The sequence below is a fragment of the Podarcis muralis genome, chromosome 7 (assembly GCF_964188315.1).
Source record: "Podarcis muralis chromosome 7, rPodMur119.hap1.1, whole genome shotgun sequence".
Lineage (NCBI taxonomy): Eukaryota > Metazoa > Chordata > Lepidosauria > Squamata > Lacertidae > Podarcis > Podarcis muralis.
The window spans coordinates 17,040,627-17,617,342 of NC_135661.1; the positions used below are offsets into that span (position 1 = coordinate 17,040,627).

The 576,716-nt window shown below is 45.1% G+C and overlaps 3 protein-coding genes, 1 long non-coding RNA gene, 1 other non-coding gene and 1 pseudogene across 11 annotated transcripts; 1 reads left to right on the plus strand and 5 right to left on the minus strand.

Annotated features, from left to right (window-relative positions):
• Positions 1-14,662: 14,662 nt before the first annotated feature.
• Positions 14,663-473,008, minus strand: PRDM16 (PR/SET domain 16). Of its 7 annotated transcripts, XM_077931315.1 has the most exons (18): positions 472,837-472,924; positions 317,452-317,503; positions 299,893-300,242; positions 218,529-218,579; positions 77,003-77,137; positions 60,896-60,998; positions 51,138-51,336; positions 50,808-50,955; positions 49,708-49,861; positions 46,156-47,560; positions 42,497-42,584; positions 37,364-37,533; positions 36,444-36,521; positions 28,998-29,167; positions 28,567-28,741; positions 24,198-24,428; positions 22,568-22,742; positions 14,663-18,781 (listed from the first exon to the last, which is right to left on the minus strand). In XM_077931315.1, exons 3-18 carry the CDS (start codon positions 300,217-300,219, stop codon positions 18,647-18,649), a joined length of 3,744 nt encoding a protein of 1,247 aa, XP_077787441.1. In that variant the 5' UTR covers positions 300,220-300,242; positions 317,452-317,503; positions 472,837-472,924; the 3' UTR covers positions 14,663-18,646. The 7 variants fall into 7 exon arrangements, with proteins under 7 accessions (XP_077787441.1, XP_028596798.2, XP_077787442.1 ...); XM_028740965.2 differs by lacking the exon at positions 317,452-317,503 and having other exon boundaries at positions 42,497-42,581; positions 472,837-473,008; XM_077931316.1 differs by lacking the exon at positions 317,452-317,503 and having other exon boundaries at positions 24,261-24,428; positions 472,837-473,008.
• On the minus strand, positions 380,785-380,860 carry TRNAK-CUU (transfer RNA lysine (anticodon CUU)). The gene has a single exon. It is a non-coding gene; the product is annotated as a tRNA-Lys (tRNA).
• Positions 473,009-473,134: 126 nt separating the features above from the next.
• LOC114602575 (uncharacterized) lies at positions 473,135-476,069 on the plus strand. Its single transcript, XR_003707943.2, has 3 exons — positions 473,135-473,320; positions 475,152-475,185; positions 475,784-476,069. It is a non-coding gene; the product is annotated as an uncharacterized LOC114602575 (long non-coding RNA).
• A 31,856-nt stretch (positions 476,070-507,925) lies between these two features.
• Positions 507,926-508,909, minus strand: LOC114602572 (actin pseudogene; annotated as a pseudogene).
• Positions 508,910-511,563: 2,654 nt separating this feature from the next.
• Positions 511,564-512,835, minus strand: LOC114602957 (actin-related protein T2-like). The gene is given in 4 exon segments (XM_028741689.2): positions 511,564-512,175; positions 512,178-512,439; positions 512,441-512,550; positions 512,553-512,835. Coding segments are annotated over 4 exon segments (1,152 nt in total). The 3' UTR covers positions 511,564-511,678.
• A 3,249-nt stretch (positions 512,836-516,084) lies between these two features.
• Positions 516,085-517,556, minus strand: LOC144328380 (actin-1-like). Its single transcript, XM_077931320.1, has one exon. It carries the CDS (start codon positions 517,264-517,266, stop codon positions 516,133-516,135), a length of 1,134 nt encoding a protein of 377 aa, XP_077787446.1. The 5' UTR covers positions 517,267-517,556; the 3' UTR covers positions 516,085-516,132.
• Between the last annotated feature and the right edge of the window lie 59,160 nt (positions 517,557-576,716).

Below are 576,716 nucleotides of genomic sequence, written 5' to 3' on the forward strand. Positions count from 1 at the left end.
TGGTCTTTCGTGGGTCTAGACTCTCCTGATACTGTTGCAAAGGGTTTTAATAGGCTTAAAATGTTTTCAAATCAATGTTAATTCTTGTGTTTTTTACAGTGTCCTAACCTGCATAGGGACGCGGGTGGCACTGTGGGTTAAACCACAGAGCCTAGGACTTGCCGATCAGAAGGTCTGCGGTTCAAATCCCCGCGACGGGGTGAGCTCCCGTTGCTCGGTCCCTGCTCCTGCCAACCTAGCAGTTTGAAAGCACGTCAAAGTGCAAGTAGATAAATAGGTACCACTCTGGCGGGAAGGTAAATGGCATTTCCCTGCACTGCTCTGGTTCGCCAGAAGCGGCTTAGTCATGCTGGCCACATGACCCGGAAGCTGTACGCCGGCTCCCTTGGCCAATAAAGCGAGATGAGCGCCGCAACCCCAGAGTCGGCCACAACTGGACCTAATGGTCAGGGGTCCCTTTACCTTTACCTGTAACCTGCATAGCTTTGCCTCTGAATGTTTGCCTTATACTGAGTCTATCTAGCTCAGTAATGGCCTCACTGACTAGCAGCAGCTCTCCAAGATTTCAGAGCCCCATGCCATCTTTTGCATATTATTTATTTATTTTTCATCCTTCACCATTAGGCACCATGGTGGGTTGCAACCATTTAAAAATCAGAATTAAAAACAGTTAAAACAGGTTACCCATCCTAGGAATAGGGTGGGTCCTGAAAAACACACATCACAAGGGTCGAAACGCAAAGGTAAAGAGGTGTGTCTTCAGCGTTCACGAAAAGCTGCATAGTAAATAAGCCAGATGGTTATTTGAGTTTATGGCAGAGGTGAGATTCAAACCCAGAACTTCAGGATCCACAGCTATGCCTTTTAGCGAACAGGCTACTCCAGAGGCTAGCAGAGGTGGGCAGGCCATCGGCCATTCATAAAACACAGTGTTCATTCATAAAGCAGTAACATAAATCTCCATTGCTACATTTTGGGTGTATATTTCAGCAGTTGAATGTACAAGTTTATGGCCATGCTATAGTGTAGTGCTTATGCGACAGTGAATAAAAGGTGGCTGGGCTCATTGTCTCAGGGTTTGGGGGGGAAGAGGTGACAAAACTGATTTCCAACAAGTGCCCCCCCCTTTATTTCCATAACAAGTCCTTGAGTCTGTACTTTGAATGGTGACACCAGGGACCTAGAAGGTGCAGGGCTTGTCAGTCCAACCCCTGCACAGTCTCATCAGGGCTGACATTAAGGCAACTGGGCCAAATTGGGCCCCGCGGGCTGCTCCTAAGGGGGCCCCTGCACCAGGCCAATCGAGATGGATTTTATTTATATCTATAAGATTTTGCAGACTTTGGCTGTGAACTGGGGCCCTACAAAAAATAAATAAATCAAGTTGTGCCCTACTGCTTCAAATTGGGCCCCTCTGGCTAGCCCTGAGTCTAATAGTTGCTTGGCCTGAGTTGCCCTGCCCTTGCGTGAAGTCTTGGGTTTACAATTTTGGGAGAGCGGAGACTGCGGCACTAGGGAGCGGGAGGGCTGGCAAGGCCCCCTAGATTTAGAGGCCCTAGGCTTCAGCCTACTTAGGCTATACATAAATCCGGCACTGCTGCTCAGAGTAAACCTACTGCAATTAATGGACCTAAGTTAGTAGTGCCCTTTATTTATTTGAACAGTGCATTACCCCTCACTTTGAAGAACCTCCTTCCCAGAGCAGTGTAGTAAAAAGCAACTGAACTCTGCCTGACAAGAAGAGTGCAACTAAGCAATAAGGGGACCCCTGACCGTTAGGTCCTGTCGCGGATGACTCTGGGGTTGCGGCGCTCATCTCACTTTACTGGCCGAAGGAGCCAGCGTTTGTCCACAGACAGTTTTTCCGGGTCGTGTGGCCAGCATGACTAAGCCACTTCTGGCGAAACCAGAGCAGCGCACGGAAACGCCATTTACCTTCCCGCCGGAGCGGTTCCTATTTTTCTACTTGCACTTTGATGTACTTTCGAACTGCTAGGTTGGCAGGAGCTGGGACCGAGCAACGGGAGCTCACCCTGTTGCAGGGATTCGAACTGCCAACCTTCCAATCGGCAAGCCCTGGGCTCAGTGGTTTAACCCACAGCACCGGCCACATCCCAACTAAGCAATACACCAGCATAAAAAGTGCACAGCAAGAATTAAATTAGATTTATTATTCTGATCATTAATTAGGTAGAAAACATTAAAAAACCAACCAGAATTTAAAAGTAGAAATAAAACAGAGTAGTTTAGGGTATCTAGCTGGTCACTGGGAGAACAGGCTGTTGCACCCAATGGTCCCTTGGCCTGATTCAGCAGAGCTCTTCTTACACTCTTATGAAAAGGAAAATGCCATTGGGAGTTCAAATAGCAAAACTCTTAACATTGCATGAAATTTGGAGCCCCGTGCATCAGATAGCTTGGGAACGCTGCTGCAAAGCCCAGATTCTGTAGCTGCAGCTCGCCCTCTGCTGGGTGATGCTGCTCATTGCCTTGAATACACTTGCAACTTACATGCATTTAACTTGTGGGCATTCATCTTTACAAACTTGACAATTAAAATAAATAAATTGAAAGGGTACAGAAAGGGGCGGGGAGGTGTCCGGGGGTGGGGGGGGGGAGAGAGAACTATGCCAATCCCACTCGCCATTGCACCCAATGTGTTTTGATTATACTCAGTTTTGGTTTTAGATGTGATCCCTGGAACAGAACTCCTGCATAAATTGCAGGCATACTGTACTGTTCTGAGAGGCAGCAATTCGGGTGGTGGAAGAGCCTGCAAACATTTGCAGTCACAATTACCAGCACGCTGCAAATGCAATCGCTGCCTAAATGGTGCTTTGGCACCCGGACACACAGCTAGTGCTTATGCATATATGGGTACAGTGGTACCTCAGGTTACAGACGCTTCAGGTTACAGATGCTTCAGGTTACAGACTCCGCTAACCCAGAATTAGTACCTCAGGTTAAGAACTTTGCTTCAGGATGAGAACAGAAATCGTGCGACGGCAGCGGGAGGCCTCATTAGCTAAAGTGGTACCTCAGGTTAAGAACAGTTTGAGGTTAAGAACAGACCTCCAGAATGAATTAAGTTCTTAACCCGAGGTACCACTGTATATGCATCCTCATCCTCTCCTGTTTCGGTTTTTCAAGAGCGACGATGTTCTGCAAAAAGTGTTTGTTTGTTTTTCCAAGTGGGAGTTAAATGTGGAACTCACTGCAGCAATCTAAGTACGAGTGCCCCTAGGAAATGCAGTTTCCCCAGAGTGCATGCCACCTGTTTCCTGGGACCCCTGCTAACAGTGCAGTGTAATGCTTAGAGTCAGACTTCAGCCACAAAACGTATTGAGTGACCTTGTGCCAGTCACTGTTCTCAAGCTAACCTACCTCACAGGGTTGTTATAAGGATTAAGAGGGAAGGAGGGCATTCTCTTAGAAGCCACCCCCCGGTTCCTTGTAGGAAAAGTAGGATAAAACTCTGATAGGTAGGCAGCTAGCATGCAAAGGCGACTTATGTGCTCCCAAGCATGGTTTCCCCTGTGTCAGAGAACCATGGCAGTGTGGTGTAGTGGTTAAGAGCGGTAGTCTCGTAATCTGGTGAACCGGGTTCGCTTCCCTGTTCCTCCACATGCAGCTGCTGGGTGACCTTGGGCTAGTCACACTTCTTTGAAGTCTCTCAGCCCCACTCACCTCACAGAGTGTTTGTTGTGGGGGAGGAAGAGAAAGGAGAATTTTAGCCACTTTGAGACTCCTTGGGGTAGTGATAAATCGGGATATCAAATCCAAACTCCTCCTCCTACTACTACTCTTCTTCTTCTTCCTCATGCCTACTTCTAAAACAAAGTATAGAGAACAACATCCCTGCATATTGCCTTCACCAGGGGTGGGTAACCTGGGGCCCACAAACTGCCACTGGACTCCCAACTAGTATGGCCAAGGATTATGTAAGTCCAGCAACTTCTGGGGTGTGGGGACAGTCTTATCATCCCTGGCTCATACCACTGAGTTGCAGAAAAGGTAAAGGTAAAGGTACCCCTGCCCGTACGGGCCAGTCTTGACAGACTCTAGGGTTGTGCGCCCATCTCACTCAAGAGGCCGGGGGCCAGCGCTGTCTGGAGACACTTCCGGGTCACATGGCCAGCGTGACATCGCTGCTCTGGCGAGCCAGAGCCGCACACGGAAACGCCGTTTACCTTCCCGCTAGTAAGCGGTCCCTATTTATCTACTTGCACCCGGGGGTGCTTTCGAACTGCTAGGTTGGCAGGCGCTGGGACCGAACAACAGGAGCGCACCCCGCCGCGGGGATTCGAACCGCCAACCTTTCGATCAGCAAGCCCTAGGCGCTGAGGCTTTTACCCACAGCGCCACCCGCGTCCCACTGAGTTGCAGAACATGCAGGCAAATTTTCACCACTGCCTCCAAATTCATTTCCTCTTCTGCATCATCAACAAGGGGAGGGCTTTTTCCTAGTGGGGGATAAGCCTTGGCTACAAGGCTCTGTCTGATCACATGACTGATTTAGGGTATTTTTTTCCAGCCGGGATGCAAATGAATTACATGTGGGCATTCTCATCCTCCCAACAACAGACTTTTTTTTTTATTGGGCCTTCTGAGTTGGGCAGGTGCCTCGAACGCAGTCCATAACAGCTGCGTTCATTTTTGTTACCAGAACAAAAGCTCAAAACGCTGTCCCTCCTAGGCCAATGGCAAGGGATAATGGGTGGAAAAGTAAAAAAAAGGTATATTCAAAGCTGCAACAAGTGAGTCTTCGTTTGGATCTCTCCAAAAGAACCAAACCTTGAACAAAGGAAGCACAAAGCTTTTATATAATTGTAGCAAACGCAAACATAGGATGTCGAGTGTCACAATAGAGAACAGCGTGGGTGGGCAGAAGCGAACCGTTATCCTATCAAAAATAGCAAGGGATAGGGAAAGCTGCACAGAAAAGAAATCTAGACAGAGGAGACCAGCGATGAGGAGAGATTCCAAATCCTAGAACTGCTTCCCTTCAGGTACCCACTCACAGAGCATTTTGGTACCCGCTGCCAGTGTAAGTATGATATAACCAGGGCTTCTTTCACAGTCATAGGGTATTAAACAATATATAGGTAAGGGTAAAGGGACCATTAGATCCAGTCGTGGCCGACTCTGGGATTGTGGCGCTCATCTCACTTATTGGCCGAGGGAGCTGGCATACAGCTTCTGGGTCATGTGGCCAGCATTCTGGCGAACCAGAGCAGCGCACGGAAACGCCGTTTACCTTTCCGCCGGAGCGGTACCTATTTATCTACTTGCACTTCATGCTTTTGAATTGCTAGGTTGGCAGGAGCAGGGATCGAGCAATGGGAGCTCACCCTGTTGGGGGGGTTCGAACCACCGACCTTCTGATCGGCAAGTCCTAGGCTCTGTGGTTTAACCCACAGCACCACCCACGTCCCAAACAATATATAATGGTGGCAAAAAGAAAGGTTGCTTGACTGTTGTCCCAACTGTACAGAAAACAGATCCCCCCCCCAATAAATGCAAAAAACAAGGACCCAGACTCAGTGCCCAGTACAGTGGTACCTCTGGTTGTGAATGGGATCCTTTCTGGAGGCCCATTCGCAACATGAAAAGAGCGCAACCTGCAGTGGCGTGTCTGCACAAGCGCGGGTTGCGATTTGCTACTTCTGCGCATGCGCGTGATGTCATTTTGCACTTCTGCGCATGTGTGAGTGGCGAAACCCGGAAGTAACCCTTTCCGGTGCTTCCGGGTTGCCACGGGACGTAACCTTAAAGAACGTAACATGAAGTGGACGTAACATGAGGTATGACTGTAAATAGTATTCATTATGCATTCAACTTATTTTCACCGCTTTGTACGCATCCCAAGAAAATGCAGAGGAGCATCCTTTAAAAAAGCACACAGGTTTATTGCATATCAATCTCATGTATAAATCCGTTGTAGCATTGGAAAGATTACATTTGGTATACATTCCTATTCTACAGCATTAACCTCAAAATCAGCGCTTTCTAGTCATTATTTTTTTAAAGGAATTTCTCTACACAAGTACATTGTTTGTTTTTCATCTTTTTATCACAAGCATCAAAGTGAAATTTTTGCAAAAAAAATCGCCTTTTATTTTAATTATATTCTACACATCACCTCTTTTTTATTTTTTTTTTACTTTATTTATTCTCCCAACAAAGCGATTTCGTATTAATTAATAACTGCCACTTATTTAAAATTTTCCTTGGCAGTTCAAGGCTTCTAGCCCCAACTCAAAAAAAAAAGAAGAACAAATAATAATAATAACAACCCCCAAACGAAACAACAACGGAGGGGGGGTAAAATGAAACAAAACCCCTAATCACATATACATAAGTGCATCTACTGAATTTTTTTTTCCTTTTTAATAAAAATTTCACAAACGGACACAATAATGACTGCTAAACACAAGTCATGCACAGTTTTGTTTTGTTTTTTTTACTTATAAACAGAATAGAAGCAATATACACTCCAGAATGCTAAGGAACTAGCACCTTCCTCTTTCGCAGTGTTTTAAAAACATTATTTGAAAAAACCAGACATTTACAATTGATTAAAAAAAAAAAAGGCGAGAGAGGGGGGAGAGAGAGACTATACAGTTCTAAAAGAAATAAAATATCCTAGATCAAACGTGTATACTGTAACAACGGCAGGAGGATGGGATAAGAACAGGAAGATGAGGACAGATACACAAATCATAATCCTTGCTACCATTTATATATATAAGGTTCTTTTTTAAAAACATGAAAAAATTACATCTTTTTGTAGGTAGGCAGTGGGGGTTTTTTTGGGGGGAAAAAGCTTGCATTCTGAAGACGCAGAGAAAGACAAGCTAAGACAACGAGACATATCTACACTAGAGACATATGTCAGTTTTTAATTGCATTGGCTGCCCCCCCAAAAAAAATTTGGGAATGATAGTTCACTGTGAATGCTGAGACTTTCTGGTTAGAGACTCTCAGCCCGAGCAAACTACAGTTCCCAAGGATCCCTGGGGAGATGGAACGGCTAGTGTTAAGCCACTGAAAGTGCAATCCTGTCCAATTCAGTCATAAGCCCCATTGATTTCAACCAGAGTGATTCCCAGGTAAACCATATACAGCAGAGGCGGGCAGGTTTCAAGTCTGGTGAATCCATTTCCCTTCCCTAGCACTTTTTATTTCTTTGTTGCATTCACATGCCAAGTTTCCTTCAAGGAGCCCCAGACGGCATACGTGGTTCTCCTCCATATTTTATCCCCACAACAAACCTGAGAGGGAGGTTTGGCTAAGAGAGAGTGACTGGCCCAAAGTGAGGAGCTTCATGGCTGACTAGGGATTTCTTCCCCTGTTCTCCCAGGTCCTAGTCCAACAATCTTTAACCATTGCACCATACTGCTGCTCCTGAGATCCACTAGCCAGGGCCAGTTGCAAAATGGCGGTGCTATTAAGGACTTGGAGAGCTCTTGTCCCAGGCTCAGTCTGAGGATATATTTCCAGGACTAGCTAGGGCTGTCCATAAGAGTCATAGGACTGTAATATTGAAAGGGACCCCAAAGGTCATGCAGGAATCTTTTCATACACAAATGCACTACTAGTTTTCTCAACAACAACAAAATTAGTTCATCTCAGCAAATTAATTAAAAGCAACTTGTGTGTTGTTACTTTTCCTGTATTAACACTGATTCACCACCTGCCCGCCACTGGTGTATAGGATTGCAGCCTTCCAGTGCAATCTGAGGCATGTTTACTTGGAGATACGTTCCACTGTGTTTAATGGGGCTTACTCCCAGGTAAGTGGGTTGCAGAACTGCAGCTTCAGTCTCTGGTGTAGATATTGCCCTCTAAGAAATGGCTTTAGAATCTTTTGATCTTCTGTGAATTGCCTGTTAGGGAGGAAGAAGCAAAGCTGCCATTTGTTTTTTTTATTTTTCCTTACAAAAAAATAATAATAAATCATACATTGTTCTGAAAGTGGTATCAACGACTGAGGAATCAGAGACAGCGAGGGGGGAAAGTTGAAAAAGAAAAGAAAATACACTTCGATTAAGGCGAAACAAAACCTTTTAATCACAGTATCTGTTAAATATACAGGGAAACAGTTTGACGGGTTTGTGAAGGACACCTACTGACCATTATAGAAGGAAATGTTTCGAGCCCACATTCTCATTGGCAAAGCGGCGCAAGTAGATCGCGCCATTCCTTCATTCGTTTATTTTTTGTGAGTTTCTACACCATGATGCATCACCCCCCCTCCCTCCCCTCCCTCCCCGCTCCCTCAGACCACGACACACACAAAAAAATTACAGCATATTAAAATAATGAATGTTTTAAGTCAGTAGCTTGCAGTACGACGGAGAGAAACTCAATCCAGTGCTTTTTCTGTGGTTCATTATAGTATTTATTGGTGCCTAAATTTGTACATGGGTACAGTCCATCAGAAACGTCCCTTGCAGAAGTTGCCCTGTGGCGCAGCTGTAGTTCATTTGCCATGAGACTTTGGGCAAGAGACCCTCTTTGGGGAGTCAAGGGGGGAGGGGGTTTCTTCCCACTGAGCAAGTGCTTTTCATAATTCATCACCCTAAACACAGGATGGGGGGAACTCGAAGGCTTCTCCACACACAGAGAAAATAATCTTGCGGAATTCTAACATGATGCTGCCTCATACTGAGTCAGACCGTTGGTCCATCTACCTCAGGGATGCCAACTTTCCAGGGTTTCACCAGGCTGGAGCCTTTCCTAGCCCTAACTGGAGATATCAGGGATTTAACTTGGGACCTTCTGCATTCCAAGCAGGTGTGCTACCCGTTGAGCCACAGCCTCTCCTTAAGTGCTGGTTTAATATAGGTGGGGGTGTTGGGGGGGGGAAGGGTTGTGTTTGCAACATAAAATGCACCTTGGCAATCACAGTGCTTCCTTGCTGCCAAGCTTCGCAACATAATCATCTCATTCCGTTTCAACTTTCCTGCCTTCTTTGCTGGCCCCTTTAATGGCTTGAAGAAGAAGACGACGACCTTGGATTTGATATCCCGCTTTATCACTACCCGGAGGAGTCTCAAAGCGGCTCTGTGAGGTGAGTGGGGCTGAGAGACTTCAGAGAAGTGTGACTGGCCCAAGGTCACCCAGCAGCTGAATGTGGAGGAGCGGAGATGCAAACCCGGTTCACCAGATTACGAGTCTACTGCTCTTAACCACTACACCACACTGGCTCTCTTGAAAGAGCAAGGGGTCTAATTTTGGTTACAAAGGAATGCAGAGGCTTTGACCCACACTTTAACCCCATCTCAACCACTTTTTCAGGTGACTCACTTCAGGGACATTCCCCTGCATCCCTCCACCAAATCATTGACATATTATAGGCAGTATCTTTTAGCAGGGGTCGGGTGCTGCTTCCTATTCCTTGACCCAACCTGACATTTGGGGCCCCTTAGGGAAATCACCAAGCTGTTTGCAGTCCGAGATATATGCTCTTGCAGCACACGTCTGTGAAACAATCCAGAAAAATAGCCAACCAGGTTTTTTGAGGGGCATACTAACAGAGAGGCAACAATGGTGGAACAAATAGGAGATCGGTATTATTACGCATACAGACACCGAGATATAGAGCCTGGGGAATGGGGCATTGGACAGAGAAGGCACTTCACTCCATACAGAATTCCCTGCTCTCTAGGATCAGCCCCGATTCACACTCAGGATGCGTGAAACATCCCAGTAAACATGAGTTGAAGGGGGCAGTTTCCTCCTAAGATATCCCATTAGCAAGATCATTCTGGTCTTCCAGAGTTACAAGCTTAGCATCTGCCCTCTCTCTTCTATATTCAAACAATGCAGATGGAGCTGATCTAAGGAGTCCCGTCTAGACACCACAACACCCAGTTCACGCCTTTCCATGGAAGCATGTCTATAACAGCATTGCTGGGTGGGAGGGAAGAAACATAGGGCAATTACACGCCCCATATCTGTTTGTTTTAAACCTACAGTGGTACTTTGGTTCTCAAACGTAATCTGTTCCGGAAGACCGTTCGACTTCTGAAACATTCGAAAACCGAGGCGCAAAAGGCTGGGTTGCAAGTTCAATTGGAGGGGGGGAAGGAAACATGCAGCGGAAGCCGTTCAACTTCCAAGCCATGTTTGAAAACGGAAGCAATTACTTCTGGCTTTTCGGCATTCGGAAACCGAAACGTTCGGCTTCTGAGATGCTAGAAAACCAAGGTACCACTGTAAAAACTTACAAAAGAATCTTCAGTTACAGATAGGTAGCCGTGTTGGTCTGCCATAGTCAAAACAAAAAAAATTCCTTCCAGTAGCACCTTAAAGACCAACTAAGTTAGTTCTTGGTATGAGCTTTCGTGTGCATGCACACTTCTTCAGATACCACTTCTTCAGATACCACTTCAGATATCTGAAGAAGTGTGCATGCACACGAAAGCTCATACCAAGAACTAACTTAGTTGGTCTTTAAGGTGCTACTGGAAGGAATTTTTTTGTTTTGAAAAGAATCTTCGACGTTTCATGGGGTTTGAATACTGATGTCAAAGTTCAGAAAGCTTATGGCAACAGCAAAGCTCGTCTGCTAGAATTCTGCACTCAGTGCACCCGCCCAACCAGCAGTAGCCAGCATGTCAAGAGACCCGTGGGAAACATCACCTCCTGCACACAGCACGACATGTGGGGAACTTTGGAGGACAGCTGAAAACTACTCAGATCAGACCAAAAATACAAGCAGGACTTTGGTGGTGGGGAGGTGAGGGGAGGGGAGGAGAGGGAGGACTTCCTAAAACAATAATAATTATTGGTATCTTCTAATGTAAGTGGCACACTTGAAATAAATGCCATCTGACTCGAATACGGAACACCTCAAGGACTGTTCTTAGGCATTTGCGGTTTGGGTGCTGAGGAGTGGGGGTGTCAGAGGAGGACATTGTTTCCATCTAGCTGCAATCGTCGCTATCTCTGTTCTGCTGCAGTTTGGCTTCCACTAAGTCCTACATTATTCATCTCGCTATGGCCAAAACATACATGATTATTCACACAATTAATTTCAATGCATTTCGGTAAAAGGGAAACAAACAAACAAACAAATGCAGAAAAGAACGTAATTATTTAACTAAGGTTTGTGGAGAAAAGAAAAGAAAAGCCCCGCTAGTGAATACTGCTCATAATTGCTGGCGTGATTTCTGTTTCGGGTGGCATTCTCTGACGCAGAACTCACACATGTGTGATTGTGCGGGTGTTTTGTTTTTTTTAATATAGATATTTATAATTGCAATTTTCTTCTGCCTCCCGCCTTGTTTTGCCAAACCAAACTACCCTAGAAAATAAATAGAACACTTAATTCTAAATGCAAATATGATAGAAATATTATGATGATTATTTTTAAGAAACCAAATTAGACGCAGCATATGATTGTCTGGGAAGCTGGCTGCCAGATTAGCGCTTTCATTACTTATGGGTCATTTGGCACATTGACAATGATAAAAAGAATTAATTATGGAAAACAATTTACCCTTCTACGTCCTACTTATTGGTCATATGACGTAATAGCCTTTAATTATACACCGTTTTGGTCCTTCACTAGTTACTTATATTAACATTATTATTTTTTCCACAATAATGATATCTAACGCCAAATATATATATATGTATATATAATATAATAATAAAATACTGTTAAGGAAGAAATAAAATAAGTGTGTGTGTGTGTGTGTGTGTGTGTGTGTGTTTTCCTCTCTTCTTTTTTTAAAAAATTACACGTTATATACAGATTAAAGAAAAATCCACCATCCCATAGAATACCCCAATAGTCTTTTATTTTTCTATATATAAAAATTTGGCCCCTGTTTGAACACACAGCCCACGTGAATGGGATGATTTGCTTTGTAGAAGCTTAAGGAGAAGTGCCAAGGAATGGAATGTTAAGAGTGGCTTTTCGCAACCTGTTCACGGACAATTCCCAGGTAAGGATGCTCTTTCCCAGACTTCCTGGCCAGGCAAAAGCAGGAATGCCAGATGTATCCCAGGAGAAGGTTTACAACCCCCCAACACTGCTACACTCAGTGGTTGCTAATTGGGACAGGTGGGATTAGAAGGCACAGGCAGTATTGACCCCTGGGCTGGTTGTTAAGTAAGGAGGCAGGCAGGCAAGGGCTGGCTAAGATCAGAATGAGGTTGGTGGGCCAGTGGCCTCTTTGCCTAAGTGAAGCAGCCTTCACCAGTTACGCTCAACACTGCTTGGCAGTGTGGCAGAAGAGGAAGCTAAATGGCTCTGCGTCTTCTGTGAAGAAGAAGAGGAGGAGGAGGAGGAGGAGGAGGAGGAGGAGGAGGAGGAGTTTGGACTTTATATCCCACCTTTCACTCCCCTTAAGGAGTCTCAATGTGGCTAACAATCTCCTTTCCCTTCCTCCCCCACAACAAACACTCTGTGAGGTGAGTGGGGCTGAGAGACTTCAGAGAAGCATGACTGGCCCAAGGTCACCCAGCAGCTGCATGTGGAGAAGCAGGGAAGCGAACCCGGTTCACCAGATTACGAGTCCTCCACTCTTAACCACTACACCAAACTGGCTATGACTCTCACCTGTAGGGAGGTGCGCTAAGGTTGGTGTCATTCAAATTCCCCAAAAGTGAGCAGAGAAGATGCACAAGAATCTGTATATGTTTTGCAGCACGGCTGACACCAGATGTCATCCAGGTTGACCAAAATCCTGGGAGCCAGAAGCCTCGCCGAGCCATCAGCACCTGAAAGGTCCTTCCATCTTTCCTTCAAAGCTCAGCACAAAAGGAGAGAATTTGCCCGGTCTCTTCATTCCTCTTAGAGGAAGGAGGTTTCTTTCAGGCAAAGGTTTTTCCCTTGGTTTGTATGATCCTGGCCGTCGCTCCAAAATTAAGGATGTCCATTGGTGGGTCTTGCATGATGAACCCAGAGATTCTGGAGCCAGACCAGGCTTCGGAAGAACATTCAAATAGCCATTCTGCCAGTGATATGGCTTTCATCAGCCCTCCATGCTAATCTAGGAAGCAGAATACTTGACAACCGATAGGGAAGATCTCACAGCTCAGTGAAAAGCATTGACATGCAGTTGGTCACAGGTTCAAAACCTGACATCTCCAGTTTCAAAAATGGCTCTCAGGTGACAGGTGATTGGAAAGATCCCGTTCCTGAGACTGTGGAAAGTTCTCCTCCTTTGGAGGAGACAATACTGGACAAGAAGATCAAATCTGATCTAAGATAGCTTTGTTATATGGGGTGAAACATCTCAGCGCATCTTAGCTAAGCAGAAGAACTGAAATCACAGTGTCGATGCTCAGAAATAGCACTGCCTGAGTAAGGCTTGAAGTTAGAGGTGTTTTACCCTTAATGTGCCTCCCAACTCTACAATTCTATGATTTTATTCCTGAAATACAGGTGAGACTTATTTGGTGGCGGTGATGTCTAAAGCAACAGCAGCTAATCAAGCACGTTTGCTAAAATGTGAATCTATCCTTCTTTTTTAAAGAGGAATGTGCAAATGACCTTTTCACATTTTCCACTTTCTTTGCAGATGAAGAAGTTAGAAAGACCCAACATTCATACCATTAGAATCTGAAATTTTCTTGCTTGGTTATTGGAAAGGCATTATCTTGGAAAACGACCTAGAAATAGCAGTTAATCTTTTAACAGCTTCAAGAGTAGCGACTGCTAAGAAATGGAAGAGAAGTCAATTCCCTACAGAAGCCGAGTAGATAGAAACGATTGGGTCTGTATGAATATGGATCAAGTTAACATATTCAAAAAAGAATTTGCATAAGTCAACCATTATGCACTTTGGGGCAAAATGGGTTTTGTTTGTAATGTTCTGGAATAAGTTTAATGACAACGTCGAACTTTTACGCTGCTCTGAGTTTCTTACAATGTTATTGTACTTTAGGAAACCCTAATTGCATTTTACTTGTAAAAAAACTTTTGATTTATCTCAATGCATTAGTGAGTTAATAAAGCATCGAAAGGAAGGAAGGAAGGAAGGAAGGAAGGAAGGAAGGAAGGAAGGAAGGAAGGAAGGAAGGGAGGGGTTGGGCGGGACCATTTTGCCAGAGTTATCCAGGGAGAGGAGAAATTTGAAAATGTCTTTTTTTTCCCCTTAAGGATTTGGAGATTTTTTAAAAATATTTTTTTTGCCATTGAAATTTAAGATCTGACAGCATAACCACCACTTTGTACATTCCAAAATGCATTATTCTGGGACATTAGGTAATACAAACAGTGGTCACCACCAGCACTTAAACAAAAAACCTGACCTGCAAATGAATAACGATGGAGAATATTTAGTCTTTTTTCCCCCCTAGGGAGGTGAGAAAATAAAAAAATCTCAAAATATTATTTCTGACAAGTGTTCTCTGAAAATTTTCAGTTCAGCTCAGGTGTGTCCTTTGCCCCCCCCCCCGCAAAGTCCCAACTAATTTAGGGTTGCCATATTTTGAAGAGCAAAAAAGAGGACACATTTGCTGACTTCTGCTTTTAACTATGGATGTCTATGATGACTCTCATTTTACATGCCCATGAAAAAGAGAACGTGTCCTAGAAGTAGAGGACCTATGGCAACCCTATTACTGGAGCCATTAGGTTTTAGGAGATTTAGGGTTTTGCGGGAGGGTGTAGGTAGAAGTATTTTTTTTTTTTTTAAAAAAATGGCTGCCTTCCAATTTATTGACAAGACTTAAAGTTGTAAGCTTCACCCCCCCCCAAAAAAGCTGGATTTTAAAAGCAAAACTTGAAAATATATGAATGATAATGCATGTGAGAAGGTACCCTGGCACCTGAAACTTTTATCCAACCAATGCTCATCTTATTCAGACAACACTGGCTGAAATTAATTACTAACTTGGATCCAATTCTGAGTAGGACTTGATTGCATACAGTCCTTAAGGCACCAGATAGACACTTAGCTTCAAGACTTGGAAATGACTTCTGGGTATTTGCGCAGGCCTGTACAGTGGTGCCCCGCAAGACGAATGCCTCGCAAGACGGAAAACCCGCTAGACGAAAGGGTTTTCCATTTCGGAGGCGCTTCGCAAGACGAATTTCCCTATGGGCTTGCTTCGCAAGACGAAAACGTCTTGCGAGTCTCGCCATTCCCCCCCGCTTCCCCCCCTTTTTCAAAGCCGCTAAGCCGTTAATAGCCTTTTAACAGCTTAGCCGCTAAGCCTTTAATAGCCGCTAAGCCGCTAAATCGCTAATAGCGCTAATCCTCTTAGCTGCTAATGGGGTTGCTTCGCAAGACGAAAAAACCGCTAGACGAAGAGAATTGCGGAACGGATTCTTTTCGTCTTGTGAGGCACCACTGTAAAATGTTAACATGGGGCACATCTGCACTACAGATTGCAAACTGATTTAGCCATATTTCCTTTCTCCCAGGGAAACATAGCACTGCCAGGAGACCTAGCAATCTCTTCAACAGAGTATCACCTTGACCAAACCATAGTTCCCAATATCCTTGGGGTGGGAGGTGGGGAGCCAGGATAGGTAAACTGGAATAATAAAGCTGATCTAAGTTTATGCCGTTGTGAGAAACTCCTTTTTACAGTGCACAGGCAATTATGTAAGGAACGGCCTGGTGCAGAGTGATCAATGGGGAAAAAAAGAGATGGGAGAGCCAACTATTTCAGAATGCAAAGTCTCCAGTACAGTCGTACCATGGCACCCGAACGTAATCGATTCCGGATGTCTGTTCGACTTTCGAAAACGCTCGAAAACCAAGGCGTGCCTTCCAAATGGCTGTGGGAGTTTGCTGCACTCAAACGGAAGCCGCAGAAGCTGAGTTGGATGTTTGGGTTCCAAAGAACGCTCGCAAACTGGAACACTCACTTCTGGGTTTGTGGCGTTCGGGAGCCAAAACGTGCAACTCGCAAGGTGTTTGAGAAGCAAGGTATGACTGTACAGCAACACAGAGATGGGAAGACGAGGTGGTTTCTGAAGTCAGAGCTTGATGTTATCTACAAGGTGGTGCCTTTGACTGCAATCGGTAACCATGGTTGTCTGGTTCCCTCTCTCCCTGTAATGCCGCGTAAAACAAAAATTCGGGATGTGGCACTGTCATGGTGCCACAAAGCCAGAGAAGTAGAACAGGGACAGAAATAAATGCAGGATGTTGCTTATGTTGTTTCACATTCTCCCCCACCCATTAGATAATACTGGGAAGAACCCAGGAGAAACATCCGTCTTAATGTTTCCTCCAGTACAGTCACTTCCTGCCTGCCACAATGCAGGTGTCACCAAGCTTTGGGGAGCTGTGGGGCCCATTTGCAAGCCAGAGATAACTCACAGGTGCTGCATACCCCACAAGCCAGCAGACACAACCACAGCATGCTATTGGTTACTACAGAATGCTGCTTCCAAGCTGAACTTGAAACTGGAGAGGGGAATCACATGGGTAGCAGGAAGGACCTCTGTGGGCAGATGTGTGCGCACGGGCATCTCTTTGGCAACTTCTGCCCTATTGTCTAGTTCTTGCCTTGGCAGCAACTACAGGAAGACCTGAGCACCTGATAATTACCCTTCTTGCCCAAACTTACTCTAAAAACCAACCCTGTACTCTAAAACCCCCTAAACCTGGATGAACCCTAAGCAAAGCGAATGCTGGACTCACAACAATTCGGCATTAAGGTCTCAATACTATTTCTGTGTCCTGGAACATGATCTAGAGATGATTTGAAAACATTGGCACTGGACAGGAAGGAATCAGAACTGAAAATCTGCAAACAAAAATAAACAAAAACTAATCAGATACCTTCGTAATACTATTTGTCCTTGCTTTAGGAATGAGTTTAAATAGTGGTTCTGGATATGGTGGGAAAGGTTGCCCCTTTATACTGAAGAAGTTAGGGGAGAGAGGAATAAGGCTGGCTTTGGATGGTGTTGTCTTGGGACCTTGTCTTCTTGCCAACAGCCTCTCGCCAATCTGGTGCCTTTCAGATGTTTTGGACTACAATTCCCACTGTGCTGGCTGGGGCGGGTGGGAGTTGTGACCACAACATCTGGATGGCACCCGATTGGCGAAGTCTGGTGTTCTGCATGGGAGCTGACCTGGCAACAGACTTGAGGCTTCCCACCTGTTGGCACAAGACTCACGGTTTGCCCTCTGCCAGGTCTCTGTGCAAAACTCTGCTGCCACAGTCTGCAAGAGAGGTTGCCAGCCCATCCCTGGGTGGGAAACAAAAATTGTGGAGCTGGACCCTAGCAAGATGCTTTGATTGATGCCCCCAGGCCCCACTTTAAGAACCCCAGGAGTGGCCCCGATCCACACCTGTGTCGAAGCTGCTGTCAAAGTTCCACCGAAAGCGCAACTGCAAGGCAGATTTGGCAATCTGGCAGACCAAAACAAGCAAACAGAGGAGTTCAAAGGGAAGCAAAGGGAATTTCAGTAAGACTTGTGACGCTTCTCGGGTCAGAGGGAAGGAGGGTCTGTACGCCCCATTTATCAGAGGAGCTGATTTTGTTCTCCCCACCACCACAAAGTCCAGAACCTTAACTACTTCAAGCTATAGGGGAGTAATTCTGTTCTCTGGCCGTGCAACAGGAAAGGGAAATTACATAGCACCTCTCTTGCCCATTTCAAACTTTTACAGGCTATTTTCCATCATAAGCACAACCTGGGCAGGTGGGATAGTGAAGGCCATACACAAAGTTTCCTTCCACAGCCCCAGCCGCTCCTCAGCTCAGCGTCAGAACTTCACATAATGCGTGGCTTGTTCCACACATTATGCTGAACACAGCTATCAGCGTGTGTGTGGAAAATTGTGACTTGCACACAGACTCTACACTCCTTGATTGTTATATGTGAATAACCGTACAAGCGTACAGCTCAGTAGATGTGCACCCCGGGCCAGAAAGACTGTGCACTCATTGTTGAACGTAACGTGTGAAAACCCCTCAAGAGAAGTGGCAATGGGCGGCTGTAAACCGGAGTTACAGAGGGTTTTTTTCCCTTTAAAAAAGTGTGCCAACAAGCTTTCCAAAAGGCAACCACTGGGGGACAAGAGAGGTTATTACCCACAGAGAGGCTATCCGAAGAAGGGTTTACACAATGCACATAAGATGAGGGAAAGGAACTTGACACCTTTTTCTTTTTCTTTTAAAGAGGGGGAAGGAAGCAAATGAAATTCAACAGAAGTCCTAATCTCAGCAGAACTCCAGTGACTTCATTAGAATGGGACCTGGCCTAGAACGTTGTTTTCTTCTTCTTAGCAGAACTGGATACGAGGGTCAAAGGACTTCATGTGGGGTAGTTTACAAGGAGGTTTTTGCTGGCTCAGCAACACGGTCTGTAACGTGAGAGGGTGGGGCACGACTGGATTTGCTAACGACAAATGCACCTGGTCTCCCCCCCCCCCCAGCCCAATGCAGGAAGCAAGTTTCACTCCTGGGATGTACTATGCATCAGAGAGATGGCAGGCCCCCGGGTCTGCTGCGGTGGTGGTTTCCTAGGTCCGACGAAACAGGGAACGAGCTGTCCGTGGTGGGTTCCTTCTCCCGGTGGTGGGTGGGTGGGTGAGCCCCGAGGGCTTCCTGTCCAGTCCTCCGCTGCTGACCAGAAGGTCTGAGAGGGGAGACGTGTGGCACCTCGGCCTCCTTGCTTGGGATCTCGGGCCGGGCGCCTTCTCCTCCAGCCTCTCAGAGATGACCGACGGCGCTGAAGCCTCCTGGCTCAGAAGCAGCACCTGCCATGTTCAACCAAGCATCCAGAGAGTTCTGGGAAGAAGGATGGAGGGGAGTGTTCTCAGAAAGGGACAACATCATTGCATAAGCCTAAGGGGGGGAAGAGAAGAAAAACACAGCGAGGGAAAGAGGGCATCAATACATGCTGGTCAGATCTTTGTCAGCAAAGAAAAGTGTGTGTGTGTGTGTGTGTGTGTGTTTGTCAGGATTCTAAGAAAGGCAGTGCAGTGTAGTGGTTAGAGGGCTGGGCTGAGACCCGGAAGCCCAGTTTGAAATCTCTCACTCAGCTGTGAGGCTTACTAAGGGGGCACAGTCTCTCAGCTTAGCCTACCTCACAGGGTTGTTGTGAGGATGAAATAGTAGAAGAGGAATGACGCACACCACCTTAAGCTCCTTAAAGGAAAGGCGGGGCATAAATGTAGTCATGATAAACAAATGTCACCCCCATTCACTTCAAGGGACTTTGGTGCAAGAGCACTTTTCCTGAAGGTGCACCATGTTTTTGAATGGGACTATGGCAGCAAGCACCGTGCTCTCCAGATGTTCCCGGACTTCAAGAGTTGTGTCTGGCATTCTTCACGCTCAGAATATATCCCCGCTGGCTTGTAGCCAACCAAGTCCTACTCAGAGTAGACTCACTGGAATCAATAGACCTACTTGGGTCATGCCTGTTAATGTCAGTGGGTTTCTTTTGAGCAGGGCTAGCGCTGAATGTGAGTTAAACCACAGAGCCTAGGGCTTGCCGATCAGAAGGTCGGCGGTTCGAATCCCCGCGACGGGGTGAGCTCCCGTTGCTCGGTCCCTGCTCCTGCCAACCTAGCAGTTCAAAAGCACGTCAAAGTGCAAGTAGATAAATAGGTACCGCTCTGGCGGGAAGGTAAACGGCATTTCCGTGCGCTGTTCTGGTTCGCCAGAAGTGGCTTAGTCATGGTGGCCACATGACCCGGAAGCTGTATGCCGGCTCCCTCGGCCAATAAAGCGAGATGAGCGCCGCAACCCCAGAGTCAGCCATGACTGGACCTAATGGTCAGGGGTCCCTTTACCTTTACCTAGCACTGAATGCAACCCAGCGAAGGGAACGGGCACGAGCGCCCAAGGTCTCTTAATTCTTATGCATCTGCTCTGATTAAATCTCAGTGGCGGCCAAGGTTGTCTCCCATGAACTCCAGCCCATATGGCCAAGAGATGATGGGAGTTGCAGTTCAGTAGCCTCTTGAATGTGCCACGTTGGCTACCCTTGCTTTTGGGGTGGGGCGGGGTGAGATGGGAAATCAGAATGGCTCAGTTTACACATCTCATCCTCTGGCATCCTTATGTTTCAGTTCCCTCACTTCCTGACTGAGGTTGCCCCCTTGCCCCGAACCAAATAATTGATTGGATCAATGGGGAAGGGGATGACCTGCCTCCCACCTGCTCTGGTGGCCATGCCCATTTTTAAGCCACACTCGCCACCTCTGGCATGCAGCCTCTGGGGGCTTGGAAGGTGGCAATGTGACCCTTGAGCCTGAGAAAACTAGCCCCTCCCCCCTCGAGATGGCAATGTCACCACTTGCTTCCAAATGTGGTAAGTGAACACTGCTGCAATGGGAAGGGAGGAGGCACCCAACTCATTTGTGCTGAGTGGGGCATCCCTGGACCTCTGCCCCCTGATGGCACCACTGCTTGAACTGGATGGGTTCTTAGGCTGTCCTTGCTCTGGAATCCAGAGGGAGAGGGGTTTTTTCCCCATAGAAACTGTAGAGTTGGAAGATACCGCCAAGGGCCATCTAGTCCACCTCCCCCTGCAATGAAGGAATCACAGTTAAATAATCCCTGACACATGGCCATCCAACCAGAGGATGCTGTTTCCACCAGACTGATTGGTCTGAATCAGTATCAGAAAAGTGTGGTCAGGGGAAACAATGTCCTGTGTTCCCCATCCTACTGAGATCCAATAACAAATGTTGACCATGGAATCCAGGGAGATGAGTGCAGGATTCCTCACTAGGAAAAGAGGAGGATGGACTTCAGAGTGAACAGTAAAAAGGTTTAGGTTTGGGAAATGAAATCCTGTGTTCTCCCTCCTTCTCAGCTCTACTGCCTTTGGCCAAATCACAATTCTGTGGCGGTGGCGGTGTATATACCATTGTAGCAAAGCAACAACAGGAGCCCTCTGTAAAACCGAGACTGAAATTGCAGGGAAACAGGAACAGAGAACACAAAGTCCATAAAAAATTAGTAGGTTTTTGGCATATTAGTATTAAAAAGACAAAGACAAAGAGACATGCATGGAAACAGGAAATGAGACCTCCCTCTCTTTCTCAACAAAGAAGAACATGATAATTAAGTTTCCCACACAAAACAAAAGTAGGGGAACTTGAGGTTCTCTGCAGCTACTGACAGGGAGGGTCTTTCCTACAGATGGCTTAAACAGCAATCTTCCCAGGTAAAAACCTTTATCTTTATCTTCCCAGGTAAAAACCTTCATAACTGCAGTTCTCAGAAGAAAGGCTAGGGGGAGCTGTGATAGAGAATTTTCACAGACCTCAAATCTCCCCAGGATCAGGGATGCTGTGACAGGGTGAATGAATACTGGGGTTGTGTTGCATAGGGACCATCTTCAAAGTAAACCCATTGCAATGAAGAACTTAGACTTGTTCATTTCAATGGGTCTTCTCTGAGCAGAACTCAGCTGGCTGCAACCCGCAAGACCACCACCCAAATTGGTACCCGTATTGATGCAGAGCGTGGTCTGAGAAGTTGAGAAGGTGGGCAGCTGGTCTCTCAACAGAACTTTGCACTTTGCACAGCAATGTTTCTTGAGTTTAAGAAAAGAGTGGTGATCTGAGAGGCAGTTGATAGGATCTCTACCACTTCACCAATGCTCCTGCCAAGGATTCTTGCTTCTTCCTTTTTCAAGGCGAGGAGTGGCAAGCTATGGCAGTATGAAACAAGTGCTGGGTTGAACCTATTTCTCCATAATTCAACGGCCAGCGAGCACCTTGGTCTCTCTAAAGCAGGGCTGGAGAACCAATGGTCCTCCAGCAGTGGTTGGACACCCATGGGCCTCAGCAAGCATGGGCAATGGCAAGGGATGATAGGACTTTTATTCAAGCAACATCTGGAGGGCCACAGATTCTCCACCCATGACCTACAGCAGGAGTAGGCAAGGTAGTGACCTCCTGGTTTGCTTGGGCTACGACTCCCTTCATCCTCAATCAACAGGGGTGATGGAGGCTGGTATCCAAAAACATCTGGAGGGGACCACATTGGCTGGTCCTGCTCCACAGCCTTCTGCATTCCTTCTTGCTGCTAGCATTTCATAATGATCTAGTGCAGAAACAGCCACGTGGCTGGAAGGAATTTTGAAGGATGCGGTAAGACAGGGAGGTTTGCTGGCTGCCAATTGCACTTGGCAAGTTCTCGGACTTATTAAAAAAGTGAAATAAAAAACCCCACCACCAAACCATCTACCCAAGGCTACCTCTCCTGTAAGTAAGGTATGCAACCTACCCCACCACCGAGAAAAGGACCCTCAAAATTTCTAGCAACTCATGTCCATGTTTGATGCATTTTCTTGGTACCGCTCCCCACAGCAAATCTTCAAAACACTGACTCAGCCTATAAAACCCGAGAGAAATTGGCCGTGCAGGTTGACCCATTTGTCCTTCCCACCATCGCCTCTGAGGTCAGAGTGGTAGGCAACCCAACCCATAACTCCTGATGAAAACATGCCCCTATAATGTTTTGCGGGACCTGCCACTGCTTGGCTGCGAGTTCCCAGTGTTGGCCATTGCTCATGGGGACCTTCAGCGAGGAAAGGAAACCAAACGGGCTGAACCCCCTTCGTCACCACGAGAGGGAAAACTGTGGAAAATACCCCAAGGGTACACCTACCTGATTTTTAGCCTGCCTGTACAGAGTCTGTTTTATTGCCTCAGAGTCTAAGGTGGGGTTATACACATCTTTAACTTCAAAAGCTTCCTCGGACGCCTTGCGTAGATCCAGCCCCTTCCCAAACTGCGGTAACTGCTCCAAATCTAACAGGCCGGCTTCGTCCTCCTCAACACACCTGTACCAATGACCAGGAGGGGAGGGGAGGGGTGGACCTGTTAGCGCATCTGACTGTTCACAAACGGGGCCAAGGTGAGCGTCGCCAAACTCGGGCAGGGGCTGACAACATGCACAGACCGTGGAGGAGCTGCCCGGAAGCTACATGCAGGACGTGTTAAAGGGAGAGGGACACACACAACACACACACACACACACAGAGAGAGAGAGAGAGAGAGAGAGAGAGAGAGGCACATGGACGGACAGATGAGGGGCTTGCAAATGACACCGAGGAACAAGCAAAGCATGGCGTGGGCATGGCCGTGTGAGCTTGGATCGCACGCCGTCTCACTGGCATCTGGTGCTGCATGCGCCATTTGGTCTCACTGCCCAGCTGAGGAGCTCTCCCTGGAGATGCCTCAAAGGGGTTCTCAGTGCCTGCCCTGGCCCTGCTATACAATGCAACCCTTGGGATTCTCCCTAGACCCCATTGCTCCTGCTATTGCCCCCCCCCCCACCACCAAGTGCTTCTGCTTGGCGGGATTGTGTCCTTGCACTCTGATAATGCCTCTTGCTTGCTTGTATGGGGGGGGGGGTCAGCACCAGCTGGTGCCCATCCAGATGGTAGGGTGGAAGGCGGGGAGGTCAACAGCAGGTGGCGCCAGAGCCAACGACAGGCCGAGCCAAACAGTTCTAGAGTTGTAGAACTCGGCAGCACTGAGACCAAGGAAGAGGAAGCTGTGGGCGTCTGCTTACATGTGTGTGTGTGTGTGCGTGTGTGTGTGTGTGTGTGTAGCTGAAAGTTATGGACTTCATAATGGAGACAAAAGAGTCCAAAAGGCCCCCTCTAGGCTCTGGAGCACCTGGTTCCCTCAGGGTAACGCCATGGTGAGGAGCAAAAACAGCAAAGGCCTCACCAACCGCAGGTGAAATATGGCGAGCATAGAGGGTTTCAGACACTGCCATGCTCTTGATGAGTGGATTGAGCCTCACAGTCTTTCCTGAAAAATGCTGGGTGATCCATACTACACTTGACTATGCCTTATTTCCCAGCCGTGTGTGTGTTTGTGTGAGGTTGAGAGTTCTCATCCATGCTGGGAGGGACACAAGCTAGAGGGGACCTTAGACGTGCCTGCCAGGGCATACAGGGACCCATGGGAACTGCACTTCCCATGATCCCCGGATGCCTTGGATGAAGCAGACATGCGTAAAGGTGTCCAAGGGCTCTCTCTGCAACCTGCGGAAGCTTGCATGGGATGCTGCTGATGTTTTGTAGCTTTGCCTGTCACCGCAGCTCAAGGCTAATGCTGAGAGCTGAGCTAGACTCCCTTCATTGCAGAGGTACCAATGCACCTCTAGGGCGGATGCTATAGCCACGCCGAATGGATGGTTCACGATCCCCCCACGACTTGCCAATGAGGGGTGGGAAAAGCAGGCGTTCCCCCCCACCACACACTGAAAGTCCTGTCCCACCCACCTTCGGGTGCGGTCAAAACTCATGGTAAGGGACGTGGCCTCTTCATCTTCCTCATCCTCATACCCTCCTTGCGGCTCTGTCGTCGGCGATGCCGTCTCGTCCTGTGACTTCCCTGTCAGGCTGTCATCATCTTCCTCTTCCAGTTCTTCCTCCTCCTCGTCGACATCCTCCGTTTTGTCATTTGGGAGGCCATGGCACTGGGAGTTGCCATCAGCATTCTGGATTTCAGGCCTGTGGGTTGCAAGTGCAAAGGTTTTGGAGGGGGGTTGTGGTAAACAGAGAACAAAGATGACTTTCAGTTTGAGAGTCACGCCCATCTTTGTAAAGGTGCTTTTCGGCTGCTGGGTTATAAGAAATATGCTAGGACATTTTCTCATCCACATGCCTTCTTAACCTCTGCTCCTTTGAGAATGTCTTATGTCCAGGAAAGTAAAAAGGTAAAGGTAAAAGACCCCTGGGCAGTTAAGTCTAGTCACAGGTGACTCTGGGGTTGTGTCGCTCATCTCACTTTCAGGCCGAGGGAGCCAGAGTTTGTCCACAGACAGCTTTCCAGGTCATGACTAAACCGCTTCGGGCACAACAGAACACTGTGACAGAAACCAGAGCATACAAAAACACTGTTTACCTTCCCGCCACAGTGGTAACTATTTATCTACTTTGACTGGCGTGCTTTCAAACTGCTAGGTTGGCAGGAGCTGGAACAGAGCAACGGGAGCTCACCCCGTCATGCGGATTTGAACTGCCAACCTTCCAATTGGCAAGTCCAAGAGGCTCAGCGGTTTAGACCACAGGGCCGCCCACGTCCCATGCTTTTTACCCGGAAAGTACATGTCCCACGGCCTACAGCTTCATGGGCTACAACTGAGCGCACTCCTTATAGCATCCCAGGTACTAATGGATCTACTTTTAGGGAGAGGCATACCGGGGCTCCCTTGTGCCTCTGAAGTCAGGAGAGACCATGGACCAGAAACTCAAAAAGTTTGCTTTTTGTCGCTTTCTGCATTCGCCAGTGACTCCCCCCCCCCCCCCGTGACCATCAGGGTCAGGTCTGCTCTGTTCTGCCTCCCCTCCTCCACCTTGGTGCAGTCTGCCTTCTTCCCTCCTCCCTCAGTTTGATGCTTTCCCTTCTGCCTCCCCCATGCCAGTGTGGTGTAGTGGTTAAGAGCGGTAGACTCGTAATCTGGGGAACCGGGTTTGCGTCTCCGCTCCTCCACATGCAGCTGCTGGGTGACCTCGGGCTAATCACACTTCTTTGAAGTCTCTCAGCCTCACTCACCTCACAGAGTGTTTGTCGTGGGGGAGGAAGGGAAAGGAGAATGCTAGCCGCTTTGAGACTCCTTAGGGTAGTGATAAAGCAGGATATCAAATCCAAACTCTTCTTCTTCTTCTTCCATTCCCTCCTCCAACTCCTCACCCACTCTCATTCTTTCTCCCCCCCGCAAATTCCACTGGGTGCTCCACTCACACATCTAACAGTGCCATTAGGAAAAGGGGCAACTGCAGTGGCCCCTGCTGGTGACCAAATTTCTCTGCCAAGGAGCCCAGAACCAGTGGCGTAGCGTGGGGGGTGCAGGGGGGGGGCTGGCCGCACTGGGCGCAACATCTGGGGTTAGGGCAAATCCATTGGTTAGGGGGTGCAAATCCACGGGTTAGGGGGCGCAAATTACTTGCCTTGCCCCGGGTGCTGACAACCCACGCTACACCACTGCCCAGAACAGCCTGCACACCTTGCCCGGCTGCCCCGAGCAGTGGAAAAGCTGCTGGGAGACTTCGTAGCAGGTGGGCTCCTACGTCACTCTGACCAAGAGTGAAGAGACACACTTTTTGCACCTCTTTGGGTCTGTACCCTTGGTGGGCCGACTTGAGCAGTCCATAGGTACACCCCTGCTTTTAAGGCTCTTCTCTTTACCTGGGCTTTTGGCCCTTAATTTGAAAGGACTGGAGCTGTGGCTTCTTTTAGTGGGTAGGATAACTAAGCCCTGCCTTTTATCTGTATAGCTGGGCCTGTTTGTTTTTTTAGATTTTAACTTGGCTGCTCTTAATTGTCTTCCATGGTTTTTTTAAAAAATAATCTTGATTTCCACATTAAAAAATCACACATAATCAAACACATTGTTCTGTTGTGAAAGAAAAAGAGTGTACACAAAAAGAAAATAGAAAAACAAGAAAAAAGATGGGGGAAAACAGGAAGAAAGTTTAACAAAGTTAAATTGTATTTAATGTTAAGTTGCTTCCAGTCCCTTGGTGAGAAAAGCAGCAGCAGCAGCAACAACAATTTGCGCGGTGTTTGAGATTGCCATAGTATACTTAAGGCACTATGGAAAACTTTTATTTCCCAGGGATCTTCGCTGATGCTCTGAAATGGCCTGTATTCTAAGCTGGATGGAAATGACACTCAATCGATATAACACAGCTGAGCTGGAGAAGTTCACAGCCCATGCCAGGTAAATAAGGAACTTGAATGACATCACTCATTTCAAAGTTCTGTATGCTTGGCTGACTATAAACCCAGCGCTGACAGCTTGCCATGCTTAATTCAGATGATATCTTTGCCACAGTCCCACCAGGATCCAGGAACAACATTGTCCCAGACAGAAAATAAGCATCGACCCTCAAGAGCCATCAGAAATGCCGTGATTAGTGTCTGACTTGGGGGCCCCACTCCAAGCATGGAATTCTTGATGCAAAAAACCCACACAAATTAAGTATTTTCTTTCTTTCTTTCTTAAATGTCCATGTTCACATTACATGGCATTTGGAAAGATCAGAATAGCCTGATCGTAATTGCAACTGGCACTGCCTAGTAGGATGGAGAGAGAGTGTGTGTATTTGAGTGCAGGGTACAAAAAGGACCCTATTTGTTTCTTCTCTTGGTCTGTAAGCAGATTAAATATCTCCCCCAGTCAATGTGAGGTTTAAAAAAATTAAGGGTAGGGAGCACACAAGCTTCCTGTGTGCCCTGCATCTCATCACGTAGTCTAAACAAGCTCACAAGCTGCTTGTAATTTAAAAACAACAACAACAAAAACCCACACATACGAAAGCCAGGTCCCCCCAATTTCATTCTCCCTAGAGATCAATTATGCCAGTCTGCTGAGGATTCCACCTCTAATTTGGCATCAATTTGTGTGTGTTTGCAACTAACGTGGGAAGATTCCTGATTTTCCACCAAAACTCCATCCTTGACTTTTCAAGGTTTCCTTTTCTCATTTAGATCTAAAGCACGAAGTTTTAAAAGCAAACTATTTCACAGGGATTTTGTTTTTTGTTTTGGTACTGAATGAGATTGCCATATTTTCCTCTTGGCTGCAAGGAGATCGAAGCCAGTGCTGGTGTCCGTCTCCTGCCTAAGCCTGTTGTATCAAGCTACTAAGATGCTCCGAATCCATTCTAAGGGAATGGGGCAGTGGGAAAAGGTCACATTCGGCAGCCCTGAGTTACTGTGGCAGGGAGGTCCATACATGCTGAAATCTAAAAGTCAAATTAGCAGTAGTGTTTATACAAGGTGAGGCTGAGGAAACCATTTTCTTATAGGTCGTGGAATCTGATTCCCGACACTCACAAATAAATCCTTGTACAGTGGTACCTCGGGTTACAGATGCTTCAGGTTGCAGACTCTGCTAACCCAGAAATAGTACCTTGGGTTAAGAACTTTGCTTCAGGATGAGAACAGAAATTGTGCGGCGGCAGTGGGAGGCCCCATTAGCTAAAGTGGTACCTCACGTTAAGAACAGTTTCAGGTTAAGAATGAATTAAGTTCTTAACCCGAGGTACCACTGTATTCAGAAATCTAGCATGTCAATCTTTTCCCTGAAACACTATTTTCTATGTATGAGGATTTTTTACTCCCTTTTTTTGTATGAAGGAGCATTTATGTGAGCCCCCACCTGTAGTGAAGCAGCTCAGACATGTTCTATCACCGCACTGTAGAACTGAGTCGTAAATACCAAACTAAGTCAGAAGTGCCCTATAATTATAACACAAGCAATCCATTTCCATAAGGCTGTTTCCTAATTCCTTTAAGCTCTTCCCCAAAAATCCTTGCAGATGTCTGCTGAGGTTGTTACTGTCACCATAGTGAATGTACAAAGTTGTCTTAGATCGGGTTTTCCCAAACTGTTTTTGAACTACAGTTCCCATCATCCCTGACCACTGGTCTTGCTAGCTAGGGGTGATGGGAGTTGGAGTCCAAAAACAGCAATGCAGGTGCTCTACCTCTGAGCTAGGCTAGCCACCCCGCTTCCCAAAATTAATGTCTAACCAAATGGCCCCTTCCCCATTGTGAGGGTAGGCTCGGATTCTGACCCGGAAGCTCACAATTCATACTCTCCCAGCTCCATCACTAAAAGCACGTTGAAACTCAACTCACCTTTTATCTGCTAAGCCCGACGATTGGTTCATCTCGCTATTTGCAATAAAGTTTCTGATTTCGGAGAAATACGAGTCTTCCTTCTCGTCTAAAAGTGCATGGTTGTCTGATTCTGAGGTCGGCGAGGAGGCGTTGGTCCCCAGGTGGTTCGTGATGACGCCCGTGTGCTGGCTCACTGCGGTGCCGGAAGAGAACAGGCGCACATTAAATAGAGGACTCCTTCAAGCAGAGGAATGTCCTCTGTAAAGAAGGACACACGATCAGTCTAACGAATGAAAACAAGCCAAATTGACCTGGGAACAACACTTATCCAAAGATCGCCTCATTGGGTTCTCTGCCTCTGAAAAAGCGTTTAAAAAGCAGTCGGTGGTGGGAAAATCAAGGCTCGCATTTCACTCGTACAATTCTGGGCCTGCGCTGTTCCCCATTACCTGGCACACTCTCGTGTTCGTGCTTTTTCAGGTGTCGGTCGAGATTGGTCTGCTGGCCGAAGCAACGATTACACAGGTGGCACTTGAATGGCTTCTCCTTGTTGTGGATGTTTCGGACGTGGCGCTGGAGGTTGGATGAAATGCTGAAGGACCGGTCGCAATATTTACATCTGGAGAGGGAAAGAAGAAAGACAATGTGGGGGGAAACCCAATAACACGGGAATAAAAGAAGTTGTCTACAATGGTTGGTTCTCAGGGGGCAAAAGGAAGCTTGTGCAAACAGTTCATTAGCTGTGGTTCCTGCATTGCAGAGACTTGGATTGGCTAACCCTTAAGGCATGGGTAGGCAAACTAAGGCCCCGGGGGCTGGATCCGGCCCAATCACCTTCTAAATCCGGCCCGCGGACGGCCCAGGAATCAGCATGTTTTTACATGAGTAGAATGTGTCCTTTTATTTAAAAGGCATCTCTGGGTTATTTGTGGGGAATAGGAATTCATTCATCCCCCCCCCCAAATATAGTCCAGCCCCCCTACAAGGTCAGAGGGACAGTGGACCAGCCCCCTGCTGAAAAAGTTTGCTGACCCCTGCCTTAAGGGCTCCCTTTCAACTCTACAATTGTACGAGTGCCTGGGGTGGTGGTGCTTGAGAAGGCCTCAAATGTGGTGGCCCTCAGACTCTGGAACACACTCCCCTCCGCAGTTCATCTGAACTCACTACTGCATACATTTTGACGTCAGTTGCGCCTTTTTGCCCAAGCTTTTGAAGGTGGACGGTATTACCCCAATTCATTTTTTTTTAAAGCTACACATAACCCTCCCTGGAATCCCATGCTGGGCAATGGCTGCATAGAACTAAATAAACAAGCAATCACACTTGTTGCTAGGACCCCAGTGGGAGGCAATCTCCTTTCATTTGCTGACTGTTGCTTTTACGATTATTACGTGCTGTGATATTTGTTTGTTTTGGTTATGGGGGGCGAGAGGGGGGAGGCCTTATTGATACTACAATTATTTTACTGTCGGCCATTTTGGATTGCACAGAAGTATAAGAGAAGCTTACAAAAATAGCTCAACAAATAAAAGCAAGGCCAAACCACGCAATAAAAGGGAATGATAAACTACCAACTACCCAGGTTGGCACCTGAATAATTTACTATGGTAATAATTACAAGAAGTTCCTGCAACAAAATGGAGTGCTCCTGTACAAGGTTCCATCCAACCACGCCTTGTTTCAGGATACTCCATTCCACCCTTTTCTCAGTTTTGTGGGGTTTCCTTTCCCTTCTAAGACTCGGCCCTTATTGGGCTGTTTTGGGGTTTCCTCCCACTTTGGGTTTTTTCTTTCTCTCTCTAAAGATTTTAGTGCTTCTGCAAACCTTGAGGTTTGGCTAAACAGGGACCCAAAATCTGATTGAATGTGATGATGGTGATGACCTCCCCCTTTCTCCTAGGAGCTCAAGTTGGTGTACAGTGGTACCTCAGGTTACAGACGCTTCAGGTTACAGATGCTTCAGATTACAGACTCCGCTAACCCAGAAATAGTACCTCAGGTTAAGAACTTTGCTTCAGGATGAGAACAGAAATCGTGCAGCGGTGGCACAGTGGCAGCAGGAGGCCCCATTAGCTAAAGTGGTGCTTCAGGTTAAGAACAGTTTCAGGTTAAGAGCGGACCTCCAGAACGAATTAAGTACGTAACCAGAGGTACCACTGTACATTGCTCTCCCCCTCCTCAAAACAACCCTACGAAGTAGATTAGGCTTAGAGTTGGTGAGCTGCTGAAGGTCACCCAGCAAGCTTCATGGTCGAGAAAGGATTTGGGCACACTACTGCCGGGAAGAGTTGAGTTTCTCATGGCTACTGTAGCTGCTAATATTGGAGTTGAGGCGGTTAATGATGGCAGCTGTAATAAGCAGCGGTACCAATCTTGGCCCAGGAAGGTTTGTGAGGCTGAATTGAATTGAAGTGATTATTTTGGTCACAGACCAGTTCCAGCCCACATACAATATCAAGGGCAGTCATAAAACACAATAAGGATACATTTGAATTTCCATTTAGGTATAACAGGGACAATACAGATATAGCAACAGTTAAATATATATATATAAATTAAAAACTTAGTCGCTAACATATAACCTAAAATTATCATTTAAAACCTTAATCATTATGATAGCACAGCTTGTTCCCTAAGTTTCATGGCAATCGCACAGAATTTGGCTACCCTTAATGTGATCTCAGGATCCTTGTCCTCTACCAGGGATTTTAGACAGGTTTGTGAGGCTTGTAAAAAACTAATGTGCAAGATCTCCAGATTTCCTGAAGAGGGCAGCATTGGGGCACCCAGAAACGGAATTGGGATTTTAGTGCCTGTTGAAGTCAAGCTTTGTTCTTTCCTTGGAGGCTTCCCCCTCTCCGCCAACAGGACTGCTTATTAGATTTGCTAGCACTTGTATCCTTCAGCCTATTGATGCAGAGTACACAGAGTTTGTTTTCTTAAAAATAAACTTTCAAAGGAGGGGAGCAATTGTCACAATTCTACATTATGCAGACAGCACATACTTTCCAAATGCGCTACAGCTGGGACTGAGACTAAAAATATCTCCCCTATTATTTTTGGAAACAGCGGATATACATTTATGAAACACTCTCCTTTTTGTTTTGTTTTTGGGACCCCGCATTCAGCTTGTGATTTGCCGGCTTTGAAAAACGAGCTGGACTCAAGGTGTTACATGTCACAAAACACTGTCATTAAATCCTCCATTCTGAGGGGAAGGCAGGCTTGCTGAAAAGCAGAGTCATTTCAAATATTTCTGGAGGTGGTGTTGGCAACTTTTAGGGGCATAATAGGAAATCACAATTTCAGAACAAGTCAGGTTCTGAAAACGCAGCTTAACCCTGGCTTGGCCTCACTGAGCCATAGTCTAAGTAAGCCACGGTTTCTGGGCTTTAGACATCATGGGAAACTGTGGTTTGTTTAAAAGTGGAAATGGAAGCTTCTGAACATGACGCTTCGCAACCATGAGGTGCAGCAGGAGAACACGTGAACCTGAGGCACATATAAGCTTGTTAACATAGTGAGAAACCATGGTTTCCTATTACATCTGAACTAGGCTACAGTGGACGGGGACTCTCAAAGCATGTGGTCTGCAACACAGGGAAAGCCATTGCTATCGGTCTTCAACAGAAACACACAGGTGTGTATCCAGTCCTACTCAGAGTGAAACGGGTGGATGTGGCTAACTTAGGCCAATTAATTTCATTTGGTCTACTTGGAGTAAGACTTACGACTTGGCCATGCAAATATAATGTTTCTAGTGTGTTTTAAGTGCATTATACAGATGCGACACTAGATGGGGACGGTGAGCTTATGGCAATTTCAATATATTTTTAAAAACGCTTTTTTAAAAAAAAGCATTTTCACAGTGTTTTTAATATGCGTCTAGATTCCACCACAGTGGCTACAAACCACATGCCCTATACCCCAAAGCTCCTAGTCAACCAATCGTCCTGGTCATATCCCTACTCTGCCATTGAAGCTCAACGGGTGACTTTGAGCTAACCACTGCCTCTCATCCTAACCTGCCAAAAGATTGGGCTACTTGTGACCCTTAGGGTCCCTTCCAACTCTAAAATTTCACAATTCTATGAAATATATTTCCACCGTATCTGTAGCTGAGATCTACGTCGCTTTCCTTTCTGGGCTACCACATTCCTGGAACTGTAAGGACTTTGGGAAACATTTGAGTCACACCTCTGTTCCCGACAACAGGAGTGAGGAGCCTCCTTCATTCCCGGGATGGGTTTAAAACGGAACAGGAAAAAAATGAAAAGATGGTCTAGCTTCTTTAAGAGACAAAAAAAGGCACACAGGTCAGGATCCCCATGTCTGTCACCTATATTATTTGCTGGTACCGTGTGCCATTTAAAGCATATTTTCCTGTTCCTTTTGTTAAAATAATAATAATTGATGACTTCAAAGAGCCTTGTGCGAATTAAGAAAAAGCACCCATTGCCTGTCTGTTCCGGAAGTCTTTGAAAAGTTACTCTGGACAGCTCCTTGCTTGAGCTGTGAGTGATGGGCATAGAAGTTAGGATACAGAGTTTAGATAATTACCTTGCTTAAAAATATCAAAACCAGAGGAAGATGTTAAGAAGGCTGTATCTCATGGCTGAGCATATGAGGAGTGAGGGGAAACAGTTATTGGGTTATATGAGTTCTCAGAGGGGTCACTGTGCTGCTTTTAATCACTGACCTAGACAAAGAGAGGGGCTGGCTTTGCATTCAGAGAAGCAGGAGGCCTGAACTAAAACTTCACAATTTCATGAACAGTTTCGGAAATCTTTCCCATTCTCAAGTTCTTCCTGAACTGTTGGGGGAGAATTTCCAGTCCTCCCCTGGAGAGGATGTGGAGATAGGGTCTACCCCAGATTTGCCACCCATGAATTCAAGATGCAACTGTGGACCCAGTTTCAACAGAGTTTGATATTATCTTAATCTAATTGCAGGAAGCAATGGGGCTTAGCCCCTACTTTTCCTCACCTAGACCAATAGACATAGGAAGATAGGAAGCTACTGTGTATCGGTCAGTCTAGCTCAGGACTGACCACTCTGATTGGCAGTGGCTTTCCACACTTTCATATGGGAGCTGAATTCTACCTGGAGAACAGATGTTCTACCACTGAGCTATGGCTTCCTCCACCCCCACCAATGTATTAGCTGGGGTTGATGTGAGTTGTAGACTTTGGAGAACACCAGCTTGCAGAATGCCGCTGTTGGGAATCTCCCTGTCTTTCTCTTTATTCATTTGCTTTGATTGGCTTTTCTCTCTCTCCAATTGATACAGAACATTGCATTGCCATTGAGCATGCTCACACATCATTGACTTTTTGAGATTTGCTTCTTTTTCGGAGAGGGGATACTACTGCAAACCTGGCCAGGGACACCTGGAGGGTTGTAGTTTCTCCCACCTTTGCCTATACACATTTGCCAGGGAGTACACCACAGTGAAGTCAAAGAATTATAGAATTGTACAATTGGAAGGAACCGCAAGGGTCATCCAGTCCAACGCCCTGCAATGCAGGAATCTCAGCTAAAACATCCATGACAGATGGCTATTATTATTATTATTATTATTATTATTATTATTATTATTATTATTATTATTATTATTATTTATTTATATCCCGCCTGTTTGGCCGGGCCTCCCCAGCCACTCTGGACGGCTTCCAACAGAATATTAAAAACACAATAAAACACCAAACATTAAAAACTTCCCTAAACAGGGCTGCCTTCAGATGTCTTCTAAAAGTCAGACAGTCGTTTATTCCTTTGACATCTGATGGGAGGGCGTTCCACAGGGTGGGAGCCACTACCGAGAAGGCCCTCTGCCTGGTTCCCTGTCACTTCGCTTCCTGCAGTGAGGGAACTGCCAGAAGGCCCTCAGCGCTGGACCTCAGTGTTTGAGCTGAACGATGGGGGTGAAGACACTCTTTTGGGTATACTGGGCCAAGGTCGTTTAGGGCTTTCAAGGTCAGCACCAACACTTTGAATTGTGCCCGGAAACGTACTGGGAGCCAATGCAGGTCTTTCAGGACCAACCTCTGCTCAAAAACCTCCAGAGACACCGTTGGGGTCTACATCAGAGTAGAATCATCAGAGCTGGAAGGGAACACAGGGTTCACCAACTCCCTGCAACTCAGGAGCCACAGCTGAAGAATCCATGGTAGTAAACATGCCCAGGATTGCCCTGGGAATTGGCATTGGAGCAAAATTCGTCAACTCAGCTCTGCTTTGCTTGCCCTGAAGTTCACGCTCACTCACAGTCAGGTGCTTGATTAATCTCTTCAGATTAAATGGGTCAACAAAGGAACTACTTAAACAGATGAAGGGCGGGGGAATGGTCCAAATATATGAGCTAGAACCTAGCAATGGGCTTCTTCCTGCCCAGGCTAAGGCAGAACGTTTTCCAAGGAGCCATTTGTTCTGCTAAAATTAGAAGCCAACATTGCGAAAAGAAAAAAACCCAAAACCAACAGTGGCACATGCTCTTTGCAAAATGCCACCTTCCCTCTCCGGAGTGCCATTACTATGCAGGATTGCCCAGAAGTCAAACCTTGATTGCTAAAAAATAATAAAAATGCACAGACTTTCCCCAACCCCGTTTCTGGGAGAGGACCAGACCAAATACAACTTTATTTTGCTAACTTATGCTAAGTATCAAAGTCTCCTTTTTTGGAAGAAAAATGGACTGAACAAGCTGTGAATGATCTGATGTGTTCTTTGGGCTCCGGACAAGGGAACACGGCAGCATTCATCTCCTTCAAACAGCAAAACAGTCCAACAGACAGATTGGAAGAGCGGGGAGCGGGGAAGCAACTGCAGAATGCGCATGGGGGCGAGGCAGTGGCCATGGAAGCAGGTCTTGACCAAAATGAAAAATAAAACTAAAAACCCTATCGCAGAGCTGAAAGCTCCCATGAAGACAGGGGCAGGGCTTTGGGGTGAAAATTGAAGACCTCGCTCTGCTGATGGAGAAGGAGGCTCCCCCAGATGTAACAGGGCCAGCTGAAAACCTTTTAAAGTAATTGACACATGTCAAGTATACCCTATCCCTGACCAAGGTCCCCAGGATTCTCAGAGGCCCCAAGGTGTGCCTGAAAACCAGACACTCCTTTGTGAGTCCCATACTATGAGCATTGGGACGCCGGTGGCGCTGTGGGTTAAACCACAGAGCCTAGGGCTTGCCGATCAGAAGGTCGGCGGTTTGAATCCCCGCAACGGGGTGAGCTCCCATTGCTTGGTCCCTGCTCCTGCCAACCTAGCAGTTCAAAAACACGTCAAAGTGCAAGTAGATAAATAGGTACTGCCCCGGCGGGAAGGTAAACGGCGTTTCCTTGCGCTGCTCTGGTTTACCAGAAGTGGCTTAGTCATGCTGGCCACATGACCTGGAAGCTGTACGCCGGCTCCCTCGGCCAATAAAGCGAGATGAGCACCGCAACCCCAGAGTCGGCCACGACTAGACCTAATGGTCAGGAGTCCCTTTACCTTTACCATTTATTAATTTCTAGGGTCTCGCTCTCCCAATCTATAACACTATAATAGAGTGGTCCTCCACAAGCTCTTTCCTTCTCCTTTTATCCTTCCTTTGCTTCAGACCACCTCTTTCTTCCTGCCAAACTCTAAAAGGGCACCTGTGGTAGAGAGGCCCTGAACATGGAGGCTCCATTCTGAGGCATCACAGCTAATGCTTATTTGCTGTGAGTCTGCTAGGTTCATCTACGCTGAGTCGCTATCCCATGATCCTGTGGCAATCAGTTCCACAGAAAAATCAGGCTCCTTTATATTTGCCCCAAACCTTTCTTGCTGATAATTCTCTTCAGGAAAAAAAAAGTCTATATCGACTGTTTCCCACTGTTTGTCCTGAGATTTAAAACTACGTTCTTCCTTACCTGTAAGGTTGCTCTCCTGTGTGTGTCCGCAGATGTCTTGTCAGATTTGCTGAACGCGGGAATATTTTACCACAGTACCTAGGAGGCGAGAAGACAGTGAAGTTCATACCCTAGTCTTATGGCTATCGCAGGAACACGGGAAGCCACCTTACACCGAGTCAGAGCATTGGTCCATCAAGGTCAGTATTGCCTGCCCAGACTGGCAGCCTCTCTCTGGAATTTCAGACAAGAACTACCTGGAGATGCCAGAGCTTGAACTTGGGACCTTCTACATTCAAAGCAGGTGTTCTACCACTGAACTACACCCTTCCTCTATGGCCCTTTGCTATAGTGGTGTGATCCAGAGATTACTAACTGGCATGGTGGGGGTAGAGAGAATCTCAAGCAAAGAAATCAGAAAGAGGAAGAGGCTGTTTGTTTCCTTTTCTTGGATCAGGAGTCACCAACAGGGTGCCCATGTGTGCAATGGCATCCTTGAGGCTTCCTCCTGGTGCCCATGAAGCTTCTGAGCCCCCTGACACTACCGCACCGTGCCTCCTTGTCTACAAGTTGGTGAGGCGGCTTACCTTCTTCCCCCTCAACAAGTCCATAGAGCTGAAGGAGGAAGTTGGGAAAGTGATGCTCTTTCTCACTTCCTCTTTCAACTCCATGGGCTTTTCAAGGCTAATCAATGCTAACGGATCACTTGCAAAAGAGCAGCATGTGGGGGACACTCTTTCTACCTCTCTCCGGTGATCTGAAGGAGGAGAGAAGTGAACAGAGAGAGTGGGACCAGCGACACATGAGCAAAAATCCCAAATGTGCCCACTGGCCTAGAAGGATGGCAATCCCTGTCCCGGATCTTGCATCCCACCTCAAGCCGAGCCTTTTCTGTCTTCCTTGTTCTTTGCAGCAGCTGCTGGCGGCCCTTGGCTTCTTACCTGCAGGTATAGCGTTCTTTGCCCTTGCGCAAAATGGGGTCGGACAGCGTTGGGGGCGGCGACCGGAAGTTGAAGGGATGGTGCGGGAGGGGCTGCAAGGAAGCGCCGGCGTCCGCCTTCATGGCTGCAAAGCTCTCCAGTTTCTCCGTCATGGTTTCTATTGCTGACATCTGTTCAGAGAAGGGGGAAGGTTTGTCACCCGTTGTGGCCAACACCGTTTGTTTATAGATTTTGAACAAGCAGGGTGGCGGCGGGATTCTAGATTCTACCAGGCAGGCAGGCCTATAAGCATCAAACCTCTTTTCAGACAGAGATAATTCTGAGTGGGGCCTAGCCACTCTGCTTCCTTGATTTTAATGAGATATTGCTCTGGAATTCTTCTGCACATTATATGACGTAAGGTGCAAACATTTAGATCAGACCAGACTGCAGGAGCCTGTCTGCTGCTTTATCGTCACCTATGGGTTGGGTGAACATGTTTCAGTTTCTCTCATTTTCCTATTATTATTACCACTACTACTACTATTACTAGTAGCAGTAGTAGTATTTATTGAATTTATATACCGCCCTATACCTGAAAGTCTCAGGGCGGTTCACAGAAAAGATCAAGATAAAAATCACAATATATATAACAAAAATAAAAACAACAACCCAAAATAAAAATAACACCCCCTTTCTACCTTTCAGCTCTCCACATTTCCATATTAGTGTGCGATGATGATGATGATATCCTCATGAAAATTCACCAGCATTTTAGCCATTTATCTTAATATAATGTATTTTCATTATACTAGTTTTGCCAATGTACGCATTTATGTGCACACTTTCTCCTAGTACATGCATCTTTTAAAAGATGTTACTTGGCTGCAGAACTGCATTGCAAAATTCAGAGAGGTGTACACATGGTTTCAGACTCTGCAATTTAGGTAAGTTGGCCTTTCAATGAGAACCATCCCATCCCTACTCCCAACTTGTTTTTTCTTCCACATGTTCCCCCCATGTAGAAACCTGCAATAACTAGCACACTGGGGTCTGTGCTAAACATCTCTTCCTTATAGCTGGTTAACATTGTTTGTCAGGGGAAACAGCCCAATAAAGTAAAGCGAGATGGTTGCCCTGTAAGATAAATCTTTGCTGTGTTATGCTAAGAGCTAGGCAATTAAAAACTGTCTTAATGGCATTGTTATGCGGTAAGGAAAGAGCAAAGGAGGCTGAGCAGGGTGCAAGGCTCAGAATTAAGAGTCCAGTGTTGTGGACGGGAGGTCACACTTTTGATGGTAGGAGGGATCTTTCAGTCACAAAACAACGTGCTCTGCTGGGTACCTGGGAGAGCTGGCATTTGCCATGTTCCTGCTCCGTTGAAATGGGACTGGAGATAATGCCTAAGAATGCATACCACTTCTAATGACAGACGGATGTGCCAAATTCAGTTTCTCCGAAGTGTGAAGTCAGTGTCTTTACATTAAAATGTGGAACATGTACAGTCCCCCCAGATTCCCTCCTATCTCTCTCTCTCTCTCTCTCTCTCTCTCTCTCTCTCTGTGTGTGTGTGTGTGTGTGTGTGTGAGAGAGAGAGAGAGAGAGAGAGAGAATGAGTAAGAAAAAAAGGAAGGGGAAGGGGGGAGAGAGAGAGAAGGAAAGAAAAACATTAAGGAAGGAAGATAGATAGATAGAGAGTGCTGTCCTGATCATTGAGGAATAAATTGCAGAAGGATGACAACCAATCATAAACCTTAAAAAAGAAAATAAAAGGAGTCCCATAAAAGCCATTTTGTGTTATTTAATAGAACGGATCCTAGGCCTGTATGATAATAGCGCAAGGGAACAGAGGGCCAGCCCCCGCTGCCAGTCATGTAACAAAACCGAGCGGGTTGCAAAACACTTGGTGGATCTCGTCGAGGGTTCTTTTCACTCAGCCCTTTACCGGAGTACCTGGTGGCGGCTTTTGTCGCTCCCTGCTCTTTTGGCACTTAATCACAGAGGGTTTGCCAGTGTGAGATGTCGTGGGCTCGTTCTACAATTCTAAAGGCAGGCCCTGGCCTCTCTGTTTGGCAGGAGCATTTGCTATTTAAGGCAGGAGCAACCGGTTCAAATGGGAATCCAGCATATATTTATTTTTTATGTTATTGTCCTTGGTTTCCAAAGGCTAGTGGTCTCCGAAATGCCAGATTTTGTACAAATCAGCATTTCGGTTTCAAAAACCCCGCACAGCCCAGTAAAATTAAATGACAAAGCATTAGGAGTTGGGTATCAAAGAGAGCTGTCCATGGTTAGCTCACCTGTGGTCCTCCAGAGGTTGTTAGACTACAACTTCCATCGCCCCCGACATTTGGCCATGCTGGTGGGGGTGCTGATGGGAGGAGGAGACCAACAAAGTCTGCAAAGCAGCCCCATGTTGACTATCCTGACCTTTTGCTGATATTTTGCTGTTGACAAATAGCACTTGCAAGGAAATGCCACAGTATGGAGTTCAAGGGTTTCAGACAGATAGACTTGTCCCCTTCTTGGAATGTTCCAGGAGTGGGGAACCTTGGTCCCAGGGGAAAATGTGGCCTTCCAAACCTCTCTCTGTGGCCCCTGCACCTCTTTTCAGGCCACACCCCTCACTGGCCCTGATTCATACTCTCCTCAAGTGCTTTTGCCTAGCTGGAAGCTGTCCAGCTCAGGCTGAAACGGTCCCTACCCCTTGAACTATGGACATACTGTACAATTTAAGCAATTACAGCCAGGAAATGGTGTCAAGAACAGCTGGGTCTGTGTGCAGCTCCCCTATGTGGTGAACCTTTGAGATGCGTATGGAAGCTACCCAATGAAATAGCTTCCGCCATTGACTGTGCTCACTGTGGACCTTCCTGGACACGAAGCAGTTTAAGAGGACTTCCTGTTCTAGTTGATCTTTGATGGAACAACAGTCTTCCTGAACTCTGCTGTGTCCCTGTGTCTGGTTATGATTTAGTCTTGACTTTTGGTTTGTTCTTTGATCTTACCTCCTTGGTATTTTTTTTACTTGCTTTCTAGTCCTGACAACTAGCCGCTCTCCCGGCTCCCAGCTCCCCCTACTCTGCTTCTCACAGTGAGGGATGGGCAAGTCTGTCCATTTCTGTTTCTCTCAGTTTGTTCCAACTTTAAGTTCAGTACTCCACATTTCAACATCGGTTTATGAGATTATTATTATTATTAGTCCTTCGTGAAAATTCACCAGCAAATTTATTGCAATGTACGCATGTTTACATGCAATTTTGCACATTTTTTGCAAAGCAATTTCCCCTAATACAAGGCACTCTTAATGTTATAACCACAGATATCTGCCTCTTTATGGACACTTTGTCCCAGGATATGACTTACTTGGCTCGGGAACTACTCTGCAAAATTCGGAGGAGTGCCAATTTCAATGAATGGCTTTGTTTCATTTCATGTATTGTTTCAGAAAGTGCGAATTAGGTGTGTTCACCTTTGTATGCAAGCTAAATCAAGTTTCTTCCCCACCCAGACCCACAACCTAGCCCCACCATTCAAGAGGTTCACAACACCACTCAGTCAAGAAGCTTGTTGGGTGACCATGAGATACACACTATATTTTAGCTTACCCTACTTCACAGGGTTGTTGTGAGAATCGAATGGGTGGGTGAGTGTGAATGAGGGATTCATGCATGTTGCCCTGGGCTATTGGAGGAAAGGTGGTTTGGAAAAAAATAAAGAACTTGTTGATAATGGTGATGGTGAGAACGACCACCATCATTGTATATATTCTGTTGACAGATACTAACTTGACAGACAACCAATGTGACAGATGTTTTCCACGGTCCAAATTTTATGAGATTGACTTTTAGACCCTTCTGTGCCCCCAGCACACAGTCTTTCTCCGAGCGCATAGCTTTCTCACCAGACTTTCTGGGACAGCTATCAGATCATTTCTCTCCTGCTATTCTAACCCACACAAACACAGGATGTCCCTGGCCAGCCGGTCACCATTGTAGGACCTCCTCAAATGGAAAATCGGGGGAAGTTATTAACCAAACTCTCAGGCTGAGACAAAACAATGAAGGAACTAAGTTTAGCTGTGAAAGCAAAACCATATCGGGCGGGAAAAGCTCCAGCCGCAAAACAATGGTTGTTGAGTACCCTGTAAATGAAACCACAGGGTAGACTCTTACTGTTTCCAACAGAAGGGAAACTGAGATGTGACACTGATGGCTTGTGCTTTATCGCTAGCCCCTCTGCTTAAGGGATGGCAAAGGTGCTTAAAGATGAGAGTGAAGTAAGGGGCCCCTAATATGGTGGGACCCCTGTGCAGGGACCTTATAGATCTTTTAGAAAGTCATGGAAACACACAAGACCCTGCAGAAGCACAAGACCCTGCCAGTCTGCTCTTGATAGCACTAGGCCAATGGTCTCATTCAATGAAACATCATTTTTTGTGTGTTCAGTTATGAGGGGCCCTAGAATAATAGAATCATAGAATTGTAGAATTGGAAGGCAGCATGAGGGCCATCAAGTCCAACCCCCTGCAATGGAGGAATTTTTTTGCCCAGCGTTGGGCTTGAATCCACGACCTTGAGATCAAGAGTCTCATGAGAACTTGCAAAGTATCTCAGAGCTTTGGGTGCTTTGAAAAGGTCTGGTGTTCAAATAAGGCTAATAATAATAATAATAATGTTGTTGCTGCTGATGTTGCTGATGTCAGGCTTGAAACAAGTACCTGGCTGGGGTAGAACATTTATCTCTGGTGTGCTAGGTTTGTACCTGTGGGGGACACACACACACACACACACACACACACACACACACACACCAGTAAAATTTATTTAAAAAATAAAATCTATTTTATCTCCGCAAATGAACTCCCCCCCCCCCAATGCCTTTTTGGGGGCGATTTTCTGAGTTGGAAACTACTGCAAAATCCAGGGAATTGCAAAATGAAGACCTGTAGTCTCTGCCAGTCCTACTAAGAGTAGAAGTTAAGGAACGTGATTAACTTTGGCCCAATCATTTCAGTGGGTCTACTCAAAGTAGGTCATAGCTGGATACAGTCCGCTGCTCTGATCCACACATCTGTCCGGGAGGTTCCAGACAAAGTCAGTTCTCATCAAACTGCATCAAAGTCAAATTCAACATATATTTTTTTGGTCTTACCTGGGGATGAAAAAGCAGCGGGGATGGTCTCAGATACTTCTCCTTCAATGCGCCCACTGAATCTACCACCTTCCGCTTCTCCACCCTGCTGGACAGCAATACAGAGGGTTACATACCTCACAGGGCCTCCAGGGAAAACCAGAAGAATCATAGAATTGTAGAGTTGGAAGAGACCACGAGGAGCATCTAGTCCAACCCTCTGCAATGCAGGAATCTTTTGCCCAACATGAGACTTGAACTCACGAACCTGGGATTAAGAGTCTCATGCTCTACCAACTGAACTAAGAATATATGTATATATAATCTACCCTTCCTGGTTTCTGCCAGGGGATGTCTTACTGTTGTGCCAGGAAGATAACAATGGGCTGAAACAAACATTAGTCCCACTCAGAGCAGGCCCATTCATGGTTTAAGAGCATGAGTGAAGGACCGCCAAATGTGGCCCTCCAGGGCTCTCTATCTGGCCCTCACAACTTTCCCAAGGCCACACCTCTCACTGGTCCTGCCTAAGTGGTTCCACCTAGCTGGAATGTGTCCTGTATGTGTCCTATAATATGTTACGGGTCCAACTTGCATTTCTCTATTTTCTGAGGTTGCCAGACTGCTAACTCATGGCATCCTCAGTTGGATTTACAACCTTTGACTTGTTTCTACCTTTGAAATCTCTCCCCCCTCCCAAAAGAACCCGCTACTAATCCTTCACATCTCCCAGGAACTCACTGAGCATGTCTCCCACCTCCCCCGATCCATCTCATTCATCTGTCTTCTGCTCTTGTGCCGTTTCCTGCCTTTCTGTTTTGACTGGCAAAGCTTTCCCCAACCTCTGTTATTTTGGCACGTTTTCCAGCCCTTACGCAGAGGTGCTGGAATCCCACTGGAATAACTTCCATCTCTACCGTTACCGTCGCTATTTCCCAAGGAACAAAGCCGAAAATGGTCAGGGCCATTTTTCATACCTGGAATGACATCCCTAGACGAGCATGATTGGGAGAGGCAACATAAAGCTTTGAGCAAAGTCCTTAGGATCTCAAGAGTGAGAAAAGGAAGCCCTCCTCATGGAGTACCAATCTGAAAAGGGATCTTCAGAAAACTCAAGTTCCTCTTCCTTACCCCCCCCCCCCCCCGATTTCTCAACATGCCCGGCAAACATCACCTTGGCTGACAGTTCCTTGGCATCTTCCCATGTTGACGTCATGGTTTCCCAAACTTCTCCACCGTGCATGATTTGCAGATCACGGTTTCTGGTTTCCTAATTTCGGACCCACTTGTCTTATACAAGCCTATATACTTAAACCCGACACAGTTCCCTCAAACAGATGGATGGCGTCTTGTACACCTATTTCTGGCAACTCCTGCAGCCAAGCTGATGCCAAAGGTATTGCTCCGCTTTCCTTTGGACCACATCAGTGAGGCCAAGGGGGTCTTGTCATCTGGGCAGCCCAGCCCCCCCCCACACCGCCCAGGCTTGTGCCCCAGGGAGATCACTTTGGTGCAGCTAACACAGTGGATTGACTTCACCCCTGGAGGAGCACAACCATTGTCTCTCAAGACAGATGAATGCCAACAACAACACAGTGGTACCTCGGGTTACATACGCTTCAGGTTACAGACTCTGCTAACCAGAAATAGTACCTCGGGTTAAGAACTTTGCTTCAGGATGAGAACAGAAATTGTGCTCCGGCAGCGCGGCAGCAGCAGGAGGCCCCATTAGCTAAAGTGGTGCTTCAGGTTAGGAACAGTTTCAGGTTAAGAACAGACCTCCAGAACGAATTAAGTACTTAACCCGAGGTACCACTGTACTTAAGAACAACAACAGCAAAAGGTAAGAAGAGCTTATCTAGGTCAGTGCCCTATACAACAGTACTTTGGTTTTCGAACAGTTTAGTTCATGAACAACTCGGAACTCAAACATCGCAAACCTGGAAATAGCTGTTCCGGTTTGCGAACTTTGCCTTGGAAGCCGAACATCCGGTGCAGCTTCCGCAGTTTCCAATTGACTGCAGGACGCGCCTGCAGCCAATAGGAAGCCACGCCTTGGTTTCTGAATGTTTTCGAAGTCGAACAGACTTCTGGAACGCATTCTGTTCGAAAACCAAGGTACGACTGTATCAGCCCAAGAACAATCAGGAGTGCATGTGGTGTATGTTTGATCAGAATAGATCCATTTAAATGGGTGGACCTAAGTTAGTCGTGCTCATTAATTTGCTACAAAAGAAGTTAAGGTAGCCTATGAGTTACATATACACCTATTACATAGGCAAAAAAGCTTTAAGATGATAACTTGATGAAAGCAATCTCTTAGTCCAACAGTCAGCTTGTTTTCAAATGACTCTATCCTAGCCAACTCCTAGGGTCTTTGCGCCCCCCTAAAATATTTGAGGGGGCCAGGGCCTCCCAAAGTTAGTAGGCATTGCTATTCAAATAGGGTGTGTGCACAGTGAGTGACCTGTTATGTGGGGTGGGGCTTACCTGCCCCACTCCAAATATTTTATTCAAGTTGGCACCCCGACTCTTTCTTCTGGTGGTGGGGATGGCCAGTGTTGGCAGAAGACTAAAATGTCTTATTTTTTCAATTTGGAAAGAAATGTTTGCTGCAGCACATCATAAAAAAAGCAATTACACTTTCAGAGTCGTGCTCAAGTTGGTGTTCTGTTTTGTTTACCTGCCACGGAAGAAACCCTATTCATCAGAGCATGTCTGGCCACAGATATTGGCTTTGGAAAATATTTGCTTCATGTAACTGCACATTTTATTTCATTTTAATTGATCCACGTGTATTCTGTTTGTCAATGTCATTGGATATGGAAGTGAATCTATTGGCCACTGGGCTGAGGAACTGAGTTGTTGTTTTTAACTAAAGTTATCGCTTCAATGTTAAGGACCTAGTACCGTTCATTTTAATGAATAAAATGGAAATTAATGGGCCTAGTTCAGTCATGTCCATTAATTAAAGTGGGTCTACTCTGCACAGACTTTCATTGAAGACAACATGATATACAACATAACCATGTTGCAGCCACAGCTAATGGTCAACTTTTGTCAGGATGCTGTCAGCATCTCCTGGCTGGTTGCCCAGGAAAGTATAAAGTTTCTTACCATCCTTTTTTATGTCAATCTTTACATAGAGAGGCTATAGAACCCAGCCTCTTGGAAAATGGTGTTGTCCCAAGTGAATCTCCACCCCCCCCCCATCTCTCCCACGTCCTCATCATTCTCATTGTCTCCTCTATGGGCCCTCTGTTTTTGAGCTCTTTGCTCTCCTACTTTCAAGGCTCGCCAGGTTCTGGGATATGGAGGCTCTGGAATGCTTTCTAATGACAACGTGTCAGCTGGGTGTTGCTCTAGCTCTCCCATGATTTCCCAATTTCCCCCCTCATCTGCCTCTGAGCTCTGACCTCCCTCAAACCCCTGTAGCAAATCTACTGTCTTCCTCTTCCTTCGGTTAGGATGGGGAGGTGGTCTCCACCATTCTTCCTCTTCCCAGTCCCTGAGAACTTTGCTGGCAAGTAGACCAGACCCGAGTGACTGCTTCGCACACCAGGGTTGGGGTAACTCAGTAGCGGTGGCAACCCCAACCACTGCTTGCCACCACTGTTGTCGCTGGGGCTCAGTTGGCCTCAGTTGCAAACGCGTGCGATTAAGGCAGGCTATGTTAATACCTGTATATGGGGTCCATGAAAAAAGGAGACGGCTTGGCGTAATGTAGTGATGGCTGTGGCGGCATCTGAGCCTGAGAGATCTTGGGTAATACTTCACTGGCCAACAACTTCCTTTCTCCGTACACGTGGTTCCTCCGGGAGTCCCGGCTCCCATTCTGACTGGCCCGGATACGGTTGCCGATGCTGAGATCCAGCGGCTGCTCCTCCCCGGACGGGTGAGCAGGCGGGACTTTGGGGGGCGGCAAGGCTGGCTTGATTTCTTTTGGCTTTGTGGTAAGGTCGAAGGGCGACTCAGAGCTGGTGCTGCCCAGTTTGTGAAGGTCCCTGGGCGACTTTGGTTCTGCCTTGACCAGCAAGCTGTGGTTGAGGTTGCGGTCCGTAAAAGGGTACAGCGAATGGGGGAAGTTGGGGAGGAACTGGAAGGGGAACATGGAATGGTACGGGAGGGAGCCCATCTTCTTCTCCTGCATCCCCATGAAGCCGGGCCCAAAGTACTTCTCCGCGATGGAGGCGATGGCCTTGATGGAGTCGTTGGCTGCTCCCGCCATGGGGAGGAGCTGCTCTTCGGGGGGAGGGAAGAAGGAATGCTGCGAGTAGAAGAGAGGGAGGTCGCTCATGTTGTTGGCGGAACTGGTGGGCACTGCGCCGCTGCCGAAATCCGGCTTGCTCTCGGACGGCTTGCTCTTCTCCTTCATTTTGTCCCGGTCGCTCTCTGCATCACTCTCCAGGTCAGACCCTGTCCCGGTGGTGGTATCCAGGTCCGTTCCTGTGGTGGTATTGACGTCCTCGAAGTCGCTCGCGTCTGACATGTCACTGGTCCTGGCCTTGAGCTTCTCCAGGTAGGAGTTCCCCAGGTTGCTGCTGTTGTAACGCTCCTCCCCGGAGGCGGGGTGGCCGCTGTTGCTCACGGCCGAGATCAGAGGGAGGGCTGGGTTGCCCAGGGGGCTGGGAAGTTTGGCATCTTGAGTGTGGTTGAGGGGGCTTTTCAGCAGCGGCGTGGGAGGTAATAAAGGGGGCCTGGGGTACAGCGAAGGAGGGAAGATGCCCGGGAACCCAGGGGCGAGGGATGGGAACGCTGGGGGAGCGGGGGAGAAGGGGAGCCCTCCAGGGTGCTGCCGGGATGGGAAGTAATCGCTGAAGCCCAGGCTGGCATGGTTAAGGGCAGGAGATGGCTTGGATTTGTCCATCATTGAGCTGGGAGTGAGAGGCAGGCCTGGCCCGAATATCCCCCCGGGGTTGTAATGGTTCTTCCCCTCGCAGAAGCGACGGTGCTTGTTGAGTGAGGAGGTGGTGCTGAACATCTGGCCGCAGTCCTTGCACTTGATCTGGGTCCGGCAGTCGGCATGCATGCGCTTGTGGCGGCACAGGTTGGAGAACTGCGTGTAGGACTTGTGGCAGACCTCACCTAAAGCATCAACAGAAACCAAAACACCAAAACCCAATATGAAATTAATATGAAAGAACTGGTTGGAAAGCAGGTGGTGTTTCATAATAAAGTAATGGACAGGACTTAGTCGGATGAGTGGCTGAGAGATATTTGTAAAGAAAAAGATCAAAGGAACGTATACAAAGCAGAAAGAAATGATATTATACAATGTAAACCTGCGTAAAAAAGAATGTTATATCAAACAGTATAATGAGAAGGATGGGAAGGATTGTGCGGATGAGTACTTTTACTATGTAAATAACTTTGTCTCTTTTTTTAAAAAAAGATTTCTTTGTTTCTTATCTTTCTTACTTCTTTATTTCTTTATAAATATTCTATTTTATATAATTTTCTCTTTTTTTGCCTGTTAAGAGATAGCACATAATGTTTGTATAGATATGCAAATCTTTTAATCAATAAATAATTGATAGTTAAAAAAAAAGGACTTAGTTGGATGCAACCCGAAATCATGATTGTTTGTTGTTGTTTTTTACTGGTTTTGGGGGCCACCCTGTTGAAGTGGAGCATGGGGGGGGGGGAGTAACATAATTTGCAGAAATGCTGCATTCTAGAATTGCAAATTTGCAGAAATGCTGCATTCTAGAATTGTAGACTTGGATGGGACCCTAAGCATCATCTAGTCCAACCTCCTGCAATGCAGGAATCTCAACATGGGGTTCCCCATCCAGTTTGATACCACACCGGACCCTGCTTAGCTTTGCAAAAGAGCTAGCAGTTTGACTGCTGCCCCTCATGTGAACCCGAAGTCGTACTTTGGCTTACCAAGCCTATTACCTCACTGGAAATATTGGCTGAGACAATTCCTTGTCTAGAAGATGACGGTCACATCCACACCATATGTTTAAAACGCATCCACTGCACATTTAAAAAGCACAGGGCTTGTCCCAGAGAACCCCGGGAGCTGTAGTTTACCTATCACAGAGCTACAATGCCCAGCACGGTTAACAAACTACTCAGCCCTGTATATCTGAAGGAGCGTCTCCACCCCCATCATCCAGCCCGGACACTGAGGTCCAGCTCTGAGGGCCTTCTGGCACAATAAAGTTACAGGGAATCAGGCAGAGGGCCTTCTCGGCCTTCCCTAAAGAATATAACACCGGTCCATATAACACCGGTCCTGAAAGATCTTCACTGGCTCCCAGTATGTTTCCAAGCACAATTCAAAGTGTTGGTGCTGACCTTTAAAACCCTAAATGGCCTTGGCCCAGTATACCTGAAGAAGTGTCTCCACCCCTATCACTCAGCCCAGATACTTAGGTTCTCCTCCAAGGGCCTTCTGGTGGTTCCCTCACTGTGAGAAGCAAAATTACAGGGAACCAGGCAGAAGGCCTTCTTGGTAGTGGCACCCTCTTTGTGCAACACTTTCCCATCAGATGTCAAGGAGATGGAGAACTACACAACTTTTAGAAGTCATCTGAAGGCAGCCCTGTATAGGGAAGTTTTTAACGTTTTATTATGTTTTTATGTGTGTTGGAAGCTGCCCAGAGTTGGTTATTTCTGCCCAAGAAAGGGTGCAGGGATGAACTGGGGAACCGCTCTTTGCACAGACACAGGAAGAGCCTTGTGGATCAGACCAAAGGGTCCCCATCGCCTGCGACATCTACATTGCATGCAGAAGGTGCCAGGTTCACAGACATGCATCTCCAGGTAGGGCTGGGAGAGACGCCCCCGATTGACAGCCTGGAGAGTCCCTGCCAGTCATTGGAGGCAATTCTGAGCTGGAGAGATCAATGGTCTGACTCTGTATAAGGCAGTTTCCTATGTTCCTATGTAGGATTCGGGGGGTGGAGGCGTGTGGGTGTGGGTGGGTGTGCGCTTGCTGCAACGAAACGCGCACAGGCAAAATTGGCCCGACTGACTGCGGAGTTCAGCTTTTAACCTGTCAAAAACAAAAAACCCTGCCTCAAATGTTTACTGAAAAAACAGGAGCCGTGCGTGAAGTGGGGGGTGGGAATTGCGGCAGAATTTAATCTGGTGCTCTGACCTATAAAATTACAGCGGCTGCTGCTGGCAGAGGCCGGAGGGGGTGGTGGTGGAGGCTGCAGCTCAGGATATGTGCAATTATAGTGGCTGGCCTGCTCTCGGAGGCAGCCATGACAACTTACATATGAAAGGTTTGACAGTGCTGTGAATGTGCTTGTGCTGCTTTAAGCCGGAAGAAGTGGCAAAGGTTTTCCCACAGTCAGGGCAAGCGTGCGCCCGTGCGCCGACGTGCTGAGAACGGATGTGCCTCTGGAGGTTGCTGGGGTCAGTAAACACCTGGAAATAGGGAGTGCAGAAAGAGAGAGAGAAAAAACTTTTTTGAGCAACAAAGCCACATAAATTCATCTCACCGTGAAGTTCTGTTTACTGGTGACTTCTTTATTTCATTTCATTTATATCCCACCTTTCCCCCTCCTCCAAGGAGCCTAGGGCAACATATGTGGTTCTGCCCCACCTCCTTTAATTCCCACAACAGCCCTGTGAGGTAGGGTTTATTTCTGAGATTAAAGTGTCCTTTTCGCTTTTGTGTAGAACTGTTGCCAAGAGCAAGTCAGCAATAAATCATATGGAGTAAGTGAAGTTAACGCTTTATTAGAAGTATAAGGTCAGCTCAAGAGCACCAGGCCTAATGAGCACATCAACTCTTCTCAGTAGGTCTTGCACCTAAGAGGCAGTTGTGGGGACTGAAGGTCCCCGCCTTCCCACAGCAAGTCTCCTCCTCTCCCGGGTCCTTCCCAAGCAATCTGAGACTGTGCCTGCATGCCTGCCACTGTTCCTCCCTCTTCATGCCTCTCCTAGTACTGTGACTCCAGTGGTGAGGGGAGCCTGTTGTAGCAGGAGAGAGAGAAACCCTGGCTTCTTCAGCAAGACTCATCTCTGCCTCTTGGCCTCCCTCCTCTCTGCCTTCTGCACTTCCCTCTGCCACAGACTCTCCCAGCTCACTAAGCCATTGCCTTCTTAGCTGCCAATCCCAGTCTTCTCCCTCTGACCACTCATCTTCATCCCACCACCTCTCCCAGGGCTCTGAGCCTTCTTCCCTTGGGAGTTCCCCAGTGCTTCCCACCATTCCTCTGGGTCCAGCCAATCCATGATATTTGTTTCATTTCAAAACAGAATTTCTCTGTTCCTTTATTTGCCCATCTTCAAAGGAAGGTAGGGTTGATCCTCTTGAGTGGTTGGGACCACAACCAGAGTCAATCAATGGCGCCCATCACAGCCATACCTTTACACAGTTTTCACATTCAAATCGCTTGCCGCTATCGTGCGACATCTGGTGACGAATCAGGTTTGATTTCCAGTTGAAGGCCTTTGGACACTGGTCACATTTGTACTCCCGTTCCTCAGTGTGGATGATCATGTGCTGTTCCAAGCTGAAAGAGAGAAATGGGCGGACACGTTGCATGGATACTACAGTTCTTCCACTAATTTTGAAAGAGGTCTAACAGGGTAAGAGGGCTACAGAGTAAACCTGGTGCCCTCCAGGTGTTCTGGACCAACTCCAACCAGCCCCAGCCAGGATGCTCAGCATCTCACCGGTTCCCGGGTGCATTACCTGTATTTGTTTGGGAACATCCTCTCACAATCCTTGCACTCGTGGACCTGCCCATCGGAAGCCCCTTCCTGCTTGATCTCCTCGCTGAGGGTCTCATAGAGGGAGCTGACGGCATTGCAAGAGTATTTCTTGTGCCGCCTCATGTCCATCTTTGACTGGAAGAGTTCGTCGCAGTCCTCGCAGCGGTATGTGTGCACTTCTAAGGAAGGAAGGAAGAAGAGTTTGGATTTGATATCCCACTTTATCACTACCCGAAGGAGTCTCAAAGCGGCTAACAATCTCCTTTCCCTTCCTCCTCCACAACAAACACTCTGTGAGGTGAGTGGGGCTGAGAGACTTCAGAGAAGTGTGACTAGCCCAAGGTCACCCAGCAGCTGCATGTGGAGGAGCGGGGAATCAAACCCGGTTCACCAGATTACGAGTCTACCGCTCTTAACCACTACACCACACTGGCTGGAGCAGAGAACAGAACAACATAAGAAGAGCCCTGCTGGATCAGGGCTGTTCAGCCCAGCATCTTGTTCTCCCAATGGCCAACCCGATACTGAAGGAGGCAGGCCTGGGGTCACCAACCTAGATGGATTAAAACTCATGGAGCAGAGGGCTGGCTACTGGCCATGATGGCTATGCTCTGCCCCCACAGTTGGAGACAGCAATGGTTCTGAACCCCGGTTTCTGAAAACCACAGGAAGGGAGACCGTTTTTGTGCTCAAATCCTGATTGCTGCCTTCCCACAAGCATCTGGTTGGTCCCTGTGAGAACAGGTTGCTGGACTAGATGGGACATTGGTCTGATCCAGCAGGCTCTTCTTATGGTTCTTTCTGTATCATAGAGGCGAGGAACCTTTTTATGTCATGCGGCTAGCAAGTGGGGCCAGAGCCAAAACGATATGCAAAGAATATGCAATTGATTACCCCCCCTTTTTTATTTGTGTTGAAATGAATGGGGTGGAATGACGGAACGACAATGCATCTTGCATTATTTACGCAATCAATTGCGTAATTTGTTCTGCAGATTATGCAGGCTGCACAATTCTGTCGCAATGGCCAGTGAGAGAAGTAACGACGGTTTTGGCAGAAGGCAAACTGCAGCAGGATGGAGACAGCGCTGCATGGGATGACGACAAGGCAGAATGGAAAACCTTCTTACCTCCCTAACCTAGAGAGTTTAATCTGAAGGCAGACTTAAGGTGGGGGTGAGGCGGAGGGTGAAGGAAAAGGCAGACATTGTCAGCAGCACTGACAAAATGCAGAGAGATGCTGAACTAACCATTCACCAAGACCAAGATTAATTATGTCTTTCCAATGAGGAAAAACCAGCTGTTTAGGTTTTCCAGGGATTCAAATATACATGTAAAAGGGGAAAATAAAAAATAAAACTCTGTCCTCTGTTTAAATACGAAGTCGATTGCTAACCAGCCGCCACATGAGCGACTGAAGCCAAAGGGAATTCCGAGGCACAGCTCTCTCCATGCAGTCAAGGGGAAGAAGCCAAATTCTTTGTTTTAAAGAAAAGTGACGGGGGGAGGAGGGAGAGAGAGAAACCTTCTAACGCACATAATAAATTATTGTAGTCAAGGTCAAACAAATTAAAAGGAGGGCAGCTATTATTAAGTTTACAAGACAGCATCCTGACCAGAGTGCCAAACCAAACAATCGGCTTAGCGCTGTAAATTTTCCAGCAGAGCGGTTTCTGGGAGGAGAGTCGGGACAGAGCAGGATTTCTTCCTCCTCGCTTGAAACAGAAGCTTTGGTAAATTTCTTCTTCTTCTTTTTCCCCTGCTTTTGCTTTACGGTTTCCCACCTTCCTCAGCACTGAACTCCTCCGTTTCAGAAGCTTGCTTTGTAATTAAAGCCTCTTGCTCACTCTAACAGTTTTACTGCTAATATAAAGCCTGTAACTGTCACTACTTTTTAAACTGTTCTTATTCATATTTACAGAACAAACCATAACATTCAATTTAAAAAGATGAACAAATAAGAGAGGGGGGTTTGTATCCAACGCCAGTCCTTCACAGAGTAGACCACTGAAATGAATGGACCTAAGTTACTCACATCTATTGCTCCCCATGGGTCCATGCTGCATAGGACTACATTGGATACAACCTTTATATACAGCCACTTTTGCATTGCCCAAAAAGAGAGAGAGGGATCTTGAAAACAGAAGGTGAAAGATGACAGTGATTTCAATAGGGCTGTATACAGCTAGGTCCTGGGCGGAGTAGAAGCATTGAAATTAATGACCTAAGTTAGTCATGTCCATCAATGTTAGGTAGTGCAAGCCCTGGATACAACCCATAATGTTCACATGTTCTAATTCACATGTACAAATACAAACTTAGACAGAACTATAATCCTTTAAATAGGAATACAAGGCATCTCACTCTAGTGTGGACGACAGGGCTAAGGTGACTGGTGTGTCTGCTCAGTTTGTGTTCCAGGTCTTAAGGGGTTCCAGGTCTTACAGGGGTCTAGGTCTTAAAGGGTTGATGGGCAGGTTCAATGCTGCACTCTCTTTTTATGGTTCCTTATCTTGACACTGGACTGAGAAGACCATTCTCTCTAAACTGGGACATGTGGTCACCCATAGAGAGGCTGGTTGCTGGGAAATGGGGTCAGAGGATGGGGGGGCTCTCCCTGTTGTGCTTTGACTTCAGCCACTTCAGAAGGGGCTTCCCGGGTGCTGGCTCCTCCCCATGGTCTACAGGAAGAGCAGAGGGTCTAAATGGAAGCTGGGGAGGGCTTTGGGCAGCCAAGGTGGGAGGAACCTCTGAAGGCAGCAGCAAATGATCAGGAGCATGAATGAGAGGGCGTAGTCTTGCTGCCCAGAACCAGGCATTGCCTCCCACCCACCCTGGATGAATGGGGGCTTGCGATCCTCACATCCCCTCCAAGTGAGCGAGCCTCGTGGTCGATTGTGTCACGCCTCATACTTAAAAGCTTGGTGGGCAGGGTGTGGGAACTGTTGGGACATCTTCAGTTCTGAACATCTCGCCTGTTTTCTGCATTGTCATGCTTGAACTCTATGTCTGCTGCTGTGCCTCATGAATGAAGATATCCATTAGGAGTCTGTGTTGGGTGCAAAACAGGACACCTACTGCAGTCAGATATACTACAGTTCACACTGCTCAGTGGGAAATAACCAACCCCTATAGAGCTCTAAATCTCTCTCTGACTTTATGGGGAAGGACCCTCAAAGCAGGTCTGTGCAGGTCTGTGCAGCCTCTTTTTTTTTTTAAATTATATTTATTAGAAGTTTAAAAATTACAAAAAAAGGAGAAAAGAAAACAACAAAAAATTCAACAAGACATACATTACAATACATAAAAAAAGAATATAAAAAACATAAAAACCAATACAACAATACAACAATAAAAAACACACATCCAATATTCCATTTCTTTATCTTTCATTTGCTTGTTTCATCGACCTCCTCACACCTCCCTTTTTGTATTCTAGTTTAGTTAATTGTTTCAGCAAATCCTTTCCATCTTTCTCAATTTTTGTTAAGTAATTTAACGGTCTAACCTATTAATTCACTCAGCAAATCCTTGCTATCTTTCACTATGTTCTGTCATTCAATTTACCTTAATTTATTTTAACCTTATCTTACCATAAAATACCTTAAAGCTTAAAACTTAATACTTATTTATACATAACTCCTTATATCATTTCTACTAAAGCCAAATAGTTTCATTCCAACATTTTTCCTAATACTCATTAATTTTACACTAATTCTCAAAATAATTTTTTTTAAAAGCTTTCTTCCAATCTTCATCCAACGTCTCTTCTTCCTGGTCTCAGGTTATGTCAGTCCTTACTGTCCATTCCCTCTAGTCCATCAACCTGGTGCTCTTGTGTCCGAGGCTCTTAAGTCTCTTCCATGTCCCTTCTGCAGATCTTCTTCTTGTTTATACCTGCACTTTACCTTGTCTTCTGTTGATCTTTTTCTTAATTTCTTTCCTTTCTCATTGAGGAATAGGTCTCGGGGAGACTCCAACCCAAAAATATCTCCATCTCCCCTCAGCAGATCAGCCCATTCCCCACAGTCAGCACTGTAGTCCAAAAAGTATTTAAAAGCATGTTTCAAAGACCCTTCAAAATTAAAAGCCCCCACAACTCCAGTCCCCCCCCCCGGCCCACTCCAGATTCAATCTTCAAGAACAGCGGCTTATGCCCCTGCAGGGCCTCGGGTCTCTCCATTTGTGTTACTTGAGGTTCAACAGCAACCTCCTCCATTATCTTCTGCACTTGCACTTGCCCTGTCAAAACAGGTTCCTGAGTTGGTTCCTGAATGGTTTCTATATGAGTATTCGCCGTTTGTCCAAAGTTTTTGACTGCAACAGTCATCAAATCCATCTTCTCATGCATCTGCTCCAACAAAGCGCTTGTCTTGCAAAAAGCAAGCACCAAAACTTCTTCTAAACACATTTTTATACAAGGTCAGAGTCTGGTCTCACGATCCTAATCTCGCAGCTGTGAAATCCCCAGATCGACTCCAGCAACAATTTAACAAGCTCCCTCTAGAGGAGACAATTTCTATTTGTATCCATCTTTTGAAAGCAGGTCCAACAAAAGAAAATTACTTTCATTTTTCAAATATTTTGTTTCTTTTAGATGCAAAAGGCAGCATTGGAATCAATTTGTTTCTCTTTTTTTTAAAACTATCTGTCAAAAGATGTTCCATTCACAGTCAATGAACTTCCCCAAAAATTTCTGTCTCTGACACCCCGTTCCAGGTTTGAGACGGTGGAAATTTATCTTTCTTTACTCTCTCTCCTGTAGGCTTGAACAATCAAAATTCCCCCCCTTTTCTCCTGCTTCCAAGAGGGGTTTTGATGGTTATAACTGAAGGAAATTTAGTCCTTTATATATGACTTTCCAGACTTTAGCTTGCAAATTTTTGCTTTAGTCTATTTACAAAAGCAGAAGGCGGACTTCCTGTTTAGAACCTTCCCGCTTCAGTGCCAAATTAAAATGTTTCTTAATCCAATTTTCCGTTTTACTCACGGGTACTTGTTTAGAGTCCAATTGTCCACAGGAAAAAGTCAGCGCTCTCCGGCAACGGCTGTGCGGCTTCACTCCGTAAAAGTAGCAGTCGATTCAAAACACCGCGCCGCTCACCCCACGTTGCTTCGGATCCCCGAAAAAGGGTTTCCCTGCGAGTAGGGGAGGCGCTCCTGGTGTCAGCCGAATCCCACATTCCCAGGCTTCCTCCGCCTGGGATTTTTGAAGGGTCTCCGCCTTCGCCGCGGCGGCAAGACCCGATTTTTATGGAGCGGGTTCCTCCCGGTCATTGCCGATGGCGCTAACCCGGAAGTAGGTCTGTGCAGCCTCAGGTTTGTGGGCTGACCCTCCAAACCTTGGGAGTCTCCGCAGGTCACACACAGTGGGCCACCCCCTTCATTGGCCCTGTTCTGCATCTTCCCCTAGTGATTTTACCCAGAAAGCAGTGTGTTGTCTGGCCATGCCTGTACTTTTGCCACACCCACAGCTGAGGAAATGGGGCCCCCTGGTCTGGAAAAGTTTCCTCACCACTGCCCTAAAGCCTGTTAGTAGAGCTGGTTCACACATAATGCCAAGCCAAACCAGAGTTTAGTGTGAAGGCACAACTGTAAGGGTTCTGTGGAGAGACATAGATCAGTGGTAGAGCATCTGCCTTGCATGAAAAGGCCCCAAATTTAATCCTCAATATCTCCAGGTATCGGGCTCAGAGAGATAGTTCTATCTATCTATCATCTATCATCTATCATCTATCATCTATCATCTATCATCTATCATCTATCATCTATCATCTATCATCTATCTATATCTATATCTATATCTATATCTGCCGTAATTTTTGCTCTATAAGACACACCAGACCACAAGACGCACTTAGTTTTTGGAGGAGGAAAACAAGAAAAAATATATATTCTGAACCTCAGAAGCCAGAACAGCAAGAGGGCTCGCAGCACAGTGAAAGCAGCAACCCCTCTTGCTGTTCTGGCTTCTGGGATAGCTGCACAGCCTGCATTTGCTCCATAAGACGCACACGCATTCCCCCTTACTTTTTAGGAGGAAAAAAGTGAGTCTTATAGAGCAAAAAATACGGTATATAATCTATACCTATACCTATACCTATACCTATACCTATATCTATATCTATATCTATATCTATATCTATATCTATATCTATATCTATATCTATCTATCTGGCTGGGTTTCCCCAGCCACTCTATATCTATCTATCTATCTATCTATCTATCTATCTATCTATCTATCTATCTATCTATCATCATCTATCTATCTATCTATCTATCATCTATCTATATCTCTAACATATATCTATGTTTAACATCTATCATCTATCTATCTATCTATCTATCATCTATCTATCTATCTATCTATCTATCTATCATCTATCTATCTATCTATCATCTATCTATCTATATCTATCTATCTATCTATCTATCTATCTATCTATCTATCTATCTATCTATCTATCTATCATCTATCTATCATCTATCTCTATCTATCTATCTATCTATCTATCTATCTATCTATCTATCTATCTATCTATCATCTATCTATCTATCTATCATCTATCTATCTATCATCTATCATCTATCTATCTATCATCTATCTATCATCTATCTATCTATCTATCAATCATCTATCTATCTAATCTATCTATCATCTATCTATCTATCTATCTATCTATCTATCTATCATCTCTAACATATATCTATGTGAAACATCTATCTATCATCTATCTATCTATCTATCTATCTATCTATCTATCTAATCTCTATCTATATCTCTATCTATCTATCTATCTATCTATCTATCTATCATCTATCTATCTATATCTCTAACATATATCTATGTTTAACATCTACCTATCTATCATCTATCTATCTATCTATCTATCTATCTATCTATCATCTATCTATCATCTATCTATCATCTATCCATCCATCCATCTTTTTCTCCATGGAGCTCAAAGTGGCATGCAAGGTTCTCCCCCTCCCCAATCAATCCCCACAATAACCCTGTGAGGTCCCTGTGAGGTAGGTTCTGCCAAGAGTGAGTTACTGGCCCAAAGGTTACCCAGTGAGCTTCACAGGGATTCAAATCCTAGTCTCCCTAAGTGCGACACTCTAACCCAGAGCTTCCCAAACTTTTCATGCTGGTGACACACTTTATAGACATGTATCATTTCGTGACACAGTAATTCAGTTTTACTAGCAAACCAGAGATTAAGCTAACCCCTTTCCAGCCCTGCAGCCGACACTCTTACGTGTCGTGACACACAGTTTGGAAAGCTCTGCTCTAACCTCTGCACAACACTGGCTTTTACCTGAAATCATAATGGCTGAAATCCTTGAGAGAGGCTGCCCATCAGTGTAGACAGACCACTAGATGGACCAATGGCCACACTTGTTATAAGATGGCTTCCAATGTTCCTTGGGGTTAGATTAGGACTCATGGCATTAAGGGAGGGGTTGAATCTCTCCAGGCAATTCTTTTCTGTCATTCTTTCCTGCCCTCTTTGTCAAATTTGTGTTACACGCTTCTGCCTTATGTTCCATCAGGAACACTTAGGACATAGTGAGAAAGTAACCGGGGGAGAAGAGGAAGGGGAGAGGAAAAATTACATCAGGCCGTAATAGCTTTCAAAGAGACCAAGGGGAACATAATTGTAGGATCTACATGCTAATCTACCAGAACCGTATCTCAAAGGAATTCAAGAGCCCTGCTCAAAATTCCTGCAGTGATAAGGGGGTCTGCCACATTTGGCTGCGGCTTGGAGAAAAAGATTTTAATTATCTTTGTGCAGAACATTTTAACATTTCCTTTCTTGTGCAATTCAGAGTTGCACTGGAAAAGCAAGGTGGGGGGGAGAGACCGAGCCTTGTCGAAGGCAAAAAAAAAAAGGGGGGGGGATAAAAAAGAGGAAAAGAAGAAAGACAAAGTATTTAAAAAGTCAAATGTTTGATGATGATAGGTTATTATGTTTGGGAAGCAATTAGCCGGCAACTGCCTGCTACTTGATACGCTATTAGGAGGTGGTAGATAAATACTGTGGCATGTCAAAAATGGAACATTGTTGGAAGCAAGGTAAATGGGGTTTTTGGGGGGTTCGCCCCGCCCGGATAGATTCAGAAATGTGTCGTTTTGGAATGAAATGAAAGGTATGATGCTCAACAGATCTTCCAGAACTAAGCAGTCTACTTCTCCCATTTGTTTCAGAGCCTCCCTCAGTATCATCACACCTACAGTCCAGGAAGGACTGTACCACGTGGTGCTCGGAGCATGCAGTTTGGCTTAAGAGCCCAGTTCTGAGGATGGGTCAGCGGCATGGAAGCTGTAACACTGTGGCTTCAACCCAGAGGAAGATGCCTTTTCCTTTGTCAGACCCACTCTTCCATCTAGTTCAGTATTGCCTACACTGACTGGCAGCCCTGCCCGGAGATGATGGGGATCAAACCTGGGAACTTCTGCATGCAAAGCGGGTGCTCTACCACTGAGCTATGGAACTTCTCTTAAGACATGGGGAAATAGGAAGGTGCCTGATACTGAGTCAAACCCATTGGTCTACCTACAGTGACTGGGGGTGCTGGGGACAGAACCTGTAGCCTTCTGCATGCAAGACAGATGCTCTGCTTTTGAGCTACAGCCCTTCCCATGCCCACAGGGCAACATTAGAAGCAGAAAGGTCCACACCCAAGGCTGCTGATGCAGCCACCATGCCTGCAGAATCTCCCAGCCTCCTTGCCAAAAAGCATTGCATTTTACAGAGCAGAGAGTAGTGTACATGCCAAAGATCAGTTCCTCAGCATAGCTCTCCTGCAATGAGGATGAAGAAAACGAATTAAATAGCTGCCAACTCATCACCGTTTGCGGATGCAGATACTGTAGTCCACTTCTTGGCAGAGCTCGTCACTCTCATGATGGAAATGCTGCAATCACACAATGGGGCAGAATAACAAGCCGAAAAGAAACACTCTAGTGCATTGGCTCTCTTGGCTTGCCATACCAAGAACTGTGGTGCCGGCTCTCAGTTTCGTTTCAGTTCTGCATTGCAAGCTGCACAATTTGTTCCCTCCACAAACTGCTTGATAAAAAAAAAAAGGTGTCGATGCTTTGCATCCCCTCTGCGGCCTCCTCTTTATGATACATTTCATGAGCCACGCTGGGCCAAGGCAGTGTCTAGTCCAGCATCCTGTTCTCACAGTGGCCAACCGGATGCCCATTATGAAAAGCCCACAAGAAGGACGCCTCTTCCCACTTGTGATTCCCAACAACCAGCATTCAGAAGCATATTGCCTCTGGCAGTGGAGGGAGGACACAGCTATTGTGGCTAGTAACACTGATAGCCTTGTCGTCCTTGAGTTTGCCTTCTTCAAAGCCATCCAAGTTGCCGGCCATCACTATATATTGGGGGAGAAAATTCCAACTATGGAAGGTGTGTATGAGTCCAGTCCTGTTTTCTGACCTGAATTGTCCAGCATTCAGCTACATTGGATCACCTCAGGGTTTTATAGCATTATCCACTTTTACCAAATCATGCATAATTATAATTACCTCTATCATGTCCCCAATCCCTTATTCGCTCCTAAAACTAAAACACCCTACATGTTGGAACCTTTTCTCACAGGTGAGTTCTTCTAACTCCTTCATCATTTTTGGCTCGTTGTGTGCGTGTTTGGGGAGCTTCATGTCTTGAAGGAAATGGGGCAAGGTTGCAGAGTGTGTTCGCGTATCAATTCTTACCTTCCAAACTGGGTGGGATGTTCCCAGTCGGATAAGTACCTTCTTTCATATACATCAGCAGCTCTTCTCCGGGTTCAATTTCTTTAATAACTTTATAATAAATCTAGACATTTGCAAAGAGAGAGAAGAGAAGAGAAGAGGAAATATTAAATCTGCACAGTCACTTTCGTATGACTTAAAGGCCTTTTTTTCCCCAGAGGGAAAAAGAAAATTGCCCCTTGATCTGTTTGATCTTGGCTCTTTTCAGCTTCTACCCCACCCCCCACCCCTGCTCCCAGCTATTATTCATATGCTAAGTTTGCCAGATTTTCATGGACTCAGAGGAGGGAAAGTCACAATTCAATATAGCTCAAAGCACATGTCTTCCCCCCCCCTGATTGGCAAACACAAACTTGAATTGTTTGGAGGGGGAAGTTGGTCAGTGGTCTTGCAAAAGTCTCTTCACTTCTGCCCGAGCGAAGATCACAGTGCCCCAAGGGTGTTGCCTGCCAGGGAGAGGTTTTCAACACACCCCTATATGTGGAATGATCCAAAGGTCTGCATAGCTTTGATGTCTTCACAGAGCTTTGGGTGAGAAGGGGCTCCCAATGCCATTCAGCACTGAAGGACGGCTCTACTCTGAGAAGAATTAGATGCAACCCCAAATATTGGTCTCTATCATGCTTCTTGTACTCTTCTGATTTTTGTTATGCTTGAAATCTTCCTCTCTGATGCACGGAGCAACATCCCTCATGGGTACATGCAATGCTCCTCACTCAACCAGTCTCATCCACTTCAGCTGCAAGCCAAACTATGAGCGTGCAATAGTGATCTGTGGGTCAGCCACAAAGTGAATGACGGAAAACCCATTTGCCTATATGCAGGAGCTATACAGTCATGGCAGAGCCCAAGAAGTCATGAATACCAACAACCCCCCACTTCTGCACCAACCACCATCTCCAAAGTCACACATTCCTGGTAATAGAGAAGTACATGGAACAGGTCGCTGGTTCAAGAATGTTAGCTAGCACTGGGTTTATTTATTTGTAAAAAACAACAACATCCACACCACCTCTATTCTGCTGTATCATAAAATATCAAGGTGCTGTATAGTGATAAAACATAAAAGACCATTAACAACAGGGTTGTTTTTGAGTAGGAACTTGGGGGGGGGGCTGAATTCCCTAACCTTTTTTAAATTAAAGAATTTTTGTTATTGTCGGGGCTGGGGGCTGGAACGGATCTACACCCAATGCCTGAGCCAAAACCCCACCTATATCTGTAATCAATAAAGTTGTGGCCATTTCTAATCTAGATCATTGTCTGCTTGTGTTTATTAATCACATCTTACATTTAGCCACTGCCACTGGGGTGGGGTGGAGGTGGATGATCTCAGAAATTGAGCTGGGATAGAAAGGGTCGAGCAGTCCTAAAAGTATACCCATGTTTGTTTGTTTTTCAAGGGTTTTTCATATCAACACAAGAACCTTGAAACTCATCCAGTGGCACATTGGCAGACAATGCAGATGTTTTAGCAAGAGGTTCATATCTGGTTGACCATCTGCCCACCCCCCTGTCTAGCAGCCGCATCCTGTACCAGCTAGAGCTTCCACAACAGGCCCAAGATTTGTAATGAAAACGATTCCCAAAGGAGACAGTTCCGCAACCAATGTGCAGCCGTGATACAGGTCTGTGTTGTACTACTGATTTTGTGCTTCAAAAACAATCAAGGCTATTGTGGATAATTAATCCATGTTGTCCATGTATTATTATTTTTTGTCTTTGAGGGGGAGAGGGAAATTAATCTTGACCACAATTCAACAAATCACAGGATGCCAGTTGTCAAGTAACTCCACCACAAAAACAAAACAAAACACTGTCAGTGTCCCTTTACTTTGTTTCCCAAAAGAAGAAATCCAATCAGAAGACCTACAGCTTATAAATGCGGCTGAAATGTGCGTCACTCAATGTTGAACATGAATCATAAGAAGAACTTGCTGGATTGGACCAATGGCCCATTTAGCCCAGTATCCTATCCCCAGAGTGGCTAACCAGATGCCTGTGGAAGAACCACAATTAGGATCTGAGGACAAGATCCCTCTCCCCTCATGCAATTTCCCCTCTTTCATTACTGCTGCCAACTGTTGCAGCATGGCTGAGTCCCAGAAATATATAGAATAGAATAGAATAGAATAGATAGAATAGATTCTTTATTGTCATTACACAAGTGCAACATTGCACAAGTGCAACGAAATTGGATGCCATCCCTTAAAAACAACAAAAGCAAAACAACAACAACAACCAAACAAACCACATTCCAGCCACACCTACACCAACACCCATCAAACTCCCAGGTCACACTATCGAGTTACAGCATTCAAAAAGGCCACAGCTCTTGGATAGAAACTGTTTTTCAGTCTATTTGTCCTTGACTTGATGTTTCTATATCTCCTGCCAGAAGGCAGTAGTGCAAACAGACTGTGTCCCGGGTGAGATGAATCCTGCAGGATGTTGTTTGCTTTCCTAAGACAACGGGAACCGTACAGTTCTTCCAAAGATGGGAGAGGATGACCAATAATCCTTTGGGCTGTGGTTATGATATATCCAAACTTATGCCCTTTCCCCCTGCATTATAACTGAAAATTTAAATTTATAACAATGCAAGTAATGGGAGAGATTTCGTTATTATTGCTCAATTTATAACCCTCAGGGCGGGTTACGACTATTTAAAATACAGGCGTCCCCCTCACTTATGCACTATTCCCTCGTACGCAACCGTGTATATGCATAGTGCCAGGGTAGAAATAGAGTCAAACCAGGAAATGGCAGGAGAGAGCTGGAGAGCCCTCGTGGCTTGTGAGGAGACCCTTCCTGAGATCGGAGGAGCCTGCAGAGGATGTAGGTGAGGGCAGAGGAAGCCCCAAAGAGACCAGAGGTGTAGCAGGGCTTTGCTTAGGCTGCTCAGGTAAACATAAAGGTACATCGAACTGGACTTAACCCCTGGACGGGGTTAAGTCCAGCCAAAGGCAACTATGGGGTTGCAGTGCTAATAATAATAATAATAATAATAATAATAATAATAATAATAATAATAATAATAATAATTTATACCCTGCCCATCTGGCTGGGTCTCCCCAGCCACCCTGGGCGGCTTCCAACAAAGTATTAGAATACAGTGGTCTGTTAAACATTAAATGCTTCCCTAAACAGGGCAGCCTTCAGGTGTCTTCTAAAAGTCTGGTAGTTGTTCTTCTCTTTGACATCTGTTGGGAGGGCGTTCCACAGGGCGGGTGCCACTTCCGAGAAGGCCCTCTGCCTGGTTCCCTGTAACTTGGCTTCTCGCAGCGAGGGAACCGCCAGAAGGCCCTCACCGCTGGACCTCCATGTCCGGGCCAAACGATGGGAGTGGAGACACTCCTTCAGGTATACTGGGCTGAATAGGTCTAGCATTATCTACATCTCCCCCTTATGCTGTTCACTGGGGGGATACTTTTCCTTAATGTCAGCAGTATGGAAATGTTTGCAGATAATAATGATAATAATGAAGAAGAAGACAACAACTGAACCCTCTAAGACCATGCCCCTGGTTTATATTTGATGCCTTCCTTTCCCCTCTCTTTCTTTTGCTGCTTGTAAATAGCTGTCCTGACTTGAAACAGATAAGCTCATGAGTTTTGTGCAACCAGCCTTGCGAAAACAGCATATTAGCTTTTGACGCAAGTGTCCTAAGGCTGCATTGTCAGCACTCGCAGTGGAGGGGACCTTTCCACAGAGAGGAAGGGGCAGTTGGCTTGACACATCCCACAGTGCGATGTTTCACAGCCTGGTGACTGCAACTAGAGGCAGCAGCTGCAGTATTGGTCTTTCAATACTCGCGAGTCTCTTTCTAAACAGAAATCTTCACTAGAGTGAGGAGCTGGGAGATATAGCTGAGCCTAACCTGCGGCCTATGACATGGTGGAAAATGGCAACCTCCTCAGAGATGGGGAAATTTCCCCTGAGAACTTATATAGCTAGATATCCATGCTATCTTGCAAATTAATGACCAATACTCCAAACAAGCAAGCAAACCTTTACTCACCAAAATAGAGGGTTGCACCCAACTAAGCCTGACTCACAGTAGACCTGCTGAATTAATAGAACTAAGTTGGGACTAGTCATTTCAATAGGAAGCTATGGTTTTCCCAGTAGTTATGTATGGAAATGAGAGCTGGACCATAAAGAATTGATGCTTTTGAATTATGGTGCTGGAGGAGACTCTTGAGAGTCCCATGGACTGCAAGAAGATCAGACCTCTCCATTCTGAAGGAAATCAGCCCTGAGTGCTCACTGGAAGGACAGATCCTGAAGCTGAGGCTCCAATACTTTGGCCACCTCATGAGAAGAGAAGACTCCCTGGAAAAGACCCTGATGTTGGGAAAGATGGAGGGCACAAGGAGAAGGGGATGACAGAGGACGAGATAGTTGGACAGTGTTCTCGAAGCTACCAACATGAGTTTGACCAAACTGCGGGAGGCAGTGGAAGACAGGAGTGCCTGGCGTGCTCTGGTCCATGGGGTCACGAAGAGTCGGACACGACTAAACGACCAAACAACAACAACAACCGTAAACACTGGACACAGTCCAAAGTTCTTGACACTGCATTGGTTCCGATTCACCCCTAGTGCTCCCTCCAGGGCTGGCAGCAGGGCCTGACATCACTGGGCACCAGCCAAGGCCCCCACACCAGTAAGGGCCCATTGCCAATCCCTGGAGCTTCCTGGTCCACTCATTCCTCAATGTGCTGCTTGCTTACCTCTGCTCCCTGCATATGAGTAGCTGGGGAATAGAGCAGCAGCCTTTGCCTGCTTTGAGAGTTGGCGTGGAATGGGTGGAGAGAAAGATAGGAGTGGGCAGCAATGACAGTGATAAGGAGGAGGTGGAGAACACATTCAGGGAACGAGAGCCTGCTGAGAGCACAATGCCCACCTGCCCTGGAAAACCAGGAGCCAACAGTCGTTTCCTCTCCTTTCCCTCCCCGAAAACATCCATCCCCAACCTAGGGCCCTCCAGATGTTTCTGGACTCCAACTCCCATCAACCCCAGCCAGCACAGCCAATGGCCAGGGAGGATGGGAGCTAGCGTCCAATGAGAGAAGCTCCATCCGCACTGGCATTCCGCCGGCTTTGGAAGATCCACCTATTTACACAGGCATTCCTATGATCTTTCCACCTTTGACCTCTCATCTCTTGTTTTAATTGGTGTACTGTTTTAATGGAATTGTCCCCCCCCCCCAATTTTAATTATGGGTGCTTATATTTAATGCTTTAATGGGATTGTTTCAGTGTGTCTCTTAAGTATGGATGTTTATATTTTAATATCTGTGTTGCTGGCTTTCATACTTGTAAACCACTTAGAAGCCAATATTGCCATTAAGTGGTACGTAATTAATAAGTACCCGCAAGGGCATTTGGAGGGCAGCACGTCAGGGAAGACTAGTTTAAGTTTCTTAATATTAGAATCCCATGTGAGGGATCTGCTTTTAATTTTTGTCATGCGAAGTGGCACTCTTAGAAACAGGTAGCTATAAAGGTGTAGATAGAGGGAGAGAAAGAAAGAAACTTGCATTAAGAACCTAAAGCAACCTGCAATATTATTGATTTCTCATTCTTTTATCCTGTCCTTTTTCCTGGAATGCTTAACAACACACATATGTTATAAAATATTACAAAACAAAGATTAAAATGACGGTGTGCAATCCACACCGACAATTAAAACACAACACAGCAGAACACAGAATAAAGTCTATGTAACAACATAGGCTGCACATATATCGTTACTACTAATCTTATTGTTCCTCAGAAGCAAAATGACTCTGGTGGCATGCAGCGGCCCTGGGGATAATTTATAATTTTTTCTCCTCCTCACCACCACCAAATGTTCCCTTGAAAATCACACAGTTGTTTCAGAAGCTGTGAATTCGCTCTGAATTCGGTTTTAGCCGATATTTGGTGATGCCTCTAAGCAACTCCCGAGGAAATGCTGAAATTCCGTTGTGCTCAAAGAATGATTCATTCAGTGTGTGATATATACCACCCCGCGCAAGACAGAAGGAGCAGTATTTCATTCCTTGTTGGCCTTATAGGCACAAAACAACTATTGTTTCTCCTCTGTCTTGGTTTACCCTCTGCTTTTGAAAGTGAACCCATTTCTGACACATCTCACCCAGATTTAGCCAAATAGCCTGTCAGATATAATTTTAATAAATGGATAAGGCTGGATCACGAACTGCTGCTTTTTAACTTGTTGGATTTATGGACCTTTATTTTGAAAGGCATTCTCACGTTCTCTGAGGGGGTGCATCCGTGTTTTTCGTTCGCCCGCTAGAGGGCACCGTTTACCAATGAAAAGGATGTCGAGTGGCAAGGCAATCACTTCCCCAAAACTGGTATACTGTATATCCTACCGCTTCCTTCCTTCCTTCCACCTAGCAAGAGTTAGAGCCATCTCTCAAAAGCTTCCTTAAAGGTGGATACATAAAGAAAGGACCTTATTCCTCAAATAAACCTAAGTGCTAAACCGAAGCTAAAGCAACAGCAAAATCCCTTGTAAGCATCTTTTAATGCAGCAAAAAAGAACAAATAGAAATTCATTCCAGAAGGCACCATCCGCTCAGATAAGAACGTTCACAACCTCATGGCAGGCAAGGTTGAATCCTTCCTAGCACACTGTGGGAGAATATGCGGGACAGATCAACTTTTAAAGAGTGCTGAGATTGAAGGGGAATTCTGCACAGTTCATCTCCAGCTTTCTTTTGGGAGCAGGGGGGAAGTTGATCAGTCCAGTAATCTCATCTCATGAAGGTTGAATTTCAGAGTGGATGGGTTATCTCCCGCTAAGTTTTACTCGGGGATAAATCCAGTGAAATTCATGGAACCTAAGTTAGCTGTGTCCGTTAATTTAAATGGGCCTACTCTGAACAGACACAACATTTTGTTAGGGGGACACATGTCTATTGAGACTGTCAATTTTGGTTTCCTCCACCTTCTCATTTTCCTAAACTTAAGTCCAGTTCTCAACAATCTCACATCAGTCCTCAATTCCTCAAGAAAATTAGTTAGCGTTTCTAATAATACACACCTTTCGCTGGTGCAACCTTTTCTTTCTTTTTTTGCAAAGCAACATTCCCTGATATAATGCATTTTTTGTATGCTATTTTTACTAATATGTGCGTTTCAATGCAGGCTTAACCCTAGCATGTGCATTTTCTTTTTTTTTAAAAAAAACCTATTATTTAGTAATTTTTCACAGAGAGAAAAAAAACACTTTACAAATTTTAACTTAAACCATAAGTTACTCTGTCACTTGGCTTCCCGTCCTCCCCTTCCATGGTTTCCTTAAATGCTGCATATTTTGCCTATACTATTCCATTCATTCAATTTAACCTATTTATCTTAGTAATACATGCTGCTGCTGCTCATATTTCAAGTCCTGCTTGCGTTTTCATCTCGCTGCAGTAGTTCTTTAAATACTCAATGAAGAGTTTCCAATCCTCAATGAATTTTTCATCATCGCATGTGCATTTCTGTACACATTACTTGGCTGGAGAAGTGCATTGCAAAAATACAATACAAATAAAATCAGAGAAAGAGCAGCTTTTGAACAATGGCTGCGTTTTGATTTGCGTAAATATTTTGGAAAGTGAAAATCCGGTAGGTTGGAATTTCAATTAGAAGCAAATTTAATCTCTTCCCCCATCCCTACAAAGAACACGGGGAAGGGCTGTAGCTTAGCAGGATAGCACCTGCTTTTCGTGTGGAAGATCCTAGGATCAGTCTCTGCCATCTCTCTAGTATGGGCTAGGGATATTTCCTAACTGAATCCCTGGAGAGCAACTACCTGTCAAGGTAGACAGTACTGCACTAGATGAACCAATCATTTGATTCTGCAGAAAGCAGCTTCTGGTGGCCTTTTGTTCCTACATCTAAAACTTCATTAAGTTTCCTGAGTGAGGTGGAGGAAAGGGGCATGATGCTGTGTCGTGATGAGTTGGCAGTTGTACTGATTTCATTGGAATTAGGTCCGCTGTCCTTTAGATCCTGGCCCTAAGAAGCCCCTAGCAGCCCCTCTCCATCTACACTGCATTGCAAAGCAGAGGTTTAAAGGCTCCACAGAATGCAGGCATATTGATAAACACAAGGTGACAAAAGCTGGGCTAAGGAGAGGGAGAGGAAGAGAGAGAAAAAGCAACAATGAAATCTCTGACCTGCTTCTGCTGTGCAAGATCCCCCATCGGACAGACCCAGGTTAAATTTAGAGGGTCCCTGTGCTTTAATCCGGAATCAAGAGAGCTGACCACAAAAACCATTCTGTACGCGATTAGAGGGAAACAGCAGATATTATGGGCCTCAGGAAGCCGAGAGGGCGTGTGTGTGCAGAGTGTGGGGGATACTTCTATCTGCAACACAGCATCCTCAGTTCAGATTATCCCTCTCTTGCAAAAGTCTTCCTTTCACTTCATCCTCTCTCGGTTACCTAAAATCTTCACATCCGAGACACACCCACAGCTCTTATCAAGCCAGCCTCCTTACGCTAAGAATGTCAGAGAGAGATTGCAGCCTCCTTGCAATTTGAAGGAAAAGGATGTTTGGGTTATGGGAGTCAGGCGTCCAGAGTTTCGAAACTGCCTGAAAACTTCCTCAGGTTTTTTTTTTTTTTTTTGAGGGGTGGAGAAAACAAAAAGAAAACAGATAAAAACCCCCACAAAACTTTAAACTCAGCAACCAACAAGAACCCACTTCCCTCTTCATTATAATTCCTGGGATTAGAACACATTCAACAGGGATAAATATCCCAGGGATTAATGCTACTTTTAGTACCATTAATATTTGGACTCTAATGCCAGTCCTACTCAAAGTAGACCCACTAAAATTAAGGAACACGGCTAACTTGGGTCAACGGATTTCAGTGGGTCTACTATTATTATGTCTAGGCATAACATTCTGTTGGTTTGTGAACTGCCTGGTCAAGGTGCTTACATTTTACTGGTTTTGCTCTGTTTTCTGCCATTTCAACAGAGAAAGAGAGAGAAGATTTCTAAGGTGGCCTTAAGGATGCCATCTGTGACACACTTACCTGGGAGCAAGTCCCATCCCAAGACTTGTTTCAAGTCAGCATCTATACTTACGTGCTACACAAGCAATTCATGGCTGAAATAATCTGTTCGCTGCTACGTGAATCTGAAAGACTAGGTGCTTGTCAAAGAAAGCACATGCTAGGCTCAGTGCACTAGCCTTTTAAGGAAGCCGGGGTCTCTCTGTAGTTTTCACAAATTAATGTCACCTCACTGCAGCTACAAGAACGTTTCATTTCTGACAATGTGGACGAGGCATGAATATTCTGTCTTCTTCAGCAACTAGCGAACTTGAATTTTTTAAAAAAGGCATTGGAAATTATTGAGGATAAGTATGTGTTGGCTTCTCTTTTTAACTACAAAGATTTTTATCATTTGGATAATTTGCTAATTCCACAGTAGGTGTTACAAATGTTTGCTCTTGTCGTGAAAAATAAAAACAGCATTTCTGAAGTATGGTACGTTCTCTTGGATGCTCATACCAAGTTCAGAATGCCGCAAAAAGCCTCATCCCAAGATCTGAAAGAAGAAAAGTACGGAAATATAGGTAAATGCATTTAGCAAAAACTGGGGGGGGGGGGGATTCAGAACGCCAGAACAACCTCAGGATGTCTGATTTCCCGAGTTTGCAGTTGAAACTGATAAAAAGGCTTTTTAAATCCCAGAGTGTAATTATTTTAGCTAGTATCAATACAAGAAACACACAACCAGTCTAAGAACTGGACCAGAAATGATTAAAGTGTAGAAATATGAATGAATGAAATGCCTCAGAAGCACGTGGGAAATATGCATCTTTGCTGAATAATGCCTACCAGTGACTATTGGAAATATATAACAAAGCTCCCAGATGCAGCAACTTAAAGAAAATTCAAGGGTGAATGGGGGCGGGGGGGGGAATACAACACGTAACAGAGGAGTACCTTGTCTTACCCGATGCAGAACAGCTTGCCAGACATAGTCAGGTTTCAAAAACCATTCACTGCCAAGTAAGTATGCAGTATCCACTAATTAGTTCTGAACCTCCCCTTTACGGCATTTGAGATACACATTTTGGAGATGGACGAGACTGTGGGTGGGTGATATCACTATTTGGTGGGGATGAATGGAGATTCAGAAATTCTAGAAGCGAGCAAAGGGATTTATCAGAATGCTTAGCAATGTAACATAATATCTCATACGTATATCTCCCCAAAATGGTGTCTGTTTGGCTAGGTGGTTTGTTTGTCTTTTGAGCCATGTTTGGCTACGTAAAATATTTTACAATTGAGAGGTTGCCAGAAAATCCATTGTGCATATAATAATAGCAAGAGATGAAACTATGAAAGATGAGTTAAACAGAATGTTGAATGATGTGTTTATGGTGAAACAGTATTCACTTGGGAAGGTGATAAATGCCGATATTATTAATGCATAATATCAGTACTCTCAAAACATTGCTAATCATAATGGATAAAGACAGGTATTGTTTGCTTCATGAAAATCTCTCGGTAGTTTAGTGGAATAGGCAATTCGTTCAGAATTTTCCCTTGGAAATGCCAATAATCTGAAATGCTTTGTGAAGGAGAAGTAATAAATGTAAGTACCGTTTGGTTACTGGGAAATATGTTTGTAAATTTGCTGAACTATTTGGAAATATTATTTTGAAGGTACTTTAATCTTGAGTTTAGATGTATGCATATATTGTGTGTGATACTCTTACAACTCAAAATGTAAATGTGAATTAAAAGATCCTTTGCTCAAATATAGTTCTGAACCAGATTTTCGGTATAAGAGCTGGTCCAAGAGTTATGATCCAAAGACAAAGGCTATAGTAACTTTGCTGAAGTTAGGCAGGTAAGGGAAATGAGTAAGAAAATGAAGAAAAAGAATAGTTACAGCTCGTAGTGGAATAAGCCTGGACTAACAGGCAGACAACAGGGCCTTTCTTCTTGTGACTCTGTTATCTGCAGTGCAGGGACAGAAAGAGGACATGTTTTGTAGTGGCACCCCAAATATAGAATAATTTTCCTAGGGAGGCCTGCCTGGTATCACCTTTTAAGTCATTTTGGCTCCAGGCAATTACTATTATTTTTTAATTCCTAGGCTTTTAATCTATGCTGCTTTTATCTATTAGGTTTGTTTTAACCATTTTGTTGCATTTTTTGAAATTATAATTTTGCTAATATAAGCTACCTCAGTGAAATTGTCTAAAGGGTATGGTGGACACTGCCACAATCCATCAATAGAAACAACAGATTGCCAGAGACCAGACATAATTCTGGGGAAGCAGAATTCCCCGGAAGTTCCCTTCTCCACATTCCCACACCAAGTTTGTGAATTCTCTCTTTCTCTCTTTTGATCCTCGTGAAAAATGATCGAAAGTTAGCGTGCACTTCTCCTAAGATGCACATTTCCCATGCAATTGTCCGAATATACTGTAGTCTTGCATGCTATTTTCAGCAACATATGCATTTTTCTGGACACTTTGCCCTAATGTATCCATTTTTGGACACTTTACTTGGCTAGAGAACTGCATTGCAAAATTCAGATAACAGCAAACGGCTGTGTTTTGGTTTGTGCATTGTATCAGAAAGCACGAATTAGGTAGGTTCACCTTTAAATGCAAAGTGAATCTCCCCCCCCCCCACAGGTGCCAACTCCCTGGGGCCCTAGGTGCCCACAAAATTCTCCATAAAAGGTCTGGGCACCCACAAATTTTGGTGCCAGGGTCATGCATGCTGCATGGCACGCACAGCCGTGGGCTCAACTTGGCATTCCTGCCCCCCACTCCATCATTGATTCTGAGTAGACCTAGCTAAGACTGCACTGCAATGGGCAGATACGAACATCCCATATTAATTAATTAAGTTATTGTCTTTCTAGCCCAACTTTCTCAAGGAGCTTGGTGACAAGGAGCTTTATGACTGAGTGGGGATTTGAACCCTGGTCTCCCAGATCCTAGTCCAACACTCTAACCACTACACCACCCAAGCAATGTCACAGCTTCCACTATCCACTACAGCCCCTTAGAGTTTTGGCTTCTGGGTATAGGTAAATATAGACACTGAATGTTCTATGCAAATGTTATTGGTCCAGGCTGGGATCCAGTACCCAGCTGGCTGCACTAGCTGGGGATGATGGGATTTGTAGTCACAAACGCCTGGATTCTTGAGGGCACCAGGCGAGGGAAGGCTGGATTAGATAGGCAGACACATATATGAAGTATTCAGAGGTTATTTCTCCCCCAGTATTCATTGTTACAGCAGCCCTCCCAAAGTTCTGAAACTGAAGAGATCTGAGGAGGGGAAACGACAAGAGCCTCACTGTCGGTTCACTTCCAAAATGATTTCCAAAAGGAATTAAGTAGTTTTGGCAGAGAAATACCTTTTGGAACCAAGTGGTAAAGAACGTTGTGACGTCATTTTATTTTATTTTATTTTTTGCAGGGGGAAGAGGAAAGGAAGAAGAAATACAGAAATTGTTTTGTTGAAATGGGTTTTGGCGATATAAAACACCTAACATATCCTCCTCCTCCTCTAGAATCAATGAATTTCCTCTCTTGCCAGCATGTCACTTATGTTTCAAAATTAAGAAAGCCACTCACCCCACTCTAGGGTTGTACCTTTTAAAAAGTGCTCTTTATTTTCCTACCTTTGCTAGCTGACCATTCAAACGAGCTGATCATATTGAACAAAATTTCTATCTGAATGCTCACTTTGGGAGCCTCGTTTCAGCTACAATAAATAAATAAGTAATAAGTAATAAAACCCTGAAATCATATTTTAACCATCTATTTACTGGAGATTCCCGCCCCTCCCCCCAAAAACCTGGTCATGTCACAAAACAACTCAGCACTGGTCATAGTGGAAGTGCTTCCTGCTGATTCAAGAATGCTAGCTTTCGGTTTTCAACATACATTTGAAAAACACTCGATATCAGAAACTGCGTATCTATATAATATATACATATTCATATATTGACAATAGCTATGTTTTGCCAAGTGCAGGAAAAAAAACCCAGAAAAACAACAACCCTGAAGTGTAAACAGCTTAATAAGATATTGGGGTGAAGGAGATGGACAGTTCAGGCTTCAGTCAAACTAAATGCTATTTAACGCTCTGAAACTAAAAGTGGAGTTTCAAGCATCCACAGCAGCAGTGACTTCTGTTATGACTTTGACTGCTGAAGCTCAAGAACCGATCAGCGGTTTTTTAATTATTTTTTATGACTTAGCATTTTGCTGTTACATCTGAAATGAGCCAAAGTGCCACCATTGCCACTACTCAAAAGGCGCTTTTGGTTTTTGCGGCACTCCAAGAAACCTGCCAAACCCGTTTCCCCAGAATCTACAGCGGCATGGGTGCTCACACTGCAAGCCGCTCTGGCTCCCATTAGCTCTTGTTTCCAGCCAGAGAGAAACACGTGAAAGGAGCTGTTATAGAAGAGAAGAAGAAGAAGAGTTTGGATTTGATATCCCGCTTTATCGCTACCCGAAGGAGTCTCAAAGCGGCTAACATTCTCCTTTCCCTTCCCTCACCCACAACAAACACTCTGTGAGGTGAGTGGGGCTGAGAGACTTCAGAGAAGTGTGACTGGCCCAAGGTCACCCAGCAGCTGCATGTGGAGAAGCGGGGAATCGAACCCGGTTCACCAGATTATGAGTCTACCGTTCTTAACCACTACACCACACTGGCTCTCTATACCATTTGGGCTGCTCCAATGCCCATTATCCAAGAAGACTGTGTGTTCTAGAAAGAGCAGTGTATCAACAGGTTGCAGGAAGGTTGCCCTGCCTTTTTTGCCGCCTTCCCTCCATAGGTGCCCTACGGGAATGAAAAACCACTGAGTCAAATGATCCAGAAAGTTGGACCTGCCATTTGCCCCCGTCCGGGAGAGAGAAGTGAGGCTTGCCCCCACCCCAAAACACACCACAAGCTTCTTTAGAAACCATGATGGCAGGTATTTTGCCTTGCAGACAGAAAGCAAGGGTGTAAGTAGTTCACCGTGCTCAATTTGCAAGAATGGCAATAAGCAGATATCCGGGCTGAAAGGGCCAGGATTTTAATTTGATAGGTGGAAGCAGTGGCGTAGCGTGGGTTGTCAGCACCCGGGGCAAGGCAAGTAATTTGCGCCCCCTAACCCATGGATTTGCGCCCCCTAACCCGTGGATTTGCGCCCCCTAACCAATGGATTTGCCCTAACCCCAGATGTTGCGCCCGGTGCGCCCGGCCCCCCCTGCAGCCCCCACGCTACGCCACTGGGTGGAAGTCTTATCTCTGCATTTCACTCAGGATCGTCATTTGAAATCAACGCTTAACTAGCGCAGCCTTTGTGCTTGGATGGGCTAGGTGCCACTTGCACTGCACATCTAAAGTACTGTGAGACCACTTTCACAGTCATGGCCTTCCCTAAAGAATCCTGGGAACTATAGTTTGTTAAGGGTGCTGAGAGTTGCCAGGAGACTCTCATTCCTCTCTAGGGTGGCCAGATCAGGAACAACCTAGGCCCTGAAATTCCAGGGCCCAAACCTGAGACCTAGCAATGGCCCTTGGTGATGTCATGGGGGCAGGTCCTGGAGATGGAGGTTAATTGGAAGAGGGGAGCAGAGGAGGGCAACCTCCTCAGAGTGCAGCCAGCTCCTGCCAGACTGAAGCCTACAAGCTGTATGCAAAGTCTTCTTAGTGATTGTTAAAATTGTTATTAGATACTCTTGCCCACCTGGAAATTCAGGCCTTCCACCAGCCACCTGGAAGTGTCGAAGCAAACCTGGAGACTTCAGGTAGCTGTGCCCCTGAAGGACCAGGTGCACAGCCTGGGAGTCATTCTGGACTCACAACTGTGCATGTCAATTCTGTGTCCAGGGTAGCTGTCTACCAGCTCCATCTGGTACGCCGGCTGAGACCCTACCTGCCCACAGACTGTCTCGCCTGTTTTTCGCTGGCTAGGTTCAATTCTAATCCTTCTAACCTCCTTTGGGGTAGGTATGCAGGTATGGCAGAAGGAGGTAGGATCTGCCCATGTGATGCCCACCTGGTGGAAACTCTAGCTCACATGGCCCTTAAATGTAAAATGTATGATGATCTCCGCCAACAATTTCTAGACCATCTATGTATTCCAATGTGGAAAGCAGAGACGGAGGTTATACGGTTCTTATTACAGGGGAGAGACCAGGAGCTCACCAAGACAGTAGCTAAGTTCCTCTATTTGATTTTCTTTGGCGCCAAAGTACGCTACAGGATACTGCCCTTGCTGGAGACCCACAGAGATGAAATAGATTGCTCGCCTCTTCTTCCCTTTGGCAAATGACTGTACTGTTGAAATGGCGACGAGCACAATTCAAAGTGTTGGTGCTGACCTTTAAAGCCCTAAATGGCCTTGGCCCAGTATACCTGAAGAGGTGTCTCCACCCCCATCGCTCAGCCCAGATACTGAGGTTCTCCTCTGAGGGCCTTCTGGTGGTTCCCTCACTGTGAGAACCAAAATTACAGGGAACCAGGCAGAAGGCCTTCTTGGTAGTGGCACCCTTCCTGTGGAATGCCCTCCCACCAGATGTCAAAGAGAAAAATAACTACCAAACTTTTAGAAGACATCTAAAGGCAGCCCTATTCCCCTAATGCACAATGTGTTCACAACCCTTACAACAGCTGCAAGTTGGCATCATTAATTATTACATCCCAAGATAACAAGGAAAGTTTGATTTCTCGCCAGCATGGAACCACTTCTAAAAGTGCCAGTTCCTCAGGTAAATGCACTAAAGTGGGTAATCTGGTCCCGCCTTGAATCTGGTGTGCTAACAAATGAGCAGATCCTGGAGAATATTGTTGCGTGTTAAACTTGGGGTACTTTGCTGTGGTGTTCCGGTTTTTCTTTTTAAATGCAACCATTTATCAATTCAAATGATAAATCATCAGAACTTTCTCCTGTGATACACTTAACTCCACTCTCACTGCCCAACTGGCCCCCAAAGGTTCATCACAGCGGCAGAGACACAAGATGGCATGGGGAAGAGAAGTGGATTCCATGGAGCCAGATCATACCTGGTCATTCACAGGACACACGGCTAGGTTTTGTTCTTCGCTGGAGCAGGCCACTCGGATGTACTTCAGCCAGTTCCCGTTTCCTGTCTGGTTGGCATCGACGCAGAATTTCTCAGTGCCCAGGTCATCGCCAATCTGAAAGAGAAAGCAGTGTTAAACAACCAAATTGGAAGACCATAAGCCAGGGGTTCAAAAGCATGTCAAAGTGCAAGTAGATAAATAGGTACCGCTCCGGTGGCAAGGTAAACAGTGTTTCCGTGTGCTGCTCTGGTTCGCCAGAAGCAGCTTAGTCATGCTGGCCACATGACCCGGAAGCTGTACGCCGGCTCCCTCGGCCTGTAAAGCGAGATGAGTGCTGCAACCCCAGAGTCGGCCACAACAGGACCTAATGGTCAGGGGTCCCTTTACCTTTACCTTTAAGCCAGGGGTTGGGAACAGCTTTTCAGCTGGAGGGCCACATTCCTTTCAAGGCAATCTCTGGAGGGCCACATGGCACCAAGGGCAGAAGTGGGAAGAGCCTGAGGTTCCCTACCCCTGCTATAAGTATTTAAGTCAGGGGTCAGCAAACTTTTTCAGCTGGGGGCCGGTCCACTGTTCCTCAGACCTTTTGGGGGGCCGGACTATTTTTTTTGGGGGGTGAATGAATGAATTCTGATGCCCCACAAATAACCTACAGATGCATTTTGAGTAAAAGGACACATTCTACTCATGTAAAAACACGCTGATTCCCGGACCATCTGTGGGCCGGATTTAGAAGGCGATTGGGCTGGATCTGGCCCCCGGGCCTTAGTTTGCCTACCCATGATTTAAGTAAAGACATGAGCAGGGTGGGAGGGAGAAAAACAGCCCAACATTTATTGGCCAGTTCAAATTGGTCTGGAAAAATCAGTTGCGTCTTGGAACTCATGACCTCTCGTGGCCTTTCTTCCTTTGTGCAAACTGAGAAAGTGCACAGTTCCAGCCCATGGTGACATCCACAATTGTGTTTCCTTTGGCAAGGGGGCCATGCTGCCATAACCATGCCAAAGGCCATAGCTCCATGGTAGAGCATCTGCCTTGAATGTAATGGCTCCAGAGTTCAATCCCTGGCATCTCCAGGTAGGGCTCAGAGAGGTCTCTCTCCCTGAAACCCTGGAGAGCTGCTGCCAGCCAGGGTAGACAATACTGAGCCAGATGGACCGACAGCATTTTCCTATACTGTGGGCTGCTTCCCTGAATCCAGCAATTTATGCCCAAGTTTCACCCTGAAATCCTGCACACAGAAGGGCTTATGTGGGAAAAAAATGAATAAGCCAGTAGTCGGGTTGCTTATGAAAACCAGCCCCTTCAACAAAGTATTTCTGGGCATGCACAGAGTGCCTTTAACCTAGCTACAATTGCAATCAGTCACTACACATTTGGGTTTGAGGTCAAAGGGTGTGACTTCTAGGCAGAGATGGATCCAGATTCCTCCCCCCTTTTAAAAATAATAATAATTTATTATTTATACCCTGCCCAACTGGCTGAGTTTCCCTAGCCTCTCTGGGAGGCTCCCAATCGAGTGTTTAAAACAATACAGCATTAAATATTAAAAACGTCCCTAAGCAGGGCTGCCTTCAGATGTCTTTTAAAGGTAAGATAGCTGCTTATTTCCACAGGGTGGGCGCCACTACCGAGAAGGCTCTCTGTCTGGTTCCCTGTTACCTCACTTCTCACAATGAGGGAACAGCCAGAAGGCCCTCGGAGCTGGACCTCAGTGTCCGGGCTGAACAATGGGGGTGGAGAAGTACAGTGGTACCTCAGGTTACATACGCTTCAGGTTACATACGCTTCAGGTTACAGACTCCGCTAACCCAGAAATAGTACCTCGGGTTAAGAACTTTGCTTTAGGATGAGGACAGAAATCATGCTCCGGCGGTGCGGCAGCAGCAGGAGGCCCCATTAGCTAAAGTGGTACCTCAGGTTAAGAACAGTTTCAGGTTAAGAACGGACCTCCGGAACGAATTAAGTACTTAACCCGAGGTACCACTGTACATTGAAAGAGAGAATGGCTTGATTAAAAGGCAGCATGCTTCATTCTCAATCTAAGCAACCTTCCCCAACCTGGTGCCCTCCAGATACTATTAAACTCCACTGGCCCATGCTGACAGAGCCCATGCTGGGATTGTGGGAGACGGAGTCCAGCAACATTTGGAGGGCACCAGGTTGCAGAAGACCGGGCAAAGGCAAGTTATCTCGGCTGAAGCCTAAGAACAGAAGCCCAGTTGCGATTAACAGAAGCCCTGATGACAGACATGCTCACAGATACTTAGAAGATACAAATGTGCAAGTGTGGGAAATAGAATGATGGTGGTGACCTTTTAAAAAATCGCAGTTGTTTTCTGTTTCTCTCTCTTTCTCTTCTCAAAGAGCCTCTACTTTCTTCACACAGGAAAGCTAGCAAGTTATGTGAGATTATCTGCAGACAGGTAGCAAAGATTTTTCACACACGCCCTTTTCTTTCTTTCTTTCTTTCTCGCAGAGGCAAGTGGGTGTTCTCAAGAGCTTGGGTACTTCCCCAGTGTGATTACTGCAATGTGGTTCAGAGTTGTGAGTATGGTTAAGGAACTGCAGCTGGGATAGGACATGATTCCCAGGCTATTGGCTGGGGTTTGGTGCATGGAGGATAGGGCATCACTGTTGTAAACCTGGGAGGTTGCGCAGGAGCAGGAATGTTTGAAATTGGGACCCAGACAGGTCTGGCCTGGATCCCTTTGTTAGACAGGTGATGTATTGCCTGGGGTGCTAAATAGATAGCCAATTGCTTCTACAGATGCTTGGGTTGCGAACGTGATCCGTGCAGGATGCACGTCCGCAACCCGCAGCGTCCGCAACCCGCAGCGTCGCAGGTTGCGATTCAGTGCTTCTGCGCATGCGCAAAGTGCAATTTAGCACTTCTGTGCATGCAAGACCACCCAAACCCGGAAGTAACCCATTCCGGTACTTCCAGGATTCAGCGGTACGCACAACGAAAAAAATGCAACCTGAAGCATCTGTAACCCGAGGTATGACTGTATTGGGTTTTTTGGGGGGGGGATAAAGATGTAAGGGACGCGGGTGGCGCTGTGGGTTAAAGCCTCAGCGCCTAGGACTTGCCGATCGAAAGGTCGGCGGTTCGAATCCCCGCGGCGGGGTGCGCTCCCGTCGTTCGGTCCCAGCACCTGCCAACCTAGCAGTTCGAAAGCACCTTCGGGTGCAAGTAGATAAATAGGGACCGCTTACCAGCGGGAAGGTAAACGGCGTTCCGTGTGCTGCGCTGGCTCGCCAGATGCAGCTTGTCACGCTGGCCACGTGACCTGGAAGTGTCTGCGGACAGCGCTGGCTCCCGGCCTATAGAGTGAGATGAGCACACAACCCTAGAGTCTGTCAAGACGGCCAGTACGGGGAGGGGTACCTTTACCTTTACCTAAAGATGATGTAATCCAGGCTCGTTGCAGTTTTAAGGGGGAGGTGAGTAACACAGAGAACTAAACATTGAGTTCTGGCTGCATTTTAGGGTACCAGCCATTGCCCTAGAGACCTGACATAGCAGCAACTATGCCTTTCAGAGTTCTTATTGTGTAGGCACACAACTTAAGTGCTCCAAAAGGCAGCCTGTTGCTCCACACCCCACCTGCATATTTGTAAATAAATACAACTACTACAATATGGGATGCGGGTGGCGCTGTGGGTTAAACCACAGAACCTAGGACTTGCCGATCAGAAGGTCACGGTTCGAATCCCTGTGACGGGGTGAGCTCCCATTGCTCGGTCCCTGCTCCTGCCAACCTAGCAGTTCAAAAGCACATCAAAGTGCAAGTAGATAAATAGGTACCGCTCTGGCTGGAAGGTAAACGGCGTTTCCGTGCGCTGCTCTGGTTCACCAGAAGCGGCTTAGTCATGCTGGCCACATGACCTGGAAGCTGTACGCCAGCTCCCTCGGCCAATAAAGCGAGATGAGCGCCGCAACCCCAGAGTCGGTCACGACTGGACCTAATGGTCAGGGGCCTTTACCTTACTACAATATGCCAGGGACCTCCTTCCTAAGAAAATCAAAGTTTTGTAAGTGTTGGGCCTTCGAAACTTTTTGCTGCTCTAAGAAGTGGAGCAGGCTTAACAGTACTAACTTGGACTAAGTTACTGGGATGTTCTGGGCTCCATTCATGGTGTGGAAGTGTTAACCTTCAAAGCCTCCTGTTTTGAGAGATGTCTGGGGTTTTTTTATGGATGATGAATACAATGTGCAATTAGCCGAATGTGGAAAAACCCAGTGCATGCAACAATGATTTGCATACCTTGCAAGAGTGATTTGGACCTTTGGCAAGCAGAAAATGACATCTCTGCTTTTGCAGATAAGTATCTCCCAAACCCGCAAAGCTAGTGAATGGGAAAGGGGGAGGGGCAGGGGATGGGGGTGTCCAGAAGAATCTCTGACAAGATGGTCACCCCACTTGTGTTTAAAAGCCTCTAATGAAGGAGAGGCCGCCACCTGCCGAAGGAGCCCTTCCCACTTTCGAAGAGCTCTTACAGTCAGAAAGTTCTTCCTAACGTTGAGTCAGAATCGCCTTCCTTGCAATGGGAACCCATCTGCTTGGGCTCTACCTGCCAGAGCAGCAGAAAGCAAGCTTGCTCCATCTTCTGTGTGACAGCCCTTCAAATATTTGAAGATGGCTAAGTCTTACCGAAGGGACGCGGGTGGCGCTGTGGGTTAAACCACAGAGCCTAGGACTTGCCGATCAGAAGGTCAGAGGTTCTAATCCCCGTGACGGGGTGAGCTCCCGTTGCTTAGTGTCCCTGCTCCTGCCAACCTAGCAGTTCAAAAGCACGTCAAAGTGCAAGTAGATAAATAGGTACCGCTCCGGCGGGAAGGTAAACAGTGTTTCCATGCGCTGCTCTGGTTCGCCAGAAGCGGCTTAGTCATGCTGGCCACATGACCCGGAAGCTGCACGCTGGCTCCCTTGGCCAATAAAGCGAGATGAGCGCCGCAACCCCAGAGTCGGCCACGACTGGATCTAATGCTCAAGGGTCCCTTTACCTTTACTTAAGTCTTACACAGAGTTGATTTGTAGAAATGGACAGGCCCTAGTTCATCACGTTCAGTGTGACGACTCAGGGTAGGATTGATATTGGGTACAACCCAATGGGTCTACTCTGAGTCTACCTTGATACAAACCACAGTGTTTTCAAAAAACAGCAATACATCTTCTGCTTGGGTTATTTCTGTATTATCAAAGCCTCCTGTGTGGACCCAGATAGGGAAACAGGGGAGGTGATGAAAGGGAAGGCAGCTGTCTGTGTGGAGCTGGGAAAGGATTCTACCCCTTGACAAGAGGTGACAATGCAATGCTTTGCTGGCTGTCTCTGCATTTCTTCACTCATCACTTTTGTCTGGGCTCAACTCTGTCCACCTCCAGGCATGTTGTTTTGATCGCCTCACTCTTCTGCATCATTCCTTAGGCTGGCCATTTCTGCTTTCTCATGTTCAGTTCTCTTATGGGACTGAGGCGCGGAATTCGCTGGCATGGGACTTAGAGATGGCCTTTGGTTTACATAGGGTTGTAGCCGATGCTAGTCCTACTTGGAGAAGACCCAGTATGGTATATGAGGACCTAGGAGACCAGGAATCAAATCCCTAGGACCTAGCAGACCAGGACTTGAAGCTCATGGGGTGACCCTGGCCAGTCACTGCCTCTCAGCATAATTTACCTCACAGGTGTTGTTGTGAGGATAAAAATGAGGAGCAGGAGAATAACTAGGTGTGCCCCCTTAAGCTCCCTGGAGGAAAGGCGGGATGTAAATGAATAGAATAGAATTCTATTATTACGGTCACAGATCAGTTCCGGGTCACTTACAATATCAGGAAAATCATAAAACACACAAGGAATACATTGTATTGCAATTGGGTATAACAGAGACAATTAAGATATAGCGGCAGTTAATAAAAATATATTAAATCTTGATCACTAAAATATAACCTAAAATTATCATTTAAAACCTCAATCATTTTGGTAGTACAACTTCTTCCCTAAGTTTTATGGCAGTCGCACAGAATTTGGCAACCCACAGACGCACAGAATTTGGCAGGATGTAAATGTAATAAAGAAAGAAATAGATTCAAATTAACGGGCATGGCTCACGTCCGTCCGTTAACTTCAGTGGGTCTACTTTGAGTAGGACCCGGATACAGCCAGTGTCTTTTAAAGGGAAAGGGGGCGTTGTGGTGGGATAGGTTCTTCAACCATGACAGTGAAATGGGACCTTCCATGAAGGGCTGTTTCCTTCATGCGCTGCATGTGGGCTTCCCAAAGGTTCACCACTGAGGGAGTCAGGATTAGATGGAGCCTTGGTTCATTAGATGATGCAGGGCCCTTCTTACATCCTTAGTTCAAAGCCTTGGGTGGCTTTAAAGGAGGATGGGGCAAACTGAGGGAGGGTAAGCCTATCAATAGCTCCTCGTTACAGTGGCTGTGTTGAGAACACAAGAAGAGCCTGCTGGATCAGGCCATTGGCCTATCTACTCCAACATCCTGTTCTCACGGTGGCTAACCTGCGGAGCCTGGAAGCAGGATCTGAGCACAAAAATACCCCTCCCCCTCTGGTTTCCAGCAACTGGCATTAAGAAGCATTGCTGCCTCTGATCATGGAGGGACAGCAAAGTCATAGTACAGTAGTACCTATGGTTATGTACATAATTCGTTCCGGAGGTCCATTCTTAACCTGAAACTGTTCTTAACCTGAAGCACCACTTTAGCTAATGGGGCCTCCTGCCACCGCCGCGCCGCCGGCACACGATTTCTGTTCTCATCCTGAGGTAAAGTTCTTTTAAAAAAATAAATAAATCATTTTTTAATTAAATTTTTACTTTAACAATCCAATCAAATCACATTAAATATTCCAAATTATACATATATATATCAAACAATCCAAATATTCTGCCAAATTATAATTTTTTTTAACAGGACTTCCCATGCTTCAAGTTTGGAGGGTTCTGATTATCTGAGGTAAAGTTCTTAACCCGAGGTACTACTTCTGGGTTATTGAAGTCTGTAACCCAAAGCGTTTGTAACCTGAGGTACCACTGTAGCTCGTAGCCATCAATAGCCTTTCCCTCCATGAATTTGTCTAATCGCCATTCAAGTCGGTAGCCGTCATTGCCTCTTGTAGGAGCAAGTTCCATAGCTGAAGTGTGCTTTGCATGAAAAAGTACTTTCTGTTATCTGTGAGAGGCCTTATGGATACCAGTCACCAGGAATAAGTAGAATAATAGAATTGTCTAGTCCAACCCCTCCCCCCACAATGCAGGAATATGCAGCTGTCCCATACGGGGATCGAACCTGCAACCTTGGCGTTGTCAGCACCACGCTCTGACCAACTGAGCCAAGTAGGGAGAGCACGGTTGCACTCAAGGCCTGCTTGCTGGTTTTCCACGTCAAATGTATTGCCTGTTATTATAGGACTAAATCATGTGCATCAAAATAAAGGAAAGCAATCCATAAATGCAGAAACAAAATTTAAGTTTCCAACAGCTGAATAAAATGGAGGCATAGGGTGTGTGTACATGAAGCGCCACATTGCTCACCTGGGGGGGGGGGGGAGGCGGCACCCTTTGATCTAAGGCCAGCCCTGGAAATGGGTGTGGATTTGAGCAGCGGCCCAAAGCGGCAGCCCTCTCCACCCACCCAAAAAAGCTTGCCGGGTCCTCCTTGCCGGTTTATAGTCCCATGTCAGCAAACCTCACAAGTGCTCCGGCAGTTGAAATGAGAAAACATTGGTCTGAGATCCGGTGTGGGTTTTCACTTTTTAAATGTGCTACCATTAAACTGCAGGAGTTCACAGGGCAAAGGGTTGCAGAGCGAACCACAGAGCTGACCACAACTTTACACGTTTGAAGCAGAGAGTTCTGTGTTTTGAAATTGCCAGCAGAGGGAGAGGAATAAACTGCGCCCTCCCAGAGCAGCTACTGAGAGCAGCAAGGAGAGTGGGGTTTTAGTAAAGCAGGAAATTATGTTCGGCAAGGCAAAAAGAGTGCTACAATTGTGGAAAGAAGCCGTGTCCTCATAACCTTTAATGATTATTGTTATTTTGAAAGATTATTACCATCGCCTCCTTTTTTCTGCCAGCAAACACATCTTCTGCTTTTTTCAAAAGGTGCAAAGAAAGAAATCTTCTGGGTACTATTTGCACCACAAGGTGGAGAACCTGTGGCCCTCCAGATATTGATGGATGCCAGCTCCCATCAGCTCCAGCTACAAATGGATGAATATGTCAATTTTGGGTTCTCTTTGGTCCTCATTTTTCTCCTTCTCCTCTACGACCCCGGGTCAGACCTGACCCAGGAGCAGAGCTGCGGCCGGCTAGTGGTGTTGGGCCATCACGCAAGGAAGCTGTCTCCATAGCTCCCTCGCTCACTGGAGCCAGGCTCCAATGAGGGAGCCTGTTGTGCGGCATCTTGCCGCGCACCCCCTCAAAAAAATGCACCCGGGGCCACAGACCCCCCAGCACCCCCCCCCCCACTATGCCACTGACTGGTCCAGGGTCACCCAGAGAGCTTCATGACTGAGTGGGGATTTGAACTATGGTCTCCCAGGTCAAAGCCCAGCACCCTAACCACTACACCGCACTGGCTCTCTTATTGAGAAGGACTGCCAGGGTCTTGCCCTGTGTCTTGTCTAGCTGCAGACATTCCCACCACCCAGCAAACCCTGCTGTGACTGGGGCACTGATCCTGCAAGCATGCAGGAGGCAACCATAGTGTGGGGACGACGACAGTGGGGAAGTCCTTGGTGGTCCTTCACAACACTAATAATAAACCCCATAAAGTGCTGCTAAATCCAGGCAAAATAAATTTGCCTTCTGGGTTTCCCTTCCTTTGCCCATTGGGTCGCTTGTCCCCTGCCTTACGAACTCTCCTCTCAACTTCATACAAAGTCCCCATTGTCAATGGACAGTCGTCTTAAGAAGGCCTTTGCTGAATCTGAGTGTGCAATAGGATGTCAGGCTTACGTTCCAATAAATAAATCAAACACACTTAAGACCCGTTAGACACTCCAATCACCTTCTTATTTTATTTTATTTTTAACCCTATGCCAAGTTAAGTTTTTATTGGATACACTCAACTGATCCTACAGTACTGTAATGGGTCTCTCTCTCTCTCTCTCCTCCCCAGCCCACCCCCCAATTTTACGGACAAAAGACCTTTTCTTGTCTTCAAGGGCTGACAAGTTTATCCAAATATTCTCGGCTTAGTACTAGCCCCTTTCTGAATTGATCAGCTCAGTAAAAGGACACTTTGTACCTTTAAAAAAACCCACACATACATGAGAGAGACCAGCAAAGGGCAGTTGGTAGGGGGTGTGGAATGTGCTTAAACTGAAGGATGGTGTCAAACGGACAGAACTGGGGTATAACCACTCAACTCTTCTGCATTTCAAACTACTTGGGTAACCCACAGGAGGAGCAAATGGTATAATCAACAGTTCCCCTCCCAATGAAACTCCCTTTCGCCTTTCAGGTTGGCACACTGCAGGTGTGGCCATTAAGTGTCAAATATATACAGTGGTACCTCGGGTTACAAACACTTCAGGTTACAAACTCCGCTAACCCGGAAGTACTACCTCGGGTTGAGAACTTTGCCCCAGGATGGGAACAGAAATTGTGTGCTGGTGGCACGGCGGCAGCGGGAGGCCCCATTAGCGAAAGCGCGCCTCAGGTTAAGAACAGTTTCGGGTTAAGAATGGACCTCCAGAACGAATTAAGTTTGTAACCCGAGGTACCAATGTATATATATTCTGGGATGAGAATTCTAGCCCTGCCTTCCTCTTAGAGACGTACAAATGTATTAGTTTCAGTTTCTCATTGTTCCAGTCCTAACTTTAGTCCTGCACTTCTGTGCATCAGGATTTTCTTTGGAAGTCCTAATCAAAATTGATCATCAATTTTAGTGCGCATTTCTCCTAAGCTACATGTTTATGTATGCCGAACATACCTGTTTTTGCAAGCATTCCCCTTCCCCCAAAGGAAAGCATTTTTGCATGTGATTTCCACAGACATGCACATATTTTAGGCTCACTTTCTCCTAATATACAGTACAAGCGCATGTTATTTGCAGTTAACTTGCGTGGTTTCTACCACATGTAGTTGAAAGCAGGCTGGTTGAATCTGTGCATGCTAAGCCCAAGCAAGGCTGAGAGCTTAAAAGCTCTTTGTGCACTGAGTCCACTCACAGAAGCATCCCAGAGCCCTGTGAGATCTCACGCGAGCATCCCAGAGCCAGAGCGCTGAGCAGGCCTTACCCCAAGCTCAAGGCAGAGAGTTTAAAGACTCTGTACATGCCAGGTCCCCTTGGGTTACCCAGTGTGCAAACAACGTGTAAGCTTTCTGCCCTGCTTGCTGGGCAAGGCCTACTTGCTACATGAGCTCTGGGAGTATGTGGGAATCTCTCTCTCTCTCTCCCTCCCCCCCCCCCACTAGCCGTGAAGGTGGCTCTGAGGGTTTGGGTACCCACAATTTTCATGTATACATGGAACCCTTGGAACAGAACCCCCATGTAAGATGCAATAGTACTGTACACATGTTTTGTAAGCAATCTTTGGAGAACTGCATTGCAAAATTTGGAGACCTGAGAAATCTTATTGAGACATTTTGCATCCCTGGAAGTTCTTCAAATGCTTCCCCCAAGCAAGAACTTGAATCATTTTGCTGTAGGTAAGCAAAAGCAACTCAATATTTTCCCCCAGCTTTCTCCCAAACATGGAGAGTCACTCCACCAATCTCAGAACCCCAAGGCAGTCCTGCCTAGACTAGCAGTCTGCTCTCACAGTTGCCAACCAGATGGCTACGGGAAGCCCGTAAAAGGGACATAAGGGCAACCGCTCTCTCCTCTAATGTAGTTCCCAGAAACTGGTCCTCCTGATACAGGAGAAAGGATATAATCAGCATTACAAGTAGCCATTGATGGCCTTATCATCCATGAATTTGTCCAATCTCTTTTAAAACCTGTCCAAGTTGGTGGCCATCACAAGTGGAGTGAATTCTATAATTTAACTATGTGTTGGGTGCAGAAATATTTCCTTTTCTCCACCCTAAATCTCCCAGTCTTCAGCTCCATTGTATGCCCCCAGATTCTACTATTGTGAGAGAGGGGGGAAAACATCTCTCTCAGACCTTCCAAGTGTCCCTATTTTCTAGGGGCAGTCCTGGATTTACAAAAGCTGTCCCAGTTTCTGATTTGATCCCAGAACGTCCAGCTTTTTCTTAGGATGTCCCTATTTTCATTGGAGAACTGTTGGAGGGTATACGCGACCTCCGAGCCAAGGAGGTAAATAACCATACAACCTTTAGAAGACATCTGAAGGCAGCCCTGTACAGTGGTACCTCGGGTTAAGTACTTAATTCGTTCCGGAGGCCCGTTCTTAACCTGAAACTGTACTTAACTTGAAGCATCACTTTAGCTAATGGGACCTCCTGCTGCTGCCGTGCTGCTGGAGCACGATTTCTGTTCTTATCCTGAAGCAAAGTTCTTAACCTGAAGCACTATTTCTGGGTTAGCGGAGTCTATAACCTGAAGTGTATGTAACCTGAAGTACCACTGTATAGGGAAGGTGTTTTGTTTTTTTTAATTTAAAAAATGTTTAATATTTTATTATGTTTTTATGTATGTTGGAAGCCACCCAGAGTGGCTGGGGCAACCCAGTTAGATGGACGAAGTATAACTAAAATTATTATTATTATTATTATTATTATTATTATTATTATTACTACATAGGACGTTCCTATTTTCATCTGTGAAATGTTGGAGAGCATGCTCTCTGTCCATGTTCCCCACACCACACATAATTTCATATACTTCCACCGTGTCCTCCTTACTCCCATTCCAGGGATGCGGGTGGTGCTGTAGTCTAACCACTGAGCCTCTTGGGCTTGCCAATCAGAAGGTCGGCGGTTCAAATGCCCTCAATGGAGTGAGCTCTGTCCCAGCTGCTGCCAACCTAGCAATTTGAAAGCACACTAGTGCAAGTAAATCAATGGGTACCACTGCGGCGGGAAGGTAAACAGCATTTCCGTGCGCTCGGGTTTCCATCACGGTGTTCCGTTGCTCCAGAAGCAGTTTAGTCATGCTGGCCACATGACCCGAAAAGCTGCCTGAGGATGGCCTGAAAGCGAGATGAGTACTGCAACCCCATAGTCGCCTTTGACTTAACCATCCAGGGGTCCTTTACCTTTTCTTACCTTTACCTTACTCCTGTTCCCCTGCAAACAAAAAAACCCCCCTAAACACACCAATGTCAAAATCTTTCTGTTCTTCCTGCCTTAAGAAATATGGCAAATGGCTTTTCTTTTCAAGAAGAAATTGAACCTCCTTCATACCAAATCTATGCGTCAGCAGATAAATACCCATAAATCTCCCTGCCTCTGCCTTATTAGAATGGTTGCTAGGTAACTGGAACCAGGCCGGCCTCTCCTCCGGTACGTGTGCTGCCTGTCAGGGTCGGTCAACAGCATGAGTTGTTGGCAACGGCGCAGGGATATCCCTGGGACCATGGGCCACAGGTGCAGCCATCGAGACATTAGTCAATGATTAGGCCTCGTAAAATATATGAATAGTGTTTCTTTAAGAAGCTATAAAGTTTTATGGAGGAAAAAATCCATGTGTAAAGCATTTTGGTCTGCTCCATGGCTGGTCATTCAAAATTTCACTCGTTTCTGTCAGGGCCCTGATAATTAAAACTGTGGCAAGGGTCTGGTTTCTATAATGTCGCCCATCTGGCTTTCGAAGATGAAGCAAATGTAATTGCCGGGGCAGCAAAGAACTGTTGTTGGTGTGGTGTGAGGGGTTTTTTTTGGTGTTTTTTTTTTGCCATTTACTGGGCTTTCATTTTGTCTCTAAAACCGGAGGCTTGGGGCATGTAGCATAAACTTACAGAGCACCAAAGATCGTTAATGGATGTTGCGAAGCAGCGGGGAGGACAGGAGAGGTTACGCCATGTGCTTTATAAGTTTGACACTAGAAGGCCCATTAATGAAAAAGTTAGATTTCAATCTGTGGGGCGGGCGATAATTGTTTGAAACTGTTTGCTAAAAGGTATGTGTGTGTCTGTATGGTTTTGTGCATGTGGTTTAGGGACTTAAGAGGTGTCGCATTGTCCTTCAGGGCACCTGAAGTAATAAATAATGGCCTGTCGTTAAGGAATCAAGTCATCTTCTGATGCCTTGAAAAGATAAAGGCATTTGTGTGTAACTGTTGTTTTGATTTTAATTGTGGCACTTTCCAGCTTTATAATTTGTAGATTTGCCTTCAGTTATCATCTTTTGCATGTTTTTAGCTTTTTTCTATTTCATTTTTATTGCTTTAATTTGTGTAAGGTGCCTTGAGTCCTGGTGTGAGGAAAAGGCGGGGCATTAATAATAAGAATGCCTTGTGAAGTTGAGGAGAGGAGAATTGTGAAATGCATTGAAAATAAAGCAGGAGATCCAACACAAAGCGAAAAAGCCAGAGTGGTGCACGGCTGGCTTTTGTTTTTGTTTCGTTTTTTCTCCACAGAGCTTCTTTCTGTAAGGTCAACTCGATGTCTTTGGAGGGTAAAAATCCCCAAGCCGTGCTGCCTACTTGCTGACTACAAAACAAGATTGTACAACACAATGCCTTGCCTGATTGTCCCACGCAGCTATCTCACATCATGAAAGGCTATCTGTGCTGCTGAATGGCAACACTGTGTGACAAGACAGTGTCGGGATTGTTGGAGCCGTGTCTTCACTAAGTCAAACAGAAAAAGGTCCCCCGCCTTTCCTCTTCTTCTTCTTTGACTGGGAGAAAATGAGCATATGGAAAATCCCAAGCGGACAGTACTTTGCTCCCCCCTTTTTTTTCTTTGACCCTAATGGGAACATCAACGGCACATCTGGTATCATTTTAGGACTTTCTGAAGATGTTCCACTTTGGAAAAAGGCAGGAACACCTCCGGGGTGGATGGAAAACAGAGAACTGAGGGCTTCTGTGTAGAAGTTCAAGAATAATGGCAACAGCGGCTGTCAATGCACGTCTAAGGATGTGACCAGACAGTGGTGATGAATGGGGAATAAGATATGCACACAGAGAGAGTGCAATCCCACACTTGATACACTCCACTCTACTTTCCCCACATTTTTGCAGCATTAATTTATGTCAGGGGTCACCAATGTTTCACCCTCAGGTGGGCCCATTTGCAAACCAAAGAGACTATTGTGGGCATCACTTTTGCACTGCGCCCTCAGTGCAATCTCCACCATGTCTAGGAGGGCTGGGGAAAAGACTTGTGTCTGAAAGCCCAAAGAGACACTGCCAGTCTGAGCAGACAGTACTAAGTTAGACAGACCAACAGCCTGACTCTGTATAGGACAGCTTCTGAAGTTCCTCTGTAGAGTTGGTGTCAGTCTCCCTTACCTGAACACGACGACAGAAGCTTTTAAAGTATGGAAGGGATATTTTTAAGGCTAAAAGTGCAAGGAGCAGAAGCCAACATTCCAAGGTCCATGAGCAGGGCAAGAGGTTCATAACCGAACAGAAGGTAGGAAGATGTCCCATCAATTGGCATGCCCTGCTTGCCAAGCTTTTAAAGATGAGGTGGTGTGATCTCGCTCACAAGATCCTGTCTCTCTCGGGTTGTGCTATGTGTGCACACATGCGCTCCATCTGGGTGGGTGCGTCTGATCCCATGTGCCAAGGCGGCACCTGGTTCTTGGCAGCAAGACTGTGCCTTGTCCCTTTGTCTCCAGCTCCACCACCACCACCTCTTGTTGTCCCTCATTCTGGCTGGCGGACGTCCTTCTCACTCTCTGATGGCGCTCTGCACTCCACAGGAATGCCAGGAGAGAAAGCAGATGATCTACTTCCTCCTCCCTAGCGTCGTCAGTCACAAGGGGTGGGCCTGCATCCCTGGGTGACCAACTTCCAACCTCCTCCAACTGGTGGAGCCAAGGGGCCCATGACAGTTGGCAACCACCATAGGTACAAAACAAAGTTATCTCTGTAGCGTAATAAATTAGCAACATCGTTGCTGAAGGCAGAGGCAAAATTCCCACATGTGGTCCTCGTTATTATACTCGCTCGGAGATGAAAGCGGACAGGAACATGATAAATTGGACCATGCACTCAAAACTGACGAAAATATTTTCATTGCTGCGTTCTCAATGCAATTATGGGGCAGCTTCCTTGTTGCCCACTGAATCGCTAACATTTCTAATTAGACGTGCTCGCTTCATTCAACTGGCAGCGGCACTTAGTTGGAAAAACCGGGATTCTTAAACTCTGCAAAACGGCCTGCCAAGACAGCGGTTAATGGGCTAACCTTTATTAATTTGTCAACATTCTCTTTAAGTAGCCATTCATGAGCAGGGGGAGAATCACGGTCTGCAACCAAAACAGAAAGTATGCAGAACAGTGCAAGAAATGTTAACCTTTTCATATCTTTTTCCATTCACAAGCCTATTTTTAGGGACTGCAGGACAGGGGAAGGACTGCAGCTCATTGGTAGAATATCTGTCCTGAAAGTCCCAGGTTCATTCCTTGGCATCTGGAAAAAGCTGTTGTCTGAAACCCCAGTGAGTTATTGCCATTCGGAGTAGACAGTTCCAAGCCAGATGGACTGAATCAGTATAAGGCAACTTTCTGGGTTCCTATGAATTTAGGATTTAGCCCATTCAGACATGCAGGGCTCGGAAGGGCCCACTTCTCCATTCTCATTTTGCCACACAGCTTTTGAGAAGGTCTGAGTCCATGGCAGTGCCAATGGCTTGGGTGGAAGGACCACCATTTTCCATGCCACACGCTGATGCAATGTTGCATCCCCAGCACAGCAAGAGACATTGCTCTGCCCTCTTCACGAAGAAAGTAGGATTGTTTAGGTTCATAGGAAGTGGACTTAGACAGAGCCAGACCCTGTCTACATCCATCTGCACTGGCTCTCCATGCTTTCAAGCTGGGGACATTCCCAGCCCTACCTGGATATGTCATTGGAGAATGACCCTGGGCTCTGGGCTCTGCCCTGAACCACAGCCTGTTTCCTCCTAAAAATGGAAAGTTTGATGGGGGAGGGGGAAATAAGGAAGCCTAGAACGGTCTTCCCCCCCATCCAGATGTTTTGGGACCATGTTTTGGGAGGAGAAAGAGGCTGCCAGGAAGGGGGAGGTGCTGGGAGTAGAAGGGAATGAAAATAAAAGTTGGCATGAAGGTGAAAGAGAAAATAAACCAGCAAGGTTTATGAGAATCAGTGTTGATAGGTGGAGCAGGAGCTGAAACTCAAACTCAGAAGTTGCTGCAAATAAGGATTTGCTACACATGGTTTTGATATAACATAACACTACAACACCATCTAGAGTATCGTGTGCGTGTGTGCGTGTGCGCGCACTATTATTATAAGCAGGACACAAAGCTAATCGGTGCCCTAAAGCAGATGCACATGAAGAAAGCACTCCAATAAAGGTAGACCAGGTCTCTGAGGAAAGGAAAAACCGTACTAATATAATATTTACAAATGAGCAGGCTGGCTTCAGCACTCACAGGCGTAATGGAGAAGCAAGGAGACATGGCTTCCCAACATGACCGAGCTCTCAGTGTATGCTGAACTTACTTTGCTAGGTTGCAACAGACGAGGGTGTCCCTTGTGGGAGCAGTGGGGAAGGAGAACCTCACACAACCCATCTCTCTGTTGGTGTTCAGATTGGGCAGTTCTGAAAGCTCTCTGAGTTTCCTAAAGGAGTTACTATGCATTTCCTAAGCATCTTTGCATGAGCAACATCCAAGGTTTCACACACACACACACACACACACACACAGCCACCCACACCCACACACCCCAACCCAGGACACCATGGTGGGAGAGGCAAAACATACCTAATTTTATTCTTCTACTTGCAACTTGCAACTTTGCTGCACAAGCCCACCTACTGGCCTTTCTGCTTATATAATGGACACCACCCCAGGCAGAAAAGGGTCTGCTGTAAGCTGGTCTGCTGTAAGGTGACTTCCTACTTGCACAGCGCCCTGAGTACAAGAGAGGTTACTGCTAAGTAAATTTCTTTGGAATTGCAGCTCTCCTGCATGAGCCTCCATGTCTACTCAGACATAAATCCTACTGAGCTCAATGAGACTAAGGCCCGGATATTTTCATTTATTGGTGATAAGGTACCGCAAAAAATGGCATTCTGCACGCAAGCATGTGTACTGTTCTCGTAAAACTTGGTATAAATATATAATACAACTTTCACTTTTCCATTAGAATACTTTAACTTCAAAGATGTATATTGCACTTCCTAAAACTTTTTTTTTTAAAATGTGGGATATTAATTGCTGTCCTCTAAAAATTCTGTTACGACTGTTATACATCTTGTTTATTGAGAAATCATGTATATAATACACTATTCAGTTCTGTGTGGAAGGGGTACTATTACAGGGGCTACATAATATCCATTTGGTATTTGTAAGAAATCAATCTCTTAGTGTGGAAGCGCCTGCACTGCGGAACTCCCTGCCTATTGACACAAGGCAGGCACTTTTCACCGCACTCTTTGAGGCACCTGCTCAAAACAATTTTGTTTAGGCAAAAAGAATGACTCAGATACCTAGGATGCCAATATGTGCTTCAATCCGATTTTGGTTTATTGCCAATTTTATTTTATTTTTGGAATGTTTTAAATAGCTGTATTTAATCAATGATTTTATTCTTTCATTCTCTTTGTAAACCAATTTGAGGTTGTTGTTGTTGTGTTTTAAAAAACCTAACTAATCAAGCTGTGTATATTTTTAATGAAATAAATAACATGGTTATTTTAACAACTTTTTTTTTTAAGATTTCCCTGACAAAGGACCAGTAGAAGCTGAAACATGCTGGACTAATAAATATCTCTCATTGCTTTTTATTCCCTATTCAAGTCATCAAAACATATGAATTGTTTGCAATGCACCGAGATAGGAAAGCCAGCAGGCTATTCCATGCTGATGTCCATTTTGCTTGTGCAAAGGCCCAGAATGCTAGAGCCTTTCAAAGACAGGCGCATGGGGCCATCCCGAGTCTGGTTTTAATACGGAGCCAGCCAATCTCCATCTCTCTCCCCCCCCCCATTCAGCCCCAACCCCCTCCTGCCCTTCTGGGTGGACATATTTGGCTCCCGAATGGTTTGACAGTAATGATTAATATAGTGTATTAGGAGATTCCAGTGAAAATATTCGGGATCAAGCTGTGTAGTTTAGTTCTCATCAGCTGGTCGGGTCTACAGGCCTATTAAAAACAGCAGGGGAACTGCAGACTTAATCACAGAGGCTGTGCCCACGGAGGGGAGATGACACACAGACAAGCCGAAAAGATGATGGAGCCGGCCCAAGACATTTGGTGTCTAAATGTCACTCCCTCCCCTCTCTCTCCCTCCCGCTTCCAATTAACACAGGGCATAGGACAGAGGAACATAGGAATCTGCCTGGTACCGACTCAGAGCATGGTCCACCTAGCCCAGCATTGTCTACCATGACTGGCAGTCATCCCTTGCCCTACCAGCAATTGAATCTGGGACTCTTTGCATGCAGAGGAGATGCTCTCCCCACTGAGCTGTGGTCACCCCTCTAAAGTAATAGTCTAGTCTTCATGGTCCTGTACAAAGAGTGGTTTAAATAGGAACAGAGCAAGGTGGCTCAGACCATTGGCCCATTAGTTCAGCATTGCCTACACTGACAGGCAGCAGCTGTCCAGCTTTTCAGGGCAATCGCAGCCCAACCTGGAGACACCCGGGATTGAACTTGGGACCTTCTGCGTGCAAGGCAGATCCTCCAGCATGGAGCTATGGTCCACCTCCAAAGATCCACCTCCATTTAGGATGGTCTCCTTGTTCTCCCCTTAAAAGAAGGGAAGGTATGCACGGGTATTGTTTCAGGGGTAAATCTAAGCCAGATGAGCAGAGGGACAATTGCAGGCTTCCCTTGCTCCTCGATCTGCTGGACAGCCGAAGTAGACAGAGAAGAATCTAAACCTCCCTGCAGTGGGATGCTTCCAGCTGGGCTTGAACTGGAGAATCATAGAATTGCAGAACTGGAAGGGACCCTAAGGGCCATCTGGTTCAACCCCTGGCAAAGGAGGGACCACAGCTAAAGAATCCCTGGCAGATGACCATCCAACCTCTGTGTGTCGCTTCGAACACCAGATAACGTTTTTGCTGAGGGCTCCCTCAAACCTGGAGCCTCGGAAATGGGACTTGCGGAAAGCTTCAAGCAATGAAAGCCAATATGGTGTACTGGTTAGAGCACTGGTCTAGGACCTGGGAGACCAGGGTTCTAATCCCCACTTGGCCGTGAAGGTCACTGAGTGACCCTTGGGCCAGGCACTCACTCTCCACCTAATCCATCTCATAGGGTTGTTGTGAAGAATAAAATGGGGTGGAGAAGGAGTATGCATGTCACATCGAGCTCCTTGGAGGAAAGGTGGAATAGAAATGTGATGGATGGATGGATGGATGGATGGATGGATGGAAGGATGGATACATAGGATTAGGGTATATTTTGAGGTTGGCTTGGGAACTGGGCTACCAAGGGTTCCAGGAACGGACAGGTTTTGAGTTTTAGGTCCCCCCCCCCCTCTCTCTCTTTTAAAAAGAGCATCCTGCCAACTATGGTTTTGGCTGTCACCGGAGCATCATGCGCCAGAGAGGGCTAAGAAACAGGGAGAAGAGGGGCTTGAAATTCTCCTATTGATTGGAACAAACCAGCCAGCTCCTTCCTTGGCTGTGGGCTTTGAGTGTGATTCTTAACATTATTAATTAGGAATCGTGACCTAGGGCTCATTCAACTGTGAAGCCCTCTGGGCTAAAATGAAATAAAAATAAACACAATGCAACCTGAATGGAGAGATTAGGTCTGGGGCAATCCTAACAGGGGCTACTGCCACTTACTGGGTCTCATGCAAAGAAAGGAAATTATAATTATTTGATTCATTGAAAATATGCATCTCTTGCCTCTCTGTTCAATAAAAAAAATTTAAAAAAGACAAAACGACAACCAAGGGTTGTATCCAGCTAAGTTATACCCAGAGTAGATCCTTTGAAATTAATGGGCTGAAGTTAGACACGCCTATTGATTTTTTAATGGGTCTGCTCTGAGTAGGACTACAGTTTTTGAATACAGGACTACTGAGTTGGCTACAGTCCCATGTCAGAATCCTGCAAGATTAAAACAATCCATTTTGAAACACATAGAGATGCTGGTAATAGAATTTTTAAAAAAAGTGGGAGAGCCCAATCAAAACATAATTAAAACATGATCTTGTGATGGGATCCATTACAGTAACCAATATATATTCAGTATAATTTTACCAACAAAATAAGAACCCTTTAATGTGGCAAAAATGGCAGGTAAAAAAGGACATAGGCAGCTCCTCTTTCTGGCATTCTTCATCTGCCTCCATTGGTCTAAATCAGTGTTTCCCAGCCTTGGGTCTTCAGCTGTTTTCAGACTACAATTCCCATCATCCCTGACCCCTGATCTTGTTAGCTAGGGATGATGGGAATTGTAGTCCAGAAATAGCTGGAGACCCAAGGTTGGGAAACACTGGTCTAAATCATGCCAGCAGACAGTCATATGGAATTGAACCTTTTCTTTTTTAATAGACTAAACCGGGCATTGGGACCATGTTTGGCCCTCCAGACATTTCTATCCAGCCCTTGAGATGTTGCCCCAGACCACACTCCTGGATGTCAGAGAATTCCAATGGAAACAGAAAAATGGGAATTGTCAAGGGTCAGGTATTTGTCCTGTGTCCGGAACAGCAGCAGATCTCCAGGGTCCCAGCCTTGCCCAGAGCTACCTAGGGAGTTCCCTCATGTGTGGAAAGCGAGAGCCATCTCTCTCTCTCTCTCTCTCCCCCCCCCCAACCAACATCTGCTCTGACTGTCAGTCAAGGGACATTTCCTTGCTAGCGAGGACAGCTGTTCCCCATCCTGTGAGCGAACTGCAGGGGCAGTAGCCTGCAGAAGACTCAGCCCAGCTGGAGATCCCCCTGCCACCATGCTCAGGTTTCAAGCGCAGCTTCCTAATCGTGTGTAGATGCTGGGAAATTCAATCTTTGCGCCGTCCAAGCAGGCCATAAAACAGGCACAGGCTCAGAAAAGGAGGGCGAGATGTTGGTGGCGCCTGCGGGGGAGCAAAGCAGGCAAAGGAAAAAAGCAAAAAGCATTAGATTGCCTTTTACTGGGCCTGTGTGCCCTACAGAGGGGTGGCTGAAGGAGTCTAACTCCTGCAGGTGTTCCGCATTTCTGTTTCAGGATCCTACTTCGGCACCGGTCTGTAGGTGTTTTAAATTAGCACAGAAATCCACATTTCAATCTGTAAGCAGACTCTCAAACCGAGCATCGCTAAATGTATTTTCTTTTGCAATGTGTGTTTCTCTCAAAACGTAGCATTTCGGACACGTTTTCTGGAGACAGTGTTTGAGCCAAGAACATATCCCGACGAGTGAGAAAACAGGCAGGTAGCTAAATTCAAATGCACACCATTGGCTAGGAATTGCAGGGCAGGTTAGTTCACGAGTAGGGAATGTATTCCAGCCCAAGGGCCACACCCCCTTCTGGGCAACATTCTGGGGCCCACAAGCTAGTGGTGGGTAGGGCCAGGTGCAAAAGTAGGAGGAAACCTCTCTCTATTCTCCATCCAGACACCCAAGCAAAAACACTAAAGGGGTGTGTGAAGCAAGGCTGGTGAGAGGTGTGGCTGGGTAGAGTTTAAGGGGCCAGATGGAGGGCCTTGGGGGGCCACATTTGGCCCTGGAGCTGACAGTACCAACCCTGGTCCAGTTCATATCAGACTTCAAAAATAACAAATTCCTCATACTGTACTTCTCTAGTTCTAAACTATTACCACTGTCATTTCAGCCACTATTCCTTTTCTGGATTTCTAATTTTCACCTGCACAATTTGTGTGTGTGTGTGTAAAGTCAAGTACATTTAAAGTACACAATTCAATCACATTTGACTTACTTACAAACAGAAAAGAAAAACTTGAAAGCTATAGAGTGCTTGTTTGATTACCTTTCTAAAAGTTGCAAAGATTTTTCTACAGAACTGCATTCTAATCATGAATACATCTGTCATCCCCCCCAAAAACCTCAATCTTGTGAAGTAGGCCTCTGTACATCCCATTTTTACAGACGGGCAACTGAAAATGGAAGGCTGTAACAAGTCCAAGACTGCGCAGCAGGACCCAAGCAGGTGTGGGACTTGAACAGAGGTTGAAGGTCAACTCTTCATCAGATGAGGCTACAAAGACCTAGTGAAGACCTTCAAATATATTCCACATGGGTAGAAAGTGGGGCCGCCATCTGCCTATTGCATGAACCCTTATTCAGCCATGGCAGCAGAGAGAGGTGAACATGTTCTGGTTTCCCCAGGAGGAAAATCAAAATGGCACATGCATACCACCATTGTCTCCTGGTGGTGGTGGGAAATGGGCCAGATAATTTGGTTGCGATATAAAGTGATCTGAACCACCACCAGCCCCAGTCTAATGTGTAGATAGGAACTTAAGTTATCCGTTTGCTCTTGTCCTTTCCAAATGTTATCTGTTTGCTCTTGGACTTTCCAAATGTTTTGACACAGATCTCTGCTCAAACTTAAGACAAATAAACGTACGATGAGAAATGTGCATTTGGGGAGACAACAGGCTTTTGAAGATTATTTAAATGCATTTTTTTGAGCAGATAGATTGATAGATGGGTAGATAGATTGATAGATGGGTAGATAGATTGATAGATCTGATAGATAGATGGTAGATTAGATAGATAGATGATAGATAGATGATAGATAGATGATAGATATAGATATAAATAGATGACAGATCATAGTTTATACTGAAACAGAATGGTTCAGAAAGCTGGCAGAACACCTGGAAACATGGTATGAACCAGAAAGTGACTAATTCACTTCCCTAGAGGTTGGGCTGGCCTGGGATAACAAGGGCTGCCCCATCACTTACAGCCCAGCTTTCTTCTCCTTAGTCTCATTGTTGCCCTTCTAGGACTCGGCAGGAAGGAGGGTGGGGAGCAAAACTATTGGTTTTGTCATTGGCTCTGGCGCCACCTACTGTTGGCTGTTCCACCTTCTGTCCTATCAGTTCCAATGGTCACCAGCCCCCACGGCTAGACAAAATGTTCAAAACTAGTCTTGACATGAGTTTGGAAGGATGTCTGTAGGTATGCCGACCAATCAAAAGGCTGGGATGGGAACAACTCAAGACCTGGGGATATCTGTGATGTAGCAGGGTGGAAAAATATATCTGGGAAGTCCCACTACTTCTATAATTTCTGGGGTCTCAGTGCAAAATTTGGTTGTGACTTCAGGATCCTGACAAATTCTACTTGCTGAGGCTATCAGAGGGTGAGTAAGCAGCAGCCAGGCACCCCTCCACTGTGCCTGGAGGGCTCCCCTCCCTCTCCCTACCTGCTGAATTACTGCCTGCCATGCAGGTGTGAAGATGATGGAGAACATGAATGAAGACAGTTTAACCAAACCTGGAAGGGAGAGGTGTTGAAAGTTTAGATTTTCTCCATCGTTAGTGCAAAGGTTTCGTTGTTAATGTGCATGAAGGTGTCACAAAGAGACTGAAAAAGCAATAAACTAAAATAACAAAGACATTTAAACCAGAAGGCTGGGGAGAACACTGGAAGATAATCACTGCAGTGCTTCCCCTACATGAGAAGACAGGCTCTGGTGGATTGAGCGGCCAAGAACAATAGTGGGTCCAACGGTCAAGAAGGAGATTTCTGTACATGTTTAGGGAAGTGAGCAGCAGATGGGACTCGTCAACCTGGGAAGGTAGTCCTAAACCTCCACTGCCTTGTGGGATATATTCAGGAGAAGAAAAGGCTAAGGAGTAAACCCTACACAAATCTGGAGTGCAGTCCCTAAGACAGTTGGATGGCGACTCCTTCTGGCCACTCCTGCAGCCAAGCTGGTGCCAAACATATCGCTCTGCTTCTCTTTGGACCACATTAGTGATGCGAAGAGGGGGGGGGGTCTTGTCATCTGGGCAGCCCGGGATCTTCATACACACTGCTCAGGCTTGCACCTTGGGGAGGTCATTTTGATGCTGATAATGCAGCAGTTTGATTTCACCCGCAGTGGCACACTCCATTGTCTCTTGAGACAGATAGATGCCAAGAACGGGTCACTGGCGGATGGGTAAAGATCAACAGGGGAACAAAGGAGCCCAGGAAGATGTCTCATACCAAGTCAGATTATGGGCTCATCTAGCGCAGTAATGTCAACCCTGACTGGCAGCAGCTGTCCAGGATTTCAGAAAGGGGTCATTCTCAGCCCTACCCGGAGATGCCAAAGATCTGAACCTGGGACCCTTTTTTGAATACAAAGTGGATACTGCCGCCATAGCCTTTCCCCTGCATCTATTTATTTGGTCCGCCTAACTCAGGACTGACTGGCAGTGGTTCTCCAGATTTCAGAGAGGGCTTTCTTCTGGAATGACCAGGAGATCCTGGGTATTGATCCTGGGAGTTTCCTGCCTGGTGCTGAGTCGCCTCCTGCCTGAGAAGAGTTTGTGGAGCAGATGGTATGAGGTGTGGGACACATCAGGGCTTCAGAACAGAGGTCCTCCCCACTGCACACTCATTTAAAATCATAGAAGATGGGTAGAAAATGGCCGTAACGCAGAAGCAGAGCATTTGCTTTGCAGGTAGAAGATCCCAGGTGCAAATCCTTGATATCTCCCAGCAGGATTGCAGATAGACTTCCACCTGAAACTGTGGACAGCTGCTGCTGGCCAGTGTAGATAATACTGAGCTTTATGGACCAGCAGCCTGACTCAATATAAACAGTTTCCTATTTAAATCAGAAGTTCATTCAGTGTGCTGAAAAGAAAAGAAAAGAGAAGAAAAGAAAAGAGAAGAAAAGAAAAGAGAAGAAAAGAAAAGAGAAGAAAAGAAAAGAAAAGAAAAGAAAAAGTCCTACTGCAGAATGCAAACTGATGATGATGATGATATTCCTCCGGTTTTTGAAGCCTTTGATGTCTCCCCCCCACCCCCATAAATATAAAAGGTCCAAAGAGCAAGGGAGCACAAAACACAAATTAATTCTTCTCCGCCGAATACACTTGGATCAGAAACAAGGGCTAAAAATAGCTCTGATCCTCTGGGAATAAGACAGAGGTGCCCTGGACATTTTGCTGCACTGATTAAGTAAATTAAACCTGAGCTGCTAAGAAGGAAAGGACAGAAAATTCACAACTGGCCACGATGAAGTATGGGCAGGCAGGGAGCTGTTTATGAGGAGAGAAGTCCACTAAATGGTAGCATAACAGAGGCATTTCTGTACACGTTACACGACTGGAAAAGGGCTTGGGTTTGGGTTTTGTGTGCTGGGTTGAGAACTGCAAATTAGGTAATTCCTGATTGAAATGCAAACAAAAGTAAATTCCTTCCCCATCCCCGCTTATATTGTTAAGATAACATTTGCTTTCCTTAGTGGCTAGGGTTATTCCCTTCAAATAGCCCTAAGATTCACTTTGAATTTTCACGGTGAGTGAAATTTGGTGGCAACCCTAGATTTGGGTCATAAGGTCTCATTGCTTGGAAAGTTTCTTCTCTAACCTTAACAAACAATCCAGCCACTGCTGGTGAACACCCACAACACAGCTTTAATATTTTTCTATGAAACAGTGGCATATACATTTTTTTTTAATAAAAAAAATATGAATAATAACCACTTGCATTGATGTGCTCCCTGGGTCCCAGACAGGAGGCACAGAAACTCCCATATGCAATTTTATACCAACTCTTTCTGCTTCCTTTGAAATGCATGGGACATTTTCATCCCTGGGCAGAAACCTCAAAACCCAACGCAGAATTTCACTGTGAAAGTGAAATTCCCCAGTCGCAGCCCTCAGCGACGCAAGTCGCCCTCTTTTGACAACCATTTTATCGGTTGCCAACGCATATGGCAACAAAGGCTGCATTATGTCCGAGCGGAATGTTTGGCTTCTTTGGACAGCGATTGTTACGGACCTCATCGCAAAGGCGTTGCTTTCTCGTCGTCTAAGAAAGCAGCTCCCGAAAGCTGTGCGGGGAATGAGCGCAATGCAATGGGAACATTTGTTTTGTTTCGGATCGTGAGGGGTAGCTGCTCTCCTTCTTGAACTGGGGCTGACAAGCGAGAGAATGATGAAGGACAGGATTTTCTGAACACCCTCCTGTGCTATCTTCGCATAACTTTGGATTTGCAAGGTTATCAGCAGGGGGCCGTGACTTCAGCGATGACCTCATTAAGTTGGCGTGGCCACGTCAGCACCTTTCCAGAGGCTGGAGCACTCATCATGTGTCAGGGCAGCGCTGGGCAGAGGGAGTCTTCCCATTGACACCTTCTCGGCCAAGGAGATTTGTCTCTTCTTATCTCCCGCGGAGAGAGGTCCCCAACTGGGAAAAAGAGGAGCTTGGTGTCTCGGAATGCAGTTCAGAGACAAGTTCAGGGACACCAGCTGACCGGAGAAGATTAAGCTAACAGTCTGTGAAAGTGAGGGAAATTATAAATGGGTGCCCCCACCCCGCACCTCCTGACAACACATTTACTTACAGCTGCTATAATTCGGGAATCGTTCCTATAATTTCAAACAAAACCTCGCAAGTTCCCCGCCTGACATCCCCCCCCCCCCGAGCAGGGGCTCTTTTTAACCCTCCTCGCAGGCAACGTGACGCGAGCAAAGTTGAATCCGTTTAATTTGCCCAAAATACAGTCTTTATTCTCTCAGGGTTGGGGTGGGATGACAAGGCACTCCCCAAAGGTCCTTTCCCCCCCTCTCCCCTTCCTTTTTTTTGAGCATGGAACAACAACAAAAAAAATATTGCTCATTTGCACCTATTATAGGTTGGACACTGGAAAGAAAAGGCCGCTCTTAAACAGCTGGAGTGCCGCGTGAAACGATGCCAGGCCTTCTTACCTTAGTGAGGATCTTGTTCCAAAAAGTGCTCTCTTTTTTTGTGAAAGCTATGTTTTGCAAGAAAAATGGCCCATTTAAGTGGCAGAAGCTGTGCATTCTCTTCTGGGGAAACAAAAGAGGGCTCAGCGTGGCACTGAGTCACGCATTGGGGTAAGGCTGGCTTTATGTCACTGCCACATATATTTTTCGGAGAGGAACGGGGAACAATGAGCCCCCTTCACCAGTCATAACCCTCCCCACCCTCCTCCTTTTTCCTATCACAAACAGGCACTGGGCATAAATATTAACTTCAGTTCAGCTGCTTTATGCTAGCTCCCCCCCCTTTTTTTGTCAAAAGCATAAATGCAATCACTCAGAATCATACAGAACACAATGTCCAGGAAGAGACATGGGGCTAACCTGACAGCATAAGCACCCCTAGCAATTGGCCTAGGCGGCAATATTTTTAGAGGCAGTGTTCAAATGGGGGAGAACCCCCATCCAGCTCCTTTGCAATATTGCAGAGAACATACCCTCCAATGTTTCACAGATGAGAACAAGATGCTCCTGCTTGTGTGACAGCCCCTCATGCTCTGTCTGAGCACCTGCTTCCCCACTTATGCATTGCTGCATGACTTTCTCCACAAACCGGGGTAGCTGGTGCCTGGTGGGACTGGCAGGGCAGAAGGGCAGGAGCCCGACAGTAGGTGGCGCCAGAGCCAACGGCAGGCAGATCCAACCCTTCCACCCTACTAAGTCCAACAAGGGCAACACTGGTCTGGTGTAGAGAACCCTACACAGCTTGGGGCCAGGATGCCTAACAGGCAATCTAATACAGTGGCACCTTGGGTTACAGACGCTTCAGGTTGCAGACTCCGCTAACCCAGAAATAGTACTTTGGGTTAAGAACTTTGCTTCAGGATGAGAACAGAAATCATGCAGCGGTGGCAGAGGGAGGTCCCATTAGCTTAAGTGGTGCTTCAGGTTAAGAACAGTTTCAGGTTATGAACAGACCTCCAGAATGAATTAAGTTCTTAACCTGAGGTACCACTGTATGCCCAAGCAATCTTTGCACTGATGCCATCTCATCAGAAGATCCAGTCCATATGATATAGGAAACGGGCCTTCAGTGTAGTGGCACCGAGCCTCTGGAGCTCTCTCCCACAGCACTCCATGATAGCTCAATCAGTAGAGCATGAGACTCTTGATCTCAGGGTCGTGGGTTTGATCCTGACATTGGGTGAAAGATTCCTGGATTGCAGTGGTTGGACTAGATGAATCTCGAGGTACCTTCCAACCCTACAATTCTATGGTTCTCTAGTATTCCATGACACACCAGACAGGCACCTTCTCTGTGGTCTTTCTGCATAATATTTCTTATAAAGTTTTCAATTTTACATTTCAAAATAAACATTTTACAAACTTTAAAATATCAAGTAACTTCCCTTCTTCTCCTTCCATGGTTCATTTCACATACCATGCATTCCTGCATATTTTACTGCAACCATTCAAATCAGTGTGTCACTTTCACATCAATCAAATATTATTTACACTGTTGAATTTGTTTTAATGCTGCCAGCATTTTCAGCTGTGTACAGTTATTTTCCACATACTCAATAAATGTTTTCTACTCTAAATATATGTTCTTCTTGCTCTCTTATTCTATGTGTTAGATCTGCAAGTTCTGCATGTTCTGTGCACTTAAGTTGCCCATCCTCTTTAGTCTCTATGGTCTTTCTGGGACTCACCGAAGACCTTCTGTTTCCAACAAGCCTTTCCCGTGAAGATTTCCCCCCGTTCCAGTTCGTTTCTGTGTTGGACTTGAATTTTTTTTTTTATATGTGAAACGATTTTAATTACTTTCATATCTGAAATTGTTTCATTGTGTCTTTATATGCAAACTTTTTTTCCATGTGCATTTATCATGAAATGAGATGCTTAACGGGAAGTGATTCATAATTGGTGCCTATGTTCTGCCTATGCTCAGAGGCAGTAATCCCCCGAATCCCAGTTGCTGGAAAATCACAGGTGGGGACAGTTGCCCTTGGGCTCAGGTCCTGCTTGCAGGCTTTGCATAAGCATCTGATTGGCCACTGTGAGAACAGGATGCTGGACCAGATGAACCACTGGCCTGATCCAGCAGGCCTCTTTCTTGTGCTCTGATGTAATAGAAGCACAATGTCTTTGCTATAACAAGCTGCAAAATGAGATGAGCGTAAATCATTTAATCTGAGAATCTTTGCTGGATATGCTTCATGAAAATTTGTGTGGCCCTTAACATTTTGCTAAGTACATTCCCCTACTCCGATTGGAGAGGGATTTTTATTTTTTTTAAGTGAGTATCAAAAATGAAAGATCCTGCACGGCCACTCTCAGGTTGACGCCTCATCTGAATATGAACTTGAGTTTTTAGGTTTTTCTGATGATCAAGGATATGAGGTTCAGACCTCCCCTCTCAGCAATCTGCCTCTGTCCCCCAAACGTTTCCAGCCTCACTTACTGGACAATTGAAAGGAGCTATTATTGCTACATAAGGGACGTGGGTGGCACTGTGGGTTAAACCACAGAGCCTAGGACTTGCCGATCAGAAGGTCGGTGGTTCGAATCCCCGCGACGGGGTGAGCTCCCATTGCTCGGTCCCTCCTCCTGCCAACCTAGCAGTTTGAAAGCATGTCCAAGTGCAAGTAGATAAATAGGTACCGCTCCGGCGGGAAGGTAAACGGCGTTTCTGTGCGCTGCTCTGGTTCGCCAGAAGCAGCTTAGTCATGCTGGCCACATAAGATGAGCGCTGCAACCCCAGAGTCGGTCACGACTGGATCTAATGGTCAGGGGTCCCTTTACCTTTTATTATTGCTACATTGTCTTCAGACTTACAGTTGCGGCTACCTACGGAGAAATTTGTTAAACCTAAGAAGGCTGCCCCTTCCTTATTGCGGAGAGCTCAGGTTGGTTTGGACATAGGGGATTCCCCTAACACATTCACCTTCATAGTTGATGACGAGAATGAGGATTTTCCCTTGCCTTCCTCCCCAACCCTTTCCCAACCCTTGCTGTGATTTACAAAAAAGGACCTTTTCTAGCCCTTTCTTCAGTCGTTAAACCTGATATTTTTATTAAACCACAATAACCCAAACATCCTCCCCTTTACGTCTCCCCTGCTGGGCAATGCCATGTTGAAACAGAAGCAGCCAGAAACAACCCGGAATCTTGCTGTAATTGGCACAAGTTGACTCTTCCTCTCTTCAACACACACCATGGAACTGAAGGCATAAACACATTAGCTTTGACATGCTTTGGTAAGAGAACAGGATGAAACCGCTTGGAGACATCCTCTTGGTGATGTTCTCATCTATGTTATAAACAGAACCCCAAATGAAACTCTACCTCTCCCAGCCTTGCAGAGAACACACACACACACACACACACACACACAGAGAGAGAGAGAGAGAGAGAGAGAGAGAGTTCCCAGAGTTAACTGATAATCAGCTAAATTAATTGATTCACCCTTGCAAACATCACTCTCTCTCTCCAAATTGCTATGTGTCTCTATCAACTTAAATTACAATCATCCTGATGGATTTTCATGACAAACCTAGACAGCATCTTAAAAAGTAGAGACATCACCTTGCCAACAAAGGTCCGTATAGTAAAAGCTATAGTTTTCCCAGTAGTGATGTATGAAAGTGAAAGCTGGACCATAAAGAAGGCTGATCGCCGAAGAATGGATGCTTTTGAATTATGGTGCTGGAGGAGACTCTTGAGAGTCCCATGGACTGCAAGAAGATCAAACCTCTCCATTCTGAAGGAAATCAGCCCTGAGTGCTCACTGGAAGGACAGATCGTGGAGCTGAGGCTCCAATACTTTGGCCACCTCATGAGAAGAGAAGACTCCCTGGAAAAGACCCTGATGTTGGGAAAGATGGAGGGCACAAGGAGAAGGGGACAACAGAGGACGAGATGGTTGGATAGTGTTCGCGAAGCTACCAGCATGAGTTTGACCAAATTGCGGGAGGCAGTGGAAGACAGAAGTGCCTGGCGTGCTCTGGTCCATGAGGTCACGAAGAGTCGGACACGACTAAACGACAACAACAAGCTGCAATGGGAGTCAATGATGATGGAAAACTGGGATATAAACACGAGTGATGTTTGGAACTCCTTGCTTATTGCTCTCAGGCAGGTGCCGTCGCTGTGTTTCTATAGATGCCTGCCGAAACCTTGTTTTTGTTTTAAATTTCAGCTTGCCTGCCGATATGTATATAATTCACCAAACGCAACCATCAATGCTTTTTCTTTCATCCAACCACTCAAAAGGGTGTGCATGGTTCCAGTAGATATGTTTCGACTGGATAAGAGGAGACCGAGAGGAGCTATGATAGCCATCTTCCAATATTCACAGGCCTGTCACAGGCCTGCTCCGGAGGGTAGGACTCAAACCAATGGATTCAAGTTACAAGAAAGGAGATTCTGACTAAATACCAGGAAGCACTTCATGGTGGTAAGAGCTGTTCTGACAGTGGAATGGACTCCTTTGGAAGGCGATGGACTCTCCTTCATCTGAAGTTTTTAAGCGGAGGTTGGGCAACCACCTGTCAGGGATGCCTTAGTGGAGATTCCTGCACTGCAGAGGGCTGGACTAGATGACCCTCAGTGCCCCTTCCAACTCTACAATTCTATGATTCTAACTGCCAGTTTATTGACATTTAATTCATGAAAAGGCAGGTGATTCTTTAGCTGGTTGAAAACCATGATTTAAAGCATTTTAGTTCATGCATTCTGTACAAGGACGTATTGTTTTCAAGATGCACTGCTCCTTTGCATTCAGCAGGGACAATATAATCTAAAAGAGCACATCAGAGAGCAGATGCTGAATTAGTTCCTCGTTTTTTGGTTAAACCTGTGGGGTTTACACACAGACACTCAGACTCTCTCCACATGTAGGTTTTAAACATGGTGTGCAATTTATGGGAAAGGGGAGAACAGATGCCCCACTCAGTCTAGGTCACATTCACACATGGTCGCTCATAAATCCCTTCAACTCAACTCACACACTAAGCTGCAATTCCATAAAAAATCCACACTTCCATACTATTTTAAATGTAGCTCCAAATGTATGGAGATACACTTGTTGAACCAGGAACTGCAACAGAACATCTAGGGGTTGCAAATAATAGTGAGAAGCCTAAGATCTAGGAGATGAGGATCAAGTCAACCAGTGCTGATGTTCATAAAGACTTTATTCTTCAGGCATTCCCTCCTAAGAGAGGGTAGACATCTGTTTGTCCCCCACTTGTCTTGCTTTCCTGAACATGCATTCTGATTCTCATTCAATTTTTATTTTATTTTATTGTTTGTTTTGTCCGTGTGCACGCACACACAGAGAGACTTAAATGAGTGCAGGAGCTGCATAGGTTTTGGACGTCAACAAGAAAGCTACAATACCTGCTCATATCATGTTTCAATGATATCTCTAAGTCCTTCCTCAATAATATTGCTGCTGTTGTTTAATGAATCCCTTTTCACATAAACCTCAGGGCAATTTACAATCTTCTTGAATTGTCATATGTGTTATATATTTCCTACCCACCCCTTCAAGATTCATCATGATACTGAGGAAAATTAATGTTGTCCTCCAGCTGTTCAGAGGTATAATAGCTCTACAAAAATGCAAAATAATAGAGGGGAGGATGGGTTTCCCCTCCCTCTCCTTCTACCCTTAGTGTTAGCCCAACACTCTTCCTGAAATGCTAGTTTTCCACATGCAAGACATTTTGTGTTTCTTTTACAAGAGGCAATATCCCAACATTGAATCCTTGCTCTCAGAGATTGAGGGGGCATGGCCCATCAATACATTCAAGTGCTGCTGCCCGTGGTGCGGCTTCATCTCTGATGACTCATGACAGATACAAGTCATCCCTCGATATTACAGTACGAAGGGCACTCCAAGGCATTTTGTCCACTCACTTTTTGGAAGGCACCTACATGAGGCTGTCACCAAATTGCTATTGCTCTGCTTCTCTGGAGAGCTCAGAAAACTCTACCTTTGGAGAAGGAGGTACAGCATCAGTACAGGGGCAGCTCTAGGTGTGTGGAGGCACACAGAATGCCCACCATCAGTTTGACAGGCCCTCCAAGGTAGTTTGCATGGGGCAGAGAATATAATTCCCATTTCCCTTCCATCTCCTTTCCACCCCTTTGTCCTCTTCAAGTTCACTTTCCAGGAACAGGCAGGTGTCTTGGACCTCTCTGTGAATGACAGTGTCAAGACCCTGGAGTCAGATTCCTATTCACCTGGGGACAAGATTAGGGATGCAGAGTGGAAGATGGAGTTGGCCTGAGGTAAAAGTCCCAGAAACGTCTAACCAACCGTAAGCATTTTATTTTTATTTTTCAGATTTGGCATTGCCTTCCTCTGCCTCAGAAAGCTCCAGATCGGAAGCCCAACTGCAATCAGAGTCGCCCCCACTCTGCCACAATACAGTATATGACTGCTAAAGCAGGCTAGGGCCTCTTTAAATGAAGAGGATCATCTCAGGAAGTGGGGAGCTGGCTACTGAGATGGAGCTCCCATTTAGGGGTCCGTCTTGAGGCTGGCTGCTGCTGAAGCAACATCTGAGCCCTGCTCTCCTTGAGTATTCAGCCTGAGCCCTGAATGGAGCTGTCCAGGGTACTGTTGCCTCAGCTCAGGTAGAACCCAACTTTTTCGGGGGTGGTTTAAAAATGTAGGCACTACTATAAAATGAGCTACTATGGAGCACTGTCCACAGATATATGCACACAATTATGCATCCTGAATTGCGGGGAATCTGGTGCAAACCTGCATGTTCCATAGTAGTAGTAGTAGTAGTAATAATAATAATAATAATAATAATAATAATAATAATAATAATAATAATAATAATAATAATAATAATAATTCATTATTTATACCCCGCCCATCTAATTGGGCTTCCCCAGCCACTCTGGGCGGCTTCCAACAAAATATTAAAATACAGTAATGCATCAAACATTAAAAGCTTCCCTAAATAGGGCTGCCTTCAGATGTCTTCTAAAAGTCTGGTAGTTGTTCTCTTTGACATCTGATGGGAGGGTGTTCCATGTAACTTGGCTTCTCGCAGTGAGGGAACCGCCAGAAGGCCCTCAGTGCTGGACCTCATTGGAACGATGGGGGTGGAGACGCTCCTTCAGATATACTGGACCGAGGCCACATTAATAGCCCCCAGTCTGGAAGCATCATAAGCAGTGGAGGAGTGTCGATTAGGGCAAGAGAGGCATTGCCCTCTCAACCTCAGCCTTTCTACCAGTTACCTGCCTGCCTTCTTAATTCCAACTAACCTAGGGGGTAGCACTGCCTATCAGTTTCATCCTCCTTAGCCCCACTGTTGCACCGGAAGAACTTGGACGGGAACAGTACGTGGACAGAACTAGTTGACTCTGCTTGTCATTGGCTCTGGCACCACCTACTGTTGGCCTCCCTGCCTGCTGCTCCACCAGTCGCAATGGGCACCAGCCACCACAGACTCAACACTGCTGGAAGTCAGCCAAGCTTCTCAGCAAAGACTCCAGTCCTTTTCGGCTGTATCTGTCCCCGTGATCAAAATCACAGAAATAGAAAACGGGAAGATGATCCCGAAGAGTTCTAAACTATGGGGGAGAGTACGTATATAGAGCAGACACCTCACTTCAGTGCTTTGGCTCCAAGCATAGATGGTGGAGGCATCAGGAGACACAGTTCTGGGGCTGGGGCCAGTCAGCACGACCCCATTCTGCACAATTAAAATCTGTAAGGTCAGGATGAATGAAGGGGATATCATTGCCCAGGATGAAACTAGGAAGCTGCCTTAATCTGAGTCGCACCATCAGTTCACCTAGCTTAGCGCTGTCCACACTGACTGGCAGCAGTGGGGTTTCAGGCAGCCCTACCTGGAGATGCCAGTGATTGAATTGAGACCTTCTGCATGCAAAGCAGCCGTTCCACCACTGAGCTACAACCCTTAAAGTGAGCATTTATTTCTCTCGGTGCAGTGAGATGAGCATGTGTGAATCTTCACCTCTAATAAGAATAACAGTAATGATAATATTAGGTTCCCGTTTGCTAGCCACACTTGCATTTGTTCTCCCAGCTGCTCGGGGAGTTTCTGCTTCTTTATCTGATGACATCCCTCAGGCTATTAATTTCATAAAAAGATCATTGTTCTTCCAGATGATCTTTACAGAAACATGTCCCTGGAGGACGGAAACATTTAGTTAATAATTTAACACTGCGCTGTCTGCAGATTTCTCTCTCCTTCCACCCCCCCAACCCAAAATGCGATCGATGAGGCAAACAATTGGTTTATTGAATCTCCCGCAGGCTTTTTTTATTTTCCAAAGACACCAAAAGAGAATGTAAAAAGGATAACTGCTCTTGGAAAATATATACATACACCTACATACGTACACGCACATAAATCAATGCAAGTTGCCAAAAATAATTGTTTTATTTTCTAAGGGAACGTTCAAGACACTATCGGATGCGATGACCCATAACACTGGTTTCTGAAGAGTGTGGGGGGCAGCTCGGCATTTATTGACACTTCGCTTCCAGCCTCTGAGGGTTTTTTCTTCTTTCTTTTAATGCTGTTTGCAAGTGAAATGCTTATAGCTCATGATTCCATTTTAAAACTTCTGTATTATTTGTAGATGATGGCTGGGAAAAGGTTGGCCATCCCCACAGAATTAACAATGAATCCCAGAAAACTCTACGGACTGATGGGAGAGGTCCAGCTGCCCTGGGAAGCACCAGGAGGTCTGCCACTAATGACAAGCTAAGTTACACTCTGAGCAGAAAATTAATTAATTAAATTAATTAATTAATTAAATTTCATAACATTTGTACACCTCTTAACCTAAGTTAGTCATGCCCATTAAGTTCAATGGTTCTACTCTCAGCAAGACACGGGGTACTCTCTCATCCTCTCTCATCTATCTATCTATCTATCTATCTATCTATCTATCATCTATCTATCATCTATCTATCATCTATCTATCATCTATCTATCTCTATCTATCTATCTATCTATCTATCTATCATCTATCTATCTATATCTATCTATCTATCTATCTATCTATCTATCTATCTATCTATCTATCATCTATCAATCTATCATCTATCTATCATCTATCTATCTATATCATCTATCTATCATCTATCTATATCTCTATCTATCTATCATCTATCTATCTATCTATCTATCTATCTATCTATCTAATCTATCATCTATCTTTCTATCTATCTATCTATCTATCTATCTATCTATCTATCTATCATCTATCTATCATCTATTTATTTTCTAATAACAATATTATTATAGGCTTGGAGAACTGACTGCTTTTAAGGAAAGGGCTTTTAACAGTGCTGCATTTATTAGCTGTTTTCATGCCATCGTAGGTTTATTACTTCACACACACACAAACACAGCTTTTTTCTATAAAAAAATATTTAGGGGTACTCTCATTTTCCTACTCATATTGAAATATTGCTCCTCAACGAGGCCAAACTCATTGTTTTAATTTCTGTGGATCGCCTTGAGTCCCAATTCTGAGAGAATGGTGGGACATAAATAAGTATTACTGATATTACCATTACTACTACTACTAGTACTACTACTACTACTACCCATAACATGGTTCTCTGACTGATGTGCAACAGAAGTTTAAAACAAATGGCAAACATCTAAAATAATAATAATGCAATTAAAAATATCTTCAATAAAATCTGAACATACTTAAAAAAAAACCCTGCAACAACACTCAAATTCATTTAAATCACACTGAGAGTTCAACAGTCACAATAACCAACCATTTCTATCCTGACTCTAATCTACAGAGCAAGGGGACTATTCAATTAACCTACCGCAATGTGGCTGCTTAGAAATGTACAAAGTGGTCTTCGAGAAAATAGTCAGGGCTTGGTAGTTAGGTCTTTGGACCATCTCGCTCAGTAATTTCTATTCTGGCCGATAGCATCTCTCTTCCCAGCCCTTCCTAGAGGTGCTGGGGATTGAACCTGCGACCCTCTCCATTCAAAGCAGGTCCTCTACCACTCAGCCACACCCCTTCCCTTAAGACAGGGGTTGGCAAACTACGGCCCAGGGACCAGATGTGGCCCACCAGGCTCGTAAATCCGGCCTGTGAACCCTGCCACCCGCTCGGTCAATCCCCGCGCTGAGCTAAACTGGTGTGGTGCGGCGTTTCCTTGAAAAGAAGCCGCGGACGCCTCGCTGCGTGGGGGACTGACTTCTGCGACACTGGCACGGCTTTGGATTAGCTGCGGGAAGCTCCCGCAGCCAATCCGAAGCTGTGGATGCCTCTGGGCGGGTGGGGATGCCGGCGTGGGCTCAGATTGGCTACAGAAAGTTCCTTCAGCCAATCAGAAGCCTTGCCGTTCATGCACTAGGGTAAACCTGGCATGGCCATGGATGGAGAGGTTAGTGGGTGGGTGGCAGGTCTGGGCGGCACCATGGGCATCGTGACGGGTGCGTCGCAGGGTTTCAGCCAGAGTTTAGCGCACCTGCTGGCCCCGTGCCTGGCGCCCAGCTTGGTGCTGCTGCTGGTGGTGTGCTCGGCGGCTGTGCTGGAGAAGTTGGAGGGCGAGCTGTGCACCACCTGCCTGGCGCTCTGCATGCGCGGCCTGCCCACTGACCTGGCCTCGGATGATGGGCCACAGCACATGGTGCATGCCACCTGGGAGCTCCGCAGGTATGGGCCAATGGAGTGGCTGCTGCTCATCCACAATGCCAGCGAGCAAGCGGCACTCTCCACATGCTCCTGAGCACGTGGAGAGTGCGTTCCTTCTCCAGGTCTGGAGGCAGTTCCTCCTGCAATGATCTGGGAAGGCATCAAAGTGCTCAGACCAAAGTTTGGAAACCTGTGGCCTTCCAGATATTACTGAATTACAACTCCAAACAGCTCTTTGTTGGCTTTGCTAGCTGGCCTGTTGAGAGCTGGAGGTTCAACAACATCTGGAGGACCACAAACTCTTTGCCATTGGTCTACTTTTTTAAAATGCACATTGGTCATTTAGGGCCCATTCTTGGACGCTTGAAGGTGACTATGGGGTTGCGGTGCTCATCCTACTTTCAGGCCGAGGGAGCTGGCATTTGTCCACAGACAGCGTTCTGGGTCATGTGGCCAGCATGACTAAACTGCTTCTGGCACAATGGGACACCATGATGGAAACCAGAGTGCACGGAAACACCGTTTACCTTCCCGCCGGAGCAGTACCTATTTATCTACTTGCATTGGCATGCTTTCAAAACTGCTAGGTTGGCAGGAGCTGGGACAGAGCAACGGGAGCTCACCCCGTCATGGGGATTCGAACCGCCAACCTTCCGATCACTTTTACCTTACTAGGTATGTGTGAAACCTGTCCCCAAAATCCAGTATAGTTTCCAACTCCTTGGAGATTGCTTTTACCTTGACAAGGGACTCCCTTCAAAAATGTCAAAATTCAGGAGCAACTCTAGTTCCATGTCGTATCAGCTTTATACTTGTAGGAGATTTAGAATAATGGAATTGCAGAGTTGGGGGTGAACCCAAGGGTCATCTAGTCTGACCACCTACAATGCAGGAATCACAGCTAAAGAATCCCTGGCAGATGGCTCTGAAACATCCATTTAAAGGAGGTTTTCCCAAGGCTGGTGTGAAGCCTAGATTAAGTACTGACACCCACATTCCACACATGCATGCATTAACACCCCCTCCCCCCACTAAAAAAAAAGATTGCTCTTCTCGAGCAGGGGTCGCCAACGCATTGCCCGTGGGCACCAGCGATACCACTAGTTAGGCTACCACGTCGGTGGCGCTGTGGGTTAAACCACAGAGCCTAGGACTTGCCGATCAGAAGGTCGGCAGTTCGAATCCCTGTGACGGGGTGAGCTCCCGTTGCTCGGTCCCTGCTCCTGCCAACCTAGCAGTTCAAAAGCACATCAAAGTGCAAGTAGATAAATAGGTACCACTCCGGCGGGAAGGTAAACGGTGTTTCCGTGCGCTGCTCTGGTTCGCCAGAAGCAGCTTAGTCCTGCTGGCCACATTACCCGGAAGCTGTACACTGGCTCCCTCGGCCAATAAAGTGAGATGAGCGCCGCAACCCCAGAGTCGGTCATGACTGGACCTAATGGTCAGGGGTCCCTTTACCTTTACCTTTAAGAGCTAAAGCCCTCCTAAACTGTCTTGCATGATCAACATATGAAACGAACTTCAGAACGTAATAGAATATGACACTTCACTCTCATATTGCTTTCAAAACAATTTTTTAAAAAATGAAAATAATAATAATTAAAAAAAAACCTCCATTCTGATTGTGGCATAGTCTCACTCTGAGTGACGATCTGCTGCATCATTTGCTCACTCCTGCCTTTTTGAACAGCACACAAATCATCCCAGGGCTAAAGGATGTGAGCAGCACCACTCAATCTGACACACACACACACACACACACACACACACACACACACGGCATCCCAAGCACAACAACCTCTTGCTATTGCTCTTTTTTAAAGACAACTTCTTTAATTCCACCGTTCCTGGCCAGGCTGCTGCATTAATGATTGAGGCATTGCGTTACACACCTGATCACATTCAGCCAAAGCACCACAGCACATTTTCTGATGCGTCGCAGCCTCTGAATAATTTAATCGCCTGAGCTGTGGACTGAAATTTATTAATGGTGTTGCCGTTGCAACCTTTGTGTTTATTTATGCAGGGTACAATCCAGCCAGAGTTAAGCACCTTAAAGCCCGATGTTTCGTTTCAAAGGGTGGGGGTGGGGATGGAAAGAGAGAAAGATGTGCAGACAATCTAGCTTTTTCCCGTTGTTGCATTTGTATTCAAACTTTTGCCCAGGGAGCATAAAATAGGGGGCATGGGTCCTTGCTTGCCCAGTGTCCATATCCTCAACAACCCTGTGAGGTAGGTGAGGATGAGAGAATGACTGGTCAAGTGTGGATTTGAACCCAGGTCTCCCACATCCACGTCCAACACACTAACCACTGCAACACTTGAGCCACTACCTTTCTGTTTTTAAGCACAGCTGGTACCAGTGATAAGCAGGGTTGGGGAGTTCCTAGGAATTCAACATGTTCGGTGTACAAAAGAGCAAAAGTGCCCAATAGGTGTTTAAAAGGCCTCAGAGAATGGAATGGTATTCAAGGATAGACAGACGGACAGAGAGAGAGAGAGACAGACAGAGAGACATATATACACAAACTGCTCTCCAATTTCCAGAACGATATATTGAATTTTGCTCCCACCCTGAATATACACCCAAGTCTCCGTGAAAATAGCCAGAATTTGCTGGTTGTGATATCAAGGGACTTTCCCCTTCTCTCTTTTTCTTTTTGCACAATTAAATGTCAACCTGTTCATCAAGCTTTCATCCTAATTTGTTTATGGTAATATCAGATGATGTTGACTATTCATTGAGCATTCACACTGACCTGTTTTCTGGGAAGTTAGATGATGTGGCATTAAGCAAGTGTTGTCTCACACTTTCTAGAAAACTGTTTGCAAAAGCAGCTTCGTAGCTCAAGAGTGCCAAAATCAACGTGCATTGCACTACCTGGAAATAACCCCAGCAAGGCAGGGCCCAATCTGAATGAAACACAGGGCCTTCTTAAACTATCAATTCTCACCTGTTGCTCTACGTTGCTATAAGTTAGAATTCATATATATAATGGGTAAAAATGTAAGTCATATAGCAGCTTTATATGGCAAGAAAAGAACACCATGGAAGGTGTTCAGCACCTCTCATGCTTCATTCTAAATCATAGTTGTGGTGTCCCCTGCAAGCATGTGGTGTCCCCATGGCTTCGTACCCAGTTGTGCTGGTGCTGACCTTTAAAGCTCTAAACGGCCTCAGTCCAGTATACCTGAAGGAGCGTCTCCACCCCCATCGTTCAGCCCAGACACTGAGGTCCAGCGCCGAGGGCCTTCTGGCAGTTCCCTCACTGCAAGAAGTGAGGTTACAGGGAACCAGGCAGAGGGCCTTCTCGGTAGTGGCGCCCACCCTGTGGAACACCCTACCACCAGATTTCAAGGAAATAAACAACTACAGTGGTACCTCGGGTTAAGTTCTGAATTCGTTCTGGAGGTCCGTACTTAACCTGAAATTGTTCTTAACCTAAAGCACCACTTTAGCTAATGGGGCCTCCTGCTGCTGCCACACCGCCGGAGCATGATTTCTGTTCTCATCCTGAAGCAAAGTTCTTAACCTGAAGCACTATTTCTGGGTTAGCGGGGTCTGTAACCTGAAGCGGATGTAACCTGAAGCGGATGTAACCCGAGGCACCACTGTACCTGACTTTTAGAAGACATCTGAAGACAGCCCTGTTTAGGGAAGTTTTTAATGTTTGATTTTTTGTCGCATTCTTGTTGTTGTTGTTGTTGTTGTTGTTGTTGTTGTTGTTATTATTATTATTATTATTATTATTATTATTATTATTATCTTGGGAGCTGCCCAGAGTGGCTGGGGAATCCCAGCCAGATGAGCGGGGTATAAATGAATGAATGAATAAATCATCATCCTCATCATCACCATCATCATGCTTCCCTACACCCGCCTCTCCCCCATTCCTCAAAGTTTAGGAAGCATCTCTAGGTGAGGAGCATACAACCCTCACCCCAGATAGGCACATTTAAAGCACATGACATCCCCAAAGAATGCTGGGATATGTAGTTTGTTAAGGGTGCTGGGAATTGCAGCTGCGTGTGTGTGTTGGGGGGAGGGTTAAACTACAGTTCCTAGGATTATTATTTCATTTTGGGGGGTGGAATCCATGTGCTTTAAAGGCAGCTTTAATGTAAGGCGCATTTGCAGCCCCCGACCAGCAAAGGACAGTGCGCTCAGGAAGCACAGGCTGCCAACTTTGACTATCTTGATGTGCGAGAGCTGCCTTTCTCGCTGGGGAAGGGAGCGCTGAACGTTCAAGGGGTTCATTTATGCAAAAAGGAAAACAAGGGGCAGCCACATGAAAGCCTGTTTGGGCTCCGTTTCCAAGGCAAAAACTGAGAGAGGCTTCAGTGTGCGTCGGCGGTCTGAGCCAGCAGCGAAGCAAATGACCCACAGAAGGTGAACCTGATGGCCGGTATAAGGGCCTTTTTATATGCTTTTGGCTTGGCTTCCCGGCTGCCAGCGATATAATGTAACATAGCCGCGCTCCTCGCAGAAATAATAATAAACTCTCACCAAAAACAAAAAAGGATATTTGGTTATGATACATCCCTCAGGTATATGGGGGTCTAAAACCAGAGACTGCATTAATGGTCTGTATTAGGGATTCTTTGGCCGTGGTCCATGGAGCAGTCAGCCCCACTGAAAGCAGCAGGATCAAGGATTTATTTACTTAATTCGGGGTGTGTGTGTGGCGGGGGGGGGGGGGACAACCTCGGTTCTCCTTACAAAGCTCAAAGCAGCTTACATTATCACTTTGACATGAAACTAGGAGACTAAAAAAGCATTTCCTTTTTAAAACACACACACACACACACACACAAAATAAAACACCACTCAATACATTCACTTAAAGCCTGCAGATTGTTATTTTTTTAAAGCATTTTCATTCAACATTGTTTGAAGGCAGCCAGATAAGACCAGATAGGATCTATAAGGAAAGAAATCAACCTCAGAGAAGGCCCAGCTGCATGGCTCAGTCCTTGCTGAGGTGGGCTGTACCACTTTATATTACGCTATCTCAATGGAGTGAAAGCTCTTTCCCACACACACCCCACTTGCAGAAAAAAATGGAATCTTCTTCCTGACATTCTAGCCTTCTATATGCAGGGAGTATGTACAGTGGTGCCTCGCAAGACGAAATTAATCCGTTCTGCGAGTCTCTTCGTCTTGCGGTTTTTTCGTCTTGCGAAGCACGGCTATTAGCGGCTTAGCGGCTATTAACGGCTTAGCGGCTTTAAGAAAAAGGAAACAAACCCGCAAGAACTCGCAAGGCGTTTCGTCTTGCGAAGCAAGCCCATAGGGAAATTCGTCTCGCGAAGCACCTCAAAAAACAAAAAACCCTTTCGTCTAGCGGGTTTTTCGTCTTGTGAGGCATTCGTCTTGCGGGGCACCACTGTACTGTTGTCCCCTTGGCGTTCAGTCATGTTATTATCACCAATATATTCAGTTTTACGCCCCTAAACTATATATTTGTGTGTTAGTTGGAGAACTGCATCACAAAAGCTGCATAAGTGAGGATTTTGAAGGATGACTGTACTTTGTTTCTCATATTGTCCAGAAAGTCCAAATTTGATAGAGTTGGCTTTTAATGCAATCAAATTTATCCCCCATATTGACATCCAATTTGCATGTTTGCATTGTTCTGCCTTTCGTGGAGGGGAGTTCATTTTTTAATGTACATTTTAATGCACGTTTATTTATTTCATAAAACCTATACACTGCTTGATTGTAAAAAAACGCACACAATAAAATCGAGAAAAATCCACAACCATACTTTAAAACATACAAAAGTTAAAAATAGATTAAAATTAGATTTAGTCTGCCTCTGCTGCCCAGGAGCAGAAAAGGAAGCACCGAATCTCTCACACTGAAGATGCAAAATCCCAAAAATGCACCTTCAGATGCAAAGCAGGCATTTTGAGTTTAACTCCACTAAACATATCCAGTACATTAAAACTGCAGTATCCGCATTAAAATATGGGAGATGTTGAACATAGGGATGTCTCATATCTACACATAGCCATGAAATACATTGGCTGTTGTTGGCCATATCACTTGAGCTCCTAAGAGGTTGGCTGATGTTGAGCCAGACCATTGGTCCACCAAATTCAGCACTGACTGGAAGCAATTCACAAAACATCTTTCCTAGTTCTACACAGAGATGCTGGTGCTTCAGAACTTTTGCAAGCAAGGCCATGACCCTTCACAAACCTACCTACTCCACAGGGCTGCTTAATCCAAAGCACATGTACTCAGAAGAAAACCTGCCCCCCACAAAAGAAATCAATGGGGCTTGCGCCTAGTAAAAATACCTAGGATTGCAGCCAGTGATGATAAAGTATTAACTCCATATATGGACCTGATGGAAGGATGGCATACAAAAGCAATGACTACCTTTGGCGCCTTCCTTCTTTTATTTCCAACGTTTTGATTCCGAGATCAGCTTGTTGAATGCCTTGTCTGAGCTAGCCCCACTGAAGCGGGATGGATATATAAGAGGGCCGAACTGCAGTAATTTGGTGGATTGTTTTGAGGTAGGTAGATAGAAAGGTAGACAGACAGACAGGCTGGAAAAGAGGGGGAGAGTCTGGGCCAGTTGCCATTTTGTTTACAGGCCTAATTGAAGGTACTCGTGTTACGTGTTGAAAGCCCTAAACAGACCAGGTCCCAAATATCTGAGAGATGACCTCCTTCTGTGCTGCCCCACTCAGCTGCTGAGATTGGCACAGGAGCACCTCCCCGTAGTTCCCCTGCCCTCAAAGGTTCAGATGTGGGGGGCAGCCCAAGGGCATCCCTATTTTGGAGAAGCCATCCTGGTTTCTGATTTGATCCCGGAATGTCCACTTTTCCTTAGAATGTCCCTATTTTCATTGGAGAAATGTTGGAGGGTATGGAGTTATTGCAACCCCTGAGCTGTCTGAAGGCAATCCTGTATAAGGAAGGTTTATTTTTAATGTTTAATGATTCATTATGTTTTTCTATATGTTGGAAGCTGCCCGGAGTGGCTAGGACAACCCTGTAAGGTGTGTCGGGTATAAATAGTAAAATTATCATTATGGAATGGGACATCTGAGAAATGTTGGAGGGTATGCAATCATCAAAATCAATAAGCAGTTGAGAATGGACATTTCTGCAAATTTCAGTTTCTCTCCCTGTTCTGTGTAATTCAGCTCTACATATTCCTATATCAGTTTACATTAAAACAAAACAGCAGAAAAGCCCCCGTGAAAACCCACCAGCACTCTAAAACAAATTTCTCCTAATGCAGCATACATGTATTTGCATGCAATTTGGGCTAATATGCCCATTTCAGCAGAGCAATTCCCCCACCCATATTAAAAATGTATGCACCTTGTTTTCACTAATATATTCATTCGTATCCACATGTCGCTCATGTACGTGCATTTTTTTGTACACATAGCTTGACTGGAGAACCGCACTGCAAAATTCAGAAAAGTGCAAATTCCAAAGGATGGTTGTGTTTTGGTTCGTGCATCGCTTCAGAAAGTGCAAATAAGGTAGCGAGAATGGAAGCAAATTTATCTGCCATCCCTATAAGCAGTTTACATAAGATATACGTCGTTAAAATTATTGAAAAACCAGATTTTAAAAGCAAGCGAACCTATTTCCCCACAACACGCACACCCTTATCCATGCTACCGAGCTGTGGGAACAAGGATCCCACCCCCCACCCGGCACTGTAAGAAAGGAATGTGAATTTGAGTCCACCCCAATGAATGGAAGGTGTGCTTGCGAAGAGTTCATGAGATTGGGCCTCCAGCGAGCGCATTGTCTAAAGACAACTCCTAAGGTTTCGTACCATTGAAAGGACAGATGCCGTAATGAGAGCCGCGGAAGATTTGGCTTGGCCGTTTCGTGCAGGTGAATACCTGTACCCCCCCACCTACCCACCCCCATTGTATCTGGTGGCTTCCGGAGGTAATCAAAACAAGCATTCAGATAAGGGAGGTGGGATCTTCTCAGCTTATTCTCTGTTGCAGCTTTGCGTTTTCCAGGGGAGTTGTGTTGTGTTGTCAGCAACTCCTTCCATGAAATACCAAGGAGAAATGGGAGATTCCAGCTTTGGGGGAATTTGTGGGAAACGCTTTCGAAATTTACCGAACTGTCGCATTATGACTATACAGTGGTACCTTGGGTTACATATGCTTCAGGTTACAGACACTTCAGGTTACAGACTCTGCTAACCCAGAAATATTACCTCAGGTTAAGAACTTTGCTTCAGGATGAGAACAGAAATCATGCTCCGGCGGTGCGGCAGCAGCGGGAGGCCCCATTAGCTAAAGTGGTGCTTCAGGTTAAGAACAGTTTCAGGTTAAGTACGGACTCCAGAACGAATTAAGTACTTAACCTGAGGTACCACTGTACCTTCTTTCCTGTCACCCCAAAGAACACATTAATGGAAGTTATCAGTTATTCTGTTCTGTGGCTCATGTTTGCCTTTTAAGTGCCCTGTTTTCAGTCTAGGGCAACTGACAGACCTTTCCAGGCAGTAGATTGCAGTTAGGGAACCTGTGGCTCTTCCGACTTTGCCAGATTACAACCCCCATCATCCCTGACCATTGGCCATGCTTACTGGTGATGATGGAAGTTGACTCACCTTGCCTCATGGGCGAGCTCTCCCCGAATACCTTAAATAGCCACAACCACAAACTTTTCACAGTAGCAGATTGGTGTGATACGGTAATTGCTGAGGTCATTGCATTAACACCCACAGTTGGGCAGGAAACCATTTGCAAAGAAACCGTCATGGAGAGCACAGGTATCATGGCATCAGTCAGCTAATTAATACTTGCCATGTGACAAAAGTTCTTTGTCTCTGTTCAAAGCACCAGTGGTGGCATTTTCTGAAGGAGTCGTGCTGGCCTCGGAGATTTGTTGCATCCGAAGGAAGAAGTCGGAATGGATACTCCCCCCGCGCCCCATTCTGGGGTAGCTTCCTTTTTTAAATAAAAAAATGAAGTGCCTTAGAGAGGTAGAGGTTGTAGACAAAGGGAGAAACGCTCTCCCTCACAGTCATGCCACCACTTGGTGGGCTATGCAGGCCTCATCAAAAGGTAGACTGGGATTGGCTGGTAGATCTCAATATTTGGTTCTCTAGTTGTTCTTTGGACTACAACTCCCATCATTCCTAGCTAGAAGTCCCAGTGGCCAGGGATGATGGGAGTTGTAGTCCAAAAACAGCTGGAGAACCATGTTTGAGGAACCCCGGTCCAGCAAATAGGGATGGCATTTGAGAGGTCTGTTGCATTTGAAGCAACATTGGACAAAACCAGATTAGCAACAGACTCTGTAAATTGGGGAAGCAACCCAAACTGGTGCCTGTATCCACCTATGGGGGTTTCCTCTTTTTTTTGAGGGGGGAGTACAGTATGTGCACATGCTTTTGCGTGCACACATCCTAGGTAAAGGTAAAGGGACTCCTGACCATTAGGTCCAGTCGTGACCGACTCTGGGGTTGCGGCGCTCATCTCGCTTTATTGGCCGAGGGAGCCAGCGTACAGCTTCCGGGTCATGTGGCCAGCATGACTAAGCCGCTTCTGATGAATGAGAGCAGTGCACAGAAACACCGTTTACCTTCCCGCCAGAGCGGTACCTATTTATCTACTTGCACTTTGAGGTGCTTTCGAACTGCTAGGTTGGCAGGAGCAGGGACCGAGCAACGGGAGCTCACCCCATCACGGGGATTCGAACCGCTCACCTTCTGATCGGCAAGCCCTAGGCTCTGTGGTTTAACCCACAGCTGAGGTTCTCAGAATGCTTTGGACGCCACCCGATCCTACTCTGCCGACTCTGTTGCAGCAGCCTCAGCATGGATGCCGTCACAGCGGCCCTGTTCAAAGGAGGCATAACATTGTAAAGCTGCAGACTGCTATTTTGAAGATTCTTTCCTCTTCCTCCAGAGGCTCAGAAAGCCATAGAGATAGACCAGTAGCCGGCCCTACTGCTATGTAATTAAGGAAGTTCAGCAGCGCAAACATTTCCTCCCGTCTCCAATTACATTTAACAGCCCCACATGTGCTTCAAGCCCGGCACATCCCAGCAGTGTGGAACTCGTCCCCCCGCCGCGATCTTGGGCTGGCCCAAGCTGACCATTTTATGAGAGATTTGTTCGCAATAAATCCCCATCTTGCTTGCTGGTGGTATATCAAGGAGTAGCTTAAAAGCTGTAAAAAAAAGGAGGGGAAAGCCGAGGGGGAGCAGGAATGAAACGTAAGAGCAAGTTATGAGACAAACTTTATGGGCAAGATTTGACAGCTGCTCCTCCAAAGACTGGTGGAAAAGGAAAAGGGGAAGGGAGAAAGAAAGAAATAAAAAAAGACTCCATGCCAAATGTGTTTTATTGCCTCATTGAAAGAGTTGCTTCAACAACAGCAAAAAGGAAAGAGCATATATATTAAAAACGATGTTGCAATTTCATTGAAACCAAGGTACTAGCATCTCTGGACCAGTTCCAAAACAGCCATTTTTTTGTGGTTTTGCAAGTGGAAGCTATCTAGGAGGCTATCTGTACGTTGCTGTCAGGAAGAAAATAATGCATATTCTGTTCTTTTTTCTTTCTTTTTTTCTTTTTTAAGAGAAAAGCCATGTCCTCACTGAGTAAACACCAGCAGCCACTATATAGCTGAGTCTGTGGACAGTGATGGGCTTAGAGTCCCCATGAGGAACTGAGAACATTTAGCATAGGAAATTATTACAATTGTTTTCCTTCGGTATTTCTCTCATTTTAACTTTATTATACCACACTTCTTTATTTTATTCACTTATTCAGAATGGGCAACCTTCTTTAGCATGTGAGGGCCACATGAGGTGATGGATGGGCAGTTGGGAGCCACAGGCCAGGATGTGACAGCATCTATGGGGAAAGGCGGGTGGTTACTTTCCTGGATAAACACTAACCTCCAAATTGTCATTCATATATATATATATATATATATATATATATATATATATATATATAGTTTAACTTTCCAGCATCTGCAGAACCCGAGAAATGAAGCAAAATGCACGGGCACTAGTCTCCGCATTTGTCCAGACGCTAGCCTGCTCCCACTTTTCAATTTTGCATGTATGCTTGTTTATTGATTTGGAATATTTGACTCTCAGTTCCTGTGGATGCCCGTGGTAACAGAGCTACTGAAGATACAGCTTTCTATGTGTGCATTTCTGTTTCTGGATCCCCACCACAACCCAGAAGATTTATCTGACACAGTCTATGTTGCTTTGCCATAAGCACTTGATAGGTAGTGTGTTTTAACTGGGTTTGTTTTTTTGGTTGCCATTATTATTATTATAATTACCAACGATACAGAGTGGCAGATGAAAATGGTTGAACATGCAGAACTGGCAAAGCTGACAGGGAAACTCTGAAACCAGCATGATCAAACATTCCAAAAAGACTGGAGTAAATTCATACAATACTTGAAGGACAATTGCAAGCAATTAACAACACTGGAAGGACTTAGTTAAGAAGACTTATTATGTTGACGATATATACCTTTTTACATATTGCTTAAATTTTTGACAGTTGAAGGGACATAATGCAAAGAGGAAGAAGTACAAATGCTATGATGAGTTGATTTTAGAATGCTGTATTATTTTACTGTTGTAAGCCACTCTGAGCCCGGTTTCGGCTGGGGAGGGCGGGATATAGATAAATTATTATTATTATTATTATTATTATTATTATTATTATTATTATTATTATTATTAAAAAAAGAATTAAGGTAACCATGAGGTGGGAGGGAGGGAGGTCAATAGTTTATTTAAATGAATAATGTGGAAAAATATGAATATACACTTATAAAATGGAAAGTTAATAAATACAGTGGTGCCCCGCAAGACGAACGCCTCGCAAGACGGAAAACCCGCTAGACGAAAGGGTTTTCCGTTTTGGAGGCGCTTCGCAAAACGAATTTCCCTATGGGGTTGCTTCGCAAGACGAAAAAATCTTGCGCGTCCCTGCGGGTTTTTCCCGCTCCCCCCCTTTTCCTAAGCCGCTAAGCCGCCTATCAGCTGTTCCGCTGATAAGCCACTTAACAGCTGATCGCGAAAAGCCGCTAGACCGCTGTAGCACTAATCCGCTAAGCTGTCAATGGGCTTGCTTCGCAAGACGAAAAAAACGCTAGACGAAGAGAATCGCGGAACGGATTCTTTTCGTCTTGCGAGGCACCACTGTATTACATTTTTAAAAAGAAAAAAGAAAAGCCTGGCTGCTGTTTGGGCTGGAGGCCCACCTAGCTCAACCTCCTATTCTTGCAGAGAACGAGATGCCTCTGGGAAACACACAAGCAGGACTCTGCGTGCAACAGAGACCTCCCCACTTGCAGTTCCTGCCGACGGTATTCAAAGGCATTCTGCCTCTCCAACACTGGAGGCAGAATATAGCCATCGTGTCTAGCAACCACCGATAGCCTTTGTCAAATCTCCTTTTACAGCCATCCAAGTTGGTGGCCATCACAACATCCCGTGGGAGCAAAATCCATAGTTTTAACTATGCTCCATGTGAAGGACTTTCTTTGGTCTGTCCCAAACCTTCCAACACAGGGTTGCCATATTGCGAAGAGCAAAAAAAAAAGAGGACGCTAGGAGGACTCTCCTTTTAAATATCCCCACTACATGTAGGCTACAGAAGCTGTGATATACAGTGGTACCTTAGGTTAAGAACTTAATTCGTTCTGGAGGTCTGTTCTTAACCTGAAACTGTTCTTAACCTGAGGTACCACTTTAGCTAATGGGGCCTCCCACTGCTGCCGCTCCACTGGAGCACGATTTCTGTTCTTATCCTGAAGCAAAGTTCTTAACCCGAGGTACTATTTCTGGGTTAGTGGAGTCTGTAACCTGAAGCATCTGTAACCTGAAGCGTTTGTAACCCAAGGTACCACTGTATTGCAGAGGTGGGCGTGGGGTGGCAGGAGAAGAGAAGCGGAAAGCACAAGTTATGTCTATGTATAGCCCAGGGCTGGATTTAGGTTTGATGAGACCCTAAGCTACTGAAGGTAACGGGGCCCTTTATATGTCCAGCTCTCCTTTGTCAACAACAAATTGTCGCTGTTTTTGTGTGTTGAATATATGCTATATGATAATTTATGGACTTAATAGGTATCTAAAGCCATCGTTCTGCCCGGACACTGAGGTCCAGCTCCGAGGGCCTTCTGGCGGTTCCCTCACTGCAAGAGGCCAAGTTACAGGGAACCAGGCAGAGGGCCTTCTCGGTAGTGGCGCCCGCCCTGTGGAACACCCTCCCATCAGATGTCAAAGTGATAAACATCTACCTGACATTCAGAAGACATCTGAAGGCAGCCCTGTTCAGGGAAGTTTTTAATATGTGACATTTTAGTGTACCTTTCATCTTTGTTGGAAGCCGCCCAGAGTGGCTGGGGAAACCCAGCCAGATGGGCGTGGTACAAATAATAAATTATTATATTATTATTATTTGCACATGCAGAATGTAGGCACCCTATATATAGAAATGAGCAAACCAGTGATATTTTAGGGAGCAGGCTAGCAGGCGGGGCCCATTACTTACATCATAGGAGCCTACACAACACAAAACACTGTTGCTGTATGTAGGTTTTATTTTATTTTATTTTTATCTTATATTCTGGAAATGTACATCCAGGGGTTTTTTCCCCTTTAAATTTTTTGGGGGCCCCAAGCTATAGCTTGTTTAGATTATACGTAAATCTGGCACTGGTATAGCCAGAGACATTTTAGCCAATTTGAAAAATCCACCCAGACAGGGATTTTACCCCTGAAAAAGAGGACGAGTCCTGGAAAACATAGGACACATGGCAACCTTAGTTTCACTGGATTTCTAGTACTACAAGAAAGAGAGAAAAACTCTCTATCCATTTTCTCTATCCATTATCATGTTGCCTCTTACTCACCATTTATCTAAACTAAAAAGCCCTGAATGTTGGAAATGTTCCACATCAGATGATGGCTCCAGCCATCATCTGATTCATTTTGGTTGCCCTAGTCAAAATATTTTTCCAGCTTGACAGTATCCTTTTTGAGGAGAGGCAACCAATAAATAAGTGTGTGTGTGTGTGTGTGTGTGTGTGTGTGTGTGTTTGGATAGGTAAAAAAGGTAAAGGTAAAGGACCCCTGACAGTTAAGTCCAGTCGCAAACGACTCTGGGGTTGTGGCGCTCATCTTTACTGGCCAAGGGAGCCGACGTTTGTCCACAGACAATTTTTCCGGGTCATGTGGCCAGCACGACTAAGCCGCTTCTGGTGAAACCATAGCAGCGCATGGAAATGCTATTTACCTTCCAGCCAGAGCGGTACCTATTTATCTACTTGCACTTTGACGTGCTTTCGAACTGCTAGGTTGGCATGAGCAGGGACCAAGCAAGATGCACCACTCTTGGGTTTTGAAGATATATTTCACAATTCGTTAGGAATCTCCTGTAGGTGGCAAAGGAACAGATCACAGCATCCCTATTCTGGCAGCCCACGTGGTTTCAATGTTAGCCTCTTGCCAAAGAAAATCTATTCCTCCATGACTGGCATGGGAATGCAGGCTACTTGCCTCTTAGTAGATGAGTAGCAAAAATAAATAAATAAATAAATAAATAAATAAATAAATTGCAGTCTAATAACTTGGTGAGTCTATGCAGGAGACTCACTGTCAATAACATGGGAAAAATTCAATCAGGTTCATATTTAAAGACAAAACTATCTAAAGTCACACTTCGTGAATCCACGTGGGAGCCCCTCAAACAGAAGCATCATCCCAAATTCTTACTTCTTTGAAATTTGCAATGCAGTTCTCTCACCAAGCAGTGTTGACAAAAAGTATGAAATTGATGAACTGGAAGAATAAAGATACGATCCCCTTTAATAAAGGATTGACGGTATGGTAACAATCTCAACTTATTAATGGACTGCTTACAGATGTAGATAAATATGACAATATTTGGAATGAGTTTATACAAAATGTAGTAGGTTATCAATATTTACACATATATTAGGACAATAATATAAAATTTATATAAGAATGTCTGGGTTAGGGTATTTTTCTGTATATTGTATATGCTTGTATATTGTTTCTTTCTATGCATTTTTGTGCTTTTTTCTTCTCTTTATCTCCCCCCTTTGCATCACTTTATTTCTTTATAATTGAAAGGTTTTCAATAAAGCATTAATACCAAAAAAACAGTGTTTACAAAAAAGGGGGGGAACTAGGGGGAAGTTTGCATAAAACCCTTATATAGGGGAAGATAACAAACAAAACTGCATTAGATTAGGGTAAATTTATCAAAACTATGCATTGGTTTAGGCAAAACCACATAAAAATATGTGTATTTTAGAGGAGCATGCATAGACTAAAACGCTGACAAATTTTGCTGAGGACTTAAAAAAAGGAAGAATTCCATCCGGGTGCAGAAATGTGGAGAGCCGACCTTAAGATTAGAAAAGTGCATAACTGAAACTGACAATTTTATTCATCCCTACTTACTGCACAACCCACATCTACTCAGAAGTAAGTTCCATTGAGTTCAATGGGGCTTACTGTGCAGCCCTGGGAACCTAAGGAATGGATGATCTGCCCCGGATATTAATGGGAGGACAGCAAGGTTTGGGCTTTAGTTTATAGAGAAGAGTAATAAAATGCACACCACAGGCTCTCTCTGCTCAAAACTATGTGGACTCAGAGCTTCCTTTTCTGCTTGGCTGCTGAATGGAGTCTCCCTGTCAGTGTTAAGTTTAATGTCTATCCCTTATCAGATCAAAGCAGGTTGGAGTTTCACTGTTCTGATTCCTGCCATTCTCCTCTCATTCATTCCTACTTCCTGTTCGCTGAAAGTCAAGCTCCCATTCACAAAGAGCCAGGGGGGCCTTATCTCCTTACCTCTTGACCCTGAATCATGGCTGCAAGGAGGGGGGGGGAGGGTTTAATTTCTTGCCAGGGACCTAACAGGTGACAAAGTCCTTGGTTGCAGTGCCGTGAAAGGAGGAAGAAATGTCTTTTTTCCCCTGGGGTAGAGGACGGCGATGAGGCTGGAAGGCCCCTGCAGCATCTTTGAATGCTGTGAAAGAAAGAAAGAAAGAAAGAAAGAAAGAAAGAAAGAAAGAAAGAAAGAAAGAGGAGGGAGGGAAACCTAACATTCATATCCAGATGAAGCAGCCACTCCTATTTTCTTTGAGAGGTGTGAGTAGCCTCCAGGAGGGCTAGGGAATGTTTAAACCCACACCCCACCATCCCATCTTTCATTTCATTTCATTTCATTTCATTTCATTTCATTATTTCATTTCATTCATTTGTTGCATTTATATCCCACCCTTCCCTCCGAGCTGCTCAAAGCCGCATACAATGTTCTCCCCCTCCTCGTTTACCGTATTGGCCCGAATATAACCTGCACCCCCCCCATTCCAATCATGAAAAGTTAAAGTGCGGCTTATATTCGCAACCTTACGGTATGCAGCCAGGAATGTGGGGCAAACAGCAGTGCCCGCCCCTCGCGTAGTCTCCCGTCCTCTCTGCCAAGGCCGGGAAGGGAGAGAGCAAGGAAGGGGAAAGGCTTATATTCCGGTGCAGCTTATATTCGGGCCAATACAGTAACTCCCACAACAATCCTGCAAGGTAGGTTAGGCTGAGGAGTGGTGACTGGCCCAAGACCACTCAGTGAGCTTCGTGGCTGAGTGGAGATTTGAACCCTGGTCCTCCCAGGTCCTGGTCCAACACTCTAACCACTACCCCACTACCCCATGACTGGTGACAGTTTCATTTGTAGCCCACAGTCCTAAGCAAACTTAAGACAGTCTTACTGAACTCAGAAGGGGGGGGGGGGAATCTGCAGCAATAATGCATATATGTTGTTTGTTTTTAAGATATCGGCTCCTGGGTCATAGGGGATGTGGCTAGAGGGCCTTTGAGGTCCCTACCAACTCTTCAATTCTGAAATTCTAGGAACTCTGCATAGCAGGTTATGCTGGGAGATACCAAGGTCACCTTGACAGACAAGTGATGTTTTGGGGTGTGAGTGTCGAGCCAATGGCTCAGGGGTTCAGGGGAAGACACTCAAATTGCATGGCCTGTAAAGGACGGAGAAACAGACATTATTAGAATTGCGAGTTTAGAGGAGGGATCTGAAAGATTGTTGTTTGGGTAAAAATTGGGTAAAAAATAGAGGAGGGATCTGAAAGATTGTTGTTTGGGTAAAAAAGATTGTTGTTTGGGTAAAAATCGTTGTTTGCAGTAAAAATAATAATAATAACAATAGTGCAAACAATTTCACAAATGCAAAAGTGTGCAAATGACAAAGAGCTGTCTCGTGGCAGCTCAGGGTGTTGAGTTCAGTATACACTGCACCAGCTCTTTGTTTTATTTTTCGTATTATTATTCTAAAAAACTTGGCTGAAACTTTGCAAGAACTCTCTCTCTTTTTTTTATCAGGTTTCACAGCCAGGCCACTTGAGTGAAGAAATGTCTGGTGGGTTGAGATTCTGACACATACTTTAAGCAATGGCCACGTGAGGAGTGCCAGCATTCATTTAAAGGAAGAGAAAGAGGGGGAGAAAGGGGAGGAGGGAACGCAACCTCTTTAATATCAATATCCACACATTCTTCTGGGGCTTTTGGTGCAACAAATTGCAACCTTTCAAGCAAAGCACTTGGTAGAGTGATGATCACTTGCTTGCACATTATCTGGGTGTGCACGAGCTGTTTGTGTGTGTGATTCTTTATTTTAAGAAGAAGTAGTTTGACTTAAACAAAGCACTCCTAACTAGCTAGTTTGCTCCGCCAAGGCGAGGGTTAAGAAACCCTGCCGCGCTTGACAAGTACAAGGTGAAGTGGGTGGTCAGCGAAGTCTGAAAGGCACCCTTAACCCCTCTTGGCTGAGAATCCAGGCTCTTGTTCTTTCTGCTGAACCCGCACATCATCACTTGGTGATAGGAATCAGAATGAGGCGGCTGGAGCCGGCCAAAGCTTTCCTTCTTAAAGAGACAGCCGCTTCAGGCAGACTCTTTCATCCAAGGAGAGAGAGAGAGAAAGGAAGGAAGAAAACAGTGCTTCCATATTCTTCTGCCCCGCATTCCCCTTCCCCTGAAACTGGAAAGATTCCCCAGTATAGCACCAGGCTTCTGATAAAGACCCAGGAGTGAGGGCTGCGGCTCAGAGGTTTGCATGCCAAAAGTCCCAGGGTCCAAACTCCAGCATCTCTAGGTAAGCCTGGGAGATGCTGCCTCCAAAAATCCCTTGAGATCCTCTGCAGCCAGTGTGGATAATACTGAGGAAGGTGGACCAGTGGTCTGGCAATACAGGAAGGCGCACTGTACAAGGGTGTTCACTGGTTAAAAGACGTGAGTGTACAATCAATGCATTTGTGGTTGAATTTGGAACATTTTTCTTGCAAAGCATATGATCTGTCAATAACCTACAGTACTTTCCTAATTCCTGAAAAACTGAGTGTTCTTAAGATCTTCTTTTAAGTCGCGATTTAAGGGCTGATGCTGCACATGCACACATTATTATTATTATTATTATTATTATTATTATTATTATTATTAAAATTTATATATCGCCCTTCATCATAAGATGCCAGGCTGGTTCAGAGAATAAAATAGAAGATAAGAACACAAGTAAATAATTAACACAGCAAAGCAATAACCGCCCCCGTCCCACAGACACATTTAAAAGGCTGTAGAAAATTAATCAGCTGAAGCCTGGCTGAAGAGGAATGTTTTTGCCTGGTGCCTAAAAATTTATAATGAAGGTGCCAGGTGAACACAAAATCCTGTGCAGGGATTTGCTTGAGTTAATCGCCAATAATGTTCATAGTTCAATCCCAGAACTTTTCTTTTTGTAAAGGGGGAGGCAGAAGGACATTAAAGAATTAACATTGGTTGAAGCAAGATTTGAACTGGTGTATTTTTGGTTGATGAATCCCAAGCCGGAATTAAGATCGCCGGAAGAAATATCAACAACCTCAGATATGCAGATGACACAACCTTGATGGCAGAAAGTGAGGAGGAATTAAAGAACCTTTTAATGAGGGTGAAAGAGGAGAGCGCAAAATATGGTCTGAAACTCAACATCAAAAAAACGAAGATCATGGCCACTGGTCCCATCACCTCCTGGCAAATAGAAGGGGAAGAAATGGAGGCAGTGAGAGATTTTATTTTCTTGGGCTCCATGATCACTGCAGATGGTGACAGCAGTCACGAAATTAAAAGACGCCTGCTCCTTGGGAGAAAGGCGATGGCAAATCTAGACAACATCTTAAAAAGTAGAGACATCACCTTACCAACAAAGGTCCGTATAGTTAAAGCCATGGTTTTCCCAGTAGTGATGTATGGAAGTGAGAGCTGGACCATAAAGAAGGCTGATCGCCGAAGAATTGATGCTTTTGAATTATGGTGCTGGAGGAAACTCTTGAGAGTCCCATGGACTGCAAGAAGATCAAACGCATCCATTCTTAAGGAAATCAGACCTGAGTGCTCACTGGAAGGACAGATCGTGAAGTTGAGGCTCCAATACTTTGGCCACCTCATGAGAAGAGAAGACTCCCTGGAAAAGACCCTGATGTTGGGAAAGATGGAGGGCACAAGGAGAAGGGGACGACAGAGGATGAGATGGTTGGATAGTGTTCTCGAAGCTACAAACATGAGCCTGACCAAACTGCGGGAGGCGGTGGAAGACAGGAGTGCCTGGCGTGCTCTGGTCCATGGGGTCACGAAGAGTCGGACACGACTAAACGACTAAACAACAACAACAACAATTTTTGGTTGACCACTCACGCTTTCCATAAACTTACTCAAAGGCCTTCTGCAAAGTGCTACCCCTTCAGCTTCAACGTCTGCAATATGGGGATAGTGATTCTGGCCTACCTTACAAGGTTGTAAAGTTTGCCAAGCTATGGTAACATAGGAAGTTGCCTTAAACAAGACAGACTCTATGACTACTTTGTCCAAAGGTTCTTCTAGGAATCTCAAGTGGAGCAAGTCCTCTCCTCAGCAAGTCCTCTCCCCACTGTTTTCTGATCCTTTCAGCTAGTAATACTATGGACTGAACCTGAGATTGTTTGCATGCTAAGCATATGCTCTACCACTGATCTGTGGCTAGGGATGTGCAGGGGGAGAGAGAAATCCCATTCAGTTTGCATTCAAAGGCATACCTATGTGATTCACAGTCCAAAACAATATAAGAACTGAAAAACACCAATCTTTAGAAAGTTGCACTTCTCTGAATTTTGCAGTGAAGTTCTGCAGCCAAGTAACGTCTTCGAAGATGCATATACTGGGGTAAAGTGTGCATAAAAATGGATACTTTCATAAAATTAATATGTGAAAATGCAATATATAAAGCAAAATTGTTTTGCAAAAAAAGTATGCGTTAGACAAAATTGCATGTGAACATGTGTATATTATTAGATCCACACTAAAATGCTGATCAATTTTCACGTGAACTTTGTGTGTGTGTGAAAAGATATTTGCAGACTGATGTGGAAATGCAGAGAACCAAACTTAAGATAGGAAAAACGAGGAGGATTCAATTTGGAAGATTCAAAGATTCACCCATCGTTAACTGTGTCCACTCTAAAGCACCACTGTGTCACATTTAAAAATGTCTGCACTGTGTTCCCTACTGCCAGTGTGGGTGCAAATCACAATAATGCAATCCCAGCAACAACTAACGGTAATTAAGACTATGAAGCGCCTACATAAATCCTGTCCACCCCGTTCAACACTGGAGAGTCTGGGCAGCAGACTCGGAGGTGGCTCCGAGATGAGTCGGAACGGCAACTGTGTGGGCTTGCCGATTGCTTCTTGACCTCTTTGGAACGATTAGGCGTCTCGCTCCAGCTTTGCTGCATGACATGAAAGCTTTTCTCCTTCCTCCTGCCTTCTGAATTGAGCGGGTGGGCGGGAGGGCAGGAAGCAAAGAGCTGACAGGGCACAGTCATCACTGGATTGTTCTGGGAGGTACCTCATTTGCAACAGAGGCACGGCGGGCACGCATTTTGCATTTGGTGGGCCTTTGAACTTTCGAGGCAGCTTCGCATGCATGTTCCCGTCTTTGTTTTCACTGCTGATCCGACTACCAGGGGAAGGCTGTGTGTGTATGTGTGTGCGCGTAAAGGCTCACAGCAGGCAAGAAGTGGGTGAGAGGGAAAGGTAGGCATTTGGAGTCATAGAATCATAGAATTGTAGATCTGGAAGGGACCACAAAGATCATCTAGTCTGATCTCCTGCAATGCAGGAATCTTTTGCCCAACATGGGGCTCGATTAAGAGTCTCAGGTTCTACCAGCTAACTCTGGCTTCCACCCTTTGCTTCACCTTTGAAGGAAACCAGCAGAGAAGATCTTCATGTTGAACACAAGGAAAGCACAGCAGCCGTATCAGGCCACAGACCCATCTAGTTCATTACTCTGTTCTCCCAGTGGTTGACCGGATGTACATGGGAACCCTGAAAGCTTGACACGAGTGCAACAGCACTCTGTCCACATGCAATACCCAGAAACTGCTGGTCAGAGGTGTAACGCCTTTGATGGGGGAGGCAGAACACCTTTGTCCTCCATGAATTTATCTAATCCTCTTTTGATGGCCGTCTGTCATGGATGCTTTAGTTTAGATTCCTGCATTGCAGGGGGTTGGACTAGATGAACCTTGGGCTCCCATACAATTCTACAATTCCATGATTCTTTAAATCCATCTGAGCTGGTGGCCGGACCTGCAGAGGCTATTTAGCACCAGTGGCACAAAGGTCATCTCAGCACCTTCTCCTCCACACTGGTAAGGTCCATTTCCATTTGAATGATAGGGCAGTTCTAAGCAATCTGTGGACATTGAGAGGCCATTTTGCACGATATGGATGTGTGTATGCACATTTCTGTTTCCCCCAGGGTGGGGTTAACCCCGTGGATTTGCTTTGGATAAGGCTCTTCTCTGTAACTTTATGCCTTACTTTCCATCCTCTCTTGCTCTGCCAAGAACCCATCCTTCCTGGCTTCTTCCCCACCTGACAGCATCAGTGCTCAGGTTATAAGCCAGGATTTCAGAGATCTGATATGCCAGCTATCAGTAACATGATCAGCTTGGAGGTCAAATAACTTAAAGTCAGGCTAAACAGACTATTACTATAATAGGCCTATCTCTAAGTACACTGCCTATCCCTATCTGCGCAGAGCCTCAATGGAAAAGTCTAAGCATCATTATTTGTACGGCAGGAGCAAAGGCAGAGAGGTGGACAGGAAGCTAATTCTCCATAAGTAGGAAATGGGCAGGTAAAGAACGTTAGCAGATGATACACAGTGCTATTTTTCTAGCAAAAGAGGAGCCGGAACTCACCACAAACATCTCCCTTGTTCTCTTACAATGGCAATGGCGCCCACCTGAGAGGTGCCGGAACTGAGTTCTGGAGAGTTCGGGCTGAAGAAAGCCCTGATGAAACATGCTCAATGCAATATTAAGGCCACTTTAGCTCAGGCAGAGAGGGCTTTCGCATTTCTGGGGCTCTGGTGATGGAACTCTCCCCTCAAGGAGACTCCTCACTGCATTATCGTTCAGGATTTCCCATTGTTTCCCCCAACAGTTTGGTGGTTTGTCTTGCTGGTTAAGACAGCTGAGACACAGTGTCCCTTCCTGGGGATTGCAGGTGGAGAGTTGCTGTTGCACTCAGATCCTGTTTGTGGGCTTCTCAGAGGCATCCAGTTGGCCAACGGGAGAAGAGAATGCTGGACTAGATGGAACTTTGGCCTGACCCTGCGGCCAGGATCTCCTTATGTCCTTAGATATTTTTAAAAGATAATAATAATGGCCCCCTCATCATCCTGGGCTCCGGCTTTTCTCCTGTTACTGGTGTTCAACTGACTGTGTTCTTTTTTTAAAAAAATCAAACATAAAGCTCTTGAGCAGTTGAATTCCACACAGAAGACCACACTCTGCTCTCCTCCATGCTCTGTACAGTGGTACCTCGGGTTACATACACTTCAGCTTACATATGCTTCAGGTTACAGACTCCACTAACCCAGAAATAGTGCTTCAGGTTAAGAACTTTGCTTCAGGATGAGAACAGAAATCGTGCTCTGGCAGCGCGGTGGCAGCAGGAGGCCCCATTAGCTGAAGTGGTGCTTTAGGTTAAGCACAGTTTCAGGTTAAGAACGGATCTCCAGAATGAATTAAGTACTTAACCCGAGGTACCACTGTATATACTATGGGAAGGATCATGGCTTAGTGGCAGAGCCTCTGTTTTGCATGCAGAAGGTCCCATGTTCAATCTCTGGCTTCTCCAGGTGGGGCTGGGAGAGATTGCCATCTGAAACCTTGGAGAATGACTGCCAGCCAGTGGAGGCAATACTGAGTGAGACATACCAAGGGTTTGACTCAATGTAAGGCAATTCCCAGTGTTCCTACAGCATCTCAGTCTACAGCTCTGCCCAGTTAATCAATAGCCTGAACTGAATTTCATGCTTGGCTTGAAACATAGCTCATTAGGAAGGAAACAGAAAGGTTGGCCCATCCATGCAAGACACATTTGTACATACCACCCAGTTCAGGGATTGCAGGGGTGGTGGGGGCAGAAATTTGCCCAATTCACATTTTAATGCAAAGCTGCCTGTACTGTGATTGATCCAGTCTTGTGATAGATCTCCAGTCCTAAAATGTGTGGACTGGGGAAAGTACACACAAAAACCATGTACAGAACTTCTTCTCCCAGACTTTTGGTGGCTATTGGTGTTTTTGCTGCTGTCACATTGAACTAAGTTTCACTCAGGGCAGACCCATTAAAAATAAGTTAGTTATGTTCATTAGTTCCAATGGGTCTACTCTGCGTAGTACTAACATTGGTTGCAATCCATGTAAGAAGAGCCGAGTGGATCAGGCCAATGGCCTGCCTACTCCAATGTCGTGTTGTCACAGTGGCCAACCAGATACCTTTAACACATTTTATTTTTCTAACTGATCTGATGCCATACTTTATGCTTTTTTAAAATTCCGTAAGTCACCCGGAGATTCGTTATATGTTGAGCAACTAGTAATTATAACAGTATTGAAATCAGTGTTCTAATAACTCTTGGGTAGGCAAACTAAGGCTGGATCCAGAGCAATCACCTTCTAAATCCAGCCCGCAGATGGTTCGGGAATCAGCGCATTTTTACATGAGTAGAACGTGTCCTTTCATTTAAAATGCATCTCTGGGTTATTGGTGGGGCCTGCCTGGTGTTTTTACATGAGTAGAATGTGTCCTTTTATTTAAAATGCATCTCTGGGTTATTTGTGGGGCATAGGAATTCATTCATATATTTTTTTCTTCCAAAATATAGTCCGGCCCCCCACCATGTCTGAGGGACAGTGGACCGCCCCCCCAAAAAATTTTTTTTGCTGAGCCCTGTACTAACTGAACTAATACATTTTCACCCATTTGGGTCTACTCTGAGCAAGATTTCATTGGTCTCAAGCCAATATTATACGGGAAATGCAAACGAAAACGCTATTTATTTTTAAAAAAACAAAGAAAGAAATGCAAACGGCTATGAAAACAGGGGCTGCAGACCAAACATAAGGCTGAAACAATAAGACAGAGAAATGGAGAGAAGCAGAAACTAACAGATTCACCCATCCTTACTCTCTTTACAGAACTTGCAACGCCACGTGTAAGGGGTTAATTTATTTGACGGTTTCCACATGGAGAGGGCAACAGCCACCACCACCACCACCACCACCATGCGACAACAGCATTGCCCAATTCTCCCATCTCCTCAATGATAACAGGTAAGTTATCTGCAGAACAGCCAGCAGACCAGGCCTCCCATAATGGGAGAAGCCCTGGTGGCTTGACTGAAACCCGATTCCTGTCAAGAGCTATTTTCTCTGGGAGACAGAGGAGACATTGTAACCCCCTCGGTGCTCGAGTGTGGCCTTGGCTACTGCCAAAAGACCACCTTTCCTCCCCCTTCCTTCCCTGAGACAAAACAGAAACAACCCGCCCCCCCCCCCAAACCCACACCCACCCCGGCTGTCAGTCCTATCGAGAGCTGTTGAAAGGAGGTGTATAAACCCAGTAGCGCAGCTGAGGAGATAACTGTCAAACGGCATGAAAAGCCATGCCTATCTTCTCAGCAAGAGGAACTGGGGCACCAGCAAAATTGTAGCGTGAGGCCAAACACTCCTCGGCATCTGTGAGGTCCTGCTTTTATTTTAATTTTAAATTTCTTTTAAAGTCAATTCCTTAGTACTGCTATAAAAGAAAATGGCGGGCAGTATCAATGGAACTCGTGTGTTTCCAAGCCATGTGTGAGAGAGGAGGCCGACTAACTCATTTGAGGGCAAGGGAAGTGGGCCTGGGTTTTTATTTTTTATTTTTGGAGCGGGGAGAATACATGAACTAACCCTGTTTTGTGTGTGTTTGTGTTTAATTTTTATCTTTAAGGAAGACAGAGAAGAAGCAAAAGGAGGGAAACTCAGAAACATGGCATGTAGGGAGTGCCGGAGGCTTCTGACGAAAACAGAAACGGGAGGAGAAATCGCCAATGTTAGCAAATATGGTTGATATCCACTGTTGTTACTTTCAGTCTGCAAATGGTATGTACTTATTACATACATGCCCCCCCCCCCATTTGTACTGTTTCCTTTGCAACGAAATGAATGCGCTGGAATAGCATGACAACAATGTGATTTACGTAACTAGCTATGCAAAGCCCATAATGTACATTACGTAATTTCACCATAACAGATAGTGAGATGAAAGGGGTCTTTTTTAGCAGAAGGTGAACTGCAGTGGAATGGAAGCAGTGCTGCATGTGATGAACAGAGTGCAGAACAAAAAACGATGCCTTCTGACATCCCTACTAGAGTGTCAACGCACAATGGATTTGTGCCCAATTCCTCAGTCACCAGCCAGTCAGGCCAGAGGATGGACCTGCCTTTGAAAGCCACATTTGTCCCTTGGCCTGAAGTCCCCCAACTCCTGGAACTAGGTAGACAACAGGAAACTATTACGCATACTTGTAAATGACCCTTGCCTGAAAACAGTACAGAGCTAGATAGCTCCAATGGTCTGACTTGGCATAATCCTGTGTTCCTAAATGCCCATTGGATCAAAATCCATAGGTTAGGTGCAACCTCAACAGACCCCAAATCCACCACCTGAGATGGCTGTGTCACTGCCGCATGGAAGGACCCTACTGTAAAAGAAACCACAACAGTAACTGCTGTTGGATCAGATCAAAAACCCACCAACTCCAACATCTGAAAGTACCAGTCACTGTAGAGAAAATACAGAGCCAGATGAACCAGTGGTCTGACTTAGCATAAAATTCCTATGTTTCATTTAGTCCCATCTACAGAGAGCTCTATTGAGGGAATGGCACCATAGAGCTGTAAAATCCTAAAACTCATCTTTCCAACCCCAACAGTGACAAATAAAAATGAAGATAAATCTCTCACCTTGGTTTTAGAGTCTTGGTGTTGTCTCCAGTGGAAGTCCTATTTAGAGTAGACCCACTTAATGTGCCCAAGTCAGACATGTCTATTAACTTCAATGGGTCTACTCTGTGTAGGGCTAGCATTGGATGCAAACCCCTGGAGTTTCCCCAAGAAAAGGCTTTCCCTACATTTCCACATCTGAAGACTTTCCTGGAGCTTCCCCCTTCCCCTTCTCCATCTTTCTGCTTCACTGAAGTCATTTATGGGAATAGGCCATAAATCTAGATAATTTATATGCCTCGTGCCTGCATGGGCCCTCTTCCTCCTATGCCCCTTTCCAAGGACTCAGCGAGTGCAATTTGAAAGCAATTCAACAGACAGCGGCCCTGATCCAAGAACAACCTCTGAGCAGAAGGAAGTCCCTGAGAGCCTGCAGGATGCTAACAAGGACCTGGGACAGATTGTCCAGGAGTGGAAGTCGCTGGAAGCAGCCTTCATGCGACCAACCATCAATGCTACATTGCAGATCAAAGCTCTGCTTTGCTATGATGCAAAGTGCTCTCTAAGCACCGGGGGCAGGAAATTTGAAGAGAGTCAGTGAAGTGTAGCAGCTGGAATGGTGGACTAGGACAGGGGTGGTGAACTTCATGCCCAGGGGCCAAATGTGGCTCTCCAGACCTCTCTTTCTGCCCCTCTGAACTCTCTCCAGACAACCCCCCTCACTGGCCCTGTTTCACAATCCAACCTTCTTCTTTTTTTTTTGCCTGGGTGGCATGTGTCCTAAAGGTAAAGGTAAAGGGACCCTTGACCATTAGGTCCAGTCGTGGCCGACTCTGGGGTTGCGGCGCTCATCTCACTTTATTGGCCGAGGCAGCTGGCGTACAGCTTCTGGGTCATGTGGCCAGCATGACTAAGCTGCTTCTGGCGAACCAGAGCAGCACACGGAAACACCGTTTACCTTCCCGCCGGAGCGGTACCTATTTATCTACTTGCACTTTGACATGCTTTCGAACTGCTAGGTTGGCAGGAGCAGGGACCGAGCAACAGGAGTTCACCCTGTCATGGGGATTCGAACCGCTGACCTTCTGATCGGCAAATCCTAGGCTCTGTGGTTTAACCCACAGTGCCACCCATGTCCCTGGCATGTGTCCTAGAAAGCTAATATTGTCTCTTGCTTGTATGGAAGGCAGACACAAGATGGGCGTTTGCGTATATGTGGAAACTCTCCTTCTTTAGCAGGATAAAACGTATACTTGTTACTCCACCCATCTTTGCCTCTGGCCTCTCCCGCTCCCCGGAATGTGGCCCTTGGAAGGCTGACCAGAAGGGGATGTAGCCCTCATGCAGGAAAAGGTTCGGTACCCAGGGAAACCAATCTCTATTCAACCATGAAGCTCATTGGATAATCTTGGGGCACTCATTCTGGAATTTCACCACCATTCTGACTTTGACAACCTGCCCTGGGGATCTGGTGGCAAAAAAACACACACACAAAACCATGTTTCCCCAAGCTCTACCCTGTCCCAGATGTTAGGGGTTTGCTTAATTCATTTTCCAGTCCAGAATCTGAACTGATAAAACTTCGCTGCCTTCCTGCTCCGAATATTCATTTATAGGATTTCTGACCTGCCATTCATTATAAGGTCCCAGGGCAGTTTGCAACAATATAGCAATCAGTTAAACCAATATACAAGCAGAAGGATAGGGTGGGTCGTCAATATCTCTATCTATAGATCAGCTGTCAAAGGCCAGGGTCAAGAGGTTCGTGACCAGGCTATGTAAGAGATGTACAAAATGAAGGCGGCCAACCCGCCACTGCGAAGAGGGAATTCCACAGTTTAGGGGGTTGCCACAGAGAAGACCCCACCAAACTTCTAAGGTGGTGGAACTCCCAAGAGCCTCCCCCTCTATTGATTTTAACACCCAAGAGGGTCTGTACCGAAGGAAGAGGAGGAGCTTTCAGATTTTGGGGGCCTACCATGTTTAGGGTTTGATCCACTAATGTGGTCACCTTGAATTGGTTCCAGTCCTCCTATATCTCGCTGGTGTTGTGGCTGACCCCACACACATCTGAGGAAAGGAGAAAGAGTATAGACCTGTTACCCAGTGCCATTTTTCTAGAAAAAGAGGTGCTGGAACTTAGCATGAACTCCTCCCTTGTTCTCTTATAATGACAATGGTGCCCACCTGAGAGGTGCCAGAATTGAGTTCCGGCAGGGGAAAAAAGCCCTGCTGTTATCATGTCCTATGTCCACCACGACCATTGGGCAGGGGTGTGTTTGTCTCTCCTGCCCCCCCCCCCTTCTTGCAGATTTAAGGAGCCCCTAATAGGCCGGGCCACCTCTGGGATTGCTGACACGCATTGTATTATCCTGCTATTCAAATACGGCCGAGGAAAGAAATCAAATTTAATTCCCCATTCCCCTCAGATGGGAGACTTTAAAATGAAATTAATGAGCACTGCCTCAAGCTGCTGAACAATCAAGCTGTTTTCTTTTATCCTCACCCCCTCCCCTTAAAAAAAAAAAATTAAACCCTTGGAGTCAAGAGAGGCTATAAATTTTACAATAAGCCCAGAGAAGCTGCCCTTTCCTTGGGCTTCATTTTAAATAAAATAAAATAAATAATAGCCTCGGCCTGCGTGTCTTTGATCAGAAATATTACTGAAGGGGAGGAGGTGACGGTGCTGGGTGGGGGGTTGACTGGGAAGGAGAATGGCTGCGAATGTGTGAATAAATGGCTCTACAAGTTGACAGCCAAGCCAGGAAGCCAGCTATTTAAGCTAAAGCCCTGCGATATGTACGCAGGGAGTGTTATCTCAACCGCTAGGATGACTATAAAATATCTTAACAGTTTTTGGCCGCTTGGCTGGAGAGCGGGGGGCTCCCCGACTATCTGAGGCGAACCGAGCCCGTCCGTCGTCGTGAAAGGAGACTCTGTGCTGGGAGTCTGCTGGGCCTGGAAGCCGAGGGGTCCCCCTCAGAAGCTCTCAATTGTTTTTAAATTCTGTTTTTACAAGGAGAGGGAGATTTATAGGCTCTTGAGGGGAAGAAAATGATGTAACCTGAGTAAATCAACAGGCCATTTATTCCTGGCCCTGTTTCCTCTCTGTCACTAAAGTTCTCGAATTAGCCCCCAGTACTCTGTCTTTTAAAACACACACACACACACACACACAAACTCGCAGACATCTTGCAGAGATAATGGAAGGTATGGCTTCTCTTCCTACTGCCCCCCGCCATGCCCACCCCCCACAAAGCAGGGACCAAGATGAAGCCCTGCAAGTCGCATGGGCCTTTGCCAGAACCAACAGTTCAGCAACAGAAATGACGTCTAAATGGGCCAAATTCTGATTTGAATATGACTATGCAGACCCAGTCTCTCTGCCATAGGAGCCAGTGGCATAATGGGTGCTGTGGATGTTTCGGTGTGTGGCATCAGGGCCACAAAATGGTGTTTGCATGTCCCCTCCACCCCCCATCTGAGGTGGGGTGAAACATGTACACCACCCGTCAGCACAATCAGAGGGACACTCTTTGCACCTCTCCTCTGCTCCGAATGGATGCAAAATTGGACGTAGGGACACATTTAAGGAGGCATGGCCAATGTAGGAGAGGCAGAGCCAGTGTAAACAGGGAATGAGCAGGGAGCGCAGTGGACTTATGATGGAATATTTACTGAGGTCTTTTGTGTCCAGTGAGATTCTGTCGGCCACAGCGCTACCAACGGGTGTCACGTCGATGACCCATGTTCCAAAGTGTTGCAGGGAATTAAAACAGCAACTCCTGGACCCAGGGACTTTTTTCAACAGGGAGCACAGCTAGCTCCCACTGGTTCTTAGCTGCAGCTGATAGATACCATGTTGCCTGCATTGTGGAAGCCTAAATCTGTATGCGAGGTACCACTCTGTTGGGGCATCAAATTTTTTTTTGTATTCTCTTCCGCAAAAAAGAAGTTCAAAACACTTGCTATTCTCTTGCTATCCTCTCCAAGCTCAGCTGGCTCTGAGGTATCTCTGCCTCTTCCCCCAGATTTTTTTTTAAGGAAAAACAAAACAAAAAAACAACTCTCAAAGAGATGGAGTGCCAAAAGGGGGTGCAAATTAGGAGAGCGTTTTAACCTTTGCCCTAACTAAACCACAGGACTTGTTGTCGGCATTGAACCTGGCCCTGAAATCTCTGTTCGGAGGAGGGAGATTTTTACAAACATAATTTGGATTGAAATGCGCTCCAAGCAGAGTCCGTTCTTCATACTCCCCCCCCCCCCCCCGCAAGAATTCAAATGCAGAAGGTATAACAGCAATTGTGCTGACATCTTGCAGCCATTGAGTTAAAAGAAAAGCAATGCAGGAAATGAGGCATTTTTGAAGATTTCGGAGAGTGAGAAGCATTGACCTCTCACCTTTCAATATTGATATAAAGATTCTGCCATTACTGTTTATGCCCAGGAAGGTCAGGGCTGGTGGGGAAATCCTTTAGCTTGACATTTATCTTAATTCAATGGTGGTTTCATTCATTTCAGGGATTCCATGTCTGCAATTGCCAGCCAAATTTAGTGAAGATATGACAGAGGGATATATTTATACAACACACACACACACACACACACAGAGAGAGAGAGAGAGAGAGAGAGAGAGAGAGAATAGCTATTAAAATGCAAACCTTCCTCTTTTGCCAAAATCAAAGGGCTCTGTGTGTAGAAACCTTGCACAACTTAAAAATCTCAGACGGAACAGTAAAGCTTCCCCCTCAAGTTAGAATGTAAACGGTCTTACATAATTTCTTTTGAGTACAGTAGCACATTAACATCTTTCTTCTTTTGCAGTTGGGAGGCATTCAAAAGTTAAAACAATAACCTCAGACCAATTTAAAAACAAAAAAACGAAACCCAGACTGGTAGCGATTCTAAAATGAGAAGTTAAATCTGCAATACTACAGCTGCTTTGTAGAAGTAAAAGATCCGTTCAAATCAGTAGGACTTGCTCCAAGAAAATGCACCGGCGATCAGGCTTTAAGGCATTTGCAATTTGTAATTCTCTGCATGTTTACTAGGAAGCAAATTCCACTGAGTTTAGTAGTGTTTACTTCCAGGTCAGCATGCATGGGAGAGTAGCCTTAGGCAATGGGGGTGAAGATTTTCCCTTTCCTTGCCTATGCACACACTTTGAATACATGAGGGGGCAGTCCTGTACCCAATTGCTCGCTGAAGGTGACACATCTGACCCCCCCCCCAAATGGCTTTGAGTTTTGCATTAATGTGTTTGAATCTGGTTAGCCAGTCCCAGGTAAAACCCCAAATACAGTGGAGCTCAGGTTACATACGCTTCAGGTTACATACGCTTCAGGTTACAGACTCCGCTAACCCAGAAATAGTGCTTCAGGTTAAGAACTTTGCTTCAGGATGAGAACAGAAATCGTGCTCCAGCGGCGTGGCGGCAGCAGGAGGCCCCATTAGCTAAAGTGGTGCTTCAGGTTAAGAACAGTTTCAGGTTAAGAACGGACCTCCAGAACGAATTAAGTACTTAACCCTAGGTACCACTGTAGATCCCGCAAGTCTTAAATCCACCTATCTCTTCCCTGAGGGAAGGCAAGATTAGAAGAGGAGGGGCAGGGAATGAGGACAAAAGCCCCACCTGCACTATCCATTTAAAGCAGGATCATACCGCTTTAAACAGGCATGACTCCTCCCCCAAGAATTATGGAAACTGCAGTTTGTCAAAGCTTTGAGTGTTGTAACAAAACATCTATTCTCCTCACAGAGCTACAATTCCCCAAGTGGTTTAACAACCAGCACTCTGAGAGTTGTAGTCAATGTTAGCCCTATTTGAAGAAGACCCATTGAAATGAATGGACATGAAGAAGAGTTTGGATTTGATATCCCGCCTTTCACTCCCCTTCAGGAGTCTCAAAGTGGCTAACAATCTCCTTTCCCTTCCTCCCCCACAACAAACACTCTGTGAGGTGAGTGGGGCTGAGAGACTTCAAAGAAATGTGACTGGCCCAAGGTCACCCAGCAGCTGCATGTGGAGGAGCGGAGACGTGAACCCGGTTACCCAGATTACATGACTACCGCTCTTAACCACTACACCACACTGGCTCTCACATGGTGTTCACATGGTGAACATAGGTCCATTAATTTCAATTGGTCTACTCTGAGTAGGGCTTTCTTGAATGAAAGCTGAAGAGAGTAATTTAAGGATTGCTGTGTACACCTCTGTTGCTGCATATACCTCTATTGCTGTTCATACTTTTGGTCTCTGATACTCTACCCAGAACTGGTGGATCAAATGTTCAAAGTGCAAATGAATCAATCTCTGTATTATTGACGGTGTCCTACCCATTTCTCCATCTGCCATTTGGACTGCCAGTGAAAGGTTTCTCCCCCCCACCCCCGACCCTTTTTTTTTAAAAAAAATGATTCTGATAAAATGACTTATTCTTCCTAGCCATTGATTTTTTTTCTCCCAGTGCGCAGTGTGGCTGGAATCACCACCATCGCCACCAATACTAAACCACCCCCCATGCAAAAAAAAGCAACAACCCAAAATTCAACCCTTGCAGTTGGGGAAAAAAAAGGAAAGAAAAAGCCAAGGGTATAATTTTCTTCAATCAACTGCAGCTCATGACTGCAATTATCCAAAATCTTTCCGAACCTTGCTGTGATATGCGAGGGACAGGTCTTGGAGCCTCAGTGGGTGGCTCCCTTTCATCTGGCTTCTCAAACTGTTCTTTATTGTATGGTTTCAAATTAGTGCTAGCAGCAATGAGCAAATTTGATAATTCAATCTCAAATTAGTTAATGTAACGGGCCAGGAACCACTAACTAGGGGCCTTGCCTTGCAGGATGAAAAACGCATCTTTACCATAGTTAGGGAGACAAAAGTTAACCAACCTGTCCTTTCAGGACTCTGCATAGGCGTTCGCATGGGTGTGCGTGTGTGTTGTTAAGAAAGGACAGATGCGCCTAGTCCCTTTTCTGGTCACATGTTCAGCCATGAATAGCTTTCCATCCCATTTTCTGCAGAAAATGTGCAGCATTTAAGTCATTCACGTCTCCTTCCTAACATGACTTGGCCACTGTACTCCATGCTCTGGTAATTTCCAGATTGGATTATTGCAATGCGCTCCATGTGGGGCTGCCCTTGAAGGCGACTAGGAAACTTTGATTGGTCCAAAATGCAATGGTCTGATTACTGGGCTGGATTTCTTTTCTGATCTCACATAAAGCAGGCTGGCATGCCCTCCAACATTTCTCCAATGAAAATAGGGACATATTATTATTATTATTATTATTATTATTATTATTATTATTATTATTATACCCTGCCCATCTGACTGGGCAGCTTCCAATATATATAAAAACATAGTAAAACAAATCTTCCCTGTACAGTGGTACCTCGGGTTACAGATGCTTCAGGTTACAGACTCCGCTAACCCAGAAATAGTACCTCGGGTTAAGAACTTTGCTTAAGGATGAGAACAGAAATCATGCGGAGGCGACCCAGCAGCAGTGGGAGGCCCCATTAGCTAAAGTGGTACCTCAGGTTAAGAACAGTTTCAGGTTAAGAACGGACCTCCAGAATGAATTAAGTACTTAACCTGAGGTACCACTGTACATTGCTGCCTTCACATGCCTTCTAAAAGTTGCATGATTACTTATCTCTTTGGCTCAGGGGTTGCAATAACTCCATACCCTCCAACATTTCTCCAATGAAAATAGGGACAGATCCTGAAGCTGAGGCTCCAATACTTTGGCCACCTCCTGAGAAGAGAAGACTCCCTGGAAAAAACCTCTGATGTTAGGTAAGATTGAGGGCACAAGGAGAAGGGGATGAAAGAAGACGAGGTGGTTGGACAGTGTTGTCAAAGCTATGAACATGAGTTTGACCAAACTGCGGGAGGCAGTGGAAGACAGGAGTGCCTGGCTCTGGTCCATGGGGTCACGAAGAGTCGGACACGACTAATCGACTAAACAACAACAACAAAGGAAAAGTAGGACATTCCGGGATCAAATCAGAAACTGGGATCATTTTGTAAATCTGGGACTGGCAACTGGTCCTGGAAAATAGGAACACTTGGAGGGTCTGGCCCAGTTGCCAGTTTGTTTCCAGGCCTAATTGAAGGTGCTGAAAGCCCTAAACAACTCAGGTCCCAAATATCTGAGAGACCACCTCCTTCTGTGCTAACCCTCTCAGCTGCTATGATCGGCAGAGAAGAAGAAGAAGAGTTTGGATTTGATATCCCGCTTTATCACTACCCAAAGGAATCTCAAAGCTGCTAACAATCTCCTTTCCCTTCCTCCCCCACAACAAACACTCTGTGAGGTGAGTGGGGCTGAGAGACTTCAGAGAAGTGTGACTAGCCCAAGGTCACCCAGCAGCTGCATGTGGAGGAGCGGAGACGCGAACCTGCTTCACCAGATTACGAGTCCACCGCTCTTAACCACGCCACCACACTGGCTCCTCAAAGGCTCAGGTGTGGGGGGCAGGCCAGGAGAGGGCCTTCTCTGTGGCTGCCCATAAGCTGTGGAACTCCCTCCCCACAGAAATGTGCCTGGCATCTTCATTATGCCTGGAGGACAGCTAAATACACATCTCTTTACCCTGCATTTGACACCTGAGGTATCTATTTTTAGAACCCACCTTATTTTTGATGATTGGCGGTTGTTTGATTACTGCTTTTAATGTCACGTTTTAATGTTGCAACCCACTCTGGGACCTTGGCAATAAATTGTAATAATAAAATAATAACCACTCTCCTCCATTTGCCACACTTATTGTCTGGATAGAAACGACACATTGAAAGCACCCGCTTGCACCCAAAGACTCTTCAGCAATGCAGTCATTTAAGGATATAGGGAACTGTAGCCCTGCAAGGGGTAAGCCGCAGATCCCAGGATGAAATTCGCAGTGTGAACGCAGCCACTGAGCAGAACTGGCCTCGGTGAACACTCTGCAGGCTGCATGGAGAATTTATCTGCATGTGGCACTGACAGCAGCATGATGCCTTGTGCCGGGGGCTATATAAGCACACACAACTCCTTGGTCAGTCCTCTTTAGTTTACCTTACAGTGTAAAACTAGTTGGATTCGTTCAGGCCAGCTAGGACCTATATGCTTAACACACTGCTCACAATTTAAAGGAGGTGTTCCTGTTTACGCTATACTGTTGCCCCGGGACAAGGTTTGTTAGTCCTTATTTCTTATAACAGTGGTACCTTGGTTCTCAAATGCCTTGGTACTCAAACAACTTGGAACCCAAACACTGCAAACCCGGAAGTAAGTGTTCCGGTTTACGAATGCTTTTCGGAAGCCAAACATGCTCCGCTTTGAGTGTTACACTTCCGATTTGAGTGCCACACTTCTGTTTTGAGTGTGACGCTGAGGTCTGTCTGTTTTTGCTATTTATTTTGCGTTTTTGTTTTTGTGCCTCTTTTGTTTTTTTTTATTTTGTTTTTGTGACTGTGTGGAACCCAGTTCGGCTACTGACTGATTGACTGTGTGACTGCAGTACATTGTTTATTGCTTTCATTTTATGGATCAGTGGTCTCTTCAGATAGTAAAGTTCATGTTAAATTGCTGTTTTAGGGGTTGTTTTTAAAAGTCTGGCACGGATTAATCCATTTTGCATAACTTTCTATGGGAAAGTGCACCTTGGTTTTGGAATGCTTGGGTTTTGGACTGGATTTCCAGAACGGATTAAGTTTGAGAACCAAGGTACCGCTGTATATTTGTGTGCTTGTTTTATTTTTTTAAAAATTTTTGTTTTTTAAAACATATTTTTATTAAAGATTTCTTGGTTTACAAACGTATGTGCAATGTTTCTTTTTTTTTCAAGTTACACTTTCTACAGCTGATACAAAACACATACACTAAGTAGAATAGAAGCATTGCCACCCGACCCCGACCCCACTCACCGTGCTTGTTTTTGTTTTTAGGGATGGAGAGTCTATTTCTATTCCATGTCAACTTCTCATGTGCCAAATCATCAGTACAACCTATCCAGTCTTCTTTCTTTCTTTTTTAATACAGAAAAAAACAACATATACTGATATGCATTTCCTCCTAAAATGGGGGGGGGGGTTGTATGCAATTTCCTTTCAAACACATCTCAGTACACATTCAACTCCCAAATTGCACATTGCTGAATGTGTTTGCATTTTACCCTAAAGTTGGCATTTTTGTATGGATTTCCCCCCCTAAATGTACTTTTTGGACGCAAAACTGCATTGTAAAGTTTAGAGAAATGCAGTGTGCAAATGATGACTGTGTGCTGATCCACGGATTAGTCCAGGAACTGCAAATTAGGTTGGTTTGCTTAAAAATGCACACCAAATGCATATGCCTATATTTTTGACATTGAGCTTGTGTGTGTGTGTGTGTGTGTGTGTGTTTGGTGGAGAAAATTTCCCATTTCCCTCCCCCTTGTGCATATGAGTGATTTGGTGTGTTTTTTTTAAAAAAAATGCCCACAACGGCCAGTTGTAATGGCAACAATGGATGCAATCTATCAAGTACAGCTTCTCTTTATTTCAATGGAAAGTTGCGTGGGAATAACCCTTGATGGAATACGCTGAATACTTTCAAGTCATTGGCAATCCTGCATGAATTTTGTCAGTGCGGTGCTGTGCCAACCCCAGATAAGATGTGAGATGAGTAGGAATCAGGAGGCTGACCATTTGCAACGAGACTTGGGTTTGGGTAACAGGTTGTGATGCAGCAGGAAGAGGAGAAATGCAGGATTTTTGGCGCTTCAGCAAAGGAGGACAGCAAGGTCACAGAAAAAGAGAAGGCTGCCTTTCGCAGAGACAGCCCATTAGTCTATCCAGTGCAGTATTGCTGGTAGAAGCTTTCCTGGGTTTCAGACTGGAAATTTTCCTAGCCCTACTTAGGGATGCTGGGAATTGAACTGGAGACCTTTTGCCTGCATGCCACATGGCTCTACTGCTGAGATACAGTTCTTACCTTAAGACTTAGGAACCTAAGAAGCTGCCTTTCACTGAGCCAGGCAACTGGCCCGTCTTATTCAGTCCTGTCCATACCAACTGAATGGTGGCTCTCCAGAATTAGGGAAGGGGCTGTAGCACAGGGGGGAGAGCATCCGCTTTGCGTGCAGAAGATCCCAAGTTTGATCCCTGGCTTCTCCGGGTAGGACTGGGAATGTTCCCTGCCTTTGAACCCTGGCCAGCTGCTGCCAGTCAGTGTGGACAATGCTGAGCTAGATGTCCAATGCCTTGACTCAGTATGAGGCCAATGGACTGGTCAGAATGTCAGACAGGAATCCTTCCTAGCCCCCAGTGTAGATGTCAGAGTCTGAGCTTGCATTTATTTTATTTTATTTTTTACAGAAAAGGAATGGGCTAACCACTGAGCTATTCTGTCTAATGAGAAAGAGGGAAGAAGAAGAAGAAGAAGAGTTTGGATTTGATATCCCGCCTTTCACTCCCTTTAAGGAGTCTCAAAGCGGCTAACATTCTCCTTTCCCTTCCTCCCCCACAACAAACACTCTGTGAGGTGAGTGGGGCTGAGAGACTTCAGAGAAGTGTGACTGGCCCAAGGTCACCCAGCAGCTGCATGTGGAGGAGCGGAGACTCGAACCCGCTTCCCCAGATTACGAGACTACCGCTCTTAACCACTACACCACACTGGCTGGGGTGTTTTTAATTGAGTGGGGTGGGGCAGAGGGTACAGCACACACCTTCCTTGGTAATATAGAATAAAGAGAAGAGAAACCCATTTTTTTCTGCAAGCACATTATAATCAAGACTTCTGATTTCCCCCCACTCCCAACTCTTTCTCTCTCTATATTTTAAAAAGATGCTTAAATACATTTTGGCTCTTCTGTCCAAGCATCCGATCCCCAACATTAAAAGCCAGAAAACACAGGCACTAGACAATGAGTCAGTAAAGAAAGGGCTAGAGCACAACTAATGCTTGCGAAGCACGGTTCATCCTTTCTTGGGAATGAGAATGCTATCAGTAATATATGAATGCCAGGCGGTTTGCTTCAAATTCTGGGAAGCTGTGAAGTTGAGATGAAGAGAAGGATTGGAGAGAGGCTTTCAAAAGCGCCAGTGTTGTGTTGAACTCTCTACTTTAATCAGAGCTGAAAGGCCTCCGGCCTGGAGCCGAGTGACAGATGATTCTCCCCTGAAAATGTTTTCAAATGGAACAGAAAACGCTGTTTATCTGTGTGGTCTGAGCTCATTTACTCCAATAGGAACCTTCAGCTCCTCTCTGACTGAAAGCCAGGTCTTGTTCTCCCATCTGATGGATGAATTGAATCTGGAAGTTTGATCCCGTCCCCTGAGATGTCATTTAAGTCCACAGATACGTCCGACAAGCAGAGGGACGCGTCAGTCCCTTGGCTCATCTCTCTCTCTCCCTCCCCGCCTGCCCCCACCTCTTTCATTCACTATAAGATCCTCTCTATTCACTACTCTCCCCTCACCCTTTGCTTTTCTGATTTTCTTTTTTTAAATTAAGTGTCGTATTCTTGCACTGCAGGGCTTATTAGACTTGTATGCAGCACACATCGTGACACACTAAGATGCTTCTCTTTTTGGAGGGGGAGAGAATAAATTAAATGTACAGTTTTGAACTTTGAAATGCTCAGCTTTTGACTTTTTGGGACATGAAATCTAACTCAATCTGAATAATAAAAAATGAATGAATGAATGAATGAATTCAGCTAAAGTTATTTGCTGGTGTGGATGTGTTGCCCAGGCCTGGTTGTTCCCTAGCTAGCAGCCACACAGCTCCCAGAAAAACAAATGTACCCAGAGGACTCTCCATCCGTGTTGCCTTCATGAATGGGAGCAGACCCACCCAGCCCGAGGGAGTGTGTTTCTGCAATTCTGATGTTCCCACAAGGTGAGAGAGTGCTGCAGGTGAGCTTACCACACCTTGTCTCTAAAAGCTTGGCAGTGGGGACATGGAAACTTGTTGGGGCATCTTTGCCACTTCCTTTTGGTTCTGAACTTCTTTCTGAACTCCTGAATCATGACTCTGGAGCTCTGTGGCTGAGTTGCCCAGTGACTGGGGCCCTTGGGGAACCACAGAGCTTTGGATCCAATGAATTTTTATTTATTTTTTTCTGAAAAAGCTTATTTGGAGTTTTTTCTCTCTCTGGGCTGCTTTCAGCAATAACTTCCCACCTGACTGGGAGACACTCCGGTCTCTTATGCAGCAAAGAGAGTGCCACATGCCATCTGATTCCCCATCCATTACACAACAACCTTCCTGTACAAGCTACAGCTCTAGACTGTGCCCTTTCCTAATATTACCAAAGTCTAACATTAAACCACTTGTTGTGGGTTTAGGACTGCACTGTCGATGGACACAGGAAGCTATCTTAGGCCAAGTCCAAATTGGTCCATCGAGTTCAGTATTGTCTGCACTAACTGACAGTAGCTTCCCAGGGTTTCAGGTGGGGCACAATTCTTAGCCTTGGCTGGAGATGCCTGGGTTTGAACCTGGGAATGCAAAGCAGGTTGCGACCCTTCCCCTTTTGGTCTTACCACTTTTCCCCCTTTGGGTGTCCCAAGCCCTGATTATCTGTAGCCAAGGCTTCTGCTTGGCTGGTATTTAAATCTGCATACTTATCTGACAATCATAGCCTGCATTGTGTGACTCTTCCTATCCATTTCCCTTAGTTCCGGCTTCTGTTCTCTGTTGCTTCTTGCCCTACTCCTGAACTGCCTCTTTGAAACTTGACTCACTTAACCCACAGACATGGGCTCACCAGCAGTGGACTGGTAACGGATGCCACCGATCTTGCTCATCTGCCAGCTGGTGGCTCCCTCCTTCCCTCCAACATTTCACAGCAGAAAAAGGACACACTTGCCAGTTTCATTGTCAGATGAGTAAAGGATTCACCATACGATAGCGAGGAAGGGAGATGAATAAGAGGCTTCGGTCAAGCCTTACGGTATTCTTTGCCTGTATTAATTTCTCATAAACGCCAAAGGCACTGATATACAGACATTTCAGAACTCTAAAAATTCAGAGCTAAGGATGTGGGAGAAACTGGATTCAGTTCACGTTTACCTAATCTGCATTTCCCGAAACAGTACACAAACTGAAACACAACACAACACACACACCCCACTTCAGAATGCACACTTCTACAAACTTTTGCAGTCAAGTCCTTCCACCAAATGATGTGAACAAAGATGCATAAACTAGGGGAAAGTGCATAAATGCGCAAATTAAAATATAATTAACTGTCAGGTGCTGGTGTGGTTGCTCGAGAGCAAACAGGCAAGACTCCGACCTGTCTTTTCCAGGCTTTATTATTAGTGCAAACTATTTACAGTGAAGAGCGTTGCAAGTTCATGTCTGGCTCACTTGCTAGCAGAATCTGGGAGTGGACGGTCCTTATACCTCCTCCAGCATAACAGTTGCGTGACCCCCAACCTTCTCCTCCCTTCCCTGCACCTAAACCTACTGCGCAGCATGGGCACTGGCAAAGGGGTACTTCCCTCCCCTCCAGTTTGCTCAGGCTTGGTGTTGAGGCTCTCCCTAGCATCCCCTGCTCCCACCACTTCCTCTCCACTGAAGGTGGGGCTTCCCTCCTCGCCAGAGGAGAAACTGCTTCGCAAGATTTTCAGAGGTTCCCTATAACACAACTGCCCTTCCACCTCTCGCCTCTGAGCTGATGGCAGTTCCCTGACAATAACATTAAGAAATGCATTTTATTAAGGGGATCTGCTTGCAAAAAATATGCCGACTGTTGCATGCCACCCCAATCTCCGAGCCGTGCGAGATTCCAGGAGTTGCAAGCGCTTACTCAGGGTTTGTGTTTCCTTTTGGGAATGAAGCACATTGTCTTTAGGATATATGATTTATTTGCACATACATACAACCCGAGCCTGTGGTGGAGGGGTGCACAGCATTAACAGTCTAAAAGGGTCGTTTCTCCCACAGCTGCAGCTTTGGATTCAAACAAGAAATCAAACCTTGCGCTCTGCCTCTCTGTCTTTTTAGCCTGCAGCTTTTACACCTCCAGCTTCTCGCTCACATAACATCTAACTCTCAACTTTGGCTTTATTCCTCTTCACTATATCTGTGAATCGAGAGAGGGGCCTCATCCATTTGCCGTTTCCCACAGAGCCCCTTCCTTTGCTCTCCTCACACCTCACCAGGAGGCTAGTTTGGCTATTTTCTGAAATCTGAATTCTCGATTAGCTGGCTGGGTCCAGGGATTAGGTGCCTGGCACCCACAAACTCATAACAATACAGTACAGTTGCAATTTGCACACGTTTAACATGCACAATTTCAACTTTACGCGGCCGAAGGCTGACCAGTTGAAATCGCACAATTTAAGGCAGAGAGCTTAAAAGCTCTTTTTGCACGGGGCTTTCCCAGCATGTAAAGAGTTTTTAAGTTCTCTGTCTTGCTTACCAGACTCTGGGATACTCTCACACAAGACTTTCACTGCGCACCGATCCCTCTTGCTCTCCTGGCTTCAGGGATAGCCGCGCAGCCTGCATTCGCCCCATAAGATACACACACATTTCCTCTTACTTTTTAGGAGGGGGAAAGTGTGTCTTATAGAGCGAAAAATACGGTACTTGCATCATGTAGTCTCTCACTTGCCTCTTCTCAAACCAAAACGTCCCAAGTCCTGCAACTTCTCTTCACTCCCTTGATAATTGTGGTTGCCCTTTTCTGAACCCCTCTATTGACACACTCTGTGTCAGAAGCATCTGCCGTAACCAGGTGTGGCACACGTTTTTTCAGCCTAACCAACCTCACAGGGTTGTTGTGAAGTTAAATGGAGCTGGGGGTAGAACCGTGTATACCACCTTGAGCTCCTTGGAAAGACGGTGGGATAGAAATAACTAATTTGACAGGTGGCATATCTTACCTAGGAAACTATTATGGCGAGACTGGGAGTGCATCAAAACTCCCAGTGACTTTGCTGCACTTACGTCTAGGACTGAGGCACGCAGCCAAAAATATTTGCTAACAATTCTGAAGGCGGTGTTAGTGTGTCAAATGTTTGCGTTGTGCATGCAAGGCTAGTGTGATTTCAAATTGTTTGTTGTTGCACATTTGGCACCGTATGCCGACGACGTGTTGATGGCTCGGTGTAATGTTGCAAGAGAGGAGAAGCTTTATATAAGAAGCTCTCTCGGGAAATGCTGGGAATGGACTCGCCTTCCTTAGGGAGGCTGTGTGATTGTAATCGCGCTCCAGATAAATTCTTTACAGTTGCTTGATCCAATTTAATGAAAACCTCACTGAACACCCATACATTAAACATGAGCCATCAAGCCCTGCTTGTAACGCATCTCAAAAATATTTGCCATGAAAACAAAAGCAGACCAGAAATTTCAGGCACAGCCAAAGGGAAAAAGAAAGAGAAAAAGTTGAGTTTCGGAGATTTGCAAGGAACATGCACTGGTGCTCATGTCTAAGGGTTTGCTTGCACAGACTTTATCCTGAAATAACCTCCTAACTCTCCTTGTGTCTCGGTCTTAGAGGTAGGGAACCTTTTGCATCCCAAGGCCTGCATTTCCTTCTAGACTACTACCCAAGGGCCACAAGTCTCTTGAGCAAATAGGTTACACTGGACATGACCATTGTGCAGAAAAGAGGTTCCCAGGGCATAGGCAAATGTTTAAACTGGGATAAGGGAGCTTTCCCATCAACTAAGCATGACAGATAAACAGGAGGATATTTGATGGGTGCTTTGAGATGTGGTTCTCTCTCACTCTCACTCTCTCTCTCCCTTTCCACAGACAAGATCATGTGCAGCTTAAGAGATACTCAGAAGCCTGACAGGTGGGAGGGATGTGGATGGTCCACTGTGTCCAGCAGTTAAGGGATTAATGACCAACACACACACACACACGAGAGAGAGAGAGAGAGAGAGAGAGAGAGAGAGAGAGAGAGAGAGGGAGAGAGAAAGAGAGAGAGAGAGATGTGAGCATACAGTCCAGTGCTGAAATTCGGCCCATTGCTGGTCTCTAATGAAAGCCAGATTGCTGTTCAACAATCGTCCCACTGTTATGAGGCACTCTTCCTGGACTAACAGGCACACGGTTGCCTGTGTACTCATGAAAATGTGCATGTACCCCATGTGCCCAGCTTAGAAGGGTTTTGAAACCCTGTTTTACATTCTGGTGATGGAGTGGAAGGTGAGGAGGGGGATGGGGTCATGCCAGCAGACTGCAGCACTCCTAATTCCACATTCTCTAAACAAGTGGCAGTGGGCATCTGTTAAATACTTTTGCCTCTGCTGGCTTAAAAATGCTTGGCATAGCCCTTTCAGAGCAAACAGGGCTCACTGTCACCAGCGCTAAATTATTATTTCGAATTCCTGCCAAATGAATGCTTATTGCAACCAGCGGTGATGGTCAGGGTTTGGAAAGGTGGGAACAGGTCTTGTGGAAGCACCAACCCAGGTTCAGATTCAGGTTCTTCACTTCCTTGACTCTTCTACCTAGCAACAACAGAGCTGTAACGCAACCTGTGTTGATGCTGTTGTGGATTTGGTAATGGAAGAAAGTTAGAAGAGCCCTCTTGAGACAGACCAAGTGTCCATCTAGCCCAGGTTCCTGCTCTGTCAGTAGACAATGAGATGACTCCAGGCATGGATAAATGAGTCTATTCAGCAATAAAACTGCTGGTGCATTTGCAAAGCTAAGCAGGGTCCAGTATGGTTTCAAATTGGATGGGAGACCATGTGTTGAGATTCCTGTATGACTTTAAACTATGACTTTAAACTTTAAAGTGACTAGATGACCCTTAGGGTCCCTTCCTTAGGGTCTACAATTCTATGGTTCTATGAAGTCTGTTAGGAAGGACTTTAATCCCTTTAACTCCATATTGCCGACTACACTGACTGGCAGCAACTCTCAGGGAGGAATCTTTCCCAGTCCTACCTGGAAATGCTGGTAGGAATTGAACCTGGGATCTTCTGCATGCAAAGCAGATGTTCTACCACCAATCCCATCCTGCCCAGTTTCTACATCCCTCTGCGGTTTTTGCGCATTTCAAAAAGCATTTCAATATCCGGAACAGCTTTGTCTGTCCGGAATCGGTGAAAGACTGAAATGTGAGCTTCAAGTTTTCAATTTGAAGAAATCCCAGAGCGTTATTCTCCAATCTCCTTCCCTCTGGATGTTACTGGGCTACATTTCTCATCGTTTTCTGAGGCTGTTGGGAACTGGAGTCCAACAAATCTGGAAGGCATCGAGTTGGAGAAGACTAGACGAATCCAACATCCTTTAGCACAGACGTTTCTACTACGTTATCCCTGAAACTGGAACTTTAGATGTTACCCAGAATCCTGTGCTAGGAAGCACTAATGTGAGCCACATTATCTCTCCCCAAACTGTGTTTTGCTACCTATAATAGAGGCTCATTTCCATAATGCATAGAATTTGGCTACTGAAAACACAGTAAATGGTTTTGTGAGTCAAGTCTGATGAATTCCAAATGTGCTAATGTACCATCTATTGTGTACAGTATGTCCTGGAAAGAATTTAGCCTGTTCCTACACAGTATGACTTGTGTTGAGAATTTGTGAGTTCAAACATTTTTCGACTGACATACATTCCCACTCTCTCTCACACACACACTCTCGTTGAAACAAAATACACACACACCACACTCCTCTGATGTGAAACAGTAGGTGGCATCCAACTGAGTTCTACTTAGAGTAGACTGACTGAGATGACTGGATCCATGTTTGTCATGTTCATTACTTCTAATGGATCTACTCTGAGTAGATCCATGTTCATTACTTCTAATGGGTCTACTCTGCTGGATACAACCCAGGCTGCCTCCCACAGAATCATCAAATATATCTGGGGGTGCCAACTTGAATGAAATATTGGGGGGCAGGTAAGTCCCATCCTACATAATTGTTCACAAGTCATGGTGCAGGCACACTGTTTGAATGGCAATGCCCACCAAATTTCGGGGGACTTGGCTAACTCAAATATTTTATTGGGGGAAGGGCAAAAGGACCTTAGCCCCAAGGAGTTGGTTCCTATGTATCCTTCGCATATCCCACTGAAATTGACTGAGGATGCTCAAAAGCAAAGATCTGATATCCTTTCATAAGAACCAATGTTTGAAGGCAACCCCCCCCCAAAAAAACCCCAGATACCCTCCTTAGAGCTGGATGCACAACCTCCCAAAGATTATTTGAAATATCTTTCTTTCTTTCTTTCTTTCTTTCTTTCTTTCTTTCTTTCTTTCTTTCGAAGGTGCACATTCCCCATAAACTCAGCCATTTACACAGACAAGCAGACAGGCACTCTGGTTTCTAACTCGATCCTGAAATGTCCCACTTTTCCTTAGGGCATCCATATTTTCATCAGAGAAATATTGGAGGGTGTGGTAGGACGTCCCTATTTTCATTGGAGAAATGTTGGAGGGTAGGAAGATATGTGACCCCGCCAAGCCAAGGAGATAAGTAACTATACAATATTTAGAAGACACCTGAAGGCAACCCTGTATAGGGAAGTTTTTAAAAATGTTTAATGTTTCATTATGTTTTTATGTATGTTGGAAGCCGCCCAGAGTGGCTGGTGCAACTCAGTCAATAATGGAATAGGATGTCCCTATTTTCATTGGAGAAATGTTGGAGGGTATGAGTTCCTGGGCCATAATATAAATATACTGGTCCTTTCCCTTTGGTCTTCTGCCATTTCCTCCTCCTCCTTCAAGGAAAGGGTCACAGTTCAGTTCCTTACACTCAGAAGCCCCCAGGTTCCATCCCTGATGTCTCCAAGTAGGCCTGGGTAAGATTCTGGCCCAAGACCAGTTGGAGCTACTGCCAGTCAGTGTAGGCAATAATGAGCTAGATAGGCCAATGGAAGCATCCCATGTTCCCATGAACATCTTTCCCTGTCTTAGACCTCAGTTTCTTAGCTTCATCAGCCACTGCATCCGCAAGCCAAACTGGAGACTGAGTCCACCAGATCTTAACACATCAGAGCAATGTCAGCCTGCTCCACTGCTGGACTGCCATTTCGCTTAATATATTACTGGCTGCCTTTACCCACAAAAGTGCCCCTGGCCGATTCTGTGAGTGGGTGGATCAAAGAATGGTGGTTAAAGCAGACATTTAAAAATAAGGCAAGATGGGCAGAGCTCCTCAATTAAATTCCGCAAAGGCAAACACAAAAGTTCGGAGGCATCTTATCAGCTGAGACCCTCCCATTGTCCCACAGCCAATAGAACACGTAAGATTTAGTGCACACTTATTACCCTGCGATCAGCACTTTGTGGCTTGGCAACCCGAAACCTTTTATTTATGGAAGAATAATGAAATTATATTTTAACCGCCTCACATCAAAGTTCAGTGCTTCCGATAAGTTTCCACTACAGCTTCGCCCCAGGGCAATGCAATCCCTTTTATTAATACTTTGTCCTGGTTCATAGATGGATGAATCACTACATGGATATCAATACAACCTTTAGCCACAGACTATTATCAAAATCAGCATCCATGGCGATTTTAGAAGGTTTCATTACACCTCCGTGGGCAAGCACACTGCAGAGATGCAAATCTTTCAGGCACTGATTACAATAATTTCGTAGCCGAGAGCCCAGAATACCACAGTCCCAATTTATTATATTTTATTTTAACTGCCATCCTAACATGGAGGACAGAAACTTTGTTGGAAAATATCCACATTTACTATCACAATTTAGGGGGGAGGAATCTATTATTTTCAATAAGGCTCATTTAAATTAATAGACCAAATGTCACTGACTTCAGTGAGCAGGATTAGCATTCGGTGCTACACCCTTGTCGTATATGACAAACCTGTATACAAAACTGTGCATGCAATGAGAAATATGCGTGAAAATGCTGGCAAGTTTTCACGAGGTCTTTTAAAAAAAGAATAGCAAACTGATGCAGAAATGGGGCAAACAGGTGAAGAGGAGAAACAAAAAGTGACAGATTTGTCAATCCTTAATGCAGGCAGGCGGGCACACACCACATGTTCCAATCTTGTCTGTTCCCATGTCCACTTAGGTTCTCTAAGGACATCAGAGCAACCCAGCTAGATTTGACCAAAGGTCCATCTATTCCATTTCCTAAGCCATATTCTAAACCATATTCAAACTATGACTTTAAAGCAGTGTTTCCCAAACTTGGGTCTCCAGCTGGCTTTGGACCACAACTCCCATAATCCTTAGCTAGCAGGACCAGTGGTCAGGGATGATGAGAACAGTAGTCCAAAAACAGTTGGAGACTTGTGTTTGGGAAACACTGTTTTAAAACAATATGAATCCACTTTAAGTCATAATTCGGTCCCCCCCCCCAAAAAAAATCTGGGGTCTGTAGTTTGTTAAGGGTGCTGACAGTTGTTAAGAGATCCTCTATTTGCAGAGCTACAGTTCTCAGGGTTCCCCATGAAAAAGGATTGGTTGTTAAACCACATTGGGAACTGCAGCCCTGTGAGGAAACTAGGGGTCTCCTAATAACTCTCAACACTATTAACAAACCGCAACTCCCATAATTCTTTGGGGGAAGCCATGGCTATTCAAAGGGATATCATAGTGCCTTAATTGTGTGGTGTGAAGGTAGCCACAATCTTCAGCTTGAGACATCTGGGAAGCCCAGCATGAAAGCAGCAGTGCAGCCCCCTTGTTTGTCCCAAAATTATTCAGACGGGAAATGGACAGGTCCATCCATCCCCACCTGGGATGGAGAACCTGATGCCTGCCAGATGGGCCTGGTGTACAACTCCCATCATTCATGACCATTGGCCATGGCTCATGGGAGTTGCAGTCCAGCAACATCAGGAGGGCACCAGTTAGGGAAGGCTGAACAAGCAGACCCTCCAAGTGTCCCTATTTTCCAGGGACACCCCAAATTTACAGAAGCCATCCCAGTTTTTGATTTGATCCTAGAAGGTCCCACTTTTCCTTAAAGGTAAAGGTAAAGGGACCCCTGACCATTAGGTCCAGTCATGGCCGACTCTGGGGTTGCAGCACTCATCTCGCTTTACTGGCCGAGGGAGCTGGCGTACAGCTTCTGGGTCATGTGGCCAGCATGACTAAGCTGCTTCTGGCGAACCAGAGCAGCGCACGGAATCGCTGTTTACCTTCCCGCCGGAATGATACCTATTTATCTACTTGCACTTTGACGTGCTTTTGAACTGCTTTTTTTTAGGATGTTCCTATTTTCATTGGAGAAATGTGACCCCCAGAGCCAAGGAGATAAGTAACTATACAACCTTTAGAAGACACCTGAAGGCAGCCCTATAATAATAGATAATAAAATTTTATTTATATCCCCAGCCGAAGCCGGGCTCAGAGCGGCTAACAACATTAAAATCATTTCATTATAAAATCAATTCAAATCAGATTAATAAAACTATATAGTTTTATTATGTTTTTATATGTGTTGGAAGCCAGAGTATGATTATTTTTATTATTATCATTATTATGGAATAGGACGTCCCTATTTTCATGGGAGAAATGTTGGAAGGTATGAGCAAGGAGATCTGCTGAAGACTGCGACCACCCTCAAATTCATAGGCCTAAGCCATGTTTATAGCTCCTTTGCTACAAGATGCATTTCGAAAACAAGCAATACCCAGTATAGACCATAACCTAGTTCTTACTGAGACGGTTACTCTGTGACCTGGTTGTGCTAATTTCTGGACTCAGGCTGGAGCTCATGTGATTCAACGGTCCTCTGTAAAATAAACAAATCCCAGCACATAGAAAGCTAGGGTGAAAACCCTTCTCCCTGACATAGTAGCCTTCTGTAGGCAGGGACTTTTTTCTGTCATTCCTACAGGCCAGACACAGCTTCACTATCTCATTGAGAGCTGAGCGCTTGAGGCAGCCACTCTTGGAAACGATGCTCTTCCATGCTCTCCACCAGGTCTCAAGTTGCATTCTTCAACTCCTTCAAGGCCAACGCAACAAGGAACATTCCTTGCCTTTCTCCGTGTCATTATAAGATAATCTAATACAAAAAGGTCTCCTATTTTCATCTAGGCATTAAACTATCTACAGACAGTGCAGTCAAGAGTGAAGGTTATTTATGTCATGCTTGTTAAAGAAGTACCCCTTTCAACACACGAGGAACACAGTTCAACTGGAGAGATAAGGAAACAGCCAGAAATGTCCCTTTTCTTTTTCCACGAATTATCTCTTCACTCCCTCTTAAGGTGGAGAGGCCAGGCAGAGCTAGCTAGCTTTGAAAGCTAGTGGAAATGGTTGTGCTCAGAATCGAATGGCTTGCATTCTGATGGTGATTCACAGAAATAAAAGTGGCTGTTCCAGAATGGGAAATAGTAATTTAAAAAATGCATTTTTCAAGTTCAGATTTAAGACACCAGCCCTGTAAGAAGAAGGAAATCTCAAATGCAGCAGTATTTTTTTTATAAACAATAACAACAAAAACCTACCTGTCGCCCACCCCACCCCACAGTTGCCAACACATGGACATATCCTCCAACATTTCAACATTTCTCTAATGAAAATAGGGATGTCTTCTTCTTCTTCTTCTTCTTCTTCTTCTTCTTCTTCTTCTTCTTCTTCTTCTTCTTCTTCTTCTTCTTCTTCTTCTTCCCCTGCCCATCTGACTGGGTTGCCCCAGCCACTCTGGGCAGTTTCCAACACATATAAAAACATAAAAAATATTAAGCATAAAAAACTGCCTTCAGGTGTCTTCTTAAGGTTGCGTAGTTATTTATCTCCTTGGCTGGGGGGGGGGGGGTTGCATAACTCGATACCTTCCAAAATTTCTCCGATCAAAACAGGGACGTCCTAAGGACAAATGGGACATCCCAAGATCAAATAAAAAAACAGGATGGCTTCTGGAAATCCAGGACTGTCCCTGACACTTGGAGGGTCTGCATGGGCAGCAGTCTGCCCACCAGAGCCTCTTACAGGGCACAACATAGGAGCCAACTCCTAGGGGGTGAAGGTTCTTCACCCCCCCATAAAATATTTCAGGGGGCAGAGCTGATGGGCATTGCCATTCAAATGGTGTTGGGCAAGTTGATGGGCATTGCCATTCAAATGGTGTGCATGCACCGTGTCATGTGATTATGTGGGGCAGGGCATACCTGCTCCCCTCTCCAATATTTAATTCAAGTTGGCACTCCTGGGGCCATAAATCTCCCTTCAAAAATCCATGATGCATGATGGACTCTTTGCCCTTCCTAGCTCAGTTCCTGTTTGGAATGATTTGGTAATGTTGCTGGAGAGCTCTTAGCAATATGTCCTTGGGGTATGTATATTGAAAATATGTGATCTTCCCAGGACTGGTGCTCAAAACACGAGCTAAGTCCCAATAATCAATGTACTAAACTTCAGCCACTAGAACGAAGTTCCACCTTAACAGCCATGCCGAAGATCCCCGAAGCATCACTTTTTCTACATCTGTGGGTCTGAAGAAGCCCTTTTGCAGCTGCCCATGTCACTAGGCTGGGCCCACTCCTCATAACATCGCTAAGACAGCTAATAAGACTCCCGATGAATGATTAGTATGAATTTCTGCACTGCTAATTTCCGTAACTATCACTCTCTGAAAGACAGCTCAAGGGATTTTCGGGTGCGGGGTTTGCCTCTTGTCCCTGAAAACAGAGGGCTGCATTATTTGACAGAGCTCAAATCGGCGTGTCCGGTTTCAGTGGCCTAATGTGGGCTGCATTTTAAAATGATACAATATTTTGAAATGTGCAACTGCCTCGCTGATGCCTCCCGCTTCGTGACAGGCCCTCGGGGACTCTGCTTCCCGACTGAACGAGGCACCTGATGTGATGCCTTACTCTGGACATAAGAAGAGCCCGGCTGGATCATAGAAATCATAGAACTGTAGAGTTGAAAGGGACCCCGAGGATCATCTAGTCCAACCCCCTGCAATGCAGGAATACACAGCTGTCCCAAACAGGGATCAAACTTGCAACCTTGGCATTACCAGCACCACACTCTAACCAACTGAGCTGATAGTCCATAGGCCCACTGTAGTCCAGCATTTTGCTCTTACATTAGCCAGCCAGACACCCCTGGGCAACAGCTTCTCTCCCCCCTTGTGATTCTCAGTGGCTTGTCGTCAGAAGAATGATGCCTCTGAAAGTGGATGGAGAACGCAGCCATTGTGGTTACTGGCCACTGAAAACCTCCTCTTCCATTAACATCTCGAGTCCCCTTTTAAAGCCATTGAATGAGATCCCAGTGATTAAGAGCAGAAGCCCAACATTCTGCTCTCACACTGGCCAACCAGAGGTCCGGGGATCTGCAGTACCTCCAGAGTTGCCATGTTAAAGATGAATCTACCAGATTCACAGTACCTGAAACATGTAAACTGAAATAGTAATAGTAATAGTAATAATAATAATAATAATAATAATAATAATAATAATAATAATAATTTATTATTTATACCCTGCCCATCTGGCTGGGTTTCCCCAGCTACTCTGGACAGCTTCCAGCAAAATATTAAAATACAATAATTAATCAAATATTAAAAGCTTCCCTAAACAGGGCTGCCTTCAGATGTCTTCTAAGCGTCAGATAGTTGTTTATTTCTTTGACATCTGATGGGAAGGCGTTCCACAGGGTGGGCGCCACTACTGAGAAGGCCCTCTGCCTGTTTCCCTATAACTTCACTTCTCGCAATGAGGGAACCGCCAGAAGGCCCCCGGCACTGGACCTCACACCCATCCTTGAAAATTCACATTTCTCAATCTTGCAATGCAGTTCTGCAATCAAGCATTGTGTTCAAAATACAAAGACTCATAGAACTGTAGATTGGAAGGGATCCCAAGCATAGCAGCCTACACCCAGGGGCCAAGGGAGTCTTCCCCCCAATAAAATATTTGAAGGGGCCAGGGGGCCCCAAAGTTGATGGGAAGTGCCATTCAAATGGGGTGTGGGTGTGTGCCATGCCATGTGATCCATTATGTGGGGTGGGGTTTACCTGACCCCCAAAATATTTTATTCAAGATGGCACCCCTGATCCCAAGGGTCAGCTAGTCCAATTCTCTGCAAGGCAGAGATCCTTGACAGATGGCCACCCAGCTTGGTAAAAAATAACACACCAAAGGGAAATTGCTTTGCAAGAAGTGGTGTATATTAGGAGAAACTTAATACTAAAATGCTGGTGAATTTTCATTCTTGGGGGGGGGGGGACCGATGTGGAAATGTGGAGAACGGACCTGAAGACTGGAAGAAGGAAAAAATGAGAGAAACCTACACTGGCAGGTTCACCCATTCCTAACAAACCATTAGCTTACTCAGAGTAGACCCTCTGAAATCAATAGATGTGGGCAACTTATGACCACTACCCTGAGTGTGGGCAACTTATGACCACTGACTAAGTGGTCACTACAGTTATGACCTACTACTCTGAGTAGGACTTGGTTGGCTTCATCCTGAAGACACACATCTCTTGCGTAGCCTTGAGAGCAATCTGTCTGGAAGCAAAGGACACCTGGAACTTCAAACAGTGTTCAACCCCTGTCAGACTGGAATGTAATTAGAGCAAGTTCAACAGCATCCTGAAGCAGCGGAGGTCAGAGAGCAAGAGAGAGGGAGAGATCTGGCAGAAGGACTGAGCTGGGTCATTACCATGGGGGGAGAGGGTAGGACATGTACGGCAAACCTTTAAGTCCCTTAATGACCATGAACATTTCAGTTTGGGTTCCTCATTGGGGATGATCTGCCCTCAACTGTAGTAGGAACCACCTCAAACTTAAAACCTCTCGCCTTGATGCTTTGATAGAAGCCAGCTTTGTGCGATGCTCGATTTAGAGAGCGGCAGCCAGTGCTAGCCCTACTCAGAATAGATCCATTGAAGTTAATGGGGGTGGCTAACAAAGGTCCCCTAATTTCAGTGGGTCTAATTTGAGTTGAAGTTAGTTGGATACAATGAATATTTCTGCAAGCAATTTCACCTAATATACACATTTTTAAAAATGTACATCTTCCCATTATATATGGATTTTTGCATTTTTAGAAGGATTGTGGGGAAGGGGTAAAAACAGGGACAGTGAATTTTTGGTAAGGGTGGTCTCTCTCTCTCTCTCTCTCTCTCTCTCTCTCTCTCTCTCTGTCTCTCTCTCCATTTATAAGCGACAACATTGGAGTTGTGACCAAGGGTGCCAACGCAAGTAAAATATTGGTGGGGGGCAGGTAAGCCTTGCCCCACATCATCCATCACAAGACACAACACGCACACACCATTTGAATGGCAATGCCATTGAGGGGGCCTGGTCCCCTCAAATACTTTATTGGGGAGGGGTGAAGGGACCTCAGCCTTAGGTGTTGGCTCCTACGGTTGTGACATTTTGCTCAATTCTCTCTGTGGTGTGTATGTAGAATTCTCCAACTCTTTAGAAATAAAATTCTCAGGAAATCAATCTGAACATCCCTTTTGAGAAATTTCAGGTCAGCCAGCCACCGTCGCCTCCGAAGACAGGATCGCTTAGAGAAATCTGCTTCACGCAATCTCAATATTCAGCCAGGTTTGTGCTGGAGCACCTGAACTAGAAACCTTAATGACGCTTAACTGTGATGAATTACTATATGATAACACCATAAATAATAAACAAACCAATTTATGTCGTTGGTACATTAGAATATTTGTAACTTGCCAAAGGCTCCCTGGGGCGGCGGGCAAAATTGTAAGGCAGGTGCATAATGAAAGCAACAATTAAAACATAATTGCCCCCAGAAGCAATCAATTAAGTAAAAAAAAAAAAAAGATAACAAGGCCAGCAGGGGTTTTGTTTAAAGGAATCTGTGTAGAAGGACTGAGGAACTCATAGCCCTTCAGGTGTTGCTGAACTACAACTCCCATCATCCTTGGCCATAGGCCATTCTGGCAGGGGCTGATGGGAGTCGGAGTCCGACAGCACCTGGAAGGCCAAAGGCTTCCCACCCCTGGTGAATAGCATACTGAATTATTATTGAATAGGACATTGCTATTTTCATCAGAGAAATGTTGGAGTGTATGAAACAGGATGCTTGACTAGGTCCTGATCCAGGAGGGCACTTCTTACTTGCAAGTGGTGGATCAAAGCGTCAGCACACATGGAAATAGTGCAGGAAGCAGATTAATATGCCAGATCTACATCCAAGACTGCTGACTCAGTTATTTTAAAACTCCAGTAATTGACTTTGTTGGGGTTTTTTTTGTCTTTGTTTTTTTTAAATGGCATTAGCATTTAAATGGTAACAGCATTATAAAGGTGAAGGTTCAGCAGAATATGATCAATTTATTGAAATTTGCAAATGTTCCCTTTGAGTGTGTGTGCGTGCGTGCGTGCGATACGCACACAAAGACAGCTTTTCAAGCTGCTTGGATTTTATTTGGTGTTATGTCAGGAAAAAAGTCTATAGCATCAAGTAGCACTCTTGAGTCGGCAGCTGCTAGGTGGAGACAAGTAAGAATTTTACCCTTCAATTTCTCACCCTCCTTCCAAAGCTTCATTTCCTTCAAAGCTAGTCCTGTGATTATAAAAAAAAACAACCCCAGAGCTGATCTATTTGCAAAAATGTGGGGAGGTTTATCCCCCATTGATCCACTGCCATGAGAATTATTAGTATGCAATTATACAAGCATATTCGTATACACTTACTAGTATGCAATTGTGTGTTTTTTCAACCGAGCATTCGAAATATTTGACATGAGAATGCAGTTGCATTGCTTATTATTGTATTTTATGTCCTGCTTAAATGATGTCAAATTGGCTTCTGAGCCATGTACAAGTATAAAAACCAATGGCATAAACATCCAAATATAAAGACCCATGATAAAAATGCACAATAAAGCAATTGCCCGAGAACATTAACATATAAACATGCATTATTAGGATATGCAAGAAAAGGAAAAAAAAGCAATCCCGTCAAAAGTAATCAGCAATTATAACAGGAGACGAGGACCTGAGTTTTCCACAATTCACGGTCTTGACCAGCTGGACCAATCTCAACAACCTTTCCGGCTTTATGGATAGCATCATATGAGAAGAAGCATGGTGCAGTGGTTGGAGTGTGGACTAAGGCTGGGGAGACTCGAGTTCAAAGCCCCGTGAAGCTCACTGAACAAAGAATGCCTCAATATGTATCTATTTTTCCCCCTCAGAGAAATGGGCAAGAATCAACCCTTTCCATAAAACAAAATCATCTCACTGACCAAAAGCAAAAGCTCCAGCCAGGAATGGTGGATTGGAATTAAGCAGCAGAAATAAAACCCCATCCCTTGTGCTTCCTGCAATAGAAGGCTTAAAACTGGTGGTTATGTCCAACATTTTCCCATGGGACCATCTCCAGGCTGGTGCAGAACAGGGGATAGGATCTTGGCTCTCCACTGGACATGGTCCAGCTTTGCATAGGGTTGCCATATTCCAAGAAGTAAAATTCCTGACACCTGCAAAGTTGTTGTTGAGCTCTTTTTTTTTTTTAAGGAAACCACCCAAATTGTTGATAAAATAGTGATTTTAAGCTTTTAGAGCTGTTTCCGCTGTTTTCTTCCATCACGTTGCCATACATCTGGGTTTTCCCTGACATTTTTTTTTACAATACGATAATCTTTATTGTCATTGTCCCATACAGAACAACGAAATCTACATCAGACATTCAAAAACCAACAAGGCTGCTATCCCAGCTATCCCAGCCTGGCCAACCCCCTAAAAACTCTGATACCCCATAATTAAATACAATATACTCCCATAGAGACTACCTTACACTGCGTTTAAAACCAAAATCGCATTTGGATAGAAACTGTTTCTCAGACGGCTAGTCCTAGTCTTTATAACCCTGTACCTTCTTCCAGAAGGCAGAAGCTGAAAGAGATCATTTCCGGGGTGCGCACTATCCTGTACTATCTCTGCAGCTTTCTTATGACAAACTCCACCCCCGTGCCATTTTTGTACCAGAAAACCAGGACATGTCAGGAATTTTCCTGACGTATGGCAAGCCTAGCTTGGGATCCAGCAGATTCGTGCTGGACCTGCTCTCCCTCCCCAGTGCTCCTCTGAGAGCTGCCAATGGAGATAGCACACACTCCCCTGTGCTTTCAGTGATTGTAGGGTTGCCATATTTTGAAGAGCAAAAAAAAGAGGACAACCCGAGCCACTGCCAGCCCAAGCCCAGGAAAGAGGGGCACAGGCATGTGGGGCCACCAGCTTGGACTGGCAGCAGTTGTGGTGTGGAGAGCAGCCCGTGCCCCTCACCCCCCTCAAACCCCAGACATTTCCTTTAAAATGTAGAAACCCCCTGGATTGGCATTTTGGCCCCCCAAAAGAGGACATATGGCAACAGGAGCCCTGCATAATAGAGCCTGGCCCATGCGTGGAGGGACGCTTCCAGCTCATCCTCACCCCTTCCAGCAGTGTGGAACAGTGGTTAGGGTTGCTCTGCACAGTCCTGGGAATTGTATACTAGATCAATAATCACCAGAGTTATGGTTCTATGTGCAATTTTTCTGAAAAGGGAGATTTTTTTTAAAAAAGCAAGTTTGGCCCAATGGAAAAGCAAAATTAAATAGGTACATTGTGTATGTTTGTGTGGTGATAAATTTGCAAAGGTACGAATTTCTTTATTTGGTAAGGCTAGAATTGCATTAAAGCAAACGAAACAGGAGGCACACGCCTTATTCCAGAATGTCACACATACATTCAAATGCTTAAAAAAAAATGCTTAGTTTGAAATACAATTTAGGTCACATTTTTTTAAAAAATGATTTTTTTTAAAAAAATAATGCATAATTTTAAGGGAAAGCAAGACAGGGCACATATTAAAATATTTATTCCCAACAATCATGAAGTGCCTCATCTTGCAAAGCAAATCAGAAATGGTGTTTCTTGACTGGATAATCCAGAGTTAGGCATTTAGTTTGCAATCCTCCAAATGCTTACCTGGCAGTAAGTCTCACTGAATTCAATGGGACTTACTTCTGGGTAGATATGGCTAGGTTTCTACCAAGGTAAAGTTTCCTTTGGAGTTTTAAATTTTAAAAGGCTTATGTCTCATAAATCGCTGGATGAGACTGTGCTCTGCCCACTACATCCCTGCCCGGCTTTCAAATGTGGGGCCAATTCCGTTTGAAGAAAAGTCCCAACAATATGTTACACCCCAAATGTCTAAGTCTTTTGTTTTGTTTTTAAAGCCACTCCTAAACTGGTTTGGAGCATTCATCTTTTGTCACTTGGGAGCTAAGAGAGATTCACACGGCCTGTAAACAAGGCAAACGACGCTCTGCCTTAACCACAAAATTAGAACCCATCTCAACTTTCTTAAAATAATAACAAAGCAACAACAACCTCTGGACTGTTTCCTGAATTGGAGAAGCTCTTAATATCGCAAGGAATCCATCTCAAACTTCTGAAACATTTGTCGCTACCAGAAGTGCCAGCAATTTTTTATGAGCCTGATGTTTTCTCGTCTTTACTGCAGCCTCCTCTGCCAGGAAATCTTTCCAGCTTCGGCTCATGTTAGCAGAGGCCCAGGGACCGTGCCAAAAATTAACTCAAAGTGTATCCTCCCCTCTGTTCAAGGAAGGTTCATTAGCGGCCAATTACACCAGTGTTTCCCAACCGGTGTTCCGCGGCACACGAGTGTGCCGTGAGACGTTGCCTCGTGTGCCGCGAGATGCCTGGAGGGAGGCGGGCGAGTCGGGCGGCGAGAGGCGGGGCGGCGAGGAGAGGCCGCACCTCCTGCTGTTGCCTGGCGCTCCTCCTCGCAGCCGGAAGCGCTGCCTGGGCGCCTCCGCGCGACTCTGCCTCGCTGGGTTTGGTCTCCCAGCAGAGACGGGTCACACGCGCCCCTCCCTCCCTCCCTCAGCCTGCGCGGAGGGAAAGCCAGAGAGAGGCATCGCTCCTGCGCGGCGGGAGAGGGAGCAGCCGGAGCGATGCCCCAAACGAACGCATGGGACCGGAGGGGAAATCCTCTCCGAGGCGGATTGAGCGCAGCTGAGAGAAGCCTTTCGAGGAGCTGCCGTGTCCCCTGGAAACCCCCTTCCCAGCTCTGCCTCAGCCGCCGCCGCCTCAGTTGCCGCCGTCCCTCAGTCCCTCGCTCTGCTGCCTCCTCCCACCCCCAAAGCTTGGAGGTTCCCCAGCAAGGGGGAGGGAAAAAACTTTCACTTTTGTGCGTCCCTCCCGGCGTGACGCTGCGCGCTGACGTCACGGGGCGGGGCTTTAATGGTGGTGTGCCGCGAAATTTTTTTTTAGTAAACAGGTGTGCCGTTGCCCAAAAACATTTGGGAAACACTGAATTACACTATACAAGGGACTTGCTATCATATAAAGCTATGTCAACGATCCAAGCCGGCAGATTTTGTGAAGGCTTTTCTCGGCATTTCCCCAGAAAGGGGGAGACACGCCCGCAAGAGGAGCACTCAGTAGCACTTAATAAACTTGGTCATCTGAGCAAAATGTAGCCAAAATATAGTGTGCACGCACTCACACACCCTTGCTAATTGCATGCCCTTGAAAAAGTTCGCAGCTGGGAAAAGGGACATGTGCATAACCCCCTTATATTCTCATACTAAGGATCACTGCCCACGCTTAGCCTGTCCTAGGATTTTATTTATTCTGCAACAGCCAGTTATTCTGCAACAGCCAGTCCTCAGGCCTATGTACTAGTAAGGAACACATTCTCTGGATTCCGATCTGTGCATAGTTAAAACAGCATCATCCGCACACGAGTGGGAAGATACTGGCACACTTGTGGGACACACAATACGTTTTCAGAAGTATGGAATTTATTTGGGAGGGGGGAATCCTAAAGGGAGGGGAGGACGAAACAGCTCAATTATTGCTGAGCATGTTCGGTGAAGTCAGAATGCTGAATGATTGTTGCAGGGAGCGGGCAATGGAACACTGGGGAGGGGAAATGGAATGGAGTATGCGGGAAATGTACAGGGACAGCTAAAAACTTGATGCCAGGCTGCAATGTTGCACAAGATCATGTTTCGTTTTGTTTTCCTTTTGGAGATAGATAGATAGATAGATAGATAGATAGATAGATAGGCAGGCAGGCAGGCAGATAGTCTTAGATCCTCATATAAGTTAAGGAAATAATAATGATAATAATAATAATAATAATAATAATAATAATAATAATAATAATAATTTGTCATTTTACTCACAAGAATAACTGAGAGCAATTTACAAATACAACAGAAATGTCAAAATCAATTTCAATAAATGTAATCAGTAAAACCCTAACTAGTACAAATGCGTACAGACAAAAGGCAAGTCTACTGTTCCATCAAAAGAGGCCACGAATATTTGAAACCCTTTGAACTAAGGGCCAAAAACCTGTGTGAAAAAAAAGTTTTTGCCTGGTGCCCCAAACGAGACAAAGGTGGTGCCAGGCAAGCCTCCCTGGGGCCAAGCATTGCACAAGCTGGGAGCCACCACCGAAAAGGCCTGTTCCCATGTTACCACCCTCTAGGCCTCCAATAGAGAAGGGCCAGGTCAGTTCATATGGAAGGGTAGTTCATGGAAGGAAAGCTTCCTGTCCCCCTCCACTCTGAACCAGCCCCCATTGTTCAGGAGAGACCTTCAACTGTTCTAAGAGGCTTTTGGGGTGGGGTGGGGGTTACAGATGGTTCCCAGAGGATGTGAAACTTTCATTGGCTTCCTTATCTTATCCCGAGGATCTAAGATGTTATCCCTCATGCTTCCAACAATGATTTAAATAAATGAAGGATTGCATCCAACATTAGTCCGACGCTGAAATTAATGGATGCGATTGAGGTCCAATAATTTAAATGGGTCTGCTTCAAGCAGAACTTAGTTTGATACAATCCAGGGACTTCTTGGCTGAACAGGGATAGCAGAACTGCACGGGGTTATTTAAAGCTTTCATTTCCTTTTACATTTTTCAAAGAACAGAACAGAAATAGCTAGGGTGTGGAAGGGAAGACACTGAAAATGAGAAATCATCAATATGCATATTCCTTTAGCTACTGTACAGCCTTTTGTCCAAATTGCACAACACTATGTCAGCAGCGTTGAATATCAAAATGACTGGAATGCATATTTTACAGCTTATTATTATTTTTAAAATGCTATGTTCTTTTATCTAGTTTCCCCTGTATTTTCTTGATGGGTACATTTTCTGGTTCTTTTTGACCATCTTTATTAACTTTCCCAGAAGAATCTTATATATTTCTGCTGCTTAATGCTGACTAGCCAGCCAGAAATCACAAGTGTTTGACTTTCTTTTCTTTTTTGAGATTCAGCAAATATTTGGCATCTTTCAAGTATCGTTTTTCAACAGAGGAGCATGGGGGAGGCAGAACCATCATCTCAACCACACAGATTTAATCCAGAAGGCCATCTCTATTAGAGGCTGCAGAACCAACTTTTAACAACAGAGGGCACCTTTATACAGTAGTTATGTTACATTTCAAATGACTATACTTAAAAGATACACGATAATCAAAACATGTTCTGGACCATCAACGAAGCCCTTTTTAAAAATCCTGTTTTTAAAACTGGCTCTCTGATTATAATATGAGTATGCTATATGTTCTACTGTTAGGAATATTTTTTAATAGTTGGTTTTTTAAAGAATAGTTGGCTTAAAATAAAAACCTGTTGATGAAGAATTAAACACTGATTTTAAGGGCAGGGGAAAGATATTTACATGCAGATTCAATTCTGGATAACTTACTTTCCGTTTCCTTGATCTCACATAGAAAACGCCATCTTTAAATCAAACATGCACAACAAAGGACATAAAATATCCTACCCAAATACCACCCCTAATTGGTGCACCTTCCTGGAACAAATCTGTGTCTGCACTTGCGATTCTAAAGCAACAACTAATGTGACTTTCCAATACTGCCACATCTGGCTGTTCAGGACTCCCCAAGTCAGGATTTGATGGATACCATTCTCACTGAAAGTTCGTTCACTGTTTTCTCGGCCTTTCCCCTTGCTACCTCGAAATTATGATGGTATGGAAAATCATTATCATCATTATTTTTAAACCAGAGGGCATTTGAATGCAACTCATCTAATCGTGACTAGGCATTTCAAGCCAATCTAATTTCCTTTTCAGCTCCTGCGTTCGCTTTCCTTGGCTGGAGAATTGCATCGCGGAATTCGGAAGATTGCAATTTTCAAAGAACCACTGTGTTTTAGTTTATGTAATGTTCCCATCACACAAATCACACAGATTTGGAAGATTTGCCCTAAAATATAATGTGAATCAATTCTCTCCCCATCCCTAATTAAGATGTGTGTGCATACACACGTGTGTGTGCACACACAAAGACACAACTCCTCCATCCCTCATACTACATGCATGTTAGCCCCGCTCACCCTCCAGCTAAGCCCAACTGCCTCAGTCCTGTATCATTCTTTCTGTAGCGTTTGTATGTGGACTACCAACATGGTTTATTCTGAAGAATGGGTTTCCTGAAAGCCCAGAATGAACCAATGGTGGTCTTCCGGTATGCTACTCTACAAAACCTTCAGCCCCCATGACTGTTTGCATTGGATTGGATGGGACAATGTACACACACGGAGGGCTTTTCTAAAGAGAAGCATTCAGAATAACCTTCATTCATGAGGAGTTTGTACAGGTGTGAAAATGACAGTCATTCCATCACATCAAATGCCCGGACAAGTTCTATTTGAGAAGAGCGGAGACTTTCCCCCTTTCCTTGTCAGCTTGAACACAGAAACCATTTGAAAGAGAAAAATGAGGGGTGGGTGGGATTCCTAATACTAAACTATACAGTGGTACCTCGGGTTAAAAGCTTAATTCATTCTGGAGGTCTGTTCTTAACCTGAAACTGTTCTTAACCTGAGGTACCACTTTAGCTAATGGGGCCTCCTGCTGCCGCCACACAATTTCTGTTCTTATCCTGAAGCAAAGTTCTTAACCCAAGGTACTATTTCTGTGTTAGTGGAGTCTGTAACCTGAAGCGTCTGTAACCTGAGGTACCACTGTAGTTCTTGTGTGATTTCAGGGCGATAGGGGACTAATAATTGCTGGAAAAAATGGAAAATAAACCCCATGGATCATATCTAAACTCACTTTGAAATGCTGTTCCATTTAATACGTAAATGAAAAGCAGGCCTGTAGACAGTCCTATAGCTGGTTTCATGGAAGTAACTCGATGGACATACTTCTGAGTAGACAAACATAAGATTGCTCTGTTCAGCTCAGTGCTCCTCCAAATTATAGAAAGTTCTCTTCCCATGCAAAAGAGGCTCCTCTACTTCTGTCTAATTCACAATACAAATTTAAAATATCTTGATGGTTTTAGTGGTTGTGTGGCTGAGCCTTCCTACTTGCTGTGAGCTGGCTGAGGGTGACATGCCACTAAACATTTTTTTCCCCCAGCACTCTGCATCCTCCCTACACTTCCCGATCTGAAAAGGGCCAACCAGAGAAGCTGCCTCACCAAACCAACCCTGCCGTAGCCTGGAGCTGAGCGTGTGCAGTGCAGCTGACATGGGGCAAAGTGGGACTGCAATAGTGGGCAGCCAGAGGATGCCCCATCAACCTTGGTACCTGCCTAGGAAAGCAAGCCTAGAAAGGGAGACTAAGATTCTATCAGCAGGTTCTAGGAACCTCATAATCTCTTTGTTGTAAGATTTCAGGGATGGTATGTGAGTTTGTTTGGGTCTTTGGAAGAGTCAGGAGGCTGAGAGATGTCAATTGGAAAAAGGAATATATGTCAGTATTTATTTTTTGGTAATTTGCTTCCTGGGTATTATTGTGTTTATTTGTAATATTTGTGGTGGTGGTGGTTTATATATATAAAGCAGCATAGAAATGGTCTAAATATATAAATAAGATTATGCTTTTCCTTGGTTTTTAACTGAGAAGTGGGAAGCCAGGGAGACTGGATTAACCAGTGCCTGATATTGGCCTTTTATCTTAAAATAAATTGTTGTTGGTTTTTTAAAAGGCTTAAGTAACAATTAAATAATAAGCCATTGTCAGGAGCATGACACTTGGTGCAATGACACTTGGTGAGAGCAATGACAGACCCTATTTTCCAGGGATGTTCCTGATTTAGAGAAACCATCCCAGTTTCTGATTTGAACCTGGAAGGTCCCGCTTTTCCTTAGGATGTTCCCATTTTCATTGGGGAAATGTTAGAGGGTATAGAGATGTCAAAGAGAACAACAACTACCAGACTTTTAGAAGACATCTGAAGGCAGCCCTGTTTAGGGAAGCTTTTAATGTTTGATGCATTACTGTATTTTAATATTTTGTTGGAAGCCGCCCAGAGTGGCTGGGGAATCCCAGCCAGATGGGTGGGGTATAAATAAATTGTTGTTGTTGTTGTTGTTGTTGTTGTTGTTGTATTATGGAGTTATCCAACCCTCAAGCCATCTGAAGCCAATCCTATATAGGGAAGTTTTTTTTTTAAATGTCTAAAGTTTTATTATGTTTTTATATATGTTGAAAGCTGTCCAGAGTGGCTGGGGAAACCCAGTAAGATGTCTGGAGTATGAATAGCAAAATTATCATTATGGAATGGGACGTCTCTGTTTTCATCACAGAAATGTTGGAGGGTATGCAATGAATTACGGATCTGTAAACATTTGGCTTCTGGCCCCACCTGCCACTGGTGCGTGGCCTCCGGAAAGTTGCCCGTGAGGGAATGCAGCCCTCAGGCTACAAAAGATTCTCCTCCCCAAATGGACAAGCTCCTCCAGTGATGGGAGAAACATCTATTGCTAAGTAGGTACTACAAAAAGGCCCACTTCAAGCTTCGGACCTGGCAACTCCACCTCTCTGAAGACATCCAGGAACCAGTTCCTGAAGTCTTCCTCTTTGGTGCATTTGTGTTTCTGTGTGGTTTTGTTTTTGTTTTCCCCTCAAAAGGAAAAGGAAACTCCAGAGACCACCAAGTGCATTACTATTCTTCTGGTTCCCGAGGTGAGATCATGGCTTGGTATCACATGCAGGCAGCTCATTAGCTGTCTCCTGGAATTGTTTCTTTGCCCAAGCCAGTTCCTTGCTATTATTATCCTCAACTGAAGGCAGGAGATTTCAGCTGGTTCCCTTGTTTGCCTAGTGATTTTTGGGGACACACACACATCTTTCTTCTTGCCTGCCTGGGAGCCAGATGCTATTTCCCCTTCACCTAATCTATTCCTCTCACATCTCCTAATACTCAGAACATAGGAAACTGCTCTACAGTGAGTCAGACCATTGCTCCCTCTAGCTCAGTCTTGTCTGCAACCCTATGAACCACCAGATATTCTTGGATTACAGCTCCCATTCTCCCTGAACACTGGGCACGCTGGCTGGGGCTGATGGGAGTTCAACAACATTGAGGAAGGGGGAGTACCAGGCTCTCCAAGCCTAGTTTAAGTTCATGGGGGATGGATGTCCAGCCTCTGTTTGAAGACCTCAGGTGAGGGACAGCCCACCACCCCTCTAGGGGATGCATAAACTGTTGTCAAACTGCCCTCGACATCAAGACGTTTTTCCTGAATGTTTAGTGAAAACCTGTTCTCCTCAAGCCCATAAAATATAGTCTTGCATTTTCCATTGGCTCTGCCCTCTTCTATCTGGCAGTTATTCAGGAATTTGATGAGTACACTCATATCCTCCCCAGGTCTCCTCCTCGTCAGGCATGGCTAGGGTTGGAGGATAGATTCATCTGGTCCACTTTTTATAGCAGAACGATCTGAATAATCAATGCTGGGCTTAACCTGCTGGTTTTGAATGGAACTGTCAATCAGATTATGCACACCTCCAGATTTTACAGTGAAGTTTCAGTCCCCCCCCCAAAAAAAAAAAATTGCACACATTAAAATGTGCAGTTTGGTACTTTTCTTTTTAATGTACAAAAAAAATGCACATTTTAGGGTAAAATGCACTTGAGAAAGAGACAAAGATGCATGTTTTAGGAGGAATCTGTACAAAATGAACACACAATGTGCCCAGTTTTAAATGAAAAAATTGTCACGGGGGGTGTCGGTGCACAGATGCCTAATCTTTATTTGCTAAAAAACATCTACAAACACTTGCAACAGGTCCTCAGTCTATTTCAGCCAATTTCTGCATCAAATTTATATATTAAAAATTCCATTTTGATACACATTACATTCTATAACCACACGTTGGCAAGCAATTTCTGTATGTTATTTTCAGACTACATCTGTGTGTCTAATGCCTGCTCCCTCTTCTTAAAGTTCTTTAACTTTAAACCAAATAGAGACTTCCTTCAAATAGAGGACACCTAAGTCACCCTTGCTAAAGCATTTTTCTGAGCTTGCCACACAACCCAGGGCTAATTTATCTCAAGGAGTCTCTGTCAAAAGGAGATACAAAAGGATATACAAAAAGAGGAGATGCAGTTTATTGGATATTAGTGCTCTAAATGTTTTTGTTGTTGGAGATCTGCTCCATTTAAGCACATGGATAAGACAGACACCTTTTAAAGGAGCATTTGAACTCTTCTGGAGAGGAAAGAAAACGTATGGCTTTATTTTATTTTTCCAGCATCAAGAACTTGAAAGCTTGGCTGTGAGGTTCTTTGGATAACCTTGGCTCTGAATGAAAGCTTGCTCTTATTTTTAAAAGCTCGCTCTGTTTTAAGCAGAAACACCCTCCCCACCCCAAAGTAAGGGATTCCCTCCTCCTGAGTCGTTCAGCACAGACAGTGATACAGAGAGGGCAGGCTCCCCTCTGAAGTGGGAGAAAGAAACTCAGCCGTGAATCTGGGCATTCATGCTCACTTTGGGTGGACAGGGTTGAAAGCACAGAGCCACCCAATGTTGTCTTCTCCCGCAAAAGGGCTGCCCCACTTATTCTCTCTCTCTGAAGCAGGGTCCGCTAACCTCCAGTGAGAAAACTACCTTGCAGACTCCCATCCCTTAACCACAGCTGCAGGCCTAAAACACTGCCAGCCTTTATTCTGCCACGCATCCCGTGGCCTCCTGTCCTCTGAACATCCTGTTCACTCAGAGCTTTGATCCAGCCACATCTGCCAACACACCCCAATCCACACAACCACCCTGCTCAAACAAACCCTGCTCCATGCTCCTCAAGGGAGCCCAAACTCAGGGATATGTCAGTATCTCCGGGGACAATCACTTTTGCACAGTGATTGCAAGTACTCGGGGGGGTTCACATACAGAATCTTGGTGGTTCTTACTACATCTGGGCAAGGCGAATCAGTATTATGTCCTTAAGTTAGGTGGGGGATGAGGAGATGGGAGAGAAGAGGTCTGGAGGGTGGCAACACGAGAACGGGCCTTTTCTGTAGTGGCCCCCCATTTGTGGAATGCTCTCCCCAGGGAGATTCGCCTAGTGCCTTCATTATATATTTTTAGGGACCAGGCAAAAATGTTCTTCTTCAATCAGGCCTTTGGCTGATTAATATCCTACAGCTTTTAAAATGTATCTCTGGAAAGTGTGTGTGTGTGTGTGTGTGTGTGTGTGTGTGTGTGTGTGTGTATTGTTTCGTGGTTTGGGTTTAATTATTTACATGTGTTTTATCTTGTATTTTATTCTGGGAACCACCCTAAGATCTTTTGAGGAAGGGTGGTATATATTTATTGGTGTTAGCCGCCCTGAGCCCGGCTCTGGCTGCGGAGGGTGAGGTATAAATAATTTATTATTATTATTATTATTATTATTATTATTATTATTATTATTATTATACGAACAAACAAACAAACAAACAAACAAAGAGAACATTTTTGGACAGACGAAGGGAAGTACTTCCTCACACATCGTGTAGTTAACGTATGGAATTTGTGACCACAATATAAAGTGACAGCTGCCAATCTGGATGGCTTTCAGAAGAGACTGGAAAAACAGAATATCAGTGGCTACTAGTCATGATGGCTATATACTACTTGCTAGGGAGCAACAGTGGAGAGACTGCTTCCATGTCCTGCTTGTTGGCTTCCCATGGCCATCAACTTGGCCCCTGTGCGAACAGGATGCTAGACTAGATGAGCCAATGGCCTGATCCAGCTGCAGGTCTCTGCTTATGTTCTTCTGACTTCCCAGAAGCTACCTGATGTTGAAAGCCCTGAGCTGGATCCAGTGGTCTGCTCCAGCAAAGCAATTGGGAAACACGTGGGCAGAGAATTCAAAGTTCTTAGAATCATTTTCCATCTGCTGAATGGACACAGCCAGGCCTCTAATGGCTTGTGCAATGAAAATACACAGCTGATCCATCGTAATTGTGGGATTTCCCTTACTCATTCTATGGAGTCTTGAACCACTACTACAATCTATGAGTTTTCCATAATGGCTTTTAAGCCTTGTGTTGCGGGCTGTTTATGACACACTTGCGCTTGCTTTAGAGATTTGTTTTAATGCTGTTGGTGTTATTTAGAGAGGGATTAAATTCAAACAGCTTTATGGGTGCTAATAAATGTCTCCTATTATTACAGGCATTTTGATATAAAAACCTCATACAGGTACTTTCCCTGTGAACTATGTAGATTTGATTGATTAGGCCGTGTGTGCAACACAGTGGTTTATTTTACACTTCAGTGGGCATTAAATCTTTCGTTAAGATTAAAACTGTACTTCCTACAAGAAAGAAATCACTTTGCAGTTATTGGAAGGGAAAGTTGTTTCACCCAAGATCCAATGGAAAGGGGAGAAAAACTCAGGACAAAAAAAGAAGAAGGAAACTGAGACCGTGGTTTTCAATTATGTTATTCAAGAACTTTTGTCAATGGTTATTAGATTGTGTCTGTCATCCCTAATCTCTAGCCTGGAATAAACACACATAACATCATTGGCAAGAAGAGTTTGGATTTTGATATCCCGCTTTATCACTACCCGAAGGAGTCTCAAAGCGGCTAACATTCTCCTTTCCCTTCCTCCCCCACAACAAACACTCTGTGAGGTGAGTGGGGCTGAGAGATTTCAAAGAAGTGTGACTAACCCAAGGTCACCCAGCAGCTGCATGTGGAGGAGCAGGGACGCGAACCCAGTTCACCAGATTACGAGTCTACCGCTCTTAACCACTACACCACACTGGCAACTCCAGTTAAAGAGGATCTGGTAGCAGGTCAGCTTGAGATTCTGGAGAGCTGCTGCCAGTCAGAGCAGACAATGCTGGTCTAGATGGACAAATGATCTGACCTGGTGTAAGCAAGTGTCCTGCGATCCTCTATAGCCTATGCTTTGTATTTAAGCATTTGCAGGTTCCGTTCCCAACATTGCCACCTAAAAGATTTCAAGAATAGAACCACAGCGTCTTAGAATTGTAGAGTTTGCAAGGACCATGGGGGTTATCTGGTCCAGCCCCCTGCAATGCAGGAATCTTTTGCCCAATGCGGAGCTCAAACTCACAAACCTGAGATGGAGAGTCTCATGCTCTACCGACTGAGCTATTTACCAGTGGTGGCTGGGCTATTAGGGCAAGTGGGGCACTGCCCCACCAACCTCAGTTATTATTGTTATCTATTACAGAACCAAAATATCAACAGCCACCCCCACCCAAAAGTTGGAGTTTGTATAATATAGTAAAGTCATGGTCCACCTCAAAATCTCAGTCTCAGTTATCCACAAAAGGAGAAGCAAATCATGCCAAAACATGGAAAAAGACTTTGCTTCTTTACTCATATCCAGTCCAGGGTGTGGCCCTCCGTCAGCCTCCATCTTAAGTCTGGATCTTGCCCTTGTAGAACTCAGCAGGCAGGAGTGCGAGGCCAGGATTATTTGGCTCTGCTTGTCAATGGCTCTGACTCCACCTACTGTGGGGCTCACTGTTTTCTGGCCCACCAGTCCCAATGGACAACAGTCACCAACAATACCAATACTGGCAACAGTGGTGCTTTCTCAAGCAGATCAGGAGGCTCATTCCTATATAAACATCACCTGACATCTGATGATGCTAATGGGGCTGTGTTGAAGTGACCATCACAATAATGTCCTTCCAGAAGGTTGTCATTGTTGGCACTGAAATACCTCCTAGATGTAGGTTGAAACCAGAATAGAACCTAGTAAAACAGGACTATGAAACCTTTGGCCCTTCAGATGTTTCTGAGCTACAACTCCTATCATCCTTGACCACTGGCCAGCCTGCCTGAGGTTGGTAGTAATCGACATCTAACAGCATCTAGGAGTCCACAGGTTCCCTACTCCTGCAGCAGAACCTAATCCAGTGTCTGCCAATTCCTCCTACTAACTGCAGACTATGTGGCTTCAATACCAGCTAACATTTAATATTCCTGTCCCCTCACATTTGCTACATACAGTGGTACCTCGGGATGCAAACGGGATCCGTTCCGGAGCCCCATTCGCATCCAGAAGCAAACGTAACTAGCGAGTGCACGTCTGTGCACACATGCGTCACTTTTCACTGCTTCTGCGCATGCGTGTGTGACGTCATTTTGAGCGTCTGCGCATGCGAGAGCAGTGAAACCCAGAAGTAACGCACTCCGTTATTTCCGGGTTGTCACGGAGCGCAACTCGAATGTGCTCAATATGAAGCATATTCAACCCGATGTATGACTGTACAGAGTTTCCCAAACTTAGGTCTGTAGCTGCTGTTGGACTACAACTCCCTCATCTCTGGGTAGCAGGACCAGCTGCAGACACATGTTTGGGAAACCCTGATCTAGCATGATGGAGGATTCTGTGGAATTCTGATGCACGCTCATTTGGAGTCAGTCCCAATGAAAGCATTGTCCTACGATGGATTTTGGAGCCACCTAAAGCGAAGTTCCTCCTCAGTCAAAATATTTGAGGAATGTCACATGAAGCCCAAAGAATTTCATCAAGGCTAGCAGACTTCCACAATGTAGTCAAGTCAGGCATCCCTTGAGCTGGGTCACATCTTAAAGCCATTTTATCAGAATTTAAAATACAGCATTTGTGCTTGGGAGTTTTGATTCAGCCAAGGAGTCAGTTAATTACTGTGCTTCTTGCCTAAGCGCCTTGCGGAGCCTTGAAACTGTTCCCACGAGCAAGGCTCTTGGCTCAGGCAGAACGGACAGGCCGGCCTGCCTGCCTCGCAGCCTTCAGACAGGCCACCACCAGGGAACACATTGATGAATGGCCGGTTTATAAGGCTGTCATGCCACTTTTGCCCTCTGGGAAATGCGGGAGTCTCTCAAAACAGCTTATTACCAACCTGTGGCCAAGGCAATGATCAATCACGCTGATCAGATATGGCAAACATAAGCAACTGATACAAAGAAGATGCCCGGCTGCTTTGGCTTGAGGTTAACATGACAAATGATAGCGGGGAGCAAGAATAACTAAAGTGTGTGCGTTTGGGAGGGGGGCTGGAGGGAGGTCAGGCTGGAGTGGAGCCCAAGAGTGTGCGAACCATTGTGGAGCAACGACACCACGAGTTAACAGCAACGCCTCAGCCCCCAACCCCCATGCACAAATATTTCTTGCTTTGCTTCTATCAAAACAACCTACAAAGTATTCACTATGAACAATTCAGGAGGAGTGCAGGGGTTTTCTTTGTATAAAAAATACCCACCACAACAAAACAAAAACTGTGAGCAGCCCTTGGACCTTGGCTTCATACATGCATTTTGGAGATGACATAGTTTCATTGCTGAATTTGATAACCTCCCCACCACCCAGGCCCACCACCATTGCTGACCAACAACTCCATCTAATCCAAGAGAGCTGAGTGAATTTGCACGCTCTTTCTTCTGGAAAACATTTAAGGAATCTCCAGAGAGTTCTAACAAAGGTGGGGCCAAAACCAGAGATGAGGAAAGGGATCGATTAATCTGTCATTTTTTGTTTCCCTCAGCTTCTCATTTTCCCAACCCTAAATTCAGTTCTCCACATCAGGTTGCTGCTCTTTTTAAGTCGGCATGGAAAATTCATCAGCCTTTCAGTGCAAATTTCTCCTAATATAGACAATTTCACATTCGATTTTGCCTAATATGCTTTTTTAAACATTTTTTCCCCTCACAATAACACATTTTGTTTCTTGTTTCCACTAACATATGCATTTTCATGCAAATTTCCCCCCTCATTTATGCATTGCTGTACACAGTATTTGGGCTGGAGAAAGGCACTGCGAAATTCAGGGAAGTGTGAATTTCAAAGGACGTCTGTGCTGCAAGCCTTACTATAGACATACACACTTGATTTTCTTTGTAGGCCACATTTCCACAGTTCAAACCATGCTCAAGGTGGCTTACAAAATAAAGTAAAAATACATAACTACAACATAACAAAAGTAGTCACAAAAAATAAATAAAACATTAAAAATACACAACCAAACCAAATCATTTCCACATAGATCACAAGATCTAAAATAAAAATGCAATAAAACCCCAAATGCCCAAATCCAAAAGTTTGTTCAGAATCCTCAGCTTTTGTAGCTGGAGTCAGTCAGGCCAGGTGGGAGAAGGCCTGCAAGGCAGGGAACAGTTGTTTTAGGACTCACTGAGGTCGTTCCACAACATCAGAACACCTGAAGGCAGTCCTGCTTAGGGAAGTTTTTCATGACTGATGTTTTAATATATTTTTAATCTTTTGTTGGAATCCGCCCAGAGTGGCTGCGTAAACCCAGCCAGATGGGCACGGTAGAAATAATAAATTATTATTATTATTACTATTAGCTACCTTAGACAAAGTCAGGCCATTTTGCTCGGTGCTATTTACATTGCCTGGCAGTTGCAGTAGAGGGTGCAGAATAGCAAGAAAAGCACACCAAAAAACCTTCCCAGTGGCAGGGCAAGATTGCTTAAGCAGAGCCTTGAAACTAAGCAGGTCTGGACCTGGCCAGAATATAGAATGAGCACGTAGCCTTGCTTTGACTAGGGCAATTTCATCTGGCTCATATTTGTAAGCCATTTGACTTAATTTGCACATTATATTTGTATACTGCTCTATGCCTGCAGACCTCAGACTCCTCCTCTTCGTTTGTTCCATTTGTCACAAAAGTGTCCCAAATAACATTAACACCACTTATAAAACCCAAAACAAAGCAAAATCCTAACTCTAACATGTCATTGAGGTGGAACTTTCTCTTCACAACCTTCCTGGCCCCTCCCAAAGCATTGGGCCCCACCTCTGGATTGGTCTCCAGTCTCTCATCCCATTCCTCCTCCCACTCTGACCAGCCCTGCCAAGAAGTCTCTATGGCGCTCATGACACCCGCTTCCTGGTCCTTTGAGATGGAGTTGCAAAGAGTTGAACCCAGGGCATTTGACAGGCATAGCAGCCGTCTGTTACCGAGCCAGTGTCCCTCCGCTCTGCAATCCGAATATTCCTTGTACACCAAACAAACCAAGCAAATTCTCTCACTGAAGTTCTTACGTTGTAAAAATGAAGTCCAAAGCTTGGTTTATCAGCCATTTCACATATTACAAAATTGAGAGGTTGCCAGTCTTTATAGACCCCTGAGTAGATTTGGATTTTTGAGTGAGTGCCATCGGTGCTGCCCCATCTGGCACTTCTCTCTCTCTCTCTCTCTCTCTCTCTCTCTCTCTCTCTCTCTCTCCCTTCCTCCCTCCCTCCCATCCCGTACCTACCCCCAATGGATCAGTCTACACCCAAGAAACAGAAAGACAGGATATACATATGCACACACAAGTCATATCTAATAAAATTAACCTGAGCCTTGAAAAGTACATAGAGCTGAAAGAGGAGGTGGGCAAGAGTGTCACTTTCCCAACTTCCTCCTTCAACCCTATGTTTCCTTCAAGGGAGAAGAAGGTAACTACTTATCATCACTTCATGAATAAGGAGGCAGTAAGTACATGGGTGGGAGGGCTCAGAAGCTTGTGGGCACTAGGGGAAGACCTCAAGTGCACCCTACAAGTGCCACACTGACCATCTATGCCAACGATAGCAAATGTGGGTTTGCCACCACATTTACACTTGACAGGGAGCTGAGCAAAACCCAGCTCTCTGCTATATTTAGATGTATTCATTCCGACACATTTCCCATCCTGCCATCCCATTAAGCATTTCCAAGGTGACATGTGAGATTGATAAAAGAAAAATAAAACCAAACAATCCAATACAAAAAGCAAAACAATAGAACAGCAGAGAGCAGTCATAAGAGCAAAGCCATCTGCAGGTGTCAAACAGCGTAGTCTAAAATACAATGTCATCACCTGGTGCCTGAAACTCATAAAGGCAAGTGCCGGGTGAACATCCCTGTGGAGGCCATTCCAGACTGGAACGCCTCCACAGACGCCACATTCTCCAAACATTCTGGACCTTTCCAAATGATATCAAGCTTGTGTGGGAGCAAACACTCCTTAACGCACTGACATCCCAAACCCAGATTTGACTCATTCATACACCACACTTCTGACTGTAGACTTTGGAAGAGGAGGGGCTCTTGGGTGACCTAGGTCTTCAAGATGCAAACCCAACAGTCCATCTACACTGGATCTCTATGTGGCTTCCTAAATATTTGGGCAATTGTGGTATGGGCCCTGCCAGAATCTCGATTTCCTTCTGATTAATAAGCAGCGGCATTGCTTGTTATGAAATGTCAAGGTATTTAAGAGGAGCTCTGCTGAGATGCACTTCACTCAATGTATTTACTAAGTACATCTAAATACACATGTACGTGTGTGCGCGCGCTTGTGTGTGTATGCATTCAAAGTTAAGAGATCTAAATCGTCAAGCTGCAGGTGAGCAGGTATAATGGGCCCAAATTCCAACTCTCAAGGGCGTGGAAAGTGCGGACACCGCAGTGCAACAACGCCAGACAAGCTCTGTCGACCTGCATTGTTGGTTTTTTTCTGGTGCTTTTAAATGGCAGGATCCATTTCACGGAATTGTAAAATCACAGGGCTGAGAAGGGAAGCAGAGTCAATTTGCCGAGAGAGTTCCCTGTTTGGACTTCATTGGGAGTGTAATCTCCTGTTTAACAACAGCGGAGGAGTAGGGGGGAGTGATGTCCGTTATCTTCTTTACGCCTGGAGGAGGACACATTCATCACTTTATCATTGGATGTATCTCGGTTGTTAACTCTCCGACACTTGTTAGAGGAGTCTTTTTTGTGCCTGTAGCTAAGAACTGATGCTTTTCTCTTTTCTCTTTTGGTTGAGTGCCTTCGTTGGGGGGGGGGGAGAAGAGGGAGGGCGGGCTTGTTTGTGAGCAAAATTAACGAGCAAAAGAAGGTCCTCAATGAGACAATAATTTATTACTTCTGGAACTGGCAGGTTTTGACAGTGGAACTCATTGGATAATATATTTCAATTGAGAAAAAAGGACGAGCGAAGAAGGGTTCTTTTTCTAGAAAGACTGAAAACGTTGTGGGTTGGTTTACTTAACATTCAGAACATGACACTTGGGCACCAAGTCTTATTTTAAATAAAGCCTGAAAACCCCTCAAAAGTTTACATTAAAATTGCATTATTATTATTATTATTATTATTATTATCATCATCATCATCATCATCATCATCATCACCACCACCACCACCACCACCATCATTATAAATTTAAAAACATGCAAAATTCAATTCTGCAGTTACATGGCACCCCAGAAATGGAAAACAGGATAGCCAAAATAATTTGCTAATTGTTTGTGTATCTCAACTTGGCTTAGGATCGTGCATGCCATTCAGAGAAACGGATAGATACAATATTGTTTCATATATTTATACCAGGGCAATCTAAACGGTATCTGTATCTGTATCTGTATCTGTATTTTTCTATATAGCTATAGCTATATCTCACAATGAACAATGAAACCTAAAATGCCAAATAAAGCAATAACATACCCCCAAAGGACACATTTTACACCTGCTCAGAATCTCCCTGCTCCAGAAACCCAAATTAAGTAGCCTCCACTAAACACCCAAAATCACTCATCCCATTGTACACCCACCAACACCCCACCCAATCACTGCAATATCTCCAATGTCAATATGCAATGGATGGCATGACAAAATAAAATGTAGGTTTGCCATGGGGTGTTGCATCCTTGCTTCAGCGGCAAACATTTCCCCCTTTGCATATGCCAGTGAGGAGCTGTGCACTGGTGCGTGTGTGTGGCGGGTGGGCGGGGGGGAACGACGCACGCAAAATGTATCAGGGGAAGGAGGAGGAAAAAAGCTCTGCCTAATGGCTACCAGACTTGCAGAGTGTCAGTTCTAGTGTTTTCTACAGATAGATTTTCAACTCTATAATAATCATGCAGCTAAGATACAAGGTTCCTTGTTGGCAGTAACCTACATGACATGACTCAGAAGGCAGGTGTTATTCTAATTAGCTATTGTTGGGTTATCAAAAGTCAGAGCTGATTAAAGCCACTAAGTACAAGCGCAGTATTTTATTTCAAAGAATATTATAAACTCCATGCTGGGACCCTTTCAGTACGGACCTACCTTCCGGAGTCAGCTAAGAGCCCATGCCAGCAGTAATCAAAACTGAAATCTGCATAAACCTTCGGGGTTTTTTAATTCAAGCAGAGTCATTTCATTAGAAATATGTTACTTTATGAAATCTGTTCGCCAGCAAGGGGAGAAAAATGTGACTTCTTAAGAAAAGTGAATGGCATCTCTTTAGTGATTAAACCAAGATTAATGGAGGCTCCCACTGGTGGGCCTAAGTCCATTTTATTGCTAATTCATTTAGGTACTATTTCAGATGTACTTGATGAAAGTCACCTGCTAGGAAGTCATGTTTTGGCAAGTAAGGATAGCCATTATGGTTGAAATCCCAAATAGATTTTTTTTATTATTATTAAAGAAGCTTTGAAAAGTGTCTTGAATTAGGCAGTCTTCTCGGGGATGTATTATTTAATGTACTCAATTAGTTAAAAAAAATAAAACGAGAAAGAGAGGGATATTTGGGTCACTGATGAACAATGCACAAAGCCATTGAGTGCATTTCCATCCACCCGCTCCAGCATAAGCATGGACAACAAGGAGGGGGGAAACTGTGGCCCTCCAAGTGTTGTTGGACACCAGCTCATCATCAGCATCAGCCAGCATGCCCCATGGTCTCAAGGGTTGATGGGAGTTGTAGTCCAGCAACACCTGGAAGGACAGGCTGCTCGTCCCTGATGCAGAACACAGGGCGATCCAACATCTGGAAGAACCTTGAGCATCCCTGGTCTACTCTAAGCAAGGAGTCTGTTTTGAGAAACATGGTCCAATACTTGGGGGAAATGGATCCTACTTTCCCCATAAGGTATTGGAGACAGTAGCATATGGCTAGGGGTGTGAATTTTTGACATAAATATAGTGGGCTAAGGGCTGGTGGCAATGCAGAACTGGCGTAATGCAGACAGAATCTGAAACTCATTGGTTCTCTGGAGCCCAGTAATAGTTACCTAACAGAATCAGAGAGCTGATCTTTGCAAATTATGAGATGAACTAACCTTATCTGCACCTCTTGAATGGATGTGTGGATCAGAACTTAAGTTATCCATGGGCTTCTGCACTTTCCAAATGCTCCAAAGTAGCTCTTTGCTCAAAAGGCATTAAATGGCAATTTTAAAAGGGCATATATTTGAGAGAAAATGCACATAGAAATACACATTCTCAGAGAAAAGAATGCTTTGAAGTATGTGTCTAGAAGTGCACCGTTTGTGTTTGCAAATTTTATTCATTTTACTTGCACGTTCATACAGAAACAGGATTGAAGAGATTTATGGTGAACTAATGCAAAAGTGACACAGGCACATGGTCTGATTTCCCAATCCCACACAGGTCTTTCTTTCTTTTTTAACAAGTTACCCCAATCTAATTCATGGCTAGCTGGCCACCTGAAAGTTCACCCAGCAGTCTTTATTCAAAGCCCACCTAGGAGTCCTGATGCTGAAATCTTGAAGATCCAGGGAGTGGAGCTAAAGAACCAAAGTTTTAGCAGATCAGGAAATGGTAGTGGAAATTGCCAGTGTGTTTCTTGTGTCCCTTGTCCATAATGAAAATAAACAAGTCTTTGCTGTAGTTTTTAGTCTGCAAACAAAATGTAATTGATGACAGGCTTCCCACCCCACTTTGTGTGCATTGTGTATCCTTTGCATTGAAATAAATGGTGTGGCATAATGTAATTAATTGTGTAAAATTCCACCACAATTGCACAAATAATATCGTTTTTGTGGGAGGCCGAACTGCAGCAGTTCGGAAACAGTGCTGCTTACAACAAACACAAGCAAGAGCAGAATTCAGTGCCTACTGGTAAGGGTAAGATGGCAATCGGCAGTTGGGTAAGAGCTCAAGTGTACCATTTGCCTCCCGGTAGAGCGTGATTGACTCACGGAGCATATTTATTCATTTTTCTTAACTACATTTATTGTACACTTTTCACCATGAAGCTCAAGATAATACTCATGGTTCTTCTTCCCCACATTTTGTTCTCACAACACCCTGGGGATTGAACCTGCATGCAAATGTGTTCTGCCACTGAGCTGTGGATGCACCTGACCAATAATAGCAATATTGAATTTGCATGCTGCTCTTTAGTGTAGGCTCTCAAAGCAGCTAATAGATCATAAAGCCAGAACCAAAACACACCGACAAAAAGTTAGGAAACTTAAACATTTACTTTAGCTAGAAACATCAGCCTTAAGACACATACCCCAAGTTGCATCAAGGTTTTGCAGCAAAAGAACCCCAAAACAGAATGTGTATCATTTTATTTTTTTTCAAATGCCTGCATTCCAATTCCAAGGGATGCTCTTAAAACTAAACATTCCTGCTGGTATAGTTTTCCTTAGAACTTATTAACTTGGCTCATTCAGCACTTTTCACTTTATTTTCCCTTCTTTCTAAAGTACCTGAATTTAACAGCACTATAACTGGAAGTGGAAAACAAACAAACATCGGAATCCTATATACCTGCAAGTGAATTCACAACATGAAGTTTAACTTCAGATCTGTTTTCTTCTTCGACATTTAATTTATTATTTCTGTTTTAGACTACTTACTAGCAGATAAAATAAAATAAAATCCAGAGTGATTTACAAAAAAACATAGTAGGAAAGCACAGAATGAAAGCCAAGTCATTTAAGCCAATGTTTTTCAACTGGGGGCCTTTTGGCCCCAGGATATTCCAAGGGGGGCACAGGTGAAAATCGTATAAATGAGGGGCCATGACACAAAATTTGGGGGCCACAGAGGGAGGTGAGAAATGATGAAAACAGAGAAGTGACCGAGGAAAAGAAAACAGAAAAGAAGAAAGAAAACAGTGAAGAAAATGGAAAACAGAGTAGAGTGAACAGAGAAGTGACCGTGCCTCCAAGTGGATTTATAAAAATTATAAATAAAAAAATTATAAATAAATCATGTCCTATTTGCAAGCAAAACATTTAAATACCTACATTTCTACCAGTAGGGCAGGGGGGGCCACAGGAAGGAAACAAAGTCGGAAGGGCGCCATGGTCAGAAAAAAGTTGAGAAACACTTATTTAAGCCATAATAATCAAGATTCCACAAGAGTCTTTTACAGAGGTTGGCTAGGAAAATGCGATGCTGCTGAGAAACAAAGCGTCAAATGACATTGACACAAACTATTTTTTCCCTCCCGGGAATAGAGAACAGATATGATTTGGTTCACACTTTAAAGCAATTTGAGCTGATTCGCACTTTCCCAAACAATATGTGAACTGAAGCACAATCGCCCTTTGGAATTCACACTCCTCAAAATTTTGCAATGCAGTTCTCTAAAAAAATAATGTGTTCACTGTGTAAAGTGTGCATCTATCTATCTATCTATCTATCTATCTATCTATCTATCTATCTATCTGAGCAAGGATATCATACAGAAATGCATTATGTTAGGGAAAACTGCATACACACACAAAAATGTGCAATATGCACGGAAATGCTGACAGATTTTCAAGAGGTGAACTTGCAACCAGAAAACCGAAAGAAGCCAAAACTGGCAGATTTTGCCCGTCTCTACTTCTCTCCACGGACCAACTTTTGAAATGAATTATGCAGGAAGAAGGGGGAGAGGATTCCCTTCCCACGCTGACAAAGTTCCCTGAAATCAGATTTGGATTCCTTGGGTGTGCAGAGACATGCGAAGACAAATCTCATCCTCCTCCTGTTTGACTCTGTTGGTTCACCCCCTTGGCCTTCCAGTGATTCAGTCTCTCTTTACTATCCCGGAATGCCCTTGTTTTACAGTTCCTTTTAAATGCATGTGTTAATTATCTTGCCACTGCTGTAATTTCTCCCTGTAGTCCATTAATTAAGAGGTCACAATTTAAGAGCATGTTTACCCAATAAGCTTTCTTTTTTAATTATCTTAATTGCTTGGATAATGACAAAGACTCTGTCCTCCCCTCCTCCCTTTCTCCTTCATTGGATTAGCAAACAGCATTTGGGGAGGGGGGGGAGCTTACAAGAATGGGTTTGTTAAATGTATAGGGACGTCTACCCTTGCCATGTCTTATGGCTCAAGAATCAATATAAAAGGGCTTTTTTTCCGGGTGTGGGATAGGGAAACCCAGAAAACTTCAAGAGGTTTGTCTCATGCTTTATCAGTAGATAATTAATTAAGGATGTCATTTATACTGTCCTTTTGCAGAGGGGGACAGGAAACAAAAAATAAATGTGTTGGGGGGGAAATTATATTTGGATCCATTATTTTCCGTATTCGATTCTGATGATACAGTGCAGTCTTCCGTTCAGAACCACCAGTCGGGTTTAATAGCTTCTCACCACCTTTGCAAAAAGGAGCCAAACAAAATTTCCAAGCTTATTTGAAGGATTCATAAAAGGGTTTTCTGAAATTGAAGGGAAGGTGTGGGGCACCAAGTAGAAATTTAATTGTTAAGTGGGAGGGAGGAACTGCGTGCAGAGAAAGAATTCCTGCCCCCCAACATCATATAGGACAATATTTGACATGCAGACAAAAGGCGATTCCTTGGGTGGCTTCCCCCCCCCCCCAATTTTAATAAAGCAAAGGCTTCGTTCAGATTAGCTATCTTGGGGAGCTGTCTAATCTAAAAGTAATATAAATTAATTAGAAGCCACTTAGGGGAAGCATGATTGATGCATGGAAAAATAGATGTGTGTCCCGTCCCCCCCCCCCCACATTTTTTTGTTTCTCTGACGGATTACGGATGAGTGTTTAAGAGTTCGTTTGACCAGCCTGTCCACGTGTTTTGTCGATTGTGGCGGTGCCAGTCCGCACCAGTGGCTCCTTGGTAGTTAAAGACTCTTTAATAAAGATTAAGATGTCAAAGGGCCCTGCACTGAACAAAATCCCAAGTTTATTAACTTCTCATTATCAGCTTGAAATATGAAGGGCATTTTCTGCCCGCCCCCTTCTTGCCACCATCCTTGCTAGTGCTAAAATATCCCCTTGCAGTGGGAGAATGGCTAGGTAATGTGTGTTTTGGAGGAGACAAAACAGCTAGCCGTTGACGCCGATGTTTCGCCTGTTGGCTTCAGTGGGGCTGCCTTCACAAGATTACACATTTGGGGACAACATTTCCAACTCCGTGGCTGCTTTCGGCACCATAAGAAACAAAAACGTGTGCCAAGAAATCTGAATTCTGTTAATCATATTTGCACAATTGCTGTAATTACATATCCTGGAGCTTTGTACCAGGGATGGGGAACCAGTGGCACTCCAGAGGTTCCTAAACTACTACTCCCATAATTCCTCACTGCTGAACATGATTGTAGGGGCTGATCGGAGTCTAAGTCCACCAACATCTGGAGGGCCCATAGCTTCCCCCTATCCCTGCTTTGTACTGTTTTGGATAAGGGCACTGAAGACTCTAATAGTTCACAGGCTATTGGAGATCTTTCATCAGCATCTTTCCAGTGTCATGGGCTTTTATCAAGCCTGCCTACACACTTTCTCAACCATGTTTCCCACAACTATAAGGGAACATTTGGGTGATTTGTGGCTCACATGCAGCCTCCACAGGCCTTCCCAGGAAAGCACCATGGATGTGCAAAGCTGCACCTTTGCACTGAAGTCACTGCTGCTGCTGCCACCTCCACCTCTGAATTTTGCTGCTCAAGGGCTCAGAGGAGCATGGCTGCAATGGGAGATGAAGGTGCATGGAAAGGGCCTTTCCCATATACCTGCCTGGCAGGCTAAGGTAAGCATGGGAAGTCTATTGCAGCATGGGCCAAATGTAGCCCTCCAGGCCTCTCTATCTGGCATTCCAAACCTGTTCTAAGCCACACCCACTCCTTAGCCACACCCATTCTTCACAGGATACGCTCCTCACTGGCCCAACACCTTCCTTGACTGCTGTTGCTTGTCTTGAAGGTGCCCTTGAACTGTAACATTGCAAACAGAGTTGCAAACGGAGAGATAAGTGTGTACATGTGAAACTCTATTGTTTTAAGATGTAGCCAACTGTAGGAAATGTACAAATCACTTCCATTGCTCCACCCACATTTGGCTCAATCCAACCATCCATGGGGACATGTGGCCCCCAGAAGGTTGCCAAGAAAGAATGTGGCCCTCAAATTGAAAAAAAAGGTCCCCGCCGCTTGTCTAAGGCATAGGGACTAGTAACTTGCTGCTATCAGAAAAAAAACCCCACCTGTGTTCTGGATTTTCACTCACTAGGCCACATTATTTTCTTCTTTCTACTTTCCTGCAGGACCAGACAACTGGCACACCCAAACCTGTTTGCAGAATGGAAGCTGGAAAGGGATTTCTCACCAAGCAAATGTTAAGAGCGTAAGAAGGGCCTGCTGGATCAGACCAATGCTCCACCTATAGCTAAGCAACAGCACTCTCCCACAGTAGCCAATCAGATGCTTTCAGGTAGCCCACAAGCAGGGCAGGAAGCCAATAGCTGACCCTTTCTGATGCTTTCCATCAATTCAGGGGTGCTGAAGAAACTTGAATTCTTCCGCACAGCTAGCTGCTAATCTTGGGCTTTCCTTTAGGGTTGGGGTTCTCTATAAAGAAGGGATGGAGAGCCTCAGGCCCAGGAACCCTATGTGGCCCTCCATGCCTTTCTAACTGGCCCTTGTGACTTTCTATAGGACACCCCCATGTCCCCAAGACCATACTCATCACCAGCCCTGCTTTGCACCCTCCTCAGTATGTTTCTGCCTGGATGGAAAGTGCCCTTGGACTCCAATGACGGTTCTTGCTTGTCTGGATGGAGGACATGTGTGGAAACAATCCTACAGGACAAAGGGAAAATTCACATCTCTTGTTGCGCCCACTTTTGCCTCTGAGCTTGCCAACCGCTGGCACTCGGCCCCCACAAGGTTGCACAGATGGAAATGCAGGTTGAAAAAAGGGGTTCCCCATCCCTGCACCACAGAGCCTAGAACTTGCCAATCAGAAGGTCAGTGGTTTGAATCCCCACGACGGGGTGAGCTCCCATTGTTCGGTCCCTGCTCCTGCCAACCTAGCAGTTTGAAAGCACGTCAAAGTGCAAGTAGATAAATAGGTACTGCTCCTGCGGGAAGGTAAATGGCATTTCTGTGCACTGCTCTGGTTCGCCAGAAGTGGCTTAGTCATGCTGGCCACATGACCTGGAAGCTGTACGCCGGCTCCCTCAGCCAATAAAGCGAGATGAGCGCCACAACCCCAGAGTTGGCCACGACTGGACCTAATGGTCAGGGGTCCCTTTACCTTTACCTATCCCTGCTCTAGAGCAAAACTAAGTCTCATCCTGTCACCAGAAAGCTTGCAACTGCCTCAGAAGTGGAAATGCCAATTCTACTTCTTCTCTCTTCATGCTTCCCCCTGCCCCCCCCCCTTGATAAAGCAGGAATGGTGGAGGCCAGCCTCCCAGCATTTAAGAGGAGGTGGCAAACATGAGCGGCGAGATGTCTCTTTCAAAAGGTATGTATGTACAAAAGGCATGATAAGTGGAGCCGAATGGCTGGGAGTGGCCAATTATCAGGTCGACGTATCGCTGTAGTCCCTCGAACTTTCTCAATAGCCGCAGAGTTCCACAAATACTCTGTTTACCAGGCCAGGTAAAAAAAGGGACTCTTAAATGCTGTGCAAATATGACTTGCCAGAGGACTTTGCTTTCTCACCTACTCTTGGGCTTTTCAAATCAGTATTATTAATTGGCCAGCTTATCGGTAAAGTGCTGTCTGGCAGTTAAAGGATGTTTCCACCCATCGCGTCACTGCATAGAAACTGAGTAATGTCAGTTGCAAGGACAAATAGCTTCAGAGCTTTGGATGGATAAAGATTTCCACCCCCCGATATTATTTGATTAGTGGCTTTTTTATTTTAAAAGTCATACTTCCCATCTTTTACTTGTTTCCATTTTTCTATCTGGCTATATCACAATGGTTTATCTAAAAAGTGCCTGTTCTAAATGAAAAGTTAAAGAAAAGTCTATTGAAAGCTAGGTCAACTGAAAGGTCTTGAACCAACTTTGGAAGATGCATACATGAGTTGGGTTTCACAAGTGTTCAATGGAAAGTTCCCCATTATTGGTGGCCACCAGAGTCTGGACACAAACTTAGTCGTCCTTACAACAGACCCATTAAAATAAACGAGATTTATGTTAGTTGGAACGAAAGGCTCATTTATTTCAATGGGTCCACTCTATGTCTGAACCCAATTTGTTCTTTATTAATGATTGCCAACTCAGGTCTCTGCACTTTTATATACATGGGTTTGTTTGTTTTTCAGAGGATGACCTTTCTCTCATTTTCAGAACTTAAGTATTGCTGGAATATGTAAGCAACTTAAGCAAGTAAGCAATACAAGTCAGGCCTCTATATCTGGCCTTTGGAACTCCTCCCATGCCAATGCCCTCTTCCCCAGGCCACACCTCTCAATGGCACTGCTATGCACCCTCCTTGAATGCTTTTGCCCAGCTGAAATGTGTCCTTGGACTCTGATGCTTCTTCCTTGCCTGAGTGGAGAATAGAGAAGGATGCGCTTGGGGGTTGTGTGTAGAAAATAGCCTACTGTGCATTCGTTGCTCCATCCCATTTTGCCCATGACTCTTCCTACCGCTGGCATTTGGCTGGCATAAAGCCCTAAATGACCTCGGAGCAGTATACCTGAAGGAACATCTCCACCTCTATTGTTCTCCCTGGACACTGAGGTCCAGCGCCGAGGGCCTTCTGGCGGTTCCCTCACTGCGAGAAGCTAAGTTACAGGGAACCAGGCAGAGGGCCTTCTCGGTAGTGGCACCCGCCCTGTGGAATGCCCTCCCACCAGATGTCAAAGAGAAAAATAACTACCAAACTTTTAGAAGACATCTAAAGGCAGCCCTGTTTAGGGAAGCTTTTAATGTTTAATAGGTTATTGTAATTTAGTGTTTTGTTGGAAGCTGCCCAGAGTGGCTGGGGAAACCCAGCCAGATGGGTGGGGTATAAATAATAAATTATTATTGTTGTTGTTGTTGTTGTTGTTGTTGTTGTTGTTGTTATTTGGTCCCTGGAAGATTTTACAGAAGAAAATGTGAGCCTTGAGCTAAATAGGTTTCCCTGCCCCTTGCTTTGGAAGCTCAAAGTGTTGCGTTGCGTTGCTTTTCATTTTTCAATCTCTTACTAGAAAAGCTAAATGTCTACCGATATTTAGTTTACTGTTTGTCTCAAGCATCAAACTTATTGCAGAAAGATGCTATATGAATACTTTTGAGTTCACGGATTGATTCGTTGCGCAGGGAGGTGGTACAAAGAGAAGGGCAGGTTTATACCACCACCACCCCTCGACCAAATATCCTGCTTCTTCACCCATGCTAGCTATTGTTTCTTTTTTGATGGCATAATTTTAGCATTCAGAGGAACACAAACATTCGCGAAACAGATGCTTGCAGACTTGGCTGTAACTCAGGAACAGCCCAGGCACAATTCCAGCACTGAATAATACGTCTTGCTCTTATGACCTAATTCATCAACACTGTGTTCTGGGTGGGGAAAAGAATATCTTGTTAACCGGAAAAGAGCTATATATTGAGGGAGGGGGAAAGACTAAATAAAGACTTAGCTGTCTATTTTCTGCAAACCTCTGACTTTTTGAGAGCCACTGATAAGGGCTGCATGGCATGGACATAGCCTGGCTCCTTGGTTGCCCAATATCCCTTCCAATGACAAGTTACAGAAATGTAGGAGCCGCTGTGGTGTAGTGGTTAGAGTGTTGGACTAGATAGAACCTGGGAGAGCAGGGTTTGAATCCCGACTTGGTCTTGAAGCTCTGGATGACCTTGGGCCAATCACTGTGTCTCAGCCTTACCTACCTCACAGTGTTCTTGCGAGGATAAAATGGGTAGTTGGAATGTGATCTCCTTGGAAGGAAAGGTGGGCAATAGACGATATAAAATAAATGGCTTTGATGTGGCACCCTCCCTCAACTGTCTCATTTGCCCTGGCATCACCTCCAAAGCCTTCTGGGTCACTATCAAGCTCTTGGCTAAGCAAGCGGGCTTCTGGCAACCCCTTTCTTTGCCTTCATTAAATGCTACAGCTGAAGTTAGGCATGTAAGTGTCAGTTAAGGGTCCCTGCTTGCTTGAAACATTGGATAATTTTTGAGGAAAAAACTAATGAGTTTGAGAAGGCAACGGGAAGGGTGCTAACTCAGTTCCAAAGCATCCGCTGTGCATGGAGAAGGTCACAATTTCAACACCCAGATAGGCCCCTGCCAGAAACCCTGGAGAGAGTGTGGATAAATGGGAGCTAGATGAACCAATGGTTTGGCTTAGTAGAAAGCAACACTTTATGTTCTTAGTAATTTCTTGCTTTCACAAGGCTCTTTTCCTCTATTGTCCTTCTTGTCAGTACTTAGAACTTTCCCACCAGACAAATCCACACTCTGACTTCACATCCTGCTTATATTGGTCTAACACCTCATCCAGTTGATGAATGTGGACCAGTTATTTGTCTACTCCTCTCTCTCACTCACTTCCCCCTCTGTCCTTGCCCTTTTCTACACAATATTTACAGGTGTGTTCACACATTGCGCACCCTTTTCCACTTACTTTTCTATAGCGGTAGAGCGGCCGTCTGATCCAAAATCTTTAATAGTAGATTTGTAGCTGATTTGTCTCCACCACTGATTTTTACTTCCTTTATGAACCTTCCCTGGTGTCAGGATCCTTGGGTGAGCACCTTTTCTCAGTCCCATCAACATCAGAGGCAGGGTTGATGGTGACATGAAAGTGCCTTTTCTGTGGCTGCTCCCAGTTTCTGGAATTCTCTGTGTTCAGTGTGAATGTGTACATGATGCTGCCATGACTTACTGTGGTTAACAGTTGGCCAATGGATCCCATTGGATCAGTGGATCAAATTTGACCAACAGACCACTATGTCCTTGGATACACAATGGACTGGATCCAGAATATGTTGGACAAATTTACTTTCCACTGAAATCAATAGAACTTTACTTACAGCTAACTTGCTCTATTGATTTGAAACAAGACTTTTAACCCATTCTAACCAGATCAACACCAAGCTCAGCCCACCTCAGAGCTTTCCAAAGACTGGCTCCTCTATCCCAGCATTCTAGAAACATACTTTCTGATCACCATTGACAGTTCATTTCATCTCAATACAAAGACATTTCGTTAGATCTAAAAAAGGATAGGCAAATCAGTGTATTTCTGCACTGTGTCAATTTCAGACATTTAAGGCCATTCCATCGCATTGCTGCATGAATCTAGGAATTAAAGGGAAGACTGCATACAAACATTTCTATTTAAATACTGCAAAGCAGCATTTAAATATGTGATTATCTCAAGGTATGCACATCTCTAAAATATTATTTTAATGTACCTGTTTGCTTATTTTTGAGCCATGAACTGTATGACAAAATTAAGAAAAGTGCAAATTCTACATCTTTTGATCTGGGTGGTTGGGATCACTTAAAAAGGAGGGCCAAAGGAAATTCTCCATTCTTACTCTGAAAAGCAGTGGCAGGAATATTACTAGAAGAATCTAATTGGCTCAGTTTTTAGCACTCATTTTCCTGCAGGAGGGGAAAAAAAGTCTCAACGTCTCCCCACACCCCTTTCTCCTGCTGCAAAACTCTGGTTTAAGAGATCTTAATAGGCCTTTCTGATGATATATATTTCCCTCCAAATGGTGCAGCACAATTCAATTAACTCAATATCAGGCACGCCTGATGATAAGTGACATTATTGATGCCACCATCTGGCTTGGATAATGCATGTATAAAATATGTACACTAAAACAACCCTTCTTCCAAATGCTATACTGGCCAGGAAAAAAACAAATAAATGTTGCTCTGCTCTGTAGCCTAATCTCAGAGCATCTAAATAGGTTTCGCATTATGCAAGAGACAGTCGTTCCCATGCTGCTTTCTAGAAAAGTCTGCTCATTAGGCATATTCAACTTATGTCTCTACTCAAAAGCACCCCATGGAAGGAAGACCAGGAGCTGGCTATGGGGAGGGGGGAGGGGGGAGCTATGGCTCTATTTGATAGAGCACAAACATGGTAAACTTTCAGTATGGGCAAGCCTTTCTAATTATCCAGTCTTCACAGAAGTCGGGCAGGTCACCAGAGGGTGACCTTCCTCCACCCACCCTCTTGAAAGCCTGAAGGCATTTGCAAACACTGTCCCAATCACTGGCGCGGGGCGACGGGACCATGCTATAATATTACACTCCCCCCCCCTTAGGTAGCATTGCCCCAAGATTAAGAACGCATTGCCCCTTAGACTCTAAAGGTTTACACTAGGCATGTGCTCAGTTATTAATTGTAGGCGTCTTCATCTATTTCCAGTATATTTACAGATTCTCTTTTGTTACTGATAATGCACCATTCCAGGAGCCTCAGAGAATGGGAAAACCTTTTGCTAGGCCATTATGGATGGCTGAATCTGTCCAATTTTTGTTGTTGTTTCCCTTGAGTTTCCTATACAGTGGTACCTCGGGTTAAGTACTTAATTCGTTCTGGAGGTCCGTTCTTAACCTGAAACTGTTCTTAACCTGAAGCACCACTTTAGCTAATGGGGCCTCCTGCTGCCGCTGCACAATTTCTGTTCTCATCCTGAAGCAAAGTTCTTAACCCGAGGTAATATTTCTGGGTTAGCGGAGTCTGTGACCTGATATGTATGTAACCTGAAGCGTATGTGACCCGAGGTACCACTGTATCTCCAAGACTTAAAATCAGTTGCCCACATTTCCATTTTGCAATATATTTTTTTCAAAAAAGCTCTCATGAAAATTCGTTGGTGCTTTTGTTTTGATTTCTGCTCTGAAACCCATTCTTCTTTGCATATTTGTCTAACGTACACATTTCTGCAAAACGGTTCCCCCTAATATAAATGCATTGCTTTCTTCTATTTTTCATTAATACGTGCATCATTCTAGTATATACTTTTTGGTACACATCACTTGGCTCGAGACCTGCATTGCAAAATTCAGACGAGTGCCAATGTCAAAGGACGGCTGGGTTTGGGTTCATGTATTGTTTCGGAAATTGTGATTACAGCCACCTTTAGATGCAAACTGGATTTCCTCACCATCCCTAGTCATGATGCTCATCCCAGAGTTGTTCAGAGGTGTCAAGCAGTGGGGGGATGTTAGCACCACCTGGCTCAGCTAGACCTGCTGGGGATGGATGAATCAGTAAGTATATGATGTGTGCTATTTTGGTATGTGTTCACCCATGTCAGTTTTATCCTGCTTCCACAATGATCTGCATTTATTATTCTTACTTCTGGAATTTATATACAGTGGTACCTCGGGTTATAGAAGCTTCAAGTTACAGACGCTTCATGTTACAGACTCCGCTAACCCAGAAATAGTACCTCGGTTAAGAACTTTGCTTCAGGATGAGAACAGAAATTGTGTGGCGGTGCGGCGGCAGCAGTGGGAGGCTACATTAGCTAAGGTGGTACATCAGGTTAAGAACAGTTTCAGGTTAAGAACCAACCTCTGGAACAAATTAAGTCCTTAACCCAAGGTACCACTGTACTGTCCTATACCCAGAGGTCTTAGGGCAGTTCACAGAACAAAATCAAAATACAAAACCACAAAATACATAATCAAAATAAAAGCAACAACCCAATACTCCCCCTATTAAACAGTGACGACAACTGAACGTTTCACATTTAAATCTGTATTTCTTTTCCTCTCAAGGTACATATTTCTAAAGGTGTTTTAAAATGTGTTTTGATTTTATTTTTTATCTGAGAACTGCCTTAGAACATTTGGAAAGGGAGGGGGGAGAACAGATGCATAGCTATAAAGCTGCAATTCTAACCCCACTTACGAAGAGGTAAGCCCCATTGAATCCAATGTGATTTACTTCTGAGTAGACACGGGTAGGATTACACTGCAAGTTTTGATTATTATTATTTTTTGCATTCATCGAGGGTGCCAATAGGGCCAGAACTTGTGTCAGAGTTCTCAAAGATCAACCTTCTCAAGCACTGCTTTGGGTCAAGCCCATGGATAAGTCTGCATGTTATCTCCAATGAAATTTGTCCTGTGTTCATCTCCAATGAAATTTGTCCTGTGTTTCTGTGTTTCCCCATAGAAAACATTGCCGGAACATATTATGAAACACCATGTTTCGTTAAAATGCCCTATTATTATTATTATTATTATTATTATTATTATTATTATTATTATTATTATTATTATATAATGAGTTTATATACCACCCTATACCCAGAGGTCTCTACCCTGAGCAGGCCCATTGAAATTCACCAACCCAGCTTACCCATGGGCACTGAATCCAATGGGTCTACTCTGAGTAGGACTAAAATTGGCTAAAACTCTGTTAGAAAACATTATGTCCCTCTCCAAAACACTTTGGCTCTCATTTTTGCAAGACAGTGATCCAAGCTTCTTTTCATTCAGCCCAAGGGGCCAGGACCTGCTCAACTTTGGCAGAAACTCTCAGAGTTCACCCCCCCCCAACCCTTTCACTGCCATGCCAATATAGAGACCGTTACGTCACCCGCCAGTCTTTGCCCTGCTGCCTAAGTTAGAAATGCGGTTTTGGAATCCCAGGAGAGCCAGCGGTCCAAAATTTGTGGTGTTTTGTCTGCCGCTGGGGCTGGTGATTTAAGGTTTGTCAGAGAATGTCAGAAAGGCCAGGAGGCCGAGGGCTTCCTGATGATGGAGGATTTTCTTTCACATGACCTTCCTGAAGTTGATTTCGGGCCCCAGACAGCGCGGCCTTCAGCTTTGACAGGGGCCGGCTGGCAACAGACTCCTGAAAGCTCTCTGGGGGCTTTCTAGCATTCTTAAATGAAGAGGGGTGGGGGTGGGGGCTGTGTGCCTCTTAGGCATCCAGATTATTATTTCACAAGCAATCATCTGGGTAAGTGGGATAAGAGAGAGATGCGTCCATGTTAATGCCAACCATTTTGCTGTTCATTTCGTTTTGTGACTGGAATGGGGGAAGGAATTCGTTTAGTTTGCCTTTTAGTGAATCTGCACGTCCCAAACTAATATGCAAACTGAAACACAGCTCTCTTTTGCAACTCACACCTTTTACAAATTTTGCAATGCATTTCTCAAACTAGGTAAAAAAGTTAAAAATACTTCTTTTGGTCCGTCCCCACCCCCACCCCATCCTGCTTCTACCCAAAATGCATTCTATTTGGGGAAATTTGCTTGGACAGATGGATTTGCTAGGCAAAACTGTATACAAATGCATGCATGTTAGGAGAAATGTGCATTAAAACACATTTATGAATGAATTTTTGTATGAGCCATTCCAGCTTTGTGAGCATTCATTTGCATTTCAGCAGGCAAATGCTCAGTTCAACCACCATTCTGAAACACACTATTTTTGAGTCATCGTTTTCTTTCAGTAAAGTGAGCCAGACAATCTGGGCACATGTGTGCATCAAAGGAGAGAGAAAGAAATTATACAGAAATAGAGTGCTTGAGTTCCTTGTGGCAGAAGGCGCAAACACCAAGTGGGCCTTGCCCAACATGAATGAAAAACTGCAAGCCAGTAGCATACAAATATTTCTTTTTAAATCCTAGTACATAGTCCCCAATATTGTGGGATTCTTCTGCCCTCCCCCTCTGAAGGGGACTCAAGAGAGTGATGACAAGCCAGAGGGCCTTTTCAGTTGTGGCACCCTATTTATGGAATGCTCTCCCCAGTGATGTCCACCTAGTGCCATCACGGACTCCTTTTCAATGCCACTATAAATATATATGCATGCAATTTTTCCTAGCATACATATTTTTTGCAAGCTTAAAGCACACTTTCCCCTAAAATGCATTTCTCACACACATTTGCTGTGGTTGGAGAATTGCACCACAAAATTCAGAGAAGTGTGCATTTCAAAAGAGAGCACTGTTTAGATTTGCATATTGTTTCTAGAAGTGCAGATTAGGGAAGGCTGCATTGAAATGCAAACAGGTCTGAATTTCTTTCCCTTCTCTAGCTATTTGTGCTCATATTTGTTTTCCTTTGAGTCCTCGAGGCACCCTCAAAAGGCAACATATAACACTGAGCACCAGGGAACAACACAAAATGCATTGGTGTGTTCAGGAACAAGGGTGGAAGGTTCAATTTCGGTCAACCTGGGCAGACCAGGTCCATGAACTTTCCTTGACCAGCTTCCGTGCTCCCATTTGGAATGACAAGGCCAAATATCCAGTAATTAAGAATCAATAGCTTCTTAGTGCACGTGCCAATTAATCAGGCCGTGGTAAGGAGATTAACACTTCTCCACAAGAGTTTTCTCCCATCTTTATCTCCGAGAAACTCCACTGAATCGAGCAGAAGCAGTTGGTGGCTTGAGTCCTTGGTAACAGCTTGGGTTTTCAATATTGTCAATACCATAATGATGTAGGTGATTAACCGTCCATTGGCAAAGCCCTTTCCCCTCTCAGTTAATGTAAATAAATGGATGAGGGCAGAGCACCCCTTATATCATTAGCATGGCAACCTTTTTGTAAAATCAAGTTGATCTTGCCTGCTACCTCTTCCCCAAAGCCCTCGGACACTCTTGTTGACCCCCCCCCCTTTAAATTGCCTGGGTTGGCAGAGAGATGTGAAGCTAAAACAATTCTTCATTAGCTTAGAACCCAGTTTATATCTGCAGATTTATGTAAGCCTTGTGATGCCAAGGGAATGAAGGATGGGTGTCAACACCATGTGAGTGAGATAACTGAAATGAACAAGCTAAAGGAACACAAATACAACATTACTTTCTTGTGGCATACCAGAAGGGTGAGCAGACCTCAAGCTTGTGGTATCTAACGTGTCACATTTTGTTGCTAGAACCAACTGGTGCATGAGGCATTTATGGTGACCGAACCAGATTCAAAATGGTGACTTGGAGGTGGAGCCAGTTGACCTACTGTGCTCCATGAGTCATACAGGGATAGCCTCTGTATACAAGCAAGCATCTACCAATGTGTTCTTAGGAACCAGGGATTCTAGCACTGCTTTCAATAATAGATCTGATTTGGCAATCTATTCACACGAAAATGCACCCTATGTTCCCCTGTCTAATGTCTAGCAATATGAGAGGGGGGGGGGAGGGAGAATAGACTCTTGTTAAGAGTCAGAAAGCCTTGCAGATCTACTGCAAATCACCCAGATTCCTTTATAGCAACACTCCCTGCTGGAGGTGTGGGTGTCATAGCTGCACCAGAAGTCATATTCTTAATGGAAACAAGAGAACTGGAACTGTACAAAAGATATCATACTGGCATGAACTGCTCAACCTACATTTTCTTCTGGGGGGCAGGAGTTACCCCCCTTCCTGTTAAGACATGCACTGCTCCGCGCAGCTTTCAAACTATGCTCACAGACTATTTGACCAGTAATTTCTTTTAACAGGCCATCAACTAGCCATCTTGGTGTCTGTGGACCAGACCAGAGCTATGACATGGGACATTATATTATGTTTTGCCCTTGATATAACTCCTCTAGGGATGGAATCCTCTATTCATTTCAGAATCTTCTAAAAGGTCAATCAGATTAGATGAAAATTAGATGGTTCCTGGCCAATGTAGTCAAGTTTGTTATCTGTCAGGTAGCTTTCAAAGCAGTGGTAAAATTACAGGCTAATTTTTTTGCCCCCAAACAGCATCAGCTGCCATGACTGAGTAAAAAAAAGTACAGATGTCAAACAGATGTCAGCAGGGTTGGGTATTCTTGGTGGCCACCTTCTGGCTGCCATATCCCACCCACAACAGGCGTCATTCTGGGATGTTCAGTGTGTGTTTGGAAATGCTAGTACCCACATGGAGTGGTTGCTAATGATGTAGGAAGACGCAGTTTTCTGTTTCACTGCACGCAGCACTGTTTCTTTTTTGCTGCAGTTCGGCTTCCACCAAAAACTACATTATTTGTCTTGCAGCTTGTTGTGGTGAAACTATGCAACTTATGTAATATACGTGACAAATTATGAAGATTACATTGAAATGAATGGAGTAGAACAGGCTTCCTCAACCTCGGCCCTCCAGATGTTTTTGGCCTACAACTCACATGATCCCTAGCTAGCAGGACCAGTGGTCAGGGATGCTGGGAATTGTAGTCTCAAAACATCTGGGGGGCCGAGGTGGAGGAAGCATAGAGTAGAATAATGTAATAACAATGGGGGGGGCACTGCAAATGGGGGAAACCTTGGTCAATTGTGTATCCTTTGTTGACTGAAAGCAACAACACCATGTACCAATCGGAAGGTGGTGGACTCTCCTCCTCTGGAAATTTTTTAATAGAGATTGGGTGGCCATCGATTAGGGATGATTTAGTTGTGATTCCTGCATTGCAGGGGGGTTGGACTAGATGACCATGGGGGTCCCTTCCAACTCTATGATTTCCATTCCGGACAAGGGATGAATAAGCAAACATCAACAATTTATGTTTCTGTTTTTGTCAAAAGACTCTAACATCCCTAGTAGCTACCATGTCGCTCTTTTTCTGAATTCCCCAAATATGGGGCATGTTAAGGAGGAGAGTTTAAAACAAAAATCCCAAATGTATTGGAGGGGTTGCCCTTTACCTCCCCTCCCAATATCCCCCACCAGAATTATGAAAGTGGACTCTTTATTTCCCTTTTTGTAAATAGGGTTACAAAAATTGTGGTGGTTTTGTTTTTTTTTTGGGAGGGGGTGGAGAGAGATTTTGGTTCAATCCCACCTTCAGCCCCAGTGTAGGACATTTGCTCGGGAATTGCCAGACATGTAAAGATCAAGATGGCAATTGTCGTTTGTCCGTTAAACTTTGTTCTGCAAGGCGTCCAGCGGCTGTTTTGCTCCTGCCTCTGCGTTCCATGCTTCATTTCAGGAAAATCAAGGATGCAAACTTCTTAGAGGTACTTAGTTTCCATGGTAACCTAAGCTGACCTCAACATTATTGTTCTCAAGAGGGGAACTGACTTTACTATATGTTCATTCACTGAATTAATGGACTCCTCGTTCTTTTACTAACGGTGGTCTAACAATGAAAAAAAGAGAGGGAGAGAGAAATGCTGGGTTTTTTTTTTTAAAAAAAAAAAAAGACACACACTCTCTCTCTCCCTCAGACAACTGTCCAGTCTTTTGTTGAAGGGCTTATTGCAATGAAGTGAGTCTATTTAAAGGGGGGGGGGGAGAGAGAGAGATTATAAAAATCAACTCAAAGCTGCCTCTGTTGTGGCAGCTAAACACACTTTTATTTCATAGAGTCAGAAACTATAAAACAAGCAAATTGAAGTGCTGAACGAACCTGAAATACCACAGCAGAGTGTGTTGAAAGTGGATTTGAGATATAACCGATAGATATTGTTATACAGAAGGCTGTGATTCTTAGCCGCTATTGTTCAGTTTGTTTCTCAAACCACAACTGGACCCTCACTCATTCCTCCATTTTTTAGTTTTTAGTTTTGAAAACAAGACGGACGTAAGAAATGTAAATAGACTTGGGAGTGAGATAACATAACTGTGGGTCACCATTAGGGAAGAGGAAAACCCCGTACTGCCCACATTTTAAAGTGAAACCACCTGATTTTTAGTTCCCGGACTAGAATGCAGGTGGAATGTGTACTTCTCTGCAGTTTTGATACAAAAGGCAATGTGTATGCTATGGGGGAAATGTATCACAATTCATCTTTTGGGCGGGGGGGGGATGTAAAATAGATGATAGATGATAGATAGATAGATAGATAGAGAGAGAGAGAGAGAGAGAGAGAGATGATAGATAGATTATTTACAAAATGCTTAATAGAAGGGAAAGGCATGAAAAATAAATGCATTTCAGAGCATTTTTTATTTTAAAAATCCAAAACTGTGATGGAGCAGTGCATGTTAATTAGTGCATGGTCAGGCCTGCACAACACATAGCTCTTCAAAATTTCACAGTTATGCTTTTGGGGAACGACCAGGGTTCATTTTCGGAGCAGCTGCTTTGAATGCAGGAGTTCAATCCCCAACATCTCCACTTAGGACTGAGGGGAGACCCAAAAAGGTCTGGTTTACCCCATAGCTGCAGCCTTGTATTCAAGCAGAAATCAGCTCTCTCTCTCTGCTTTTCCAGTACGCATCTTTACCTCTAGGTCACACATCACAGCAAACCCTACCCTCAAAACTCAGGCTTTGTCCTTCTAACTATCTCAGAGCTGGAGGAAGTGCCCCACTCATTTGTCATCTGCTTTCTTAAAAGAACCCTTTTGCTTTCTTAAAAGGGTCTGTCACCTTTCCCTTTGTTCTCTTTTAACACTTGCTGGCTCCAGGGGTTAACACCCTATACCTAGATTAAATTATAACACTTACTGGATCCAGGAGTTTAGAGGAGTCTTGCACCCCACAAACTCATAACGTTATTTTAATAGTCCCCAGGGACAGATTCTGCTATTTATTCAATAATTTTTTAGCATGCCAGTTAAGTGGTTTCTAAGTCAGAGGGTTTGCTGGCCAATGCAGAAAGGTTTGTTACCTATAGGTAAGGATGGAAGAAGGCGACGGTTTCTGTTTTGCCGCCTTCATCGTCCACAGCACTGTTTCAGTTCTACTGCAGTTCATCTCCCACCAAAATCTACATTGCTTGTCTCACTGTCTGCTGTGACGAAATCGCACAATTTGTGTAATTTATGTAACTACGCAAATTGCATTGCCGTTACATTATTGCACCCTATTCAGTTCAAAGCAAAGGAAATGCAATGTAACTATGTATTGTCTGTGGAATGAAAACGACAATAACAGTGAATGTGAATGATATTTGCTAAATACATTTCCTTTCTGGACATGGGATGTGGAAGTAGACATGTGCAATTTCCGCTCTTGTTCATTCAGATTTCTCCAACATCTCTACTTATAGGAGCCCCAGCAGTGAAAAAATCAAGGCACTTTAAACAAAAACAAAAACCACGCTAATTCATTTGAGGAACATTTCAGGTTTTGACAGCTTCTGAAAACGGATATGTTTAAAGTCACCCTTTGACTGCCTTGTTTTGTGTGTGATTTATATGGCAATAGCCATTGGCTGCAAACACATAAAATCTGGCCGACTGATATTTTTAATAACACACCCTTCCCCAAATGAATATGTTCACAAGCACCATAGCTTTGAATGCATACTTAAAAAAAACACAAAAAACCAGGAGAAGAACTGAGAACATTTGATGCCAATAAGTGCAAGGAGTTTTTCAGAGGATACAAAATAAACATCATGGTTTGCTTTGCACTGCATTGGAACTGCAGGGAATCTGTGAACTTTGAGCAACTCAAGTTAAAATCTCCAGACCAAACGTGTGTGTGTGTGTGTTTCGTACTGTTATTATAAACGTGGCAAAGGCCTTTGGCAAATTGGCCCAAGTCATAATTGCTCCACAAAAGACAGTTAACAGTTCCCCTGCTCTTCTCTAACTACCTTCCTGACTTCCCATTGAAGCCTAATTTCCCACTCCTTGAGGTCATCATTCATCAGCCCCTCAGATCCCACTGGGGAAGGCCCAGCAGACCTTTTCTCTCTCCCTTATAACCGGAGGCCTTTCTCTTTTTTTTGATGGCCCTGTCCTCTATAAAATGTCTCCACTCTCTCCCAGTGGGGTGAGCTATGTTTATAATATCCAAATAATGATTTCACAAATTATCATAATTATCAATCAATCATCTTCTTTTGAACAATGCCTTCTGCAAGTATCAGATGGCTTGGGTGACCTGTAGAGTGTGTGTGTGTGTGTGTGTGTGGTTGCGCAACATAAACAGAGAGAGATTTATTGGCTCCATGGCTGCTAATGCTTCTCTGCAATGACATTTAGTGAATTTGGGAATAAATCTGCCCCGATAACTGCCAGGCTTAGATATGGGATGCAGTTTCTCAGAGCTAAAGGATTCGGCTCATCAAAAGAATAAAAGTAACAACAACAACAAAATTTCTCCAAATTTCTATAAAGATATTCTCCCTTCTATTTATTTGCAATACAGTCTTCAAGAGTCTCTAGTGCTCTTCAGGAAAACAAGGTCAGCATATATCAAAAGGGGCTTTCCCCGCCAACGTGTTCATTGCATTTTGCATAGCCTTAATCACATTTATTACTTTAAAAAAGTATTCATAATGCGAACTCAAACAGAAAGGAAAGGTCTATCATCTTAAAGACTGATTATTTTTTTTTAAGACAATGTTATCTCTCAGTCTCCCCACAGAGTTCCTCCTTGTTAATGGATAAATCTGGACTCGCCAGAAAGTCACAGAATAAATTCAGAGCCTCCCCCCACCCCCACAACCTTCTTGGGCAAATGTCTATCCTATTTGATTTTGATAAGACGGCTATTGAGCTTTAATAATGTTGCCTATCCATTTCAGCTGGCCCTTAACATGTCTCTTTATTTGTCCCTAAAGCCTCTTCAAGCAATGCCTTTTTATTACAAGTCTCTCCACATGGTCTCTGGGGAGACGGGGTTGACAAAGAGTGATAGATAGATAACTCTATAGATTATCTCCCACAGCTGTTTTCCCTCCAGTAGCCCCCTTAGGCGATTCCCTCTAAGTAAACAGAGGCTAAAGGGGGGGGGGAGAGCATACTGGAGAAAGATGTCTTCCAAGGTTCTTTAGTCATCATGCTTGGGGAAAATAAAATTAAACAGCCCACACTAGACTGGCCTGTATGGATGCTTCTTTCTTCCATCTTCTCTGCATTTTTCAATCATCCCCCCCCCCCAGGGGAAAGAGGTCTTACTTTGCAAATGGCTTATCATGCACTAGAAAAGTATGGAGTGTGGTACCCTTTCTGACATTAGAAACAGAGAGGATACAAAGCTGCCTTTTAGGTTTATTTCATAGAATCATAGAGTTTCTCCCTCCTCTATATGACATCCTTTTATATATTTCCTACCTCCCCATTTTGATCTGCACCAGGGTTTCCCAAACTTAGGTCTCCAGCCATTGTTGGACTACAACTCCCATCATCCCTAGCTAGCAGGACCAGAGGTCAGGGATGATGGGAATTGTAGTCTAAAAAAACACACACCCGGAGGACCATGTTTGGGAAACCCTGATTTATGTCATTCACTGGAGGGACATTACTACCTGGATCCTCTGCTCTTCCCAGCATTGCTTTGCAAGGAGCACACCTTGATAAAAAACAAATCCATACAAAATGGGTGAAATACAATAGTAACCTTACTCAGAACAGGCCCACTGAAGCCAGTGAAGAGGATTTAAGGATGTAAGAAGAGCTGTGCTGGATCAGGCATCCTGTTATCGCAGTGGTCAACCTATGGGAAGTCCATATGCAAGACCTGAGCGCAATACCACCTCTCCCCACCTCCAGTTTCCAGAGGCTGGTATTCAGAGGCAAACTGTGTCCAACAGTGGAGGTAGTAAACATAGCCATCATGGCTTGTAGACATTTCATTAAGTCTTCATCTCTATAACCTAAGCACCGCTTTGTGGCATCCCTTGCAGAAATCAAACATGATGGATTCTGCTCACACCTTTAGGGCAGAGAAAGGCAGTGGTGCAGGGTGATTTTTCATTCTTTACTCCTCTCCACTGTCTGGCGGTAGTTCCTTCTGTTTAGCACCAAGTTCCTTCACAAGCCATTAAGCTTAGACTTGAACTCTTTACCCTACTGCTTTGACCTCTGTTGGCCTAGCTTCAAAATCCGACCGGCCTTCAGCAAATTTATAACCTCATAAACCGCTGGTAGTGCTTCTTTACAATGTGTTTAGGCTAGAGCCTATGTCAAATATTATAATTGTCATAGTTTATGTTTGCAGTTGGTGGGGGGTGTGTGTGAATTAAGGCAGGAAAATGAGGAACCAACCAAACTGTGGATAGTGAATGTCCAGTTGGCCTTCTCTCCTCCCTGCCACCTCACTGTTCAGTTCAGTTCTGCATCCTTCTGCACACCTGCCCAGAAAAAGGCAACCAAACTTATCAAGGCCATGAAACAACATCCCTAAACGAAGAAAGGTTGGAGCGTTTGGGACTTCTGAGTTGAGAGAAAAGGTGTGCAAGTGATGACATGATAGAAGTGTACAATATTATGGATGTCATGCATGAAGTAGGTAGGGAAACATTTCCCTCCCTCTTTCAGAACACCAGAACTCATGCGCATCCAATGTGAATTTGCTGTACCCATAACTCCTGCACTTTTATTTCACTAATTGGTTTAATTGGTTTTTGCAGATCCTCTAAGCTGTTATATTTTAACAGACATAACCTGTTTCACCAGATTCATGTTGCTCGAGTCTTTTTTACGGGCGTCATGGCAAAGTCTACATGAATATTTGCATGCATTTCTGTGCAAATTTCTCCTTTAAAAAATCCCGCGTTATAGTATGCATTTTTGTTGCTGTTTTTGTTGGAGAAGAGCACTGCAACATCGAGAATACTGCAGATCTTGTTGGATAGCTCTGTTTATTTATTTATAGCAAAATAAATAAATAAATAACTTGTATGTGGCAATTACATTTTTTAAAAAAATCAAAGCGGTTTACAACAATTGTACACACACAATAAAAGCCACATGGTTATAGATCACTGACTAGTTTATCTTAACTGCCTCCATAATCCCAATGGCAAAGAAAAAAAAAGTTTTCAGCAAATGTTTAAAGGCCAGTGTAGAAGACACCTGCTGAATCTTTACTGGAAGATGCCTGGACCAATGACAGGAAAGGTGGCCTTCTTGATAGTTCCACCTCCCTCAGAAGTTTCTAGAGGTTTCCTGGAGGAGGGCCTTCTCTGTGGCAGCCTCCTAGGTCATGGAATCCCCTCCCCCACAGAGGTACATCTGGAAACTTCACCATATAACTTTTGCTGAATGGTGAAGAAATGCATATTTACCATGACCTTTGACACCTAACATGTGTGCTTTGACAGCCCCACCCTATTCCTACAAATGCCATCTGGTGATTTGTTAATTCAATATGATGATTTGTTGATTATTCTATATGATTTGTGCTGTATTCGTAATGTTCTATTATGTGCTATCATGCTATTCTTATTTATTGTTTGTAAGCTGCTTTGGGTTTCATTTGAATGAAAAGCAGCATAGAAATGGAGTAAATCAAATCAATCAATCATTTTTAATTTTTAATTGTTATAACCTGCCCTCAGACCTGCTGATCAAGGGTAGGTCATAAATTTAATAGCAGCAGCAGCAGCAGCAGCTCAGTTTCATGTCAAATGAACCATCACTTTGAGAAATGCAAATTAGGTAGGTTCACATTTTAAAAATTGTGAGACATTTAAGGAGGATGTTTTAAAAAAATCAAAATAAAAAATTGTATGTGTGCCTCATTGCAATAGCAAGCATTTAGAGATAAGCTCACATTGACTGGGTACAAATGGAATGGGACTTATTGCTAACACATCATGAGAAAGTCCAGGAAAACTGCAAAGTGGCTTCTAAAACAAGGAGGATGGGATTCCATTTTTGGGGGTGATAAATGAGGTTATGATAATAAGGACTGTCCCCACATGGCTTGGGATAATAAGAGCCCTCCGAGGTCCAGACAAATAGCCGATGAGTTATGAGATGAACAAGGTAAAAAGTTCAGCACTACTGCAAGGTCACAGGGTGGTCAACAGAGGGCATTTCATGTGGGACATCCCCCCACCCCAGCCCTCAAGTTTAGCTTCTAAAGGAAAAGATTATTTGCCTCATCTCATCCTGGAGAGAATTGGAATAGACTGTGTTGCGTATAGATATGTCTATGTATCTCTTTTCAAACTGCCTCTGGAGCCAGCCAGATCTAGAGTTTCACAATGTTTGGCAGAAGCTGCCCGGGTGTTTCGTTTTAACTTTCAGAGCTCAGAAAGTGTCATTAACAAGACAGCCATACAAAGGGGGCAGGGAGAGAGTTGCTCTAGTTTTCAATCTGAAACAGCAATGGTTTCTTAAAAGGAAGTCTCTGGAGGTATGCTACCGAAAATATGGGATTTCATAAAAAAGAAAATAAGCCAAAGTGAAGCATAGAAAGAACACCTTTAGGCAAACACATGTTGCCATTGCCTAGATAGGTGATGCAATGAAGCATGCCCTCCAACTCAGTTAGTTGTTCCACTAAAACTGCAAACTGGATAGACTTTGGCTGGGATAAATGTAACAATTTGGCCTAATTCAATAAATAGGCAATGGTAAGCAGGGCTGCTGTGAGATCCCAAATAACCCTGCTAGCATTGTCAGATTAGAATATATTTTGGGCACATTCATACTGCTTTAAAAACTCATGGTTTCCCCCAAAAGAGTCCGGGGAGTTGTGGTTTGCTAAGTATGGAATTGATGCTTTTGAATTATGGTGCTGGAGGAGACTCTTGAGAGTCCCATGGTCTGCAAGAAGATCAAACCTATCTATTCTTAAGGAAATCAGCCCTGAGTGCTTTAAGAAGACATCTTAAGGCAGCCCTGTTCAGGGAAGTTTTTAACGTGTGATATTTTACTGTATTTGTGGTTTTTATGGAAGCTGCCCAGAGTGGCTGGGGAGGCCCAGCCAGATGGGCGGGGTATAAATAATAAATTATTATTATTATTATTATTGTTATTAAAGACAGATCCTGAAGCTGAGGCTCCAATACTTTGGCCACCTCATGAGAAGAGAAGACTCCCTGGAAAAGACCCTGATGTTGGGAAAGATGGAGGGTACCAGGAGAAGGGGACGACAGAGGACGAGATGGTTGAACAGTGTTCTCGAAGCTACCAGCATGAGTTTGACCAAACTGCGGGAGGCAGTGGAAGACAGGAGTGCGGAGTGCCTGGTGTGCTCTGGTCCATGGGGTCACGAAGAGTCAGACACGACTAAACGACTAAGCAACAACAACAACAACAACAACAAGTATTGTAGTGTTGTAGATGTATGGTGTGAATGTGGCTGTGGTGTGACCTCTAAAACTCATGTCCAATTAAAAAACAAAACAAACCAGTACTAAAGGCTAGAAAGACAGCAAGAATCAGGATTCTCTGTCACCAAAATCTGCCAGGCGTGATGCCTGACTCATCGGAATCTGCCAGTCCCTGTCCTCAGATCACCCAAAGCCACAGTATCCCCACCACTGGTTCAGTAGCATATTCCACGTTCTGCCCATGAATCAGCAACATCTGCAAAGCTCCACACATGATACAGCAGCATCGGCCAGGCCCTGGCCATGGCTTGACAATCTAGCCTACAAGGAAGTGCCCTGGCCCCAACTCCCTCAATTCGAAAAGCTACCACACTGAAAATGCAGACTCACTGCTACTGGGACATTTGTCAAGAAGGGTGTTCTGGGCTGGAGCTCTGCATCCAGATTTCGATCTTCCTGGATTACTGCAGTGACCGTGTCACCAGCAAAGTAGCCTTTGGAAGGGGCTTTGCAGCTGATTTTCAGTTGTTTGGGCCTTGGGTGGAGAAGGTTTTCACTGATACCAGTTGTGGTGCTCACACAGGGTCCCCGGACGTTTCACCGTCTATTGATCCCTGTGCCACCACTTTATTTCTCGCTGCCACCACCCAGGCCCTACCTGGTAAAATTCTGAGTCCAGTCAGGGTTAAATTGGAACATAAACTTTATTTATCACAGTTTAACAAGTGTGTGGTTTCATAAACCGTATCAGTCAATGGGGTACCTATCCAGACCTATAACTTCCGCTACCTGCTCTCACTCACTAAACCACCTCTCAGATATTTACTTGTCTTCCTAGCTCCTAACTGTTCCTGACTCAGCTTATTTCACTACACTAACTCAACCTACCCACAGACTCTATCCCCATTCACTCCCACTCCAATCAACCACCCAACTCCCAATGAACTTCTCCCTTTGCCCCTTCCAGAGCTGGTTTTATAGTCCTTCTGACTCCACCCCCCTGGGTTCTGATTGTGTAACCTGTTTAACTATTTCACCTCCAGTACTCTCATATGTTAACGTCACAACAGTCCCCTTCCAGCATGTATAGCTGACCACATGGTTTCGAAGAGGTCCGAGAGACGAAAATTTTAGGCGACGCATTCGCCTCCACAGAGTGGACTCGAAACCTATTTATAAAAAACAATTTTATTTTCAGTGCCACAGAGGATTTCTGAACTTTTGTCCAGCTTGACCCAGAACTGAGGCCTACATCCTACCTGCAAATCTGTCTTTCTGTCTGCATCCTGAGCCCATAGACAACACACAAGCGGAACCCCCCGCACAATAAATAGGGCATTTCTGTTCCAATATGCAAACGACACACTCAACAAATTTAGGTGGATATTCAGGAGACATATATCACACCCACTTCCTCGCCCCTGGAACAAGGAAGCAGTCTAGGTCCTGTCATAACCAAATACAGAAGTTGCACAACTTGGACAAGATCAAAAGGCATTTTTTTCTCTCCTACCTTTTTAATGCAGCCAGCTTGCAACGCTGTCTCAGGATCCGTAAGCATTTGCTGAAAGCAAAACAAAAACAAAGGTCACTTGGCAGATCTGGGGAGCACTGAGACAATGCAAACCATATTGAAATAATACGGGTAAAAGTATGATTTTAGACTGGGAAACAAGCATACAGTGATTTGCATACAGCGATAGCACTAGGAATGGGTGAATCTGTCAGTTTGGGTATCTCGTTTTTCCTAACTTAAGTTCTGTTCTCCACACTTCCACATCAATGTGTTTGCAATTTCATTTTGTGGAAAGCCCTCATGAAAATTCACCAGCGAATTTCCCTGAATATACGCATTTTCTTTGTGTGAAATTTTGCCTGGTGTAAATGTTTTTTTGGCAAAACCATTTCTCCTAACATGCAACAATGTTTTGTATATTATCTTCATTGATATAGACATTCATTTGCACACTTTACCATAACATATATATATATATATATGTTTCTGCAGACGTTGTTTGGAGAACTGCATTACAAAATTCAGAGAAGGGCCAAGTTCAAAGGATGGCTGTGTTTTAGTTCGCATACCGCTTCGGAAACTGAATTAGGTTGATTCACTTTTAAATGCAAACTGAATTGGATTCCTCCCCAGTCTCTAGATGGAACGCAAGGAAGGTTAAACCAGGCCTTCAAACCGAATAGAGAATTCCAGGGATGTGGGAATCAATCTAATTCTCATTTGACATATGTTCCCCTCCCACTGCAGTCCACTCCATTCAATTTCTACATCAATCTGCAATTCACACTTAAAAAAATAAATAAATCACACTAAAACATTGAATACACATTTAAAATATTATTTCCCTCTCAAAGCACGCATTTCTAAGTGTATTTGCTTTTGCTAAAACATGCATTTCTAGACATATTGCCTCTCAAAATGTTACTTTTCGTTGTTTTTGAGCTGAGAACAGAGTCATAGGTTAGAACTCAATGCAGTGAATTGCTCTGTTACAGCAAGTATTCCTGCTTGCCTGACTGAACCATCTTCCCTTTCCTCCTCCGGCACCTGCCTCGATCTAGGGCAGGCATAGGCAACCTCGGCCCGCCAGATGTTTTGGGACTACGACTCGCATGATCCACAGCTAACAGGACCAGTGGTCAGGGATGATGGGAATTGTAGTCCCAAAACATCTGGTGGGCCAAGGTTGCCTATGCCTGATCTAGGGGTTATCCCAACCCTCCAGCGCAGATTTAGGAGAGGCATGGGAGCATACAGGGTGTGGGGTGGGGAGGAGGAGAAAAGACTCTTTGTGCTAGTGGAAGTCCTTCCACTGGCTTTTGCTAATGGAACCAGGTAGTTAAATCCAGCCCATGGTATCCAGGAACTGCAAAAAAACACACACCAAAAAAAACTGATGGCTAGCTAACAGTGCAATTCAAACTATAGGAAGCCAGTGCAATTTATGGCAGGATAAATTATGGTGATGTAATTTACCCCTTTTCCAAACTCTGTTTAGGAGTGAGGAGGCAGAGAAGTAACAAGTCTTGGAGGTAGAGTTTGACTTACACCATGCTGTTTGCCATGTAACTTTTCCCAGGTTGCCAGGTCACATGACTGAGCTGAATGGAAATTGAAGCAGGGGCAAGTATTCTTCTACCCCAGGCTTCATCAAACTTGGCCCTCCAGATGTTTTGAGACTACAATTTCCCTCATCCCTGACCACTGGTCCTGCTAGCTAGGGATCATGGGAGTTGTAGGCCAAAAACATCTGGAGGGCCAAGTTTGAGGAAGCCTGTTCTACCCCATCCTGCCATGCCCCATCATTCCCTGGAACTCCCCTTTTGGGGGACTTCCCCCAACCCCTGCTGACCTTTCTTTATCTGGGTTAGCTGAGCCCCAGCTGAACCACGATGGCGTACTTATGCTGGTGTGTCTCCAGCTGAGCTAGCATGAGGACCTTCAGTCAGCGTATCCTAACTGAGGCCTGACACAGTGAATTCAATCAGAAACCTGCCTGTTCTAAGCTCCTCTCATCCCAGCAGATCTTGGGTTTGGCTCCTAAGGTCTCGTTTACATTATAGCCTGCGATCAGGTGAGTTTTATACTGGAATTTGCAATTATCAAATTCTCCAAGCATCACTAGCTCACACTCAGGCCTGGTTCACATTTCCATTAATTACCATACAATGAGCTGTTGGATATGTAAGCTGACTCCATTCAAAAGCACCCTCATTAAGGGGATAAGCAGGACAATATGAACATGTCAACTAGCATGTTCTCTCTCTCATGGTATATACATGCATGCAGTTTGTTGCTTAAAGACTCCTGTCCCAAGCTTAATTTTCACCTCTGCCATGACCTACCAAGTGGTCTTCAGAAAGCCCCTCATTCTCATCCTCTTTCCTATCAGGAAGAATTATTTGTTTCTAAGCACGGCAGGGATGTTGTGATAAACTAAACAGGTGATGGGCAAACATGAATTATCCCAGTTGATTGCTTGCAAAAAGGGTCAGGGCGCCAGAGATGTGCTGCAAGCATGCAGAATCATGGCAGAGCTCTGTATGACTATGGATCGTATCCAATGCTATTCCTACTCAGAGGAGACCCACTGAAGTTAATGGACATGACTAACTTAGATTCACTGCTTTCAACAGGTCCACTCACAGGAGTATTTTGTCAGAGACAAGCGTGTGTTGCTCCAGGAAAGAACAGGAAGCCCTTTATACTACAGTCGTTCCTCAGGTTACAGATGCTTCAGGTTACAGACTCCACTAACCCAGGAATAGTACCTCAGGTTAAGAACTTTGCTTCAGGATGAGAACAGAAATCACACGGCGGCAGCAGGAGGCCCCATTAGCTAAAGTGGTACCTCAGGTTAAGAACAGTTTTGGGTTAAGAACGGAAACGGACCTCCAGAACGAATTAAGTTCTTAACCCGAGCTACCACTGTACTTCATTGGTCCAGGTGGATCCAATGGTGAATATGGATGGGTGAAGTCGGTCCAGATTCCAATGGTTCTTCATTGAAAAGCAGCCACCTACAGTTTGGTGACATGGGGGAATCTGTACAGAGCCGACAGTTCCACACACACCCTCACCACCACATACTGCAGTTAGGAGCAGATTTGATTGTCAAAACTGGAGAAAAGAAACGGGCAACAGCCATTTGAGGCAAAACCTGTTCTTTGCCAACTAACTGTGGTGCCATTTAGACTCCCTTCACTGGGGAGGGCGCACTTGGAATAATGTGTCCATTCTACTTGCTTTGCCTCTAAAAGGGATATTGAAGAGCTGGGAAAAGGTTCAGAAAGGGATAGCCAAAATGATCAAGAGGTTGGACAACTCTCTTATGAAGATAGGTCACAACATTGGGGGTTTTCTGGTTGGTTTGTTGTTGTCGTTTTTTTTTTTAGTGTAGGGAAAGGTGAGTAAGAGAAGGCCTGATGGAGGTGGGCAAAATTATACATGGTGCTGTGATTGTGAAGAAAGTTTACCTCTACTTCTCCCTCTACTAGAACTCAGGACATTCTGTGAAGCTGAATGCCTAAAGATTTATGGCCGACAAAAGAAAATACTTCTTCCCACAGCAGCACATAGCTAAGAGAAGTAGTGGTAGTTGCCAACATGCCTGGTTTTGAAGGAGAATTAGACAAATTTGTTGAGGCTATCAATGGCTGCCAACTATGATGGCTGTGTTCTACCTCCACTGTTGGAGGAATCACGCCTCTGAATACCAGTTTCAGGGAATCACAGGTAGGGAGAGTGCTGCTGTCCTCAGACCCTACTTACAGAACTTCCCATCAGCCTCTGACTGGGCAATGTGAGAACCTGAGAAGAACGTAAGAGCCCTTCTGGATCAGGCACAATTAGTTGAGTATCCTGTTCTCACAGTGGCCAAGCAGATGTTTGTGGGAAACCCAAAAAGTGTGTTAGTTTAGATGGCCCACTGGCCTGATCCAGCAGAACTCGGGTTGCATCCAACTAAGTTCTCCTCAGAACAACCCTATGTAAATTAATGAACCTAAGTTAGCCATGTCTATTAACTCGAAAGGGTCTACTCTGAATTGGCTACAACCTTTTCATGCTTTTACAGGGCCCTTCAGACATCTATTTACTTACTCTCTTGCACATAAATGTCTGCCATTTATTTCCATGGGGCCGATAAAGGTCTTCAATCAACGGGAAAGTTGTGGTGGAGCAAATCTACTCCCTACACCTAATCATGGGTGGTCCAGTCTCCACCAACACGGATCCCTTTGCCCCTCCCATCCTATAGATCATTGCCATACACAGGGCCCACGTGTAGACATTCCCCTGGTTTCTTAATATTAACAGTAATCACTCATTATCATCGTCAGGATTTCAGACCTAAATATATTCGCTGTATTTTTCTTTCTTTCTGTTCCTTCCCTAATAACCCTCAATATTCTCTTTCCTTTTGGACACATTTGCACAGCTGTTTTCTGGGAAGCTCCTGCAATGGTTCCAAGATGTCTTTCTGGAGTCGAAGTAGCTAATTTGGAACTCACAGACTACTCCAGCTATTTCTTCTCTCTCTCTCTCTCTCTCTCTCTCTCTCTCTCTCTCTCTCTCCCACCCCCGTTTTCCAGGGTGGAACTCTGAGCTACAGAAGTCCTACACGTTCTGCCCAATAAATGTGCCAGCTGAGTGGGTCTGGCTCCATCTGTGTGTTTGCATGACCCGGCCTGGGCAAGGCCGCCCCATTTCCTAAGTTCAAATATGTTGGCAGGGCTTTTCCCTGAGCTCAGCTGTGACAACAAAGTGTCAGATTTTAAATATGAAGGGTTTTCTAACCCCTCCGATGTTTTACGTTTCTTTTAATAGACACCAAAAATTGTGGTTTTGGAAAGCTGCGAAAAGCAAACAGGAGCGAAAGGTGAGCGCCAGAGGAACAAAGCAAAGTTTGTCGGGGGGAAATCAGCACTCCATGCTGCATGCTAAATAGTTTTGCATGCCCCAATGCGAGCAGATGGGGCTGGTTCGATGGAGCAGAACCGAGCTGGGGTTTTAAAGGGAAAGGACAGTCCTTCTGGGCCAGGCCAGCAGCCCACACTTAGCTTCTCAGCCCAATCAGGATATATGGAAATTTAGGGAGGGTGTGCAATTTCTTCATTACAGTCTAAAGGAGGATTTAGCTACCTAGCGCAATATACACTAAGATAACAAAGCCAATTTTGATCCTCATTGAGTCTCTCTTTGGAGTTCCCACCAGGCTGAAAGTGCAAGCAACCATATTGTCTGAGAACCAGGAATGTACAAAACTGTCAATATCAGTTTCTCACCTACTCCCCCAATCTTAATTCAGTTCTCCACTTTTCTGTATACATTTGCATTGCAGAAAAACTCATCCTGGAAATTCATTAGCATTCTACTTCCTAATACAGTAGTACCTCGGGTTAAGTACTTAATTCGTTCTGGAGGTCCGTTTTTAACCTGAAACTGTTCTTAACCTGAAGCACCACTTTAGCTAATAGGGCCTCCCACTGCTGCCTCCACGCCGCCGCACGATTTCTGTTCTTATCCTGAAGCAAAGTTCTTAACTCGAGGTACTATTTCTGGGTTAGCGGAGTCTGTAACCTGAAGCGTCTGTCACCCAAGGTACCACTGTATGCACAAGTTTGCAAGCAAATTTCCCCAATGCAATGCATTTTTGGTGTGTTATTTTTGCGGTCAAATGCACTTTCATACACACTTCCACCCTGATATATCCAGTTACTTGGTTAGATAAATGCCCCATTACATTTTGAAGGATGGCTGTGTTTCAGCTTGCAAATCATTTCAGGTAGTACTAATTAGGTAAAAGGTAAAGGTAAAGGTGGGATGCGGGTGGCGCTGTGGGTAAAAGCCTCAGCGCCTAGGGCTTGCCGATCAAAAGGTCGGCGGTTCGAATCCCCGCAGCGGGGAGCGCTCCCGTTGTTCGGTCCCAGCGCCTGCCAACCTAGCAGTTCGAAAGCACCTCTGAGTGCAAGTAGATAAATAGGGACCGCTTACCAGCGGGAAGGTAAACAGTGTTTCTGTGTGCTGCGCTGGCTTGCCAGAGCAGCGATGTCACACTGGCCACGTGACCCGGAAGTGTCTGCGGACAGCGCTGGCCCCCGGCCTATAGAGTGAGATGGGCGCACAACCCTAGAGTCTGTCAAGACTGGCCCGTACGGGCAGGGGTACCTTTACCTTTACCTTTTTGTGCCTGGAGTTGTGCCTGGAGTTGTTCAGCAACCACTCGCTCAATCACTTTGCCCAAGAATGGAAGATTTGAGACTGGGCGATAATTGGCCATCGTGGCCGCATCTGAAGATGGTTTTTAAAGAAGCAGTTTAATAACCGCCTCTTTCAGCGGGTCTGGGAAGGCTCCCTCATGGAGGGAAGCATTCATCACCCCACAAAGCCCATCGCCCAGTCCTTCCCGGCTAGCTTTTATAAGCCAGGATGGGCAAGGATCCAGGAGACAGGTGGTTGGCTTCACTCGTCCAAGCAGCCTGTCCACATCCTCAGAGGTAACAGATTGGAATTGATCCCACACAACTTGACTAGACAGGACTCTAGCACTCTCCCGCCCTGGCCCTGCTCCCACGGTGGAGTCTACTTCTTCCCGAATCTGAGTGATTTTATCTGCAAAAAACTTTGCAAAATCATTGCAGGAGATCATGTGGCCCGTACTGGGCCCCGATGTCACAGGTGGTTCCGCTAAATTGTGAACCACCTGAAAAAGTCTCCTGCTGCTGTTTTCTGCAGATGCAATAGAGGCGGCAAAGAAAGTCCTCTTCGCCATCGCTATCTCCACTTGGTAGGCTCGATGTTGAGCTCTAACCTGTGTCCGGTCAGATTCGGAATAAGTTATCCGCCACCGGCGCTCTAGCCGTCTCAACGATTGTTTCGTTGCCCTCAGATCCGTGGAAAACCACGGGGCTCTCCAGGCTCCATGCAATCGGAGAGGGCGCTTCGGAGCCAAACAGTCAATAGCCCTGGTTAACTCCACATTCCAGCGGGCCACCAGGGAATCGGCTGAAAGACCATCAACATGGGATAGAGCATCCCCTACCTCTCTCTGGAAACCATTTGGATCCATTAAGTGGCGGGGGCGGACCATCCGAATCGGTCCCACCTCCAAACTCTGCAACATTTCCTTATAGAGAGACCAAGACCACAATGGAACTGCCAAGGAAGAACTGAAGAGAAAGTCTCCAAGATGTGAAATATCAAATTTGAAAAATTCTAAGTGGTATTCAGCACAGTCCTACATAGAATGCACCCATTGGCGTTAGTGGACGTGGCTAACTTAGGTTCATTAATTTAAGTGTGTTTCCTCTGAGCAGGACTGAGCAGAATGCTACCCTCTATCCCAGCATTGACAATTCCAGCAAAAATCCATTCCTTGTTCCTGGATGAATAGAGAGAGAAATAAAAATTTCCAGAGGAGTTTGAACACACACACACATATGCGCTCTATCATACAAGCATAACAACATTTCAGCAGCCACTGCTGAAGGACAGCTTTGCATTAGCAGTTGCTCTAGGGCTGGCAGCGGCGGGGAAGGAATCCTGTCCCTAGATTTTCCTTCCTGGAGTTAGGAGATGGGAGAGGTTTTGTTGCTGGCGCATTGGGGTTTGTGCAACTCCTCCCCACTTTCTACAACCAAACATGTCAGGAAACGCCATGTGAATCTTTTTCAAAAACAGTTTACAAGTTGGCATGCGCCATCTGCGCTTAGCCCTAATTTGATTACATTCCCCGGACGGATCACAATGAGCTTATGTAAATAGTAATATTATCCATTCATCCCATGTGCTTGGATAAATGGTTATTTCGTGTATGTGTGTGTGTGCATGTGTGTGTGTGTGTGTGAAATTAAAGCACACAGGCATGCAAAATGGATGGATATATTGGATGTAAAGTTATTGAATCTATTTGGCCAAACGGCTGTTTTGCTGTGCTCAAGATTGCATATGGCATCCAGAGTTTTTCCTTCCTTTCCCAATATCTTCGGTTGAGGCTAGAATCAATAGATTTAGGCCTGAAGACAGATAATGGGTTGCACCAAGTGCTAGACCTACTCAGAGTAGACCTACTGAAGTCAACAAACATGACAAACCCAGGTCTGTTGATTTCAGTGGGCATATTCTGAGTAAAATTTTGCTGTCTCTAGAGATGTGCTGAGTGCCTATACTGAAGAGTCACAACCCTCTGTGCATGCCTGGAACTGTTGAGAGTTACCAGGGCTAGAACCAGGAATCTTTGGTTCTGTGTGCAATTGCCCTGTGGGGTGAGCCACCAGGTCACATTGAAGCATATTAGGAGTAGGAGAAAATTGATTCCGTTCACACCCAAGGGCAAACCTATCTTATTTGCATTTTCTGGAAAATAAATAAATAATAATGCACAACCTTCCTTTGAAATTCACGCATCTTTGAATTTTGCAATGCATTTCTGAAGCCAAGCAATGCTTGGGTAAAGTGTTCCTAAAAATGCATATATTTATGAAAATAACACACAAACATGCATTGTTTTAGGGAAAAGCACATTGCAAAAATGTGTATATTAGGCAAAATGGAATAGGAAAACATGCACTGAAATGCTGACACGTTTTCACAAAGAGTTTAAAAATAATGATGACATACTGATGTGGAAATGTATTGAACTGAAGATAACACTTGGGAAAAGGCCATTTGGATAGAAACTGGACATAAATCGACAAATTCACCCATAACTCACACACACACACACACACACACACACACACACACACACACACAGCTAGGAGATACATTGAAACAACCACAGAGAAGTCAAGGATGGGGTAGCTGTGGGTTGTAGTCAACTAACTTTTACTCAGAGTAAATCCATTGAAATTAATGGACTTGGGGTTGATGGGAGATGGAGTCCAACAACATCTCCGAGATAGATGACTTTGCACAAAGCTCAGTTCATGCCTGTCAGGAGCTGTCATGGGCCACCAGTCCTTTGCTCTGCATACTGTTGTCTCATGCTGCACAGATGTATTGAACTATAACTCTCACCAACCCCAGCCAGCACAGAGAGATCAAAAACGGGGAAGCTGTGCCCCCACTCCATATATTGTTGGACCAGAACACCCATCATCCTTGGCCATGGTGGCTGGGGCTGATGTTAAATGGAGCCCAGCAGCATCTAGAGGGGCACCCGGTTGGTTAAGATTGCCCTAAGCTGTGAGCTCTACTCCTTAGCTCCTGTCAGGACTGAGCTATAGGCTGCTTCCTGTGCCTGGCAGTCAAAGATGAGGGACAAAGCTAGGGGTCAGAGTTGATGAAGAGTTGGTCCTACCAGTAGGCATAATGAGGCAGTGGTCCCCTCAAGCAAGTGATTTTGGATTTCATGAATGGGTAGCAAAAGAAGAGGTTGATTTATTATTGTTGTATATTACTCCCAAGGCGAGGCACTTGTGCAATTTTCTGCCTCAGATGCCAAGACCCCAGCCATCATGGCTGTCAGGTTTAGTGCTTCTCCCACACAAGACACAGAACGCTGGCAGTTTACCGTATTTTTCGCTCTATAGGACGCACCCGACCATAGGAAGCACCTTGTTTTAGAGGGGGAGAACAAGGGAAAAAAAATCTCCCCCTCTCTGCTCAGCTCCCCTTCAGTGAAGCGGCAGGAGAAATGGAGCCCCTTCCATTTCTCCTCCCGCTTGGCTGAAGGGGCGCTGCACAGCTCCCCCTCTCTGCTGAAGCCAGGAGAGACTTGCTCTCCCGGCTTCAGCAAAAGGAACCCAAAGCCTCCGGAGCGCAGCGGGACCTCCCGTTGTGTTCCGGAGGCTTCAGGCGGTTATCCCTGAAGCCTTCAGAGCACAGCGCAAGTTCCCACTGCGCTCCTTAGGCTTCAGGTTCCTTTTGCTGAAGCCAGGAGAATCTTGCTTCAGGCAGCTATCCCTGAAGCCTGGAGAGCGAGAGGGGTCGGTGCTATCGCTGAAGCCAAGGAACCTGCATTCGCTCCATAGGACACACAAACATTTCCCCTTAATTTTTGGAGGGGGAAAAGTGTGTCCTATAGAGCGAAAAATATGGTAAGTAGCTGAGGTTTATTTTTCAATAACAGGCTTACAGCAGGCCAAGCTTTCACAACTCATCCTTCCCCGTCGGAGTCAGTTGACTCGACTGGCTTCTGACCTCTCCCAAGGCCAGATATAAGCCACGTCTTCCCCCGCTTCATGCTGGCCCGCCGCTGCTCTAATCTCTTGCTCCGCCTCCTACTTCTTGGCGACTAAGGTGCAGCCAATTCCTCTTCTTCTGGAAATTCCTCTCTGCTGGGTGTGTCCCTGACAATGGCCAAGGGGTCTTGGTCCCCACTAGTCCAGAAATATATGGGTGATCTCTCTGTGTTGGCTGGGGTTGATGAGAGTTGTAGTCCAATACATCTGTATGGCACCAGGTTGGTAAAGGATGAGTCAATAAGTCAAGGGACTTATTCCTCTTGAAATTAAAAATCCTGTATTGGTTCTTGGAATGCATAGATAGATACATATCCCCCCACACACTCTTTAAGAAAGGAGGAAAAGGAAGGAAGGAAGGAAGGAAGGAAGGAAGGAAGGAAGGAAGGAAGGAAGGAAGGAAGGAAGGGGTAGAACCCAACCATAAGCTCACATTAAGATGCAATAACCACACATGCACCCATTTTTAATTTAAGCACATGAATCCAATGTGAAATTGCCATGCATAAGAAGCATGTTCAATTGCCGCAAGGACGATTAGGTCCTCAGACCACTGCACAATGGGCAGCAGGTGTTTATCCTTCTAGGCCAGGCATAGGCAAACTCGGCCCTCCAGATGTTTTGGGACTACAACTCCCATCATCCCTAGCTAACAGGACCAGTGGTCAGGGATGATGGGAATTGTAGTTTCAAAAACATCTGGAGGGCCGAGTTTGCCTATGCCTGTTCTAGGCTGATGGTCTTGGAGTGACCATAAGGGCTTGCCAAATCTGCTCAAGTTGTCCTGGAATGGTTAAACAGTTTTGTACTCCAAGGAGCCAAGGGTGATATACATCCCCCACAAAAGAAAACCACCACAGATTGTATATCCCCACAACACCCCCGATAGACAGCTATCAGGCAGCTGCCGCAAGATCACTCAGCAAGCTTCATGGCATGTGTGCATGGTCTCAGTACTTTGCACTATGCCAGCTCTCAAAGACCCGGCGAGGGCCTTTGATGGGCTGAAGATGAGGCGTTTGATCAGGATGTGTTTGATGTTATTTGAATATGAAACAGAGAGGGTGGTGGTGGGGAGCTGGCTTAATATTTAACCTCAGATCAGATGCTTTTCCGTACTAGCATTCACCTCCAAGCTGAGTGTCTGTTGTCTCCCCAGTATGCAGAGTTGCACTCTTCACCCTAATCCCTCCAGACGGTCCTCAAACACAGCCATGATTAATCGTTTTGTCACTCTGGGCTATGGCACCAGGCAGATACTGTGGAGAGAGGCCACACCCAAGAGCCCAGCTGTGATAACTCCCAGGTGTGGGAAAGTTCATATATAATGATGATAACATGGTTAAAATGAACTAATGGCAGGGCGAGTAGGACTCCATAGCACCTGACTCCACAGAACCAGCCTTGATCAATGACCAATGTTCGATCAATAATTATCATCCTTTATCTGTTTTTTTGGCACGCGGGTGGTGCTGTGGGTAAAACCTCAGTGCCTAGGACTTGCTGATCGTATGGTCGGCGGTTTGAGTCCCCGTGGCGGGGTGAGCTCCCGTCTTTCGGTCCCAGCTCCTGCCCACCTAGCAGTTCGAAAGCACACCTAAGTGCAAGTAGATAAATAGGTACCGCTTTATAGCGGGAAGGTAAACGGTGTTTCCGTGTGCTGCGCTGGTGCTGGCTCACCAGAGCAGCCTCGTCACGCTGGCCACGTGACCCGGAGGTGTCTTTGGACAGCGCTGGCTCCCTGCATCTTAAGTGAGATGAGCGCACAACCCTAGAGTTGGACACGACTGGCCCGTATGGGCAGGGGTACCTTTACCTTTACCTTTACCCAACCTTCAACATGAGATTCCAGGGCAGGTTATAACAACTTATAAAAAATATATTAAAATCAGTTAAAACAATTACAATCAAGACCATAGGATGAGTCGATAGATGATAGATAGATAGATGATAGATAGATAGATATAGATAGATATAGATAGATATAGATAGATAGATAGATAGATAGATAGATAGATAGATAGATAGATAGATGATAGATAGATAGATGATAGATAGATAGATAGATAGATGATAGATAGATAGATAGATAGATAGATAGATAGATAGATAGATAGATAGATATAGATGATAGATAGATGATAGGGAAGTACTTAATTCGTTCTGGAGGTCCGTTCTTAACCTGAAACTGTTCTTAACCTGAAGCACCACTTTAGCTAATGGGGCCTCCTGCTGCCACTACGCCGCCACTGCACGATTTCTGTTCTCATCCTGAAGCAAAGTTCTTAACCCGAGGTATTATTTCTGGGTTAGGGGAGTCTGTAACATGAAGCGTATGTAACCTGAAGCATATGTAACCCAAGGTACCACTGTAGATGGATAGATGATAGATAGATATAGATAGATAGATAGATAGATAGATAGATAGATAGATGATAGATAGATAGACAGATGATAGATAGATGATAGATAGATAGATAGATAATCATTTTGGTCATTTATATACAATTTCACACTTTAAAGAAACCTCTGATATTCTAACAATATCACAAATGAAAGTAAAATACAAAAAATAAAAATCTACGTTTCAGAGCAGCACGGGGCAATTAGGTAAGATGTTCTCTTAAACACAGACAGCATTTAATGGGGAGAGGGTCAAAGACGTGCAAATAACATGCATAGCCCATTAGACAACTGTATTTGCAAGGTTGTTCCATAAGGAATGGGCAGCACCAGCGAAATGCAACTGAAAGGGAAAAAGTTGAAAGTTCGAAAGTTTTGCGCAGCTTCACAACCAGGTTCACCTTTACTATTGAAGCTTTAGATTTGTTCTTTCTCTATGAACGGCACATACTAAAAGTGATCGTCGACTTTGTTGAGAGATGAAACCAAGATGAAACTGAAAAATATATCAAAACTCCTGGCTTAAACACACACACACACACACAGCAAGAAGTAATAACCTCCCCCCGCCAGCTTTGGTGTGATCATATCCCACGATAAATATCAGGAAGTTAAACACGCCGTCTAATGGGGATCATTTGTAAGAAGTTCAGTATGCAGAGGACTTAAGACTTTTGGCCAAGACAAACAGAAGACAAGGTAGAGATTGCAGAATGGCACCTTTCCCTTTGCCAAGTAATTGGAGGATGGTGATAGGAGGATGTTAAGTACAATCCCACAGTCTTCAGGGCCTATTTGGTTTTTATATGGCGTCCTTATCAGGCTTTAAAAGTCCAGTGTTTGTGAGCTGATGAAATGTACTTCAAGCTTTGGCAAGGCTTTCTCCCCTCAAGGAGAAAAGGGGGGAAATAAAGACTGTAAGCTCATTACATGTGTTTCTGTGTGTAGAAGAAATAGAAATCTAATTATGAGGTGTATTCTTTTCCTTTCATGTAGCAATCTCCCTCTTCTGGGACATTTCATTTATTTATTATGTCAGACCCTCCAAGTGTCCCTATTTTCCAGGGACAGTCCCGGATTTACAGAAGCTGCCTCAGTTTCTGTTTTGATCCATGAATGTCCCGCTTTTCCTTAGGACGTCCCTATTTCCATCAGATATTCTGTTGGAGGGTATGGATTATGTGACCATCTGAAAGCAGTCCTCTATAGGGAAGTTTTTTAATGTTTGATGTTTTATTCTGTTTTTATATATGCTAAAGTGGCTGAGGCAACCCAGTCAAATGCATGTGGTATAAATAGAATAATAATACAGTCATACCTTGGAAGTCAAACAAAATCTGCTCCGGAAGTCCGTTCGACTTCCAAAACGTTTGAAAACCAAAGCCAAGCTTCTAATTGGCTGCAGGAAGCTCCTGCAGCCAATTGAAAGCCGCGGAAGCCTCGTCAGACGTTCGGCTTCCAAAAATAGTTTCTAAACCGGAACACTCACTTCTGGGTTTGCGGCCTTCGGGAGCCAGAATGTTCGAGAACTAAGCTGTTCAAAAACCAAGGTACAACTGTAATAATAATAATAATAATAATAATACTGTACTGGCCCAAATATAAGCCACAACCACAAATAAACCACACCTTTAAAATTCAAGGGGGAAAAAGACAATACCCAAATATAAGCTGCTCCCTTAAAAATTCCACAGGCATTATTTTTTGTTCTTTGGAGGGAGTCCCTCTTTAATATGGGGTGGGGTGTCAAAGCCTCACTTCAATAAAACAAAGTAGGCACAATAAATCATGGGTGGGTTTTGTCTGTACGCATATGATCCATCTCTTCATTTCATGCAATCCTTTTTCGTTATAGAACTGACCTCGTTATTGACAAAGCGATAAAAGGGAATGAATTTGTCCGGTGCTTTGGTTATTGATAAGCTGTTTGTTAAGATGATCTGTAATAATCATAAGTAAATAAGGGCTGCCCATATATCTTCTGTAATGGTAATGCACTGGGAGCGAGGGAGACAGCGATAGTTGGCGGATCCAGGTTAAATATATCTTGCTAAAAGGTAGCGTTCAGATTTCATTCTTCACTCACAAGGAGTGTTGAATGGGGAAGAGGGGCTTCACTGCCCTGAAGTTAATGAAATAATAATAATAATAATAACAATAATGACAATAATTTATTTATACCCCGCCCATCTGGCTGGGTTTGGCAGTTATTTCTTCAAATGAGATATGTACACTTTACTCTCAAAACTGGGGGTTTCCAAAGGGACATTGAAAATGTTCCCCTGGCAGTGTGGGCCCAATTTGTATTGTGTGGCTGCAATAACAATGCAACTGACCCACTTAGCTTGTTTATTGCTTTAGGACACTGGTAGCCCTGAAAGGCTCTCCATAAGATGTCAGAATTTTGTGAGGAGCCGTGATGGCTACCGAAATTTCTGAAAGGGGAGGATGCTTTGATACTGGGTCTTGCCTTTAATTCAACTCAAAGTGAAGGGTGGGGGACCCAGCGACCCATAAAGCCGGTTTTTGATGAAGCTAGTAACAAATTTACAGGAGAAGCCTCCCTAGCCAAAGGCCATTTTCTAGGTTTCTTCGGTGGCTAAACCTTCTCTCTTCTTAGGAGTGTAGCAATGCTAGCACTTTACAGCCAAATCCGATGCCATTTTAGTGAGACATTAGCCCTGCTGCACTGAGTAACTCATAAGTAAAATGTGTGCAGGATTGCTATGCTACTTTGCTTTGTGCTAATGCTATGGAAAAGGTATTCCACGCCCCCCCCCCCATTTTCGCCACTTAAGTCAGCCACCTATGTGGTGAAAAGACACATGAAACATCCGCCTTTTTAAACACTGCTAGAGTCCAGGGGGAAAGCTGGTTATTTTTCCTACACTGTGTGGGAACATAACCCTTCCTGGTACCCTGACAGAAAGGATGGGATATGTCAGTTTGAGACCCACCAGCCACCGAGCCAAATGTCACTTTAACATGACAGGGTCTTAGTCAGTCTGCCTGTTAGACGGAGAAAAATGACCCCCATTAGTGCCGTGGAAGAAAATAAAGTTGCATCCTGAAAGGTGAAGTAGAAAAAAGAAAAGCACACCCACAAACCCCACACTGAATTGGAACAGGGTGACAGGTACTCAGCATCTGTCATGTTGAGACATCCCAGCAAGGTGAAAATGAAGATCTGTACCTGGTATATTAACGGAGAGTGTCTCTTACAGTTTCAAACACAGTGGTGGGGGGAAATGGCCAAACAGAAGCAAACCCCATTGAGTGGAATGGGGTTTGCTTCCGACTAAGGCTAAAATCCCATGCAAGGGGTGGGGAGGGTTTTCAAGAAAGCAGAACTTCCTTAAGAACTTAAAAGTCCTGGTGGATTGAACCAAAGGTCTACAGTGGTACCTCAGGTTACATACGCTTCAGGTAACATACGCTTCAGGTTACAGACTCCGCTAACCCAGAAATAGTGCTTCAGGTTAAGAACTTTGCTTCAGGATGAGAACAGAAATCAGGCTCCGGCGGCGCGGCGGCAGCTGGAGGCCCCATTAGCTAAAGTGGTGCTTCAGGTTAAGAACCATTTCAGGTTAAGTACGGACCTCTGGAACGAATTAAGTACTTAACCTGAGGTACCACTGTATGTAGACTTGAATTTTTGCCTCACAGGGGCCAACCAGATGTGTATGGGAAACCCACAAGCATGATATGAATGCAGTAGCAGAGACCTATTCGTGTTTTCCGGCAAATAGAATTCAGAGACATATTGCCTCTGATACAGGAGTAACCAGTGATTACCTTATCATTCATGAATTTGTCTAAACCCATCCTAAACCTGTCCAATGTGATGACCATCACTCTACCTTTTTTTTAATTAATAATTTATTTACAACATAGTACACAACAACTCATACATACAAACAAACCCACCTCCATTGACAATTTAATTATTGAAATTAAACTCCTATCCTCTTACATAAAGAAAACAAATATAAAAATAAAAGACTTCCATTATCCTGTAAATGGCCTTCTTGTATACTGTTTCTTTTATATGTGATTATTACAATTATTCCTAGTTATGACTTAAAAGACCACGAAGTCTCCTATAGAAATTAATCGAAACAAGTCCAGATATATATTTTGGGGCACTGTTTGGTAAAGTATTCTCTTCATTTTCCCCATTCTTTTTGAAATTCTTGTCTGGCTTGTTCCCTAATTGTCTCTGTTAATCTGGCCAGTTCAGTATAATCTAATAATTTATCCTGTCATTCCTTTTTTGTTGGCACAAATCCTTTTTTTCCAATTTCTGGCAATTAAGGTCCTTGCCGCGCCTGTGGCATAAAGGAATATTTTCCAATCTTCTTTTGTTATAGCTGTGTCTGTTATTCCTAATAGGAAAGCTTCTGTATTTTTCACAAAGTTATATTTAAACATTTTTTGAAGTTCATCATATACTATATCCCAGAAGCTTTTGATTTTTTTCACAGGTCCACCCGATATGTACAAGTGTCCCTTGTGCTTTACCGCACCTCCAACACAGGTTGGCTTTTGTTTTATACATTTTAGCTATTTTGGCAGGTGTTAAGTACCATCTATAAAACATCACTCTATCTTGAGGGAGCATATTGTGCAATGTACATTTCACGCAGTATTATACTACTCTAAGAAGTCATGGCTTCCCCCAAAGAATTCTGGGAACTGTAGCTTGTTTAAAAAGCTAAGACTTAAAAATCTTTGTCTTAGAGAGCTATGATTTGTAGACTTCCATTGAAAACTCCATTGAATCATAGTTCCATGGTGGGAATAAGGGTCTCCTAACAACTCCCAGAACACTTAACAAACTCAGTTGGGAAACCATAAGACTTTTACTCTCAGAGTTGTGGGTTTCAAACCCCAGTGGCAGGCATCTCCAACCTTTGGCCCTCCATATGTTTTGGACTACAATTCCCATCATCCCTGACCACTGGTCCTGTTAGCTAGGGGTCATGGGAATTGTAGGCCAAAACATCTGGAGGAGCAAAGGTTGGTGGGGCCTGTCCAGGGGGCTGCACTAGATGACCCTCATGGTACCTTCCAACTCTGTGATTCTGTGATACCCAGGACTTTTTAGGGGGAAATCTTGACTGTTTATAGTGTCATGATACTGTTTTAAATATGTAGCGCAGTTTGGCCTATGGTTTAACTAGGTGCATCATGGTATCTGTTTTTAATCTTCCCACATTCAGCTTCACTGGACAACTTTCAGGTTTTAGTATTATGAGAGGAGGAGAGAATACTTCTTTTCTGGATGAATTTGCAGAGAACTAGGCTGCTGTATGCTTAGGGTTGCAGCCCTAATCCCATGGAAAACTCAAATTATTAAGAGGTACGTGAAAATATATGCAGCATTCTTGCATAAGCTAATGTTCAGTGCCATTTTTATTTTTTTTGTAGAGGCAAATTGTGGTATTGTTTTGCCACAACATCATAAAGACTTCTGCTGCTCAAAAACAGGATATATATATAAACACATGTTAACTTGGGAGAGAATGACTGCTGGCAGTAATCGTTTTGAACAGGGGAAAGAAACAATAGAGGGAATTAAACAGAGCCCCATTTCTTCCTTTCTTCTGAACTAATAGTGGGCCATTGATATTCACTCCAGAGAAAGGTTAACACAGCAATTCCGTGGATTAACTTTCGTCATAAGCATATAATCGCTTTCCTATTTTTAAGAAAGTGCACAATGTTGTTTTATCTGAACAGATGGGGGTACCAGGTGAGTTCACTTTTAAGAGCTGTTGAAACAATCTTGGGCACAATTTGATAATATTATGCTTGGAATGATAATATTATGTTTGGAAAGACCCAATATTTTATTTCATCCGCCAGACGACGGAGAGTGGGTGGTAATTTCGTCGCTTTTTCTTGAGACAGGAATTCCGGGAGACCAGTTCTGTAAGGGATGACAATGCCTTCCATGGGTGGGAATTAATGTGTTCTGGAGCCATTAAAATGTTACATACAATCTGTGCTCATTGTGGAATACCCGTCTCCAGAACTCTGTTTTGTTAAGGCTTTGCAGTTCAAAATAAGAGCTTATCCACCCCTACCTTTTGCCCCACACATTCTATGCACAGATGAATGCCTTAAAGCTCTGCATCTGAGCTCTCTCCGTTTTGTCCCAGAACTTTCCCCATGAAAACCCACTGTTTAAGGCTGAAGCACAACAAATGACAATTTGCATTTTCTGTGCATTGCCATTTGCTCTTAATTGAGCGGTAAGGAGTACATTTTTGCAGGGAAAGTTCCAGGGCAAAACCCCCCACAAACGTTTAGATACAGAGCTTTAAGCATGGACCATGTCTCAAAACTGCAGCGGAGAGGTAAGTGTGACTAACCACTAAGAGACTCTGGGACATGGGTTGTATCCAATGCTATCTTACTCAGAGTAAGATTGGAATTAATGGACATCAGTGGCGTAGCGTGGGGGGTGCAGGGGGGGCCGTCCGTACCGGGCGCAACATCTGGGGGGGGGGGCGCTCGCCGCCTCCGGAGTCTCCGGAGAGCCTCGGGCGCAGGCTGTAGCAGAGCCCCATGTCTCGCGGAACCGATGAGCTGGCAGCGGCTCTCAGCGCTCGCCGCGCCAGGCAGCCCCTCCTCACAGCCCCGCCGCTGCTGCTGCAGCTGCTGGGCCATGTTGCATTTTCCTCGCCTCTCTGCCCTCCTCCTCCTCCAGGCAAGTGGCGTCGTTTGGGCGGCAGCGCCAGCGGCAACTCACCTCAGATCACCTGACACGGACCCGCCGCTGCCGCCGTGGCTACCTTACCGTAAATACCCCAGCCCAGGCAGCAGCAAGAAGAAGCTGGCAGCGGCGGCAGGTTAGGGGTTAGGGGGCGCAAATTACTTGCCTTGCCCCGGGTTTGGGGGCGCAAATTACTTGCCTTGCCCCGGGTGCTGACAACCCACGCTACGCCGCTGATGGACATAGCTACTTTAGATTCATGAATTTCAGTGGATGTAATCTGAGGAGGACTACCGTATTTTTCCGTGTATAAGATGATGCTTTCTGTTATTAAAAAATAGGCAAAAATTGGGGGTTGTCCATGGATAGTGAATGCAGGGGTGCACGATTAATGACAGCAGCTAGCAGGAGATGGGCAGTGGCGATTGGGCGGGGGATTGGTGGCTGTGGCAAGTGGGCAGACAATTGGCAGCTGCGGCAAGGTGTGTGATTGGCTGTGGCTGTGGCAAGCGATTGACAGTGGCGGGCAGGCGGATGAGCGATTGGCGGAAGTGACCTCCCCCACCGCCCAAAAAAGCTAACTATTAATGTTGGGTTAAAAAAAGGGGGGCCGTCTTATACGTGGGGGTGTCTTATACATGGGAAAATAAGGTAATCCTGGATACATCCAGTGTGAGGAACTCAGATATATAAACTAGGTGCCACATGGAGCCTTAAGACCAGGTTACAGTCACCACAATGCAATGTCTAGGCACCTCCCACCCACCACGGTCTCTGAAACTTAGTAGGGACTGTGCCTGCCTGGTTCCCAGTAGAAGGGAACTGGATTGAGTTGGGCCCAATACACTGAAGGCATGGTCCTTGTTAACCCGAGACTATGGGGGACCACCAGTAGTGCTTCCTCAGATATTGGGTTGGGACATACTGAGTAAGGTCGTCCATACCTGGGTATGGTAAGCCCAAGTCATTCAGGGCTCTGCACACTGGTGCAAAAATCTTTCATCTAGCCCAGTACCAGATGGAAAGGCAGTCTAGGCCTTCTCTCTCTGGTGTCACATGTTGATGGTACTCTGCCCACACCACCAATCTGGCCACGGTATTCTGTACAGTAGACCCTCAGGTTACGTTACCTTCGAGTAACGTAATCCTCGAGTTGCAAACATGGCAAACCCGGAAGTGCATACTTCTGGGTTTCGCCGTGCGTGCATGCGCAAAAGCGCTCAATCGTGCTGCACGCATGCATAGAAGGGCGCCCCTGGGTACGAATTATTTGGGGTGTGCACGGACCCCCAGAATGAATTAAATTCATTTCCAGAGGGCCCACTATACTCGCTGAAGCGTGCTAACCAGGCTCAAGTCCGCACATAGAGCACATGGCAGTAATCCAGCCTTGAGATCGTCAGTTACGGACTACTGTGGTCAAGGTGTCCCTGGCCGGGTGTTGATGCAACAGCCCAAAGATGGTGAAAGATCATAGGACCGGAAGGGAAGACCGGTTAATGTAGTAACCAGCATGCCCATGTTTCAATCTCCCTTTCCCCCCTTCACTTTCCCTCGAAGAATGTCTCTGTTCAGAGAGTGAGCTTCAGCACATGATGCCACATTCTTTTAACCTGCTCTCCCTGCTGAGCTAAGTGAGGCATAATGAAGATCCACTGACCCAGACCGAGCCAAAGTCACAAAATAAAAACAAGACGCTGTTTGCCCTATGCTAGGAACCGCGTAGAAGATTCTGAACATTTACTAATATGCATTGTGCCAATTTCACCATCAATCTGCATCTCTGCTTATGAGATGCAGGTTCCTGAGGTTTGATGTCCTTGTGGTGGTTATTTTAATCAGCCATAGGTCAGTTTTACACATTGGTGGGTTTGCCTTCCCTAGTCTTGGTGTGCCCAACAGCTAGGGCTCATTTTGTGGGGCAGCCCTGGATGCAGCTTCAAGATACAGTGCAGAAACTGCGATCATGTTGGTGTGATTAATACCATCTAGGAATCTGCAAGACTGCATAAAGGCACCAGGTGGTGAATGAAGCTCACTACATGAGTGATCCTAGTCAGCCAGGGATTACTCTAGCACCCTGTTTTTAAAGTTATTTTGCAATTATCTCTGAAAAGTGACCAAAAGGCTGTGTGCACACCAACCTGTTTGTAGTGCAAAATGCAATGGCACCCCTGCCCCATTCCAGAATTCCTAGTACTTGTCCTCAACATATTGCTTTCAAGCTAGATTGATTGTAGATCTTGCTAACCACAAGGGATAAGTCAATGGGCAGGTGTAGATACAGCCCCCATTGCTGGAACTGCTTACATCTGTTTTCAAAGGGACCCACTGACGGGTGACGCAGAATCCATCTACAGTGTGCTTTTATTTTTGCAACGAAACCAATTTCTCAAGAGCTGTGATGCCTGCATTGCAGGAGGTGGGACAGATGGCCCTTGGGGTTCCTTCAAGCTCTACAATTTTCTCTAATTCTAGGAAGCATTTTCAGAGCAAAAAAGTAATAACTATGGTATAACTAAGGTAGAAAAAACCAAATACTTAGCCTCCATTGCTTCTAGATTAAACTGGAGTGTATGTGCAGCTCAAAAAGAAGATGGCTAGATTTTGGCACATATTTCCATAAACTCCCCCCCCCCCCCATTTTAGGTTCAGCACTACTGAAAAGACTTGGAGAAGGTTTTCCTTTATATGGATTTGCTTTCCGCTGTTGCCGCCGGCAAAGATTTCGGCTGTGGGGCTGGGAGACTGCCAAATTCACAAGTACTTTATTATGCTTTGAGCTCTATATTAGCAAGAGTTTCCTTGGTGGTGCGTCCAAAGTTTTTGGCCATTCATAGAATTTGGCTGCCTTCAGATAAATGATTATTTATTTTGGATGCCTCAATCCAAAAAATGTACTTTAATAAACCCTCTTCAACAGCGTAAAGAAATTTCCTCTCTAGCGTCTGGCTGCATTATGAACATTTGTGGTGTCCATGAAATATTGGTCATAGTTTTAAGACATAAACAGAAGTGCCTTTTGGCAACGCTGCGCAGACAGAAAGAGAGATGCATCTCTTACCATCAATGTTCCTTTTGGCATAATAGAAGGAAGCAAAGTCAGAAAGGCACTGAAATAAATACTCAGCGTTGAATTTTCTGCAAAGCTGCATTCAAGGAACATAGCAGAACCACAGACATTCAGCGACTTTTCCAGGATTGTGAATAGCCTTAATCAAGGCGCTGAAAGATGGGCACCTCTGAATGAATGTGCAAACAAACTGGGAAGACCTTGTAGCCCTTGACCAAGATTTTCAGCCATTGTACTGGAGGCTAATTTTCATCTGGAAAGAGTTGCATTCAACAGGAAAACAACACTAGTTTGGTTGGATCTAAACACTGGCAGGTGTCCAAGTAGAAGATGTTCCACAATGAACATAAAGTAATAAGGATTTAATGTGTGTCTTGCTAGAAGAGACCAACATCCTCATAATCCAGAACTTTTGTTTCCAACTGGCACCAACTAAGATGCCTTTGGAAGCCCAAGAACATACAATGTCATGTGCCCTACCAATGAGCTACGGCCCTTGCCTTTATCCCACAAAGCTTTCCCTCTAAGTTGGAAAACTTTCCCAAGAGCACATGGACAGCTTGGGGTCCAATATTACATTTGCTGCATGTCTCCTGAATATTCGATCTCTGTGTTTGACATCCTAATGCAGAGATGGGCAACCTGTTGCCAGAGATCTGCGTGTGACCTTCAGCCTAATATCAAGAGCTCTCTGCGAGTGAGCCATTTGGGAGAGAGAAGGAGGTGTCAGAAAGAAAAGGGGTGTCAAAGAGAGAGAGAGAGCAAGCAGGGGTGACATAATGAGAGAAAAGGGGAGAAGGGATTGAAAGAGAGAAAGGGGGTGTCAAAAAGAGAAGGAGAGAATGAGAAGAGGATGCCTTAACATTTTTTACTCTGGCCCTGCCGACGGTTGGCTTCAGATATGCCCACCGTATTCTCCCAAGGGAATTCAGCCTTCAGCAGGGCGAGCCCTGTAGCTGCATCCAAATTTTCTCTGCATTTCTTTTTTTAAGCTCACAGATTTAAATAATGAAGAAACCAGTTTCCAGCTCATCCAAAGTAAAAAAATGTAATGGCAATTTGGACACAGAGCTGGAAGCAAAGGGCAGAACAAAGTGCTTGTAATAGAATCATATAATCTTTTTCAAGTTGGAAGGGATCCTGAGAATCACCTAGTCCAACCCTCTGCGGTGCAGGAATATGCAGCTATCCCTTATGGGGATCGAACCTGCAACCTTGGTGTTATTAGCAGAAAGCTCTAACCAACTGAGCTATGCATGTGAGCCAAGCCTTTGGTCTTTGAATTTTGGAGGCATAGCAGCATAGTCTCCCCCTTGTAATAAGGCTGCTGGACTTATCCAAAGCTCTGCTACTGGTTTCACCCGCTGCTTTAGAAATACAACAACTACAAGGTGAGCATGCTTAGACTCCCCAAGACCACCATTCCAAATTTAAGCCCAGGGGGACCTTCAAAAATGACACTATGTATAAATTTGGGTTCCACTTGTTTATTATAATGATATGTATATATACCTCCAGGGCAGCTACAGAGAGCAACCAAGTCTGTGCCAACCTGTGATGCTTTCACATAGGTCAATGCAATAGCAACTCTCCTCGCCTGTAGTTCCCAGAAGCTGCCAGTTCTGTCCTCTGCACCTGCCTTAGCTTCTTGCCCTCACCTTCAAAAGCTTCCCATGACCTTGTTTCTTCTTAGGTCTCTCTCTGCTCATTTTCTGACACATTCCCTCTGCCTGTGACCTTTCTGCTCATCCAAAACTCATCCACCCAACAACAGTACAGATAATATGATATGCTGCTTGAGCTGAAAACTGCATTGGATCATTGGGGGAATGGGAAAGGCTGCAGATAACTAAGTCTCCCACACATAGTCCAGGAGATGCAGACCAAGTCACCTTCTACCAGAACCGCCACTGCCTTCTCTCTTCTATCTCTACGTAACTTGCTTCGGAGCTCGGATGAAATGCTGCTACCTTGTGCACAGCAGAAAAAAATTCCAGAATTCATGAACACACACACACACACAAACCTTTGGAATCACAATTTTTAAAGGACATTTTTGTAACTAGAGTCCAGGGGATACTTAAAAAAATTCTTAAGGATGAACGAGAGTCAATGATGTGAAGTAGTAAATAGCTATGTACAGTGATTCTCCACTTCCTGTGCTCTGTTGCCAAATCCTTAACTATAAACTCGCCAATTAATTGGGAATATTTAAAGGAAAGAAAAATGCTCTGGAATGTTATTATTTTATTTTTTTAAAAAAGCAAAGCTTATGGCGTTAGTGCTCCTCAGAAAAGACTCATTGAAAATGACAGGCATGGCCAACTTGGCTCCCTCAATTCCACTGGTTGTATGATAGTCCTACTCGGCGTAGACCCATTGAGATGAATGGGCATGGCTAACTCGGCTTCGATCATGTCAATGGATCCGGCTCAGAGTATTAACTCAGTTGGATACAATCCTACCTGTCCGGATTACTACTTAACTAGCAAAAACCTCCAAGCGTGCACATAAAACAAACTAGACAAACTATGCATTAGATACGACTGATAAAATCAAACTTCAAAACAAGCTCATTCTGGCCAAGAGCATGAAAATCCCCCACTCTCATTTTTCTTTCAGCTCCAGCCTGCATATGCTTTCAATTCCACAGCCCTAAATCCATTTCCACTTGTGCGCCGGCTCAAGTGTGCCGAGTCCTGAATTTCTGGCAGACGCTACTCATGCGTGTTCAAGCATTTCTCCATAACCATGATAGCTGAAGTTCACTCCAAGTCTGAAAGGCAAGCGCAGAGCAGATTTCCAGGCCCCCCTCCCCTCCGCCTATCCCCCTGGCTAAACCACCAGCATTTATTCAAGCAGGCAAATGTCATATTTATATCCCTATATACTTTATACTATCTTGTTCAATTATGAATGGACTGGATTGCTTCATATATATTTCTATAATATTAAATCCTTTACCCCTGTGCCATTTAATTGTCTTCCGTGACAGCCTTGGCATTTGTCATTGCCCCTGCTGTCCCTCTTAGCCCCAAAGATAAACCATCTAGAGGGTCATAAACGTCAGGCTATGATTATTGATGCCTTCATGGAAATTGATTATCTATTTGAGAGACACAGGTCCGTGATATACACCTGCCCCTCTGAATTCACACCAGCTCCTTGGAAAGATAAAGAGGCTTTGATTAGATTTTTCTATTAATTCAGGGTCTTTTTTATTATGATGTTATTTTACAAAAGGGATTCCAGCATCGTATGACCCATATCTTAGGAAATAATAAAATTGTCTCTGTTTCTGGTGTTGTGCGCATGCATATTGTTAAGCGTAAAGAGGTGTGCTGCTATTTGACAATGTAACCACCCAGCCTACAATGCTTTTAGAGGTCTTAATGGCTAAGGCATCTTTTTCTCCTTAATGTATGCAGTTTTGTGAGCTTGTTAAAAAAGATCCAAACAGAATCCTCTCAGAGTTTGTGTTGGCGTTTGTCAATTTCATAGGCAAGTCTCGGTGGTTGGGTGCAGAACATAGAAAGCTACAGCAGGGAAAGGTATGCAAAGCATATTGTGACCTTGTACCTTCTGGAGCAAGGACGAGGAGGGGGCAACTTGAATAAAATATGGGGGAGGGAGATAAGCCCCACCCCGCAAATTCCATCACAAGACCTGGCACACCCACACCATTTGAATGGCAATGCCCATTGACTTTGGGGGGGCCCAGCCCCCTCAAATATTTTAGAGGGGGAGCTGAAGGAACCTCGGCCCTTAGGAGTTGGCTCCTTTGTGCAGGGAGGAAGAAAGATTATCATTCATTGGTGCAAGCCATCAGATCACAGAGCAGGGTGGGTTAGGATCCCTCTCGTGGATGATTTTTCTATGGTCATAGAATCATAGAATCATAGAGTTGGAAGAGACCACAAGGGCCATCAAGTCCAACCCCCTGCCAAGCAGGAATCACCATCAGAGCACTCCTGACATATGGTTGTCAAGCCTCTGCTTAAAGACCTCCAAAGAAGGAGACTCCACCACACTCCTTGGCAGCAAATTCCACTGCCGAACAGCTCTTACTGTCAGGAAGTTCTTCCTAATGTTTAGGTGGAATCTTCTTTCTTGTAGTTTGGATCCATTGCTCCGTGTCCGCTTCTCTGGAGCAGCAGAAAACAGCCTTTCTCCCTCCTCTATGTGACATCCTTTTATATATTTGAACATGGCTATCATATCACCCCTTAACCTCCTCTTCTCCAGGCTAAACATGCCCAGCTCCCTTAGCCGTTCCTCATAAGGCATCATTTCCAGGCCTTTGACCATTTTGGTTGCCCTCCTCTGGACACGTTCCAGTTTGTCAGTGTCCTTCTTGAACTGTGGTGCCCAGAACTGGACACAGTACTCCAGGTGAGGTCTGACCAGAGCAGAATACAGTGGCACTATTACTTCCCTTGATCTAGATGCTATACTCCTATTGATGCAAGGGATTGGTCAAGGGATTGTTTTGTCTGGATCAAGGAGCATTCAGCCTCACGTTTCCCAATCTGTAAGCCTGTGATAGTGCAGCCCAAGCATAGTTTGTCTGCCTCAGTGAGGATTAAGCACAGGGCCGGCCCTACCATTAGGCAAAGTGAAACAGTCACCTCTGGTAGTGGTTAATGTGGGTTGGGTGGGGGCCAGGGGTAGTGTGTACCACCTGAAAAGAGCTCTGTGCACCTGCTAAGATTGAATCATAAAATCATACCATTCTAGAGATGGAAAGGACCACAAGGGCCACCTAGTCCATTGCCTTCAATGCAGGCTAAAGAATGCCTGACAGGTGGCCATCCAAGCTCTGTTCGAAAACCTCCAATAAAGGAGAGTCTACCACCTTCTAAGCTAGTTCTTTCCACTGTTGAACAGCTTGTACCTGCAGAAAGTTCTTCCTAACGTTTAGTCAAAAGCTCATTTCTTGTAATTTGAATCCATTTCATCAGGTCCTCCACCCTGGAGCAGTGGAAAGCAAGCTTGCTTCCATATGATAGCCCTTCCAATTTTTGAAGATGGGAACACCATCTTGCCCTTGGCCTCAGGCAGCAGAACATCCCAGGCTGCCTCTGACGAGTTCACCGTAACATAAATATTGAGCTGCAGTGAGCTCTGACTCAACACTGCACTGTCGTTTTCTTAATTTCAGACAAAGGAGTTTATGGACTGCAGAACAATTGACTGCAAAAGGGACAAAGCCAACAGCCTCTTTGTCAGTAACAGAATGCAACCGTGAGCCACACAACGGTGAAAACGATTCAGCGGATCATGAATCTGCTGAACATGACGCAACAGAAATCAAAGCTAAAGAACTGCGGCAGCGACATGGAAGCCACTTGATGCCGCAGGATGTGAGGAGGTGAAGTTCCTCCTTACACCGACCTGTTCTACTCACCGCACTCCTGACTGGGTGCCCTCAAAGGCCCAGTCTCAGGAGGTGTAAGCCTCTTAGCAAAACACTTGCCAATGAGGGCAACATTGCAGGTGCAGCAAGGTCAGCCACAGGGAACTATTTCTGTCCAAAACATGATTCAAAGGCAAGGTCAGGAAGCAGCTCAGAGTTCAATATCACAGGATGTTCAGGCAATGTGCAGCATTGCAGGGAGGAGAAACCAGAACAAGGAGCCAGAGACCTATTTCACTTCCAGCAACAGCACAGCTTAAGAGGAATGTACTCTGGCCTCCTAGACCACCCCGACTGGTAGGGAACGAATTTCAGGGATTGCTTTTTTCCAAGCCACGCGATGACTGTGTCTCAGTAGACGCATGCTATGTCACCCTAGGGCCCTTTTCTTTCTGGCCTTCTTGGAGATAGGGTAGTGGTTCCACCACCTCTTCTGACATCTCCATGGGTTCTTCAGCAAGTCTCCTCCAGGCTGGTTCTAGGTTGGACCCTGCCAGTTCCTCAAGGTCCTCAACCTTCTGGGGTGTTTGGTTCATCCTCTGATGACTCCATGTCTATTTCCACTTCAGGTTTTTCATTAATGCTGGGTTGTTGTTTTTTGTGCTGGCTTTTCTGCATGTTTTCTTATTTTTATTTATGCTCAGAAACCATCTTTGTGTTTTTTTTGTGTGAATAGCTGCAAATTTAGATGGCATAATTTGTTCCAACCTTGCATTTCCATTAATTGGATGATGCTTTGTTTTTTAAAAGGCACAAATAGAAAAACATTGGAAGTTGTGCATATGCCCAAATGGAGATAGGATGAACAGGAACTTGCCTGCTTGCCTATTCATTCAATTACTTTAAAAAAAACATATTATGTATTGGATGTTTTGAATTTTTTTTTTATTTCTTTAGTACCACAATGCTTATCTTCACTTGATGCACTGTTTTGTGAAGGTGGGGCAGGCATACGTTGATTAAAATAATTCAACATACAGTGGTACCTCCAGTTAAGAACTTAATTTGTTCTGGAGGTCCGTTCTTAACCTGAAACTGTTCTTAACCTGAGGTACCACTTTAGCCAATGGGGCTTCCTGCTGCCACTGCACCGCTGCTGCACGATTTCTGTTTTCATCCTGAAACAAAGTTCTTAACCCAAGGTACTATTTATGGGTTAGTGGAATCTGTAACCTGAAGCGTCTGTAACCTGAAGCTTCTGTAACCTGAGGTACCACTGTACTTTAAAATTGTATTTTATTTATCCATTGCTCACTGGACGACAGCGATGAGATGGGTGTAACAATGTAGTAACTAACAAACAAATAACCTTGTTGGTAAAACAGCTATGGCGACACGGAAACTATATTGTGTTTTTATAAGGGGGGGGGGGGGAAGCAAAGCCATTTCGCTGTCTACAGCAATTACTTGAGATTGCCACCTGGATATGGAATAATTTTGTACATCTATTGAGAAACCTCTCCCTCCACCCCACCCCCCACCTTCTTGCATGGCAGAGTTCTGGGTTACTTTCCACTGATAGTCCCCTCAGGACCTCTTGTTTTCCTGATAATCTTGAATTCCTTCTGCACAATCCAAACACATTAAGGTCTCCCTTACACCCTCAGCCCTCAGCTGAGTTCTTTTAAGATGGCTCATAGCTTCCTGTGCATTAAACAGAACAGATACCTATCCTTGTTCTCTCTCCAATGGAATGGAACACTTCAACCCTCTCATATGGCAGGACTGCTATCTAGACACAGCTTAAAAGAAAAAAAGAAAAGAAAAAGATAGCTGAACATTTGCAATCCATCTCTCTTTAAAGAGAGATATAGGCAGCAGCTGGCATTAAGTACAATAAATTTCACCGAAAGCCCCCCCCCCCCCGAAATCCGGCCCTTATGGAAAGACTATATAGTTCAGCGGTAAAGCCTTGCATGTGGAAGATCAGAGTTTCAATTCCTAGGCTAGGGATGGGGTAGAAATCCAATTCAGTTCACATTTAAAGGCTCGTTTACGTAATTCTCACTTTCCGAAGCAATATGCACACTAAAGCGCAGCCATCCTTTGCAACACGCCACTTATCTGAATTTTGCAATGCAGCTCTTCGGCCAAGTTTGGCGTACAAAAATGGACAAACTGGAGTAAAGCGTGCACAAAAAGAATGTACATTATTTGCGAAGAATAACACCTACAAATATTAAGAGAAAGTGCGCATTAGGGTGAAACTGCATACAAAATGTGCACGTTAGGAGAAAATTGCACATAAATGCAAATAATGAATTTTAATGAGGACTTGGGGGGGGGGACCCAGATGATGTGGAAGTGTGGAGAACACAATTTAAGAACGGAAAAATGAGAAACTGGTAGAAATTTTAAAAAACGGTGGATTTGTCTATCGCTACTGTAATGTCATATCCAGTTAAAACGATTAGGCAGCACCTGGATTATTGAGTTGTTGGGCAAACTGGATAAACCGATGCTTCAACTGCACATTCATGCCCCCTGACCACACACATCCATGCACACTTAGTCCTGAAAAAGCATCACCACTTTTCTCAAGCTTATTGGGAGTCTGATCTTCCATCAGTTGGGGAAGCAAGACTCACTTCCCAAAGTGCAGGGAGGGAAGGGTGACTGATGAGACCCTGGGGCTGCCAAGGAGAACCTCTGAGGACACATCAGTGCCCATGGGCACCATGTTGGTGTCCCAAGAGATGGGAAAGACCTTTCTCTGCTTGAGACTCAAAATTATCCTCCCCATGCATGGAAGGCCCATAGCTCAGTGCCAGAACATTTGCTCTGCAGGTAGACTGTTTCAGGTTCAATTCCCACATCTCCAGGCAGGGCAGGGAGCAAGCTCCTGTCTGCAACCTGGGAGGGCTGCTGCCAGTCAGTGTGCAGACAATGCTAAGCAAGATAGACCAATGGTCTGGCTCAATAAAAGTTAGCTTCCCATGTTCCCAGCCAATAGACACTCGGCATTCTGTGCCCACTAGGCATGCATAGTACTCATTGGGATGTTTTTTCTGCCCTTTTAGATTTTGTCCCCCTGCTCAAAATAAAGATTTTCTTCACCTTCTGAAAATCTTGGATCTCCCCCAACCCCACTCATGCTTCTCTCTTGTTCCTCACTGGTCCCATGTTGACAACAACCCTGTTAACACTCACCAGCTGAAGACGCTGTTATGCAAACAAAATGGGGGGGGGGGAGCTGGAGTTTTTTTAATGCATTTTTCCTATGGTTATGTCCAAGAGCAAGGAATCTTATCATGCTTCTCCATGTGGCCAACTCTAAAATGATGCCCATGATTTCAGGAAGGGCGGGGGATAGCTTCTTTTTTAAAAAAGATAAAAATAAAATCCATGGACTTGTCAGTGAAGAGTTCGAAATGTGACCAGAATGCTAAGATTCAAAAACTCGGAGCCAAATTAAAACACACACACACACACTTTTCGAGCCCAAAGACTACTGCGCAAATTGGGTTGGGTGCTTTGTTCTTTTAAGATGTGCTTCTCGTCTGGTCATTTCACACCTTATCTCTGATAACCTTTAACCAGGCAGCTTAGGTTTTGCTGTTTTGTTTTGTTTTCTAAAAATCAAACTACAGTAAGAATTGCATGAAAGGGGTTCTGGAGCTTTTTTTTGTCCCCTGCTCACCCTTTCACTCGGACTGTCCCTTCCTCCTCCTCCTCCTCGCCTCCCCCCTCGCCGATACACACCGAGGAAGCACAGAGGGAGAATGTGAAAGTGAGTCCACCATCATCGCTGGCACCGCAGACAATGTCTGTCTTGTGTGAGTAATTTAGCGCTGTGGCCAGTCAATGTGGTTTCTGGGCCCGGTGCCCTGACCCTCTTTAGAACGGCTCTGTCTCTCCGGCACAGTGTGAAACATTTCCTTTCACAGCGCTGACACTTTGCAGATTGAGACATCAGCCCTGTCCAACTGCAGCAAATTAGCAATTTTTCTTTTCCTAATTGGAAATAAAAATGTTTTGCAAAGGGGCGAATTTGGAAAAGGCGGGGGGAAATGCAGGAGGAGGTCAATGGCTTTGCACTTTGGTTTGGGATTATATTATATTATATTAATTTTTTTTAACATGCTATTGTTTTTCAGTTTCATGTGTTTATTCCCTGAGACACACATTTTAACAGGGTACTGTTAAAACGTTCATGGCATCAGCCTCCCAAAAGATTAGCTATAGTTCTTCATTTATCTCCAGTTCCTATTAGCTATAGTTCTTCATTTATCTCCAGCTCCCAAAAGCCACTGGGGGCTTCTTAAAATTTCTATTGATTTCTCTCCCCCCCCCCCCACCTCACATACACACACAATTTGCTGTGAACAGTCTGCAGAAGCAGGAATGGGAGAGTGCTGATCACTTTAGGGAGGACTGTTGTGGATCTGCACATATGATATTGGCAAAAACTAACAAGATCACAAGATTCTCCATGGGGCTTACTGGGATATGATATATAATGAGTTAAAGAAAATGTACAAAAGTATGTTTGTTAAAAAACCAGAAGCATTTTTACTAGGAATAATGGGAAAAGAAATCCCTCCCCCAACAACTGCCGCAAGGATTTTACTAGCTCAAAAATGGAAGCATCAGGAGATAGCAACGATACAAGAATAGCAGATGAAGATGATAGAATATGCTGAACTGGCAAAGCTGACAGGGAAACTCCGAAATCAACGTGATCAAATGTTCCAAAAAGACTGGAGTAAATTTATACAATATTTGAAGGACAATTGCAAGCAACTGACAACACTGGCAGGACTCAATTAAGAAGACTTGTAATGTATAGATATATACCTTTTTGCATATTGATTAGAAGTTTGATATATGATGGGATATAATGTAAGGAGGAAGATGTACAAATGCCATGATATAAAAAAGAACTAAGGTAACCATGAGATGAGAGGGAAGGAGGTCGATATTTTATTTGAACAAATATTGTGGGAAAATGTGGTTACATCTTAATAATTTAAAATGGAAACTTAATAAATATTATTGGGGGAAAACACAACAAGAGTCTCCAAAGGGAAAGCTTGCTATGGCGCTGAACATTCTTATACCTTGGTTTTTGGATAGAAACTGGCACTTACAGCGTGATCAAAGTTCCACCTTCCCCATTGCGGGGAAATCCCACTTTGAAAATCTCACCTAGCATCACTGTTTTCCTTTCAATTGGGAACATGGAAAGCTACTTTTGCTGAGTCAGACTGTGGGGCCGTCTAACCTAGCATTATCTGTGCTGACTGGCAGCAGTCTCCAGAGTAGGAATGCGGGTGGCACTGTGGTCTAAACCACTGAGCCTCTTGGGCTTGCCGATCAGAAGGTCGGCGGTTTGAATCCCTGTGACGGGGTGAGCTCCTGTTGCTCTGTCCCAGCTCCTGCCAACCTAGCAGTTCGAAAGCATGCCGGTGCAAGTAGATAAATAGGTACTGCTGCGGCAGGAAGGTAGTTTCCGTGCACTCTGGCTTCCGTCACGGTGTGCTAGAAGTGGCTTAGTCATTCTGGCTACATGACCTGGAAAGCTGTCTGTGGACAAATGCCAACTCCCTTGGCCTGAAAGCGAGATGAGTGTTGAAACCCCCATAGTCGCCTTTGACTGTATTTAACCATCCAGGGGTCCTTTATCTTTAGCTTTAGGGGGATCGTCTCCACCCCCATTGTTCTACTGAGGTCCAGCGCTGAGGGCCTTCTGGTGGTTCCCTCACTGCGAGAAGCCAAGTTACAGAGAACCAGGCAGAGGGCCTTCCCGGGGGTGGTGCCCGCTCTGTGGAACACCCTCCCACCAGATGTCAAAGAGAACAATAACTACCAGACTTTTATAAGACATCTGAAGGCAGACCTGTTTAGGGAAGCTTTTAATGTTTGATGCATTACTGTATTTTAATATTGTGTTGGAAGCTGCCCAGAGTGGCTGGGGACAGGAGCTTTGTGGTGGCTGCTCCTGTACTGTGGAACAGCACACTGAATGTGCGTGGAAAGTGATTGATAAACTCAATTATTATTGCTATTATTATTGGTGGGAAAATGGGGGAAGAGGCATTTTTGTCAAATTTCGTTGGGGGAGGGAGGTGAAATTCTTCAATAGGTTTCTTTTTTCTCAGGGGAGGGGGGGGGGAAACATCTGAGCAAAAGGTAAAACTCCAGATCTTAGTTCAGCTGTCATTCCAAGCCATATCTGTGAGGCCTACTAAAGCTTACAAACAAACAAACAAACAAACAAACAAACAAACAAACAAACATAGATCCTGATTTAGATTTTCAGGCCAATTGCAAAATATTATTTTAAGTTAGATAATTGGCCCATCTAGCTCCCTGTTGTCTGCACGGACTGGCAGAGGCTCTTGAGAGTTTCAGGCAGAGTTCTCTCCCCGCCCTATCTGGAGATGCTGGGGATTGAACCTGGAACTTTCTGCATGCAAAGCAGATCCTCTACCACAAAGCTATGGCCCTTCACCAACAGAGAAGGTGCCCCCGTCTGATAAGACAATGGTGGCATCCTAGGAAACTGCCTTATACTGAGGCAGGCCATTGCTCCATCTAGCTCAATATTATCCACACAGACCGGTGGCAGCTGTCCAAGATTTCAGGCAGGGGATGCTGCCAAACATAGCTGTCAACGTTTCCCATTTTTTAAGGGAAATTCCCTTATTCCGAATAGGATTCCTCACAAGAAAAGGGAAAAGTTGACAGCTGTGCTGCCAACCCTACCCAGAGATGCTGGTGGTTAAAGCTGGCAAATAGAAGGGGAAGAAATGGAGGCAGTGAGAGATTTTACTTTCTTGGGCTCCATGATCACTGCAGATGGTTACAGCAGCCACGAAATTTAAAGACGCCTGCTTCTTGGGAGAAAAGCAATGACAAATCTAGAAAGCATCTTAAAAAGTAGAGACATCACCTTGCCAACAAAGGTCCGTATTGTTAAAGCTCTGGTTTTCCCAGTAGTGATGTATGGAAGTGAGAGCTGGACCATAAAGAAGGCTGATCGCCAAAGAATTGATGCTTTTGAATTATGGTGCTGGAGGAGACTCTTGAGAGTCCCATGGACTGCAAGAAGACCAAACCTATCCATTCTTAAGGAGATCAGCCCTGAGTGCTCACTGGAAGGACAGATCCTGAAGCTGAGGCTCCAATACTTTGGCCACCTCATGAGAAGAGAAGACTCCCTGGAAAAGACCCTGATGTTGGGAAAGATGGAGGGCACAAGGAGAAGGGGACGACAGAGGACGAGATGGTTGGATAGTATTCTCGAAGGTACCAGCATGAGTTTGACCAAACTGCGGGAGGCAGTGGAAGACAGAAGTGCCTGGTGTGCTCTGGTCCATGGGGTCACAATGAGTTGGACACGACTAAACAACAACAAAGCCGGAACCTTCTGCATGCAAAGCAGATGCTCTACTACTGAGCTACCATAGTTGCTATACAAACACTGGATGCCAACCTGGATTTGCTGCTGAGCTGGGCTTTATTTGAGCAGTGAGAGTTGAAGAAATGCAGCCCCCCCCCTCAAAATATGTCAGATGTTTCAGCTGTGGAGTGAGATAGCCTCACATTTGCTTTAAATATAATATTTGATGTTGTTTCAGTGGCAATTCATGTACTGTTTTCCCCACAGAGGAGGGGGCAAAACAATAGTTAGCTGGGAATATTTTTGCTTCATAGACCAGACCAGACTAGACTAGGCTAGGAATGCACCGCAAGGGCCATCTAGAATAATAATAATAATAATAATAATAATAATAATAATAATAATAATAATTTATTTGTACCCCACACATCTGGCTGGGCCTCCCCAGCCACTCTGGGGTTGGGCGGCTTCCAACAAAGATTAAAAATACATCAAAATGTCACACATTTAAAAACTTCCCTGAACAGGGCTGCCTTCAGATGTTTTCTAAATGTCAGGTAGTTGTATATCTCTTTGACATCTGATGGGCAGGCGCCACTACCAAGAAGGCCCTCTGCCTGGTTCCCTGTAACTTTTCTTCTTGCAGTGAGGGAACTGCCAGAAGGCCCTTGGAACTGGACCTGCCCACTGGTATACTGGGCAGGAATCTTCTCCCTAATGCGAGGCTAGAACCCATAATTCTGAGATTAAGATCCTCATGCACTACCGACTAAGCTGCTCCATAAATTGCTCAGCACAATTGAGAACTGACACGCCATTTTTTCCTTTAAATAAAGTCCCCTTCTTCAGTAAACATTCCATACAATAACATACTTGCAAACCGGACAAGCCATTTCGGACAATCAACATGAAGGGATTTATTATTATTCTTTTATTTAGTTTCCCTCCTTCCGGAATTCGTTAAGGAGGGCTGGCACACCGAGGGCCGAGGCAGGAGTACACTGGCTCTGGAAACAATGCAAGGACATGGAGCGCACTGAATCCCCCACAAAACCACCCACCCACCCCCACCCTCCGATAAAAGCATTTGACAGCCATGCCTAATAATTCTTTCTGGTGAGTTCCCCTTCTCTCCCCCTCCCCTTTTTTAAACTTGATGTCTTTATGCGAATATGAAGCTGGAATGAAAAGCGCTGGCCTGACCCCCACGAGCGAGGGGGAAAGGAAAGAAAAAATTAAAAAACTACGTACGAGAGGGAGGAAGAAAAAAGAGTGAGATACAGGCTCCCTGCCATGATGCAGGCATCTTTGATGGCGGCTTCAGAAGGTCGCTTTGTGAGGGGGGTGGGGAGGAAAGGGAGTCTTCTTCACTGAGACTTGTGACAATAGGTGTTTTGTCTGAGAGGGATAGGATATAAAAAAAAGCCAGAAAGTGGGCAATGGGTTGTGTGCGAGAGAGAGAGAGGAGGGGAAGATCAGGGTAGGCCTTTGGGGGCCTGCAGATGTTGGAAAAGGGATGATTTATGAGTCCAGTGTCCTTTGTGGCATTTGGCTGCCATCCCAGACCTTCGCTTTGGTGGCTCTGGGTGGGAGGGAGAGCAGTGGGCAGAGGCGACTCCATAACTGAAGCAATCTTGATATTTACCTTGTATGGGCAAAGTGAAGGGATGGTGGGTGGGGAGAAGGGGGAGAAGAAAGGGCAGCGGAGTAAAAAAGCAGCAGCAGCACTGCTCTGGTGACTCAGAGACATCTCAGAGATGCCGGAAGGACACTCAGATCGGCCCAGATGGCATCATGAACAACAACAAAAACTAAGTGCCTAAAAAGAAATAGCTACCGTTCTCATTTTATCTGGAGTCTTTAAACAGGATGTTTGGGTCTCTACAGAGCACCTCCGGCCAGCAGATGGCGCAATATGTTTCCTTCGCATGTTGCCATCTTGGTGTTACGTTTGGAGAAGTGCCTGGACGTTCCGGCCATGTTGGGACATGCTTGAGTTCATCACCAATGCAGTGCTTGGTTAAAGTACAGTGGTACCTTGGTTCTCAAATGCCTTGGTACTCAAACAACTTGGAACCCAAACACTGCAAACCTGGAAGTAAGTGTTCAGGTTTGCGAACATTTTTCGGTTCCACCCTGTTCCAGCTGTTGCTCCTTATGATCCCCTAGTTTGCACCGAATGGCAAACCAACCTAATCTGAATTTTCTGAAGCACGCAAATGAAATCCGTGTCATCTTCTGCAATTCTTCTGCAATTTTCTGAATTTTGCAGTGTTGTTCTATAACATGTACAAACATGTATGCATTAGTGTAAAGTGTGCATTCAAATGCATCTGTTGGTTAAAATAACATGCAAAAATTTATTATATATGAGGGGAAATGTGCACTTTAGAATAAACTAGCACTAAAATGCTGGGAAATTTTCATGAGGGTTGTTTTTAAAAAGCAAACTGATGCAGACATGTGGATAGATAGCTGAACTGAAGACTGGCAAATCTAGAAAAATTTACTCAGAAATCAATGGCCATAACCAGTTGCTGGGAATCACAAGTGGGGAGAGTGGTATCAGGTCCCACTTCCTGGTTTTTCACAGGCATCTGGTTGGCTTCTGTGAGAACAACAGGTTGGACTAGATGGGCCATTGACCTGCTCTGCCCAGTCTTCTTCACAATTAGCACTGTTTCTGTTCCGCTGCAGTTCAGTTTCTACCAAACACTACATTATTTGTTTCACTGTCCACTGTTTAACATAATTTATGTAATCAATTTCACAATTTATAAATTAAATGTAATTAATGACCAAATTATTGCCACACCATTCAATTCAACGCAAAGGAAACACAATTTAAATGGGGAAGGAATCATGAATTGTTAATTGTTTGCAGATTGAAAAACAAGAAAAACAGCTTGATTTCCTTCCCAGAAATGGACGAATAAGTGAACAGCAGTGATTTCTGCTACCACTTTTGTCTGATTTCTCTGATATCCCAACTCTCAAGTCTGTTTTATCCTGCATCAAAGCAGCAACAACAAGAAAGGAAATCATACTTGAACACATTTTTCAAAGGCTATTCTCTCGAAATTTCTCTTGAAAGTTTCTAAATGTGTTTCCTTTCCAAATAATGTATGGCGGCGCTGTGGTCTAAACCACTGAGCCTAGGGCTTGCCGATCAGAAGGTCGATGGTTTGAATCCTTGTGATGGGGTGAGCTCCCGTTGCTTGGTCCCAGCTCCTGCCAACCTAGCAGTTTGAAAGCACATCAAAGTGCAAGTAGATGAATAGGTACTGCTGCGGCAGGAAGGTAAACGGCGTTTCTGTGCGCTGCTCTGGTTTCGCCAGAAGCGGCTTAGTCATGCTGGCCACATGATCTGGAAAAACTGTCTGTGGACAAACATTGGCTCCCTCGGCCAGTAAAGCGAGACGAGCGCCGCAACCCCAGAGTCATTTGCGACTGGACTTAACTATCAGGGGTCCTTTACCTTTACTGCACTGTAAGATTTGGGAAGTGTGAAAGCTGCTGAGTAATTAACTGTGCAATTGCAGGGGGTGGACTAGAGGACCCCTTTGGTCCCTTCCAACTCTACAATTCTATAATTTTATGCATATCTACTCAGATGTAAGGGACGCGGGTGGCGCTGTGGGTAAAACCTCAGTGCCTAGGTCTTGCCAATTGTATGGTCGGCGGTTCGAATCCCCGCGGCGGGGTGAGCTCCCATCTTTCGGTCCCAGCTCCTGCCCACCTAGCAGTTTGAAAGCACTCTTAAGTGCAAGTAGATAAATAGGGACCGCTTTCTAGCGGGAAGGTAAATGGCATTTCCATTTGCTGCGCTGGTGCTGGCTCGCCAGAGCAGCTTCGTCAAGCTGGCCACATGACCCAGAAGTGTCTCCGGACAGCGCTGGCCCCCGGCCTCTTAAGTGAGATGGGCGCACAACCCTAGAGTTGGACACGACTGGCCCGTACGGGCAGGGGTACCTTTACCTTTACCTTACTCAGATGTAAGCCCCACTGAGGCTTTTTTTTAAAAAAAAACTGTAGTTCTGATCCACCTTACTTCAGGAGGTGTGGATTTGCACTGCAGGAAAAGATGCAATGAAAAGATTGCAATGAAGGAAAAGATCAAATGCTTCAAACTTCCCCGGTGAGAATAATAGTATGGAGTGAGACTTACTTAAAGTTACTTATGGGTAAACATTCCCAGCATAATATGGTAAACATGCACGAAACCTCTCTGTGCCAAGCAATTGGAAGCACAGAAAGCAGTAGCCTGGCGAGCATCTTACGCAAACAACCTCAGAAAACCAGGATATTAATATGCACTCAAATTAATCCCCCAAGCCTTCTGAAGTCTGCCCATTACTTCATATAAACTATACATAAAATTAGCCTGGATTACCACTAATCCGAAACCGTGAGCCAAGGGAAGATCCAGAAAACTTCCAAGTGTGTGTGTGTGTGTGTGTGTGTGTGAGAGAGAGAGAGAGAGAGTGTTTGTGTTCACAGCCAATTTTTAAATAAAAAAATATAGTAGTAACATGCAGCCAAATATCATATTGCCAGGAATATGATTTAGGGATATTTACTGCCCTTCCCATTTTTCAACATATGCTCTTCCAGCTTGCCTGAAACACATTTGGTTAAATAAACACTGTTGCCTGCAATGTAGGTTCAACTGAAAAAAGCCGAATTATGAACAAACAGCTCCATGAGAACAAAACTTGAGTTGAGATTCGCAAGGTGGCAGAACACCACAGTGTGTGTTTGGGTGGGTGGGTGTCTGATGCCAATCTGTTTCACAGAGCGAAGCAGCTGAAGTGAGAAATTGGAGTATGCACTTTTTCTGTTTGCAACTACTGTGCTCATTTCAAGCTGAACCCAAGCCTATCTAAAATTTGGGGTCTGCCTGAAATTGGCCCGCCTTCCCTTTCTTTGTAAAAAGGGGGGGGGGGAAGAAAGCAAGAGTTTTGCTGCTGCATTCTTTGAGGGCACCAAAACTATCCAGAAATAAAGTTCTCTAGGGCACCTCGGTTCTTCATATCTTTGCAGTTGTTGTTGTTTAGTTGTTTAGTCATGTCTGACTCTTCATGACCCCATGGACCAGAGCACGCCAGGCACTCCTGTCTTCCACTGCCTCCCACAGTTTGGTCAAACTCATGTTCATAGCTTCGAGAACACTGTCCAACCATCTCGTCCTCTGTCGTCCCCTTCTCCTTGTGCCATCAATCTTTCCCAACATCAGGGTCTTTTCTAGGGAGTCTTCTCTTCTCATGAGGTGGCCAAAGTATTAGAGCCTCAGCTTCAGGATCTGCCCTTCCAGTGAGCACTCAGGGCTGATTTCCTTCAGAATGGATAGGTTTGATCTTCTTGCAGTCCATGGGACTCCCAAGAGTCTCCTCCAGCGCCATAATTCAAAAGCATCAATTCTTCGGCGATCAGCCTTCTTTATGGGCCAGCTCTCACTTCCATACATCACTAATGGGAAAACCATAGCTTTAACTATACAGACCTTTGTCGCTGTCATATCTACACCATGCATTTAAAGCGCTCTCATCCCACTTTAGTAGTTGTGGCTTCCCCCAGTGCTGTTTTTCTAAAAAGAGGTCCCTGAGGTCACCATGAACTTCTCCCTTGTTCACTTAGAATGGCAATAGTGCCAACCTAAGAGGTGCTGGAGCTGAGCACTGGTGAACTCTGGCTGGAAAAAAAGTCATGCTTCCTGCAAAGAATTATGGGGACTGCAGCTTGTTAAAGGTGCTGGGAATTGTCCCTCTGTGTGGAGTCTCCTATCAGCACCCTTAGCAAACTATGCTTCCCAGGACTTTTGGAGGAATCGATGGTTGCTGGAGTAGGATAAGGTGGCTTGGAAGGCATGGCATGGAGGTGACCAAGGAAACTACATTTCCCAGCGGTTCTAGGAAACTGTCTTTCCCATTGGTGTTGATGTCCGCAGGAGTTAGTAGTGTGTAATGAAGACTAAAGTAGTACGCTTTTGTTGTTGTTTTTGTTGTTGGTGATGCTATGCAAGTTTTGAGAACATGGGGCAGGGAGATTCATTATTTTACAATGAAAGGATGTAATTAAACAATTGGCATGCTAAATGCCTAAAAAGATGATAAATACACAAGATAGATAGATAGATGATAGATAGATAGATAGATATAGATAGATAGATAGATAGACAGATAGATGATAGACAGATATAGATAGATGAGAGAGAGAGAGAGAGAGAGAGAGAGAGAGAGAGAGAGAAAGAAAGAAAGAAAGAAAGAAAGAAAGAAAGAAAGAAAGAAAGAAAGAAAGAAAGAAAGATTTTCCAGTGGTGATGGGATGTTATCAAGGAGGAGCCAGAATGGATTTCCTAGGGCAAAGAGTTTCAGAGGTGCAGGCATTGAGAATGCCTTGGGTGGAGGTGAGCAATGGTGGTGGATGCCAAGAGAATGTGACGTTACAGCCAATGACAGGAGACAGCAACAGTGTTGCCCCCATCCTTCTCTCTGCTGAGTTCTACAAGACGCAACCCTGGAGCTGACAAGGAGGAAGCTGGCAGGCCGTGCCCCTCCCTGGACCAGTGATATATAAGAAGGCAGGCAGGCAGGTGGGAGCTGGTGGAGAAGAGACTGAGGTTGGCAGGGCCCTGTTCACCCTAATGGACCAGCCTCCACTGCAAGGAGAGTGAAGAGGCATGTAAAAGGACTTCTCCAAATGACCTCACTGAATGGACTGGGAGGATCAGGCATCCTGGACCTAAGCCATTTAGGGCTGCGAAGCACACTGAATGGGCAGGGTCCAAAACTAGATTAGTGGGCAGCTCATTGTTGCCCACACTGACTGGCAAGGATCTCCAGGGATTTGGACCACCTGGAGATGCCAGGGGTCTTCTTCAGAAAGTACTTCTTCATGCACCACATAATTAAACTATGGAAATCACTCCTACCGGAGGCAGTGAGGGACACAAACCTAGGCTTTAAAAGAGGATTAGATGAATTCACGGAGAAGGCTTGTCAATGGATGTTCTGCCACTGCAGTTGTTGTTGTTTAGTCGTTTAGTCATGTCCGACCCTTCGTGACCCTATGTACCAGAGCACACCAGGCACTCCTGTCTTCCACCGCCTCCCACAGTTTGGTCAAACTCATGCTGGTAGTCTTGAGAACACTATCCAACCATCTCGTCCTCTGTCGCCCCCTTCTCCTTGTGCCCTCCATCTTTCCCAGCATCAGTGTCTTTTCCAGGGAGTCCTCTCTTCTCATGAGGTGGCCAAAGTATTGGAGCCTCAGCTTCAGGATCTGTCCTTCCAGTGAGCACTCGGGGCTGATTTCCTTCAGAATGAATAGGTTTCATCTTCTTGCAGTCCATGGGACTCTCAAGAGTCTCCTCCAGCACCATAATTCAAAAGCGTCAATTCTTTGGCGATCAGCCTTCTTTATGGTCCAGCTCTCACTTCCATACATCACTACTGGGAAAACCATAGCTTTAAACTATACGGGCCTTTGTTGGCAAGGTGATGTCTCTGCTTTTTTGCCTCTGCAGTAGGAGGTAGCAATGCTTCTGAATACCAGTTGCTGAGGCCACAGGAGAGAAGAGTGGCGGGGGCAACCCATTCAGATGTGTGGCATACAAATGAAATGATGATGATGATGCTTGAATCCTACTTGTGGATTTCCCACAGGCATCTGGTTGGCCAGTGTGAGAACAGGATGCGGGGCTAGATGGACCATTGGCCTGATCCAGCAGGCTCTTCTTAGGTTTTCTATGACTGGACCTAGGCAAAGTAGATGTTTTTGTGGCTGAACTGTGGCCCTCCCTGTCTGGCCTTAGACCTCCTTTGGGGAAAAATGCAAGGCGTACGGAAGAACACAAAGACTATACAGAAAAGCAGTCCAAAAGGTAGAAGATGCTGAGTTTAAAACAGGGTTTCCCAAATTTGGATCGGTTTTGGACTACAACTCCCATCATTCCTTGCTAGCAGGACCAGTGGTGATGGGAATTGTAGTCCCAAAACACCAGCTGGAGCAGCGGTTCTCAACCTGTGGGTCCCCAGGTGTTGTTGGGCTACAACTCCCATCATCCCTGAGCTCTGGCCTAGGGATGATGGGAGTTGTAGTCCAACAACATCTGGGGACCCACAGGTTGAGAACCGCTGAGCTGGAGGCTCAGGTTTGGGAGGCCCTGATTTAAAAAATGCTGAGTTTAACTCCCACTCCTCCATGTGAGCCCACATGGGCTCTTCACTAAGCATATGCATCTATTCCCACTTAAGCAGAGCAAATCCCAGCTGGCTAGCAAGTACTGTCAAGGCTCTTGGCGCCTGAGTCATTACTTGTGCCAAGCATGGACAACGTGAAGAGCTTGCAAGCGTGCTTTGTACGCCTCTGGCCGGCCTCGTACAGGCAGATCTTGGCCTTTGGCAATGGACCAATCAAAGGCTCATCTCTAAGAATCAGCCGCATCAGCACAAAATACCTCCACTCAAAACGGTTGCTCCCCTCCCTTCTTTCATTTCGATCCGACAAAACATATTTTCCCATGGAAGGAAAAGGCCGGCCTTTGTGAAAACGCCACAGCCTGCCCAAGTTACAGTAAAGGTTAATCGCAAACAAGAGACAAGAGGGGGGAAAGACAAAGAGCATCATAGACTTCCCGTTTCAATGGATGTTTTCAGAAATGTATGAATAATTTAAATTATCATTGCCAGAGTTATTTATTCGAGAGATCGGGGTGGGGAAATGCCTGCTCTCTCTTTAATTTTAGTTATTTATTTTATAATTCTCCCCGCGCGCGCGCACACACACACACTTTCAATTCTTTCCATTTTTGTCTCATCCCTTTTAAGTGCTGCATTGGCTGTTTTGGGGCATTTGAATCAGGTTTTTTTCCTCTTCTTCTCCGCCCTCCGGAACAATGGGATGTATGAAGACTGAGGGGGCAGCTGAAGAATACCGCCCTTGTTGTCCTCTCTGCTAGTTGACGTTGATTAATGAGGGTGCGGACATGGGCAGAATGTGAGAGAGGGAAGGGGGAAATTAAGAGGACCTGGGGGCACCAGAAGGAGGAAGACAAGGAGGTGACAGCAGGGTGCCAGAACCGTGCCAGCTTCATTGCAAAGGCACAGCAAAAAGGGGGGGAAGCGAGGGTCACCCAGCTCTGTCTTCCACCCTACAAGGTTGCCACAGCCCTGAAGATGTTACTTCACAGCAGGAGTGGCATTTATATCCAAGAGGTCACTGCGCTCGCCAGTTAGCATTCCAGGGTTCAGAAGAGAGATGTTGTAAATATCTGCTCCCGGAATGAAAATTGGGTTAAGAACTTAATTTGTTCTGGAGGTCCGTTCTTAACCTGAGGTACCACTTTAGCTAATGGGGCCTCCCGCTGCCACTGCGCTGCCAGTGTGTGATTTCTGTTCTCATCCTGAAGCAAAGTTCTTAACCCGAGGTACTATTTCTGGGTTAGTGGAGTCTGTAACCTGAAGCGTCTGTAGCCTGAGGTACCACTGTACTTGATTTTATAGGTAAGCCTCCCAACCACACTGCCAGCTAGCAAGGGTTTGGTGTGTGTGTGTGTGTGTGTGTGTGTGTGTGTGTGTGTGTGTGTCCCCATCCCTGCTGAGATCTTGGGCAGAGAGAAAGCGGTGATTCCATGCATTAGAATACAGTGGTACCTCAAGTTACAGACGCTTCAGGTTACAGACGCTTCAGGTTACATATGCTTCAGGTTACAGACTCCGCTAACCCAGAAATAGTACCTCGGGTTAAGAACTTTGCTTCAGGATGAGAACAGAAATCGTGCTCTGGCGGCGCGGCAGCAGTGGGAGGCCCCATTAGCTAAAGAGGTGCTTCAGGTTAAAAACAGTTTCAGGTTAAGAACAAACCTCCCTCTGGAACGAATTAAGTTCTTAGCCTGAGGTACTACTGTAAATGTTTGTGAAGTTTTTTTAAAACAAACAAACATGCAAGCCATCAATTAATGCAGAAATGTAATGGACTTACTGGTGAACATAAGACCCTATGATTCTTTGAAATGTGAAAACAGACAAAATAGAGATATTCACCAGCCCATGGAAATAGCTGCAATACACCTGGGGAATCATAGCAGCAAGAACTATAGAAATGTGACTATATAAATTTCCCCTCACAAAATGCCATAATCTATGCCCCACCGACCCAAAATCTTGATAATTCTGTCAGGCAGGTTCAAAATCTAGGATTTCACTTTTATGTGAAAACTGGTGGCCAGCTTAGTAAATGTGAGAGAAAGCTTAGCAAATAGCACAAGTCTTTAGTTCTCCAAAATCCTTTGGACCTTTTTGTTTGAGGAGAAGCTGTTGTGTGGGGCACAAGATGTTGGACATAACATAATGATGGCTGACTGGGAACAGTTATGGACCACAGGTATGAAATTCACGGCATGTAATGCCCTAAGAGAAAATTTAATGAAAATGATTTATAGGTGGTACATGACACCAGTCAAGCTTGAAAAAATTTACCATTTGCCCGACAATAAATGTTGAAAATGTAATGAGACTGAAGGTACATTCTTTCACCTTTGGTGGACATGCCCAAGGATTAAGACATTCTGGGAGATGATTTATAACGAAATGAAAAAGATATTCAAATATACCTTTCTGAAGAAACCAGAGGCCTTTCTCCTGGGCATGGTCGGCCAAATGGTGCCAAAGAAGGATAGAACTTTTTTTATGTATGCAGCAACAGCAGCAAGAATACTTATCGCGAAGTATTGGAAGACACAAGATTTACCCACCCGGGAAGAATGGCAGATGAAGTTGATGGACTATATGGAACTGGCGGAAATGACTGGCAGAATCCGAGACCAGGGAGAAGAGTCGGTGGAAGAAGACTGGAAAAGGTTTAAAGACTATTTACAGAAATATTGTAAAATTAATGAATGTTAGCAAAACGTTGGAATGAAGCTATATGGCTTTAGTAGAAATGTTATAAGGAACTAAGTATAAATAGATTAATAGAGTATTAAAGGAAAAAATAAGGTTAGAATGTGTTGAGATAATTATAGGATAGAAAACAGAGGAAGATGGAAAGGAATTGCTGAAACAATTAACAGAAGTGGAATACAAAAAGGGAGGTGTGAGGAGGTCGTTGAAATAAGTGAATGAAAGATAAGACTTTGAAATTGTTGATTTGATGTTGTTTGATGTTGTTTTTTGTTTTCTTTTGTTAGTTTAATGTATTAGTGTTATGTAGTGTTTTTGTATTGTATTGTTCAATTTTTTTTTCCTTTTTTGTTTTGTAGTGTTTTAATTGTTGGAAAACTAATAAATATTATTTTTTTAAAAAAGAGAAGCTGTTGTGTTGTTGTTGTTGTTCCCTTCGTGTGTTTTTTTGGGGGGGCATTACCTGTTTACTTCTGGAGCACCTGTGCTTTGATGTCACAGGGACACAATAGGCAGAACTAGGAGAAGCCCAGAACGTCAAGGTGAGGGATCTCTCTGTTATACGCAAACACCCTTTGGAAGCGGACTTCCACACCACACCTTGATCAAAGCTTGACCAAACAATTGTAGGCAGCGATGGACAATCTCTTCACTTTGTTTCCTCTCACGTTTCTCATTTTCCCATTCAAGTTCACTTCTCCACATTTCTCCATTAGTTACTTGTTATTATTAACTGTGATCACTACTACTGCACAAGAAAGAACTCGCAGAAATGCACTTAATGTGCATCTTCCCTAATATGTGCATGTTTGCTTGCAATTCTGCCTAATAGAATGCACTTTTCAGAAATATATGTAGATTGCATTGCACATTTACCCATAATAAATGCATTTATGTGTGCACGTTTTGAGGGTGGAGAACGACACCGCAAAATTCAGAGAACTGTGAATTTTGAAGGACAGCTGTGTTTGACTTTATCGGTTGTTCTAGTCGGTGCAAATTAGGCAAATTCGCCTTCAAAATTTATCCTGCAGCCTCAATTTCCAGTAAGAAAAATTGCTCTACGGGCAGATCAAGCCCATAGCCTGCCAGCTCCCCTGCTTCTTTAGAAGATAAATCAGACATAGCAATGATTCAAAAAATCTCCATCCATCAGCTCCAATGCACACATAGAGCTCTATCGTACTGGGGACTTCATTCATTCATTCAAAAGGGAAGCTTCTTGCTTACAGTTGAGATGCAGATGAAGCTTTGTACTGAAACTGAAGTCAGAGCCCCTGTTTGTGCGGAGCTCAGGGTATGCATTACAGCCCAGTAAAGACTGAATTGGGACCTGCACAGGCCGAGGCTAGGACTTAGCTTACCAAACAGGGGTTGCCTGAGTGCACACTTTGGTGCTTTATTCAAGCTCAGGGATGTGCAATAGACATGTGCCAGAATAATAGTAACAATAGCAATTTAGTGGCTTCATCTGTTTTCATTATTGAAAGTGTCAGTTGTTTCATGGCTCATTCACTTATTTTTCATTTGCTTTCATAACTGATTCAAAACCAGTTCATTTGTTTTCATTATTCCCGCACTGTTTTGCTTCCCTCTGCTTTCGATGGGAAACCGAAGCAGAATTCTGTTGCCTGTAACTTCTGTAATCTACGACCAAGTGGCATGTGATTTTCAGATGATTACATGCCCATTCAAGGTATCGTACCTGTCAGATTGCCAACAGGTTGTCGAAAAGGCCCCCATTTTATAAGCAATTCCACACACATCCCCTTAGATTTCAAAGAGAGGCATAGCTGCTCTACAACTGCTGCTACCTTCTGTGTTTGCCATCCAAGAGGCGCAACATTTCTGAAGGATGAGGCCTTCTAAATTCCAGCTAAGGCAAAAGGTTCCTTCATTTCATTTGCAAATTTTAACGCCACACAAATGCACCCTAATTGCTCTTCTCTCCCTGCTGCATACTTTGACCAATCCACACTGCTCTAGCAGACCTTGAATTGAACTGAATGAGAGCTAAATTCATTTGCTTGTATCCCCACACATTTCCATAACTAACGCTGGATAGCTCAGTTGGTACAGGATGAGACGCTTAATCTCAGGATCATGATTATGGACAGCTTTTAACTGGTCTTCTAAAATTTGTTTATATAACATTTTCTGACCATGCTGTGATGACTGTGGTTTCTGTGCTACCCTGTTTAAAGGGACTATTTTGAAAAGTTTAAATAGCATTTTTGTATTGGGTTTTTTTTGGGGGGGGTATCTTGTTTCTAAGAGCAGGGATAGAAATCTCTCTTTTTAAAAGTGTCCTTGCTTCCTTCAGTTGTCTGAGAGATATCCCAGTGGAGACGAGGGTGTGGATGAGGTAACACTATCCCCTCCCCCAAAATCACCGTTTTAACTTCCCCAGTACTCACTGTGCACCAAGAGCATCTTTGTGTGGCATGTGGGAGTCTGTGGCCACTTGCAACATCATGTTTTAACTTGGGCAGGGGGCAGGGGGAGAAGAGCAATTAGGGTGTAGCTGTGTCCTCCAAGCTCTTAGGCACGTGCATTGTGTTCTCTTGCTAGAGATCCTCTGAGACTTGGAACTCTCCTGAGGCCACGCCTCCTCTTTGCAGGCCACACCCCTCACTGACCCATTTCCCCCATCCTACGACAAGTTTTTGCCTGGCTAGGATTTGTCCTTGAATTCTGATAAGGCTTTTCATTTGCCTGAATGGAAAATAGAGAGGGGTGTGTGGGTATGTGTCCCGGTTTCTGATTTGATCCCAGAATGTCCTGCTTTTCCTTAAGACGTCCCTATTTTCACCGGAGAAATGCTGGAGGGTAGGGAGTTATGTGACCCCTGAGCCTAGGACGTAAATAACTATACAACCTTTAGAAGACATATGAAGGCATTGGAAGGTTTGTTTAATGTTTAATGCTGTATTATGTTTTTGTATATGTTGGAAGTCAATCAGAGTGGCTGGGGCAACCAGGTCAGATGGGCATGATATAATAATAATAATAATAATAATAATAATAATAATAATAATAATAGTAATAATAATAATGTCCCTATTTTATCAGAGAAATGTTGGAGTGTGTGTGTGTAAAGGTAACAATTTCATTCATTGTTTTGCTGATTTTGTTTTGGTTCCGTTTCCCCTCTCCCCCCAACCCAGGCTTGTGGCCCTTGGAAAGTTGCCCAGAAAGGAATGTAGTCCCTTGTGCTGAAAGCTTTCCCCCATCCCCATAATAAAGCAAGCTTCACCCAAAGAACCTTAAGGACTGTGGAGGAGAGCAAAGACGCCAGGTCTGGATGCGGGTGCTGCGGCTTGCAATTATGGCCTTGCCTCGTCAGGACTATCGGAGCAAGGCTTTTCTCCCCCTACTACTTCTGTAAATCTTTTGTCCCCGAAGTCTCTTCCCCATTGGTTGTTTGGAACCACTGTGATGGCTTGATGGCAGTCCTTTCTCGTCGTGACAAAGTCTTCAAACCCCCTTAAGTCCCATTCTCTCCCCAATCGGGTCCTTCTGAGGCAGCCACCTTCTGCTTCCAATGCCAGGCCTCCAGCTATCCTCTTGCAATGGCACCCCAGGGAGGATCTGAGCCCCAACGCGATTGAGGGAACAAACGCTGGAGCTTAACTACAGCACGGCCTGGCATAGAAAGAAGGGAAGGGACGTGTGTGTGTGTGTGTGTGTGTGTGTGTGTGTGTGTGTGTGTGTAAGATTAGAACAAAGATTCCGTCCAATTTGCTCTTTTGGGCATTGTGGAAACTGGCTTGTTTCCCAGTATATCACTCTGCCATTCAATAAGGTCAACTGCCGAGCAACCCTTCAGTCCTCCTGATGGGTTTTGAGGAGAAACTGAATGGAGCGCAAATTAGCCAACGTCGTGACGAGCTTTTTCACTGTCACTCCAGACCTGACAGTCCAAAAAGGGAAATAAGGATTAATAAAAAAACCTAACGGACTTTCCTCTTTCCTTTAGCTGAGCAAAGGTTTCTTTCTTTTTTCCCTTTCCCTTTTTTTTATAAAAAAACCACACCATTGTATGCCTTTCCCTCCACCCCCCTTCTCTTCTCCCTTTCCTACAATATTCCATGCATTTTGCCCACTGCAGGGAAGCTTTTAGTGAAGAATGGATCGGTGGATGAGGAGCTTACATGTGCCACACAAGTACCCCCTTAGCTACCCGTGCCTACAAGACTCCAACCATGGACGGAAGGGATCCTCATCTGCATAATTATTGTCTGTGCTATATAATTCAATTTCCCTCGGGAAATTACCCCACCCAGGGTGTATCATTTCATACCTGTCTAATGGCAAGCACAACAAAGGCAGGAAGGAGCATTTGTTTGTCTTCCTACTCCAGGGATGGAGAACCTGAGGACATCCGGATACTGGTGGACTCTGGCTCTCATTAGTCCCAGCCATTAGTCCCAGTCTGGGTCCTTGGTTTCCAAATGAGATGCAAAAGCTGCTCTCATCAGAAAAGAGATTTGGGGAGCCATGTCATCAGCTAGTGTTGGTCCACTGTGCTTCATTAAGTCCAGGGTCAACACAGCTGTCTACCAGGAGATTTTGGAGCACTTCATGCTTCCTTCTGCAGACAAGCTTTATGGGGATGCTGACTTTTCCACGATATTCTAATTTTCTGAGTTTCACCTGTAGGTTAGCAGACCCTGGTAGACTTCTCTTCCATGAACCTGTCTAATTCCCTTTCAAAGTATCCAAGTTGCTGGTCTTCACTGCCTCTTGGGAGAGTGAATTCCACAGTTTTAACTATGCACAGTGTGAAGAAATACTTTGCATTAGAGGACCCTAAGTTTGAGAGAGAGAGAGGGAGGGAGAGAGAGAGATATATTACTTCTATCTCCACGCCATGCATCATTTTATATGTGCCAATCATGTCACCTATTACTTCCCCATTCCTCTAAACTAAGCAGTCCCAAACTCTGCAACATTTCCTTATAGAAGAGTCGCTCCATCCCACTTATCTTTTTTGTTGCCCTTTTCTGAACTGGTAAGAAGAAAAGACAATGGCAAATGTTGGTTTTGTGAAGAAAGGAAGGGGGCTGTATACATGTGTGGTGGAAATGCTGGGAGGCCAGAAACTTGTGGAATATGGTAACATAAATCATACATAAAATATCTGCTCTCAGACTGATTGTTGTGCATACTGAGCAATGCGAATGATCTAAGTTTCCAAATAAGCTATCATTTTCAAGTGCTGCATATCCTAACCTTCATGAGAATCATGTGCTCAAAAACCTGGAAAAGTAGCTGGAAACCACAGATGTAGTTAGAAACTTACGGTAACAGATGGCAATTTTTCTACTGACAATAACGTTTTAAAATGTGGACATTATAAAGAAAGATTGAAAAGCTGGAATCTGGGATTGCTATATATTAAAAGAGAACTTGGGACTGAAAGAGTGGGAATAGATCATATGCTGATATATATTAAATAAACAATTTTTGCTAATTTAATATTAATACAGCTCCCCCCCCCCCTCAGAACAACAAAACGGTAGTGATTTTTCATTCCAGACTGCATTTGTATTCATTACTCTGTCTCAGCATTTGGAGAGCATCTGTGTCTCAGTGGCACGGCACATCCATTGGTTGCAGGAGGTTCCAAGAACCACCCATCCCATATCCAGGCCGACCCTTTCCCCCCGGTGGTTGGCATGGGATGTTAGAAAATAACTCCCCATCTCCCTGTAAGTCTATTTCCCTTAGCACAGGAGTAGCCCAAGTCCCTGCTGCGCAACCTTCTTAGGGCCACATGCCTGTGATGGGCAAGGCCAGAGGAAAACTTGGGTGCTAGGCTAGTTTCTACCCAGACTGAGACACATCTCTCTCTCTCTTTTCTAACCAGAAAAGCAAAAGGCATGATCAGAGTTCAAGGACCCATTCCAGCCAGGCAAAACCACTTCAGGAGGGTGCAGCCTTCACAGGGCTGGGGAGGGATGTGGGTCACTCAGAGAGACCCGGAGTGCTGCATTTGGTCCCTGAATCTGAAGTTCCCAATCTTTCCTGCTAATGAATGAGGGAGAGTGCATCATATATTTTTTGCTGTTGTTTCCAATGTCATCAGACACAGAAGGAGCTGTTCTTGTGTGATTCCAATTTAGACCCTGCAAAGATCCTGCAAGCAGCACCTTTTTTTTTTTTTTGAAGAAAAAAGAATGCTATGATCAAGCTGCTCTGTATATTTGCTTTTGTAAACTTTCAAGTACTCTCTGAGTACTGGGAGGCACCCAGAAGCTTCTACCTGCTCACCACTTCAAACTGCTGGCATTTTAATCTCATCAAAGGATCTGCCTCCTCCCTCCTCCCCTTCCTGCTGTTTTGACTTTCCCCGTCTCTCACTCCTGTCACATTTGCTAGCTTGAAATGAAAGCAGAACTTACATTTACAGACTTTGCAACCTGCAAGGCTGCTCTGAGCGATTTCTCAAACAATGTCACCGAGCGACTCCTTGCTTTTCTGAGCCTTGTGGCAAATGAACAGCTCTAACGCAACCCGTTGAAATGGATAAAGATTTGAGTTGTGTGTGTATGTGTGTGTGTGAATGCATCATGTGCAGTCTGCATTTATGAGCTGAACGAAACCCTCAAGCAAGTCCTGTGGGAAGAGGCCCATGTGAATATTGTCAGTTAATACGGTAAGGTAAAAGGTAAAGGTACCCCTGCCAGTCTTGACAGACTCTAGGGTTGTGCGCCCATCTCACTCAAGAGGCCGGGGGCCAGCGCTGTCCGGAGACACTTCCGGGTCACGTGACCAGCGTGACATCGCTGCTCTGGCAAGCCAGAGCCGCACACGGAAACGCCGTTTACCTTCCTGCTGGTAAGCGGTCCCTATTTATCTACTTCCTCCCGGGAGTGCTTTCGAACTGCTAGGTTGGCAGGCGCTGGCACCGAGCAACGGGAGCGCACCCCGCCGCGGGGATTCGAACTGCCGACCTTTCGATCAGCAAGCCCTAGGCGCTGAGGCTTTTACCCACAGCGCCACCCACGTCCCTAGTTAATACGGTAGCAGATACCAAAAACAATGGCAGTGAAACTCATGAATCAGATTCTATGTTTCCTATGTATCCCATTCCTCCCACATCCATGGGCAATATTGGAGAGGTGGGCAAGACACTTGTCAAAACCCATCATTACAATGATGTCAGAGGACTCGTTTTTTACCCATATGGCTTGAAACCAAACCATGCCAGCATAGACACAGCCTTGTGCTTTGTGAGCTCCAACCACCAGCTGATCATTGGGTCTTACAAAGCACTTTGCAGGGTCTTAACACAGGGCTTTGCTGGCAACCTACCAACCTACCGATTGACAGTGTCTTGAATAACACCTTTTGGCCCAGCCATGCCTTCGCCTGCCCTCCACCTGACATCAGGTGTAGGTTAGATGAGCATGGTTTGGCCAAGATGGTCTCACGGGAAGCCTAGCAAAGCTAACTGGGCCTGTGAGCCAGAGGCTCCCCATGCCAGTTCTAAGCAAATATTGATAGTGGCAACAGGAATAATTTCCTAGAGCCAGTTTTGTCAACTGACTGAACAACAACAACAAAAGTTTGCACTGCTTATAAGTATCAGCATTTCTGCAGCGCAGATCTCCACCCCAAAATCTGAAAAACACTCCAAAGTGGAGGCCAATGAGGCATTTTGTTGCCTGAAATAGAGACCCAAGAAACGCCTTGTTGCATTTTTTGACAACAATCCCTGCTTTCATCCCTTAGAATCCAATAATTTAAGACATACATGAATTAGGAATGGGTTAATCTGTCAATTTTGGTTTCTCATTATTTCTCATCCCCCCCCAATATTAAGTTTAGTTCTTCACTTTTCAATATGGCTTTGCAAACCCCTTTAAAGAAAAAGAAAAACTCCTCACAAACATGCATGCCAAGTTCTAATATACACATACTTGCATGCAATTTTGCCTAATGTCCACATTTTTGCAAAGCAATTTCCTTTAATGCAATGCATTTTGTATGTAATTTTCACAAATATGTGCATTTTTGTACGTATTAGTTTGCTGGAGAACTGCCCTGCAAAATTCCAAGAAATGCTAATTTTGAAGGACAGCTACATTTTGGTTTGCATTTTTGTTACTGAAAGGACGAACTATGCAGGTTCGCCTTCAAGTGTGAACTGAATCAAATCTCTCCCCCATTAAAATGCACACAGATTGAATTCCTCAAACATCCCTTAGTCCCAAGTAAATTGCAATGCAGGAACACAGCCTGAGAGCACAAAATTTCCCCTTTCAAACTCCAGAGCCCCTGACATGCATCTGAGTAGTTCTAAATGCAGAGGAAGAGGCTTGTTGCCAAATAATTTTATACTGGGTTGCAAAGGGGAGGGAATTACAGACTTTCATTGCACCACAGAATTAATTTCTGCCTTCTAAAGTCTGCTGTGCAAGTTCATGACACGGAGGGAGATTGCTGTCAATGCTTCTTCGAAATCCATCTGGGATAATGCGCTTTCAGCGCTCCTGGCTGTAGGTAAGTACATCCTTTAAATCAGCCACTAGCTCCAAATTCAAACAAAGTAAGCTTTCCTGCCCATTTTCCCCCAAGAAAGGAAGCTCAGCGTCCCCTTTATGCATTGTGAATGGCCCACCTAATTTAGACTGAATTATACCCTAACCTTCATTTCCCCTTTACGTCTCTGCTCCATTCAGGGGTTTCTGACTTCAGTTAATTCACTAACAATCCCGGCTGGTTCTTCTCAGCTCTAGCTTCTTTAGCGCATTGTCCGTGGGAGCTGCATGCTCCTATCTGTGCTCCTATTCCGCTCTCCAATTAACCTACTGCTGAGACGGCTTTACCTCTCTCTCCTTTGCCCATTCCAGCGCACTCTTCTCCCCACCCCCTTCCTCTTTTTAAGAAAACCTTTTCAACTCTACAAGATCCCTTCCCATTCCCTTCACCCCTGGCACGACCCCCCGACACGGGCACATATATGAAGATGAGCAACGGCTAAATCGCATGCCAAGACAGTTCCCACAGTCCTGCACAAATTTACAGCAATGCAACAGATATTGCAATGCACTGAGTGTGAAGTGGGACTTGAGGGATACTCTTGTCCCATAAGAACTGCAGGAGAGCCTGCTGGATCAGGCCAAAGGCCCACCTAGCCCAGCAACCCTGTTCTCTCCAGGGGCCAACCAGAGACCAGCAAAGAAGGATTCGAGCGCCAGAGCGTTCTCTCCTCCTGTGGTTTCCACCAGTATTCAGAAGCATCACTGCCTCCAACTGTGGATGAAAAGGAGAGCCATCATGGCTGATAGCCCTCTTCTCCATGAATACAATACTGTTTGGCTACTTGGATCTGTGGAACGTACGCGTTTACAAGTGCCGTGTGATGTTTGCACTGCATTAGCAAGGAGTTGGGTTTTGGGGTTGTTTTTTTAGTGTGCCAGCACCTGTGCTTTTCTGCTCCCTGCCTACCCATACCAGGCAGGAACCCTCCGGTAGTGAGCCGCTCAACTGTACTCCCTCCATCAGAGTCACTGGTGCATGCTGGAATGGAGAGGTGGAGAGGTGAGGTGACTGGCATGGTGGGCCTACTGCAAATGCACTGGCAAAGCCGATCTGGCGCTTCTGACAGCACGTTTGCATTTGCCACTGCCTCCCCCTCCACCGCATCCTGGCACACAGCTGCAACTCAGCCAAAAGGAGGTCGAGTGATTGGTGCTGCCCAACAATGAAGAAGAAGAGTTTGGATTTGATATCCTGTTTTATCACTACCCTAAGGAGTCTCAAAGCGGCTAACATTCTCCTTTCCCTTCCTCCCCCACAACAAACACTCTGTGAGGTGAGAGGGGCTGAGAGACTTCAGAGAAGTGTGACTAGCCCAAGGTCACCCAGCAGCTGCATGTGGAGGAGCGGGGAATCGAACCCGGTTCTCCAGATTACGAGTCCACTGCTCTTAACCACTACACTACATTGGCTCCCATATGCTACTGATGCCAACACTATGTTCTTTTAAACACCTGCTGAAACCTTAATATATTTATTTCAACAAGCCTACTCAGTTACCTATAGTCATTTGCAAAGTTTTACTGATTTGTTCTTTCCTGCTTTAATAATTATTATTTCAACTATATTAGTTTCTTTTCCCTAAAAAAAAAAAGTATGGATTTTAGCTGTGTTCTGTTTACCATTTTAGTTGTACAATAATTAGAGATCGCTTTGATTAAGCGTTTTGCACATCTTTCCAGGTGAGAGAATTGGGTTGCAGCCAACTCAGAGGATCCCTGCTGGAATTATTTGGTCTATGATAGCCATGCCAATTAATTTCTTTGGGGCTGCTCTGAGTAGGGCTAGCATTGCATGCAGTCATAGTTGTGAGGCATTGTCAAATTTCCATTTCCTCTGAGCTCTAGTGCGTGCATCCTCTTCCGCAGGTCCTTGACTACCTGTTGGCCACAAAGGCCTGAATGCTATAAAGAGGACTGTCCGGCATACTTAATCTCGGAAGAATTAACCTGTGCTTAACATACACTCAGGTTCTAAGCCTTTATGCATTTTGTCCAACTGCTTACTACTTGAGCTAGAACATATAGATTGGTTGATACAGATTGCCCTGGGCTCTGTTGGGAGGAAGAGCGGGATGATAAATAAATCCTATGGATGTGTGCAATGCTAGTCCTACTCAGAGTAATTAATGAGTATCACTAACTTTGGTCCATTGATTTCAACAGGTCTTCTCTGAGCGGGGCATCATTGGATACAACCCTATGTTGGCAACCCTGGATTAATCTATTTTGATTGATTCTGGTAGCTGTTTGAGTTCTGCCTAGGAGTGTGGCACATCTATCTCTTGTATTGCTTGGCTTAAAAAAGCAACAAACATTCCATCACACTATCTACTCCCCTTTAATAATAATACCCTGTACATTTATTGTCAATGTACAACCTGTGTACAATGAAATTAACTGAGCCTCCCTCCCTCCCCGCCCCCACAAACATTCAATCTCATTGCACTCTGTGTGCTTGTCGCACAACACACCATCCCTGAAAGTAAGTTGCACTATATTATTTTCCGTTCAGCAGCCTAACAGCCCACGAATAGAAACTGTTTTTTAGCCTGTTGGTACTACTGATTATACTTCTATATCTCCTGCCCGAGGGTAGAAGATTAAAGAGGTACTGGCCGGGGTGTGAATCATCCCTAAGAATTTTTCTCGCTCTCCTAAGGCATCGATCCCTCATGATGTCATCTAGCGGGCTCAGGGGACAGCCCATGATATCATGTGCTATGTTCACCACCCTCTGTAAAAACTTTCTGTCCATGGCTGTCAAGCCAATGTACCACACTGTGATACAATATGAGAGGACACTGTCTATTGTGGACCTGTAGAAGAAGGTCATCAATTGTTGTTTAACATTGTTCTTTCGCAAGACCCTGAGGAAATGGAGTCTCTGTTGGGCCTTCCTAAGCACCTGAGTTATATTGTTTTTCCAAGTGAGGTCTTCACTAACGTAAACTCCCAGGAATTTAAAGGAGGAGACTCTCTCCACACAACCCGCCCCCCATGTCCTCTTCCCTAACCACCTAGGATGCCACTTCACACATCTGAGAAATGCCCACAAAAAGTTATGCCAATACATTTCTAAGTCTTTGGGTTGCTACAAGCTCTGCTTTCCATCTGATTATATGTGCTAGTATAGAGCATCAACATCTCTTTTTATACACAAAGACACACACAGAGAGCATCACAACTTGGCAAGCCTGCGGTGAGGAAGTCCTGCTTTAGACTTCTTTCACCCCAGGGGCATTGGGAGGGTCCTCACCAGCTTTTAACTCTTAACAACAATGTTTTGCTTGCCAGCATAGTCCTCTTGCCCAAACTATGACAGCATCCTTCTTTTAAAAAAATCACCCTCTCCCGTATTGCTTGGAACAGTTAGGCCAACCCATTACAGCCACTCTAAAGGTGTGGGGGGCAGGACGAGAAGATATTTCAAGACCTGGGGAGGAGAAGCTTCCTTATGGAAAGTTGCAACCAGCTTGGATTTTTTCAAATCAAATTGTAAGCCAAAATTCAGTAGAGGAGTGGGGTGGGAGAGGCATTTTATAATTTATCAAAGCATAGGTACCAACACCTCATTTTATTTTATTACAAAAAAAGAGGCTACAAAATTCCCTTTTTTTCTGAAATAAACATGCCCACTCCCCAAATTATTGACAACGCACCGCTAAAAAGATGTTTTCAGAATAATTCTGAAGAAACCAATTCTGAAACAATGCCAGAAAATAAATCATGGCACAAAGGTCTAAAAACTCTTCTTTGAGGAATAATGGAAATTTCTCTTTCTCATGGGGAGCTTGTTCCGTCAATTTATGGTGCCAGCTGAACTCCCAGTCCCTAGTGGAAACCTCAGCATAAAACAGTTGTTGGAGTCATGATCACAAAATGTTCCATAGTTTCCAAAACAAGCAATGCTCTGAAAACCACCACTGTCTTATGTAAAATCAAGTCAGGAAAGCAAAGTATCTTTGAAAGAACAGAGCAAGACAGAGACGAGTGCTGAACTATTTTTAGACACATTTTGCTCTGTAGTCTCAACCTCCCAAAATAATGGGAGTGCCCATCAGCCAGCGGCTTGGTTAAAGGATTCCTAACATCACTCCTAATGGCGTGGAACTGTGCGTTTCAATTTGTTTATTCAACTTTTGCCTAGCTCTTGCTTCGAGATGCTTGGGACAGCTTGTGTGTGGGTCTCTCTGTGTCACACTCAGGCGAGGGCTTACATGCATGAATAAGACACCGCTCACATAACATAGATAATGTTCTCGTTACTCCACATCACTTCCAGTACAAAGTTTATTCAGTTCAGGCAATTCACAGAATCACAGAGTTGGGAGGGCATCCAGTCAACCCCGCCACAGCAACCGTAGCATCCTTGACAGATGGCAGTCCAGCCATCACCCAAGGCAGCCCATTCCACCATCAAACCATCCATGCCATTAAGACATTTCTCCTAATCTTTAGCTGAACTCTGCCTCCTTGTGTCCTGGCTCCCACTCTCAGACACAGTACTCAGACTCTCAACTCGACTATTCCCCCCAGGCTTTATTCCAGAAGTTGCTGCATGGTTTAAACATAGATTAGGTTACAGGTTGCATGGCTCAGAAATTCAGAAGCAGGACTCTATGGAACATTATACCAGATTTACTCCCTGGCCTCCCTATTTGAAGAGCAAGGTGGGCACAGATATTTGGGTGGTTCTCATCCCATGTGTTGGGACTGGGCAAGCAAGCAGGCACTCCCAGAAGTCGGTTGGGTCTGCTTGCACTGGCATACCCAACAGTACATCCTTGGAGACAGGGCCTGAGTCTACCTAGCCAACTTGCTGTGCAACTTGCCTCTACAGTTGCCAGGAAAACCTATTGCTCCAGGGGTGGAGCTGGGGCTCACTCCGTGGTTAACAGGCTTTGCCCAGAGACAGAAAGGCACACCTGTGCTTCCGACTCCATCACATCAATATCAGTCCTGTATGGGAGCTCTCCCAGGTTCTGAAAAGCCTGGTCCTCCTCCTTCTTCTACAGCCGGGGTAGCTAACCTGATGTTGCTGGCACTCCAACTCCCTCCAACCCCAGTCATAATGATCCATGGTCAACATCTTCAAGCCTACAAGTTAGCCGGCCCTGTTTTACAGTCTACCTGAAACTGGCTTCCTGCATCTAGCACTGGCCAATTTCTGTTGAGCCCCAAGTACCTTCCAGGCTTGGAGCCTTTGTGGGGGTCCAGCTTGGCCAAAACAGAAGATGCACAAGCCATTAATCTGTGTCAAGAGTGGGAGTCAGGAGCAGGTCAGAAATAAATTGCATGGCCTCAGTGAATTTAACTCTTTAATCGAGGAAACAAAGTCAACCCAGGAGGCCAGGTCTAGTGAGCACAGCCACTCATCCTGGTAGATCTTGCCTGCATGAGGCAGCTGTGGGGACTGAAGGTCCCCGCCTTCCCACTGTTGCTTAAGTCTCCTCCTCTCCTGGGACTTTCTCAAGCAATCTAAGACTTCTGCATCATGCCTATCTTTGCTCCACCCTTTCCATACCTCTTCTGGTTCTGGGAGACCAAGGGGGGAGGAGAAGCTGGTCACAGCAGAATGGGGATCCCCCCCTGGATTCTTCAGCAGCCTGCCTGATCTCTGCCTCTTGGCCTCCTCCTCTCCAGCCTCTGCTATTGCCTCTGCTTCTGGACTGCTCTCTGCCACAGACTTTTCCTGCTTGCCAAACCCTATTACCTCTCCAGCTTCCGACACATCCTTCTTCCAGTCCCCCCCCTCTTCTCCCTCTGACCACTCATCATCATCCTACCACAAATCCCCTGGCTCTAGCCTTCTCCCCTTGGGGGTTGCCCAGCTGGTACCTTCTGCCACTCCTCTGCATCCAGCTAGTCCATGACAATGTGCAATGACGGCATGTAGAAACCCAAATCTTTGCTGTTGCTGTTTTTTAAAAATCCCCATACAAAATTAGAACCAGGGTGTGCTTTGAGTCGCATCCACATCCTAAGTAGCCTACACAACTCATGTGCTCAGCAGCTTGTATTGGGTGCCCATACGCTGCTGGGCCAGACTCAACGTTTTTTGTATTAATTTACAGGGCTCTAAAAAATTTGGGTCCAGGATACTTCAAGGACTGCCTAATTCCTTATATCCCTCCTTGATCCCTGAGGTCTGAAGGGCAGGGAGTCACTGTTAGTGGTCCCCATGGCTTCAATGCACAGCCTGTATTGGCTATATCCTCATTTGATCAGTACCGTGGGCCCAATTTTGTGAAACTCCCTTCCAGTTCAGATTTGATGAGCCCCCTCCCTGTTGAACCACTGGCACCTATTGAAGTGTGCTCCCTGCACACCCATAGCAGAATTTTAATTGAACGCTGGTTTTATAATTTTAATCCATTTTTTTTCCTTTTCTGTATTGTATTTCTCATGCACTGCTTAGAGATAATTGTAGTTAAGTGGAATATAAATTGTTTAAATAAAAAGGGGGAAAAAATAAGCCAGTACAGCAGCACACCGTTAAATTAACCTCTTGTAACCAACATTAAGCATGCATTTTATTGTCTTGAAATCCCTACATTCAAGCCAAATCTCTCCCCAGACATAATAAGAACAAAAGTCGAACAGGATGGCAGAAATATATAAAGGACAGCCCGCCCGCCCCTCAAAACCCCAACCCCCAGCCCTCATGTGCAAATTGGCTCAGGACCAAGTGAACATAATATTGGTGTAGTTTTCCGAAAGTGGTTTTTCAAAATCAGTCAGTAAGAAAGTCAATATGGTGCATAGTATCCATTTGTTTTGATTTATCTCGCTAACTTCAATTGACAGTTAATTCATCAGAGGAGGAAAATGTCGGTCTAGAGAAAACACAAATCATGAAGGATAAAGGAACAGGGTGGAAAATGTAACAGTGATAATACAGGTAATAAACTAAAAGGCACATTATCCCCTGAACTCCATCTGCAGTTTTACTGATTATAAATTAAGAGCATATCCATTGTTATAAACAAGACCAAAATGAAATGAACCAATATAAAATGAAAATCTGCGGGGCTCTGCATGGGCTTAAATTCATCTGCTTAGACCAATGGATCTAAAGGAGAAGGAGAGGTGAATATTCTTGAATTGACAAGTTACCTTTTCAGATGTTGCGTCGTTGGAGCGAAAATTCACATGCAGTTTCAAAGTGTGATCATTAAAAATGAAAAGAGTAAAAGATTGCACATATAAATATATATGAGCATGCTTATAAATGTGTGTCAGGGAAAAGTTGGTGGGACCTGGTAGCCCCAGAGTCAAAGGCCAGAGCTATCATTAGAAGGCATATTGGAAAGTGTTTGTGATCCCAAGACAAATTGACTTGATCAACACCTCCACATCTAATCTGTGGGTCATAACCTTGTTCTTAACCAAAGTTTGTACTTCTCAAGTGTTGTGATGCAGTTCTCAGCTCATTGAGGAAAAAAATCAAAATATATTTCAAGATGCCTATTTGAAGAGAAAATGCATTTGGAAATGTATTTTAAGACGAAGCAAACATAAAAACACATAATTCACCAGGCTATGCTTAAGGTCTTCTTAATAATGTATAAAACTACAAACAACTTGTGGCGAGGTTGCCTGAAGAACCACCTGCCCCTGTGAAGACCTGTAAGATCACTTTGATCATTTCAGGATTATTATTTTTTTTACCTGTGACACACTTACCCTAAAAAAATCACAAGGCAATGACCCAAAAATGCATTTCTGCAAGTGCCCTTATTTCTAGTCTTTGTGTTACTTTTGTATACTGCTTAAAGATTATTTATTAAGCAGTATGAACACTCTTTCAACCAAACAAACAAACAAAACGTGTGTTGGAATGCAAAGTTCCACGCAACTTTTTAAAACAACCACAAGTTAATCCAGAAATGGAATGTGATGGACTTACTATGAGTTACCATATACCATAAGATACAGGGGCTGGAAATGCAGAGATCTATCCAATCACACACATCAGAGAAATGCTTTTAGGTAAGAAAATAATACAGTCGGTTACTGTAGGAAATGCAGAACCCAGACACAGGGCTGGCCCACCCGTGAGGTAAGGTGAGGTAATTGCTTCAGGAGGCAGAATCCACAAGGGCAGCAAATCTGGCCTCCAAGGAATAGTTAAAGATGGCCTCTCATCTTGAGGTCCAAGGGAGAAATGGCAGGAAGAGGAAGAGGAGGAGTAGGTTGCAAACAGGTTGCAAGCTAAGATGCATTGGTCAAAACAAGAAGGAGGTAGAGAAGTAAGCTGACAGCTTAAAGGTATAGGGATAGTCTTAGAATATGGTTGCTTCTCACTCCGTCTTAAACCTATGCAAAACCCTGTTCTGTGTAATTGCACCCAGACCTCCAACAACAACCAAACAACCCAACCCCAGTCCAAAATACTATACAAAATTTACACATCAACAAACAAATGGTATGTAGGGGAACAGTACATAGTACACCTTTCAGAGGCCAAGAAAAAGAGGTGCATCTTCAAAGACCACCTACAGGGAGGGATTTCCACAGTACTGGGAATATTATGGAAGTGGTGGCTGGCGCCCATTGGAACCAAAACCAAAGAAAGACAGTCAACTCAATCTAATGTTTTCCCCATTGTCCTCCATACTGAAGAAGAGAAAACTGACAGATAGCTCTACCCCCTGAACTGGTTGTGAGTAAGAAGATAGGCAGATGAGGTCTGGCTGAGAGCAGACTGAGGTTGGTGGGGCAGTGCCCCATTTGTCCAGAGTATTATAGAGAAGGCAAGACCATAATCCATTAAAAAGAAAAGAGGAAACACTATTTCTACGCCATGCAAGAATTTCAGCTCCTGACAGGTCTCCCCACCCAAAGCTGAATCCAAATCCAGAGGGGAGGAGGGGAAAGAGAGGGCTGTCACAGAAAAGATTTTGGGCAAAAGACAGATACACTAAATAGGACAGGTTATCTTTGGCTGGGGTCCAGTTTCCTGGGAAACAAGCAGAGAGGAGCTTAGCTTTCGAGGGCACTGCAGCTGTGCATAGATTTTAATGAGCACACAGGATTTTAACAAAAAAAGCATCGAGGGTTCCAGAGATTCTAAATACTCTGCAAGCTCCTTGGGGCAGAACAGTTTGGTTCTGTGAGTTGTTTTACAAAAGGAGGGAAAAGCTAGCGTCAGAAAGCTTGGAAAAAGAAGCCTACCAAAGGAATGGCCTTCCTTTTAACATTTCCCTTCCACACAGTTATCACACTCGGATTTATCCCACAGATGCATCGATTACAAACTTTTTCTCCTTGAGTGTAAGATGCCAACCCTACCAGCTTTTCAATTGCAATGGTCTTTGGAGGTATTGGCTTGGCTCAGCTGTAACACTCCCTGCTCAACAACCATGGTTTGCAGGAGTGAGTGATAAGTTCCGGGATCACCATTTGCCAGCCAGGTTTATAGGGAGTGCTTAAGCCACAATTTCCCAGTTGGGACATCAGAGGTAACTAGTTCAAACAAACTGCAATGACTCTTCTGAAGCTGGGCAAATGAGAAGGGGAGTAGGGAAGAAAAAATGCTTAAACTCATTGCTTGTTTCGATTCTGACAAACCATGGTGAGCAGCTGAACTCTGAGCTTTGTAAGGCTTTATGCAAGTGCAGCAAATCTCCCTCATTTATCTTTCTTTTATCCACATCTGCTTGCAGACTGAAGCTCTCCCTCCAGCCAATGGAGATCTTAGTCAACCACCTCATTGGCTTCTGAGAGTTCAGCTAGCATTGCCTACACACTTTGAACCCTAACTTTTTCATCTTAAGTCCTAGAAACTGCATATATATATATATATATATATGCTTTCGTAGATTTTCACGGGTACAGGAATGCAGGTTTTGGTGTCCTCGGGTGTCTTCCCGTGTAAAAGTTGGGGTGTCTAGGCGACGTTTCGACGAGGTCTCACTCGTCATCTTCAGGCTGGTGTTTTCGGCTTCTTGTTACTGGAACAGAGCAGGATCTCAGTGTTTGAGTTCCTATAAATACTGTTGAAGGTGTGGTGTACAGCCTCCAATGTTTTGGGCAGAGAGGAGCCTGGGAACCTCCTCTCTGCCCAAAACATTGGAGGCTGTACACCACACCTTCAACAGTATTTATAGGAACTCAAACACTGAGATCCTGCTCTGTTCCAGTAACAAGAAGCCGAAAACACCAGCCTGAAGATGACGAGTGAGACCTCGTCGAAACGTCGCCTAGACACCCCAACTTTTACACGGGAAGACACCCGAGGACACCAAAACCTGCATATATATATATATATATATATGCAAGCTGAGATTCTTGAGAACCTAAAATTTATACAACTCGGTACCATAGGAGCCAACTCTTAGGGGATTAGGGGTCATCCCTCCCCCAATAAAATATTTAAGAGGGCCAGCCCCCCAAGTTGATGGGCATTGCCATTCAATAGGTGTGCATGCGTCAAAAAATGAAGATCATGGCCACTGGTCCCATCACCTCCTGACAAATAGAAGGGGAAGAAATGGAGGCAGTGAGAGATTTTACTTTCTTGGGCTCCATGATCACTGCAGATGGTGACAGCAGCCACGAAATTAAAAGACACCTGCTTCTTGGGAGAAAAGCAATGACAAACCTAGACAGCATCTTAAAAAGTAGAGACATCACCTTGCCAACAAAGGTCCGTATAGTAAATGCTATAGTTTTCCCAGTAGTGATGTATGGAAGTGAGAGCTGGACCATAAAGAAGGTTGATCGCCGAAGAATTGATGCTTTTGAATTATGGTGCTGGAGGAGACTCTTGAGAGTCCCATGGACTGCAAGAAGAACAAACCTATCCATTCTTAAGGAAAACAGCCCTGAGTGCTCACTGGAAGGACAGATCCTGAAGCTGAGGCTCCAATACTTTGGCCACGTTATGAGAAGAGAAGACTCCCTGGAAAAGACCCTGATGTTGGGAAAGATTGAGGGCACAAGGAGAAGGGGATGACAGAGGATGAGATGGTTGGACAGTGTTCTCGAAGCTACCAGCATGAGTTTGACCAAACTGCGGGAGGCGGTGGAAGACAGGAGTGCCTGGCGTGCTCTGGTCCATGGGGTCACGAAGAGTCGGACACGACTAAACGACTAAACAACAACAACAACAAGGTGTGCATGCACCACATCATGTGATCGATGAGGTGGGGCTTACCTAGGCCCCCCAATTTTTTGTTCAAGTTGGCAGCCCTGCTCAGTCCCACACTCTGTGCTTTGCCCTGTAGTCCCTAGGCTGAATTGATAGCACGCTGGACCTTCACCTGGGAGATCAGAGTTCAGAATGTACATCATCTTCCAGGCTCGACGGACTGCACACAACATTCAGCCGTAACACCACCCAAACCAGGGAAGCAATCTGTAAAAGAGTGGCCATGGTAGATAGCCAGTTGTGTGAACGATGCAAGAGTGAGCTGGCTTTAGTATGGGGAGGTGTTGCATGTGTCTGTGGGGGGAATAGCAAGCAGGTATCTGTTTCAGGGTTTCCATGCTGTAAAAAATGTGCTATGCCTCTTGCAAGAGATGCACCCGCCACTGCAGTTTGTTACGATGTGCAAGCCTGCCTCGGGCCAAACAGTCAGGAGCTGCTATGAGATAAGGAGAAACTTGGCTCTTTCATATGCCTTGGTGCATAGGTGACCAAGCTGTGGGGAGAAGAGGGTTAGCTTCTCCTTTACACATTTGTCCCGAAACATGTGCCTAGCGTTTCTTATGTCATCAGTGTCTGTTATCCCAAGTTTAAGGCAGTTCACAACTTATGGTCGTTTACAGCTTACATCCATCTCAGTAAATCCAGAAGGTGTCTGATGGAAAGGGGCAAGAAGGAGAAGAAGAAAAAGAAAAGAGATGGGGGGGAGACGCCAAGCATCTTAATCCCCCTGTTCATTCATGCTCTCCGTAATGTTCTTTCAGGCCTCTGCTGAGAATCTAGGCTTGAAATGAAGGCTGATAAATTAGTCTAGAGGGAAACAAGGGAGATTCAGCTTGTAAAAGGTCATTCCAACTTTGTTCTGGGTGAGGGTTTATCTTGACTGCAGCTGCGACAGACAATGGGCAAGACCTAAATGGCAGAAAACTTAAGCTCTGCTCGCGAAATTACTGTGCTGATAAGGTAGAATGGACTTTAGTAAGATCTAAATGGGAAAAAGGGGAGGTGGGTGTGAGTTTTGGGGGGGAAAGGCCGGTATTTTTCTAACATGATTGAACAGGGATGACACAATAAGATGTGCAATTAAACCAAAGATTTCTTTTTTCCTGGGCATTATCTCAAAGGGAAGAAATATACCGCTGGCTAATCAGATAAAGAAAGGTAGGAAGAAATCCAACCTCCCTCTCTTCACAGAATGAGCTGCCCTCCGTATAAGCTTATTGCGAGGCAGGACATAAGAACCGCAGGCAGCACAAAGGCCTTCTCTCAAGTACTTACAAACACCGTTGTCATTCATCATAAATCTGTGCTCTTTCACAAAGCAGGAGGGGCCACAGATGAATTTTCAAAATCAGTTGCCTGCCAATTCTGCTGGAGTGAAATTTTGAAGCGAATCTGGAGGTTTCTGCTCAAGTAAAATGCCAGATAAATATTGTGGTAAGTCCCCCCCCCCCAAAAAAAAACAACTCTGTTTCAATAAACCTAGCAATATTTCACAGAAGAGTCCTGCCATCCCAAATTTCAAATTAGAAATAACTCATGGGCACAGGGACAAGCAAATTCCAGCTCTGGAGGAGAATGAGAGGACGTTTTTGAAGAGAGGTGTTCTCCTTTCTCCAAAGACACTTTGAATTTCAAGAACATTGGGGCAAGTAACATAGTCCAGACAGACTGGGGAGGGGGGAAATGAGTTGTGAAGGAATGGGCTCTTCAGAGAGGTGCCCCTGCTTCCCCCCCCCCTTTTTACCCTTTCCACTTGAACCTGCATTTCCTCACTCATTGTGAACCAATTTAATGGTTATCAGTCTGGATCTTAATTAAGTCTAACCAGCATCCACTTCTAACCTCATGGTCTGAACAGGAACCTCTTATCTGTTTGCTTTGTAGAGGGTTTAAGGGAAGAAAAAGAACGAAGAGCTGCGCGAATGAATCTGTGGGTTTTTCAGTTGGGATGAAGAAGAATTTTGTTTTGCCCGGATTTTCAAACCAGCAGAACCTAATTCACACCCCCTGAACTAATAGACAAATCGGGATGTAATCATGCATTGAATTTTGCACTGTGGTAACAGTTCTCTGCTCAAAGCATATACCAAATGCATTAAAATACACATTTTATGATGAAATTAATTTATACATGCATACATCAAAAATACATGCGCACTGAATGATAAAATAAAAATTTAGCTACAGGAGTTGTTGTTTTTGTTTAAGATCAACTGGTTGATGAGGAAATGGCATAGAATGAACAAACACCTGCAACATTGACACAGGTTGCTTCCAGACGACCTGCCTTTTCAGCACTCATCCTGATTTCTTTGGAGGAAAGGAGTGAGATGAATCTGGCTATTTATTCGGGGCTCATTCTGATTTTGTGGGCAGATTAAATTACATGATATTGCACGAAGAAAGCATTTAGTCCACACTTCTCAGTGCACTGACCCTCCCTCACTTTCCTTATCACAAAGAAACCCACAACAGATTTCATTCTGCAAGAGCACCCCATCAAATTAAGTTGCATGACGTGAATGTGACTGAATCCCCCCCCCCCAAATGAGGACAGTATGGAAGCTTTTAGCTTACAGGAAAGACTAGATATGGAGGCTGTGGAGGTGGGGTGAGGGGAAAACCTGTCAAGGATGGAAAAATTTGCCATGTTTTGGTAAATGGGAGAGCCAACTTCTTCAGCTCATCAAAATGGAGCAAATACCACTATGTCTTCATATCAGTTTCTTTCAGTTTCTCATTTTTTCCAATCTTAAATTCATTTCCTGACATTGACACATCTATGTGCAATTTTCCTTTTCCTTTTAAAAAGGCCATGTAAATTGATCGGCACGTTAATGCAAATTTATCCTAATATACGGATTTTTGATTGCAATTTTGCCAAATTTACACACAAATTTGCCAAAGGATTTTCTCCAATAAAATGCATTTTCAGGTCATTTTCATTCACATGAGCATTTTACGCACACACCATCCTGTCGCATGCATTTTTGCATACATTTCTTGGCTGGAAAGCTGCGCTTCAAAATCCAGAGAAGTGCTAATTTCAAAAGATGGCTGTGTTCATGTGTTGTTTCAGAAGGTGTAAATTAGGCAAGGGAAACAAAAATGCATTCTATTACCAAAATGAGCATATGAAAGAAATGTGCATACAGAAATGTGTACGTTGTGAGAAATCCACATTAAAATGCTGATTAATAATAAGAAGAAGAATCACAAAGTGATATGGAAATGAGGAGAACTGAGAAATGATAAATAGTGGTGCTGATAACACCAAGGTCACTGGTTTGATCCCCATATGGGACAGCTGCATATCCCTGCATTGCAGGATGTTGAACTAGATGATCTTCAATGTCCCTTCCAGCTCTACAATTCTATGATTCTATCCCTCTTGCATTAGGCAGCTTCTCTGCCCAGACTATATTTTAACTTGGTTAAAATGGATTACTTATTTTGCAGAGCCTCTGAGACGCTCGATTTCAATAAATAGAACCTTTCTTCCATAAGTTTGTGCCCTGAGTCTTCTTTAAGGGCGTGATGGCAAAATACCCTTCTGTACTTCAACGTTCTTTCCTGACCGGACTTTCCAAGGGGAAGAAATCCAGATTGTGCAGAAGACTGCATTTGTAGAAAGGATAACATTCCAGTGAAAAGAAAACAGGGCCCTGTATTCTTGCAAGCTTTCCCTGACAAGGGGAAAAGGCTATTTTTCAAGCCCCATGGTCACAAATGGGCTATTCTTGGTTCTCTCACTCGTTCTCAATTTTGTTTTTAATAGAGATGATAAAATACCAGGTTCAGAGGCTGGTATTCATAGATGTCTCTCAAAGATGAAAAGAAAACATTTATTTCCTATTTCTGCTTGTGAATCAGAGTGTTCTATTTTAAGGAAAATGCCCTCTGTCGGATTACCGATGAGTTATTACCCCTTATGGAAATAAATGGAGAAATATCACAGAGGTATTCTTAGTCATTCTTTCATTGGGTGTGCACACATCCTCCCCCCCCTCCCTGTCTGTCTGTCTCTTGCTTCCCCTCTTATTCCTTATATACCCATGTTTCCAACTCATTCCAAGCACAGTCCCGGATTTCTTGGCACACGTGGACTGAAAGTGACCTCTTAGCCTGCTTCTGATGTCATCCACGGGTTGAGCATCACAGAGAGAGAGAAGCAGCTGGAAAGGCATTTGCTTTCAGCAGTTTGGACATTTCATAGCCATTTCTAGGACGAAGACCTAGTTCTCTTGAAATGAGTCGGGAAGGGCCATAACTTAGTGGTACAGCATCTGCCTTGCATGCAGAAGGCCTCAGCATCTCTAAGTCTCAAACACTGCCATCCACTATAGACAATAGTGAGATGGATGGACAAATGATCCAACCTGGAATAGGCAATGCCCTGCATTCCTGTGCAGTAGGGCATCTGCTCTGGGTTCAGTCCCAAGCAAAAGAGACAATACTATGCTGACTGTGTAAGGCAGCTTCCAGCATTCCTTTGAGCAATGGGAGACAAACCACAGATTACATCAGGAGTTGATACAAGCAGGACCGGTCCCTTAAAATAAACCCTAGACAGTGTCGCTTGGCTAAAGATCTCTACCAATGTCGCTTTTGAAAGGTCGAAGGTGGTGCTTCTCTTTGAGTCTTGACTCACTAAACATCACCCATATGTGGATCTCAGATCATGCAATGAGATAACAAAGGGTATCTGTGGACAGTGCCATTTAAGGCTGCATAAACAGCACTTTCCATTATACAACACCTGCATTTTAAAAATGTAAAAAGGTAAAGGTAAAGCAACCCTGTCAGTTAAGTCCAGTTGCGAATGACTCTGGGGTTGCGGCACTCATCTCACTTTACTGGCTGAGGGAGCCGGCGTTTGTCCACAGACAGTTTTTCTGGGTCATGTGGCCAGCATGACTAGGCCGCTTCTGGCAAAACCAGAGCAGCTCACGGAAACACTGTTTACCTTCCCGCCAGAGCGGTACCTATTTATCTACTTGCACTTTGACGTGCTTTTGAACTGCTAGGTTGGCAGGAGCAGGGACCGAACAATGAGAGCTCACCCCGTCGCGGGGATTCAAACCGTCAACCTTCCAATCGGCAAGCCCTAGGCTCTGTGGTTTAGACCACAGTGCCACCCGCATCCCAATTTTAAAAATGTATGGATTTGCAAAAAGAAAAAAAGAAAAAAAGAAAATCAAGTTACTTGGAAAATCCCCCCCATAAAAGATCCAACTATTGTATTTTTAAAAAATAATGTCTCCAAGGAGGCAAGACTACTAAGACAGTTACATTCTGGTGATGTAATCCTGCACACACATTAAAAGTAGGTGAATCCCCACTGATCTCTATGATGCCAAAAGCCATGTTCACGGCAAAGAGGATCACATGCTTAGCTTCCTTCAGGCTTTCAGTGATGCAAAGCCTTCCATGATTTTGTGGCCAATATTACTCTCCAGGATGTCACTTCTCAGCCTGCTCTTCATTAGCAAAATAAACAATGCTGTGATTAATGTCATTATTTACTCAATAAATGATCTAGATCATTGTGCATGCATGTGTCTCCCCCCCACCTCTGCTCCAGGTTTTGTTTTCAAAGGACCCAGGGGTAATAAAGGGAAAACACAGTGTGATTTATTTCAGGGTGCCGTGACTTGGACGTTCTGTGTCAGCAAGCAAGGGAATAATAAGCTTGAGGGAGGAGGGTGTAAAATGCAATCCCATCGTGCAGCATAACCGAGCGCATTCTACATTTTGGACTGAGTTTTCTTCGCAAGGAAAAAGATAGGCCGGTGTAGGGATCCAAATCGGCTCACATTAATGCACACTGCTTTTAGAGCCAAATCAGGCATTACTCACAAGTAGGAACAGTTTAATAAAGACCTGTGTAAACCATGCCGCTCCAGGAACAAGGGTAGGTAAAATAGTGCTGTTGGACCACAGATCACATCATCTGGGGCTGAAGTTCAATATCATCGGAAGGACACTGCATTGTCTACCCCAGTCCAGGAGTCGCAGATCATGCTTGTTTAATGGAATTTGCAAAAATCAAATTCCACAAGTCTTCCTAGTATGCAGATTGGAAGTGGAGTTATTTATCAGCTTTCACACTTTTCCCAACACATTCCTCAGTGGCGACAAAATAAAAAACAAACAAACATATGTTTTAGAAGGTGTATTTTAACATAAAAATGCCATATAAAATCTGGGTTGTAACCAACTAAAGTGGTACCTTGGGTTAAGAACTTAATTCGTTCTGCAGGTCCGTTCTTAACCTGAAACTGTTCTTAACCTGAGGTACCACTTTAGCTAATGGGGCCTCCTGCTGCCGCTGCGCCACTACTACATGATTTCTGTTCCCATCCTTAGGTAAAGTTCTTAACCTGAGGTACTATTTCTGGGTTAGCAGGGTCTGTAACTTGAAGTGTCTGTAACCTGAAGTGTCGGTAACCCGAGGTACCACTGTATGTCTTGTTCTGAGCAGGTCCACTTGAAATCAACAGTGCTAATTTAGCCATGACCATTAATCTCATTATATTTAAATATGAAAGTGGAATTTGTTCAGATTAAAAAATAAATAAATCACAGATTCTCAGAAATGGATGGAATTAATGTCTGGATGAACATGTGCAAGACTGTGCAAAGAACATGTGTACATTTGTTCAAAACACTGACCTCACCTGCCCTCAGTGATAGCATCATGTAGCCAAATTATGATTTGGTTATGTCAACCCATTTGGTTATATTTACTGTTGTCATGCCAGGTATAGTGTCGTGACATCAGTATGTGGTCCCTGATAGGTTGTGCTGTTCTAAGCGATTCTTAATTCAAGCAACAGCATTAGCGAACAAACACCACATATTGTTAAAACAGTGAATAAAATCTGGTGAACGTTTGGTGGAGCCCCAGTAATGATCGCTGCTAATGAGGAGAATGGAAGATGGAACAAATAAAGAAGCTGATAGCTATCTGAAGTCCAATGGTTGTTTTTTTTGGGTAGCTAAGAATTATTTGCATTAGGAGACAAAGATTTGTTGCTTTCTGTAGTAGCTGAAAAAACAAAGGAGCTTTGAAGAAATGTGAGGTGCTCCCAGGAAAGTGTATGTTCTCTCACGTCCACTGCGAAAAATAAAAACTAATAGCATTGGAAAGTCAACAACATTTATGATAGATAATAGAAAGGGCCTGTACCGAGTCTCGCGTTCAGGAAAGAAAGGAGATATGAAGCATTACCGAGTATGTGAAAATAAACAAAGACTTTTATCAGAAGAAGAAAAGGACAAAAGTTTGCTGCAAGGTTATGGAGAAGTAATATAGGCTCTTGTTAGCTTGCATGGAACTTCCAAGAATTAAGAGCAATTTAGGGAATCTCAAACATCCAGGATTTTGCAACCTTGACAACCACATATATTTGCTATGGCAGATGTCCCAAAGAGGGAATGGGTTGAGAACCTTATACAATATGACCTTACCCATTTGCAAACAGAATTGTAACTAACTTTTTCCATTGAAATCAATGGGACATAGCTGTGCTTCCTTGGATCCTGTCCATATATGCTTATTCTGGACAACCTGCTAAGTCAGCCCAAGAGGCCAGAAATAGCTCAGCTGGATTATGACCGAAGCTCAGCCTTGTCCAGTTGCAAGGAATCCTTTTTCAACCCAAAGTCCACATTCCTTTCTGGTCTACCTTGTGGCAGGCAGTGGGGAAGGTCACATGCCAATGGTGGGTGTGGCCAGAGGCAAACGTGAAGAGAGAAACAACTATAAATGTGACCTTTATATAGTAGGCTAGTTTCAACAATCACGCCTCTCTATATCTTCTAGCCAGGCAAGCAAGGGAGTCGAGTCCAGGGACGTACGCCACTCAGGAAAAACACTCAGGCTGCAAAGGAGGACCAGTGAGGAGTGTGACCTGGCGACAATCCTGAGGACCATATAGATCAGGCCTGGCCAAACTTGGCCCTCCAGCTGTTTTGGGACTACAATTCCCATCATCCACTGGTCCTGTTAGCTAGGGATGATGGGAATTGTAGTCCCAAAACAGCTGGAGGACCAAGTTTGGCCATGCTTGATAATAGATAGACCTGGTGGGATACATTTGGTCCTGAGCTTGCAGTTCCCCACTTCTGACCTAGTCCAACCACTTGTTTTCCACAGTGGCCGCCATATGCTTTCAGAAGCCCAACAGCTTGGCAATGAAGGCACAACAGTCAGACAGTGCCCAGTGCTGTCTGTTTCAGGGATAGGCAACACAGCTTCCTTCAGGTGATGGAGGCTTGGAGCAATGGGAGTTGGAGTCCAGCAACATCTGGAGGACACCACATTAACTACTCCTGCTCTGCTCTAACTGGCAGCAGCTTTCCAGGGTATCACATGGAGAAGAGACTTGTACACCACCTGCTCTCTTGTCCTTTTAACCAGAGGTACCAAGCCCCAAACATGGGACCTTCTACATGCGAAATATGTGTTACCCTAATAAATTATGGTCTCTTTCCATTAAAAAACAACAACCCTCAAATGTTGTATCCAAAGTTAGTCCTACTCAGCCTAGACCCATTAAAACAAATGGACCTAAATAGACATGTCCATTAATTTGAATGTGTCTACTCTGAGTAGGAGTAGTGTGGGCTACAACACCACGTTGCTGCTGTTATTTTCTTGGAACTTTGGAATGTTCCATTGAAAAGCATTTTTTTAAAAGGTTTATGTGTATATACAATTTAATGTTTACTGGTGGATTTAGAGGGCTGAGTAAGGACTAATTTAGGTCCCGCTGAAACCAGGAGGACAAATTAGTCATGACTGAAGTTCCATTTGTTTTGAAGACCAGGCTAACCTAGCCTGGATGCAACTCAGGGATGTCAGAAATGCATGTACACAATGGATACTATTTATTGCCTCAACATCCATCAGGGACAATTTAATGATTTACATTTTTAGAAGTATCTGCCGGGGCTGGGCCGTGGGAAGCAGTCTGGAGCTGAAGTCAGAAGGCTGGGAACTAGGATTCAGGACTAGAGAGCAATTGGGCAGGACCAGAGAACGAGCAAAAGAGGCCAGATCGAACAGTAGGCCAGAAACGCAGTACACACATACATACACAGGTATGCTCAGGTGAGCAGTGCCTGCCTCCTCATCTGAGCCATGCAGATCAGTTGAGGGAGGGGTTATCACAGCAGCTGCTGGTGCCTACTGGGACTGGCATGGCAGAAAAGCAGAGAAGTTGAGCCAGAGCCAATGATAGGCAGAGCCAACTCATTCTAATTTTGTCCCCAACCTCCTCTCTGGTCAACTCTAGAAGGGCAACACCAACACTTATTTATTTCGTTTTCTTTCTACTACCACCAAAATCAGTGGGGTCTTATGAAGATGGGGGCAGAAAAATTGCTTGGGGAGATAGATCAGCCTCTACCCCAGGGCTGGGGGCGGGCGGGCTACCCACCTCTGCTTTAGAACCATGAGGTTGAGAAATTCTCCATCCTGTTTTAAGTTTCTGGAAACAAGAAGAATTACCGACAAAAGAAGAATGGAGGATGAAACTGATGGACTATGCAGAATTAGATAAATTAACAGAAAGAATTCGAAATCTGCCGGACCAGAGATTCACAGAAGACTGGCATAAATTTACGGACTATTTGGAGAGTAATTGTGATGATCATATTACGCTTGTAGGTTTGCGAGAAGGTTTGTAAGGTGGACTATTTGAAATATTGCAAAAAAAGGTAATGAGGGGGACTGTTAGTTAAGATAATTAAATGCAATAGGAATTTAAGAAATGCAGAATAAGTGGTAAGAACGGAAGACCATCAGAGGGGCTGATGGAAGTCCAAAAAGATTGTATAAGATATGAAGTTCTGTTGTATGAATGATAACTAATATGTAAAAATTATACATATATATAAAAGAGAAAGTCTCTATCCCAAACTGAGTGACAGCCAGGAGTTTTAGGGAGAATATTTTTTTTTAAAGTGCACCAGGTATCTGACTCCACATGAAACCCTCTGAACAAATGAGCAGCCTAGAGCATCTTTTCCCAGCCTTGAATCCCCAGATGTTGTTGGACTATGACTCCTATGGTCCTTGACCACTGCCAATGCTGGCTGGGGATGGTGGGTGATTTAGTCTACCGAAGGGGAAAGCTGGACTAAAGCTACAGTAAGTCTCTAAAGGGGTTGTATATGCGGCCTTCAGAAGTTGCCTCTGTTTAGTGGCCAACCAACACTCCCCCCCCCCCGACACACACAAATACAACTGACGTGCTGCGCTCCTTAAGGAATGTTTTCCTTCATTCCACAAGGTGTTTCCGTTTAGCTCATAAAATGTATATTTTAATGTGTGCAAATCCAGGCCTGCCTTCGTGTCCACACCCTGCTTGGAATGGCCTGATATTTCCAAGGCTGAAAAAAAAAAAGAGGAGGTGGGAAGGAGGATGTTTCTGCAAGCAACTCCGTAAGGTGGTGCTAATCAAACATTCCGAAAGTTATGAGATTCACGGTTGAAGCATCCCAGGGCAGGAAGATCTTCTGAGGCACCTTTGTTAAACGCAGTGGAAAGCTGTTGAGAGATTTGGCAAAGGATCCTTCCCCCCCGCAACCATTTTTTGGGGGAGTGGGAGGAGGTAGTTTTGATAGGTTAATCATATTTATTCCTCCATTCAATAATCCATTCACATGTGTTGCGTTGCGTGTGATTGGTTCTTCTTGGCCAACCTGAGCAGAAGTCCTGATTCATTGACAAATGGTGTGTAAAATTCCAGAGATTGCAGCCATCTAAGTTCTACTTAGAGGAAACCGGCTGAAATGAATGGACCTAAGTTAACCATGCCTATTAATTTCAACAGGCTCACTCTGAGTAGGATTATGTTGGATACGAACCCAGATTTGGCTAGTTAAACCTGTCATCTGATTAAATGACTGATGGGAAGCCTGCGGCCCTCTCAGACTTCAGCTCCCATCAGCCCCAGCCAGCATGGCCCATACTCATAAATGGTGGGAACTGAACCACTGAATGGATTTCCATTTGAGTTGAGTATTCGATTAAGTAATAAGTGGCAGCAGTGGAGAATGGGCAAGGAGCTGGTTTGTTGTTGAATTAAACCTGCATGGTTTTGTCTATTCGGGTGGGCAGGCTCCAGCATGAAATGATGGGACATTTGCTTTGCTTGAACAAACATTCACCCAGTTCAGCATCCCATGTTCTGATCCATCCACAACAGGCACTCAAACGGCCAAGTGATGCAGTGGGTGAGGGGCTACAGGACTGTGGAAAGGTCCAGGTGAGCAACTTGCTCCGAAAAAGGCTTTCTCATGCCCACCCACCCACCTGAAGAGTGTGAGCCCTTAAAGCAGTGGTTCTCAACCTGTGGGTCCCCAGATGTTGTTGGACTACAACTCCCATCATCCCTGACCACTAGGAATGATGGGGGTTGTAGTCCATCAACATCTGGGGACCCACAGGTTGAGAACCACTGCCTTAAAGGCTGCTCCACAACCCCAGCTTGAACGCAAGCACTTCTTCTCCTAACCTCTCCCTTTGCCGCTGGGCAAGCAAAGTAGAGCAGGAAGTACTTAAACCTTCAGGTGACTTGGCCTTAGGGCAGTGTTTCCCAACCTTGGGCCTCCAGCTGTTTTTGGACTACAACTCCCATCATCCCTAGCTAGCAAGACCAGTGGTCAGGAATGATGGGAATTGTAGTTCAAAAACAGCTGGAGGCCCAAGGTTGGGAAACACTGCCTTAGGGGATCTCACCTGCTGGGGTCCTGTCTCGCATTCCAAAGCCCCTGCTCACAGGTTGATTATCACAAGCCCACTCCAATTCACAAGTAGATAAGAGTGTAAGGAGAGCCCTGCAGCTGCATCAGGTCAAAAGCCCAATTGGTCCAGCAGCCTTTTCTCACAGTGGCCAACCAGATGCCCATTATGAGAAAGCCTGACAGCAGGACTTGAGCGCAGCAGTTTTGCATGTTTCGAATGGCTGTTCCAAACTCTTTTTCACCGATATGTGGTTTTACCCTTTTCGCAAACCACTTTGTGGTTGTCGCTTTGCATTCGTGGTATATTAATTTTATGAAATAAATAGGAAATAAATGAAATGCTCTCTCCTCGCCTGTGATTCCAGCAACTGGCCTTCAGAGGACTGCTGCCTCTGATAGTGGTGGTTTAACACACCTGATGTGGAAAGTAGCCACTGATAGCTTTATCCTCTGGGAATTTGCCTAATACGCTTTCAGGCCCACCCAAGCTGGTGTCTGTCACTCCCTTTTGAGACAGCAGCTTAACCATGCAAAATTCTGTACCTTTGTGCCTGTCCTGAACCTTCCAATGCCCAGCTTCACTGGATGCCCATGAGTTATAGTCTAATCAAACAGGGAGAAATGCTTTTCTCTGCCTTCTTTCTCCCCTCCATGAATTCCTCAGCCAGTGGCACAGGAGCCTGAAGACTTGGCTGCCCCGTCCTTTTTCCAGGCATGAGACTGGGGCCACGCCACAGCCAGATGCCTCTGAAAGTGTCCAAAGTAAACTGTTTATGCATCACATTCAGGATGTGAAAAACCCTTGCCACTTCATGCATCTGACACTTGGCTCTACAATAAATCAGCCCGATCTTTTACATGCCACAGCTCTCAATGCCTTTTCCACCGGCACCTCGCTAACAAGGCCGCTCTTCTGGAATCTGTCCCCATGGAAAGCATCACACTTTTGCCTTGTGAAGAGGAAATCCTCCACCCTCCCAACACCTTTGGGGTACAAGGGAGGAGGGAGTGGAGATGTACAATGGCAGCAGGAATGCCAGCGTAAGAACTCGGAAAGTCACACATGTAAGAGGAAGGAAGGTTGGGCGAGGATGATCTGGTTGCTAGCCAGATTCTTTTAACAATGCTCAGATTAGGAGAAGAGCAACATCCGGGGATTGCCAGGAACATTATTTATCCTCACAGGTGAATGGGACCACCACAACTGCCAACCGGAAAAATGTCTATCCTTGCAGATCAAGTATTATATACAAAAGACACCACCAAGGACAGTCAGCGGTAGATACATGCAATGGTGGCTGGTGCTCACTGGGACTGATAGGGTGGAAGGCAGGGAGCTCAACAGTAGGGGGAGCCAGAGCCAATGATGGACAGAACCATTGCTTCCTACCAGCCCATGCGAGTTTGCAAGCCCTCCATGGCAGATCATGTGGATTCTAACCTTTCGCATGAGATGAGAGGACCTGGCTGAGATGAGAGCAGACTGGCATTGCTAGGGCAGTTGCCACTGTGCTCTAATGGACCAGCCTCCTGTGGATATATGGAATCACTATTCAAAACAGAGGTGCTCAAAAATGCGAGCATCCGTGCTCAATGCAGAGGTGGCCTCATCCAAGGTAGGCACAGACCACCTGTTGAGCTTGCAGAGACTTGAACCACAGCTTGCACTCCTATCCAGGGGTCTACCAGACTCACAACTCCCACCTATAAAAGACAGCTCCATGCAGCCCAGGAAATGCAGGAGCTGAATGGTGCTGCCTGCTCTGTTCCCTCTTCCTTCTCTCCCTCTGAAGTACATTCCCCCTCTTGGAGAAGAAAGGGGGTCAGGAGGAACTGGGCTGCAAGAAGAAGAAGAAGAAAAAGAAGAAGAAGAGGAGGAGGAGTTTGGATTTGATATCCAGCTTTACCACTACTGGAAAGAGTCTCAAAGCGGCTAACATTCTCCTTTCCCTTCCTCCCCCACAACAAACACTCTGTGAGGTGAGTGGGGCTGAGAGACTTCAAAGAAATGTGACTAGCCCAAGATCATCTAGCAGCTGCATGTGGAGGAGTGGAGACGCGAACCCGGTTCCCCAGATTACGAGACTACCGTTCTTAACCACTACACCACACTGGCTCTCGAGGAACTGGGCTGCAAGAGTGCTTCAGCCGATGCTTTAAAATGGGGTGGTGGTGAAGCTGTGGCCCTACAGATGTTGCTGGACTACAATCCCCATCATCCCTGGTCATCAGTCATGCTGGCCAGGGCTGACGGGGGTTAGAGTCCAGTAACATCTAGTTGGCTGCAGGTTTCCTACCTTTGCTTTAAAAAGTGTTTTCTATGAAGCAGCCCCACAGAGGTGTTTTTTTGGGGGGGGGTGAGAAAGTGGTAGCTTCCCATAGATTCCCATACCTAGCTAAGAATGTACTTATCCACACAGAATGGCCAGGATACAGAGGTCTCAGCTTGGTGACAAGAGTGCCCTGCTTAAGAAAGCCTTGCTGTGTGAGTTTCGGTTTTTGTGTGTGTGTGTTTTGAGGTTAACACAGGTCCCAGTCAGTTTTGCTTTTGGACGGCTTCCCTGCCTGTTGAGAGAAGAAGTTCCTAAAACCAGCAGCGCCTTTCCGACAGGTTTAGTGGGAAGCAAATGCAACCTGTCAAGCAGCTACATCATGTGTTTGCCTTGACTCCCACCCAGGACAGGAAGCAAAAACACCAGCAGTTCCATTTATTGCCTGACCAAAAAAAAAAAAAAAAAAAGGAGCTCTCAAAAATTTTCCTAGAAAGTGAGCTGCTTTTCTACTTCCAGTTTTCCTGTCGAAGTTAAAAGAAAATTGCCCATCATGTTTATATTTTTTGGGGGGGGGGCAGGACTTCTCATACTGGCTAGAGATATTCAGCAGTGAGTTCAATAACTGTTTACAAAAGCAGGTTTTAAAAGCTTTGCTGTCAGAAACTGAACATATAACTAGGTCTGTGTGCACAGCATTCTATGCAGTGCTGTTGTTCTTAAAACACCTACACATTCTGTTCCAAGTATATTCAGATTCTATGCATCTGGAAAACAGAGAAAACCTGTCTTCCTTTGCAAGAGTTTCTCAGCCCTCCTGCTAGCATGGTACAGAGTAGTCAGAATGTCAGCATAGGACCTGGGGGACTAGGGTTCAAATCCCTGCTCAGCCATGAAGCTCACTGGGGTGACCATGGGCCAGCCACAGTCCCTCTGCTTAACCTGCCTCACAGGGTTGTTGTGATGGGGAGGGGCAGAACAATGTAGCCACCTAGGAGAAATGGTGGGATAGAGATGGAAAACAATAAAAAAGAAGAAGAGTGTGACTAGCCCAAGGTCACCCAGCAGCTGTATGTGGAGGAGCAGGGAATCGAACTCGGTTCACCAGATTACGAGTCTACCGCTCTTAACCACTACACCACACTGGCTCTCAAACAAATAAAGGGGGGAGGTTCTCAAGGGTCTGATGATAGCAGGTGGACATTTGCTTCCCCACCCCCGAATGCCAGCAAGCCTAAACCCTGACCACTACCCTCCTTTTAAACCAGCATTCCCATCAGTGCTGAACTTTGAATTTCCCACAAAGTCCTTTAAAAAAGCCATTTCGCCAGAATTCAACCTTATGAGGCCGTGGACCCTATAAAGAATGGCTGTGGAACTTCCAAAAAGAGTGTTTGTGGGACTGAAACCGAATCATTCATAATAATAAATAATCATTGCACAATAAAAATCAGAATATCCACGAAGACATGAAATCAACAAAGCCACTCTTCTTCCCGGTCCTGGAGGTCATCCAACATCAAAGACTGCACCTTCCTCCAAAGCCAAACCAATCGCTATCGTATTAGTCAAAAGCCTTCTTACCTCCCATCCAAAGTTTGCTTCTTTCAACGTCGTCCTTGGAAAGGTCATGTAAGGCCCGAATCTTTCCCCAATTTCAATCTTCTTTTTGGTCCAGATGCCCAGCCCTGCCCCTGGAATGGAAGACTCCCTCAGCTCAAAGTCGGGCGGGATTGGAATGTCATCAGGGATGTAGACGGGAGCTTCGTACGGAGAGCCTTCCTTGGGGTTGAAGTCCTCTCCAGCGGGGAAAGGGGATGGCGGCCCCACGGGGATGGGGGACATGATGCTGTCCTCGGTCTCCTCCTCCCCGCTCTCGCCTGCTAGGAGGTCTGCTTCGGTTTCGTACATGTTGTTCACAATCTCGTTGTCACCTTGAAAACACACACACAAACAGAAAGAAAGGGATAAGCAGTGAGATCCTCTTCTCTTGGGCAAAGGGAATAGTCAAGCACTCCCTGGGTACCAAGGCAGCAAGATTAGCCTCAGAAACAGGCCTCTGTGGAACCAGTGGAGGACCTGACTGGCTTCATAAGGACTGCTGCTGCCCAGCAGAGAATACTGCTTCTTATGCCCTTTTAATATGTGTTGGGGGTGCGTGTTATTGTTATTTTAGAGCCGCCATACGCCTGTATTTCCCCAGACATGACCAGGATTTCAAAGGCAGAAGTGACATCCGGAAGGGGGGGGGGGTCTAAAAGGTGGCGCTTTGCCCTGGATCTTAGGCAAGTCAATGGAAAAATTGTGTCTTTTTGGCATTTTTGTTAAAAAGAATTTGGGGATCTTCCTAAACAAAAAGCTCAACAAATTTTGGGGTGTCCTGGTTTTTTACTTTTTGAAAAAATGGCAACTCTTGTGTTATTTTTTTTGTGCTTTTATATTTATATTATGTGAACTGCCCTGAGACCTGTGGGTATAGGGCGGTATATAAATTCACTAAATAATTGTCAGAGCTGCTCCCCGATCCCAGCTCACAGAGGATCACGCTAGCCAGCGTTCGCTTTATAAAAGTCTTTATTGAGTTACAGTTTCCATTTCCAAGCTGCTGCGTGCAACTCTACGTCTTATGGCTAGACCGGCGAAGCTCCGTCTGAGTCTCCGCCCCTCGTACACCAACTTAATATCCTCGCCTTACTCCACCTTTTCCGCCTGACCGTCCTTCTCTGGGTCCCTCTGCCCCCCGTGGTCTCCTCCCTCCGGGACTCCTCTGACGGTGACCCCCCGGACCCTCCTGTCTCCTTGCGTCGGGCTTTAGGACCTGGCTCCCTTTCCGGGCTGCTTACTGCGCCGCCTTCCCGTGCATTTGAACTTGGCGCGCGCGCCCAGCCTTCCACTTTCCGCTTGACCGTTTCTTCGCTCCCCGATGGGGGTGTGGTCACTCCTGACTCATGCCCTCCTCCCTGCTGCGAGCTGCCAGGGCTCGATCCCTGACGTCCTTCCTCTCCACTGCGCTCTGGTGGGGACGCTGGCCCCGATTTCCAACTGCTGCCCTCTGAACCCCCGCTGGTCCCTTCCTCCTGGGGTGTCCCCCTAGGCCCCCCCTTTGCTCTGGCCACTGGCGCTCCTTTCTGTGAATCTTCCGATTCACTGGAAAGACTCGGAGATCTCGGGTCGTCGTCATCACTCATCCTTTCTTCGGACTCCTCCCCCTCGCTCTCTGTTTCCTCCCTTGCCCTCGCCTCTGCTCCTGAACCCCTGACAATAATGATTCAAAAAATGCTAGTTGAAGATTCTGTTGACTCCATCAACCACTGACATTGTCGAAAGAGATAGAAAGGACCAAGCTTTGCATGTGGAAGGTCCCAGCATCTCCAAGTAGGGATGGAACCCTGGAGAGCCTCTGCCAGTCAGTGTAGACCAAGGGTCTGAGAATAAGGGTAAGGCTAGGGATGAATTTGAGCAAGGAACACATGGGGACAGAGTGCTACATTTACAATTTCCCTCTTATATTTCTATGCATTGTAGCAAAGCAAAAGCCATGCATATATCAGCTTTGCAGGCCAAGATGTGTACATCTGAATGAACTATGTAAGGCCATGTTTATTTTTTGCAAGCAAGGGCAATTCCTGAGTCACAAGCAACTCATCTTTGCAAACTTACTGGGAAAGTACATATTCCTTTATTGTTCAAAAAAAATATGCCTCCCTCTCTCTCTCTCCATCTCCCCCAACAATGTTATAGTCCTACCATGTTCCTGTAGTATAACCATGCCACCCGCAGTTCAGGCTTGGCCACAGACGCCATTCAAAATCCATGTCTGGATCTGGTTCAGTGAGTTACTCGAAAGGAGGTGAGCAGCCAACCTGCCCTTGAAGCCATGCCTCTCGCTTTTATGCCCTGCTCGGCAAGCCATAGAGAACAGTTTCTCCTTGGACACAACAGCATCGCCAGCATATGCACAACTGTACTCAGATGTAGGGATAGGTGAACGTTTCTGTTTTAGTTTATCTCAGTTACTTATCGTTCTAATTATAAGCTCATTTCCCCACATCTCCACATCAGTGTGTGTGTGTTTTTTAATGAAAAGTCCTTGTGAAAATTAATCGGAATTTTAGTGTGAAAACACAGGTAGGTAGGTAGGTAGGTAGCAATTTTGCCAAACATACACAGTTTCACAAAGCAATTTGCACTAATATAATGCATTCTGGTATGTTATCTTCACCAACATATGTATTTATGTGCACACTTTACCCTGGTATATGCATTTTTGCAAGCATGTGGGACTGCCCTTGAAGCTAACCCAGAAGTTGCAACTAGTCCTGAATGTGGTGGCTCGACTGCTAACGTATAAACTGAGTAGGTAAGTCAAAGGTTTGGTAAAGGACCTGGGCTGCAGAACAGTCATTGAAAGGTACTGAGTTCAATGACAATTGGGTTTTTGACCATGAATCTAATTTCATTCAATACAGCAGGTTGGGTTAATAAGCTGACGGATAGGAATTTGTCAAAAAGAAACCGGGAGCTAGCTAGCTAGATATACGACTGAAGTTAAACTCGTCTCTCCACTGCAGTGTACATATTACTCGATTAAAAAAAACAAAACCCTTCACATCAGGAAGAAGGTTTGCCTGTGATTGAATCCTGGGTTACGGCAGGGTGGTGGAAATGTGCTTCTCGGTTTAATGGCTGCAGAAAAATAGATTCATAATCCGCTTACAAACAGAGCCCTTCAGGAACTATTTCAGATCTATTCTCTGCAGAGAAAACAAAAAGACCCAAACCTTTAAAAGTCATGTGGCTAAAACACTTATTTAATTTAGGAGCATTCAGAAGAGTAATTATGAGCCTACAAGTGGGTAGGGGTGTCTTTTATTTCTTCTTCCACTGATTTGTGCCTTCCGCTCACAAAAGCAGCAAAGAGCCGCAGCTGTTTCCCTCATGCACTAAAGTTCTATGTTGTTTGGGAGCAGAGGGAGAGAGAAAACACCCCCAGAAAACATTCAAATAGGACATATGCAGAACAAACGTAAAATTGCAAGGGAGAGCAATTAGCTGAATTAGTCAGAGTAAGTGACCACATCAAGGAACCAACAATGCGTCCGGTCAGGAGGGAGCACGGCACCCTCAGTTGCAAGGGAACTGTAGCACAGATGGAAGACACTCAGCACCATACAGGAATGAACCGTGCACTGTGTCCTCTGTTGTTACTTTTAAACACACACACACACACACACACACACACGCTAAATACCCTTAATCTAGCAAAGTCGTTCTCCCTCCGCCCAACCCCAAGAGCAATTAGGAAATTAGTGTGATTATTTTAGCAGGCTGCAAATTGCGACACTTAAAACTGGGTTGCAAAGGAAGGCTGTAATTCCGCAGTCACCCGTTACATCCCCTTTCTGCTCTTTCGCTTGCTTGTTTGCTTGTTTTGCTAAAATGCATAGAAAGGGAGGGGGGAGAGCAACCTGTTCGATGAGCTTCTGAAGAAAAGTTAAAAATAACAATTCAATGGAAACCGCTAAATGTCTCTAGCTAGATTTCTGCGTTCTGCCGGATTCTCGAAGATGCTGGGTTGTCTGCAACTAAGTTTTACACAGAGCAAACCCACTGAAATCAATGGACCTGTGTCTGTTATAGGACTAACGTTGGATACAAACCGCTAGAACTCCATTGCCTACCTCTACCCCTGTTGACATGGACAGGCCATTTCTGCTACTCAAGGCAGTGGCTCCAAACTGCACAATACGTTTAAAGCACTCTGGTGCCACTTTGAACGGTGGTAGAAGAACCCTGGGAACTGTAGCTTGTTAAGGGTGCTGAGCGACATCAGGAGACTCCTGTTCTCCTTCACAGAACTACAACTCCTAGAATTCCCTAGGAAGACGGATTGGCTTTCAAACCATTCTGAGAGCTGTCCTAGGCGGAGATGTTACCAGGGATTGAACCTGGTATGCAAAAAGTGGATGCTCCATCACTGAGCTATGGCTCTGGGATAGCATGTTGCTCTATGAGCCTGGCAATGTGGAAAGGTACAGGTAGGGCTACGAGACCCGGACCAACAGTATATGTTAAGCTTTTAAATAAATAAATAAAAAGCCTTTCATATGTGGCAATCGGCTGGGCTGTGTTTTTCCCCCCTTTCTTACTTTTTTTTTGGTGGGGTGGGGTGGGGAGAACAAATTTACCTTTCCCCAGCCCAGCCATCAGCTGCAGGCTCCCTGCTTTCTTTTGCCATATTTCCCTCCTCGCTCCCCGCACCCCCCTCCCCAGAATAACAATCCAACAACTGCCTCATTGTGGACTCTGGAGCAATGTGCGGGACTCCTAGCGAGAATATTAATGGCTGACCTCTGATGTAATCGGGGAAGGGGAGGGAGGGAAATAGCACCCGACCGAAATTGCAGTTTTCACTTCAGCGTGGAAAGGCATTTTTTTGTGCTGCCGAATAGGAGCAGAGCAGTTATAACAGCAGGGCTCGACTTTTAAGGAATGAATCTTTCATCCCTTTTATATTCTCAAAACGGGGCCTCTGGCCTCTGAGAAATATTCCCCTCCTTTTCTTTTGAGGCCTCATAAACGCTTATTCTGAAAATCATTGCTTTGGATCACTAAAGGGATAGGAAGGAAGATTTTTTTGTTGCGTGCATTCCGGGGCGAATGCATCTATCGCTTATGTACGTTTCCTTCAGCGAGAGAGAAAAAGAGAAAGAGAGCGAGAGGGAGGGGGAGAGAGAGGGCAATCTTGCTTACGCAAACATGCCCCCAGAAACAAGCCTTTCAGAAGCATTATACACCATAATCCCGAAAATACTTGTGGTTGCAGTAAATGTTTCTCCTCTGGGTATTAGCAAGTCAAATTATTTTCCACTCTATGATTAGCCCCCTTTGCACTTATGAAACAGGGATTCCAACCAGGCTGAGGAGGGAAGGCTGGGTTTAAGAGCAGAGTGAGACCATCGAAGGGGAACTTGACATGACAAGCTGCCCAGCTCCTGAGCAGTATTGAGGGTTCTTTTCGTCGCAGTTCCCTCTGTACTTAAGGGTGCCTAGAGGGTTGTGCGGCAACCTGCCTGAGAAATATCACTTCTCAAAACCAAACCTCTACAGTGATGACAAAAACCAACAGCTCCACCTGCTTCTCTGACCTTAACATTTCATGTGGTGTCAACTCCTGTCCCAAGTGTAATCTGCTTTCAGAGTTGGAATCAGGGGTTGGCATCATTGACTGTCTGCTGACGTCCACACCCTGTCAGGGAAACAGAGGTATCTACCTTATACCAAGGGATGCGGGTGGCGCTGCGGGTTAAACCACAGAGCCTAAGACTTGCCGATCAGAAGGTCGGCGGTTCAAATCCCTGAGACGGGGTGAGCTCCCGTTGCTCGGTCCCTGCTCCTGCCAACCTAGCAGTTTGAAAGCATGTCAAAGTGCAAGCAGATAAATAGGTACCACTCCGGGGGGAAGGTAAACGGCGTTTCCGTGTGCTGCTCTGGTTCGCCAGAAGCAGCTTAGTCATGCTGGCCACATGACCTGGAAGCTGTACGCCAGCTCCCTCGGCCAATAAAGTGAGATGAGCACCACAACCCCAGAGTCGTCCACAACTGGACCTAATGGTCAGGGGTCCCTTTACCTTTTACCTTATACCAAGTCAGACCATTAGTCTATCTAGCTCACTACTGCCTAGATGCTCCTGGGTTTTAGGCCATGAATAGTCCCAGCCCTACCTTGAATTTGGGACCTTCTGCATGCAAATCAGGTTCTCTACCACTGAGCTATGGGCTTTCCCCACTGCCAGCTTCCAAAGCCTCTTGGTCCTGCTCTTCCTTCTCCTCTCTGTTGCTCCAAGGTGAGCCCAAGACACTTTGTGGCCTGAGGAGAGGGCACCACTACCCCTATAGCATGTGCAGGACTAGTCTGGTCCAAACGCTGGTGACAGGATGGCATCCTCCATCACACCTGAAGCCTCTTCTCGTTGAGGTGTGTAAAATGATGCATGGTGGAAAGAGATTGGATAGGGAGAATACTAGGACCCAATGGGGATTCACAATGAACCTGAATAGCAAGAGACAAAGAGCAGACGAAAGGAAGCACTTCCTCACATATGGATTTCCCTCCAGCCGAATGTAGCGATGGTCACCAACTTGGATGGCTTCAAAAGAAGATTGGACAAAGTCTCTGAAAATAAGGCTATCAATGGTTATAATGATGCCTACGGTCTACCTCTGCTGTTGGAGGCAGTATCCCAGTTGCTTGGAACTGCAGGTAGGGAGAGTTGCTGTTCCACTCAGGTCCTGCTCATGGGCTTCCCAAAGGCATATAGTTGGTCACTGTGAGGATAGGATGCTGGACTAGATGGGCCACTGGCCTGATCCAACAGGGATTTTCAGATGCTCTTAAACTAGCAAGGCATCTGAGAGGTGTAAATAGAGGGCTGCTTGGTACTCACAGATCTGTCCTCCAGCAGAGGGGAACCATTGCCCTTACTTCATACCAGCATCCATCATTTCACTCTGCTTAATGGAAGGCCTGCCCTCCATCTTTCCTTTGCTCTCAACCTCTGGGTAGCATTGCAAATTCAGCCGAGAGAGAGAGTCAGTATCAGTAACAATGAGAAGTGAGTGATAGTCATTGGCCACTATGAGTAGAGGATGCAGGACCAGATGGGCCATCGACCTGATTCAGCAGACTCTTATTACGTTCTTGTTCTCAGGAAGGTCCCCTTTTTGCTCACGATGGTTTGGGGACAGTTATATGCAATTCCACTTTGAACACTGATGGTGTCAGGAAAAGTCTTGCAGCGGACATACCGCTTCGTTTCCTATCAGTGCATTTCCTATAACTTCCTGTTGAAATTCTGCAACTTTTCATCCTGCAAACCTTCTGATGTTTGTTTGCTTTTTATCCCACTTAAGGTGCAAGTGTGCTGCTCCAGATGGCAACAATGCAGGGACACGGGAGAAGCATCACAGAACAACGCGTAGAGTGGACTGATATGTGGATGGTCCAGTATAAATCCACCACAAATGCCCTATTGCTTGCAACAGTGACATGTTGCAGAATGCAGCAGCATCAGTCTGTAGGAGCCTGATGCCATGCTTTGGCACAATGTATTTTAATTACGTGTGGATATTTAATCATTGATTTTTATACTCATAAAAGACCGAGAAGCCGTTTTCGGCATGTTAAGTGGCATATAAATTAAATAACGATGATGCTTTGCACTAAAGGCTAAGTATGATGACTGTGGGTGATTGCATTTTGGGGTCATGCCACCGACAGCTTAGGATCTGGCCTGTAGCAGTTTTGTGAAATTCCGTCACATTATGCGTTTTGCCTGACACATGGCAGCCCTCCAAGGCTCAGATTTGGCAGACAGCTGGAGAACTGGATGTTCACAAGAAAGAAAGAAAAAGTGGAAAAGAAAGGGGGGGCAGGGGAAAAAAAGGAAAAGGAAAACGGGTCATTTTTACTTGGGCATAAAGTAGCAACTGACTCTCTGGGCTGTACAACTCTGACAGGCAGGAAGAGGATTCCCCGGGGGTGGCGGAGGTTATTGGCTTAGGAATCGTACGGAGGGAGGTGGGGAGATAGAGGGAAGGTGTGGGGAGTACAGACAGCCTGTAAAGGCAGAGAGAAGGATTGCTGGTTCTTGTTTATGAAAGGCAAAGTGTGACATTTTGGACTAAGGAAGTGAACATCTGAAAAGAAACAGTACATAATAGAGGCAGGTAAGACTGGGAGGCATAGCAGTGAGTTTCACTCATCTGCACCCACCCCAAAGACAATTCAACTCAACGTTACTGAAGGGTTACCATCTTTTACCCATCATGCTCCCCACTCCATATATTTGAACTGAAAGTTTACAGCCCAAATGGACAGCTGCTAGCAACATTTATGATAACGACATCAACATCAACACTGATCATAGCTGTCAACGTTGCCCTATTTTTAAGGGAAATTCCCTTATTCCGAATAGGATTCCTCGCAAGAAAAGGGAAAAGTTGACAGCTATGACACTGATATCTATGTATCTATCATCTATCATCTATCTATCATCTATCTAATCTATCTATCTATCTATCTATCTAGGCAAGTATTAATAATAATGCTGTTTCTGAAGGCAGCTGATAAGTTGAACATGACTGAGAAATCTCAAAAAGCTGCTTCTTCTTCTTTTGTGTCTAACCTTTACAATTTTGGACGTGGCATTTATCCTGTAAAAGAGGTCAGTGCAGAGAAAGGAAAACCACAGCAGAAAGAAAAACTACAGTGTTTAGCAAAGCAAATTACAATTGTTACAAAAGTCAGTAAGTGGTCCAGCAAGACCCTTAGCAATATTCAGGTGGACCGCTGATCTAGGAGAAGCACTGGATATTTTTTATGACTTTCAGGGATGTAAATTCTTTCCTTTGTAACTTAATGGAACAAACCCAAAGTCAGGGGTCATAGACTTCTCCCTCGCTTGGACACAAATCATTTTGGATGAGGGCTGAGCACACCAGGAAAAAAAGAAAAAAACACGGAACATTTCACACCTTTTGCAAAGCAGTGGGGGAAATAGTGAATTGTGTCCTGGTTTCCAAGTGGGGCAGAGGGTTGCAGCAGGCTGCTGCTTCTGTCTAAGCAATCACTCCAAAGTGCTTCCAGGCGGGGAGGGAAACCTGGTTCAGTGCCGCACAGAACCATAAAGAGAACATATTTGGGGAATAGGCTTAAGGGAAGAGCAGAGACTTGCTCAAATCTGTCAATTTCAGCGTGGCTTATTTTTCACTTTCTCGTTTTTCCAATATTAAGTTCAGTTCTCCACATTCCTGCATCTAATTGTTGTTCAAAGTCCTTGTGAAAATTTGCCAGCATTTTAGCTCGTATTTTCCATAATACGCACACTCCCCCCCCCCCACACACAAGCAATTCTCCTTACTATAATTCATTTTGGTATGCATTTTCGTGAATGCACATTGGCACGTTTGCACACCCTTTCCACTAATGCACATGCATTTTCTTCTTGAACACATCGCTTGATCAGAAAACTGCACTGCAAAGCCCAGAGAAACGTGACTTTCCAGGGATAGCTGTGTTTCAGTTCAAGAACAGCTTCGGAAAGTGAAAACTAGGTCGCATCGCATTAGCATCCAAACTGAGTCAGCTTTCCCCTTCTCTCTAGAAGGAACTACATGCAGCTGTAGGCAGTGCTGTGAGCATGTTGCTTAACTAAGAAAATCTGAACAAAGGAATCTAAAATTCTGCAATGAGAAATTCTTTATTCTGCAATCAATGCTCATTATGCCAGAATTAAACACAATGTGTGATTCCACAGACTCTGAATCATTTATCTGATTTTTATTTACAGCTTTGGGTATCTTGCTTTTGAATGCCATGGGGTGACCTTGGGCCAGTCACAGCCTCTGAGCCTCACCTACTTCGCAGGGTTGTTTTGGGGGTTAAATGAGAGTGCTTGGTTGTATGTGACAACAGCAAGTAGAACATTAAATGCACAGACATGGAAAGAAGAGAAGGTGCCAACGAAAAAAGAGTGGCTTCTGAAAGCAATGGACTATGCAGAAATGGCAAAACTGACAGCAAAGTTATGAGATCAGAAGGACAGATGTATTTTATGGAAGAATGGAGGCTTTTCGTGAACTATATTATTGTTATTGTTGTTATTATTATTATTTTAAATTACAGCCAAATGAAATTGCGGGCAGGATTTGAGATAAAAGCAGTGGAAGAAAAAGGATAAAATTATTGCACTTATTTTTTTGCAATAGGTAAAGATACAACACAGTAGAAAATGTTGGAATAAGAACACTGTGGAGGTGTGGGTGGGAAGTCAAGTTATGAAACAATGTATTTGATTTGAAGGTTATTGTGAAAATGTGACACACACACTTGACCACTGAGCCACAGACCTTCCCCCGTGTGCACTGTGTGATCACTTAGCATTAATGTGTCTGCATTTACATGGATGTCTGCTAGGGGTGGCATGTACCCATTTGCACCCTTGGAGACTTAACTTCAAATATCCTGAGAAAAGGGACTGGGACCCTGGAGAAGAACAAAAATGCTAGCAGCATTCTTTAACAAAAAAGAAAAGAAAAGAAAAGAAAAGAAAAGAAAAGAAAAGAAAAGGAAAGGAAAGGAAAGAAAAGGAAAGAAAAGAAAAGAAAAGAAAAGAAAAGAAAAGAAAAGAAAAGAAAAGAAAAGAAAAGAAAAGAAAAGAAAAACAAAGGACCAATCCAATAACAAATCTGGGGAGATTTGGATCAGGTCAAAGGTCCAGCTAGTCCAGCACCCTGTTTTCACAATAGTGAACCAGACACCATTGGTAAGCCCAGAAGCAGGACCCGAGTGCACTAGTATCCTCCCAGGAACAAGTATTCAGAGGCATGTTGCCTAATCAGTGGAGGGAGAACATAGACATCATAGCTTATAGCCAGGCTTCCTCAACCTTGGCCCTCCAAATGTTTTTGGCCTACAACTCCCATGATCCCTAGCTAGCAGGACCAGTGGTCAGGGATGATGGGAGTAGTAGTCTTAAAACATTTGGAGGTCCGAAGGCTGAGGAAGCCTGGCTTATAGCCATTGTTAGTTTCATCCGCTCTACAAGGGGTGGAGGACCTGTGGTCCTCCAGATGTTGCTCCATAGCAACTCACATAGTCTCTGACCATTGGCCATGCTGGCAGTGGTGGTTATGGGATATGGGAATCCAAAACCACCCAGGGGGTTGCAGGTTCCCCAGTCCTGCTCTGTATGATGAAGAAGAACCCTGCTGGATGAGATCAATTGCCACCTAGACCAACATCCTGTTTTTACATTGACCAACCAGATGACTATTAGAAACCAATGTGGAATTGTGGGTGGTGTTCATTGGGGCTGATAGGAAGGCAGGGAGGCCAACAGTAGGTGGCGCCAGAGCCAATGACAGACAGAGCCCACTCCTTGTAGTTTTGTCCCCATTCTCCTCCATGCTGTGATCCACAAGGGCAGCACTGAGGCTAAGGGGGAGAAAGCTGCCAGCCCAGGCCAGCCCTAGGACTAATGATAAACAGGAAGGCAGGTTGGTGGGGTCTGGCTCAGGGCAGACTAAGGTTGGTGGCGCAAGTGCCCCATTTGACTGAACAGTCTCACTTCCACTGTTCTCAAGAGGCACCTGAGTGTAACAGCTAAACAAAAGCAGTGGTGGAGAGTTGGTCAATGGCGAGAGCTGGAGTGCATGTGGGAATTTGGCTGGTCTGATGCACTGTTGAAGTAACAGAATGCCTACCAATTTCATGTCAATTGGACAGAAACAGCCAGAGATACAGGCCGAAGTAAGCAGGAAGGGTCTCCATTGGAATCCATAGTGGAAGGAAGATAAAATCCAAAGGAAGGCAAGTGAAATGAAAGTGAATTCAGACCAGAACGGCATCAGAAACTTAATTGAAAAACATTATTTTAAAAATAAAATAAAAATAGAATACAAACTCCTAAACTTTGTTCAGATTCCACCATCCCCTGGCTTAGAATAAAATTATTTCAAGAAAGGGTTTTGAACACACAAGACCACAAGGAAAATAAAATCTGCAGAAGAAAAGTGTTTTTTTTTTTACTCTGAAATCCATTTACAGTATAATGTTACGTACTGTTACGTAAAAGTGGGTCGTATGGATTTAAATGAGACGGGGGGGGGACTTAGAGAAGCAAGGGGAGAGGAGGCTCCACGTGCCTTCACTTTCTAAAGATTAAATTAAGGTATTTTCTTTTATTAGAAGGATTTCTGCTGGTGGAATGGAGACTAAAGCCTGTAACAATATTTCAAAGTGTTTTTAAATGCACATTTTCCCCTAGTAAAACCAGCAGGGAAAGTGTCCAAATACTTCTCTTCTAAATGCCAGTATTATATTTCTTGTGAAAGTTGAGTTCAGCCAGGCATAAAATATATTTCTGCACAGAAGTCTTATTAGAATCATTAACCAGAGGCTGCTGTCCAGAGCTAAGCATTACCTTTTCACTTGCTTAACCTTCTCTCGATATTCAGGTCGTAGACATGCAAGATGTGTCAAAACCCGATAGGATTGGAAATTCAGCTTAACTCTCTTTCTCCCCACCCTCCTGATTCTGGAAAATAACACAGAGGACATTTAGGGTGACTCCAGACTGTTGCTATTTTCAGATAGGATTCAATCTCCTTACCGCCAAATTCAGTTTGTGCAATTATAGTGCCGTGCAGCAAACCCACTCCCCCAAGAGATGAGGCTATTTTTTGTAATAAGAAAAGTGGTGGGAGAGTGTGGAAAACAAACAGAATTAATGCTAATCAAAGAGCCAATGTCGTCTAATCGCCCTGCAAACAGATCAGGATGAATGCTCAATAAATAGGTTGTCTAGAAGTGCCCTTAATTTAGATCATTTAATCATGATAACAGGCTCCGATAAAACCTTGGATCTGAATGCAGTTTGGCAAAAGTATTACCAGGACAAATATGCTGCAACTGTACGCACACAGGCATGCATATGAATCCCAATGAATGCTGTGGAATTTAGTTAGGTGGAAGCCTGGTTAAAATTGGCGCAACACAGCATTCTGTTATATATATATTTTTGCTTTGATTCTGAGTAAACATGGACAGGTGGAGTCCTCCAGGTGAAGTCCACTGGGATTTCAGCTGAAGGGAATTACAAGCTATTTGCTTTACAACTCAAGAGGAAGGGAAAGTGTGTGTGTGTGACTATTACTGCGGGAAATTAAGGAGCACTGCAAGTTGATTAGTAAACAACAGCAGCAGCAACAACCACATAAATTAGGATGCATGGCTTCTGTTTAATAGATGGATAGGTTGCTTTTTAAAATATAGCCAATTTGGATGCTTTGAGTACAGACAAAAAATTTTGTGGGCTCTGAGATTATTAAAAGAACGATTTCCATTTTTATTCTTGGACCGCAGGGAAGTTTTTAAGGTGTGACATTTTAATGTATTTTTAATCTTTGTTGGAAGCCGCCCAGAGTGGCTATGGAGGCCCAGCCAGATGGGCGGAGTACAAATAATAAATTATTATTATTATTATTATTATTATTATTATTATTACTTACCTGGAAGTAAACCTCCCTGTGTTCAATGGGACTGACTTCCAAGCAGACATGCAGAGGACTGCACTGCAAGGCCGCAGTTCTCTGCAGGTTTACATGGGAGTAAATGCATTCAGACTCAGGAGAACTTTCTTCTAGATCACCACGTGCATGGAGTTACACGAGAAGTGTCCTAAGCAGTGGGTAATCCATCGTCTTTCCACTTCAGCACCCCTTCCCTAATTGCTTTATGAGGGCAAGAATGGCAGCCTAAATGGCTGCTGTAGGTAGGATGTCCTGTCATCGTGCTATAAAGTTTCTGTTCGGCACAATTATTACAGGCACAGGAGCCCTGTCCAGTTTCTCGCCTATACACCGTAACGCTCAAGATGCCTCTGAAGATCAGCTGCTGTTGTACTCAAGTCCTGTTCATGGGCTTCCTAACCAAGGATGGGGGAGAACTTCATTTCCTATCACATTTAAAGGCAAACCTACTTAATTCGTGCTTCCTGAAAAAACGGTGTAAACCAAACACACAGCTATCCATCGAAAACTAGACTTCAAGGGGTGTGTGTGTGATGAATATCCTAGTGTGCATGTAAATGCATATATTAATGAAAACGACATGTCGAAAAAATGCATTGCATTAGAGAAAATTGCTTTGCAAAAGCAAATTTGTATATTGTGTACTAAAATGCTGGTGAATTTTCAGGAGGATTTTTAAAAAAATATTGCAATTTAATGTGGAAACGTATAGATTTGATCTTAATATAACACTGCTTAGAAAATTTGGGTGTTAAGCAGTATATAAATGCCTGAAATAAAAAAAAAATGATTGGGAAAATGAGAAACGGAGAGAAAGCAAAATTGGCAAATTAATCCGTCCCTGTTCTCAGCAGAGGCATCTGGGTGGCTACTGTGAGAATGCTGAACTCGATGTGCCTTTGGCCTGATCCAGCCCCATGGCTCTTCTTCTGTTCAAATACTGCATGCAAGGCGGCTGAACAGTCGGGTGCAGTGCATATTATAATTTATCCTCACCAGATTTTTCAAAAATGAAAATTGAGTTATAATACCTATATAAATTCAAGCAGCGTCATGGATTATATGTGTCAAAACAAAACTGCCAGAAAACTCCCTTCTGAGAAATTTCAGATCAGATCATATGGAAAGAAAAAAAATGCTGCTAGTTCAGAAAAAGTCTAGAGATGTTCCCCAGAAAATTCTTTTCCTGGGAAATTGCAGCTCAGGTCTAGATTGCAGGTCTGAAATAAATGTAGGGGAAATCTCCCCCCCCCCCCCGGAATATCACCTTCTCTTAAAGACTGAATGGCTTCTCCTGCTTCTTTTTGAGGAAGGAAAATATAAAACTATGTTCCTGTATTTGTTAAAATTGCTACAGGGACACAGGCACATATATTGGCAGATATAGATGCCCACAATGGGGAAGAAAGTTGATTCGTTTCTCGTTTAAAGATGAACCTACCTAATTCATGCTTTCCAACACAATACTTGAACGAAAACACAATAATCCTTCAAAATTTGCACTTTTCTGAATTCTGCTATGCATTTGTCCAACCAAATGATGTGTACCAAAAAAAACGCATATATCAGGGTATAGCTTGCATAAGAAGGCATGTATTCTTGAAAGTAACATACCAAAAATGCATTATGTTAGGGGAGATTATTTTGTGAAAATGTAGCTATCAGGAGGGATTCACACTAAAATGCTGGGGAATTTTCATAATAAAAACATCAACATCAACAACAAAAACTGATGTGGAATTGTAGAGAATTTAAGATTAGAGATATGAGACGCCAAAAAATTGTCCGATTTCACCATCCCGCAAACAATACACAAGCATACAATACGCATAGCCTTGCTAGCAAAGGGCCACTAGTGGACTGTCAAAAAGACTGACTTCTGAACAGGGGCTGAAGACAGATAAGCAGAGAGAGATGTCTGGAGTGGGAACTCACCCTCATTCAACCCTTACACCATGATGAAAATGGATGCTACGTAATAAATTCTGGAGCTTTCTCATAGAAACGTTCATTAGCAATTTGGAGGAAACACAAAAAAGTTCCAGAAACCGCACTGGGGGTGGGTGGGTGGGGGGAACATACACATATGAAGAAGAGGAGGAAGAAAAATCACAGAGAAGTCGTGCTATTTTCTTTGGAAACGCTGCCATGTCAGCTTTGATAAAAGCATGGACAAAGTTTCCAGTTCAGCGAGAAGTTCTTTCAGGTGGAAATGTACGAAAATAATAGAAACGGGAAAGAAAAGAGAAAGAAACAGGGCGGGGGGGGGATGGAGCCGGGAAAGGGGGGGCAGAGAAAAGATGCAACCTAGCTAAAATTTGGAAAATATTCCCAAAGGGATGGAATGTGAAGGCTTTCGAAATATTAGATGAAAGATGCTGAGCAAATTAGATTTGTCTCCCCTTTGGCCTTCCAAAGAAAGGAAGAAGAAAGAAAGGAAAATGGCAGATAGTGTAAAGTATGCCTTTGAATCCTGGCCCTCAAAACTGCAGGAAAAAAAGAAAGAAGAATAAAGAATTTCAAACTCTCCCCCAAGAGAGCCTGCATTGGGAATTCGCATCCCTGCCAAGCGCAAGCATCGCCTCTGTTGTCATTGCCTCATTGTCATTCTCCTCACTTGCGGTTCCCCGGGGTCCAGAGCAGGAGTCTTGGCGCTATTAACATAGTAGATTAATAGGGTGGGCTGGAGAGGGGGCTAAGGCATGTTCACAAACATGCTAAATATTAAAAATAATCGATAGCAACTTATATCTCCTAGAGGGCCCTGCACAAACATACCCCCGGCACTAGGTGAGAGAAGGGGAGTTAGCGGAGATATCAAAACGGACCCCAGCAGCCAGAGGCAGCGCAGAATAAAAGGGGAGCTGGGAGGATAAATGCCGGACAGAGGGCTGAGCCGTGAGGTGGGTGTCAAAAGCAGAACTCTTTTACAAGAGGGAAGGGATGCATTTTAACCTAACAATGTGGGACAGATTTTTCCCCCCCTTCCCAGATCAACCACCCACCCCTGCTCGTTCCAACCTTACAATTCCACACACACACACCATGTCTTAGAAGGCTGTGTAAAAGAAATTTGAGGCCATTTCTTCTCTCTCTCTCTCTCTCTCTCTCTCTCTCTCTCACACACACACACACACACACACACAGTGTTTGATACTTTCACTCATGGCTAACTCGCTTCGTCCCTGACATTAGGTTCAGCGGGAGTTTCTGGGCCCAAATTATCGCAGCGCTTCGACGCCAAAATACGTTTGCAAGAGAGTTATTTCTCGAAGCACACAGTTATTTGCAAAAAATTCTCATTTATATTCTCCTAATTCATCTCCTACCTACTCTGCCATCGCTCCCCACCCCAAAATAAAACCTCTTACCACAAAGCATTTTCAATTAGGGATATTGCTGGATTTGGGAGTTTTAGAAGAAAACGAAGAAAAGCAAGACATTTATTGACTGTAGCAAGTTGATTGCTCTAAAATGAATCGCCAAGAGCCGAGTTGCAGTGGTGGTTTTCTTTTAAAAGATCTTTGTGACCTAATCCCCAAACGAAGATATTTTTTTGGGGAGGGGGACATTCAGGAATTCAGCAAAGCCACTGAATTTCTCACTTGTGCGATATTTTTAACTGTGCAACGTGTGCCACGTGGGAAGGAATCAGAGCTCAGTGGGAGAGACACCCATTTTGATCTTTGCTTGCCTTGTCCATTAGGACTGGTAGGATGGAAAGCAGGGAGGTCAGCAGTAGGTGGCGCCAGAGCAAATGGCAGGCAGAGCCAACTGATTCCCTGTGGAGTTCTACAAAAGGCAAGACTGGGGCTAAGCGGGAGGAAGATGGCAGGCAGTGCCATTCCTTGACTGGTTGTAAGGAAGAAGGCAACACAGGTTAGGACAGGCTGAGATTGGCAGGGCAGGACCCAATTTGCCCTAATGAACCAAGCTCCACCAGTGGCAGGTGGCAGGGCATGGGAAAGGAATTCTCTCTGCCTCAAGATGCGGAGCAGCCGCCCCAAGTCAGAATAGAGAATGGCGGGCTAGTTGGACAAAAAGTCTGACCTGGTGTAAAGTAGGCTTCTATGTTCCATGTCTGCCCTTCAGATGTTCACCACTGAGAAAAACAGGGGAAACCCAAATGTCAGGATCAGATCATGACTTAACAAAAAAACAAAAACAAATTATGTCTGGAACTATCCGGGTGAATTTCCTAGCTCTGTTCTCTTACAGAACAAGCCTATCCATGTCTACTCGGAAGTAAGCTCCGCTCCATCCAATGGGGCTTAAGTAAGTGGACTCAGGATTGCAGCCTTATCAGTTGACACAATGCTACAGGTGTCGACTCAGAAGGAAGCTGGTAAGCGTATAATAATGCCTAGTCCTGGATGCATTGGGAATGAGATCAGACCCTTAATTCAGTCTTAATTTGGCCGAAATTAAAGTGCGCAGGGTAGCTGGATAAGAGCGGGCTTTGCCAGTGGTGCCCCCATGTGCATGATCTGCTCTTCCCAGGGGAAACATGTCTGGTGCTATCACTGTGTTTAGGTGCCAGGCGGAGACTTTATATTACTCTGGTGGTTTAGTCAACACAGGCTGTGGCGCTCGTCTTTTAATGGGGAGGGGCAGGGCTTCTCCTTCTCACCGTATTGCTGAATCAGCATTTTTGGCATTTTATCTCATAGAGTTGGAAGGGACCCTGGGGATCATCTAGTCCAACCCTCTGTAATGCAGGATTATGCAGCTGTCCCTTACGGGGATTGAACCTGCAACCTTGGCACTGTCAGCATCATGCCGAAACCAACTGAGCTATGCATGTCTTTTTAAACTTTTAAAATGGTTTTATTGCTAAGTTGCATTGAAACTATTTTTTTCCCATAGTTGAATGACTAATACAGTAAATGCTGCTGCTGCTGCTGATTTCTCATGGGTGAAGAGACTCAAGGGCTCATGCTAAACCCCCTTTTCCATGCACAAGGCTTGACTTATCTGTTTCAATACAAGGGGCAGCTGGGCACTTGCAAATGGGGGAGGTATGCTGGAAATCTTCAAAAGCATCTTCAAAAGCAGAGACATCACCTTGCCAACAAAGGTCCGTATTGTTAAAGCTATGGTTTTCCCAGTAGTGATGTATGGAAGTGAGAGCTGGACCATAAAGAAGGCTGATCGCCAAAGAATTGATGCTTTTGAATTATGGTGCTGGAGGAGACTCTTGGGAGTCCCATGGACAGCAAGAAGATCAAACCTATCCATTCTGAAGGAAATCAGCCCTGAGTGCTCACTGGAAGGACTGATCGTGAAGCTGAGGCTCCAATACTTTGGCCACCTCATGAGAAGAGAAGACTCCCTGGAAAAGACCCTGATGTTGGGAAAGATGGAGGGCACAAGGAGAAGGGGACAACAGAGGATGAGATGGTTGGACAGTGTTCTCAAAGCTACCAGCATGAGTTTGACCAAACTACAGGAGGCAGTGGAAGACAGGAGTGCCTGGCATGCTCTGGTCCATGGGGTCACAAAGAGTCGGACACGACTAAACGACTAGACAACAACAACAAAATGTTGGAAATGCCCCTTCCAGCGAAGTGGATCAATTAAGAAGACTGTTCTGCTTAGCAGGAGCTCCATATACACAGATGGAGTCTGGACGGAGCTTTAGATGAAGGACCAGCGCATCTCCCCCATCTACCCTTCTGGCTCTCTGCATGAGCTGACCTCTTGTCATACCCTGGCAAGTCAATGGGCTCCCATTCTGTTCTGATTCAGTAGACTGCATCCAGAGATAAGCACACCTAAGGCCCCATCTGCACTGTGCATTTAAACCAGTATCATACCACTTTAAGCAGACATGGTTTCCCCTAAAGAACTGAGAACCTTGGGAACTGTAGTCCGTTTAAGGGTGCTGAAAGTTGTTAGGAGCCCCCTTTCCAGCTATAATTCCCTGGAAAGTTGCCTGTTACACCACTCAGAATGGTAGCTATGTGGATAGGGGTTCCCTAACAAACTGCAATTCCCAGAATCCTTTGGGAGAAGCCACATCTGTTTAAAGTGGTATGACACCACTTTCAATGTCGGGGGCAGATGAGGCCATAGAGAGCTCCAGGAAACTGACTTCCTAGTCCCTACAGCAGCCTCCCTCAACTCCCCCCAAAATGCTCCACTGAGGGTTGGGGGCCTATTCTGAACAGAGACAGCTGTGCCTAAAAACCAGGCTCAGGGCCACGTGAAACTGGGATTGCAAGGTGACCAGTGGGTACACCGGGTAAACTGACATGGGCACATTCTCTTCCCTCCTATTTCGAATCAATTCAGTTTGTATTAGCTTTCCCGGGGGGGGGGGGGGAGTGTGGAGGCCAAGGAAATCAAAGCACCCACCTGTTTCTAAGAGTTCTTTTCCAGCTCCTCATCAATATTTTGTGTGCAGAAAACCCTAGAAACACCCCCACCAAGTTTAGTTCTTTAGTTCAGCCTTTTTCCAACCTGCTGCCCACCCCACGATGCCATTGGACTAGCTAGGATAGCCAACAGCAGTGTGGGGTGGTAGGAATTGGAGTCCGGCAACATTTAGAAAGGACCAAGTTGGGGAAGGCTGGCAGAGAGGACAGTGAAAATGTGATTGTTATGTACTGAGCTGAATAGGATCCAAAAAGCAGCAGTCTGATTGGTCCTAGAACAATAGGATTCAGAATGCAGCAGTCTGCTTGGTCCTAGAACAATAGGATCCAGAATGCAGCAGTCCGATTGGTCCACAGGAGCCACCCAATCCAGCTCCAGGTGGAAGTGAATCCACAACCTGATTGGCCTACAGGAGAATCCCGGAATTAGCCAATCACGTGGGCCCATTGTGTAAACAATGTATATAAAGCAGACATTTTGGGGGAGCTTCCATTCCTCCTCATCACCACTATGAGCTGAATAAAGAGCATGAAATCCACTCTTGATTCCAAGTATATTTCAGTGATAATGCCCCCAAACGTTTTCTCTATGGATGTTGTCTTCGGAAGAGGGCTCCCTATGCTCTTGCCTTTAGGACCAAAGATTGGCTTTTGCCACCAAGTCTGCCTAAAGCAGACATAGAGACATCGGAAGCTGCCTGATGCTGTCAGACCAGTGCTCCATCTAGTTCAGTATAGCTGACACTGGCTGGCAGTAGCGCTGGAGGAGAAGCCAGGCATTGAACTTGGGAGTTGAGTATGCAAAATTCAAGATCAATTTGAAGCTCATGGGGAGGGAGGCCATGGCAGGATTTTAAATTCTGCACTGAAAACGAGGCTTGAGCTAAGTTTGGAGGTCCTTTCCTAGACCGCATGTGTGAATGACTTTTGAGAAAATCTAAGCTCTCCCACCACCACAAAATTTGACAAGTCTAGCAAAGGTTCTCAGCTGGGTTTCACCCAATCTTAACTGGAATGCAGAGTAGTTTTAAGTCCATGACCTACATCTTCTGATGGGACACATCTGGTGTATGCGACCCAGGTTAGGACATTCACCCAATGTTTGGCTGACCTTCACTAGGCAGCAAACCTTTAGTGTGATGGGCCCTGATCTGTGGAACTCCTTGCCTGTAGAAGTTAGGCAGGAACCACCCCTGCCTTCTTTTAGATGTCTCGTAAAATCTACTTTTTAGAAACAATACCTTTTTTGTTCTTGCTTGTAAATTGCTCATTTCCCCCTACATTTCCCCCTTGCTGTTTTGTTGATTTTGTAAAAGAAAAAAGTTTTAAATATATTAATTGATTTATTTAATTGAAAGTTGTCTTGTAAGCCACCTTGGTGCATTTCACAAAAGCGTGGATCATAAATATTCAAATAAATAAAAATGATAAATAACATGCCTAACGCTAGCAATAATAATAGCAGTAACGATACCATCACCATCCACTGTTAGGAGGTACCCGGAGAACCTGGCTCTGTTTAAAACTAGTGCATTATTCTAAAAAGGATTATTTATATGCAAAAGGCTCCAGGGACTCTTCAGGGCCTACTGCATCCCCCTACTTCCTCATTGCTTTAATATTGCCTCGGGCTGGGTGGGATGAAATGGCTAGCAAAGACGCCGTAATTTTGATCAGAGCATGTTCCTTGGGGTGGGGGGAGGGTGGGGGGGGGAGAAAAGAGGCTCTTTGTTTCAAAGAAATGTGATTTGGCCTTTTCCCTCTTTCCCTCCGTTGCTTGGTTAATATACTACTTCCAGTCGCCCTGGGGCTAGGAAAGGTATTCCATGGAATGGCTGAAATCTCTGTGCTCCACTCCCCATACCCTTCCTGACACACACAAACACACACACACACACTTTCCCCCACCACCACCCTAAATCTTAACCGACTTCTTTCCTCAACTCATGGCTAAGCACCACCTAAGCTGACAGTAGGAACTTGAGATTTGATTTCACCTTTAACTCTTCAACAACGGAATATCCTCCCCCCCCCCCGCCCCAAATGGAATAATTGAGCACACAAAGATAGAAAACCATGCTAGTCCTACTCAGAATAGACCCATTGAAATTAATGGGCGCGACTAACTTAGGATCATTCATTTCAGTGAGTCTCTTATGAGTAGGACATAGCTGGACACAACTCAAAGGAAACTGGCTAATACCTGGGTGTACCCTCCAACATTTATCTGATGAAAATATAATAATAATACTAATACCGACGACAACAACAACAACAACAACAACAACAACAACAACAACAACAACAACAACACTTTTATTATTTATACCCCACCCATCTGACTGGGTTGCCCCAGCCACTCTGGGTGGCTTTCAACATATATAAAAACAATAAAACATTAAACATTTTTTAAAAGAACTTCCCTAAATAAGGCTGCCTTCAGATGTCTTCTAAAGGTTGTATAGTTACTTATCTCCCTGGCTTGGGGGTCGCATAACTCCATACCCTTCAACATTTCTCCAATGAAAATAGGGACGTCCTAAGGGAAAGTGGGACATTCTGGGATCAAATCAGAAAATGGGATGGCTTCTGTAAATCTGAGACTGTCCCTGGAAAATATGGACACTTGGAGGGTCTGAGATTGCCATGCCTCTTGCTGATCTGCCACTGGGCCATTTTCAAGGTACTTGTGTTAATTCACAAAGCCCTAAACAACTTGAGCTCAATGTACTGCAAGGGACATCCACCTTGATCGCCAAGACCCTCAGTACTTCTGGTAGTTCCTCATGCCCTTGAAGGTCCATTTTGCCTTCAGTAGTGACTGAGCAGACTCTGCCTGCAGAAATCACAGTAGAGGTTTGGCAGAAACCATCTGCCCCTTCTTTCTGATGTCTCTGAGAAACTTAATTGAGACAGGCCTTCACAATACGAATTTCCTCTTTTGAACCAACCAGTATTTGTCGATGTTTCATTATAACTCTGAACATTGAATGCCACCATGCCATACTTCTTCTTTAAATGGAAGTGCAGGTTATAACTGCCTTAATTAATAAATAGTAAAACAAATTGGACAAGTTCTTTGGTAAAGATGGGATGAAGGCAACGAACCCCGTGAAAACTAGAAAGTGGAGGTCTGGCTGGGAAACTGACTAGCATTCAAAGGAGGGCGAATGCCACTCCAAGGAGCCAACACAAACCGCTGCAAATATAATCTGGCAAAGTCGCTGCAGATCTCTAGTTTTGTATGGAGGATGTGAAGAACTGGAATAGGTGGGGGAAATAGATATCTTTATGGGACCCTGCAATTGGTAGACACCCACCGCACCCTGGACTAAAGAACAGCAGACTGGCTGCAATGTCTGCCTTGTTGATCCTATCATGGAAAGGGTGTGTAGAGTTGCATCCAACTAGACCATATTCAGAACAGACCTACTGAAATTAATGGACTTAAGTTAGCCAGCTTCATTCATTCCAATGGTTCTCCACTGAGTACCCTAGAACTGGACACAATCTATGGAGTTTTCTTTTCAAAGCTGCCCAGGAAGGCATGTCTGATGGATACTAAAGTCTGTTTCCGCCCGCCCCTCTAAAATAATCAATTGTAAAAAATACTGAGATGGAAAGAGGAAGTGGAATATGGAATGTTGAAGAAAAGGCAGGAACGCAAGAGGTAAGTGAATCCAATGAGAAAGCAAGTATCAGCTCTGAGTGGGGTCACTTGTCCAAGCTCCTTGTCAAGTCTGGTGGTACACCTCATGTGACACATACCCAACAAGGAGCGCCTAGTATATTTCAGTCAGTCATCTCCAATTCAGTTTTATTTAGAGTAGACCGTTTAAATTCATGGCCCTAAGTCACCCATAGCATTGGATACAACCTAATATTTAGAAGCAGAACCAGGACTTGGAAATGAACTGCAGAGCTCCATGAATGGAAGAGGATATGAAGAAGAAGAAGAAGAAGAAGAAGAAGAAGAAGAAGAAGAAGAAGAAGAAGAAGAAGCTATGCTTCAAGAAGGGAATGGGGCCACAAAGGGCTACTTTAGTTAGCTGTGTTAAGAAGATGCATCCTAATAAAATGGGGAAAATATATAAGTAATCTTTGAAAAAGAAGGATTTTTTGCTTGGGCGTAGGAAGTAACAGAGCAGTTACTTATTTAGATGTGTCCCATTGCTATGATCTGGTGCAAGTCCATTCCTTTCCTGCCTCCCGGGTGTGAATAAGCTTCTTGTGAGGTTGAGGGGAAGGGCTTATTTAGACAGGACCCACCCCTTTTGTTCAATCCTGTCAAAGTGAGAGAAAGCAGTGATGTTCCCAAGCAGATCTTGTGGGATTTTACCCATGAATAGGATGCTGGCGGAAGGTTGTTCAGGGGAGCGGGTACCATGGTTCTGATCGGAGAACGATTTGCAATTAATCTGGTTCCGTGCGATTCACCACAATGAGGCGCAACAAGTGTTTCAAATGCCCACAAGTGTTTGGAGAGGTGACAATATTTACAAAAACAAAGTGGGAGATTTCGTACAAGCCATACATGAGAAAATAAGACGAATCCTGCTGGATCAGGCAAAAGGCCAGACTATCGGCTAGACAGATATGCCTAGATCAGTTCCTCACTCACATTTACAATCTCCAGCTCACTTCAACCACTTTCTTGCATCAATTTGCATTTTTTTAAAATAAATAAATTTGACTTAAATATTCATATGCACATTTCTTCTAGCATACACATTTGGGAACATAATTCCACTTAAAATGTACAGCTTTGCAAGTGATTTTGCCTAAAATGATGCATTTTGCATTTTTTAATTTATTTTTTTGGTTGGTAGCTTTACTCACAATAGTGCCTTGGAGTGATTTACAATCACACACACACACACACACACACACACACACACATTGCTATCTGAACTTTCTCCTTTTGTACACAATTTTGGAAAGAGAGAAGCATCACAAAAGAGTGTGAGTTTGCAGGATAGTTGTGTTTCTGTTATTATATTGGTTGGAAAGTGTGTTTCCGTGCCTCTGCACCTCATCCTTAGACCAGACTACAGGTATTTTTCATTTCTAACATTTGTTGAAGACCTACGGATCATTGTATAGTGGCCAACCCTGGATTAACTTCTGGTGGCACAAGAGAACCAGATAAGGGGGTCGGCGACGCTCAAAACTCCCACACTCCTCCCCAAAGAAAACTACTTAAAAATATATCATTTTACAATGTTTGCATTTCTCACTTCCGTAACTCTTGCCACCTCAATAACTATCCACACCTCTGTGCGTACAACACACAGAGAAGCTGTTTGTGGTGGGGAAAGCAACCTGGGATATGTCTGCGCTACAAATCTAAACATGTTTCAGGTTGATTTAATAGCCAGGCCTCAAATTGTGGAAGTTTTAAAATGGCTGCTCTACAACAGGGACAGTGGTCTGCAGCAAGACGCCTGTGCCTGAATTAAAACTATAATTCCCAGGACTATTTCAGCGAAGCCACAACTTTAAATCTGCACCATTGCCATTCCCTTAAACTGCATCTTATCGAGTCAATTTGAATGATCCAAATCTTCAAGATCTTCTTTGAACGGGATCAGTTCAGCCAGCTAATGAACTGCTCTCTGGTTATTTACAGAGCTGGAACGGGGACTGCATCAAAGTTGGGTGCGATGGCACCTGCGAGATGTGAGGCATTTGAAAGCAACAGCCTGATATTGCTCTCTCTCCCTCCCCTTTCCCCTTTCCCCTTCCCCCAAACCCACACCTCTCCCTCTCTCATATTTCAAACCTTTTCAGCTTTCTAGATTCCCCCCTGCTTCCCTTTCCCCCATTTAAAGAACACCGGCACATTTGAGAAAATAGCTCAAACCAAATTCCCTTGCACATGCCACGTTCTATTGCAACAGTAATAAAGATGTTTATAGTTTTAACCATCAAATAAAGTGCTTAATTCCATAGAGCTTGTCCCCCCCATCCGCTCAGGCCGTTCGACGGCTTCATTTAGCAGGCCGGCGTTTAAAGGTGGGGGGGGGGGGAGGGAAAAAAATTCATTAATTTTTATTAACAGGGAGAGCCATTTGTTCCCTGTGACAATATTTGACTTGTCGAAATGATTTTTCACCTCTGCCATGAGGTGCGCGCTCCGTCCATACATCACCCGATTACTCCGAGAGCAGACGGAGTTGCAGTCATTAGCTAGTGAATTAACGACAATCCACAGCACTATTAATCACGCTGACAAAAGCGTTAGCTGGCTGCTGACCCGAGCGCAGCTCTGGGACGCAAGCCGTAAGAGGGGAGAGTGTGCAGAAGCCTAGGAAAGAAAGGGATTTTCCCTGCCTCTCTCTCCCCCCCCCCCAATTATGGAGGCAAAGGAATTTATTTCGTTCGTTTATTTGGTTTTGCTTTTTTTTAATAAAAAAAGTAAAATCGGCAAGAAAGCAGCAAACGGAAGTGATGCACCTGCCGTGAGATTGCTACAAAGGTGATAACAGAATGTGATTTGGGCGGATTCCTATGGCTTTGTCCCTTTGCAATGCAGAACCTCTGCAACCTTGGCGAAGGATTGGCAAACGCTGCTCTCACAAGACAGGGTTGTGTCCCTGCTTCACTTCCAAGGGACTACAGGAAGCAGCACATGGTGCAAGATTTGGCTCCCTAAGAATCACAGTTTTCAATAAAAATAAATAGAAGAAGAAGAAGAGGAGTTTGGATTTGATATCCCGCTTTATCACTACCCGGAGGAGTCTCAAAGCGGCTAACAATCTCCTTTCCCTTCCTCCCCCACAACAAACACTCTGTGAGGTGAGTGGGGCTGAGAGACTTCAGAGAAGTGTGACTAGCCCAAGGTCACCCAGCAGCTGCATGTGGAGGAGCGGAGACTCGAACCCGGTTCCCCATTCTAACGGCCTAGCAAAGATTTTGTTTGTTTGTTTGCTTGCTTGCTTGCCCTCTTGTCTGTCTTTTCCTAGCTTATTTCACACGTTTGCAGCCAAACAGTTCTTGGCAAAACGCAGGCAGCGATAAAATTGTTTGTGTGGAAGATCAAATCAAACAGCCACTGGAAAGGTGCAACGAAGAGCAGGTCTTTGACTGGTGTTAAAAAGCAAAACAAAAGCAAAACAAAACTGGGTGACAGGCGGGTCCTTATATGATGCACCGCCTGCGCACCTTGGCTGCCAACCACCTTGCCTCAGATGGCGGATGGCATAGGCAGTCCCAGAAGTGGGGGGCTAGGAGGGGAAGTGTCCCCCAAATGCAGAACATAGGCAAATAGAGGCGGGAAGGGGAGTTGATTGTGCCTGAAGCCATATGGAACTTCAAAGGTATGTTTTGAATTGTGCTCACTGGGTGACCTCAAGCCAGTCGCCATCTCTCTGCCTAACCTACCTTGCAGGGACATTGTGAGGATAACCTGGAGAGGAAAGGTAGGGATATAGGTGCAAAAATACCTCAAGTAAATAAGGCAGCTTTTTTTATCTGCCAAGCATTCTGAACCTATAACTTTATGCACACAAAGGCCAGGCCAGGGGGCGGGAGGAGGAATTCAATTTTGCTTGCATTCTTAAGGAGAAAATGCACTTAATTCCCGGGCGAATACATGAATGGAAACACAATTGCCCTTGAAATCTGCCTTTCTCGGAATTTTATGCAGCAGTGCTGCAACCAGCCAACATGTACAAACCACATCATCCTAAGGGGAAATGTGCATTTAAAAATGCATACGGTAGCAAACAAGACATGCACACCACAACACGTTATATTTGGGGAAAACTTTGTTACAAAAAAGAAGAAGTGCCTATTAGTCAAAACTGCATACAGAAGGGTGTGTACTAAGAGGATATTTGCGCCAAAATGCTGGCTGGTTCTCATAAGGATCACAAATTGCTGCCAAAACATGGGGAAGTGGATTAAAATCACATAAAGATGAGAAGCTGAAATTGACAAATTCATGCGTCCATGTGCTCACATATCCCTCGTGTCATCAGGAGGGCACCACGTTGGCAACCCTTGATTTTTAAGACCTTCAGGGCAGCCAAAAACCCACAGCTTCACTTTTGGTGAAGGTGCAATGTTGATGGAGGGCATCACCTGTTGAACTTCTGCCTTCCATGCAGCTAAAGGAGACTTTGTTAGGAGGGAAAGCAGCAGTTCTTCAGCCCTCTTGCACTCCACCACAGGATTTGATCAGCTCCTTTACAGGTCAAGCATATTTTCTTTTGCTCTACGGAATAATTTTCTGATCTGTTTCTAGTTACTTGCTTTTATCGGTTTAATTCTCCTTTTTAGAAAGAAAGAAAGAAAGAAAGAAAGAAAAGGGAGTTGGGGGGGGGGGGAGCCGGCGCTGCAAGGGAAGTTAGGTTCGGAAATCCATGATTTCCTGTCAGCTAACTTGAATCAGCCAAACAGGAGACAAAGTGATATTCTCCTTTAATGCTGTTACTTAATATATAGCAATAAGCAGGGGTTTAGAGCAGGTTTTAGACACAGCCCCACTGGGGAACCTGTTGCTGTGCAAACCCTGTTGAAATGAATTGGCAGAGTGGGGGGGGGGGGACTGTTCACTGCATGTGCCCACCTTGAAACGTTTGCCCCGGGCTTGCATTCTCAGTAATACTTGATACCTTCCACTGTTCAGAGATTTCAATAGGGACACGTCTTGTGTGTTTAGAGAACACTCAAGGATTTGTAGATTCCTAAACTCAAGGATGCATTGGGACTTAGGAAGCTGCAGAGTCAGATCATTGGTCCATCTAACTCAGTACTGTCTGCACTGACTGGCAGTAGCTCTCCAGGATTCCGGACAGGGAACATTCTCAGCTCTGTTTGCCAGGGATTGAACCTGAGACTTTCTACAGGCAAACCTGGTGCTGTACCACTAAGCTACGACTCTCTCCCTGCAGCAGGATTGTCCCTTCTCACAGTTGAACATTAGTGTCGTACCTTGGTTGACGAACGCCTTGGTACTCGGACGTTTTGGCTCCCAGACACCGCAAACCCAGAAGTGAGTGTCCAGTTTGTGAACGTTCTTTGGAACCCAAACATCCAACGGGGCTTCCGTGGCTTCCAATTGGCTGCAGGAGCTTCCTGCCGCCAATCAGAAACTGCGCCTTGGTTTCCAAACATTTTGGAAGTCAAATGGACTTCCGGAATGGATTCCGTTCGACTTCCGAGGTACCACTGTACTGCTCTCTACCCACTGTACGTTAGACCATAGCAGCTTGCTCTTAAAAAGGAAGAAGTAAACAAAGGACGTTTAATAGAATGTTTCACTTCAGAATAGTACTTCTTAGAGCAGTGGTTCTCAACCTGTGGGTCCCCAGATGTTATTGGACTACAACTTCCATCATCCCTGAGCACTGGCATTGCTAGCTAGGGGTGGTGGGAGTTGTAGTTCAACAACATCTGGGGACCCACAGGTTGAGAAAGGCTGTCTTAGAGGCTCTGGGTTGTATCCAACATTACTCAAGGTAGACCCCTTGAAGTTAGAGGGTGATGAACTGAAGCCTGTTAATGGGTGCACAACCTCATGTTCCATTCTTATGGGTCCAAATGGGAAATCTTAGAATCACAGAATTGTAGAGTTGGAAGAGACCCCAAGGTACGTCCAATCCAGCCCCCTGCGATGCAGGAATCACAGCCGAAGAATCCTTGATAGATGGCTATCCAACCACTGCTTTAAAAAATTTAGGAGAGTCCACCACCACCCAAGGTACTCCATTCCACTGCCAAGCTGCTCTTACCATCAGAAAGTCCCTCCTAATGTTGAGTCAGAATTCCCGTTCTCGCAACTAGTTCAAATTCTGCTTTCTGGAGGACCAGAAAACAAGATTGCTCCATGTTCCATGTGTGACACCATACAGAGGAGGCACAGGGTCATGTATGTCAGCTCCACCCCTCCTCACCCCACACTCCCTGTTCCATCCCTTCCTGCACTGAGCGGGGCCTGAATGAAGCTTGCACCCATGCTTGCTTGCACCCATGCAGAACCCTCCTTCAGACATTCCCTTATCAGCTTGGGAGGAGTACGGGACTGAATAGGCAGGTGAGGAAGGTTGGGGGTATGGCCTGGAGGCACACTGCCAGCACCCTGGACACGGACTTCCTGTGCAGACGCATGCTGGGAAATGGAAGCAAGTTGACCACAGTTCAAGAGCATCCTCCCCCCCCCCCCATTGCACATCCTCACTGTCTCAGGTGGTGAGAGAAGGAATATTGCCATGATGGCACTGGGGGGGATGACACACACACAAGTGGCCCCTTTAAGGAATCGCATAGTCCTCCAGGGCCATAAGTGAGTGGCAGGACACTTCTCAACTGGAAGTAGCCTGGTTTGCATATGGGAAGTTCACAAAATCTTGTGTGCAACCTGGGTACTCTTGCAAGATGGGGCTGGTTGAGCCCATACCTGTTCCCCAAGTGCAATAGCATTCAAAACAGCCAAGGTGGGAGCCAGGAGAAAAACATTCTGCTATGTCTGCTGTGTCTGGAGTACTTTTATCTAGATAGGCAAGGGAAAGGAAAGGACAAAGGAGTGGGCATGTAAAATCATAATAATTTAATAATTTTATCATCCACCTGGCTGGTTTCCCCAGCCACTTTGGGTGGCTTACAGCACATATAAAGCATAGTAAACATTGCATCCGTGTGCAATGCACTCAAGATACATCCAGCCCCTTTCAGAAGGTTGTAGTCAATTTAAACTTGCTCAGAGTAGACCCGCTGAAATCACAGGGCATGAGTTTGCCATGTCCGTTCATTTCAACGGGTCTCTTCTAAGCAGGACTGACACTGGATACAACCCAGAGATTTAATATGAAGGAATCAAGAGAGGAGGGGGAAACCCAAGGAAATAAGAGCAGACATATACACATACTGTTTTTTTGAATGCACTCTTCCCTTCCTCCACATCTCCCACACCCCACCCCAAAGCACCCACACAAGCTTGGGCAGAATCAGGGCAGTGTTGTGCCACTAACAATTCCCTGTTGATTAGGGACAGTTGTGGGGGACATTTCCGAACATGAGCGTTCCTTACACAAGACTGCATAATGGATACAGTGGTACCTCGGGTTACAGACACTTGAGGTTACAGACTCCGCTAACATAGTACCTCGGATTAAGAACTTTGCTTCAGGATGAGAACAGAAATCGTGCGGCGGCAGTGGGAGGCCCCATTAGCTAAAGTGGTACCTCAGGTTAAGAACAGTTTCAGGTTAAGAACGGACCTCCAGAATGAATGAAGTTCTTTACCCGAGGTACCACTGTATACCCTTTCTGGGCTGATAGTGCTGTTTGGAAGCCAAACAAGGGCTTCCTTTCTGATTACCTGCCACCTTTGCTCCTGAGTCCTGGAGAATGATGGAGGGAGGAATATAGAGATTAGGGTGCAACTCAGAAGTAGTGGTGGGTAGGTGGGGGACAAAGCGTATCTGAGATGGGGCTCCTCAGTTGCCTTTGGAGTGGTGCAGGTTCCTGCACGGCCTCCATAAGACTGGGGTTCCACAGGTCTTTCTGGGGGCTGGGAGACACCTGTGCCTATAGCTTTGTAGGAGTCTAAAACTGCTCGCCAAGTAACCTGTTTTCCCTCCCTGCATATCTGCCGGTGTGTGTTTGCACACCCAGAGATACAGGATTACCACTTAAACTGATTTGTGAGCCACTGAAAATCGGGTCCTACATGTTTTTCTTCCACCCCACTTCCTTCAATCATTCTTTCCCCCCCCCTCCCCCTTACGCTTACCACTTACTGGCTCCCTTTGTATTTTTGCCCAGCAGTGCATGTAAAATGAAAACATGAAAATGTTACACAGACTTTTCAACTTAGGGTCTCCGTCCCCCACACATTTTTCACATTACCAGATATTCCCCTGCCTGAGTTAAACTTAAGCGGGTCTGGAACAACTTCATTAACATAAAACCACATGATAATAGAAAGCAGAGCCATTTAATGGTTTATTTTCTTATTATCTTATGATATATTTCATCCCTTCCCTCCCTGCTGCCCTTTCCTCTGAGTGCTACTACATTCTTTCTGGGGGTTTTGCTCTAGTTACTGGTTCCAATATTACTCCAGCTCAGCCACAGAAGTGATATAGAACAGGACAATGGAATCCATACCCCTGGGAGACTGTGCAGGCCCTGCCAAAATTATGGGGTGCCAAACAGCATGCCCACACTTCCATCTTCTATATTACTGGACAAAAGCCATTGCAGAGCCGTACGTGACCAAGGAGATGTCCTGTCCAACCCCAAGCACTGAAGGGATGGGGAAATTGGTCAGTTCCGGTTTCTTATTTTTCCCATCTGAAGTCCAGTTCTCCACATTTCCACATCAGTTTGCATTTAAAAAACAAAACCCTTGCGAAAATTCAACAGCATTTAAGAGCAAATTCATCCTAATATACACAATTTTTTGGCAAGCAATTTTCCCCAAATAAAAATGTTCTTTTGTATGTTATTTTCAAAGACACAGGCATCACCTTGCACAGTATACTTTGGCACACGTTATCCGGTCAGAGAACTGCATTGCAAAATTCAGAGAATTGCAAATTTCTACGTAAGAGTGCGTTTCAGTTTGTGCAATGTTTTGGAAAGTGCAAACTAGGTAAGTTTTTCTTTAAATGCAAACTGGATTTCATTTCTCCCCCACCCCTGGCAGAACCCCCTGTTTGCAACAAAACACAGAGATTGTAGTAAGGGTGAACAGAGAAGCCTACTTCCAGTCTATGAAAGTTAAATATGTTTTATCCCTATACTCTGATTTCTCTCTCTCTCTCTCTCTCTCTCTCTCTCTCTCTCTCACACACACACACACACACACACACACAAACAAACACACACACAGTGCATGAAAATTTGCATTTCAGTTGTACACATTTTTAAGTGCACTGAAGAATATTGAAGAACGCAAAATCAGGAATATGAGGTGGCTGTGTTAGGTTGGCTCATTGGGGGGAAAAAACAAACCAATCAAAAATATCCAGGATCCCAAGGCTGTGTAGCTCACTGGTAGACCACATCCCTGATGGATGTGGGTTCATTCCTTCCAGTTATGGAACCTAAAGTTTGCAGGACTCTTCTGCCCAAGATCATGGACAGCCACTGTGAATCATAGGAGCCAAATCCTAGGGGCCAAGGGCTCTTTGGGGGGTGGGCAATTAAATATTTGAGAGGGCTGCCCCCCTCTGAGATTGATGGACATTGCCATTCAAATGGTGTGCATGTGCCACATCATGTGATCGATTATGTGGGGTGGGGCCTAGCTCTCCCCCTCCCACAGTATTTTATTGAAGTTGGCACCTCTGCTGTGAATCAACAGAGACCAAACGTCAGAAAAGCTTGCTTGCTTGCTTGCTTGCTTGATTAGGCCTATCTGGTCCAGCATCTGGTTCCCACAGCGGCCAACCAGATGCCTGTGGGATGCCTGCAAGCAGGACACGAGTGCAAAAGCTCTCCCCGCTTGTAATTGCCAGCAACTGGTGTTGAGAAGCATACCACCTCCAACAGCTAAAGTAGAACACGGTCATGATGGCTGCTAGCCTTTCAATGGGTTAGAAGGACCAACAGTCTTGATTCTGTATAAACCAGTTTCCTGTTCTCATTGGGGGCATGCATTCATCAATCAAAACCAACAGGAAATAAATGGAAGCAAATGCCACGAGTAAAGGAATTGTCGAATTGTTTGGCAGATGTTATGCAGCCCCCCCCATATACTGGTTCCCAACCTGGTGCCCTCCATATGCTGCTGGACTGCAACCCCCATCGCCTCTGACAGCTGACTTGGCCAATGGGTGTTGGAGTCTAACTATATCTGGAGGGCCTAAAGGGCTACCTGATCGTTTCCTGACTGGAGGTTCTGCACAGCAGCATAATGTCAGCACCAACACACACAGGGTGGGGAGCTCGGCTGGCCAATGCAGCCCTTAGCAAGTGGAGAGGAGAGGAGTATCGGGTTTCGGCCACACTGGGGTTGCCTGTGTAGGGTTGCTTGGTTTGTGCCCCCTCAAAAACTGTAAAAAGCAACAACCCAAAAACCACTGTGCCCCTGGTTCTGCAGACAGAATCTGGGACATTCTGCATACAAGCCATGTGTTCTAGCAATGAGCAACATCCTTTTCCCATAGTGTAGAAATCAGATGGTCTGTGCTTGGAGAGGCTCCATGTGGAGTCTGGATTCTGTTCCTTGAGTTTCTCACTACACGGTTACTGAATGGGTTGTGTACGAACACAGAAACACACACACACACACACACACACACACACACACAAAGCAGCACTTCTTGGGAACACCCCCTCCTCCGAAATAAATAAATAAATCAGCACAGTTTTGAAATCAGTGCAGTTTTTAAAAGTTCCACCTGCCATCTTGATTGAAAATGGCACCCAGTTGTATTAAAAAAGACAAAAACCTGCTCCTCGATGTCAGGAACCACTGTGTAAAATTTGGGTATGATGTCTTAGGTGGTTCAGATGCATAGCCTACAGACAAGCAATGCACATATTTATGTATCTACACACACACACACACACACACACACACACACACAATGGTATGAACTAGTATTCTGCACGTGAGCAATAGAATTATAGAAGTATTACCAAAAATAAGGCACCTGAAAGTGATGGGCCTGGATTTTCCATCTTCCTGTGACCCTCAAGCGCCCATAACCATCTTCATGTAACCTTGTCTCCCTCCCCAATGCCGGCCGGCGTAATGGATTTCTTTAAATTAATAATGCGTAAAAGGAGATTTACGCTGCCGTGCTAAAATATTGGTTTTTTTTGCCTTTTATTCATGCATTTGTCACTGTAGTCTCTAATAGAGGTGTTCAGCCTGGGGATAAATAATGAAGAGGCAGGAGTGGGGAGTCTGTCATAATCCAGAGGCATTTGCAAATTCATCACCAATATTCTTTGGGAAGGTAGGAAAGAAGGAGGTGAAAAATATGCCGCGCAGCTAATATATCTCATTGATTTTCCCTTTCCCATTTATTTTGAGAGCCCACTTTGAGCTATGATAGAATGTGGATCCTCGAAATAGCCATTGCTTTTAAAAGACAAGGCTGGAACAGCTTCCATCAGGATCTCGGCAGACTTCTGGCAAAGGGGCGAAGCTAAAAACACACAGACACATACACTGTAAGCAAGGGGTGCTCGGTTGTGGTTCCATTTGCTTTTGCTGATAATTTAATTGCTGCAAATGCCAAGAGGGAAGGGAGGTCTTTGCCCAGCCATTTCCCTGCAAAGTAACTTAAAACATGGTTTTCTCTTGCTTGCTTGTTTTTGCCAAACTCGAAATAGCAATGGAACAGAAAAGAAGCCGAACCAATTTAATTCGCTTTTAGCTCCAGCCCAGAAAAGGGAAACCAAAATGATCAAGGGGATGGAGCAGCTCCTTAACGAGGAATATGGATGGGTTACTGTCAGCTTCTCATTTTCCCAATCTTCCCTTTAGTTCTTCTCCACATTTCCACCTCAGTTTGCAAATTCTTCTTCTTTTTAAATCTGCGTGAAATGTTGTCAGTAGCACTGTAGTGCAAATAGCTCCTAACATAGACACTTTTGCAGGAAATTTCCCCTAATAAAGATGTATTAATATATGTGCTTTCCTTCCCACATTCCCTAGTATATGAATTCCCCTCTTTCCTACACGTTATTTGGTTGAAGACCTGCATTGCAAAATTCAGAGAACTGCGGATTTTGAAAGCTGCTTGTGTTTAGCTTTGTGTATTGTTTCAGGAGGTGCAAGTTTGGTAGATTCATCTTTAATTGAGAAGTGAACTGAATTCCCCCCCCCCCCCCCGGTCTCCAATGAAGAAAGGGGTACAATGTTTGGAGCTTTATAAGTTTGTTATGGGGTGGGGAGCGAATTAGGGGAGGACATGACAGAGGCATATAGAATTACACATGGCTTTGAAAAAGTGGACAGGGACTTCTCCCTCTTTCACAATACACAAACTTAAGAGTCATCGAATGAATGTAAAGGGTGGGGAATTCAAAACAGAGAACATGAAGCATGCACTCTTCACAGAGTGTGTGGCTAAACTACGGGATACACCATTGCAAGCTGTAGCAATGGAATATTTAAAGAAATATTATCTTATGATGAGTTTGCAAGCAGGATTTGAACTTTGAGCAGCAGAAGGAATTAGAGATCATTGTATGGTGGGTAAGATTTAAGAGAGAGGTGCCAGGGTGCAGCAAGGGGGAGAAGTAACAAACACTATGGAAAACAGGAGGAGAAGTCGATAAAATGAAAGAGGTCCGGAGGGTGGCAACATGAGAATGGGCCTTTTCTGCACTGGCTCCCTGTCTATGGACTGCTCTCCCCAGTGAAGTTGGCTTGGTGCCTTCATTCTACACCTTTAGGAGCCAGGAAAAAAACATACCTTTTTAACCAGGCCTTTGCCTTTGCCTATCGAAAGGTCGGCGGTTCGAATCCCCGCGGCGGGGTGCACTCCCGCTGCTCGGTCCCAGCACCTGCCAACCTAGCAGTTCGAAAGCACCCCTGGGTGCAAGTAGATAAATAGGGACCGCTTACCAGCGGGAAGGTAAACAGTGTTCCGTGTGCTGCACTGGCTCGCCAGATGCAGCTTGTCACGCTGGCCACGTGACCCAGAAGTGTCTGCGGACAGCGCTGGCCCCCGGCCTCTTGAGTGAGATGGGCGCACAACCCCAGAGTCTGTCAAGACTGGCCCGTGCGGGCAGGGGTACCTTTACCTTTACCTTTACCTTGGTTGATCTTACTGACATCCAACACCCTTTTAGAATAGGGCTTTTTTTGGAGGGGGGATAATTGCTTTTCATTTGATTTTATATGTTGTGGTCTTGTTGTGAACTGCCCTGAGACCTCGGGGTATAGGGTGGTGTATAAGTTGAATAAAAGAATGGTGGTGGCGGCGGTGATATTTTGCTGTGTGCATGTGATTTTTTTGAAATTTAATGAAATATAAATGGGGTGGGGTGGGGACAAGGTGTAGTAACGGCCTCGGTCCAGTATATCTGAAGGAGCGTCTCCACCCCCCATCGTTCTACCCAGACACTGAGGTCCAGCGCCGAGGGCCTTCTGGCAGTTCCCTCACTGCGAGAAGCCAAGTTACAGGGAACCAGGCAGAGGGCCTTCTCAGTAGAGGCACCCGCCCTGTGGAACGCCCTCCCACCAGATGTCAAAGAGAAGAACAACTACCAGACTTTAAGAAGACATCTGAAGGCAGCCCCGTTTAGGGAAGCTTTTAATGTTTGATGCATTACTGTATTTTAATATTTTGTTGGAAGCCACCCAGAGGGGCTGGGGAAGCCCAGCCAGATGGGCGGGGTATAAATAATAAATTGTTGTTGTTGTTGTTGTTGTTGTTGTTGTACCAGCTTGGTTAGTTTTAAAAGCCAATTAGAAAAAAAAAGAATCATGGAGGATAATGTTACCAGTGACTACCTGTCATTATGTCTATATGTTACTTAGGAACATAGGATGCATTCTTATACAAAGTTAGATCATCAATGCATCTAGCTCCATATTGTCTACACAGGCAGCAGCAGGTCTCCAGTAATTCAAACCCGAGCCTCTCCCAGCTCTAGCTGGAGATGCCAGGGATTGAACCTGGGACCTTCTGAATGCAAAGCAGATGCCCTATTACTCTGTTCCCCCAAAGATACTTGCAGACTTAGAGGCAGAATGCCTCTGGATGCAAACAGCATAGCCTTAGATGGCCTGCTCCCATGAAGTTTAAGATTGGCAAGCAGTTTTTCATGCCAGATCCACTCCTTTCTTGAAGAATGGAAGTCCTGAAAGGGGCTAGTCTCTTGATGGGAACCCAGCACTCTTCCTGCCAGTTAGGTCAGCATTTTGGATGCAGAGGCCTGGCATGGAGGGTGGGGAGTCGACTCCTCAGTGGGTACAAAGGTGTCTAGAGGTCCTGATTCAGAGGTTTCTGACTCAAAACCTCATCATGACGCCAGATTGCTTTGCAGAAGCTTTGCCTCCAGTGCAGGCCCAACCGATCTAGCCAGCTGCATCTCATCTAAGTCACAATTCCAGGTTGATATTCAGGGTGCAGATAAGGATTTGAAAGCAGAGAGACCCAGGGACTGCAAGATCTGATGCAGGTGCAGGAATGTATGAACTGCCTTATTCATTCCCTCTCCCTCAAAGTTCCACAATAGGCTAAAATCTTGGAAGAAAGCATAGCTAAGGGGTAAAGGTAAAGGGACCCCTGACAGTTAAGTCCAGTCACAAACGACTCTGGGGTTGCGGCACTCATCTTGCTTTACTGGCCGAGGTAGCCGGCGTTTGTCCGCAGACAGTTTTTCCGGATCATGTGGCCAGCCTGACTTAGCCGCTTCTGGCGAAACCAGAGCAGTGCATGGAAATGCCGTTTACCTTCCCACCACAGCGGTACCTATTTATCTACTTGCACTGGTGTGCTTTCAAACTGCTAGGTGGGCAGGAGCTGGGACAGAGCAACAGGAGCTCACCCTGTCGCAGGGATTGGAACCGGCGACCTTCCGATCGGGAAGCTCTAGGCTCAGTGGTTTAGACCACAGCGCTACCCGCATCCCAACTAAGTGGTACAGCTATGTTTTCCGAATGCAGAGAGTTCCCGGTTCGATCCAAGGGAGCAAGTAACATGAAAGGCCTCTCTCTGCTTGAGATCAAGAAGACTTGCTGCCAGGCAGAGGAGAGGACATTATCGAGTGCTAGATGAACAAGTAGCCTGATGACCTGCTGTAAGTCTGCTTCTCATGTTCCTAAACTGCATCTTTCCTTCTCCCATGCTTTAATGCTCCAGTCCTGTTTGTTTTCCCCCAAGGTTTGAAGAGACTGGATTCCCCCCCCCTTTCTTTTTTCAGAAATCTTGCGCTCTGATCTCCAGTGTAATGAGCTGTTTCTCGGGGCTTGTGCTGCACCTCGCTCCCCGAGAGGAAACGCGGCTTGTATCGAGAGAGGAAGGAAAAAGGAAAACAGATGGGAAGGGCACAGAATTGGAACAAGTGCATTGGCCAACAATAAAACAGGTTCCTTTGGCTTCGGAACAACAGAAAGCGCCTGCGAAAATCTGTACACAATGCGAGCCCAGACAACAAAGCTGAAAAGCAAAATAATTCTGTGAACCCAGAGCACAGCCACTTTCTGTAAGGAGAGATGGTAATCGGCAGTCGTGCTTTCTATTGATCGCATGATGCAAAGCCAAGACTCTAAGGGTTGGTGTGTGCTGGGGTTTTTTTTACTCTCTCTCTCTCTCTCTTGGTCCCCCTTTGAAAATTATTGTTATAAATCCACTACCAGGAGAAGAAGGGGAAAGAGCTCAGCCAGAGCTGAAAATGCCCAGTGCCAGCAGGTACTCTGTCCAATGTGCCAGTTCGATATGATTAATTTAATTTGCTGGCAACTATTCACATTCGATCTGCCTAAAACACTAGATGAGGGTGTGTGTGTGTGTGTGTGTGTGTGTGTGTGTGTGTGTGTGTAAGCTATTCTACCTTTGCTATTCTATCTTGTGTTTGTGTATGTTGCATTTAGCATCAAATGGTGGCCAAGCAAAGACATTGAGTTCGCCCGATTCAAAAGAATATTGGAAATTTAAGTTTGCACAAATAAAGTGGGATAAGGCCCTCTGTCACCCTGGGGCAACAAATCCACTTTTAAAAAATGGAAAATGTCCTTTTGAAGTTAGGAAAGCAACGGGGAAATTTATTGAAAAGTGTGGGATGAGCAAATGGATAAGGTGAAGATGTATAAACACCACACAAACAAGCCAGAATCAGTGCTCACTGTCTTATAACTTCTGCACAAATGAATCAGAATGTTAAAGGCCGGACATAGTCTAACCACTGTGTAAGCTTTGTGTAAGCAAATCAGAAATGTCAACAGTTTGTCTGGAGGAGGATCAGCATAACACCTTTGGGTGGGTGGTGGGGTTAATTTTAAACCAATTCATTGGAAATTTGGGGGAAGTAATTTTTTTGGGGGGGAATTTTGGGATAGTAAAAAATTCCGTAAGAATGAAACCATGAGCATTATGTCAGAAAATGGGCATCCATCTGCTTTCCTTGATCTGTTTGAGTATGAAAAATGTCACACGGGGACTTTTTTTACCTAAACACTTTAACATTGGCCAGAACAAATGTGCAGATCGGGAAGGTAACTATTCATTAAATATTGCAGCTCCTTGACATTTTAGCACAGTTATTATTATTATTATTATTATTATTATTATTATTATTATTAATCACTTGATTGTCGTAAAACCTCTAAGCTGTTTACAAGAAATATTAAAGTTATCAATAAAACAATTAAAAGGATTTAAAAATAATCAAAATAAACAGTTAAAGAGATTAAAGCTGCCAGATATCAATAGTTGTCAGCTAAAAAAAGAAAATAAAGTCAAAACAGATTTAAAATGTAAGAGAAAATATGGGTTTAGAAATGTGTACTTTGTGGAAAATTACGGTCAAAAATACCTATTTACATGCCTGTGAATTTTTCGTGCATATGCAGAGCAATGCAGAAATTGAACAGACATAAGAGTTTGAGAAGAAGGGTGGGATTTCAATTTAATAAGGATGTTTTCCCTCCCAAAGTAAAAATGCCCTCTTTGCTTTTTTTGATCTCTGGAGGACAGACCATTACAGAGCAAATAGGCTCAGCGATGGAAAAAGAGACATCAACAATGCTTCATGATGTAACATGGTGCAGTTTAGATGTGGTCAGGACTACAACTCCCATAATTCCTGACTAGCAGCCATTCTGGCTGCGGCCTATGGAAGTTGAGGAGAGGGACAATAGTGAATGTCAGTTTGTGGTCAGCAATAAGAGTTGCTCCTGCCACCATCACTAGTAAGCCCCTCCCCAAATCACCAGTATGCTTGACATGCATGCATCACAACTAACCATTAACTCGAGGCATCTGGACTCACAACTTACACATAATTGATTCATAATGAACTAACATGGCTGGAAGTCAGCATAGTTTGAATATTATTTTTTCCATGGGGCTGTCATGAGCTGCCTTGCTCGTGATCAGCCTGGACTAGAGATATGATAGATGAAGGGCCACAGAGGCCAGATAAAACCGGCTGAGGGGCTGGATTAGACCCCCAAAACAGACTTTGGACATTTTGGACACATTCTCCTAAAAAAAATGCATTTTTGGGTTGGAGAAATGTGTTACAATATTTGGAAAAATTTTGTGGAACTGGCAACACTGTGTTGTGTTGTGTTGTGTTGTGTTGTGTGTATGCACGTGCACATGTCCCAACATTGTTGATGGATCTCGCATAAAGCAACAAGCAAACACAGAGTCAGAAGATTCTCTGCAGACAGAACCTCTGAGGAATCAAAGCAAAGTCAAAAGATGTCAGACAAACATAAATTCCCATGAAGGCTTTTTTGCAGAGCAAAGAAATCAATTGCATCTGTTTTGATCAATCCATCAGTTAAATCTACATGAATTTCCATTTGAATAAAACAAGAGTGTTGTGGGGGAGAGGCGCATTTGTTTTGTACCATCTTAGAGAAGCTGTTCTATGTCTTTCAAGACAGCAGCTGCCAGCTATGATGTTTACAAATTCTTATATTATAGATAAGTAGTGTTTTTTTAAAAGCAACCCACAAACTACCACTGCTGCCTTATTCACCAACCAAACAGGTTTTAAACCAATTACTATAACCAATCAATCAACTAAACCAACCCTGGTTTGCACACCTCCAATAGATCTGTAAAAGTAGTAAGCTTTTCCTGAGAAGGGATCTGAACAGCGTCAGAGAAGAGATGGGGGGAAGTGCCCTCAGAATTTGCCAACACAAACCTCAAAATCCTGCCCCCTTCGCCAATTGCTTTGACAACAAGTCAGCCAATTCCGTTAGCAGAGCTGGCCGCGTTTCTCATAAAGGGCTACTAAAGGGAAGACACAATGACTTTATCAGTGTTGTTTTAGGCATAGAGTTTTTCCTGCCCCCTCGTCTTCTGAGTGACTTAAAACTGAATCTACGGCACTTGTGTTCTTTGTAGGCCAGGAAGTCATGGGAGTGGGGGGAGCGCTTTCCCCTGCCTTGTCTGTCACAAAGATTTAGTCATGGTGTGGCCCAAACACGGAGGACCACCTCCACTGATGTCTGAAATCAATGAGCTATGGCGGGCTTCACTTTGGAGTTGGATTGTGAGCTGTAAAAAGACCCCGGTTCAAGTCTCATCTTGCTAGGTGACCTTTAGCTGGTCCCCCCCCCAGCTCCAGCTCCAGCTCCAGCTCCAGCTCCAGCTCCAAACTGATCTAATTTTCCAAGTTTACATTTAATACTACCTTACAGGTTGGAAAGGGATGCGGGACTTGCCGATCAGAAGGTCGGCGGTTCGAATCCCCGCGACGGGGTGAGCTCCCGTTGCTCGGCCCCTGCTCCTGCCAACCTAGCAGTTCGAAAGCACATCAAAGTGCAAGTAGATAAATAGGTACCGCTCCGGCGGGAAGGTAAACAGCGTTTCCATACGCTGCTCTGGTTCGTCAGAAGCGGCTTAGTCATGCTGGTCACATGACCCGGAAGTTATACGCTGGCTCCCTTGGCCAATAAAGTGAGATGAGCGCCGCAACCCCAGAGTCGGCCACGACTGGACCTAATGGTCAGGGGTCCCTTTACCCTTTACCTTTACAAGTTGGAAAGATTACTGTGCCAATTAAATAGCAATGATGCTTCACAGATTTCACAAGCCTATTGAACAATACCCCTTTCTCGCAATTTCTTTGCTTCTCCCAAAGACATCCTGCAAGGCAGAGGAGCGTGCAGTTTATGGTTTAGTCAATAGCACATCATGTAGACTGTGCAGTACCTGGTCCGGGTCTCAACTCAGCCACGGAGCTATATATGTGATCTTGTGGCCATTGCTACCAGCCTAGCTTACCTCTCAGGGTTATTGTGGAGATAAAAGGGGCAAGGGCCATGTACGCTGCCTTGAGCTAATTGGAGGAAGGACTAGATAAAAAATGCTATATCTGAATATGAGATCGCAATGTTAAACACTGCAGCCTCTGGTTGGAAATTAATGGTACTTTAAAAAGTGCTCAACCTAGGCTAGATTGCGCCCATTGAGTTTTCTCTCATGTCAGAACTTTGTGGTAGGTCACTACTGTTCCCATTTTACAGATGGGAACAAAGGCTGAGAGACAGGGAATTGCCAAATGCTGCAAAAAAGGAAACAATGACACAGGATGTGAGTAATCCAGGTCCTCATAGCCAGGTGAATAGCACACAGGTGAATAGCTGAATGCAAGGTAAAAGCTTCTCTCTCCCTCCCTCCCTTCCCCCTGGGTTCTCAGCAAGATTTCAGCAGTGCTGTCCCCAATAAAAAGGGTAATTAGTCTGTTTCATAACAGTGCATAATGAAGATTGCAGATGAAAGGCCTGGATAATTTGCTAGCAATTAAGAAAGGTCAAGAGGTCAATTTATGAACAACTGAATCGCTTTACCTGAGGGAAGCCACTTATGTAACACAAGAAGCTCCCTCTCCTTTGTCTCTATTATCTCCCCATTTGTACATTGACATTTAAGTAAAGGTGTAATTTATCAGTCAGGAGGAGAGCACGATCAAAAACAAAAAAGGATTGGGAGCCTATTATAAAAAGAAGAGGAACCCAACGAACCCTGTTGGCATTTTCAAGTGTTCCCCTTGTCCGTCTTGTAACAAGGTAAGCCAGGAAACTTTAGGTTTCTCCCTCTTTTTTACACATAACCCGATGAACGGGTTCATCCATTGCTCCATCCCTACACACAACTGCTGTGCTTTCAGTCTGAATCCTGCAGAAATGATCTTTCAAAAAATCGGGACCTCCAATCAGGAACCCCAGTCTTCACATGCAGCCAAATGCTGTGTTTGATGGATGTGATTACATTGTGCAAGTAAAGGGTCATTTGCTTGAAAGAAGGGGAACTCTGTGTAAATTTAACTGGACCCCACTGGCTCTTGGTAGTTGTTTTTCCCCTCACTCCCAAATCACTTTTTAAAAAAATTCCTAATGAAAATACTAGTGCAAATTTCTCCTTATGCACACTCTTTCCTTTTCATTTTTGCAAAGCATCTTCCTATTTTTATGTTATCTTCACTTACATATGCATTTTTACAGACACTTGACACCAGTACAGTGGTACCTTGGGTTAAGAACTTAATTCGTTCCAGAGGTCCGTTCTTAACCTGAAACTGTTCTTAACCTGAAGCACCACTTTAGCTAATGGGGCCTCCTGCGGCTGCCGCGCCGTCGGAGAACGATTTCTGTTCTCATCCTGAAGCAAAGTTCTTAACCTGAGGTACTTATTTCTGTGTTAGCAGAGTCTGTAACCTGAAGTGTATGTAACCTGAAGCGTATGTAACCCGAGGTACCACTGTATATGCATTTCTGCGCACATTTCTTGGCTGCAAAACTTCATTGCAAAATTTGCAGAAGTGCGCATTTTGACGGATGGCGGTATTTCAGTTTACGCGTTGCTTTGGAAGGTGCAACTTAAGGAGGTTTGCCATGAAATGCAAATATAACCAAACGTCTCCCCCATCCCTAGTCTGGACTCGTGCCCAGGGTGGAGCTCAAATTTGTAACTGGAGAGACAACTCAAGCCTGGGTTCCAACTGCTAGACCAACCAAGTAAGCTTCCTTATCCCAATGGGCTAGAGCAATGACACCGTATAACAGCTTCTAAATTGTATCCCCCATTCCAGTCTGAGCAGTTAAGAGTCACTGCTCAATCTTGACGCTTCCCCAATTGGTCAGCCTCTGTGCTTGGAGTGGAGGGCCCCTTCTTGCACTTCACCAAATCTATGTGGCTGACTCTGACAAGGCCTGAAAAGCTTATGTAAAGGGCTGTAGCTCTGTGGTACACCATCTACCTTGCATGCAGAAGGTCTTAGCTTCAGTCCCTGGCGTGTCCACCATCTAAAATGCTGGACGGTTGTTGCCAGACAATATTGAGCTAGATGGGCTTGGTATAAGGCAACTTCCTATGCCTCTGTGGCAGAGCCTTACAAAAGAATCTCCCTTTTCTTCTCTAAATAAGAGCAAAGCTATTTCCTTATGCAATGTATCAGAATTTTGTCCCTCCTTTTCCTCCCCCATGCAGCTAATAGCAACCCAAAATCTGACTCAGGCCCCGAATCAGGTAGAATGTCTGCTTCAGAAGACCAGATTCTACCCAGATGCATTGACATTATTCTGATGGTCAAGGGAATCTGAACTGGCTGCAATGATGTTGTGACTCATGATCCAAGGAATTCTCATTTTTCTCTCCCCCCCCCTTTCATTTTCCGCCTCCCCCTGCAAAAAAACAAAACAAAAAAACCCCAGCTACCCCTTGAAATAATTAAATTGGATGAGGCAAGATACCTGATCGGTTTAGCTTTTCAGCTCCTCAGTTCTCACTCTCCCCCTTCCCTTCACACAATAAAAATAAAATAAAAATCGAACAACAAGTCTGAGCACGAGACGGTGCTTGATGCCAGCGGGTCAATGGCCAACTTAACCATAACAAATACGAACTTAGCCTTTCAAAGATGTTTAAAAACTTGAGTGCTAGAAGAGGCTTTGGATTTCCTCTGCTTTTCCCACCCTGCCAAGTCGCAAACTCATTATCCCCATCCCCCCCCCCTTCCCATTCCTCATTCTTTGGCTGAAAAGCCTCCCCAGCCATCCTAAGGAGGACAGGATTTCCAGATACATTTCCTTCTAAAACACCGGCCGTTTCTCCCAATCATCCAGGTTCGCAACCTATACAAGCAGGAGATCTCGCCAGCACCGGAAGAGTTAAAATATTTCACCTCTGAGTTAAGGGAGAGTAACTGCTCCTTCCCATCGCAGCGATTGGCTTCTGTCCTCTCCTCTTGTTTTGAGAATCTCAGAATGTGCGGCCTTGTGTAGAGAGGAGATTGCCTCCAATTTAATTTGGCTGTTTTGTCTTTCTTTTATCGTGGCAGAAATGGATTCAGGATCCTTCTCAGGGCTTTGTGTGTTATATTAAAGTTTGCGTATATACACATATTACCATAAATGCTCTCTGAAAAGGTCAAAGAACAATTGCTTGGGTGTTAGAGAGGACAACTAAACACTCGTCTAGCAAATTTCGTTAGGCTCAGCCTCAAGAAAACACGGCCCACCAGAACACACATATAATCTCGCCACTCACTTTGGGTTGTGCCTAATGCTTGTCCCACTCTGAGCAGACCCATGAAAATGAATGGAAATGATGAGCGTAGGTTCATTCATCTGAATGCATCTACTCTAAATAGAACTTATTTGGATGCAGCCCTTGGCTTTTTCTTTTTGCAGGCTCACCAGTGGTTTGTTTCTACGAATTGCGTCCTAAAATGGGGTGGGTGTGGGCAAAGGGGTCTGATTTACCAGAAAGGCTTTTGGAGGCCAGATCAGGCAATGGTTCAACAAGCTCTTAAGCTTGGTATAGAGTTGCCCTCTAAGAACATCACAACTGCACAGATCACACCAAAGGCTCATCACGTCTGACATCCTATTTCCGGCAGTGTCCAATCAGATAGTGTTGGGAAATCCACAAGGAAAGCATAAAGGCCACAGCACTCATGCACACACATAGACTGCCTCTGAATCTGAAGACTCCATCTGGCTGCCCATGTCCCTCAACAGCTGCCAATAAATTTGAGGAGCGGGAAAGATCAATAAATTCATGGCAAGGACATCACAACCAGTGGGCATTATCCAGTCTGGTGACAGCAAACTCCACGAATTCATTACAAGCTGGGCAAATTACTTCAATACTATTTGAATGCAATTTTCTATGTGGGCTTTCTTTCTTTAAATGAAAATCGCAAAATTCATGCCATAAAGGACCAACCGAACTTGAATGAACATGCATGAAACTGAGAGGACAAGGATGGCAAACGGGAAAACTGCCTTATAGAGTCAGATCCTTGATCCATCTAGCTCAGTATTGTCTACCTTGAATGGCAGTGATGCTCCAACATTTGAGACAAGGTTTTCTCCTAGCCTTCCCTGGAGATGCCGGGGACCAAACCTGGGACTTTCTCCATGCAAAGTAGCTCATAGTACAGTGGTGGCCAAACTTGGCCCTCCAGCTGTTTTTGGACTACAACTCCCATCATCCCTAGCTAAGAGGACCAGTGGTCAGGGATGATGGGAATTGTAGTCCCAAAACAGCTGGAGGGCCAGGTTTGGCCACCCCTGCCATCGTACAATAATAGCATGGACTGGATCATCCTTCCTGGGCGGGAAATGCATCACTGGATGCTCACCCGTATCATAAACTTCCTATGTGTGAAGCTTCCTGTGGGAAGTGGTGAGAACTAAGCATGCTCAGTTGGCACGGAATGTGGATTGAGCGTTGGGGAAAATGGAGATGTGAAGCGCATTGGAGAAGGGCAAGGCTGACTGCCTGGAACATTCCAGACAGAAACATTTTGTTGCAGATCCCGCTCGTATTAATCGTTTTAATTTCTAGTTATGAAAACCATGTACCATCAATGCTGCAAAAAGAAAAGTATCCCAAATGCAGGTTTTCAAAGGTTTCTTGCGGCTCCAGAGCAGAATCAGAGAGACAAGAGAAAAACCCATTGCACAGTAAAACCTATTGCACAGGATGGTGAAAGAATGTGAAACAGCAAGCTTGGAGAGCAATCAAATGGGAAACTTTGACGGGCATTGATTGGCTGAACTGGAAGAGATGCACAATAGTTAACCAGTCTCTATGCCCCTGAATGAGGAACAAGAGATCTCAACCAACATGCAGTTATTGAAAATCCTGACCTCAGAAAGCTTGCATGTCTGCTTTTCTAGATATGTGTTCTGAAGATGAAATATGTCTTCGGTTCACTAATTTATTTTAAAGATTTCTATTCCACACTTCTAAGTATTCCCAGGGTTGCTTATTGCAATACAACAACAAAAAAACGATAATAATAATTCACAGATTTTTTTAAAAAAAATTAGATTTAGAAAGCCTTTAAAAATAGAAATGTTACTCAGATGGAAAGAGAGACCATTTTAACTCCCATATATATATGAAAGAAAAACGGGGGCTTTAAAAAATAAACACTGCTCAGCGTTTATGCAAGAAGAAGAAGAGAAAGAAAATAAAGTCACCACCGGCATGTGGAGTGTAACAGCGGATCTGCACAAATTAAGCAACTGCCTTCTTGGCTTGCATCGTGTGGTTTTCCCAGAAAAAACAAATTCTACTGCCCTGCGGAGCACTCATGCTTTGTGATAGTGAGGATCAGAAATATGTCTCACTTTGTGTATAAATTGAATACCCAAGGTGGGTCATCTAGGGCTTTCTGCTGGCATCAGCTGCAATGCTGGTATTAAATTTTTTTTGGGGGGGGGGTGTAGATGAGCTTGAGCATAGCATCCTCATTGGCTCCCCCAAACCTGGAAGAGGCAGGAGATACAACTCAAGATTACTTTCAGTCTTGGGATACTCTGCAGGATGTTGGTATCATTAGCACTGTTAGGGTGATGGTCCTTCTGTGAGCCCCTGGCAAATGCCCAACCTTGTTTCCCTCTGGGGCTTTGCCCCATTTGATGGAACGCAACTGTGGTTCTCCTGCAACCGAGAGATCACAGACCGTGTCCCACCAGTTGTACCGGGTTCCTCGACCACAGGCTACCTCTGCCCCTGAGGAGCAAAGCAGAATCGCTTCATTTTCCCTGACGAGTCAAAAATTATCCTGAACAAGCAAATGAAGAACGTTGCTTCTATTAGCACTGGCAAGGCGACAGTCAGATTTCTCTCCTGCTTTTCCAGTGCTTCAGGCGCTCATCCAAAAGCGTGGGAGAGAGGTAAGACTTGGCTCACAGAGTCCACGCTACATACTTGGCAGGGTTTTTCTTTTGGTAACTCACAACTATAAAGTGGCCCATGTTTTTTCCTCCATGGGGTCATGGTGTGGGCAGTCTATAACATTGCTTTGCATGCATAAGGTCCCAGGTTCCATCCTCAGCATCTCCAGGTAGATGCATCTGTCCAGAACCTCAGAGAGATGCTGCCATGGACATGGCTGAGATAGATGGACCAATGGTCTGATTTGGTATAAGGTGGCTTCCTACATTCCTATATTGGTAAGGCACATAGGTCACATGTCAGTTTTGCTTTGTGGGGGAGAAAGGGCCATTTACAGGTAGAACATAAGGATACTGGAAGAGCCCAGCAGGATCAGGCCAAGACCCATCAGGTCCAACATCCTGTTCTCACAGGAGTCAATGAGATGCCACAATGGGAAGCAAGGTAAGGGAAGATGTATTGGGCTAGTTGTGACCTGTATCACTTTTGCCAAGTGTTTAACCATAAGTCCAATACATCAGAATTTCCCATTATTATCATTTTCTGAAGTGCTCAAAAATGTGCATTTATATTCGTATTTTCTCTCAAAATCCCCAATTTGCCCTGTGACTTTGTGCAGAATAACTAGCAATAAACCATAAGCACAATTCTGAAATAAGGTGTTGTTATTTTAATAGGAACTGTGACAGACAGTGTGAAATAAACTCAGAACTGCATGTTAGTCCAGGAACTGTGGTTAGGCCTGTTCCACTGGGAATTTTCAAAGATAACTGTTGTATTTAATGCCAGCCTTACTCAAAGTAGAGTTACGGAATCTAATGAGCACAATCAACTTAGCTTCATTCATTCCAGTGCAGTTTACCTGGAGGATAACTTTTCCCTGTATTTCTGCTGTATTTTGCTTTTGAAACAGTTTTTTTGTAGGTCTTTGGACTGTAATAATAAAGGATAACTTAGTTGGATACAACCACAAGCATCCTCTGCTTACAGGTTTGCCAGATGCTAAAACTTCAGCCAGGGCTTACCTGGCTCCCACCAAAGGCAATTTTCACATATGCAATGATGGATTTTAAATATTTGTACTTCTGTAAATCTTTGCAGATTCACCCCTTCCTCTTCTGCACAGATGTTGCTCTTTTGGCTACATAAGGATCCATACTCAACCCTGAACATAAGAAGATATTGGATTAGGTCAAAAGCCCATCTAATCCAGCATCCTGTTTTCACAGAAGCCTGCAAACAGGACCTGAGTACAACAGCAACTCTCTCCCCCCTTGTGACTTCCTGTGATCAGAGACGGACTGCCTCCAACAGTGGAGGAGGAATATAGCCATCAGGGCTTGTGACCATTAATAGTGTTGAACTTCTCTACTCCCCTTCTAAAGTCATCAAAAGAGATTATGATAAAGAAGAACATAGGAAGAGCCTGCCTGCTAGTTCAGGCCAGTGGCTCATCTAGTCCAGAGTCCCTGTTCTCACTGTGGCCAACCAGATGCCTCTGGGAAACCCAAAAGGAAGACCCAGAGTGCAATCATGCTTTCCCAATTTGGGAATCCCAAATGCTGGTATTCAGGGACAGTGCCTTGGATGTTGGAAAGGGGGAGCATGTCCACCACTGCTAGTAACAACTGAACTTTGGAATTAGAGGAAATGAAGTTCTTAAGAAGGGTAACAGCAGCAGCAATGCAAAAATGGATGAACTAGAATCTCACGTCTCGCAAAAGATTACAAGTTGGCATGCCCTCCAACATTTCTCCAATGAAAACAGGGACGTCCTATTCCATAATAATACTAATATAATTTTATTATTTGTATCCCACCTATCTGACTGGGTTGCCCCAGCCACTCTGGACAGCTTCCAACATATATAAAAACATAACAAAACATTAAACATTATATTTAAAAAAAACTTCCCTATACAGGGCTTCCTTCAAATGTCTTCTAAAGATTGTGTAGCTACTTATCTCCTTGGCTTGGGGGTTGCATAACTCCACACCCTCCAACATTTCTCTGATGAAAATAGGGATGCCCTAAGGGAAAATGGGGCATTCTGGGATCAAATCAGAAAGCGGGACGCCTTCTGTAAATCCGGAACTGTCCCTGGAAAATAGGGACACTTGGAGGGTCTGAGTTAGTTTGCTTAGATAAAGAACTATTGTTCTTCTAAAGCATTCAGTGTTGTCTTCCTCTTCTTCAAATTTGTTTTTGCTGCTGGGATTTTAGAGAAACTGCTCCCCCCAAATAAACACAAACATGATCTGGCATGACAAGTCCTAGTACAGAGATTTGTCTGCAATACCGAGGCGAGAGGGACAATGCGAGACAGGAGATGATAACAAGCCCCACCCATTCACCCATTCAGTGATATTTGTCCACCTGCTCACATCATCAAGGGCTGTAGCCGAGCAAATAAAATAGTACAGCCATCAGCAGATAGCTAAAGTCACGGTTAATTTCAGGTAGCACTGTTTGTGTGCGCCGAGGATGAATGCAGACTCTTCAGAAATGGGACCTGACAGATCAAACGCAAACGTTTACTAAAGGACACCTTAGGCAAGGCAGGAAGCACACCAAAGTATCCAGAGTTGCCAGGAAAACAATGTCAGCAAGATAAATGGATGCACAGCTCAAAAAGTCAACACACACGTTGACGGAGAAGAGGTGAAAACTTGACACGTCGTGCCAGGGAAGTTCTGAAGCTGTGTCACGTACATTTCTGTGGCTGCAAGCCACCTGAACAAAGGTAAACAGGTACTTCTGTAGGGGCTATTCAAGGGGGTGGGTGTGTCCTACCCTTTGCCCCCCCTTTTTTAAAAAACCCAGAGCTTCAAAAGAGGGAGGGTCCAGGGCTCACTTGCTTCTTGCATGCAGGAAGTTCTTGCATTCAGTCCTGACAACTCTAGGGGAGAGAGGAGGACCTCAGGAAGTGGGGCTGGGAAGGACTCTGCTGGAAATCTTGTAGAGTTGCCAGTCAGAGCAAGGAACACTGGGGTGGGTGGACTGATAGACTGTGGGGCAAAAGTGGAGAATCTCAGGCTTGGAAGCCACCAGAGGTGGCCAGTCTGTGTCACATTATTATTGCTAATAATTATAATGGTCAGCAGGCAGCAGTTGAAGTTGTATGTGGGTTTTCTACGAGGCGAGACGCAGCGATAACAGCAAGAGACTTTATTGAGCCGATGGCTAACAAAACAGAACAGTCAAACAGGGGCAAAGCAACTGTTTATATGTATTTCTGAAGGCCTGGGCCACTCCCACTCTCAACGTGACTGGCAGTCAGAACCCCCCAAGCTGTGAATCGTAACCCAGAGCCTATGCCAGTAACCCAAACCCTGACGATGCTATGTGATTGGATATCATGAATGGAATCAAAATTGGAGGGCTCTGGATCCTTGTCCAGACTCAAGCCCAGGCGAAGCCAGGCCACTGCAAACATCACAGCAGCATTGGCATTTATTTGATGAATAAATTCATTCAAATTTGAAGTGTTTCAAAGCAACTTACAGATATGGTATTAGGCTCCACCCCTAGCTCCAAGACCTCTCTACTGAGTCAGAAAAGATCACACATGCAAACACACACCGAATAGACTCTCCTGAGACTTACGAGACCACACACACACACACACACACACACACACACAAAACACAGGTCAGCTAGCTGGAGAGCAACAATACAATGGTAAGATTTCACAGCACATTTCAAAGGGAGGATTGAAAGATAATAGGGCAGGGGCTGGTTTTAACAAAAAATAAAAATAAAAACCTCTTTTTCCTTTCTTTTAAAAGAAAGAATATAGACTCTCTCTCCCCCCCCCCCATTTTCTGGCAAGCTAAAGGAGAATAGTACTTCAGTGCCCAGCTTAGATCTATTTTCCCCGATGATGATAAAATACGGGAATGCAGTGTAATCGTTCCCTTCTCCCACCTTCCTGATTTATAAGTGTTTATGACTAAAGGGTCAAATGAATGAAAAGCACCTGGGGACCCCTGAAGCAGGAACAAGCCGTCAGTGTGATAGCGGTTCCTGAAGTGCCAGGGATAGAGATAGCTAGTCCGGCTCAGTCAGACAAATTAGATAATTAAATGGAAACAGGCTAGATAAATTGCACTTTCCTAATTGGGTTATCAGGAAACAATAGCGCTCGGAATGACCTCACTGTCTGTGTAGCCCGAGACGCTACGGTCTCCCGAGGAAACAAGAAAGGAGTCGCTCGTCTCGGCCAGGGTTATTCTTGGCCTCAAAAACGAAGCTTTTCGGGGTGGGGGGAGATGCTGCATTCCCCTGGCTTCCCCCACCCCACCCCATCATCACCACCAGGGCCTTCTCCGGGCTACTAAAAGCATCTGCTGATGGGAATCAGGTTTGAAATCATTGGGGTGGGGGACAGCAGAGGGGGGAAAAGCCATGAACTCTGCAGGGGTGAGGGAAGCACATTCAGTAGGAAAGGCATCTTACATAGAGATTTTTTGCGAACCAACCAGGATTAGGAAATAAAAAATAAACATTGAAGGACTCCATGTCCCACCATCCCTGACTGTCAGCCAAGCAGGTAGGGGCTGGTGGGAGTTGTAGTCCAGCAACATCTGGAGAACCACAGGCTACCACCATTGTTGGAAATCAATGGGAGCCCAGTTTGAACATAAGGTTCATTGACAGGTCATCCTTGCTATTCAATGCCTCCTGTGTACAAATGTACAACAGGTATAGGGCAGGGGCTGCGGCCTGCTAAATGTTGTTGGGGACCTCCAGCTGCCACCATATTTGACCATTGGCTGTGCTGGCTGGGTCTGATGGGAGTTGGACTCCAACATCTGGAGGGCCCCAAGTTCCTCAGGCCTGTTCTAGAGTGTCCCAGTGAGCAAACTCAGCCAGCTTTCATCTGTGTCAGCTTACATGCGTATGAAGGTGCAGAAGTTCAGTGCGTTGCTGAATGAATACTGAGATCTTCACGAAATCATCTCATGGAAAGGCAGCTCCCATCTTCATGCCAATGAAGGGAACTACTGTATGAGGAGATAAGAGTGGGCTGGGAGGAGGATCGGCTGTTACTGAAGCAATTCCTACAGATTTTACACATTTATTGCTCAATCGTTTTTTCCACAAACACATCTTTGATTTGTTTTCTATTTTGATATATGCTGTGGATGGAATTCAGGGTAGCGCTCAGGAGATCATTAGGTCAATGCAAACATTTCTCCTTGCCCAATGAAGCACTCTCCCCTTTCCTTCCCATGCATGTTGTTCTGGGGGTATTCCCAACCCTCCAGAACAGATTTTGGGAAGGGACAGGGGCACATAGTGGGGAGAGAGTGGGGAAAGCCCGGTTGCTCCATTCAGAGTCTTTGTTCTGGTTTCCACTAATGGCAGACATTTTTTAATCCAGCCTCCTCTATTGTTAGATTTATAATTTTGATATTATGTATTAATGGAGTTGTTTCTGTTAGCCACTCTGGGACAGAACATGCAATATCTGTTTGTTTGCTTTTGGGTCACTTGCCAGAAAACAAAATTCTGTGACACTCGCCTCCCAAGTTGTCCTTTTTAGGTGAACAGGCCGGTTTGGGAAGGAGCTCTTCCTCAGGCCTGTCCTCAACTGCTAAGCCCCACTCACAGAATCACTGCAAGCAACTAAGTTCTGCCCCGACTGTTCTCTGCTCCTTATTTTGACTAAGTACGAATTATTCCCCTGAGGCTGCTTTTCAATTAAAAGTAAATGGGAGTGCCTATTCACGGAATTCATGTAATGCATGTAGGTTGGGCCTGGGATTATTCTGTGATCAATGCGTTCTTAACCTCACAATTAGACTACTGTGATGCCCTGTATGTGGGGCTACCTTTGGGTGCAGTTCAGAAGCTGCAGCTAGTGCAAAATGCAACTGCTCATGCTTACTGGGTGAATGGATGGGAGCTTTTTGTTATGTCACCATTGCTGAACTTCAACCCCCATCAGCCCCAGCAAGCATGGCCAATTGTTGGAGAGGTTGTAGTTCTGCAACATCTGGAGGACCAGATGTTTCCTACTCCCAGCTTAGTAGGACACCTAGCTTCACAGATGTAACACCAGTGCTCTGCACTGGTTTTCTATTACAGTGGTACCTCAGGTTACATACACTTCAGGTTACATACGCTTCAGGTTACAGACTCCGCTAACCCAGAAATAGTACCTCGGGTTAAGAGCTTTGCTTCAGGATAAGAACAGAAATTGCGCGGCAGCGGCAGCAGGAGGCCCCATTAGCTAAAGTGGTGCTTCAGGTTAAGAACAGTTTCAGGTTAAGAACGGACCTCCGGAACGAATTAAGTACTTAACCCGAGGTACCACTGTAGTTACAGAGCCAAGTATGACCTTCTGGTCTTCACATTTAAACACTTTACCAATTCGGGTCAGGATACCTAGCAGACTGACTGCCTCTCCTGGTACAACTGAAGCTGTTTTTTTAAAGGCATTCCAATGAAACCCTGCTGGTCATGCCACAGTCAGAGAGTTGCCACTTGGTGACAATGTGAAAAAGGGACTTCTTGGTGGCATCACCCAACCTCTGGAATGCTCTCCTTCAGGTAATTCATGAGGCAGAGACAGTAATGACCCATGAATGTCTCTTTAAAATGTAGATGTTTCCCCAAGCTTTTCAAGACTCTGAGTTTTAAAATATTTATTTTTAGGAAATAAAAAACAAAGGAGTGTCTCCACTCCTGAGGTCCAGTTCTGAGCGCCTTCTGGTGGTTCCCTCACTGCAAGAAGAGAAGTTACAGGGAACCAGGAAGAGGACCTTCTCAGCAATGGCATCACCCCTGTGGCATGCTCTTCCATCAGATGTCAAGGAGATGAATACCTATACAACTTTTAGAAGACACCTGAAGACAGCTTTGTATCAGGAGGTTTTTAATGTTTGATGTTTTATTTTGTTTTTATATGTGTCGGAAGCAGCCCAGAGTGGCTCGGGCAACCCAGTCAGATGGGTATAAATTATTAAATTAGATTGAGGGTTGTGAAGTCATGGCTTCTAGCCATGATGGCTATGTTCGACCTTTACTTTGTGAATGCAAGTTGTTGGAAAGCACAAGTGACAAGAATACTGTTGCACTCAGGTCCTGCTTCCCAGCTTCCCAGGGGCTTCTCTTTGGCCACTGTAAGAATAGGGTGCTGTGCTTTGATGGACTTTGATCTGATCCATAAAGATCTGATCCATAAAGACCATAAAGAAAGCTGATCGCCAAAGAATTGATGCTTTTGAATTATGGTGCTGGAGGAGACTCTTGAGAGTCCCATGGACTGCAAGAAGACCAGACCTCTCCATTCTTAAGGAAATCAGCCCTGAGTGCTCACTGGAAGGACAGATCATGAAGCTGAGGCTCCAATACTTTGGCCACCTCATGAGAAGAGAAGACTCCCTGGAAAAGACCCTGATGTTGGGAAAGATGGAGGGCACAAGGAGAAGGGGACGACAGAGGACGAGATGGTTGGATAGTGTTCTCGAAGCTACCAGCATGAGTTTGACCAAACTGCGGGAGGCAGTGGAAGACAGAAGTGCCTGGAGTGCTCTGGTCCATGGGGTCACGAAGAGTCGGACACGACTAAACGACTAAACAACAACAACGATCTGATCCACCTAAACATTAGGAAGAACTTCCTGACAGTAAGAGCTGTTCGACAGTGGAATTTGCTGCCAAGGAGTGTGGTGGAGTCTCCTTCTTTGGAGGTCTTTAAGCAGAGGCTTGACAACCATATGTCAGGAGTGCTCTGATGGTGTTTCCTGCTTGGCAGGGGGTTGGACTCGGTGGCCCTTGTGGTCTATTCCAACTCTATGATTCTATGATTCTATGATCCAGCAGCCAGGTTCTTCTGATGTCCTCATGGACAGTGCCAGAATTTGTGTGTGTGTTGAAAAACATGATCGGTTAATTTGTATAGTTTAGTCTGATGCAAAAAAGTGACTATGTGTACATTAGAGAGATGGAGGGAGGAAGCAAGCAAGCAATAAAGAAAGCAAGATCAAACATTTTAAGGAGGACTTCAGCGTATTGCTTATGTCTGAAAGCCTTTCCCAAATCACAAGCCCTGAGGCTGTAAACTGCATGGACCTTTAACTTCGGCCTCTGGTTTTCCTTCATTTCACCTACCTGGTTTAAAGAAGTGGGGGATTGAACCAGTTCACCTCCAGTTAAATTGAAGGCTATTATGATCTGATTGGAAGTCACAAGTTAATTTCTGTAAATTGGTTACAAGCCATGCACTTTTCTTTTCCTTTCTCATTTGCAGCATGGGACAAAGTGGCAAACGTTTTAATGGGGGAGGAGGGGAATGACCAGGGCTGGATTTAGGTTTGATGAGACCCTAAGTTACTGAAGGTAATGGGGCCCTTTATGTGTCCAACTGTCCTTTGTCAACAACAAATTGTCACTGTTTTGTGTTGAATATATGCTATATGGTAATTTATGGACCTAATAGGTATCTAAAGCCATTTGGACATGTTGCCATGCAACCAGTCCATGCAGAATGTAGGTACCCTATATATAAAAATGAGCAAACCAGTGATATTTTAGAGAGCAGGTTAGCAGGCGGGGCCCATTACTTACATCATAGGAGCCTACACAACACAAAACACACTTGCTGTATGTAGGTTTTATTTTATGTGTTTTTTATCTTATATTTTGGAAATGTACATCCAGTTTTTTTTCTTCTTTTAAATTTTTTTGGGGCCCCCAAAAGAGTGGGGCCCTAAGGCATAGCTTGTTTAGCTTATACGTAAATCTGCCACTGGGGATGACAAGTGGACGACAAAGCATCATTGCAGGAAGTTTGCAGCGTGTTCGCTTTTATTTCCTCTAGAAACGATGCTACTACCTAAAGCCGCTTCAGCTCAAGGTTCTTATTAAGATACCACATTCCCTTATTCTTATTTTGATTTGAAATGACAGGAAACCAAAAACACCGAATGCAGACTTCTCGTTCGAAACCTCCGCAAGATCTAATGAAAACCATTGCTTGAGGGCTCTGTCCAAAACAATGTTTTAAGATTCTCTGACTGGAAAAGCGCTACTGGTATTCTCAAGCTACTTACCAGGGACAAAGCAGGCATGAGCTATGATGTTACTGGCATGACAAATAGCTTGATATATGTCCGCCCCATGCAATTGCTTCTATGTCAAAGTAGGAACAGATGGATCTATCAGTTTTGGTTTCCCTTAGTTCCTCAGTTTTCCAATAGTACATTCAGTTTCTTGCATTGCATTCCAAAAACAAAAGTTTTGCGTAAATTCATCTGTATTTTATAGTGTGCATTTCTCCTATGTGTGCAACTTTGCCTAATATACACAAGTAGTTTTCCCTAATGCAATGCATTTTTATTGTTATTAACACTGATGCCTGCATTTCCAGACAAACTTTGTCCTAATACATGCATTTTTGTACACATGGTTTGAATGGAGAACTACATTTCCAGAAGTGCAAATTTTGAAGAAGAGCTGCGTTTTAATTTGCAGATCGTTTCATAAAGTGTGAATTAGGTAGGTTTGCATTAAAATGAGAACCAAAATTAATTTCTTTCCCATCCCTTAGATTAAAGTACTACAGAGAACATTACATTACATCACACCCCTCTGGCTCCCTCAGATTTGAGGAATCTATAAGCATAGCACATTCCTGCTTGGGTGACAGTCATGCTAAAAAATAATAAATGTGAAGATGCTTCAAAATTATGTAATTACATTTTGTATGGCTCAGTTCATAAGCAAGTTAAGAATCATGATGGATCAGTTTCACCCATCACTAATTAAAATAAGGAAGCTGGGGTGACAGAGACTTGTGGGTGGAACTCATTAATCTTATGGAAACTCTTTCCGTTCCATTCAGATGTTTTGACCAAGATAGAACCTTTGCTTTGAATTTCAGTATGAGGGGAAAATTTTGATAGCAACCTATAAAGCCTCATGCAGCTGAAGACCCCAGTACCTCAAGGACCACCTCTCTCCATGTGAACCAATGCAATCCCTCAGCTCATTTGAAGCCCTTTCCCACATGCCCCCTCCTCCAAAGAAGGTGCAGAGGTTGGCCACAGAAGAAACTGGCCTCCTCAGTGGTGGCTCCCCATTTCACATTTTCACTTGCCCACTAGGGCGGTTCATAAAAAAACTTATTTTTAAAAATGCCTGCTTCAAAGGTCTTATCATACTACACTAGGGATTATATAGCTATATCTGAAATTTCATGCATATCAGTTAATATCTTGACCCTGCTCCACTGAATTGAAATTTCAGCCTTTACGACATAGGAAAATGGCCAAGTAAACAGCTATTTTATGAACCGCCCCGTTGCCCATGTTTTTGACCCTGATTTGTAGGGCATTTAAGGCATGGCTGTGGTCTCTTTTAGTGCACTTTGTTACAGTGAGAAAAGTTGGGTGGAACTGCCCAACCTAATATACATATTTATAGATTGACATATTTGGTGCTTATAGTAATCTTGCTCTTAAAAGTGGTTCTAATGGGTTATAGCCAGCTCCGTGCACATGGAGTTCTGCTCATGAAATGGGACTTCCCTTTCCTTTCACTGTGTACCCTCCAAAAGTGTTCAGAAAGATCCTCCTGGAGCAGATTTTGAGGGTGTCCAGAGAGGGGCTATAGAGAAGTGGCGAGGAAGGGAAGGGAATTTACCATCCCACAAGTGGAAGTCTGCTGCCCGTCCCATATGATGCAAAGATGTTTCATTTCAATTTATTTTGCACATTGTACAATGGTAACTTGGTTTAAGAACAGCTTAGTTTATGAACAACTTGGATTAAGAACACTGCAAACCCGGAAGTAGGTATTTTGGTTTGTGAACTTTGCCCTGGAAGCTTCCTGTTCTGTGTGTTCCATTTGTAAATTGAGTCCGCCACTGCTATGAGAAAGCACGCCTTGATTTAAGAATGCTTTGGTTTAAGAACAGACTTCCGGAACGGATTAAGTTCGTAAACCAAGGTCCCACTGCACATCGCTTTGAGATACTTTTGTGGGGAAAGTACCAAAGGAATATAGCAAATAATGCAGAATTAAAATGCACTTAAACAAAATCAAAACTTTGGATGAACTTGACTCCAGCTGCATGAATTTGTCCACTCACAAATGAGTTTCTGCTAGCAATTTCACCGGTTCGGCTTAAACAACACGTACAGCGTTTTGTAGCTAGACCTTCCTTGAGCCCTCCTTTACCCCCAGAGCAAAGCTATGATGACTGACTTAATTACTCCTCTGGAATTCATCTTCTGGAGGGATATCCCCCCCCCCCCCTTGGCATATTATTTACACAACTTGATAATGAACCTCACTCTTTTCTGCTTTCCTCCTAGGGAGTAGCAATCGAAGGCAGGGAGGGGGGAGGAGGGGGAGGCCTTGAAATGAGACAACGAGGCCAAAGGCCACATCCTACTTTGATATCTTTGTTGATAACGTATTGTACAATTAGATCAATTTGACAATTTCCATTATGGCTGATAAAATATTTATCGAGGCTCGGAGATGATGTCCAATCCCCCCACCTCTCGTGCCATTTGTTTTACTAATGGGGGCGAGACGTACCGAGTCGGTGAGAGGCAGTCAAGATCTCCCAACCTCCTGGCATTCCACACACACACACACACACACACACACCCTGCAACACACACACACACACCCCACCTCCATCCTCCGCTTTCCTCCCTCGAATTCTTGCATTAGGTTTGCAAATTGTCAGAAAGGGTCATAAATTACCAGCACTGCACAGCCAGATGGATCCCCAGCTGACAAGGTAGGTAGATGGCTTGCGATGACATTGTTTCTTGGGAGCATTAATCAAAAGCAAAGAAAGAAAATATTACTGAAATTGGGCCATAAGTCTAAATATTAAGGAACCAGGAGCCAGCTGTTGGAAGATTGCTCGAGAAAGAGCTGACAATTAGAAAGTGAAATGAAACCAGGAGTGTGTGTGTGTGTGTGTGTGTGTGTGTGAGAGAGAGAGAGAGAGAGAGAGAGAGAGGGAGAGAGAGAGAGAGAGAGAGAGAGGGAGGGAGGGAGGGAGGGAGGGAGGGAAACACCCTTCTTTTATTTAACACACCAATTTAATCAGGTTTCAATTGTGCAAGGGGAAAAAAATACAGTTCATCTCCTCTTCCCCTTTGCTTCTGTAGCTCTGGAACAGTAGCATGTTACCAAAGCTTCGGAGACACCCTCCAAAAACATTTGGTTGTCGCCAACTAAACCCTACTCGGAGGAGACCCTCTGAAATTAATGGAGCAAAGTTAGTCATGGGCCTTAACTTCAGTGGGTCTACTTTGAGTCACACCAGCGCTGGATGCAACCCCAAAGTAGCTCCAGTTTGCAACAGTGGCACATGGATAAATAAACAGGGTTGTATCCAACCCTGCGTAAGTAGTATTCTGCTCATGCAATGGGACTTCCCTGTCCTCTCCACTCCTTGCATATTGTGTCCTATTCTACTCAGAGTAGACCGACTTGAATTAACAAACCTAAATTATGTTCGTTAACCTTAATGGGTCTACTCTAAGGAGGACTAGCTTTGGGTACAACCTATAGTATCTCTGCTGTAAGATGGGTGAGTTTTTGGTTCCTGTTTGTCTGACTGCTACCACTGACGGGGCTCACACCTCCTCAACTGGTACTGGCAGGTTAGCCAACATGGTGCCCTCTAGATGTTGTTGGACAACAGTTCCCATCAGGCCTAGCTAGCATGGCCAGGGGTTCAGGATGATGGGAGCTGCAGTCCAAAAATATCCGGAGGACAATACATTGGCTATTCCTGTGGCACTATGTTCAAATACAGCGCAAGTCAGACTGGTTGAAAGCTCTCATATCATTTAATGCACAAATGTGACATAATTCAAAAGCTTATATTTTTAGAGGGAGAAAGGGGGCACTTTTTTTAGTGGATTAAACACTGATCCTATTGTTTAATGGCTTAAAATTACAGGTTTATCAAAACTCATTGGGGAACCCCATGATTTCTTTCTTTTGCACTCCTTGAGCACTTACTAATGTATTTGCCCTCACTTGCTATGGCCCTCACTTGCTCTTACCCTTAATTGCCTCCTGCTAAATCGGTTCAGCTGTGCAATGCTGTTTTGGTCCCTGATAGGTTGGGATCGCCACGAGACTTAACCCACTGGAAGTCAGGGAGAAAACATTGCATGTTAACTGCCCAGATAGCATCATGAGCTCAAGTCAGCAAGAATGCACAATGCAAGGACCTCTGGTAAAGGCCTCTGTCACTGTGCCTGAGAGTGATGCCCTTGTGGTTCTCTTGCTTTGTCTCTGGGGTTGTGGGCAGAGGCCTCTGGCCCTTTAAGATCAAAATGTCCAGCGCCGCTGGGCAGCCTTTGTCTGTCTGCGCCACAATCGCAAAAGCTATTGTCCTTTACAAATTCGCTGGCAAACCTCTCTGTGTCCCTGGGATTTATCTCACACACATGATGCGGCTTTGTGGAAGGGGATCGGGAGCGACTTTGCATTCCTCCAGTAGGATGATACGGGTTTGTATCTAAATCTGTTTCTTATGACCCACCTCACATGGCCGGTGTCTGCCCGATGCACTCACAGAGGTCACGGGAGGCTGAAGCTGTCAGCGCCAATGGGGAGAGAGATGCTTTGTGCGGCGGGGTGGGGGGGCAGAACCTGCCTGCTCTGTGCCCAGAGATGTCAGAGGACCACAAGCATCACTTGAGCTTGGGTGGGAGATTTTGGCTGCTTACACTTGTCTGCTCGCCTTTCCCAACTCAGCTCTCTCAAGCTTTAGACAGAGAAGCAATTAGAGGGTGTCAAACTGTTCTCTAAATTCAGAAGCTTTGGAGGAGAGGATGACAGTGGCTGTAGCTGCCGCAGACCCATGGCTTTTAAAGAGGCCTTCTGGGCTCAAGGCAGTTACAGCTGTTGCCAATAGAATCGTAGAGTTGGAAGGAACCTCAAGGGTCATCTACTCCAACCCCCTGCAATGTAGGAATCTCAGCTAAAGCATGTTTGACAGATGGCCACGCAACCTCTGCTTAAAAACCTCCAGGGAAGGAGGGTCCACAAGCTCCTGAGGGAGACCGTTCCGCTGTCAAACAGCTCTTCCTGTCAGAAAGTTCTTCCTGACGTTTAGTCGGAATCTCCTTTCTTTTAACTTGAAGGCACTGGTTCAAGTCCTACCCTCCAGAGGAGGGGAAAACAAGCTTGCTCCATCTTTCATGTGACAGCCCTTGGGCTATTCAAAGGTGGCTATCACGTCTCATCTCATTCTCCTCTTTTCCAGGCTAAACATACCCAACTCCCTCAACTGTTCCTCAGAAGGCTTGGGTTCCAGACCCTTGATCATCTTGGTTGCCCTCCTCTGTACACGTTCTAGCTTGTCGCCATCCTTCTTAAATCATGGTGTCCCAGAATTGGACACAGAATTCCAGGTGTGGTCTTCCCTATCTCCAATGCCCCTGGGTCCTGCTCCGATGGGCCCAGAGGCACTGAAAGAAAGGAAGGAGGGGAGGGTGATATAGCTGCCATACCAAGCATTTTCCACAGTGTTGGACACTTGGAGCCACACTGCTATCAGCATTGCCACTGGTCCCTGCTGCTGACTTCTGCTGCCTGTCTCCATCCAGCCCCTGGTAACCTTTGGGGGCCCAACAGGAAAGTGTGGGGAAGGCCATCAGTAGGGACTTTGGACAGAAATCCATCAAATGTGATCCCAGCCCTACGTATCATCTCTGTAATCGGAATTGATGTGGGGAAAGTAAGGAAGCTTTTCTGACTGAGGGCCGCACTCCTATCTGAGCCGCCACCTGGGGGGCCACATGGGAGTGGTGAGGTGAACCAGAGGCTAAAATGGAGGATACAAAAAATGTGAATGTTACCTTTGTACAGTAGGCTGGTTTCTACACCTTCACACACACACATTTCGAGTGCTGTTGTTTTTTTTTTAAAAAAAAAGAGGTGCCAGAACTCACCATGAACGACCCCCTTGTTCTCTTGGAATGGCAATGGTGCCCACCTGAGAGGTGCCGGAACTGAGTTCTGGTGAGTTCTAGCTGGGGAAAAAGCCCTGAAAGTCTATAGCCTCCATCCAGGGAACAAAGAGGTGATATCAGAGTTCAAGGCCATATCTGAGCCAGGCAAGAAAACGTTTGAGGAGGGCATGGGAAACAAGGAGAGGGATATGGCTGAGGAGAGTTCTGGCAGCCACGTAAAGATTGCAGGAGGGACACAGCCGGCCCCAGGGCTTGAAGTCCTCAACCCTGTGCCACAGTCAGTTTGAACATTTCTGGAATCTACCATTGCAGCAAGGGCACAGTAGACACGGCTTCCTCAAGGGGAGCCCCAGAGATGATGCTCTGCCACTGAGCTCGGGGATAACAATTGCAGTCTTAATGTACAGGGCTGCTGTAAGACCACTCCTCTATCGTCCGCACGGCACCTTCTGTTTCAGCATACCTGGAAGTCTCGGCATTCTTCAATGCAATCTTATTTCAAAAGGTCGGGGTGTGTGGAAATGTAACAATCACTGTTCAGACCACGAGCCCCGACAGCAGAGTCTGAGGGGGGGGGGGGGAGGAAGCCCAAAGCTGACTAGTCTGGGTTTCCAGGTATTAGAAACAGAAGTTGCAGGTCAGCCGAGAGTGGCATTAAAACAGGCCGGTGTGAAAAGGCCTGCTGGAAGAATAGGCAGGCAAGTGACATAGGTCAGGACCTCCCGAGCTGCGCCTGTCAGAAAATGATCATAAGAGTTATATTTGCCCAGAGGGTGCGACAGACAGGCCTACCTGACAAGCAAACAGACAGGTCCATATATTTTCTTGCTTTGCTTTTCTGTTTTTTACCCCCTGTGCGCTGTGAAAATGAAGGAACTCTTATAGACTGGAAGTTCAGGATGAAGGAAAACAGGAACATACAAGAAGAGGGGGATGTATGTATGCCTTATACCAGTTCAGATCATTGGCCCGTTAAGTTTAGTATTGCCTACCCTGACTGGCAGCGGTTCTCTAGCATTGAATACAATCCAGTGAGTCTACTCTGAGTTAAATTTAGTTGGATTCAGAGCTTTTTTTCTAAGGGGATGCAGGGATATACATACCCCTAAACATTTTGTGAATCTTTGTATTTCTGTCCATTTACTGTATTTATCTTTCCCGATCTGAACTATAAAATGGTGGTTTTCTTGAGTCAAAATAATAGTATCCCTAAATATATATTTTTAGGAGGGGGAAGGACTGGTTAGATTCAGCCAAATTACTCTGCTGATCACAATGTCTGGTTCACTGAGGAGCTTTGCAAAGTATGGAATACTAATCTTGCACAATCAAAGGGAACTTTTAACTTTTATGTATGAAACTCTAACTAATTTGGAACCATTAATAAATCGATACCAAATAAAATGGGAACGGATCTTGCAATGGAAAATAGTAAATGGACTTGGGGAGGAAAAACATTGCTGGTACTGTTTGTTTGTTTTTAATTTAAATTTTGTACAGTCTAAAAAAAAGTTGCAAAATCTGGCAAAAAAAAAAAAAGGAATGGAATAGACTGAGGAATAAATCAGGGTGTAAGTGACATGAACCAGCCACTGATTGATTGATTGATTGATTGATTGATTGATCCATCCATCCATCCATCCATCCATCTCTACAGTGAAGGGAAATATTTGGACAAGGCATCAAGATTTCTAGGTTTTTGCATGCTTGATGATGAGCACATTTGGGGAAAACACCTATAGGGATGATGGAAGGAATGTGAGTGGGGAGTTATGTTCAATTTGTTATTATGCCATCTTTTTCTCCCTACTAACCTCCTCATTCTTTCAAAAATAAAATTTGGAAATGTCCCTCCCCTGCTGCACCATCCCACTGCTCTGCCAGCATCCGAGGGGAACCCCCTAGATGGGAATTAGCACGCCCCAAACCACAAGCCACTAATCCACCACTTGAGCAAACCTTTGCAACCAACACGCTTGCATTTTGAACTCCATCCACGGGAACATGGAAGTGTTCTGTTACCACCTCTTCAAACCACCAGACCTCTTGGAGGGTTGGCCGGGCCAACTCCGACTCACTTCTTAAAGCATACATAAAGAACTAATTCATCGGCTCAGCCCTTAGTCATGGTATTTAAAAAAGCATTCAGCTGGCCAGTTAGGTGAGGCGTTATTTTTCAACCGGTCAATAAACATTCCTTTCATTGCATTAGGCATAAGAGCAACAGACCAGCCTACTGGGTCAAACCATCTAGTCCTGCATCTTGTTCTGACAGTGGCCAAACAGATGACTGTGAAAGGAGAAGGGAGGTCTCTGAACAACTCTCAGCACACTTAACAAGCTACAGTTCCCTGAATTCTTTGCGGGGAAGTCATGACTGTTTAAAGCAGGGGTCAGCAAACTTCTTCAGCAGTGGGCCAGTCCACTGTCCCTCAGACCTTGTGGGGGGCTGGACTATATTTTGAAAAAAATATATGAATGAATTCCTATACCCCAGAGATGCATTTTAAATAAAAGGACACATTCTACTCATGTAAAAACACACTGATTCCTGGACCGTCTGTGGGCTGGATTTAGAAGGCGATTGGGCCGGATCCGGCCCCCGGGCCTTAGTTTGCCCACCCATTGTTTAAAGTGCTATCACCATGAGAGCTGGCACAGTGTAGTGGTTAGAGCGTTCGACTAAGACCTTGGAGACCAGGGTTTGAATCCCTGCTTGGCGATGAAGCTCACTGAGTGATCTTGGGTCTGCCACTGCTTCCCGGCCTAACCTACCTCACAGGGTAGTTGTGCGGATTAAATGAGGAGGAGGAGAACCATGTATGCCACCTTGAGCTCCTTAGAAGAGAAGGTTGGATATATAAATGCAATAAAACAAAACTGTCTTAGGATGTGCCTAAGACAGTTACCATTACCACAACTTACGGCACCATATTCCACAAACAACTCATAAAAACATGGCGGAAACCATTAAGCTCAATTGTAAATATTATTATTATTACAGTGGTACCTCGGGTTAAGAACTTAATTCGTTCTGGAGGTCCATTCTTAACCTGAAACTGTTCTTAACCTGAGGTGCCACTTTAGCTAATGGGGCCTCCCACTGCTGCCACGCAATTTCTGTTCTCATCCCAAAGCAAAGTTCTTAACCCGAGCTACTATTTCTGGGTTAGCAGAGTCTGTAACCTGAAGCGTCTGTAACCTGAAGCGTCTGTAACCCGAGGTACCACTGTATTATTATTAATAATAAACAGATTTTATTTCTTAAACAAATTTTACAAGTTATTCTATGTATATAGTTTAATTCTATTAATTTGACGTCTTAATCTGTTAGAAGCTGCCCAGAGTGGCTAGGGCAACCCAGTCAGATGGGTGGCATATAAATGTTGTTGTTGTTATTGTTGTTGTTGTTGTTCAACTGCATTTTAAACCATCAATTTTTTTCAATGCTTTCAGGGCTTCTTGTCTTCATCTGCAAGCTGTCTTGAGTCCCTCCAGGGGGAAAGGTTGTTTGTATGGAGAAAGAAAAGCTGCATCATTTCTGCCGCCAGTTGCAAGAACCTTCTGCTGCACCTTGTGGGTGGCCGGACAATTTTCCTCTCTGCTAGGGACTCTGACTTCTAATCCTCCCGCGAACGCTGCTGCCTGATTTGCTTTCTTGGCGACAGATAAGTCATGTTCCAGCATCCCTCACATGGTGACCGGACACCACCTCTCAGTGTCTTTGCAGGCAAGAATTAGGGTGAAACAAAAGCCTGCCTATTTGGTCGCCCTTCCTCTGGAGAGGCTTAAGGACATTTTTGTCATTTTTGAACAGCTAATGTCTTGCAGGAACAGGGGTGGCTGAGATTGTCTAATCTCTTTAAACTTAATCTTTCCTTCAACACACACACACACAAATTAAAAAGTTGGGTACAGATGCCCCGGACGGGTCCGTGTTTCACTAATGAAACGAATTAGGTTAAGATTTCCTCAAAGTTTTCAAGCCTGCCCCAGATTTCTCTTTCGCCTTTATTATTTTTCTCCATCACCGCTGGGCCTCCTGTGAATATTATTTTGCTCCGTGTAGACCAGTGCTTACAAAACGCACAGAAGCATTTCAAAGGTTTCAGGGCAGAATTATTAATTTTATGTTATAGTATGTGTGTGTGTGTTGAAGTATGTGTGTTGTGAATACACACACACACACACACACACACACACACACTATTAACCTTTATTAACAACCCCAAAGTGCAGTAGCAGGATATTGCATCCTACCATATACAAAGCAAACAAACAATAGAGTCAGGAAAAAGAAATCGTGGCACACCAATATAAATCAATACTTCTGTATTTCCTGATCTGCCATGGATGGTGAATGTTCAAGCGTCTAAGTAGGAAGCATGGGAAATAAATTCCCACCAGATGACAAAAAAGGATTTTGGATCCACCACACCCCCTGGATGTGCATTCCCCACCCACCCACAACAGCCAAAGTCCATAAATTATTAGGCTACACAGATTACAGCACAATTTTCATTACGTATCGACAAATTAATGTCATATATTGTATTTGCTCCATTATAAAGTATTATTACACTTGTACTTTGGTTCTCAAACGCCTTGGTACTCAAACAACTTGGAACCCAAACACTGCAAACCCGGAAGTAAGTGTTCCAGTTTGCAAACTTTTTTCGGAAGACGAACGTCCTCCGTTTTGAGTGTTACACTGAGGTCTGTCTGTTTTTGTTATTTATTTAGCATTTTTGTTTCTGCGGCTCTTTTTTTGTTTTGTTTTTGTGACTGTGTGGAACCCAGTTCAGGTACTGATTGATTGATTGTGTGACTGCAGTACATTCTTAATTGCTTTCATTTTATGGATCAGTGGTCTCGTTAGATAGTAAAATTCATGTTAAATTGCTGTTTTAGGGGTTGTTTTTAAAGGTCTGGAACAGATTAATCCATTTTGCAATTACTATCTATGGGAAAGCGTGCCTTGGTTTTGGAATGCTTTGGTTTTGGAATGGACTTCCGGAACGGATTAAGTTTGAGAACCAAGCTACCACTGTATTGAGATGAACTGCAAACTATCTTCACCCAAGAAAGAGTACGCCGGTAAGACTAAACTCTCAAATGGTATGCACGATTACAGGCAGACCCCCATTTATGTGCATGACCGCGCATCATGCTAAACCCAGAAGTGACCTGGAAATGTCATAAAGATGTTACTGAAATGTCACTAAAAGGGTGGAACGGGGATGGAATGGGGTGACCAGCACAACAAGGGAGGAAACAAGAGAGGTTATTGTTTTGTTGTTTTGGTTGAATCATTTACTTGTGTTTAACCTTGTATTTTATGGAATGTGGGTGGCGCTGTGGGTTAAACCACAGAGCCTAGGACTTGCCGATGGTTCGAATCCCCACAACGGGGCAAGCTCCCATTGCTCGGTCCCTGCTCCTGCCAACCTAGCAGTTCGAAAGCACGTCAAAGTGCAAGTAGATAAATAGGTACCGCTCTGGCAGGAAGGTAAACAGCGTTTCCATGTGCTGCTCTGGTTCGCCAGAAGCGGCTTAGTCATGCTGGCCACATGACCCGGAAGCTGTACACCGGCTCCCTCGGCCAATAAACCGAGATGAGCTCCGCAACCCCAGTCAGCCACGACTGGACCTAATGGTCAGGGGTCCCTTTACCTTTATCCTAACCTTGTATTTTATTCTGTGAACCGCCCTGAAATCTTTTGATGAAGGGCAGTATATCAATTTAACAACAACAACCAGTATAGCAACATGAGTGCTGTTCGATCCCTTCTTTGATGGGAACTGATCTTCCCCACCCTCTGATTTTCTATAGGTTCCTTCCTTCTCTCCAGCACAGGAACGGAAAGAACCAGGAGAGTTTGCACTGATATCCTGATTTGTTTCACAGTTCTTAGGCCCTTTGCTACATCCATTATGAACAGTGAATCCTGACACCAGTTCTTCCTCACTCCTCAATCCACTGATTTCACTCAAATCATTGTGCCCTCTGGAAAACTGCTAGGCACTCATGCTTTGGTGAACACCTTCTTTGAATAGCTTGGTTGGTTAACAGTAGGTGGAACAGGCCTAACATACGTCCGGATTTTCCTGGACATGTCCTGGAATTGGGCAGTAGAATGATATCCAGGTGGATTTTCGCTAAAACGGGAAGTGTCTGGGAAAACCCAAGCATATGGCAAGGGGGGTAATATATATATATTTTTTTAAAAAACCAAATACACAAAAAATCCAAAAAAGCCCCAAAACTTAATTTTGGGGGGGAGATGTTCCTAAATAAAGCTCAATGACTTTGGGGTGGGGAGCTCCCAACAACTTTATCTGGAATTTTGCTTTTGGGAATATGGCAACCCTAAGGTGGAAGGACTGAGCTAGAGGATCAGAAATGGGTGGGGAAATATTGCTAGCAAGCAAATCAAGAGAGATCTCAACAGTTCTTAGTAATGCAGACTCTCCAAGTGCCCCTATTTTCCACCAGCCCACATTTACAGAAACAGTCCTAGTTCTGATTTGATCCCAGAACGTCCCGCTTTTCCTTAGGATGTCCTTGTTTTCATTGGGGCATTCATTCATTCAGCATTTCATTCATTCAGCATCTTAAAAAGCAGAGACATCACCTTGCCAACAAAGGTCCGTATAGTTAATTCTATGGTTTTCCCAGTAGTGATATATGGAAGTGAGAGTTGGACCATAAAGAAGGCTGATCGCCAAAGAATTGATGCTTTTGAATTAAGGTGCTGGAGGAGACTCTTGAGAGTCCCATAGACTGCAAGAAGATCAAACCAGCCATTCTGAAGGAAATCAGCCCTGAGTGCTCACTGGAAGGACAGATCCTGAAGCTGAAGCTCCAATAATTTGGCCACCTCATGAGAAGAGAAGACTCCCTGGAAAATTCCCTGGTGTTGGGAAAGATTGAGGGCACAAGGAGAAGGGGACGACAGAGGACCAGATGGTTGGACAGTGTTCTCGAAGCTACCAGCATGAGTTTGACCAAACTGCGGGAGGCAGTGGAAGACAGGAGTGCCTGGCGTGCTCTGGTCCATGGGATCATGAAGAGTCGGACATGACTAAACGACTAAACAACAACAACAAATTTTCATTGGAGAAATGTTGGTGGGTATGGAGCTATGTGACCCACGAGTCAAGGAGATAGGCAACTATGCAACCTTAGAAGACGTCTGAAGGCAGCCCTATATAGGGAAGTTTTTAAAAAATGTTTTATTGTGTTTTTATATATGTTGGAATCTGCCCAGAGTGGCTAGGACAAACCAGTCAGATGGGCAGGGTATGAATAAAATTATTATTATTATTATTATTATTATTATTATTATTATTATTGAATAGGGTGTCCCTATTGTCATCAGAGAAATGTTGGAGGGTATGAGTAATGCTAATCTTAACTCTAGGGCTAGGCCTGTCCTGTTACCTTCAAAGTTAATATTGCCTTAGAGCTTTGCAGTGGAGACAGTACATCTGAATACCGTGCTGCCTTCATGCCCCTTCAAAGTTATCTTACTCTCGGTGAGTCGGTTCCAAGTCTCCTTAAACAGTTAAGTGCACTGGGGGTGGAGAGAGTTTGCCAATATGTAAAGGAGGCTGTATTTCCTGAATCTCCAGAGTGGAAGCATTGTGTTGATTAGAGGTTGAGGTTATGAAAGTGTTTACTCGGCAGCTCTGTAAACACGGCTGCCTTTAAATTAAACTAAATCACCAGGAGGAAGCCGGTAGGGTGAGAAGCTGGGCAGCAGCAAAGCTCAAGTTGGCCCAGTGAAAATGTCTAAATCTGAATCACCTTCATCATTCCCCCCCCCCCTTGCTTTCCAGGGTCAGCACTGACTCCTCGCAAACGGGTCTCCTTCCAACACAACTTCATTGCTTCGCAAACAGAGGTGGAAAATCCTCCCAAGAAAAGGATCAGGGCCAAGGGTGAACCAATCATTCAAGGTCGGCTGACTAATCAAAGGCAGTGTTGACAGGCAGAGGTCTGTCAGCACTTGTTCCCTTGGCTAACTAGCAATGCCACATCCTGGTTTTCCCTAGTCGACTTCCTTATGTCAGATGGCAGGCTTGCATTGCCCTCTGGGATAAAAAGCTTACACTGGTATAAGACCCTCCAAGTGTCCCTATTCTCCAGAGACAGTCCCAGATTTACAAAAGCTGTCCCAGTTTCTGATTTGACCCCAGAATGTCCCACTTTTCCTTAGGATGTCCCTATTTTCACTGGAAAAATGTTGAGCTTGGAGTTAAGCGACCCCTGAGCCAAGAAGATAAGTAACTATACAACCTTTAGAAGACATCCAAAGGCAGCCCTGTACAGTGGTACCTCAGGTTACATATGCTTCAGGTTACACTCCACTAACCCAGAAATAGTCCTTCAGGTTAAGAACTTTGCTTCAGGTTAAGAACAGTTTCAGGTTATGAACGGATCTCCAGAACGAATTAAGTACTTAACCTGAGGTACCACTGTACAGGGAAGGTTTTTTTTAATGTTTTATTATGTTTTTATATATGTTGAAAGCTCCCCAGAGTGACTGGGGTAACCCAATCAGATGGGCAGGGAAGAAGAAGAAGAAGAAGAAGAAGAAGAAGAAGAAGAAGAAGAAGAAGAAGAAGAAGAAGAAGAAGAAGAAGAAGAAAGTGGAGATGATGGTGATGATGAAATAGGGCACCCCTATTTTCATCAGAGAAACGTTGGAGGGTATGTGGTATGTCCCTCACTAAACAAACAAACAAACCAGTGGTGGAAATTTACTAAATTGAGCAACTCCACCTCTCCATACCAACACTGATATTGCAGTGGGGTAGCTATTGAATTTGAGTTTGAAGAAAAGGTAGGTGAAGATAACTGCGGAAGCCGGGGATGGTGAACTTTCAGACTGAGAACCATAGTCACTTCTGGGCAACCTTCAGATGGCCACATGCCAGTGGTAGGCACAGCCAGAGGCAAAAATGTGTGTAGCAATAAATGTGAGAACTAAAGAATGTAAAAAGAGCCTGCAGGATCAGAGCAATGGCCCATCTAGTCCAGACGGGCCAAACAGATTCTTCCAAGAAGCCCACATGGGAAGCATGAACGAAAGAGCCTCCCTCTCTCATCCGCAAGAGCACAAGAGCACTGCTGGATCAGGCCAAAGATCCATCTAGCCCAGCATCCTGTTCTCGCAGTAGCTAAACCAATACCTGTGGGAAACCTGCGAGCAGGACCCAAGCGCCAGAGAAACTCTCCTCTCCTGTGTTTTCCAGTAACTGGTATTCAGAAGCATGACTGCCTCTGACCTCTCCTCTGTGAATGTGTCCAGTCCTCTTTTACAGTCGTCTAAGTCAGTGACCTCCTGTGGGAGGGAGTTCCACAGTTTAACTCTGCACTACATGAGGAAGTGGGACGCGGGTGGAGCTGTGGGTTAAACCACAGAGCCTAGGACTTGCCAATCAGAAGGTCGGCGGTTCGAATCCCTGGGGTGAGCTCCCATTGCTCGGTCCCTGCTCCTGCCAACCTAGCAGTTCAAAAGCATGTCAAAGTGCAAGTAGATAAATAGGTACCGATCTGGCGGGAAAGTAAACAGCATTTCCATGCGCTGCTCTGGTTCGCCAGAAATGGCTTAGTCATGCTGACCCACATGACCCGGAAGCTGTACGCCGGCTCCCTCGGCCAATAAAGCGAGATGAGCGCCACAACCCCAGAGTCGGCCACGACTGGACCTAATGGTCAGGGGTCCCCTTTACCCTTACATGAGGAAGTGCTTTCTTTTCATTCAGGAAATTCAGGAATGTGAATTTTTCTTTTGCACGGTTGGTTAGTTTTTTTAGAATTTGACTTTAAATGTATATATATGTTTGTGTGTGTGTGTGTGTGTGAAAGAGTAAAACTTCACAGCAGCAATAGTCATCATTCCCACCCCCAAAAAAGAATGTAGCAAAATTTTAAGTGGGGAAACTTCCAGAAGTGGGGAAATGCTTCTCTGCTTACCAATTTACTTCACTGAACTGTTCCATTGCCTAGTTTTCCACACCTGGTGGCATAATCACATACTGGGTGTGGTCGTGATCACAGGTAGATTGCATTTCAATAGGGTGTCCACACCCCCATCCCAGAATACTAGCACTGAGGCACTCCGCCTCTGTTATCAGCCCATCCTTTGACCAAGAGGCTGAGATTTCATTTAATTATATCTCTCCACAGAAAGAATCAGGAGGACCACAAGAGAACCTGAGCCACACGGTCCCTGCCCAGCACTGAAACCATCTCCCTCTCTAAGACAACCGCTTCACAATCTCTGAAACACAGGCAAGCTAATCACATAATTACATCCACTACACTTGAATATTTTTTTGCCAGGAGAGAGGTTACGTCACAACACGCCTGGGCAGAAACCTGATGGTTTGTATGTTGTGCGGACAAAGCAGATGGAGCGAAGTTTTCTCCACTCCTCTTTTAACACTAGAATTCGGGGGTCCAATGAAATTGATCAGCGGGCTTGAAAAGGAAGAACTTCTTACGCAATTTATCAATGAAGTGGTGTGACTCGCTGATGTTGGCTGTGGGTTAGCTGACTTTCAAAGAGGGGCTTGGGTTTCCAGCTGTTTTGGGGGCTACAACTGCCTAGGCTAGCAGGACCAGTGGTCAGGGATGATGAGAACTATAGTCCAAAAACAGCTGAAGACCCAGGTTTGGGAAACACTGGGTGAGAGGGTAACTCTATCAACGGCTCCTAGCTATATGGAACCTCCAGCTTCAGAAGCAGTTTACCACATAGTACCAGCTGCTGGAGAGTCAACCATTGTTCGGACATGTTTGGGGGCTTCCCTGAGGCATCTGTCTGGCCACTGTGTAAAGCAGGATGTTGGACTAAATGGACCCCTGGGCTGATCCAATGGGTCCTCTTTTTGTTTATTTTAGTGTATTTCCTTAGACGGCCCTTCACCATGTGGTCCCAGGGTGGGCTGCAAACAATGAAAACAGTGAAAACCATTCCAGTACAGTGGAAGCTTGGGTTGTGAACGTGATCTGCGCGGGAGGCACGTTCGCAACCCGCAGGGTTCGCAACCCGCAGCGCATGCGTGGGTCACGATTCGGCTCTTCTGCGCATGCACAAAGTGCAATTTAGTGTTTCTGCGCATGCGTGAGCGCCAAAACCTGGAAGTAACCCGTTCCAGTACGCACAACCTGATACGCACAACCCGGCAACACACAACCTGAAGCATCTGTAACCCAAGGTATGACTCTATTTGAAAAGAGAAGGTTATTCCCCGCAGCTGCCACAAAGCATCCTTAAAATTGCAACCGTAAAAAGAAACACTATAGAGGCATAGGTTGCATTCACACCATGTTTTTACAGAACCCTTGCACAGCTTTAATAATAATGACTTCCCCCAAGGACTGCTGGGAACTGTAGTTAGTTAAGGATAACTCGGTAGTTAGAACAATTGTCAGGGATAGACAGATCTGTCCATTTTGGTTCTCTGAATTTCCCATTTCTCAAATCTTAAATTCAGTTCGCTACACTGCCATAGTAAAAAGGTAAAGGTACCCCTGCCCGTATGGGCCAGTCTTGACAGACTCTAGGGTTGTGCGCCCATCTCACTCAAGAGGCCGGGAGCCAGCGCTGTCCGGAGACACTTCCGGGTCACGTGGCCAGCATGACATCGCTGCTCTGGCAAGCCAGAGCCGCACACGGAAATGCTGTTTACCTTCCCGCTAGTAAGCGGTCCCTATTTATCTACTTGCACCCGGAGGTGCTTTCGAACTGCTAGGTTGGCAGGCGCTGGGACCGAGCAACGGGAGCGCACCCCGCTGCGGGGATTCGAACCGCCGACCTTTCGATCGGCAAGCCCTAGGCGCTGAGGCTTTTACCCACAGCGCCACCCGCGTCCCACACTGCCATAGTAATTTGCCTTTTAAAAAAAATAATCTTCGTGAAAATTCACCTGCATATTAGTGAGAATTTCCCCCTAAAGCACAGATCAGTATGGAATTTTGCCTAATACAGTGACACATTGGTTCTCGAACTCAATCCGTTCTGGAAGTCCGTTCAACTTCCAAAACGTTCGAAAACCAGGGTGCAGCTTCTGATTGGCTGATTGGTCCCAGAAACAATGCCAACAGCCGAAACGGACGTTCGGCTTCCAAAAAGCATTCACAAACTGGGACACACACTTCCGGGTTTGCGGCATTCGGGAGCCACTGTATACACTTTCTCCAAACTATTTTCCCTCATGGTGCATTTAAAAATATATATATATTATATCATTTTTATTAAGAAAAACATGAAAAGAACGACTAATGGGTATTGCTCACCAGGTACTAAGTAAAATACAGCCATGTGTATTAAACAACAGAGGCATGTTCAGTTAAATAACCAAGCCAAGAAGATTAAGGAATTACAGGGGGTGGCTAGGTTGTCCCGGGTGAAACTTAATGAAAGAAATAAACATGAACCATTCGGAATCAAAAGCATATATAATTTGTTTTGTTTTCCCATGCATTGCTCTATAGTGTTGTGTAAGTTTATCAGTCAAAACCAAGTACCATCCGCTATCGTGTCACTTGTGGATAGTACATTTGCCTGCATCTTTTCAATGTGTGATGCCTTTTTTGCCTATTATGTTGTTTCCTCTTTATAGACATAGCGTGTTCTCCATAACAGAGAGCACGTGTTGCGGTTGGGGAAAACAGGCCACCATGCAGTGACTAGGCAAATTTGGTGAGGAACCCAAGCCTTTAAGTGGTTAAATTTGGGTTGCTGGGGAGTTTTGAATGTGGCCAATTTGGAGGAGGGGTCAGAGTCCTTAAATACAGGGGCCAGACGTTGGACGCTCTCTTGGCCATTTTGCATCGGATCACCCGCCCTCCCGCCCTTTTATAGGGTGGTTTTTTGTTTTGCTCACTTGACCTTGCTATTGCCTGTCATGGGGTCGTCCGCCTTGGTGCGGGGGCCTAGTAGGAATTTTGCCATCTGGCTGATTGGCTGGTGCCATTTGCTTTTTGCCTACTACGTAGCAAATCGTCACAACTTGTAAGGTTGGCGGTTAGGCATTGGTTAAATTGGTGCTTGGAGGGGTAAGTGCCTACCCCTCCAAATGATGCGGAAAGGGAATTCCGTTAAAGGAATCCAGGGGCTTGCCATACAATTTGTCCTTGTCCCCGGAGTCGGACCTGCGGCCGTGCAAGCCCCACCGGAACATGAGGGTGAGAAGTGTTGGACTGATTCCCAGCCTCACTTCTCCCCAATACTTGTTTCCCACGCTGGCTTCCGCCGGTGTCCGGAAGTGCCAGCTCTGTCCTTGAGGGCAAGGACAGATAGTCATAACCAATGCCTAAGCAACCACTCACATTTTTGTATTTAAATAAAGTTGTGGCCAAAATTATGCCAAAAACCTTAAACAAAAAATCATGTGTGAAGTGTGAATTTTTTGGTGGGTGGCACTGTGGGACTCAACACGCAAATATATATATATATATATATATATATATATATATATATATATATATATGACTAGATAGATAGATATAGTCTATATATATAGACTATATCTATATATATAGTCAAACAGTGTTTACATTTTATTAAACAAATAAATAAATATTATATACATTTTTCTAAACACACTTTGCCAAGTATGTTAATTTTTTTGTACACATTACTTGGCTGAGGAACTTCACTGCAAAATTCAGAGAAGTATCGGTTTCAAAGGACGGGTGCGTTCCACAGAATCACAAAGTTGGAAGGGATCCAAAGGATCATTTAGTCCAACCCCATGCAAATGGCTACACAGTTCCCAACAGGTGGCCACCTGACCTCTCCAATGATGTAGAGTCTGCCAACTTTCCAAGGTAGCCTGTTCCACCATCCAGCAACTCCTTAATTTCGCATACACATTTTTGGCTCTCATATCATTTCAGGAAGTGCAAATTTGGCCAGTTCGTCTTTAAATACAAACTGGAAAAAAAAATTCTCCAACCATCCTTAACTACCCACATTTTTTAAAAAAAGTATTGCAGGAAGGATTATATGTAAGCAAAGTTGCGTGACGTCTGAAAAAAGGTAGGCGGGGGGATGGCCTCACCGGATCAACTAGCCCAGGCATAGACAAACTCTGGCCCTCCAGATGTTTAGGACTACAATTCCCATCATCCCTGGCCACTGGTCCTGTTAGCTAGGGATGATGGGAATTGTAGTCCCAAACATCTGGAGGGCCGGAGTTTGCCTATGCCTGCACTAACCAATCCTTCATCCTCCCCCTCTAAATAGGAAGGCTACCCACAAACAAATGAATCTTTGGTACTCGTTCCATCAAACCCTGCACTAATACCACCCCCACCCACCGCAACAAACAGGAAAAGAAAGCTTTTTTCCAGGGGGGGGGGAGGCTTCTCCTATCCCCCTCCACCCACATCCCACCTCGCAATACAAAGCGTTCTCTTTTCTTGTTTATTGAGACAGTTTGGAATATTTAAACAGTTGTATATTCAAAGATTACAATGATGGAAGCGGGGAAAGAATTACCTACAGACTGGGTTAGCCGGTTTGATCAATGCATAATCAGATAACTGCTCCGTCTTACACACACACACACACACACAAGCACAAGACGCGTCTTTAAGCAAAGATCAGCCACTCAAATTCTAATTCCTTTTGCTAATTAAGCAGCCTGTTAATTGCTCTCAGGGTCTCTAATGCCATGTCATTATGCTTTTTAACCGCCTGCTTGACATCAATAGGGTTTCAAGCACATGCAAACAAAGAGGGCATCTGACACTTAATAAATTAGGTTAATGCTGGTGCTTTTAACTGGCCACTGGCATCTTGCCTTACACACAGATCTGCCCCCCCTTCCTTTTCCTCTTTTTTTTGGGGGGGGGGGGTTAGCGGAATTTCCTCACCTTTTCCAGCAAAATAAATAAATAAATAAATAAATAAATAAATAAATAAATAAATATAATGTAACAGGGTGGAGAGAGGAAACAGTTTATCAAGGCAAAAGCACCTGCCAGATCAGGCGATAAAATCTTCATTGTAATATGGAATAAAGTTAGGGAGCTCTGTTTGCTCTGGCTTTGAAATGGGCTAACTCAGAGCCATAGAACTGGAGAGTTGGAAGGAACTCCAGAGGTCATTCAGTCCAGCCACCTGCAATGAAGGAATCACAGCTAAAAATAAAATCCCTGACAGACGGCCATACAACCTTTCTTTAAAAATCTCTAATTCAGGAGAGTCCACCACCTTCCGAAATAGTCCATTCCACTGTTGAACGGGTCTTCCTAATGTTTAGTTGGAATCTCCTTTCTTGTACAGTGGTACCTCGGATTAAGAACAGCCCTGTTTACGAACTATTCAGTTTAGGATCTCCGCAAAACTGGAAGTAGCGTCCCGGTTTGCGAACTTTACCTCAGTCTAAGAACAGAAGCTGAACGGTGGAAGGGCACCGGCGGTGGGAGGCCTCATTAGGGGAAGTGTGCCTCGGTTTAAGAACGGTTTTGGTTTAAGAACGGACTTCCGGAATGGATTAAGTTCGTAAACCGAGGTGCCACTGTAATTTGAATCCTTTGATTCAGGTCCTACCCTCTGGAACAGCAGAAAACAAACTTGCTATACAAAAGTTATCTAAGACTTGTTCGCACATCACCACTGAGCACAAGGTGTCTCTGCAGTGTCCAAGTATTTGTGTGCGTGCGTGTGAAACTTGTTGATTTGTGCAGCTCAACAATTGTGCACACTGGGACACAGGTAGTATAGCTGTTGAATACTACCTGTGAATAAATGTCAAGTATTTGTAAGCGCAGGGTCATCACAAACTAAGTTTTACTCAGAGTGAGCCTACTGAAATCAGTAGGCCTAAGTGGATCTTGTGCATAAATTTTGGCGGGTCTACTCAAGCAGGACAAAATGTTGGACACTCAAACTGTACACTGGTTGACTGGTTGTTGTTGTTTTCAATCTGCCCTTCACCATAAGGTCTCAGGGTGAGCTACCACAATTAAAACACAACACTAAGAACAGTTTAAAACAATCTACAATCGTAGAAATAAGGCATGCACCTTCTATTTCCTTCACAGAGCTAAAAAAATAATAATAATACTAGAGTGGTATCAATCCTTCTTTCTAGGGAACTCTGGGAATTGTAACTCTGTGATGGGAATGATGGGGGGGTTCCTCCTAGTTGTTCTCAGCACCATTAACAAACTACAATTCCCAGGATTCTTTGGGGAAAGCAATTAAAGTGATATCATGCTGCTTTATAGGGGGGCATGTGGCCTGAGTCTTCTTGGAATTTTTTTGTGTTTTCTAGATTGTAGTTTCCTGGAGGTATCACTCCTGAATATTATAACTCTGAGGATCGGCAGCTATATTCCACAAGGTCTGAGGGTAAATCACACACATTGGAAAATCCATGTGTGCAGTCTGTGCTAAGCGGAGAGAAAACAAAAGGTTTGCGCACCCCTTTTGCGCGTCGTCCCCCCCTTTCACCTCTCCTCCACTGATGCAGGACGGTAAGAAAACATGTGGCTCAAGTTGAACCACTCCAGCTTCCTCTCTCCATTAGTCCAAAATAAATTCCCACTGGCAAAACTGATGAGTGAGAAGTCTTGTCTGCCTGTCATAGATTAGTCTCAGAGAGGAAAGGGGGAAAGAAGGTGGTGTCAGAGACATGGCACATTTGGGGGGAGGACCAAGTGGCACATGTGAGCGTGCAAAGCCACACATTAGACCACAACTCCTACAAACATATCCAGTACAGAAGAATAAAGCAGTGAAGCTTTTCCTGCAGTAAAACACTGGGGGTGGGGGGAGTGTTAATAGGATTTACTTAATGTTATCTCATCTACTCCCCTCCACATTTGGGGGGCAGCATGTTAAGGGACTGACCATTAATTATTATCATTATCGGGGGGGGGTACCAACTTGAATAAAATATTGTGGGGACCCAGGTAAACCAATCCCGTGAAGCAGTGCACACACACCATTTGAATGGGAATGCCCATCAACTTTGTGGGGGCTAAATCCCCCATGGCCCCTAGGAGTTGGCTCCTATGATGATGATGATGATGATGAATTAAATTTGTATACGGCCCTATATCCACAGGTCTCATTGCATTAATCGATGCAATGTTATTTTTCTTCATCTAGGAACAGCTAAACAGGCACACACAGAATCACATAATTGTAGAGTTGGAAGGGACCATGCGGGTCATCTAGTCCAACCCCCTGCAATGCAGGAATTTTTTGCCCAAGGTGGGGCTTGAACCCACGACCCTGAGATCAAGAGTCTCATGCTCTACTGACTGAGCTACCCCAGAAGCTTCCGTGTTCAGCCTGTGCCATTCCTTCCACTTGATTCAGTGCAGAGGGTATAAAGAAGTTGGATCCAGAGAGCTTTGTTAGAACTTAAAAAGGTAAAGGGACCCCTGACCATTAGGTCCAGTCGTGGCTGACTCTGGGGTTGCGGCACTCATCTCGCTTTATTGGCCGAGGGAGCCGGGGTACAGCTTCAGGGTCATGTGGCCAGCATGACTAAGCCGCTTCTGGCGAACCAGAGCGGTGCATGGAAATGCCGTTTACCTTCCCGCTGGAGCGGTCCCTATTTATCTACTTGCACTTTGACGTGCTTTTGAACTGCTAGGTTGGCAGGAGCAGGGACCGAGCAACGGAAGCTCACCCCGTCATGGGGATTCGAACTGCTGACCTTCTGATCGGCAAGTCCTAGGCTCTGTGGTTTAACCCACAGCGCCATCTGCGTCCCTTAGAACTTAGGATAGAACTTAGGTTCTATTAAAATCAATGTCACAAGTTTCTTCTGCCTTAAGCCTCATTTGTAGCACTAAATTTAACTAATGGGCACAGCAAGTTATGGGGTTGCATCGAACCAAGAGTAGATCCACTGGAATTCATTGACCCAAGTTACTTGTGGGCATTAATTGCAATAGCCTACCGTGACTAGAACTAGCACTGGGTCAAACCCCTGCTCTGGGGAAGGACTATAGCTCAGCACATCCTTTGCACCCATAAGGTCCCAGGTTCAGTTCCCAGCTTCTCCAGGCAGGGCTGGGAGAATCTCCCTGTCTGAAACACCTGGAGAGCTGTTGCCCTTCCTTGTAGACAGTACTGGACTCTGTGGTTTGGCTTGGTATAAGTCACCTTCTTATGTTCCTGTGCTATGGGTAGGATGGCCAAGTGCCAATCCTATAGTTGAAAGCCACAGGAAGAGCCATAGGTGCCTTTACATCACTCATCAACAACCAGCACCCGGACAGCAGATTGAGCAGGCAAACAGGTAAACTGGTTATTCTCTTCTCCCCCATGATGCTGAGACGTGCTGGAAATTCTGTTATAGCATCTCTTTCTAAATCTGCATCTATTCGTATAAATTAGGATCTGCAAATTTCATGCAAATGAAAATCTTGGCGATGTGCAAGCGGGCAGTGCCCAAATGCTGCAGTTTGCCTTCCAGGCCAGCTTAGCTACCCCTTTTCTGCTGTCCTTCCATTGCCGGGTTGAAGTCCTTCCTCTTTCGACAGGTCTTTGACCTGCTCAGGTAACTTTCAACTGCTGCGGCTATTTTTGTGGTGAAGCTTTTTATTTGCTCTGTTGTATTTTTTCATTAAAAATCAAATCTCTCAGGGGTTTTTTTTAAAATTAACTGTTGATTTAATTGTGGTAGTCCCCACCCCACTTATTTATTTATCGTTCTTTTATATCCCTCTTTTTCCTTCAAGGAGCTCAAGGTAGCATACATGTTCCCCCGCCCCTTCATATTATCATCACAACTTCCCTGTGGCTCAGCAACCTTAATGGGAGAGTGGAGATTTGAACCCTGGTCTCCCAGTCAATTTGAACTCTGGTCAATCCAGTCCTCCAAACAGGACCTCAATACAATTGCATTATATTTACATTGTACTGATGATATCTTTAGTGTTGTTAGCTGGCTTGGCTTGGCTGGTTGCATAAAAGACGGGGTAAACATTTAATAAGGAAATGCTTATCACTATTTCAGTTTTGGTTAGTGCCAATACAAAACCTTGTGTTACTTGCCGAAATACCAGATATCACCGTATGTATGCCAAGAGTCAAATGCAGTCAAACATTGTATGCAACTGTGTTGGTTCATTATGAAAAGGAACTTGCAAGCTGCACTGTTTGATCAGGACCAGCTAAAAGTGGTACAAAATAGTGAGCAGGCTTTTGTGTTTGTAAAACTATTATTGCATGCCAACTGTCATACGCTGGCATGAAATTGCATAATATATTCAGCAGTGTCACAGATCAAATATTGCAGAGGTGGCCAATGTGGTGCCCTCCATATGTTGTAGGCCATGACTCCCATCAGTCCTGCCTATTGGCTGGGTGTGATGGGACTTTGGAGACCAAAACATCTGAAGGGCATTGGTTAGCTGTGAAATATGAAAATCAAATGTCAGTGAATGTTCAATACAGATACCAAATAGCTGGAAAATATTCATCAAATAGCTGAGCATTTGGGAAACAGAATATTCACGCTCATAATTTATAGAGGATAAGCTGAGCAGATCAGTTGTCACAAACAAAAAAATAACTAAACTGCTGCGACATGATTGAAAGCTTCAATTTCTGTCCTTTGACCATGGCAATTGTTTCCCATTATATTTGGGTTTCATCCTGTTATGTTTTAATTATTATACATTATGTACTTTCTGTTTTCTGCTGTGACATTTTGCCTGAAACATTTGTTTCGGCACATCACAAATATTCGAGAGAATGTTTTGGAGCCTTCAGCTCTGTGTCACAAGCAATGTGGACACCCTTTGCCGGGACAGGGATGAGGGGAAATTCAGTTTGGTTTGCTTTTTAAAAGCAAAACCAACTAATTCGCACGTCATCTGAAACAGCACAGGAACAGAAATACAGCTAACTTTGAAAATTTGCACTTCTACGAACTTCGCAATGCAAATAGACAACTAAGTCACGTGCACCAAAACAATAATGCATATGGGGAAATCCACGAGAAAATAACATGCAAATCCGCATTCAATTGTGGGAAAGCGATTGCCCCTAAATGTATAAATTAATGAAAAAATGTGCACTGAAATGCTGGTGAATTTTCGTTTTCATTTTTTCAAAAATGCAGTGCTGCAGAAATTTGGAAAAAGAATAAACTTAAACTTACAGATCCTAACCACCCCATGCTAGAGTCACCTGGATTGATGCCTTACATTAAGAAATAGCTTCGGTCCATCGTAAGTAACAGCAACTGTAAAAGAGACAGTAAGCCCTTTCCCAGACGGCAACTTGAGCGAGCAGCTTCAAACCAGAACTTTCAGCGGCAAATGTATAACTGGATACCCACAATGGGCCGAGGTGTATTCAGTTGTCTGGGACAAGTGTTATAGGGCCTTAGCACCGTCCAAGGAGCTAACGAGCAATAAATACACCACAGCACACCCGCATCAATTTAAATAGTCTCGGTATGAAAAGAATGTAATTAATTAAGATATGTTGATTTACAAGAACCGGCATGGCTAGCAAGATTGATAGAAAACTCCTTCCTGTCCAAATCGGTCATGCTTAATCTCGACATCAGCTCCCTGCGTCGGGATGCTAGCTCTTTGTCGGCTCTTAAGGAGGAGGGGGGGGGGACTGAAGGAAGCCAGCCTCTAATTCTTCACAGTCTAACTTGTGTAAGCCCCTGGTTTGAATTTGGCCTTTCGGCACTGAAAGGAGGAAAACCGTGTTCCTACCGACTTACAGGAAGGATTCAGGCACAAATCAAAGCAGGGGAACTCCGAAAGGGGTGGAGGTGGGGAAGACGTTCTTTATTAAATTATTTTTACAAAACGAAGCTGAAAAATCGTCTCTCTCCCCCCTACCCCCTGCCACCCACTTTCCCTTAAATCTGATTTCTTTTCCTCACCAGGCACACATCATCTGGTAAAAGATAGGATTGTGCCATTTGCGGGATGGGATTTTTTAAAAAGGGGAAAAAATATCTCTCCCTTCACCGCTCCCCTCTTTCTATAATGATCTGCTTCTCCTTTCAGACACTCAAGTTTTGTTTATGCTGTTTTAGCCCTGAAGTAATGGCAGAAATCACTGGCTTGCCAAGAGGTGGATCTCAGACCCAGACAGGATGAGCCCTAAACGTTTCTGCTTTTTATGAATGCCTGATTTAATTTTACTTTTTAAAACGAAAAGAACAAACTGACCTGTTGTGTAGAGATTACTGGTCTCATATTTTTATTATTTGCTTATTATTTACTGTAGAGATTTCTACCCCAGCCTTCAAACCTCTCCCTGGTGTGATTCTTACAAGAGCCCTCTTTTGTCAGCCAGAGACATTTTTCACAGTTTAATTTTAATTTTTTTGTCTCTGATTTAGCCTGCCTTTCTCTACGGAGTAGATACAAGGTGCTTTACAGCTAAGTAAAACAATATAATAAACTGTTATTCTTAGAACAATGAAGAGTAGACAGAAGACAACAAATTCTAAAAGTTTGTAACTTTTTTTAAAAGTCCACTGAAACAATACAGTCTTAATCGCTTGCTTAACCGTGGAAAACGACAAACCCGAGTAGGGAAAGAAGTTCCATAATCTGTGTGCCATAATAATAATAACAATAATAAAAGGTCTACTAATTGAGCATATCTCAGTGGCGAAAATGCAAGAGGGGCAGCAAAGGGGAAGAAATTTGATTTTGGTTTGCATTTCAATGGGAAACTACCTAATTTGAACCAAATCATGAAGCAAAGAACATTTAACCTCTGAAATTTGCACTTCTCGGAATTTCACAATGTAGTTCTCCACCCAAGCAATCTATACAAATATGTGCTGATATTAGTAGAGAGACTGCATTTTAAAAATGCATACATTAGTGAAAGTAACATAAACAAATATCGGGAGAAATGGTGGTGGGGGTGGGGGGGTTCTTATATTGGTCAAAACGACATACCAAAATGTGTAGACTGGGAGAAGTTTGAACAAAAATACTAACGAATTTGTATGAGGACTTTTAAAAAATTGAACATTTATGTGGAAGCAAAAAGAACTGAATTTAGGAGTGGGAAAACTGGGAAACTGACAGTTTTGTCTATCCCTTGTCTTCCTACATGGGTTCACATGGGAGCAAGTTAAATTTAATCCATGTGATGGTTTGTTTGGGGTTTATTTGCTCATTTAATTTTTTTTTTTAAGTTTTAAATCTCCTGATGGTGGTTTTTAACATTTCTACTACAATTTATGGAGGGTTTTTTTTAAAAAAATAATAATATGGCTGTCATATTTGTGTGGTTGTTTTAAAAAAAATACAAATAAAATATTGCTCTTATGGCTGTGCTCTTGTATCTTAGAACTGCTAGCTTCCTGAACTCAAATGAAAGGTGGGATATACATTTAAGAACTTAAGAAGGGCCAGTGATCTATTCAGTCCAGCGTCCTGATCTCACAGAGATCAACCACATGCCTATGAAAATTTCACAGGCAGGACCCACGCACAAGAGCAACTCTCACTTCCTACAGTTTTCAGCTACTGATATTCAGCTTGTCCTTAAAAAATAATAATAATGCTTTATTGAATCCAAAAAGAAAACAGTCAACAAAAGAATAATACACATTACCAAGAGATAAAATATTTTCATTGTACATAGCTTCTATAGCAACTTCCAATCACCCCATCGTGGGTCCTAAGTTGTTTTAGCATATCACACTTATCTTTATCAGTCAAAACACATCTCAATTCTCTTCAATTCCCCAAATTTTCTACTTTCTTACAGAAGTCACTCCAGACCTGCCGACGAGTTCAGGTTTTTACAATGCTCCCTGAGATATTTTCTGCACATGTCCCATTCTCTCATAAACGTTTGTTCTGTGTGGTCCCTTAATTTTTCTGTCATCCTTGCTAATTCTGCGTATTCTAACCGTTTCAACTGCCAACTCCGGTATTCAGCTTGTCAAATTGGTCAAACAAGCAACCCTAAAAAGGGATGTTATTTTCTAGAGGCGACCGACGATGGCACAAGAACCAAAACAAAATATGGGCATTGTTTATTTATGTCTCCCGCAACCTGTAGATTCCTTGGTATCCACAGTTTAATGACCATGTAGAAACAATACAGTTAAATAGAAAAGAAAAGCAATGCTTCAAAAACCATACAGCACAGTATATAGCACAATGAGAACCAGATAAGACATCCTTCCCTCAATTCTCAAGGTTTGGGGCTGAGTATTGCCACTAATATAACCCAAATGACATTACCCACACACAACAGCGAGGTAGTAGCAGGATCAAGGGAATCTCAAAGTTTGCAAAAGTACCAACAACAACAAAAAGACAGTCTTTGGATCACACATTCCTCACCCCCAGTGAGTTGGGCAACCAGTGCTTTTTTTCCGGGGGGGGGGGAAGTTTAGGGGTACTCTCATATTTCTACTCATATTGAAGTACTGCCCCTCAATGAGGCCAAACTTAGATTCACAAAATGTTTAGGGGTATGCGTACCCCTAAGTCCGCCCAGAAAGAAAAGCACTGTGGGCAACCCTCTTAAAAAATCAGCCAACAGTCCAGTAGGGACTAAGCATTGGAAGGGGAGGAGAGAGAGAAAACAGGGGGCATAATGGAGTATTATGTAAGAAGGCATCAGCTGGCTGACTCGAACCCTAATCAAGAGCAATTCATACGTCAACAGGATGGTGATGATGATTTCCATTTGTGTAGTGCGTATATATCCTCAAATTCCCTATAGAATATATGTAGCTTCAAATGGACTTCCATCTAAAATGTATTGTAGAATGAGTGAGACAAGTCTCACTTTGAAGGATGTTCCCCAGTTCAGGCACCATCACTGAGAAAGTCCTGTTGACCTAAGTGAACATGTATGGAGGAAGGCAATCTTTAGGGTATCCTGGACCCAGAATGTTGAGAATGACTTGCCCAACATGGCACCCTACAGCTCCCATCAACTCCAATGGGGCATGCCCAATCAGGGATGGTGGGAGATCTTATCATACTTTGGATGAGATCCCCAAAGTCTAAAATGACAGCATGGACCCACTAAGGAATTCCAAAGGGCATTACATGGAGAGATTGGAATTCCACTGAGTGATAGGCAAAACCTTAAGGTGCTTTATACTAAGTCAGACCATTGGCCCATCTTGCCCTGGCCTGGAAGTGACTCTCCAAGGTTCCAGGCAGGAGTCTTTCCCAGCCCTACTTGGAGATGCAAAGTAGATGATCTACTGCTGAACTGCAGAACCTCCCAATAAAGCATAGGGAGCAACCTGAGTCAGAGCACTGGTCCATTTAGGTCAGTATTATCCACTCTTGACTAGCAGCTGCTCTCCATCAGTTCAGGCAGGAACCCTCGCCCAGTCCTATCTGGAGATGCCGGGGATTGAACCTGGGACCTTCTGCACGCAAAACAGATGCTTAACCACCGAGCTATGCCCTTCCTGAGAAATCTCCCTTGCTGTATATGTGTATATATTCTCCTGGCTTCCCTCTTGAGCCGTTTCCTGAGAAGAGATGTCCAAATGTGTTTTAAATTTCAGCTGAGGTGAAATTTCAGAGCCTGCCAGTCCTAATCATCTTGGCTTTTCACCCAGTCCATCTTCCTTGGAAGGCAAATGTGGCGCGACAAGCTCAAGAGAAAGGTTGCTCGGGGAGGTAGTGACAGATCAGAAGGGACCTAAGATGCATCACCATCGGCAAAGACTGGAAACCATATTTGTTCTCTTCACACAACATTTTGACTGCAGTGGCCTCGGCCAGTGATCATTTTGGTAAGCATGGGATGTGGGGCTTCTCTCTCAAGGAAGGCTGGCTTTCTCGACCATGAGACAGATCTGAAAACTAATGCAAGGCGGTAGTCCATCCCTCTGAGCCATACCCCAACCCTGCTATTGAAGCGATGAAGTGGGCTAACAGGCACCGAAAACATAGCCCATTCAGGCAGGAGGGAAGAGGGGAGCTGCACTCCCCCCCCATCCCCAACCATGTTTTACATGATGGGGGGAGCCAGTGGTCCTCCAGATGTTGTTCGACTCCAACTCCCATCAGCCCCAGCCAGTATTGGCCAAAGGTCAGGGATGATGGGAGTTGTAATCCAGCAACATCTGGAGGGTCACAGATTCCCCATCCCTGGGTTAAACAGGGTTGCAGGTATGGGGGGGGGGGAGAGAAATTTCAGTTCAACAATAACAACAACAATTTAATTATTTATATCCTGCCCATCTGGCTGGGTTTCCCCAGCCACTCTGGGCAGCTTACAGCATATATATATATATATATATATATATATATATATATATATATCAGCCGTTAAAAACCTCCCAATACAGGGCTGTCTTCAGATGTCTTCTAAAAGTTGTATAATTCTTTATCCCCTTGATATCTGAGATGAGGGCATTCCACAGGGAGGGTGCCACTACCGAGAAGGCCCTCTGCCTTGTTCCCTGTAACTTTGCTTCTCGCAGTGAGGGAACCGCCAGAAGGCCCTCAGAGAAAGACCTCAGTCAATGGGGGTGGAGACACTCCTTCAGGTATACTGGGCCAAGGCCGTTTAGGGCTTTAAAGGTCAGAACCAACACTTTGAATTGTGCTCGGAAACGTATTGGGAGTCGGTGAAGATCCTTTAGGACTGGTGTTATTTGGTCGCAGCAGCCGCTCCCAGTCACCAGTCTAGCTGCCGCATTCTGGATTAGTTGTAGTTTCCGGTCACCTTCAAAGGTAGCCCCATGTAGAGCACATTGCAGTAGTCCAAGCAGAAGATAACCAACACATGCACCACTCTGGCGAGACAGTCTGCAGGCAGGTAGGGTCTCATTCTGCATACCAGATGGAGCTGGTAGACAGCTGCCCTGAACACAGAATTAACCTGAGCCTCCATGGACAGCTGTGAGTCCAAAATGACTCCCAGACTGCGCACCTGGTCCTTCAGGGGCACAGTTACCCCATTCAGGATCAGGGAGTCCTCCACACCAGGCAGCCCCCTGTCCCCCTAGAACAGTACCTCTGTCTTGTCAGGATTCAACCTCAATCTGTTAGCCACCATCCATCCGCCAACCACCTCCAGACACTCACTTAGGACCTTCACTGTTCTCACTGGTTCTGATTTGAAGGAGAGGTAGAGCTGGGTATCATCCGCATACTGATGAACACCCAGCCCTACCCTCCTGATGATCTCTCCCAGCGGCTTCATGTAGATGGGTGCATCTACCTAATTTGCACAATAGGAGAACTGAAACATAGCCATTCTTCTTAATTTGCACTTCTCTGAACTGTGCAATGCAATTTGCCAGCCACATTACGTTCCCAAAAATGCACATACTGGGGTTAAACGCACATCTTAGTGAAGATGCATTACGTTGCAGAAAAAAACGTCTTGCAGTTATTGTATGCTGTGGGAAATTGCATGCAGACATTTATATATGAGCAGAAGAATAACTTTAAAATGATGATGAATTCTCATGAGGACTTTTTAAAAAATATTGTAAAGTAATTTGAAAATGTGGAAAAATGAACTTAAGCTTGGGGGGAAACAGAGACACTGAAATAAACAGATTCACATATCCCTGTCTACAGGCTCCCTAGCCTAGTATTTAAATAAGGTGTCAATTAGACCTTAGGCTTAGCCTGCTCCCCCCAAGTCTGCCCTTAAATATACTGCCTGCCATTAAATATGTCCCAGAAATCTCTGCAATGTAGAAGGGGAATCATAGCAGACTAGTTAACAACAGCAGTAATAATAATAATGGTAATAATAATAATAATAATAATAATAATAATAATAATAATAATTTATTTATATCCCGCCCTCCCCAGCCAAAGCCGGGCTCAGAGCGGCTAACAACAGTAAAATAATACAGCATTCTAAAATCAATTCATTCTAAAATCATTTCAAATCAAATTGATGGCAGCCATTGGGCTATGAAGAATTACCAAAGAAGGGGGTCAGGCTGTGCCTTGGACAAAGGCCTGGTGGAACAGCTCTGTCTTGCAGGCCCTGCGGAAAGATGCCAAGTCCCACAGGGCCCTACTCCCTTGTGACAGAGTGTTCCACCAGATCGGAGCCACAACCGAAAAAGCCCTGGCTCTGGTTGAGGCCAGCCTAACCAATCTGTGGCCCGGGACCTCCAAGATGTTTTTGTTTGAAGACCGTAAGGTCCTCCGTGGGACATACCAGGAGGGGCGGTCCCGTAGGTACGAGGGTCCTAGGTAAGAATAATAATATTTGCAATTGTAGCCCATTTGTCCTCCAAGGAGCTCAAGGTGGCATGTATTGCTCCCTCATTCACATCATACTCCCACAACAACCCTGTGAGGTAGGTTAGGCAAAGGCACCCAAGTGAGCTTCGTGGCTGAATGGGGATTTGAGCTCTCACATCCCAGGTCCTAATCAAACACAATAACTGCTATGCCACACTGTTTAAATATGAAAAGAGGCACCTTCAAAGGCAGTGGCCAAAGACTGACTCAATGCAGACTTCTCTGAAATCCCAGGTGGACACTGTGGGCCTTAAACATATGTAGAATTGCACTGTACCTACATATATTGATCAATTGTCAAGGAAATAAAATATTTATTCCATTTTCTGGATACGCTGGCACAAGGCCCTTGGCAGGAAGCAAGCATATAAGGCAGGCAGAAACAACAGTTTTCAGTTCATCTGGAAGTTCCGAGCTTTGTCCGAAATCTCTCTGCTCTGCTTCTTGCTTATTGAATAAGTGAGACAAAGCCCTTGCCGAGAGCTTGAATGTGCGGGACAAACGGGCAGTGGTGAAAAATGAACGCCGTTTCAAAATGCAGAAAAACAGATGTGAGTCCTCAGAAGAGGAAGGGAGAGAGCCCATCTCAACGTGTGGATTTAAGCCACAGGTTGCTTTGCTGGCTTCATTTTAAAGTTGCATGCCCCAAAGTGGAAAGGGGTTGGGGGATATTTATATGCATCTAATATCTGTAATATTAACAGCACTTTTCAAACTTTGTTCGTGGAAGATTGCACTGGGCAGGGGAGGGGAGGGGAGGGAGGGCTTGAGTACGCTTTCAAGTTCCAAGAGCTGGTGTGGAGCAAAAGGTGGACCCTCATTAAGGCTCCACGGACGGTTGTGATGTATAGAGTGAAATATTAAGGAGAATGAAAAGCCAAATCCTAGCATAATCTCTACAGAACAAAAGACTTTCGGGGGTTTTTATTTTAAAAAAGCAGAAAATTGTGAAAGGTGCATATATCAAAACGTCAGTTTTATATTAAACATGCATGTGGCGGAACCCTGGATTGCATGATCTGCGTTAGAAGGCTGGATTACTGGACTCGTGGGGAAATTGAATAGCTATGGAGACAATGAGGCGGGACGGTGAGAGACCTAAATTGGGACATACCAAATCTAGATAAAAAGGGGTAGTTGCAGATGGAGAGAACCTTTTGCCCAGCCATGTTTTTCGACCTGAAACCACTGTTTTCACCTGTTGTTGTTGTTTTAACCACCAGGTCAGCTTTGCTTCTGATGCCGGAGTTCCACCAGGAGAAACAAAAGCCAGCAGTTATGCAATATCCAAAAAGCTAGACTCACAGGAGACCTACATTGTTGCATCTGAGGGGCACCAACTTGGCAGCTGCTGCAGTACCAGTTGAGGAGCTGTCAGCCTGGTTAGCAGTAGCAATTGGACAGAATCCAACTAAGTCCTCTGAACAGACCCACCAAAATTAACGGACCTAAGGTGTGTGTTTTTTAATGTTTATTTTTACATTTATACCCCACCTTTTCTCCAAAGAGCTCAAGGTGACATACATAGTTCTCTGCCTCCCTGTGTTATCCTGATCCTCCCCCCTACACACACATGGCAGGCTGCCAGTTCTATAGACAAGAAGCTCTTACCAAGTCGTTTATTCAATATTCGCAGAGAAAGGCTTGGATATGCTGCCTCTAGGAGTAATGGTGTTGCTCCGAGTAAGCTCCACCTGCCTCCCCTTGTCAGTCATCAACAGCACCCCCCCCCCCTTTACGGTGGCTGCTGAAGGCCAATTGCCTCTTAGCTCTTTACTCTCCTGTTTTCACTGCTCGCCAGGTTCTGGGAGAAGGGGATCTGGAATGCTTTCTAGTGATAATGTGTCAGCCAGCTGCTCCGGCTCTGCTTCTTCCCCCTCCTCTCCTCCCATTATCTCCCAGCTTTGCCCCTCTTCTGTCTCTGAGTTGTGACCTTCTGCAAACCACTGTTGTAAATCTATACTGTCTTCCTCTTCTCTGGAAGGTTCAGGAGGAGGAGGGGGAGGTGGTCTCCACCGTTCCTCCTCAGTCCAGTCCCTGACATCCTCAGACCAATCCTGTGAGGTACGTTAGGCTGAGGAAGACAGTGTGATTGGTCCCCAAGGTCACCCAGACAGCTTTGCCAAGCACCCTAACCACTACACCACACTGAAGTTGTTCATCCACTTCAGTGGGTTTACTTTGAGTAGTACTAGCATCAGATACAACCCATGCAAATTAGCAGTCATCATTAGCCATAGCCATCATTTTTAATGGGTCTACCCCTGAGCAGAACCAACTTCCACAGAGCACAACTTATGCCGCATATACATGAATAGTTAAGCAAACTATTTTTCAAGGAAACTTTTCTGTCATTATGGATCTGGCTCAAGAAGCCTTTTGTAGGCTTGAACCCCATATCTTCCCAGTACAGAATTTTAGACCATATTTTTAAAGATGAAAACAAAGAAACAGCCCAGTTTGGAAATTTCCCTCTTATGTCATCTTCTGGCTTGTCAACAGTCAGTAAAAGCAAGCAATAAAACTTCTTCACAAGAGTCCAATATTAGAACGTATGCAATAACATAGCCATCGGTTTGGGGTTTTCTAAAAAAAAGTTAATATTGTTCTCAACTACCGACTTCAGGGTTATACAGTGGTACCTCTAGTTACAAACTTAATTCGTTCCGGAGGTCCATTCTTAATCTGAAACTGTTCTTAACTAGAGGCATGCTTTCACTAATGGGGCCTCTTGTTGCTGTTGCGTGCCAGCACACAATTTCTGTTCTCATCCTGGGGCAAAGTTCTCAATTTGAGGTAACTCTTCCAGGTTAGCGGGGTTTGTAACCTGCAGCGTTTGTAACTCGAGGTAGCACTGTATAGGGCAGTGTTTCCCAACCTTTGGTCTCCAGCTGTTTATGGACTACAATTCCCATCATCCCTGACCACTGGGTCTTGCTAGCTAGGGATGATGGGAGTTGTAGTCCAAAAACAGCTGGAGGCCAAAGGTTGGGAAACACTGGTATAGGGATGCAAAAGAAGACCTCGGGAAACTGGGCACACTCAAAGTACTGTATCTGGAATTCTGTGCCACAAAGTCCAGAATTCAGCAATTTAAATAATAACAATGAAAAAGTAACTCCTGCCTCTTAACACACTCCCTCCCAAGACCCACCCCCAACACTGCTTGGCACCCTTTCCTCCAGCATTTTCCTTCTGGCCTTGAACTCTGATGATGCTTCTCATCCCCCAGATGGATGCACGAGGGTGAAGAAACTAGCCTACCTACCATATGAAAGGTAAAACTCACATTTCTTGCTCTGCAGTACAGTAGGTGAAATCCGTCTCCATACACACACACACACACACACCCTCTCTATACAGGCAAGTGAGAAGCATTGCAGAGTTCCAGGGATGCCGTCCAACCAGGCAAAAGCATACAAAAAGGGCGTGGCTTCTGGGAGGTGGTGTGGCATGGGGAAAGAGCCCTGGGGGCCAAACAGAGAGTCCCAGAGGGCCACGCATGGCTCCTGAGATTTCCCAGCTGTGTTTTAGATAGCAGCTGGAAACCCTCTGTGAGAGCCTGTGGCTGGAGGGAAATTCAAGAGGTCTGGAGGGACCCATTTTGGACCCAAGGTTCCCCACCATTGACCTACATGAGCGTTACATTCATCTGTGGATGAATCAGGATTGGTATGGTGGGTGGACAAAGAAAGAAGGAGGTCTTGTCATGACTTATCATGAGCAGAGGAACAGCCAAGGAAGGCAACTTCCTTGCTGGCCTTTGGCCCTGCAAATTTGCAAGCTGCACTTGTTCCAACGTTCCTTCGTGGACCTCAGAGGTCTCTCTCTGGGTCCACACATTTCTGCTATTATACCCAAGATGCTAATTGCAGGGTTTTGCCCTGTGGTGTTGTGTGTGTGTGTGTGTGTTTAATAGCACGACAGTAATGACCGATGCATTTCCCGAGGCAAGGTTTTGACATGTCGACAACTTTATTATATCCCGCTCCTGACTTAAAAAACAAAACCCCCTTTTAAAAGGACGGGCTCTCTTTCGGAAAAGTGGAATAAAACTCCTAAAAGTGATTGCTATGACTTAAAAACTTCAGAAAGAGAAATAAACTCACGGCCATGTTCATTATGTTTGGCTGCGCACTGAGTCAAAAAAAGTCTGGGTGATTTTATTCGATTTTGTTGGCAGACATCCTGATACGGTTCCAGCATCATAAATAATGTAAAGTTAAGAGGTTTGGGGGAAGTTTATGCTGGGAGATTGTTTTGTCTCTCTCTCTCCCCCCCCCCCCCTTCGCCGCTTGTTGCTGTTCCTTATTTGCAACTCATTCCTCCTTCCACCACCATCCGGCCCCCCTTGCTACAGTCCTTCAAAATGCACTTAAAAGTGTCCACAGTTGATGTTCATCATCTCCGAGTGTCTGGAGCAGGCCTGGCCTCCTTGCATGTGTTTCATCAGGATTTCTGTTCTGTTTTACAACCTTAATTTTAAAGGGCTAAGAACATAAAAGTCAACAAAACATGTACTTTTATAACCGCTATATCTAAAAAGAACTCGGCGGACGACAGGCTCATTCTTACGAGCTTACTGGTCTCTGAATCACCCCTGCTTTGCACTGCTCCTCAGCCAAGATCTTTTCGGCAAGGAGCAGGTCAGAGATCTCGCTGCCTATTGCACACGGAACAAAATTCCTCACACAGAACAGCGTCGGCGAAGCAATCGGTTTTATGTGCATTTTCTTGCCCCGGACCAATAAGCGCAACCATAATCCTCCTCTATATGTGGATCAAAGACTCCCCTACGGCAACCCGCAAACTAAAACAGAAGCAACACGGCAATCCTATGCATGCCTTCCTATAGAACGACACTGTTCAAGCGGCCGCTGGTTCTTACAAACCCTTATTCTGTCCGGTTTGTATAACTTCTGTTTCATGTTACTTTTATGCTGTGAAACTTTGCTTTGCAATGGACTAATGACAGAAACCACTAAATTAGGCTAAAGCTGAATTTACTCAGAAGCAAGCCGCCCTGTATTTATGTATAAAATATATTTGTATACTGCAATTTCATAGATATATTTTTAAAAAACAACCCATCAAATCCGTTTGCAACAATTATAGACACAATAAAAAAAATTGCTTCCACATTATTCTCCATCTCCATACTATTAAACCGGACTGCAGTCGTTTGAACCCTTCCCATTGAATTCAGTAAGAATATAAAGGACTGGATGCACCATCTTCAGTACCAAACACACTTATTTCAAAGTAAATTCTGTCCAAACCAGTGGGTCTTAGCAGGCTTTACATAGACTTAAAGCACTCAAGATTTCTGGTCTTCTATTTCTAAAATGCTTTTTCACATTCCTGCCTTTCATCTGGAACTTAAAAATAAATAAATCAAGAGACAGACAAGTTTTTGTAAATTTTATTTTAGTTCTCCTTTCAGTGCTAGTGGGACTTACCCAAATAAGTGCAAACATTGCTGCAGCCCTACTGTCTTACAGAAAGTCTACTGAAAAGTTATGGGCACCACATTTTATGGGGGATATTAGAAAGCTGGAACGTGTGCAGAGGAATGTGATCAAGATGATAAAAGGTCTTATGAGGAACAGTTGAGGGAGTTGGGTATGTTTAGCCTGGGGAAGAGAAGACTGAGAGATGCTATGAGAGCCATCTTCAAATATCTGAAGGGCTGTCAGATGGAAGATGGAGCAAGCTTGTTTTCTGCTCCTCCAGAGGGCAGGATGCAAACTGATGGATTCAAATGACAAGAAAGGAGATTCTGACTGAACATTAGGAAGAACTTTCTGACAGTAAGAGCTGTTCAACAGTGGAATAGTCTACCTTGGAAGGTGGTAGGTTCTCTTTCATTGGAGGCTGGATGACCATCTTTCGGAGAGCTGGATTAGATGACTGTGCTTGCTCGTCCCAGCCTCTGCCCAGTAGCTGGGCTGTGGCTGGGACAATCAAGCATGGATCGCCCTCTGCACATCCAGGTGGCATCATGTGATACATCACGTGACACATCACATGACCACACCCCCACAATGTGAGGGTTAAATCGGTGCCCCTGGTGGAGGTAGAACATAGCCTTTATCCTCCATGAATCTTTCTCATCCTCTTTTAAAGCCATCCAAGTTGTGGCCAACACGGCATAAATTTCATAGTGGTGTGCCAAGGAGTACAGTCTTCCAACCTCCAGCTTCATCCAATGGTCCCATGGTCTTGTTTCTCCATACTATGCATAATATTATACACTTCTATCATCACAGCTCTGCTCCACCAGCCTCTACCTTCCTTCCCCCATCTTTATACACAGGGATAGGCCATCCAATTCAAGCCTACATGTGCAGACATCACACAGTTGTTCTGTTATTTTACTCAATAGATTGCAACTGCGTGGTCCCCATATGTGCGGGAGAGAATGGCAGAGTCCAGCATTCTGGAAAAGGAGAATTTGTGTGCGCTCACTCTGTCAGCAGGGAAGCAGGAACAAGGGTGCAAGGCAGCCTCACTTGACATCCTGCCATCCATCCAACACACACAGCACTGTTTCCCTTCCACTGCAGTTCATCCTTTGTCAAAAACTATATTACTCATGTTCATTGTCCACTGTGGTAAAATTATGTAACTTACATAATTAATTGTCTTTTTATATAATTCAACTGTGGGAGAGCCTAATCAATTACCGTATTTTTCGCTCTATAAGACGCACCAGACCACAAGACGCACCTAGTTTTTGGAGGAGGAAAACAAGAAAAAAAATATTCTGAATCTCAGAAGCCAGAACAGCAAGAGGGATCGCTGCACAGTGAAAGCAGCCATCCCTCTTGCTGTTCTGGCTTCTGGGATAGCTGCACAGCCTGCATTCGCTCCATAAGATGCACACACATTTCCCCTTACTTTTTTAGGAGGGAAAACGTGAGTCTTATAGAGCAAAAAATACGGTACATAGTGAATTCACAGCAGTGAATACTAAGCCTATCCTCTAGAGCAGGCTTCCTCAACCTCAGCCCTCCAGATGTTTTGAGACTGCAATTCCCATCATCCCTGACCACTAGTCCTGCTAGCTAGGGATCATGGGAGTTGTGAGCCAAAAACGTCTGGAGGGCCGAGGTTGAGGAAGCCTGCACTAGAGTAATTCTCACTCCCATTTCCATCAGCATTTCCCCACTTCCCTAAGTAAGAGCATCATCCAAGCCAGCCCTCCCATCAACTGTCAATGCAAAGGCACATATTATTCAGCCACCACCAGCATCCCACAACTTTTTTGTACGTTATTGTAATATTATATTCTCAAAATATTGTTCTATTTTGGCGTTGCCAGCATACCAGAGGGCAGGAAAGAGGTACTCAGTTTTGACTTGGCAACAAGCCCTCTGTGTCTTAAACCAGAGAGCTATCTCTTCCCCATCAAATTTTTTAACACATCCAAACCATGTGTGTGCAGCCTCCCATCTACCCCAAACAGTTTGTTGGCTGTAAGGCTGGTCCCCCACCTCTGTTTTCAATGCTACAGAATTTTAAAGACCTGCTTGAATTTGTTTACTTTGGGCTCGTTTTCTGGCAATTAAGGCCCCATAAGTGAGCAACCAGTGACATTAATGAGGTTTCGGTAATATACATCACCCAGTGGCAGGCTTGCTTCTCGGGGTGGGGTGGAGGGAGAGGGAACTGAGGATGCTAAGGAGGGAGGGGAACTTGATCCCTATGAAATGGAACAATATTGGCTAAGACACGCTCGTCTCTGGCAGACTGAAGCCATCACCTAAATTATTTGGCACACTCTGCTTCTGCTCTGTTCTTACAGGCTCATAGCAATTTGAACATTAAGCATTTTGCGGGCAGAGGGGGTGCAGATTACGATACTTAACATTTATACAGCATTCTCTGATCCTCCAGAAAGAGCCTGCCTCTGAATTGCAAGATCCTGGGGAATAACAATAGGAGAAGGCTACTGCCCTCTAGTCCTGTTTGTGGACTTCCCAAAGGCATCTGGTTGGCAACTCAAGGAGGGAAAAGAATGCTAAACTAGATTGGTCCTTAAGTCTGCATCCAGCAGGGCTTTTTTTTTTAATGGGTGGCTCAAGTCCTTCACAAGCATGGCCTTCTAGAGGGATAGCAGTGCCAAGTCTGCCACAGCAATTATAGCAACAAATCTCATGACATCTTCAAAGGCCAATACATTCATGACAGTGGAAGCTTTTGTGGACGAGAGTCCGTTTCATTGGATATGTGTAATGAAGGGGACCCTATGTGATGATATATTGGTTATATATTGTTTAGGGAAGCTTTTAATGTTTAATGGGTTATTGTATTTTAGTGTTCTGTTGGAAGCCGCCCAGAGTGGCTGGGGAAACCCAGCCAGATGGGCGGGGTATAAATAATAAATTATTATTAATTATTATTAAGACTGGAAGGTGCCACACAGGAGTCTCATGTGCCTCTAGACTGCTATTTTGTATGGAAGACGCATTCAAGCACATATTGGAAATTTATGTTTGTGCAACGAAAGAGGAGTACAGAGCTCCGGTACCCTGGGAGAACAAACCCACTTGCTTCAAAAAACGTAAATTTTGCTGTTTGGAAAAACGAGAGACAAATGCATTGCAAAATGTAAGGAAGAACGGGAAGATGTGTGAATACCACCACAAGCAAATTTTAAACTAGAGTTCTAAATAGCAAATTTTATATATGCAAGTTCATTGTCATAAAAACTCCCTGCAAGTAAATCAGAATGAATGCTCAATGAAGCGCAGAATTAGTCTAACCTTTAGTTGAGATTCCTGCATTACAGAGGGTTAGACTAGATGATGCTCGGGGTGTCCCTTCCAACTCTACAATTCTATGGTTCTATGAATGTCCAATAAATAGGCCATCTGGAAGAGGGGATGTCAGAGTGTTCTGAGAAAAAAGAGAAACAGGAGTGGGAACTGCCAATGATCGCTTATTCGTCCCATGTCCAGATTGGAAATCAATTCAGCGAATACAATCAGTATTCATTCTAGTTGTTGCTTTTAGTCTGATAATGATGCCTAATCTATTGCATCTCCCCTTCCCACTCCATTTGCATTGTGTTTCCTTTGCAAGGAAATGAACGGGGTGGAATAATGACAATGTAATTTGCGTAGTTAACTGCGTAAATTGTGTAAACTCACCACAGCAGACAGTGGGGGCAGCACAGTTTTGGGTGGAAGGTGAACTGCAGCAGAATGGAAACAGTGTTGTATGTGCCAAAAATAAGACCGCCTTACAAAATATCTGGAGGAGGACATAGGCTGCAGGGGCAGGGCGATGGCACTTGCAGCGACAGGGATGGGAAGTAGAGAGAATCTTTGCTAGCTTGGACCAAAAAGCCAAGGGAAACCCAAACCACTCTTTTGGGGTGGAAGATGGTCACATGACCCATCCCAGTTAATCTCGGTTTCAGAGACGGAGAAGTCATCTTCAGTTCCTCTCCTGGCTCATCCTGCATGATGCTACCTGAGCTCAAATATCTGGTTTCAGAAAGTCAGCATCTCCTGTTCAAGTGCTGGCAGAGTAAGGCTTCTTGCCAGACAGGTAACAGGTATAATAGTTGGGTTCTCCCCCGCACACCTACCTCACTGAGGACTAGATATTCCTAAGGGGGGGGGGGGAGTTCAGCATAATTGTTTTCTTACCAAGGACTTGGTATTTGGAGTGGGGAAGAGTCTGATGATGATATCAGCTTCTGGGGAAAGTGGCGAGCTATCCTCTGGGGCATAAGAGAAGAAGCTGCCTCACACTGGCTTATCAAGACCATTGGCTTATCAAGATCAGGATCACCTACACTGAACGGCAGCAGCCTTTGGATTTTCAGAAAGGTTTTCTCCCAGCCCTACCTGGAGATGCCATGGATTGAACTGGAAAATTCTGCATGCAAAGCAGATTCTCCATCACCAAACTATGGTCCTTCCCCTGTTCATGGTTACCCTTATCATTAATGCTTCCCAGAGGCCAGCTGACAGTATATTTTAACCTCCTTGCCCTGATCAAACAGGCAATTTTAGATTTGCTGCACACAATAACACAATGACACACACGTTTCCCAAAAACAAGTACATGGATGCCTTTTCCTTTTCTCTTTCTCTTTCTCTCTCTCGCTCTCTCTCTTTTGCAATTGAAACATCAAGTCGGGAGAATGTTAAAGGTAATTAAGAAGGATTCCGAGGGGACCAGACCATCACTGGCTCTCCCGTATGGCAAACACAATAGCCCACCACTGTGAGGGCCAGAAGGCTTGATGGCACTTTATTTAAAATGTCTATCTTGCCTTGATGTACAGCTCATATTGCGAAATCGCAAGGAAGACCTATTATGGCACGGAGGAGCTCTGACAGACGCAGCCTGGGACTGCTCCATGAAAAGAGAAACAGCAAGAACTCCTTCACACTGTCCAACTGCAGCGCAGCATGGAATCAATATATTTCTAGATGAATTCGTGGAGGAACTTTTGCTCGGGAGGGCAGGAGAGGAAGAACAGCAGCGTGCACACACTCACACACACACACACACGCACAAAAGAGGAACTGCAGAGAGATGAGAGAGGAAGGAGCACAACCTCCTCTGGCAAGAATGTAGAGATGCTAAAAGAGGCTGTTAAATTCCATGGATATTTAGGGAAACATCTGCAAGTCCATTTCATAGAGTAAATTTCAGAGAATAGATATAAGCAGACAGACGCACACGTAAATGTACCTTGCAGTGTGCAGCCATAAACCTGTTCAGGTTGCCACTTAAAATTCAGTCCCCCCACCCCACCCCACCCCAATCTGAGGGTAGTGATTAAAAGCAAAATATATGGCATTTCTATCCATTTTAGCTTCCCGCCATTTTTGCATTTTCTCAACCTCCAGCCCAGCTTGCCCCCACTTCTGCATCAGCTTGTGACTCCGCAAATGACTCCGAATCTGTTCTTTTTTTTTGCGCACCATTTTGCCTCATGCACAGATGTCTGAAAGCACTTTGCTTGGAGAGCTGCGTTTCCAACCAACTCTCCTAGGGGTTAAGATAATCAGAGGGGCGCCTCTTGGTAGTTCCACCTCCCTCAGAAGTTCAAGGTTGTGGGCAGCGTGGCCCAGGAGAGGGCATTTTCTGTGGAAGCCCCCAATATGTGGCGGGCTCTGGGCTCTCAAATTTCAGTGGTGCCCCTTGTGACTCTAAAGTCCGGCGCCCTCTGCCTCTCACGCTCTGTTCTACAGCATTGTTTGGACACCCCCTGCAGCGTGGCTGCCTGTGCGACCATACTGGCCGTACCTCCCTGAAACTGACTGTGTTCCCTCCCCACCGATTCTCGTGTCTCTGCCCCCATCATTCAGCCGGGATGCTGAGGTCCAGCTCCGAGAGCTTTCTGGTGGTTCCCTCACTGTGAGAAGTGAGGTTACAGGGAACCAGCCAGAGGGCCTTCTTGGTGGTGGTGCCCTGTGGAACGCCCTCCCATTGGATGTTAGGGAGATAAACAACTACCTGACTTGTAGAAGGCATCTGAAGGCAGCCCTGTTTAGGGAAGTTTTTAATGTTTGATGTTTTAATGTGTTTTTAATATTCTGTTGGGAGCTGCCCAGAGTGGCTGGGGAAACACAGCCAGATGGGCGGGGTATAAATAACAAATTCCTCCTCCTCCTCCTCCTCCTCCTCCTCCTCCTCCTCCTCCTCCTCCTCTTCCGGAGAATGCTGATGACACACTTCTTTGCCCTGGTCTTTGACACCTGAGGTGTGCCTTGCCAGGGCCTAACCTATTCCTGTGATGGTAATCTGTCTTAACTGTTTGTAAAATTAAATTGTTCTAACCTGCCCTAGAACCTGCTGGTGAGAGGCGGGTAATGAATTGAATAACAATTGCAAAGTTTGGGGGAAGTGGGAGCTTTGAAGGACAGTCTGAGTATTGGTTTGTGAAGTGAGAGTTAGATCTCTGGATACCCTGCCACCCTACTGACGAAACAAAAAAAATTCCTTCCAGTTCCACCTTAAAGACCAACTAAGTCAGTTCCAGGATCTGGCAACTTCTGTTTCAGTGTATCTGAAGAAGTGTGCATGCACACGAAAGCTCATACCAAGAACTAACTTAGTTGGTCTTTAAGGTGCTACTGGAAGGAATTTTTTTTGTTTTGACTATGGCAGACCAACACGGCTACCTATCTGTAACCCTACTGAAGGTGTGTGTTTGTGTGTGAGAGTGAACAAGTGAGTGAGAGGAAGTGAGGAGATTTCATCACTTTCCCAGTTTAAGCATTGTTAAAAATCATGTGAAAAGGACCAAATCTTGTGTTTCGGACATCCTTCCACAAAATGCCCCTCACAGATCGTGCTGTGGGTTAACCTCTTGACAACAGTGCCTCTAAGAAGCCCAAAAGCAACTGGGGGAAAATAAATTATTCTTTTCATTGAATATATTTATTAAATATATTTATTGATTTCCTTTTCTCCAGAAAAGTGAACTCATAGTGACTAACAGAAACTAGATCTTCTCTTGTCTATCTCTGCCTCCACTTCTTCTTCTGTGTCAAATTTTAGATTAAAATCCCCTCAGGATAGCTACCTGCACTCTTATTAGAGATGGGGGAGGGGGGCAAGTAATTTCACTTTCACTCATTTATCCAGCCTTAAGTTCAGCTCTCCACATTTCCATATCAGTTTGGAATTGTTCTCTTCAAGTCCTCCTGATAATTCGCCAGCATTTTACTAGAGACTTTTCTTTAACATACGCATTTATCTATGCAATTTTGCCTAATATACATGATTTGGCAAAGCAATTCCTCCAATATAAAGCTTTTTTTTTTTTTTTTTTTTTTGTATCTTGTTTCCATTATGTGCATTTTTAAATGAAGATTTTCCCCAGCATATGCACTTTTTTAAACACACTACTTGGCTGGAGAACTGCATTGCAAGATCCAGACATTTGCAAATGTCAGAGGGTGACTGTGTTTCGGTTCACGTACTTGGTTTGGAAAATACAAATTAAGTGGGTTTGCCTAATCCAATTTCTTCTCCATCCCGGCCTCCTACACTTTGCAAAGTCCTACTGCACACTGATGGTACGATATGAAATTATATATTGTTCAATTAGATGTATCAACTGCTTGAAAAGCTCTCCAAGCGGTGTACAAACAATAATTATTCAAAGAATAGCTGTATTTAATATTATTTAAAATAACATTTTAAAACTGTATTATTATTGTTATAATATAGTAAGGTAATGTTTTCCTAGAAAATGGGTTTTAAGTACCAAGTTTCAGTTTTCTGTGTCTTGTGGAAGTACATAAACTTTATTATTATTATTATTGCACATCAGTAAGTCGCAGGAAAATCTCTCTCTCTCTCTCTCTCTCTCTCTCTCACACACACACACACACACACACACACAGTCACCCGCCACCTTATACCTCTATTAGCAGCTGCTTTCGTTCCAATTAGGCCACCAATAAAGACAAATGACTGTGGCAGACTCAATGCATTTTTTCTTGTCAGACAGAACCCATGCAAGCTTTCTGCATGAGGAACCAACTGCTAAGGGAACCAGTTGCTGCAGCCTTCCGTGCTAGAAGCATGCAAAGCACCAGCAGCTGGCCTTGCCAGGCACTTGCCAAGGCCCACGTCACATCAGCGGGTCCACTGATAAGCCTGCCCCAGACATCTCTTGGCCCTGCTACTTCCTCTCGTTGAGAGTGACCGGCAGTGCTATTTTTCTAGAAAAAGAGGTGCCAGAACTTGCCATGAACACCTCCCTCATTCTCTTAGAATGACAACGGCGCCCACTTGAGAGCTGCTGGAACTAAGTTCCAGCGAATTCCTCCAGGCAACCAGACATCTGCTCACCTCTCCCTCTTCCTAGGATAGGACACCTAAGACCCTATGGATGTTGCTGGACTACAGCTCCTATCATCCCTGACCACTGGCAATGTTCAGTAGGGCTGATGGGAACTGTAGTCCAAAATATCTAGAGGCTACTGTGCCAACTACCTTTGCTTAAAACATGCATGGCTTTTCGAACCCTTTCCTTTAACCATTGCTGGTGCACACATCACATTCTTTACTGTAAATAAGGAGTGGTTAAAATAATAGAACAAGGCAGAATTCTATCTAACCTATGGTTGGTTAGTTGGTTAGTTAGTTAGTTAATTTACACGCATGCCTATAAGATACTGCCTGGTAAAAGCAATCAGCCCCAGCTGAATTGCATCGTGTAGCAATATTTCATTTCTTGGAATTTGATTCCATTAAAGAAAAAAAAAATCATTGTCAAAGTATGCAGCTTGACAAATCCTTTACTGTGTTCCTAGTCAATGGATGTGAACTGTGCACTTGGAAATTGCTTTGTTGATATGATTACTTTAAATTGGTTTGTAATCATTCCTTGTTAAAAATGGTTAATAACATATAGGGTTAAATGAGAATGATCACAAGGAAATATTGGGGGGAAGTGGTTCCTGCAACAAATGATTGTGTGGTGGAGTACTCTTCTTCAGGGTTTCAGCCACCAGTCATGGGGTTTTTTCCCAGGACACTCCATTCCAGCCCATCACTAGCCCACTGCCAGCCAAAGAGATAATCAACATTCTGTGCCTATGGAGCACATTTAGTCCACACAGGACTGTTTGGGTTGGGCAAATCTGTCCATGCCAGTGTCCCATTTTCCGAATCTTAATCTCTACTTTGCCTCATCAATTTGCAAAATAATAATAATAATAATAATAATAATAATAATAATAATAAAAAAATTCCCCCTCTTTTCTTTTTCAGCTCCTTGTGAAAATTCAGCAGCAATCCCCCTACACACACATTCTTGCAGTCAGTTTCCCCGAACACAATGTCTGTAAGTTCCACAACGTACGCATTGTTACAGACACTTTCCTGAATATTCGCACTGTTGTAACCATGACTTGGTTGGAGAACTGCCCTTCGATATTCGGAGAAGCGCAGAAACTGAAAGATAGCAGAATTCACGGAATGATTCAGGAAGCTCAAATGAGAGGGTGTCATCACGAGGTGCAAACTGATCTGAATTTCTCCCAATCTCTATTTGGGGGTTCTTGCCATTAGCCTAAGTTTCTCAACTTTTGCAAGACCTGGCTTTCTCCCACAGGAGCCAACTCTACGAGGCCTGAGTCCCTTCATCCCCCAATAAAATATTTAGGCCCCTCACAATATTTTCTGCAAGTTGGTGCCTCTCTCCATTCCTTTCTTAGAGCAGGCAGAAACTTCTTGCACACAGTGGAGGAGAGGCTAGAGGGCATTGGAGAAGGGCTGGGCTGTACCCAGTTGTCTGTGGCAGAGGAAGGTACACTCTGAAGAGCTGAATATAGAACAATGTTTTGTTCAAGTTGCCATATTTTTTCTAAAGACTGTTGAAACTTTCCTCTTATGCATGGAAGCTGCTGTTTTGACTACATATGGATCCATATTCAGATTATATTAGTATACAGAATGTGAGGGAAACAATAAAGGCATGCTATACATTTAAAACATATTCAGCACACACACAGAGCACATGACTTCCCCCCCACCAAAAAATCCTGGGAACTTTAGTCGCCCCCCCTCACAGAGCTACCATGTACAGCACACTTACTAAACTACAATACTTGGGACACAATTGTGTTTCATTCAGTATTAAAAGAAGGGAATATACAGTGGTACCTCTGGTTAAGAACTTAATTCGTTCTGGAGGTCCATTCTTAACCTGAAGCTGTTCTTAACCTGAAGCACCACTTTAGCTAATGGGGCCTCCCACTGCTGCCACGCCGCCAGAGCAAAATTTCTGTTCTCATCCTGAAGCAAAGTTCTTAACCCTAGGTACTATTTCTGGGTTAGCGGAGACTGTAACCTGAAGCATCTGTAACCCAAGGTACTACTGTAATTAGATTTTAATTTCCTGGTCAGCCCAAAATGGTTGAAGAATTGACCTTCCCTGCTCAGGGAACATTTGGCAAATCCCTCTCCATCCACCACACAATTTCTCACTCTATAAAATAGGGACATGGGAAGCTTCCCTTATATCAAGTATGGTTATTGGTCCATTTATGATCTAGTTCAGTATTGTGTATACTGAGTTTCCCAGGATTCCCATGTAGGGGCCTCTCCCAACCCTACCCAGTGGCTGAGACTGGGACTGCTACCACTGTGTAACACATAAGAATGTGCAAAATGGCCTCTCCAAAATTTCTCTTAAGTGCGGCCCCTGCAAGGCTGGACACTCGCCCATCTCTGCCACCCCCCAGCACCAGCCCTGCACCTGAGAAACCTCCCTGTGATGTGCAGAACTTCTTCAGCAGATCTGTTTTTACCCTAGCAACTTGGAAAGGGTTTCCCAATGTTAGGAAAGTTTGAAAGAGAGAAAGGAAAACACACCAGCAACAGAGAGCGTTGCCTGGAATCAAAAGTTCTTCCCGCACCCAGCCTGCCTTTATTAAGGCGCCGTTTTATTGTGGTGGGGGAGATGACACTCTTGCAAGCTGCACTCAGGCCTATCAGCAGAAATCTCCCTTTTGTCTCACCGAACGCTATTCACAAGGTCTCCAGCTCTCTGGCCTGAAAGAGTATTGATCTCCCGGCGAGCAAAGTCCAGCGTTCCATTAGTCCAATCTGTTTTCAAGCTGACACAATCTCATCATTTGTCACCCAGGCCTGTCCTGCTGTGTTTGTTTAGGAGCAAGACATTCGCTTTATCTGTCACTTTCCAGTTCTCGCTGTATCTTTTTTTTTTCCCCTTCCCCTCCCGATACAGAGTTTATTGGAGCCAAGGTCCCCCCCTCGCCCAAGTCATTAATAAAAAGAGATTATGATATGCCAATAGGATTCCAGAGGAATCTGGATATTTTTAGATGTGGCTGTCTGCTCAGCTGCAGCGGGGGCAAAATTCTCTCATGACAATGGGAAACTGGAAACTGGAGAGAAAGATGGCCCTGTTTGCAGCCAAGTGCTGGTGCTACTCAGAGTAGACCCACTGAAAACAACGATGTGCAACTTAGGTTCATTCATTTCAGTTGGCTTTGCGCCAGATACAACCCAAAGCCCCTGGGGCTCGTGGTTTGCTCACGTCATCCAAGGTCACATCAAAAAGCAAGAAGACCAATAAGACTCAAAGGTAAAGGTAAAAGGTAAAGGGACCCCTGACCATTAGGTCCAGTCATGACCAACTCTGGGGTTGTGGTGCTCATCTCGCTTTATTGGCTGAGGGAGCCAGCGTACAGCTTCTGGGTCATGTGGCCAACATGACTAAGCCGCTTCTGGCGAACCAGAGCAGCGCACGGAAAGCCGTTTACCTTCCCGCCAGAGCGGTACCTATCTATCTACTTGCACTTTGACGTGCTTTCGAACTGCTAGGTTGGCAGGAGCAGGGACCGAGCAACGGGAGCTCACCCCGTCAAGGGGATTCGAACTGCTGACCTTCTGATCGGCAGGTCCTAGGCTCTGTGTTTTAACCCACAGCGCCACCCGTGTCCCTTAAGACTCAAAACATTATGTTAAATAAAATGAGAATTTGCTATGAAAACTGAAGATAATTTCATATCCAATGGGAATAGACACTGTAGTGCCACCCTCCCCCAAAATGGGGCTGCCCTCCATGGTAATTCATAAACCTTCAACAGGCCCAAAATGCAGCTGCATACTGTGTGTATGCAACAAAATTTCATGAGATTCCTCTCTCACTGTTGTGTGCACCTTAGATGTAACAGACCAACAGGCACACTGTGGCCCCATTGGCCAACTGATGTGTCCGTCAAACCAAAGGGCACCGCCTCCCTACCCAGCACCCCAGTCCATACCTGAAAACAGTGACTAAGGGATGTCCACAACCCAACATTGCCTCAGGTAAGTGTGCAACTATTTCTGAAATCTCACCTGCCGAGACTGCCTGCCAATTAACAGTGTTGAAGGAATGCCATTCCAACAGACAGACATCACCCAACAGCATTGAATAGGTGAGATAGAAAAGACCCACAACAAATTAGAGTCTCCCCCCCCCAAAAAAATGCTACTCTAGGAGAGTGCAGGGAAGAGCATGCTTAAGTAGCCTGTCCCCATTAGGCAATATCACCCTCGTGCCATAACGTTCTTCTACAGGGAGAGGGGAGGGGAGGAGGGGTGTAGCAAATTTCCCCTCTCAATAAATGGGTGGAATTGCAGAATTGAGGAAGAACTACCAGCGAAAGAAGAATGGAGGATGAAGTTGATGGACTATGCAGAATTAGATAAATTAATAGGAAGGATTCGAAACCTGCGGGATCAGAGATTCTTAGAAGATTGGAGTAAATATATGAACTATCTGAAAAGTAATTGTGATGAACAGATTACGCTAGTAGGACTGCAAGAAGTTTTGTAAGGTGGATTATTTGAAATCTTGCAAGAAAGACTATGAAGAGCATTATTAGTTAAGGATAATTAAATGTAATACAGAAATTGAGAAATGCAGAATAAGTGATAAAGAACGGGAAATCATCAGAGGTGTTGACGGAAGTCTAAAATATTGTACAGTATAAGATGAGAAGTTATGTTGTATGACTGTTGGAACTGATATGTTTAAAAAATGAAGAAAAATGTATGTGTGTGTATATATATAAAGGTAAAGGTACCCCTGCCCGTACGGGCCAGTCGTGTCCGACTCTGGGGTTGTGCGCCCATCTCACTGAAGAGGCCGGGGGCCAGCACTGTCCGAAGACACTTCCGGGTCACGTGGCCAGCGTGACAAGCTGCATCTGGCGAGCCAGTGCAGCACATGGAAACGCCGTTTACCTTCCCGCTAGTAAGCGGTCCCTATTTATCTACTTGCACCCTGGGGTGCTTTCGAACTGCTAGGTTGGCAGGCGCTGGGACCGAACGACGGGAGCGCACCCCGCCGCGGGGATTCGAACCGCTGACCTGACGATCGGCAAGTCCTAGGCGCTGAGGTATATATATATATATATATATATGGAATTGCAGAATTGAGAACAATTCCCTTCCAACGGTACAATTCTATGATTCTCTGGTTTGCAAATGTGCCCAGAGGCCCAGAAAGGCCGGCAATTTTGAGGACCAGAATACAAAGTCCAAATAATATTATCAATCAGTTAAGCTTAATTTCCCCCATCCTAACAGCAAGCATCCTCCCTACAACGGACTATCAAAAAGAACTCAGAATCTGGTCCTGTGGGTCACAGAAATGCACTTATGAGATGCCGCAGCAGGGCCTGCTGTTTACTGTGAGAAGTGGTTGCAGGAAAACCCAAGAAATCGGATCGTTCAGGGCAAACGTGATAGGGTGCCGAAGACCTCTTGCTGTTCAATATCACAGAGAGGTTTGGATTAGGGAGGTAATACATCACAGGATACACTCCCCAATAAAATTTTAAACACTCTCATTAACTAACAGAAGTCTATACACAGAAAACAGCTGTACAGCTGTTAAGGATTGTCTGCCCTCATTTTGTGTCGTATGCAGGGCTCCGTCAGCAAACCAGGAGTGAGTGGGGAGAGGGGGAGGACAAAAGGGGGTGGGTTGGAGTTACTCGCAATGGAAAATTCACACCGGACTCCAGATCTTGGTCATTTCAACCACACAGATGTTCACCAAGTTTTCGAGTTGGCCTGCTCTGTGGGTTTCTCGCAAGATGGAATGGGTTGCAATATCTCCTTAACCCCAAACAACAGTAAAAGCAGTTTGCTTGCAACAATAAAGAGAGAGAGAGAGAGAGAGAGAGAGAGAGAGAGAGAGAGAGAGAGAGAGAGAGGAATGAATGCATCCCTTTTCCATGAGTATGGACATACAGGACACCATGTTCTTTCCTTTATGTAGAAGGGATAAGGTTACGTTTTATTTGCAGAAAACTTTGCAGCAGCAAAGCCAATTCTTTAAAACACACACACACACACGACTGCAACTCAGGAATTCTCATCAATCAATTTGCCACATCAGTATGGAATTCCATTTTTGGGGCCAGATAGTAAGGGCCGTGTCTAACTAACTTTGACTCAGAGTACATCCATTGAAGTGAATGGACCTAAGTGAGCTGTCTTCATTAATTTCAGCTGGTCCAGCATTGGATACAACCTATAATCCCTTTTTTAAGAGAAAAAAGGAAAAGGAAAAAAAATACTCTCTTTGCTACTCAAAATGTGAGGGTGTGTATGCTATTTTTCTCAAGGTGAAATTCAGAATACATAATATATACATATATACATATATATACACACACACACACACACACACACACACACACACACACCTCTCTCTCACACACACACCTTTGGGGCATTTAAAAAAAAATTAGCCATCAACAATAATAACAATAATAATAATAAATATTTGGGGCAATTTTTTAAATTTATTTTTTTGGAAGGAGGGGAAGAGAAAAAATCATAAGTTCATAAAGCCCAAATTCCCTGGGCAGGATATATATATATATATATATATATATATATATATATATATATATATATAATTATTACGTCTTTTCTATTTACTTCCTACCTAGATAAGATCTTAATCGCAGCCCCCAAATTATCCACCGTGACATTTATCAACTCTAGTCATCTTTTCTTTAGCAAGCTCCGCCTGACCAGCCGGCATTTTATCCACCCCTTCCTTTCAATGGAAGTTAATTTCGACTACACGATTTATCTTGCTGGGCTAACAGTGCTGAGGCAGCCCACCTTTTCAAAGGGCTGGCCAGGGAGTGAATTATAGCAGAGTTGTCCGGTGATTGCGTTCCAGAGGGAAGGAGAATGAGAAGCCAGTGTGTCGTCCCGATGTGGCGCTGGGACCTTTTCAGCCCGCGAAGAAGAAAAGATTAAACCTCTGACCGCGGGGCTGACAGGCAAGTGTTATATCAGCAGACAAAGGCCCGAATACCTGAATAGAGCCGAGCTCCATGTCCTTCCAGATCAGGTGGTGTTTACAAGGCTAGCCACTGACCCTAACCTCCACCCCCTTCCCTCGCATTTACATGATATCAGTAGGGCAGCCTTTAGCCTCCTCAGAATCCGGCCTGTCTGCGTCGCCTTCCCATTAGCATAACTGAGAATTAGCAACGGGCAAAACATTAAAAAGGCCAGAAATCCGTTTGCACGCAAAGTGTGGGCCCCAAAAATATGTGTGTGTGTGTGTGTGTGTGTGTGTGTATTAATATCCGTCTCTGTCCTGTCTGCACCCGTGTAGGCTCCTGTTTAGCTTTGCCATGAGGTTCATTCCATATCGTTTCATGCTCAAGCTTTAATTGTTAAATATATAGATTTAAGGAGCCTTGCAGGCACGGCTCGCTCTAACACATATTTGGCGCAAGCTCCAGCCACTGAGTGTTAGCCCAAGAGTCCAGCTGGTGCCATCTGGGGTAGGATAATAAGATGCCTTCACAGAGGGCCTCCCAAGTTGCGTTTCCCACATTCTCCCTGCCTTCTCTCTCCCCCCACCAACCTGGTTCACACAACTGAGCAAGCCAGGAAGATGCCTCAACAGGACAAAGTTTTAGGAACGCTGGGCTTTGAGAAACACAAGCCAGGAAGTGATTCACCAGGGAAGATGTGCTCTCAATATACGCCCCCTAACTAGACATTCCAGTTGACCAGCACTTAACCCCTTCCTCTGGACCTAGATCAGGGGTGGGAAGACTTTGGCATCTGAATGACCATATGCCAGTGGTGAACAAGGTCAGAGCTAAAAGTTAGCAGGTTTAGCTTTTTCCCAGTAGGTTAGCTTTTGCACACCCCACACACACCCTTCTGTATCCTCTATTCAGGAGAGCAAAACACATTACCAGAGTTCAAGGACACATTCCAACTGGGCAAGAAACACACAAGGAGATTGTGAATCGGAGCTAGGGAGGAAGAATCTGGTGGGCCAGAAAGAGAGGTCTATGTGGGATAACCACCCTCAGATAACCAACATGGTTAAGTCTAATTCAGGCATAGGCAAACGCGGCCCTCCAGATGTTTTGGGACTACAATTCCCATAATCCCTGACCACTGGTCCTGTTAGCTACGGATCATGGGAGTTGTAGTTCCAAAACATCTGGAGGGCCATGTTTGCCTATGCCTGGTCTAATTCATACATGAAGGGGTTAATACCATAGAGTAAGCTGTCCTGCCAGGCTCAGCTCACCTTGGGAGGAACTAGGCCATCAAGCCTTTGTTCTCCAGTCTACCTGAGAAGCTCAATGTGTGAGGTCTAAGCAGGTTGCTCTAAGCTCAGACTGCATGACTCTCTAACAAGCCTCTCTAAAGTTCCTTTTCCAATAAATTAGGAACTTTCATCATTTCGTCACCTTCATCATTTTATTAGGAACAGGGACTGATCGAATAGGATTCTCCAATGAAATTGAACAGGAAATCATCTCACTTATTTTGCAGAGGCCGATGCCTAGTGGGTTAGACAGCGTGTGGCGGTCACCTCCAAGCAGTGCCAGATTGCCTATGGGCAATGGATCAAAAAAAATGTATTGATTTCATGTTGAAATAAAATTGGTTTATTAAAATTGTTGGTCGGCAAAATCAAGAGCATATTCGGAGATTATTTGCGAGGGTGGCAGCCATGGGGCCTCCACAGGGTTTAGAATCATAGAATTGTAGAGTTGTAAGCGACCCGAGGGTCATCTAGTCCAACCCCCTGCAATGCAGGAATTTAATCTGGCGCTGCCTCCAAGGCATCTTATATTAACGTAAGAATTGCCTTTTTGGATCTGGCCAAAGAGCCATATAAGTCCAGCATGCAGTCCTCACCATGGTCAGCCAGATGTCTCTGCCACAAGCAAGACCCAGACGCTGCAGTGCTCTCCCCATGTGGGGTTGCTAGAAAGGGGGAAATCAGAGGTAGCAAGACTGCAAATGCAATTAGAAGAGAGTATTCCACTAGAAAAGGGACGCAGGTGGCGCTGTGGGTTAAACCACAGAGTCTAGGACTTGCCGATCAGAAGGTCGGCGGTTCGAATCCCCGCAATGGGGTGAGCTCCCGTTGTTCGGTCCCTGCTCCTGCCAACCTAGCAGTTCGAAAGCATGTCAAGTGCAAGTAGATAAATAGGTACCGCTCTGGCGGGAAGGTAAAAGGCATTTCCGTGCGCTGCTCTGGTTCGCCAGAAGTGGCTTAGTCATGCTGGCCACATGACCCGGAAGCTGTATGCCAGCTCCCTCGGCCAATAAAGCGAGATGAGCGACGCAACCCCAGAGTCGGTCACGACTGGACCTAATGGTCAGGGGTCCCTTTACTTTTACAGTACCTTTATTCCACTAGATGGACCTTAGGCCTGATCCTGCAAGCTGTTCTTATGCCCCCCCTGCCCCCCATTTGTAGAACCAACAACAATGTTTTAATCATTTTTTTTTGTTTTTAAAAAAAACCATTTTCTTCAATTGCATATTCATTCCCTCCTTCATGAGGGGCAAAGCTGCGCTTGCAACAGCTCTCTTGACAGATGTTAAAACGCTTTGCTTTTGCAAAGTTTCAAGAAGTCAAACATCTTTTAATAACCTTGTAAGTGGCCAGTGTTCTTTGTTCCCTGGGGGTAAAACTCTTCGTGAACCACAGACTATTAGTACAGGGTCCCTGCCAGACAATTAGCCAAGGAGTGATTAAATGAGGAATACATATTTGGGTAGTGAACAGAGTGTATTATTTTTCTCTTTTCACTCCCCCCCCCCCGATTTATGTCATGCTAAATATATCTGTTGCTTGGCATGCGTCCTGAAGATTTGGTTTCACTAGGGATGAGCACACACACCCCAAAAAAGTAAAAAAACCTCTGACTGAGAAATATATCATACACATCCGCTCTTATTATCTTAGCTTGCATTTCTTTTAAAAGAGAGAATGCAACTAACTTAGGAAGAAGGTGAAAGCACCAATCCGTTTTTTATAAAAGCAAAAGAATTGTCTTAAAGTGAGTAGCTTCACTTGCTGAAGTTCTGCGCTATGGACAATTCTTTTTTTTCTTTTCTTTTCTTAGAGGCAACCAGTGTAGTAAAGGAAGTGAAAGGACCAATCACTTTTTTAAAAGGTAAAACGTTAACTGATTTAAAGCTAGAAGCTGTATCAGCTGAAATTTTGATTCCTATGGAAGTGTTTAAAATATAGGAGTCCCTTCTTCCTTTGAGTCTGGCTACCCTGCCTTTAACAACAACCTGTGCAGCTCACACACACATCTGCCCTCATGGGAAAAACTTCATCTGCAAAATGGAGATGAGCCAATATTCTGTTGTCATTTAAAAAACAAACCAAAAACATTTATACTGTAGCCATCCTTCTTAACTGATGAGTGCAGCTGTGAGGTGCAGGCATTAGCAAAGTAATAATGCTTATCTTCATGCTGCTGTGATAGCCCACTAAGCTTTGTTAAATGCAGAAGAGCAGAATGGGCTGGTTTTCCTTGGGTTAGTGGGTAACCCTGCCCTGCAGAGTACAGTGGTACCTCAGTTTAAGAACAGTCTGGTTTAAGAATGATTCAGTTTACAAACTCTGCAAAACCGGGAGTAGTGTCTCGGTTTGAGAACTTTACCTCGGTCTAAGAACGGAATCCGAACGGTGGAAGGGCACCGGCAGCGGGAGGCCTCATTAGGGAAAGCATGCCTCGGTTTAAGAATGGTTTTGGTTTAAGAATGGACTTCTGGAACAGATTAAGTTCATAAACTGAGGTACTACTGTATTGTAAACCACCAGGGGGGAATAAAAGGTCTGGAAATTTAAATTTCATTTGCTTTTTGGGCCAGGGCTCAAAAGAGCAAAAGGTAATAATGGTTATGCGCTCCTCCTTTGTTGCTGTACAACACAGAACCATAGAAATGCAGAGTTGGAAGGGACCTAAAGGGTCATCTAGCCCAATCCCCTGAAATGCAGGAATCACAGCTAAAGAATCCCAGAGAGATGGCTATCCAAGCTCTGTTTTAAAACCTCCAATGAAGGAGAGTCCACATAAAACAGAATACTTATAGAGCAACCATGAACAGCATGAACAGCCGCAAAGCCTGGCAATTGCTGAACTCTGACCTGGCTCCTGCCTCCTCCCCCTGACCTAGATGGCTCCACCCCAACAACTACTCTCTTCCGCCCCCCCTTGAAAATCCTATCTACAAGGCTCTTGTGGGACCTGTTCTGAACTGAAAGTGGGAGGAAGTTAAATCCAAAGCATCCTAGCACCTGAATGAATCAAAAGCATTCTCTATTGATTCAAGCAGTAAGCAAATCAGGAGGTCAGCAGCAGCATCGCAGATAGAACTGTTACATCCTTGTGGAGGTCCTTGTGCAGGGCCTTGGTTGTGATGAGCGACCAGATGATCAAAATGTCCAAGTGGAATCAAAGGAAGACAGGAAGCTGTCTTACACATTGGTCCATCTGACTTAAACTGGGTGGTAGCAGCTCTGCTGGGTTTTGCACACTCCCAGCCCTACGCGGAGATGCCTGGGACTGACTCTTGGACCTTCTGCAGAGACCCTTCATTGTGTGAGTAAGAGTGGTGTTCCTTCTTCCAAAGACTGGCGTTTTTTTGGAGGGGAACCACCACCAGGTAATACAGTGGTACCTCGGGTTAAGAACTTAATTTGTTCTGGAGGTCTGTTCTTAACCTGAAACTGTTCTTAACCTGAAGCATCACTTTCGCTAATGGGGCCTCCCGCTGCCGCCGCACCACCGGAGCACGATTTCTGTTCTCATCCTGAAGCAAAGTTCTTAACCCGAGGTACTATTTCTGAGTTAGCGGAGTCTGTAACCTGGAGCGTATGTAACCTGAGGTACCACTGTATTTCTGACATGCCTATCCTATCCTTCCTCCAAGGCAGGGCAGGCGCAGTGATGTAGAGGTAGCTGCTCCTCGTGTGGTGGAAGCCCCCAAAGGTGGCACTCCTTTGGGTGCCCCACCTGCCCCCCAACCTCTACCACCACCAGCACCTGAGAACCGGTGCTGGAATTGACACCAACTCCCACCAAGACCTCAGTCCGATCTGATCTCACCCAAAATTGGCGCTACAGCAGCAGCCTAACATCAGAGGAGGGAGGTGCCATGGGTGAGCAGAGTGGCAGAGCACAGCAGCACTTCCTCTTTGGGGCTGCCCCCAGGTGAGGCTTTCCAAGGATGGGAAGGCAGAGATTGGGCAAAGGCTTTGCTGAATCTTCATCCTCCCCACTCCAAGAGGGGTGGGCAAGGCTTCTCCTTGAGGGAAAGCCCTTGAAGAGCCTCATACCCCCACCAACATGGTCTCCTAGTTCAAGCTGGATGCTCTTTTTCACTACAACCCAGTGGTTGGCATAACCTTCCCAGAGACACCACACCATTCATATAAAGCTTTCTTTCCCCCTGCGCTGGTTCAGACAGTGGTCCATCTCATCTAGTGCAGTATCTTCTGACTGGCAGTAACTATGTTGGAAGATACTGCTGGTCTTTCTAGGCTCAGTAATGTCCACACCGACTGGCAGCAGTTCTCCAGGTTTTAAGGCAGAGAACAGCTCCAAGTGCCTGTCTGGAGATGTCTGGAATTGAACCTGAGACCTGCTGCATGAAAGGCTCAACTAGTGATGGGCGAATCTGTCAGTTTCTCCAGGGTTTTTTTCCCCACACCCCATTTTCCCGATTTTAATTCTGTTCTCCACAGTTTTGCAGCAATTTGCCATTTTAAAATAGTCTTATGAAAACTTGCCGGCATTTTTGTGTGAATTTTTCCCAAGGACCACACGTTTGCAAGCAGTTTTGATTAATATGCAGTTCTTTTTTTGCTGGGAATTTCCCCTGATGTAATGTATTTTAGCACGCTACTTTCACTAGTGTATGCTATTCTTATGGCCATTCCCCCCCCCCCCCCCCAATATATGTATTCTTGAACGTGCCGTTTGATCGGAGAGCAACCTCACAACATTTGGAGAAGTGTGGATTTCAAACAATGGTTGTGCTTTGCTTCCCATATCGGTTCAAAAAGTGTGAATTCAGTAGCTTATCATTAAAATGCAAGCAAGTTGAATTCTTCTTCCATCTCTATACCTCAGCCCCTTCTCCTATGAAATGCTGCACCAGTTGAGTTTACAGATGTTGGCAAATCGGTTAAATAAATTGGGGCTGCCTCAGCTACAATTCAGGTAGTATTATCAAATGCATAAGAGAGTTTCAGCATCTTCAGAGTCTTCCTAACACACACACACACACACACACACACACACACACACACATATATATATATATATATATATAAACTTTCCTAAATTAGAGAAAGGTCTATCTAGCTCAGCATTTGGTTTCCAAAGCAGCCGATCAAATGCTGCTGGAAAATTCACCTGCACAAAGGATTTGGTATATAGAAAGCTGCCTTATACTGAATCAGACTCACTGGTCCATCTAGGTCAGTATTGCCTAGGCTCTCTGGGTTTTCAGGCAGGGGATGTCTCCCAACCCTACCTGGAGATACTGGGGATTGAACCTGAGACCTTCAGCATGCAAGTTTCTAACAACGAGCTACAGTACATCCCTTTCCCCAAACGGCTCTCCCTTGATTGTCCAAATATTCAGAGGTTAACTGCCTCTACACCACAGGTAGGCAAATTGCAAAAGTCCTCTGCCTGTAGAGAGACATGAGAAGTTCCCACTGGTTCTTAATGCCAACCTTCCTAACCTGCAGTTTCCAATACAAGAAGTAAATCAACATGCAGCTGTCCTCTGAATTTTGCGGTGTGGTTCTCCAGCCAAAGAATGCTTGCATACAAGATAAGTACACATTTAAAATGCATTCATTGGTGAAAACAACGATCCAAAAAGGCATGTCCTATAAAGCAAAATTGTGTGCAAAGGTGGGTAGGAGTAGGCAAAATTGCATACCTGAAAACAGGCATATTCGGATAAATCTTCATCTGATTGCTGGCGAATTTCATAGGGCCTTTTTAATGCAAACTCATGCAGAAACATGGAGAACTGGAGTTAAAGTTGGAAAAATGAGGCACAAGGAGAAATTGAAATTGGCAAACTTTGCAATCCCTACCTGCTATCATTCAGTTCAGACGTCTGGCACAAGTGACCTGCCCTCTGCTGACATATCAACTGGATGGGAAGAATGAAAGGGGGGGAGAAAAGCTGTCTTCCCCCTGCTCCCCACTAGTTTTGTCTCTATCCAGAGCCAGCATGCTTCCCTCAAGCAACGAAAAGATTCCTCCTTTTTCGTACATGCTGGTTCCCTTTTGCTATTGTAATAGTGCCGTGAATTTTGTTTATTAGTTATGTTTATATCTCCAAGGAGCTTAAGGTGGTTTACATGCTTCTCTCCCCCCACATTTTACTCTCACGACAACCCTGTGAGGTAGGCTAGGCTAGAAAACTGGCTCAAAGGTCACCCAGTGAGCTTTGTGGATGAGTGGGGATTTGAAACCTACCCTCCCAGGTCCAAGTCAAGTATACTAACTACCACAGCAGATGCAGGAAACCTTTGGCCCTCCAGCTGTTGTTGAATTCCAACATTGCTGTCCATTGGCTTTGGGTTGGTTTTGCAACATCTGGAGGGCCGAAAATCTCCCTGTGACTGTGCAACCTTCTTAACCTTTTAAGAAGTCAACTAAGTTAATGGTCAGGTACGTGGGTGGCGCTGTGGGTTAAACCACAGAGCCTAGGACTTGCCGATCAGCAGGTCGGCAGTTCGAATCCCTGTGACTGGGTGAGCTCCTGTTACTCGGTCCCTGCTCCTGCCAACCTAGCAGTTTGAAAGCACATCAAAGTGCAAGTAGATAAATAGGTACCACTCTGGCGGGAAGGTAAACGGCTTTTCTGTGCGCTGCTCTGGTTAGCCAGAAGCGGCTTAGTCATGCTGGCCACATGACCTGGAAGCTGTATGCCGGTTCCCTCAGCCAATAAAGCGAGATGAGCGCCGCAACCCCAGAGTCGTCCACGACTGAACCCAATGGTAAGGGGTCCCTTTACCTTTACCTTAAAGTTAATGGTCATTTTGGCTCAGGCCAGTCACCTGATTAAAGAAATCTCAGTTGATTAAGTGTGTGGATTTTAGTTGATTAATTGGTATGTTAAACAAGCACACAGTTGCACGGGGTAGAAAAAAACAATGGCACCAAAGCAAGACAACATGCTTTCTTTGCTTTTAGATGACATACCTGGGTTTAATGGCAGCCTTGAGCAAGTCAAACTCCTGGCCATTCATGTGGATGGGTCTACTCCTAGTATAACTATCATTGGGCACAACCCATCACTCTGAAACAGACTTGACTTCTGTCGAGCCAAGTTTTCTTGCCTTCCCCCTCCAAAAACCTTGACAGTTTTGCATCCTACCAGGATGCAAAAACGAAGAAGTGGAAGGAAATGTCAAGTGTAATTACGAAACACCATCCATCTTGGGCAAATCAACCTTTTTATTGTTATGAATATTATTTCAGGGCTCCCCACCCCACTCCAAAAAAAAAAAAAAAAAAAGCGATGTGCATATTCCCCCTCTCCCCAGGTCACCCCATTCAAGGCTCCCCTACCCTGCTAATAAGGAGCCGTGGCTGGTTAAGCAGCTAATTAGCATGCCGTTTGTTAGACGAGTTAAGAATGTCATTAGAGAGAGTAGGCAGAGCCCGCCTGAGGAATGCAATGTGAAGGGTTACCATAGGGATCTTTTTGTGGTCTATTCATTCGGAGGGTTAGTCTAATCACTATCATAAGGCAAGGATTGCTTGGATATAAACTTCAGGTTAACATCTGATTAGATCACCGGGGAACAAAGCAGCTCAAAAGCAGTTTGTTTGTTAATCCTTTGGGGGTCCAACTCAAATTCTCTAACTTGAGTAAAGAGCTTTGGATCTAGATTTGGTGATGGGGTTTTCCTCCTCCTCCTCCTAGTTTGAAGTTGAAAGGGAAGTTTGAGGTGACAGTCACAAGTGTGGATTCAGCAGTGATCGTCTACCCACGTCCCCAGCAATAAGTGTCACCGAACTTACTTCCAAGCAGACACACACAGGGTTGCTCTGTTAAGACGCACCCATGGAAGAGAGAACAATTAGCAGCCGCAATAAAAAAAAAAGTTAAAAGGTGCCTCCATGTTGGAAAGTAGCATAACCCTGGAAAGAAGTTGCCGAGGGGACAAACCAATGGGACAGTTGATCTACCTTGTTTATCTACCTGAGCTCTATCCCACTTTTCTTCCAAGGAGCTCAAGGTGGCCTACATGGTATCTCCCTTCCTGTTTTATCCGCACAACAACCCTGTGAGGTAGGCTAGGCTAAGAGACAGTGACTGGCTCAAGGTCACCAAGTTAGTGGGGGTTTGAAGCCTGGTCTCCCAGGTCTTGTTCCAACACCCTCACCACTACACCACATATACTGTGCTGAAGGTTTCCCAAAGGTACCTACCTGTCTTTCCTTTGGAAATAGGATGCAATGTTACAAGGACCACAATGCCCCCATGAGCCCACGGGCCAAAACACTGACCCACCAGAGGTTCCAATTTGGCCTGGGAGACTATTTTTCCAAAACCACACCCACCTGTCTATCAGGTGATGTCAGCTGATGGAAGAGTTCAGTCCTGCTCGGCTAGGCCATACGAGTTCCCTGTGCCTACACAAAGCAGGATTGAACCCTCCACCCATCAGCTGATGGGGCGGAGTACTGAAGCTTTGCTTGGTCCAGCTGTCTCCTTTCCACACAGGCCAACGCTGACAGGTGGGTGGGACAACCTGCCTGCCAATCACCTGGCACTATTGTGGCATCAGCAGATATTGGAGTTGATGCTCCTGGAGGATCTAAGGATATGGCCCAAGAGGAAAAGAGAGTCCCTACCCTCTGCTATACTAGATAAACTCCATGATGTTAGAAAAGCAGGAATAGTTGGGTGGCATCAGATAGCACTGGCAGCAGGAGCATGAATTTCATACTCACACACAAGGATTTCACCAGAATTTTCTCTCCCCTTTGGTCATTACTGAAGTGCTTCTCAGAATGCATGAAAGAACAACAAAGTTGGGCAGACTAGCCCCATTCACCTTTCTGGCTCCACCCATGCACCAAGAACCGCCGAAGGAGCAGAAGAGAGGTCAGCAACTAATCCTTAAATTTGCTACTATCTCACCAAAAAAGTGCAGTTCCTCCCTCTCCAGAGATAACTATCAAGGAATGGGGAGTTCTCCCTGATAAACGGGAGCCTTGCTCTTTGACTAGGCAGGTGAAAAGAACTCAGATATGCAGCCACAGAAAATCCAGGTTAATTAATCTAGAATGATTTTAGCATGGCACCATTTCTACCATTGCAAATGTGAATTTAAACCTCCCAGACCTGGTCATAAAGCAAACAGCAATAGACTGGCACCTGTGTGTTTGTTCTACAATTAATTCTTCGGGGAAACGAGGAACAAAATATTCTGTAGGGCAGAAACTTACCTTTCCAAGGCCTGGCTATAAGTGGTGTTCCTCTTTGCCCTTTTTCCAGCAACTATCTCTGCTACAGTACATCTCCCTGATAAGCAGAGTTTGCCAACCTTTAAAGGAGCACTTTGATCCGGCAGCTATTAGCAGGTGATAACAATTTAGCTTCATACCATGAAAAGTTGCACCTGCTGATGTCTGCATGCCAAATCTCAGTTAAAAGGGCAGGAGATCAGTCTGTTCTGGGCCTCCGTTCTAGCTTGTTGACAACCCTATTGTTAAGAATCTCGGAAGCTGCTTCCATCCAGCTCATTTGATCCCAGACTGTCCCACTTTTCCTTAGGCCATCCCTATTTTCATTGGGGAAATGTTGGAGGGTATGGAGTTATGTGCCCCCCCCCCGAGCCAAGGAGATAAAGTAACTAAACAACCTTTAGAAGACATCTGAGGGCAGCCCTGTATAGGGAAGTTTGAAAATGTTTAATGTTTTATTATGTTTTCATATAAGTTGGAAGCCGGCAAGAGTGGCTAGGGCAACCCAGTCAGATGGGTGGGATATAAACAAACAAACAAACAAACAAACAAACAAACAAACACATAAGGAATAGGGCGCCCCTATTTTCATCAGAGAAATGTTGGAGGATATGCCCTCCTGAACCAAATTAGATGTTTTTAGATGCCAAGCCATTGCTGAAGTGTCCACTCTCTATTTGCAATGGAAGAGGTTGGAGACCTCACAAGCAGCCACCTCCTGGGCTCTGCCCACATGACTTCCTTAGCTCCGCCCAGGTTCCCCACCAGATCCAGGTACCACCAGTCTTCCTTGATCGATAAGCTTCCACTAACCCACCAGTCACAGGAATCACGCCCCCAGAAAGCACTTTACACCAGACCTGTGTTTGCCTTCTTGACGAAGGTGTTTCCACAGCACCGACTGAGGCACAACTCTTGTCCCTGTTTTGAACTGAAGCAACTTCAGCCACCTTTCCCCTCCCCACAAGCCATTTAAACATCAACATCATGTCGCCGCCTTGTCCGACATCACCAAGGGATGCTACTGCTCTTAAAAGATGTTCATTAAATCACCCTGAATAATTTCCTCGCAGCTCTTGGAGCTGCCTACCAAAAAATTTGACAGTGGCATTTGCTTGTTACCCCCTTTTTTAAAAAGAGAGAGGGAGGGAAAGAGAGGGAGAGAAGGAGTGCAATAAAATACACCAATCACAAAGCATTTTGCGGCCCGCACCATGCTGTTCACTACAGACTCAGCAGGTCAGAGACTCGGTGGGAATTAACAGTTCATTGAGGACCAAATGATTTTAATGTTATCAACACATCTTTCCTTCTGGCATAGGAGTGCACGACTTATGAGGAGAGAGAGGCAATTTGTTTGGTGAATTTCATCCTTTGTTATTGAAAGCTTCTGCATTTTGATGTATAAAGACTCTTGCCATTAAGCCGCAGGACATAAACGTCCCGTGGGCTTGCCAGGTTGTTTGCTTCTTATTTGATTTTTAAATAAAATTGACTTTAAAAGTAGCGTGGCATGATTTTTTTTTTATTTTTCAAAGTGTTTTCCTGTTCCTTTTCCAAGATATTTCAAATTTTTAACCCAGAAGCAAGCCTCGCCCAGCTACTTGGAATGGGAAAAGAATAGAAAGGAACTACCTTATTATTGCAAGTTGAGGGAAGAAAGTTTCCCAGTCAGTCTGGAAATGATAGGATGATTTAAGGGTACTTTTTCTAGATAAAAAAAGATCCAACGCCATCTGCACCTCATGTGTGCACACCCAATACATTAAAAGTGCACACCCCTCATATAAAAAAAGAATCCTGGGAGCTGTAGTTTGTGAAGGGTGCTTGGAATTGTGACTCTGTGAGGGATAAACTACCGTTCACAATATATAGTGGTTTATTTGAAAGCCAATGTGTGTGTTCTGAGAGGAGCTAACAACATATTTCCAGCGCAATCCTATACATTCCCAATAAAAAGCAAGCCTGGTTCAAATATACTTTCCCCAAAAAGCCGGAAGCTTTTCTGCTAGGCTTGATGGGAGAGGAACTAGGAAAAGCAGATCAAAGGTTATTTATGTATGCTATGACTGCTGCTAGAACTTTGTTAGCCCAAAAATGGAAAGTACCAGATTTACCAAGAGTGGAGGAGTGGCAGACGAAGATGGTGGATTATGCGGAATTAGCAAAACTGAACTGCAGGATCCTAAACCAGGAGGAAAGAAAATTCCAAAGAGATTGGAGTAAAATTATGGATTATATAAATAATAACTGTAGAAATTTGAAGACTCTAGCAGGACTGAAATAAATCTTAGGACGTGGACTGAATATAATAAGAAACTGTGGAAAGGAAACTGAAGTAAGAAAACCTGTTGAAGGGAGGGAGGGAAGTCGATGCTTGGCAGAGTGTTGGGGAAGAATGTGGGTAGATGACTGTTGAATATTACTGTATTTTGTTTAAACAAAAAAAATTCCTTGCAGTAGCACCTTAAAGACCAACTAAGTTAGTTCTTGGTATGAGCTTTCGTGTGCATGCACACTTCTTCAGATACACAGATTTTGTTTGTTTGTATTTTGTTTGTTTGTGTGAAATGAAAAATCAATAAAAAGAGATAAGAAAAAAGAAAATCAAGCCTGGTTGAGTTCATTTTAAGTGAACAACTGCAGCCATGAATATTGCTTATATTTTTGTGCCGGGGGGGGGGGGGTGAGTCCTAAGAACATAAGAAAAGCCTGCTGGATCAGGCCAAAGGCTTATGCTAGTCTAGCATCCTGTTCTCACACTGGCCAAACAGATCCCTGTGGGAAATCTGTAAGCAGGATCCGAGCACAAGGGCAACTGGTATACCAGCGAATTGGTATTCAGAGGCATGGCTGCCTCTGAAAATTTGCCCAATCCTCTTTTAAAACCTTCCAAGTTGGTGGCCATCACTGTCTCTTGTACAAGTGAGTTCCACACTTCAGCTATGTGCTGCGTTGCGAAGACTTTTTCCATCTGCCTTCAGTCTTCAGACATTCAGTTTCCTTGGGTGCATTCTAGTGTTATGAGAGGCAGATAAAAAAATGTCTCTATCCACACTCTCCATCCATGCCATGTATCGTTTCACAAACTTAAATCATGTCACCTCTTACATGCTTTTTAGTCAGTTCTGTGTGAGCCCACAGCCTGCTAGGGCTAAGTTTGGTGTTGATTTAATGCATGTTCTTCTATTGACTCCCATCCTAAAGATGAGGCACCGGTGGCTTTAATGCAAATCTTCCCAAATCATTTCACAAAACGATATTCAGCCTGAAAGCCAGCTGTCCTTCAAATTCTGCACAAGGATTTAGTGATGCCGTTAACCAACAAAATAATGTGTACAAAAAAAAAATGTCTTTATTGGGAGACAGTGAGCATAAAATGTGCGTAATAGTGAAAATAATGTCATAAAATGCAATATATTAGGAGAAATTGCTGGAACATATGTGTGCATCAGGCAAAATCGCGTAGAAAAATTTACTCAATGTGCAGTAAAATGATGACAAATTCTCATGAGACCTTTTTTTAAAAAATAAATAAATCACAAACTGGTGCAGACATTTGGAGAAATGGACTTAAGAGTGGGAAAATGAGAAAATCTGAAATGGATAGATTCATCCACCCATGGGCAGATGCATGAAAACCCGGCCTTAAATTAGGGGATGACAATGACAGATAAACCTCTTTCTAGGCAGTTTCCACTGAAACATCAGATTGGTGACCTTCAGATGTTGCTGAACTACATATCCCATCAGTGCTGTCAAGCAGGGGGCAGGGAAGATGGGACTTGTGGTCCAGCATCATCTCTAGGGCTTCACATTGGCAATCCTTGCAGAGGGGAAATGAAATGGGGTGGGGAGAACCAATGTATTCTTTAATTGGCTATTGTTTTCCTGCCAGCTCTTTTCAGTCTATTTCCAGATAATTCAACCAAGCTGCTAAACAGGTGTAAGCACACTTGTTAAAAACAATGGTTTTGGTTGCTAGAAAGGAGAGACCTTTACAAATGCTGATCTTGGGGGGGGGGGGAGAGAGAGATCCTTAAACCCCCAACGACAAAGGGGTCCCTCCTACAGGATGTAAAGAATCCTATTTCACCCTTCGGAAAATCTACCAAGTCCTAAAAAACAGAGTCCTCTTAATCCAATACACTCGAGCCCTAGGAAAAGTATAACCAGCAGGTTTCCTAATGCTAACACCCCAAGGTGTGTCCTTGCCTAAACAATCCCTCCCGTACCATTTTCCGCATGGTGTTTAGCAAAGGCTGCATAGAAAGCTCTCTGTGCCTTAAACAGAATTTGCAGGTGCACCACCGTTGACATTTGGTGCTGTTCAAAAAATCTTTGGAAAACTCAGCCTGTTCATTAGGGATTTCCCCACAAAAAGCCCACATTCCGTGCCGTGGAGAAACTTATATTGAACACCAACCTGAAGGTCAATTAGCAAAATCTTGCAAGGATTAGACCTTTAAATATAAAACAACAATGACTCCCAGTGACCTATTTAGTGAGTATTTCTCCTTATTTTTTTACAAATAGGATGGACTATGTCCGGTCCATATTGAGCATTTATTCTGAGTTGTTTGTTAGCCGTGGGGAGTTCTTAGACAACAATAAACATCCTCATTTTCTTGCAAGACATTTGTTTGTTTTCCCATTAATTGTCTGATCATCCCGCACATTTCAATGCATTTCCATCTTACTTTCCTAACTGCAAAAAGACAGTCTGTTTCTTTTTTAAGTGGACAGAGCACTTTAATGCCTCAGACAAAAAAGGTCCAGGATGCACTTCAATTGCTCCTACAAAACCCACGAATGTGGACTGTAGCCTGGGGTGGCATGTCGCATTTCACTGCCCCCACATCTCCTCCACTGAAGCATCCCTAGGTGACACAGTGGCAGGTTCCCAAGAGATCTCTCTGGAAATTAGTGGCAATGCTGCTGCCACTTCTCTGCTGGTGCCAGAGGCAGTGGGGGGGGAGTTGGGAGCCCATGGAGGCACCACCCATGGGGGTTTCTGCCACCCAAGGTGGCTGATTCACCCTTCCTCATTGGAGGACTGGCCCTGAGTACAGTGGATTGATTGTGGAATGGGACATCTTAAGTGGGCATCTTAAAGAAGCTTCATCAGACCTAGGTCCCTACCAGCAAACTGCAGAATAAGGGACCCAGATGAGATCAGCAAGTTGAGGGGGTGCTCTTTGCTGTGAGAAATTTTGGGGTGACATGGGAGCTGGTTTAGGTCCTGGGGGCGACAGCCAGGAGGTTGAGAGGTATTGAGCCCTGTGAGATGAAAGGGTTACCATCAGTACTCCAGCACAGTGCAGATATCAGTATTCATTTATTAGTATTGCACCAATTTGCAATTGTGTTGGGGGTTTTTTAATTGCTGGACATCACTCAGATATATTTCATGTATTAAGTGGTATAGAAATGGTCTTAAATAAGGAGTGATGTGAACCCCTTGCTGACCAATGGGACACAGTGGCCTTCAGTTTGTGGGAATATCTGTAAAGTAGAATTTGATGAGGGATATTGCCTTTGTAGAATTCTCAGTTCAGAAAAAACAGGCAGGGGGACATAGGTCAGCAGCCAGCCAAGTTGTCCCATGGGCCAGGCAGAGAAGCCCAAAGGGCTGGATTGGCCCCCAGGCCTGAGGTTCTCCACTACTGTGGTAATGGAATTAATCATTTTAAGAAGGTCAATAACTCTAGAGGTTTTCCAAGCAGAAGATCTCCACTGATGGCCATGTTGTTGACTAGCTAGCATGGTAGCAGTATTTGCTTCCTCATCTCAACAAACACATGCAAAAGACTTGTAGTCTAGATATTACTTTGGGTTAAGACTCAGCCCCTCTGCAGATGTGGTTTTCCTGTACCCTCTGCCACAATGCTGTCACCTGGCCCCACCACCCTCCATACTTTGGAGGGTAAACAATTGGAGAAATTAATGGAAGAGAAGACTTTCAGTGCCTACTGGCCGCAATAGCTATCTTCTCCCTCCACTTTAAAAGGCAATCCTTCTGAATAGGGACGCGGGTGGCACTGTGGGTTAAACCACAGAGCCTAGGACTTGCCGATCAGAAGGTCGGCGGTTCGAAACCCTGCAACGGGGTAAGCTCCCGTTGCTCGGTCCCTGCTCCTGCCAACCTAGCAGTTCGAAAGCACATCAAAGTGCAAGTAGATAAATAGGTACCACTCTGGTGGGAAGGTAAACAGTATTTCTATGCGCTGCTCTGGTTCACCAGAAGCAGCTTAGTCATGCTGGCCACATGACCCGGAAGCTGTACGCTGGCTCCCTCAGCCAGTAAAGCAAGATGAGCACCGCAACCCCAGAGTCGTCTGCGATGACCTAATGGTCAGGCATCCATTTACCTTTATCCTTCTGAATATCATTTGCTGGGAGTTGCAAGTGGGGAGACAGTGGTGGCCACCAGCTTGGATGGGTAAGAGGACTAGACACAGTCATGTAGGAGAACACTATCAATGGCTTCTAGCCATGATGGCTATACTGTGCCTCCACAGTTGGGATGGCAGCAATGCACCCCCCCCAAAAAAAAAAAGTTGCTGGAAATCACAGGAAGAGAGAGGGCTCTCGTGCTTGAATCATGCTTGCTGGTTTCTGACAGGCATCTGGTTGGCCACTGAGAGAACGGGATGCTGGACTAGATGGGCCACTGGCCTGATCCAGGAGGTTGTTCTGGTGTTCTTATGAGAGTTGCTGTTGCACTCTAGTCCTGCTTGTGCACTTCCCCTTGGCACCCAGTTGGTCACGCTGAGAACAAGATGCTGGACTGGGTAGATATTCGGTCTAACCCAACAGTCTTTCCTTGATTTAGTGACTGCATTGATATCCCATTTTATTTATGCCTTCAGTTACCTGAATTGACCTGCGTAGACCTGTAAGATCACTTAAGTCATTTGGAGTATTTTTATTTTTACTTGGGGATCCACACTCTACAGAGCAGAGCAGAGCAGTGACCCTAAAACAGGCATTTTTTTTGCTATTTTTAAAGATCAAAGAGAATACTCCCCCTTCCAATTGTTCTGAAACTACATAGAAAGAAAAAGGAAGCACTTTAGAAAGCCGGGGGAAATAAGTAGGAATTGAACAGGAATTCTGATGGGATGGAAGAATGGGAAGCTAAAGAGGATTTGAGGACTGCCAAAAATGAGGTCAAGGGCTCGTGGGCATGCACACACACACACACCTGGTCAGGACCCACTAACTCCTGGGTTAAAGGCTGGCCTAAATGAGTAGCAACAGAAATATCTAGTTAAAAAAAAAATGAAGGCACAGGTCACCTCCACATCCATCCATTTAAAGTGCATTGCTTCCCCAAAAGAATCCTGGGAACTGTGGTTTATTCCTCACACAGCTGCAATTCCCAGCTTCCTTCATGTGCAATCTAGAACCCCAGTCATGCTCCTTTGATGAAGGCAGATGAATGGCGCTAGGTGCCTGAAGCAGAGCTGGCATCATTGGCGAATAGCCACAGCTCAGCAGCAGCGCTCTTGTTTTGCAGGCAGGCGATCCAAGGCTCAATTGTTGGCGTTTCCTTGTAGCGCTGGGAATTGCCTCCTGCCTGAAACATAGGAGAACTGCTGGCAGTCACTGTAGACAATGCTGAACCAGGTGGACCAATTCAGTATAAGATAGCTTCTTATGCAGTGGATGCTGCATCCACCATACACACAGACACACACCGGCTCTTTTCTGTCCTCCTTCCGAGCCACGCCAAAGGCGCCTGCAGAGACTACCACGCTGGCATCTAGAAGGACTCCTCGTCCCTTCCTCTCCCCCACCCCGACATTCTTATTTGTGAAGGTGCCCAAGACAGGAGCTCACTTAAAAAAATGTTCCCTTACGCTTGTGGCGTAACAGCCCATTCAAGACAGATAAGCCCCTTTAGAAATGAAGGGGAATTTAATTCAGTGTTTGAGTGACAGTAGGAAGATTTATCCGCTGGCTAGACAATACGGCCTTTGCAGCTTTAATCTTGCCCAGACAATGGGCTGTTTCTCGGGCCTCATCTTGTGCTTTTCCCACGATGGTCGGTGATTAAGCGGCTACTTGATTGGATGGAAGCCACTATCTCTTATTTAAGAGTGTTTGCGGCTCTGTCAAGGCCTACGGAGGGAGGGCAGGAGGTGGGAGGAAGAGGAGAAGAAAGAGGGAAGAGGAGGGGGAGATTCAGACCCATCTAAGAGAGACTTCCAAGAACCCAACTTGGTCTTGACCTGTAGAAGGTGGGTCATACTGAGGACGTTATATGCTTTCTATCTACGGCAGAAGTGGAGGACCCTTTTCAGCCTGCATAAGGCTGAACATTCCCATGTCTTACAGAAAGAGTCATAGCTCAGTGGCAGAGCATCTGCTTTGCATGCAGAAGGTTCAAGGTTCAATCCCCAGCATCTCCAGGTATGGCTGAGAGATACCTCTACCTGAACCCCATGGACTGCTGCTCCCGGTCAGTGTAGACAGAGGGGGCAGGTTCATTAGAGCAAGTGGGGCACTGCCCCACCAACTTCAGTCTGCCCTCAGTCAGTCCCCTGCCTACTTACTTACTTACTTACTTACTTACTTAAAACATGTCCAGGGGGTGTCCCCACCTGTCAGCTTCCTCCGCCTTAGTATCAGTGTTGCCATTGCATAACTCAACAGGGAAAGGGATGGGGACAAAACTAGAATTAGCTGGCTCTGCCTATCATTGGCTACAGCTCTTCCTATCATTGGCTCTGGCGCCACCTACTGTTGGCCTCCCCGCCTTCCACCCCACCAGCCACCACTGAGTGTAGACAATACAAAGCGACATGGAACAATGGTCTGACTCAGCATAAGACAGATTCCTATATTCCTACTCCCTTCTGGACAATGTTCCAAGAGCTATCTGCTGGGGTGGAAAAAGTGGGTGGAGCAAATTTTAACCTGCGCAGTGCTATACAAAGTATCTACACACACACACACACACACACACACACACACCTCTGTCTTCCAACCAGGCAAGCAAGTGATATGACCAGAGTTCAAGAATGCAATCAAACCCAACAAAACATGCTTAAAGTTCAAATGAGGCTGGTGAAGGGTGTGGCCTTTTCAAGGGTGAGATGTGGGGGTCTGGAGGGCTGTATTTGATCCCCAGACCTGAGATTCCCTACTCTTGATATGTGGTGCATTGAATCCTGGGCTGTACTGATGGGCAGATGCCACAGCCATAGCTAATCCATATTACACTTATCGAAGGCACCCAGTTAGTTCATCATTCATCCCTTCTGACATCTCCGTGTTTAATGAACAGCTGTTGGACCACACTGAAATTTAGAGTTCCCAGGGTTGCTCAAGTAGCATTATGCCAAAAAAGAAAGGGGGGGCGGAATCTGCTAGTTGCTATCACCTAGTGTCACATGACAATACTCCAGTTTTCTGTTCCATTACCAGTTGAATGTGCTGTGCTGTGTTAGGCTGCAGGCATGGGCCAGTTCGAAGTGTCTGCAATGGTATCTTGCCTGCTGATCTTGCAAAGCCCCTGAGCAACCATACCATCAGATTATGGGTTTCACCCAACTAAATCCAACCCATAGTAGACCTATTGAAACTGATGGACCTACATTAGACATGTGCATACATATCAGTGGGCTACAACTCTATTCTAAAACCTATCAGCTCTACTATATTATATCTGAAAGTCACATGGAAACCCTGTAGGGCAACTGACTCCTATCACCATGAAGGAAGCAGAACTAGGAAGGAGAGATACTATGTAGAACAGGGATGGGGAACCTGGGGCCCTCTGTGTGTTGCTAGACTTCACCTCCTATTAGTCTCAGCTAGCACGGCCAATATCAGGGATGATGGGGGCTGTAGTCTAGAAACATCGGGAGGCAGATCTCTCTCACCTTGATACACTGCTGAACTTCCTGTTCAACATTTGTCCAGCGCCAAACAAGGGTTTGCCTTTGTCTGTATGATGTGTGGAACCTGGTCCACAGTGACACAAAGTTCCTTAACAGAGAAACCCTGCTAAATTTTCACAGTCGAGGGAGAAGAAGGGAGGGGAACTACCTGTCAAGCACAATCCAAATCAACCTCAGCTTTGCAAAATGCCAAACACAGCTTAAAGGATTTGAGGTTACCCCGCCTCCAACTGCCCAAACCACACCCACTTCTGTGATGTTATTCTGAAGAGAAGAGGGGAACTTGTCAGCAATTGACAAAAGGCTGGATGAGATTATTTGTGTTTCTTTTCTCCTTCCAGGGGTATCTTTCCCTTAATTCCTGAAACTAGATTCATGGATTATCCTGAACTCTAAGCGATATCATTTTCCTCTTTCTATCATAATGCCACAGTCAATGCTGAACAGGTGGAAAGCCACAAACTCAACAGCACCAATGTGGGGCACCTCTCTCTATTTTATTTTACACCCTAGCAAATCACAGGATATAAGATTCCAGAGGATGCTTTGAAAGCTCCTTTGGAATTAGTTGAAGGGGTGTGTAGAAAGAATTGGTGGTGAGGTGGTTATCAATGAATTCACAGCTACAATTATCTCAGTAGCTCCATGTGGGAAAATAAAAAATCCCGTCCCCCACCTTGCTCCATCTGATTGTATTTTATTCAGGATATGAGATTCAGCTATGAATGGCAAGATCACATATTATATAAGAACACACGAAAACTAAACAAAACCTAATTCAAGGGAAAATCATCAACCTTTGTAATGTTCTGTAAGGACGCAATATCTCTCTATCTTCCTATATACATAAAAATGTAATGCTGTCATCAGGGGAGTCAACTTGAATAAAATATTGGGGGGCCAGGTAAGCCCCACCCCACATAATTGATCACATGATGTGGTGTACGTACACCATTTGAATGGGAATGCCCATCAAATTTGGGGGGCAACCCCTTCAAGTATTTTATTGGGGGAACCAAAGACCCCTTGGCCCCTAGGAGTTGGCTCCTATGGCTGTTTATATAATATGGTTTATATTTTGAATTAGATATATATGGGGACACCAAAATCTTTTAAGTGCTTAGGACCTCTAAAGGTCTTAATCTGGCCCTGGCTCGTTCATCGAGGCAAAGGGGGCACTGCCCCATCAGCTTCAGCCTGATCTCGGCCTGCCTGCTAACTTACAACTAATCCAATGATTAGGGAGGAGTTGGGGTTCCTAACTCTACCAGCCCCAAAGAGCACCAGCTACCACTGCATTTATCTCAGACAGAAAGTGATGAATTATATAAAATGAATATAAGGCTATTTGACCACTTGGCTAACCTTAAGTAGATCAATAAGTTACATTTTTGTGGATTAAATTAATGGGGGTAATTAAAAAAAACAACAACAACTGCAGATTGGGTTCCTTGTTTGGATTCTGAGCAAAAGCAATTCACTGTCCACATTGGGTCTTTACGTGTAAAATGGGAAGGGGTGCTTACCCTGAAGGGCTATTGTTCGACACAATACACAGCACAAGGAAGAGTAACATAAAATGAAGAGGTGTCTGCTAATGTAGCGTTGTAGCTAATGAAGTCCTATTTCAATTCATAAACTTGAGGTATTCAAGTCTGCTCATTTCAATGGGTCTTTTCTCTATTGCTGGATACAACCCAATGGGTTTTTATTATTGTACGAAAGATCTGGTCAAGCCACCAATTTCATACAGAGCCATTGAAAGGAACAACGAGGAACCATCCATCCCATTTTGGGAACTATCAATCAACTTTTGGCTGTCCTCTTTCAACCTGAGCATTCTCCTCCAGCATTACAACAAACAACAACAACAACATCTATACTCAAAGTGCTTCCAAAAAACATTAAAGCAGAAGCACAAAAACAGGAATAAAACAACCAAAAACACACCAGACATGTTTATCCAAAAAAGCAAATCCCACTTAACTCAATACCCTACTGAAATTTAAGCAGGAAATTAAGATTATTTTGTTTTAGATTCTAAAGTGTACTGTTCAATCCTAGTTCTTTTTCCCGGTGGACTGGAACATTCCTGGTCATCTTACTAAATTATTCTAATTTAGTAAGACACTGGCAGTGTATGTTTTAATAAGACACTGGCAGTGTATGTTTTATTTAATTTATTGCAAACACTGCCCCCACCAAAATACCCAAGGTGGAAGGAGAGTCCTCGGAGGGGATAGTGCTGGAAGCTCCAATAGGGATGAGAGATAAATTTGGTTTGGTTCATTGTTTGCTGCGGAATTCCCTAATCCACACCTCCTGATGCAATACATGAACTGGAACACCACAGCCTTTTGAAATTCACCATTCTCTGAATTTTGAAATGCCGTTTCCAACTAAAGAAGGCATACAAAGATCTCCATCAAAATGCCTATATGACTGAAAATGGCATACAGAAATGCTTATTATTAGGATAAAATGCTTACAGATATGCATCCATTAGTCAAAATGATATACAAAAGAGTGTGTGTGTGTGTTTAAAATACAAAATATACGATATATATATATATTCAAAATACATATATTTAAAATATGAAAAGTGCACTTAAAATGCCCTGGTGAGCTTTCATCAGGGCATTAAAATAAATACATAAATGACAAAGTCTGGGGTAGGCAACCCAAGGCTCATGGGCCGGATGCTGCCCAATCGCCTTCTTAATCCGGCCCGTGAACGATCCAGGAATCAGCATGTTTTTACATGAGTAGAATGTGTCCTTTTATTTAAAATGCATCTCTGGGTGGACCAGCCCACGGCTGAAAAAGGTTGCTGACCCCTGGACAAAGTGGTGCAGAAATGAAGATGTAGGGGTGGGGATAAAACAAAAACGGACTGGCCATTCCATCCCAACTCAGGTGAGATTTTAAAGCAGCTCTGAATAAATCTGAACGGGTCAGGAATAAGGTTTTCTGAAACTGATTCCATATTCTGTAAATAGGATTGGCAGACACGGTTCATCCTAAAGAGAGGCAGCTGTCTCAAGCACTGCCTGATGGGAGCGGCTGCAGCCACCCTCTCCGTCATTTTTCCAGAGCTCTGCCACCTCACCCCATTGATATCTTTTAGATCCAGACCCTCAAGCAGCACCAGTTAAGTTTCCTAGTTGATGGCCTGCTTACTCTCCTTTTCCCAATGCATCACAGACTGAAATATACTCGGAGTCGAGTGTGGATTTCATGCTCTTTATTCAGCTCATAGTAAGGAGGAATGGACGTTCCCCCAAAATGTCTGCTTTATATACGTTATTTACACAATGGGCCCCACGTGATTGGCTAATTCTGGAATTCTCCTGTAGGCCAATCAGGTTGCGGATTCACTTCCACCTGGAGTTGGATTGGGTGGCTCCTGCGGACCAGTCAGACTGTTGCATTCTGAATCCTATTGTTCTAGGACCAATCAGACTGCTGCATTTTGGATCCTATTCAACTCAGTACATAACACAGACTACATTGTTTAAAAGACCAGTGCAGCCTTAAACAGAGTCAGACCCCTGACCCCATCTAAGCTCATTGTGGCCTACACTGACTGGCAGTGTCTCTCCAGGATGTGAATCCCTCCCAGTCGAACCTGGAGGTGCTGGGGATTGAACCTGGGACGTTCTGCATGCCAGGCAGAAGCTCTTGCCCCGAGCCACAGCCCTTCCCAGCCATCACCATGGTCGCGATCCATTAAGACCCTCCATGCTGGCCTAAAGCAAACAGAAGCTGTACCACAGTAACTTCTATTCATCTCCACGGGGGTCGTTCCTATTGGACTCCTATTGGACCACAGCCTAAAGCTTTTCAGGAAGTTATGGAATGCCCCTGTCATTATTTCCTGATCCAAAACGGCAGGTAAGGTTACCGCATCGAGAGTCTCCAGCTCAGTGGAAGGAAGTATTGAAAATCCCCTCACTATCCCCTTGTTTCACGCTCTATAATGTGATGCTTATACATTCTTTGGTAGCAGATTAAATGGCTAAGAAATAAAAACACCAAGAGAAAGCTGGGAGGGGAGAGGGGGAGAAGGAATCAGAAAAAGGGAACAAAGCCCCTAAGTGTCTAAGGCGAGCGGTTCAATCTCCAGGAGGGGTTTATGGGCTCCAGCACCATGTGCCACACAATACAAGATAAACATCTGTTGTTATTTCAGTAAACCTAAATCAGATGTTATATATATATATCTCAGAAGGGGGAAAGTGGTACAAGAGGGAGGCCTCCTCCTGTCCCCAGTTTATCAACAGCAGCTTTATCCAGTGTGAAGGAGTTCAGATTAAAGGGGAAAGTGGAGGGGAGGGAGAAGATGGCTGGCAAAGTCCTACTCAGAGTCGACCCCTTGGAATCAATGGACATTCCAACTTATGTTCATTGATTTCAAATGGTGCACTCTGAGTAGGGTTTAGCTTGGATACAACCATGATGATGATCATCTGCTAGCCATTGTCAGAGAAGAAGAAGAAGAAGAAGAAGAAGAAGAAGAAGAAGAAGAAGAAGAAGAAGAAGAAGAAGAAGAAGAAGAAGAAGAAGAAGATTTATTATTTATACCCCACCCATCTGGCTGGGTTTCCCCAGCCACTCTGGGTGGCTTCCAACAAAGTATTAAAATACAGTAGTCTGTTAAACATTAAAAGCTTCCCTAAAGAGGGCTGCCTTCAGATGTCTTCTAAAAGTCTGGTAATTGTTCTTCTCTTTGACATCTGGTGGGAGGGCATTCCACAAGGTGGGTGCCACTACCGAGAAGGCCCTCTGCCTGGTTCCCTGTAACTTGGCTTCTCGCAGTGAGGGAACCACCAGAAGGTCCTCGGCGCTAGACCTCAGTGTCTGGGCAGAACGATGGGGGTGGAGATGCTCCTTCAGGTATGTTTGGGAAGTATTTTATCCTTGGGAAGTTTAGGAAGTATGTTATCCTTGGCCCCATTTTACAGATAGAAAGCCCAAGGCTACCTAACATTGTGACTGAAGAGCGATCAAGGCCAATATTTCCTTGTTCTGGAGCACAGGAACATAAATGGAGACGGGATGGAAGAGAGAGAGAGAGAAGAGAGGAGGAGGAAGAGAGGGAAGAAGTAAACCACCACAGAAGGTCAAAATGGACATGCCACAATGTTTCAAAACATCATGTTGGTCCTAGCGAGCAAACACCTGATAACTCTACTCTCTAGTGACCCCCTCTGTAGACATATTGACAATTCAGGAAGCAAAGTCATTTCTCTTGGAAACTGTTATGGTGCAACTCAAATCAAAGGTGGTTGTTCATTTAAAAAATAATAATAATAACTGAGATGGTCCACCAAAATAACCAACCCAACCAGGGTTTGTCCTTGAGGTATCTTGACCCGAGAGGTCTGAACAGTTAGGAAATCACAACTGTACTTGGCATTTAAAAACACGCGCACACACACATGCAGAAAAGGGTTAGTTTGCTTAATTGCCGACCCTGACAGCTTGTCTACTTTTCATCATTATACCCGTGGCAGCGGGAAAAGTCGAGCTAAGTTAATATTCCAAGCTGTTTCTGTTTTCGACATATTAAAAGGCATATTATAGCTCAAGCACCAGACGGCATATGGAGTTCAGAGCTCCAAAGCCTGAGGGTAAAACTGTGAGGGGTTATGGTTGACCACAGGAGATGTTGTAAAAAGGAAATTTTGCAAGGTATGGTTCCAGGAGCTGTGGATTGCTGGGGCTTCTCAGCCATAGTACTTACCAGAAGCAACAAATGAACTATAGACTGACTCCCGGATGAAGTTCACAGCGATCAGCTCTCATGTCCCGTTCCAGATGTGGCTCTCTGCAGTTTTTTAATTTGGAAATTCTGCAGCGTGCTCCAATTTAACAATGCGCTTCTAACGACCCCAAAACATATGAGCCGTTTTTGTTTCTTTCCCCCCTTTTTTTTTAAATTTACCTTAGCAACATAGGGGGGGGGAGTAACGGACATATTTCAAGTTTCCTTTTATTAGAGTTTTAATTAGTGTGCAATTATGGGGGCGCAGGGCCGTGTGGGTACCTTTTAAAAAAACAAAATAAAAAAGCAGAGAAACAGACACGCTGTTTTTTGCAAGATCTGCTCCCTCCAGCAGCCCATTGCAACTGTCTCAAACAATTCTGCTGAATGAACATTTATTGAGGCAGAATTGAGGCAGTGTACACAATATATACATCTAAAGCACACACACACACAGACAGACACCCCCCTAAATAATCCTGGAACCTGTAGTTTCTTAAGGGGGCTGGGAAGCTGCTCCACATTTTTCCCTCATCAGTTTGCAAAATGCTATTTTTGTTTATTTATTCATTACATAAAAAACTATACATGGCTTGATTGTAAAACAAACAAACAAACAAACAAACAAACCAGTTTTTAAAAAGAATAGAATAATAGTATTATTTGGGGGTGACAGTTCGAAACATCTACAGTGGTACCTTGGGTTACAGACGCTTCAGGTTACAGACGCTTCAGGTTACAGACTCCGCTAACCCAGAAATAGTACCTCGGGTTAAGAACTTTGCTTCAGGATGAGAACAGAAATCATGCAGCTGCGGCGCAGCAGCATCAATCTCTGGTGTGCAGAGATATAATAATAATAATAATAATAATAATAATAATAATAATAATAATAATAATAATATGCTTATACTTTGCGCATCTGACTGGGTCTCCCCAGCTACTCTGGGCAGCTCCCAACAGAATATTAAAACACAATAAAACTTCAGACTCTAAAAACTTCCCTAAACAGGGCTGCCTTCAGATGTCTTCTAAAAGTCAGATACAGTGGTAACTTGGGTTACATACGCTTCAGGTTACAGACTCCACTAACCCAGAAATAGTACCTCGGGTTAAGAACTTTGCTTCAGGATGAGAACAGAAATCGTGCTCCGGCAGTGCGGCGGCAGCGGGAGGCCCCATTAGCTAAAGCAGTGCTTCAGGTTAAGAACAGTTTCAGGTTAAGAACAGGCCTCTGGAATGAATTAAGTTCTTAACCTGAGGTACCACTGTAGTTGTTTATTTCCTTGACATCTGATGGGTAGGCGCCACTACCGAGAAGGCCCTCTGCCTGGTTCCCTGTAACCTCCCTTCTTGCAATGAGATAAACACACCCCAGCCTTTAAAATCTCCAGTGCAGGACTGGCCCAAGACATTTGAGCACCTGAGGCAGACCTCAAATTGATGCCCTCCTCCCCACCAGGGAAGAAGAGGTGAGGGAATATCTACGTGTGGAACAAGGGGGAAAGAAATGTCCACATTGGAATCTGCTGCCCTAGTGGATCATGCTGCTTGAGGCAGTCGCTTCACCTTGCCTCATGCCCTGCTTCAAGGAGTTTATCACGTTTGCTTAAGTGACAGGGACAACATTGTGAAGTGGAAAGGGGGAGATGTAAAAATAAATGCCTTGCGCACACCAAAAATGGCAGAAAGCAGAAAGGTCCCAGAGGATCTGGCTTGAATGAAACGCAACTTGTAAAAGTCCTATTACTCTCCTCCTGGCTGCCCGCTCACAGAATTATTTGTTTTGATGTTGACGGCAGCCCTGCCCCTTACTTGCAAATTGCTTAGTCAATACTGTTTTTAAATATGTTGGAGAGAAACATTCCAAAGCTTTTACACACACACACACACACACACACACATTTAAAGTCCGAATTAGCAGTGACAGCCAAGGGGTAGTGGCAGGGGTCAATTAAAAACAAAAAAAGAAGAAGTTAACATTCTGGATATTATAAACTTGTTCTTTTATGGTGGAAGCCTGGTGCTCTCAGTTCTCGTTAAGGGTCTATAAAACATTTCCATTAGAAGAACCAGGTAGGCAAAGGGGAGGCTCGTTTAAAATAAATCCTGCTAGAAACTTCACCCTGAGGCATTGGTACAAAGCTGACATCCAAGGTTTCAAACCCTGAAATGCTTTGTAGGTGCTCTGCCACAAGAGACCGTTAAGTGGCACATACTCTATTGAAAGTCTGAGGGGCTCTCCCTGATACAGACGTTCTCAATGACTTCCATTCATTTCAATCGTGCTTTCTCCTCTGTGGGTCAGGCCTAAAGCCAGCTGGTTTAATAGCCAAATAAATAAATAAATAAATAAATAAATAAATAATAATGTTGCTGCTACTGTTTCATTGCCTTTCACCAACATCTCAAGGCAATGCACAAAATTCAATAGAAACGGCTTTTAAAGGTATAAACAAAACAGAAAATATGAGCCACTAAATAGACATTCATATCAAATACCCATTTACCCAGCTTGGAAAGCCAGTCTGAGCAAAACTGTCTTCTGTTGTTTCCAGAAAACGCAGGGACAGGATGCTGTTCCGCAGAACAGGGGAAGCTACACTAAGAAACTTAAGGAGTAGGCGTCTGAGATCTTTGTGAACATCACACTTGTACAGTGATACCTCATGTTAAGTACTTAATTCATTCTGGAGGTCCGCTCTTAACCTGAAATTGTTCTTAACCTGAAACACCACTTTAGCCAATGGGGCCTCCTGCTGCTGCTGCGCCGCCGGAGCACAATTTCTGTTCTCATCCTGAAGCAAAGTTCTTAACCCGAGGTACTATTTCTGGGTTAGCGGAGTCTGTAACCTGAAGCGTATGTAACCCGAGGTACCACTGTATATGTGGTGCTCAGGCAGTAGAAGGTCATAGAATCAAAGAGTTGGAAGACACCCTGCAGAACATCTAGTCCAACTTCCTGCCATATGTAGCTATCCCATGCGGGGATTGATCCTGCAACCTTGGCATTATCAGCACCACACTCTAACCAACTGAGCTATCCAGGCTGATGGAGAAGTTCCCCAAAGATCTCAGTGACCTACTGGGTATATAAGGGAGAAGGCCACATCTTGTTCTCTTTTAAACCCTTGCAGCCTATTCATAGTCAAGCACGTACACACACACACACCACAGGTGTGTGACACAACCTGTTCCATTGGCTACAGCAGAATGCTCATTTCAGGGCTAATTTCAGTGGTGGGAGGGGAATCTATGAGTGCCAGGGGAGGTGTCTATGGGTCCATGTGTTCCAGCAGGTGCCTCATTGATAGCTTAGCCTAAAGCAAGGATATTCTTTCTGCAACCCCCAAACAGAGCATGGTCAACTTACCACCTTCCAAAGTAAATACACATGGTCATCTAGAAAGTGTGTGCGTGCGAGCACTCATAAGACCATTAAGCTAGAGCAGGGGTCGGCAACCTAAGGCCCATGGGCTGGAAGCAGCCCACGGAGGCCATTTAACTGTCCCATAAGCCACCCCCAAACCGAGATACCCACTTGGCAAGTCCCCACGCACTGCCCTACACCGGCGCAGCACGGCATGGGGACTCTCTTCCACGGCTCCAGAAATCACTTCTGCACATGCCCAAACACTGAAAATCACATCTGCGTATGTCCGCAGCACTGTAAATCATTTCTGTGCATGCCCAGATGCCGAAAATCGCTTCTGCGCAGGCGCAATTTTTGGTGTCTGGGCATGCTCAGAAGCGATTTCTGGCACCGCGGACATGCGCAGACGCAATTTCTGGTGTCGCACTGCACCAGCCTGGCTCATGGAGGATCTCTGCAGGAGTGATCTGGCCCATGCCCGGTAAGCCTTGCCAACCCCTGAGCTAGAAACTAAAATAAGCTAAGAACACATCACTAGATTGCTGCAGAGATTACAGGGGGGCATATAAAACAAGGCTTGTTCCAAGGATGAACTGGTGGATCCAACAGCTGGATAGCTAGCCTTGTCTCCAGGTGTGGCAGAAGTGGGATAAGGTTCAGAAGATTGAATGCACCGAGGATAACATGCAGTACACTTGAGCTGAGCGCATATTGTCACATAGTACTGGAACATAGGGACCTGCCTTATTCCAAGTCTTTCATTCATCTAGCTCAATATTGTCTACACTGACTGACAGCAGCTCTCCGGGGTTTCCAAGCTGGGTCACTCCCAGCCTTACTTGGAGATCCTGGGGGTCAAACCTGGGACCTCCTGCATACAAAGCTGATGCTCTACCACTGAGCTATGAATCTTCCCCAGTTGATGCTCGCTCTGATTCAGACCATTCTTCTGTGTTCATCAGAGGAGAAGATCTATCCATGCCTGAGTGGGCATCTAGACTGGGCATCGTGGAAGCCTCAGGAGAGATGATAGAGGACAAGGGGGAAGTCTTTGTGCCAAACAAATTGCAGAAGAAAATGACCAGTATTTGTCCATCTAGCTTGTCTACACTGCCGCCAGCTCTCCAGGCTTTCAGACCCTTCCCAGCCCTAGCTGGAGATGCCACAGACTGAACCTGGAACCTTCTGCATCCAAAGCATATATTCTGCCCCAGAACTATGGCGGTTGTTGCCAGTTAATATGGGAAGCTACCTTATATTGAGTCAAACCATTGGGTCTTTCTACCTCAAGTGAGAAAAGGACCATCCTTTGTGGAATCAAGCCCTGGGAAATTATGGGATAACCAAGCACTGAAAACATATGGAATGCTCATGTCTATATGTAAGTGACGCTTAAATTATACTTTAATAAGCATTTAAAATAAAATAATAAGTTGTTAGCAGCATGCCCACTGGGACAGATAAACTTTTTTCCCCCTAAGAAAACAAAAAAGCCTTATCAGTTCTCTCCTTTCCTACCTTGATATCAGTTCCTGGGAACAGTAGTGGGGAGAGCCACTATTGTTCTCAGATCTTCCTTGCCAGCTTCCCAGAGACATCTGGTTGGCCTCTTTGAGAACAAGATGCTGGACCAGATGGGCCTTTGGCCTGATCCAGCAGGACTGGATTGCAGAGGGTTGGACCAGATTGTCCTTGAGGTCTCATCCACATATACAATTCTATGATTCTACTACTCATCTTACGTGCTTGTAGTTCCCAATTGTGCATTATGTATCCAATCTGGGAGAAGTTCTGGGTTCCAGCACAAAAGCCAAGGTGGCCAGTTGTTGTTGTTGTTTTTTTGGGGGGGGGAGTCCCAAGTGAAATTTGGGCAGTTTTTCATGCAACTGATCAGGGATAGGAGATCAGGGGTAAGTTCTCCCCTCTTCTTTCTCCTAAGCATGACTCTGCCTGAACTGGATTCTCCTTGCAGCTGTGGCTTGCAGTCAACTCATTAACATTACTTAGGCATCATTTTTTATAGCTGAATTATACTATGTTTATACTGCCGAATTCCATTACTTAATTGCTTCACTACTGGAAATTTCAAGGGGGGGGGGTTCTCTCTCTCTCTCTTTCGCCCAAGTTCCAGGGTTAAACAAGTTTCTGTACTCTGCTGCCCTAATTAACTGCATATTTCATATGAACGGCTGGCGTAGACAAATTAAGCAGAAGAGCAGTTATTTAATCAAACTGGAAACTCACCCAGCATGAAAGTGGGTAAACCTCAGAAGATATGTGCTTCAGGTAAGGGGCTACCCATGGCTCTGGGATCATTAAAAAAGAGAAAGAAAAATGGCCTACAGAAATGACAATGACAAAATCTGCACACTTCCACACGCCGGCTGTAAAAGCAGACACTGCAACAGGTTTATTTACTTGGGAGAGTTCTGGTACCAGCCCCAGGTGAACCACAGCTTGAGACCATGGGACCCATTGCTGGGGCTCATCCTGCCCAACTTTAAATTCCTCCATAATGCTGTTTGTCCCTATTACAATGCTGGGGGGAGTTTGCCACAACCTCCTCCCCTAGGATTCCCATATGTCCAGAATTTCCCGGACATAGCTGGGACTTGGTCGTCAAAAAGAAGTGCCCGGGTGGAAATTGTTTAAATATCCGGGATAAAGGCCAGTCTTGACAGACTCTAGGGTTGTGCGCCCATCTCACTCAAGAGGCCGGGGCCAGCGCTGTCCAGACTCAAGAGGCCGGGGCCAGCGCAGGCCAGAGCCGCACACGGAAACGCTGTTTCGATCAGCAAGCCCTAGGCGCTGAGGCTTTTACCCACAGCCCCACCTGCGTCCCAAAAATTATCCGGGATAATCCAGGGTTAAGAACTTAATTCGTTCTGGAGGTCCATTCTTAACCTAAAACTGTTCTTAACCTGAAGCACCACTTTAGCTAATGAGGCCTCCTGCCACTGCCGCGTCGCCAGCACACGATTTCTGTTCTCATCCTGAAGCAAAGTCCATGTCAGAAGTGAATTTTTGGCAAATTTCATTAAAAAGAAAAATAGCTCAAAAACTCAGGTCGTTGTTCTTTTTTGAGATTTTGCAAAATTAAAACCTCAACAACTTTTGCAAGGAAAAAGCCCAACACGCAACTTTTTGCAATATGGCAACCCTATCCTCCCTTGAAAAGGAGAGGAGAGTTGGTTCGGGGGGGGGGGAGCATGGCTTACCACATGGGCTTTCCCCACCTCAATAAGGAAGAGGCGAAGTCCAGGCAATTTAATCCAGTGCTTTTTTCTAAAAAAAAAATGTTTAGAGGTACTCTCATTTTGACTCAAGAAAATCACCATTTTATAGTTCAAACTGGGAAAAATAAATGCAGTAAATGGACAAAAGTACAAAGATTCACAAAATGTTTAGGGGTATGCGTCCCCCTGCATCCCCCCAGAAAAAAAGCACTGATTTAATCCAGCTCCACCCCACACTCCTCCCTCTTTTTCTTGCAACGCCCTTGCAGTATGGGCAAATTTTGATTTTGATTTGGTGGGGGTCTGATAAAGAGGAGGATGACCTTCTGACCAGTGTCAGAAACTCAGGTAAATAAGTTAGGCACCAAAGGGCTCCCTAAACCAGGGTTACCTTCACCAAGATGAAATGCCTAGCTGCCATTTGGGGGCCAGGGGGTTCGAAAGTTGTAATTTTCAATATGACTTTTGGGTTCCTGAAATTCATTCTCATGCAGACAAGATATAATGGATAGAATTCTACAGGATGTGTTGTTAGTATGTGAAAACAGTCTAGCTCCAACGATCTCCAGGCATGCACCTCCTGATGGTGGAGATTGGTCGCAAGTGGCTCATAATGGTAAAGGTAAAGGGACCCCTGACCATTAGGTCCAGTCATGGCCGACTCTGGGGTTGCAGCGCTCATCTCGCTTCATTGGCCGAGGGAGCCGGCGTACAGCTTCTGGGTCACGTGGCCAGCATGACTAAGCCTCTTCTGGTGAACCAAAGCAGCACACGGAAATGCCGTTTACCTTCCCGCCAGAGCAGTACCTATTTATCTACTTGCACTTTGATGTGCTTTCGAACTACTAGGATGGCAGGAGCAGGGACCGAGCAACGGGAGCTCACCCCATCGTGGGGATTTGAACCGCTGACCTCCTGATCAGCAAGTCCTAGGCTCTGTGGTTTAACCCACAGCGCCACCCGCGTCCCTTAAGTGGCTCATAGCCAGGTGCAAAATGTGCCTGGCACCTGGCAAATTTCGACTTTACAGCGGAAAGGAAAAACACTTCTCAATCTCAGCCCAAAAGGCACATTCTGTCATGTACACCTATCCTCCCACATTCCAGCGATGGGTGGGGTCAAAAGTGGGCAGAGCAATGAAAGCAACTTCTCATTTTGTTCAGCAGACAAGTTTCTAAACACGCCCCTTTCTGTCCCCAACAAGCAAGAGGTGTGGTCAGGGTTCCTTAACATGTTCCATTGGGGTGCAAAACAGCCTGGCCTGGTGAGAGTTCCAAGGGCCAGGTAAGAGAGACCCAAGGCCCTCATTCAGACCACAGGCCTGAGGAACCCCACTCCGGGCTCTGAAATGAGACAGTTGTTCATTGCTACCAGATCAGCGCCGAATGGGAAATAATGCAGTGTTCAGCGGATGGCAAGCATTTTTCTGTCTCCATGCAGCTCGTAACCCTATGAGGCTCCTCATCTCTGTGGGCACCTCACCCAAATAGCAAAGTATGCCAACTTTTATTTACATCTCGGCTCATTAGCTTAAGAGCCGTTTAAGTGGGAGGGACGGGGGCTTCTTTAGGCAAAAGCAAAACGAGCCAAAAGACAGAGAACTAGCTAAAGCATCTCAAAGCAATTCTGTTTTTGGCCGAATAAACACAGTGAGGATTCTTTGACAGAGGGGAGAGGGAAAGCAAAGTCAAATTCCTTTATCCTCGTGTCTTCCACCACCAGCACCACACACTTTCCCTTCACAATGTAATACACTGTTTGGTGGGCCGGTGAGGGGCACATCCCCCGAGACCCCGGCAGAATCCAGGCCTTTGGTAATGGATTCCTAATACCCAACGCTCCTGTCAACCTCTTTCCCGTTTCCCTTTGAAAGAGGGTAGTCTGTCGGGGAAAAGCAATTCAAAACCCCTGGTAAAGGGAGACCGTGAGGTAAAGAGGGAAGAATGATCCCTTATCAAGGCTGCCAATGGAGATGACCCCACTGGTGCGGTCAGGATGCCCTTCAATGCCTAACTTACCCCATTATTAGAAGATGATATTCTATAACCAACAAAGGCCTTTAAAAAAAAAAGTATCAGTCTGACGGCTTCTTTTTTTTAAGGGGGAAGATTAACACCTAGGAGGGAGGGGAGAAAGGGAACTCCATTTGGCTCGCCTACCCTGGAATTCGTTGGGATGAAACACGAGAGTTCTCAGCTTCAGTTGACTGGACCAAGTCGCTGGAGGAGGAAGATCTTGCATCTCAGTGCTCTATAAGAAGGAAAAGGTACACAGCCTGGCATATAGGCTATGGGGTGGCTCCTAAAAAGCAGTAGAGGCTGGTCCAGTAGGGCAAATGGGGCACTGCCCCACCCAGTGCTGGATTTATGTATAAGCTAAACAAGCTATAGTTTAGAGCCCCACTCTCTTGGGGGCCCCCAAAGAAATTAAAGGGGGGGAACTGGATGTACATTTCCAAAATATTAGGTCCATAAATTACCATATAGCATATATTCAACACAAAAAAGCAGCGACAATTTGTTGTTGACAAAGGACAGCTGGACATATAAAGGGCCCTATTACCTTCAGGAGCTTAGGGCCTCATCAAACCTAAATCCGGCCCTGGCCCCACCAACCTCAGTCTGCCCTGAGCAGCAGTTACCACGGCTAACATTCCCTAAAGATTCCATACCCTCCAACATTTCTCTGACGAAAATAGGGATGTCCCATTCCATAATGATAAGTTTATTATTTATACCCCACACATCTTATTGGGTTGGCCCAGCACTCTGGGCAGCTCCCAACATATATAAAAACATAATAAAACATTAAACATTAAAAAAAAATGTATACAGGTCTGCCTTCAGATGGCTCGGGGTTCAGCTAACTCCATACCCTCCAACATTTCTTCAGTAAAAATAGAGCCATCCTAAGGAAAAGCAGGGCATTATGGGATCAAATCAGAAATTAGGATGGCTTGCTTCTCTAAATCAGGGGACCTCCCTGGAAAACTGGGACACTTGTAGGGTCTGAGCTTCCCATTGCCTCATGGTCACAGCTTGGTCTAAAGGTAAAGGTACCCCTGCCCGTACGGGCCAGTCTTGACAGACACTGGGGTTGTGCACCCATCTCACTTAAGAGGCCGAGGGCCAGCGCTGTCCGGAGACACTTCCGGGTCACGTGGCCAGCGTGACAAAGCTGCATCTGGCGAGCCAGCGCAGCACACGGAAACGCTGTTTACCTTCCCGCCAGTAAGCGGTCCCTATTTATCTACTTGCATCTGGGGGTGCTTTCAAACTGCTAGGTTGGCAGGCGCTGGGACCGAGCAACGGGAGCGCACCCCACCGCGGGGGTCTATGTTCATCTAAATCATTAGTTCCCAAGCTTTTTCAAGGCACTGCCCCCCCCTTGGTTCAATGAACACATCCCGTGTGGCCCTTACCCTCCAAAAAGCATTATTCAAAATAACGGCTTGCATGACCCACTGCGGAAGATAATAACACAATGGCGTTCAAAACAGTAGCAATTAATCACACAATTATTCAAAACCCTACCCAAACTATTTCGTATAATTAATTCAACAAAATTGATGGACTTGGTCCAGCGATGCCAGCTTTTCCAACCCCAGTGCCCTCAGCCACCCCTTGATTTCCCACCCGCAGATTCCCCCCCCCCCCCCCGAGGGCAGCACAGCCCACTTTGGGAGCCACCGGCCTAAATCAACCCCTATCTTTTCGCTTGGCATTTCTGGAAGCTTATGGAGGTGAAGCTAACAGTTGTGAAGATGTTACCCCTCTGATCCTATACACAAAATCGAAGTTTACACTTGGAGGCCAGGGAGAGGTGTGGCTGGGAGAGAGAGGATATTGTCAGAGAAGGAGCTGGGGCTTTGGAGAGAGTCCCCACAGCCAGATTGTGAGGCCTGGAGGGTCACATTGGATGCCCGGGCCTGAAATTTGCCACTTCAGCCTTATATACAAATTGTTTGACAATAAATAAATAAAATATTGCAGTTCTTTGTGTGAGGAACAACAAGCTACAATGTGGCCTTAAGTGCTCATCCAAGTGAATTTATACACACAGCTGCTGACATGCCTCCACCCCAGATTTAGGGCAAAACTCCAGAATAACATTCATTCACACAATTTATTTATTTTTTTAAAAATGTCTACTTAACAACTGGCTGCTTTTATTCCCAAATTAGACACAGATCTGGGCCCTTGTTCCAGTTTCCTGCTAAAATTACCCCCATCCACTCATATTCACCCTCAGAAAGTGCTCTTCCCTATAAACAGCACCTTTGCAGGGGAATTAGCAGCAGGAAGGCAATGAAACTAGCGTCTGTGGTTCTCCCCCTTCTCAATTAATCCTCACCACAACCCCATGAGGTTGGTTTGGCTGAGAGGCAGTGACTGGTCCAAGGTCCCCCAGTGGGTTTCATAGCCGAAGTGGGGATTTTAACTCTGGTCTCCCAGGCCCTAGTCTGATACTCTAACCACTACACCACACAAGCTAAAAGACTGTTCTTGTTGTGGTGCTGGCTGCTGTTGTTGTGGTGGTTGCTGTTCAAAATAAAAGTTGCCAGGTTAATTACACTAATATGCACATTTTTGCAAGCAACTCCACCCCCCAAAAAAACAAAAACAGAATGCATTTTAATGTACACTTTCCCCTAATATCCACATTTTTGTATACTGGAAAAAATAGATTCATCAGACAATTGTGCAATAATATCCTTAGCATAAATATTAAACAGAAAAGAGCCTTGTTTTACACCGTCTGTTGACTGCATTTCACCTGACAGTTGTCCATCTTTGCCATCACTTTTATTGCAGTGCCTGTGTATAGATTCTTGATAAGGATTTTTGGAGATATTATTTGGCTGGAGAATGGCCTTGCGAAATTCAGAGAAGGGCAGGTGTTGAAGGACAAGCACATTTTGGTTCCTAGAACTATTGAATTTGGCGAGTTTGCATTGAAATGCAAACCAAACCTAATTTCTCTCCCATCTAGTTGGGCTAGTCCGTACTTGCAAATAAAGGTGAGGGAGAAATTGATTCAGCTCACGTTGAAAAGTCAGGACTTACCTAATTCACCGTTTCTGAAACAATGTGCAAACTGAAATGCGGTCAACCATTGAAATTCACACTGAATTCTGCAATGCGGTTCCTGAATTTTGCAATACCTACACTAAAGCAAAGTGTGCATTTATATGCATACATTAGTGAAAAGAAATACAAAAAAATGCATTATACTGAAGGCAAAAATGTTTACATTAAGAGAAAATCATACTAAAATGTGGGTGAATTTTCACGAGCACCTTAAAACACACAAACTGATGCAGAAATATGAAGAAATCAATTTTTGAAAATTGAAAGAAACTGAAACGGACATATCCTCGCATCCTAAGTTGCAAGTGCTGAAGTAGCAGACAAAGCAGTTGTCTCTATGCTGTTTTCGGATCTCTGAAATTAATACACCATCATTAAACTTGTATAACTGTTTCATTAAAAGAAGATGGATGGGAAAGAGAGAAGGAGAGTGGAGAGGTATCGCACAGAGCAAAAACTCTAGAGATCCGAAATTCTTTCCCCGATATTCCAAGGCACCATTCGTACTCTGTCACTCACTAGATGGATGTGAGGTCCAAGCTGTTAACTGACTCTCCCGTTCAGAAACATCCTCCCACTACACATTATTGCAATTTAATATTTTCACACAGAGACACATCATTATCTTGGAACCTGACACTGCAAGGATTATTTTGTAATTTCCCCCCTAGAACATCTATTCCCTACCCACCCTAATGCGAGCTTCAAGACACAGGCGTGAGCAAAACAGACTTCCTTTTCCTTTGCCCTTTTATTGGAGAGAAATCCAGCAGCCTTTCGGTTTTTTGCAAACTTTTTGTTTAAATAAAAGGGATTCCTTACATAGTAGCTTTTTCATTTTAGAATCCATATTAGAATCCAATGAGAGCCCTGTAGGGTCAGTCCATGCACAACCTTTGTGTAAAGCAGAATTTTCCAAACTTGGGTCTCCCATTGATTTTGGACTACAGTTCCCATGATCCCTGAGCACTGGTCCTGCAAGCTAAGGATGATGGGAGTTGTAGTCCAACAACAGCTGGAGAACCAAGTTTGGGAAGCCCTGGTATAAACCTCTGATTTATCCTGCACAAAGGTAACAGTTGCATTCATTGCTCTGCCCATATTTTCTCTGGCCCCACCCACCAATGCCATGTGGCTCCAGAAGGGAATGCAGCCCTCTGATTGATAAAAATTCCCCACCCTTGATTTAAGTCAAGGGCAAATAAATTTGTGTTGAATTCTGACCTCAGTGAATTAGGGTGGGCAGGTGAGGAAAGGAAATCTGGGAATGAGTTTGTGGCGTAAGCCTCATATTTGACATTGCCGTGGTCCAAGGTTTCCAAAAAGACAGGCGAATGTTAAGGCTGAGGAGTGTCGCCCTCCACTCCTAAGTGCTGTTTACCACTTGCCATTAATTACGCCTTTCAAGTCAAAACGAGCAGGTTTCGTTAACTTTGCCGATGCCAAAGCTCTGCCATTGGACGCAAACTCATTCCCTTGCCACGTTTGTTTTGATAGGTTTTAGATGTGTTAATAGCACTTAAGGAAAAAAGAAAACATTATAGCAAAGCCCATGTTTATTTATGAGCGTTCTGAAGGCTACAGCACATTCCCCTAAAGAGCAATGAAGATGGTGGTTCTTTTCCTTTCCATGAAATCAGATTAGAGGAGGGGGATGAATTGATTATTTCATTTAATGGAAGTATTTGGGGGAGGGGAATTGTTTTAGAATTTTACGTGACGCTATTTTGAAGTGAGACAGGAGGAAAGGCAGTGATAAAAATCTAGAGATTGTGGGTTGATTATGGACCAGCTCTGTCCTGCTCAGAGTAGGCAAGCATTGCATACAACCCATAATTAGGCCAGTAGCTCAGTGGTAGAGCATCCCGGTCTGCATGCCATGCAAAAGACTCCAGGTTAAATTCCCAGCATCCTCAGGTAGGCCTGGGAGGGAGCCTTACAGAACCACGGCCAGTCAGTGTAGACCAGGCATAGGCAAGCTCAGCCCTCCAGATGTTTTGGGACTACAACTCCCATCATCCCTGACCACTGGTTCTGTTAGCTAGGGGTGATGGGAGTTGTAGTCCCAAAACATCTGGAGGGCTGAGTTTGCCTATGCCTGGTGTAGACTATGATGGCTAATAGCCATGTGTCCTCTTTTTCCAGGACGTGTCCTCTTTTTCATGGAGAGTGTCAGCGATCCATGGTTAAATGCAGAAGTTGGCAAATGTGTCCTTTTTTTTTGCTCTTCAGAATATGGCAACCCAGGACCTATGAACTGATTCATTATAAGGCTGCTACCTATATTCTTGTAAGACCCCTATCTAAACTGACCACTGATGCATCACTGTAAAGAGAAGTCAAGAGATGACCACAGGTGGGAAGAAAAATGTATGGGGTAATTTATATGCAGATCTGGAAATAACTACACTCATTCGAATAAGAATGCAGCCCATCTCACTCTAGTACAGCCTTTCTCAACCTGTGGGTCCCCAGATGTTATTGAACTACAACTTCCATCACCCCTAGCTAGCAAGGCCAGAGCTCAGGGATGATGGGAGTTGTAGTCCAACAACATCTGGAGACCCACAGGTTGAGAACCGCTGCTCTAGTAGGAAAGACTATATCTAGGTGACTTTTTTTTTTGGCTAGCTGCTCAGTCTGCTGCTGTCCAGGTTCTTACTCTTGATGGGAAGTTTAAACCCTGCCCCAGTATCCTCCTTCTCAGGGTGATCTGTAAACTGGATTTGGACCAGGCAGCCCTTCAAATTGCAAAACTGGAGGGTTATCCCTGCTCACCCCACTTTTGCCCTCAGCTGGTAGTGGGTTATATTAATAGAGCCATGGAATTGTAGAGTTGGAAGGAATCCCAAAGGTCGTGTAGTCCAGCTCCCTGCAGTGCAACTCAGCTGAAGCATCTCTGACAGGTGGCCATACAACCTTTGTCTGAAAACCTCCAGTGAAGGTCCACCACCTTCTGAAAAAGCCTGTTCCACTGTCAACAAGCTCTTCCTGTCAGAAAGGTCTTCCTAATGTTTAGTCAGAATTTCCTTCCTTTTAATTTGAATCCATTGGTTTGGTTTGTACCCTCCGGAGCAGAAGGGGGGAAAAGCTTGCCCCATCTTCCATCTGACAGCCCTACGGATATTTGAAGTCTTCTCTTTTCCTGGCTGAACATACCCACTCCTTCAACTGCGCCTCACAAAGTCTCAGTCCTACTTAGAGTAGGCCCATTAAAATTAACGAGCCCAAGTTTGGCATGTCCATTCTCGTCAGTGAGTCTGCTCCAAGTGGAACTCGCGTTGGATGCGACCCAGTGGTTGCTCTCTAGAGAGGTGGAAGAATGCATCTCCAACGCACAGAAAAGGGTTATCGTTCCCTTGGCAAAACTTTTTGCATAGCAGACTTAGCAAAGTTCTCCACAACTCATCATCTATGCTATAAAAAGATAGTTATTTCAAAAGCCAGCTATTTTAAAAGATAGTTCTGCCATGCTCAGCTTTAAAGGTCCATTTTATTTCTTCTTGATCAAACACAGGGAGTTCTGATCATTTGCTTAATGTGTGTGTTTCCTTAGTGCAGGATGCTGCTATGGAGCATAACATGGACATAGTGTTTACCTCTAAACAGGAAGTGAGTGAGTGAGTAAGTGAGTGCAGTGATGGATGTGGGCATCTCAAATTTCAGCGGTGCCTTGTGCAACGCCAAAATCCAGTTCCCACCCGCCTTCCGCCTTCCATTGGACATCATAGTTGCAGCACTTCAGAAGTTCAACCTCTGGTGCGACTGAATTGGTTGCACACCCCTAGATCCACCTTTGGTGTGTGTGTGTGTGTGTGTGTGTGTGTGTGTGTGTGAGAGAGAGAGAGAGAGAGAGAGAGAGAGAGAGAGATCAGCTCATGCGCATAGCATCTACAACACAGCAATTGTGAAGGTATCATCTTGGCGTGGAACACACTTTACTGAGACCTGATGGTTTCCTCATCAGGTCGTATAAAAAAAGAGTTCAGATTATACACAAAGATATTAAAATGGTTGGGGCAGAGGAGTAAGTGTAGAGGCAAAACGACCCAGAAGCAAAGCAGCATTTCTAGGTTGGCAATGCTAGCAGCTGACTGATTTGGCCACCTTTCATCAGCTCATCATTCCTGGACTCTGGACAATCTAGTTACACGTTCCAGATTCCATCAGTTTCATAGAATCACTAGAGTTGGAAGGGATCTCTAGGGTCATCTATTCCAGCCGGCTGCAATGCAGAAATCACATCTAAATTCAAGTCCCTGCGCAGCCACAATTCCCAGCCACTATCACTGCAACTCACCTAACCTACCTAACACGATTGTTGTGATGATAACATGGGGGGAAGGCAGAAGACAACAAAGGAGGGTACCTGTGTGCCTTAGAGCAGGAGTGAGAAGCCTGTCACAGCGTGGGGGCCACATTCCCTTCTGTGCAAACCTCCAGGGGCCACATGTGGAGCCAAAAGAAAACTGGGCAGGGCAACCAATGTAAACTTTAACTTTGTACAGTAGGCCGGTTTCTACACATGCTCACCCACCGCTCTGTGTCCTCCATCCAGATAAGTGAGGAGCATTATCAGAGTTCAAGGACACATTCCAGCCCAGCAGGAAAATCCAAGAAGGATGGGAAAGCCTGGGAGCCTTTGGTTCTCTAGCTGTTGGCCATTGCAACAAGTTTTAGTCCATCCGGAAATTTGGATTGGTGGAACTCACCGACCAAACAAGCGTTTGGGATTTCAGTGGCAAAGTTTAAGAGACTTCATGGTAGACCTCATGGCGCATGTGCAGAAGCTATTCCGGCAGTGCCAGATTACCAAATAGACAGTGTAGGCACCAGCCTACGGGCCCCATGCCTTTTAGAGACCCCAAGGCAAAATATCAAAATAATATTGGTTTGATCATGAAAGGAAATTGCAATAGGGGATTATTTGCAAGGCAACCCCCCCCCCCGAAATTTGGATTGCCTAGGGGGCTGTCACAGGGTTTAATCCAGCACTGCATTCTGGGCTCTTTTGCAGAGGTCATACTAGACAAAGAGATCTCCAATTGGTTCATTCCACAATCTGTCCTAACACTGGAGTAGACCTCAGCGTTACATTCATCCTTAACCATAGGAAATGTGTATGTTCTCTGATTTGTGGTAGAGGAAGGCAATGTGCGTGATACCTGCCATAGCTGCCACAACTACCTGGGGTCTGTGGCACCAACATACTTGCCCTATATGAATTTGTAGATTTACCCCCAGAATTGTTGGGCTCCATCTTGGAATGCATTTACAGGACTCAGCCCCAGAAAAGGCGGCATAATAAGATTGACTTTTGAGCATGTGCCGAGTGCGTTTTCTTCACCACACGTCTTGGATTAGGAGGCAACAGCATGTGAGCCGGAGGGTGGAGTTGTAAGCATTACATTTGTTTGGCTGGTAATAATAATTGATATTCTCCTCTGGAGGCTGAAGGATAAACTCAAACCTCTAAAGGAAATCCACTATGAATCAGTCCACAAAACAGGATTCTGAAAATGAATAGCTTTCTTTGGGGGGTGATAAAAATGTATTTAACTGAAAAGCAACAAGCCAGGCATAATTTTTTTAAATAAAAAAGTAAAATAATAGTAATAATAAATTATTACAAATTATCTTAACAGTACATTTGCAACCGCCTTATAAAAACAGCGATAATATTTTTGTCTCGGATTCTAGAATTACTGGTGTGACAGCTAATGCAGTAATGATTTGTTTCAAACGCTGGTGTTTAAGCCATAGAAACCTGATTTTTATCCATTTTTTTTTCCAGTAGGCTGCATTGTCGTTAATGAAATTAAACACACCAATCGCATTTGTCCCCGGGGGACGAAGAGTCGTACACGCCACTGGTTTACTTTTTTATTAAAATAAATTGCAGCCAGAAAGATGGACTAATTGCATGCAGAATTGAAAAAGAAACATTCCATTGATATAATTAAGCCAATTTTCGTGGACAGAAAGAGTTAGCATTGAGATAGAATAAGCAGAGCATTCAACAGAGACTGACATGCACACCTCTCTCCCCCACCAAAACCGCACCAATCCTGGCATTTCTCTCCCCCACCCAACACTTTTTAAAAAGAAAAAATAGCAGACAGTTAACTATTAGACAAATATTCTCCTGCTCCAGCCTTCCATGCATTATCTAATAATGGTGGCTAAATTGTCTCTAATCCTCGTTACCAGGGCATAGTGTCTGTGTGAAACAGTTGACAAGAATGTGTGTGTGTGTGTCAAAATAGGGAGGAAAGAAACTCACAGGTCTGTTTTTATCCGGCCTTTTGACTTCAAAAAAGAACTGGACACTCCACTCAGGGAGCTGGCAGACAGATTTTCTCCTACCTCGCTTCCAATTATATTTAAATGGTTCTCCTGCCCTCTCTCACCCTCCCTTGGGACTCTCCCCAAGCAACACCCTCTCTCCTCCGGACAGGCTCCTCTCCCCAGTGACACACCACTCGCTGGCTGTGTTAAGCACTCTCCTTGAATGTTTTTAGCCCGGCTGGAATGTGTCCTTGAACTCTCGCTTGGAGGGATGGAGGGCAGAAAGGAGGATATGCAGAAAGGAGTGTAATGTACAAAACATACACAGAGAGAGAGAAAGACCCTACGTTATTTGCTCTGTCTAGTTTTCCCTTTGGCCCCATGATGGCTATTCGAATGGAATGTGGCCCCCGAGGTGAACAAAAGGCTACCCCCACCCCTAGGTCAAGACTGATCTAACGCTAACCACCTTATCAGGGTTCAAACCAAAGTCCCCTTCAAAGTGTTTGTTTCTCAGGAAAGCTAATTCTTTGTTTGCCAATGCCTTCGCCTCCCCACTCTCTCCTCTCCCCCACCCCCCATTTCCTCCCCTGGAGACACCTGATGAATCACATCAAAGACTATTTCAGCATCAGGGTGCGAGGGGAAATTGGGGAAGGGGGGAGCACTTCATTTAAAAATAAAGATTTTTTAATCCTGGATAATTTGGATTCAGACTGTAATTATACATCACTCCAATTACCAGATCAGAACCCCCTAAGTATTTCTAATTGCCTAATTGAAATAAATTGTGGTTTTTTTTGGTGGGGGGGGGAGAGAACAGCTAGTAGCAAACTTTCCTTCAAAGAAGTTGATTGTGATGTGGGGAAATAGGAGTTGGATGTGGGTGGGTGTTTCATGAAGGAAAGTAGGCAGGCAGGAGGGCTGGAATGAGAATGGTCAGCCCCTGATTTTTTGTTATCTCCTGTGGCACTAAAGTAAGTTACACGGGGAGCAAGCCCTGCAGGGAACGAATCCTGTAGAGAGACCTGCCTAATCTGCAATCAGACTACAAAATAAGGGCATTCATATATGAGCATCTAATAAGTCCAGGAATAGGGAGTCTCAGGAGGCAAGTATGGTCCTCCAGGACTCCCTATCTAGCTCTTGGGACCGGGGGCAGACTTTGGTCTTTCAAATTTCAGCAGCGCCCTGTGCGAGGCCAAAATTCAGCGCACACACACACCCAATCTCTCGCCTTCCATTCTGCTCAATTTACTATGTCATAGCTGCCATGCCCTGCAGCACCCTCTAGACTCAGTGCTCAGTGCAGCAGAACCAGTCGTGCTGCCCTAATTCCACCTCTGTTGGTACTTTCCTCCCCAGGCCACAACCCCTCCTGAGCCACACCCCTCACCAGCACTGCATCACTCCGTCCTCGGGTGCTTTTGCCTGGTTCTGTTGATATCTCTTGCTTGTCTGGAAGGAACGTTGCAAGCATAGGAAGTGTGTAGCCTGCTGTGCAGAAGTAAACACACACTTACGTTAGTTGCTCCGCCCACTGGCATGGGGTCCCTGGAAGGCTTTCCAGGAGAGAATTGTGGCCCTTAGGCTACAAAAGGTCCCCCATACCTGACCTGGGGAGAAATTTGATTTTAAGCCTTGTCCAAGGTGATGTTAACATCCCCAAGAGTCCTGCTGGAAAAAAAGGACTCCAAATAATGGGAGATGTCAGGGACTTTTTCCGGCATGGGTTCCCCACAGAGAAGAGATCCCTAAAGACTTCCAAAAACTTGTCAATTTGTATGTGTACCGCTTGATCAGGTGGTAAGAGGGATTCAGAAGCAAGCACACAGATTTGCCTTGTCAATTAGTCCAGCATCTTCCCAGCTCAATGCAAAGCTATAGTTTTCCAGGTCCCTACTCAACACATATAGTTGACTTCATCCCTTGCCAAGCTGATGTTCAGGCCTGGGCAGGTGGCTCAACTCAGATTCTACATCCTTGGGAATGGCCATTTGCCTGTTTTCTCTCATCACTCAGAGAAGGACTACAGGATCTGTGGGCCTCCAGATGTTGTTGGGACTCCAGCTCTCATCAACCCCCAGTCAGCATGGCTAATGGTCAGGAAAATGGGCATCGTAGTCCAGCAACATCTGGAGAAATAAAAGGTTTCCCACCCACCCCAGAAGTAAGAGGACAGAACAACCCACAACCATTTACTTGGGCACTCTGGAGATCGTGGAACTCTCACAAGTAAGGCTACAATCTTAACTCCACTTTCCTGGCAGTAAACGCCACTGAATTAAATAGGGACATGAGAAGAGCCAGTAGCCCATCTAATCCAGCATACTGTTCTCACAGTGGCCAAGCAGGTGCCTGCAGGAAACCCACAAGCGGGACCTAAGCACAAATTGTGCATTGCTGCCTCCAACTTACTGCTGAGCAAGCCTGCTTAGGGTTGCACTGTGACTTCCCAGCCTCTGTAGTGCATTTCTCACATGAAGAGATTACTCCTAGGAACTGGTGCACAGTCTCTTATACTGACTCCTTCACTCAATGGTCTTCAGCCAGGATTCATCTTGTCAGCATTTTGCAGAACCCTTCAGCCTCTCCCATTCAATTCTGCTGGCTCTCCTAGTGGTCTGTGCTGGAGAAGGCAAAGGGCACCCTCTGGGAAGCAGTTTCACGTCACCCAGATGCGTGGCTCTGAGCCAGTGCATCGCCCACTTAAATTCCCTGAAATTCAAGCAATGGGATTCCGGAGTTCTCAGGCTCTCCTTAGTGGCAACACATGGGCCTCCAGGAACCTTCAGAAGTCAGGATGCCCTAAATCTTTCGGCTAAAGGTCACCAAATATAATAGGGTCTGCTCTGCTTCTAGGTATGCTTGTGAGCAGTAAGGGGTAACTTGCTGGATAATTCTTGTGCAAACAGAAATGGGAGAAAAAACCAAAATGTGAACCCACGTTTTCATATTCCTCCTGTGTCCAAAAAAAGAAAATATGTTGTTGTTGATTTCGGTCTGCAAACGACACGTAATTTGTTATGTTTCCTGCTCTCTCCATTCACATTGTGTTTCCTTTGCATGGAAATGAATGGGACGCAATAACACAACGACAACATAAATTACATAAATTATATAATTTCACCACAGCAGACAGTGAGGCCAATGACACAGTTATAGCGAACAAACTGCAGCAAAACAGAAACAGCGCTGCATGAGATGCATGCAGGGCTGGATGAGATGGGTCTAAACTACAGAGCCTAGGGCTTGCCGATCAGAAGGTTGGCGGTTCAAATCCCCATGACGGGGTGAGCTCCTGTTGCTCGGTCCTTGCTCCTGCCAACCTAGCAGTTCGAAAGCACGTCAAAGTGCAAGTAGATAAATCGGTACCGCTCCGGCGGGAAGGTAAATGGCATTTCCGTGCGCTGCTCTGGTTCGCCAGAAGCGGCTTAGTCAAGCTGGCCACATGACCCGGAAGCTGTACGCCGGCTCCCTCAGCCAATAAAGCGAGATGAGCACCGCAACCCCAGAGTCATCCGCGATTGGACCTAACAGTCAGGGGTCCCTTTACCTTTACGGGGGAGGTTTTCTGTGCATGCCATAAGGCACTATTTGCTTGCTATGGCCTATATGCCATTGCCAATCCATGGCACTGAGTGGGGAGAACAGGCCCCTAGTGGTACGTTAAGTGCCCCGGAGAGGTTCATCTGCTAGCTGGCTATGTCAAGGTTGTTCTGAAGCTGCCAAGAACTTTAGGGTGGATTAGCAGAAGAGGTGAGAGATTATTTTCTGGGTGGGGAGCCACCCACAGAGAATAAGAGTTTTCCTTCATCCTTCTCTATTTCCTAGGCCTCCCTGTACATCTTGGAAGGGAGAGAGAGAGAGCGCTCTGAAAGCCCAGGGGACAAAGAGCTCTTTATGCCAGAAGTAAGGTGACCTCAATGGCATTTGCAGAAAAGAAAAAGAAGGGGGAACATTACAAATGAATGCCCAGAAGAGTTTACAACCTGGGGAATGATCCTGATCCTGGCTGATCTTTGCTTTCTTCTTCAGAGCACTGATACTTCCCAATATATCGTAACGGGGGGGGGGGGGGGGACTACATACACTCCAATCAAATGCCTATCTTAGGTTACATCTACAATATACATTTAAAGCCGTATCATACCATTTGACAGTCATTGATTTCCCTGGGAAAATTCTGGTAGCTAGCTTTTCTTAAGGATGCTGAGAGTTTTTAGGAGACCTCACAGATGCCCAGAGTGGGGCAACAATCAGTCCCTCTTCCCAGGGGCCACATTTGTGCCCAATACACACATATTTCCAAAGTACCCTAAAACAGCAATGCATAACACAGCTGTTAATTAAAAATTTGCACTTTTTCGAATTTCGTGATGCAGTTCTCCAACCAGAGGAAAAGCAGGAGGAAGGGCTGCAAAAGGTCTCAAATTCAGTCCTTTGCATTTCCAGGTAGGGCTGGAAAACCCTGCCTGAAATCATGGAGAGCCACTGCCAGTCAGTGTAGGCAATGCTGAGTTGGATGGACTCAGCAAAAGGCGTTTTCCTATGTATGCACATGTATTAGAGGAAAGTTCACATGGAAATGTGTATTTTCACTAATGTGCAAATACATGCCGGGGGAGCTGGATGGCAAAAAAAATGCATATATTATGCAAAACAAAATGTACATTTTGGAAGAAAGTCCATGGAATCATACAGGCTTTTGAAGACAATCAAACAACTGCTGAAATAAAGCAGACTGATCTGAGCAGGAGGAAAATGTGATTTGTTCATCGAAAAGCTCTTCTTGCAGCCTGAGCAGGCTCTGTCCCAACCTTCTCATGAGCATCAATGTAGGGAGGTCTAGAGATGTGGCTGGTGAGCCATGTCCCTGCCTTTGCAGGTTGCTATTCATGGAAATGGTCACATGAACAGGGCTTTAGGCCACCAAGTTGCCACTTACAACTTGCACTTCTGCTGCAGACCCACCCAGGTCACTGCAAATGTAGCATAATGTATATAGGACCATCCCTGTGTCAAATCCCAGAATTGTTTTTCAGCCACCACAACTTCCCTCTTTGCCTCCCTTCCCACAAAAGCACTCTGGTTTGAAGAAACCATCTCTAGTGGAGGGGGGCTGCTTCTCACTGCCCCTTAAGCCAACTGCAGCTTTGATGACTTGCATTCTGCTTAACTTCTGCAAATATACCATACATTTGAAGCCTATTTCACCTTCCATCAAAGAATCCCAAGAACAAAAATAAAATTTTCAGCCCACTTACCAAAACCCTTAACATCCTATTTGGTGGGAGGATGTGCCTTAAATCTGCATTAGTAGTAGTAGTAGCCTTTCCTCCAAGAGGCTCAAGGCATTGTATATGGTGTGCCTCTCACCCATTTTACCCTCACAACAACCCTGTGCGGTAGGGCTAGACTGAGAGACAGCGACTGGCCCAAGTCCACCCAGTGAGCTTCATGACTGAGTGGAGCACTGAATCCAGGTGTCCTATGTCCTAGTCCATCACTCTAACCTCTGCACCAGACTGACTTTAAATGTGCCCTACATGTATATGTGTAGACAGCCCTAGCCCTAGCACTGGTATTTTTTCCAGAGTCAGAATGAAATCATTTGGCGCAGGTTGATATTACCTCTGATTGTTATTACTATTTTCTTGATAAATGTAACGCTGTTCCATTTCCTCACCAGCAGAGCTAATTAAAAGGTTAAAGGACTGAACTTTGAACCAGGAAGTCCATGGTGCAAACAGGTGATTTCAGCCTTAAGCTCACTATCTCTCAAGCTTCAGGTCTTTTGTGTGCACCATAGAGGCTAGCCATACATGCCTACCTTATGGGATTCTTGTAAGGATCACCAAGATCTCACACATGTGATGCACTTTGAACGGTGCAAAGTACGAAATCAATGCTATCGTTCTTTTCACATTTCTAAATAAGCCAGTTCTCCTATTTGCAAGGCAAGTTCAGACATCGTTCCCCGCTCCCTTTTTTGAAAGAACCATTGGGTTGTAAACAATGCTAGTCATACACAGAGGAGACCCATTGAAGTTAATGGGCATGGCTAAGTTAACTCCATTAATTCCAGGGGGTCTGCTTTGAGAAGGACTTAGTTCCTATTCTATTTATTCAGTTTCATTAAATATACATTTCAAATCACAAGCAACTCAGGTGTAAAACCTATGGCAGGGCTTGCGACCCTCCAGATATTTGCAGGACTCCAACTCCCATCAGCCCCAACCAACATGATCAATGACCAGGGATGATGGGAATTGTAGACCTGCAAATATCTGGAGAGAGACAGGTTCTCTAACCCAGACTTGGGGTATAAAAATGTTCGGTTTAAAAAAAAAAAAAAAGTTTATTGGCATGTAATGTAAGTTTGAGGAAACAATCATTGATGGCATGGGAGAAGCTTCTCCAATCAGAAAGATACGTCCTAAAACAAGTGGGGGGGGGACCTGTGGTACTCCAAAAGTTGCTGAAATATGATTCCTATCAGCCTCATCAAGCATGACCACAGATGATGGGAATTATAGTTCGACAACATCTGGAGGGCCAAAGATTCCACCCACCAATGGTTTAATTTCTCTTGATGATAAGATTTTAAGTCTCCAGAGTGCTGCCACCTTGAACTACATCCTCTGTGGTGGCTGGGAAGCAGCAGAGAATCTATTTCAGGACACTGGTCCCCATGGAGGGTGGGCATGGAAGAGAACCCTTCCCTAGAATGGAGGAAGCCAGGCATCTGCAGAGGAAGTAGTGTCTGCGATTCAGGGCTGCTGTGGTTTGTTCCACTCCTTCCTCCTTCTTCTTAACTCTTGTAGCTTTCCAAGTTCATCAGGATCCAGTCTGATGGGACCATGAATGATATGAAGAAGGTGGTCAGGCCAACAATTGTCTCCACCAGCCCTATAAGATCCTTAGGGGTCTTAGAAGTGACACCTCTGGCAGGAAGTCAGACCGGGAAGCCTTAGCACATACACCGTCCTCAGCAACTGCAGGGACATGAGGCTGCCAAAGGATGCAACCTTCCTCCTCTCTTCTGCTTTGAAGTTAGAACAAGATGGCAGCTGATCACCTTCTTAAACTTGGTTCACAAATACTGGTGCATCTCAGTGTATTTTCTGTTTCTTTGGGGGAGAACTGGGCCTGGTGAAAAGACTGTTGACTCTTCAGAGTCCTGGCCTCCCAAGCCAGACACATATGCTTATGAAGGACTATAGCTCAGTGGCAGAACATCAGCCTTGCATGCACAAGATCCCAGGTTCGATTTCTGGCATCTCCAGGTAAGGCTAAAAATGTCCTGGTCTGAAACCCTGGAGATCAGCTGCCAATCAGAGAAGACAATACTGAGCTAGATGGACCAGTGTCTGACTCAGTATAAAGGCAGCTTCCTACATTTCTGTGTTCTTCCTATCACAAGTCATTTCCTCTCCCCTTTTTGCTATCCAGTCCTTACAACTGGGAGAAGATGGGAGTTTGCTTATATCAGGAGCTCTTCCACTATCTGAGTTAGACATGATGCTCACACCTGCTGGGGAAACTCTGCCTATTTTTTTGTGCTTAAACACAACAACAACAACAACAACAACATATTCCTTGACCAAAATGACTGATGGGTAGCAGGTGCAATGGAATAACCTCACAATCTCAAGATTAATTCTACTCAGATATATGAGCTCTGCTAGATCAAGCCAGATGCCCATCTAGTCCAGTATCCTGTTCTCCTAGCAGCCAACCAGATTCCCCAACTGGTACATGGTTGGCCACTATGAGAACAGGCCACTGGTATTCAGAGGCACGCTGTCTCCAACAGTGGTGGAACATATCCACTGTGTCTAGCCCTAGAAGGGCTGGTGAATCCCAACCTGTTCATTTAACTTATGGAACTTTGATGTATACATCTTATCAAGAATGGGAGGAGGGGGAAATATATATTTAGGGGTGGCGAGTCAAATAACCTTTTCTCTCTAGGCTTTTGTAAGCTCAGTTGCTCCCTGAATTGGCACTGGTTGCTTATGAGAACATCAATGGCAATGGGACACCCTCTACCTGCTCAGGTGATGCCTAGAGAGAGATGGGTGGCTAGAAAGCATTCACAGTATGTCATCATACCTTCTCTCAGTAACTCGGGGGCGGGGGGGGGGAGAGTTTTGCCTTGCAAAGTGGGTCCATATCATCGCCCTGTGCTGTACACCAGAATGAAGAAATTAGTGTTTTGCCTAAGTACACCGACTGCATTATTAACCTGGGTGAGATTTTAACCTGATACACCCCCCAATGCAGTTTGTGCCCTCGAAGCAATCTTTTCCAAAAGCAAAAGTGAATGGGGCAATGAATGTAAATTTTGCCTTTCCCCAGCAGCCAAGCTTCTCGACACACAGAGATACACCTCTCCTTCCTCTAACAAGAGCTTATACTAGAGCTTGAGCACATATTCCAACCAGGCAAAAACTGGGGAGGTGGGGGCGCAGTGCAGGATTTGGCTGCAGAGAGTTTTGAGGGCCAGACAAGAGAGGCCAAGAGAGAGAGAGATTTGGCCCGCAGAGCCTGAGCTCCCCACCCCTCCGTTATAATTGTATATATAATCTTTTAGATTATTAAGGTAAAGGGACCCCTGACCATTAGGTCCAGTCGTGGCCGACTCTGGGGTTGCGTGCTCATCTCGCTTTATTGACCGAGCCAGCGTACAGCTTCCAGGTCATGTGGCCAGCATGACTAAACCACTTCTGGCGAACCAGAGCAGTGCACGGAAACACTGTTTACCTTCCCGCCGGAGCGGTACCTATTTATCTACTTGCACTTTGACGTGCTTTCGAACTGCTAGGTTGGCAGGAGCAGGGACCGGGCAACGGGAGCTCACCCCATCATGGGGATTCGAACCGCCGACCTTCTGATCGGCAAATCCTAGGCTCTGTGGTTTAACCCACAGTGCCACACGCATCCCTGTTTTTATTAGAGTTTGCAAAAAAAAAAAAGCAAGACAAACTCTTAAAAGGTCAGAAAGCTGATTTGCACTACAAATCCCCTTTTCCACGTTATCTTCTGCATTCACCATCATCACCGCAAACATAGACACACACCCAAACCAAGAATTTAAGAGGGGAACAAACACACTTGTTGCCCAAAGTACCTTCAAGTCGCCACCTTCTAGCAGCTCTTGTATATACAGAAAGGTGGTCCTCAGGTCTGTATTGAGCTCAGAACAGTTTTTCATTTGCATTTTGCCCTGCATCAGTATCATGATGCAAACAAGCAGTGTGTGTGAAAAACAAACTTATAAAGATGACAGGGGAAAGATTGTGATTCCCAGCACAGATAATGTTCTTGCATGTTACTAATGCAAAAGAAAGAACTTTTTAGGTGTGTGAAAAATACATGCAGCTGGTGAGTGATATATTAACCTTTGGCACATGATTTTTTTTAAATGTAGAGTTCTAAGCCTGGGGAACAAAGAAAAAGGGAAATTCTTATAGACATTGAGGCACGGCTCCATTTGGAAGACTGCGTGCAGTTCTGGACACCCCATCTGGAAAAGCCTACTCTAGAACTGGAGGATCTAAGAACGTTGAAGGAAGAAGGATATTGACAAGCTGGAATGAGTGCAGAGGAGGGCAGCCAAGAGGATAAAAGGTCTGGAAACCAAGCCTTATGAAGAATGGTTGAGGGAGCTGGGTATGTTTAGCCTGGAGAAGAGAAGACTGAGAGGTTATATGAGAGTCATCTTCAAATACCTGAAGGGCTGTCACATGGAAGATGGAGCAAGCTTGTTTTCTCCTGCACACCGAGACATTTTGTGCTCAGTGGTGACATGTGAAGAAATCTTAAGTAGCAATTGCATTTTAAACTTGGGTCCCAACTCTACAATTCTATTATTTTTCCCCCAAAAAAGGGGGAAGAAATCAGCAGCCAAAATGATCAAACAGCTGGAATACTGGGGGGGGGGTGCTGCTGTTTGGTTTAGTAAAAAAAGATGACTATGAGTATGGAAATGAAACATCGTGACTGTAAAGTCATTGCTATGGAAGACAAACTCTCTCTCTCTCTCTCTCTCTCTCTCTCTCTCTCTCTCTCTCTCTCCACACAGCTTCTCTCCAGACTGATGTTTTATTGGGATTTATTCTGAAACATGTTCACAGTAAAGTGATTTATTCCTCTTTGGTTTATTGTTTGATACTTCCCCAATGCTGTCATATAATAGCTGTCCAGAAGAGCTGCAGCACAACAAAAATGGAGCAGCAGCAAAAGCGAAAACAAAAAACCCCATACACATCCCTGAACACTGGGGGTATGGAAAGTGACAGAATTTCAGCAGAAAGTGACAGGCTAGAGACTGATTGGAAATGAATCAGGGCGTAGCCAGGATTGGGGGGGGGCAGGCCTTTTGTTAGGGTGGGCAAAGCCTCAGTTTGCAATGTATTTTTATTGAATTTGATTGATGGGGGGGGCAGCTGTCCCTCCCTGCCCCCCCAGCTACTCCAAAACTTTTGCCAGCACTAGCAGTACTGAAAGCATAGTCACGTGCAACTGCCCTGATAGCATCCTGAGTGCAAATTGTCATGAACGTGCAACAAAAAGGATGTTGGGAGAAGCACATGGTGAGAAAGTATGGCACTGGGGTCCAGAAACCTAGGACTGCATGCAACCTTAGATGACGTGTGAGAGAGGAAACAGGAGCATTTTAGTGCAGAAAGGCAGGGCTATTGGCAGTGAGGGAACTTCTTAGCTGCCTTCCACAGTCAGAGACAGTATGCAAGGCCATGTGTCGTTTTTGAGCTCTAGTGGCAGTCCTTCAGGATGGGGGAGTGGGGAGAAGGACTTTGCTGAGAGAAGAATGAAGGACTCACTAAATGGGCTTCCGTTTTATGCAGGCAGGCAAGCGATCCTGACTTATGGGGAGTCCCAGGTCAGAGGCTGAACAATTCTCAGAGCTATCGCTCCTCCTACAGATCTGCCCAGCTTAGACACCATCCCACAACTGCCTTATTAGACACACATACAGCATCTCAACTTAGTCTCCCTAGCTCTTCAGAATCTCGCGATCCCAGCCAGAAGCAGGAAGGGTGGAGGGTTTTATTTGTTATTTTGGGGGGGGGGGTACCCGAGAAGAGAGATGAGTAGCCCGTGGACCGTCTCTTGTCTTCAGCTTGCTAGACAGAACTCTAGCTGGCTGTTTGAAGGAAGGAACCGACTTGATGTTGAGAGAGTATATACTATACTGTTCTTAATTTAAAGGGAATAACTAGGAAGGGGGGGGGTGTATGTATTCGCAGCCTTGTAGAGGCCTCGATCCAGTGCCCCCCCTACCCCTGCAGAAAGAGAAAATTGTTTATATATTTTGGACACATCTGAACTATATATGAATGCTTTTTTCCCCTCCCAAAGGGGGAATAGAAGCAAAGTGTTCTTGCTTGAACTGCATCTGTGAAAGCGGAATTCCTAATTTGTGTAGAGGGGGGTGCCTTTAATGTCTCCTTTAAAAAGCAAGCTCGCGTTTTAAAAGTTCTCCAAACCTGTTGAAATCAGCCATCTGATGAGGGCAGAGCGTTTCCTCTGCATTTTAATTTAATTTTAATTTATTTATTTTTTGCAAGAAAATGACGTAGCTCCCCGATCCAGGTGGGAGATTGCACCCCCTTTAGTCGCCCGCACCGCACCCCCAAGCACCAGGCCAAGCCAGCAAAAGAGGGCATAGCCTCAAAAAACTAACGCAAAAAAAAGAAGTCCCCCCCCTCCCCGCCTTTGCGTTTCAAAGACTGTTTAAGGCTGCGACCCTAATCTCGCCTGCCCGGGAGCAAGCCCCGATGAATCCAATTGGACTTGCTTCCGAGCAGACGCGGTTCAGACTGCGCTGCAAAGGACCTGGTGCTGAGAAAGTGCGAGAGGGGGAAGAGCAAGATCGGAGAGCTTTTCGCGTCCATCAGGCGGGCCACTCTGAGCATAATCTCCCCAGCCTTTCCTTCCCGGGACTGGAGAATCTGAAACGGCGCAGCCTCGGCCCAGCCGCTCCAGGTTCGGTTCCTGGGGAAGCCGGTCGCAATCGTTCCCTTCCTCGCTCCTTAACTTCTCCCTTTCTTCTCCTCTTACTTTCTTTTTCACACACAGACTCAAACGGCTTGCCTCAAGGTTTTATTCCATAATCTGGCTCTCGACGGTTAAGGAAGTCACTCGGGCTGCAATCCTATATATGTATATATGTATATATACACACACTTCTTTCTTTCTTTTTGGCTAAGAGTTAAAGCCAGGATCATGGCTGCCGGCCTGGCCGTGCTTCCTCAGAATCAAGCCCTATTTAATCCGATGGGGCTTGCTCCTAGGTAAAGTGGGTTTATGAGTGCAGCCGGGCTCTATGGGCTTTACTTGCAAGTAGACACGCAGAGCCTAGCACCGCTATCTAAGACTTTATTTAATTTTTTTATTTCCCTGTCTCTTCCAGGGTAAAGGCATCTCCCAAACATCACCACGTTTTCTCCTGCAACGCACGCAGCCCAAACCCTTTGCTGTAAATGGGACTCAACTGCAGGAGCGGTTTTTGTTATTTGTGTATTTATTTATTTGTGTATTTATTTATTTATTAAAGCGGGACAGAATCCAGGGAAGTGATCGTAGTACAAAAATCAGGTATCACCTCCCCGCCTCAGCCTCTGCTCCATCTTGGTGCTCATCGAGCCTGCCTTTAAATAATATATTTTTAATAATAAAAAAAACAACACTTTATAATTGCATTTGTTCTGGAGTTCTTTAATCCAGAGATGCAGCCCTACTCGGGAGGAAAAAGCCACAAGTTGCTTTCTCAGCTCAGCGCGCGTGTAGGACGGCAGTTCTGTACGTGTCGACTGGGTTCTGAGCTCAATGGGGCTAAACGAGAATAAGATTGCAGGGCCCAGGGTGAATTTATTCAGCTGTGTGTGTTTGGGGGGGTGTCATTTAACTTACACACACACACACACACACACACACACACACACAGAGAGGCCATCCCAGTTCATGCCAAGGGACTGCTGTCTGGAGAAATTAAAATTTCATCTTCACATAGGTGCCGCGGTGAAGGGCTCCATTCAAGAAACGAAACCCACACGCGTTCACACATCACATTCCTCGTAGCGAAAACATGTCGTGGAACTGGGAGTCTCCGGAGAGGCCCCTTTCCATCTGCTGAAAATATTGCCCACCGAAAACCAAATCCTACTACAGCACATTCAGCCAGACGTTGATTCGTCTTTACCTCCTCGGCTGCATCAGTCACAAGGAAGCGAGGGTGATTTTCAATTTTCAATTTTTATTTTGTCTAAGATACCCGATCAGCATTTCAAAACACAAACAAAACTTGACAGGCATTTCAGGGCAGGGAGGAGGAAAGCGAACGCATTAGGCCCGTGTTGGAGAGGAATGGTTATTTGAGGGCGTTTGATCCGGAGATAAATGCGAAAGCAACGATCGCTTGCAAATCAGGGCCGAACGTTTTCCGTGCAGAAAGCCCCAGGGATCTGGAAACCCGGACTACTGTATTTAGAAGGGGGGGGGGGAGAGAGAACCTTAAAAGTATCCTCAGCTTCAAAGGGCTTGCCCCCCCTCCTCCTTCCACGCGCTGTAAACTGTTGAGTCTGGGGTTGGTATCAAAACAGCTGAATTTAATCAGGACTTTCATAACAGACACTTCCAGGTTGGATCAAGTGGTAAACGGCGGGGGCAGAAAGAAATTCTCCTTGCGCGGCTCAAAAAAAAAAAAAAGTTTTGAAAACCATTTACATTTTTTAAAAATTCTTCTCCCCCTCCCCATGTACACCCAGAACCCCAAAACACAGAGAGTGGAACTGCCCTCCTGGGGGGGGGGGGATGAACTAAACTCTCCAGCATACATTTGCAGCGCAAGGTTGGGCAAGTCTACTCAGAAGCAAATCGCTTTTTATTTCCTTGAGGCTTATTCCCGAGTAAGTGGGCACAGAACTGCAGCCTTTAAGACTGAAATTATCCAAACGAAGCATTCAACCACACCTGAAGTCTCGTCCATTTCAGCTCATAATGGGGAAATGACAGCGACGTTTCCACTCCGACCTGATGAAATGGACAAATTTTAATTTACGCTTTTAAAAGACACACACACAGAGAGAGAGATATAATTTACATATATCACCTGAGGCATTCTGGATGTGATTGTTTTTAATGCAGCAGAGGCAAATATATATGGAAGGGAGCCGATATTTCTGTTTATTGAATAATTATAGTATTAATTACAAAGAAGTTGCTGTACCAAATTCCAGCCGTACCCCAAGTTTGATACAGCGGTAAAAAGACACGAGGCGGAACGAGGTCCTGCTTGGAGATCAATTTTTCTTCCCTTCCTCGATTCTACCCAGTAGTGGAAAAGCGGGCTGGGGGGGGGCGGTCCGGGGAGAGAGAGCTGTGAAAACAGGAATTTGTTCCTGTTAAAATTGCGGGGCCTGTCAAGGAGGACAAGCGGCTGCCTGCGCGCCCTGCGCGCTTGTTCCTTTTGCGCCTTGAAAAATTATCCAACTATTGATTACGTTAAAGCAGCAGGAGGAAGACCGCTGCCTTTTCTTTTCTCTCTCTCTCTCTCTCTCTCTCTCTCTCTCTCTCTCTCTCTCTCTCTCTCTCTCTCTCTCTTTGAACTCTCGCCCTTCCGAAAAAGTAGAGACTAAATCAAGGGAGTTTGAAAGTTGGTGTTGGACAGATCCTGCTGGAGCGGAGGGGACCGCTCCATTAAAACCGCAGGAAACGTGCTTCTGTCCATTAGGGCTGCGATCTCACTTATTGGAGTTTCATTAAGTGTGAGACATTCGGCGTTGCAAATCTCTATCTCCACTTGTTTCCTTCGGGGTGATCTGGAGACGAGCATGCAGGGGACTGGAAGGAGGAAGGATTCAGAACGGGGGGCGCCTTGACCTTGAACTGAGTCTGGAGGGGGTGTCCGGAATCGGGGACTTGAATCGTAAAGGCAGGAGAGAGTCGCGCGTTCTTAACTTGTCTCGGGGACAGCAGTGGAAATCCGCTGGAGTTTTGTAACGATCGACAACACAACTAACACGCACACACAAAGACTTAAAGGCAGGAGTTTCAGATCCTCGCTCTCTCGAGAGGATCAAAACTTAGGTGAGCTTTCGAAATCTCCTGGCGCAAACTGTTCATGGTTGAAAATCCATTAGAACTTTCACTACCGAGTAAACGTATTTCGGAGTAGAGAGACAGACGCCCTTCCCCTTTTTTAAAAGTATTTAAACGTGTTCAGGATTAAAGCGCCAGCTCCCAACTTCCACTGGATAGCTTTCCGTCACCTTATATTTGCAAATATATTTACAGGTATTTTATTTTTACAGCTTTACGGCATTCCTCCTCCCCCCCCCCCGCCAGCCACCCGCGCGCGCGCCTCCACCTCAACCAGCCACAATCTCGCGTCCGGTTTCAGCATGGAACTCAACGATGGGCGGGGGAACAAAACAAAACAGACCGTTTCCAAATGATAATTAAGATTAAAACAAAAAAAAAAAATCAAGACAGACAACAGCGATTGTGAAAACACAAAATAGACCCTCCCGCTTTTCCAGACAAAACAATGAAAAAATATCTGCCAGAATGAAATGCACGCGGTGTTAACTTCGGAGTTTAAAAGAGCAGCAACAACGCAGAAACAACTTATATTATTTTTGCTACAAAAATCCTGAAAGTGGGAGATGGGGCGGGGGGGAGAGCTATCGTCATTTGACAGCTAAAGTATCTTAGATCGCGCAGCAAACAACCTGCCCCCCCCCTTTCTCATCCGCCCACCCTCTTTTCTCATTGCCATCTTTTAATATTTCATTGGTAACCGATGACAAGCGTTGGAGAAGGATGAGGGTTCTCTCTCCTCCTCCACTCCACCCTCCCCGCCCCCGGCAACGAGGGATCGAGAAATTGGGGGGGGGGGAGAGAGGAAGGAGACACGAATATATTTGCAAACTTTCCACATCCCCCTCCCCTTTTCCAAGCGTGCGCGCGAGAATCGGGGACAGAAACTGCTCCTGCAACAGGGCGCATGCAGGAACCCCACCATCGCTCACTTTCAAAACACGACAACCGCCAGAGCTCCAGGAACTTGTCCATTTCACCTCGTGTCAGTTTCACTGCGTATATCTAGATAGATACACACACACACACACACATATCTATAACGCCAAGCTGCATTTGGGGTTCCAGTTTCTCTGCCTCTTCCCATCCAAATCTCTCTCTCTCTCTTCGCCTGGTTGGTTTTATAAATATATATATTTCTCTCTCTCTCTCTCTCTCTCTCGCTCTCTCTCTCTCTCTCCCTTGCCTCCTTTTTCTCTCCCTCCCCTTCTCTCTTTTCCACGGTCTTCTCTCTCTCTCTAGCTCCCCATCTACTCGGGAAACCTCGCTTTGCCTTCCCAGCCGCGAATCTCTAGCGCCCACTATATTTCAAAAGCTGGGAACTTTAAAAAAAAAAAAAAAAGATTTCACAAGAACTTGGAAACGACTCGGCGAAGAGGAGAGAGGAGGAGGGAAAGGGAGAGAAAAAAAGTTGCAGGCTTCAACTTTGTAGCTAACTTTCGCTTCGCTCTCGTTAGCTCTCCCTGTGTCCCCCCTACTTTTCATTTTTTTAAAAACCGATCCCCCTCCTTCCTCCTCCTTGCCATCCTTGATCGCCTCGAGATCCTCAGACGGGTGAACCCCACCAATCGCGGGGTGCGGAGCACAACTCTCGGAGCGCAAAGAGAGGCGGGGGGAAGCCTTGGCCAGGCTGCCCCGATCGTCGCGCAGAGACCGGCGACGGCGGCTGTGGCGGCGCGGAGCTCGCTCCCGGCTCGCCCAGCTGCGCTCATCCGGCCGCGGCGAGGCCAGGGCGGCCGAGGAGTAGGCGATCGGCTCGTCTTCGTCGCTGTCGTCCCCCCACCCCAGGGCCGACCAGCCAGACACCCATGGCTCCCCCCACACCTCTGCTCAGCGCGCGCCCCCCCTCTCTCTCCCTCTCTCTCTCACCCCCCTCGCCAGATCTCGCCGGGGATCTCCCCCTCGCGGGAGAAAGGGGACCTACTTTTGGGCAGTTTCCTCGCTCGCGCCTTGGATCTCATCTTGACGGCGGAGCGGATCCCTCCTTGAACCCGCAACAGCTCTGCCGCGCTATCTTCATCTCCCAAGCATTGTCAGTTTGGACACCTTCGCACATGCGCACAGAGCATTCAATCTGACACCCTCTCCGGGGCCAAAAAAACTTTCCAATGTATTCATCACCATCAGGGTTGGGGTTGGTGTGTGTATGTGTGTGTGGCTTTTTTTTTTTTTAACCTCCCCCCTTCTCTTCCGTGGTCCTATCCTCTTCTTCAGATCACTTATCTCTGCCCCCACCTCCTCGGAGCGCAGCACCATCCCAGCCTTTCCTCCTCCTCCCCCCCCCCCCGCCACTTCCCCTGATCTGCCCCTTTAAGAAAAAGCGACCTTTCTCTCTCTCCCTAACCCTTTACATGCTGCCCTTCCCCAGTGGACAATATTTAAAGATGGAAGGTAACATCCAGGAAGAGGTGACTTTGTCCTTTTTTTTTTTATTCGGACGATGGTTTCTATGCTATGCTGGGGTGGGACGGGGAGGGTTGGGGGGTGTATGTGGCTGGGGGTTTTTTTGGGGGGGGGGCGTAACTGGTCCGTTGCATGCTGTACTTTACAAGTCTAATTATCCTTTTCCTAGCAACCGGTCCGTTGCAGCTGGTCAATTGCACGCTGCCCTTTTGCAGATCTGTTATTATCTTCTGTTCACTAGTTAGCCGTCTCTTTCAACCAGCCAACTGCACGCTGCACTTTACAGATCTAATGATTTTGCTATTATTTGGCTATTAGGAGCTATTCTCATCAATGGAGCAGTCGCGATGGGCTCTTACCCCCCCCCCCACGCTTGATATATTATATATATGTGATATATCATGATATATTATGATTATACACACGCACGCGCGCGCTTTCTTCTCGCATGATTCCGCAGCATGCTTACTCGCGAGTAAACGCCCCACCTTCCTCCACAGGGGCTTACTCCCCCCCCCCCCCCCAGCCACCCATTCCGGGCAATTGTGAATATCTGGATGTCTGATCTCCCCCACCCTTCCCTTAAGGCCAGGTTTACTCGGAAGTTTCTTTTATTGATTACAGTGGGATTTACCTCCAGGTAGTCAGGTTGAGGAAGATCGCAGCCGCGGCTGAGGTTGACTGCAGAAGCTGTGGCCGTTTCCCTACTCGGCGGGGACTTATAGAATTACCAGGGCGCACAAACGATGTTTAGGTGCACAGACTTCTTCTACCTTTTACCATCTCTTTCTCCCAGTTTTGCGCCGTTACCGAAAAACGTGCATCCCCTTCCACTCCAGTGCATTTAAGCCAATCTGGCGGGCAACATGAAAACTCCCCCTACACACCCAAACGACTTTCGTTTTCCTAACGATCGGCGCATTCTTTCCCACCCTGTCCCCAATCCATTTACAATAAAAATTGGGTGGGTTGGGGGCTTTCGGTTCTCTCTACTCCCAGCCCCCCCCTTCCACCAGCCGGTTTAAACGATTCTGTGTCCATCGTGGTGCTTGTTTAAAACACGATAAAACCTGATCGTGGGTCCTTGAGGTGTGTGTGTGTGTGTGTGTGTGTGTGTGTGTGTGTGTGTGTGTGTGTAGGGAGGCATTTGGGCTGCGACCCGCTCCTGAAGCCTGGGCTTACTCTGAAGTAAGCTTCCGCCAAGCTGAATGGGTCTTGGCTCCCCAGCGGGCTAGCCTTGCAAAGCAGCCTTCAGGGTTGAAGCACGTCAGACCACAACTTCGCAATACGACTTCCCACGAGCTCAGGAACCTTGCCAGCCCCCAGGAAACGTTCCCAATGAATCGCTGTGGCCTTGCTCGGAAGTAAGGAGTAAGGGGCTCCTTTAACGCCTGGTTCAATGAAGTTAAGCTGGCCGATCCCCCGGGCAGCTTGACTCGGAAGACAATTCATATTTGTTTGATTTTTACCCATTGGGCCGCATTCCTATGCAAGCTTACTTGGGAGTAAGGCTCAATGAACTCAAATGTGGCAAGCTGCAAATTCACAAGTAAGTATGCGCAGGATGGAAGAGCTCAGCCACTCAGGCAGCCTGGGCACCGGCTCCTTCTCTCTCTGATCTCTGACTTACCTATTTTGCCACAGCGATGAATGTGCCCTGCTCAAAAGCAAAAAAACATGGGGTTCTGATCTAAGCAAGTTCACCTGCTCTACGGCGCTACCTGTTCACATATATATGTATTTACACGCTATTCTCTATTCTTACTCCTCCTTTCTTCCAGCTAATTTTTATTGTAACAGCCTTTCCACTTGAATGTTGGACTCTGCTTTTTACAGGTCCGGGGGAGTTGCATTAGAAGGGATCAAGGTGGTAAGTATCATTTTCAGGTCCTTTAATTAATATATATATTATCACCATTATCTATTTCAAATCCTTGGTTGTCCTTTATATAAACGACCCTATTCTCCTGGGCAATGGATGGAAATGGAGGAAGCTGGATCCTTGGATTCCTGAATTTTTCAGGAATCCCCGGAAATAGGAAAGTGGGTGGAGGACACTAGCCCCCCCCCCCCAGTAAATAGCCAGGCTGAATCAGTATTAATTAATTACTCCCTTTGGGAATTCAAGGGCCCAGGAGAGATGGTGACTGGAAAGGATACATTGCGTGGTGTTTAATTTAAAGGGAAAGGGAATGTCAAGAAGCTTTCAAGAAAATAAACCAGATTTTTTTTTTAATGCGGGAGGGGGGGGGGGAAAGAGAAGAAACAGGACAAGGGGCGTTCACTCCCCAGCCCCCAGCAAAATAAAAAAGCAGCTTAGCAGCCGACCGGCAGGTGGGAGATATGAGGAGAGAATAAAGCTTGAGGTTGAAAACTGCATACTTTATTACTATAATGAAGTACAATGAAATAAATTGTTGTTATTATTATTAAGATTATAGAAGATTTTCTCTCTTTTTTGTATCTAGATTTATATTAATCCTGTTGTGGTCAGGGCAAAGGAGGTCTGAAAACATTTGTTCTATTTTCAAGTGGGGGACGGGGACGGAAGGAGAGAGGTAACAAACCAAGTTCCTTTCTCCTTTTCTTCGTTTTGTGCTTGAGGTTCAGTTACTCCAACGCCTCGCGATTTAACTCAATCAGGTTCTGGGATTCCGCCGTCCGTCCGCCCACCACGTTCTGTTTCCACAAACTTGCAATAAAGCTGGTGATTTTAAAAGCCATTCAAATAATAAAACAAAGCCTGCCGAATTATTTTTTTTAAAAAAGCGTTGATTATTTATCAAGTAATTCATAAAATGGAATTGGTTTTAAATGTAGACTCTCAAAGCGCGGGGTGGGGTGGGGGTGGGAGAGAGAGCTATTTGCCCAGAATTATTTATAAATGCGTTTTAATCTGAATTCTGATGATACGGATTGTAAGAGTACGTTGGGATTTTTTTTAAATAATAGGATTGGAAGGGAACTTCCGAGTCAATGTTTTCAAAGTGGGGAAACCAATAGCTGCCCCTTCCCAGCTAAAAGCAGATTGACTTTTTTTTTCTCCAAATGCGAAAACATCCTTGCGTTGCACCTGTGCGTGTAAACGAACACGTGTTCTTAATTCGCACTCTTTTTCCGCGTGTTTTTTGCGCATATATATATATATATATATATATATTCTGCATGAGTGTGCTTACTCCTGAGTAAACCTACTAAATGCAGTCTACGCTGTTTCTTCAGTTAATTGCTGCCCTACATTGATTTGAGGGCCCCCTAACCCCAAGCAGGTTAATTCAAGAGTCAGTCTCGCCGTAGCCAATGGGATTTACTTCCGTGTAAAAGCAAGCATGGATACATCGGGCCCTTGAATGAGAATAACTTCCTTCTCGGTTTTTTTTTTTTTTTTTTTTTTTTTTGTGGCTGTTGTTTCTCCGCAACATAACATAGAACAGCAGGCAGGTTCTCTGCCCCGCGGAATTCGCAATCCACTCCAAGAGCAATACCGGGTGCGGGACTCCAGGGGTGAAAAATCCATCTAGGAGGTCTTTTTTTTTAACAAGGGAGGAAATGCTTTAGGAAAGTCCCAAGACGGTTTTAGAAATATTCAGCTGTATCCAACCCAACTGGAATTAAATATTTCAAGGGGGGGCGTTGCTCGTGGGGGTTGACAACAAGGCTGAAACGCTAAGTGGGACTTACTTCCGCGTAAACAACAACTGTAGGCTGTGCCAAGTGTGTCTCTTAAGCAGGCCCTAAACGATTTTTTCCATTGAACACCAGCAGATCCAAAAAGTCTAGTGAACAGGAGGAGAGGCGGGGGCGCGATCCATGTAGACAGTTACTCTCTAACCGCCCCCCTCCATTTGCCAGGGAGAGTGCGTCCGGCTGGATCAAGTATGATGTCCTACTGTTTAGGATCGCAGTTGGTGTCCCTTCAGTGTTGGAACCTGGTCCTGTAGATGTTGCTGCACTCTGAAGGAGATTCCCCCCACCCACACCAGTAAGATTTAAAAGCAACAACACCCCCGTTGTTGTTGTTTTTTTCTGGATTGCACCCTACGGTTTACGAACCGAACTTTTCAGGGCTAAAAAGTGTGAGGAATGATGTGAGTGTTTTACCCTTGTGGCGAGTTTGGGCTGCGGGATGCTGGGGGTTGGCCTGGAGTGACCCCCCCCCCCAGGACCTGCCTAAGCGGGTGGGGAAGCGGAACTGAACTTGGGTGTCAAAGCTGCAGCGCTCTGGCCACTAGGCCTTATTGACCCCTTTAAAGGTCAAGTGACTATTTGCAGAATAACCACATCACGCTCCTTGTGTCCCTGACCTCCGCTTGTTTACAATTTGCAAAGATCTCTCTCTTTCCACCCGCCCTTAATATTTATAGGGCAGGTTGATCTCAGGTGTGTGGGTCTGGCAAAGCGACCGAGCATGGCCCCGATGAGGGTTGAGGGGGGGGGAGAGGTCAGCGACGTCTCTGGCAGCTTCCAAGAGATGACCAGGGCAGAAATGGAGCGATTTGGCTCTTTGGGGCCATCTCAAAATCCTCCCTTTTAATTCCTTTCGAAAGAGCATCAGAAGTGAAGTCAATTGCGCAGCGCGCAAAGCAAACCACCCTGCCGCCTTAAGTTTCACCTTTCCCGGAGTTCGCCTTAAGTTTCACCTTTCCCGGAGTTCGCTCACAAAGCGACATTTTTAGCCCAGAGAGCAGTGGCTAAGGTGGATCCTGAATCAAAGGGTTCGGGTCCGCCTTGGCCATCTAAACTCACCAGGGAGACAATCCGGCGGTGACTAGCTTGCGATGAGGCAGGTCTCCAATGGGACTTGCTTCCGAATAAACCAAGTTGGGAGTATTCCTACTGCTTTTTCTTAGAGGGCTGTGGCAAGAATAGCAACAGGATAATGGGAAGTCTAGTTCTTTTGAACACGGATGACTCTTATTATGTACTATCATTTATTGATAATAATTAGCACCATCGCATAGAACTTAATAAATTCAGGAGGTTTCCTTCGGGGTAAACATAAACCGAATTTCTTCTGCTCGGTTCCCCCTTTGATTGGTGACCTCCCTCCCTCCCTCCACCTTTTTGAAAAGGTTCAGAATGGTGGTCCCGGAAGTGTCGTAAGCGCGGTGCTTACGCGCGCCAAGTCAGAAGTAAATCCCTTTGAGTGAACTTCAACGAGTTTTGACTACCGCCAGCGTGCGGATAAGGTTGGCAGCCTCAAGCGGCCCGTTCCGATACAGAGGCAGAGGATCGCGCTTGTTAAAAAGAAACAGGTTTTAAAAATTTCAGGGAGAAACTGGAAGCGGGGAGGGTGTTGGATGACCACCTTCCAAGGGCTGGTTTGGTGTTTTTTTAAAAAAACAAAAACAAAACAAAACCCGAAGTGACACCAAATAATTAGGATTAATTGGGGATTCAGTGGAGAAGAGGGGGAAGCCTTCGAAGAATAGGTGCCTGTCACTGAAATGAGGTGCTTTGAAATATTTGCTGAGAATCCATTTAAAAGAGGTCACACAGCAAATTTAAAGACAGGTGTTTGTGTCTACATGGCAGATTGCGATTAATCGAAGTATTTCTTCGGTTATGTGTGAGTTAAATACTCTCTCTCTCGGTGTGCATGTTTATACTGTATATATCCCCCTCCCTCTGCCTATCATCTCAACTCCATATTTCCTGCAGATTGCCCCCCCTCCCCAATACATTATTTTTATACAATCAATGATCTACTTTATTAGCAGTCAAGAAACGGGCAGAAGAGGAATTGGTAGAGGAATTAGAAAAGCCCTTATCTGCATGATGAATTAATTTCTCTCCCTCAAAGTCCAGTCACGTCCTTTCCCGTAAATCTAGAAATCAACTTTAGAATAGGGCACGGGATTTTGGGTTGGCTTTTTTGTCAGTTCAAAGCGGAGGGGGGGTTTACTTATTTAAGGGGAAGCGATGGGGGGCGTTACTAGAAGGGATTTTACAGGAATAGGTTTTCTCCAGAACAGATGAAAAGTTGGTGACTGGCAGGGCATTGGATGAAACGCAGCGTTTTGAAAAACAGCACCTGTGGTCATTAATCAGATTATAATAAACTCGCAGTCCCAACCAGGTTCGGACGAATGTACCCCCACGTGGATACACAGGCCGGCATGTTTACTCAGGAGTAAGATTTTAATGAGTCCAATGGAATTTATTCTCAAAGCAGCTCTGTAGTCACCTCGATGATGCCAATAAACACAATCGCAGTTTTTCATATAATTAACTACTACTACTACTGTTGTTATTATTATTCCACTTTCCTGCAAGATAGCTGCATAGTTCTCCGCCTCCCCATGTAATCTTCACAACAACCCTGCGAGGTACCTTAGGCTGCACAACCGGATTCCTTAACCGAATTGACTTCGGTGCCAGAAGCATCAGTCACCCCATCTCGGCGCATTGCCATGACGTTCCATCTTTGAATTGTTTCGGTCTAAACTTAATTGCGTTGCGGATCACAGCTGAAGGCCAAGCCACACACATACAGGAGCGATGCTTGCCCGCAAGCTTTTGTTTCTTGCGCACAACCGCGCTCCTCAGAAGTTGCCAATTTAAACTTTAGGTTTTTGTTCTTTGAAACGCGCACACTAAAAAGCAAAGCGAAAGCAATTAATTCCGCGCGCCTGGTTCGGATTACGAATTGCGAACCGAATTAGGAGCAGGATCAGAGCTATCACCGGATTGGGGAGGAACTGCGCCGCTTCTTAATTCGCCCCCCCCCCTCGCCACCGCCCTGTTTAAATGTAAAATGCACACAAACACATTTATCACTGGAGTGTTCCTAGCTGCCTTTTAATATGGAAAACCAGATAGACCAGTCCAGGTAAAACTAGGGGGGGAACACATACAACGACCCCTCCCCACCACCTTTCGGTCTTCCTTGTTTCAGAAACTTAAGAGGGAGTTTAGATCAACCTGGAGGAGCAAACGGATTCCTTGTACATGGTCGCTGCTCTCTATTTCCAAGGTGTCTGCATAACTCGAGTCTGTGCTTGGTTACTCCAAAATAATACCCTCACCCCCCATGTTCAATAAGGCCTGTTCCCAGGTAACGGTGTCCTTTCCTTCTCCCCCAAATGATTTGTATCCATTTCCGCCGACTTTTGCGCTTGGTAGAATATATATTTTTTACTCCTTTGACCACAAGACGAGGCAGAATGTGGGTGACCTAAAGGGAGGTTTTAAAGACACTGCACTTGGATGGACACCTTTGGTTAGAGTGTCCCTTTCAACCCGTTTTGTTCTCCTCTGTCCTTTCAGGTCGAGAATGCCATCGAATTATTAACTAGATTTCGCTGTGCATGCATCTGCTTCTCCTTAAGAATCCCTCCGTATATAAATATCTAGCCTTCAACGCACGCACGCACATATATATTGAGGACTAGAAACCTTTATCGATTTAGTCTTGAAGACGAGAATGTTACCACCCTCCCGTTTTCTTTAGGTTAGCTTGGATTCTTATGGAAAGCAAGGGAAAGGGGTTGGCCTCACTCCCTCTGGGGGTTATTTACTCTGCCCCATTATTATAAATAAAAATAAAGTCAGGGCTGGGGGGTGGAGATCATAACGTGGATGAAGTGGTTTTCCATGGAGGGAGACAAGTCTACCAGCCCTAGAATGATTCTTCTGCGCAAACGCTGCCCAGACGACCTTCCTCTCTGCCTGCTTTTCCCGATCGATATTCTTCCCACTACTCCCCAAAAAGGGGGCAATTGATAACAATTCGCAGCGAGGCGATGCCTCGTAATACCGCCTCTCACAGTGGAGGGCGTCGAGTTTCACCTTTGACAGCGCATCGGTTCGGACTCCACGTCTCTCCACAAGAATGTACGTGTGGCTCCATCCATACGCATCTTAATTCTTAAGCACTTGTTTTGGGTGTGAATGGGCGAAAAGCTCTCCCAACGAGATCAAGGGGGCTGGATGTACACCTGCATAGGGTCTGCGCCTACATTTGGAGCACCTCCCCCCCCCCCAAAAAAAAGGAACGATGGGAACTGTAGCTCGTATGTGCTAGGATTTATGCTGCGGTTCCCAGGCTTCGATGTACGCCTTAAAGGCATGGTGGCTACGTAGCCTTTCTCTAGTGAATCATGTGGATATCACTTCCCAGGAAACAAACACAGGATCGGGCTGGATTTTTATTTGGATGGAGGTGTCCCCGCCTTAAAAACAACATACACCTGAGCAGTGTCAAATGATCTTGCGCGGGACCCATTTCAAAGAAGTAAACTCTTGACCCCCTCTCCCGTCTTCCTCGCGAGTCAGAGTTTCAGAGCGGGTTGTTCCAGGGTCCTCCAAAAACCGGACTCCAAATCTGTACCAGCTACAATTCCTTTGCTTGCACTTACTCGGAAGTAACGCCTATTAAATGCCATCGGTGCTACTGACTGCTTTCGGGGGACTGGGGAGCCTAGGAAATGGGGATTTACCTGAGAAGAGAGAAATATATCTGTTGGGTGGACCAAAGGAATGAAACGCTTACTGTATACGTTAAGAAGTTATATAAAAATAAATAATTGCGGGGGGAGCGGGCGGGGGCGCTGTGTGTCTCCGGCTGCCTCTGGCCTCAGAGTTCCGTAGAATTAGCACAGCTTAAAATACTTGGGGTTTTATGGACAGATCAGGAGGCCTTGAGTTCATGATTAAAAAATAAATAAATCTCCTCCTCCCCTCCTCCCCCGGAGGATTTGATGGCATAAGCGCTTGATTCTTACCATACCCAGTTCTGCAGGGAGAGGGCATTAGGCAAGGGCTTAATTACGTTTTTAAGGGGGGGTGTCCATTCAGGTTGCCCCCACCACGTGCCACTCCTGGCTGGGGGGGAAAAACGCTCTTGCACTCAGGTCTTGCTTGCTTGCGCGCTGCCCTACATGGGCGCCTGGGGAGGGGGGACTGTAAGAACTGGTCGCTGCTATTATTATTATTATTATTATTATTATTATTATTATTATTATTATTATTACTTTATTATTATTATTATTTATATCGACCAAGGAGGAAACGTATGTTATCTTCTTTTTATAAGCGGGAATGCTTCCTCGCCGAAGGATTTCAATGGTGTGTGTAGATAGGAGGCACGCTTGTTCACACGCACGCACACTTCGTTTCCCCGAAGCTCATCTTGCAATCGCAAGGGGGCAGCTGGAGACAGGAGTGTGGGAAATCGCAGAACCACCCACAGCCACCGGCTGAAGGAGAAAATGGCAAGCTGGATCCTCCATCTCTCTTCCGAAAAAGATCGCGCAGGCAACTAGCTCCTTTGGCCGCCGGCTCCTAATGGAGGGGTGTATTTGGCCTTCCCCGCTCAGACACCTATTCCCCCACCCCACCCCTCATTGTAAAGACAAATCGCAAACTATTGCAAATAAAGGTATGTGGTACTCTGTGCAACGCCATGAATCTCAAGCGTCTTATTAGTGTGGTGATAGCAGACTTGTATCCAGCTTAGTTTTACTCAGTGTAGACCCGTGGATATTGCTGGACCCAAGTCGATCAGGTCTATTAACTTCAAGGGGTCTAACACGGGCTAGAACAATTATCCTATTAACTTTACTCAGCACAGGCCCATAGACATTATCGAGTCTAAATTAGTCGTGCCCGTTCATTTTAGTGGGTCTACTCAGAGCAGGACTCACGCTGATGCAAATCAACAGCACTACATCTGATACCAATAAAGCTTTGGAGCAGCAACAACTAATATCGTAAATTTCGTTCTCCCGATTCTGACCATCCATATTCCTGTCGCGCGTAAAGAATACTTGTTGACAATCAATATTATATATTAAATATATACACAGGGTAAAATGTTTGCCTTCACAACCGGCTGAAATATCAGCTCTTCCTTCCTTCCATGTTTCTCACCAGCTTTCTGTTCCTACAGCTACTTAGACTAGTTGGAAGGACCAAGCGAAGAGACCAAGGCTGCCTCTCTGCCCGTTTACTTGGAAGTAAGTCCCACTGAATTCAGTTAATTTTACTTCGGAGTAAACTTGCACTTTTGGGAGTACTCCAATCCCAGGCACACTTAATTGGGAGTAAGCCCAACTGAAGCCTACGTGGGACTTTGGTGTATACTCGCTTCCGACGGGGCTGGAAGTCTCCGAAGGTTTTACTTCCGAGTAAACATGCAACAGGCTCAGTTTGAAAATGCCACTGATTTCACGCGCTTTAACTCTCTCCCATTTCAAATCGAATCGATTGCCAGGAAGCTTAAAAGTGCCGGATCGTGCCCCTCTTCAGAGGAGTCTTAACTGAGAGGATGGAGACGAGGAATCACCTACCGACGGCTGGATAGCGACAGTCTCCGGCAAGAGACTGTTTAGAAGCTGGTTTCCTTCTTTTAAAACGATTTCCACTTTCGGATAATAAAGCTGTATTACGCGTTGGGAGAGTTTGGAAGACTCGAGAAGGGCTAACATGCATTAACCCATTTTTTAAAGTTTTGATTTAGTATGCCTTCATGTGCAGGTTTGCACGGAAGCGGGGCATTCCCTTGTAGCCGTTTCTTTTAATAATAAAAATAAAAATCCTCCAACGAAATACTGTGGATGCGTTGAACAAACGCACAGAAAAGCAAGAGGGAGAAAAGAAGGTAATCGATTACACTCTTTTTTGTTTTGCTTTAAGGGAAAGGCAGGCAGAAATTTAGTCTCGGAATACATCCCTTTTTTTTTTAACGCAGAGATGCCTCTGTTCAAAACTGTTCTTTAATCGGCTTTAGAATAAACGGGGGGCGGCGGCGGGGGGATCGTCTAAAAGGGTCCATCCGGTGTTAATTACGGCTTCGAAAAGCCTGGAAACGCCTCCAGATTCGTTGTATTCTTCCCCCCTTTTCAAAAGCAGGAGCAGGCAGCCTGAAGAGGCTGCGGGATCGCGGTTGATTGCTAAACGTTTCTTGCCCGGGCGTTTTGCAACAGATGAAAACCCGTTTATAGGACTATTTTAAGTTTTTCCATGCCAGATCTGAAAACTCACCGCCCTCCTCCCCTCCTCCTCGCACCCCAAGGACATAAATGCACACACGCACACACAAAAAGGTTGGTCCGGGTTTGTTCAAAGGTAGCTACTGTTCCTTTTTTCCACCAGCTTTCTGGCAGCTGATTTTTTTTAAAAGTAACATTGTAAAGGTTCGGCTAGAGAGACCCCTCCCCAACCCAAGACTGCAAACCCGATCTGCTTGTTTTGCCCCCTCCCACCCTGCCCTCCGAAATATTAAAGCCTCCGGGTAAGTCTCTCCCACCCACAAGCGAACAAAAATTAACCTAAATCGGTTTTTTCTTTTCTTTTCTTTTGCTGCATTTTTAAAGCCATAGATACGTCGTCGTGACAAAGGGTTGATTTTTTTTTTAAAGGAGAATTTTATTCACAGGTACTAGTTCACAAGTTATTAGGATGCAGCCATGATGCCCTACTCAGAGTAGACCCATTGACATCACTGACCAGCCGTGTCTATTCATTTCATAGCTCCTACTTCTGAGTAGGACTGAGGTCGGCTACAGACCCATGATTAGGTTCCTAATAATGACAATTATGCAGACAATCGCCTAATTTATGGTAATTAACAGTCACGAGAGCGCAAATATTATAACGAGCTTCAAACGAGCCCAACACGACCGCCTCCTTTTTCCTGCTGTTGATAGAAACGTAATTAGCCAAATGCATCACCCGAAAAAAAGAGGGTTTTCGTGGGGGCGGGGAGAAACAATCATTTCTTATGGGATTTGGAAAATCCACCAGCATTTTAATTTTATTTTTAATTAAAGTTCTAAGGGACCAGAAAGGAGCAATGGAAAGATGGGCTGTATCGGAGAGTCGCTGCTCCCCCCAGCTGGTTTAAAACCGGCATTTATTGCAGCAAACAATAATATCTATTAGAAGAATACAGAGCGTTTAAGCCAAAGCGCGTTTTGCCTCTCCAAAAGAGCCCCCGGCTGCCTAGCCGGATTTGAAAAATAAATGCCGCAGCGCTGAGGCTTGCCTCCGAGTAGACATGCTGCCGGCCAGCAGCCGAAAACCTGTAACGACGCTCAGTTATTTCCAGCAAACGGCTGCAGAGAATGGTTTAAAATAAAATAAGAAGAGATGGAGACATTCTTAAAAGGCGCGGGGCGGTAAACTTTTGGGTTGGTGATCCAACAGAAAGTTCTACTTTCCTCCAACCTTACACAGAAATCTTCCCAGTCTGCCTCTACTCGGCAGTAAACTGAGTTATGTTGGGGTTTATGACCAGGAAAGCGGGTACAGGATGGCAGCCTTAGAGCTCTGATCTTAGAGGGGCTTAAAGGTAAAGGTAAAGGAACCCCTGACCATTAGGTCCAGTCGCGGACGACTCTGGGGCTTGCTCATAAGTAAATCTGCATTGCCTTCAATGCGCGCCTAGGTATTTCTTTTCTTTTCTTTAAAATGGGGTTGCAGCTTTAAAGGGAAAAGAGAAACCAAACGCACAGAGAAAATATATATGTTCAAGGAGTCCCAAGAGAGCAATTACTCCCAGAGAGGCAAGTTTTTAAAACAAGGAGGCGACGGCCCTCTTTTTAATTCGGATTAACACCTCCCGCCAACGAGCAGCGACGGAATTCGCGCTTGACTCCTTTCCAAAGATCCCGCGCCGCCCTCCCTCCCCGAGGCAGTTTGGCGAGCCGTCGACCAACCAGCCAACCTGGCGCGGAATCGGGGCCCTTTCTCCCCAACTTGCTCCCACCATCCCCACCTCCCTCCTTTTCTCCTGCTGCCTGTTCTCGCTCGCCCCTGCCGCCTTTGCGCCTGTATAATTATTAGCCATTAATTGGGTTCAGGACCTCGTTCACCGGCGGTGGGGTGGGGTGGGGTGGGGAGGATGGTGACCCAAGAACTCCCCAGAAGAGACGTGGAGGAGGGAGGGGGGGAAGAAGCGAAGGCAGGATCCAACGATTCCTTTGAGGGCAATGCCCAAGTAGTATTAAAGGGGTGGGTGGAAAACTTCTTTAGCTGCAACAAGGGACCAAAAAAATAAAATAAAAAAAAATTAAATTAAGGCACCGCTCCTGGCCAAGGAAAAAGGGTGCTTTGGGTCTCCCCCTCCGCTTCCTTTTATTTTCAATTCAGGTTGTTCCGTGCCAGGAGCTTACTGGAACAGCCTGGCCGAAGGGGGAGGAGGAAGGGACATGAACTATACAATCAAAAAAAGGGCGTGTGGAGAGAAAAAGTTTCGCTAGGCTGCTCTGCCGCTTTGCCAGGAGGGTGTGTGAGCGCACTGCAGAAGATAGGAACATGGGCAGCTGCTTTGGCCTAAGTCAGAACACTGGGCCATCTAACTCAGTAGAGTCTACACTGGCTGGCAGCAGCTCTCCAGGGGTTCAGGCAGGGAGTCTCCACCTGGAGGTGCCAAGGATTGAACCTGGGACCTTCTACATGCAAAACAGGTGCTATATTATTATTATTATTATTATTATTATTATTATTATTATTATTATTATTATTATTATTATTTTCTTCTCTACAAGACCCTTCCCCAAACACACTTAGAGCCACACTTTGGAACCCACAACAAGCATCCCTGTAATGCTATTGTGTGTCTCTACAAAGAGCATCATGCATTTATATTCTTACACAACAACAACTCTGCAAGTTTGTCTACATTAGTACCCCTTTATTTTACACACACCTATCCTATTTATAGGGACGCAGGTGGTGCTGTGGGTTAAACCACAAAGCCTAGGACTGGCCGATCAGAAGGTCAGCGGTTCGAATCCCCGCGACGGGGTGAGCTCCCGTTGCTTGGTCCCTGCTCCTGCCACATGACCTGGAAGCTGTACACCGGCTCCCTCGGCCAATAAAGCGAGATGAGCGCCACAACCCCAGAGTCGGCCACCACTGGACCTAATGGTCAGGGGTCCCTTTACCTTTAGCTTTATCCTATTTATGTGATATGAGTTCTCTGCACCTAAGGCCCCAGTCCTATACCCCTTTAACTGAGAGCAAGCTCCACTGAAGTCAATGGGAAGAGGAGGTATGTATGAAATAAAACTGCTAGCACATTTGCAAAGCTAAGCAGGATCTGGTACGGTTTCAAATTGGATGGGAAACCATGAGTTGTGATGCCCACATTGCAGCGGCTTGGATTAGATGGCCCTTGGGACCCCTTCTGACTCAGCAATTCTACGATTCTAAGTGTATGGTGAAGTCAGCAAACACTGTTCAATTGAACTCAACAAGTCTTACTTCAGAGGAGACATTGTGCTGTCAGTGACTGGGCTTATTTGCTTGGTTACTCCATTCATTTGTGTTCTTGATCACTTAATTTTAGCTGCTCTTATTTCAGCTGTAAATCACCTTGAATCCCTATCAGAGAAAAAGGTGAAGTGTAAATAAATAAATATATAACAACAGCAACAATTTAGCCGCTCTGAGCCCGGATTTGGCTGGGGAGGGTGGGATATAAATAAAATTATTTTATTTTATTATTATTATTATTATTTTTATTTTTATTCAGTAGGTAAAATTACATTTGTTGTGCCACTTGTGTTCATTTTAGTTTCCCACTTTAAAACCAACCCAACCCAACCCAACCCAACCTATTACTTGATATGCTGGCAGCAACACTGACCCATAAGAACATAATGAGAGCTTGCAGGATCAAGCCAATGGCCCATCTAGTCCAGTAACCTGTTCCTATGCAGTGGCCAACCAGAAGCCTGTGGGAAACCCGCAAGCGGGATCCCAGTCCTCTCCCCTGCTGTGGCTTCCAAAAACTGGTATTCAGAAGCATGTCATTGACAGCCCTCTCCTCTCTGGATACGTCTGGCCCTCTTTTAAAGTCATCTAAGTTGGTGTCCACCATCACAGCCTCCTGTGGGAGCGAGTTCTGTAGTTCAACGACGTGCTGCATGAAAAAGTGCTGAGCTGAGCAGTCAAGTTTCTCCATCCCAGATGCCCTGGGCATTTCACTGCTCCATGAAATTTGGAGGAAAGCACATGGTAGATGCCACACCCCCACACAAAGGTCACCCATCTGTTGAGGCCACCATTTCATCTGCAGATAGCAGAAGGTCTTGGGGCTCCAGAAGAGCCCCAGAACAACATAATGTCCTGGGCCTTAGGGTGAAGGTGACTGTCAAAATCCACACAGTCCTAGCTGCTATTGGTGGCATAGGGAAGTGGAGGCTGGTGGTACCCATTATGACTTGCCAACAAGAGGCAAAGATAACTTCTGGCTTTGTTCCCATCCTCTTCCTCCTCACTGTTGAGTTCTGCAAGGGCAACACCAAGACTAAGGAGCGGGAAGCTGATGCATAGTGCCACCCCCTGGACTGGTTGCAAATAGGAAGGCAGGCAGGTAGGAGCTGGCTGAGGGCAGACTGAAGTGGGTGGAGCAGTGCCTCAGTTTCCCTAATGGACCAGCCTCCACTGGTGCAACATCCCACTTCTGGCAGATATGAATCCTCAGTGCGGCTCAGAATCGTTCTGGTTCCTTTTTTTGTTTGGGAACAAACGGATTTCCCCCCTGTTCTGAAATGAATTTGTACCTCGGTTTACTTGCTTCAAACACACACACACACACACCCCATGTTTTATTTATCCCACCTTTCATTGTAAACGCCCTCAAGGCAACTTACAAACCATCACCAAAACAATAAAAGTACCCTATCCAAATTAAACATCACAAACTTCAAATGAAAAGCGCAGTAAAGCCCACAAATGAGAAGCGGCGAATGGAACAGTTCTTAGCAGCAGCCGAAAACCAAATACAAGAATGTTAAATACCACTCAAACTAAGAGGGAGGGAGCAGGGCTCGACTTGGCCCACTATCCGAACAGCAGTGGCATTAGGCAGAGGGCCACAGGCTGAAGGGCAAAGGGTGTGGTGCGGCTCAGTGGCAGAGCATCTGCTTTGCATGCAGATGGCCGCGGGTTCAATCCCAGCAAGCATCTCTGGGTAAGGCTGGGAGAGACTCCTGTTTAAATCTGTTTCTAGCCTACTTTTGAATTTAATTATTTCTTAATGTTTTAAATAGCTGTTTTTAATTGCTTACTGTTTTCTTATATTTGTAAATCACGCCGAGGTCTTTTTTTCTCACTCTCAAGTGGTATGTGGGTTTTATGAAACCAAATAAAGACTGGATGATGGTGAAACTGACATTCTTTGCTCTACCTACTTTGGGCATTTGGCTCCCAAAAGGTTTTCTGGAAGGCAATGTGGCCCTTAGGCTGAAAAAGGAGCTCGCCCCATTGAAATCAAACGGGCACCTATAGGATTGTATCTTTCCCCTAAAGAAACAAAGACCCAAATGTTTTCAGCTTTCAACAGCCCTAATAGTTAGGACCGTGGCTTTCCAATGTGTTTCTACCTTTTTTAAAAAATACATCCCTTTTGCACCGTAAGTGCATGCAAAGGATATTCTGTTTTGCACATCTAAAAAGCAATGCCCCCCTCATTATGTACCAGAAAATAGGGATGATCAAAAATGAATGATAAACATGAAAGTTCCTCCCTCCCCCCCACTTTCCCTTTCTTTCTAAAAAACAGAAGTGTGGAATTGGGGGGTGAGGGAAGGGGGGTACAGCTTCTGATTAACTCCCCTTGGTTCCAAGGTGAGTGGAGCACAAGTCTCTGATGGGCTGGCAACATATTTTATTCATTTAAGACACAATGAAACTCTCAAACGCAAGCTGGTTAGAGGCATAATTCAAGAGAGGTGGAGGAAGAACTTATGGGGTGTGAGGTGATTTTGCAGTAAGCTCTGATTCACTGGAGGAGAGTGCTGTAGACAGGATGGGTGTGGGGGGGGGAGGGAAGACTAGAAACATGCGAATGGAGAAGTACTTTTGAGATTTCTCAGAAAATGAGAGAGGGGGGAAACCTCCTTGGATGGGAAATATTTTGAAAAGGAAGATCATCTTCCCCCATGGATATTGTGAATATCAGTAGTACTCTTTCATTTACAATGTGACAATATCAGAGAGAGAAAATAGCCAAGGATGGGGAGGTTAAAGGGTTGGATTGTCTAAAATGGAAAGGGCCCATTTTGGAAAGCTTTCCTTAGCTCCAGAGGAAGAATCCGACGTGGGGAGAAGTTTGATTCAGTCCACATCTAAATTTGAGTCCATCACACTGGCAGTTTCTGAAACAAGGTGAGAACCAAAACACAACCATCCTTCAAAACTCACCCTGATCCGAATTTCGTGATGCAGTATTCCAACTATGTCCACTGAAATCCACATGCCAGGGTAAAGGGTGTATATAGAAGCATTGATTTGTGAAAATACAAAAATGCATTCGGTTAAAAAAAGACCGCTTGCCCAAATGTGTAGACTGGTAAAAACTCCAAGCAAAAATGAATTTTTTAAAAAGAGCTTCGCTCTAAATTGTGGATGAGTTTTCAAAAGGATTTTTCTTTTAAAGAAAAATCTAAATGTGGTGGAGATGTAAAGAACTGGATTTAAGATTGGAAGAAGTTCAAATAGAGAGCATGGAAATGGACAGAAACTTCCATTCCCCAAAGCATCTGCTTTGCATGCGAAAGGTCCCGGGTCCAGTCTCCCCACAACCTAAACCTCCAGGTCAAGCTAGGAGAGACTCATGTTTGAAAGCCTGGAGAGCCACTGCCAGTCAAAGTAGACAATACTGAACCAGATGATCCAATGGTTATACAGTGGTACCTCAGGTTACATACGCTTCAGGTTACATACGCTTCAGGTTACAGACACCGCTAACCCAGAAATAGTACCTCGGGTTAAGAACTTTGCTTCAGGATGAGAACAGAAATTGTGCGGCGGCAGCAGGAGGCCCCATTAGCTAAAGTGGTGCTTCAGGTTAAGAACAGTTTCAGGTTAAGTACGGACCTCTGGAACGAATTAAGTACTTAATCTGAGGTACCACTGTACATGGGCCTAGCTAGGATTTTTTTTTTGCTGGGGGGCAGCCAAGGTGTTGAGCATTTTGGGGGAATTCATGGGTAAATATACTTCCAAAGGCTTTGGTAGGAGGGGGCAGGTTTCTCCAGGGGTGGGGCAGAACCTAAGTAAATCGAGTACTTTCAATGCTTTTCAATAATTTTTGTGGATCTTGGCTACGCCCATGTGGTCAGATAAGGCAGTTTCTTGTGTTCCTGTTTAACCCACTCTGCAGTCTTCTATTGGTTCAGTTTGACAAAGAAGTTGATCTTTTAAGCATAGGACGTCTTTATTACCCCGCCCCCTTTAAAAAGGATCCAGTTTATTTTAGCTGAACTATCGTCACTTATTTTCTCTCCCCACCCCATCATTTTCTTTCACTATTTTCAAATTATAAATGGTAACACACAGTAAATCCCATGCGCTAAGCTTGACACATGATCCAGACAGTTAACAGCCATGCTCATTTTGATTACAGTTCATTAAATAATGCAAAGCCCACAAATATCATGTTTGCATTTGTATGTACCAAAGTTCAATGTTGAATAAAATCTATTTTTAAATCAAGACATGCATTTTTTCATGGATATAATGTGTTATACCTGGACAGAAGTCACTGAAATCTTACATATATTTTCTTGGGAATATGACCTATTGAATTCAGTGGAACCTGCTCCCAAACATGCAATTGAGCCAGGCTTTCTTCCTGCCATCCCATGTATAGTTTCTCAAGATTAAATCTCATTGGACTCAGTGGGACAACAAGCACAACTCTGTGTTTACTCCGAAGCAGGTCCCACTATGTCTAGTGGTGTTTATTTCCTAGCACAGGATGGAGAACCAATTGCAGCCCCAAAGACACATGCCTTCAGGGCCACATGCCAGTGGCTGGAGGGGCCGGGGCAAAAGTTGGTGGAGCAATGGATACCTGAAGGAGCGTCTCCACCCCCATCAATCTGCCCGGACGCTGAGGTCCAGCGCCGAGGGCCTTCTGGCGGTTCCCTCACTGTGAGAAGCAAAGCTACAGGGAACCAGGCAGAGGGCCTTCTAGGTAGTGGCGCCCACCACGCGAAAGGCCCTCCCATCAGATGTCAAAGACAAAAACAGCTACCTAACATTTATAAGACATCTGAAGGCAGCCCTGTTCAAGGAAGTTTTTAATGTGTGAAATTTTAATGTATTTTTCATCTTTCTTGGAAGCCGCCCAGAGTGGGCGAGGTACAAATAATAAAATTATTATTATTATTATTATTATTATTATTATTATTATTATTATTAATTATTATTTTACCTCTGTACAATAAGCTAGTTCCTACACAAACACATACCCCTCATCTCCATCCAGGGGAACAAGAGGCATTGATTGTGTGCACACCATACAATGAAAGTGCACACGCCTCCTCAATAATCCTGGGAACTGTAGTTTGGTTAAGTACTGGGAATTATAGCTCTGTGTGGGCTAAGCTACCATTTCAAGGATTCTTTCACAGGAGGGTGGGTGCTTTAAAAGGATGGTGTGCTCACAGCCTTTGTCAGAGTTCAAGGATTCATTCGAGCCCTGCCAAGCCATTGAAGGAGAGGGTGGAGCTGGGCTAGTTGGGGTGTGTGCTTGGGTGGGGAGAGTTCCAGGGGACAGAGGGAGGGGCTTGGGGGGTCATATTTGACCCCCACACCTGAGGTTCCCCACCCCCGCCCTGGAAAAGGAGCTTTCTTTCTGAGCAAGCACACTAAAGAGATGGCTTAGTCTCATAATGTAATGAACCCCCTTTCTTTCGTAATTATCTTAATCATAGCACTGCACATGTTACACAGTCAGAAACCAGGGTCTGCCACCAATTGTACACTTGACAAGAAGTCGCAGCCAGATCCATTTCCTTGATGGCTGGTAACATACCTGCAATTATGTATTAGTCACTCGCATCTTCTAACGTCAGACGTCAATCATTTCAGGAGGGTTTTCTGCAAAAGCCAATGTGTGAAGGGCCCCGGATCACGTTCTCCTATGAACATCTCTTTGAAAGCACATCACATTGGATTCAACGTGAAGGGGAGAGGCTGCAACCCTATGAATCCTTTTGGGCTAGTAAGATCCATAGAACGTAGGTTTTACATGGGATTATGCAGTGTGTCTGTCTCCAAAGCTTGGCCAATACAGTGGTACCTCAGGTTAAGTACTTAATTTGTTCCGGAGGTCCGTTCTTAACCTGAAACTGTTCTTAACCTGAAGAACCACTTTAGCTAATGGGGCCTCCTGCTGCTGCCGTGCCACTGGAGCACGATTTCTGTTCTCCTCCTGAAGCAAAGTTCTTAACCCGAGGTTCTATTTCTGGGTTAGGGGAGTCTGTAACCTGAAGCGTATGTAACCTGAAGCGTATGTAACCCAAGGTACCACTGTACTGCTCTTGCTACAACTATCTTATTTAAGAAAACAAATCCACTTATTTCTTAGGTGTATTGTCTTTTGAATTCCCCTATGAGGAAAGGGCAAAACATTTGGGGCTTTGAGTTCAGAAAAGAGATGAGCAGTGTGTGTGTGTGTACATGTATAAAGTATCCATGATGTGGTGGATATGGAAAAAGAGAAAATTTTCCTCCACATCTCATATTATTAGAACCCTGGGTCATCCAATTAAGCTAAATGATAGAAGATTCAGGACAGACAAAAGAAAGGACTTTCACACAGCACATAGTTTAAATATGGAATTCAGCCCCATAGGATGTTGTGATAAGCTTCACCCTCCATGAATTGCTCCAACCCTGTTTCAGAGCCACCCAATTAGGTGGCTATCAGTGGCTATTAGCCATGTGATAGCTAGGCTCTATTTCCACTACAGTGGTACCTCGGGTTAAGAACTTAATTCGTTCCGGAGGTCCGTTCTTAACCTGAAACTGTTCTTAACCTGAAGCACCACTTTAGCTAATGGGGCCTCCTGCTGCCGATGCGCCACCGGAGCACGATTTCTGTTCTCATCCTGAAGCAAAGTTCTTAACCGAGGTACTATTTCTGGGTTAGCGGAGTCTGTGACCTGAAGCATCTGTAACCTGAGGTACCACTGTATTGCAGTCAGTATGCTTCTGATCATTAGCTCCTGGGAATTGAAAGTGGGGAGAGCCCCGTTGTGCTCAGGTCCTGCTTTCAGCTTTCCCATAATGGATGCTGGTCTAGATGGGCCTTTGGCCTGACCTAGCAAGCCTCTTCCTGTGTGCTCTGAGCTTGCCCAATAGGCTGCATCCCAGCTACGCAAAAAGCAAGCGTCACATCCGTTGCTCCACCCACTTTTGCCTCCAGCCCCTCCCACCACTGGCTCATGGCCCATGACAGAATGAGGCCCCCGAGCTACAGAAGCTTCCCCATCACTGGGCTAAACTGACTGGCTGTAGGTCTTCAAACAGGAGTCTATTGGCTGCACTAGGGGAGACAGAACCTAGGGTATTTTTCCTGCAAAACATTGGTCTCCCACTGGCCCTGCGACCCTTTCCTTCAGCAGCTATGTGAATGAGCAGCCATTACTCTAATCCCCTTTGTCAACCCTTACACCTGTCTACATGAAGAACCACCAAAGCATCTCAGGCTGAGGACAGGGGGCAAAGGAAGCCTGTGCTCAACAGACCTGGAAGCAAAGGGTGAAAGAATGAAATGTGGGTGCACAGAGGCTTGCTCACCAGAAGGTGTGCAATTCCATCAATCGACCAGTCAAGCCATACACCTCTCTTCTCACCCGTACAGGTTGCCTACCTACTTACAAAACCTTCAGCTTTTTTCTTTTCCCACCAACCCCCTCTCCTCTTTAATCAGCCCAGGTCAATGCTCCTCTTTCTTTGACAACAAATCACTTTTCCAATAGGAAGAGAAGCAATCTACGTCTGGAGGCTCAGGCTGGCTAGCCAGCCAGCCAGGAAAGGGCAGAAACCAGGAACACCCTGAGGCCAAAGACTCTTAGACGTGACCTTAAAGAAGATGCAATCAATCATGTTGGGCTATCGGGAGACCTCAGGGAGGGCTGCCCTGCTCCAGAAAACCCAGGCGGAGGAGGGGATCCTTTTAATACCTCCCTGCCCCCACCCCCCAGCCATGCCTGATTCCCATCAAGCTGTATCTTCTTCAATGACTCTAGCTACCGAGTTGATTGAAGGAGGCTGTGGAAACCTGCAGGGCATTTCAGATAGCACTCTCAAAGGCTGAAAGCTCTTGACATGTATCAGTAATCCTTGCCCCTAACTCTGCAAGATAGGTCAGTGTTATTACCCCCATAATGTAGACTGTGCAGCTGAGGCTTAGAGAGAGAGAGTCATTAATGCCACCAAGTGAACTCAGAGGAGCACTGGAAGCTGCCTCATTATGCCAGGTGATTCTATTTTTCCATTGTCACCTAGTATTGTCAACTCAGACTGGTAGCAGTACCCCAAGGTCTCATGCAGAGGTCTTTCCCACCTCTTGCTACTCTGAGAATTATCCCCAACCACCAGTATCATTTATTTTGTCTCTTTATCATTGGGTTGGACTTAATGTTAGACCTACCCAGAACAGGTCCACTGAAGTTAATGGATATCACTAACTCAGGAGGGAGAAGTCTACTTCATGTATAACTTATGATACGATATGATACAATATGATACAATACAATAATCTTTATTGTCATTGTCCCATACAGAACAACGAAATGGAAAAATCTACATATGACATTCAAAACCCAACAAGCCTAGGAGTATGAAAAAAATGGGCTATTAACAGACAAAAATTTAATGTTACATTATTTTAAGATTAAAGATTAGGATAAACAAAGAGGGGATTTGCTGAACTAACAAATTGAACTGGAATACAAAAAGGGAGGTGTGAGGAGGTCCGGGAAATAAGCAAATGAAAGAAAGTGATGGAAAGATGGAATTGTTTTTTTATCTATTTTTATTTTGTGTTTTTCTTTTTTCTTTTTTCATTTTGTAAAATTCTAATAAATATCTTTTTAAAAAAACCACAACCAAAACCCAACAAGCCTGCTATCCCAGCTATCCCAACCTGGTTAGCCCCCTAAAAACTCTGATACCCATTTTTAAATAGAATATACTCCCATACAGATTCCTTACAATATGTTTAAAACCAAAATCTCATTTGGGTAGAAACTGTTTCTCAGGCGGCTAGTCCTAGTCTTTATAACCCTGTACCTTCTTCCAGAAGGCAGAAGCTGAAAGATCATTTCCAGGGTGTGCACTATCCTGCGCTATCTCTGCAGCTTTCTTATGGCACCTGGAAGCATAGATGTGATTCAAGGTGGGAAGAGTGTACCCAATTATTCTCTCCGCAGTCTTTACAACCCTGGACAGCATTGTTTTTCCCCTGACCGTGCAGCTCCCAAACCACACACAGAGACCATAAGTTAATACACTCTCCACAGTACAATGGTAAAATGCCATCAACAGGTCCTTTGAGAGATTGTTTTTCCGGAGGAGTCTCAGAAAATATAACCTCTGCTGTGCTCTCTTCATCAGGTCTTTGCTGTTTTCTCCCCAGGTTAGGTCATCTCTTAGTTGGCAAGAACCCATTTTATTTATATGATAACTTTCTTCCAGGATAAAAAGCCAAAGAGCCTACATGAGACTCCAAGATGGTTTTATAAACAGACACTGTCCACACCCAGAACTGCTGAGCTTCAGTACAGTAGACTTGTATGCTTGGCAGGACTCCCAGTTTGGCCCATGAGATTGCTTTGGCAATGCCATGCCCACCTGGCATCAGGTGCTGGGGAGGTAATGCCATGGTATCAAATTCAAAAGGAAGAATTCAGTACTCTGAGCAGGCTCCAGAAACTTCATTTTCAGCGGTGACTTGAATTCAGTGCTTTCTGAATTTGATGACCTTGTCACCTTTTTCTTATCACCATGGAGGGTGACAAACTCAAAAACCACTAACTTCAAGCTGCAAAAGAAGAGTGTCCTTTTCAACCACAGCTTGAAATTTAAATCACACGATATTAGGTGTTCAGCAGGCGGCCAGCCCCGCCCATCAGTCAAAAGTGACCCAGACAGGATTGGTCAAATTCTGGATTCATCTCTGACAATATTCTGTTCACCATCTCTGCTTTATACCATAGCCATAGCACATTAACTCATGATTTCAACTGATACCAAGTTATAAATAAATATGTAGCCTTTCAATTTGCTGATAGCTAAGGGAAAATATTTTTAAACAGCCCTGTTGCATCAGAACAAAGATCCACAGAGCCTCAGTATCCTGTTCCCAGCATAATGTGTCATAGATGCTCACAAGAACAGCTTGAATATAATCACCTTGCCCAACTGTTTCCTCCCTCCATCAACATTTCATACCCATGAATACATTGCTTTTCTGTTTTCCTGGTTCCCAGGGTCTTTCCTCAACCTAAGCCAGAGCTCCAAAATTCTGCTCTTAATCTCTACTAGACTAACTATCCTCTTCCCTAACAGAAGCTACACTGTAAACATTCTGAAAGCTTTGTTCCCTGGACAGTCAGAATGCCCACACATTTTACCTCATTGCCGCACCAGCTCAGCCAATCATGGCCAGAGGTTTCACAACTCCAGCACCATTTAACAAGATGGTTCAATGTGCAGATTTGCTTGTGTGTTGTACCCCAGGGTCACATAAAAAAGAAGGCATACTATGTATCTTACATGGGTCACACCTAACTGAAGGGTGTGTTTGTGTTTAAAAGAAAGTACCAACTTACTTCTAGGTCTGTTGTAAGGAACACTCAGATTCAGGAAAGCTGCTCCATGAACTTGCTTCTGCCCACATCCTGGAGGTCTTTCGGCAACTTCCTCTCCAGGGTGGCTACTTCAGAGTAATGCCTCCTTCCAGAACTTCCAAGGCTCCCTTGTCCACTCCAGTCTCCTCAGGAATAAATCCCCAGATCCTAGAGGCAATCCAATTCTAGCACCAGATTTAGGGCAGTGTGGGTGGCTCCCTCGCACAGAACACTGAGCCAAGGGGGCACAAAATTGAGAAGCTCCGTAATTGAGAAGATCCATTTGGGAGTGCCAATCTTCTGCCTCACATGGGGCACCTTATTATGGAAAATTACTGAAGTCCACCCCTGCCAATTCTCTGAGTCATTTCAGGGATAGTGGGGTATGGGGAGCTCTTCAAAAAGATTGCAGAAATGCCTTGCCTCAATGCCTTTGGCCTAGGCAGGCTTAAGTCCAGAACTCTTAAGTCTCACATGGAAACTTATCAAGGAAACTGGATAAACATAGGGTGCTTATATTCCTTCCTTAGCCCCATCGAGAAGAAGACCTGAGGCTCATTCAGCTATTATAGTCTGCCTCTTACCTCTCTCTACTGAGCTTCTCCTCTTTCTTGACAAGGCCTTGAGGCTTTTTCTAAACTCTGTGTCTGCCTCCACACCCTTCATTCTGCTAGAGATGCAGCAGCTGAGCTCCATCAGGCAGACAAATGAAAGTGCCTGGTCATCCTTCTCCCACAGGTGTAGCCTCTTATAATCCCTTGCTGGTGCAAATCAGGACTCACTTAAAGGGGCAGGCACTGGCTCTCTAGAATTTCAGATAGGAGCTCCCGCTAACCCTTACCTGGAGATGCCAGGGATTGACCCAATTTTTTTTGCAAGCGAAGCAGATGTTCTAACCACCGAGTCATGGCCATGTACTTTTGGCATGAAGTAGGTACATGCTGGGGAGTCAAGAAAGGGAGCTGAATGAGCACCTCACCTCAAAAACTGCCAGTACATATTAAAAAGATATTAAGTTGGTAATTTGAATAAGTTAAATTTGTTTGAAAGTGGATATTGGAAAACTGCTACAATGAGATTTATGGAAACTCAGTTTGGGGGGATCTGAGGAAGGCACCTAACAATGATAACTAAATTGGGATTTTAACAGCTAGGATACATGTTTGTTTGTTTGTCTTTTTAATAATGTAATGTTTTCTTTTATGTTTGTTTAAAATTTGGAAAACCAATAAAAAAATTTGAAAAAAAGAAAACTGCCAGTACATAAATTACAGACTTTTACACTCTACTTCTCTAAGCAGTGAAACATTCCTGGTGCAGCTCAATGAAGATTAATTAATTTTGCACTAAAGAACCCAGATCCTCCAAATGTCCTTATTTTCCAGGGACAGTCCTGGATTTACAGAAGCCATCCAGGTTTCTGATTTGATCCTGCAATGACCCACTTTTCCTTAGGATGGTCCTATTCTCATCAGAGAAATGTTGGAGGGTATGGAGCTCTGGAGGAGTTTGTGATGTTTACTTGATTGACCAGGAGCAGAGTATGAGTGAAGACATTCAGGACAGCCTTCTACTACCAAGGTGGCACATCTTCTAGTCCACGTTCACCCCAAAATGAGAGACCCTGCTCCACTAGGGGTTTTGCTTCTTCCCCTCCCAATCTTGTCTCAAATGCCAATTACTATTCCCACCCTCCTAATCTTCAACTACATCTTCTCCAAGCCCCTGATGGGCATCTCATTCCAATGTACAGAGAGATCCCCAGCAATCAGGACACCATCCTATAAGCATTTGGTCCCATTGCTGAAGCACCAGGTGAACTGTCCTAACGTTTGGAAACACAGTAAGAGAGAAAGAGCTAGTAAAACAAATTGTAGTTCACATGTGGGCAACCTGTGGCATCTCCAGAGGTTGTTGGACTACAACTCCCATCACCCCTGGCCATTAGCCACCAACCCTGGACATTTAGAGTTCCTTTGGATGAAAGGTGAACTATAAATGGAAGAAAGACGATTTGAAGAATGAGAAGCAGAAATTGACAGATTTTCCCATCCCTAAATACTAGCAGGATGCAGGTGGTGCTGTGGGTTAATCCACAGAGCCTAGGACTTGCCGATCAGAAGGTCGGCAGTTCAAATCCCTGCGACTGGGTGAGCTCCCGTTGCTCGGTCCCTGCTCCTGCCAACCTAGCAGTTCGAAAGCATGTCAAAGTGCAAGTAGATAAATAGGTACCACTCTGGCGGGAAGGTAAACGGCGTTTCCGTGCGCTGCTCTGGTTCTCCAGAAGTGGCTTAGTCATGCTGGCCACATGACCCGGAAGCTGTACGCCGGCTCCCTTGGCCAGTAAAGCGAGATGAGCGCCGCAACCCCAGAGTTGGTCACGACTGGACCTAATGGTCAGGGGTCCCTTTACCTTTTTAAATACTAGCAGAGGAATCTGACTTCCATTATGACTGAGTTGTATGGCTGATGCTCACAAACCACCTGAATTCATTTCTTGGTTATTTCCCCCCAACCCCACTTTTATTTTCATAGCCCCACACGATCCCCATTTGCAAATGCACAAGGGAGAAAAAATCCCCTTGACTGTGCTGCAGTTGCCATTTTGCATCAACTTCATCCTTTTATACTGTCAGAGGAAGCAGGACAAAGAGTTCCATTTCCCCATAGTATAAAGTTAAATAGAGTGAACTGGGAAGTTTCTAAAAAGTAATTGAGTGAGATCAGCCATGCGGCTGTTTTTAAGTGACTTAAATGCAAGCGGCTCTCGTCTCGAGTCGGAAACGGATCTTTACAATATCGGAGGGTAATGTACTGGCTCAGCCACAGTTGTAATCACATCTGAGATGGCATTGGCACATAGGAATGCGTTTTTTAATAAAATTATTATTAGCCTCCTTCCCCCCACCTACACCTTTTCAAGGCAACCACCCAGAATGCGAAGCCAGGAAAAGTCAACATTTTTTTTCCAGAGGAAAAAGGTTATTAATCCACGAATTTGTCCCAGAAGGTCTAAAGCAGGTTTTTATTTTCCAGGAGGCCCAAGGTGTCACTCGGAAAGTATATCATCTGCCACATCTTTACTGGCATGGTGTAAAGAAGGTTTGCAGAGGAACAAAAGCTCTACCTAGTTGTAAAGGGGGTTGGGGGGGAAGATCAGCAGCTGAACCACCTACTGTTTCTGGAGTATAAAGAAGGGAGCCTCTGTTGTTGTTGTTGTTTTGGGTTTTTAAAACCCACTTTGTGTAGTATTTGTGCGCAACCAGCAAAGCTTTCTGGTACACAATCAGTCACAGGGATTTCTCCTGCTTGATGCCAGACACCAACAGGAATAACAGGACAGGGACAGGGATTCTCTCTCTCCCCCCCTTCCAAATTGGTGTGTGCCCTCCCCCCCCCAACCTATTTGGAAATCTATTTCGGCATTAAACCAAGGAAAGGTAACCCTTTGCAGCCTGAGAGCCACATTCCCTTTTGAGAGAAACCTTCTGGGGGCCACTTGCCACTGGTGGGTGGGACTAGAAGCAAGTGGGCGGAGCAACAAATGTCAACCTTACCTTTGCACTGTAAATCAGTTTCTCCATATACCGCATTTTTCCACGTATAAGACGCCCCCATGTATAAGATGCCCTCTATTTTTTGGGACTCCAAATTAAGAAAACACCCCTCAGCACTACCCATGTATAAGACGAGCCCCAATTTTAAACCCAATTTTTTGGTTAAAAAACCTAGTCTTATACATGGAAAAATACAGTACTCACAGGCTCCTCTGTATCCTCCATCCAGGGAGGCAAGAGGCATGATCAGTGTGCAAGTGCACATCCCAGCCTGCTACTACCACACCTGCTATTACTTATTTCATAGAATCATAGAGTTGCGAGGGACCCTGAGGATCATCAAGTCCAACCCCCCTGCAATGCAGGAATATGCAGCTGTCCCATACAGAGATTGAACCTGCAACCTTGGCGTTATCAGCACCATGCTCTAGCCAACTGAGCTATCCAGTTGTATCATTTCATTACCGCTATTGCTACTGCTAGTAGTAGTACTGTATTAGTGTGTGTTGCGGTGTGGAGTGCTCCTGCTCATGGCTGGCTGGCTAGATTCTTGCCCCCTTATAGGATACTCCCTGGTACCTCCCTGGGTCTTCCCATCACCAGAAATCCATCAGCCATGTGTTCCATAACTGCTGGGCATGCTCAATCACTATCTGCTGCTTTTGGGAGCTCCCCTATCAAGAGCTTTCCCAATATAGAGATATATTTAATGGCAGGCAGTCAAGGGAACCATGCATGGGATGAATTCTTGCCGAGAAGGGACTTTCCCACTCCGCAATATTTGTAATATCAGCAGCTGTGCAATCCCTACAGCAGAAAGATCTGTTTTAGTTTTGCGTAATCCGTCCCTGAAAGTGTTGGAAATGTTACAGGCAACACTGATATTAGAGCTTCGATGAAGCACAATGCCAGCTGGAACAGGCTGAGAGCAGGAGAATTCCCACTTGACTGTTAAAACATAAAGAGGGTTAGTCTCCAATGTTCATGGTGTGTGCTGTTTGGAGCTACTGGGGCTGGGGGGCTGAGAGAATTTAATGTGTGCGCGCGCACGAACAAACACACACACACACACATTTTGACGACGCATTGCTTTCCTGTGAGATCAAAAACTGAGGTCAAAACGTTTGCAATAACACGAGGCTTGTTTGGGTTAAGACTTGAACAACCCCAGATCAAACTGATTGCATTATCAGATTGAAACCAAATCTGTTCAAAATATGTCCAGGACTGAAGGTAATAGCAGACAACCACCTGCTTCATATTGTCAGCTTTGGAGAGGCATCCTTGGCTGGTGCACCAGGAACTCAGAAAACTGCCTTATGTCAAGTCAGACTGGCTCAGTATTGTCTACCCACAGGTGGGTTGTGAGGCCATCCCAGGTGGGTCACAACAAAGCTTTTTCCGCCATGTTGGACTCCAGCTAAGGCTCACCAAATGAAAGGGGCACTATATGTAGTGGCTGGCAGGCCCTCCAAGTGTCTCTATTTTCCAGGGACAGCCCCAAATTTACAGAAGCCATCATGGTTTCTGATTTGATCCGAGAATGTCTCACTTTTCCTTGGGACGTCCCTATTTTCATCAGAGAAATGTCGGAGGGTATGGGCTGGGCCAAAACACATTCTTCTGAGGAGACGTTTTCTCAATTTCCACAAGTGGCAAGAGCCTTTTTCTAGCATCTCCCTTCAGTGGAATGGGATTTGGAAGAACACACAAGCCCAGGTCCCTCGCTAACATTGTGAGTGAGCCTTTCTATAAAAACCGCTGGTTTTCAACAGCTTCCCAGTCTTCAGGTTAAGAACAAGTTTAAAAACCACCTGTTTTCACTCAGAAGTATCGCTATGCTAACCCTATGCATATTGCCATGCGAATGGCCGTTTTAGGATTAATAAAATGCCTTATTAGTGCTGCGAAGTACAAATCAAAACTGAATTTGTGAAAACGGGTTCTGTGTTGCAGGCTGGGAACCAGCGGTGGGTCTTAGGTCTGTACCAGTTGAACACCAAAGGTCTACACCAGGGATCAGGAACCTGTGATGCTTGGGATGCTGTTAGACTGCAACTCCTATCACCCCTGAGCATTGGCCAAGCTGGCCGGGGCTGATGGGACTCCAAAAACACCTGGAGGGCCACACAAGTCTCTCATCCCTTGTCTATACTGACTAGCAGTCAGTCTCTGCAGTTCCAGACAGGAGAGTTTCCCAGCGCTACCTGGAGACACCAGGGATTGAACCAGAGGCATTCCACATGCATGCATATGCTCTAACAGTGCGCTACGTCCCTTCTGCTGCGAGACTCAAAATCATCCCCAAGGGTTGGTGGTGGGGAGATGCGAATTCTTCTTCTTATGTAGAAATAGCAAATACTGGGTGAATGGTAATAAAATGGGAAATGCATATCAAAGTAATCAAGTGTAAAGAGATGTATTCTGGGATCACGATGCTCTGCTTCCACAGCCAGAGGCAGGAATGCTTCTGAATACCAGTTGCTGGGAAGCTCTTGCTCTTGTGTTTGGGTGCTGCTTGCAGATGTTGCTCAGGCATCTGGTTGGCCATTGTGAGAACAGGACGATGGATTAGATGGGCTCCTGGCTCTTCTTATGATCTTACTGGGGTCTGTGCGTTGAGCAGCGCTCCACATTTGTTTTGGTCCACTCTTTGCTAGGTAAAGGTAAAGGGACCCCTGACCATTAGGTCCAGTCGTGACCGACTCTGGGGTTGCAGCGCTCATCTCACTTTATTGGCCGAGGGAGCCGGCGTACAGCTTCCAGGTCATGTGGCCAGCATGACTAAGCTGCATGACTAAGCTGGCGAACCAGATAAGTGTACAGAAACGCCGTTTACCTTCCCGCCGGAGCGGTCCCTATTTATCTACTTGCACTTTGACGCAGTGGCGTAGCGTGGGTTGTCAGCACCCGGGGGAAGGCAAGTAATTTGCGCCCCCTAACCCGTGGATTTGCGCCCCCTAACCTGTGGATTTGCCCTAACCCCAGATGTTGCACCCGGTGCTGCCGGCCCCCCCTGCACCCCCACGCTATGCCACTGCTTTGATGTGCTTTCGAACTGTTAGGTTGGCAGGAGCAGGGACCGAGCAATGGGAGCTCACCCCGTTGCAGGGATTCGAACCACCGACCTTCTGATCAGCAAGTCCTAGGCTCTGTGGTTTAACCCACAGCGCCACCCGCGTCCCTCTCTGCTACCAAGGTTTTATTAAGTGGTTACATGTAACTATTAGATACATATATATTTAATTTGGAAACATTTTTGAGTGCCGTCGCCTCTCCTCTCTGCCCCCCGCCCCTGCCACCACACATGCAGCGAGTTAGCTTTCCTGAGACTCATTAGCCTTCCTTTTCCCGCAGATGTGAAAGGGGATATGTCTCAGTTATACAACGTCAGGTTGCTCTGTAATGAAAGGCGGCAGAGGCATCCAAGAAAAACAATGTTTTGAACTTGGGTGTGTAAAATATTCATATTCAATCATCGTAATTTCTTGAAAAACAACAACCCTTCGCACATCTTTCCCTTTGAGGGAATTTTGTTATTCTTTCATTCCCGAAGCAAGGCAAAGGTTCATTGGCAGGAATGAGAGCCAGTGTGGTGTAGGGTTAGGATCTGGGGACACCCAGCCACAGATATGAACAGTTGTTATTGTTGTTATTAATATTTTTGTTGTTGTTGTTGTTGTTGTTGTTGTTGTTGTTGTTATTACAGTCATAAAGGTAAAGGTAAAGGTACCCCTGCCCGTACGGGCCAGTCTTGCCAGACTCTAGGGTTGTGCGCCCATCTCACTCAAGAGGCCGGGGGCCAGCGCTGTCCGGAGACACTTCCGGGTCACGTGGCCAGCGTGACAAGCTGCATCTGGCGAGCCAGAGCCACACACGGAACGCCGTTTACCTTCCCGCTGGTAAGCGGTCCCTATTTATCTACTTGCACCCGGAGGTGCTTTCGAACTACTAGGTTGGCAGGCACTGGGACCGAGCGACGGGAGCGCACCCCGCCGCGGGGATTCGAACCGCCGACCATGCGATCGGCAAGTCCTAGGCGCTGAGGTTTTACCCACAGCGCCACCCACGTCCCTCATTACAGTCCATTACAGTCATACCTCCATTACAGTCCATTACAGTCATACCTCGGGATAAATACGCTTCAGGATAAGTATTTTCGGGTTGCGCTCCATAGTGACCCGGAAGTAATGGAGCACGTTACCTCCGGGTTTTGCCGCTTGCGCATGTGCAAACAGTCAAAATGACATCACGTTCATGCATGGAAGTGGCAAAACGTGACCCGTGCATGCGCAGACGCGTCTTACGTTCTGTTCAGCATGCAAACAGGACTCTGGAATGGATCCCATTCGCATCCCAAGGTACCACTGTATTATTATTATCATACCACCCCATACCCACAGGTCTCACAGTATAAAAACCACAAAATGCCCTGGAGGTCAATTATTGTCCTCCAACGACTGCGGCCACCCACCAAGGTCCTAAATCCAATAGTGTTCATATTGAGGAACCTTTTTGGGGAGGGAGGGGGTAAATTAAAGAAAAGAAAGAAATGATGACAGTGATGGCTGGTGCCCGTTGGGTCTAGCAGGGCAGAAAGTGGCGAGGTCCACAGTATGTGGCACCAGAGCCAGTGGCAGGCAGAGACAACTGAATCTGATTTTGTCCCGTCCATTCTGAACCCTTCTGAGTTCTACAAGGAGCAACGCTGAGACTAAGCAGGAGGAAGCTGATGAACCTCCCCACCAGGCTGGTTGTAAGCAAGGAGAACAGACTGGTGGAGATATGCCCCGTTGGCACTAATGGACCAGCCACCACGGAATGAAGGGGATCTACATTAAAATAGGGGACCAGGCCAATGGCCAATCTAGGACAGCATCCTGTTCTCGCAGTGGCCAACCAGATGCTTATGGGAAACCCCTAAGCAAGGTGTGAGTGCAGAGAGTACGTTACATCCGAACTTTTGCAGGCAAAACCAAGTCTTCCCTCAACTCCAGTGTCGAGCTCCTCCGTTGTGTCAAATTTCCAAGGTGGTGTGTTTTGGATTTGCCTCTGTGTTCGATTACCAGCGCAGGAGTCGAGCCCCGTACACTCCTGTAAATCCCCTCTCATATGGAAGTCAGTGAGCTGTAAAATATTTAAACTGGCTACAGTTGTACCTCATTTGTTTACACATTTCCAGCGGGGCTGCTAAAGCGTAACACACCGAAGGAGAACAAAAGGCCGCCGGCCGCCGAATCAGATTTCATAACAGCCCTGGCAAAGGTGCACTGATCAGCTTGGTGAGGCAGCAGCCCCGGAGCTCACCTTGGCCCTCGAGGCTGTACGATGAAGTGTGTCACTGAACCTTCACTTTCCAAATGCTTCATCTCTTCATTCTGAAACGTCACTTTCAGCAGGGATGGGGAACTTTGATAGGCGGGGAAATGAATGTGGCCCTCTAAACCTCTCGATCTGGCCCCTCAGGTCCATCCCCAGGCCACATCCCTTATCCAGCCACAATCCCTTTTCCAGACCATACCCCATGCTGACCCTGCTTCTTACCAGTGCCGGGTTATCAAATAGGCAGAGCAGGCGCCCACATAATTTTCTTTCAAGACCAAATCAATATTATTTGGATCCGTTGTCACGTGGCCCCTAAGATGTGTGGAGCCCCTAAAGGGTATGGGGCCCATAGACTGGTCCGTACTCTGCCTATTTGATAACTCAGCACTGGGTGTATGTATATGTGCTAGGGATGTACACAGAAACCTCTGGATTTCCCTGTACAAAGAAAAGAAGAGCCATACCTACTTTTTGCCTCTGGCCCCACCCACCACAAGGATGCGGCCTCCAGAAGCTTGCCAATGAGGGGATATGGCCCTCAGACTGTAAAGGTTTCTTCATCCCTGCTCTGAATCGACAGGTTTTTTTTGGGGGGGAGTCGCTCACATCAGGCATTGCAATACTCTCCAATAATACTATTCAAATCTCTCTCTCTTTATGTTTGGGGCTAAGCTCAGCGAAACCCCATTCTGCATTATTGGTTCATTTTATGTTCTCTGGATATTTATGGCGAATGGCAAAGAACCAAGGCCCTGTGGGCATACTGTAGAATCTAAGGTGGTTGACTCTCTGGGGTTTAAAAGTCTGGCAAACAAACAATTTTGCCATTCTAGCCATTTTAAATACACTCCCCTCCTCCCCAGCTTATATAAAACAACTTAACAGGGTCGTCAAAAATATACCAAACAAGGGGTCTTTCTTTAAGCAAGCACACAAGGGACCTTTTCTTACCATGCTATATAAAACTGCAACACATTGATCCTTTGTGAAAAGTTTTACTAGCCACTCCCCAGCTGTTCCGATTGACTATTTTTCTTTTTGGTTGTTGGTTGTGTGTGTGTGTGTGTGTGTGTGTGTGTGTGTGTGTCGTTTTTTTCCTCCTTTTCTAGTTGGCCATTAATTCATCTCAGAAGCATTTCTTCTGCAATACAGTTGGGCCAACCTCCTTGTACTCCTGCTGGGTCACCCACATGTCTCTAAACGAAGCCAAGCTGGTAAGCACTGACGCTCCAATCCAAACAGAGTGCATCCTATCTGCGGGTGCTTCCACCTTTGCCGGCATGCCTTTGGGCGCGAGTGCTCGAAGCTCCTTCAGAAGCCGTTCCCTTAGGCCAGAGAAGAGTGTGGACCCACCCGCCATGATCACGTTCCTCCAGATGCTCTGGTGGATGCTCCCGTCGCAGTTGGAAATGCTGTCCAAGATCATCTGGTGAATTCCTGGTGCTGAAAGTCCTGCATCTGCTGGCTTAAAGAGGGACTCTGGGGCTCTGAAGAGCTGGTCTCCAATCTGGACAGGGTTTCCATCTGGGAGGATATATTTATGAACCAAGGTTTTGCCCTTTTGATAGTCAGGATCTAAAGCTACGTAGCATAGGTTCTCCTTGATGTCCTTCACTATCTCCTTCTCGGCAGAGCTCAAGAAGCTGTGGCCACTCTCTAAGAGAAGCGTCGTCAGGTACCTGGTGATATCCCGGCCGGCAAAATTCATCCTGGAAATGGCATGAAGCAGACAATGGCCTTTGTAGACGGGGACAGTCAGAGTGACGCCATCTCCACTATCTAAGACTAATCCTGTTGTGCGAGCGGAGGCATAGAGGGCCATCAAAGCCTGCAGGCCCACAAACATGGCAGGTACATGGAAGTTCTCAAACATGATCTCTGTCATTTTTTCTCTGTTTGGCACTGGGTTCAGGGGGGCCTCTGTCACCAGCACGGGTCTCTCATGGGCTCTTATTCTGAGCCCGCGTCTGTAGATGTACCTCCAGATCTTCTCCATGTCATCCCAGGATGTTACTATTCCATGTTCCACAGGGTATTTAAAAGCCAAGATACCTCTCTTGGCTTGGGCTTCTTTGCCAACATAAGACTCCCTCTGGACAGGACCAAACATGATCGCTTGCGACTTGGGGTAGCCGACTACTGTAGCAACAACCGTTCTTGGTGCCTGCTCTCCAGAGAGCCCTGCCTTACATAGCCCAGACCCATTGTCAATAATGACGGCTGGAAGATCTGCCTTTGCGTGGTGAGACATGCCCAAAAGTGAAGGAGCAGGGTTTTCAACCACTTTACCGTCTTTCTTTGTGGATGGAACACTGGGCCATCAATATTCTAGATCTCTAAGTGTCACAAAAAGGGAACTTTCCCCCCTTTCCCGTTCCTCTAGTGGCTTTTTAAATATACAAACATGTTGCATATGCTTCGGGAAACAGATTCTCCTCCAAGAAACTGTAAGATGGTTTTGGATGACAAAGAGCATCAGAAATGGGTGTTCAGAGTTGACGAACAGCCGTTTTTCAATTCCCGTCTCAAGAAGGAAGGTTCAGAGCACCATGGACATGGGGACCATGGTGTCTCTGCCTCCCAGACAGCCTGGAATATCAGTAAGGATTTTCTGTTCACAAATGCCCAGTTAAGAATGGAGGATGAACCATTGTCTTACCCCTTGTGAAATTCCCACACCAGCTTGGAAAGCTCTCACTAACACAACACAGTTGTTTTCATTCTTGCCTTCACTGTTCAGCCCACATGGAGGTGGTCATTTAGGTGACATCAGAAATGCACCGTGATGTCAAAAAGGGGCAGTGAAATGGCACACCAGTGGAAGAGTTATATTTCACCCTACAAAGCAAAGGCATTATAAAGAAAATGTCCTTTTGGGTTGTGTCCAGTGCTCATCCTACTCAGGGTAGACCCATTGAAATCAAAGTCATGATATGGGTCCATCAATTTCCACTACATTTCCTCTGAGTAGAACTTAGTTGGCTACTAGCAACTTTAAAGGTCAAAACAAACCCATCCCTAAAATCAGTGTGATGATTCAGACTCCTTGCTAGATGTAACCAAAAATTATTTCATTTGTAAATGAAGAGCAACTGGTTCAATGTTTCCCCAAAGGATATGTATATTATGGTCAGATAAACTTATGGTATTAGGAGTAGGGAACATTTTTGAGCCCCAGGACTTCTGTGCAACCTTTGGGAGGTGAACACATGCAAGAGGTGGGTGGGCCAGAGTCAAAATTGGGAGAGCCACAAATCCAATTTTACCTTTGTACAGGCTAGTTTCTACACACAGTCACACACACCTCTGTCCAGACAATACATTATCAGACCTCAATGACATTTTCCAGCCATTCAAAACACACAGGGTGTGAAACAGGACCAATGAAAGGGTGTGGCCTGGGGAGAAGGGGGTGTGGCCTAATGAGAGTTTTGAAGACAAGAGGTCTGAGGGGCCTAGAGGGCTGTGTTTGGCCCTTAGTCTGAAGTTCTCCACACCTAGTACGCCAGTTAAGTCTCATTATAATGATATTACGACTCTTGTCTTTCGAAGCAAGATACAAAGCTAAGAATGAGTCCATTGTAATTAATTGCCCATGTCTATAAAAACCTATCAGTTAAATTGGAGTAGGACTAACATTGGATACAACCCAACTGCACTGGTCTCGTTCAGATATAATGGCACACTCGGGGATGGAGAACCTGCAGTCCTCCAGATGTGGTTGGACTCCAAATCCCATAGCTCATGACCATGTGCTATGCTAGCTAGGGCTGCTGGGAGATGGAGGGCAACAACATCTGGAGGGTTCACAGGTTCTCCACCGTTGTGCTGCAGTTCAGGGCCACACGCACAAGTCAGTTCCCCTTTCCCAAACTTTAATATGACTGGCTTTTTGAGATATTCAAAGGGCAGAGGAACCCAAACTCTTTCCTGGGAGCAGTAGGGAAGAATGATCACTACATTCCAAGGTCGGATTCCCAGACCACTCAAGGTCATAGGGGTGGGAGAATCTATAAGTTTTTCATTTTTCCATTCATTAGTTCAGTTTGACATATTCCCACAACACTTTGCTTTTTAAAAAACGAAGAACAAGTTCACCCCAAATGCTCATTTTTGCATGTTTTTCTCCTAATAAATGTGCAAGAGGTGTGGAGGGTGGCAACATGAAAATGGGCCTTTTCAGTGGTGGCTCCTTGTTTGTGGAAGGCTCTTCCCAGGGAGGCTCACCTGGTTGCCATCATTACATAGCTTTAGGCACCAGGCAAATTATCTATGGCTATCTTGGGTGGGTGGGATGTTTTAATCTATTTTTTTTAAAAAAGTATTTTCATTTAGATTTTTAACGCCATTTTTAATGTCTGTTTGAGTTCATTTTTTGCTTAAAATATTGTAAGTTGCCATGGCAAAAAAAAAAAGACTAATAAATTTAATAAATAATAATAATCATTTGGAAGCAATGTCCTCTAACATCTTCACATGCTGTTTCAGTAATATATACATTTTTCTGTATCACATTTTCCTAATATTCTTTTTTGCATACCTTTTTTGAGTTGGAGAATGCAACACAACGGTCCAAGAAATGAGGATTTCAAAGGAGAGCTGCGTATTGGATTCAAGGTGAGGAAATTAGGCAGGTCCACAGCAGAATGCGGACTGAATGAATTTCTACCCCATCCCTGGTAGGACCACGAGGAATCAAGCCATATTTAAGGCAACCGGGCAAGGAAATGATTGACACAAACCTCATGTGACTTGTTAGAACCTGCAAAGGCATTTTTATTTCAACCTCTGAAAGAGGTGAATGCATTGCTTTATAGTAGCTGTAGCTGTTGATGGTTGTTTACAGGTATAGTATGTGATGCAAAATCCCAAGTCCTCCTTAATAGCATCTTCTCTGGACAACATTTGGTCCAAACTCTCTATAGTCAGAAGCAGTGACCCACATTTGCTTGAAGCTGCTCAGGGATGTAATGATGGAGGCCCCGATCCATGTTGAGAACCACCGATCTGGGGGTGCTATGACCTTTATGGGAACCCCTTGAGGGACTTGAGCTTCGAGCCCTTTAAAGACCCTCTCGTCTAACCCTGGAAAGAGTGAGGAACCTCCTGAGAGCAGCACGTTGCTATAGAGCATGCTGCGGATGGCGGGGTCACATTTTTTGATGCTCTTGGCAATCATTTTGTGGAGGCCTTGCCCACTTCTCTTAATGCTGCTGGGTGTGAAAAGGATCTCTGGAGCTAGGAAGAGAGCATCACCAATTTTGATCCTGTTGCCATCAGGAAGTTCATACTCCTTTGGGTAGTCCTCAGACCTCTTGTTCTGCTCATGGTGGGCATCCAGGGCTACGAAGCACAACTTCACTTTGATGTCTTCACAATGTTGTTCCCTTCGGGGAAATTTCTGAAGTATTGCCTGTTTTCCAGAAGTAATTCCCTCAAGTACTCAGTGATGTCTCTGCCACCAATATCCAACCTGGTGACGGCGTGGGGCAAACAATATCCCTCATAAACTGGCACTGCGTGGGTGACCCCAAAACCGCTGTCCATCACTATACCAGTATAGCGGGCTGAAGCATAGAAGATAGGTATGGCCTGGACAGAGAGGTAAAAGGCAGGCACCTTGAAGTGTTCAAACATCAGCTTGAGTGAGTTTGGCTCGATCTTCCTTGGGATTTAGAGGTGATTCCGTCATTAGCAAAGGCCTCTCAAAGCTTTGATTGATTCCCAACCCTTTGTCATAGATGTGCTTCAGATCTTCTCCATGTCATCCCATGAAGTAATGATGCCGCTCTCGATAGGATATCTCAACGACAACACTTCTCGCCTGTCTTGGGCCTCATCGCCTACATAGCATTCCTTTTGCCTGGTTTTGGAGAGCGATAATTTGCTTTTGGGGCACCCAAGGACGGAAGCGATGACATGCTGCGGGCCAACTTCTCCCGAGACCCCAGCCTTGCACAACCCAGATCCATTGTCAATAATCACAGCTTGGCTGTTGAAGACTCGGGACTTACTTTTCTCATTCTCGTGGACCATTTCAAACTAGCTTCCGAGAAGATGGCACCACAAACACTTTCTGGCGTCGAAGGTTCAAAGGCACATGTTCTTGGCATCTCAAGAGGGAGGAAACAAACTTCATTCTTGAAACAGTGCGTCAGCACTAAAAGGTGCAAAGCCCTCCACTAAGATCAGTGACAACTGGTTTACATAACAATGGCAAGGCAGCTAGTGATTGTTTGCTCACTGTTATTGTCTGGTGGTCTCTAGGAAACCAGAAGATTGATAAAACTTCTATGTGTGCAGTTGCGTAATTGCTCTTATTAGTTTAGCTATCAATTTGATGATGATGCTTTTAAAAAAACTTTCTTTAATTTTCAGGCATGCAGCTAGATTGATTCATTTGGTGTTTAATCAGTCTCTTCATGAGTTTGAAAACATTTTTGATGCATATTACAATAACGAGGACTTTCTCCATGTGCGAGGAGGCAAGTTTGGTCTCCTGAGTGCCTAGACTATAAACCCAGGGAAGGGGAGTGGCATCAAAAGAGCACTTTTACTTGTGTATAATTAAGATGCATCCACACCATACTGTGTTCATGTCTGATGAAGCACAAATCCATCAGCCTGAAATCCAGCAGCTGGAAATGGAAGAAGCTGAAAGAGCACAAATCCCCCACTTTCCCCAAACAGATAAGGCTTTCTGTGTGCAGGTAGGAGGAAGATGTGCTGCAAGTTTCTTCTTGTTGTTTAGTCATTTAGTCGTGTCCGACTCTTCATGACCCCATGGACCAGAGCATGCCAGGCACTCCTGTCTTCCACTGCCTCCCGCAGTTTGGTCAGACTCATGCTGGTAGCTTCGAGAACACTGTCCAACCATCTCATCCTCTGTCTTCCCCTTCTCCTTGTGCCCTCTATCTTTCCCAACATCAGGGTCTTTCCCAGGGAGTCTTCTCTTCTCATGAGGTGGCCAAAGTATTGGAGCCTCAGCTTCACGATCTGTCCTTCCAGTGAGCACTCAGGGCTGATTTCCTTAAGAATGGAGAGGTTTGATCTTCTTGCAGTCCATGGGACTCTCAAGAGTCTCCTCCAACACCATAATTCAAAAGCATCAATTCTTCGGTGATCTGCCTTCTTTATGGTCCAGCTCTCACTTCGCAAGTTTCTACGGAGTCCAAATAAATGTTTATCGGGAATTGCCTGACTCTCAGACTCATGAGGCCAGAGGTGAGAACTAGGAGAGGCAAGGAAGTGGGCAGTGCTGCAGCATCATGGGGCCCTGGATGAACTTCCATCCTCCAGCCCCAGCCCAGCCCAGCCCCAGGGCTTGCCATGGAAAAGAATGAAAGAGGAAGAGGGTTAGAACATCTGGTCCAGTCTTCCTCTGACACAGCACCTTCCAGATGTGTTGGACTACAATACCCATCCCTGCAGCAAGTATGGTCAATGGGCAGGATGGATGAGAGTTGCACAGGGGTGATGGGAGTTGTGGTCTAAAACATCTGATATATTGGGGAGCATTGCTCTTTCCCATGATTAAGTGGGACGTTGAGGACAGGTAAAGAAGAAGAAATAATGTGCGTCTTAAGGGTGGGTAATGGAGAACAAGGGAAGTAGCAGAATTTCAGGAGATGCCAGCTGGAGTAAGAGAATATCAGGAGGGCAGGGATAAATCTTAAAGAGGACCCCCTCAATTGTTGTCCATGGATTACTGGAATGTGTACTTTTCATTACTGGTTTACCTCACCCATCTTCAAAGAGAGCTCAGAGCAGTGTGTGTGATGTCCTATTGATGTCATGTGTCTGTGGAAGTGTTGTAGAGTGGGTGGTTAGATCCAGATGAGGTGTGGGAGGCACATACAGAGTTAGTGCTGGAAGACCCAGGGGAAGGTCCCAGTGAGTTGAAGGTTGTCAAATTAGAGCCACAGGAGGTGCCTGATACCAAGGAGAAGGACCAAGAAGGTTAGGGAGTGGAGATCTGGACCCCAGCGAAGGCCAAAGTGGGATAACAGAGGAATGTCCCATTCCTTCCTTCCTGATATACCTAGTCCGTTGCCTCTTGCCCATGAGCCACCATCAGCATCCCCTCTTAGCATTCAGGAGATGGTTAGGAGAGATAGTTGAAAGTGAGTCTGATACTGAACTGTCTGCGGCTGCCTCCCCTGTCATGGACACATAGATGCCACCATGAGCAAAAGTCACCTATTCAAACACAAGGACTGCCTGTTTGCTTGCCCAGTCTGGGAACTCCAGTCAACTTGCCACACAAAGAGCTGTGCCCACTCTGTGCTTAAAAAAGAAGATGCAGTACGGTGGGTATTGCTTGTGGGATCAACATCTTAGCTTGCACTTAGTAATGGGTTTCACCTCTTATGAACCTGCTGATTCCTGTAACCTGCAACTAGCCTTATGTGACAATCTGATTTACATGTTAAAGCCTTTGGCAGGTTGGGCTGGGAATGTTCCTCATCTACACCCTAGAAAGCCACTGCCAGGCTTTGTAGAAGATACTGAGCAAGATGCACCAATGATCTGACTTGCTATAAAGCAGATTCTTACAAATAGACCACAAACATTTCTTTGAATTTGGTCCCCTTCCAGTGCCTGCCACCCTCCCTTATTTTCAGTCATATCTTAGCCATTAGACCATGAGTAGCCAAACTAAGGGCCGAGGGGCAGATCAGGCCCGATTGCCTTCTGGATCCGGCCTGCGGACGGTCCGGGAATCACCGCGTGAATCACCAGCACGTAATTTCTTTCCCTCTCCCTTACACGGCGCTGCCACCTCCTCCTGCCTCCCACCTCCTGGCTTCTCCCTGCCCTGCCTAGAGGAGGAAGGGGGCTGGGCTTTGTTGGTGCCAGCAGCAGCAGTGCTTGAGTGGCCGTCATTTTAAGCAGCCCCTCTCCAGAGGCCTTTCACACACCACTCATCGTCACTCTGCCGCCACCCCACCACTGCTAGCCCCTGCCGCTTGCAAGACACAGGTAAGCAGCCACTGGAGCTCGTGGTGCTCTTGCATCACCCCCCCAAAAAACAAAATATAGTACAGTCCCCCACAAGATCTGAGGGACAGTGGACTGGCCCCCTGCTGAAAAAGTTTGCTGACCCTTGCATTAGACCACAGAAGACACAGAATGATAACTATGAAAAGCCACTATGATCCAAATGTGTGTTTCTCTTTTTATTTTCTTTTAAATTTTGGCCAGCCAATAAATCCAAAGAGACAACAGCTGAATCTCTTTCTAAAAAAAGAAAATATTTGGGAAGTGCACCTGTTTGTGGCCTTTCTTGAGCTCCCTTTGTTCTAGCAAGATCACAGGTGAAGGCCGTCAGTCTTAAAAACATTTCCGGTGAACAACGCCTGGGCCAAAGTCTTTGTAATCGTTGAGGGTGACCCACATTTGTCTGAAAGATGTCAAGCAAGTCAGGATGGAGGCCCCGATCCACACGCAGTACTTCCTCTCTGGCGGGGCAATGATCCTTACCGATATCCCGATTGGCACTTGAAGCTGCATTTCCTTCAGGATACGCTCATCCAAGCCATAAAACAAGGTGGATCCACCCGAGAGGAGAATGTTCCCATATAGATCTCTGCGGACGTCAATGTCGCATTTCATGATGCTGTTGAAAGCCATTTTGTGGACTCCGGGAGCATCAACACCAATGTTAGCTGGCGCGAAAAGAGCTTCAGGGGCTCGGAAGAGTTGGCTTCCGATCCTGATGATATTGCCATCTGGTAGTTTATACTCTCTGAGAAGATATTCTGGCTTGGCTTTCATTTCTTGGATGGGATCTAAAGCCACGTAGCAGAGCTTCTCCTTGATGTCTTTCACGATTTCCCTTTCTGCTGTGCTGACGAAGGAAAGCCCACTCTCCAGAAGGAGCCTCATGAAGTACTCAGTGATGTCCCGCCCAGCGACGTCCAACCTGGAGACAGCATGTGGCAAGCAGTAGCCTTCGTAGATGGGGACTGTGTGAGTGACACCATCCCCACTGTCTATGACTATCCCCGTGGTCCGTGCTGATGCATAGAGTGCCAAAGTAGCCTGGACAGCAACATACATAGCAGGCACCTTGAAATTTTCAAACATAATCTCTGTCATTCTCTCCCGGTTCTGGAGAGGATTCAGCGGGGCTTCAGTCAAGAGCACTGGTCTGTCGCTGGATTTGATCCTCAGTTCACACTCATAAACATGCCTCCATATCCTCTCCATGTCGTCCCAAGATGTCACGATGCCATGGTCAATGGGGTAATTCAGTGACAAGACACCCCTTTTGCACTGAGCTTCTTCTCCAATGTAAAATTCCTTCTGGCCAGCACCAAGCATTGTGGCTTTGGCTTTGGAGCGGCCAACAATTGCTGTAATGACTACCCTTGGGGCACTGTCCCCAGCAATGCCAGCCTTGCATAATCCAGACCCATTGTCAAAGATCACAGCTGGGATGTCTAGAAGCTTGGGATCAGACATTCTTTGGACGGTTCTCTACGCAGCTGGTCTGGAGAAGCTGGTCTGGTGAGGCAGGGTAGGATTGGAGGCCAAACAGAATGTTCAAGAATGGAGGTTCTAGAGTGGTGATGTCATATACAACCGCCACTCTGGTAGGCAAGGCTGTTGCTTTAGCCAAACTATACAAGGTGAAGCTGATCTAGCCATCCTGGTGGATGTTTTCAGGTTACTAATTCCAACTCTTTTTTTTTTAACCTGGAATACCTGCACAGTGGAAGGATTACTTGACAATAGATGATATCTCAATAGAGGCTGTTCCTAGTAAGGTAAAGGTAAAGGTAAAGGTAAAGGGACCCCTGACCATTAGGTCCAGTCGTGGCCGACTCTGGGGTTGCGGTGCTTATCTCGCTTTATTGGCTGAGGGAGCCGGCGTACAGCTTCTGGGTCATGTGGCCAGCATGACTAAGCCACTTCTGGTGAACCAGAGCAGCACACAGAAATGCCATTTACCTTCCCACCAGAGCGGTACCTATTTATCTACTTGCACTTTGACGTGTTTCCAACTGCTTGGTTGGCAGGAGCAGGGACCGAGCAACGGGAGCTCACCCCGTTGTGGGGATTCGAACCGCCGACCTTCTGATCAGCAAGTCCTAGGCTCTGTGGTTTAACCCACAGCACCACCCGCGTCCCAGTAGGTTGTTCCTAATCATCTATAAAATCAGGATCATAGGTTAGTGGGGAATGTGGTCCAAGACGAACAGAAAATATGGGGTGGGTGGCATTACTTTGTACCAAATCAGACAAGCTTGTCTACCAAGGTCACTATTATCAACACTGACTTGGCAGAGTACTCTGAAAGGATCCTTTGCCAAGCCTACCTGGAGATGTCAGGGGATTGATGCCTGCATCAATGGAGCCTCTCCAGGTTTCGGTTTGGATGTACTTGTGATGCAAGTGACTGTCTCTGACTCTGAACCTCACACACCACAGTCCTACGCAGTGCCACCGAGTTCAATGTTACAGGGAACAAAGGGGGACTTCCTTCTGAGTAAGCATCCATGGGATCTAGCTGCCTGCCATTTGAGCTGCGGTGATTCTGGATAGTGTTGTTGTTTTGAGGTGGTGTTATGTTTTAAGACCCCTTGCCTTTTTGTTTTTTTTTTTAAGAACAGTGGGAGAGAAGTTTCAGTAACAATAACAACATATATAATCTGAGTGCATTATAGAAAGCTATCAAGTTTGACTGAAATATACATCTCTCTCTCTCTCTCTCTCTCTCTCTGGGTGTGTGTGTGTGTATAGTCACCTGTGTGTGCAGTTAATGGGTAGAGAGACCTGCAGCAGTTGCATTTTAATTGCTTCTCCCGATAGCCTTAAGTTATGGCCAGCTTCAAAGCGAGGGTGGCTTCCATTAAATTTAATTACTCTCCCTTGCAGCCAGCATGGCAAAGGTGCCAGCACCTAATTAAAGGTGGTTATGAATCAGAAGCAGATCCGAGCTGAAAGATTCAAGATAAAGAGGCACTTCGAAACGTGAGCAGAGGACTTGTAGGTGCAAAGGGGGTTTTGTGTCGCAGGGGGGGGGGGAAAGAAAGAAAGAACCTTAGTATAGCAATAATGGGCACTGGAGCTCTTGTTGCCTCCAGGAATGTTATAGGTTCCCCACCCTCAAGAAATGTTTATTAGCCTTACTGGGGGGTGAGGAATCTATTAGCTTTTCAGATGTTTCTCCCTAGGAAACCTCTCCACATTTGCTACAAAATTTTGCTCTGAGCCAGGAATGGGGAACCTGTGGCCCTCCAGATGTTTTGGGACTCCAGCTCCCCTCATTCCTGACTATTGGCCATGTTGTCTGGGGCTGATGGGAGTTGGAGTCTAGCAGCAGCTAGAGGGCGATGGGTTCTCCATCCCTGCTTCAGGCAGAACTAAACAGCAACTCTGTGCAATGGGTACACTTAGCCTGGATAGCTCAGTTGGTTAGAACGTGTTGCTGATAATACCAAGGTTGCCGGTTTGATTCCTGGACGGGACACCTGCATATTCCTGTATTGCAGTGGATTGGATTAGATGATCTGCAGGGCTCCTTCCAACTTGACAAAATACAATTCTGTGATTCAAGTTTTAGGATTGCATCCAAAGTTAGTCCTGCTCCCTAGTGGACCAACTGAACTTAAAGGATACGACTAATGTAGCTTTATTAATTTCAGTGGGTCTATTCAGGGTAGGATTTAGAACCCTTAACCCCTTTACTTTATAACATAGATTTATTAATTGAGATGCATTTTATAATATATGATCAAACTGCTAGGAATTGTGCCCTCTTTAACTCTTAACCTCAATAAATCTTGTATACTTTATTTGCTATTTTTATACAACTTTGCATGGTGCCGTTGTGCAGTGGCTGCTGGTTTTATTAATGTTAATATGTAATTGTATTGGAAATGCTTGCTATGGTTGATGGAAATGCTTTTAATGATTTGTAGTTTATTTTACAATGATTTAAAATGTTGTGATGTTTCTATTATCAAAAACGATTTATTTGTCGTACTGGGTTATGACTTTTATTCTGAGTAGGCCCATTGAAACGAACAGATAAAAGTTAGCCAGTTCCATTAACTTCAGTGGGTCTACTCTGAGTAAGCTTAACCTTGGAGACCACTTATGTTTTGAAATAATCTGATATTGAGGTGTTATTGTATTGATGTAATGATTGGCTTTTTTGTGTTGTGAATTATATGGGTGTAGTTGGAGATGGAAGTGTGGAGCTCTTAAGGCCAAGATGAATAATATATCCATAAGGGTTTTTTGTCCTCAGAGAAGTGTTTTACATGAACCAGAATAGTCACATGACAGCACATTGGGCAATGTGCAAAGCAGGGAGAACAAAGGAGGAGAAAAATCCCAGGTGCCAATATTCCAAGGCAGCAGAAAATACTTTTTATGCATGCGACGACAGCCGCACGGATGCTGTTAGCCCAGAGATGGAAAGAAAATAAAGTCCCTACCAGAGAAGAATGGCAAATTAAACTGATGGACTATGCTGAAATGGCAAAATTGACCGGAAAGTTCAGAAACCAAGAAGACCAAAACTTCAACAAAGAATGGGAAAATATTATATCTTTGAGACCACTGTAAGCAGATGAAAACACTAGCAGGATTGCAATAACACTTCAAAGGAAGCAAGCACTATGGAGATATTGGAATTACCATACTTTTTCCGTGTATAAGACTAGGTTTTTTTAAACTAAAAAATAATGTTAAAAAGGAGGGTAGTCTTATACATCGTGGCACTCTCCCCCATTTCCTTAATTTTGAGTCCTCGAATATAGGGGGCTCCTTATACATGGGGGCGTGTGTTATACACAGAAAAATACAGTATATAAAATGTGGATTATTGCAGTAGAAAAGATTTAACAAAAGGACCCATGGAGGGGATGGTGGGAATTCCAGAGATTTGAGGGAATCTTTTAACTGTTGGTGTGTGTGATTGTATTGTTATAACTTTATATTTGTAAAATCAAATAAAAATGATTTCAAGAAAAAGAAAAAGAGAACTCCCAGCAGCTACTCTCCATGATGACTATTTTCTACTGCCGCTCTCTTAGGCAGGATGTCTCTGAATGCCAGTTTTGGGAAACTACAGAAGGGGAGAGTGCTCTTATGCCTAAGCCCTGCTTGCAGATTTCCCAGAGGCATCTGATTGGACCCTGTGATAACAGGCTGCTGGACTAGGTGGTTCACTGGTCTGATCCAGGGGGGCCCTTCTTACATCTTTTAGGATGTCCACCTACTCCAAAAATACAGAAAACCTTCCTGCTCATTCTCACAGACCAAATCTCAGTCAAACAACCTCTGTAGAGGGCTTCAGCCTTCCCACGACAGATGGTGACAAAGAACTTGGCTCAAGAAGCAGGATTCTGGAAAACTGTGAAGAACGGGGTAGGGTTTTTTATTTTATAGCGAGGGCAAGATTGCTGGAATTTCAGCCCAAACACCTGTGAATGGCTTCCCACAGATGCTGATCTCCCCCCCGTGAGGAGGCACAAATCATAAATAGTTTAATAAGCTATTTATAGGGCATTCTTTGCCTGCTTTATTTGAAAATGGCTGAACACACAGTTTCCACTTCAGGTACTCTACATAGCTTTCTGTGTTTATTGACCTCTCTCTTTCTTTCAACACACACAAACCACTTTCTCCTCCATTTGATTCCACTGCTGAACAAGACCCATTAGGCTTCCCCGGCACCGAACTCCAGTGAGTTTTCAAGTTAAAAAAACCAGGACATTTTAAAAGCCACGTAGAAGGGGAAAAGAAAAGGTGGATTTTTCAAGAACTGGAATGAGATTGGTTCTCCTGTGGAACTGGCTTTCAGGAAGGATAATGGTTGATTTATTCATTTTAATTTAATTGGGTTACTTCTATGTTGCCGTTGGCATAAGCCACAGGGCAGTGTTCAGCAGAAGCCAAATAATTTATTTCATTTATTATATTTGTGTCCTACTTATACCCCAAGGAGCTCAAGGTGGCATGCATGGATTTTCCTCTCTCCACTTTATCCTCACAACATCCCTGTGAGGTAGGTTGGGTGAAGAAACAGTGACTGGCTAAAGATCACCCAGCTGGCTGAGTGGGGATGTGAACCTAGACTGAAACTCTAGCCATGATACAACACACCAGCTCTCTGACAAAAAGAACCCATGAAATAGCACCATTCTTAAAAAGCAGCAATTCACAGCAATTCACAAAATTGGTGATGGGGAGTCTATAGCCCTCCAATTGCTGGTGACGCTGTAGTCTAAACCACTGAGCCCCTTGGGCTTGCCGATCGGAAAGTTGGCGGTTCGAATCTCCACGGCGCGGTGAGCTCCCATTGCTCTGTCCCAGTGGCAAAGCTGCATGCTCCGGCATCGGGGGCGGAGATCAGGTGGGGGTGTGGCTGGCACGCATCCCAGGGGCATGGCATGCCACCCGTGGGCACGTGGCACACATCCTGGGGGCATGGTGTACCACCCGTGGGGACATGGTGCCCTGCACGGTGGGGGGTGCGCGGCGTGTGTCTGGGGGGACCAGCCGCCATGGTACCCCCTTCCCCAATGGTGCCGGGGGCGGTGCACTCCCCCGCCCCCCTTTCCTCTGCCAGTGCTCTGTCCCAGCTCCTGCCAACCTGGCATTATGAAAGCATGCCAATGCAAGTAGATAAATAGGTACCACTGTGGCAGGAAGGTAAATAGCATTTCCATGCACTCTGGTTTCCATCACGGTGTTCCGTTGCGCCAGTAGCACTTTAGTCATGCTGGCCACATGACCCAGAAAACTGTCTGTGGACAAACGCCAGCTCCCTTGGGCTGAAAGCGAGATGAGCGCCGCACCACCGCATAATCGCCTTTGACTGGACTTAACTATCCAGGGATCCTTTACCTTTTACCTTTTACCAGTTGCTGAACTCTAATTCCCATCAGCCCCAGCCAACATAATCAATGCTGAGGGATCATGGGAGTTGTAGTCAAGCAGCATCTGGAGGGCGATAGGTTCCATAAATTGGTAACAATAATTTGAGACATTCAAAAAGTAAAAAATCATAATAGGCCAAAAGCAGATGAAAATTTGCATCCTCTTTCTCAACATCTGGGTAGGCTTGTCTAAACAAAAATGCTTTTTAGCAGCCGCAAGAAAATGTGTAGTGGAGGCTCAGCCCCTCCAAACATCCCTATTTTCCAGGGACAGCCCTGGATTTACAGAAGTTGTCCCGGTTTCTGATTTGATCCTGGAATGTTCTGCTTTTCCTTAGGACATCCCTATTTTCATTGGATAAATGTTGGAGGGTATGGAGTTATGCGAACCACACACATCTGAAGGCAGCCCTGTAGAGAGAAGCTTTTAAATGTTTAATTATGTTTTTATAAATGTTGGAAGCTGCCCAGAGTGGTTGGGGCAACCCAATCAGATGGGCAGGGTATAACAACAACAACAACAACAACAACAACAACAACACAGTAAAACCTTGGTTGTCGAACGTAATCCGTTCCAGAAGACCATTTGATTTCCGAAACGTTCGACAACCGAGGCACGAATGGTTGTAGGAGCTTCCTGCACTCAAGTGGAAGCCGTGTCGTTTGCTTGGTTTCCGAAAAACATTAGAAAACTGGAGCATTTACTTCTGGGTTTTTGGTGTTCGGGAGCCGAAACATACGATAACAGAGGTGTTCGGAAACAGAGGTTGACTGTAATAGAATAATACGTCTCTCTTGGGGGTCCCCAAAAAAATTTAAAGGAAAAAAATACTGGATGTACATTTCCATAAGATAAGATAAAAAACACATAAAATAAAGCCTACATACAACAACAGTGTTGTGTAGGCTCCTATGATGTAAGTAATGGGTCCCGCCTGCTAGCCTGCTCCCAGTGGTAACTGGTTTGCTCATTTCTATATATAGGGTGCCTACATTCTGCATGGACTGGTTGCATGGCAATATGTGCAAATGCCTTTGGATACCTATTAGGTTCATAAATTACCATATAGCATACATTCAGCACAAAAAACAGTGACAATTTGTTGTTGACAAAGGACAGCTGGACGTATAAAGGGCCCCATTACCTTCAGTAGCTTAGGGCCTCATCAAACCTAAATCCGACACTGGACAACACAATGGCAAAACAACTTTGTGGGTGTCGGGGAATTTTACTTTTTGAAATATGGCAACCCTACTGTTGCGTGTTTCTGGGAATCATAAGCAGGAAGAGTTTGTGTTTCACTCAGGTCGTGCTTGAGAGTTTCCCAGTGACCTGGTGACAGTGACCTGGTTGGTCACTGTGAGAACAGGATGCTGGACTTGTTGTTGTTTAGTCGTGTAGTCGTGTCCGACTCTTCGTGACCCCATGGACCAGCGCACGCCAGGCACTCCTGTCTTCCACTGCCTCCCGCAGTTTGGTCAAACTCATGCTGGTAGCTTCGAGAACACTGTCCAACCATCTCGTCCTCTGTTGTCCCCTTCTCCTTGTGCCCTCAATCTTTCCCAACATCAGGGTCTTTGACACTGGACTAGATGGGCCTTAGTAGTTCCACCCCCCTCAGATGTTTGGGGGTGGTCATGGCCCAGGAAAGGGTATTCTCTGTGACAGCCCCTAAATTATAGCATTTCCTCCCTGCAAAGGTGCATCCTTACCTGAAGGAGCGTCTCCACCCCGCCTTGTTCTGCCTGGACACTGAGGTCCATCAGTGAGGGCCTTCTGATGGTTCCCTCGCTGCTAAAATCCAAGTTACAGGGAACCAGGCAGAGGGCCTTCTTGGTAGCGGCTCCCGCCCTGTGGAATGCCCTCCCACCAGATGTCAAAGAGAAAAACAACTACCAGACCTTTAGAAGACATCTGAAGGCAGCCCTGTTTAGGGAAGCTTTTAATGTTTAATAGACTATTGTATTTTAATATTCTGTTGGAAGCCGCACAGAGTGGCTGGGGAAACCCAGCCAGATGGGCGGGGTATAAATAAATAAATAAATAAATAAATAAATAAATAAATAAAAATAAAATAAAATAAAATAAAATAATTTGACACCTGAGATGTGTGTTCTCGGGACCCACATCATTATTATGATGGTGGATTCTTTTAGACTGTTTCGATAATGTATTTTAAATTCTTCCAACCTGTCTCGGTACCTTATGGCAAAGGGTGGGCAATAAATTGCAATCATGTATATATGGATAGATTGCTGTTGATCGTTTTGCTTATCATTTTATTGTTTAACCTTTGGTAAGCCACATTCAGGTTGTCGTTGTTGGTTTTTTATTTTAAAAAAATCAAGTTCTATACAGTATAACTCTTATGGAATAAATAAATGAAATCAAATCAAATGGAGTGCTCTCAAGGAGGGCCTGGCTGGATGACTGGCCAGAACCCTGAGCGAGAGTGCCATTGCTAGAAAGTGAGGATCCCCTGCAACATTTTTTTGCAGACACCACTTGTCAACTACTCCCCCCCCCCCCAAAAAAAAGGATGTTGTTTCTCTCTTTGTTTCTGTTGGAACATCATAAAACACCACAGGTAAATTCTATGCTCCAAGCACCTTACAATCACAGCAGCAGATACAGCCAAGCAGGGAGAGGCAGCTGAGCCGCAGATTCTCTAAATAGCTCAGTGTTTGCATCCAGCATGTTAAATATGTGGATTTTCCTTTCCCAGCCAGGCGTGTATGTATATACATTAGGTATTCAGTTTCCAAGACATATGCCTCTTTTAAAAAAAGAGAAAAGCCCCAACTATTTTCCCAGAGTAGGAAATAATATATGCGGCTGTAAGTGCCTCTTTTCAGATTGTTTGGAATTAAATCTGAACTCCTTGGGGGCCTGTACCTTCCTGGTTGTTCATCATGACCAAAGGGTTCATTACATTTCAGATGATACTATTAAAACTGGGCTCCCTCCAGAGATACCAGATAGATGTAATGGGTTTAAAAAGTAGAAGGCCATGTCTTAACATCCCCGAGGGATTTCCAAGTTACCAAATTCAGTAATTTAAGTTTCCCTTAAAAGGACAATGCCGGAGATTTCGCTCGCCCTGCCCCCCCCCCCGTCATCCTGTTTGTACAATTTATAATTTGTTTTCTATATTCTCTGTCTCTCTCTCTTATTCCCCTCCATCTTTTTTTTTTCCTTTTGGGGAGTTAGAAATGAAAAAGAAAAGAGCTTTCCTTATTCACCCCCTTTTATATTCCATTAAGAGATATTGATTTTTATAGCTTCTTTGGAAGGTCTGTGTGTTTCCCCTCCCACTGCAGATGCGGCAAGCACAACCTTCCTCCTCCGTACTCCCCCAATATTTTTTTCCCCTAACCAAGAAAATGAAGGAAGGAAGGAGAAAATGGCAGAGAAGAAAGAGGGTAGGGAAAGTGAGAAAGACCGGAGGTGCCTTGTTAAAAGAATGAGGGGAAGATGGGGTCTACTTTTCCAACAAGGTTCATTTCTCCAAAAAGCTCAAGGTGGCATATATGGTTTTGCTGCTCCTTCATTCTCCCAACAAGTGTTATGTACTGAGTTGAATAGGATCCAAAATACAGCAGTCTGATTGGTTCTAGAACAATAGGATTCAGAATGCAGCAGTCTGATTGGTCCGCAGAAGCCACCCAATCCAGCTCCAGGTGGAAGTGAATCCACAACCTGATTGGCCTACAGAAGAATCTCGGAATTAGCCAATCACGTGGGGCCCATTGTGTAAATAATGTATATAAAGCAGATAGTTTGGGGGAGCTTCCATTCCTTGCTATTATGAGCTGAATAAAGAGCATGAAATCCACACTCGACTGAGTATATTTCACTGGCGACGAGGATGGGATCCCACTGAGCGGACTGCCACACACAGTACCGCAGCACTGCCACCTGCCACACCGCTGCCTCACAACGTGTATCCTTTCTTCAGCTCTGGGACCCAAGGAACTCAGAATGGCAACCAACAGCAGCTTCTTGCCAATCATCCCAGCATCAGGAGACTGGGAAGCGTATACCTCCCATTTCACCTTCCTCCTAGAAGCCAAAGGAGTCACCAACGACGTCCAAGGTCACAGGGCAAGTTCCATAGGTAAGTGGTGATTTGAACCCTGGTCTCCCAGGTGCTAGTTGGACTCTCTAACCCAGGCTTCCTCAGCCTCGGCCCTGCAGATGTTTTGAGACTACAATTCCCATCATCCCTGACCACTGGTCCTACTAGCTAGGGATCATGGGAGTTGTAGGCAAAAAACCTCTGGAGGGTCGAGGTTGAGGAAGCCTGCTCTAACCACCACACCATGCTTGTTCCAAAGGTTTAAAGGACGGCTATGAAGGTTTAGAGCAGGAGTGGTGAAACTATGGTCCTGCATATAACATTGGCTATATCCCTCAGGTGATGAAAAAGACCTCAGCCTGAGACCATGGAGAGTTGCTGCCAGTCTGAGTAGGAAATTCTGAGTGAGAACATTCTGATGAGCCACAAGAGAGTTTCCTCATGGATCACGGAATGCGGGGCAGGAGTAGGACTCTGATGAACGACCCAATAAGAAAATCCAGCACCACTAAAATATATAGTCACTCCCCTAAGAATCTACAGAAGCCTCTCCAAGTTGACATCAATATTTTTGATGGGTGAGTTCCTAGGGATATGCAGAAGACATGGAGACCTTTTGCTTCCCTCAAAACCCCGACGTAGTTTTACATCTCCAGAAAGCTCAAAATACAGCTTAACAAGAAACATGGTGGAAGGGCTGTTATTGGGAGCTTTCTGCAGCCTACTTCGCCTCACGATTAATCTGGCCACCTTGTCCTGGATGACTTACATGCAGTGGCTGGGTTACTGCCAGTGAATAGGTCAAAAGTCTGCCCTGGGCAAGGCTTCTTGGTCCTCCTAAGCCATCCTAAGCAAACATTGCTGCACAGTCTCTGCCAAGCTGGCACCCTCCACTTATTTTGCAAGGCAGCTCATTAACAGCTGGAGAGGTTAAGAAAAGTTTACTAATGAAAGAAAAACCACTCCAGGGAGCTTCACCAGCAAATCCAGGCAGGAGGAGGATCCACAGACACATATTCTTGGGTGGAAATTCTTCAGTATCAGCCCAACGTCCTCAAGAAAGTGGGACCTTTCCCACCCCACCGCCGCCGAGTTTATAAATCTCAACCGTTTTGAACATCAAGAGCGAGTGCATGGAGCCTTTTGAAGATGTTTACTTTCGCTTTTCTAAATATTTAAAGCCCATCAGCCAAATGAAAGACAAAACCGTCAGGATTCTTCCCTGCTCGGATTTTTGGCTCGCCTGGAGCATACAGGATAAGGCTGTGTTATATAAACAGGAACTTGATATCTCTAAGCAGCATCCAAGGAGCCTGGATATGTGAAGCATGAATTAGGGAAGTGTTAATCAAGACAATAGCCTAGAACTCTTGGATCTGGAAGCACGGCTTGAAAGCCACCGACAGTCTCCTTGGCCTATTCCCCTTTCTGAGATACCCAGGCACTCCCAAAGAGCAAATGGGAACTGAGCAGGGAGATTGAAGAGGAAGCAGGCAACATGCAAAAGGAAATACAGAAGATGTCTGGGACTAAAGCGTGGTAGAAGAAATCAAGGGAAAGAAGATAGAGAGAACTTCTTCCTTGAAGGCACAAGGGCAGCAGGTGGCACCCACAACCCAAAATTAGAAGGAGGGACATGGGAGATGGGGTGAACTAGGGTCCCCACTTTATTTAATAAACAGAGATCTGCAGCCAAACCTGAACAATTGGGTGGGGATCAGCTGGGGCCAGCGTACACTTGCTACTGGGGTGTGCCATGGGTTCAGATGCACCCCAAATCTCAAGATGAAGCAAGGTGCTTTGAAGGGATGGTGGACCCATCTGAGAAGAGGTGAGATCCCTACAAGGTGCCCTGGATTGAAGCGGGACTACCCAAAGTGCTTTGTGAGATCTCTGGGTATAGGGCGGTGTATAAATTGAAATTATTATTATTATTATTATTATTATTATTATTATTATTATTTTATTATTATTATTATTTGTGGCCCCTTGGCAATTCAAAGGCTGAAAAGTAAATGCCTGTCAGGGTGGGCTAATTGGGAAATCAAACGCTGGTGATTGGGATGGGGAGAGAGAGCAGGGATGGGTAGAGCTCCATTGTAATTGGTAAGTCCAATTTGTAATCCATGTGACTGGTTTTACCAGGGATCTCTAATATCAGTGCTTTGGTGTGTGTGTGTGTGTGTGTGTGTGTGTGTGTGTGTGTGTGTGTGCTGTTCCTGCTGCTGTGAATAAATAGCCTTGATTTCATGTGCTCTTTCGCACAGCTGTGAGGCATTTGCGAGCTTTTTTGCGGAGAAGGTCCTGTTGCTCCGCCATGACCTCCCCGCCAATTTCGATACAATAAAGGAACTGGAGGCCCCTCGACTGTCCTCGGGTCCAGTATTGGACCACTTTGACCGGATATCCCCAGCCGATGTGGACAGACTCCTCCGAGCTGGAAAGCCCACCACTTGTCCTCTCGACCCGTGCCCGTCCTGGCTGATTAGAGCGTGTCCAGACGAGGTGCGGGCCCCCCTGGGGGATATCATCAATTTGTCCCTTGGCACCGGGACATTCCCAGGGGAACTGAAGGAGGCAGTGGTGCGCCCGCTTTTAAAGAAAACATCATTAGATCCCTTAGATCTATCCAATTACCGCCCGGTTTCAAATCTTCCATTCCTGGGTAAGGTGATTGAGAGAGCGGTTGCGGAACAGCTTGGTAGGTTTCTGGATGAAACATCGGCTCTGGATCCATTCCAGTCCGGCTTCCGTGCTGGTCATGGGACCGAGACGGCTCTGGTCGCCTTAACAGATGATCTCCGTAGGCAGCTGGATCGAGGCGGGTCGGGGCTGCTGATTCTTCTAGACCTGTCAGCAGCCTTCGACATGGTCGATCACGAACTCCTGGACCACCGCCTTGCCGACGTGGGGATCCAGGGCACAGCCCTTCAATGGCTGTGCTCGTTTCTCTCTGGTCGGGGACAGAGGGTGGCGCTTGGGGGGGAATTGTCATCCCGCCACTCCTTGGTGTGTGGAGTGCCTCAGGGTGCGATTCTCTCCCCGATGCTTTTTAACATCTTTATGCGCCCCCTTGCCCAGCTTGTCCGGAGTTTTGGGCTGGGCTGCCATCAGTATGCTGATGACACCCAACTCTATCTGTTGATGGATGGCCATCCTGACTCGGCCCCAGACGCACTGATCAGATGCTTGGAAGCTGTGGCTGGATGGTTACGTGGGAGCCGGTTGAAGTTAAATCCTTCGAAGACAGAGGTCCTCTGGCTGGGACGGGACGATATGAGATTGAGGGGGCAACTCCCTTCTCTTGCGGGGGTGCAATTAGTGCCAGCACCGTCCGTTAAGAGTTTGGGTGTAATCTTCGATACCTCCCTCTCCATGGAGGCGCAGATTGCAGCTATAACAAAGGCGGCATTTTTTCATCTCCGCCAAGCTAAGCAGTTGGCTCCTTACCTCTCTCGCCCTGACCTAGCCACTGTGATCCACGCGACGGTCACCTCCAGACTGGATTATTGTAACTCGCTCTACGTGGGGCTGCCCTTGAGACTGACCCAGAAACTCCAGCGGGTGCAGAATGCCGCAGCGAGACTCCTTACGGGGTCTTCGCTGCGAGATCACATTCATCCGGTGCTATACCAGCTGCACTGGCTCCCGGTGGAGTACAGGATCAGGTTTAAGGTGCTGGTTTTAACCTTTAAAGCCCTATACGGCCTAGGACCCTCGTACCTACGGGACCGCCTCTCCTGGTATGCCCCACAGAGGAACTTACGGTCTTCAAATAAAAACATCTTGAAGGTCCCAGGCCACAGAGAGGTTAGGCTGGCCTCAACTAGAGCCAGAGCTTTTTCGGTTGCGGCTCCAACCTGGTGGAACGCTCTGTCGCAAGAGACAAGGGCCCTGCAGGACTTGACATCTTTCCGGAGGGCCTGCAAGACAGAGCTGTTCCACCAGGCCTTTGGTCAGGGCGCAGCCTGACTCCCTCCTTTGGCAATCTCTACAAAGCTTTAGTCTATGGTTGCCATCAATTTGTATTTTAATTAATTTTTAGAATGCATTTATAATGTTGTACTGTTTTAGTGTTGTTAGCCGCCCTGAGCCCGGCTTCGGCTGGGGAGGGCGGGATATAAATAAAATTTATTATTATTATTAAGTTCTCCGAGAAGCAATAATGTCATTTTAAAAGTTCTGGTGAAACAGTAGGAGGCATTTCTGTGGCTTACTTTCCAAGTCCCGTCCAGTCACTTTACTCCCCTTTTCCTTCCAAATCCACACAGTTCTTTGTCATTCATCCCCTTAAAAATAATAATAAATCAATCTTGCTGTTTCGTTCTTGAGTCAGCGTACCATTCCATTCCGTTCCCTACTCTGTCTTCCCAATTACTATCTTTTGATTTAATATTGCTGTTTGAATTTTTGAACCTGGGTATCTAAGTGTTACTCAGTTACTCCTTCTTAGAGTCAGTAAATCCCCCCTTAGCAATAGCTCTGGTCTGAAGCGCTTGCTTTTCGTTCAGTGAAGTCTGTTTTATTTAGACTGTCTCAAGTAATTTTATTCAGCCGTAGTCTGCTTTATATTATTAAATTCATAGTGTCCCTCTGTGTGTGGCGCTCTCTCTCTCTCTCTCTCTCTCTCTCTCTCTCTCTCACACACACACACACACACACACACACACACACCCACCCTGGGTCTGTTCCAAATGATTTTTATTTAGTATTTTCTAGTGGGGAGTGCCTGGGAATTTGTAGACACAAAAAAGTGTCTTTTTTTAAAAAAATGGAGAGTGTAATTTCTGTGTTTTGGACCCATCACACCAACAGTGACGTAGACTCCCTCACTGGAACATTTGTGCTAAGTTTGGTGACACTTTCTTGAGAGGCAGCCAAACATGTGCCAAAAAATGGGCAGAGTCATGCCAAAGTGGTTTTTCAGCCTGCCATCTTGATTCAAAATGGCGGCCACAGGCCCAACATCAATGAAACCAGCCGCTACTGCAGTGGAAACCCTCGTGCTGAGTCTGGCGATGATATTTCAAGAGGCATTCCCTGCCCCTTTTTATTGTTTTTAAAGGAGGCAAGTACTATCCAGATCTTTGACGCAACTACAGATTCTGAAGTCATCCTTAGGCCAAGTGAGGTGACTGTTCTGGGCAGAGCACTGAAACAGCAGAAGGGATTGGCTGTGTGCAGCAGATCATCTGACGACAGTCGTCTCTCAGTAGGGCGAACCACTCAAGCTTTTTCAGTTGCAACGATCCCTGCTGCTCCAAGCGCCAACAGAGGTGGAATTGCTGGCCAAGAAATGTTAGTAATTAAAGCTGTCATTGTGATTCCAGAGTAAGGGCTGAAACACCTGCCGGGAAAGGGTGGGGAGGAGATTGAGCAAACAAAGCAAATAGATGGTGCCCCCATTGCACAATGCTACAGAGCGGCCATTAAGGCTGGCAACATCACCCACCAAGCTCTGGGGCAGCACAAAGAGTATACCAGGCATGGTATAAATGCAGGGAGGCCAAACTGGCCTCTGAAAGCAAACACACTTTGCTAGATTGGTGGGCTCATTTGGGTAAACAACCGGGAAAGCCTCACGCTCCGCAATGGTGGCGCTTTGCATAAATGAAAAAGCTCCTGCGCCTTCTGTGTTCGGAGGCCTTCATCCGACTTTGCCCACATGGAGATTCCCATTTCAAAATGTAATGTTATATTTTGTTCCCCCTCTAATGAGGTTGCCAAGTGATTTTTGCACCCCCAGCGGCTCTTTTGATATGGTTTCTTCCTCCTCCCAAAACCGCCAGCCTTCCCTTCCTCACTGCATCTGCCACAGGGATGGAGACATTGTTATTCAAATACTTTTAAGTGCTTCGGAAAGGCAATAGGAAATGACCATAATGACAATAATAGCAATATTTGCTCTTTAATGTCCAAGTTATTTGGAGATATTTCTCTGCAAACAACCATTTCTGGGGCCCCTCCTGGGGCTTCCCGTAAGTGCATTGAAGTCTGCAGTGAACCCCAAATTCACAGCTGCTTGCAGGAAGGCATACCTGGTACCATAAAGGGAAGAAGGAGCGATGCAGGCAATCTTGAGCAGGGCACCACCTCCTTGGCAAACCTCCATGCACCAAAAACCTCCATTAAACTTTCTTCGTGTGCAGCCGTTAGGTCTAGCTGCCATTTAAAATCTCTCTCTCTCTCTCTCTCTCTCTCTCTCTCTCTCTCTCTCTCTCTCACACACACACACACACACACACACACATATATATGCATTTAGTACAAAAAAGATCACTGCTTCTAATTTGTAATTTCTCCACTGAAGAGATGCTAATGTGCCTGTCAATTTCATCCAATTCTGTCAATAAAAAAGAAAGAAAGTTAAAGCCATATTTAAAATACCCCCCATAGGGGAAGTGCGTACAAATTTTGTACGGAATCAGGGTTAGGATTTGGACACAAAGTCAAATCAGAGAGCCTCTGAAGTGCTTTGTACCCAATCTTTATCTTTTCTAAGGTGCTCAATTGAGGTCCAAACTCTTTCTGGCCACGCTCATGTTATTTTAAATGCTGATTCACATTTTGCCACCTACCTGTACTGCACAAAGGTAAGAGCCACATGTTTTGCCTTGCCCATTTTTGCTCCTGGCAAGTGTTGTCCACGAGAGGATGCAATCAGGGGTGGAGCAAGGTGGGGGCGGACCACCCCAGGTGTCATCACCAAGGGGGTGACATTCGGTGCACCGCCTGCCCATGAATCCCACCTACCCCGAGCCGTCAGGGTGAGGGGGGTAGTTGTGACACTTTTTGCTGCTTTGTCTTGACAGCCCTGCACTCCCAGGCTGCTGGAGGAGGCAGGCAGGGAGAGGACGGGAAGGAGGCAGGTGAGCGAATACGTGGAGGGTGGAGGGAAGGAGAGAAGCAGAAGATCTCTCAATTCAGGACCCAAACCCTGCAAACCCCCCCCCCCCCCAAAAAAGCAAGCTCAACAATGCTTTTGGGTGCAGGGTTGGCCAAGAAGGCTCCCGAAAAAAAAGCTCAACAACTTTGGTCAATCCTTCTCTGTTGGGAGTCCAACTAGATTTCAATGTGTGTTGGGGGGGGGCAAGAAATTTTCTGCACTGGGTACCATCTGACCTTGCCGTGCCACTGGCTGCAATCTTCAGACTGAAAAAGGTTGCCCAACTTTGCTATATGGGCTGGGCCTAGAGCATGGGTAGGCATACTAAGGCCCGGGGGCCGGATCCGGCCCAATCGACTTTTAAATCTGGCCTGTGGATGGTCCGGGAATCAGCATGTTTTTGCATGAGTGGAATGTGTGCTTTTATTTAAAATGCATCTCTGGGTTATTTGTGGGGCATAGGAATTCGTTCATTTCCCCCCCAAAATATAGTCCGCCCCCCAAGGTCTGAGGGACAGTGGACTGGCCCCCTGCTGAAAAAAATTGTTGACCCCTTGCCTAGAGTCTCTGCAAAACATCATAAAAGTATCAATCATACCTGAATCTTCATCAAGGATGAGTTTCAGCAGAATAAGGCAACCGCAAATTGCCACTATCAAGAATGAACTTCAGACTATTAGAGTCAAGCAGAATAATGCCATGTTATAGTTTACAGTAATACTTGCATTTAAATAGATTTCCCTGCATCCCATATGCGGTGCAGCAAACTCCATAATTAAAATATTTTGAGATAGATTAGCGGCATTCTCCCATCTCACCCCTGCAAGAGCCTTAACTGCTATGCTATGGAAGTGTTCTCTTGATCACATAAAGGGAATGTTAAAAGAAAAGTCAGCTGTTGTGTTGCTTGTGATTATCAGATAACTTAATTTGCTGTCCCGCAGGTGTTGGGTTACCCTATCTTGTAATCAGAGGACACGGCATCTAGCTTACACAAAAAGCTAGAATGAAATAATTTGACAAGGAAAGCATAGAAATGGCAGAATGGAAAACCCATTATTTAACCACATCAAAGGGAAGAGTAGAAGCATCTATTGGGGTGACAATCTTCAGCTGGGTTGCCTACCTCAAACTGCAATGAAAAGATGTGTGGGGGGAGGATTCATATCACCCCAAAGGGTAAAAATTCAGAAATTGGATTGCAGTGCAAACCCCTCAGATGCAACCCCACTAAATTCAATGGGATTTTACCCCAGTTTAGTGTGTATACTGCACAGTGTGGCTACAGCCAATGGGGGAGGTGAGGCAGCATTCCCCCCCCCCTTCCCCACAGTTAGCCCCATCAAAATAATGCTATGCAATCATCACATAGCTTCACTCTAGGGATATTTTCTCAAGAAACAATAATCAATATTACAAATGAATATTACAGATTCTCGGTTAGGCAGAGAACAGAAGTACAGAGTCTTTATACTGGAAAAAACAACCTGGAGATTTATTTTGGATGGTGCACTAGGCAAAAGAGCCAGCCTTTATTTAGAATGAACCAAAATGCCACAAAATAGGGGCAAGATCAGAGCAAGAATTTAGCAGGCCATTTTTTTTAAATATAAATAGAATCATAGAATCATAGAGTTGGAAGAGACCACAAGGGCCATCGAGTCCAACCCCCTGCCAAGCAGGAAACACCATCAGAGCACTCCTGACATATGGTTGTCAAGCCTCTGCTTAAAGACCTCCAAAGACGGAGACTCCACCACACTCCTTGGCAGCAAATTCAACTGTCGGACAGCTCTTACTGTCAGGAAGTTCTTCCTAATGTTTAGGTGGAATCTTCTTTCTTGTAGTTTGGATCCATTGCTCCGTGTCCGTTTCTCTGGAGCAGCAGAAAACAACCTTTCTCCCTCCTCTATGTGACATCCTTTTATATATTTGAACATGGCTATCATATCACCCCTTAACCTCCTCTTCTCCAGGCTAAACATGCCCAGCTCCCTCAGCCGTTCCTCATAAGGCATCGTTTCCAGGCCTTTGACCATTTTGGTTGCCCTCCTCTGGACACGTTCCAGTTTGTCAGTGTCCTTCTTGAACTGTGGTGCCCAGAACTGGACACAGTAATTGCAAATAAAATAGAAATCCAGTGCAGAAAAGAGCCTGCTGGATCAGGCCAATGGTCCAGCTCCTGTTCTCACAGCAGCTGACCAGATGCCTATGAGAAACCCACAAGCAGGACAAAAGAAGAAAAAGCCCTTCCCTCTCCTCCATTTTCCATCAACTGGCTTTCAGAAGCATTATTGCCTCTGACCATAGAGGCAAAGCAGAGCCATCATGGCTTGTAGCCATTGATAGCCATATCCTCCATAAATTTGTCTAATCCCCCCTGTCATATGTTTTTTAATTTTATTGTAAGATAACGTTGATAAAATTCCAACAGAACCAGCATAGTGTTACATGCTTACACCTGTCACTTACAAGAAGAAAAATCGAACGAGGACACTGTCGAATAACCAGATCATTGAATGCATTGCCAAGGCTTCAACTACCCATGACATTGCCTGGCCGTAAGTAAGTGTGAGTGGCTGGAGGCCTAACATTAACGTCACTTCTGTTTACATAGCTGATATATGGGGAACTGTACCTTGTCAAAATGACCATGTTTGGTTTGGCCTCGAACAACTCTTCTGTGTTGCATTAAAGGCTTGGAAAGAGCTAGAGCCCAAATATCCCCTTGCTATCCTGTGAGAGTCCCCACTTTTGGGGTCTTTCCCATAGGTGTGTGCAGGGGGTGTGCCAGATGTGCCCAGGCAAGCCTAATGTTTTTTTTTTAAAAAAAAAACCTAGGGATCAAGGGAAGCAGACATAGAGAGGCAAAGGCAGAATAAAAAAGGCTGGAATGGACCTTGAATAGATCTGCAGCTTCTGTCTGCATGTCTCTGGGAGTAGCAGTAGGGTGATTTTGTATGCTATTTCCCTCGATACGTGCATTTTTGTAGCTGGAGTAGCTCTCTGCAAAATTTGAAGAAGGGTGAATTTCTAAGAAATAAAAGTGTTTTGGTTGGAGTATTGGTGTAGCCAGTGTTAATGGAGTACTTTCTCGTCAAAATGCAAACAAAACACAATTTCTCCGCCGCCCCCCCAATCCCAACTGAGTCTTCAAACCCCACAAGCTCATAGCTGTCAATGTTTCCCTTTTTTAAAAGGGAAATTCCCTTATTCCAAATAGGATTCCTCGCAAAAAAAGGGGAAAAGTTGACAGCTATGCAGAAGCTGGGTTGTATCAAGAAGATGTCTGACCTCGGCTCCAGAACAGACAAGTAAACAGGATATCAAGGCAACTCAGAGCTCATCAAAAAAGTAACCTGGAGAATACGGGGCATAAACATCAACGAAACATAACAAGCTGCATGGTGGGGCAAGGACAATGGGAAACATTATAATCCTGCCCGAAACAGTATTTGACAGAGAACCTGGTTTTAAATCAGGTGCTTTTTCTCAGAGTATTGTTCCTGACTGTTTGCATCATGTTACCGAATTCTGCATCCCCCTTCTAATAAAAAACGAAAGCTGCTATTAAAAATGAATCAATGGGCCAGTCCTGGTTTTGATCACTCGTGCGCTGGTCTTTGCAGCATCTGTTCCAATTAAAACTTGTTTTTGAGTTTCAAGATATTAGCCCGATCACTAGTGTTCTGTTTGGGATGTGAATAGGGCATTGTTCTGACAGGGTGTAGTTAAACAGACTCCACGGTGTCTATTAAAATGTTTTGCACCCCAATTAGACTGAAGAAGGAGGCGCGGAGACAGGATTAAGCCATATACCTTGGTCCCATATGTATTTTTTTTTTAATAGATTCATAGTCAATGAAAAACTGTTAACCGGGACCATGTGTTTGGGAAACGCAGCCTGCACGCTCTCTTGGCCTTTGACGAGAGGCACGCTGGGGCATCCATCAGGATTTAACGGGTACCAAACTTAATTACAGTAAGAACTGGACAGGAAGCCTTGCACAGCTATGACAAAACAAGCCGCTGACATATGGATGGAATCAGCATCAGAAACCCGGTGATGGCAAAGCTGAAAAATAGTATACAGATGCACCCCTTTCTTGCATTTTCTGTTGCAGTGGCAGCATACTGAGAGATTTCCCCCCCTTCCATCTAATATCTGCACCACTTCATCCACAGACGCTTTCAAAATACAATTGCTCAACAGCAACCTCCCTCACTGCAATAGTAGCACGGTGGTTGAGAAACCGGTTGTGCAATCCAGATATGGTGGGTTCTAATCCTGATGTGTATTACGACTATTTTGAGAGGGGATTTATTGTCATGGCTACAAAACTGAGCTTAAAACCAGAAGGAACCAGGTTTAACGCTTCCCCGTGACCTGAACTCCTTGAGCGTGATTTCGCTTATGAAGGTGGGGGTGCAAATGCCAAAATAAATAGGTAAATTAATTAAATGCATGCGCACATACGGCACGAACTGGCAGAGGGTTTGTGACTTCTCTGATAAAATGGGATGGAATTGAATAACACATGGCGACAGATTACCGTCAGGAGAACTCAACCGCAGACCCAATAGCGCGCCATGACCACCAAATACATGGAGATCATCACCCAGTGGATGCTGTTCCATTAGGGCCGGTAGAGCAGTGCTCCACCAGCGTCCATCTGCTCTCAACCAACCCCAACCCCATCTTCCTGCCTGCCTTCTTCCTTATAACCAGACCTAGAGGGTGAGCCTGGCTGTCAGCTCTGTCCTCCATAGCCTCTGTGCTGTACTTGTAGAACTCAGCATGGAGGAGGGTGGGGACAAAGCTAGAATTAGTTGGTCAGAATTACAAAACGCCTCCCTGTCATTGAAGGGACAACCAAGCTTCTGAGCTATTTGGAAACTTCGTGGAACACCTTCCATTCCACCAGATTTCAGGAGAGGGATGTAAGAAAATACCAGTTTGATCAAACCAAAGGTCTATCTTTAGTTGAACACCCAGTTCTCATGGGAGCCAACCAGATGCCTGTGTGAAGCAAGGAAGCAGGACACAGGTGAACACTTCGGTAGTAGCCATGGGTAACCTTGCCCTCCATGAATTTGTCTAATCTCTTTTAAAGCCATCTAAGCTAGTGGCCATCGCTGCCTCCTGTAGTTCCATAGTTTAACCATGTCTTAGACTGGTGACTGGAACAGCAGCAAGGATACTGATAGCTAAGCACTGGAAAACTCAAGACTTGCCCACGCTGGAAGAATGGCAGATGCAACTGATAGACTATATGGAGTTAGCAGAAATGACGGGCAGAATCCGCGACCTGGGAGAAGAAGCACTGGAAGAGGACTGGAAGAAATTTAAGGACTACTTACAAAAATATTGTAAATTGTATGAGTGTTAAGTTGATGCAAGAGTGAAAGCAAATGTGGCATCAGTAAGTTAGCCGATAAGAACCTGAGAATAGGTGAAATTGGAGTAAAAAGTTAATTTTATATTGGTTGAAATTATGCCTAATTAAGTACTTAAGTGTTTGGAAAATAAATTTAAAATTAGAGGTATAATATGGGGAAAAATACAAATAAGAAACTAAAATAAGGTGATAATTTGCTGTAAAGAATTTTACAAACCTGGAAAGCAAGAATGGAAGATGTGAGGAAGTCCAAAGTAAGGGAAGCATGAATACCAAGAACCTTGATATGATGTTATAATTTTGTTTGTTTTCTTTTTCTTTCTTTTTCCTTTATGTATGTATTGTTATTGTTATTTCTTTTGTGTTTGTATACTGTACTGTTGGGTATGGGATTATATATGTTGGGTGATAAATGTAAAAAATCTTGAATAAATATTTTTTTTTAAAAAAAAATAGACTGGTGACTGGAAGTGGCCACCAAGACCATATAACACCGGTCCTGAAAGACCTACATTGGCTCCCAGTATGTTTCTGAGCACAATTCAAAGTGTTGGTGTTGACCTTTAAAGCCCTAAATGGCCTTGGCCCAGTATACCAGAAGGAGCGTCTCCGCCCCTCTCATTCAGCCCGGACACTGAGGTCCAGCTCTGAGGGCCTTCTGGCAGTTCCCTCACTGTGAGAAGTGATGTTACAGAGAACCAGGCAGAGGGCCTTCTCAGTAGTGGCACCCGCCCTGTGGAAGGCCTCCCATCAGATGTCAAGGAAATAAACAACTATCTGAAGGCAACCTTGTTTAGGGAAGTTTCTAATGTTTGATGTTTTATTGTGTTTTTAATATTCTGTTGGGAGCTGACCAGAGTGTGGCTGGGGAAACCCAGCCATATGGATGGGTATAAAAAATTATTATTATTATTATTATTATTTATTTCATTGTCCTGAGTCTTCCAACATTCAGCTTCACTGGACATCTGTGAGTTCTAGTATTATGAGAGGGAGAAAATGTTTTCTCTATCTATTGTCTCCAAGCTGCACATAATTTTACCAATGTCTATCATGTCACCTCCAGGAGCTTGAGGCAGGAGATGCTAGAAACTGAAACTGGGCTCTTCAACATGCAAAGCCCATCTCCAGATTTTCTGCCTCTGAATGGGCATCCTGGGGCTTTACCTGCAGTTTCTGTGTATGTAACTAAAGGATTGCACTTCTGAGTACACCAATTCTGCCCAGAAAGTGGTTGAATATTTTCCTAATGACCGTTTTGAAAACGCAAACATTAGTACAGTCTTTGCATGTTGATTAATATGGGTTCTCCCCCCTCCCTTGAGTCTGATTTCCACTGCCAAAAACCAGGCAAAAGTGGAGGCATAACATAAAAATATGCTTTACAAAAACAGGCAGCATGACTTTATTTTTTTGGAACTCTCCCTGAAACGCAGTCCAAAAAGTTAAATAAACAAATAAATAAAAAACGAGATTGGTCTTGTCCCAGTCAAATGCTGGTACTCAAGTGGGCTTGGGTGGAAAGGTAGCTTCAAAAATAAATGCAGCCTTTGGGCTTGCAAAGTAAATATGGCCCAAGTGCAATGGCTATTAGATCACCTCGTGTAAATAGGGATGTTTGAAGCGTTCCAGCTCAGCATAGGAAGGCAGCAAAGAATGCCACTTTATTTCACCTTCTCATACTCAAGGGCTTTCTTGGTTCGGAGCTAAAGCAGATGGAAGGTGGAAAACCCCCAATTAAGCAAATGTATTGGGCATAGAGTCCAGCAGAAAGTGAGGACTTGGGCATAAGGATGTAGGGAAAGCCCTGCAGGATCAGGCCAGTGGCCCATCTAGCCCAGATCCTGTCCTCACAGTGATCAGCCTTTGGAAGCCTAACATGCTTGAGTGCAACAGCTACTTTGTCTCCACTTGTGAATCTTCTAAAACATGGTTTTCTAAACTTGGGTCTCCACCATTTTTGGACTACAGCTCCCATCACTCTTAGCCATAGGCGCCGACTCCATGGGGCTTGAGGGGGCCCGAGCCCCCTCAAAAATTCGTTTGGGGGGGCTCCGCCCCCCCAATAATCTCCGGCGCCCCTCCAGCAGAGCGCCATCGCCGCCCCTCCCCCAGCCCAAAATGCACAGGGAGGGGCGGGCTGCATGCCTCCTGCCCTCCCTCCCGAGCAAAAGCTCCACCCAATTTCCTTTGGAGCTGATTAATAGGCGCAGCACGCTCTCCCCTATTCGCTCACGAGGAGGCGGCGCCACTTTATTTGCATATTCATGAGCTTATTTATTATTCATGAGCTTTCCCGGGCCCCCCCCAATATTTTTTATAAGTCCGCGTCCCTGCTCTTAGCTAGCAAAACCAGTGCTTGATAGGATTTGTAGTCCAAAAACAGCTGGAGACCCAAGTTTGGGAAACCCTACTCTAAAGCATATCCCGAAATGTACTGCCTCCAGTGGCCATCTAGCCCAGCATCCTGTTCTCACAGTGGCCAACCTGTGGGAAGCCCAACAACAACAGCACCCTCCACACTTGTGATTCCCAGCACCTGACATTCTGAGGCACACGGCCTCCAACAGGAGAGCTAAAACAGCCACTAAGGCATTGAAGAGTGCAGTGAAATGCCATCCATTTCTGTGAAGGTGTGGGAGACCTGTGGCTAATCAGAATGGAACAGAATGTGGTCAAAAGAGCAGTGAGAGTAGGAGAGACCCTGTTGAATGAACAAGAATTAAAGAGAGATGATTCACCCAGTGGAGTGTTGGTAAGACTACAAGAAGGAGGACAAACAGGTGGGGGGTTGGCTGAGGGCAGATTGAGGTTGGGGGAGAGCAGAGCTTTGTTTGTCTTAATGGGCTAGTATTTTGTGTGTGTGTGTGTGTGTGTGTTGAGATATTATATATATCACATATCTATCCCCCCTATATTTCACCAGAATTAGACAATATTATTAAGCATTCCATCAGTATCACTCCTGGCACACAGAAAGGAGAGGGTCTTATCCCAAGGTCCTTGCTTAAAAAATAAAATAAAAGCAGCACATGGAAGATGAATTGCAAATCAATATATTGCCAAGCCGGTTTTTAAAATCCTCAGCTCTTTTGCTGAGCTGAAGCTGTAGAAACAGTGCCTCCTATTGGCAGAGCACATGAACAGCAGAGAGCAGTCACATCCGGTGAATTGCATGCTTTGAAATGCAGCAAAATGCTTTTGGGAAATTGAGAGTTGTCCGTCCCATTCACCTTCCAGCACATCTGATGTGAGAGAGGGAAGCTAGCAGTGCAATCTTCTGCACATTTACTTAGGAGTAAGTTACTGTGTTCAATGGATATTACTCTCTAGTAAGCATATACAGAATTGCAGCCCCTGTGGCTTAACACCAGGAACCTCTTTCAGATGCCAGGGGCATGTGAAGCAGATGCCTCTGGGCATGTGTAGAGTACCTTCCTTCATACACTCAAAGCCATATTTGCACTAATAAATCTTAAAGGTAAAGGACCCCTGACAGTTAAATCCAGTCACAGACGACTCTGGGGTTGCAGCGCTCATCTCACTTTACAGGACAAGGGAGCTGGCGTTTTGTCCAGAGACAGTTTTTCCGGGTCATGTGGCCAGCATGACTAAGCTGCTTCTGGCGAAACCAGAGCAGCACACAGAAACGCCGTTTACCTTCCTGCCACAGCGGTCCCTATTTATCTACTTGCACTTTGACGTGCTTTCGAACTGCTAGGTTGGCAGGAGCAGGGACCAAGCAACGGGAGCTCATCCCGTCGCAGGGATTTGAACCGCTGACCTTCTGATAGGCAAGCCCAAGAGGCTCAGTGGTTTAGACCACAGTGCCATCCACATCCCTAATAAAACTTACTAGGAGACAAAAACAAGGCTATTGGATATCAAGCTGTATCCAATATATTATATTCAGATTAGGCCCACTGAAATGAATGGGCCTAAGTTAATCATCTCCATTAACTCCAGTGGGGTACTTAGAGTAGGATCAGCATAGGATACAACCATCAGAGCTTAATGGTTTGACAGAAGGGAGATGCTCTTTAAATAGCAATTTCTATTCCAGTGGTGAGGAACCTCTGGCCTCCTGACTGAGTTAGGTCCAACAGAGGTCCCAGTTAGGCCTGCAGAGGTCCCAGTTAGGCCTCCAAATATACCTGCTTTTCACCTGAAGTCATATATGATGTGGGACAGGTAAAGATATGACTGAGATCAGCAGGACTAAGGCACCTTAGAGCAGCCACTGGGACATGCACTCAGCACCATCAGCTGATTGGCACTGGGTGCAAACCCTGATCAAGGTGCACTGTCAGTACTGGTTTGGCATTGGCATTGTGTGCTGGTCCCGGGGGGAAAGGTTACTGTTACCGTAGTCAAAGTTCAGTCCTGAGTCACTAGCCTGGAGATAGTCCACAAAGTGCGAGGTGAGGTCCGAAACAGGGAGCAGGGCGGGGGCAGGAACACTCGAAGATCAGAAGCAGGAAGCCGGGCGGGGAACAGGAACACTGGAAGATCAGGTCTGGATGCTGGCCGAAACAGCTCTTCAATGACGACGTTGCTCCCGCAACCTGGGACCGGGCTGACTGGCCTTTATCTTCTCTAAGGCCAGGGGCGGTCCCGGCCCCCAGGAACCCCGCCTCTCCTGGCCTTAAGGCGAGCACTCCTCCTGGGAGAAACCAGTTCCCTTCGCCTCTCTGCCCTAAGCCTCTGCAGTTCAGGAGAGGCTGAAGGGTTACTGGGCCCCGGGGGAGACTCACCTGTAGACACTGAGTCCTCAACCACCTCTGGGGCCAGAATGGATTCACCTGGTGCCTGCTCCTGAGGATCTGGCACAGGTGCAGGCTCCTCAGAATCCAGGCCTTGCCCCAGTTCAGCCGAGGACTCCTGTGCCGGCTGGGATTCCTCCTGTTCACTCTCAGAATCGGAATCCCAGGCCATCACACATTGAGGATGCTTCTTCAGCAGAACTCAGTCTCAGCTCTGGACAGCAGATGGGTGGCTGGAGCAAGCCCCTTTTAAGTCTGATTGCAGGCATGGTTTGCAATCAATCCATAACCACAAACACACGTTTCCCCTCTGCAGTCCCAATTGATAGGCACAATTCAAGTCCATACTGCACAGGGGCTTAAAAGGGGCTCACTTTCAGTGTCCATCAGCTGATTGCCCCTAAGGATGATCCCCTTTGAAGTCATCACCTGATGTCGTAATGACTGTTGACTGACAAGTCGGCAGCCTCACCCATCTGTCAAAGGTAAGCTCTGGCCCCTGGTCTATTCCTTTACAAAATGTGGCAAGCCAGCTCTGCTGCATTTGAGGGCCACCCTGCTCATTCTCCTGAGCTGGGCCCTGGACTTCTGCCCCAAAGTCTTGTCCTATTGGCAATACTGAAAATGCTGGGAAGAGCATTGTCTTCTATCAGTCATCTGCTGTGCCAATAGAAACATATTATCCAGCACTGGGGAACCTTGCCCCCTCCCCGTTCCTGAGGACCACATTCCCTTCTCGGCAACCCTCTGATGATCCAACATCAACAGTGGGACAGAGCCAGAGGCAAAAGTGGACAAAAAATGAATGCATATTTTACATTTGTATAGTAGGCTGGTTTCCATGCACACACTTTTCTTTCCTCTGTCCAGACAACCATTATCAGAAGCTGCATGCATAAATGGTATAGGAGCCAACTCCCAGGGTCCGAGGTCCTTTTGCCCCCCCCCCCCAAATAAAATATGTGAGGGAGCTAGCCCCTTCCAAAGTTGATGGCTATTGCCATTCAAATGGCGTGGGTGCACCCCATCATGTGATCGATCATGCAGGGCAGGGCTTACCTGAGCCCACCCTCCCCAATAATTTATTCAAGATGGCACCTACAATAAAGTGCACGACTCCCCCCCCAAAGAATCCTGGGAACTGTAGTTTGTAAAGAGTGATGGCAAGTGTAGCTCTGCGAGGGGTAAACTACAATTCTCAGGTTCTTTGAGGGATGCCCCGTGGTTCAAATCAGGGGTGCCCAACAGGTCAATCACGATCTACCAGTCAATTGCGGGGCATCCCCGGTTGCCCCTGGTCACCCTCCCCCCAAAACTTTGGCTCATCCTCCCCCAAACAGCTCAACAACTCTGGTCAATCCAATGGGTAGATCACTGCCAGTTTATTTATAGTGGGAGTAGATCGCTGTCTCTTGGAAGTTGGAGACCCCTTTGTTTAAGTGGATGGTGTGAAACCAGCCAGAGTACAAGGACACAAACCAACAAGGCAAAAACATTTGGGGTACGAAATGGGGCCAGTGAGGGGTGTGGCCTGGAGAGAGCTCCGACAGTCAATGCGAAAGGCTTGAGGTGTACCCTCAAAAAAAAAAACAACCTCCCTTCACCAGTGAGATAGTTCACTGCAGGCTACTGAATGTTGCATTCAGATATTTCCATTGCATTATCTCCCATTCACAAGTGTATGCCCAGGCCCAAAAGGAAGAGGTCACCTGACACCCCTCTAGCCATGTCCTTCAATGCCCCCCTTTTCTTCTTCATTGCTCTGCCCTCTCCCCCTCTGCCCTCTTTTTTAAAAATGGGTATATTTCTCTCTCTCCCCCCACAAATTTCTAATAGAATTACTCTTATCTGCAAGTGATTTAAACCCAGAGCTTTACAGAAGATTTAAAGAGTGAGAACACCATTGGAATGTTTTAAACCAACAGAACAAGTTGCATTTTAAGAAAATAATTAACTCCCAGGGGAGGCGTGGTTCGAGGAGTAATGACAGATTCAAAGCGAGCTTTTCCCCTATATGGTGTTTTCAAATAATAAAATATCTTCGATTCCCCACTGGTGTCAGATGAGAACCTGCTAGCTTGCTAGTTGCAAGTGGATTGTCGTGGCTGTGATATTTCTCCCCCTCCCCTCCCCTGCTTTTTAGTGGGCCCATTAGGATCTTAAAGGCACAGTACACGGTAGGTAATCATCGATGCAAAGCTTTCGCGCAAAACACTGTAAATGAATTCATTTTATAGGCTTACGAACTGCTTTAAAAAATGGCCGGGATCCAAAGAGCTGCTCAGGCTCAGACAAGGAGCTTGCACAAGTGGCATGTTTATATTTTAGTATCTGAAAAGGCAGCTCTCCACCACCCTTTATATCATATCACTTTTTTTAAAAAAAGACATCTATTTTCAAAAATGATTATACAAAATTCATAAAGAGCATTGTTTATTAAATATGGAAGTACATAAGATAAAATCCCACTAGCTCCAGCTAACACAGCATTCTATTCTCACGGTGGCCAATGAAATGCCCATAGGAAGCCTTAAGACTTAAGGGCAGTGACACTTTTCCCTCCTACAGTTTCCAACACCTATTATTCAGAAGCACCTTGCCTCTGCCAGTGGAGGTGGAACACAGACACTGTGGCTGATAGCCACTGCTAGCCTTATCCTCCACGAATCGTCTAATCCTCTTTGAAAGTCATCCAGATGGAAGGTTGCAAGAGTCAACACTGTTTCCTCAGACCAAGACAGAGCAAAAGCTCTAGTCCCATGGAAGACAGGTAACCAGAGGTTTGAACTGGTCAATCCAGTTGCAGGCAGTTCCAAAGGTGGAACTGGTACAACAGGGGCTTACTACGTGTATAACAACTGTTTGTTTATGTCTCTTGATGCTGCACTTGCTTTCGCAGCTAAGGTTACCTAAAAATGGGGGAGTGATGTTAGGATTTTTATCTCACCAGCTGTTCAGCGAGCAGCACAATGGTTGTTTATGTCATGTGAGTGCCTGAGAGCGTGAGACAGGAAGTCTCAGCACAGTCTCAGTACTGTGAAAAGTTACTTTCACTTCTGTGTGAAGTGTGTTCTTCTGTACTGCTGCTCAGAGAGAGCAGACACGCTGATGGAGTCTCTCTATATAGACTGTTGAATAAAGTAGTTTAGAGCTACTGATTGTCTCTTTCTTCTGCAATGGGATGCCAGAAGACGAGTGAGCTCGTCTCAGGAGGGAGGGGTCGCTTATTACCGGTCTCTCTGGACTGAGGAAGATTTACAGCCAGAGGGTGACCTCGGTGTCTTGGGAAGGTGGCTGCCTTCCCGGGTGTTTTTCCAACATGGCCGTCACTAGCTCCTGTGGGAGCGAGGCACCCAGTTTAACAATGCACCCTTGGTAGTGGTTATAGTGTCGGACAAGGACATGAGGATACCAGGGTTCAAATCCGTGAAACTTACTGGATGGCCTTGTGGCAGTCACTGAAACTCTCACCCTTAACCAACCTCACAGGGATGTTGTGAGGATAAAAAGGGGAGAATTACCGTACTTTTCCATGTATAAGACTATTTTTTTTATTCAAAAAGCATGTTCAAAATTAGGGGCCGTCTTATACATGGGTAGTGCATTTTGGGGCCGTGGGATTGGTTGCTGCCTTGAGTTGGAGGTTGTTATTGGTGGCTGCTGCAAGAGCTGTTGTTGATTGGCTGTCGCTTTGGCAACTGGGCGGGCGATTTCCTGCTTTTTTCGGCAAATGGGACAGAGGATAGGTTGCTTTGTTGACGCGTGTGAGCGGGTTTGTCGGTCTGGCGGGTGAGCAATTTTTGGCATTTCCCCCTAAAGAAAGCTCAACAACTCTGTACAATCCTCTCCCCGAAAAGCTCCCCACCCCCCATTTTCTTAATTTTGAGTCCCCCCCAAAAAGGGGCATGTTATACACGGAAATGTACGGTATGTACAGCACCTTGAATTCTTTGTAATCAACCATTCAACAAGTAAATAATCAAATTTCATTGGATGTCCATTTCCCATACAATAATGCATTTTTTGGGGTACATTATTTTCACACATATGATAATTTTTATGCACACTTCCGAACCCTAAGATATGGATTTTTGTAAGCATTGTTTGGTGGGAGAATTGCACTGCAAAATTCAGGTAAGTCCAAATCTCGAAAGACAGCAATGTTTTGGTTCTCACACTGTTTCAGAAACTGTGAATTTGATAAATTTGGCTTCAAGTGCAAAACGAGTAGAATTCACCCCCACTGCTGGATTTACTTTGCAGAGGAAAATCCTCTGTCTGAAGGGCTGTCCTCCCTATGTCTTGTTTAAAGGTAAAGATCCATAGGAAGGGAGAGCAGGAAGGGCCTTAAGTTGCCCATCAACAATTAGCAGCAACTGGACAGGAAACTGATCCACTTGGTCACAGTCTTTCTTAGCGTGGAGAGAGGTACTTCTGTTTAAATCACAGTCATTGTTAAATTTGCATCTATACATATAAAATATGGACATGCAAAATTTATACAAACCCTATTATGTTGTTGTTGTTGTTGTTGTTGTTGTTGTTGTTGTTGTTGTTGTTATGCACATTCCGGCTGATGCATTTCCTAATTTTGGGCAATGTGTAAATGGCAAGGGTGCGCATTGGTGCTGTGTGCCTGAATTCAGCTGTGGGTGATCCCAGTGAGGTTTTCACATGCTGGAGTTGGATTATGCCATTAACAAAGCATCTCAAACTAGATCAGGGACTTCCTAAAATCCAGGGTCATGTGCCCCCAAATGCTATCATTTGCCACTTAAGAAATAGTGACTGCTGCATTAAAATCAATAATTAAACCAAGCTAACTAGGGAAGGTGGGACGCAGGTGGCACTGTGGTCTAAACCACTCAGCCTCTTGGGCTTGTGGATCAGAAAGTCGACGGTTCAAATCCCTGCGACAGGGTGAGCTCCCGTTCCTCAGTCCCTGCTCCTGCCAACCTAGCAGTCCGAAAGCACGTCAAAGTGCAAGTAGATAAATAGGTACCGCTCCAGCGGGAAGGTAAATGGTGCTTCTGTGCCCTGCTCTTTTGCCAGAAGCGGCTTAGTCATGCTGGCCACATGACCTGGAAAAACTGTCTGTGGACAAACGCCAGCTCCCTCGGCCAGTAAAGCGAGATGAGCGCCACAACCCCAGAGTCGTCCACGACTGGACCTAATGGTCATGAGTCCCTTTACTTTAACTAGGGAAATGACCTGAGCTCAAGTGGGGGAGAGCAGCTGGTGGGGACTTCCATTTTGATTGTCAAGCCTAGATCTTCATCACTGGGAATTATTTCCCCAGGACTTTCCGATCACACTGGTGTTGAAGCAAAACATTTGTTTTCAAAGTGGTCGTTCTTCTGCAAGCAGGGGGCATTGAGGTGAATGGGCAATGGTTGGCATCTTTCCCAAACACCTTCTGTTTCCTAATAATTCAAAATCAATATTTAATCAAATTATTTTCATTTCACTGGTTTGCCTCCTCCTTTTCCTCTGGTTTCCCTTGGATTCTTCATTTGCAATTTCCCCGAAAAGCTCAGTACAGGGTCATTTCACCTTCCCTCTTCCTCAGTTCACTTGTTTTCATGTGATTTATTTGCTTCTTTTTATTCTAATCCCTTTCTATGTCCAGACAAGCAGCACCTGCTTTCATTTTTCATTCCATTCCCCCCCCCCCCCATTCAAATCTATGGTGCAACTGCATTTGGAATACTGTTCTGGTTGACTCACCTCCAAGAGGATATTGTAGAGTTGGAAAAGGCTCAACTAAAGGCAACCATAATTATCCAGAGGGTAGTGTGACTCCCTTATGAAGAAAGGTTGCGACGTCTGGATGGGTCTTTTCAGTTTAGAGAAAAGGAAAGCAAGAGGTGATATGATGGAAGTTTATGAAATTAAGCAGGCAGAGAAGAAAGTGGACAGAGGGAAGTTTTTCTCCCTGTCTCATAACACCAAATTCATGGACATCCAATGAACCTGATTGATGGAAGATTCAGGGCAGAGAAAAGAAAGGACATAGTAAAAGTCTGGGATTCGCTCCCACAGGAGGCAGTGATGGCCACCAACTTGGATGACTTCAAAAGAGCATTAGACAAATTAATGGAGGAGAAGGCTTTCATTGGCTACTAGCTAGTTTTGAATTATGGTGCTGGAGGAGACTCCTGAGAGTCCCATGGACTGCAAGAAGATCAAACGTATCCATTCTTAAGGAAATCAGCCCTGTGTGCTCACTGGAAGGACAGATCCTGAAGCTGAGGCTCCAATACTTTGGCCACCTCATGAGAAGAGAAGACTCCCTGGAATAGACCCTGATGTTGGGAAAGATTGAGGGCACAAGAAGAAGGGGACGACAGAGGATGAGATGGTTGGACAGTGTTCTCAAAGCTACAAACATGAGTCTGACCAAACTGCGGGAGGCAGTGGAAGACAGGAGTGCCTGGTGTGCTCTGGTCCATGGGATCACGAAGAGTTGGACACGACTAAACGACTAAACAACAACAACAAAGATGACTACTCTGGATACCAGATGCTGGAAACCACAGGAGAGGAGACTGCTCCGATCCTGCTTGTGAGATTAGCAACCTCTTTTTTACCTTTTATTTTTGATGTGTGATGTATTTCTCCTTTTCTTGTGATGCCTAAGTGACCACCCTAGGAGAACCTTCATCATATGCTGATGCTTTCAAGCCAGCTGTTCTATGATTCTCCAGCATGACCATGCCAGTTCTGGGAATTTATGGATTCTCTTGACCCATTTCTTAGAGGGCACCTGGAAGCCTTCGTTCAAAACTCCCCCTGCTTTTGGCATTGAGGAACAAATGTAAGCATCACTCGGTCAATACCTAATAACGTTGAATCGTGAAATATAATAATGTGTTTTACACCTTTGACCATGCAACGTGGTGTTTGGATTGGCTGAGAGTGTTAAGCATTCCCACCCCCCCTTACAACTTCAGGGCTTTTAAAGACGTACCAAATGGGCCTGCCAGTTAATGAAAACAGTGTATAAAAGGGACTATAAATCATTGAGCAGCCCCCAGAAGGATGCTAACGTTTCTGAATCATCAGGGGTTCTCCCTCTCTTTCTCAATCTCTCTCTCTCCACAATCCCACAAACGTCATCAGCACTGAGCTACATTGAAAGAACCTACATGACTTTCAAAGCACCCTACTTCTGCAGAATGCTTCACACCTAGGTCATGCACAGATATTATTGGGAGGTGACCCCAGAATTGATGGTTTCAGCAGTATTTATGTCCAAGTAAGCTGAAGAAAGAAGAAATGACTATTGTGTTCCTCTGTACCAAGGATGGAGGACCAGTAGCTCTCCAGATGTTGTTGGCCCCCATCAACCCAGCCAGCATGGATAATAGTACATTATGAATTAATGCATTTTCTCACGATCCCAAGGAGCCAGATCAGGTGCAGGGCTCTGAGTGCCATGTTAGAGACCAGAAGACCACTGAGGCTAAGGCTAATGGAAATGAGCTCCAAAAGAACCTCTTGTACTGGTACATGCAGAGCTCAGATGCTCATGAGCACCTTCCCCTAAGAGTGAGGATCCAAATGCCTTGCTCAAGACACCATTGGTCCTGCAGCACACCAGCTGGCAGGCTATGGAATGGAGGGGGTCTGTCTTCAGTCAAGAGCATTGGCTCTTTAGGAATCTGCTGTTAGCCATAAGGGTGTAGAGCTTGCGAGAGGTAGTCCAGGGCAGAGGGTTACAAAGGCTCAGGCTTACATTCACACCATACATTTAAATAGATGTCATGCCACTTTTACACAATCATGGTTTCCCACAAAGAATGCTGGGAGCTGTCCAGAATTTGTTCAGGGTGCAGAAAGTTAAGAGGCTCCTATCCCGCTCCCAGAGCTACAAATCTCAAGAGTTCCCTTTGAACAGAGATTGACTGTGAAACCACTCTGGCAAAGGGAATTGTGTGTGTGGGGGGGGTCGTCTCCTAACAACTTTCAGCACCCTTCACAACTACAGGTCCCATAATTCTTTGGGAGACATTGTGGCTGTTTAAAATGGTGTGAATGTGGCCTCAGTCTGCTTGCTCCCAAACTTTGCTGGATCAAGTTGCTCAGCTGGAGCTATCCGTGGTCCTGAAACAGCAAATCCACATTGCCCCCTGGATTCTGCCATCAGACATGTACCGTACATGGCATTCTAAGTCCAACCATCTCCAGTGGAACACACTGGCTAGATCATGCATATATCAATATTATGTAAGAGTTGTTTGACAGCGGAATGGACTACCCTGGAAGGTGTTGGACAGTCTCACTGGACTTTTTTAAACCAAGATTGGGTGGCTATTTGTCAGGCGTTATTTAGCTGTGATTCCTGCATTGCAAGGGGTTGGGCAAGATGATGCTTGGGTCCCCTTCCAGCTCTGCAATTCTATGGGTCTATGTGTGCATCAGTAAAGCAAAAAGGCTCTCGTGCATTGGGGGGGGGGGGAGGGGGAGGAACCCAGATAAGCACAATCTGGAAAAAATTGCACATGCAATCACAACAATATTGGGTTTTTGCTGTGTTTCATCCATGTGTAGGTGCCCACGGATAATATGGGGGTAAAGGGAGGGGTTAGAACAAAAGTTCATTGAAAAGCCCAGAAGCAGAAGATGGGGACAATAAAACCCTCCCACTAATGTTACTCCGTGACTGGTATCCAAAGACATGTTAGCTTTGATACTAGAGGTAATGCATATACCTTCCATGATAGCCTTATTGTCCGTGAATTTGTCTAAACTAAGTCGGTGACCATAGTTTGTACCCAACTCAGTCCTACTCAGAATAGTAGTCCTACTGGAATAAATGAGTCCAAGTCAAGTCGTGTTCATTAACTTCAGTGGACTTACTCTGAGTCAGACTAGCATTGGATGCAACTAAATCTTGTTCTAGCGAATTCCATTGTTCAGCTATGCACAATGTGAAGATGCTTTTCCTTTTGTCTCCCACCATCTGGCTTTGTGATAAAAACCTCTTTCTGCCCACTTTCTTCACATCATGCAACATTATGTGCATCTCTGCACATCCCTTCATATTTCCATCATAAAGTAACAAGCCCCAAACACCGTAATCTTGCTTCATAGGAGAGTTACTCCAGCCCCTTGATCAAGACATAAAGAAACAGTATGATGCTCCATGCGCCATAGAAAGAACAATTGAGAAACCCTAGGATGCTGGCTCCACTTCCAAACCAAGGTAATTTGGGAGTCCAAAATCTGGGGAGAAACCAGGATGGGGAGGGTTTTAGCATCAGGGCCTGTGATCATGGGTATGGCTTTTTAAAATTATTATTATTGTAAACTCACACAAACCCTTGTACCTCTCAGGGATGGTGCTTTACGCTAATTTAATTGCTTGCGAAACCTTTACTCATTAACACTTAACTGGAAACGGATTCCAGGTCACAGCCTATTAAGAAAAGCAACCCACTCAAACTCCCACCAACAAACACTCTATGTAGCTGCAAATCTGGTTAAACCCCCCATGAAAGGAATAGTGTTTGCACTTGTCCTTGATTCTTCTGTTAGAAATGGGTCTGTTCTGTCTCCTATACTATTCAGCAACTCTGTGAAACCAGTGGGAGCTATCATCTGGGGATTTGGAAAACTGTGTCATCAGTATGCTGAGGACACAAAGCTTTATCTTGCCATTCCACTGGAATCAGGAGGCTGTGAAAGCGCTGGATTGGATGGGGGCTGATAAACTGAGGCTGAATCCTGATTATCGAATCATGGATTTGGAAGGTAATTCTGAGGTTCATCTAGTGGGGAAGCGGTTCCCATGTCTGGGAATTAAGTGTATGACATGTTCTGGGAGGGGTTCCACTCCCTCTGAAGGAGAAGTTTCATAGTCTGAGAGTATTCCTAGATTCCAGCTTGCCACTCAAATGGCTTGTGGCTTGAAGTGCTTATGCCTGGCTTAGGCAGATTCACCAAATTGGGCTGTTCCTGGACCAGGACAACCTGGCCTCAGTTGTCCATGCTCTGGTGACCTCCAGCATGGGCTACTGCAACACAGTGTCTGCTGGGCTTCCCTTGAAGATGGCCTAGAGACTGTAGCTAGTGCAGAATGTGCCCTATTCTGTTTTCTTGATGCTTCCTTGTTGTATGTGATTTTTCACACAACAGACACTTCTGGAAACCTAACAGAATCAGGTAGAAGTATAGCACTCATTTCCACATTACTTGCTTCCAGAAAACAATCCATTTGCAATCCCACCAGCCCAGAAGTTTGTGGGAGTTTTGCACTGTAATTTTCCTGCCATTTTTATGTATCATCCCATGTGACAAATTTTGGGCCTGTGTTCTGGCACAGTTCTTCCCTGCTGTTTTCATGGGGGAATCATGGGGAAATAAAAGGAGGCATAAGCAGAAAGGGTGGCAGCATGGTTAATGGTGACTGCTTTTGTTTCAATCCATGCTCACTGGTATAAACAAAAGTAAGTGCAACATAGAAGTATATTCAGCAAAACAACAACAACAACAACAACAACACAGTTCCATGATGCAAGAGGTAAAAGGTAAAGGGACCCCTGACCATTAGGTCCAGTCGTGGACGACTCTGGGGTTGCGGCGCTCATCTTGCTTTATTGGCCGAGGGAGCCGGCGTACAGCTTCCGGGTCATGTGGCCAGCATGACTAAGCCGCTTCTGGCGAACCAGATCAGCGCACAGAAACGCCATTTACCTTCCCGCTGGAGCGGTACCTATTTATCTACTTGCACTTTGGCATGCTTTCGAACTGCTAGGTTGACAAGAGCAGGGACCGAGCAACAGGAGCTCACCCCGTCATGGGGATTCGATCCGCCAACCTTCTGATCAGCAAGTCCTAGGCTCTGTGGTTTAACCCACAGCGCCACCTGCATCCCTATGCAAGAGGTAAGGCAGTGTAAAAGGACTGTAAGAAACCGGGCAGAAACACTAGCATTATAACCAGTTAAACTAATGCAATACTCACCCTTAGTTGGATATAACCCTATATGCCCACATTTATGGCTTCTCTCAAACATGCAATGCTTTGTGTGTGTGTGTGTTTCAGCAAGGTAAGATAATTTGTAGAGGTTTTGTATAGACTCACTGGAGGCAGGAAAAGTTTCAGTATTTACCAAGTCTCAGCCTCAACCCAATCCCTTTCAACACAGGGCACCCAGCGCAATGAAACATCAGTCAGACACATTTCTGCCCTGCAAATTTGGCCCCTTGGAATGGGACTACTTAGCGAAGGGAACGTAGGTAAATCTGAATGCATATACTCACAAAGGGATCGTTCTCTTAGCTGGCCCAAAGCGGGATAGTTTATGGTGCTGATGATTTTTTCTGGCCTTTGAAACTCAAACCACATGTTCAGTGTTTTGAAAATTTACACATTGTACTGGCACAGCTTCCTCGGCTGAAAAGTTTTCTTTTCTTTTTTTGCTTCCAAAGAGGAAAAGGAGCTTAAGGGAGAGGATCCGGAAAAAGACTCAGTTGCGCATTTTGCCTGCAGATAGGCAGCCGGGGTTCCAAAACACCACCAGTCTGCACTGATTTTCCAAGGCGGTGTTAATGATTACCTCGGTGACTAGAAAATTTAAACCAGCATCCTATCAAAAGGAAAGGGGAAGCTCACGCATTGACCCCATTGCTGCCTGGAGCAGAAGAAAAAGTGAAGAAGTGGATCACATTTTCGTTCTTTGGGACCTTGGGGTGCAAAGCAATACGTAGCTGTTATCAACCATTGTAGCAGACCCAAATGAATTTCCTCAGAGAACCTCGTCCATTACTACAGGGATGGAAACCTCAGGACCAGGCCCCAAATGTACTCTGAGCCTCTCATTATTCTTCACAAAGCACAATTACCCCGAGTTGGTACATTTGTGCTGTGTCATTTTGCTGGACCTTTGCTGCCAACATCTGTGAGGATTAGGGGGGTGGCTTCACCATCTTTTCCAATAGCTCCAAGGGTTCCTCAGCAAATCTCCACAAAAGAGGACCCTCAAGGGGACCTTCCGCTATGTTTCCAGGGGACCCTGCTCACTCCACAAGTTTGTTAGGAGCATACCCTAAGGACTCCATCTCTGGCACCAGGCCAGGACTAGGCATGGCAATTTCTCACTGTTCTCATGAGTTCCATGTGTTTAAAGGAGGAGAGCCTTAAAGATGGAGAGCAGAGTAGACAGATGGTGACTAAGATGACAATTTCGTCCTTGCATGATGCCTTTCTTCTCCTCCTTCTGAAATATTCCCTCCCAGGTGTGTTCTTGCCAATGCCAAATACGTTCATTAGAAAATTGGAGAAAGAACCACACGTTTTTATATTATAGAAACAGCTGATATAATTAGAGAGCTAATGAAGGCATTTCAGAATATTTTTTTAGTGGTGCGGGGTGGGGTAGGGGGTTGTAGGATTGCTATGAAATTTCATTTCGCCCTTTTAACAAGCACATTCTCCAAACAGGGACTCTGTGTCTTAGAGGCAGCACATGGCTGGCATTGTGCCAGGGGGGCTTTTAATGGAGTAACAGATTAAAAGCACACGTTTTAAAGGGGTCTCCAGAAACAGCCCGTAACATCAAACCATATTAGCCACCCTAACATCTGACTCTTTACTCACAAGCAACAGGCTGTTTCAGATGAGCAGATGCCATGAGCACCATTCCATTATTATTATTGGGGGGGGGGGTTGACTCTGCCCTACGGTCCTCCTCCTGCTCCCAGGTTGTTGTTGTTTTTTTAACTTGGGGGGGAAAAACTTTTTATTATTGCTTTTTAATAAAACAACAACAACTCAGCAATCATTTTGGCAAGTTTGGCCAACATGCTAAACAGGAGAACTGCATTGCCTTCTGGGTAAGCATTTGGGGACCACATAGAATCACAGAACTGTAGAGCTGGAAGGTATCTCAAGGGTAATCTAGTCCAACCTTCCTTCAATGCAGGAATCTAGTGGTGGGTGGAGCCAAAGGGGAAATAGTGGGCAGAGCAAGAAATGTAAATTTTACCTTTGTCCAGTAGGCTAGTTTTTACACACACACACACACACACACACACACACACACACACACACACATCTCTCCATCCTTCACCTGAAGAAGTAAGAAGCATTAAAAGTTGGTTGATGCAATTGTTATTTCAATAAACAATTTAGATCCTTTTATTAACAACATTTTGGGGACCTTATTGTGCTATATAGTATCGTAGAATTTTAGAGTTGGGAGAGACCCAAACCCTTCTCCCTACCATGGATCAAATCTATGCTTCCAGGTGCCATAAGAAAGGTGCTCACCCTGGAAATGGTCTCTTTCAGCGTCTGCCTTCTGGAAGAAGGTACAGGGCTATAAAGACTAGCTGCCCGAGAAACAGTTTCTATTCAAAAGCGATTTTGGATTTGAACACAGTGTAAGGTAGTCTCTATGGGTGTATCTTGTATTTAATGATGGGGTATCAGAGTTTTTAGGGGGCTAACCAGGCTGGGATAGCTGGGATAGGAGGCTTGCTGGTTTCTGAATGTCTGGTGTAGATTTTCAATTTCATTGTTCTGTATGGGACAATGACAATAAAGATTATCGTATTGTATCGTAATGCCAAAACAGCAGCAGCAACAACAAACTCAACTAAAGCATCTATGACAGATGGCCATCCAACCTCTGCTTAAAAATCTCCAATGAAAGAGAGTCCATTACTTTCTGAGGGAGTCTGTTCTACTGTGAAACAGCTCTTACCAACAGAAAGTTATTCCTGACATTTAGTCAGAATCTCCTTTTTTAAAACATGAATCCATTGGTTCGGGTTGCTCCTTCTTCCATGTGACGGCCCTTTAAATATTTGAAGATGGCCTATTTTCCAGGCTGAACCATTCCTCATAAGGCTTAGATTCCAGACCCTTGATCATCTTGGTTGCCCTCCTCTGTACAAGTTCCAGTTTGTCAATACTATTCTTAAATTGTGATGCCCAGAACTGGTAAAGGACTTCTGGTGTAGTGTGACCAAGGCAAAATAGATTAGAACTTTTACTTTGCTTGATTGTGACACTATACATCTGTTGCTGCAGCCTAGAATAGCATTAGCTTTATTTTACTGCTGCGCCACAGTGTTGACACATATTAGACTTGTGGTCTACTCATACCCCTAGAGCCTTTTCACATATATATGGGGGACATCTAGCTTTCCAGTAGTATATCTAGTATTATCAAAAGCTTAGAACCTCTGCACACAGATAACTGTGAAGCTGCTTATTCCTGCCTGGGTACAAAACCTTACATTTGTTCCTACTGAAATTCATTTTGCAAGGTTTTGCTCAGCTCTACAATGTGTTAAGGTCATCTTGAATCCTGATTCCGTCTTCTGCAGCATTAACTATCCCTCCCAGCTTGGTGTCATCTGCAGATTTGATGAGCAGCCTTTCTCTTCCTCAATCCAAGTCATTTATAAAGATGTTGAACAACAACAGGCCCAGAACAGAACCCTGCCATTTGTCACTTTCCCCCAAGATGATGAAGAGAGGTTCAATCAGTCAACAAATCCACCTAACAGTAACCTTGTTGAGCCCACATTTTACAAGCTTCTCTACAAGAATATCATGAAAGACTTTGTCAAAAGCCTTAGTGAAATCAAGATATAGTATGTCCAAAGCATTCCCCTGATCCACCAAGCCTTTAATTCTCTCTCTCTCTCTCTCTCTCTCTCTCTCTCTCTCTCTCTATATATATATATATATATATATATATATATAGATTCATCTAACATGCCTTGTTTTTGAGAAACCCATGGTGGGTCTTAGTAATCACAGCATCCTTTTCTAAGTGCTTACAGACCAACTATTTAATTATCTGTTCTAGGACTTTTCCTGGTATTGACATCAAGTTCATCGGTCAGTAGTTACCAGTGAATTCTCCCTCCTCACCTTTAGAAGATGGGTACAACAGTTTGCATAATGTACTGTATATTATTTGCATCAATATTCAGTTATTTGTTTGTAAACTTTTCATAATATTAAATGAGGGAAAGAAAGAGAGAGCGAGAGAGCGAGAGAGAGAGCACTATGTGAAGCATAGTTCAGTGAAGCTTTTTGGAATAACAATAACAATAACAATTTATTATTTATACCCCACCCATCTGTCTGGGCTTCCCCTTCCACTTTAGGGGCTTCCAACAAAATATTAAAATACTGTAATGCATCAAACATTAAAAGCTTCCCTAAACAGGGCTGCCTTCAGATGTCTTCTAAAAGTCTGGTAGTTGTTCTTCTCTTTGACATCTGGTGGGAGGGCGTTCCACAGGGCGGGTGCCACTACCGAGAAGGCCCTCTGCCTGGTTCCCTGTAACTTGGCTTCTCACAGTGAGGGAACCACCAGAAGGCCCTCGGTGCTGGACCTCAGTGTCCGGGTAGAACGATGGGGGTGGAGACGCTCCTTCAGATATACTGGACCGAGGCTGTTTATTTTCTTTGTTGGGTATCCTGCACACAGACACACAGGGATTCCCAGGAGAAAGAGGATGTTTATTAAACCAGTTTAAATATGCAACACAGACCTGCTTTTTAAGAAGTAAGTGAACATCTGAAGAAGAAGGTTTAAATGCTTGTGGTTTAAATGCTTGTGGGTGTATATGTCAGAACATCTGCTGTTGCTATATCCACTCTTGCATATATATTTAAAGTGGACCTTCCAACCTTTTTGGAATCAAGCAGTCTCTTAAATCACCCGGACTTCCAAACAAGACCACAAAACATTTTTGGAACATTGTTCTCAAACCACATCAGCAACCCCCTTCCTCCACTCCTCAACAGGAGGTGATATTTGCAGTACTGAAACAGTGTAATGATCCTCCCTCCCAAGGGGACAATTTAGGTCAACCATGTTACCGACGCAGATCCAATTTGCTGCCAAATTTTTTTTACAAAGCAGTGAGATTTCCTTCTAGAAGGGTCCCGGTGAGCAATGCAGGCATGAGATACAAAATCCATCTCCCTCACATGTCATTTCTGATTTGTTACTCACTTTTGAGACCTACAGTTTCTTGTTGACTTATCAAGTGACCAGAAGGATCTGAGCTGAGCATGGAAAATCATCCAGCAATGCTGTCTTAGAACTTTGTGATTCTTCCTCTTGGTCATAATTTAAGCCAAGGTCATCAACACGGTGGCTTCATGCACCTGTCTAAAACCCCTGGAGCACTGCTGCCAGCCAGTGAAGACAATATGGTACCCAGACAGACCTTTGATTCAGCTTGACCTTCTGATGTTGGTGGTTGAACCTTAGTCTCTCTGCATGCCAAGCAGGGAATCTGCTGTTGAGCCTTTCTAACACCATAGGGATGTGGCTAAAGGGGAAGAGTTATCAAGAGTTTAGAGCCTCTGCGTGCAGAAAGTCCTAGGTTCAATCCCTGTCATCTCTAGATAAGACTAGGACTGACTCCTCTCTGAAACCCTGAGGGGCCACTGCTAGTCAGGATAGACCATTCTGCTCTAGATGAACCAGTGGTCTGCCTTGATAAAAGGCAGCTTCCTGTGTTCCTAAATCTCTTCTTCTATTCAGTTCCAACTCTATCAAAACTTGCAACCATATAGTATATATAGCCAGCCTACCAAAGAATCTAGCATTCCGCGAGTGCGAGCACACACACATATACCCCAAAGTTCTGATTCGGTGAAACAACAACCATTTCTCTCACAATACCATGCATTCATTACTTTCCTTTTAAAAAAATGGTGTACTGTGTCTGGAAAACAGGAAGTAAGTAATAAATCTCTAGTTTAAAAGCCATCTGATGCCTGCAGACCAGATATGTTCTCAATCAGTAGTCAGGCACTAAATAAACATTTATATACGGCAACTGCTCTCAACCAGTCTGACCTTGGACTATTACAGGGCACATAAAGAGGAAATTTGTTTAGTCCTGTAAAAGTCCAAGCAATATATCAATAGATTATTAAAAAAAAATAGGACCAATGTGGGCTAATGGAGTCTATTGATTTTAATAAGCATAAGTATATAGGATTTAAAGATAAGAATAGCATAGGGCACCCCTTGGCGATTGCCCATTCATAGGTATCTGCTAATCATAACCTCAGTTCATTTCGTGGAAAAAAGCAATAGGACAGCTTTTGATTTGATAAAGTGTTTAGCAGTTCAGCCAGCTGGAGGAAGTCCTGCATTTTAAGGTTTTGTGACTCACAAATAAAAGGTAGAATAGATTCCCATTTTGGGGGGTTTTGTTTTTTTTTGCAAAAGAAAAGTTTGCCTATTTAAGCCTACAAGTATAATGCATCCATTGTGTTAGGATATTAGTCATTCCTTTAGTTCATGCAAAACTGGCATAAAGTTATCAAGGTCTTTGCAAAATTATTTCTAAATGCACATTTCAGCAATTGTCTGTTTGTCTTAGGTAACATTTCCTTCGCAAATATATTGGTTTCCTACCTACTGTCCGCTAAGGCAGGAATTCTCCACACATGTGCCATTAGACACAAATGATTGATTATATATTTCCAAAAAGTTAAAAGCTAAATTTCAGGGTTGTGGGGTTTTTTTTGGTTTTTTTTTTAAAAAGCTCTGTATTGTTCTGCATTCATAGCACCAATAGCCATCAGCTCTTAAGAATTTTGCAGACAGCATTCTAGAGAATCCTTATGTTTTAAGGTTTATCAGAAGCCACTAAGGCCCATATTGGAGGACTTGAAGTGCTACCTAAGAACTGTGCTTTCCTCAGGGGGTACTCAAGGGTACCCAGTACTGGCACCTCTTTTATGGTTAAAAAGTCTGATACTTACTGTAGGGTACAGGCACCTCTTTCTAGGAAAAAGAAAGCAATGCATAACAGGCTTTACTTATTTTTAATGTGTATGCAAGAATATGTACCACTCAACCACCTCATAACTATTTTAAGGTAAGGAAGAGCTAGAAAAAGGCCCCCACCATTCCATTTCACTCTGAAAATGTGGATTTTAGAGTTTTTCTTGGCCTAATAAAGGCATTGCCCTCCCAAAGACCTTGAACCAATTTATCTGCAGTTTGACAGGCTTGATCCACTCTGGAGAGCAGTGTGAACCTGCAAATTTTATCTACTTTGGCTTGAAGAGGAAACAGTCATTTTCAGATTCCACTGAATGGGGAATATTGGGATTTGGTCTATACAGAGTTGCTTGGAACCCAGTACATAGACCGAAGTGGAGAGAGAATGGAGTGACTAGGGAAAAGATCAGATTTTTAAAAAACATGCAAATACAGGAAGAAAAGTGGATTTCAGGGCCATGCACAGCAGATAGATAATCACAGTGTGTGTGTGTGTGTGTGTGTGTGTACACACACACACACAGTATATTATAATGATAATTATTATTTATTATTTATACCCCGCCCATCTGGCTGGGCTTCCCTAGTCACTCTGGGTGGCTTCCAATCGTATATTAAAAACACAATACACCATTAAACATTAAAAGCTTTCCTAAACAGGGCTGCCTTCAAATGTCTCTTAAAAGTAGGATGGTTGCTTATTTCCTTGACATCTAAAGGGAGGGCGCCACTACCGAGAAGGCCCTATGCCTGGTTCCCTGTAACCTCACTTCTCGCAGTGAGGGAACTGCCAGAAGGCCCTCGGCACTAGATCTCAGTGTCTGGGCTGAACAATGGGGGTGGAAGAATGTGGAATCCTGAATCTCCAGCCAAAGCAGGGTGCCTCAGTAGGATATTTTGGGTTATTATGAAATGAAGTGGGATCCACAGAAGGCATCATGAGTCAAAGTGGGTCACCAGAAGCATTTTGCAGCTTCTTCACTGCCCTGAAGAGCAAGAGACACAAAAGGCGGGTTAATGGGTAGATTAATTCGAAAGGAGTAGGGGCAGCCAGGGCAGGGGGCTTCAGAGGTGGGCACTGCAACAAAGGGCATTAGTCTCCTTCCCGTAAGCCAGGCAGTGAGTCACGTATCTCAGGTATCATCCACCAATCATTCCAAGCCCTGGGATGCCTTCCTCAGAAAGGCAACACACCCAGCACACTGATTGTGGCTCTCATTTGTCAGGAGGAGCTAGGGGAACAATCTCCATTAAATGGAAGGAGAGGCTATAAAAGCTGAGCTGCCATTAGAACCATGTCCCCTCTTTCCATCATGGGAAGCTGACAAGCTTCACTGCTTCATTGTAAGTCGACTGAGATTACTGTGTTGTTAGTCCTTAGGACACAAGTAGGTTTTGGAGTTGCCAACAAAGGTCCGTATAGTTAAATCTATGGTTTTCCCAGTAGTGATGTATGGAAGTGAGAGCTGGACCATAAAGAAGGCTGATCGCCGAAGAATTGATGCTTTTCAATTATGGTGCTGGAGGAGACTCTTGAGAGTCCCATGGACTGCAAGAAGATCAAATTCTTAAGGAAATCAGCCCTGAGTGCTCACTGGAAGGACAGATCCTGAAGCTAAGGCTCCAATATTTTGGTCACCTCATGAGAAGAGAAGACTCCCTGGAAAAGACCCTGATGTTGGGAAAGATGGAGGGCACAAGGAGAAGGGGACGACAGAGGATGAGATGGTTGGACAGTGTTCTCCAAGCTACCAGCATGAGTTTGACCAAACTGTGGGAGGCAGTGGAAGACCAGGAGTGCTCTGGTCCATGGGGTCACAAAGAGTTGGACACGACTAAACGACTAAACAACAACAACAGATTTGGGAGTCATCATGTTCCTTTTTGCTTTTAATATTTCTTTTGGACCTTGATGCCCTCTTGCTTATATCCTTAAAGTGGGCAGGGCAAAAGGTGACTCTTTTCTTGGTGCAGTAAACGACAGTTCCACCATGCAAGTCAGAGGTTTCCACAGGGACATCTTTCGATCCAGAAAAGCAAGAGGCATTCAAGCCATGTTATGAAAAACAAACAAACTGGAGAAGGGCCAATGAGGGCTGTGGCCTGGAAAGGCGGTGTGACCTAGGGAAGAGTCCCAGGGGCAAGATAGAGAGTCCTGGGACATGACATTTGGGCTCTGGCTCTGAAGTTCCCCACCCCCGCTGAACTGAACACTCGCCATCTTGAAATGTGAAATTGTGCCTCTGATCCATACATATCCACCCTCTGCTTGTTTGCCAAAGTTCCCTCCTCTTTTCCAACCTACAGCTCAATATAACCTTTGCAAACAAAGCTTGTTCTTACAATAACATTTAAAATGTTTTTAATACCATAAATATATAGGAATTTGAAGGGTTCCCTCCCTATTTATTTTTATTTTTAAAAAAATAATCTCTCTGTTCTTAGCTAAATAATAATTTGTTAATAGCTAAGCCTTCGGTGCTCCCGGTTCTTAATGACAGTGGCATCCACACTTGTTTTCTGAGTCGGGAGAATAAAGAAACGCACGTCAGAACTTTTACAGTAGATTTCAAAACCCTGTTCATTAGCCCCCTGACAGTCGAAATAGCACCCTTGGCAAATGTTGACTCCTTTGCAAATTACAGTAATTTGTAATTATCAGCTCCAGTGTTAATGAGGCTTGATTGCAGAGAAGGGGTGAGGCCACCTGTACATGTCGTTTACATTTGGAAACCCACTTAAGCTCACAGTCCATTTTGAGAATGTCTCAAAGGTTAAAAGAAATGGACTTTTTTGTTGTTTTGCAAACTCCTTTGGAGATTTCAATTTGTTACCTGGAAACCAAATGTATCCACAAAGTACTTACTGGGTCCATTGTGCCATTCCCATTTGTTCCTCCCTCGATCAGCTGTTGCTTCCTCGCAGTCCTGATACTGATCTTGGTCCAGGAGCTGAGCTTATTAATTAAGGAGAGTGGCACCTGAATGAGTCTGCTTGACCTTTTAATGAGCATTATTTTGGTAAAACGCCACAGGACTTAAATTGTGTCTTTCATGTAGTTAAAGGATAATGTTCGCTGTGGGAGCATGGAAGGGGGCATAAGGGGGATAATAAAACTTTTAAAAAATTCTCTCCAAAAAGAGTGATTACGCACCCCACCAAGGCTACATCTAGATACCTGGGATCACAACACAAAGATCTTGACATTTAAAGGGTTAGATGTTGTGGATCTCTCTCCTACAGCACAGCAGGCTTTCAGAGGTATGATTGATCTCAAACGGTGCATTCGGAGAACAGCCTTTCTGAGTGCTTGTTTGGGTGACAGAACACCATATTTGGGATTGCATGGGGGGCATCGGGGAATGGCAAGTACTTTCTCCATTGGGACAGCCTTATGCTGACAGCAGAAGATCAGCCATGTAGAGTGAAGAGTCCATACAGCTGATGTGCCAGCTAAAGCTACTGTGAAACTGAATCTTATTTGATGAGACTTTAATGTGAAACTTTGGGTGAGGTCCGTGCACACAGAAGAATGAGGCAGCAGCATTCTCCCTCCACTGTTGAAGGCAATATGCCTCTGAAGAGCAGTTGCTGGGAATCACAGGTGGGGAAAGTACTGTTGCACACTGGTCCTGATCGCAAGCATCCCAGAGGCATCTGGTATGCTTATCTTCTCATGCATATGAGATCCATCAGACCCTATTGCATTTTTCTCATACTGCGAATGTCACAGCCCTGTACATCTGTGACCATGCCCAGTTTTGAACATTGGTGCCATCAAATGAGAAAGGATGCAATATTTCAGCAAGAGATGCTCTTCACAGATCCAAACTGAAATTACGCATTGTATTCAACTCTAGCTCAAAAGCACAAGCCTGGTGAGCTGTGGCTCATGCAAAGCTTTGCATTTCTCATGAAGGAGTGGGTGATCTGATAGGAGGAAACAGCAGCTAAAATTACCCCCATTCAGTTGCCATGTGCTTTTAAACTTATTGGATTGGATGGATCTTCTAATGTGTGAAAGTAATGTAAGAACTTCCTCCTGTTCTGTGTCCTTTTTTTTTTTTTTTTAAGAGAAAGAAGCCTTGCTAGTCTAGGAAGGATTTCCCCGTGACAGGCACTTGAGTAAAGCTGGTGTTTGAATGGCTGAGGGGAAGTCAATAAAGCATGGCTAATTAGAGAGCAAATTGACATTCATAAGCTGCCATTTAACATGACTCTAGTAAACAGTGTAATAGACGTTTAATGCACTGGACAGGGCTGGCATTGCCCAGCTTGAATAATGGAAAAGGACCAATTGAGCAAATTTGAAGCTCAAACAATCTGCTTAGCGGAGGTCATTGAGGAGCCCAGGGCTATTATGGGTTCGTTTGGCAGGGCTGTGTTTAAAGAATGTGCGAAAACGAATGGCAAGAAATCCACATAATGGCAAATGAAGCCAGTTTACTAAGTGCACCTGGTGATAAGACACAGAAGGGCAAACACTCCAGTGATGCTAAGAGGCGGAACCAGAGTTTTCAACATGCCACAAGCCTATCAGCGCAGCCAGATGCTTGGATGGGTGGTCTTCCCCATTGTTGACATGTTCTCTTCCCTGGGGGTTCCTGCAGCTGACAAGATGTCCATCTTTTTGTCTTGACCACATGGAAAACAAAACAAAGTAAACTTGGGGGTGGTTAATGAAGGAGAAAGTATAATAAACATGGCTGCCCTGCTCTATCTCATGTGTTTCCATCTCTGTGGGTTGCATCCAGTGCAAGTCCGACTCAAGGAAGACCCATTGAAATTAATGGAGTCCCACTGGTTTCTGTTGATATTATCTGAGTAGGACTAACACTGGATGCAACCTCATAAATGTACTTCCCTCACCCCATTTAAGATATATAGACGCACACACATATGCATCAGTATATTGAACTCAACAGGATTTACTGAATAGACAGTATGCTATTCATTGATTCTCCCCCAAATCATTTTAGCAGGCATTTGCATCAGATTCAGATGAATCCTGAGATGAAGTGGGATGCCTTAGAGGGCTATTTCACCACATTTTATTTCTTGCTTTTGTCAGAAGTGAAGCAGCTGGTATCCATTGCAGCTAGCAGGAAGGCCAACACTGGGCGGAGCCAGAGCCAATGAAAGGCGGAGCCAGCTAATTCTAGTTTTGCCTACATCCTTCTTCCTGTTGAGTCCTACAAAGGTAAGGCAGACTAAGAAGAGAAGAAGAGTTTGGATTTGATATCCCGCTTTATCACTACCCGAAGGAGTCTCAAAGCGGCTAACATTCTCCTTTCCCTTCCTGCCCCACAACAAACACTCTGTGAGGTGAGTGGGGCTGAGAGACTTCAAAGAAGTGTGACTGGCCCAAGGTCACCCAGCAGCTGCATGTGGAGGAGCGGAGACACGAACCCGGTTCCCCAGATTACGAGTCTACCGCTCTTAACCACTACACCACACTGGCTCTCTAAGGAAATGGAAGAGGAAAACCAGGGCAACTCCCTGGGCTAGCTGTAATTTAGAAAGCAGGGAAGTAGGGTCTGGTAGAAGGCAGACTGAAGTTGGTGAGACACTGCTCTATTTGCTCCACCAGCAGCCCTTTGAATCATAGAACTGTAGAGTTGAAAGGGTCCCTGAGGATCATCTAACCATAATTGTCATCGGAGGCCCTTCTTCGTGTGCTCCACTCCACACAAGAATGGGTCTTTTCAGCGGCAGCACCCCACTTATGGAATGCTCTGTCCAGAGAGGCTCACCTGGTGCCATCATTACATATCTTTGGTTTTTAATTATCCATGGCCTCTGTGAGTGGGTGGGCTACTTTGATCTGGCTTTTAAAAAATGCAGCCATCTTTAAGATTTTTCTTTGTGTTCTCTGATCCCAGTTTTAATGCATCTGTTTGTTTTTGTTTGTTTGTTTGCTTGCTTGCTTGCTTGTTTTTACTGTAAGTTGCTTAGAGTTCCTTTGGTTAAAAAGAAGAAGAAGCAACCTGTATTGGTTAATTAGAGTAGTCGTAGTAGTAGTCCCATGCATAGTTTTGTGGGGGGAGAAAGTGCTACTGAACTCAATGGTCCTTCTCTCTGGTGGCATAGGTTTAATGTGTAAACACCCTGAGCTTTATCCAAAGATCTTCAGCTGTCTGAAATGCAACCTTCCGATTTTAATTAGAAAGGCAAACAGCCTTGCAAATAAGTGTCATCAGCTAACAGGAAGTTGGAAGCTCATCAAAGGAAAAAGAATTCTCCAGCTTCTCTGCTTCATTATTCCCCTCTTTCTTCGATTTCATCTATGCTAATCTGAAAGCCTCATTATGACATCATTCAGTTACCAAAGCAAGGAGGGTCCATCAGTTTCCCTGGCAGATGATGAGCCCGGCATTTCTCTGTGCTCTGCTTAGAACCGAGCTGGTCACTAGCTGTGCAGTATCTGGAACTCGGGGGGGGGGGTCACATCCAATGTTTTCTGCTAGGGCTGCCATACGTCCGGATTTTCCCGGACATGTGCGGGAATCAGGCAGCATTTTGGTGTCCGGGTGGATCTTCATGAAATTGATTAAAATGTCCAGGAAAACCTGTACATATGGCAAGATCAACAACTCTGTCCGAATTTTCACTTTTGGGGATATGGCAAGCCTATTTTCTGCCCACTGCCTGAAACTCAAACATCATCTAATTCAGCCAGCTGCTCTGTAGAAAATCTACAACATAGAATCACAGAGTTGAAAGAGAGCTCATAGACTTGATGGCTTGTCACAGATACATTGAGATGTTGTGTGTGTATCTGTGCTGGGAAGTCTTCCACACAGTATGTTGCCGAATGCATTATCGTACAGTATTATGGTGAACTAATTTAACATCATAAACACAGACAGCTGAGGATGATCATATTGATAACTTGCCTAAACTGCTTAGTGCTCACAGATTAAGTAACCACACGCAGCTAAATGGCTTGAGCATCATCATGATGAAGGACAAGCTCGGGAAAGCATTGATTCATGAAATCAGTGACAACAGGCTTCCTATCTAATTGGCCAGCCTTCGGTACGCCACGAAAGAGTGTGAATAGTACGTGACTCATCGCTAAGTGACAGCCGATATCCAGCAGATGTTTGCCGGTGTATTACCCTTTCTGCAAACAAGGGGTAATAACCAGGAGACCTGCTCATAATGAGAAATTATATAGAAGTTAGACACCAGCAGCCAACAATTGGGTGTGCTGTTCCAAATGTTTACTTATTTATTTGAATTTTATCCCCTTCACACAACCTTTTTGCACATCCTCAAAGCAGTTTACAAAACGAGGCCCTCATAATGAAAGCTAAGAAACCTCTTAAAAGTATACTATTGGGAACCCAAATAATAATGCTGTTCTGAAAGGTTATCCTTGCACCTATCCCCTTTCTTGCCTCTGATGAATTAAGACAGTATAGAATTTAGTGATTACCAAACTTTTTCAAGGAAACACCACCTTGTTTCCATAAATTCATACCTAGTGCCCCCTATGGGACGCGGGTGGCGCTGTGGGTAAAAGCCTCATCGCCTAGGACTTGTCGATCGAAAGGTTGGCGGTTCGAATCCCCGCGGCGGGGTGCGCTCCCGTCGCTCAGTCCCAGCGCCTGCCAACCTAGCAGTTCGAAAGCACCCCCGGGTGCAAGTAGATAAATAGGGACCGCTTACTAGCGGGAAGGTAAACGGCGTTTCTGTGTGCTGCGCTGGCTCGCCAGATGCAGCTTGTCACGCTGGCCACGTGACCCGGAAGTGTCTCTGGACAGTGCTGGCCCCCGGCCTCTTGAGTGAGATGGGCGCACAACCCTAGAGTCTGTCAAGACTGGCCCGTACGGGCAGGGGTACCTTTACCTTTTTTAGTGCCCCCTACCCTATAAAAGCATTCTTCAGAATGTTTGCATGACCCACTAAGGCAGATAACAACACAATAAAACTCAAAACAGCAACTCAAAAAATCCAATTAAAGCTATTTAGTTTAATTAATTCAACAACAACTTGATCCAGTGATGTCATCTTTTCAAAAAGATGATAGTCCTTTACACCTCCAGCGCCACACTGCTGCTTCCTTGCTAGGGGCGTAGGAAGGGGGGCACTGGGTGCGATCCGCCCCAGGTGCCATCCCTGGGGGGGGGACATCGCCGCCCCGCCCCCTGGATGCTCACCGTGGGTGGCGCACCCCGGGACACTTGCCACGGGCAGCGCAACCCCCCAGGATGCTCACAGCGGGCAGCGCACCCCCTGGGACACTTGCCCCGCTCCCTGGGATGCTCACCCTGCCCCCGTGGGTGGCTAGCCCTGCCACCCGGGTGCAAGCCACTCCAGGTGCTGGAGCAGCTAGCTTTGCCTCTGCCCCTTGCCTCTTAGGCCTCTTAGCACCCCATTAGTTAATCCCCCCCACCTCCCAGGAGCACTACTGGTCTAGATCCACTAAAGCCACTCAGCAACCAGGACAGATCTGTTAGTTTCTTTCTATAGTTGCCCTGATCAGCCAGCAAGAAAATTAGGTGCTTATGTCTAGGAATGGTTGAATCTGTCAATTTCACTTTCTCATTCTTCCAATCTCAAGTTCGGTTCTCTACATCTCCACAACAGTTTGTGGTTATTATTCTTAAGTCTTCATGGAAATTAATCAGCATTCTAAGTGCACATTTCCTGTAATATCCATATCTTTGGCAAGCCATTTCCCTCAATATCATGCATTTCTATATATTACAGTCGTACCTTGGCTTGCGAACGCCCTGTGAGTCGAACGTTTTGGTTGCCAAATGCCGCAAACTCGGAAGTGAGTGTTCCGGTTTGCAAACGTTCTTTGGAACCCAAACGTCCGACACACCTTGGTTTTCGAATGTTTTTGGAAGTCGAACGGACTTCTGGAATGGATTCCATTTGAGAACCAAGGTACGACTGTATTTAGGCACACTTGCATAAAAGATACACATTTTTGTACACATCACTTGGTTGAAAGGCTGTATTTCAAAATTTGAAGAAGTGCAGATTTCAGAGGATAGCTGCATTTCATTCCGTGTAGTGTTTCAGAAAGTGGGGATTGGTTAATTTCACATTCAAATACAAGCTGAACAGAATATATCCCTCACCAGTGGTGTCTGCTTTGAGTCATTGTTAGAAAATGTCTTAAACTTTTGTCCTTCCAAACTTGCCTAGCTAGCAATGCTTCCAGAATAGGGTCAAGCTTTTCTGCCAGGAACACAGTTGGGCAGGCGGCAATCATTTTGTCTGGATTTCTAGCAGTGGTTTTTATGTAACATGAAAGATCACATAGAACATGGAAATTGTCAGATGAAGGAATGCCGGGAAAATGCTATCTGAATGCAGCTGAAACCTGGTCCAAGAAGAGACTCATTTAATAGCCAACCTAGCTGCTCTAGCCCCTTAATGAGCCAGTGAACATGCACGACCAGAAAGACACAGAGTTGGCAGGGTTACTTATTCCTCCTTAGTTCTCTTCTTTGCTCAGTCCTCAACCTTCATCTCTTCCCACCCCATAGACACAACTCCTGCATCTTGGGGCCTCAGCAAGGAAGAGGTGACTCCTAAACATTTCCTTAAAAGCTCTGCACCTTAAGTGATGCTCAGTAGATTTATGCAGTATTGTGTGTGTCCCCCCTTCCTTCTCCATCCATGTGTGTTTGGCTTTATATGCTGTCTTCATATTTAGATGTTCTTTGAGTACCTAGAATGATGAGTGATTTTCAGATGCTCAGTCCTGGATGCCCATCAACAAAGCTTATCCCCTCGCGGTTTCAATCAGCCCAGCAAAAACAAAACTGAAGTATGAAACATAAGATGTTTATCTTGCTGGGTATCCATTTCACCTCGGCAAAAACAGTCGGGAAACAAACAGCAATCAATCCTGCCATGTCCATTACAAAAAAGAGAGAGTCGTGTTTGTTTCAAATGGCTTCTACAAGTAAGGGAAAATGAAACAGGACTGCATCAATTAAAAAGTGCTGGAGAATGTTGACTTGGCGTTGAGTAGTCACTATGGGACCCAAAGGTTATTTTTAACTGTTACATTCTTTCCTGTGAGTTTTTCTTCAGGGGTGCACATGCCAACTGTCAAGTCCTAACAATGACAGAATTGGTGATGGTGGAAAGCCTGATTACACATTGAACTAGTGTTGAAGGTCCTTCCATCTTTAGGCAAGAATAAATAGATACACAAAGTAGGATGGGGGCACCATCATTGACAGTAGCACATACGAAAAAGATCTAGGGGACTTAGTAGGCCACAAGCTTAACATGAATTAACAGCCTAATGCAGCAGCAAAAAGAGCTAATGCTATTCTAGGTTGCATCAACAGAAGTATAGTGTCCCAATCAAGGGAAATAAAATTACCACTCTAATCTGCCTTGGTCAGATGCTACCTGGAGCACTGTGTCCAGTTTTGGGTACCACAGTTTATGAAGGATATTGGCAAGTTGGAATGTGTGCAGAGGAGAACAACCAAGATTATCAAAGTTTGGAAGCCAAGCCTTATGAGAAATATTTGAATGAGTTGGGTATGTTTAGCCTGGATGACAGAAGACTGAGGTGAGATATGATAGCCATTTTCAATATCTGAAGGGCTGTCTCATGGATGTTGAAGCAAGTATATTTTCTGTTGTTCTAACAAAATGTTCCAACAAAATATTCAGAAGAACTTTATGATGTTAAGTGCTGTTCAACGAAGAAACAGACTATATATGAAGGTGGTAGGCTCTTCTTCATTGGCTATCTGCCTGAGATTCAGATAAAATAAAACTGAACCAAGTTGCATAAGAACCATCTAACTTCCAGTTATTCCTTTGGTCATTTCACCAGTCCACTTCTTTTATGTCCCAAAGCAGTATAAACCAAACCTCTAGCAGATCTGTGCTGAAGGATCTCAAGAATTTAGTGATCACAAGTCTTGTGGCTATCATTTGGTAGGTGATGCGGTCTTTTAAAGAGACATCCTTGGCATCTGCAACCTAAATGGAAAGAAGCACAAACTTGGGCTCCAGTAAATGTCTACCATTATTGTGTGGGAACTGTTATTATCACAAGGTTGAAGATATATCCAGAGTGGGACATTCTAGTTTTCTAGTTTTGTTGACTTTAATTATATAACACAGCTGCAAAATAGCAATAAAGATTTCACATTTAAAAAAAGGAATTGATGATCATTAACTTGGATTCATTAATTTCAATGGGTCTACTCTGAGAAAGACCTGATTGGCTGCAATTTTATGTCCAGTCTTTGTTGACTTCATTGTCTTCCTCCAGTCCCCTTGGAGAACTGGCATGGACCAGACTTGAAGGGGCTTGTCTATCCCTACTTGGAGGTCATCTAGTCAAACACGCCATTCAGCACAGGATCTGCAGTGCAGGATAGCTGCAGAGTCTCTGCTTAAATACTTCCAGAGAAGGTGAGCCCATAACTTCCCTGGGCACTCTGCTCCATCACTGAGCAGCTCTTGTGATTAGGGAGTTACTCCAAATGTCCATCTGAAAACTGCTTTCTTGCCATTTCCACCATTGGCTTCTTTAGCCCTCCCCTCCAAAACTGCAGAGGCCAAGGCTGCTCCACCTTTTGTGTGATGGCCTTCCAGATCCTGGAAAGTATCTGAAGGCAATAAAAGTCTTGTGTTGGATAGACCCACGGTTTGGTTTTCATCCAGTCATTTAAGTAGCCATCAAAGCCTGAAACTGATAGGTCTGTTCAGGTCCTGTTAGAAGACATGTTAAATTCACATGAGGTTGTCCTTTAGAAATCAAACTTTATTCACAATGGTGGTAGAAAACAGAGAAAATTGGGGTGGGGGGACAGGGGAGCTTCCAAAATAAAAGGCTCACTCTGTTAGGGCTTTATTATAATTCCTACTTGAATTTTACCTAGGGTTACTCTCTCTCTCTCCTCTCTTTAATACATTGTTTTAAATAAAAAACGTTAATAAATCTTGAGTGAAATATGTCATGGCAGTGCTTAAAACTTGTAGTGTGGTATCTAACAGTTCATAAAATATTCTATTCAAATAGCCAAGGTTGGTGCCCATTTAGACCAGAAGTAGTTAATTGCAGGATCAGCATTTTATTAGCTACTAAAATTAAGAAAGAGTAGGGCTGTTTCACGGCCAGATAATTAAGTACCATTCTCTCCCCCCCCCCCGCCCACCCTCTCTTTCTCTCTTTCTCTTTTAAATACTATAAAATTAAACTTCCTGTTTAAAAGGCCTGGTGAGGGCTGAAAAGAGAGGAGTCATCTGATGAGCCCTTAGGGCAAAATCCAGAAACATAACACAACACTTTATTCACACAAGATTTTAATGGGGTGGAAAACACACACGTGTGTGTGTGTGTGTGTGTGTGTGTGTGTGTGTGCTGCAATACGTGAAAGACTGCACATAATAAATCAGAGATCCAGTTTTTCACATCTTCTTAGCTAATCCATTAAATCTCCCTACAAAAGGGCGTCTATCAAAAACAGAAGCTGCTAGAAAACATGGGAGACCTAGAAAGTGGGCCTATGCCAAGTCAGAACACTGGCCTATCAAACTCAGTATTGTCTACTCTGGCTGGAAGCAGTTCTCCAGGGTTTCAGGCAGGGTCTCTCCCAGCTCTACCTGGAGATGCCAAGGATTGAACTTGGGACCTTCTACATGCAAAGCAGATGCTTTGCCACTAAGCTATGCCATTTTGCCAGAAGGGAGCTATTGCTCAACAATTCCTATCTCATATTGTATTAGAGGAATGTGAGCAGCTCTCCTTCAGAGCGTGCATCATGAACTCATGGCATTCTCTTCCACAAGGTGTGGTGATGACTACTCCCTTAGAGGGCTTGAGAATGGGAGGGCATAGGTTGCATCACTGACTATTAGCCATGTGTCTTGAGCACATTTGGCTTTATTTGGGGGTTGGGGTACAAAATGGGGAGCAACACCAGCTTGTTTGTCATCTCAGAGGTTCGCATTTTCCCTATATAATTCTCCCTCTATATGATGGCTTATTATCCTGTTGTGGCTTTCAGAGTCGGTTTTGTGGGACAGAATAGTGCCTGCCACATCTGGGATGGTGCAGAGAGGAGACATTTCACAGTCCCAGCAATGCCCTCTCTACTCCTGCCAACCAGGTCAGGATCCAGTCCTGCTTGTAATATCAGTCATAGAACCATAGAATTGTAGAGTTGGAAGTGACCCTGAATGTCATCTAGTCCAATGCCCTGCAATGCATAAATCTCACCTAAAGCAGCCATGACAGATGGCCATCCAACCTCTGCTTAAACATCTCCAAGGAAGCAGAGTCCACCACCCTCCAAGGGAGTCTGCTTCACTGCCAAACCACTCTTACCCTCAAAAAGTGCTTCCTTAATTAGAATCTCCTTCTTGTATTAGACGATGGCTATCACATCTCCTCTTGGTCTCCTCTTCACCAGGCGAAACATACCCAACTCCCTCAACCATTCCACATAAGGCTTGCTTTCCAGACCCTTGAGGATCTTGGTTGCCCTCCTCTGCACATGGTCAAGCTTTTCAATGTCCTTAACTTGTGGCATGCAGAACTGGACACAGTATTCCAGGTGTGGTCTGACCAAGGCAGAATAGAGCAGTATTATTACTCTCCTTGATCTGGACACTATACTTCTGTTGATGCAGGCTACAATATCAGATTAGCATCAGCATTTGTTTATTCAATTATGTATTATGTAGTACTGATGCATCACACTGTTGACTCATGTTAAGATTGCCGTCTACTAAGACCCCCAGACCCCTTTTCACATCACCCACTGCCCTTCACTAGACTTCTGGACTGCTTCATCATGGAAGGGTGGCAGTGCTGTTGAATGGGATCAAAGCTCAGCTCTCATGCATAGTGGCCACCTGCCATCTTAAATTACCCAAAATGGAATGACCAAGCCCACAGATCTATGAAATCTACAGCTGTCTCAATTCCATAGATCAGTGTTAGCCAAAATGGTGCCCTCCAGAAGCTGTTACCTACAATTCCAAATCATGCCTGGCCATCAGTCATGCTAGCTGAGGCTGATGGGAATTCAGAGCCAAAAACATATGGAGGGCACTAGATTGTCTGCCTGCCATAGATATGTATATGTATACGTATACGTATATGTATACAGTGGTGCCCCGCAAGACGAATGCCTCGCAAGACGGAAAACCCGCTGGACGAAAGGGTTTTCCGTTTTGGAGGTGCTTCGCAAAACGAATTTCCTATGGGCTTGCTTAGCAAGACGAAAATGTCTTGCGAGTTCCTGCGGGGGGGTTTTCCTCCCCCCCCTTTTCCCAAGCCGCTAAGCCGCTTATCAGCTGATCCGCTAAGCCACTAAGCCGCTTAACAGCTGATCCGCTAAGCCGCTAAGCCGCTTATCAGCTGATCCGCTAAGCCACTAAGCCTCTTATCAGCTGATCCGCTAAGCCGCTAAGCCGCTAATAGCGCTAATCTGCTAAGCCGCTAATGGGCTTGCTTCACAACACGAAAAAACCGCAAGACGAAGAGACTCGCGGAACGGATTCTTTTCGTCTTGCGAGGCACCACTGTACGTATACGTATACGCATACGTATACTTATACATATATACTCATATGCCCATGGCTCATTTCCCCAAGATTTGTTCACCCCTAGGTGGACTAATGTCCTTCAGCCTTTGTTTAGTTCAAAATAAGGTCCATGTTAAAATTAATTGCATGTCAGTGTTACAAATATTCCCTAAACTATCGTTATGCTATGTATTCATATAGCATGTTGTTAGTCATGCATGATCTTGCCCTCCCTGCAACAGCCCTGTAAGTTATGTCAAAAGGGTGAGAGGTGTTTCTGAAGCTAAGAGTAACTTCTCTAAGGCCACCTAGAAACAGGATTCAGCAACCAATCTTAGCTGCTATGCCTCACCAGCTTATTTTCTCCCTAAGCTATAGCATATCTTATTATTAGCAATAATAAAATAATGCTAGCCTTAGCTCTCCATAATAGGCATGTTTAGCACATGAGAGTGTTTGTGTGTGCGTGTGTTTTCCTATGAAGCCAGCCTGTTATGCATGTGTACACTGTAAATTAAATGGCGGTTCTGTTTTGACTGCGAGAGTCAAACTGGGGTTGCGGTGGGGTAGGAGC

Bases quoted from the DNA above. Each gene is read 5' to 3' on its own strand.
- PRDM16 (XM_028740964.2), bottom strand. From the start codon at position 472,873: ATGAGATCCAAGGCGCGAGCGAGGAAACTGCCCAAAA. The intron at 49,862-50,807 runs GTATGGCTGTGA...CCCTATTTCCAG, and splicing joins AATGTGAAAACTGTGTAAAG to GTGTTTACTGACCCCAGCAA. The intron at 47,561-49,707 runs GTAAGTTGTCAT...TTGATGCTTTAG, and splicing joins CACTGTCAAACCTTTCATAT to GTGAGGTCTGCCACAAGTCC.
- LOC144328380 (XM_077931320.1), bottom strand. From the start codon at position 517,266: ATGTCTGATCCCAAGCTTCTAGACATCCCAGCTGTGATCTTTGACAAT.